General features: G+C 40.6%; 3 protein-coding genes across 5 annotated transcripts in view; all 3 read left to right on the forward strand.

Moving 5' to 3' along the window:
* LOC136865954 (nose resistant to fluoxetine protein 6) overlaps positions 1-15653 on the forward strand; it is a 127422-nt gene extending 111769 nt beyond the window's left edge. Inside the window, exons 12-13 of the mRNA XM_067142518.2 lie at positions 6138-6240; positions 15111-15653. Coding sequence (XP_066998619.2) covers positions 6138-6240; positions 15111-15238 — 231 coding nt within the window. The 3' untranslated portion in view covers positions 15239-15653. The remainder of the gene's footprint in view (positions 1-6137; positions 6241-15110) is intronic.
* Positions 15654-90888: 75235 nt separating this feature from the next.
* On the forward strand, positions 90889-369796 carry LOC136866636 (nose resistant to fluoxetine protein 6). Of its 2 annotated transcripts, none has more exons than XM_068226571.1 (13): positions 90889-91184; positions 111117-111292; positions 115912-116132; positions 125503-125573; positions 133372-133574; positions 285554-285711; positions 291593-291767; positions 305182-305375; positions 311852-311987; positions 326233-326422; positions 333649-333791; positions 348976-349078; positions 368426-369796. In XM_068226571.1, the coding sequence occupies exons 1-13, from the start codon at positions 90896-90898 to the stop codon at positions 368569-368571; spliced, it is 2205 nt and encodes a 734-aa protein (XP_068082672.1). In that variant the 5' UTR covers positions 90889-90895; the 3' UTR covers positions 368572-369796. The 2 variants fall into 2 exon arrangements, with proteins under 2 accessions (XP_068082672.1, XP_068082673.1); XM_068226572.1 differs by lacking the exons at positions 285554-285711; positions 291593-291767; positions 305182-305375; ... (3 more) ...; positions 348976-349078; positions 368426-369796 and adding exons at positions 138079-138236; positions 144768-144945; positions 157889-158082; ... (3 more) ...; positions 204417-204519; positions 209970-212213.
* A 39945-nt stretch (positions 369797-409741) lies between these two features.
* Positions 409742-482914, forward strand: LOC136866637 (nose resistant to fluoxetine protein 6). Of its 2 annotated transcripts, XM_067143754.2 has the most exons (13): positions 409742-410033; positions 419576-419748; positions 427250-427476; positions 438447-438517; positions 441763-441959; positions 454572-454732; positions 456579-456747; positions 465807-466000; positions 466198-466339; positions 469693-469882; positions 473234-473376; positions 474139-474241; positions 482401-482914. In XM_067143754.2, the coding sequence occupies exons 1-13, from the start codon at positions 409754-409756 to the stop codon at positions 482541-482543; spliced, it is 2193 nt and encodes a 730-aa protein (XP_066999855.2). In that variant the 5' UTR covers positions 409742-409753; the 3' UTR covers positions 482544-482914. The 2 variants fall into 2 exon arrangements, 1 of the variants encoding a protein (XP_066999855.2); XR_011017963.1 differs by lacking the exon at positions 473234-473376 and having other exon boundaries at positions 482401-482539.
* The last annotated feature ends 39577 nt before the right edge of the window (positions 482915-522491 follow it).

The following is a 522491-nucleotide window of genomic DNA, read 5'->3' on the forward strand; positions in this document are numbered from 1 at the left end:
TGTCTATTTGTTGTATGTATATTTATTGTTTGAAACTAGCCTGACATTGGGTTTCAAGAAGTGGCATTTTCTGTAGAAGGGATTTCTCCACCTTATCAATTTTATTTTCAATAGTAATGCATGTGTTGTCTCCCATCGTCTCTATAGCTCTTTTTTCATTTCTGAAGGACAATCAATCATCCCAAAAGCTTCTAAAAGTCTCCTGCATTTTACAGACATCCAAATAAGATTTGCTTCCTTTGATTCCAATGCACTGGGTTCTGTAGTAGATAGCCCAGTGCACTCTTTATCGAACCATCCTTTGCTATTTCCTTCGCAGCCAATGGCATTGCTGTCATTTTTCTGGACGGTATTTTCACATTTTAGACATCAGTGTGATGTTTGTTCTCTCTGCTCCAGTTTTGGTTCATGCTACTTGATTGTGCCCATCATCGATGGTTGTATATTTTCGATGATGTATTTTATTCCTCCGTGCGAAATGACTGCTAACGGACACAATAAATCACTAAGAGGTCATGATAAATTTGCCTACTTATTAACTAGTATTATTATCCGTAAATTGCTTAGATTTCTTAGATAACACTGTCAATTGCGAATATCATAAAAATTGACACTGTATGTAAACTTTCCACGATTATTATAGGCTATATTCACAGTATACTTTAACTTTTCCTTTGGTCTGTTCACATTTACATGCACAGATAAAAGAAAGTAAAGAATATTGTTACCCTGCGTAGGTTTACAAACATTCCCACATGAGAAGGAGAAAAGGAAAATCGTACGGCCCCGGGCCTGTTTCAAGATAACATTGCTCTCAGTAAATAACCACACTTATTATGCATGCAAATACCCTTAGCGGGTTTTCCTTTAGCGTGTTAACACGTAAAATATAGAACAATATAGTTTAAATCTCAAGACGGGCTCAGGCTGTGAGAGAAGTACATTAATACTAGGCATTGAGCCCCAAAGGTTTAATATAACACCTCAGCCAGGATATTAAAAACAAATTCAACCTTTCAAAACTGCCCTCCGTTTAAAAGCGCTCAGTGCATACAATAGCAGAGAAAAAAAACTAGCTTCAATTCATTATCTTTAACCAATGACGATGGAGGTAGCAGCTAATCTCCAAGGTGCCTGCACGTATACGATTACATTAAAAGGCACTGAAATACAATCATGTCGTATGACTTTGTTCTACCCCGCGCTAATACTCCAATTTTATTTAGTTAGTTATTGCTTACCTCCACACCGTGGACAAGGAAGGGTTCAAGACCCCAGCGCAACTAGCCGCTGTCAATCAAGGCACCGAGAATATCTCCGGCCGCTGGCTATCAGGCAAGTCCCTGACCCCTGTCCATAAATCGACAAGCGAGCGAGCGGCAGACGTGAGGGAGGGGAGGAAGGCCCGCCCAATTGGCTGGAAAAGCGTGGCAGAAGTAGGAAGGGAGAATATCAACCTTTAGAAATACGTGCCAAGACACACATAAATAATAAGCCATAAAGGCCGATCATAATAATAATAATAATAATAATAATAATAATAATAATAATAATAATAATAATAATAACTAGGAAAATCAAACGTCAGTCTTAAGGGCGCAACCAGGCAGCCAACAAAGCCCAATGGGGGCGGGGGAATCGCCTAAAACATACGGCACACATATATATATTCAAACTGGTTACGATTGTTACCGAGTGACAGAGAACTGGATATCTCTAATGATTAACGGCTAACACTAAACAGTGAGTAACCTTAAAGAGACTACTAACCAATATAGTGAGTGCGTATTACAAGTTTGATGTTGATATCTTGAATACGTTTCCAGTTACAGTAATTTGAGTGCAGCAGTGGGTAAATTCTTTCTTGGAGGCTTGAACTAATAGTATAGAACAGAATAAGTGGATTATTCCTTATTCCACGATGTTATGTAGAACGTTTAATGCTCACATAAATGTGGAGTACTGCCACTCCGTTCAAGCTATCAAATATATCAATAAAAGATCGGACCAAGCTACTTTCAGCGTAAGAAATCCAAATGGCGAAGTGGAAACCTATTTAAATGCCCGGTACATAAATACATACGCAGCTGTCTGGCGAATATTAGAATTTCCGATCTACGACTGGTATCTTTCAGTCGTGCATTTCGTCGTTCACTTAGAGAACGGCAAAATGATGTATTTACAGCAGGAACAGCTCAACAAGTTGCCAAAAACCCACGTAACACGACATTGCTGGCATTTATTGAGCTCTGTAATGAAGATAAATTCGCAAAGGCTCTTCTATACCGCGGAGTCCGGAAATATTACACATGGGACAATAATAAGTTTATAAGGAAGAGGCGTGGTGAGGACGTAGTTGGTTTTCCGAGCATTATGAAAGATGCCACCTTAGGAAGAATTGACGGCATACAAATCTATCAATCAGAGTGTTTCTACCTCAGAATGTTGCTACATCACGCACGTAGCTCGACCTCATTCGAGTACATAGAAACTTTAAACGAAGTTGTCAAAGCAGCTTGCCATAACAGAGGTTTGCTAGAAACCGATGATCATTTGGAAAATACCCAGAGTGAAGCTTCATTTTCGCAATGCTCACCAAAACTGACAGAGGTGTTTGCAGTCATAAGTTAATTTTATTTTGTCAGCCATCGGAACCATTGAAATTATGAGATAATTTCAAAAATGATTTATGTAAAGGTATTAGGCACAGAATCAGACGTAAAAATCAAGATTTTACTCTACATTTATAAGGAAGTTTAAGTGATTTTGGATTGCCTTCCTCTATTCGTACACAGAATAATACTATACACACAATGGTACGTCAGTAAAATATCAATGATTTGACAGCGTTTGTCAATGAAAATATGCCAAAATTTTCCCAGATCAAAGATAGTTGTTTGAATAATAACAAAGGGCAATATTTTTGGACGCGCCAGGAGGCCCCGGGGAAGGCGCTTCTCTCAAATTTACTACTTGATAGGATAAGGCAATGAGGGAAGATAGCGATAGCATTTCCTTGGTCAGGAATTGCTGAAACTCTCTTACGTGATGGAAAAACAGCTCATTCTGCTTTTAACTTTCTACTATCCGTATGTCGAGGACAACGATACTCATGTTCTATCAGAAAAATAGGCCTCTGGGTAAATTACTACCAGATGCGCAATTGATTATATGATATGAATGCACTATCAGCCATAGAGCACATGTACACGCTGTGGACAGAACCTTAGGGGGTCTCAGAAACTCCGATGCCGTCATATGTAGCATTATTTCTGTATTTGCTGGAGATTTCCGACAGCCCCTCCCCGTTGTTAACACAGGGGCGCGTGCAGATAATATTAAAGCATGCTCGATTTAAACTTTCAACTTACCGACGAGTATGACAGCTCATGTTCGTAGAAACACGCATAGCAACTTCCCACAACAACTGCTAAGCATTAGACGAGGAATTTCTCCCTCTCCAGCTGTAATTATAACGTCCTTCTGTATGAGTCTCTAGGTCGAACAGTCCAGAATTTACCCTAGCATCGAAAAGTTACACAAAACTGACTTTCATTGGATGTGACAATGTCAACGAAATAATCAAGTTGATTATACCAAATATACCCGGCCAGGTCGGAAAGTATACACCGATCGTCACAGTAACTAATATCGAAGAGGCAGTCCATAACTCGCAGGAATTTTTAAATGCACTTAAACACTCTGGACTGCCACCTCATGAATTAACATTAAAAATGGGAGCGACAATCATGCTTTTGAGAAATGTTAAACCCTCCTAGTATGTGCAATGGGACGAGGCTCCTTATAAAGGAATTGAAAGACAATTTAATTGGAGCGACCATTTTCACCGGCTCTGCAGCCGGCCAGTTATCTCATATTCCTAGGACACCCATGATCACTACCAATTTACCAATTCCGTTTAAACGACTTCAATTTCCGGTGAACACACCTTTTGCTTTAACAATCAACAAGTCCCAGGGACAAATCGTCGATTTAGTACGAAAAGAATGCTTTACTCATGGTCAACTGTTTGTTTCCTTATCGCGTGTCGGAGCTGCCGAAAATCAATTAATTTTGCTACCACAACATAAAACGACATCAAATATTGTTTGCAGGGAAGCTTTAATCGATAATATGTAAAACTACTGAACCTATTTTAATAATTATTTCACTAATAGAAAGGTACGATACATTATCCAAAAGTAACATAATATATGTACAAACGTTGAATAAATTATTTCCCATACATAGTGATTTATTCCTGTTTGGTTTATCTAAGTGCCAATCACACAGAAAATTCATAAGCACTTGATCTAAAACTTTGCATGTATGTATCTAGATTGCCTTTCAATAATATATACGTAATCTTATTTTGATATTTCTAATAGTTACGAAATGTTGGATCAAACAGTACATTCAATAATATTTATATTTGTGGTACTATCTAGCGGCAGTATACTTACACTATAATTTCATACGTGACAAACTTCTTCTACGCACTTAAATAAGTAAACCAGTGATATAAATATCTAATGAAGTCAGTCACACCGGTAGTATAACTAAAACCAGTTTCAGATAACCAGTACGAAGGACGGGTAATTCTGCAATTAATAAAATATGTTATCTTCCTCAAACGACCGAGGTTGCCAAACCGACAAAGAATGTCATACAATATAAATTTAGTATCTAACCCAATTACAGTACAGAGTAAAGAACAGTAATCATACTGATGATGTAGAGAAAACAGTAAACCTCCCCCACGCAACTACAGCCCTTGAAGGGCCTTTGCCTAGCAAGCGACCGCTGCTCAGCCCGAAGGCCTGCATATTACGAGGTATCGTGTGGTCAGCACAACGAATCCTCTCGGCCGATATTCTTGGCTTTCGAGACCGGGGCCGCTATCTAAACGTAAGATAGCTCCTCAATTCTAATCACGTAGGCTGAGTGGCCCTCAAACCAGCCCGCAGGTCCAGGTAAAAAACCCTGATCTGGCGGAGAATCGAACCCGGGGCCTCCAGGTAAGAGGCAGGCACGCTACCTCTACACTATGGGGCTGGCAGAGAAAACAATACTTAGTCAAAAAGAAGCACCAGATACATTACTTAAATTGATTGAATTATGTGGGGGAAGCTTAGAGGCGATGGACATTTTTCAAAAAAATAATAGAACACCTCAGGGTGTTTAACTAAGGGACACATTAAAAAAAAAGAATTGTATAAACAAGTTAATTTGGTTGGGATTTGAGTCAAGAAGAAAATGAGCAATAAAACAAGCGTTTTAGGCAGTTTCTCCAGAGTTGCATTTAGGACTAAAGTGATTTCCAAAATTAGTTTTTACCTTGATGAGCTCTCCAAGTCCTTAAGATGGTTTTCCGTGGTTTCCCATTTTCACACCAGGCTGTACCTTAATTACGGCCGCTTCCTTCCCATTCCTGGGCCTTTCCTGTCCCATCTTCGCCATAAGACCTATCTGTGTCGGTGCGACGTGAAACAAATATTTAAAAAAACATCATCACATTAAACTTACGCAGCGGTCAGTGACTTTGATGACCCTTTAAACAATAATAAATGCCATAATTTTTTAGAAATTCACAAAATGTATATGGTATTGTGCGAAGTTCGAACAATTTATATGATATTGAGTCTTTTACCGATGTATCATAAAGGGTTGGGGAAAGGCTCTAGGTCTACTGCGGATGAATTCCGTTCGATTCGTCAATTATAACGCCTGGAAGGTATGTATAGGTACATAGCAGGGCGGACGGACAAGTTGCTGGGATAACTCCATGCTATTTCAGTGAAAGGACACCTGTGCTATTCCTGCTATATGCGGGTTGTGGTCCATCCAGGCTGAATATTTCTGCTGTACGGATTACAGTGCGAACTAACATTTGTCCCCACCGAATATTTACCACTTTCCCGATTTACAAACGAATATCTCGCAGAATTGTATTTTTCTCTGATATCTTACTTACTTTACGTGATTGTTTCAGGCAGCTAATGTAAGAAGAATTTTCTCGACAACTGTTGAACTCTCCTCAACCTCTACTTTGATGTCACAATATTACAGTTTTTCATAGCATCTTAAGCCTCACGTAATTGATAGAATTTCACTGAGATTTGTTCATTCCATTTCAGATGCGTGAGTTCTTCGGCGACTTGGTTATCTCCCTTCTGCTCGCTATTGTTCTGACGCTGACGTTTGAGTCACCATTCATCGTCTTGGAGAAGGAACTTCTCAGTAAGTAATCATATTGAGTAAGTATACTGACCGATGAATAGCTCTTCAGTTGGTCAGAAATTTACTACTGAAATACATTCCGAAAACTCGGCTATAACACATTCATAACTTCATCACCGAGATCTTGGCCTACTGCACTTCAAAGTAAGGAACATATTGGAATAAGTTTATGAAGCATTGTTCGTCTTTTTTATTCAGTTGATTTATATCTGTTAGGTTCTTCAGTCTGCCAAAACTAACCTTCAGTTAAATTTACAAACTCCCTGAAAGAGGAAACATAGGGTAACAGAAAGAAGTTAACTTAAATAGAATGACACGTTTCTTTCTTGAAATAACATCATCAGATTCTGTCAGATCACAGTAGATGTAGAATACGGACCCTGGGCCAGGGTCCACCTTCATGCATTCGATTAGCACCTTCCCAAAATTTCGCTAAAAACTATTGTTTGACTAAAAATTTCCTTTTCTAACTAAGAACGGAAGAAAATTGACTGAATTTTATAGGGTTTCATTGTCATGTATGCGAGTGCACAAAATGTAAAGGAAAACTAAAAAGTGCCTTAAAAATTTAAAAAAATATTGAAAATAAAAAATGAAAAATACGTTCAAAAATTCCTAAATATATAAATATTTATTGTTCTTAGACATTCTAATGAGTATAACTAAAGAATTAAAACACATGGAGTTTGAATATTTCATCCATTTTCTTAATTAAAACTCTTCAGCAACAATTCCATGTTTAATGTCATAAGTAAAATTCATTTTCTTATTCTTGAGGCGCCTTCTCCTAGCGGAGGTTGGCGGTCCACATATCCAGCTCTGGACGTGATGTTGTAGCATGGAAAGCATCTTCTGAAGTGCAGTTGTGCCATCTTCGGATGTCCTTCAGCCGTGAATTCCTCCTCATGCAACCGACCTTTTCTCTTGTATTTAACCTTCCATGATGAATTGTAATAGCTAGTACTTCTCGCCTCTCATAGTGTGCCCTAGATATTGGGTTTTTATTTTTTAACAGTAAGTAATAGTTCTTTTTGTTTCTTCATGCGATGAAGGGCTTCGTCATTTGAAATTTTCTGCACCCAAAGTATTCGGAGTAGGCGGTGATATAGATACATTTCAAAAGCATCAATTCTTTTTACTTGATTTTGATCAAGGCTCGAGCTTTCACATCCAAAGAGAAACATGGAGAATACATAGCACCGAATCTTTCGCATTCTTAATTGCACACTTAGATCCGATTTTGTAAATAGTTGTTTCATGCTAAAAAATTGCCACCTGGCCTGTTCTATTCTAGATTTTATCTCTCTCTTGGAATAACATTCCTCACCTAGCACAGTACCCAAGTATTTGAAGGAGGATACTTGTTCAAACTTACTGCCTTTTATTGACAGGGTTGCTGGAATTTTTCTTTTAGAGAAGACTACAACTTTGGTCTCGGAAACGTTAACAAATAGGCCAAACTCTTCACTGCGAGGGACTAATTTGTCTATCATGCGTTGGAGCACAGGTAATTCATTCGCTATGGCAACAGTATCATCTGCGCACCTGATATTGTTAACTGCCTGTCAATTTATAACTATCCCGGTGTTTTCCTCCAACAACACCTCCCTAAATATTGCCTCAGAATAAATGTTGAATAAGAGAGGTGACAGCACACAACCCTGACGAACACCATTTCTGATTGTAGTCGCTTCTGATGTTCTTTGGTCGATTTTGACACCTGCGGTTTGATTCCAGTACAGTGCGCTTATAATGCGTAAATCGCATTGGTCAATACCAGTCGATCTTAATATCTCTACCATCTTTTCATGTTTCACACAGTCGAAGGCTTTTTTGTAGTCAATGAAAGAATTATACACATCGACATTCATGCGACTGCACCTCTGTACTAGTACATTTAAGGAGAAGAGTGCTTTACGTGTGCCGACCCCATTTCGGAAGCCAATCTGAGTCTGATCCATATGAGATTCATATTTCTTGTAAATCCGGGTGTGTATGATTCGCAGAAATATTTTGAGGACATGGGACATCAAACTAATCATACGGTAATCATCACACTGGGAAGAGATCTCCTTCTTCGGCATTGGTATGAAAGTTGATCTCAGCCAGTCGGAAGGTATCCTGCCTGATGTATAGATGATGTTGAACAACGATGTTAGGAGACTGAGGCCGGTTGAGTCCTGTTCAGCTATAACTTTAACAACTTCGGCGTCAATTCTGTCTGGACCAGTGGCTTTACCATTCTTCTGAAGTTTAATGGCATTCAATACTTCACTCTTTGTTATTACAGGACTGGCTTCATTGATTCTTTCGTCATTTGGTGGAGGATCAACTCTGTCATCTTTGAAAAGATATTCGACGTATTCCTTCCATCTTTTAAGTTTTTCTTCAACTCCTAAAATAATAATAATTACATAAACAAGAGTATTATTAGGAATACTAGCATTAAATGTCACAAAAGTTTCATACTAGTTTTATGAGACGTTGCCGTATTATTCGTCGACTTAAATTAATAACATATATAGGATATAAAACAATGAACTGTCTTGGGGTTACACAAACATTCGATTTTAATCCAGTTATGCCTATAAAGTCTCTAAAAGCATCAGGCTGTTTTATTATTATTAACGAAAATGCGCACAATATGCAAAATACAAACACTATATTACATTACTCTAGTCCCAGTTTTTTATAGCTATTTGTTTTTGACTGCAGATATTTGCATGATATCTTTCACAGTGTTCAGTGCACCATTCACACACACAATTTTCATTTGGATGATGAAATCTCTTATTTTGGCAGAACTGTGATCAAAGTCATGTGTTGCATATCGCGTTATTACATGCCGAAGCTCATAATTTGCTTGTTTCCAATCATCCGTCATTATGGCGTCTGTTGAATAAAAGTAGTTCCAGATATAGATGCGTTTTTCTATTAGAATTTGCAATATTTTTTCGTAGGCCTTAGTGTTTGGCAGGTTTATTTGCATTCTGATGTCTTCTATTAAAAAGTTTCTTTTAGTAGGACAGGTCAGTCTTGGTGCTGTCTTCCAGATACCCAGGATTCGTTTCATACGTATAACGAGCTTTAACTTTCTCTAACGTTATCAAGTCGTTAATTGTAAGTTTATTCCATATTATATGGATCCCATTAGTAGCTATTGGCGCTATGGCTGTTTTAATTAGTATCATTGCTGTTTTTGTTGATAGTTTTTGTGGTTGTTGAATGTTGTAAATTGCTTTTATTGCTGATGCTGTTCTTTCCTTGATATGATTGTTAAAAGGTGGAATTGTTGTTTGACGGGTAACTCCGAGATATTTGGCTGTGAAAGTCTACGTATTAAGATTATTTGAATTTTGTTACTACTTATACAGGTTTATCTTGAAGGGTGAATGTACCTTTTGGAAATAGCTTACATCCTCTTCTGAAAGTGATTTGTTTAGTTTTGTCATGATTTGTTTTTAAATCATTTTCTAGGGCCCTTGAAGTGAGTCTGTTTAGTATAATCTGGAGCTTTTCCCTGTCTTCTGAATCTATTACCATATCTTCTGCGTAGAGTAGAAGTATTGTTGAACTGTCCTTAATGACATATGTAATATCTGCTGTCATGATATTCAACAGTAATGGGCTAATCGGATCTCCTCGTAGAACACCATTCGTTTGAATCAAACTCTTGGATGGGGATATCCAAACTATCATCAGATACTTGGATGAAAATGTATTTTAAGATGTCTGAAAGTATTTTCGTTATTTGGTGTGCTTTGCCAATCAACAGACTGAGTTTTCGGATGAGTGTTTCCCTATTTATGAAATCGAAGGTTTTTCTGTAATCTATGAAGGCTACAAAATATTTTCTCCCTGGGGGTCTTATTGTATCTTGAAAATGTTCTAGTAAGCAGTTCACAACATGGGGAATGTTTATTCCCTTTCCGAAACCAAATTGGTTTTCTGGTATTAGGATATCTACTTCATCAGTATGCCTGCCTTTTAAAATTTCCATGAGTATTTCGAAGGAAGTGTTTACGCGGGCTATCAATCTGTATGAGTCAGGATTACAAGTTTCCCCTTCCCCTTTGAAAATAACTTTCATTATTGACGTTGTCAATTTTCAGGTATTTTTTCGGTATTCAAGCATGTATTGAATAATTCTATCCAATAGTCTTCCATCAGATTGTAATATTCTTTGAGATGTTCTGAATATGTGTCTTTCTAGTCCTGAAGCATTGTTACATTTTGCTTTTGTTATTGCATGATATATTTACTGTCTCGTTATCGGGCTGATATGTTCTGTTATTTCCGTAGCCTAATATTCATATGCTGTGTCCTTATTTCTGATGTTTAGAGTGGTGCCAAAATGATTCTCCCATGTGTCCTTGGAAATTCCTTTTATTGTAGGTGTTCTTTGTTTTCTGAGTGCTTTGAAAGGATCATTCTGAGCAAATTCTGCTTGTTTTCTGGCATCTAAATTCATGAGGTCTGCTTTTTTCTGTTTAATTAAAATTTCTACAACTGACTTTACCGGGCGTATAATGATAAATTATGTTTCCGCATTGTGGTTTTGGATTGCTGTAGTGCTAATAGGGTTTTCTTCCGTTCATAACAGCATTCCTTGTCAAACCATGGTTCCCATTTCTTATCCTTTATTTGTGTTTGACACGATTGCAAAGTCGTTGTGCATAGTTCTACTGCTTCTGTTATTTGATGTTGCTGTATTATACGTGTTACTTCTTCTATTTTCTCAACTCTTCTTTCAATTTTTCCAAATTTAATTTCCTAGATATTCTGGTCGCCACAAGTTTGATTGAAGATAATGGTTGACTAAAGTCGAAAGTAGTTTAAACTAGTATATGTTTCCTTATTGGTGTTATTGCTGATGTACCCAGTGCTTCCTGTTTAATTACTTGTATGCCTTCTCCTCTGAATGATACATGGTCCATTGCGCTAGTGCCATTCGGCGCTATACATGTTAATATGTCAGGTTTGTTAACGAGGCAATATCCTCTTTTTTCTAGTGTATCTAGGATTAGATCTATTTTATAGCTCGGTTTTTAATTCGTGCATTGAGATCGCCTGCAAAAATTACTCGTTTATCAATCACCGTTCGTGTTAAAGCTTCTGTTATTCGTTCAACGACATCTTCTGCAGTCACCTGAGGTTGAGCATATGGGTGTACTTATTGTTTGAAGATAACTTGCTTTAAGTGTACGTGTGTTTTCGTCTCTTATTACTTCCTTTATTAATTCCAGGGAAGGTTTTAAGGAGATGGAAACACCTCTTCCTGGACTACCTAAGGTTTGGCGAACAAAAGAGTGGTTTCCATAGTATTCTTTTATAGTGTATTCTTCTGTAAGGAAGGTCTCTGTTAATATGATAGGGTCATATACTGTTAATATTTTTGTTGGGATAAATGATATCGCGTTTCGTAAAGATTCGATGTTCCAGTTAATATTTTTGTTGGGATAAATGATATCGCGTTTCGTAAAGCTTCGATGTTCGATAGTAAAACATTTCCGTGCTTATTATAATTCTGCACCACTCCTGTATTGAATCTTTCGAAAACAAAATCTTCTTACACTTACTCCTTTTGGCTAGAAATCTGATTGTTCTGTGTCAGTGAGAAAACTGAACTGAAGTCCTACTTTGAAGGCCGTTTTGTCTCCCTGGGTAAGTAGTTCTACGCAATCTATACTATTTCCGATTCCTCTTTTCTCAAGGTAACGTCTTATATTTTCTGTAGTTGCGTTTTTCCTTAGGTTACCTAAATAAAGCCATGCCTTCTTTTACGCAGATTTAATTTCATTGTTTTCTAGTACTTCAGTCCCAATGGTGTTTTTTTCACTTGATTAAAATATTTTTTATTCCTCGTGTGTGTGCTGTTATATCTTGTGAATTTCTCGGGTCGATATTGTGATAAATCTCCCTGTTGCTTGCTTGAAATGACTTCTCATTAACATTCCGTGAGTTTATGTCAGTTATTGTATAAACATCTTGAAGAGAACAGAACAGGAAAGGGGACCATAGGCACTTGTGAGAGCGGCTGGATGCGTCCTGAAAAGTGAAGTTTTTATATTAGAGAAAATAATCATGTAAATTATGTGCAAATATTGCAGGTGAAAAAAATAACTATCAAACGTTAGATCCACATGCCACCGCCGATGATCTATAGAAGTAGAATATTACACTCGCACATGACCAACTGCTACACGTTGACGTATAGAGTTCAAGCAGGGAAAGTTATAAAAGCCTCAAGGGCTGTGGGATTTAAAGTCTCAAACAAGCTCATAGACAAACAGGTCTTTGCTCACCATCTGTCTAGGTGGCAAATATGGAAAATAATAGCGTGTAAGCACACAAACGCTCGCGAACTGCCCTACACTCCACACGGAGTCGAAAATGGACTTACTTGCGGATGGAGAAGCCAGTGGTAATATAGAGCAGGGGTAGCAGGTACTAGGAAGCTTTGAATGCACATACCTAGGTGACGTAGGGAGCAACAGTATGGAGAGTTGAAGCATTCATTTGAAGAAAGGCTGGCGAAGGGGGCGTTGCTAGGATGCGACGAGTCGATGAATAGGTAATTGAGCAGAATCGTATAGATATTTTGCGGGAATATTACAACCAACAGGAAAAGCACTCTTCGTTTTAATGACTGTGTGACTATGTTCATGGAGTGACAGTACGTCATAGGAATAATATATGGGAAGATCTTATTCGGGGCAAATACAATAACGAAGTTATAAATAAAGGTTAAACATCTCTTCATATGTTTATGAGGATATTTGGGCGATCTATCAAGGATGTAAAGGAGAGGGCTTATAACTCTCCGCTAAGTCTCACTTGGCTTATGGTTTAGGTGTATGGGATACTCACCATGATTCATTGATTCTAGAAATCGAAAGGAACCAAGGAAAGGGAACTATTTGTTATGGGTGATTTCCGAAAACAGATTCGCGATAGGAAAATACACTGACTGACAAAGCAAATGCAACACCAAGAAGGCGTGGTTCGAAAGGGATGAAAGTTGGGGGAAAAACAGAGACGGCACGGAAGAATAATTGATGTTTATTTCAAAACGATATGCAGGTTACACAATGCGCACGGCATCGCCTCAGTAGGATGTAGGACCACCGCGAGCGGCGATGCACGCAGAAACACGTCGAGGTACAGAGTCAATAAGAGTGCGGATGGTGTCCTGAGGGATGGTTCTCCATTCTCTGTCAACCATTTGCCACAGTTGGTCGTCCGTACGAGGCTGGGGCAGAGTTTGCAAACGGCGTCCAATGAGATCCCACACGTGTTCGATTGGTGAGAGATCCGGAGAGTACGCTGGCCACGGAAGCATCTGTACACTTCGTAGAGCCTGTTGGGAGATGCGAGCAGTGTGTGGGCGGGAATTATCCTGCTGAAACAGAGCATTGGACAGCCCCTGAAGGTACGGGAGTGCCACCGGCCGCAGCACATGCTGCACGTAGCGGTGGGCATTTAACGTGCCTTGAATACGCACTAGAGGTGACGTGGAATCATACGCAATAGCGCCCCAAACCATGATGCCGCGTTGTCTAGCGGTAGGGCGCTCCACAGTTACTGCCGGATTTGACCTTTCTCCACGCCGACGCCACACTCGTCTGCGGTGACTATCACTGACAGAACAGAAGCGTGACTCATCGGAGAACACGACGTTCCGCCATTCCCTCATCCAAGTCGCTCTAGCCCGGCACCATGCCAGACGTGCACGTCTATGCTGTGGAGTCAATGGTATTCTTCTGAGCGGACGCCGGGAGTGCAGGCCTCCTTCAACCAATCGACGGGAAATTGTTCTGGTCTATATTGGAACAGCCAGGGTGTCTTGCACATGCTGAAGAATGGCGGTTGACGTGGCGTGCGGGGCTGCCACCGCTTGGCGGCGGATGCGCCGATCCTCGCGTGCTGACGTCACTCGGGCTGCGCCTGGACCCCTCGCACGTGCCACATGCCCCTGCGCCAACCATCTTCGCCACAGGCGCTGCACCGTGGACACATCCCTATGGGTATCGGCTGCGATTTGACGAAGCGACCAACCTGCCCTTCTCAGCCCGATCACCATACCCCTCGTAAAGTCGTCTGTCTGCTGGAAATGCCTCCGTTGACGGCAGCCTGGCATTCTTAGCTATACACGTGTCCTGTGGCACACGACAACACGTTCTACAATGACTGTCGGCTGAGAAATCACGGTACGAAGTGGGCCATTCGCCAACGCCGTGTCCCATTTATCGTTCGCTACGTGCGCAGCACAGCGGCGCATTTCACATCATGAGCATACCTCAGTGACGTCAGTCTACCCTGCAATTGGCATAAAGTTCTGACCACTCCTTCATGGTGTTGCGTTTGCTCTGTCAGTCAGTGTATTACAAACTGATATGTTCCGAGCTGTTAGTGGAGAGATTACGTCAAATGATATTAGTGGACGCACTGTATAAGCTTGTTTATTAGAAGTAGGCAAATCATAATATGAAGCTAAAGTTGGAACTCCACGGAGAGGAAGTGAGGAAAATATTCGTTTATAGGAAGATCAATATATAAATAAGCTTAATTTAGGTAAAAGGATGTTCGACAAATATCCTACATTTAGGAGAAGCCTAGGTAAACAACTGATACGGAATCTGCCACCACCTGGGTGACAGCCTTAAATCGGTGGTGACATTGGCATTGACCAAGACATTGACTGCACAACTTCGTGCATTCCTGGTAATTTCCAATTTTCCTCCTAAAATAGTCATTAAAACGATCAATAAAGCACACTTAAAATAACCGATATGCGCACCAGGATATTTTAAATAAATGTTCGAATTTGATCTTCATTTAATTGTCTAAGTTGATTCCCCTATTTTCAGGTGGGAGAAAGAAGAAGAGGATTGAGAGTACTGACGCCGCCGCAGTTGTGAGAACCTCCCAGACAAATGATGAACAAGTGCGAGGAGAAGTATCAGAAGAGCAGCCCAAAGAAGTGCTGAAAGTTTGAAAAAATACTCAGAAAGTAGAAAAGAACCGCAGGGCATTATCCACTTCTAGCACTCATTTATACGTGAATAGTGTTAAATAATTATGTTAGTTAACGACTTAGAGGCGTTCATAGTACTTTTAAACGTAGCAATATTTTGTATCAACGTCATCGTAATTAAAGGCTGTTTGAAACAGATGTAAATCCTCAGGTGTTTCACTCCGCTCCTCAGAGAAAAACGACCATTTGTTAAATACACGAACATTAATCGGTCACCACTATGTGGCGTGGATTGGTCTTGCGTATGGTGTACTTTGTCCGAAGAGAACACGAATAAACATTCGTGATGCATGCTGTGAAGGGAACTGGTTTGCTTATGTCGGATTTATTGAAATAAAGCTTGGTAGATTTAATATTGAAAACATCGTGAACTTAATGGTTATACAGTTGAACCTCTGCTAACTGGGACAGGGAAGAAGAAGGAAGGTGGTTTCGGATCATGTTAAATTCGGATAAAAATTCAATTACTTTTTCTAATTAAGACATTTTTGACGTTTCAGAAAAAAATAAATGAAATGAAGACAACATACAATACAATGCTAACAAAGCATTTAACAAACCCATACTACTGTTCATGTTTAGGAAAGACCATGTTCGTAATTCATATACTTACACTGTATATATTGAACTACTTTTGTAAGCTCTTCTACTATCTTTTGTTCTTTACTTTAACAGCGTTTTCAAGCCACTGTTTCATTAGCAGAACGTCAGAAGGTTTTCATTCATTAGATCATAAACCGACTTGGTAAGAGAAAACGGGAGGTGCAGTCAAGGCTGGAGTCAACCCATTCCGATACTCAACCCCTTTGTTATAAGATAGCAAACAATGGAAGTAGTGAATGAGTCAAAAGGAACTGTATTCACAATAGAGAAAGGAAGGAAGCAGTCTACGTTGTAGATCAGAATCCAAGCGTTCCTTTACTTATTCTCTTTGCTATAAATTAACATAGCAAACTATGGAACTAACGAAATAGGTAAAACAAACTGCAGTTGCAAAAGAGAAAGGAAGGAGGCAGTCAAGTTCAGAGTACACGCATTCGGCTAGCCATCTTCTTTGTCGTAACATAACATAACATAACATAACATAACATAACATAACATAACATAACATAACATAACATAACATAACATAACATAACATAACATAACATAACATAACATAACATAACATAACATAACATAACATAACATAACATAACATAACATAACATAACATAACATAACATAACATAACATAACATAACATAACATAACATAACATAACATAACATAACATAACATAACATAACATAACATAACATAACATAACATAACATAACATAACATAACATAACATAACATAACATAACATAACATAACATAACATAACATAACATAACATAACATAACATAACATAACATAACATAACATAACATAACATAACATAACATAACATAACATAACATAACATAACATAACATAACATAACATAACATAACATAACATAACATAACATAACATAACATAACATAACACAACACAATACAGCACAACACAGCACAGCACAACACAACACAACACAACACAACAGAACACAACACAACACAGCACAACACAACACAATACAACACAACAGAACACAACACAACATAACATAACAAACCTTAACACATGTTCCTTCAATTCGTTTTTACAGAACATATTTATTTTCGGTCGTTTAGGTTAAACGATATATTGGTTAAAATTATTCCAGATAACAGAGGTTCAACTTCAATCATTCTGCCATAAAATACTATTTGCGTCCTTAAAAATTGACATTTTTAATGAAGTTATCAATGGAAATTTGCGTATCGATGACGTTGATTTAATTCATACTGGAAGGATGACCATTAATACATCAGAACCTGGCTGCACACCAATCGTCGTTACACAGACTGTCCAACACAATATTAATGATTGTGAAGAGGATTCCGGCAAGTATCTCATTTGTCCTAATAAAGGGATATATACATATTATAACCAAGATTTGTAACCACATTATATTTTAACCCTAACCTTTTCTCCTAGCATCTGTCTCGTCGCACGGTATCCAATGTGTTGTCATATTTTCTCCATTTATATCGGCCCTGTGCAACCTCTGGACTGCATTCTACTACCCGCATGTCTTCTTCTATTTACGTCTTCTGGGCTGATTTCCACAACCCACAAACTCTTCGCCATTTTGTAATTCCTGTACGTCCTCCGGGCTGAGGTCTGCAACCCGCATGTCTCCTCCATTTTATTCCTTTCTGTACTTCCTCTGGGCTGAGGTCTGCAACCTGCATGTCTTCTTCGTTTCATTCGGGCCTGTACGTCTTCTGGTGTGAGGTCTGCAATCCTCCTATCTGCCATGATTGAGTGCATCCACCGTTTCATTTACCTTCCATGTGGAAATCCTCGAGGGTCGAACTGAAGGGCCATTTTTGCCACGGAACTGTTGTCTTGATGCATGACGTACCGGGCGAGTTGGTCATGCGGTTAGGAGCACACAGCTGTGAGCTTGCATTCGGGAGATAGTTGGTTCGAATCCCACCGTCGGGAGACCTGAATATGGTTTTCCGTGGTTTCCCATTTTTCACACGAGGCAAATGCTGTGGCTGTACCTTAATAAAGGCCACGGCAGTTTCTTTCTAACTCCTAGCCCTTTTCTATCCCATCGTCGCCGTAAGACCTATTTGTGTCGGTGCGACGTAAAGCTACTAGCAAAAGACGCATGACATGACCATACCATTGCCTCTCCCAATTTCTTCATCCTGTGGGTGGTGGCTGTAGAATAATATCCACGGTATCCCCTGCCTGTCGCAAGGGGCAACTATAACGGGTTCAAATTTGGGAGCGCCTGAGTCTGACCTTTTTCTACTTACTCCTTCCAGGATCCTCACTTTCCCTATCAGATATCCCATTGTCAAATTGCGTTCATTTTCGACCTCGACGGTAATAGGTTCCTGAGGCCTAGGAGGTCTTCCATTTCTTTTGTGGATACCTTCAATTTTCGAAGAGAATTTCATACTTTCCCTTCTGATTAATGTTAATAGAAGAAGGCAAGTCGTTGGCGTACCTCACCATTCGTTCTCAACACCGAACTACTCCTCCTCACGTATAAAACCTTTTGTCAGATCCACCGTCACCTATGCTCACCCTATCTGTGCAGCCGTAACCCATTTCCGCCCCATCAGTTAAGACACTCTTCCGTCCATGCAACATCCCCTGGTCCGCATTGCTCTCCGACTAAAATCCCTCTATCGTACCAAAGACATCACATATTGCCCTTCTTCACACTGGACACCCACGTCTCCCTTCTATTCAAAAAATTCTTAGATTAAACTACGACCCCCAATATCCCCACTCATATCACTACCCTTTAAGACGCCTTGACGTACCTTATCCTTGCTCCACTATTACCACATCGCCTTCCAATCCACCGACCAGCCGTCCCCGTAGAGACTAGGCCCACTGTGTTTTTAAATAAGTCTGCCTCATGATATGGGAAAAGAATTCACATCCTTCTATTCAATTGTTAATGGTGTAAAAATAAATAACATGGCATCTATGTGCACACAGCTGTAATTACTAATTACTCCGCGAACCAATTTGCAGAATTTTAACTACAATTATTTTGATTAATGAGATAGGTAAAATAGCTTAGTTCATTTTTATCGAAATATTTCCACTTATTGTTTTCTATCCATGAAACTATATACACGTTTCTTAGTATATATGAATACAATAGATATATTCGTTTCAGTTGTAAGTTCTTTTATCCAGATATTCAGAAGCAAGCTCATTATTGTATGCATTGTATTTATTGTACACAAGAATAATTAACCTGCATTCAAAAGAAACTGACGCAATAAAGCCATTAGAAAAATATCGAAACACCCATTTATTATGCACATATTTTACCCTCTCCTCAATCATTTACCTCTACTTCAACCTGTCCGCATCTCTTCGCCAGAGTGAGGGCGTAACCCTCTAGGTAGCCGATATCGCTCCTTCAGGGTGCGGAATGCAAAACTTTGATCATCATCATCATTCGTAGCATATTAGAATGTCGGTCCAAAGGAGAATTTTCTTCTCCATGGTGTGGATGATGTCATAGGGAGGCATTCTGCTTCGGAGGGAGCATGGGCTTGTCACAGAGAACTTGCCTCCACTTGAGCCATGCTGCATTTACTCCTGATGGAACTGTTGATTGCGTCACTGTCGAATGTTAACAGCGACCAGAGGTATTTAAAATGCGTGATTTTCCTCAAGTCGTGGTTGTTAATGCTGTTGCAGCCAACGGTCTGGCAGCGCAGTCCAGATACTCGGTGTTTTGGGTGTTGAGCCTCAGTCCGTTTCCAGCCAGTTTGTCCTTCCGATTCTGCGTCTAGTGTTGGGGCGTGAGGTGGGTCAGCCACATGTACATCATGTCACTACCAGGGAGGTAGCGTCAGTACTTGCTAGTAAAATAGGTTTGCACTGCTCGAAATTACCAAAATTCAAAATATCATTTTCCAGACGAAAAACAACTATCGATGTCTTTCTACGGTGCATACGGTCGTTGCACCTAGGCAAACCTGTATGTAATAATACTTCATCTTAGAACACTGTCGTCGCCATAAGACCTATCTATGCCGGTGCAACGTAAAGCCAACAGCAAAAAAGAAAGAAAACAACTCTGGTCAGAGAGGTTCCGTCAGTATTGCATGAACTATTCCAAAGGATATTCGTTCTGACTGATACATATGCTGCGAGTAAATATTTCTCCCTTCAACTTGATCAGGCAGCGATCTTTCAAGGAGCAACGGCCGTATGTAATATCAGATGGTAATCACCCCCACACCCGCACTGTAATACATCAGGTCTAACCAAACTGGTCCCTGGTGAGTGACCATAATTAGGAAAGTGGTTTTGCTTATTTCGTAATCAGAGGATATTTCGGAAATATTTTGCTCTTCTACAGGGATTACACGATTCATCTTGATAAGGGTTAACGAATAGTAGTTAAATGGTAGACATATCTACGTAGAAGTTCGTTAAATTCGAGGACTGGTCGCCTAGTGTCGCTGTGGTACACTACAGCCCACAGTTTGCACAACACAATGTTGCTCTCCCAGTCCGAGAAAGATTATAGGTGGAAGCATTGTCTCTGTTGTGAAGGGTAGTTGAATGTGAGCGCCGTAATTTGAGAATGTAGTAGTTTGAGTAACACACACATTGCAAGTGCTCCAATATCTGCTAGCGAAACGCTTGTGATTATGAAGCCAAAATCGTCTGTATCACCCCCACTGGAAAATGTCACTAAATGGAAGGCCAAACTTTGAAATCCTTGAACTGTTAGCGCCAGTCGATGAACATATTTACTGCAGTACAGAGGTGAAAGATGTGTTTCTTACACTGAAGGCACCAGTCGACGAACATACTGACTATAATAGAGAGATGTACACTGCGTTGCCTACACTGTAGGTGCCAGTCGACGAACTTATTGACTGTAGTACACTAGTGTCCAAATGTTTAGCACATGTTACGAGTAAGCAGGGCAACACGAAATACACCACAAATCGCACTACATATCCACCTAACAATCTTATGTGTTCGCTCTGTACAGGAAAAGAGTGTTCCCTGCTTTGTCTAGCGGCGTAACCGCAAGGTAAACACAGCCAGCGTCTGCTCTCCATATTTCTTCAGTTATGTTTGCCCTTTTATAGTGTTTGAAGTGTAGCCTTGTGTTTAGCGTAACAACATAATGGCTCAACGACGACATTTGGACCCCGTTTTTCAGGGTAGAATACCGGCCGCCTGGAAGCAGGCCAGACACAGACCGATGTCGCCATATACATGAATGTGCCGCAAAGTTTCATTTCCAGACTCTAGAGATTATTTAAAGAGACAGGAGATGTTAGTAGTAGGCCAGTACCAGGACTACAAAAGGCAACCACTTCACAGCGGGACCGATATCTGGCCTTAAACGCCCAACGAAATCGGAATACACCTGCAAGACAATTGTCGGCAGAGCTTGCAGCTGTCTCAGGGGTTGCCGTTTCCCGGCAAACTGTGTACCGAGGGCTCAGAACAGCAGCGCTGTTTGCCCGACGTCCAGCGGTGTGCGTCCCGCTCACTCCAGCACAGACACTGGCCTGATTACTCTGGAGACGGCCACATCGAAACTGGACCATGGATGAATGGAGGCATGTGCTGTACACAGATGAATCCCATTTCAGTTTGCAGAACGATTCCCGTCGCACATTAATCTGGTGAGAACCGGGTAGCCGATACAACCACAGGAACATCGTGGAACGGGACCAGTGTGGTGGTGGTGGCGTCATGGTGTGGGGCGGCATCATGTTGAATGGCCGTACGGACCTGCACATTTTCATGGGTGGTCCGAGGAACACTGTTAAAGCTCGGAGATTCAGAGATGAGGTACTGAGACCACATGTTCGACTCTTCAGAGGTGTGGTTGGTCCAGACATCTGCTTAAGGGATGATAATAACCGACTGCACCGCGCTGCTCTGGTGGATGAATTTCTGGCTGGGGAAGACATTCATCGCATGGACTGGCCAGCGAGATCTGCGTATCTGAATCCTATAGAACATGCCTGGGATGCATTAATGAGGCGAATTGCATCCAGTCAGCCTCCACCAAGAACCCTCCAAGACCTTCGCATTGTCCTTTCGGAGGAATGGGATCAACTGCCACAGGAGGATCCGTGCTCCATGATCCGTAAAGTATATCTACCTGCACGCATGTGTGGGCGATTATGTCTAATGTTGTTATATCAAACCGAGACAGTAGACAAAGAGCAACAGTGTGGACGTGATGACCAACGGAGCAAGAACGTTCGCTGTACGTATAGAGGAATCTGAAAAAACTGCCCACTTTAATCGACTGATAGGATTTGTTCATCAGGCGCATAGTTTTGGATTAGTGTCGTTTGGAAGCTACAATAAAATCTATAACGTGCGTGATGGCATAAACATGTTCTAATGCGATGAGTATGTGCTAACTATACCGCCAGCCACTTATTCAGCAGACGATATCCATGACTACATTGAAAGTAAGTTAATCGAATTGTTTAACGATGAGAGCTTTATTTTAAACTTTCTATATTACTGTGAGCAACTTCATACATAAATGCGTTATTGAGTCTTCATTCAACATGGACTTTAAACAAAACCTGATTCGATTGGACCATTGCTCGGATTTTCACCAAGAGATCTCATACCGAACGTACTTCATGAGCCCCATCTACACAACACTCATTATCTAAACATCATTTGTAATATAATTATAGACTTGTATCGTAATCAACAACCATCGTACGTCTTGCACGACTTTATCATGTCTGAAGCAAACAGTACTGCAGGCCTATAGACCTTTATAGTTGAAATCTACAAACTCATAAATTTAAAATCTAAAATTGAGTGTTCCATACACTGGCGTATTTAACTCCACAGTCGCTCGGATCCGAGACCTTAAAGTACGTACTATATAGTCGCTATCTTGTCTAGTAAGGTTAAGCTTCTGCACTTGGACATTAAAGTTGACGTCAGTAAGTATAACGCTATTGTACATTTAAGCATGTGAAAGGAATCTAACCCATGGCCCGCAAGGTTACACCTGCACACGTTAGCTTATAACGTCACGCACCCTTATTCAGCAGTCCGCATTTCAAATCGCCTGCGCTGTGACATCATAGCTATATCAGGAGAAGGCCTGCACGTTACATCATGACGTTTTGTGAAGGTAAGCATACATTCTTAGCCAACAGCCTGCAATTTAAATCGCCCATGCTGTGACGAAACAGCTCCGTTATTTCTCCAACGGGAGACGGCAAAGAGCCTGTGTGAGGTTGATTATCGTTCGTGGTCAAGGTTAGGTTAACACACGTATTCACCGCACCTACACTTCACCTATGCCTTTACTGGCCGGACCTAGTGTTTACAATACACTTTGTCCTTTGGTATAGGCTAGAGCAATTTTGTTACTTTCAGTGACCTGCCACAGTCTCATCCTTGGCTTTGGCAATATGTAAGTGACTGAGGTATGAGTGATGCCATTCCTTATGCAACCAGTCCGTGCTATGAATGGTATGAAAATATCACTCATAGGATCGGTTGGTGCGTGCATTTCAGTGGTCTTGGCAGACTGATATGTAATAGCAAATTCTGGCTCGGTCCATATTATACGGATTATGTATTTATGTTGGGTAACTATAGGACGTATGTTGTGAAAGAAAAAAGGAATAGACAGGTAATAGACATACATTATATTTGGTAGAGTAAGTACATATAATTGCACTTAATGCTTTATGTGCATAATGATGAGGAAGGTGAATGGGGGGGACGCCATGATTGCCCCTACGCTTGAGGAAACATCCTGCTAGGTTCAGTAGTGGCTGTGATGTGTAGGGGCGAGTAGGAATCGGTAGTAGGGTTTCCGTCACTGTCTCTCTTTAGATATCATCATAGGGTGGGGGGGAGGGATATGAAACAGATGATATGGAGTCTGGCGAAGTGCGGGGAGGGAGGGGTTGGACCACGGAGGAGGTGGTTTAGGAAGGGATTACCTTGGTTTGGGCTCGTTGGATTGCGTTTTGGAAATGGGTAGGGACGTAGGTATCGAGTTTTGTGAAGGGTAAGAATTCTTAGAGGTCGGAAGTGTTGTAGGTGAACGGGAGATGGAGTGCATGCCGGACAGTACGATGTTCGATGGAAAGACGCGGGTGGAAGAGGTTCGATTGGAAATTGGTGACGCCTGCCCAGGCGGTGAGAACATAAATAATAAATGTCGTACAAGGTTATTGTAGGTGAGAATGAGGACGGAGGAATTCAGACCCACTGGGTGCCGGGAAAGCGACGCACCAGGCGAGCACGGGTGGGCAGTTATGGTTTTGAGTTGAAGGAAATATGGACGAAAGGTGTTGGTGAAAATGTCTGCCACGGTACTTAAGGGTGGGCTGAGTTCGGATGGGGGTGTTGCGGATGTGGAGTTGAAGTTGGTTAGGTTCAAGGGTACTGCTGGACATGCCGCGACGGCGATGTTAGAGAATTGCTTGTGTTTAGATGGGATTAATTTTGAGGTGCTATCTGTCACACCAGGATATGGAGGAATTTAGGTACGGCTGGACTTCGCGGTTAATTGACTGAACAGTGTAGCGTGGAGAAAAAATGGCATTGTCATCGCATATTGGAACAGTTGGAGTGGTTGGGTGGTGGGCAAATGTCAGCGACGAACCGTATGTAGACGAATGTGTAGAGCGGAGAACCCTGGAGAACATCCAGGGTGAGGAGAAACTATGAGGAGAGCTGGTGTCTGAAAGAGATCTGGGTGGTTCTATTGGAGAGGTAGTATGAAATGAGCCGGACGTAGGGAATTGGAATTGCAAAAAATCGAAGCTTGAACAGGAGTGCAGAGTGCCAAATGGAGTTAAAAGGAAGGTAAAAGACAAAATTAACGAGGAGTGTTTGACGCGCGCTGTTGATGATGATAGAAGTGGTCTGGACGAGGCGTAGGTATGGTCGGTTCTGAATCGTCCAGGGAGGAATACTGAAACCGTACAGTGTCCTGTACAGCTCATTGGAATTATAGGTGCCTTTCTACTTCATTAAAATCACTCCTAAAGGTCGCGTCATTGGTATTAGTATGGGCGATGGGGATCGAGCGGCGTCCGGCCAGAATGGAACCCGCGAAAGAGCGCTTGGAAAACAAAGGGAAAACTGAGCAGGAGCCAAGCCCGCGCAACAAAAACCATCTCAACTTGCAGAGAGAGCTAGAAGACGACGCGATGCTGGGGTAGTCAGATACGCCCCGAGGTGTGGCTTAGCTTCCCAGAGTTCCAAACTAACATAAGGAACTTCCGGTTTTAATGCACGTGTTACGGGTGCCAACGTCGGATTTTGGCGCGTAAAAATGGGATGATATTTTGATCCAGACATAGGAAAATTATGTGAGACACACCAATGAATAGAGCTTCATTTTCTGCGTTTCCCAGACTAAAAATGTGTAATAATTTATTCAGAGGAAGAAATGAGGTCACCAGCAGTCCAGATTTAACATATTGCTAACACATGTGACGCGAGAGCGTCTTCCACGCCAAGAGTCGCGCTCAAAGATGACTCCACCCCCCAAGAGACGCTAATGAATTAATCAAAGGCGGGAAGCAAATTGTATAAAAACTGCCGATCGTAGGTCCAGCACGCCTTGCTCAAACGAAAGAGGAGATAGAGGGCCACAAGATGCACTATTTAAATGTCTTCAATTCTTGGTATGAAAGGAGCTCTTGTCCTTAATGAACCTTGAACGTTTACGCCCCCAGGCTTCCGGCGAGGAAAATAATATAGGCCGGGCTGGCCATCGCAGAAGACAGTTCTTTGCGGGTCGTTGAGAAGGGACAGTGTGTCCCGCGGTGCTCCAGTTTTACAGTCCGAGCCCATTGACCGCTTACTAAGAGTGTTATTGTGTCCGTCGCGGCCGTGAAGTACATAGCCTCTGTGAAGTGTAAACGGGAGGCCAAACGAGCCTAGGTGAATTGTCCTGTGCCGCGTGTCAAGCTAGTTAATCCGCGAGCATAATTCACAAACGAGTAGCGGAAGTCGGCTGGGACAGTGCCGGCTTAAATGAGTCAATGATGTTAATAAATTGGTATCACCCAACGTGTTACTCTGAATCAGGGTGCTCGAGTTTCGTGAGCCACCCGATCCCTGCCGTGAACACGCCCGCCGTGATTTGAAAGACCTGCTTATTCGTGGTGTAAACTCTGGAAATAGAGGCCGTGTGACGAGTGGTGAAGTGTTACCCATTTTGGATTGCTGTAAGATTTCAGCTGTGAACGAGTTCCCCAGGATGTCGGACTTGTATGGACCAGGGATGAAGGACTGCACGCCCGCCTCCAGCTCCGGGGTCATGCAGCACTAAACTCCACCATGGGTCTCCAGTGGAAGGAAAAACAACGGCCACCAAACAGATGAGTGATGTCCAAATCTAATTTCTTAAGCATGATAATGTAACCGGGGATAGGATTAGCTTTCTTTTGTAAATATCAAAATGTTGTAAGATAATGCATGTCCTAATATGGAAATTTTATTGATCTTTATAATTTTGAAGTAAATTCAAGGGAGCTGAATTCCCGGACGACCCATTTTTTTCTTAATGATTAGCTTATCGTGAGGGTTACATTTTAGTAATATGTAGAATATCCTAGCAAATATGGGAAAAAGGTTAGGAGAATATTTGAGTTCCCCTTAGGGGTGGCTGGAACAATAATGCTGGCGAGCAGGGAAAACCATGTCAAAATGTTGTTAGTTACTGTCCCATGTGGCTATCGTATATGCTGGGGAAACTCATGGGTCAGTCAGACAATGCTTGCCTAGCTTACACATATAATCAGTGCATGTACAGCAAGAGAGAAGAAATCCCGGCCGGGAGAGGTATATGCTGTGTTATGTAGGTAGTTGTGAGGGACCATGTGCGAGTTTCCCTTGATTTTTGATTGATTGGCCAGAATTGTCTGGAGTGTATGTTTTTATCTATAGCCGGGGTGAGACACAGAGGTAGGAGTCTCTAATCTTTGGTCAAAAGATTTAAATATATATCTATTTCCTGTGCGAGGAGCGAGGAGTATGGAAAAGGTTGACTGAGGAGTCATGAGAGCCCTATGCCCAAGGAAAGAAGATACGCGATATGAGACGTAATGAGAGGGCCGAATGCCCAAGGAATTTACGATGAGATGAGTTAGAAGTGATCGTGCCCACAGTCGGCACTCAGCGGTAATAATGAGAAGGGAGAGAATAAAAGTGTATTTCTTGGGAACTCAGCGGTAAGATGATATAAACAAATGAAATGGGCCAGGGATATGTGCCCCGGCTGGCCATGGTAATTGAGAGGGGTCAAGAATCTGCCATGGCTAATGAATGAGTGATGGATGTAGTAGCGAATGACCTTCCCTTCTTTTTTTCTTTGTGAGTGTTTGCTCCTCGCCCTTCACGACAGAACTGGTCCCGCTGTGCTATTATAGTTAAGGTTTGAGGCTATGGGCTTCCCCCGTAAATTACTGTTGTTTAAATGGTTCAAACAAAACACTGCCGTCAATGATAATATCACGGTGATGTAGAAGGTAATTAATAAATGAGTAGGGATCTCCCCCAAATATCCGGTAATATGAGACTGTAGCTAGTCTAGGGACTTTCAGGAATCCACAGTACCTCTCGGTCGGGAGTCGGCCAGTTCGGCCGTGGATCAGGATGGCCCCCTTGAGCGAGCTGCCCCAAGCTTGCGCCTTGGGCCGGAGACAGTGATAACCATGCTGTTTCTTTCTAGGAATGGCTCTCCTGTATGCATGAAGTGTATATATATATATATATATATCTGTGTATGTTGAGTAATTAATGTGCATATATTTTTGAGTTCAAACAGAAACTTTGTACAACGTTGTGTTGTATTGGTGATAGATGAGGAAGTCCGGGGTTTAGCTGAATGGTATGTGTATTTGTCTGTGTATTATGAAAATGTTCCTTTTAATATGGTAATTATGTAGCGTAGGCCCCGGTTATTTTCGTGCTGAGAACAGGAAGTAATATGTGAGTAGGGACATCAGATCATCTCACGGTGTGATCGACAAAATAATATAAAAATGTCATGAACGGTATGAACTAATGAGGAAAGATGAACGATAGAAATCCCAAAACCTCAATTACACCGTTATGCAGACGACGCCCATGGGCGATTCATATTTTAAAGCGATCATTATTTTCTTTTCCTCCCATATGCGGTGAGTTCATTTTATAGAGTCGTATCAATTTCATTAATATTTCATATTTGAATAAATTAGTATTCGTAACCCCTGTTTTATGATTCTTCTCATTTGTTGTGTACCCGCTCAAAGCCTGAGTCCCAACCAGCATTTATCTCAGGGAATGTTACGGTCCGAATTCATCGCAACAAATACTCAATAAAAAAATATTTTGAGATATAAGATTTCAAACTAAATGTAAGGGCGCCATCCAATCAGTACTACAGGGTTGAACGGGACACTCTAATCTTTAACTTTAAGGCTCATCATAAAACACACATATTATTTATATTCAGATCAAAGGAAATTATGAAAGCTCCGTCCTAGGGATGGGGACGGATATTTAAACGGTCACCAAAGGTTTACTATTCCAAAAGAACAAGAACCTGGAACTGTTTCCTTGCAAATGCTAAAGGAGCATTTTATTTAATTAAACAAAATAATTTTTACACACAACAAAATCTGTTGACCCTTGATTTGCCGGTAATTTGGCAAATTATTCCTGAAAAATGAATACATAATATTTATCACTTTTGACCACAGTTCCATTTGGGTGGTAGGACACTTGATATCTGAAGGTATCAGATTTACCCTCGTTAACACCATGACCATATTTGATCATGGACCAATTACCTGTTGGCTAAGAAGGCGCGATCACATGGACCATGTTATCGCCTCCACTTTGATTGAGATGAGACCAACCCGGGAAACTACAAACTCTCCCCGGGTTCCTACCCAAGATATGCTAATCGTTAGTTGAAGGAATACGACAAAGGGACTCTAACCTAATGGTCCAGAGGTAGGGATTTGCCTTCATTTTACACATATTAACTTAACTTATTATTTACAACCAATTGACATGATTACGTTAATTCGCCAGCTGACTTCCCTAGTATCATCCATCATCATCATCAGAAATAATAAGAAAAATAAATAAAATAAAAAGATATTTTATTAATAATAATAATAATAATAATAATAATAATAATTATTATTATTATTATTATTATTATTATTATTATTATTATTATTATTATTTGTGGAGATCATGATTATCGTAACCCGTAATCATCCTCGGAACAATAATTAAATTTTTGCGATGTTTATTTTCATCTGAAATAAATAAAAGTAGCTTCTTTGATTATTCTTCTTCTCCTTCTTGAAATACACTGACTGACAGTGACAATGCAACACCAAGGAGGAGTGGTTCGAAAGGGATGAAAGTTGGGGAAAAACAGAGTCGGCACGGAAGAATAATTGATGTTTATTTCAAACCGATATGCAGGTTACACAATGCGCACGGCATCGACTCAGTAGGATGTAGGACCACCGCGAGCGGCGATGCACGCAGAAACACGTCGAGGTACAGAGTCAATAAGAGTGCGGATGGTGTCCTGGGGGATTGTTCTCCATTCTCTGTCAACCATTTGCCACAGTTGGTCGTCCGTACGAGGCTGGGGCAGAGTTTGCAAACGGCTTCCAAAGAGATCCCACACGTGTTCGATTGGTGAGAGATCCGGAGAGTACGCTGGCCACGGAAGCATCTGTACACCTCGTAGAGCCTGTTGGGAGATGCGAGCAGTGTGTGGGCGGGCATTATCCTGCTGAAACAGAGCATTGTTCAGCCCCTGAAGGTACGCGAGTGCCACCGGCCGCAGCACATGCTGCACGTAGCGGTGGGCATTTAACGTGCCTTGAATACGCACTAGAGGTGACGTGGAATCATACGCAATAGCGCCCCAAACCATGATGCCGCGTTGTCTAGCGGTAGGGCGCTCCACAGTTACTGCCGGATTTGACCTTTCACCACGCCGACGCCACACTCGTCTGCAGTGACAATCACTGACAGAACAGAAGCGTGACTCATCGGAGAACACAACGTTCCGCCATTCCCTCATCCAAGTCGCTCTAGCCCGGCACCATGCCAGGCGTGCACGTCTATGCTGTGGAGTCAATGGTAGTCTTCTGAGCGGACGCCGGGAGTGCAGGCCTCCTTCAACCAATCGACGGGAAATTGTTCTGGTCGATATTGGAAGAGCCAGGGTGTCTTGCACATGCTGAAGAATGGCGGTTGACGTGGCGTGCGGGGCTGCCACCGCTTGGCGGCGGATGCGCCGATCCTCACGTGCTGACGTCACTCGGGCTGCGCCTGGACCCCTCGCAGGTGCCACATGTCCCTGCGCCAACCATCTTCGCCACAGGCGCTGCACCTTGGACACATCCCTATGGGTATCGGCTGCGATTTGACGAAGCGACCAACCTGCCCTTCTCAGCCCGATCACCATACCCCTCGTAAAGTCGTCTGTCTGCTGGAAATGCCTCCGTTGACGGCGGCCTGGCATTCTTAGCTATACACGTGTCCTGTGGCACACGACAACACGTTCTACAATGAATGTCGGCTGAGAAATCACGGTACGAAGTGGGCCATTCGCCAACGCCGTGTCCCATTTATCGTTCGCTACGTGCGCAGCACAGCGGCGCATTTCACATCATGAGCATACCTCAGTGACGTCAGTCTACCCTGCAATTGGCATAAAGTTCTGACCACTCCTTCTTGGTGTTGCATTTGCTCTGCCAGTCAGAGTATTCTCATTATTATTATTATTAGTTAAATATCTCAAATTTTTCATTTCCACTCTCAACATCATTATTATGTCCCAAATATAAAAAAGTATATTCTTCTTCAAAAGAAATAGTTTTTTAATATAATTATTATTATTAATTAAAAAAATAATTTCGCCTGTTACCCGTTAGTCCACTCTTAATATGTTTAATGCATAACCCCTTTTACAATTCCGATTTATTTTGGCACTTATCAATCCAGATATGATTTACTTGGATTATTATTATTATTAATAGTATAATTATTCTTTCGAGAATCTTCATTTTTATTCCCCATCTTTATAATTTAGTCACATACGTTCTCTCCCAAACAGAAATGACCAAGATCCGAATTCACATCGGTCGGGACATAATAGTGTTCGAACCCGCAACCTTATTTTAGTACTGTCGTTAATTCATGGAGACCATATGCTCCTAAGACAATTCTCAAATCCCATAACACCTCGCAGTTGGGCAATTACCTCCAATCTGTGCAAGTATTAAATTATTCCTTCCTTTTCCATTTTGAATCCATTTGTCCATTGGAACTCTTCAAGACATTTTCACTAATTAACCCTCGGTGTGTGGACTCTATTCTGCCACTCATGACACCGGTATATAAATACAACCTCTATGTGGGCCTTAAGATCCATCTATTTCTTCATCAACATCAGTACAATTCATTTTCATTTCGGGCCGGATTTCTGTCCCATAAAACTCCTAATCTCAACCTTTGGCTCAAATCACTCTGGGCATCAAACAGAGCGTGACCATATTATAACAATGCCTATCTCGTTTCTACGACACTTTATTTATGATTATTATGGAGTCCAAAACGTTAAATCAAAAATTAGTGTTAAAACCGGATTCACTGCCCAAATTATAATTATTCACGGCACATGTGATCTCCACATTTAAATTACTTTAATTTGCAATCATTCTATCCAACTAGGCCCGTGCCTTTATTCTGAAAGATTATTATCAAACACGCCTTTACACATTACCAAATTTTAATGTACTACTTCGACACTTGTACAGATTATTATTATTTTGTCCACTGGCGAACTTCGCGATATTTACAAACAAATCAATGGACTTCATTCCGTCCCACAACTATTTAAATCACTTGGCAATCCTACCTCTGGATTATCTTAACAACATGCCTTAATATCTATAAAAGTTCCGATAACGGAAAAACACTTTGGAAGCACTTCTAAATGAATATTAACATTATCTTTACGTGAAACGTGCTCCATATCATATCAAACAACTGAAGCACTTGAATGAACAACTCAACCCTACTATACTCTATTTAATAATCAAAATTATGATGAGTGCTCGATCTAATCATGTACATATTAATTTGTCCCTTTGTCTATCTATCTTTGAATTTATACGAGCCGGAAACGGCTCGTTTCACAATCAAGTTACCATGATAAAATAATATGATTTCCTCCCAATAACGAAAGCAATCTACAAATATGTTAAAAAGTTACTTATCTCTGCCATCTCTGCCATTGTAGTCTGCTAAAACCGGATGAGAAGCCATTGCCCCTCCGGGTTTTAGCAATGCATTCCACTGGTATTCATGCCAGCCTGAAGAATTAATCCTTGACCCTTTTCAACTTTACACATTTTGAATAAAAACAAATAAATTAACTGTAGCACGTTGGAATAATTTCCACCCTAAATTCTACTCACAAAATTTACACTCTCGGCCTTGTATCTAGCTCACATAATGTAGATATACATTCTTCATTCCTTTCCCGGACACTAGGAACATGGGATACCTCGGGATTCCCTTTACAACGGCCCGTGCGCGCACTTGAATTTCCCGTCTCACGTTCGTGTAGCTGACCATGTATCAGTTTAGAATCGACTGTTTACTAGGTGATATAAACACTCGTGAGCGTTCTCATGTAACGCACTTCCTAATCTGTTGGTAGAATCTCACACTCCGTAAGTTATGCTTTACTGAGTCCTGTCTATTTGAAACACTTCATACTAGTATACTGCTCAAGACTGTAATATGAGCTACATCACGTCATGAATCACTGTACTATGTAACAATATAATACTTCGAACCCTACTCCACGAGTAAGTACACACACGCACCCCTGTCGTAATCACGGCTCGAACAAAATATCAGAAGTTGTCAAGCACCCCTGGCGTGGTGACCGCTCGAACGCTTTGTCAATAGTAGTTAAGCACCACTGGCGTGGTGACTGCCCGAACACTTTGTCAGAAGTAGTTGTCAGTCCTTGTCCACGACCTCATATTTATACTTGTATCCCCTCTCTTCCGAGTTCTCCGGAGTTCATCTTGGGACGCGCAGTCCCGATATCTTCATACGACACTTTGCGGTTTGGCCCGTGGCTTTAATATATGATCCAATGATGTAATTATGTTCTCAAATGCTCTATACCAATTCTCAACTATTATCGTTCGCTGGTAATGGATATATTCGCGAATTTAGCTGCCGTATCCCGGCTCGGGATTTCGCGCTCTTTTGTGGCTTCCTTTGCCTTCAGCCAATCAACGAATAGCGTCCATGAATTCTCAGAATTACACCATGCAATCTCCCGCAATTATTAAATTTTATAAGTTTTATGGCATAGTAAGGCTCCTAAATTCCACTTTATTCTGAATTGATAATTCACTTCCTTCTATCAGTTTAATCCACGGAGTTAGCCTCGCTAGTGCTTCTTACAATACGAAGTTGTCGCCTTGCTTTGGTCAAGTGAATTTTTCCATTGGTCCACCTAAACCACCTGACCGGGAAGGCTCATATTTTTTTCTTCCAGTGCCAACCCCGCGTTCAACTCCCGCTAGTTACATGGAGATACCCGGCCATCATTTCTCAGAAATTTGCACAAGGCTCTCTGCGCTCTTCTCACTACCAATTCGGCCCGGGACTATGAAAACCTTCCGCAACTAGTCAACAACTCGTACCTTTCTCTTTCCCCCTTGTCACGATTTCTGAGAATTCTAATTCTGCTGATCATTGTTTTTGTTAATCTCAGTGGAGACAACAGTCTGTGGTATAGTGAAACCTGCCATCACGGCCTGGCCTGTTCTTACTGTATGTACAGTACGATCTTCTTGCTTCTGAAAATGAAATATATATTCCTCCATAACTAATTATAATTGCATGACGCTTATCACACCCCCACCAGGGCGCATTATTTCCCACGCTACGTTTTAAAATTTTGTGCATACATGAAATTTTTAATAACTTTGGAATCACTATAGCGTCATCAATTGTTTTCTGACATCCTTCTAAACTCAATCAGTTCCTTGGCTTCAACAATCTCGTTCCGTCGTTGATGATTCTCCTTTCGAAGTTCCTTGTTCTCTTGTTCTATCTGACGAATCATTGCCATGAACTCCAGGACGTCGCTGTCTGGGTTTCCACATTCTGAACATGTTCCGCTATTGATGTAGGCCGGATCATTTGGACATCTACTTACATGGATCCTTCTTCTCCTATGGCATCTTCTTCTTCATCTCCTTCCCCGTCTTCTTCTCCCTCATCTTCTTCGTCTTCTCCCCCTTCTTCTCAATCCGCCTCGTCTCCTACTCAAACTGTCTTGTTTTTCTTCTGGCCCCTAGTTGACGTTCGTTGATGAACCTAGGGTCATTTGGATTCAGCGAGCAACCACCTTCATTTTGAAGCATCGGTGATCTGTCCGTGCAGGATGCGTTCCTATCCCCTTTGCGAACGCCATTAGCATCTTTACTCCAATAATCTTCAAGATACCGCTTTGAATCCTGCTCCAGTTCCTCCATGTTCTGTATGGACGCCTCTATGTAGGGTTTCTCTTTATCACGATCCCACACACTACATGACCTGTCTTCCTTTCCGCCTTGATTCCATTATGACATCCTTCCATTTCCTGTTGATTTCATCAATATCTCTCCTACTCTTCTGCTGTCGATTTTCTGATTCATTACATGCATTCTGGCGATCTCTGTACTGGGCTTGGGCACGTCCTGGGTACGGGTAAGATCGACTGTCATTCCTCCTTCCCTCGTATCTTCGGTATCCCCTATATCTCTGGAAGTTTCCCGGGTACTGCGGTCTTCCTTTCTCCTGAAATGTCCCTCGGTTGTTCCATGGTCTATGTTGCCAATTTTGCTCATACGTTCTCCCCCTAGAAGTTGTTAGTTCACGACTGGTGTTCGTGCTCTTGTCTCTAGTGTACTCTGTTTTCGGGCTTGTCCCCATTTCAATATTATTGACTTGCGGCTCTGACGATCTTTGGTGCCTACCATTTCCGTGATGGGTCGTCTGGTCAAGTTGCCTTAACAGACTTTCCGCCTGTACTGCAGTGCGTACATTAGAAGCAATCAGCATTCGCTGAATTTCGAACGGCAACTGCTTCGCAATAGCACTTATGAGCTCGGTCTCACAGACCGGATTGTCCAACTCGCGCATTTTATGAAATTGTGCGGTAAAGTACTCGGAGTACTTTGTTGGCGCAGAAGTAGAGTATCGTCTCGAGTATAACTCTAACCCGAGATTCTGCTGCGACTCCATACTCCAATACTTCTGTAAAAAGGCTTGGCGGAACCCCATGAAGTCATCAAAGGTGTAAAGAAACGCCCTAAACCAAATCGCTGGCGCTCCGTCCAGAAAAATGTCCACTGTCCGCAGTTGTATTTCGGTAGGTATCATGTGCTCTTGGATGTAATTTGTGATCTCCCTGATGAACCATTTTGGCGTGATTTGCCCTCGAGAATGGAACTCGGGAGGTTTGTCATCTGACATCCTAATAAAATGAACTATAGGAGACGTCGCATGGTTCGCAGAAGCCGACGATGATCCGTCTCCCATGTGGAGTTTCGAACCTGTCGTATCAGCTGCCGTTTTCCTCCTTCATCCTGTTCAACCCTCTGTTCTCTGGGGTCTCGAACTCCCTATACTCTAGGTTAAAGTCTCGAGTACCGGACCTGTCCTCGTGCGTTTTTAACAGTTCAGCTTCCTTCCTCAGTTCATCTATTTTATCCGCGTTGACATCCGCAATGAACTTAGTCTTAAACTGTCTCTCCACGCACTCTTCCAGTTTACTGCCTAGTTTTCGTTCCAACTCTTCGGTTTCCTGCTCCCGTATTTCAAGTGCTTCGGTCGCTTTGATCAGCTTATCATTTATATCTTCACAAGCCTCCAACCTGTGATCTAGACTTTCGATCCGGACTCCTGCATCCTCTAATTTGGTTGAAACCAAACGATTATTTTTGAGGGATTCTACTTCTGACTCCAGAACCGAAACCTTCGCTTCAATACGTTGGTGGTCAGTACGTAGCGTTTCCACGTTTTTCACTATCTCGTCAGTTTTCCGTGCGGCTTGAATGATATGGCCTTGGATCTGAGACCTAATCTCCTCCCGTCCTAGCCGACATTCCTCTCGCATTTTGTCATTCTGTGCCTTTGACTCATCACGATCAGCTGACATCTGGGTCGTGATTTCGTTGTGTCCTGCCACGAGCCTTTCCCTGATTTCGTTACGATCCTCCAATGCTTCGGACCTAACTCGCTCTACCCTCTCGGTCACTCGGATAAGACTTGAATCGAAATGTTCTTTCATATCCTCCTTCATCTTATGACACGCTTCGCGTACCTGGCCTACCCCTCGGGTAAATTCACGTTCGTAATTTCGACACGCGGCCCGCACTTCACTTATTTGCTCCACTAACTCCATCTTACTATTATCACAAGTGATCCGCATTTCTTCAAATTTCTACTCCATACACTTATTACTTTGTTCTATAGACCTATTAGTTTGTTCGATAGACTGTTTTAAAGAATCATTACATTGTTCAATGGACCTATTGGTTTGTTCGATAGACTGTTTTAAAGAATCATTATTTTGCTCCATAGACTGTTTTAAAGAATTGTTGGACTGTTCCACACACCTATTAGTTTGTTCATTAGACCTTAAGTTCAAGAGCCATAGCCCTCATCATATCCGCAAACGTAAGCGATTCTTCCTCTCCTACATGTCCATCCTGGGATATCTCCCCCTCTACATCAGACATTATGAATTTATATAATAACAAATTAGGGCCAAACGGCTCCTCGCCCTACAGCACTACGTTTAAATGTTGGTCAAGGTCCTATCATCTAACGGTTCAATACTCGAATTAAATTTCTATTTTCTTACCACAATTTATATTCAATCACTCGTATCATACGAGTGGCATAAGGACAACAATTCTTGCTTGGTTTCATCCAGAATAAATACGTGTCAGACACATATAGAAATTAATTTTAAAACTGTTATGTCAAACACCACCTAGAAATTTAGACATAACACAGCCGTCTTGTAGCTTTAAATCTGAAATTAATAAATTCTCGTCGACACAGTTCCAGTTCTCATTCCTGTATCAACTTGGAGTTTGGTACTCAGTATTAATTTTACCATATTTTCCTTGTTCCTACAATATACTCATACTGCCCTTTGGTGACCAAAGTGTGGAGCCTCCACGTTCGCAGATATAAAATCGCATCAGAAAATTTACCAAAAAAATATTTTACTAACTGATGAGCCCAACAACCTACTTCTATCATCCTATAAAATGAGTCCCGTTCGGAAATTACTACTAGCCTATGGTATGTTAATGAATTTCTGAACCCAATGACCGAATAAATAAATTAAAAACCAAGTGAAATGTAAACAACAAATTTAATAAAAAACGTATTATAATAATGGGGTCATCTCGTACACTAAATGATGCCATCACTATTTACATTTACCTTCCTAGATCTGAATAAATGCTTCCCAAATACGCATAACCGTGATGCGGTCTATAATTAATTCAAATACCCCGATTGGGTTTAATCATGATGTAATCCGTCCTAAATGTTTTAAGTCCCACGATTGGGTCTAACTATTATCCAATCCGTCCCTTAGTTGTGTGACATGATGTCGCTAATGCAACAAAGTTTCGGTTTTTTTGCAAAAATTAAATTAAAGTCACACGTTTCTCAAGCATGATGCAATCAGCCCCACGTTGGGCGCCATGATGTACCCGCTCAAAGCCTGAGTCCCACCCAGCATTTATCTCAGGGAGTGTTACGGTCCGAATTCATCGCAACTAATACTCAATAAAAAATTACTTTGAGATATAAGATCTCAAACTAAATGTAAGGGCGCCATCCAATCAGTACTACGGGGTTGAACGGGACACTCAAATCTTTAACTTTAAGGCACATCATAAAACACACAAATTATATATATTCAGATCAAAGGAAATTATAAAGGCTCCGTCCTAGGGATGGGGACGTATATTTAAACGGTCACCAAAGGTTTACTATTCTACAAGAACAAGAACCTGGAACTGTTTCCTTGCAAATGCTAAAGGAGCATTTTATTTAAGTAAACAAAATAATTTTTACACAAAACAAAATCTGTTGACCCTTGATTTGCCGGTAATTTGGCAAATTATTCCTGAAAAATGATTACATAATATTTATCACTTTTGACCACCCTTCCATTTGGGCGGTAGAACCGGTGATATCTGAAGGTATCAGATTTACCTTCGTTAACACTATGACCATACTTGATCATGGACCAATTACCTGTTGGCTAAGGAGGCGCGATCACATGGACCATGTTATCAACTCCACTTTGATTGAGATGACACCAACCCGGGAAACTACAAACTCTCCCCGGGTTCCTAATCAAGATATGCTAATCGTTAGTTGAAGGAATACGACAAAGGAACTCAAACCTAATGGTCCAGATGTAGGGATTTGCCTTCATATTACACATATTAACTTAACTTATTATTTACAACCAATTGACATTATTACGTTAATTCGCCAGCTGACTTCCCTAGTATCATCCATCATCATCATCAGAAATAATAAGAAAAATAAAAAAATAAAAAATATTTTATTAAATATTATTATTATTATTATTATTATTATTATTATTATTATTATTATTATTATTATTATTATTATTATTATTTGTGGAGATCATGATTATCGTAACCCGTGATCATCCTCGAAATAATATTTCAACTTTTCGCGATGTTTATTTTCATCTGAAATAAATGAAAGTAGCTTCTTTGATTATTCTTCTTCTCCTCATTCAAATATTCTCATTATTATTATAAGTTATAAATCTCAATTTTTTCATTTCAACTCCCAACATCATTATTATGTCCAAAATATAAAAAAAGTAATTTCTTCTTCTTCAAAAAATAGTTTTTTAAATATATATTTATTTTTATTATTATAAATTTTAAAAAAATAATTTTGCCTGTTACATGGTAGTCCACTCTTAATATGTTTAACGCATAACCCCTTTTACAATTCCGATTTGTTTTGGCACTAATCAATCCAGATATGATTTACCTGGAATATTATTATTATTAATAGTATTATTATTCTTTCGAGAATCTTTATTTTTATTCCCCATCTTTATAATTTAGTCACATACGTTCTCTCCCAAACAGCAATCACCAAGATCCGAATTCACATCGGTCGGGACATAATAGTGTTCGAACCCGCAACCTTATTTTCGTACTGTCGTTAATTCATGGAGACCATATGCTCCTAAGACAATTCTCAAATCCCATAACACCTCGCAGTTGGGCAAATACCTCCAATCTGTGCAAGTATTAAATTATTCCTTCCTTTTCCATTTTGAAGTCCATTTGTCCATTGGAACTCTTCAAGACATTTTCACTAATTAACCCTCGGTGTGTGGACTCTATTCTGCCACTCAAGACACCGGTATATAAATACAACCTCTATGTGGGCCTTAAGTTCCATCTATTTCTTCATCAACATCAGTACAATTCACTTTCATTTCGGGCCGGATTTCTGTCCCATAAAACTCCAAATCTCAACCTTTGGCTCAAATCACTCTGGGCTTCAAACATAGCGTGACCATATTATCAAAATGCCTATCTCGTTTCTACGACAATTTATTTATGATTATTATGGAGTCCAAAACGTTAAATCAAAAATTAGTGTTAAAACCGGATTCACAGCCCAAATTATAATTATTCACGGCACATGTGATCTCCACATTTAAATTACTTTAATTTGCAATCATTCTATCCAACTAGGCCCGTGCCTTTATTCTGAAAGATTATTATTAAACACGCCTTTACACATTACCAAATTTTAATGTACTACTTCGACACTTGTACAGATTATTATTATTTTGTCCACTGGCGAACTTCGCGATATTTACAAACAAATCAATGGACTTCATTCCGTCCCACAACTATTTAAATCACTTGGCAATCCTACCTCTGGATTATCTTAACAACATGCCTTAATATCTATAAAAGTTCCGATAACGGAAAAACACTTTGGAAGCACTTCTAAATGAATATTAACATTATCTTTACGTGAAACGTGCTCCATATCATATCAAACAACTGAAGCACTTGAATGAACAACTCAACCCTACTATACTCTATTTAATAATCAAAATTATGATGAGTGCTCGATCTAATCATGTACATATTAATTTGTCCCTTTGTCTATCTATCTTTGAATTTATACGAGCCGGAAACGGCTCGTTTCACAATCAAGTTACCATGATAAAATTATATGATTTCCTCCCAATAACGATAGCAATCTACAAATATGTTAAAAAGTTACTTATCTCTGCCATCTCTGCCATTGTAGTCTGCTAAAACCGGATGAGAAGCCATTGCCCCTCCGGGTTTTAGCAATGCATTCCACTGGTATTCATGCCAGCCTGAAGAATTAATCCTTGACCCTTTTCAACTTTACACATTTCGAATAAAAACAAATAAATTAACTGTAGCACTTTGGAATAATTTCCACCCTAAATTCTACTCACAAAATTTACACTCTCGGCCTTGTATCTAGCTCACATAATGTAGATATACATTCTTCATTCCTTTCCCGGACACTAGGAACATGGGATACCTCGGGATTCCCTTTACAACGGCCCGTGCACGCACTTGAATTTCCCGTCTCACGTTCGTGTAGCTGACCAGGTATCAGTTTAGAATCGACTGTTTACTAGGTGACATAAACACTCGTGAGCGTTCTCATGTAACGCACTTCCTAATCTGTTGGTAGAATCTCACACTCCGTAAGTTATGCTATACTGAGTCCTGTCTATTTGAAACACTTCATACTAGTATACTGCTCAAGACTGTAATATGAGCTACATCACGTCATGAATCACTGTACTATGTAACAATATAATACTTCGAACCCTACTCCACGAGTAAGTACACACTCGCACCCCTGTCGTAATCACGGCTCGAACAAAATATCAGAAGTTGTCACGCACCCCTGGCGTGGCGACCGCTCGAACGCTTTGTCAAAAGTAGTTACGCACCACAGGCGTGGTGACCGCCCGAACACTTTGTCAGAAGTAGTTGTCAGTCCTTGCCCACGACCTCATATTTATACTTGTATCCCCTCTCTTCCGCGTTCACCGGAGTTCATCTTGGGACGCGCAGTCCCGATATCTTCATACGACACTCTGCGGTTTGGCCCGTGGCTTTAATATATGATCCAATGATGTAATTATGTTCTCAAATGCTCTATACCAATTCTCAACTATTATCGTTCGCTGGTAATGGATATATTCGCGAATTTAGCTGCTGTATCCCGGCTCGGGATTTCGCGCTCTTTTGTGGCTTCCTTTACCTTCAGCCAATCAACGAATAGCGCCCATGAATTCTCAGAATTACACCATGCAATCTCCCGCAATTATTAACTTTTTATAAGTTTTATGGTATAGTAAGGCTCCTAAATTCCACTTTATTCTGAATTGATAATTCACTTCCTTCTATCAGTTTAATTCACGGAGTTAGCCTCGCTAGTGCTTCTTACAATACGAAGTTGTCGCCTTGCTTTGGTCAAGTGAATTTTTCCATTGGTCCACCTAAACCACCTGACCGGGAAGGCTCATATTTTTTTTCTTCCAGTGCCAACCCCGCGTTCAACTCCCGCTAGTTACATGGAGATACCCGGCCATCATTTCTCAGAAATTTGCACAAGGCTCTCTGCGCTCTTGTCACTACCTATTCGGCCCGGGGCAATGAAAACCTTCCGCAACTAGTCAACAACTCTTGCATTTCTCTTTCCCCCTCGTCACGATTTCTGAGAATTCTAATTCTGCTGTTCATTGTTTTTGTTAATCTCAATGGAGACAACAGTCTGTGGTATGGTGAAACCTGCCATCTCGGCCTGGCCTGTTCTTACTGTATGTACAGTACGATCTTCTTGCTTCTGAAAATGAAATATATATTCCTCCATAACTAATTATAATTGCATGACACTTATCACACCCCCACCAGGGCGCAGTAGCCGTTCTAAGCAGTATCCAGTAGGCATTTGAACCCAGAGATCCTACTTTCATATTATCTACATAAGGCTCCATCTTCAGTATTTGTTTCTTTTTTTTCTTTCTTTGGAACGTACCACTCCCCAAGTGCTCATGCTGCCGGGCCAGCACAGAAAGTAGGAAGTGGAGCGGTTCGAAGCTCGTTTAAGCAAATCGACCCGCTCTTCAATCCAATCTCATGTGTAGGTGTTTACCCCGTTACGTGGAGGCATTCTTATGCGTGGGTCATCCATTCGAGGCCCGGAAGGGTGTATACTTGGCGCCCTCCGTGGCAGGCCTTGTTTATAGTTTACGCTGGAGCATTTTTAGTAAGAGAGAGGCCGCCCACAGGGAGGATAGTGTGCTATGATGGAGTCAAATTGCCAGGTTCGTGCCACAATCTGATTACACTTGGTATCGAACGGTTTGGCAGTTATTTGAAATGGAGTACCCGCCACGTAACCGAACGGATGGAGTAGTTAAACACATGTCCGAAGTGCTAAGATTCATAAGTATAGATTGGATACTGCAATGGTTGTTCAGATTGTGTGATACTCAGCAGGACTCTCATGTTCATCGTACGGGTGTGCGTAAGTCACAACTCGTGATGATAACTCACACAAGATCAGCCATGAAAGGGAGCGACGTGAATAATAAATAGGATAGGAAAATGACAAGAACAGAAAAATCATGTGTCCAGTTTAAGTGGTAATCCGCATGAGTGTCACTCATAAATTAAAATTGGTACCCGGGACAGAATATGAAGTTGTCATTTCTTTGGTAGACAATGTTATGGTTCTCTCAGTGTGAGGTTAAAACGGCCTGCAAAATTCTTCAAATTTCGCTATTTACGGGTATCAGCCAAAGATTGTGCGCTGAGGTAACGAAATTTGGCCGATATAAATATATTTTCGAGAGGGCTTTAGACGCCGCGGATGAGAGCAAGGTACCTCAACCCATACTCTAATTTTTGCGCAGTGACGGATGCGATATTGCCAGTTTGAGACGGGTAATTGTCTGCTAACGTTATCTTATCAGTCTCAAGGTGATAACATCCATTTGTCACTGGGTAAGCCATGTTTCCGGCATACGTAAAATCGAGCCCGCGGTAGGCCGCGCGCGAGACTGGAAAATTTATTCCCGGTTAAAAGGGCTAACGTAGAATCAGTATTATTATTGTTATTATTATTGTCGTGTGATATGATGAAATTTCCTATACAATGAACTGTGACCTTAATATGGTAGGGGACGTGACATTAGCCGTTTGCAGGCTCAGTTTGGATTGATTTGTTGGAATTTCGAGTAAAGATATGTCGCGCTGAAATTTATATTTTTTTAAAAAATTGAATGTATCTATGCTTTCTGTCGATCACCGGTGGTCAATTTTCTGCCCACGGGAGATCCGCTTTCTCCAAAATTTAATTTAATATGGACGTGCAGGTCATGAGAGAAATGATGTGCCAATTGTTTGCAGAACACAAGGAAGGTTCAAAGGAACAGTTAGAGAGAATGACGGAACGTGCAAATCAGCAGGCAGCGGATGTTAAAGCGCAGTTGGCGGAACAGGGGAAAACTTTAAAGGAACATTTCGAAGAACAATTAGGCAAGCAGGCAGCAGGCTTTAAGGCGCAGTTTGACAGGCAGTCAGAGCTTCGCCAGGCTCAGGTGGCTACGAATAAGGCTTCGTTAGACGAGCTCGCAGAGGATATGAGATTAGGTCGTGAACGTAGTGACGAGAACGCCGCGAGACTGGAGGCAAAGATGACCGAGGCGTTAGAAGTGGGAGGTTAGAGGACGTCATCCAGCAATTAAAGCAAGTGGAGATTAGGGTGACAAATAGGATCGACGTGACGGACACAAGGGAAACCGCGTGCGAGGAAGAGATGGAGAAGGTGAGCACCCGCGTAGAGGATGTTGCAAGAGATGTGCAGGATACCAAGGCGGAAGTCCAAGAACTAAGGACGCAGACGACGGAGTCCCTCAACAAAGTGGCGAATGAACTCAGTGACAGCTTAGCCCAAGTGCAGGATACTGCGACAACCAAATTCAAGGAGGTCCAGACGCATATGTACGATGAGGTCGAGAAGCTACGGAAGGAGATGACCGAAGAAATGGGAGTCGGACGGATCTGTAAAGTTTCTACAGAACATATAGTGAAAGGAGATAGGAACAACGGAGTAGAGAAGATGGCCACTAAAAGGGATACCGAAATAGACGCATCCGAAACCCAGGGTGACGTCGAGATAGATGAAACTGACATACGGCGACCACCAGGCTCGGAGATGAGTGACATGGCTGGCGGAGTGTACTCAAGAGTGGAAGAGATAATAGATGACGTCGTGATAAGCCATCTGGAGTCGAGAGAAGAAGTAGAAACTGAATTGGTAGGAGCAGGAACAGCTAGAACGGCTAATGACATAGAATCGACAGTTGGAGGTACTGTGGAGTCGAACTCAGGACTAGAAGTTATGGAGTAACGCGTACATCAGGCAGAGATCGAACCAAAACCAGAAGACTTAGGGGAAAGAGATGCGAACCCGGATGTCGAAAAGAAGTTCGAGATGGAAAGGTCAAAGAATGGAGCCAGGGAGTGTGACTCGCTAATGGACATATCAGTAGCCATGGAACAGACTGACACAAACTGCTGGGAGCAGGTAGTGAACTCCAAAGAAGAAAGGAAAGCATTGGGTCATCTGGGAGCAGAGCTGAAAGAAGGGGGCGAGCTATCTTTAAGTACCCAGGCCATTGTGAGTGGACGAGAGGCGACAGGCGTATCCCTAGCTTATAATGAAAAAAGATCGCCAATGGAAATGTGATGGGAGACGTAAGCACGAACGCTAATTCTCGTACGGAGATAAGTGAACGGGTGCTGAAGAACAAACAGTTTCAACCGGCTGGAGAATCGAACTGGGTATCTCAGCCCAGAGGACGGAAGAAGAAGAAGTCAGGTCGACGTAAAGGACGATACCGCTACAAGTACGGATGGTTCGCTAGACGGAGAAAGCTGCAGTTAAGAGAGGAGCGACGCTACGGAAGAATCATGATATCGCGACCAGTGAAGCGCACCTTACGTAATAATAGAGCTCGGAAGAAGGAGGACCGGTGCACCTACGGGAACGTCAGCGCAGGAAGGAAGAAGGAAGGAAAGAATTGTGAACCTAATCCTAAGGAATGCAGAGGCAGGGGTATCCAATTGGACACTCACGTCTCAGATTACGGTCCCGGAGGACGAAGAGAGGACCTACAGGATTGATGGCGAATTGCGGTCGCACGAGGAACTGTATATTATGTAAATAAATTTCACCATAATTGTAGGCAAATTATTTTTCGCCACATATTTTAAAGGGGTCACGAATATATATTAATTATGCATCAGATGAGACCAAGCTGGTATCAGCGGGAGCCCAGAAAGAGTAAAACTGAACTTGTGTGAAGACAAGGGTGCAAGATGTCCAGGCATAGGCCGAGAAGTGTATGACGGCGAGGAGTTATTACCATAGTTTGAAGAACTTTACATCGGACCGTATAGGATAATCCAGAACCTAGAGAATAATGCCTACAAAGTACAGTCAATGGATGGGAGAACAGAGGCCACTTACAATGCTGCGAATCTCAAACTTTACCACGCCCCAGGACAACACCCTGAAGAAGGTCCGGAGGAAGAAGAACCATCAGAAGCCGAGGATAACGAGGACAACCCGGATCCAATGGAAGAAATGGAAGCCGATGAAGAAGATGATGCCGTGAATCACATTGTTTTGGAAGAAGGGAGCGAGTCCGAGGCATCAGTCTGTGAAGATTGTCCAGAATGCTCTGAGAGGACCGGTCTTAGGAACGCTTTAATTATCTGTGCTACCAGATACACCTGGAGAACACAGAGTTGACCGAGAAGGTCTACAAGTTACGCGAACATCACCAGTGATTACTTTCCGAGACAGTTGAAAAAAAGAAAAATACCTAGTTCGTGATTTTTCTTTGATGAAGCAAGGGGAGAATGAAACCGTACAGTGTCCTGTACAGCTCATTGGAATTATAGGTGCCTTTCTACTTCATTAAAATCACTCCTGAAGGTCGCGTCATTGGTATTAGTATGGGCGATGGGGATCGAGCGGCGTCCGGCCAGAATGGAACCCGAGAAAGAGCGCTTGGAAAACAAAGGGAAGACTGAGCAGGAGCCAAGCCCCCGCGACAAAAAACCTCTCAACATGCACAGAGAGCTAGAAGAGGACGCGATGCTGGAGTAGTCAGATACGCCCCGAGGTGTGGCTTAGCTTCCCAGAGTTCCAAACTAACATAAGGAACTTCCGGTTTTTTATGCACGTGTTACGGGTGCCAACGTCGGATTTTGTCGTGTAAAAATGTGATGATATTTTGATCCAGACATAGGAAAATTATGTGAGACACACCAATGAATAGAGCTTAATTTTCTGCGTTTCCCAGACTAAAAATATGTAATAATTTATTCAGGGAAATAAATGAGGTCACCAGCTGTCCAGATTTAATATATTACTAACACATGTGACGCGAGAGCGTAATCCACGCCAAGAGGCGCGCTCAAAGATGACTCCATCCCCCAAGGGACGCTAATGAATTAATCAAAGGCGGGAAGCAAATTGCATAAAACCTGCCGATCGTAGGTACAGCACGCCTTGCTCAAATGAAAGAGGAGATAGAGGGCCACAAGATGCACTATTTAAATGTCTTCAATTCTTGGTATGAAAGGAGCTCTTGTCCTTAATGAACCTTGAACGTTTACGCCCTAAGGCTTCCGGCGGGGAAAATAATATAGGCCGGGCTGGCCATCGCAGAAGACAGTTCTTTGCGTGTCGTTGAGAAGGGACAGTGTGTCCCGTGGTGCTCCAGTTTTACAGTCCGAACCCATTGACCGCTTACTAAGAGTGTTATTGTGTCCGTCGCGGCCGTGAAGTACATAGCGTTTGTGAAGTGTAAACGGGAGGAAAAACGAGCCTAGGTGAATTGTCTCTGTGCCGCGTGTCAAATTAGTTAATCCGAGAGCATAATTCACAAACGAGTAGCGGAAGTCGGCTGGGACAGTGCCGGCTTAAATGTGTCAGGGATGTTAATAAATTGGTATCACCCAAAGTGTTACTCTGAATCAGAGTGCTCGAGTCTCGTGAGCCACCCGATCCCTGCCGTGAACGCGCCCGCCGTGATTTGAAAGACCTGCTTATTCTTGGTGTAAACTCTGGAAATAGAGGCCGTGTGACGAGTGGTGAAGTGTTACCCATTTTGGATTACTGTAAGATTTCAGCTGTGAACGAGTTCCCCAGGATGTCGGACTTGTATGGACCAGGGATGAAGGACGACACGCCTGCCTCCAGCCCCGGGGTCATGCAGCACTAAACTCCACCACGGGTCTCCCGTGGAAGGAAAAACAACGGCCACCAAACAGATGAGTGATGTCCAAATCTAATTTCTTAAGCATGATAATGTAACCGGGGATAGGATTAGCTTTCTTTTGTAAATATCAAAATGTTGTAAGATAATGCATGTCCTAATATGGAAATTTTATTGATCTTTATAATTTTGAAGTAAATTCAAGGGAGCTGAATTCCCGGACAACCCATTTTTTTCGTAATGATTAGCTTATCGTGAGGGTTATATTTTTAGTAATATGTAGAATGTCCTAGCAAATATGGGAAAAAGGTTAGGAGAATATTTGAGTTCCCCTTAGGGGTGGCTGGAACAATAATGCTGGCGAGCAGGGAAAACCATGTCAAAATGTTGTTAGTTACTGTCCCATGTGGCTATCGTATATGCTGGGGAAACTCATGGGTCAGTCAGACAATGCATGCCTAGCTTACACATATAATCAGTGCATGTACAGCAAGAGAGAAGAAATCCCGGCCGGGAGAGGTATATGCTGTGTTATGTAGGTAGTTGTGAGGGACCATGTGCGAGCCTCCCTTGAGTTTTGATTAATTGGCCAGAATTGTCTGGAGTGAATGTTTTTATCTATAGCCGGGGTGAGACACAGAGGTAGGAGTCTCTAATCTTTGGTCAAAAGATTTAAATATATATCTATTTCCTGTGCGAGGAGCGAGGAGTATGGAAAAGGTTGACTGAGGAGTCATGAGAGCCCTATGCCCAAGGAAAGAAGATACGCGATATGAGACGTAATGAGAGGGCCGAATGCCCAAGGAATTTACGATGAGATGAGTTAGAAGTGATCGTGCCCACAGTCGGCGCTCAGCGGTAATAATGAGAAGGGAGAGAATAAATGTGTATTTCTTGGGAACTCAGCGGTAAGATGATATAAACAAATGAAATGGGCCAGGGATATGTGCCCCGGCTGGCCATGGTAATTGAGAGGGGTCAAGAATCTGCCGTGGCTAATGAATGAGTGATGGATGTAGTAGCGAATGACCTTCCCTTCTTTTTTTCTTTGTGAGTGTTTGCTCCTCGCCCCTCACGACAGAGCTGGTCCCGCTGTGCTATTATAGTTAAGGTTTGAGGCTATGGGCTTCCCCCGTAAATTACTGTTGTTTAAATGGTTCAAATAAAACACTGCCGTCAATGATAATATCACGGTTATGTAGAAGGTAATTAATAAATGAGTAGGGATCTCCCCCAAATATCCGGTAATATGAGACTGTAGCTAGTCTAGGGACTTTCAGGAATCCACAGTACCTCTCGGTCGGGAGTCGGCCAGTTCGGCCGTGGATCAGGATGGCTCCCTTGAGCGAGCTGCCCCAAGCTTGCGCCTTGGGCCGGAGACAGTGATAACCATGCTGTTTCTTTCTAGGAATGGCTCTCCTGTATGCATGAAGTGTGTATATATATATCTGTGTATGTTTAGTAATTAATGTGCATATATTTTTGAGTTCAAACAGAACCTTTGTACAACGTTGTGTGGTCTTGGTTATAGATGAGGAAGTCCGGGGTTTAGCTAAATGGTATGTGTGTTTGTCTGTGTATTATGAAAATGTTTCTTTTAATATGGTAATTATATAGCGTAGGCCCCGGTTATTTTCGTGCTAAGAACAGGAAGTAATATGTGAGTAGGGACATCAGATCATCTCATTGTGTGATCGACAGAATAAAATATGAGAATGTCATGAACGGTATGAACTAATGAGGAAAGATGAACGATAGAAATCGCAAAACCTCAATTACACCGTTATGTAGACGACGCCCATGGGCGATTCATATTTTAAAGTGATCACTATTTTCTTTTCCTCCCATATGCGGAGAGTTCATTGTATAGAGTTGTATCAATTTCTTTAATATGTCATATTTGAATAAACTAGTATTCGTAACCCGTATTTTATGATTCTTGTCATTTGTAGCAGTGCTAAGCAGTATCCAGTAGGCACTTGAACCCAGAGATCCTACTTTCATATTATCTACATAAGGCTCCATCTTCAGTATTTGTTTCTTTTTTTTCTTTCTTTCGAACGTACCACTCCCCAAGTGCTCATGCTACCGGGCCAGCACAGAAAGTAGGAAGGGGAGCGGTTCGAAGCTCGTTAAGCAATTCGACCCGCTCTTCAATCTAATCTCATCCGTAGGTGTTTACCCCGTTACGTGGAGGCATTCTTATGCGTGGGTCATCCATTCGAGGCCCGGAAGGGTGTAATACGAACTGGAAGGCTGGCGTAAATGGTTACTTTCTAGGTAGGGGTGGAGACGACGGACTATCATTCAGTGCGGAAGGCGGTTTTCCTGGTTTTTAAAAAAGAAGCGTGATTATGTGTTTCCATGTGGTAGGATAAACGCCGGTTCTGGGAATGAAGGTGTGGAATATAACCAAGGTTGTTGACAGGAATAATGACGCTTGACGTATATGAACGTAACGGTTTCTTTCAGGGCGAGGGATGCTGTTCTGCGATTTAGAGAGGACAAAAAGAATTTCGGGCGGTGTGATGGGCGTGTCTGAGGGATGTTTGGGAAGGGTATGGTAAGTGGGAGGAGTGGCTGGCGGGTAGAATGCTACGGTAAAATGGAGTTATGAGTCGGTGAAGTCGAAATCGGAATAAGCATGGGTGTTGAAATGTTTATAAAAGTTTTCGGCAAAGATCTCCAGTTTTCTGTGGCGTTAGCTTGAGCTATGCCTTGATGGAGAAGCGGGTATCAGGTTGTGGACTTGTACCCTATGAGACTATTAATGTATGCCAGTATTTTGGGGATGGGTGTGAATTGAGTTTCTGGTGGATCAGGCTTGTGCCCAGGAACGGCGAGAACTGTCGTAAGGGTATTTGCGCATTTTAATAAGGAGACAGGACAGTGAGAGCTTCTGTATGCGAACAAAGCATGGTTAGAGTGTGGGCTGGGAGGGAGATCTGAGGGTGGTGGGAATACTGGATTCAGATGCAGAGGAATTAGCAGAAAGGGTGATTGGGTTGAGGGGGTCGACATATTGCTGGTAAAAGTGTACGAGGGAGTTCTGTAGACCTTGGGATAGATGATAACGGTACAAGGGCCAGTCTTCTTTTCAAAAGTTGAGGATTGGTATTGGTGGAGGAGGGGAAGGACGGGGATTGTTGAAAGGAATCTGGAGGACAGAAAGGTAATAGCTGCCGATGCTGAGTAGGAGATGCACCTTCAGGGCATGAATGAGGGAGTTATGGGCTATAATGGCATCCGGGGTTGTGTTGGAGGCGGGGCGAGTGTGACCTCTGAAGGGGACGATGGAACAGTCTTTATCACTCAGAGGGGATTGTAGGTCATTCATTTTATGGCGAGATCGGTAGGAGTTTTGAGGTTTGCGAGGAGCAGAAAGCGGGGAAAGGTGTCGGAAAGATATGCGAGGTAGTCTAGGGGTAAGGGAATGCGTCACCGGCGGTACATGGTTGCGAGGTGACGGATCGGGTTTGGAAGTAAACAGTTACAGCAACCGATTTGGGGAAGGATACGGGATGAGTTGGGGTGTGATTGGAGATAGAAAGGGATGACCATGTGGCGATAGGTGGGCCACCGTCGCCTACGACATTGGGGTGGTCATTGCGGTGAAATGTAATGTCAGGAAGGCGTGGGCGTAGAATAGTTTAATTGAGGAGGAGGACGTATGAAGGGTGTTGGGTGGGGAAAGCTTGGAGATGGAGACGCTTAGAGTGGAAGGATGGATGTTGAGGTAGATGATGGAGGTGGTGAAAGAGGCCGGTTTCTAGAAGGGACTAGGGATATTATCAAATTAATGTTTCGAGGGAGATGAAGTTGAAGTGAGTGTTGAGGCCGGAGCGGGAAGTCAGGAAGTGCAAATTCAGAGTCCGATTGACAGCCACTTGAAGTTGAGCTGTAACTAAAAGGCGATAGTAGGAGTGGATATTCAGGAGAGAGTGATGAAGTGAATTATATCCTCGAGGGTCGGAAGTTGGTAGGGGGAGCGGGTAGGTTGTGTGTGGGCGTATGGATGGTAAGAATGGGGGCAATCGCTTCGGGACGGCTCTCAGAAGAACTGGGCATGACTTGCATTGAGGGGAGTAGGTAGAGTGTGATTCCCCGCAGGTGTTACATTCGGGGGTGCTGAACATTAGGGCAACGGGTGGTGAGGTGAGTTTAAGAACAGTCTCCGCACATCGGATTTTATGCGGTGCAGTGTGCTCTGGTGTGCTGGTTCTAAACCAGGCATCTGTTACATCGGATTGGTTGAAGGGCTGGAGCTCGGCAAGATTCCACTCTATGGTGCTGGCGGAAAATCGATAAACCATCGTTGAGGACCCAACCGGCATCCTCGGTGGTGGGGAGAAGGATCATCACATTGAATGTGGGTCCTGTGGCGTTTCTCATGCGGGGGCCGTCTTAACCGGAACGCCGTCTTAGTCAGTTCAGTAATTATAGCCTCCTCGGGTAACTCCTGGTCAACACCCCGAATGACACAGCTAAAACGACTGGGATGAGGGGAGGTGGAGGGGTTTTTATGGCGGGGAGGAGAGAGGTTTGAGTGGAGAGACAGAGCATAACTGTGCAGCACATATGGTGTGAGAGACAGGATGCGCCTTCGTCCCCGTTATGTCCCTCATCAAGCATATTGCTGGCCAGCTTGCGTTATTACATGTTATAAATATCATTTTGATCCGTATTGATGATATTTGTTTGAAATAATAAAAATAAATTAATTTATTAATTTGAGCACCCAATCAATACAATAAATCTTCTCTGTGTTGAATTAAACTGACATGTTTATTAAAATGGTATATGTTTCGCCTTACATATAGGCATCATCAGCCATTCGTTTAACCTTGAAATAAAATCAGGCACCTGACTTACATATAAATAAAATAAAACTATTTTTAGGAAGCCTTCAAGACACTTGAAAGAAAATTAACGTACGGTACAGGACTAGTACAATGGTGATTTTAAGTATGTTGCTATGAGTGAGAAATTTACAGTTGGTGAAAGTGTTTGCAATATTGACATTGGAAGACTACTATTGTAAGTAAAGTGAATAAATCAACAGTTTGTTATTGTCAAGTGGTAAAATTGCTATAAAATGATGTTGACCGACTGGCGGTTAGAATTAGATAATGATGAGAATGGCGATCAAAATCGTATTTTTTAAAACATAATGTTGAATAAAATTATGTTGAATGATGGTCAAGTGTCCTGCAATTATTTGTTTACGTAGGATAAAAGTCAAAAGTCAATATCATATGGTGAAGTTGTGGTTCACGTTGATGAGGAAGTACGAGGTTGTAGTTGAAGGTTAATATACGATGTTTATATCGGACTCTATGGACCAACTCATTTGATACGATGTTACAACCTTGTTAAAAATATGGGTTGATTGACTTTCTGGTCGAAAAGGCAACATGAGAATTGAATGTAGCTAACGTTTTGAATGTTGGATCAAAAGTATAATCTGTAAAAGGAAACCAGAAGCGTGGTGTTAATTGTATGAAAAAATCGTAATAAATATTTTAGGTGGATATCGTGTACACTTATCAATTGACGACGGTGAGGGTAACTTGTTATGTTATGAGCCAAACGTTATAGACGACTGTCGAGCTCTTACTACAAGTGTTATAGATGTATATTTGTGTTGGAGGGGGATCTGTATGCGAAGGCGGGACTATGAGCTTGTTTGAAGTACTTGGAGGGGAGCTACTATAGTTTGTGGAGAAAGAAGAATGTGCATTGCTGCACGTATTGTAGCGGTGAGATGCCGTTGGAGGGAGCGATATTAGAGTGGGTGTGACTAAGGGTCTATTGGTTTTATTTGAATGGGTGGTACTAGCGGTGTGGGTAACGGAGGGGAGTGTATTTCTTATAGGGGAGGTGGGAGTACTTATTAATTTAAGGTTGAACATTTTAAAGAATATATTAGTGAGGGAAATTGATTGTTGTAATAGTAATAAAATCTGTTCTTACAGGGGCTTTTTTATCAATGATGTCGTTTAAGTTCTTATCTTTGTTAAAGTGCTGGTCGAGGAATATGAATAAATTTTCCTATTCTGTCATGAGTGTACTTTTTTCGATTCTTTTGAGGATATGAAAGTCTTGTTCTATTTTACTGAATTTATGCCCTGTGTCCCTCACGTGGTTGGCCATTGCAGAGAATTTATTGTGTCTTTGTGCATTGTAATGTTTGGCGTATCTGGTTGAGAACCTGCGTCCAGTTTGACCGACATAAGGAAAATTACATGTAGAGCATTTTAATATGTATATACCCGATCCATAGTAACAATTATCTGTGACGTTAATAGAGTTGCGATTTGCATTTTTGTTGAATATTCTATTTTCACATCGTCCTTCATTAAGGAATTGGTTATCGGATGAGTACTATGGTCAGTGGACGTGAATTTAGCTCATTTTGGTTTGACTGGTTTTAATGGAGTATAATTTGTAGCTAGTAGTAATTTGGTTTCGTTGATGATTTTATTAATTATATCTGTATTAAATCCGGTGAATTTAGCTATTTCTTTAATGAATTGCAATTCTTTTCTTAAATTACCAGAAGACATAGGGTTTTTTAATGCAATATATATTAGACTGTGATAAGCGGCTTTTTTATGCGAGTTGAGATGTAATTAAAAATCTTTGATGGTTGTTGGAGAAGAGGTGGGTTTTCTGTATATTTTGAAGTCGAACATGTTTGATACTTGTGCGATTTTGATGTCTAGGAAATTTAAAGAACTACTGATCTCATCTTCTTTAGTGAATTTAATATTATTATCCAAAATGTTAAGGAATGATAATATGTTATCCCTGTTGTTGATTTGTTCATATATGATTGCTAAGGTATCATCGACGTAGCGATGCCAGAGAAAGAGTCCGTTGATGTTATTAATTATCTTACTGTGTTCGAGGTTATCTAAGTATATATCACCTATTATTCCAGATAACGGGTCTCCCATCGCCAAACCTTCCTGTTTCTACAATTTCTTATTGAAGGTGAAGTAATTGTTGTTTAAAATGCAACTAAGTAATTTAACCATTCATCACTTAGATTTTACACAGATTGCTCTTTATGATGGTAATAGTATTATTGAAGGGATATTTGTATACATGTTGGTTATGTCCAAAGAACATAAAACGTGGTTTGGTTTCAGACTGAATTTATTAAGGGATTTGCAAAGTTGGATTGAGTTTTTTATGGGGGTTCAGTTGTGGAATTTGAAATGTTTTTTTGGAATTTGTGTAGGAATTGAGAAGTTTTGTAGGTAGTACTATTCATACTATTAATTATAGGTCGAATGGGGACCTCCTTTTATGAATTTTGGGTAATGATCTTACAGCTCGATCGTTTAAAATGAAGGAAGAATTTTCAAGAAGTTTCTTTAAGTTGCGCTGTATTTTCTTTGTTGGATCCTCATTAATTATAGTACCGGTTTTGTTTGAAAAAATGGTTTCTGTTTTATCTATGTAATCCTTCTTGCTCATAACTACTATGGTGTTGCCCTTATCTGCTTTTGTTATGACTACGTTACTATTATGGATTTTGGATTTCGGGTTGAGAATTCGTTTCGAGACGTTGTAGTTGTTGCTAGATGTTATCTCATTAACCATTGTTGGATGTTTCTTTTTTACTTCATAAGGTACTGTCCCCTTCAAAAGTGGTAATAATTTAGTAAAGGAGAATGATTTATTTCATCAGCGAGTTGGAACATTATTTAATCGCCAGGAGGGCGAGATTTTGTATTTCTGTGCTAGTGCGAGCCAGCCACTTGCGAACCAGTTTTCCCGACCTACCAAGAGAACGAGGAAGCAGGGTGAAATTCCTGTTAGGTGGCCTTCAAACACATGTGTGTGTACCACGTGACCCGGCGAGCAGCGTGATCTCAATCGATCAATAAATGCAAAGTCAAGTGACGTGAAACAGGAGCAGCCAATAAAAATGATAACCTTCACAGGAATGCAACAGATCCACCAATTAGATGTAATTAAGAGGCACACCTACGTCTTAAGACAGGGAAGTAATGGTAATTCCAGAGGAAATTTTATAGAGGGTTCTTACTTCTGAACACTGGATTTGAGCGTTACTCTAATTGCAGCTACGGTAGACACTGGACGTCGTTTGCTTCATTAGGAGACTTTACACAAGAGAAGGCATCGAGGACTGAATAAACTGCAATTCAGATACTTACAAAAATTAGCTACGATTTGTTTAGGATTGTCATAAGATAAGTGTCCATCTCCAAATTATAAAACATCGCGTGTGTATCCTGGACTATTGCTAAGACTTTTGTTAGTTTCAGCTTTCTACAAGAAATCAGAAGAAGGAAGGTCGTTGGTTCGAGCTCACTTCAAGATGGCTATCCAGTTCCGTGAAGAATACTACAGTTTCCTGTGTACCTTCAGCTCCTCCATTAGTCACTAATCATGTAAGGCGTCGGACATGGGCAAGACTTTGTTCGATGGAAGGTGATGTGACCACGCACTAGGTCATCAGCCAGAATCCAGTTCACACCAGCCACATGAGTATTCTTTAAGAATTCATTTTCTTTCTATTTCTGTAAAATGTTTGTAAAACGTAGCCTTACCTTATTCATTTAAATTTCTATTAGTTTTGCAGTAGTTTGACTTTTCATTCTTCTTTCTTTGGTGGGAGGTAGTTTGTGCTCTGGAATGAATGTGTATTTGTTCTATTAGTTAGAGATGAGTGTATGTCATCGAGAGAGACCTCAACTGTCCCAAGAATTTAGAAGGCAGGAGAGATAAAAATAAATGAACCCCGCGGTAAATTTTGAATGATTTTGAACTAATTTGAAAATTAATGGAGACAAATTAGGACAGTGTTCTAGTGTTTTTCTAAGTGTAAAATTTCATTCTACGATTGTACGACACGCTTGTGGGTTTGAGTTCGTTTAGAGTCATCCGAATAACTTCGTACGATAGCTTTGCGAGTGAGATTATGCACGGTCAAAAATATAATAATAATAATAATAATGAATAAAAATAATTAAACCTAATTACGGGCTAAAATTATTTAATAAGGTCATGGGTTTAATGTTAGTTTATTCTTCGAAAGAATTATCGTGTGCTCACTTTATGTAAAGTAAGCCTGGAACATGGCAATCCTCCGGACGGAGTAATGACGAATTATAGGTATATTTTCTGCGCTATTAATTTGAGTATGACTTGCAGATGGACATTATATTTTGAGTAATAATTTATGCGTCCATTAGTCATTTTTGGAAGAGATGTGTCACTGGACATGATTTCTTCGAGCTTCAGTGCAGATTAATTGAGAGCCACGACGTTATATGTGAATAAAAATAAATGCCGCAACTCATGTACCGTAAGCGCGTATTCTAATATTTTGACCTGTGTTGTAGTTATTTTACTTGCTATATTTGGATGATTTCTGTTTAAAATATTCCTTGAACATCGTTGTATAATTCATTTCTACAAATAAGTGATAACCTCAATTCTATCACATTCTAAATCGATACCCGGGGATATACGTGATATTGTCATCTAGAGAATGATTTCCCTAATTTGCAATAAATCCTAAATTTAATAATAATGGGTTAGTGTTCGTGTAAATAATACTATAATATTGTCGTGTACCTATGTGTGAATGTGTGATGTGTGATTTGATCATATTCTGTGTTTTATGAATATTTCTTGAATGATTTTGTGATGATATTCTCCACTGTGCGCGTCAGATTTTTGACCGATTTATATTATTTCGCGTGTCCGTGATTGGATGAATTATGAATCTTTAGAAGATTTTATTGTAATTTAAGGTAGATTAGGGCCTAACTCACTAAGTTAAAGTGAATAAGAGAAGGCAACGTCCGTGGACTGATGTCACGAAACTAAATTATTAGTTATTGTACAGTCACTTTCAGCATAAAAACGAGTAAAATTTAGGTTGATATGAGTTCAAGTAAAAATTTATTATAAGAAGTTTAGTCAATTAATAATTATAAAAATGAAGTAATTGTTGAAGGAAAAGTCTAAGGAAGACTTATTAACCATAATTTCTTGAATTAAATAATTTTCAATAATTTAAATAAGAAAGAGAAAATGATCATTTTCTTATGAAATAAAAGCGAAATCCGGGTGGAATATTTTAATTTAAGCAATTTGATTATCAATAGAGGAGAGTGATATCAGATATTAATTTAATTTTTGATCCATTTTACAGTAAATTAATGATTCCTATTTTTATTATTACAGACACGAACAGTCGTTGAACTTTAATTTGATCAAGATCCCTCATAAATGATAGCACGAGGAGAAGATATTTCCAAGAATCAAAACCCAGATTTTGTGAATTTAATTGTTTTATTAGAAAGAGTGTCAGTTTTTAATAAATGTATAAACCTATTTTAGTCTCCTTTCATTTATCGCTAGTCCTTCATCTATCCCTGCCTTTAAAAAATTCTGCACAGCCGATAGCGAACGGTCCACCTCTGAGACCCTAGCTCTCCGGCGAGCTGAGCCCGGCATGATGGGGGCAGTACGTCATTTTGTTTGTCAATCGGAATTTGTTTATCGATATTGGTTTCGGTTTAAGCGATTTGTAGCGTTTATGTCCTCTGCGTTTTTGTTATTATTTCAATTATGTTTAATGCCCTTATCTAATAGATTCCCCTCTTGATTAGAGAAGGTTGTGTTAGATAGGTTAATTGTAGTGGAAATGTTAGTAAATGGGAAGGGGACACTTTGTTGCTTGTACTTCGGTCTGATGTTTTGCGTTTGTTTTCTCGTAAACAAATAAGTTTATGGTTTAGCGTTTTCTGTTTCCTATCTAATATGTACAATTGTTTAAGGTCAGTGTACCTTAAAAATGAACTCCATTCAAGTGGAGATAATTTTTGAGAGATGGTCAAATGTGTCCTATATAATTGTAAATTTTCGATTTATTTTGGAAACAACTCCTGAATTTACAGGCTGACGATGAGAACAAGGTAAAACATATAATATTTTCTATATATATCTATGTATAATAGCTTAGTTTCATTTGTAACCATATGCTGTTTACTTTTCTTTTAGTGATATTAGATTTTGAATGGGGAAGGCCTTTTCTTTGTAAAGAGAATCTTAGGTACCAACTCTAATTGCAAGCAATCTTTAAGAAACTTAATATCTCTAGAAATCTTGCCTTTTTTAATTCTCAGGTTCAAATACTTGTCAGGTTTTATCATTGCCTGGTTGAAATTAATATTACATGTGATAAATATCATTTTTATCCGTATTGATGATATTTGATTGAAATATTGGCAATTAGTTAATTTATTAATTTGACCACCTGATCGATACAATAAATCTTGTCTTTGTTGAATTACATTGACAAGTTAGTTAAAATGGTACATGTTTCGCCTTACATATAGGCATCATAAGCCATTTTTTAACCTTGAAATATGCTATTGACTCTTGATTTTTATCTTAAACAAAAATGATTACAGGTCACTTGACGATATTTCAACATTATTTTATTCAACATTATGTTAAAAAAAATACGGTTTTGATCATCATTTTCGTCCCTGTCTAATTATAACTGCTAGTCGGTCAACGCCATTTTATAGCCGTTTTACCACTTGTCTGTAACAAACTGTTCCTTTATTCTCTTTACTTACAATAGTAGTCTTCCAATGGTAATATTTCAAATACTTTCACCAATTGTAAACTTCCCACTCATAGCAATATCTTTAAAACCAACATTGTACTAGTCTTTTACCATACGTTAATTTTCTTTCAAGTCACTTCAAGGCTTTTTATAAATTAGTTTTATTTTATTTATAAGTAGACCAGGTCCCTGATTTTATTTTAACTTCAAACCAATTGATGATGACGGCTATTTATAAGGCGAAACATGTACCATTTTAATTAACATGTCAATGTAATTCAAAAAAGACAAGATTTATTGTATTGATTAGGTGGTCAAATTAATAGACTAACTTATTGTTATTATTTCAAGCTTGTGTTAAGCTTACTAAGGGGTACCTATATAGGTTTGAGTGGACAGACAGAGCATAATTGTGCGGCAAATACGGAGTGAGTGAGACGGCGCACGGCGTCGTCCTCGTTGACGTTGATGATTATTCCATTGGCGGTCGGACGAATGTCTGCCATTATATGACGCTGCATATTGAACATGTTAAGTGTTTCTAGGCAGGTGTAATTCAGGAGCGGGATTCAGGAGAACGTAACTATGTGTTCCAGTAGGAGGCTTCTGGAGGTACCGTTGGTGATGGGGGTGCGTGCTCTGGGCATTGAGGTAAAATCATTGAAGGGGTTGATGATAGGGGGTGGAGAGTTAGCCTCCATTTCAATGTCGTCCATGTCGGTGATTGATGATGAGTTGCTGACTTCGTTGGAGCTGTCATCTGCTGGGTTGGAGTGAGTTTGATCATTCCACTGCAATGTGGTGCTGGAGGAGGCATGACGTGGCGAGGTTGTGATGCAGGTAGAAAATTGGTGGAGGGTAAAGAGATGCCCTTGACTAGAACTGCGGTGGTGATCTTGAAACCGAAACTGTGGAGGTCCTAGTGGCTGCGATAGCGGTCATGGCGTTGTTCATCATGAGCGCTTGCTCGAACACAGTCTGTGTCTGAATGCTATGGGATAAACACTAACACTGAGTCAGTCCTTAAAGACTCTTTGGATGACACCTACTGTGTCACGGAGTCACCGAACCCGAACTTTAGTTGTTCACTGATAACTATGGATCGAAACCCCACACCGAACTGACGTGACCACCAGTTACTGTTGTTCTTCTTCCTCCTATCCTTCCCTTGTGTGAAGGCAAGTCCTGAAGTAGAAACCTCCCTGTAATGTTAGGTCCACGTATCAGGTAACGTTTTCAAGGAAGAATGCCTTTGGTCACTGATTTCGGGGTCGGTTTACCGCTGGACCGAACGAATTAAATTCCTTTGCCTGTCTGTGGTATTGTACCATGTCACTGAGTAAAACATGAAGGAGAAACTTGCCTTCAAGGTTAGATGAAGTCATATGACGCAGCAAAGTCTTTGTAAAATCATGTATTGTGACCGATCACGGTACTGTAGATAGCATATTATTATTATGATTATGCACTGAAGCCCTGGACTGGTGCAGTATGCACCCGGTGGGTATGAAATGAATCTACTGTATCTGTTATTTCAGCGTGCCAAATGATCTGAAATTGTAAAATATGAAGGGGATACTCAAAACGACCATACAGAGGTGGTGAATATGTTCAATCAGGTGAAACGGAAGCGAACGAACATAAAGTACTGTCACCAGTGGTGAGTTCGTAGTCGGTGGAATCATCTTGACTTGTCATGAAACCGTCATTGAAAGAAACCAAGGAACTGACATTTTTGAAGAATTCAAATAAATTTTGTTGTTGTTGCTGTAAGTTTATGTAATTTTTTGTGTTTTATTTGTGACATTTTGTGGATTTAAAGAATTTTCAGGACTCTCACAAGAGACAATTATATTTAGAGTTAAATAAAGACCTTGATTTTGGGGTGTTGAAGACCTCCAATAGTGTATATGTCGTAACCCATTTTCTTCTATCACCCTGTAGTTGCCAGGTGGAGGCTTCGATCACGAAATTGCTGAGTTTCGCAATCGAAACCTCTAGAATATATTTTCGATATTACCATATATGCTGCTGTAATCCGATTGGCAAAAATAACGAAAAATTGTATTGGTGATTGGCTGTTTGAGTATTTCTCAACTTCCGGCCTTTGGGCTCCTTAGCAGGAGCAAGGCTCTGTTCAGCGTCTTTGGTTTTCGTACGTCTTAGCGATCGGACGCACCTTGTAAGGTGGTCCGCTCAGCGACTCCAGTCATCCCGCGGTAAGCATGTTTTGTTTTCTGAAATGTTACATTAATATGTAAATTCGTTGTTCGGAGTTTACCTTAGACCCTGGTTTTCACCGTTTTGGTCTTGTAATGCCTTAGTTCGTCAGCTAGGCATATCCTTTGTTTTGGAGGCAATTCCTTTTATTAACCTTTTGTGTAAATGTAAATTTTATTTTTTCCTTTCCTTTCGAGTTGCCTCCAGTAATTCCGCGTCACTTTAGCGTACACCTGTTGAACTTTGCGTCCCTTGCTGATGTGTATTAGGAGAGGACTGCACCTCTAAAGGCCTCTGCGCTAAATTTAATTTACGTTGTTTTCTTTCCTTGTAAACTTTTTGATTTGCCTTGTAAGATGGTTGTAATTATGCCATATTCCCTGTTAAATTTTCCTTGTAAATTTCATCGTAGAAGTTACGCTCACCTATTTAAATGTAATTGTAATTTTTTATAGATATTTACTTTCCTGAAGAACCTCCGATAGGAAACTCGTGGTTCCATTTAACATTTTTCTTAATTGATAATGTTATCCTTTTAATTGGTGTTTTTATACCTTCTTAAAATTCTATATGTTGAGTAAACCAGACAAAAGGGTTAATGCTCTCACGTTTCTTTCCCTACAACGTCAAGTAAGATCTCGTCCTCTGTAGGGTTTCCCGACCGTCTTCCCATACATCCTTTCTCTAGTTGTCATGTTCGTAACCCTGCGTAGCCATGTGTTGTTGAAATTTAAAATGTTTTTCCTGGTGTATCATCGGGTGACGTTATTCATTCAGGTTTGTTATTTTTGGATTATTACATCATTACTTGTTTTATATGTACCTTGTATTATGAGCACTCTTCTGTAAAAGGTTGGAGGGTTGCAAGTACGATTTGAAGATTCTGATCACGAGCTGTCAGTATGGCTCAGATGGATAAGGAGGTTAAGTACTGTCTACCGCACCGTTCGCAGGTGGTTCGAATTTGCCTAGAAATAATCTATCCTTCTTCTTTCAGCCAGAGTTTCGACTTTGGAAACACACGCCTGTTCGTGCCACATTCAGCCAATAGGACCCTGTTACATTGGGATATGAATGTAAAATGTTCCAAAATTTCTTATTCATTTCGTCATCACTTTAATGTCCAGAGTTGGCTTTTGCCTCTGACTCAGCAAAGGGCTGTGTTGTAGAACATGAGGCATTTGGCCGGGGATACAAATAGGCAGGGGGACCAGTACTCCTTCCAGGCGGCCTCACCTGCGATGCTTGTTGAGGGAGGGAACAGTGGAATGGATATACAAGGAAGGGGAAGGAAGCGGCCGTGGCCTTTGCACTTGCCTGGGGAAGAAGTGGGAAACAACGGTAACCACCTCGAGGATGTTAGAGGTGGAAATTGAAACTCCTCTACTCAGTTGACTTCCCGAGGCTGAGAGGACCCATTTACAGCCCTCGTACCACATTTCAAATTTCGTTGCGGATCCATGAATCGAACCCGGGCCTCCGGGGGTGGCGGCTAATTACACTAACCACTACACCACAGAGGCGAACTTCGACGAAAATTAAGAACAATAATTAATGGAAAACAACTTTTTTGAGAATTGTAATGTAGACACATTGGGGGGGACACACTGGTTATAAAATATGTTTACATTATCAAAGGAAACAGGTAACTCTGAACATACCGCCAACAATATCACGCGAATTGTCACACAACTACCTAATTAATTACGAATTGAATTCAAATAAGGTAACATTCTAGAAATCGAACTGAAAGGTGCGATAGTATACACTGACTGACAGAGCAAATGCAACACCAAGGAGGAGTGGTTCGAAAGGGATGAAAGTTGGGGAAAAAACAGATTCGGCACGGAAGAATAATTGATGTTTATTTCAAACCGATATGCAGGTTACACAATGCGCACGGCATCGACTCAGTAGGATGTAGGACCAACGCGAGCGGCGATGCACGCAGAAACACGTCGAGGTACAGAGTCAATAAGAGTGCGGATGGTGTCCTGAGGGATGGTTCTCCATTCTCTGTCAACCATTTGCCACAGTTGGTCGTCCGTACGAGGCTGGGGCAGAGTTTGCAAACGGCGTCCAATGAAATCCCACACGTGTTCGATTGGTGAGAGATCCGGAGAGTACGCTGGCCACGGAAGCATCTGTACACCTCGTAGAGCCTGTTGGGAGATGCGAGCAGTGTGTGGGCGGGCATTATCCTGCTGAAACAGAGCATTGGGCAGCCCCTGAAGGTACAGGAGTGCCACCGGCCGCAGCACATGCTGCACGTAGCGGTGGGCATTTAACGTGCCTTGAATACGCACTAGAGGTGACGTGGAATCATACGCAATAGCGCCCCAAACCATGATGCCGCGGTAGGGCGCTCCACAGTTACTGCCGGATTTGACCTTTCTCCACGCCGACGCCACACTCGTCTGCGGTGACTATCACTGACAGAACAGAAGCGTGACTCATCGGAGAACACGACGTTCCGCCATTCCCTCATCCAAGTCGCTCTAGCCCGGCACCATGCCAGGCGTGCACGTCTATGCTGTGGAGTCAATGGTAGTCTTCTGAGCGGACGCCGGGAGTGCAGGCCTCCTTCAACCAATCGGCGGGAAATTGTTCTGTTCGATATTGGAACAGCCAGGGTGTCTTGCACATGCTGAAGAATGCCGGTTGACGTGGCGTGCGGGGCTGCCACCGCTTGGCGGCGGATGCGCCGATCCTCGCGTGCTGACGTCACTCGGGCTGCGCCTGGACCCCTCGCACGTGCCACATGTCCCTGCGCCAACCATCTTCGCCACAGGCGCTGCACCGTGGACACATCCCTATGGGTATCGGCTGCGATTTGACGAAGCGACCAACCTGCCCTTCTCAGCCCAATCACCATACCCCTCGTAAAGTCGTCTGTCTGCTGGAAATGCCTCCGTTGACGGCGGCCTGGCATTCTTAGCTATACACGTGTCCTGTGGCACACGACAACACGTTCTACAATGACTGTCGGCTGAGAAATCACGGTACAAAGTGGGCCATTCGCCAACGCCGTGTCCCATTTATCGTTCGCTACGTGCGCAGCACAGCGGCGCATTTCACATCATGAGCATACCTCAGTGACGTCAGTCTACCCTGCAATTGGCATAAAGTTCTGACCACTCCTTCTTGGTGTTGCATTTGCTCTGTCAGTCAGTGTATTATCAACCGCAAGAAAAGAACAGTCAGATCGTTGAAGATGGAACATTTTAACGGCTGAAAGCAAGATAAGAACACGACAAATGGCAATACATTTTATGAGCCACACTGCATCAAAGAAAAATCTTAATGTACTCTGAAGTTTATATGTACATAACGAAGTTACATACATTAGAGCGGCATGTTTACTTTAACACTAATTGTTATAACAATTTGGAGAGAAACGCGATCATAATTGGAAGGGGGAACCACTGAGGCATAAATTCATAATTACTTTGCTTTTGCAATCTGTTTTATATCGCACCGAAACAGATAAGTCTTATGGTGACGTTGGGGGGGGGGGAAGGGCTAGGAGTGAGAATGTAGCGGCCTTGGCCTTAATTAAATTACAGTTTGCTTGGTGTGAAAATTGTAAACCATGGAATCTCATCTTTAGGGGTCGAGAGTGGGGTTTGATCCCACTATCTCCCGAATGCAAGCTGATAACTACGTGACCGAAACCACACAGCTACTTGTTCGTTCGTACTCTCTTATCACAGCCAAAAAGAGAAAGAACAACTCAGCCGAGATGTCAGACCATTGAAGGACTTGTGTACATAAGAAGAACCAAGTCATCCACTTTAATATTAGGTGTGGTGTTCTGACATTGTAGCCGTGTTACTCCAGCTTGCAGCGATGCCGTAACTTACATTGCTCGGCTTCGAAATTTTTCCAAAAAGAGAGAGAGATATTTTGTGCACACTCAAGAAAAGGCTAAGAGAATTCCAAAGACCTCGAAGGGTCATTAGACAAAGGAGTGAGCGGCCTAGAATTAACATTTCGCTCAATTTGAATTAAAGTATTGAATTTCTCGCCACAAAATGGTACTGAGGAAACAATTTTCTGCAATTTCCTATAGGTATCCCTTGGTTAGCTTAACGCAAGCTTACCAGCAATATGCTTGATGAGGGGCATAAAGAGGTATAAAATGCCACTTAAAATTCTTAGAACCGGGCGAGTTCGCCGTAGGTTAGGATCGCGCAGCTGTGAGCTCGCATCCGGGAGATAGTGGGTTCGAACCCCACTGTCGGTGGCCCTGAAGATGGTTTCCCGTGGTTTCCCATTTTCACAAAAGGCAAATGCTGGGGCTGTACCTTAATTAAAGCTGTTACGGAGTTAGCCGTGGATGGCAGAGGTGAAAGAAGGTGCGGGCTGGAATGGGTCTAACTACAAGTTTTAAAGATGAATTAAAAATGTAAATAAAGGTTATAGTTTCAACAGATAAAAACATTTAACAATTTTCACTAGGTGAAATAACAAAGAAAATCAGGTACAATGCAACTTTACAAAGAAAGCACAAGTTAAGACGTCTTTACAAATTCTGGGCTACGAGCCCAAATTCGTCAATCCTTGAGCTCTCAGCTCACAACCACAAAATACCAAAGGGCAGAACGCCCCTAATTACATGGAGCACTAGCTCCCAGCAATCAAAATCTTACGCCTTCCCGAGGCACCTTTCAAAATACCAGAAAGAGCTGACCCGCTCCCAATCTTTGAAGCCTATTAAGAAGCCATAAAGGGACTTTACTAAGAACTGCCCTCAAGGCACACTTACAAATAAACAGGGGTAATTGTACCCATTCTACTGGGCCTAAAAATAATAGGATAATTTAAATGGCCCTAAATGCAAAAGGAATTGAGGCGTGAGTTAGCACTCCTAAATACACATTTTAAAACCTAAGAGGCACTAGGCCGATTACACAGGGGCTGATCCCAATCTATGGAGGTGACTAGTATACAAGATAAATTTAACACATTAAGAAGGAAAAGAAAAACGGTTACGAGAACATAGTCACCTCAAATTCAAAAATGAAGGGGAGCTCGAGAGGGTAAAGCACTCTCTATCCCCGATTTACAGTAGAAGAAATGTGTAGTTTTTACATAGACTGAAAAGGGATTGACATTTTGAAGAGATGGGTTACATATTAAAGGTTTCGAACCTTCCCCACGAGTTAAACTGCTGAGCTAGCAAGAAAAGTGGTTAAATTGCCATTACCTTGTTGAAGATCTGTTGCCCGAAGAAATAGGCGCTTCCCGCCTCCTGCTACATATCCACACACAAAGCTAGATGTTATTGAAGTGGCCAGGAGACCAGAAAATCAGCAGTTTTTAAACTCTCGTGGAAGATTCGAGACCTTTCCTGAATGAAACAGCCACACCCACAACCTTTTATTGGTCGGTTAAAATTTACACGTCAAAAATGAAGGAGAAACCTGTGATAGGTGGGAAATTAAATACAGAAATTATTGATTGGCTAGCTTCAAAATAGGCGGAAAGGAAGGCTTAATATTGCCAACCCACAAATGAAAGAACGAAATTTAGTAAAGAACAAACTTATGAAAAATAAAATTCTTCCAAAAGTTCCTTCACTTCGCACCAGGGTGCATGATCATAGTTTTCTTTAAGCAGTGACATTCATAAGAGAATGTCCACAATTGCTGACCAATGAGAATCAAAAACAAATCGAAATACACACAGTGACATCTTCTTATAAACAGTTGAGTTGATTCCGTTTTTAAAGTTCAGAGTTTCTCCTGTAGAGGAGTTTCAATTGGCGCAAGATTTGAACTTGTGTCGTAGAGGTGTACGGCCCGATACAAAGGCCATGGCCGCTTCCTTCCCATTCCTAGGTATTTCCTGTTCCATCGTCGCCATAATACCTATTCGTGTCGATGCGACGTAAAACAAATAGCAAAAAACCTCTTAGATACGAAAAATGTAAAGGAACTTGCCTAGCTATAGCCGAAAGTTAGAGCCTTTTTCTTATTCTTCGTTAGCATTACCAAATTTGTTAGTATTATCACAAAACACCGCACAGAAGAGAACCTAACAAAGGCTGCAAGAAGGTAGGAAATTCAGGCGTTAGAAGCTAACTCAAAGTGAATCGAGCCGGTGGCGATACACACGAAAAGCCTTGCTTTGCCCAGAGTTTGCTTTTTAGAACGCGAAAATTTGACCAGGTATGGAAAAGTCCAGCTTAATCAATGCCTGTATGAGCAAAGGTCCGTTGAGTTTCCGAAGGCCTAAAATGATTTTGGTCACTTTTTTTACGAATACCAAACCAAACCACATGGTTCAACAGCCCCGAGGTGCCTTAGGCTACCAAGCGATCGCTGTTCAGCCGAAAACTCTGCAGATTATGAGGTGGCGGGTGGTCAGCTTAACGAACCCTCTCGACCGTTATTGTTTGTTTGCAAGACCGGGGCCGCTATCTCACCGTCAGATAACACTTGAATTGTGTTCACGTAGGCATAGCGTACCTGGAACCAGCCCTGATGTCCAGGTAAAAATCCTTAACCTGTCCAGGAATCGAACCCAGGGCCTCCGGACAAGAGGTAGGTACCCCACCACTACACCGAGGGCCCTGCTTTACAAGGGTTCAATGGATACCTTTACGAACCAAAGATAAGTTAATGTATTCCGTTAATAATTCAGTATCGTTCACGTATCAGACAGAGCAAAGTACGGACACCTGCGTGAAGGTTCTGATAACACAAATGACGAATAATCAATGTAAGTAGCATAATACAGGGATTCTGCGGCCACCGCCACCTCCGGCTCCCAGTGGCCACCTCCACCTCAGCCAGAGGCCTCTTCCAGTACTGCCAACTTAACCTAACTAGCGCGACAGTACTGCCAACTTAACCTAACTAGCGCGAAATTTGAATTTGTAAACAAAGCCACGTGCTTTTTGACAGCTGTCATCGAAAACAACGCATCGCTAACCTCAGTACTACCATCTTGACGGGCCTAAACCTCACTAGTGCCAACTTAACCTAATTAGCATGAGGTAAACAAAGCCACGTGCTTTTTGACAACCACGTGCTTTTTGACAGATTTGTAAACAAAGCCACGTGCTTTTTGACAGACAACAACGCATTGCTAACCTCAGTACTGCCATCTTGACGGACCTAAACCTTAGTGATACCAACTTAACCTAACTAGCGCGAGGTAAACAAAGCCACGTGCTTTTTGACAGCCACGTGCTTTTTTGACAGCTGTCATCCGCCATCTTTAAACCACAAAGCACTGTGCTGCCCTCTATATCGCAGTAGCTGCAAAATTCGTCACCTGTCATCGGCAGTGCTGCCATCTTGACGGGTCTAAACCTTAGTGCTACCAACTTAACCTCACTAGCGTGAGATAAACAAAGCCACGTGCAGCTGTCATCCACCATCTTTGAGCATCGTGCTGCCCTCTTTAGCTACTTACCTTTGAAATGTGGTACGTTATCCGCCATCTTGCATCCGAAACCTCAGTGCTGCGCTCTATGTAGTGGCGGCAAATTCCATGTGCTCTTGTTTGGAAACAAAGCCACGTGCAGCTGTCATCTACCATCTTTGAGCATCGTGCTGCCCTCTTTAGCTACTTACCTTTGAAATGTGGTACGTTATCCGCCATCTTGCATCCGAAACCTCAGTGCTGCGCTCTATGTAGTGGCGGCAAATTCCATGTGCTCTTGTTTGGAAACAAAGCCACGTGCAGCTGTCATCCACCATCTTTAATCACCGTGCTGCCCTCTTTAGCTACTTACCTTTGACAGTTGTCATCCGCCATCTTGCATCGCCAACCTCAGTGCCGCACTCTATGTAGTGGCGGCAAATTCCACGTGCTCTTGTTTGGAAACAAATTCACGTGCTTTTTTGACAGCTGTCATCCGCCATCTTTGAGCACCGTGCTGCTATCATGCGGGCAATTTCGTTAGCTATCATCCGCCATCTTTAATCCAGAGAGAACAGTGCTGCACTCTATGTGGTGGCGGTAAATTCCATGTGCTTTACAAACCTATGTGCTTTTCTGACAGCTGTCATCCACCATCTTTAATCACCGTGCTGCCATCTACGTGGTGGCGGTAAATTCCACATGCTTTACAAACCTATATGCTTTTCTGACAGCTGTCATCCGCCATCTTTAATCCAGAGAGAACAGTGCTGCCCTCTATGTGGTGGCGGCAAATTCCACGTGCTCTTGTTTGGAAACAAAGCCATGTGCAGCTGTCATCCGCCATCTTTGAGCACCGTGCTGCGAGCAATTTCGTCAGTTGTCATCCGCCATCTTTAATCTACAGAACACCGTGCTGCCCTCTTTATGGCTACTACTTTAAGCACGTAGTAGCGGGCAATTTGAAAAGTTCTGTTAGCTATCATCCGCCATCTTTAATCACCGTGCTGCCATCTTTAGCTAGATACCTTTGAAATGTGGCGGCGGATAATTTGAAAAATGCTTTTTGACAGCAGCTATCTTTGAGCACCGTGCTACCCTCTATGTGGTGGCGGCAAATTCTACATGCTTTACAAACCCACGCGCTTTTTTTTTTTTTGACAGCCATCTTTAAGCAACAGAGTACAGTGCTGCCCTCTTTGTTGTGGCGGCAAATTCCACGTGCTCTTGTTTGGAAACAAAGCCACATGCTCTTTTTGACGGCTGTCACCCGCCATCTTTAACCAACAGAGCACTATGCTGCGGGCAATTTCGTTAGCTGTCATCCGACATCTTTAATCAACAGAGCACCGTGCTGCCCTCATGCGGGGTAATTTCGTTAGCTGCCATCCGCCATCTTTAAACACCGTGCTGCCCTCTTTATGACTACTACCTTAAGCACGTAGTAGCGGGCAATTTCGTTAGCTGTCATCCGCTATCTTTGAGCACCGTGCTGCTCTCTGTAGTAGCGGGTAATTTGAAAAGTTCTGTTAGCTGTCATCCGCCATCTTTGAGCACCGTGCTGCCATCTATGTGGTGGCGGCAAATTCCACATGCTTTACAAACTCACGCGCAGCTGTCATCCACCATCTTACATCGCAAACCTCAGTGCTACACTCTATGTGGTAGCGGATAATTTTAAAAAGAAAAATTCTACAGCAGCCATCTCTCGACGCTAATTGCACAAGATGGTAGCTATACATGACTCCTTAAAGGTGCTCATGCAAGATGATCGCTATACATAGACGCCCTTGGGATGCTTGCGCAAGATGGCGGTTATACAAGGCTCCTTATGAGGGATGCTTGCGCGAGATGGTGGTTGCTCTTATGAGGCGGCTCAAGGATCCATGGCTAGAGACGCCCTAAGGATGCTTGCGCAAGATGGCGGATGCAAGATGGCGGCTATACATAGCTCCTTATGAGACAGCCAGTACAACATGTGATCAGAACATTGATTGATGTGTTCAGAACACAAAATAAGTAGAATCGAACACTGTACTCGATACAACATGTGATTAAAACATTGTGTGGTGTGTTCAGAACACTAATCGAACGCTGTATTAGGGGATACCTTTATTTAGATTGAAACATAACAAGACTAGAATTGAACACTGCACTCGATGTCGGAAGATCAGATTGAAAACATAACAAGACTAGAATTGAACACTGTACATTGATTGATGTGTTCAGAACACAAAATAAGTAGAATCGAACACTGTACTCGATGTCGTTAACTTCAACATGTGATTAAAACATTGTCTGGTGTGTTCAGAACACTACATAAGTAGAATCGAACGCTGTACTCGATGTCGTTACATGTGACCCGATACAACATGTTAGGGGATACCTTTATCCTAAGAACCGAACACTGTACAACATGTTAGGGGATACCTTTGTTTAGATTGAAACTAACAAGACTAGAATCGAACACTGCACTCGATGTCGTTACATGTGATCCGATACAACATGTTAGGGGATACCTTTGTTTAGATTGAAACATAGCAAGCCTAGAATCGAACATTGTTTGATGTGTTCAGTACAACTTCAATGATTAACATACACACTGTGCACATATCGCATAGCTAAAAACACACTGTGCACATATCGCATACCTAACACTTCAAATGATTTGCTTAGTACGAAAATAAAAATAAAAAATCTATACCGCGTAGCTAACTCGTTCATCACACTGCTAAGACGCTTAGTAATTGTGAATACACTCATACGAAAATCAAGAAAGCACACTGCGTAGCCAACTCGCTCGGCACGAAAAAAATCTATACCGCGTAGCTAACTCGTTCATCACACTGCTAAGACGCTTAGTAATTGTGAATACACTCATACGAAAATTAAGAAAGCACACTGCGTAGCCAACTCGCTCGGCTCACTCGCTTAGTAATTGCAACACACACGGATAAGAATGTTCCGAGAAACTTACATGTTTTTTAAGGGGGGTGAAAGATCATAAATTATATGTACACACATGTTGTCTCCTCCAAGTTGTAAGATGAAATAGACGCAGTACTGCGAGTTTCCACTCTAGCTGGCGAACGGAAGTAGCATGATATCTCAGCAAAAAATAAAAATACGCGTGAGCTTGCAAGTCAGACACAATGATGGATACCGCGATTCAAATCCTAGTAACTTATGCCGTCGGGAAGGGCATCCGGTGAGCATCTAGCTGTAAATCCCCGATTCTCGACAGATTCTTAATCCGAGTTCTTTGACGTCAGGAAGGGCAGCCGGTTAACAACAATTATCAAACACGCATAGCGAAGGTAGGAGTGTGCAGCGATATGCATGTTTAGACTTGCAGATTACGAAAGAAACATAACAAGACTTGAGTCTTAAAACAAAATTCTTGCGATTTAAAATCTTAGTCGGGAAGGGCATCCGGCAGTAAAACAATAGTTCGTGATTTAAAATCTAAGAAGAGCATCTAGCTGAAAAACCCCCCGATTCTCGACAGATTCTTAATCCGAGTTCTTTGACGTCAGGAAGGGCAGCCGGTTAACAACAATTATCGAACACGCATCGCGAAGGCAGGAGTGTGCAGCGATATGCATGTTTAGACTTGCAGATTACGAAAGAAACATAACAAGACTTGAGTCTTAAAACAAAATTCTTGCGATTTAAAATCTTAGTCGGGAAGGGCATCCGGCAGTAAAACAATAGTTCGTGATTTAAAATCTAAGAAGAGCATCTAGCTGAAAAACCCCCCGATTCTCGACAGATTCTTAATCCGAGTTCTTTGACGTCAGGAAGGGCAGCCAGTTAACAACAATTATCGAACACGCATCGCGAAGGCAGGAGTGTGCAGCGATATGCATGTTTAGACTTGCAGATTACGAAAGAAACATAACAAGACTTGAGTCTTAAAACAAAATTCTTGCGATTTAAAATCTTAGTCGGGAAGGGCATCCGGCAGTAAAACAATAGTTCGTGATTTAAAATCTAAGAAGAGCATCTAGGTGAAAAACCCCCCGATTCTCGACAGATTCTTAATCCGAGTTCTTTGACGTCAGGAAGGGCAGCCAGTTAACAACAATTATCGAACACGCATCGCGAAGGCAGGAGTGTGCAGCGATATGCATGTTTAGACTTGCAGATTACGAAAGAAACATAACAAGACTTGAGTCTTAAAACAAAATTCTTGCGATTTAAAATCTTAGTCGGGAAGGGCATCCGGCAGTAAAACAATAGTTCGTGATTTAAAATCTAAGAAGAGCATCTAGCTGAAAAACCCCCCGATTCTCGACAGATACTTAATCCGATTTCTTTGACGTCAGGAAGGGCAGCCGGTTAACAACAATTATCGAACACGCATCGCGAAGGCAGGAGTGTGCAGCGATATGCATGTTTAGACTTGCAGATTACGAAAGAAACATAACAAGACTTGAGTCTTAAAACAAAATTCTTGTGATTTAAAATCTTAGTCGGGAAGGGCATCCGGCAGTAAAACAATAGTTCGTGATTTAAAATCTAAGAAGAGCATCTAGCTGAAAAACCCCCCGATTCTCGACAGATTCTTAATCCGAGTTCTTTGACGTCAGGAAGGGCAGCCGGTTAACAACAATTATCGAACACGCATCGCGAAGGCAGGAGTGTGCAGCGATATGCATGTTTAGACTTGCAGATTACGAAAGAAACATAACAAGACTTGAGTCTTAAAACACAATTCTTGCGATTTAAAATCTTAGTCGGGAAGGGCATCCGGCGGTAAAACAATAGTTCGTGATTTAAAATCTAAGAAGAGCATCTAGCTGAAAAACCCCCCGATTCTCGACAGATTCTTAATCCGAGTTCTTTGACGTCAGGAAGGGCAGCCGGTTAACAACAATTATCGAACACGCATCGCGAAGGCAGGAGTGTGCAGCGATATGCATGTTTAGACTTGCAGATTACGAAAGAAACATAACAAGACTTGAGTCTTAGAACAAAATTCTTGCGATTTAAAATCTTAGTCGGGAAGGGCATCCGGCAGTAAAACAATAGTTCGTGATTTAAAATCTAAGAAGAGCATCTAGCTGAAAAACCCCCCGATTCTCGACAGATTCTTAATCCGAGTTCTTTGACGTCAGGAAGGGCAGCCAGTTAACAACAATTATCGAACACGCATCGCGAAGGCAGGAGTGTGCAGCGATATGCATGTTTAGACTTGCAGATTACGAAAGAAACATAACAAGACTTGAGTCTTAAAACAAAATTCTTGCGATTTAAAATCTTAGTCGGGAAGGGCATCCGGCAGTAAAACAATAGTTCGTGATTTAAAATCTAAGAAGAGCATCTAGCTGAAAAACCCCCCGATTCTCGACAGATTCTTAATCCGAGTTCTTTGACGTCAGGAATGGCAGCCAGTTAACAACAATTATCGAACACGCATCGCGAAGGCAGGAGTGTGCAGCGATATGCATGTTTAGACTTGCAGATTACGAAAGAAACATAACAAGACTTGAGTCTTAAAACAAAATTCTTGCGATTTAAAATCTTAGTCGGGAAGGGCATCCGGCAGTAAAACAATAGTTCGTGATTTAAAATCTAAGAAGAGCATCTAGCTGAAAAACCCCCCGAATCTCTACAGATTTTTAATCCGAGTTCTTTGACGTCAGGAAGGGCAGCCAGTTAACAACAATTATCGAACACGCATCGCGAAGGCAGGAGTGTGCAGCGATATGCATGTTTAGACTTGCAGATTACGAAAGAAACATAACAAGACTTGAGTCTTAAAACAAAATTCTTGCAATTTAAAATCTTAGTCGGGAAGGGCATCCGGCAGTAAAACAATAGTTCGTGATTTAAAATCTAAGAAGAGCATCTAGCTGAAAAACCCCCCGATTCTCGACAGATTCTTAATCCGAGTTCTTTGACGTCAGGAAGGGCAGCCAGTTAACAACAATTATCGAACACGCATCGCGAAGGCAGGAGTGTGCAGCGATATGCATGTTTAGACTTACAGATTACGAAAGAAACATAACAAGACTTGAGTCTTAAAACAAAATTCTTGCGATTTAAAATCTTAGTCGGGAAGGGCATCCGGCAGTAAAACAATAGTTCGTGATTTAAAATCTAAGAAGAGCATCTAGCTGAAAAACCCCCCGATTCTCGACAGATTCTTAATCCGAGTTCTTTGACGTCAGGAAGGGCAGCCGGTTAACAACAATTATCGAACACGCATCGCGAAGGCAGGAGTGTGCAGCGATATGCATGTTTAGACTTGCAGATTACGAAAGAAACATAACAAGACTTGAGTCTTAAAACAAAATTCTTGCGATTTAAAATCTTAGTCGGGAAGGGCATCCGGCAGTAAAACAATAGTTCGTGATTTAAAATCTAAGAAGAGCATCTAGCTGAAAAACCCCCCGATTCTCGACAGATTCTTAATCCGAGTTCTTTGACGTCAGGAAGGGCAGCCGGTTAACAACAATAGCGTATGATGTAAGAGCTTAGATACTACCAGTTTTGCGTCAGGAAGGACAACTTGTCTTAAAACAAAACAGATTCTTAATCCGAGTTGTCAGGAAGGGCAACCGGTTAAAAAACTATAGTGTATGAGGTTAGATACTGCTAGTTTTACGTTAGGAAGGACAACTCAACAAATTCATGCGATTTAAACACATTTTATTCCCAAGAGAATCGAACCCGAGACTACCGGGTGAGAGGCACGCATACTGTAGGCTATGGGTTTGTTCTACAGTCGTTGAAGTATCGGCACAGTCATTCTGAGCGAGCAGCGGAATGCGTGTGTTAGCTGAAATTGTACACGTATCTTTCGGCTCAACCTTAAGCGAGGACACTGATAAGCGACTTGTAACTCGCGAACGTCTTCTTAGCTGAGTGTAAGCTCTTAAAACACAGTACCAATTAAGGTTGTAAAATATTCTGAAATTGTCCTCCTCTGTGGTGTGATTAGCTGCTACCCCCGGAGGTCCGAGTTCGATTCCCGGCTCTGCCACGGAATGTGTAGCATTTAGCCTATGTAAGTTCCTAACGTAAAATATCATGATTGTACGGAGAGGTTAAAACACACACAGTGCCTACTCCTATCGAAAGAACCTGCACGGTACCGGCATGTAGGCTTCTCCTGGTGAAGGAGCCTGCACATAATTTAACGCCTCCTATCAACAGCCCTTACTTAATGCTGGCTTTTTTTTGCACACCCCGCCTCACACCATAGTTTTATACGACCGGCTGCCCTTCCTGACTAGGATTTTAAATCGCAGTATACGCGATAAATTTCTTGTAGCGGGTTTTATAACTAGATATCCCGGTACCGATACATAGCCTACTCCACTGAAGAAGCCTGCACAAGGCTTATTGCCTCCATCCGACAAATGAATCAGCATCAACACACTTGTACTCAAAAAATAATTTTCGAAGGAGTCTGCACAAGGTTTAACGTCCCCATCAACAGCCCTTACTTATTGCTAGCTTTTTTGCACACCCCGCCTCACACCATAGTTTTACGACCGGCTGCCCTTCCTGACTAGGATTTTAAATCGATATCCCGACATAGCCTACTCCTACCGAAGAAGGCAGCTTAACGCCTCCATCCAACAAATGAATCACACTAAAACACTCTTCAATCATTCTCGCTACTTCGGATGATAGCGGGTTCGAACTGGAAGCTGTAAATGCTAGGCGTGGGACCTGTGCGATCATCATTACATGATCTAGCCGGATGCCCTTCCCGACGGCATAAGTTACTAGGATTTGAATCGCGGTATCCATCATTGTGTCTGACTTGCAAGCTCACGCGTATTTTTATTTTTTGCTGAGATATCATGCTACTTCCGTTCGCCAGCTAGAGTGGAAACTCGCAGTACTGCGTCTATTTCATCTTACAACTTGGAGGAGACAACATGTGTGTACATATAATTTATGATCTTTCACCCCCCTTAAAAAACATGTAAGTATCTCGGAACATTCTTATCCGTGTGTGTTGCAATTACTAAGCGAGTGAGCCGAGCGAGTTGGCTACGCAGTGTGCTTTCTTAATTTTCGTATGAGTGTATTCACAATTACTAAGCGTCTTAGCAGTGTGATGAACGAGTTAGCTACGCGGTATAGATATTTTTCGTGCCGAGCGAGTTGGCTACGCAGTGTGCTTTCTTGATTTTCGTATGAGTGTATTCACAATTACTAAGCGTCTTAGCAGTGTGATGAACGAGTTAGCTACGCGGTATAGATTTTTTATTTTTATTTTCGTACTAAGCAAATCATTTGAAGTGTTAGGTATGCGATATGTGCACAGTGTGTTTTTAGCTATGCGATATGTGCACAGTGTGTATGTTAATCATTGAAGTTGTACTGAACACATCAAACAATGTTCGATTCTAGGCTTGCTATGTTTCAATCTAAACAAAGGTATCCCCTAACATGTTGTATCGGATCACATGTAACGACATCGAGTGCAGTGTTCGATTCTAGTCTTGTTAGTTTCAATCTAAACAAAGGTATCCCCTAACATGTTGTACAGTGTTCGGTTCTTAGGATAAAGGTATCCCCTAACATGTTGTATCGGGTCACATGTAACGACATCGAGTACAGCGTTCGATTCTACTTATGTAGTGTTCTGAACACACCAGACAATGTTTTAATCACATGTTGAAGTTAACGACATCGAGTACAGTGTTCGATTCTACTTATTTTGTGTTCTGAACACATCAATCAATGTACAGTGTTCAATTCTAGTCTTGTTATGTTTTCAATCTGATCTTCCGACATCGAGTGCAGTGTTCAATTCTAGTCTTGTTATGTTTCAATCTAAATAAAGGTATCCCCTAATACAGCGTTCGATTAGTGTTCTGAACACACCACACAATGTTTTAATCACATGTTGTATCGAGTACAGTGTTCGATTCTACTTATTTTGTGTTCTGAACACATCAATCAATGTTCTGATCACATGTTGTACTGGCTGTCTCATAAGGAGCTATGTATAGCCGCCATCTTGCATCCGCCATCTTGCGCAAGCATCCTTAGGGCGTCTCTAGCCATGGATCCTTGAGCCGCCTCATAAGAGCAACCACCATCTCGCGCAAGCATCCCTCATAAGGAGCCTTGTATAACCGCCATCTTGCGCAAGCATCCCAAGGGCCACTGCCTTCGTGATGTCCAGGCCGTATTGTAACTAGCGCGGGAAAGCTATCAGCTGATCGTTAGGGGGGAAGTTTAGCACATGAGTTAGTAGAGTTTAACACAGTTTTTCGCAGTTTTATTGAAACTTTTAACGATGGCTGCATGTTCACTCAGATATATGTGAGAATGAGTCGTCATCGACTGCATTATTAAGTGGAAAGTCGTTAATTAGTGAAGAAAACTTAGTATGAGCGTGTATTTATGTGAAGCTATAGGTTAAGAAGATCGTTCTTCGGTGTTTTAATTTTGTAGTTTATTTGTGTAAAGTTATATTTATAGTGTAAAATTAATTGAGTTTCTGCATTCTGTGTTTTATTATTAACCACGAATTGTATATACTTGAATTAAGATGATCAGTGAGGGAAATCACCATGCCTTAGGGTTGCTGTGTGCCTGGCTGCAAAGCCAATTATAAACAAGGAGAGTACACTCCGGTATTTGTGTTTCCTTTTGATGAAGAACTAGTTTAGTTATGGAAGAAGGCTATTCCCAGGGAGAATTTAATAGTTAATCAAAACACAGTTGTGTGTATCAAGCACATTCCTGAAAATCACATCCTGAGAGAAATAAGAGTGTCACGTCCAGATGGCGAGGTAATTTTTTTTATTATGTCATAAACATGGGCCCCATTAGGTAGGTCCTGTATTTTTATGTAATCAGACCTATGGCTTATCTGAATTCGGTGTATTTGAAAATGCAAGTCTTATTTATGAGTATCACCGAGCTCGATAGCTGCAGTCGCTAAGTGCGGCCAGTATCCAGTATTCGGGAGACAGTGGGTTCGAACCCCACTGTCGGCAGCCCTGAAGATGGTTTTCCGTGGTTCCCCATTTTCACGCCAGGCGAATGCTGGGGCTGTACCTTAATTAAGGCCACGGCCACTTCCTTCCCATTCCTAGACCTTTCCTGTCCTATCGTCGCCGTAAGACCTATCTGTGTCGGCGCGACGAGAAGCAAATAGCAACAAAAAAAAAAAAGAGTATCAAACAGCAGTGTGATTTATGTAAATGTTATTTTCAGACAGATTCAGATCTTATATATGAATTATCTCCAGAAGTAAGATATCTGAATTTCCTAAATCGAGGGGGCTTAAAGTATCCATCAGACATGTCAATAGAACTTAGAATTGAGGTGTACAAAGTATTTTGTGTGTTAGTGTCAGATACATATAAGATGGTATTTCTAAATTCAGACAATCCTAAGTGTGTCACAATATCCTTGGCTTTGGAGTCAATGCAGTTGGCAGATTCCCTAGTCATTTGTGACTGCGGGAAGAAATTGGAAGACCTGGCCGGACAGTGTATATATATTTGGGTGAATATGTTTTTAAATATTTTTTCCAAAATTCACACCGACTTGTGTATTCAACAAAGTGCTTCAAAGAGAGCAGACCTACTCCTTACTGGTGTAACTTCCTGTAAGAGGTCCAGGAAAGCTGCAGTGTTCATGGAGTGGAAACAGTGAGGTACAGAAATAATTTATATTTGTAATAAATAGTATGGTAATTGGCTGCATGTTTTCTGTCAGTGTGTATGATGTGAATGTTCCAGTTGACCAGAAAATGGATAAAATCGCAAGAATATGTCTCAAAATGTTAGGCTGTACTCACGCAAACGAACGTATATACGCGAGAAATAGAACGTTACGGAGAAGAACATGCATTGTATATCAGAATTAACAAATATTTGACGATAGGTTTTGGTTTTATAAGGTGTTAACAGTTCTTTAAGTAATTTAAACGAGTGTGTTATTCAAGCGGAGCGTATGCGTATCGCCTTCAAGTTCCCCCCAAAGCGTGACGTCATCAGAGGTACAGTACGGCCTGGGACATTACGAAGGCAGTGCAAGGGCGTCTATGTATAGCGATCATCTTGCATGAGCACCTTTAAGGAGTCATGTATAGCTACCATCTTGTGCAATTAGCGTCGAGAGATGGCTGCTGTAGAATTTTTCTTTTTAAAATTATCCGCTACCACATAGAGTGTAGCACTGAGGTTTGCGATGTAAGATGGTGGATGACAGCTGCGCGTGAGTTTGTAAAGCATGTGGAATTTGCCGCCACCACATAGATGGCAGCACGGTGCTCAAAGATGGCGGATGACAGCTAACAGAACTTTTCAAATTACCCGCTACTACAGAGAGCAGCACGGTGCTCAAAGATAGCGGATGACAGCTAACGAAATTGCCCGCTACTACGTGCTTAAGGTAGTAGTCATAAAGAGGGCAGCACGTATTTAAAGATGGCGGATGGCAGCTAACGAAATTACCCCGCATGAGGGCAGCACGGTGCTCTGTTGATTAAAGATGTCGGATGACAGCTAACGAAATTGCCCGCAGCATAGTGCTCTGTTGGTTAAAGATGGCGGGTGACAGCCGTCAAAAAGAGCATGTGGCTTTGTTTCCAAACAAGAGCACGTGGAATTTGCCGCCACAACAAAGAGGGCAGCACTGTACTCTGTTGCTTAAAGATGGCTGTCAAAAAAAAAAAAAAAAGCGCGTGGGTTTGTAAAGCATGTAGAATTTGCCGCCACCACATAGAGGGTAGCACGGTGCTCAAAGATAGCTGCTGTCAAAAAGCATTTTTCAAATTATCCGCCGCCACATTTCAAAGGTATCTAGCTAAAGATGGCAGCACGGTGATTAAAGATGGCGGATGATAGCTAACAGAACTTTTCAAATTGCCCGCTACTACGTGCTTAAAGTAGTAGCCATAAAGAGGGCAGCACGGTGTTCTGTAGATTAAAGATGGCGGATGACAACTGACGAAATTGCTCGCAGCACGGTGCTCAAAGATGGCGGATGACAGCTGCACATGGCTTTGTTTCCAAACAAGAGCACGTGGAATTTGCCGCCACCACATAGAGGGCAGCACTGTTCTCTCTGGATTAAAGATGGCGGATGACAGCTGTCAGAAAAGCATATAGGTTTGTAAAGCATGTGGAATTTACCGCCACCACGTAGATGGCAGCACGGTGATTAAAGATGGTGGATGACAGCTGTCAGAAAAGCACATAGGTTTGTAAAGCACATGGAATTTACCGCCACCACATAGAGTGCAGCACTGTTCTCTCTGGATTAAAGATGGCGGATGATAGCTAACGAAATTGCCCGCATGATAGCAGCACGGTGCTCAAAGATGGCGGATGACAGCTGTCAAAAAAGCACGTGAATTTGTTTCCAAACAAGAGCACGTGGAATTTGCCGCCACTACATAGAGTGCGGCACTGAGGTTGGCGATGCAAGATGGCGGATGACAACTGTCAAAGGTAAGTAGCTAAAGAGGGCAGCACGGTGATTAAAGATGGTGGATGACAGCTGCACGTGGCTTTGTTTCCAAACAAGAGCACATGGAATTTGCCGCCACTACATAGAGCGCAGCACTGAGGTTTCGGATGCAAGATGGCGGATAACGTACCACATTTCAAAGGTAAGTAGCTAAAGAGGGCAGCACGATGCTCAAAGATGGTGGATGACAGCTGCACGTGGCTTTGTTTATCTCACGCTAGTGAGGTTAAGTTGGTAGCACTAAGGTTTAGACCCGTCAAGATGGCAGCACTGCCGATGACAGGTGACGAATTTTGCAGCTACTGCGATATAGAGGGCAGCACAGTGCTTTGTGGTTTAAAGATGGCGGATGACAGCTGTCAAAAAAGCACGTGGCTGTCAAAAAGCACGTGGCTTTGTTTACCTCGCGCTAGTTAGGTTAAGTTGGTATCACTAAGGTTTAGGTCCGTCAAGATGGCAGTACTGAGGTTAGCGATGCGTTGTTGTCTGTCAAAAAGCACGTGGCTTTGTTTACACATCTGTCAAAAAGCACGTGGTTGTCAAAAAGCACGTGGCTTTGTTTACCTCATGCTAATTAGGTTACGTTGGCACTAGTGAGGTTTAGGCCCGTCAAGATGGTAGTACTGAGGTTAGCGATGCGTTGTTGTCGATGACAGCTGTCAAAAAGCACGTGGCTTTGTTTACAAATTCAAATTTCGCGCTAGTTAGGTTAAGTTGGCAGTACTGTCGCGCTAGTTAGGTTAAGTTGGCAGTACTGGAAGAGGCCTCTGGCTGAGGTGGAGGTGGCCACTGGGAGCCGGAGGTGGCGTTGGCCGCAGAATCCCTGTATTATACTACTAATGTAGTCACAAGCTGTTTACATAGATGGACGATAAGATATTTCTTTTCTTTTAATCTCTCCTATTCTGAGGTGACGATCATGGTCCAGAAAAGGAGACAATCCGTGTAATTTACTGATTTCCTTACAAAGTTCATCAGAGTCCGCCTCTGTGGTGTAGTGGTTAGTGTGATTACCTGCCACACCCGGAGGACCAGGTTGGATTCCCAGCTCCGTCACTAAATCTGAAAAGTGGTACGAAGACTGGAACGTGGTACACTCAGCATCGGGAGGTCAATTGAGTAAAGGGGGTTCGATTCCCACTTCAGACACCCTCGAAGTGATTTTCCCTGGTTTCCCAATTGTTTTCCAGGAAAATGCCAGTGTGGTACGTAAACTTTAGGCAACGGGCGCTTCCCTCCGAATCTTCCCAACTCACACAAGGCTGTTGTTCAGGATTTGCGGGTGAAGAGGCATGGGGGAGGTACAGGTCCTCCTTCCCAGTTGTATCCCCGACCAAATGCTTCAAACTCCTGGACACTGATCTTGAGGAGGTGGGGGTGGGATATCTCGCTGAGTCTGGGGCAAAAACCAACCCAGTACGGTAACCGGATTAAGTAAACATGTCAGTACCGGTCGTGAAGCGTTACCTGATCATCTAATGATAAGAGAAGGGTTCCTCAGGGTGGTACTGTTGGACATCTAAGTTATATATATGTATGAACGATATGAGTAGAGAACTTAAATCAGAGACAAGGCGTGTTGGGGATGATATTATTCTGTGTAGAGTGCTAGACTAAATAAGGGATTGTGAGGAACTCCAAAAGGACCTTGACGAAGATGTGAGATAAACGGGCGACAATTCTAAGCCAGATGAACGGGGTGAAAAGTCAGCTTGTAAGTTTCACCAAGAAGAAAAGTCTCGTCAGTTTTAATTACTGTGTTGAATGAGTGATTATGTCTGATTGGACTGCTGTAATTACTTCGTGTTAATGTATTATTATTATTATTATTATTATTATTATTTATTGTCTTGTTTTATATGGCGGGACTCAGGCTATGAAACCTCTTTCTCTGTCCAACCATACATACACCTACATGAAGAGTTAAATATACACAAAATTATCTACAGTTTAATATCTTAAGGTATCAATTAAATGTTTTAATTAACCTAATAACTCACCTATGATCTAATCCTAATATGTTATAAGAAATTATTATTATTCATTAACCTGGTTTGACAGAGTTTCTTAAAGCGGAGGTGGTTTGACACGCTTCTAATTTCAGCAGGTAGGGAATTCCAAATTCGGCTGGCGGCGACTATAAATGATCTACTGTAGCCAGTTGAGCGGTGAACAGGAATGCTTAGTACTGAGGTGGATGATGATCTGGTAGGAATACTAGAAGGTGATGCTAGGTAATGGAATTGTGTGGCAAGGTATTCAGGTGTTTTAAGGTTCAGTATACGATGTAACAGGGAAAGAGTGTGTAGATTTCTTCGCTTTCTTAAGCGTAGCCATGAAAGCCTACCAAATGCGGGAGAAATATGGCTAAACCTTGGTATATCTGAAATAAATCGAACGCCTGCGTTATGTGCCTTTTGGAGCTTGATGGAAAGTGAGGCGTTCAGGTTACTGTATACTACGTCACAGTAGTCGAATATTGGCATTACCATACGTTGGATAAGCAGTTTTCTTACATTTTGGGGGAGCAAATCTCTAAATTTTTTAAGGGAATGTAAGGAATAAAACACTCGCTGCATATACCTGTTACATGATCGTTCCAACTAAGGTTTTTATCCATTATCATCCCTAAGTTTTTAACTGTGTCTTTGAATTGTAACTGAGTGCCTCTTAATGTTACCGAGTGGATATGGACGTTAGTCAGTCGTGCGTGGGTTTTTTGGGTAGCTAAAAGAAAACACTGCGATTTTTGGGCAAGATCTTCATTGGGAAAGATCTCCATTTGGGTAGTCACATTAACGATGTTGTAAATAGTACCTGCATATTATTCAAATGGTCATGAGGAGTTGTGTTCGGGATCTAATGGAGAGGGCGTGGATGTTTTTGGAAAAACCCCAGTAAGAGTATGGTGCCAGCGCATGGGAGGATTTAATTATTCATTTTTAATTTGTAATGAACATGGAATTTTAATACCATTTACGACTTCGTACTTGTGCGAAGCCAAGTTTTACCGGTTGGTGTATTATACATTGCGAGTCTTATGCTCCTTTTTATGAAGTTGTAGGCCACACTTCATACACACGCATTTTGTTGACATCTACAAACATCAGGCCATACTGCGTCCTTATTCACACGAACAACCACAGCAAAGTTGCGGACACGGTAATTATCTGATTTCTATTTTCTAGAAATGCAGGCACCCACTTGATCACTATTTTCTTGTCTAGTCCAGCAACCAATATTTTCGTGTCTAGTCTTTTATGATCTAGCCTACCAAAAGCCTTCCACAGGTCAATAGCAACACAGATCATCTGACCTCCTAAATCTTGTACATCTGCTATGTCCAGCTGGAATTCTACAATGGGATAATGTTTAACAAACCCGTAGTGTTTTACGAATATTTTAAGAAAAAATGTTCGTTCTTTTCCATCTTGTTTACTTCTCTTCATTCTTCCTCCTTACCTATCAATTAATACCCCAACCTCCCCACCCGCCGCTCCCCTGAAATTTTGAATGAACGGTTCTTTTGCCTCGTCACGGGACTTAAATTATGTAATTGTGTGATAAACTCGCATTACTGAAATAAATGGAACCTATAAGATAAATGAATTTGATCTGTGATAGCGTGGAGATAACTTACCATTGTACTGAATGTAAGGATCAATTACGATTGAGAGTGTTCAGTCAAGATAAAGTTACACGTGTAACTCTTTGTTCAATGAGAAGATGGAATCACGATTTACAAACAATTCCACGAAGTTCCTTTGCATTCATCGAACTAAAATCTCCTGATCCATAATCAATGACGTTCGCTACTAAAGGCTTTACAGTCTAAAATAGCTCGCTCTACGGATCAGTAATCAATTGTCGGCTTCTGGGTATCAAGCTGAAACCTGGCGAAGGTAAATGCATTTTTGAAGCGCGGAAAAATTCCATTCGGCACTAACTGTCATATTTTTTTGCTGTGTTAAATGTGTCTGGAGACATATTTTGGTGTTTATCTGACAAATTTAATTAAAATTAAGCGAAACAGAGCTCCATCTCGTAGAGGAACATGGAATTTTGAAGGACGCGGAGGCAACAGAGGTGGTGTCAATTACAAATGGGCTCGAAATGGTAGCGAAGGTATTATTATTATTATTATTATTATTATTATTATTATTATTATTGATTGATTGATTGATTGTTTGATTGATTGATTGATTGATTGTTTGATTGATTGATTGGTTGATTGATTGATTGATTGATTGATTGATTGATTGATTGATTGATTGATTGATTGATTGATTGATTGATTGATTGATTGATTGATTGATTGATTGATTGATTGATTGATTGATTGATTGATTGATTGATTGATTGATTGATTGATTGATTGATTGATTGATTGATTGATTGATTGATTGATTGATTGATTGATTGATTGATTGATAATCCACAGCCTGTTTCCAGTCATTTGACCGGGTCAGGAATGGAATGAATGAATTCCCCATCTAACGGCGAGGATAGGAAATATGCCAGCTACCGAAGCCTGTCGCACTCCTCTGGGGCATTGATTAATGACCGAGTGATGAAATGAAATGATATTGGAGTGTGCCGCTGGAATGAGATATGACAGGGAAAACCGGAGTACCTGGAGAAAAAGTTGTCCACGTCCGCTTTGTCCAGCACAAATCTCACACGGAGTGCCCGAAATTTGAACCGCGGAACCCAGTAGTGAGAGGCCGGCGCGCTGCCGCCTGAGCAACGTAGGCAATACTACTATTATTATTATTATTCCAGAGATTTCCGTGGTCCAGAGAAGAAAGGTTGAGCGAGGGGTGAACGGCAGGACAAAGCATAAAGCAAAGTTTAAATGTTAATTAATTTAATTTTTGTTTATTTATTTAGTTACTTAGTTATTTATCTATTTATTGCCAGTATAATAGGTCACGAGTCCGAATTACGACGTTCATGATAATTGTATCTTATAAGGTAAAAATACAAATGAAAACAATGTATAACTGGAGTAATCTTAAAAATTACTTCCAGCGTCACAAGAATTCACATTATAAAACCCATGCAAGTTAATATAACTAATGTTACATTACAGTAGTAATTAATACTAATTAAGATTTAGTATGATAAAGCAATTATATGTAACACGATGTTCATTTGGAGTCTAATAAATTTAATATGGTTTACAGCATTTAAACTATTTTTCCATTTTTATTTTAATTTTAACCTATTCGATTATATTCAGGAGTACAGTGTTACATGACGAAGTGAATCTAGCTTCGGTCATATTACAAATATCAGTGTAGGGATTAATATTATTATACAATCAAATTGCTCTGTTGATTGGAGAGTTCTTACGAATTTCAGTCTTAGTCTTTGGTAGAAGGGCGATATATCTAGGACGACTTAGTTTCTGTCGTGCATAGAATGTGATTGACTGCAACATACATGAGTCATCAATTCTATAGTTAATTATTTTATACAACAAAGTCAAATCTTTGCAATTTCGTCTGTAGAGCAAGCTATTTACACCACGTTCCTTCAGAATACTTGAATTATTTATGAAGTTTGGGTAATTTCCTGTGATTTTCTAAGTCCTAACAAAATCAATGAAAAATTTTATTTTCTTATGACTTGACGTTTCCATAAGCGTATAACAAGAGAGAAGTGTCAAACAGAGCAGAAAATATCAGATAATTTACAATGAGGGAACTCGCTAGATCAAGAAATTAACAATGTTGGGGAGGAGAATTCTCATTTTTGATCAGTCAAAGACTTCTGACCCGTAGGTCTCATGAATGTACACCTTGTAAGGGTAGAGTAGCCTGTACATATCTGGAGAAATACAATTCAGAGAATGAAGCCGTATCTTCCAGAACAAAATTAAATAGCATTTGACTCGAACGCTAGAATTCACTTTTACATTTACATTTTCAGATATTATTGCGTCTAGACATGCAATGTTATTGTGAATCGAGAAGGCGGTGAACTTGTAAGTTAATTTTTAACGAATATTACAGTGTTGTTCTATGTGATTGTTGTAAAACTGGCTTCACCTCTAAATATATAGTTGAGAATTTGGGGAAGGAGTGAAACGGGTAGTTTCATTGCTGTTTCAGCAGACGTCCTTACTTGGGCCAGGACATTAAATTGATGTTAAATGTCTAACACCATAGACACTTGAATCTGAAATTAATTACGTAATACATTCACTACCATTTTATAATGGGGGAGCTACACTCGAAAGAGGTTCGAAGGATCCAGAAGTATATCAGAAGCCAAAGCCCTCACTACAAGACCATGAAATATAAAACAAGGATATAAAGGCACACAAAAAATATCGAAAATAAAATATTAGAAATGGAGGCTGATACGCTAAAACACTCCGAAGTTAGAAAAAGAACGTAGGAGGCACCGGCTGAGCCATACTATAAGTGCCTAAAGGAAATACATTTAAAAGACCGAAAAGAGGGAGATGAACTTAGAAAATTCGAACCATTGAACAGTATCACTTTTAGTCCACACAGGATCTTCAAATGGCCCTGACACTTTCAGAGGAGGAAGATATAGATTTCAGACGATCGAAATCATTTGCACTCTCTCCCACAAGGACAACTGATGTTGCCTAAATGCAAGGAGCGAACTTTGGTCATTCATGGATGAACGCCGGATGGTCTGCTTTTCCACACAGCAGACGCACCCAGGGATGGATCTCATAACCCACTGATGTAGCAATGAGAAACAGCGTCCATGATTGCTGCGAACTCTATCGAGGGTAAGAGAGGTTTTTCTTGGGAGATTACAGCCAACCGGTGGATGCTGAACACTAAATAATACGTGCAACTTAACTGGAGCTGCGTTGTTGCTTTCAAGGTGTTGTTCAGGAAATCCACTATAGGACTTATTGCTGAGATCCCTGGCATTTTGAGCGGAGGGAGATGTAGATTTCAGACGATCGAAACCATTTGTACTCTCTCTCACAAGGACACTTGACGTTGCCACAATGCAAGGAGAGAACCTTGATACGATAAAGGAATTGACCGTGGAGGGAACAAAGGTGATGCTTTTCGAGAAATGGATCCAGAAATACAGGATGCCATACACCAGTATCAGTGTAGAAAAAACCCCTGGTTTAATATACGCCATTGTAAAGCAAGGATTTAACTGAAGGGACATTGGTATTGAAATATCTAATTCCAGTGAATATTATACCATCTCAATATTTTCTTGGATCAATGTATGTGGTAGTATGGACATCTGTACAAATTTTAACAATGTAGCTTTACTAGTTTCATACAAGTAAATAATTTTCCAATATTCATATGAAAATTATTCAAATATTATTACAAATGTCAGACAACCAAGACCAATCCAGACAGGACAACTTTTATATAATTAGCTAGTACCTTATTCTTATATAAATGAAAAGGTGCATCGTTCTTGAAATGTTGTTAATTACTACGAAGATATACATTTTCCGCCCATTGACATTTATTTTTTATAAAATTCTTGAAATTGTAAGGTTTGAAAATGTTTTACAGGCAAACCAGAACTGCAATCCAAAAAAAATACGTATACTTATGGACACAGTACTACGGAATATGTACGTGAATTTAAAAGATAAAATCATCAGATCTGTACCACGTAGTACATTTTATACGTGTGAAAATAAGAAACATAGAAAGGTGCATTTATCTAAAATCGTGCTTATTTTTAATATCATCACTTTTTCTTCTTTTATTTTTATTTTTACATTTCGATGTGTGAAAATAGGCGGGATTAATTTTGTAATCACTAAGTAATACACACACAGAAAGCAATACAAATTGCAAGGACTTTCACAACCACAGTCCAGCCCAGTCCCGTCTTCCGAATGCAGAGGCGTAGAGCCACGGTAGAGCTGTGGCCACCCCTCCTCTCCTCGGTTGGCCGGTCGGAGTGTAGAGCTGCTGGACCACTTGAGGGCCGAGACCCACTGTGCATCTACCGACCGAAAAATATAGATAACTCTCTCTTAAATACTTGTTTTTAAAGAGAAGTAACCATGTGGCATGGTAATGTGTAGTCATCACAAATATTGCAGAAATAGAATTATTTCTTCTACTGATATTTTACTGGCAATTGGAATGACTCATGAAATTTCAAAAACATATATATAAAAGCAGCATTCCCTCATGTCGACTGCCTACGATATTTCATTATTTATTTATGTATGTATTTATTTATTTATTTATTTGTTTATTTAGTTAGTTAGTTATTTAGTTATTTACAGGTATTTATTTATTTATTTATTTATTTATTTGTTTATTTATTTATTTATTTATTTATTTATTTATTTATTTATTTATTTATTTATTTATTTATTTATTTTCCACCATTTGAAGTATTTGTGTACTTCATGTAGTAATAGTGCCCATATCCTACGCTGGATAGTAGCACATTGCAGGCGCAGCAGTACAGAGTGTATTTCAAATCCATGTTTCAAATTTATCTGACGAAAAATGTTTAAATGCGTTTACAGGTTAATGTTTTGTGAGGAACTAACAGAAAGGGGCTTTTAAATGACTGTGCGGCAAGCATTTAATTATCTCGCTGCGCCTTAAAAACTGGTGGAAGTTGGAAAATCATACCGCGAAATCATCCGCAATAAACAGGGCTATAGTATACCGTAAGTCTAAATCGAAATATTTGATGAAATATGCCTAAAACTCAGATCCAGTTTTCTTTATAAAATCTTTTCGTTCTGTCGAACACGCAAGTTCAATATAAACATTACACTATAACATACCTGTTAAAACCCACTATTAAACAAAGGATAAAATCCACACCATTAAGTAAAACATGATGACATGTTTCGTTCCTAAAAGAACATCATCAAGTCACACTCAATATTTATAAATATTCAGGTTTATTTCTCTCCAAACACTAGGAGTTTGCAATTTGGAACTTATCCTAATGAAGTACAATCCAAAATATAATGTCCATGTTGAATAATGTGTTCTTTACAGGTATGTTGCCAGGTATCATAACTTTGTAAGTCCTCACATCACTACCCTTGACAAAAAGCAGCTCTCCTTCGAACGTTATTTACTAGGATTAATAAAGTTGCAGACGCTGAAAACCGCTCGAGTCCATTAAGAGAACTGACAGCATCCATGAAGAAAAACGCCTATACGTCATGGGACATAGCACGAGCCTAACAGGGATGGTACCAACCAGGACTACAGTAAAAAACAATATATACCTTTCTCACATGACAGGTATAACTGACAGAATAGGGTGCATTCTTAGGAAGTACAATGTAATTCCAGTTTTCGCCACAGACTGAAAGCTTATATCGAGCAAAGAAACAAACTATGAATAAGTTACACATCACCTTTTATTGTCCACCACCAGTAAACTTTGAAAATTACGCAGATTCCGGTAGAGCCTACAAGGATATCCTAAACAATGGAAAGATGCAGCAATAAGAAATTTTCAACATAAGAAAGAATCAGCAGAACAAACACCCGTGAAAAATTTCTGAAATGTCTATAGATACCTAGAAAAGGGTGCTGTCATGTAAAACAGGTCAGATATAATAAAAATATGGTGATTGTTACTCGGAAGGACACTGATTCATGAAAGTAAATATGATGTCAGCACGTTACATTACGTATTTCGTTGATAAAAAGACATTAACTTCCAAAGAAACAATGTTCTTTACCGAGATAATTAAGCACTTAAGACCACTGACTGAAGCACTACACCTGTGTTCTGATAACGATGATCTTTATCTCCGAGTGAGTAAGTGCTTACATATAAACCTCGAATGCTAGATTTGGCCAACTGTTGAGAGATATCCTAACAGCGAACATGGGCTGCTACCGTCTGCTGCCGATTTGCTACGTGTTGCTGATATGTGGTCTATCATCAGGGCAAATGGGCTTGGAAAGGACGCCATTTGCATTACAAGCTACTAGGAACAGGCTCGATCTTCAGAAACTTCTTGCTCATCAACTGACAGCAGAGGATCTACTAAGGCTTGGGATGAATGGAACAGTGATCAACAGTAGAAAATACGAAGGTGTGAAAGAACCTTGTAAAAGCCACGTGACTTTATACGAAAATTCCTACAAATATGGTCAGATGTGGGCCATGTATAGTAAGTATAATACTTCCTTTACAGTGTCACTGATACTTCCATATGATGTAACTGGAACCCTCAATTTCCCCTCAGGGACTGTGTTGGACCTGAAGGCTAATTGATATTTCTGTCAGCGCATAAAAGTCCTATTTAAACTCCACTCATTTTTAATTTTCTTATACAATTTACTTTACGTCGCACCGGCACAGATATCCCTTATGGCGACGTTGGAATAGGAAAGTCCTAGGAGTGTAAAGGAAGCGTCCGTGGCCTTAAATAACCTAGAGTCCCAGCATTGGCCTGGTATGAAAATGGGAAACCACAAAAAACCTTCTTCAGAGCTGCCGACAATGGTGGTCGAACCCCCAGATTCAAGATCACAGGAGAGCACCCCTAAGCACACGGCAGACTCGTCCGGTTCCAGTTAAAAATTCTGCGGGATTCGAAACCGAGACGTTAAATTTGAGATCGGTGACACTTCATCACAGAATTTATATACAGAATGCCCCGGTTACAATATTCATATCAAATAACTCGTAACAAATCTAAGATCAATTTTCACTACCAGTAATGACGCCAAAGGGCAATTTGTAGTATCGTTTTAGGGCGTCAGCATGTGGAGAGATAATGGTACTCTTTTTTTTAATAGGTGTACTATGTTTTATACCCGTAACATTAGAAACATGGATACTATTAGCAACCGTCATCGGAGGTTTCGGGTTCGATTGTCGGTACTGAGGAATTTAATTTGTGGTCATAATAGTAGATGCAGCTCCCCTCAAATGGAGGGGCTGTGTCTCAAAAGAGTTTATCTACCTTGGGACAAGGAGAGAGGCTTACTGTTTAGAGGTTGTGATTAATCTCAAAATCGTACAAGTACTTTTCGGAGAAAATATCTTGAAACGAGATTTGTTCTTCGATTGTGAGAATACTACGTCAGGAAATAATTTCAGTGTCAACCTTTCCAACGTCTCCGATCGACTAAAATATGGAATTTAATTTACAATGCGATTGGCTTCACGTGATTTAGTACAATTTAATGTTGTTGGTGTAGAACCACACGTACATGGCATTCGTAGACCTTGAAGAGGCATTCCATAATATAGATTGGACTGATATATTTGATATTGTGAAGGTTATCGAGATAAGATACAAGAAATGAAGGTCATCTACAATCTGTACAAAAGTCAGTCTGAAGTTATAAGATTCAGGGCTATAAATGGTAGCAGCCAATCTAGAAAGGAGTGAGACAAGGCTGAACTTTGACCCCTCACTTTTTTATTGTTTATATAGAACCGGCGTTGAAGGAAATTAGAGAGGAATTTGAAAAGGGAATCACAAAGCAAGAATAGTAAATCAAAACTCTGTGATTTGTGGATGATATTATTTTATCTGAGTCTACAGAAGATCTGTAGAAAATTCTTTACAGTCTTGGAGGAGGAGTACAAGATTAATTAAATAAATCCAAAACAAAAGTAATAGAGTGAAGTCAAACGAACTCAGCTGATGCAGGAAATATTTGATTAGGAAATAAAGCTGGTTCTCTTCACAAGCTGCTTTAAGTCGCACCCACACAGATAGGTCTTATGACGACGATGGGATAGAAATGGGCTAGGAGAAGGAAGGAAGCGGCCGTGACCTTAGTTAAGGTACAGCCCCAGCGTTTGGCTGGCGTGAAAATGGGAAACCACTGAAAATCATCGTCAGGTCTGCCTACAGTGGGATTCGAACCCACTGTCTCCCGGATGCAAGCTCACAGCCGCGCACCTCTGATCGTAGGCCAACTTGCTCAGTGGGGTTCGAACCCACTATCTCCCGAATGCAAGTCCACAGCTGCGCGCTCCTAAAAGTACGGCCAACTCGTTAATAACCAGCTCAGAAGTTAAGACAAAATGAGCTTTTGAAATAGACAGACAGATAGATAGATAGGTAGATAATGCCTTTATTGGTGGCGAAGTTAGGGCTCAAGGCCCTCTCTTACACTTAACCACTTTATACAATTACAAACACAAATGAATCAAATAATATTAATAGCCATACTAATACTACTACTAATGATAATAATAATAGAATCCTTAATTTTAAAATACGCAAAATAAAGTACACTTAAACGAAGTAACTCTAGTAATCCATTCTAACATTTCTTCATTCACTCAACAATTATCCAGCAAGTCAGCGGGATCGACTCATCAAATTCTCGCGGCGAGATTTTGTCTCTAATATTCGCAGGTAGCGAATTCCATGACCTGGACACATAGATGATGAAAGAGCGGTTGTAAACAACAGTGCGGTTTATGGGTATTGCCAAGGAGGAGCCAGATCTTGGATCTTGTTTTGTGGTCATGATAGGACGAGAGATAAGGAAAAGATGAAGACAGATAGTGGGGATTATTATTGGAAAGTATTTTATGCAGAAGCGATAACACGTGAACTGCACGGCGCAGATGCACTCGAACCCACGACAGCTCCTTATAGTAAGGTGATATATGAGCATCATATCGCAGATACAAGATATATCTTTGCAGCTGTTCAGGCTCCGGTCCAGTTTCTTGTTACTGTCGCAGGTTATTTCAGTCAACACACTATCACAGTAGTCAAATATAAGTGTTATCAGAGAGTGAATTAGTTGTACTTTAAGTCGAACGGAGAATACACTACATAACCGTTTCAATGGACATAAGCATTTATGTACTTTATTACATGTGCTTATCACGTGTTGAGTCCAATTTAGGGTCTCAGTCATAATAATTCCTAAGCTAGTCGGTGAAGTAGGTTACGGTATGATTTTATTGATTAAATTATTGAGGAGATATCCCGTTGCATGAAAGAATATAGATTTTCACTGGTGCTAATAATAACTTGAGTTTTACTTGGGTGCATGAATGAACTGTTTTTATTTGCATAATCACTAAGATGTTGAAGGTCGAAATTTATTTCAGTTATTGCAGTATCAATATCACTCGGTACATCATCCGCGTACACTTTCAATTTGCAGAATTTAAGTGCTTTTGATATATCATTAATTTCGATGATAAAGAACAGTGGTCCGACGAACGACCCCTGAGGACACCGAGCGTCTTACTTTGCCATTCTGAACTCACATTTCCACCTGTCACACGTTGCCGGCGATTTTAAATGTAAGAAGAAGAAAGCGAAGTGGCACACTATTTAAATTTAACTATTGAAGTTTCCGCAGTAGTAACTGACGGTTGATAGTGTCTAAGGCATTACTGAGATCTAATAATGGCAGTAAAGTCACGTCACGTTAGTCAATTGGACGTCTTATATCATCTGTCACTCGTAGTAGAGCTGTCGCAGTGCTATGTCTTTTCTTGAAGCCGGATTGAAAGGGTTGGATGAGGGAATGCTTGCTGAGGTATTCAGTAACTTGTGTATGAAGTAGACCTTCAAGCACGTTGGATAAGGTTGGTAGGATGGAAACTGAACGATAATCTGAAGGGAAATCTACCTTGGAGCTTTTTGGGATGGGTATAATTAGTGCACCTTTGCAAACATCTGGAACACTCCGTTTTTCAGGCAGTAGTCAAATATATGGGTTGGTATTGGCAGAACATCTCCTAAGATATCTTTAATTAGCGATATAAGAATATCATCATTACCTGTGGCATTAAATTTAATAGAGTATATCACACCTTTAACTTCTTTTGAGCTGACATTTCTAAAAGAGAATTGCTCATTCACAGACTGCTGTTGAAGCAAAGGTAGTGAAATTTTAGGGAAGGAGGCGGAGGATATTCTTTGCCGTGCGAAATGATCATTTAAATCCTCTAGCGATATGCTTGGTACGTATTGTTCTACGGCTTTGCCTATAACTAAGGTATGCAATTTACTCCATTTTGTCGCGGGCTGTTATTGTTCATCAGTTCCTGAATGTATTTATATTAAAATTTGTATTTAACTGCTTAGTTCTGTTTCTCAGAATCTTGTACCCCACAAAATCATCTGTGCTATGCGTCTGTCTGTATTGTCTGTACAATTTGCCACGACTGGCCATAACAGATCTTATCTCGGCCGTTAGCCACGCGAAAGAATGTTGGGTGATTCTTACCTTTTTCTTTGGTGCGTGCTTGTCAAATATTTCCAGTAACAGTGAATTGAATTTCTTTGCATTGCAGTTAATGTTCTGAGAATTAGGTATACTATCCCAAGGCAAGTTGTGTGCATCGCGGCGTAGTTTATTCCAGTCCTTATGCCGTAAGTCTCGTATTTTCATGTATCGTGGTTTGTACTTTGGTATTCGTGTATAATAACACATGTGCAATAGGTCATGTGAAGAGATACCAGGAGCAGGGATCTGTCCGTGCTTAATTACTTTTTGAGGTTGAGTTGTCACAAGAAGCTCAATTAAGGTATGACTTGTGCGGTCAGAATAATGAACGTGATTAGTAGCGTTGAGGGGTAAAATCGTAATGTTTGTAGCGAGAAATAAATTCAGTAGATTGTTCGCGTCATTAGTCTGCTTTAAAAGGCCAGTGTTAAAGTCACCCATGATTATAATGTCATCGTATGCCCAGATAAGATTTGCTAATGACGTTACAGAAGAATGCTGAGGGAGAGATGTGAATCTCGTATCACGAATGGAAAGATACTGAATCGAATTTTTGAGAGGAGAGTGATTTGGCTAAATTCGGTCATAGGAAGGTTTGGAATGATAAGACACATCTTAAGACACAGGACTAGTTCATTTGGTTTTTGATGGAGTGTAGTCTGTAAGAATCGTAGCTGTGGACCATGTCATGAATGTGACAAATAGATTAGAATATATGTGTGATGTTGTACCAGGTACGTAGAAAAGAATAGTTTAACACAGAGTAGGTGGCATGGAATGATTCATCAATCTGAATCAATAATAACAACACCAATATAGAAAATATTTTGCAATATTAAGAAAGCAATACTATAATAGAAAATCAACTTTTATCACTGCTGTACACCCTTCCTGCAATTTGTATACGGTCGTTGCCTCAGTTACCCTCTCTCGTGGCTTTGAATGTGATGACGACGCGACGGCATCAAGGGATTGGCTCACCGGTTCCTGAAAAATCCATCGTCGCATGACACTTATGTATTTTATTTATTAATTTTATTGTTTCAAAGACACCACTAGCTAATTCTCGCATTGGAACAGTACATTAAAGAGTTGGCACAGTTATAATATTAAAGAAAAAGTTTTTGTATAATACAGAGATGATAATAATGTATAATAATTTAAATCTAAAATACAACGTTGTTTCAAGGACACAATTGTTGTTTAAAGTTTATATAAGCAGAGCCATACAGCTCTAAATGAAACCTGATAAAATGCTCATCTAGATTGACTAAATGAAAGAACATTAAATGCTGTCCATCCATTTCTTTCATATTTATTTTTTGAATTTATTGAAAATCTTGCAAGTTTCATCGAGTCTGGATTGGTATTAAATAACATTATAGCTCTATACAATGCACCATTAGTTCCATACTTCACTGTAGTCATTCTAGGGACATATAAGCTTCCAGATTGCCGCGTTGTATGATCATGAATACTTGAATTACTGATGAATTTGAGTTTAATTCTTCCCCGATCCAAGCTATATTTAATTTAGAAGGCAAGTGTTACCAATGATATAGATAACCTAACCGGAGAAATGCCTGTTGATGAGTGCATTAATTGTCTGGGCATTAAGAATGGAAAATTATAAAGGGCTCTAAAAGCTTTATTTTGTAGAATTTGAAGTTCTGCTATTTGAACGTGAGTGCAACAACTCCATACAACATTTGTTCATTGTAGATGGCCATGAATTAAAATATAGTAAACACACTTTAGTTAGAATAGAGAATAATTCCACGTAGTCTCTTCAATACAGTCGGTAGTATTTTACTCATAATAAATTGCACAGGATGGCCCCAGTCAAGTGTGGAGGTTATAAAAACACCATTATCTTGTTTTACGTAATCATCATTAAGAGTAAGCGTATCAATCAATCACTACTGATCTGCATTTTGGGGCAGTCGCCCAGGTGGCAGATTCCCTATCTGTTGTTTCCTAGCTTTTTCTTAAATGATAGCAAATAAATTGGAAAATTATTGAACAATTTCCCTTGGTAAGTTATTCCAATCCCTAACTCCCCTTCCTATAAATGAATATTACTTGGTCCTATATCTCCAGCTGGTCGGAAAAGTACAAAAACAGTCCTTTTGGAGTTGAGATGATGGAGATATCGACGCGATTATTTCACCATTGTGCTTGTCTCCCACAAAAACACTCTTCAGAGAGTATAATTTGGATAGGCTATTGAATGGTTTTCTTTTGAATCGCTCAAGGCCTCCACTCACCGTTACGTACCGAGAGCAAGTAACTGAACTCCCAAAACACAAGTTTTCTGAAAGGGAAAGTTCTATCATCGCGCTTAATTTACCATTGCGACATTCAGCTGAGGCCTCGAGTTAACTAGAGATGTCCGAATATCGAATGGATCACTTACAATTTGTTCACAACGACATGTAATCAAACATCAACTCTCCATTCATACAGCCCTGCGAGTGAGATATAGTCATATCAGAAGCTGACGTTAGTTAGTGAGTGACTTTACGATTACGTGTGAAATCAGTGACATTTAGGCCTACTTTTCAACGTTCAGACGATAAAGTCTAGAGATAAACTAGTTATCCCTCTAGCCTTGATACTCAGGTACTCCTTGGTCACTTTGAAGATGATATCGAGCAAATACACACATTTTAAAGAAAAAGTCAGCTGACTTCATCCACTGGCATGGGCAACAAATGACCACATGTTTTAAAAAGGAAGCGCTCATGTCTACATTGAGGAAGGCTTCGCTTCCTCCATTGAGTTGCGAGTTGCCCGTGCGGGTATTAGCGCTAAGCTGAGAGCTTGCGTTCAGAAGATAGTGGGTTCGAATGCTAATGTTGGCAGACTTGAAGATATTCTTCCGTTTCCTCATTTTCAAACCAGCCAAATGCTGCGCCTGTATCTTAATTAAGACCACGGCCGTTGCTTTTCCACTCTAAGATCTATCACATCGTCACCATAAAACCTACCTGTGAAGGTACGCCGTAAAGCAAAAAGCAAAAAAGGAAATAATAATAGGGGAAATCTAGTTAATTTGGTCCTGCGTGAAATTTGAACCGATTGTGGTTTTGGTATTTGCAATTTTGGTTACCCCCTGTCTTAGGTAAGGTCAGCAAGACAGCCAAGAACAGGTTTTTCCTGGAAGTTGTTTTGCTAATGTAGAAGGGGGAAGAGTAAAACAATTTTAATAATCAAATTCCTTGTAAACTTATATGGTGACAAGTAAGTGTACAGTCAAGTAGCTGTTTCAGGCAAGAGGGTGTTCAGCTTTGATGCTACGAAATAGTTGCATAAAGTGGGCTCATGAGAAGTTCAGCATGACTTGTTTTATCATTATCCTATATACCAATATGAATGACCACCATTCATAATGCCGCATTTTATTGTTTAGTATGTCATAATAAATATATTAAGTAATTTATTAGCGCTTATATTCCACCAGTCCAAATTACACGGTCACCTGATCCAAGTTACATACTATCGGTCCAAGTTAGACGACGTTAAATTTTAGAATAAATATTACTTTTTAAACAATCCTGAACATAATATAAAAAAATTTCACCAGATACATTGTACTAATTATAATGTATTACGGTCAATAGAGTTATGGACGTTTAAATTTAAGTGGTCCAAATTACACGTACTTTTCCTAATGATAATTCCTCCTATCCTCGACTACTGTGACGCAATCCTTGTTGGCGCAACTAAGGAACAAACGATGAAAATGTAGCGAGCATTCATCTGTTTCCTCAGATTCATTTCTGACTTCAGCTGAGATGTGCATATAACGCCTTACTATCAAAAACATCACTGGCTAAAACCTGAAAAATATGTAAATATTATGTACCTGTTCCCTCTTTATTACTTTCTAATTTTACTTGTTGCTTTCCTTCTTTCCTTTCTTAATTAGTTTACCCTCCACGCATGACGAATATAAGAACAAGTGTGAGGACTCCTCAAGTTCAAGCACGCCCCGCCAGGCAGCGCTAGAGTGGGCAATCTCCACAGCACTGAACAGCTTGTTTTTGGAATGATGTCAGAGGAAACGTATTACTCTGTAACTGATAAGTATATACACTGTCTTTTGAAAACAATCAGAGATTACAATTAATATAGCACGGACGTGTACAATGGAAAAATCAAACATGGAAATAAGAGCTACGGCCTTCATCACCTGATGCGGAAAGCACAGGTTACTGGAGTGTACATATACAGATTTATTTTAAGACAATACTCTACTTACGAACTCAATTTGTCGGTTAATGATGTTTCAAAAGTTTCCGTGAAGATTTGACGCATATCCAAGACTACAAATCTCTCCACATTTCCTTCCTTATGATGAAAAATCTTCACTTCAGATAATGGTAAACAATTTTGGGGATTACATCCATAACATGTTGAATTCTTGAAGGATCAACTAATTTTTTTTCCATTGAATCGATAAAATCACAAAATATATCGTCCCACATCGGTCAAAATTCTGTGTATTTCTAACCTGCTTCTCAAGCAAATTAATTCTCGATTTTGCTGAATTGAGACTGGATCTAGCTCGAATTTAATTTCGGTTAGTATTTGTAGGCACTTTTGAGCGATAATATTGTCTTTTCGGCACCAGAAAGTACATTACAAATACCCAATTAATTCCCCATTAGGTGCTTCGCTCCCGTATTCAATCATCATTCACCACTTCCTATTTCATTTTGGGGGTTGCACAATCTCACATGAAAGCTATATCAGCAAATTAGGCAACATATGACGCAGTGCTATTGTACGTAATTTCCATCTCACACGAGAGATATCCACTTTTTCACCATTCAATATAAAATTATATTTCTTTCACTATCAAATCATCAGAGAAATAAACATGACAAATTCTGCTATTACGCCTTAACTCAGTATCCTTCCATGCAGTAGCTCTGGCCCATTTTAAAAATTGATTTCTATCCTCCGGTGGTGAAAAAATTTGCATATCATCTACTACAGACCTACAGCCAGGTACAAGGCAGTACAGCATGATGAACTATTCAATTAATCGAGTCACCTGATACATGCTTGAAGTACACAACGCACAACAAACTGAATTTAAGAACTGAAAGCAAAACAAAATTAACTTATTCGCTGAAGTAACTCGCTCAGTAAAGTCTCCCGCATTTTTGTATACCCGAATTGGCGGAACTACCGGAGCACCTGCTGGATATAAACGCTTGCAGTGCTTGCAGTGGCGGAACCACGAACTACCGCGCTATAATTATTGAATCCTAACACTTGGTCTTATATTCGTCGTGCTCCAGGTTTGGTTTTCCGTCGGACTCAGGGAGGGATCACGCCTCAACCACCTCAAGGGCAGTGGCCTGGAGCGTGAGATTTTGATTCAGGGGATACAACAGGGTGGGGGGGTGGATGACCAGTACCTCACCCAGGTGCTCTCACCTGCTATGCTCAACAAGTGTCTTGTGGAGGGGTAGGGATATTGGAAACGATAGACAAGGAAGGGGAAAGGAAGCGGCCGTGACATTAAGTTAGGTACCATACCGGCATCTTGCCTGAAGAAGAAGTGGGAAAGCACGGAACACCAATTCGAGGATGGCTGAGAAAGGAATAGAACCCCCCACCCCTATACTCAGTTGACCTTCGAAGGCCTTTAAGGGCCCTTGTACCACATTGAAGCACTGTGTATATTTTAAAATATAATTCTATTTACAGAAAAGCAGTTGGGACTTTCATTTAAAAGTGCTGAATTTTGCTGGTATTACACCTGGATTCAGGAGGTCAAATGGACTGTATCGCAATTGAAATATATAAGACATTTGACTGGGTACATCATGGGAGACTACTGGAGAAAATGAATACTATTGGACTAGACATAAGAGTAACTAAATGGCTGACTATATTTCTACATAATAGAAAACAGAGAAATAAATTAGGTGAAGAGTTATCTGATACTGTAATCATTAAGGTGGGAATTCCTCAAGGCAGCATTAATGGCCCTTCATGTTTTCTTATACATGCAAATTATATAAGTACTGGAATGACAGATAGGGCTTTTCGTGGATGATATTATACTGTTACAAGATTGAGCAACTGCAAAAAACATCGACAATGTTGTGAGATGGACAACAGGCAGTGGTATGATGATAAACGGGGTTAAAAGTCAGGTTGTGAGATTCACTAATAGGGATAGACCTCTCAGTTCATGTGCTGAAAGTTACTTACGGGGGTCACTGTAAGTACCTTGGTGTTAATATAAGCAAAGATTATCATTGGGGTGAATACATAAGTGGGATGTAAATAAACGGTATAGATCTCTGCACACGTGTATGGGGGTACTTAAAGGTTGTAGTACGCATGTAAAGGAAAGGACATTCATGTCTCTGGTAAGACTGCAACAAGAGTATGGTTCCAATGTACGGGATCCTCACCAGGATTACTTGATTCGAGAAACGGAGAAATTCAAAGGAAAGCAACTCGACGTGTTCTGGGTGCTTTCGGACAAAATGATTACGGAGTTTGAACTGAGAAAACTTGGGAGAAAGGAGACGAGTTGCTCGACTAAGTGGTATGTTCCGAGTGTCAGTGGAGAGGTGGCCTGGAATGTCATAGGTAGGCGAATACGTTTGAGTGGTGCTTTTATAAGTCGTTAAGATCACAATATGAAGACTAAGTCAAGAGGACCAATTCGGGCATATATTCGTTTATAGGAAGTGGAGTTAGGAATTAGAATAATTCACTACAGGAGATGTTCAATAAATTCCCAAATTCTTTGCAATTATTGAAGAAAAGGCTAGGTAAGCAATAGACAGGGAATCAGCCACCTGGGTGACTGCCCTAAATGCAGATCAGTGGTGATTGATTGATTGATTGATTGATTGATTGATTGATTGATTGATTGATTGATTGATTGATTGATTGATTGATTGATTGATTGATTGATTGATTGATTGATTGATTGATTGATTGATTGATTGATTGATTGATTGATTGATTGATTGATTGATTGATTGAAGTTCGTCCTCAGAAAAAGCTACTGATTACCTGGAAAACTTGAGTGATAACATTTGCCTTAACATTGAAGACCTTATCTCACTCGACTTTATTCCCACCTCTCGATAAGCATGCGATAACGAACACGTTGATAGGGATTGAATTAAAATTCTCAAGCAGTAGCATTTACAGATCACGGACCTGAAAAATCAGAAAATGGAAACATTTTCTCATCCTTGAACATGTATTGAGGTGTATGTAGAACTTATAAACATTACCGAATTATCAGCTCTGACTTCGTTTCACAACCATTAGAGCTGAACAACTCATTTACAATGATAAGATTATTAAAATTGAAGGATACTATCGATCACACTTTGATTTGGCTAATACAGTAAATCACTAAATGGCATTTCATGTTTTTAGTGAAATTTTGGCTATTGTTGAGTGCATGGTGAAAAGTATTTATTCACTTGTTAACTTGTTTTATCCTTACCGTTGTTCTTACACGTTCTTCGTTAATGACGCATTGACATAGGCAAAATCAAGTAGTATTCCATTTATCAGCTTAACACACAAATTTATACTAAATATGAATCAGACAGTGCTAATATTAAACGCACGGCACTTAACGCCCTTGAAAGGGCTCCAGCCTGCCCAGCGACCGCTGCTCAGCCCGAAGGCCTGCGGGTTATGAGGGGCCGTGTGGTCCGCACCACGCACGTAACCTCTCGGCCGTTATTCTGGGCTTTCAAGACCGGGGTCGACATCTCACCGTTAGATAGCTCCTCAATTCTAATCACGTAGGCTGAGTGGACCTCGAACCAGCCCTCAGGTCGAGAGAAAAATCCCTGATCTGGCCGGGAATCGAACCTGGGGCCTCCGGCAAGAGGCAGGCACGCTACCCCTACACCACGGGTCCGGCTGTGCTAATATTAAGGCGCGAAGTATTTAATTATTCGAAGTCACGAATATCCCCAAGCGTCATCATTATTACATGAAATGGTTCAAAATGTTCAGCCTCTCAGATTATTTCCACATCTTCTTCTGGAACAATGGTTTTCCACACATAGAACCTATTTTTGTTAACAAAGAACTGGTATAAAGGTCATGTCCAGATGCTGGTAATAACGACTTACCACTGGAATAGGTTCCGGAGGCAATCTGGGAACTGCAGTATCACGATGCGGAATTATAATTGCTATAAAAAAAGGTTGACATGCAGTTAATGACAAATGTTATACCAAATTCCACCAGAGGCACGGGATCGTGGACTTAACAAAGGTTCCATCTTGCGAAAGTCGTAGAAACCAATCTACTGTACCATTTCAATTGCTACCTTTTCCAGGTCATTGACATGGACGTTAACTAGGTTACGCACGAGAAAACTAAATTTCGATTTTTTAATATTTATTTTAGATTCTACCTTTCCAACGTCAACGCTTCAATTGATATGCAATGCTCATTATTCATCTAACTTCACTGTTTATGCTAATCTATGCTTATGTTCCATTAACACGTTCGCGGCCGATTACGACAAATGGGCGTCATGACTCCATTTTCACGTAGTGCCGATGACGACGCACGAGCGTCACACTCCGCACCTAATATTAAAGCTCGTATTTCTACTAGTAACCATGTAAACAAGTGGAGCTCTTACCTGTACATTGCTAAGCTGCTGTTAAACACATGCTCCAACTAGGCAGCAGGTTTGTTTCTGTAGTCGTTACAATTCGGCATAATTTTCTGCGAAGTCAACAGAGAATAGTGAGGTTGCAGAACCTGATTAGCGGAAGAAGCACCACCCCGTAGACTCTCAAAATCTATCCCACCATCAACAAAAACTCCTATGATCGCGGGAGACCCTGGTTAAACGCATGTGCCACCTATCTCTGGAGAGATAGGTGGTGTGAAATGTACCGATGTTGGTGCGCTTAACTTTCCTCCTCACTTAGTCTGTAATAACTGTATTAAGTTATGATTTTTAAAATTTAGAAAAGGGAAGTAACTATTTGTTGTGCGGGGCTTGATTTTTGTGTAGAAAATTAAATTTATATTTCAGTATGTGTGTATGTGACCAGGGCAACGGCCTCGCTGTTATGTTGGCTGACACAGTAATTGTTAGTGTGTATCGGTATGTGGCAGTCCTGGGTGGTCATCCATCCAGGTTTTGACCACGTCCAATGTTGCTTTGATATTGCAACGGGTCTCTACCGATGATGTTCTCAGTGACTGTACATATTAATTTAATGTATGCGAATGTTATTATTCAGAAAGCAGTGTTTGTTCGTGCGCCTGCCTCGATTACCTGTTTTCTGGTGTTTCGGTTTTGAATGGAGTTAACTTGGCTTTGAAATGTTGGTGGGTATCGGAAGTGATAGGGGGTTGGAGTAACTTGGTATGTTCGTATCGTGATGAATGAGTTTCTTGGCTAAATGGTCTCAGCTACTCGACCCACCCTGGTGTTCCTGCGGAGGGGAGGGGGGTTGGTGTCTGCTTACGACGAATCGCACAAGCCGTGCAGACAGTATTAGAAGGGAGTGGCAGCGCAGGACTGTATGTTGCATGTAGAGAGTGTCCAGGAGAGCCAGGCTCATGTCTTGAGCAATATTTCGTGAAATTCCGCAAAATAACGAATTAATTGACTCCAAACAATGCCATATCTACCGGTGTTTGTTGCAGCATATTATTAGAGGCTACTGCGTTAACTAGGTCCGTTGTACAGCAATTTTTCACATAGCAACAAAACACAGCAGCATTTTTGCCAGACATGTTCTAAAACGTGTTTATTCGTCGTAGGAAATTTATTGAATATGTACGACCGAACAAAACATTCTTTCTCCGATTCTACTCCATTACCTGCCATGACGCATACGCTACGTCATACGGCACTGCGGACGAAAACCACATCAAATGTGCGTCATGGCTCCCACGCACAGAAATATTATTGAAATAATTCAAATTATATTCTGAAATGCGTAAGGACACAGAAATAAACTCCGTAAAGCAAGAGAAGTATTTCGGTACCGCGGTAACGGTCACCCATATCCGAGCGGCCGCGAGCTTGTTGAGATAATATTATCACCCTCTGTTCCCAACGCCCAATTTACGGCAGATGTGAAATTATTCAACCTACCAGGAAACTGATTAATATTTCTACTCTGTATTCTTAATTTTATACATTTATGAGACGTGTTCAACTGTGATTGGAATATGCTCATCTTATTGTGAGTCCAAACGTGTCGGTAGACCGTGTCAAATGTGCACAATGTGCGTCGTGCTAGTTTTCATTACCCTTACCTGTCTCTGTCATGATTGTCTTCCACCGTGTGCTCAACCTCTATCTTTTATTTTCCTACGGTTGACATGAAGTTTTAAAACTGTTCTTATTTCTGTGATCATTTTAATTGCAGAATAATTTCAAATCTAGCGGGGTAAACATTATACTTCAATTTATCTATTTTGAGTCTAGGACGAAAATCACTTCTAAGAAAACTAAGGGCGTATTCTGCCCGAAGGCAGGTCCGAACCTCCGCAGAGGTGTTCCTGAGCCGGAGTTTACGTGCGGTAGGGTGGCCAGTTCCTTTCCGCTCCTCCATTCCCCTACCCCCCACCAACAGCGCGTGGCAACCCATCCAACTCCTGACCACGCCCGATGTTGCTTAACTTCGGAGATCTCGCGGGATCCGGTGTTTCAACACGGCTACAGCCGTTCGCCGTGCTTATGTATTGTACACAATTTTATGTTCTTAAAACTTAAGCAATTTCACGGATTTTCGGCAGATATTTTTCTGCGCTTATTCATCGCATGGTTTACGAGGAAATTTTGCATATGTATAGTTCGTCCTGTTGCTGGTAGATGGTATAATCCATGAACAGCAATGCGCGTCATGATGAGTCTCAATTCATAATTGGCTTTTATCCATTTTCTGTTGATATATGCATCTGTAGCGTAAAACTCAGGAAATGTTTTTCCTTTTTCTTCTTCTTCTTAATCTGGTTATCCTCCAGGGTCGGCTTTTTTCCTTCAGACTCGGCGAGGGATCCCACATCTATCGCCTCAAGGGCAGTGTCCTGGAACTTCAAACTCTGGGTCGAGGGAGACAACTGAGGAGGATGACCAGTACCTCGCCCAGGCGGCCTCACCTGTTATGCTGAACAGGGGCCTTGCGGGGGGATGGGAAGATTGGAAGGGATAGACAAGGAAGAGCGAAGGAAGCGGCCGTGGTCTTGAATTAGGTACCATCCCGGCATTTGCCTGGAGGAGAAGTGGGAAACCACGGAAAACCACTTCCAGGATGACTGGGGTGGGAATCGAACCCGCCTCTACTCAGTTGACCTCCCGAGGCTGAGTAGACCCCGTTCCAGCCCTCGTACCACTTTTCAAATTTCGTGGCAGAGCTGGGAATCGAGCCCGGGCCTCCGGGGGTAGCAGCTAATCACAGCAACCACTGCACCACAGAGGCGGACCCTTCTCCCTTTTTCCTTGCATTTCTCGGAGTAGACTGATATGTTTCAGTAGATGGCAGGAATAGGTCCTATCTCGAATCTTCAATGTTGAAGGATTCTCCGGCGACTACATATGTCAGGCGTGAGAGTGTATACTTTGAATTACATAAGGAATCTTGCTTTTAATTTCCCGTTTTCCTTGATATTCCTTATTTTGAGTTGGCCGCAGATTAATGTCAAACCAGTGGCGTGATGTTTAACTTAAAAATTAGTTCTAGAAAAATTCACTCCAATTACAAAAGAAGTCCCTCGGTCTAATTGGGAGCAAATTCATCTGCAGAAATAGCACTGAGTTATTTCTTCCTGAGTTCTGAATGACATGGACATTAATCCCCCTTATTTTCTCTGTTTTGTCCGCCTCTGTGGTGTAGTGGTTAGCGTGATTAGCTGCCACCCCCGGAGGCCCGGGTTCGATTCCCGGCTCTGCCACGAAATTTGAAAAGTGGTACGAGGGCTGGAACGGGGTCCACTCAGCCTCGGGAGGTCAACTGAGTAGAGGTGGGTTCGATTCCCACCTCAGCCATCCTGGAAGTGGTTTTCCGTGGTTTCCCACTTCTCCTCCAGGCGAATGCCGGGATGGTTCCTAACTTAAGGCCACGGCCGCTTCCTTCCCTCTTCCTTGCCTATCCCTTCCAATCTTCCCATCCCTCCACAAGGCCCCTGTTCAGCATAGCAGGTGAGGCCGCCTGGGCGAGGTACTGGTCATACTCCCCAGTTGTATCCCCCGACCAAGAGTCTGAAGCTCCAGGACACTGCCCTTGAGGCGGTAGAGGTGGGATCCCTCGCTGAGTCCGAGGGAAAAACCGAACCTGGAGGGTAAACAGATGATGATGATGATGATGATGATGGACATTAATCCCCTTTATTTTCTCTGTTTTACTCGTGCAGTATGGCACACAACGATGGCACCCATAAAAAATAAACATTGTTACTTCTCTTGGAGACTTGCGTAGGACCACAGACGCATAGAATAATTAAAATGGGTATAGTCCGGCTCCACGGCTAAATGGTTAGCGTGCTGGCCTTCGGTCACAGTGGTTCCCGGTTCGATTCCCGGAAGGGTGGGGATTTTTAACCATAATTTGTTAATTCCCCTGACACGGGGACTGGGTGCATGTGTCGTCTTCATCATAATTCCATGCTCTTCACGACACACAGGTCAAATCAAAAGACCTGCATCTGGCGAGCCGAAGTCTTCGGACACATCCCGGCACTAAAAGCCATACGACTTTTCATTTTTCATTAAAATATCAATAACTATTGGTACTAATTTTTTTTTACATTCGGTCCCTTAAGGGGGCGGCGGGCCTCCTAGATGGTAAAGCTGTCTCTCAGGCCAGGTGAAGGAGATGTTTGGATAAGGTGAGGGGTTTATTAGGAACTATCACGGCGTCCGCCTTTGCGCAGGAGAATGGAAAACCAATCTCAACTCAGGACAGAGGAAGGTAGGGACTAGTACCTCCCCGTCTCCCGAGAGGAGAGCAGTAGAGCCACGATCGAGCCGTGACCATCGGTACCACCAAAGTATCCACTGACGTCATCAGTAAAATTAAACACAGTTAATATAACTGGGCCCATGCAATATACATACTTCACCTTCTTCAAACATGATACTTGTTCACTCGTAGATAACGAATAACAAACTCATTCACAAGCAGTTCAATTACTGTTTCTTGCAATGTTTTCTTTCCACTGAATTTCTTGTAGTAGTAGTTGTTATTGTTTTCGTTGTTGTGTAATTATTTTTAACTTTACTTTATTATGACTTGTAACATTAAGCTAGTAGTAAACTCAACCTATAGTATCGTATTCAATAGTATTGAGCACGGAAATACTTAAGTATAATATGATGTTGGATTTAAAATTGTTAAGTAGTAGTTTTTCTTATTATATTTTCCTTCCGTGTAATTGCTTGTTGTTGTTGTTGTTGTTGTTGTTAGGTAATTATGTTTTAACTTTGGTTTATTATCATACTACTGTAAGTGACCATTGCCCCCGGGGTATTTCCCTATTGCGATGTATTTGTTGATAATAATGATAATAATGGACACTTGCTCGAAATCCTTCAAAAGTATGTTTAATTTTTCCTGAACTTGTTAGCTTATTATGCAGGGAAGCAGGTCCCAAGAGCGTTTTGTCGAATTCAGTACCTAAGTGCACTAAATTCCTAACATATGCGCTTAGGTGACAGGCCCCCGTTTTTATGTATGGCTGTTTTTCACTTTAGCTTAACTCAATTTTGTCTATCCGTTGACGGTATCACACCTAGGAGTTTTGAAGAATATTGTGGAGCGTCATTTCCGGTTAATCAAGCATGACGATTTCCTCGGAGAGTTTGTTTCGATTTCAGAGATACAGTGCGAAGTTTCGTTCTGAAATTCAATAATTTTCTAGACTTCATTTTCTATGACAAATGCACCTTCTCTATGGAACTACTAAAGTTATAAATAAGAAAGTTGGTACACAGGTAGTCTAGACACTTTCACACATTTGTCTGCAATGAAATTGCAAATTATGTCATTTTATGGAATTTAGAATTTATTTATTTTATTTGTTTCGACCATTAGAATATCGAATGAGTTGCTCAGCATGGCGTTCTTTCCAGTACCCCTTAATTCTTTCCCTCCTATCTCTCTCCGCTTCTGTGCTTTGGATCTTGATCTTAGTATCGCTAAATTTATGACTTTCGACAATTCTTTTGTAAGATCTATCCTGCACAGTCTAAGTGGATATTTTTCTCTTATGCCAATAGTCTTTCAGTCCTCCCTAACTTCCTTCAACCAGTTATTTCCTGTTAAGCATGTCGTATTCCATATCTTGTTTGTTAAATTATTGTCATCCATCCCCATCCAAAGTCCCAAGAAACTCAACATTTTTTCCGTAATACACTTGAAATTGGTTCTACTCTCTCGTATATCTCCTACCTTGACCTACGCATCCATATTTCATCCTGTTTTTGTAGCCCATATATCTCTCAAAGCCTTGGAAACCTACCTCGAGGGGAAAGAACTCTAGGGCTCACTACTTCATTTGTAATCACGCTACCAGCAGTGCGGTAGCCGAACATAATACTTCGACTTTGTGAAGTAATCATGGAGCACATGTATATTTGTGTTTTCGAACTCAATAATCCATTCATTTAAAAAATTGAAATAGGCATGTTTTAAAACATCTGCAGGCATTAAATCCACAAATTCTAAGAAATTACTACAAAATTAAAAGTTCCAGGAAGTCAGCTGTGCTGAGAATGCGGTACATCAATATGACCAAAATTTAAATTTGGAAACATCCTTCTTTCATAGAAGTTTTATCTATATTAACTGCTTAGCTTTTACACATAAGCAAAATGTATTTTAAATTAATGTGCAAAGTTTCATGAGTATAACTGAAATAATTTCCATTTAGAGATAATTCAAGAAATCAATAAACTTTTTGCTCTTTTCCCATTAAGAACCAAATCACGTGCAATAACAAGGGAAATACTTGTCTCTGTAACTCAGGAGTCTGTTAATAGTAACAGCCACAAGCGCTCTAGGGAGAGGAACGTACCTGCGAGATGTTCTCCGCTTAGCGCAGAAGTGGAGGCAAATAACAAGGCGTTAAATATATAGAAAATGGCGATTTATTATTTCATTCTTTCTTTCTTTTTCTTTCTTTTTTCTTTCTTTCTTTATTTATTTATTTATTTATTTATTTATCGTATGCAGCTAGAGCCAGGAGTGTCCGAGGACATGTTTTGCTCGCCCGGTGCAGGTGTTTCCATTGCAAGCCCATGGGGGCCTGCACGTCTCGATGTGGGGTCATGATAATGATGATGATTATGATGAGGTAGGTTGATTGTGAAACCCGATGTCTGCACGTAGCCTACTCCTGTCAAATGACACCAAGGGGAGCAGAACTCTTCCAGGCATCAGCGCCTTGTGCCCAGCGGGTCGTTTGGGACCCACGCTATGTTATTCGTGGTATACTGTAAGAACCAATAGACATATTTAAATAGTAAAGGTATCTAAACACTCGTCAGATATCACCGTATAATATCAACACACTGAACACTATATGTTAAAACTTTTAGTCCCTCACCTACAAATGACGGTGAGCGTGTGATGCAGGTTCCACCATGACATAACTAGTTACCGGGCAGCGACTGCGATGTGGAAGGCGAACCGCTCCGACTCAGACACGCACTGTGGACCATTTTACTACAGACACAGAATGTGTTATCAACGCGAAACAACAAAAATGCGCTCAGCAGAATTGTTTCCTTCAGGTGGGTCTAAAACGACCCTCTGGACATAAATGGGTTTATGTAAACTAATTATTGTGTTCATCTATACTTAATTGATCCGAAAATGAAAATTCTTATATTTCAGTGTACGATTCTTACACGAAAATACCGGAGAGTGTGCTGATGGGGAGCTCCAGCCACTATGGGAATTTCGAGGAGTGTATCGATGTACGAGACGTAGAGGCGCAGAATGGGAGCACATTCCATGGCAAATACTGTATAGCAATTGTCAACCTCAGGCCCAAGATAACAAGTAAAGCGGTAAGTATCCATAACTATAGGTGTAGCGATATACGTAGTAGATTCATTAAGTTCGTGGACTGGTCGTTTAATGTCGCTGTGGTGCACAACGGCACCACAGGATGTTTCAGTGACAGTTGTTCGCCAGTACTGCAAGAGCCATACAGTGTAAGCAGCACTACGTTCTCTGTTGTGAAGAGTAGTTGAATGTCAGTGGCGGAACTTGTGAATATTGTAGTTTAAGCAACGGGTAAATTTCAAGTTCTTCCAAAAGTTACACTAATCCTCTAGCAAAACATTTGATATTATGATGCTGGAATCACCCGTATCACCACAAGGGGAAATAGCCACGAAAACGTAGATCAAATTAATGTGATCCGTGAAATGTTAGCGCCACTCCACGAACATACTGACTGTAATATTATATACTGTCCGCCTCTGTGGTGTAGTGGTTAGCGTGATTCGCTGCCACCCCCGGAGGCCCGGGTTCGATTCCCGGCTCTGCCACGAAATTTGAAAAGTGGTACGAGGGCTGGAACGGGGTCCACTCAGCCTCGGGAGGTCAACTGAGTAGAGGTGGGTTCGATTCGCACCTCAGCCATCCTGGAAGTGGTTTTCCGTGGTTTCCCACTTCTCCTCCAGGCGAATGCCGGGATGGTACCTAACTTAAGGCCACGGCCGCCTCCGTCCCTCTTCCTTGCCTATCCCTTCCAATCTTCCCATCCCTCCACAAGGCCCCTGTTCAGCATAGCAGGTGAGGCCGCCTGGGCGAGGTACTGGTCATTCTCCCCAGTTGTATCCCCCGACCAAGAGTCTGAAGCTCCAGGACACTGCCCTTGAGGCGGTAGAGGTGGGATCCCTCGCTAAGTCCAAGGGAAAAACCGAACCTGGAGGGTAAACAGATGATGATGATGATGATGATATTATATACTATAGGTGTACACTATGTTCTCTACACTGTAGGCGCCAGTGCAGGATCTTCTTGACTCAGGTACGCTGGGTTGCCTACACTGTAGGTGGCAGTCTACGAACTTCTTGACTGTAGTTGTATAAAGGCAGATGTACAGTGTGATTCAGCAGCCAATTCCGATATCGTTTGCTGCAGCCCAACAACGTGCACATGGTTAAAGAGGTGACTATTCCGCTGCAGGCGTACTGTATGGTACTAATGTCCAGTGAGCACATTTTGTACACGAGTCTGAACCCTAGCGAAATGTTAGATCATCCATTCGAAAAACATGACGCCTTCAAATCATGTGGCAACCACATCTTACCACGTAACTGTATTAATGTGTCGTGCTGCGTGACTGGGTGAAATCAATGCATAAAACTAGATAACAGTGCAGTAATTCATGTCTGAAATACAGAAGCGAATGGCTTATATACGCAGCTCTCGTCGTACTACCAGCATGTCTCTAGCATTCAGCGTAGAGGATGTGGGTAAGTGTTCGTCTAGCAATTGACGGAATGTGCAAGCAGCGGTTCGTATCTTGCATCGTTCAAATATTTTTGCATCGGTATGATGTTTCAATACGTAAACACAGGTACACGTTTGCCACATTCAAACAGTAGAATGACGCTGTTGTTTATCTTGTGCCGTGCGCATACTCTGCTGGTTAGGGCCTGAATGTACTGTAGTATCCACTGTCATTCGGCATGTTTTCCACAGAAGAATATGGTGACGTGTTGTTCATTTATGGGAAAGCAAGGCATAACGCGTGCAAGGCACTATGTCTGTACCAGGAGCTGTATCCAGACAGGCAACACCCGGCTTCTACGATATTCGGCCGTGTTGAGAGACGCCTAAGGAAGATGCGTGATTTCCAACCAGCCACCAGTCCGCGGTGGGCCCGTTATATCGGGTGAAACAGAAAAGACCGTTCTGGAGGCAGCTAGTAATAATCCACACATCAGTAAAAGGGCGATTGCACGACAGGTGAACACCAGTCAGCCGTCCGCCTGGCGAGTACTGCATGAACGCACAATTTCACCCATACCATCTTGAGCTACACCAAGAGATCCATGAGCGAGATTTCGAAGCCTGAATGGACTTTCATCGGTGGCTGTTAGGCAGACTGGACACTGTTGCAGCGTTTGTATCGCATATCTTGTTCTCGGAGGAATCGCGCTTCCGCAGTAATGGGAACCTCAATCGCCACAACATGCAATATTGTAGACCGGACAATCCTCATTGGGTGCGACAGGCGGCCCATCTAGTGCAATGCCGAGTGAGTGTTTGGTGTGGAATCATGGGGGATCGCCTGATTGGATCTTATTCTTTTGAGCACCATTGGACGGACCAAAGCTTCCTGTACTGCTACCGGAGGATGATTTCTTGCACAATCGTTTGACGCTGTGGTTGTAACAGGATTGAGCTCCACCACATTTGACTTTACCCGTTCCTAATCATCTGAACGAGGAACTGGCAGAGAAATGGATAGGACGGGGAGGCCCTGTTTATTGGCAGTTAACACAGTTAGACTTCCCCTTGTGGGGACATTTGGAGAACGCCGTTTACACTCAAGTGCCAGAAAACCCGCACCATCTCCGGTAACTCATCAAGCTTGCTGAGCAATTATACCTGGAATACTTCAGCGTGCAAGGCGATCTGTTGGACACCGTGCCCGAATGTGTATAAAACGAAACGGTCATCACTTCGAGCATTTGCTGCGATAAAACATTGTCAAGGAAGTTATGTTCCTATTATTTCAGGTCTGTATGTGTCCGGCCTGCTAACTAACGGGCCCTTCTTATAGCAACAAACACATTCATTCACACACAATTTGCATGAAAGCGTGTATTGAACTTACATTAAAAGTAGTACAGGTTAAAAGAATATTTCAAAAACTCGTAATCTTCACCATGGACTTGAACCTCGCACCTGATATGCAAGCCCGCATCGCCAATCCTTTACCAACTACATTACGGCTCCGTACGACTCACCGGGCAGCTTACAGCAAGTATTGCGTCAATTGTGGTCACAATATCGATTTAGTGTTTCGGCAGCATGTCAGATTCATACGATTTAAAAGGCATACGTATCTCTTCCAGTGTTTAATACGAGTACAACATTACGGCGTCCTATCATGCTGAGGTGGTAAATACCAAGATATTCGGTTGTGTTGTCTGCGCATACCGGCAGGGCAGATGTTTCCAGGAAGTGTTGAATATTGTTTGTTGCATAAACTACCTTAGAAGGGGCGGCTGAATCATGCTGTACATGAAAACAGACTTCAATTAACGAATAATTTCAAAAACCCTAGAAACTCATAACTCAGTTCGATTGTACCTGATATTCCTAAGATCCCTATAAAGCACGAATATTTCCAGAAATCCACAGGTATCTGAGGTGGAAGGACACAAATTTGGAATTCAGAATAAAATGGAGAAGTCTCCCTGTAGGATGGTATGTCAGTACTGAGATCGGTTCTCTGTGGTCTCTGATGGGATCTGCAGTTCCAAATTTGCTGATTATACCGAGGTGATTCACTTTGCCTTGGAAACCTTTCCCCTAATTGACACTATGAGGCTTCTGTTGGTGAGCTTGTAGGGTTTCAGGCGGGTTATGTGCCCATAGAAAGTCAGTCGCCTTTCCCTCATACACGTGAATATATTTTCTTTATGGCCGTAAAAATCGTTGTTGTGCCTGATCCTGCGGGTGCCATTCTCCTATCTTACGGGTCCTAGTAGGCTCCTCAAAATATTTCTTTCTTTAAGTTCTAGTTTCATAAGTGGACCCTTTCGATACCTCAAGAGGCACTCATGCGCATAAAGTACAAAGGTTCTTACTACTGGGTTGAAGTGCTTCATCCTTAGGTTGTTGGAGAGGTACTTGCAGGTATAGATGCTTTTACAGGAACTAACTTGTTGCACCTGGTGTCTATGGCCAAAGTCTCGCTCTCGCTTGCTGGGATCCATTATCCTAAGTAATTGTCTGCAGGAACTTTACTTACGGTGTTCTTTCCTAGTAGGATTGTAGAAGGAGCTTGCTTTATATCAGTGTTAACACTGTCTTATGTAGGTTGACCCTGATGGCAGTTTTTCTGCAATACTATAGAGGTTCTGTAGTTCATGAGAAGCCTCCTGGAGGCTGTTGGCTAGTTATAAAACAGTGGCTTAGAGATAGAAATGTTCCACCAGAAACAAAGATGATACCCTATCTAAACTAAACCAGGGTCTTGTCATTGTTGCCTTGGACTCCCTCCGATACTCTATCAATCTAGGTCGGAGTCTATTGTTCGCTCAGGTACCATGTCATCCTCCATTAGCCTAACACCCCACCACCAAAGTTCTTATATCCTAATTCCAAAAATCCCTCGAATTGTTAACGCCTGATCGCACAAGCAATCATGTACCCTACTTTCATATTTTATGTTGCTATTGACCTATGTAAAACATATCTTGAGTTCAACCGACTTCAACGCCACACAGCAACAACACCTAAAACTGTGTTCTCATCAAATGCACGCTACACATCGACAACAGCACCACCTGACCACTGCCGTATCTTATTTGCGCATTCCAGATCTCCTGCGAGTGTCTGAAGTTTGTCGCTGCTACTTTATTTGTAGCCCTCGTAAATAACTGCTGGAACTCTCCTTCGGAACTAATAACATTATTCTGGTGTTTTCTATTCTTAGACGGTGTCCGCTGCTGGGTTGGGACCTCTCAAGCTGGGTGCGTGTGTCCCCTCCTCGTGCGATGGTGAGGACACAGCGCTGATTGTTCAGGAGGACTTCATGGAGAGACTGCAAACAGTATCACCGATGTTCGGCTTTGTGGAAGCAACGGCAAGTGTACCAGATGTCCAGTGTCAAACCAAACAGGATTTTGAGCTCGATACCGCCGACTGGCTTGTCACGTGAGTTATAAAGCACATTAGTACGAGGGTTCTGTACTTAAGGTGACATAATATGGGGAAGATATAATATCTTCCTTATGTGTTAAAGGACGATATTTTTACAGAAAATTGAACAAGTATTTAGAGTTTTAAGGTGCCAGGGTGTATGGGGGGTCAGTGAAATGATCAGAGAATAAATTAAAACAGTAAATTTGAAATATGTATCATTCCTTTTTCTTCTTTAAATTATAAAATTTGGTGGTTAGAAAATCTGAAACAACGACAAAGAATAACAGTTATATATGAGCTTGTAAGCTCCCACAACCATAATGACTTAATGACCAAAATCAGATACATGAGAGGAAGTTTGCAAGGGATGAGCAAGGTACACTATTTCATAGAGCATATTTGCTCCATTCACTTAGATCGTATAAGTAGTTTGAGCTTCAATATTGGCCAGCCTCTTGGAGGCACCAACTTCTTACACAGATTTACACTAGATGAACATTAATTTCTGCTCGAGAGTATATTACAAACTCCTCCGTAAGTAATGATAATTTAAACGGGGGAATGAATGCCCATTCTAAATGGCCTTAATGTACAAAATAAAGGGTTGAAGCAGATTGACAAAGAACAAAACGCTAGGAAGCGAAACACTCGCACTCCTTTTGAAAGACACTTAAATTCCTTCATGGGCTTAGGCCCGAAGAAACAGAGGCTAATTACATACTACAGAGGGATGACTACATGCGAAATATTAAGTACCAAAATAGTTTTGAAATATTTAGAGTTATGGAAAATCATAAGGGGCTGCCTGGCCGAGGCGGTAAAGGAGTGCTCGGTTCGCCCGGAAGGACGTGGGTTCGAATCTCCGTCAGGAAGTCGTAAAATTTAAGAAACGAGATTTCCACTTCCGTAGGTGCATATGGCCCTGAGGTTCACTCAGCCTACACCGAAAATGAGTACCAGGTTAATTCCTGGGGGCAAAGGCGGCCGAGCGTAGAGCTAACCATTCTACCCCATCACGTGCCGCGGTTAAGAATGGTGGAAGCCTTTACCTTCCACTCCTCCAAGGGCCATCATGGCCTGTACGGAGATGTAGATAGAAAATCATCGTCACCCCCTTACCAAGTTGAATGGGGATTAATAGAGGGTGAACACTCTTTATTCCATAAGTTACATATTTCCCAGCAGGGATTTGAAAAATGTCTTCAGACTTGCCTGAAAATTTACATTTAAAAGAAGAAGTTGTAGGCATATTAATATGCTTCGTTGGTGGGTTCATGTGAGGCGAATTGAGGAGGATCTTTTTTTGCTATTTGCTTTACATCGCACCGACACAGATATGTCTTATGGCGACGATGGGATGAGAAAGGCCTAGGAATGGGAAGGAAGTGGCCGTGGCCTTAATTAAGGTACAGCCCCAGCATTTGCCTGGTGTGAAAAGGAATTTTTACCAAGGGGAGTAATGGACTCTATTATGGAGGGTGAGAGAAGTAGAGACATATAAATGTGACGATGGTCAGACTCAGTTTCTAACAATATAAAAACAAGAGTTATAAAACTAAACGAGTTGACACAGCTAGTTAAAATAAAACATTGTGGCGGCAGTCAGTAAATTCACAGAGGCTTGCAGACTGAACGCTGAAAGGCTTAATAGCCTACAAATAAAATGCATGCATGATATTCTACTTTACTAGCTGATGTTCCCTTGCTTCGCTACGAAATTCTATACTGTGTACAGATTCCAGATGAAATAAGTAGTGTACACGTTGTGAGTAATATTGTATTAAATTGAATAACTAGTTGCGTTACCCAAGAAACACGACCAGGGTGTCGCCATACGTCGTTTCTTATGTGAAGACCGGTTTGGGGATTTTCATTGTAATGGTAGGTCCTCCTTGTGTACTACCGGTCACAGTCGTTGCTTGATCGGATTCTGTATTTACCTAGCTCCTTGTAGTCCTTGCGCCTGTGTAAACCGCTGTGTGATTACTAGTGTTGGGGGAAATACTGGCCCGCAGCACGTGTATCATAAGAGCGAGAACTGAGCCGTTGACATGGGGTGGGTAGTAAGTAAAAAAATCGAAACCTCGTTTGTTCGCACAGAAAGTAGTAAAAGCTCATACCAGTGACGTGGGAAAGGTAGCAAGCCAACTGGTAGAGCAGATATGCCTCTACGCAGGCGCAAGATGGAACCTGTGTTAATTCCACGAGTTTTGGCATGGACAAGGTAGTAAGTTAGCGTGCCTCTGGTGGAATTAGGTATAACATATTTCATGTGTGGACAGCCAGCTGCGTGTAAACTTTTTTAAATAGCTCTTACAGTCCTACACAGTTATATTTCAGTTGCCAGAATGTCTCCAAAACCTAATCCATTCGAAATGGCAAGTCGTTACTGCCACTATCATCATAGGACGTTCATACTAGTTCATTGTTTTGTCCAACTCATAGGCTGAATGTTCAGTGTTGAAGGATTCGGTTCAGCCCGTCTCGGGTTCGAATTCAGGCCGGGTCGGTAATTTTAATCGCCTCTGATTGGTTCTTCTGGCCTGGAGACTGGGTGTTTGTGTTTGTCCCAACACTTTCCCCTTCATATTAAGGCAACACACTACACTATCCAAGCAACATAGGCACATGCAATAGTGATTACATCCCTCCATATAGAGTTGGCATCAGGAAGGGCATCCAGCAGTAATACAGGGCCAACTCCATATTTGCGACATAGTTTGCACCCGCGACCCCACGTGTGTGTGAAAATAGACAGAATAAGAAGAACAGGAAGACTAGTTCATTGTTTTATAAGTAGATATTACGTTTGTCCAACGACGGTTCCAGAAGAAGCTGCAGAAATTATCAGAGAGGCCAAACATTTCCAACCATTTCATGTAATCGTGATGACGCCTGGAGATTTTCGTGACTACGCCATGGAAAGGAAGAGTATTTAAATACCCAGCACTTTAAAATTAGCACTGGGAGCTAGATAAGGAAGCTGAAGTTCCATCAATCAAGGTAAGGCAATCATTCAAAGAGTTAGAACCATGGAAGGAGCAGAAATATCCTCAAGAGAGGGCGGTCAACAACATATAGCCCTTAAAACCACTTGTAAGGAGGCCAAACATCAGATGGCCATGCTGGATTTCTTCGATGAAAAATATCGTAAATGTTTTACCGTGAAATTTGTGCTTGTATTGTACACGTCAACGTAGAAAATGATCGGACTGATTTTTCACACTGTGGTTTATCGCATGATTTGTGTCTGAAACGTAATTAGCATAACATTGTGTGTTAAACTGATAAATGGATTACTCATTGATGTTACATTATACACTGACTGACAGTGACAATGCAACACCCAGGAGGAGTGGTTCGAAAGGGATGAAAGTTGGGGAAAAAACAGAGACGGCACGGACGAATAATTGATGTTTATTTCAAACCGATATGCAGGTTACACAATGCGCACGGCATCGACTCAGTAGGATGTAGGACCACCGCCAGCGGCGATGCACGCAGAAACACGTCGAGGTACAGAGTCAATAAGAGTGCGGATGGTGTCCTGAGGGATGGTTCTCCATTCTCTGTCAACCATTTGCCACAGTTGGTCGTCCGTACGAGGCTGGGGCAGAGTTTGCAAACGGCGTCCAATGAGATCCCACACGTGTTCGATTGGTGAGAGATCCGGAGAGTACGCTGGCCACGGAAGCATCTGTACACCTCGTAGAGCCTGTTGGGAGATGCGAGCAGTGTGTGGGCGGGCATTATCCTGCTGAAACAGAGCATTGGGCAGCCCCTGAAGGTACGGGAGTGCCACCGGCCGCAGCACATGCTGCACGTAGCGGTGGGCATTTAACGTGCCTTGAATACGCACTAGAGGTGACGTGGAATCATACGCAATAGCACCCCAAACCATGATGCCGCGTTGTCTAGCGGTAGGGCGCTCCACAGTTACTGCCGGATTTGACCTTTCTCCACGCCGACGCCACACTCGTCTGCGGTGACTATCACTGACAGAACAGAAGCGTGACTCATCGGAGAACACGACGTTCCGCCATTCCCTCATCCAAGTCGCTCTAGCCCGGCACCATGCCAGGCATGCACGTCTATGCTGTGGAGTCAATGGTAGTCTTGTGAGCGGACGCCGGGAGTGCAGGCCTCCTCCAACCAATCGACGGGAAATTGTTCTGGTCGATATTGGAACAGCAAGGGTGTCTTGCACATGCTGAAGAATGGCGGTTGACGTGGCGTGCGGGGCTGCCACCGCTTGGCGGCGGATGCGCCGATCCTCGCGTGCTGACGTCACTCGGGCTGCGCCTGGACCCCTCGCACGTGCCACATGTCCCTGCGCCAACCATCTTCGCCACAGGCGCTGCACCGTGGACACATCCCTATGGGTATCGGCTGCGATTTGACGAAGCGACCAACCTGCCCTTCTCAGCCCGATCACCATACCCCTCTTAAAGTCGTCTGTCTGCTGGAAATGCCTCCGTTGACGGCGGCATGGCATTCTTAGCTATACACGTGTCCTGTGGCACACGACAACACTTTCTACAATGACTGTCGGCTGAGAAATCACGGTACGTAGTGGGCCATTCGCCAACGCCGTGTCCCATTTATCGTTCGCTACGTGCGCAGCACAGCGGCGCATTTCACATCATGAGTATACCTCAGTGACGTCAGTCTACCCTGCAATTGGCATAAAGTTCTGACCACTCCTTTTTGGTGTTGCATTTGCTCTGTCAGTCAGTGTATTTGGTAAAAATCATCTGCTTCACAGTGCTCGCAATAATTTTTTTCCTCTTCCTGTACACTGAGTGGCCAAACGTCATAGGAAGACACTTAATGTGACGTTTATAACAAATTGGTCCTCCGCGCGCCTTCTAAACGGCGCAAACACAGCGTGGAATCGACTGTACAAGGTGTTGGAATCGTTCTTATTTGATCTGGACCCGCTCATCTTGCACTGCTACCCATAAATTGTCTTGTGTAGTTGGAGCTTGGTTCATGGAGCGTACGCCAGCATCGCCAGAATCTCATAAATTTTCAAATGGAATAAGATGGGGGACCTTGTAATGATTGCTACTGCTATCATACAGTCGTAGGTGGTGTTCTATCACACAATAGTGATAAGTGATCAGCAGTTCTTACAGTGGAGTATAATATGATATTACCAATACCGTAGGGAGCTCTGAGTACCAAAGTATAGTAGTGAGATAATATAATATGGATAATAATAATAATAAATGATTTAAACCAAGGAAACGCGCAGTAAGAAGGAGCCAGGCCATTAGGAAGACCAAAATATAACAATATGAATAGAATATATTTAACAATAAAACATAACAAATAAATCGAAGATAAATTTTAAACAAATGATGAAAGATAAATATACCAGAGTAGAGAAAAATCCGAAAAGTGTGCCACATTTACAAATTGAATATCCAAAAATGCATAAAAGGAAAGCCTATTAAATAAATTTTAAGCGTAATATATATATATAGAAACCGAGTAAGAAAGTGGGAGTAAAGCCCTGAAAGAGAAGAAGCACGAAAGGGAGGAGGAAGGGAAGTGGGATAAGGTTTAGGACGGGGAAAGGATTTTCTTCACCGGGTATTGCAGAATTTACCAATTGCATTAGGTCTAGGAAGACATCTGAAATGATTATAAGTATTTCATTATCGTCCGTAGCGCAGTTCGCGTAGACATGCAGTCCATGTTATGATCTTTTAAAAATGCAGCATACCAACTCGACGGAAGAAAATTTCAGCAGGCAATAGCCCGAATGAAAATTTAAAGTCCAAGTGAAGATAAATTACAATAAGTCTTGCTCACCAAATAGCTTGAAGGTAGAGTCCAGATGGAATTGACATGATTACAAGAGGTACAGTATTCTTGGTACTCCACCACTCCGCCACGAAACCCGACTCAAATGTGGAGCAGCGGAGTTGGCAATATATATTGGTGTAGAATATTCCAGAAAAGGAGAGAAGGCGACAAGCTAGAGTGTTCGAGAAACATGACATCACGTGTTCACACAACGCACAAGCAACGGCGAAGTGCAGCGAGGATGACGTAATCGCGCTGGTAGAGCACGGGTGAAGGAATGCTTGATGCGGCGAGGACGAGGTCGAGGCGAACAGCAGTAAGTAACGTAGGGAAATGTGCTGTAGATACGGCGATCGTAATAACCTGGCGGGACAATCCATAGTCGATACTTCACTGAAGTGTTCATTCAACCACCTGCGTGCACCAGAGAGCGCTGACTTGGCGCTTTGTCCTTTTGAAACATGGCATCTCCACCACGTTGCAGGTGATCTGGAAGTATGTCCACATAAAGTGCACCTGTCATCACTGCCTGCAGCCAGATAATGAGGCCTAATTGTTATCATGAGAACTCCGCCCAGCCCAGAACTGAGCCACCTCCCAACTGGACACAACGTTGTCATTGTTCCATGACCCATTCTCGATGTTCGCGGGCCCATGCACGTAGTTGAGCTCTGTGTAGATGTGTCACCAAAGGGACACGAATTGGTCGTCGGATGGTAAAGCCTAAGCGTGCAGTTGTAACATTTCAGTCTGCTACATAAATTGGCGGAAAACATATCCAAAGACCATGAAATAAGCAATGTAGAATACGGAAAATTGGCAACATATTTAATTGATTAATGTACAAGACTACATGTTAATATCGACGCGAGGAAAGCCATCGTAAATGTCCCATGCAGGTCCGTTAATAACCGGTGTAATCCCCTGAATGTTGAATGCAGGCATGAAAATGTGCATGCATTATATCATACATGTGACGGATGTCATCTTGTGAGATGGAGTTCCATGCCCGTTACACTTGGTCAGGCAATGCAGGGACGGTCAATGTCCGTTGTAGATGACGCTGTGGTTGTCGATCAGTATTGTCACATACGTTCTCGTTTGGGAACAGATCGGGGTATCAAGCAGACCATGGTAACATGTCGACACTCTATAGCGCAGGATGAGTTACAACAGCGGCATGACGGCGTGCAATATCCTGTTGGAAAACACCCCTGGGAATGCTGTTTATGAATGGCAGCACAACAGGTCGAATCACCAGATGGACGTACACATTTGCAGTCAGAGTGCGTGGGATAAGAACGAGAGTGCTCCTGCTCTCATAGAAAATCGCTCCCCAGACCAGAACTCCCGGTGTATGTCCAGTGGCTCGACACCGCAGGCAGGTGGAATGCAGGCGCCCAATTGACCTCCTTCTAACTAACACACAACTATCAAGGCATAAATGGTTTTCATCAGAAAACACAATGGACCTCCACTCTATCCTCCAATGAGCTCTCGTTTGACACCACTGAAGTCGCAGACGGTAGTGGTTCGGTGTAAGTGGAATGAACGCCTCAGGGCGCCTGGCTCTTAGTATTCCTTTCAAGTAACCGATTCCGAACAGTTAGTTGCTTCACTGTGGTGTAAACGGCCGCTCAAATTGCTGCTGCAGACACAGCCACACGCCTAATACGGCGGTCCTTCCACTTGGTGGTGTCACGGGGGCGTCCGGAGCGCGGTCTTCTTGCGAGCCTACCTTCTCGTGACCATGGCTGCCAGCACGCATGCACTGTGGAGACATTCCTGCCAAGTCGTTCTGCAATAGCGTGGAAGAAATATCCACCTTCACGTAGCCCTGTAATACGGCATAGTTCAAATGCAATTGGCTGTTGATACTGGCCTCTTCGTGGTCGTTAAGCCATTCTTAGCCTACTCACAATCACTGCAACCAATCTCACAGGTAAGTAACGCTTCCGTTCAGAACAGCCGTATTTAAAGCAAACCTGATGTGTAACGGCATGGGGCCGCTACAAGCGCCATGCTAATACTATTTCCGGGATAGAACCAGCGCCACCTTTCAGATATATAAACGCGCCTACCAAAGTTAGTTAATCTAGTGGAACCCCTTATTGATGTTTGGATATATTTTGCGCCAGTGTATGTCTGGAAAAAATAATCCCCTTGTGACTGACACTTTCGTACTTGATGTCGAGAGGTTGTTCTACTGCCTTAGTAAATGTGTACTGATTTGAGTCTTTGCATAGCTTGGAGCTGATTTGTTGTAAGTAATTTCTAATTTCTATGTTTAATGCGGAAGCTGATTTTGCAAGGATGTCTGCCATTCCATCTCCAAGAGAACCGGTGTGTCCTCGGATCCAGAAAGGCAGTCTTGTGGACACTGCTGTACTCTCTATCTTATAGCAGAAGTTATGGGATTGACATTGTGCTCGTCGTTGATTGGGTTCAACGAAGCCTGAGAGTAACTTAGTAGTGAGCGCTACTATTGTTGTGTCCAGAGCTCTCCACAGCGGACTTGATGGCATCCGTAACTGGTGCCAATATTGATGAGTGCGTGATATGATCGTGAATAAAAGACGAGAGACTGTTAATGACGTGGCAAACCATATGCACATTAGCCAAGGTTCTGCTGTTCTTCCTAGGTGCAAACAGAGAGTGGCGCGGCCATAATTAACGTCGCAAGAGCGCAAGCAGTACTGATCTAATAACGCTGAAATCTACCAACAGTGCCATCTAGCGGCTGGTGAGCACGCAATGCAATAAAGCCAACTTAAATACAATTACACAAAAATGCAGGTACTTATTGACATGCCCTCGTTGCGTCACATATATTGTACAATTAATTTAGACCTTGGCATTTTAAAAACACACGCCAAGATATCAAGATAATACAACACACCTTGAATCCATGTCCGACGGAAATCTTGGTGACACTTGTGTCCATACGTCATACAATGTTGTGCCCGGTTTCGAATTGCTGAGTTATTGTGTGAAGTCCATTCTTGGCTTGTTCAATTAAGAAATAACTTTTGTACACTTGTGAGTGATTGAGGGGTTCATCAATACTTATTGCAGAAATAGACGGTGGACCAGTAGGGGTTCTGACGATACTATACCTATAATAAAGTGAAACAAGAGAAATATAAATAATCTGAAGTGCTATGTGTGGGACAAAAGGCAAGGATTTAACCAAAATTTAACCCCTTCCCTCTTCCTACCTTCTACACAGTTTCAAGAGAGTAGATGCCGGTGACCAAGTACAGTACACTGAAAGTTAGGTTATAGCTGAGGTTGGCATTGGGAGCTCTCGTTACAGGAGAACTGTGAGCTCGAGGGGGAAAGTGAGGGTAATGGAGGCCTGATGGGGATGTTATAGCTCCTATTCTTGTTGGATTAACTTCCTGTACGAACTGAATTCTTAGTATTAGTTTATAACGATACTGGCCCGATTTACTTACCAGTTGTAAATACTGTCAATACGGATCATAATGAAATTTTTATCGACGTTGATTAGAGAAGTCAAAAGAAGGAATGAGCCCTAACAGATGATCTCGTTTATGCTTTACAGGAGTTTACTCATTGTCATCGGCGTGTTAGTGATTCTCAGCACGGCTTACGATTTCTATACTCTGCATTCAGGTAAGTATGATATGTATTTTCTAAATTATAACACTTTGGTCATCAGGATCATTTAGATGTCATATCACTTAATTCATTTTTAAATTCTAACATTTATTATTCACTAGTCAGCTCGTTAACTCACGCTAACCCTGCCCATGTATATGGAAACAATATCTTGACTTTTCTTCTAAATATCTTCTCTAGGTTAATAATACTTTGGAATGGTTTGAATCTATTTGAATTTACCTCCTCTTAATCTAGGTAACTGATTCCTATCTGTCTGGACTACACGTAACTTAGCCAGCACTGAATCCATCTCACTCCTCTCTTGCCGCATAGTTCGTATCATACATCACTGTAGTGTATAATGGGTTTGTGACTTACTGCCTTGAATTTTGTAAAACACATTAAAAGTAATAACTCTCCACTGTTTGGCAGTGAATTGTAACAATAATTAGAAGTCTACTTGCGATAACGTTTTTCATTGGCAACTTCATTACGGTTTTATGCACAATCTGAAATGTTCGGATTACCTCCGCTGCCAATGTGCCGGGTAGGTTATTGTAGTTATTACGGAAGATAAAAAGGGATCGTGGAAGCAACATATTCACGTGCTGAACAACGAGAAGTATACCGTGGATGGTACAAAGGGGGAATATATAAACAGCAAAGTACAAGCAGTCAGGAAAATATAAGGACACTAGGGGTTGAACAAGAATTGGCAAACTCGGATCAACAAAATAAATGTATTGAAACAAGACAAACAAATTTAGGAGTAGTACAGCACCAAAATATCCAAATATAAGCATGTTTTCACAACAAAACATGGAGGAAATATTATAAAAATCTGTTATAGTGACAATTTGGATTTCATCCGATAACATTCATTAAACAGAATAGATATTTCCTAACCAACTGAACAACGTGAATTAAGAAACGTTAGTTAAGATAGGAAAAAACAACAGAATAGCATAATAAATTACAAGTCAGCATTTTAAATTACAAATAACAAAACTAACCTGACTAGAAAATAGTGCGCTATTTAAACTAACAAGTTGTAAACAACACTGGATGTAACATAGATGCATTTAGCTCAACCGGATAAACGTAAACCAGTTCAAGATATGACTGTTACGCAGTAGAAGATTGTAAACAAATTTTGAAGTTCCAGCAGTTTTCCGTAGTACTGACACACAGAAAATTCATTTCACATATAAATTCGAACTGCGTTCCGAACAAAGGAATTACACATCCAGATTCTTCCTTAGAGATACATAATGGAGTACAAGCATTCTAGAGCATAGTCATGTTAACTTTACAATACCTCATGGTCGAAGAATGAGTTCTGAACTGGCGTGAAAATTTACATCAGAATAACACAAATATGTTGTCCTCTCTCCAACAGCCGAATAACTCCTCGAAGTGGCAGGCAAATAGAGCTGCTTCTATAGGCCAGTTGTAGAGGTGATATACATGGGAAATCATGATGCACTGAACTAGAAACGCCGAGAGCGACCATGATAGTGTAGAGAGTAGTTTGCGAGGTAATCGCCTGACAGTAGTCTCATAGGTGTGGCAGTATGCAGATGTCAAATAGCCGAGAAGAAAGGTGCGGACAGTGGCGACTGTCGAGGAGGTGAGTTCACAGTGTTATAAATCAGACCACGATATCTCGAAACACCACGGGAGCTGAATTTTATATCGACTAATAGACATTTCGAGGTATGCGGAATTCACCCCTTTTGTGACGGCACATAATCGAATCTCATGTAACTAAGTCTTGATACTGTCATAAGCGATTTACACCATATAAAAATTGAAGTATTTCTTCATTTTAATTACTACACTTATTATAACAAGTTGTTGAGGACGGAATTCATAATGCAGAGGAACATCAAAAGTACCTCCGGTAACAATTTGGTGAAAACCTGTTATTTTCTTCTGCTTTTCACTCTCGACTGACTCCGTATATAGGATCAAAGATTAGTCAGTGCATTTAACGCCTGGTCTAGTGACGATAAAAACAGCTACAACTGCCTATGTTCGCCCAACTAGGGGTGGACAGGTAATGTGCTATTTAAATATACATAAGTCTGACTGAAAGATAATATACTGCAGTAAAATACGACACAAACCTTAACCTTTTAAGATCTGGACCCGAAAATCACTAACAAATGTTCTGGACTGGGCAATTTTGAGGAATTAAGAAATATATCTACCTACCTGAAGGAGATATTTGCATGATAGTTTTCCTTGTGCCTGTTTGGGCATATAGTTTCGAAAAATGTAGTCTGTTTCACGTCAGCTATCACTTGAGATTTTAACATTGTTTATATATTATACCAAGTTTGGCGAATGAAAAAAATATGATGCGTTACTAAGTAAGTAGAATTTCATGAAATTCTGTTATATTTATCCTATTTTGATAATATAAAATACGCATTTCAATTACAATATAAATGATATAAAAATAATTGTTCAATAATAATAGTTATAACAATAACGATAATGGGTGGAGCTCTTATGAAATGTTGTTTATATGTTTTTATATATCGATAGTGGCTCAGAAGGTGATGTTGGCGGAGATACTCAAAGTGATGATGATATTGAAGATATGTAATTACAATTTTGTGCACAAATGGAAATGTTACTGACGTCCAAATATGAATTCGAAACAACATCATGTATTTCACTTTGATTACGATTCGTTTTACAGCCTACCACAGTTCCCGCGCGATCCATATTTGCGTGAATACGTGAGAATGTCTACATATTAGTAAAGTTTAATTTTTTCTAGATATGAGGTATTACGATTACATAAAATATCGAAAATATCACTTTCGTGAAACATTTGCTAGCCGCGAGAAGCCATGATTTAGCACATTCAACGACATCTACTAATGTACACACGTCAATATTAACGTAAATTCTCCGGCTTAGAGAGTTAATGATGCCATCTGTTGGAATACTGTTGAAACTAACACATGAAGAAACACAATGTAACCGTCAGAATGCGTGCATATCTCGTAGTCGATTTTAGTGAACTGTCAAACATTAGAACAGGCTACGTTCGCAGAGCGGTGTTGACGCAAATTTCGCCGATGTCAGCCATGCTAGCATTTTGGCACTAGAAATACAAGTAATGGAGTTTGGAGATATAGAGATTCGACTGTATTTCAAATTAAGGAACTTGAGGATGAGAAAATTAGCCGTCCTGGTAAAGAACGTTGTCCAGGATACTCCTCGAGGGGCTATTTCTCACGTACTTCTAACGCCTGCTTACGATACGATCAACTATCAACTTCTGAGGGCTTGAAACAGGGCTTCCCAAACTTTTTGTCTCTGAGGCTGCCTGCGCATATCGCAAGCATGTCCAAGGACCCGTTAGCAACAGAACGTAATACAGCACTCAGTGAACGAAAAATATTTTCTGATGATACCGTGTTTGATTATATTCGTATAATTTAGGTCTAATATTTATTTTATTTGAGTGTTTGATCTAACTTCATTTACATAAAGACATTTTATGCATGCACAGAAATTATAAAACAGTGTGACACTGGGCCAATGATTACAACAGTTTGATCTAGGAATTTGCTGGAAAATATTCACTTGTGGTTGTTGGATCAATGGGATGGATGATGTTGTTTCCAAAGACCAAGCGTATCATTCGAGCCGAAGATCAGTCTCTACATCAGCTCTGTTTCATTAGTTAGTTTGAATTTGTGTGAGAACAGAAGAGGTACGCTCACACGGGTGTGTAAGGCATTAAACGCAGTGCTTCCCGTCTAGAAAAAGTCGGGTACAGCGGACATAGTGTACACAAAAATGGACCAGACATTTGTAGTTGTGATTCATTCATGCAACTTCCAGGAGCTAAACAGTCCACTCAACCTGATTACCCACCCGTATCGTATTTCACTTCCTCTCTGCAAAGATACTTCGGCTAGTTGATCTTCTTCAATGGATGGCAGTTAATTTTCATTTTCAAAGAAGGGATTTTTGATCCACAAGATTTTCTCAACGAGCGGGTGGAAAATATGGTTTGAGTGTGGAAACTATCAATTCGGTCTCACAATTACTTCACTTACACTGCCTTGTAAGCATTTCTTGTACTAACTGTCGGGCAAGTTAAGAGATACAATACTGTGCGTAAGTTATAAAACATTGAAGAAATAAATACTAAATTTAATGTAGTGTGTGTACAATAAAATCTCGCTCTTTGAGTGCTTACAACTTACAATATTATTGCGGAATGGCTGGCTTTAAATACATGGGACTGATGATGATAAAACCTCTCCATTTGAAGACGGCACTTAATTCAAATGCGGAGGTTTCCCTTGGCATTATGTATCCTTGTATCCTCTTTATATTAGTTCTCCTACCCGCAATAATTTGTAATTTATTTATCATACCATGTTTCTTGCCATGTTCTTATCTCTGTATAAACACAAGTGTCTCAAAGGTACTTCACTTTAACACCATGTAACTCAACTTATAACTGACATCTGTACGAATCACCAACTCAAGAAAAGCGTCGAATATATAAAATAAATTCCACTCTTCCGCCTGATACCTCTGACATCGAAGAAACTGAAAACTGAAACATTATTATTCAAAAGCTAACTAATACTACTTGGAGATCTACTGCAAATATTGCGCTCTTCAGCCTTAGTACTGGTTTATTCTACTGCCGACTATTTTGCCCTGGTGTGGCTTAATACCCTTATACGAAGTATATTGATCCGCAACTGAATACCAGCACGCGTCCTGTATCTAGCAACATAAGATTAACTACAGTCCACTGGCTCTCACCATTTCCTGGAGTAGTTCCACCTGACTTATGAAGATCCAGTGCATTTGTTCGAGAATACAACAAGAACTGCAAGAATACTCTGATAACTGTTCTTAAGACACATCAGCTCTTAGTCTCCAAATATTGAAATCATGACACCCACCCTTTGTGATGCTGCTCTGAAGACGTCCACAAAATTCAATGCTTTGGAGGAGTGGAAAAGCAGCTGGAATAATTCTACTGATTTGCCCCTGCATAACATCTTCAGAGGGAGAAAAAATGCTAACGGGTCCGAACTGCCGCGTGCAATTTGGTTCAGACTAAACAGGATCAGGACAGATTATGAAAGGTGCAGGTATTCTCTCCACAAGAGGAAATTTGTACCATCTCCAGAATGTGATTTTGGAGCCCCTCGCCAGACCGTTCTCCACATTGTAAGCGAGTGTCACCTACGGGCTTATCCAGCTAGATTGGAAGACTTCCTTTCACCAACAGCGGTAGCACTATAATGGGTTCAAAAGTTGGACATTCAGATATGATAATAGATAACACTAAAGCCTGATGTACATCAACGTTCTTTCGTTGTTGTGTATATATTGTATGCACTATATTATATATACATATACACTGACTTAGCAAATGTCATGGGATAGTCACCTAATAGCGTGTGGGGCCTCCTCTGGCCCTGTGAACTGCAGTGAGACGCCTTGGAACTGAGTTGACAAGTTCGTGGTAGTCCTCTGGACGCAGATGCCACCAAATCGTTTGCAGAACGCAGCCGCCAATGCTGGTCTGTTCGTGGATGCAGGATCAATTGCACGGAGCCTGCGTTCCAGGACTTCCCAGATATGATCGATAGGGTTCATATCGGGGCTCCTGGGTGGCAATGGCAGCCGTTGGACCTCCGCTGCATGTTCCTGGAACCATTCCCGGGCGACGTGGGAACGATGTGGCAGCGCGTTATCATCTTGAAACACCGCAGAACCGTCTGGGCTCTGGAAGGCAAAAAATGGGTGGAGATGGTCTCCGAGCAGCTCAACATACCGCGTACCATTCAAAGTCTCTTCCAGAACAACTAGGGGGCCCATTCTATACCAGGAAAATGCACCCCAGACCATAACAGAGTCACCAGCGCCCTAGATCACACCTTCGAGGCAGGCGGGATCCATCGCTTCATGTGGTCTGCGCCATACACGGTGCCTCCCATCGGCATGGTGCAATTGAAATCGTGATTCGTCCGACCATATCACGTTACGCCATTGTTCCAGTGTGCACCCCTGGTGACTGGCGACAAATGCACGTCGTTGTGCCCGATGACGTTGGGTTAACAGTGGCGTTAACCCGTGTGCGGCGCCGGGTCCCATACCCCATAGAACCCATGTTCCTACGGATTGTCCACTGGGAGACGTGTCTAGCACGGCCTGTGATGAACTGAGCCGTGATTTGTGCACGGTTGCCCGTCTGTCACTATTGAAAATCCGTCTCAGATGTCGCCGGTCACGGTAGTCGATGGTACCTGGACGGCCGGTCGTTCGTCTGTTGTGGACGGTGACACCCGCATTCAACCATTCACGATACACCCTGGACACGGTTGATCGTGTGAATTAGAATTCCCGCACCACTTCCGAAATCGCACTTCCCATCCGTCGGGCTCCAACCACCATACCCGTTCGAACGGTGTCAGCTCACGACGACGTCCCATGTCACATGCACAGCCACTGCTCACAAGGTCTCCTATACAACTGCCGCTGGCACATGGGGCGTGTTGTGTGCGCAGACAACACACCTGCGCATCAGTGCTCCGCTATCCCATGACATTTGCTCAGTCAGTGTATACTTTCCGTACCATACGCTAGTGATATTACAGTAATAATCCATTCTTCCTCATACCCACCGTAACATTTTCTCGCGTTATTTCGTCTGTGATTTCGGTTGTCCTGGTCTTCAGATTAGCCAAGGTTGTTCAGTCCACTCTTTTTCTGGCATACCTCTGAACCATATCACAATTAATATTGATGTAATGTGCTTCGAATTACGCGCGATTCAGCTGGAATAGGGAAATCCTTTATTCAGAATCTGATTTTTAGTTTGGAAGTCCTGTGTAGGAAACTATTCTGAGTAGGCTAATAATAATTAATTTCGTATGGCCTCCGGAGTGGCCTGGTCCAGGTTATCGGAACTGACGCCTATGAGAGACGAGCGCGTCTCTGAGGATGAGGTATTAGCAGGTGGCTGTGCGATTTGGGTCACGTAGCTGTCAGCTTGCATTCGACACTGTCGGCACCCTGAAGTTGAATTTCAGTAGCTCCCCATTTTCACACCTAGAAATACTGCATTCAGTAAACAAAAAGATAGTTTTTAATGTTACCGTGTTTGATTTTATTCGTATAATTAACTATGTCCGTGGCTTTTCCATTCCCACGCCTTGCCCTTTCCTGTCACTTCTTCGACAGAAGAACTACCTATGTCAGTGCGACGTAATTTGTAAAAAGGGAAGGAAGAAACACACCAAATGTCGGAGCTAGATAAATTAACCGATTAAGGTTTAAATCCTCTATCCCAACGGCCCCATTGTACCAAAGAGTGCGCTAACCATTTAGCCATTGAGACTGGGTAGATGAAGGATGAAAATCAAGTTTTATCCCTCCTTGTCAACCAGACTGTACATCTAACATTTCTCGGATTCGCTTTTTTAATTCATTTTGTAGAATGAACAGAAATTATAACTGGAAAGTATTCTTCATTCATTGTATAATACATGCGTTATTCCTGTTACCTGTAAGTTTTCAGAGATGTCCGGGCACTAATTATTTTTTGTAAATTGTATTTATAAAGGAAACAGATAAATTCAATTTTGTAGTTGGTTCGCTTTGATATCAGATCCTTCAATTACTAGTTGAGATACTACTTTACGAAAATTGTAATGTAGCTTTCGTGTTATAACTGAGATGGCTAACATTAGTTATATAGGGCATTAATCTGTTCTGAGTGAAGATAAATTGATTATGATGTATGTTCCAGAATCTCGCATCAACCTTCTACTCGCCTTCTCAGTGTACACGAATGGTTCGAAGCTCTTCGCGATGTCGACGTCTAGATCTGGAAGTACCATTCACTGCCTGCACGGGATAAGGTTCTTCAGCATGGCGTGGGTGATACTCGGCCATCGCTATGGGGCTGCTATCAACGCGCCCAGCATAAACCTTCTCAGTTACATGGAAATCGTGAGTAACCCTTTGTTCTACATTCTTTACTAGACTAACAGCTATATTGTTATACAAGTTCGGGATTGGAACCAAATAACGACGTGCTCTGAAGCCCATCACAGTTTGAAGAAATCTGTTCCTCTCGAATTCTGAGATTAACACTTATTTTATACTAAATAGCTTCCTTCCCGTACCCAAAACAATACGGAAAATTACACTTTGTTTAATTAGAAATCGTCTCTGATTGGTTGAACTCTACTTCATAGTAACGATAGTCAGAGACATCATGAATCATGAAACACAAAACTTAACCTTGTTGAATTCTTTCTACGTCTGATTGCAGGTCCGTGGTTCCGCACTCATGTACACAAAAATGTCGTCTTTTCATTCCTAACTCAATTAGCCACCATCATAATACTGCCTAATGCATAGCACTTCCACTACGAGACCATACTGATGTACATGTTTCTAAAAACCAGACATTTTCTTAGATATTTACATTTATTATTTGTTGTAATTATGCTACCAACTTTAATGAAACTTATATCATCTCAAAGGTCTGACTTCTGCAATAACATATAAATAAAACATATTTCCAATGTATCTCATACATTTCGGGGGAATTTACAACCGCGTAAATGTCACAAAAAATTACCAACAAAGGATCACTGTTCATAAAATTGTATAATTTCACTTATTATCACTAAACCAGTGGTGCAACATCCCCGAAGGTCCTGGACTACCAAGCAGTCGATGCTCATCCCAAAGGCCTGCAGATTACGAGGTGTCATGTGGTCAGAATCACGAATCCTTTCTGTGTTATTCTTGGCTTCCTAGACCGGGGCCGCTATCTCACGGTCAGATAGACCTTCAATTATAATGACGTAGGCTGAGTGCTCTTCGAACCAGCCTTCAGATCCAGGTAAAAGTCCATGACCTGGCCGGGAATCCAACCCGCGGCTTCGGGGTAAGACGCAGGCAGGCTAGCCCTACACCGCAGGGCTGGGACACTTATTATCACTATGGTTAGAAGAATTTATGGCATGTTTTACACCAGTATTGTTAGTGTTAGTTAAGTTACTACACGGAAATACTTTGTTTCTGCTCACACCAGTGCAATGTTTCCTTTACGAACACAGTAAAAGTGGCATATCCTAGCAGCATACTTCTTGGTTGTAGAAGAAAGTACTCAAATATCTAACTATGCATAAAAATGGTCCAGTTTACATTATATTTTATTCTCTCCGAAATTTCCTGCGGGTTAATCACATAGGACTGAGAGGTCTCTACAGTCAATCAACTTTGAGTGATCCCAAAATCAAATCTCTAAATGACTGACAGTTCTACAGAGACTTTGACATTTTCCGTGGGTACCTTGATAAGTGACGCGTAATTCTAAGCTCCAGAAAAACATATACACGTTTCTTCCATCTAAATTATACACAAGCAAACATTAACGTGAGGGTATAACTCAATAACTCTCCTCTACAACACGAAACAATCCCCAAGCACCATCGAGTAACTGTTGATCAGACAGTATCACTCAAGAAACACATAATGAATAGCGCTGCTGAATTCAGGACTAAGAACAATATTATTCACAAACATTGTGGATCTTCATGAGGAATCTTGGCATCATATTTTCGCTCGTCAGCATTGGGATTGTTATATTCTTCAGGTGAGTATTTTCTTCTGTTTGGGTGAATAGTCCCTATGTTGAGAAGATTTACACAGTTATGAACTAGACAATGTGCACTGTCCGCAGTCTATCACTGGTGAAATTTATAAAGTTTTGAATCAACACTGGCGAATGTACAAGTCTTTGAGTGAACATGGACGAAAAACACAAGTCCATCCACATGAATAAATTTATAGTCTATCACTGGCAAAATTTATAAAGTTTTGAATCAACACTGGCGAATGTACAAGTCTTTGAGTGAACATGGACGAAAAACACAAGTCCATCCACATGAATAAATTTACAGTCTATCACTGGCAAGGTATCCAAGTCTTTGAATAAACACAGGTGAAATCCTAAATTTATGTTTTAAAGACGTTGAATGAAGTTAGAGATCATCACCGGCAAAGTTTATAAGTCTTTGAACCAGTACCGGCAAAATCACAAATTTATGTTTATGGGAACTTTTAGCACATTCAGAGATCATCACTAGCAAAGTTTATAAATCACTGTTTATTAGAGGAATGAGTCGCTTAACACTCGCAAATATTGCAGGTTCAATTTATGAAGAATTCGTTCTTTAACACACGTAAATAATACAAGTCCAATTATGTGTTTAACACACGTAATTAATACAAGTCCAATTATGAATTTAACACACGTAAATAATATTTAGAAATTTCATGATCCGTATTGAAGTGGGATTACAATATTTAAAAATTAAGAGGGTTCCTCCTATTCAATACAAAGATATTTATTAATGTGAAAGAATCACATATCGTTCAAATGAGGTACAAGTCCATTTCATGAATAATTGGAAAAATGCCAGTCTCGAACACCCGTAAATATTGTAAGTTCAATTATGAAGACTTAGAAAATGTTCTTTAACACTAGAAATATTGCAAGTCCACTTGAGAATACTTGGAAGAATTCGTTCTCCCACACTCGAAAAAAAATACAAGTTCACTTTATGAATACTTAGAAAATTACAGAGTTCCTCGTCGGGACTGTCACTACACGACGATAGTAGCAGCGAGAGTGTCCACGCTGACTACTCAGCTGTAACTGAGTGAACAGGCTACAGTGGGCCCTCCTTTCATTCGATCCGGGACGTCTACGTCACAATACGGCTTGACTGAATATCACCTGAATCCCTCGATGGATTTACTTGAAACTCGAGCATTGCGACGTTCAGGTGATCCCAAACAAGATGACAAATCGCTCAAGCCGCTAACATAATTATTACGGGAGTTAAAAAATTTTCCCCGTCGAACATTCCGGAAGATGTGACGTGGAATCTAGAATATACGAGTCCAGGCTGGGAACACGTGGTGTGACAGGCGGGCGATCTAGCTAGCCCCTGTGGCTACGTCACAGCTCACAGCTGTCCTTCACTCGCTTGCTTGCCCCGCTGACAGTAAACAAACCAGGCGTGCTCAGAACATTACGCGTGATAATTAAATGTCATTTATACTTAAAAAAAATACTCATGTACAGATCGTAACCGGTACAATACATGTAAGTGTACATTGTGCTACGTGTACTGTAAGCGCCGGTCCAAGACGTTATACGCTGTGGTACATAAATTTACGTCGTATTGCCTGCACTGTAGGCGCCAGTCTACGAACATATTAACTGTAGTACGTACATGTATGTATACATTGTGCTACGTGCACTGTAAGTACCGGTCCAAGAAGTTATTGACTGTGGTACATAAGTGTACGTCGTATTGCCTGCACTGTAGGCGCTAGTCCACGAACATATTGACTGTAGTACGTACATGTAAGTGTACATTGTGCTACGTGCACTGTAAGTACCGGTCCAAGAAGTTATTGACTGTGGTACATAAGTGTACGTCGTATTGCCTGCACTGTAGGCGCCAGTCCACGAACATATTGACTGTAGTACGTACATGTAAGTATACATTGTGCTGCGTGCACTGTATGTGCCGGTCCAAAGAAGTTATTGACTATGGTACACAAGTGTACGTCGTATTGCCTGCACTGTAGGCGCTAGTCCACGAACATATTGACTGTAGTACGTACATGTAAGTGTACATTGTGCTACGTGCACTGTAAGTACCGGTCCAAGAAGTTATTGACTGTGGTACATAAGTGTACGTCGTATTGCCTGCACTGTAGGTGCCAGTCCACGAAATTACTGACTATAGTTGTAGAAGGGTGCTTCCTTACGTACCATCGTTAGATGACGCCGCCTAATAAACGAGGATGAACAATGGGAAACGTTTTGAAACTACAGTGTTCACCGAGGTGGTTATTATGGCCCGGCTGTTGCGTTGAGTATTTACTCGAACCCCGCTTACATCCAAGCAATAGAAAAAATAAATACTGTTCATATGGTCTGAGTAAGGGCCCGATCATTTCAATTACTGGGTCTGCCTGGCTGAGGCGGTAAAGGCGTACTCGTTTCACAAGGAAGGACATGGGTTCGATTCTGCTTCAGGAAGTCAAACGTTTGAGAAACTATATTTCCACTTCCAGAGGTGTACATGGCCCTGAGGGTCATTCACCCTACATAAGAAATGATTACCGGATTAATTCCTGGGGTCAAGGGTGGGCCTGGCGTAGAACCAACCCTTGCATGCCATCAAGGTCTGAGTGGGAGCTTTTGCCACCCCCTCCGCTCGCCCAATGAACTTTATGGCCTGTATGAAGATGACTGATTTTTTCTTGTAATAGAGGTGGCTATCAGGTGGGTTATTAGTTATCACCATATCTGCTACAAACACACAATACATTCCCTAAGATTCATTATGACTTCCTGAATTACTTTCTAACTGAAGACTTGTACTTGTTGTGATATATGTATATTCTTAAATTACAGGTATCTGACTGGAAATATCTAGGGGTAACTAACGCAACTCTGTCAGTGGATACATTCCTTGTCTTGAGTGGCTTGCTGGTTGGCTACATGTTTTTCCAGAAAGTACCGAAGACAAATTCATTCAATCTACCTATGTATTACATACACAGATTTATCAGGTGAGATGTTCTTTAGAACTTTCAGTCAATAATCGTTACGATTTTTAACGAGATCCTTCGACATAGATGTTAAAATTACCAAATGTATTTGCTTATATGCCTTAAGAACACAATACAGATCTCTGCAAAATTTACCAATTTTTATTGTTTTAGCCTTATTTTATGTTAGTTTTTAACAGTATGTTTAGATTATACTTTGCACGGAAAAGTGTAGTTTACTTCGTATGTGATGCACAATGTTCCTTGTGAAAATGTGTTTGAGAAACTGTGACGGACCTCAAAGGTCGGGCATCAAAGCTGAATAGTTAACGCTTGTGTATCTCCTCTGTATTCACATCACTGCATTTATTATAACTTTCTATAGAAGAAGAATTACAGTGCGGGTATTTATGTATACTGCAATGTCATGATTGTTAAAATACAAGAAAACTCCTACAAAGGCTTATCTTCTTGTGGCTCGCGACCATTTCAGTAGTGCCTGAGTAACATTTCTCCCGGCATAGTTCTGAAAAATTCCAACTGAGACAATTTTTAAGGCTTCACGGTTACACTAAAAACGACATAACTGAAAAAGGATAGGAGAAGGCCGGGTAATTCGGATCTGCGTGTAATTTGGACCGATAAAATGTTTGGTATTTGCAAGTTTGGTCACCCCCTGTATGATGAAAAGTCTGGAAGACAGCTGAGGGTAGTTTAATTCCTGGTAGTTGTTACTGGAATTAATGTTGAAGAGGGAAGAGAACAACAATTTTAATACTTAAATAACTTATAAGCGTATACAGTGACATGTAAGTGTACTATGAACTAGTTATTTCAGCAAAGGGGTTGTTGGGCTTTCGCAAGTACAGACGAACTAACTAGGGAAGTTTTTAACATAGTATCATTCATAAATTTTAAATGTCCGACTCGTTGGCTGAACGGTCAGTGTACTGGCCTTCGGTTCAGAGGATCCCTGGTTCGATACCCGGCCGGGTCGGGGATTTTAACCTTAATTGGTTAATTCCAATGGCACGGGGGCTGGGTGTATGTGTTGTCTTCATCATCATTTCATCCTCATCACGACGCGCAGGTCGCCTAAGGGAGTCAAATATAAAGACCTGCATCTGGCGAGCCGAACCCGTCCTGGGATATCCCGGCGCTAAAAGCCATACGACATTTCATTTTTTCATAAATTTTAAATTATTTTAATATTATTTAATTTTGTATTAAATCTTTCAGCCTGCCCGATAGTGTGAAATATGGTCCTTTTAAACAATAAGAAATAAGGTGTTATTGATTTACTGACTCCACCTTTAAAATACAATACTCTTGTTTTACTTTATTCTAAGAAAAGGGACATGTTTCGTCTCACAATAGACGAGGCTGATTCCTATAGAGGAAGAATTACAGTGGTGTTATTACGTCCACTGCAATGCCACCCTTGTTAAAATAAAAAAGAAATCCCGCAATCGCTTACCTTCTTGTGGCACACGACCATTTCAGGTAGTACCTGAATTGCTTTTCCCCCGTCATCGTGCTGAAAAATTCCAACAAAAACAATTTTAAGGCTTCATAAGTTACACTAATAATGTTACACAAAAATACACTAAGAACGGTCTCACATTAGACGAGACTAAACATTTCCCTTTTCTTAAACTCAAGTAAATAAATTGTATTTTATAGTAAAGGTGGAGGCACTCAATCAATAAGACCTTACTTCTTGTTGAGACTGGCAACGGATTTATTATGAAATTTATTTCTTGCCTTTGAAACAATTACAATAATTATATTTTTTGTAGTTTTTTTGATAATTGCTTTACGTCGCACCGACACAGATAGGTCTTATGGCGACGATGGGATAGGAAAGGGCTAGGAGTGGGAAGGAAGCGGCCGTGGGAAACCACGGAAAACCATCTTCAGGGCTGCCGAAGGTGGGGTTCGAACCCACTATCTCCTGGATGCAAGCTCACAGCTGCGCGCTCCTAACCGCACGGCCAACTCGCCCAGTCTTCGTAGTTTTACTGGTGATTCTAAAATAAGATATTTTATAATATGAGACCTGCGCCGCGGTGTAGGAGTAGCGTGCCTGCCTCTTAACCTGAGGCACCGGGTTCAATTCTCGGCCAAGCCAGAGGTTTTTACCTGGATCTCAGGGTTGGTTCGAGGTCCATTCAGCCTGCTTGATTACAAATGAGGAGATATCGGACGGTGAGATGGCAGCTCCGGTCTAGAAAGCCAAGAAAACGACGGACAAGGGATTTATCATGCTGATCACATGACACGTCGTAATCTGCAGCCCTTCGGGCTGAGAGGCGGTCGCTTGGTAGGCCATGGCCGAACGACTGACACCGACTCAACATTACCCAAAAAAGGAATATGTCCACTACAGATGCAAGAAAAACTTCAAAAATCCTTCGCATTGTATGTGACAATTATTATGATGACTACTGAATTCAGTGCAGTAATTACAAAATGTGGGCTCTCATGAAAACTGATACAAAAATCAGGATGACATTTTTTTCATTGTCCTACATGCCGAAAGTAATGGCCAAAATTCATAGTGCCGTATTTTATCACTTATAATTTCATAATTAATTAAGTAATTTATAAGTGTTTATATTTACCAGTCAAAAGTACACGACAACAAATTTTAGAATAAATATTACGTTTAAACAAATCCTTACAATAAAATTAACATTTATTTTTACCAAATCATTTCGGAGAGAAATTTTCCTCCCACCGGAGCCCCGAGTAGGTAGTTCTGTAGCAAACATGAAACCTGCAATATCTGCACTGTCTAGAAACCCAACATAACACTTTCACGAAGAAATGTTTTTTCTGTAGTTTCGTGTACTTGGGACAATATGTATCATATTTGATATATTGGGTCTCTACGAACACAAACCACACAAATTAAAATTAATTTTGTTTAGTGTATAATTTACTGTAATACCACAAATACATAAGTCTTCCTGTTACAAAACAAGTTTCAATATTCATGATTGTAGCACCATCATCTTCATCTTCATCACCAGCAGGAAGTTTTGTTTTAATATCTACTTTATTACTATTTATTATTGAATATTCAAAGCAGTCAGGGACCATATTTTTCATAGTATACTAGGGTTATAGTTAAAATACATATTCAATTTAAAATTGAAAATGAATTAATGTATCTAATCGTCCGAAAATGAAGTGGATGAAGTTAATAAAATATTTGTAACAGCACGGCTTCTTAAACAAATGATGCAGGGGTTTTCATAATTCAATATTGCAATAATTTAAAAGAGAGTTCAAGTCATGCCTTCTTCTTTCAAATGCAGCACATTCAAACAGTAGGTGGTCCACTGTTTGCGAGGATCCACAGACACACATGTATCCATCAGGGTGATAGATTCCAAATCGATGAAAGTAATAACCAAATTTGCTATGACCTGTCAAACATTGAGTTACTTCAAAGCTTGGAACCAACGCGTTACTTTGCAGGCGGTTGAAAACCTCAATATTTCTCTGGTGACTTGGCCTCTAGTGGAAGAAGTCCAAATGTTGCTCCATTGATGTATTACGTGTTTCTTTATGATGTTTTAGCGTTACAAGATGACATATTGTCATAAGTAATTTACAAATTAGATGTAACAGCTGATTTTGCCAGAAGATCAGATTTCTCGTTTCCAGATATTTCACAATGACCGTGAAACCAGTCAAACCAAATGTGCGGACATTGTTGAGCTGTGGTCCTAATAGCTACAGCTAATGGATTAATATTGTATTTGGTATTTATCGTATTCAACGCAGCTTGCGAGTCACTTAATAATCTGCTTTATTGTTGTCATTATCAAACTCCAAATCGGAATTAATACAGAATCAATCTCTTATTGCCTGTAGAACCAAATATACTTCTCAACACACGATATTCTGTTTACTGACTAGCAAGAAGTATTGCTCTCATGAAAGGGGAGACGGGGCTCCTAGATGGTGACGTCGTCCCTCAGGCCAGGAGATTTGTATCGGCCGAAGCCTCTAATAGGAACCGTCATGGAATTCGACTTAGTGCAGGAGAATGGAAAGCCATTCTCAGGACAACCAACGAAAAACCAGCCTCTCTCCGTCTCCCGAATACAGTGGCGTAGACCCGCGTTATAGCCGTGGCCACCCCTTCTCTGCTCGGTTGGCCAGTCGGTGTGCAGAGCTGTTGGACCGGCCGTGACCACTTATTGGCTGAGACCCACTCTGCATCCACCAACCAAAAATAAGTTGTAGGGTCCCAATGTATCATGCATGATAGAGATAAAACGCATGCAAGTTTTGCAACCTTAAAATGAATTACCTGACGGAGATGTGATATTTATGTTATCTACAGGGATCACGTTACATGATTATCAAAGTTAGATCTAAAAATAGTATTATTACTAACATATACCCCCCTTTCTTGTGATTCATCTTGATTTAGCTCCAGCCCTGCCGCTGGTATGATGAAGCAGTTCACACACAAATAGCGGAAGGAAACGGGCAGATGAACAATAGGTCACGTAGCAACGTGAGTCCTACCTTTCGTGAAAAAAGTACATAAAGAACGACCTATCATATTCGATACAAAGGGATTCTAGAGGAAAGTCTTAATTTAAAAATTGCATTGAAGTGTTCGGAAAGGAATATTTCACTACCGAAGGAAAAATCCTCTTCTGCAAGGCGTGCGAAGTTAAAGTATTATAAAGTGTCTGAACGTCCATAAGCCTAGCGACAATTCTAGGCAAATAAATGCTGATTTAAATGGGGAATAAGAAAAATTTTCTTTTCTTATTCTTTAGTATAATTGTGATTAAATATTTAGTGTCCAGACCGACTGTCGGTGCTTTATTCATCCCGACAAGTAACTTAATTTTCATTGATTTGCAGGATGTGGTCTCTTTAAGCTATGTGTAGGACAGCAATATTTATTAAAAATATCTTCGGTAATGACCAAAGTTTAATGATTGATAACGAATTTACGGTAGGCCTCGAGCAGTGCCCTAAATCTCACGCGTGCAAACTGGGGCGCAGAGTTTCTGTGCGCAGTGCATCGGTCCCACTCGGTTCGGCTCGGACGAACGCTTCGTCTCTGGTTTACTCGGCTAAGCTCGGCTCAACTCGCTTCAATTCCGCTCAGATGTGGAGCGCTACGGAGCAAGTGAGGAAGAGGGAAAGAGGCGGAGCGAGCGATACAGGCGTGGGGAAAGAGAGAGACAGCGCTATTGCTCCAAGTCGAGCAGTGGGGTTCTGCACTCTGGTCAACCAAGCGAAGTCGTCTTTTGTATCATGCACAGTGCATGCACTCTGAGAGGCCCTGGCCTAGAGACTATTAGAATTAAATTGAAAGAACTAGTGAGAAAATTGAGTAAAGCAGACCAAAACGATTGTATAGTGAATTGTACCTTTAATAAAAGATAACTAGTGACAAAAACCACAGATTTGAAGGTCATATCGTTTGTCACACGAGGGCTGCAAGTAAAGTAGTCGCAATATCGATAGAACGCAATACTTAAAAAAATGACCTAAGAAGTACAACTGAATTACACTCCTTCAATCCAGTCACCCGCAAAATCTATTTCATTTTGACAAGCGTTGGGAAGCCTTTGGGTACCATTAGCAAGGTGTTTTCTGTGGATAACAGCGACGGAGTAGAGATGCCACGCCACGAAATCGGTGGCCTCGGAGTGGTTCTTTGAACTTCGAAAACAGATCGAAGTCACAAGGTTTCATGTCTGGCGATACGGAGGGTGTTCCAAGACCTCCCAAGGCCATCATTGCAATAAGAGCTTGTCATTGTTTGTGACATAACGTGCATTGTCATGCTACAAATAGGGCGATCATCTCGCAATAAACGTGGACGTAGAGCCAGATGACGATGTCGCTCCAGATATCCGCAACAGTAGTCACTGTACACGGATTGTCCCTTAGGCACAAAATGCGTAGTAATAAAGCCCTGTTAATCGTATGCCACTATCATCGTAAGCTTCACCCGATTGGGATCCTGTCGAAATTTCAGCGGATGTGGCGAAGCTGGGTGACGCCTGTGTAGTACAAATACGCAGTCTCATACCGATCCGCACGAAACTCCTTGAAACTTCTTGCAACCGCCCTGTACAGTATTTTTTTCTCGCTACAGGATTCGCGTAATCCTCTATAACATTCGGATGCATTTTTACCCCGGGAAACCTTGATTTTACTCCACGAATGCTGATCACCTTTTGGAAACATGCTTTAAAGCGGTGAAATTGACACTCTTCACTTCAACGCCACACAGAAACAATACTGCCAATCGGATGCCTTTAAACGCACACTACACATCGACAACAGTGCCACCTGAACTGGCCCATATCCTATTTGCTCATAACCGATCTCCTGCGATTGTCTGGACTACGTTACCATTACTTTATTTGCAGCCCTCGTATTTTCCATATTTTGGGTTATATTTATCCACTGTTAAGAGCACACTTGCCTGCACATTTGGGCAAGTTTTAGATCCTGCACATCATAAACCTAGTTTTAACACTCCTTGTTTTGTAATTCTAGGCTAACTCCCGCTCTTGCAATCGTACTCCTACTGCAAATTTCTTTGCTGCGGTACGCTGGTTCTGGCCCTCTTTGGAGCGTCTTTCAAAACTTGCTTAAGACTAATTGCGAAGACAACAACTGGTGGATTAATCTTCTCTATGTCCAGAACTACGTTGAGCAGGCTGTAGATAAACCGGTAAGTGAAGTATCATTGTATCTGTTTTGGTGTCCTGTCAATCGCTCCCAGCGTAAAATGTGTGACAATCGTTACCAGTTCGTTCCAGCTTTTCACCTTGGATATCTCTTCCAGAAAGAGCCGTTCTCTTGAAAGAGTATTCCTGAGGGTTTTTCCCACCGCCTCTGCTTACTATTTAAATCCAGCAGTGTTCTATGGTGGGGTTGGTGGTGATAGCGATTATTGTTTTAATTTGTTCACTGTATATTTTAGAAACTAGCGTGCCCTCCTAGCGTGCTCTCTTCTTCGCCTGATTGAGAGATTTTTGATACTTCTAAGCGAGCTTCATCTGGAGTAGCACATTGGAGCTGGCTTGAACACAGCACTTCACCACGTTGGCTCTTGATCGATCCTTGTCCACGAGCCGATCTCTTCTTTGTACAGCACCAAATTACTGTTTCATCTTCTTTTGTCCTTTTAACGTTGTACGAGTAACCTTGGTAGTGGGCGCACGGCTTCCCGTCACTGTTCGTTGAGACTTTCGTATCAAACACAACTGGAATGCTCTAAATAAAGGTGACCAGAACACTATGACACTCGGAGCCAAAATGAGAGGAAGTAAGGCTGGCAGGCAAAGTGCAATTTTTGGAGTGAAAGGGATAGACCTATTGAAATTCCCGGGAGGGAGCTGGACAGTGAGTGAGTCACCCTCAGTTGTAAACAGCTAATGGACTGGGAGCGATGGTCAATGGGGGCGAATGACATGTAATCTCTTTTACCTTAAACCAAGAATGAATCAGAGGTTACTTCTCTGATGCGGTGAATTCGTGCTGTACTCACTGGTAAGGGCGTGGGTTCGATTCCATTTCAGTTGGTGGTGGCGCCTATTGTGTTAAGGGGAAGTATGGAATACAATACTCCCATTTCCTGGTTCCGAATCGCCTGGAACTGAGGAGATAGCAATGATTTATTGCAGTTGATAATATTTTGATGTATTCATGATTTTCTTATTACATATGCTATTACATACTAATACCTTAAAAATTTCACTTACACATAATTACTATTTGCAGTTAATCTCTAATTTATAGTTCTTTTGATATTTAAATTTTCCTAGCTATGAACACTGTTCTATAATCTAGGACAGCATGTATCTTACACATATTATTTATTTGTGAGGGTATTTGATTTGTTACGAATGCTTACAGATGTCTCCTCAGCTTACAATAGACATCGTGAATTAACTGATTGACTCGGAATGAATGAATAGATGGATGACTGGATGAGCTTCTCATGTGTGAATGAATAAACACTCCTCTCTCATAGTCTATAATTAAATGTAAAGCAAAGTCTTCTCCGTACAGGCCATGAAGGCCCTTTTAGGTCTTCCACTATTCGCAACCTCGGCACTCGGTTAGCTTTACACCCGGCCGCCTTTGACCCCAGTAATTAACCTTGTACTCCTTTTTGGTGTATGATGACTGAAGCTCAGGGCCATGTGCACCTCCTGAAGTGAAAACCTCGTTTCTGAAATTTAACGACTTCCTGACGAGGATTCGAACTCACGTCCTTCCGGGCAAACAGTGCACGCCTTTACCGCCACGGCCAGGCAGCTCCTATAATTAAGTGAGTGCCTGGATGAATTGAATGCTTTCACCCTATATCTATGAAGCCCCACCAGATAAGGTGAGACCGCTCTAGGATTGATGGATGAATGACGAACGAGTGAGGGTATAAATGATTCAGCTGAATTTAAAAGTCTCCCAGTCGCGGATAACCATTAAATGGGGAAAGAGTATTAAGGGGAAGTACAACTTTTACGTAACTCAAAGTGAGAGATTTGGAAACTCAAGCAGCATGTTTATCTCCATGGCAACCGCAGTGTGTCCGCCCAGGTTTCCATGGAAACTGGGCAACCATCCTCTAAAAACGTTAATAAGCTCTGAGGAATGAATGTATCGGCAGAAGAAATGGAAGGCCACAAAACCCCGCTTGGCCTCGCAAACCCAGCACCGTCGGGGTCGGAAGAGAACAAGAGTGAATGTAGTGAGGTCGGATAGGAAAGATGACGGTCAACACCCTGGCATAAGTATGTGGAAGTAATGCCTGACTCAACTGGATACCCATGGTTGTCGACACACGCTCCTAAGGTGTAAGCTCCTGGGTCGCCTTTTAGTCACCCTTTACGACAGGCAGAGTGCATCCTACCACCCACAGAAACAGGAGAATCCCTGTCAGGAAGTCAAACAATTAAGTAACGAGACCTCGATACTTGCGGAGGTATACGGGCCTGAGGTTCACTCAGCCTGCGCCCAAAATGAGTACAAACTTATTCCTCGCAGCAAAGACTGCAGGTAACTGAGCTAACCTCTCACTGTCAGTGCGCAGGTTACGGATAATTGAAGTCTTGACCTGCCACTCCTCCAAAAAGCTGCATGTTCCATACGGTGATGACTTGAAGAGTGAAAGGCCAGTGGCTTAATGTGTACCCGTAATGTGAAAAGAACAATTTGACAGTTTGAATTACATGTTGTTGCCAATTTCCTGTATATCTTTCTCCTTTCCTTCGCTTTCGGGGCACTTGTTCGTTCTTTCAGACCGCTGCGTTCTGTTATACGTAGCTCAGAAGTGAGAGGTTTGACAACTCCAACGAACACGAGCCGGCCAGTTGGCTTACCTCCATTCACTCACGCACGTTTCCATGACAACCAGACATGGTACTCCCATCTCCCCACCCAGGCAGACAGTAAACGGCCCTCCCTCTAAGAACTGTAAGAACGCATCTTTCAATATTACGACTGTAGTAGAAAACCCGTGCGGCGACCTCTTTGAAGAGTTGGCTATGGAAAGGTAGAAAAGAACAGGCCACCTTCTGCAAGTGATTTCCTTCCTCGGATTCCTAGTCTCTCGCATAGCAAAGGCTGGTGCCGTGGTCGACAATGGGCTGCTTTGGATAGAGATGCTATCTCTCTTAAAAACACATTTACCAATAAATATTTGCTTGCTGGGACGTAGATCATATTTCAAAGTGATTTGAAAGAATCTGAGGATATTCTTTTAGCACGAAGAATTTCATTCTTCATTTAATAGTCTGTATTATTTTACAGGTATGTTGTAATGTTATACAGTAGCAACTAGCAAAAATCAGTTAATGAAATTCGATTCCTATATTTATAGTCCGAATTGGTCTGTAAATAATTTTGGTTTATTCGTGTTGGAATACAACGTATGAAAGAGAAACGATGAAATATCGAATGAAGTTTACGTCTTATAATTATTGAAAAATTCTGAGAACTTATAAAAGTGTCCCACTTTTGGTTGTAAGGCCAACCTGTTTACTACACCACAGGAGGTATTATGGCTACTTAATTATTTTCTATGCACCTATTCAATGCAATGTTTATTTTCGTAAAATGCAAAAGATTAAAGTATCTTAAAGTATCTTAAAGTTTCTTCTGCATTTTTCATGACAGTCCCCTCCCAGTTTGGACGGTGACTGTAATCTAAAATATTAGCAATAATTCTCAATCTGCAACATGTATCGAACCCTCTGATCCGTTGAATGAATCCGGCACTACGTGAAGAGTGCAACTTTGGTAACGGTAGCTCATTCCAAATGTATTTCAAGCAATTTTTAATTTGTTGGTTTTCATAATATACAGTAATGCGAAATTTAAAAACAGAATATTTAAGGAAAAACGTTCTTATGACACTTTCGTCTTTCGGCTGTTATGCCAATATGGATTCTATTGGATAGTTATCTATGAGAAGAAAACAGCCATATACCTTCTGTAGTTTAGTGAACACCCAAAAGTGGGGTATTTTATGTATCTTGGGTATTCATCTCCAAGGCTAGTTTGATCCTCTTCAGCTCCACCAAAAGCTACCATAGCCTAGGCGTCGCTGAAGAGGCATACTAAGGAAATGAGGAGGAACGTAGTTTCCCGTTGTTTTCCTCACCGAGCTAGAAAGTCCCTTTGCATATCAGTCTGCCAAGCCCACTGAAATGCATTCACCAACTGACCGTAAGAGTGATTTTTTTCACACCGTTCATAACAGCGACTGGCTGCCTAAGGTATGGTATTACTAGCATCATTCACGTCTGGATAACTTCCATATTGTCAGAGCCAAGGATAAGACTGGGACGGGTCAATGAAAGTAACACATTTCCCTACACTTTACCAGCAGACATAGTGTAATGTAAACACTACATCACGCCAGCAAGTACATGGGTAATTTTATAGGTTCTAGAACCGATGTGAACCTATGAGAAACTGTATTTTTATAGGTTCTCAAAGTATTTGAAAAAATGAAAACTCTTTAACTCCATACAGTATTTCAAGGGTTGATTTTTATAACGTGTATATAATCGCGAGTAAGCCACAAACTATTTGCAGACTAATTCGTAAAATAAATGTAGGACCTGGAATTTATTGACTGATTTTTGCTGGTTTTCTAAAACTTTTCCGAGGTACTGTATATGTAATAACTAGTGTTTTCCATAGGCCGGAAAGCCTTGAAGTTATAATATCTAAGTCAACATCGGCCTCCGTCCTAACTAAAACAACAAACTGAGAAAATTGTCATTTTAGAGACTAAGAAGTGTCAGCTCGGAAGAAACCTAAGAAGACTGTAGCAGGTGTATGCGTAAGTTTTTGCCCGTTTTTGTGATAAGGAAAACACGTAATTCTCAAGAGAAATTCCTTCTTGTTTATTAAAAATATTGGTCAACGGCATTTTAGGTAAGTTATGAAAACCATGCCAGAAAACTGCTTGTCTTTTCCGGCAAACCATTCGTCGAGCCATTTTCCAACTTCCTCGAAATCGCCGAAGTGCTGCTCTGCAAGCGCGTGCTCCATTGATGCGAAGAGGTGATAGACAGATGGCGCGTGTCGGGGAGTACGGCGGGTGCGAAAGGATGTCTCATCCAAGCGATTTGAAAGTGTCTCTCACTGGTTTTTCTGTGTGAGACGGCCCAGTGTCGTCTAACGAAATCACTTTGCCGTGTCTTCTGGCCTATTCCGGTCGTTTTTCGATCAATATTTGATTTAAATTAAGCCTTTGTTGGCAATAGCGCTGTGCATTAACGGTTTCAACCATAAGTTTGGTTGGCAGCAACTCTGCTATATCTTGCTGGAATCCTACAAGTTGAGCTTCATTGGAATAACGTTTCCTAAACCAGAACTGCCTTCGATCGAACCAGTTATTAATTTCGCAAACATGTCTAATATAATCTGAAAGAATGCTTTCCCAAAGCTTACATGCAATGCTTTTAAAACTGACTGGCCTGTAATTTTCAGCTTTATGTCAATCATCCTTTCTTTATACTAAGAAGCTGCGAGGAGAGGGCATGTAAGTCTCTGGTAAGACTCTACCTATAGTATGGTTTCAGTGCATGGGGCCCTGACCAGGATTACTTGATTTAAGAACTGAAAACAATCCAAAGAAAAGCAGATCAAATTGTTCTGGGTGATTTCCGACAAAAGACTTTGGAAAGCTGCTCGACTAAGTCGTATGTTCCGTGCTGTCAGTGGACAGAAATCGTGGAATGACATTAGCAGAGAAATAAATCTGAGTGGTGTTTTTAAAATTAGGAAAGACTACAATGTGAAGATAAAGTTGTAATTCAAGAGGAAAAAATTGGCGTAAATATTCCTTGATAGGACGAGGAGTTAGGAATTGGAATAATTTACCACGGGAGGTGATCAATAAATTTCCAAATTCCTTGCAATCTTTTAAGGAAGGCTAGGAAAACAACAGATAGGGAACCTGCCACTTGGGTAACTGGCCCAAATGGAGATCAGTAGTGATTTATTATGGACGAAAATAATCATCCATGCAAGTACTGATGTTTAAAAATTTAAAAACGTTTATAAATCGCACCCTCAGAACAAGACTGTCGTAACTCCCAAAAGTTGAATTTTGAGTTACGAACACATTATAAACTGATATTTTGTCCTCTATCGAACAGTAAAACTGTTGCAACTGTAAGTCATACTATACCATTCAAAACACGCAAACAACAGTTTTTAGGTTTTGTGATTTTGTAGAGGTACATACTGACAAACTGTCGTTGTATGTGGGTCACATTATTATTGTCTGTATAGTGTTGACAGTGTTATGCTTTCTATCGAAAGACAGTATTGTACCAAGGCACTGGCTAGTTTCGATTGTGTAGCGAGTAAAATTCCACTAAGTGATATAGATGCAATGATGTCCTGTCGAGATTGCAAACGTGTATTCCCAAGTAGAGGATCGTTGCTATGTCATATTTTTCTGGCGAATGTTGTATTAGTGTAATTGTAAGAGCAGAAGAAGTGAATGCTTCAAACTCGCATCTGATGCATGTTGACACCGATAAATTGCCATCTCAGAGGACATACATAGACCTACTGCCGTGTCCATGCTGATTTATAAAAAGCACTTGGAGGTAACGATATGAAAGTATGCGATTCTGATCTGCAGTCTGTCCTTCAGGCACCGTGTGGTGACCTATCAGTGTTTTATTATAAACAACGGCTAAATGTGTACAATTTCAGAATTTTTTATAATGCAACCAAAAAAGTTTATTTCTACCTTTGGAATTAAGCATCTGGTAAGAAAGGAGCAATAGAAATTGCATCCTGTCTCTATGAATATCTGAAGTCCATTGAGTCTAAAGACTTTATATTTTACAGTTATAATTGCCCTGCACAGAACCAGAATAAGTTCCTGGCAACAATGCATCTATATGCAGTGGGTACCATTCCAAACCTACAATCCATAACCCACAAAATATTTAATTGTAGGAGATACACAGAATGCTGGTGGTTCTATGCATTCCTGCAAAGAGAAGCAAAAGAAAACAGTTTTGAAACAGTGGTCCAGTGTATGTGCCTGCGCAATGGACTAGAAGCATATAATGTGCCATAAAAAAAGGGACAGAAAATCAGGTCAGAGAGATGAATTACAATGAATTCCATGACTTCAAGAAATTAACTGACAAAATGGGTAGCAACTACACAGTGAATAATAAAGGAGAATCAGCCAAATGGAATGGAATTAGAGTGTTGAAAGTTGAGAAGGGCCAAAAGTATACTCTATGCTACAAGAAAGACTTCGAGTGTGAAGAGTTCAATTACATTAATATTAGGGGCCGTCAAAGGGGAAGAAGGTCAACTCGAACACATCCAATTACTCCTGGCTACACACGACAACCGTGAATTTCGGCTGAAAAGAAGAAAGACCTAATGTCATTGTGTGATGGAAATATAATACCGAGAGTTTATCATGCTCTTTACCAATCATTGCCAGTTTCACAAACTAAATTTTATAATACGGTACTATTTATTATTCTTATTTTAAGCATTTATAGCCCATTTAACACTAGGAGATATGAATTGTAATATTATTCACTTTAATAACATTTTATTTAAATCCACATGATGTCTCAACTCACTTCGGTGCATTTCCTATTGTGTTGTATGACTGATGTAACTTTTTCATTTCAACAATATACCAACACATAAACTGTCGTAACTATAGTTTGTTCTTTATTTTATGCCTATTTGTATACATTGAAGGTAAAAATTACATTTCCAGGTACCAGATTGATATACAAGTGTGAATTAAAAAATTCTAGTGTCTATTTTAAAACCCTGAATTTTGAAGTGCATTCGAAATCTTTTTTACTCAAAATAGTGATGTGGTAGTTGCGGCAATCTTGTTCTGAGGGTGCGAATTGTATAATATGCGCCTTGAGAGTGAGTTATTATTATTTTAACCTGAATTTTTTAGATAGTGTTTCTATATATTGCGCCGTTCCCGGCTCACTGAAAGGACGCATAATATCCAGGCTAGCTTAATTATAATCTTCCAACTAAACATTTCAATAATTTGGGTGTTGAGTTCCGATTCGGAGAAAGATATACCATGCGGAGCCAAATAATACTTAAATCATCTATAGAAACGACTCTCATATGTTGCCTATTCTAATTCTTATACTATCAAGATGTTATCGCTCTCATTTACTTAAATCTAGGTCTCTATACTACAAACACATTGAAAGAACTGTTTAATATTTCTATATTTGTTTATTATAACAATATCTCAAACCAGAATTCGAATCTTGGACTATCCTCCATAAAAAAAAAACCTAGTAAAGAAAATGGCATGGTTGACTGTTTATTCGGCTTATTTCGAGGGAACATGGACTTAATTTCATGAGTTTACCTATTTCTCCATTCAATGTTTAATTATTCATTTCCTTTTTCCTTCTAATTGCGCTATGTCATACCTTTATTCCACATTTCCACCTTTCGGGATGGAAAGAAGAATCGAAGAAAAAGGCGGTATCGTGCAAAGATACATGTAAACAATGTTTACGGAAAATCTACTGATATTTGGCACATTCAGTGCCCACTACGCACTCTAAAGTAAAGGTTGCTTAACCTCGTCATCATCTGTAATATATCTATTGGTATTCATTACGTTAAGTGCACAGGTCATGCCTGCCCACAAATCAGGGATAGAATACAATGTATGGCAAGGTATTAAATTCTGAATAGGCCATCATTAAGCTGAATACTCTTATGCTCCATCTCATAATCATTAAATTAAACCCATAAGTCCAAAAGAAAATGTGAAATTTCCCTCTTAAGCCCTTAAAGCAATAATTAAATTGGAATAAGCATTCAATTAACGGATTAAAACAAAAATCGAATATGTTCGAATGCTTAAATTGATGAAAGCTTTCCTAACATAGGTAACCTAAAATTCATATAAATAATTGAAAACTTACTTGGATAACTAAAGAAAAACTCATCTGCATAGTTACTTACTTATCTGAGTAACAAGAAATAACATACATTATTGGTCTAGCTAACAAGAAATAAAATTATTAGTTTGGGTTTGGTTTGGTTTGGGTGCACCCTAGCAAAGAAAGAAAAGAAATATTTACAACTTGAGTTCCAATAAGCAAAGTGTAGATTGAGGGTATCTTTCTTCTTCATGGTATCCAGGACGCATTTCTAAAACTTATAGCAATATCTCAAGAATTGGAATCTTTCCTACTACATATGAGATCTGAATTAACTATTAGCTCTCTCTCGGAGCTCATATTCACTTACTGCCATAGAATAATCATATCCGTCAACATATTATTAAACACCTAGGGATGATAATCTGGGAGGATAGTTCCCTAATGTTTCCTTACATAATCAAATTACAATATTGAATATTTATGCTTCTTCGTCTTAGACTATTTCATTCTGCATGAATTCCGATAAGTTTCCCTTTCAAATCAATGTAGTTCTCATAAAAGTTCAATCAGAACCAGTAAGACACATATACCATTTAAAGATCCAAATACTCTCGTCATCTTAAGCTAAACATAGGTGCGATATCCTACTTGTTAATGACTACTCTACTATTCTTGACTGAAGTATACTATCAAGAGTGGTTCATAGTGTGAAAACTTGATCGTTAAAAATCATTTCTACATTTCCAGTTGGTCATCAGTGATGGGATGTCGCCTAAGAAATTACTACGTTCCTCTCGTCTGAGAATAAATTAGTATTAAGAAAATTTTATGACAGTACATGTGTTCAGTTCATCCTCCTAACTGAAATGTTGTTGACACTACCAAGTGAGCGTTCTGACCAACAGATGTCACTCAGATCTTATTTGTATTTCTACATGCTTGCTCGTGAGATAAACATAACATGAAATTGCTACACGTTCATTTCCTAACTAGCACAACTCTGCATGAAAACCGTTAAGTACATAGCCACATCACCGTGTTCATCCTCGCGAAGAATTAATAACTATCATTATTCTCAATCGTCAATCACGTATCAACTTCTCTAAAAAAAATTACTATTATACTTCCAAACCATAATCTGTCTCCTCACTAACACGGGTTCACTCCTTGCCATAGTGGCCCTTATTTTCTTTTTTTTTATTAATTAATTACGGTTCACGGATACATTTCCAAATACTATGACCTTCCTCCAGTCATAACCACCATTTATCATAAACATATTTGTTTACCTAGCAACCATAACCTACTGTTGGTTCCTAATTTGACATTCATTGACAGTGACCAATGTGCACACGTATCTATAGCTCTTTTATGTATCATACAACTACTGTCACTTTTACTAACTCAGAACTTCACACTACATGGATCATATTTCGAACGTAGGCTTTTATCACTGAATGACTGCCTATCTAAGGACTTGTTAGGCACATCTGAAGATTACCTATCCACCTTCATTCTAATTTATTACACCACTCTTGTTGTTTAATCACTTCGCACCGAACAAATTAATAAACCATACTACATTTACGGTTAAATACAAACATTATTACACTGATTTAAAAGTAAAAACTTATCTGAATTCAGCAGCTCCAGTCGCCGTCATATGTCCAGCTGACAGGACATATTGAAACGTCGCTACTTATTTCCCTTGGTGGACGGGAAATATTCACATGTTCCTCCTCTGGGCTCAGTCATCTCGGTCGGCCACGTCATCCTGCGGCACCCATTTGGGCAGTCTGGCTTACCATCTTCTTAGAGTTCCATGTTCATCTGTGATCTAGACGGAATATAATGACATATAAGATTGAATAGCATTTCCTTTGAGAATAACTGTGAGAAGCTGTCTAATATGAAGATTGTTTTCTTTGAAAAGGTTGATTTACTAGTCGAATATTTCCTTAACTTGATGTAAAATTTAGAATTTGAAATGATTAATTCTTTTTTTCTTCACTATATTCCCAGTTACTGTAGGATTCCCTTTGTAACTCTTCACTTCGGTAATATCGTGAAGTACGTCAGCAAGGACTGAGTGACGTAAGCTTGTTGCCGTTATTTCCTCTCTTCACGTCTCTCGGAGATCTTGAATGGAATTATTAATCTCTAGTTCAATTCACAATGTATCTTTAAAATTCCTCCTTTATCCCGCGGAGCTGATTTCTTGCTGTGCCGTCTTTAAGTTTAGTACAGTTACTTCTGTCTTCAATTCGTGTATTTCTGGCTAGCAATCCAATCTCGTTTCGTTTTTCTTTTTAATTGTCAGTAACAATATTCCCGTTCGATCCTTTTCACTGCCTTCTGGATCTCACTTCTTCTTCTCTCCCACTTGATGTGAGCACTTTTGTCTTAACATGCGGTATGCTTCAGATCTTTCGGCGTTAATTATTCCCAGATACATGGATTCCATCTTTGTTCTACTTACAGTTGTAACTTCTCATTACAGTGAAATGGCACAATATACAGGCATTAAAAGTAGTTTTTCACTTTATTATCAGTTGAAAGTTACCTCCATATTTTTGTTCCTGAAATAGCACCAAACTAGACATTTTGCTTGTCGTATGAATCATGAAGAATGGAAAATGTCTATCTCCAATAGTTTATGCCTAACTCCAGAACCGACAGTTATTTTACTTATATGAGTATTTTGACAAGTCTGCAAATAATATAGCCGAAAAATAATTCAAACTCTGCCGCAAGGACCATTTTTCATGCAAAAACGAAACATTTAACAACTTCGCTACAAATTGAAATTTTTTGTGGTGCTCTGTCATATTAATATATGGCTGAGTCTTAAATTTATTTGTGATAAGTACCTAAGTGCCTTTGCTTGCGGGACCTAGTTTTTACAGCGCAGTACGTCTTCTGGTATAGGCTAGAGCAATTTCGTTACTTTCATTGACCTGCCTCAGTCTTATCCTTCGAATTGACAATGACTGAGGTATGAGCGATGCTACAGTAGTAATGCCATTCCTAATGTAGCCAGTCCCTGCTATGAATGGTGAGAAAATTTGCTCGTAGGGTCGCTTGATGCATGCATTTCAGTGGGCTTGGGAGATTGATATGTAATAGTAAGTTGTGGTTGCCTAGGCCATATATGACTGTTGAGGATCCAATCAGCCTTAGGGCTGAGGACTGAACATAGGTACAAGTGATAAGTTGTAGAAGTCCCAAATTTCAGTCAGGCCTCCCATTAAAATCCGGAAAAGGAGAAGAAAGAACGAACTGTAATGAGCTTCCTTACTATCTCTGCTGCAGTGATGAACGTTACAATGCAATTCTAAGTTCTAACGGGTGTATGCATAAGCTTTCGCATGTAAATTTCAAGGGAATTTTCTTTGTTTATTCAAAATACTGGCCATTGGCTTCTACACACTTCGTCCATCTTTCAAGTAAGTTATGAATACGCTTCCACGGCAAACCATTTGTCGAGCCATTTTCAAACTTCCTCAAATTGCTGAAGTGCCGCTCTGCGAGAGCGTGCACCATTGATGCCAAGAGGTGATAATCAGATGGTGCCAGGTCGGGGTAGTACGGCGGGTGCTGAAGTATGTCCCATCCAAGCGATTTAAATATGCCTATCACTAATTTTGCTCTGTGAGACGGCGCATTGCCGTGTAACAGAATAACTTTGCCATGTCTTCTGGCCCATTCCGGTCGTCTTTCGATCAGTGCGTGATTTTAATTAATCATGTGTTGAGTTTGAGTTGGGTCATAATCCAGCAACGCCTGCAAATTGTCGTCTCACACTTTTTTGGTCTACAAGAGCGCGCACTGTATTCCACATTAAAATCACCACGTTTAAATTCTAGAAACCATGTCTCGTACGTTCCAATAGATGGAGCGTGTTCACCGTATGTTTCTGCCAGCAAACGATGACTTTACACACCCTTTTCCTTTTGATTAAATAAGAAAATCAAAGCGTACCACAGATGTTATTTTTCATACACAAACGCGATATCATTACTGAACGATTCAACACAGACGCTGGTGTTTGGCGGACTCAACGTGTGTGTGTTGGTAGGTTATTGTCAGACGAACAAAGCGACGTATGTGTCAGATTCATGCGCTGCGTACTGTTCTTAGTGAAACAGGAAAAGTCTTATGCATACACCTCGTAAATACTATAACTCTATAAAAATAATGCCATAAAATACGTTTATGTTGCAGTGTGTAAACCAGGCCTGGTATTTGGCGATGGATATGCAGCTCTTCTGGGTGTCTCCTTTGGTTTTGGTTCCCCTGTGGAAGTGGCCCAAAATTGGACTGGGTTTGTCAGGAGCTTTGACCATAGCAGGGATCATTTCTAACTTTGTCGTATCTTATGTCAACGAGTTATCGGCCACGACACTTAAGCCACATGCATAAGTATATTTGTTTTCACTTTACATCACACTTGAAGACACTTCTGCGACAGTCCTCACTTGGCTTTTTCTTTGTTTCATCATTTGTTTCTTGAGGAGAACAGAACCTAAACATGTGCTATTAAAACAGGTTTTTTATACATAAGATCAGATGTCTCTTTGACATTAACATATCCCGCGTTCCCCAACACTAGTACCACAGGTCACCACTTGTATCGCTAATATCTACGCGCGGAGTGGCTCTCGTTTGTTTACTTCTCGCGGAGGTGGTGGTGGTGTTGATTATTGTTTTAAGAGGAAGTAGAACTGGGCAGGCATTTTCTATATAACACTAATCAGAGAGAAAAATGGAACGGATCCGACGTTTTGAAAAATGAAGGTATCGGCGAAAAGGAAGACAAGGGCCTCGAAGGGCGTGAAAATTGACACTCTAGGGCTCCAGTGCTCTAACCAGTCGGGATTGGAAAAGAGCAAGAGTTGACCAAGCAAACAGAAAGCAAAGTCACCTCCGTACAGGCCATGAAGGCCCTTGGAGGAGTGGAAGGTAAAAGCTTCTACCATTGTTAACCTCGGCACGTGATGGGATGGAGTGGTTAGCTCTACGCCCGGCCACCTTCTACCCCCAAGAATTAACCTGGTACTCATTTTTGGTGTAGGCTGAGTGAACCTCAGGGCCATATGCACCTCCGGAAGTGGAAATCTCGTTTCTTAAATTTTACGACTTTCTTCCGGGCGAACCGAGCACGCCTTTACCGCCTCGGCCAGGCAGCCCCTAGAGTTGACCAAGGCAGGTCGGATAGGATAGACGAAAGTGAGGAGCCTGGCAGAAGTAATTGGAAGTAAGTTCAGCTAAGGGCCATGTGGTCACCAAACCACGCTCGCAAGTTAAGAGCCCCCTGGGGCTCCTTTTAGTCACCTCTTACGACAGGCAGGGCATACCGTGGGTATGCTGCCCCAATTGCCCAACCTGTTTTGCTTGCCTTGCGAACAGTACGCGCCGCGGACATACATAAAGGCCACTCGAAGGCGCCATGGTCGCATGGCAGAGATTGGCTTAAAGGGAGCAGCACATTCTATGGGGGCTAGTGGTGGAAAAGTTAATTATTACAACTTAATTATTTAGCAGCACATTCTATGGGGGCTAGTGGTGGAAAGGTGAATTAAAACTTTTTTCTTGCCGTTTCTTATCGGGGAGTGTGGCCGCAATGGGGCAGCTGTTTTCATGACAAAGACTGGTTTAGCTCGACAGCAACGTACTACTTAACGTGTGATTATATTCTGCCGAGGTTCGTAAGGGAACCTAATTTTCACCATTGCCGGGAATGACGTCACATACCACATTACGTCTGCCGATCACAATGCAAGTAGCAACTTCAGCAATGGAGAATGCCGCACACTGCTCTTTATAAGGTTACCAGCATGGTACCCGTGCTTCGCTACGGTATTATAATGAAATTTATAATTGAATGCTTATTGTTTTAGATATATAATCCGCCGAAATTCGCGATCTGACACGTTTTCAGCGAGAATCCACCAAAATTCCCGATCTGACTAGTTTTCTATTAGATTACGGCACGTTTCCTCCCATTTTTCAATCTTCCTTTCCAGCAATCGATTTCGTACTTCCCGAGCTAGGCTCAGGTATTCTTCCCGGTCAGTTGGGTCCGTAAATCTTTGCCATACCGTATATTCCTATAATCATTTTTAATCTGGATAAAATCCTTCAGGAGATCCGGCGTGGTGTCTTATTGGGAGCCTTGCCGGCACTGAACCCACGGCCGGCTGCATTCTTAGTCATTACCCGTCCAGGAGCCGTTTCCAGCGCGGTCCGCACATTTGACGACGGTCCAGAACATTATTATTATTATTATTATTATTATTATTATTATTATTATTATTATTATTATTATTATTATTATTATCAATGTTATTAATGTTATTCTTATTCTTATTCTTATTATTATTATGTGTTGCTGGGATGAATGATGACAGGGAAAACCGGAGTATCCGGAGAAAAACCTGTTCCGCCTCCGTTTTGTCCAGCACGAATGTCACATGGAGTGACCGGGATTTGAACCACGGAACCCAGCTGTGAGAGGCCGGCGCGCTGCTGCCTAAGCAACGGAGGATCCTTATAAGTACATTAAGAACAGTAAAATCAATTGGTCTCACCTCCTTTTACACCCCACCGCCGTTAGTTTTTACTGCCAACCCTCCCCCCCCCCAAAAAAAAAAATTAAAAGGAGGCGTGTTTCTTTATGTTTAAGGGAGATTCCAAACACCAATGTTCACGTCTATTACCTTCAGTTTTGAGATATAAGTATCCCCATAAATATAATTTTCATTTTTCACTTCATTTCAAACTAATCCCCCCCCCCAAGTGAATTTTCCCGCAAAAAAATACTTGTTTCTTTAATAGTGAAGGATCTTCTAAATAACAATTATCACGACTCTAACTTCTTCACTTTTTGATTTATGTGTCCTCATGAAAGGAATTCAACTCCTTTACACTCCCGCCCCCCAAGATGGTTTCCCCCCAAAAACGCGTTTTTCTTTGTTTTGAAAGGAGATCCAAATACGAATTTTCACGTCTGTAACAACTTTAGTTTTTATTAGATGTATATATTCTCATACAATTAAAGTCAATTAATTTTTCAATTCTTTCACCCCCCTCCCCCCGCTTCATTGGATTTTCCGAGAATACGTGTTTCTTTACTTTTAAAGCAGATTGCAAATATCAAATTTCACGTCTGTAACATCTTCATTTTAAGATATCAGTAGCCTAAATAAAAGAATTCAACACCATTTTCAGTCACTTCCCCCCCCCTCCACCCAAGTGGTATTTCTGAAAATGTAAAATACACGTTTCTTTATGTTTAATAGAGATAAAAATACCATTTTTCACTTCTGTTACATGTTAAGTTTTTTAGATATACTGTAAAAATTCTCATTTTGAAATGTCACCCCTCTTGGGTTCCCCTTAAGTGGAGTTTCCAAAAACAAATCACCTATGTTTCTTTACATTTACAGGAGATTCCAAACACCCACTTTTTACGTCTGTAACATTTTACGTTTCCGAGGTAATCTTTCAAAGAATTCACCCCAATTTGTCACTTCTGTTTAACCGCCATTAATAGGATTTTCCAAAAACTAAAAAATACGTGTGTCTTTATTTTTAAAGGAGATCCCATATACAAATTTTCAGTTCTGTAATATCTTCCGTTTCTGAGATATATGTATCCTCATTAAAGGCATTCAACCCATTTTTCACCCTTTTACACCCCTCCTATTGGGATTTACAGGAAACCAAAAATACGTGTCCTTTTATTTTTAGAGGAGATTCTAACTACCAATTTTTACATCTGTAAATTTTAAAGTTTTAAGATGTAGACACATTCATTTTAAAAAATTCACCCCCCTTTTCACAACTCAATATTTGGATTTTCCAAAAACGAAACAATACGTGTTTCTTTACATTTAATGTAGATCCCAAATACCAATTTTCAGGTCTGTAATATCTTCAGGTTCTGAAATATAAGTAGCCTCATTAAAGGCATTCAACCCATTATTCACCCTTTTACACCCTTCCTATTGGGATTTTCCGAAAACAAAAGAATACATGTTTCTTTATTTTTAAAGGAGATTCAAATACCAATTTTTACATCTATAAACTGCAACAGTTTTGAGATATAGATACACTCATTTTAAAAAATCACCCCCTTTTCAGCCCCCATTAATTGGATTTTCCAAAAACCAAAAAATACGTGTTTCTTTATTTTTAAAGGAGATCCCAAACACCAATTTTCAGGTCTGTAATATCTTCAGTTTCTGAAATATAAGTAGCCTCATCAAAGGCATTCAACCCCTTTTTCACCCCTTTTCACCCCTTTTCACCCCTCCTATTGCGATTTTCCGAAAACAAAAAATACGTGTTTCTTTATGTTTAATGAAGATTCCAAATACCAATTTTTACATCTGCAAACTTTAAAAGTTTGGAGATATAGATTCACTCTTTTTAAAAATTCACCCCGTTTTCACCCTCCCATTAATTGGATTTTCCAAAAACAAAAAATACGTGTTTCTTTGTTTTTAAAAGAGATCGAAAGTACCAATTTTCAGGTCTGTAATATCTTCAGTTTCTGAGGTATAAGTACTGCTATCCTGATTAAGGGCATTCAACCCATTTTCCCCATTTTCACCCCTTTTCACCCCTCCTATTGGGAATTTCTGAAAATAAAAAAAATACATGTTTCCTTATTTTTAAAGAAGATTCTAAATACCAATTTTTACATCCTTAAACTTTTAAACTTTCGAGATATAGACACACTCATTTTATAATTGCACCCCTCTTTTCAGCCCCTTAGCGAAGGATTATCCAAAAATCCTCTCTTAGCGAGCACCTACATCTTAATATGAATATATTCCCAAAATTTCATTTCTTTACGTCCAGTAGTTTTGGCTCTGCGATGATGAATCAGTCAGTCAGTCAGTCAGTCAGTCAGTCAGTCAGTCAGTCAGTCAGTCAGTCAGTCAGGACAAGTTATTTTATATATATAGATAATAGTAAATGTACTTCTGGGGGCGAGCTGGTGGGTTCCTCCTAGACATCACAATGAACACGTCTCTCCTCTAAAAGAAATTTCCCGTAAGATTTGAATAATTTGGTACTTTAGAGCCAAATCAACGTAAGTCACATTTTAATCATTTTACAGGACAGAGGAAGTACGTCAGTTGTAGAGAATTTTAGCTGCTTCGTGACTTAGGCAATAACTGTTCATCATTGTTCTTGATACGTTTTTCTTCAATTTTGTTCACTGAGCACATTCATCAATATAATTTACATTTAAAATTATTAATTATTATGTTATTGCCATGACAATAAAATGACCGAGGACTTACATTTAAATTGCTGATAAAATGAATAAAATATGACTTACGTTGGGATACCTTTCAGGAACAGAATTTCTTATACGTGTCAGAAGGTCTTCGTTTCGAATCCGATCTACCCAGCTGATTCGGAGCATACGGTGACAGCATCATATCTCGAATGCCTCCCATTTTTTTGAGCGAGCTTTTATCGGTATCTACGACTCTGCTCCGTAAAGAAGGATTCAAAACAATACATACTCTGTGGTCCAGGTTGAGATCATCTGGAGCTTATTATTATTATTATTGTTATTATTTATTTTCCACTAATTGTAGTTATAATTTAGGGATGGTGAATGGAGAAAGGGCATAGCCCCACATACACAAAAGTGCCTCCATCACCACTTAAAATTATAATATAATTAATTTTTAATTTCGTGTGGCTATTACTAGCCGAGTGCAGCACTTGTAAGGCAGACCCTCCGATGAGGGTGGGCGGCATCTGCCATGTGTAGGTAACTGCGTGTTGTTGTGGTGGAGGATAGTGTTGTGTGTGGTGTGTGAGTTGCAGGGATGTTGGGGCCAGCACAAACACCCAGCCCCCGGGCCATTGGAATTAACCCATGAAGGTTAAATTCCCCGACCCAGCCGGGAATCGAACCCGGGACCCTCTGAACCGAAGGCCAGTACGCTGACCATTCAGCAACGAGTCGGACATTATAATATACAAATATACAATTACATTCTACATGGTGTTCTTATATACAGTTACCGTATTTACATAGGCATATTTACATAATACTCACAAGACCTGTTCAACATTCAAGTCATTCGACACACCCACACCCACACACACACACACACAGTCTCTCTCCCTCTCTCTCTCTCTCTCTCTCCCCTCTCTCCCTAGAAACCCCACATATATTTTAGCTAGGCCGGCTCACTCATACCCATTTACCGTCTCAATCACTCGGGACCCCATAACTTTCATCCATCCTCCCACTCATACTGAACATTCTCACAGTAGATAAATTATGTTTTGTACAGAGGGTTTCGTTATATATACATCCTTTTTACGTCTTTACAAATTTTTTCTGCAGGTAGTTCTTTTATCTGCGGTGGGAGTTTATTCCACAACCGAGCAGAACGACTAAAGAAGCCACTTTGACATGATGCTGTCCTTACAAATGGAGGGAAAAGGGACACACCTCGACCTCTTTGAGCGGAACGATAGTTGAGCTGTAAGCGGTTGAAAGGGTTTATATGAATGTTACCTGCGAGGGATTTTCTCAGGAAAGTAATATATATTTGTTTACAGAGGGATGTTATGGAGGGCAGTGACCTGGCTGTATTTAAATGACCGTGTTGAGTAATTAGTCGTTCTGCTCGGCGTTGAACTCTCTCTAGTTTCGTCATGTTCTCCACTGTAGTACGGTGCCAGGAAGGGAGCCCGTACAACAGTATTGGCCGTACTAATGACAGATAGGCTGTCTGAACGGCTTTCTTCCTGGCTCCCAGTAGAGATCTGCGGATGAATCCCAGGACTCTGTATGCATTACACCTTATTTCCTCAACATGTTTATTCCATTTTAAATTGCTGCAGATGTGAATGCCAAGCAATTTTATTGAGGTACAAGGCATCAGGTTTTTACCACACAGTGAAATTTCGTGTTGTAACTGTGATCTTGCTCTAGTAAAGCGGATATATTTACATTTCTGTACATTTATACACATTCCATTTATGTTGCACCACAGAACCACGTTATCGAGATCTGACTGTAACTTATTTACGTCGTTCTCACTGCGAGTGGCTCTGTAAATGATGGTGTCATCAGCGTACTGTGCCATAGAAGACGATACACAACCTGGCAGATCGTGTACAGCAGCGGCCCTATCACACTACCTTGAATCACACCCGAGGTGACTGACCTGGCCCCACTGAACACAACGCTCTGCGTCCGACCTACCAGGAATGATCGAAACCATGCCTGCAGGTTGCCTTGAATGCCATACTCGTTAATTTTTAACAACAGTCATTGATGAGGTACCTGCTTGAAGAATGTTGCTTCTTGCCTCCTTAACTCGGCACTAAACTTTAAGGGATCAATCAGTATCACTGTCCCCCAGCAGCTGGCAGTAGATTTTAAATGAGAGTACATCAGCCAACTTTAGAAACGATACTAAAAATATCAGAAAACTGTTTGCACTGTGCAGGTCATGGGATAACTTCAACATAGCTAATATTAGGAACGTCACTCCTATTAACCCACGAGTGGTCGCTAGCCGAATTTTAACACGGGTGGTCGCGCGTGAGGCTTTCTCTCACTTTAAACTTTATATAAAATACATACAGCTTCCACGATTTTGCGGGGCGTAAGAGTGAAATGAATTACTAAATTGAGACGCAAAGTCCGCTTTATATATTTTAGATTTTTAAAAATGAAAATTTTATCCGAATATTACAGAAACAAATTACAACTTAATGGAAATTAGTCTTTAGTTCAGTCACATGTCAGTACGTAATATTCACAAGAGTGCCGGCCTGAAGGGCTCAGACGGTTATGGTGCTGGCCCTCTGAGCTCGATTTGGCACGTTCGATCCTAGCTCAGCCCGGTGGTAACTAAAGATTCTCAAGTAGGCCAGCCATAGATTTACTGACATATAAAAGAACTCCTGTAGGACAAATTTTTGGCACCTCAGTATTGATATTGTGAGGTAAAATCATAAATAATAATAATGTTATTTTCTTTTAAGTCCCACTAACTACTTTTACGGTTTTCGGAGATGCCGAGGTGCCGGAATTTAGTCCCGCAGGAGTTCTTTTACCGACACGAGGCTGACGTTTCTGAGCACCTTCAAATACCACCGGGCTGAGCCAGGATCGAACCTGCCAAGTTGGGGTCAGAAGGCCAGGGCCCCAACCGTCTGAGCCACTCAGCCCGGCGGACGTAAAAGCAATAACATTGTTATTGATATAGAACTTCCTGACAGACTCAATACGAATGCAAGAATAAAGTACCATAGGCCTTCTCTCTAACATTTGAGTTAGCTGGAGTTTGTAACAGCCTTCCTGGGACCGATGACCTTAGATGTTAGGCCCCTTCAAACAACAATCGTCGTCATCATCATCATCATCATCATATTCAAGAGCATTCTTCCTCAACTCATAATTTTTGAAGACTCATTTATCAGCAACTCAAAATGGAGATCGTTTCGCTAACGCCTACAACAGGTTGAAATTTCCCTCCCGACTTCAACGTAACACCAACGCCAATGGTATCGCGATGAAGGAACCTCTCGTACAGGACGCAACTCATACGACTCTTTGTTTCGACTGGATCAGTTTCTTACATTAGTACAATAGATTTTAATACCCTCCTCTGTTCAATGCCTGAATTAACTCATAAGTCAACATACATCCTCTTACTCTTCTTTCTTAATCTGCTTACCCTCAACGGTTGGCTTTTCCCTCGACTCAGCGAGCATCCCACCTCTACCGCCTCTAGGGCAGTGTCTTGGAGCTTCAGACTCTAGGTCGGGAGATACAAATGGGGAGGATGACCAGTACCTCGCCCAGGCGGCCTCACCTGATATGCTGAACAGGGGCCTTGGTGGGAGCTGGGAAGATTGAAAGGGATAGACAAGGAATAGGAAAGGAAGCGGCCATGGACTAAAGTTAGGTACCATCCGGCATTTGCCTGGAGGAGAAGTGGGAAACCACGGAAAACCACTTCCAGGATGGCTGAAGTAGGAATCGAACCCATCTCTGCTCAGTTGACCTTCCGAGGCTGAGTGTACCCCGTTCCATCCCTCATACCAATTTTCAAATTTCGTGGCAGAGCCGGGAATCGAACCCGGGTCTCCGGGGGTGGCAGCTTATCACACTGACCACTACACCACAGAGTCGCCTTACTCAGGGCAGTTATCACCTCTGCTAGAAGAGGGAAGAGCAACCTCCCTTGAGTCACTGAGAATTAAACTAACAATACAAAATAATGTGAGAGAACATCTCATATAGCGACCACTCGCGGGTTAAGAATTTTTTGGTGGATTGCGGAAGATGCTTGCGTGAATGTCAGGTGACCTTGGTGTGAATGCGTGAGTACTAATTGGAATATATCGGTCAAATAACAGGTCTTCATTTCCTTTCATGCGTTGTAAGACCATTGATAGTTATATTCCATGAGCTTACGTTTCCCTAATTCCCTTTCTTCCAGGAAAGATGGCGCTGATTACGGTAAGTTGCTGTACAACCCAAGTCATGCCAGATTCATACCCTATTTACTTGGTATCCTGTTGGGCTATCTGCTGGTCGAACTCAATTCAAGGAAGATAACCATCAAATTTCGTAAGGTAAGTTTCTTACATTAGTACAATAGATTACAATACCCTCCTCTGTTCAATGCCTGAATTAACTCATAAGTCAACATACATCCTCTAACTCGGATTTCAAAAGTACAGCTCTCTCCCTGTTACGATCTTAATCTGACTGTGCAGTTCTGTGGTACCATGAGGTGCTACCATTTGACAGCGCCTCGTGAAGACGACAGTATTCGATGTACCGCTGTACCGAATATTTTCTTCTAGTCTTTGCCGGTGCGATTCGAGCCAGTTAACTATTGTGTGTAAATAATTCATTTCTGCCTACAGTTAGTTTACTCGCAGACTGTTGTTGTTAGGTTCGTTTCCTGTATGGCATGAGCACTGTTGTCTTCAGAGCACAATTTGAAATGTTTTCATGTATCTATTGTATGTGCTTCTCTGTATACTGTTGGCTCAATCGATCGATACACACCGCATACCAAGCCATAAAACAGTTCACAGTTCTAGCCCTTTAGGGAAGCAACTCAATGTTGAAAATAACTTAGTGATAAGAGCTACGAATTTTAGGTAAATATGTTGTAATAATGTATGATAATATATCATTTATTCCTAAAAATTGCAATCCTTTTCTTAGTCATCGTTATCCGGTCGATTAGGTTAGCAGTTTTCCTTTTTCTACCACTAAGTGCTAAGTGAGTCAAATAATAGTTTCGCTTAAGCCCTTATAACTACATTCAAAGTGGAGATTTTTCAAAAAATCACAAATCTCCTGATTGAATTGAACCAAGTAACACATTACGGAAGTAATTGTGTAAATAATTTAATTTGGCTAGGATTTGAATAAAAAAGAAACGAGTAAAAAGCAAGTGATTTTAGTCAGATTTCCGGAACTGCTTTTGACAGGAAAGTGAAACACTATCTACATTGGGAAGACGTAGCTTCGAGTCCAGGCATGTCACACTTCACACAAATATATACAGCCATCTCTATCTTTATTCATGCACATTTACTTTACGAACAGAGTGCATTGCTATTCCCGCAATTCACACATCACTACAGGCATCTTAGTATACCCTAACACCATGCATCATAAATATAAATGAATGTTCCAATATGAAGAACATACTATATCGTTTGAAACCCATCAAGCAAATTTACCTCTTACCCTCTTGATCTAAAGCACTCTCAAACCTAAGTCCATGCACATGCTTAGCTCTCAATTAAAATTCAAAAATAAAATGCTTGACATTGGTATCGTATTCCTAACTCTCCATTCCCATCTAAACTCAATAAGAACCTGAAGACCACTCCAAAGCTATTCCCTAATTTGAGACAAATGCACTTCACTCTTGCAATCCTACCCTAAATATACTTCATATTTACAATAATTTACCCCCGCATTTACACATAACATTTCATACCAGTGTACTTAACGTCATGGAGGGATAGAACCTCGGAGAGGTTCCTGGTAGGTGCTTTAGGCCATCGTGGTGATGACGTGGATCGCTGGTTGAAATCTTCTAGCATCCATCCCAGGAATTTTCATACTCCTGGGATCGTATCCACTGGAGGCACACTAACGTACACGATGTTCAATTTAATCCTGTCTTCCTTTGACACAGTTTATGAGAACTCAATTCTAATGGATTCTACCAGTATTTTCACTGCTACAGTTTGTGAAATCCCAATAGCAGTGGATTATCTAGAAATATTCCACCTCAAATCAAGGTAGCACTTTGGCATTACCGTAATTCGGCCATTTTTAGTGGGCGGAGTTATCAGAATATGTCTTCCTTCGTTGTCATTCCTTGGCTCTCTCTCTATGTGGGTTTTTCAAGCCAAGCCACACTTGAATCGGCGCCACTCAGTCGGAACTGTTGCGCATTATGTAGCAACCTAACTTCTATCTGGATAAAGAAGCTAGAAAATTTCTCCTTTCCCCCGATTAGTTTCCAATTAAATATATAGATTACCAATACGGTTACAGTAGTGAGGTTTAAATAAATACTAAAATGTATGCAACTCACCGACGTAACTGTAGAGCGATTAGATTACACTTACGTCTTGTTCAAATTGATTTGTGTTATAACCTATTCTGTCTAAAAGTCATTTCTCTAATTATAATCATAATATGTATTGAATACGTTGCCTTCTGTTGCAGGTGGTAGCTCTGCTGCTGTGGTTGGTAACAGGCGGTCTCCTGTTACTCACACTTTGTATCGTACACGTTTTCCTGCAACCTGACTATGAATTCGACAATGTATCAGCAGCTTTTTATAACGCTCTGGGGAGACCAGGATGGGGTCTTGGAGTAGCAATGGTTATATTCTTGTGCCACACTGGACATGGAGGTGAGTATTCACTGATAAATCGGTGGATGACGATTAATAATCTGTCTTCAGTGACCAACAACTTAGTTAGAAATATTCATTGCTCATAATAGTTATAAATTTCCTTGTAACGATCACTTATACTATACCTTTGCTGAAGAACGCGGTGCAAGAAATAAACACGAATTACTGGTGACATTAAACCTGAATGAAATGATTATATTTCCAAATAGTAAGGGAGGTTCACGTACAATGACTAGAAGGAACAAGAGTAACTATTAGAGAGGTGATAACATCTCCCTTATCGCGCGGAAAAACAGATACATACTTTTTTAATTTTTTAATATTTGCAGTAACCTACTAAGGTCAATGCTATCTATCTTTGGACATTAACAAGATAAGTCATTTCGTCATGATACCAAATAAACAGGCAAGAATACAAAACAGCCACCAGTATGAATCAGATGACCGGGCGAGTTGGCCGTGCGCGTAGAGGCGCGCGGCTGTGAGCTTGCATCCGGGAGATAGTAGGTTCGAATCCCACTATCGGCAGCCCTGAAGATGGTTTTCCGTGGTTTCCCATTTTGACACCAGGCAAATGCTACGGCTGTACTACACCCTTCCGGGCTTCGAATGGATGACCCACGCATAAGAATGCCTCCACGTAACGGGGTAAACACCCACGGATGAAATTGGATTGAAGAGAGGGTCGAATTGCTTCACGAGCTTCGAACCGCTTCCCTTCCTACTTTCTGTGCCGGCCCGGCAGCCTGAGCACTTGGGGGAGTGGTACGTTCGAAAGAAAGAAAAAAAACAAATACTTAAGATGGAGCCTTATGTCTATAATATGAAAGTAGGATCTCTGGGTTCAAATGCCTAGTGGATACTGCTTAGCACTGCTACAAATGACAAGAATCATAAAATAGGGGTTACGAATACGAATTTATTCAAATACGACATATTAAAGAAGTTGACACAGCTCTATACAAAGAACTCTCCACATATGGGAGGAAAATAAAATAATGATCACTTTAAAATATGAATCGCCCATGGGCGTCGTATGCATAACGGTATGATTGAGGTTTTTGCGATTTGCTATCGTTCATCTTTCCTCATTAGTTCAGACCGTTCATGAAATTTTTATATTATTCTGTCGATCACACCGTGAGATGATCTGATGTCCCTATTCACAAATTACTTGTTGTTCTTAGCACGAACATAACCGGGGCCTACGCTACATCATTATCATATTAAAAGAAACATTTACATGATACACAAACAAACACACATGCCATTTAGCTAAACCCCGGACTCCTCATCTATCACCAAGACCACACAACGTGCACATAGGTTCTGTTTGAACTCAAAAATATATGCACATAATTACGAAACATACACTGATATATGGATATATACACTTCATGCACAAAGGAGAGCCATTCCTAGAAAGAAACAGCATGGTTATCAATGTCTCCGGCCCAAAGCGCACGCCTGGAGCAGCTCGCTCAAGGGCGCCATCATAATCCGGAGTCGAACTGGCCGACTCCCGACCGAGAGGTACTGTGGGTTTCTGTAGATCCCTAGAATAGCTATAGTCTCATATCACCGGATATCTGGGGGAGATCCCTACTCATTTATTAAATACCTTTAAAAATCACCGTGATATTATCATTATACAAGTATTCTTAGCTAAGCCATTTAAAGCAAACAGAAGAGCACGAGGTTGACCCAGAGCTCCAAGTCTTAATACGGCGGTACAAAGGGATCCCTCTGTCACGAGGGCGAGAGCCAGGCATTCACAAAAAAAGGAAGGGCGGCCATTCACTTCGCACGGCCATTTCTCATTCATTGGCCACGCCAGATTCTTCTCTCCCTCACACGTCCACCCTCTCATCTCGGGGACACATATCCATGGCCCACTTCATTGGTTTATTCATATTATCGTGGAATTCCCCTGAAATACTCTTTTATTCTCTCCCTTCTCATTATTATCACTGAGCGCCGACTGTGGGCACGATCACTTCTAACTCATCTCATCATAAATTACTCGGGCATTCGGCCCTCTCACTACGTCTCATATCGCGTATCTTCTTCCCTTGGGCACAGGGCTCTCACGGCTCCTCGTTCCTACCACAGGAAATATACTTATATTTAAATCGTCTGACCAAAGATCAGGGACTCCTGCCCCTGGGTCTCACCCCGGCTATAGATTAAAGAAAAAAGAAAAAAACACTCCAAACCATTCTGGCCAATTAATCAAAAATCACGGGAGACTTGCACATGGTCCCTCACACCTACCTAAATGACACAACATATACCTCTCCCGGTCGGGATTTCTTCTTTCTTGCTGTACATGCACAGATTATATGTGTAAGCTAGGCATGCATTGTCTGACTGACCCATGAGTTTCCCCGGCATATACGACAGCCACGTGGGACAGTAACTACCAACATTTTGACATGATTTTCCCTGCTCGCCAGCACTATTGTTCCAACCACCCCTAAGGGAAACTCAAGTATTCTCCTAACCTTGTTCCCATATTTGCTAGGACATTCTACATATTACTAGAAATATAATCCTCACGATAAGCTAATCATTAAGAAAAAAAATGAGTCGTCCGGGAATTTAAATCTCCCCTGAATTTACTGCAACTATCTAAAGATCAATAAAATTTCCATATAGGACATGCATTATCTTACAACATTTTGATATTTACAAAGAAAGCTAATCCTATCCCCCGGTTATGTGACATGCTTAGAAATTAGATTTGGACATCACTCATCTGTTTGGTGGCCGTTGTTTCTCCTTCCACGGGAGACCCATGGTGGAGCTTTAGTTCCGCATGGCTCCGCGGTTGGCGGCGGGCGTGCAGTCCTTCATCCCTGGTCCATACAAGTCCGACATCCTGGGGAACTCGTTCACAGCTGAAATCTTACAGTAATCCAAAATGGGTAACACTTTACACTCGTTACACGGCCTCTATTTCCAGAGTTTACACCACGAATAAGACGGTCTTTCAAATCGCGGCGGGCGCGTTCACAGCAGGGATCGGGTGGCTCACGAGACTCGAGCCCCCTGATTCAAAGTAACACTTTGGGTGATACCAAATTATGAATTTCACTGACTCATTAAAGCCGGCACTGTCTCAGCCGTATTGTGCTACTTGTTTGTAAATTATGCTCGCGGATTAACTAGTTTGACACGCAGCACAGAGACAATTCACCTAGGCTCGTTTGGCCTCCCGTTCACTTCACAAAGGCGATGGACACAATAGCACTTTCAGTAAGCGGTCAAGGGTTTCGGACTGTAAACTGGAGCACCGCGGGACACAGTGTCCGTCTCAACGAACCGCAAAGAACAACTGTCTCTGTGATGGCCAGCCCGGCCTATATTATCTTGCCCGCCGGAAGCCTGGGGACGTAAACGTTCACGGTTCATTAAGAACAAGAGCTCCTTTCATACCAAGAATTGAAGACATTTAAATAGTGCATCTTGCAGCCCTCTGTCTCCTCTTTCATTTGAGCAAGGCGTGCTGGACCTACGATCGGCAGTTTTTATGTAATTTGCTTCCCGCCTTTGATTAATTCATAGCGTCCTTTGGGCGGTGGAGTCATCTTTTGAGCGCGACTCTTAGCTTGGGTGACGCTCTTGTATGCACATGTGTTAGCGATATGTTACATCTGGACAGCTGTTGACCTCATTTCTTCCCCTGAATAAGTTATTACATATTTTTAGTCTGGGAACCGCAGAAAATTCCGCTCTATTCAATGGTGTGTCTCACATAATTTTCCTATGTCTGGATCAAAAATATCATCCCATTTTTACGCGCCAAAATCGGACGTTGGCACCCCTGACACGTGCATAAAAAACCGGAAGTTCCTTATGTTAGTTTGGAACTCTGGGAAGCTAAGCCACACCTCGGGGCGTATCTGACTACTCCAGCATCGCGTCCCCTTCTATCTCTCTCTGCAAGTTGAGAGGGTATTTCCGTGGGGGCTTGGCTCTTGCTCTGTCTCCCCTTTGTTTTGCAGGCGCTCTCTCGCGGGTTCCGTTCTGGCCGGACGCCGCTCGATCCCCTTCGCCCATACTGCTACCAATGACGCGACCTTTAGGAGTAAATTTTAATGGATTAGAAAGGCACATATCATTCCCATGAGCTGTACAGGGCACTGTACGGTTTCAGTACCTTAATTAAGGCCACGGCCGCTTCCTTTCAACTCCTAGGCCTTTCCTATCCCATCGTCGCCATAAGACCTATCTGTGTCGGTGCGACGTAAAGCCCCTAGCAAAAAAATGAATCAGATGAAATCAATCACCTTGCTATAATTCTGAACTTTTTTACTAAAAGTGGTTTCAACCTGATAAGTCACTTTGTCGTGTGTGCATTATGTTTTCTGTTGATGTGGTCGTGGATATTATTATCTTGTAAATAAATTATTGGCAGTGAATTCACACAGCTACTTCTGTTAAAGAGGACTGTTAAACCTTACCAGCTAACAACACACAGATGTAACTTAGGTTTAGACTGGTCCATATAAGAAAATAAAGCCCGGTCAATTATAGGACAAAGCAGATACTTCTAATACTGTGAATTAATCAAAATCCAACCTAAACGACTTTTTAAAGAGCTTTCTCATATACCATATAATCGCTCGGCCACATGCGGTAGATCGGTGATTTTGTACTTTTAGAAAACAAAAAAATTTATCCCCTGTGAACTTTAACATTTTGACTTATCTTGTGATTCCCTGGGATAAGCGGTTTATTCTTTCTGATTTACTACCCTTTGGAGCTGTCCTACTTCTCCACTTGATAAATGATTGTTACTACAGGAAAATGCAATAAGTGGTACTACTGTATTTACCACAGCTATCCTCGTAACACATATAATTGTACACCGATGAGCAATTGAATTAGACATAGTTGAGTTTTGTTGAAATGGTGCAGTGGAAGGCCAGGCGAATACACTGACTGACAGAGCAAATGCAACACCAAGAAGGAGTGGTTCGAAAGGGATGAAAGTTGGGGAAAAAACAGAGACGGCACGGACGAATAATTGATGTTTATTTCAAACCGATATGCAGGTTACACAATGCGCACGGCATCGACTCAGTAGGATGTAGGACCACCGCGAGTGGCGATGCACGCAGAAACACGTCGAGGTACAGAGTCAATAAGAGTGCGGATGGTGTCCTGAGGGATGGTTCTCCATTCTCTGTCAACCATTTGCCACAGTTGGTCGTCCGTACGAGGCTGGGGCAGAGTTTGCAAACGGCGTCCAATGAGATCCCACACGTGTTCGATTGGGGATAGATCCGGAGAGTACGCTGGCCACGGAAGCATCTGTACACCTCGTAGAGCCTGTTGGGAGATGCGAGCAGTGTGTGGGCGGGCATTATCCTGCTGAAACAGAGCATTGGGCAGCCCCTGAAGGTACGGGAGTGCCACCGGCCGCAGCACATGCTGCACGTAGCGGTGGGCATTTAACGTGCCTTGAATACGCACTAGAGGTGACGTGGAATCATACGCAATAGCGCCCCAAACCATGATGCCGCGTTGTCTAGCGGTAGGGCCCTCCACAGTTACTGCCGGATTTGACATTTCTCCACACCGACGCCACACTCGTCTGCGGTGACTATCACTGACAGAACAGAAGCGTGACTCATCGGGGAACACGACGTTCCGCCATTCCCTCATCCAAGTCGCTCTAGCCAGGCACCATGCCAGGCATGCACGTCTATGCTGTGGAGTCAATGGTAGTCTTCTGAGCGGACGCCGGGAGTGCAGGCCTCCTTCAACCAATCGACGGGAAATTGTTCTGTTCGATATTGGAACAGCCAGGGTGTCTTGCACATGCTGAAGAATGGCGGTTGACGTGGCGTGCGGGGCTGCCACCGCTTGGCGGCGGATGCGCCGATCCTCGCGTGCTGACGTCACTCGGGCTGCACCTGGACCCCTCGCACGTGCCACATGTCCCTGCGCCAACCATCTTTGCCACAGGCGCTGCACCGTGGACACATCCCTATGGGTATCGCCTGCGATTTGACGAAGCGACCAACCTGCCCTTCTCAGCGCGATCACCATACCCCTCGCAAAGTCGTCTGTCTGCTGGAAATGCCTCCGTTGACGGCGGCCTGGCATTCTTAGCTATACACGTGTCCTGTGGCACACGACAACACGTTCTGCAATGACTGTCGGCTGAGAAATCACGGTACGAAGTGGGTCATTCGCCAACGCCGTGTCCCATTTATCGTTCGCTACGTGCGCAGCACAGCGGCGCATTTCACATCATGAGCATACCTCAGTGACGTCAGTCTACCCTGCAATTGGCATAAAGTTCTGACCACTCCTTCTTGGTGTTGCATTTGCTCTGTCAGTCAGTGTATAATACTGTGCGGATCTTTCGTGTTGGAAGAAGCAGAACTGCTGCTACATTTGTCAAAATGTATCATCCGCGAACGATGAAGGAAGATGTTCACTTCCGGTAATCTGAAGAAAACATGTATCTACAACAACACGTTCTCAACGCCGACAAACTGTAACCGATTAGTTCGATGAACTCACCATGCACATGAGGATTGTTGCCTGACCTTCACGGTCACAGAACCATAATCGTACTCAGTACATATTGGATAATGTCGAGTGGGATACACGGTCACTTGGCTCAACTACGATCAATCTCAGTGCGGTATGGGAGGCTGAGCAGGATCCTCAATACTACTGGCGTCTTGTAATGTCCAATGACACTCGCATCGCTGACGTAGAGTGAAAAGAGGTGCTGCACGCAATACTGAGTACTGAGGACTTGATGTAAGACTAACTACTGTTACAATTAAACAAAACTGTATCCAGTATTCGGGAGATAGTAGGTTCGAACCCCATTGTCGGCGGCCCTGAAAATGGTTTTCCGTGGTTTCCCATTTTCACACCAGGCATATGCTGGGGCTGTACCTTAATTAATGCCACGGCCGCTTACTTCCCACTCCTAGCCCTTTCCTGTCCCATCGTCGCCGTAAGACCTATCTGTGTCGGTGTGACGCAAAACAACTAGCAAAAAATAACTAAACAAAAATGTTTATGCAAATTATAACACGTCCACAAGAAATTCTTCATTATTAAATGTCAATAACCACGTCAGTTATAATGTCACTCTCAGATGAAGATGCGTGCTCGGTTCACCCGGAAGGACGTGGGTTCGAATCCCCGTCAGGAAGTCGTCAAATTTATGAAACGAGATGTCCACTTCCGGAGGTGCATATGGCCCTGAGGTTCACTCAGTCTACACCAAAAAATGAGTACCAGGTTAATTCCTGGGGGAAAAGGCGGCCGGGCGTAGAGCTAACCGCTCCACTCCATCAAGTGCCGAGGTTACTAATAGTGGAAGCCTTTACCTTCCACCCCTCCAATGGCCTTCATGGCCTGTACGGAGATGACTTTGCTTTGATTTTTGCTCAGTTGAAGATATCTGATTGAAAAGAAACGAAAATTTCGTTGGAATGTATTTTGATGATATGACACATTTCTCACCTTATTTCGATCCAGTTTTAACGCACTGTGATAGGAAAGGCAGATTACGTGTGTTCTTTTTCAAAACAAAGGAATCTATTGCCTTACAAATCGCATGAGTAAAGAGTTGAATTCAAAGACAGGTCTTCTTGCAGATGATGTAATGCAAAATGTAGTAATTAAGTTACAGGATTGTGAGTGACTACATGAAGACCTCGACAATGTCGTGAAATGGACAACAGACAATGGTAAGATGATAAATGCGGATGAATATTAAAAGAAAAATTCGTGTCCACATCCCGAGGTGGTACATCTCTTCTCAGCCACACCCCAATGGAGGTGAGCTGCATGTACCATTTCAACCACATACCAGCCCACCCGCCATTCTTAAATTTCGGGCAGTACCGGGAATCGAACCCAGGCCCCCAAGTACGGCAGCTAATAACAAAAAACCGTTACGCTACAGAGGTGGACAGGGATCAAAGGAAACTGGTACGTTTTACCAGGAGGAAATTCCTTATCAGATTTAACTCATATTTTGAGGGAAGGGAAGTACCTCATGGGGAGAGTAGTAAGTACTTAGGTGTTAATGTAAGTGATACGGGGATCTGCCGGGGAACGCAGAGGTGAGGAAGTGCGCGGGATGAATGTCTGGATAGGGGCTCACTTAGAGCAAACATTTTCTATAAATAAAGTTGGAAATTTCATTTCTTGCCTGTCTTGAAACACAAATGGAGCATTTTAGAAATGTAAACAAGAATCAATTGAAAATTTACTTGAGAATATAGACATCTAAAAAGAGCTCGTATGCTCCAACTATTCAATTGCACTTAGAAGTTGTAAATCAGGTACAAGTTTAATTGGGGGAATCTTCAACTCATTATGTAGCAATTGAGGCTTTCACGGCAGGCGTTACTAATCACGTCAGCGTTTTCCTGGCTTGTAGACCTTGGTCCAGGAGCGAGTGAATGTCCCGACGTTTCACCGAAGACTCCATTGGGCATTGGAAGGGATTCGGACTGATTTCGATAGCAGCGATGCTATCAGTGGAATGAGTAGTAGAGTAGAGTAGACCACACATCTCGTGGGATAAGAGGGTCGGAACCCAATCCCGTGAGCAATTTTAGCCCTTCGGCCTTAGGGGCCTTGAGTGCAACTTTCGATAGGTTTCTAACTAGACTGCATAGGTGTTATGAGGTGGTACTTTTTGAACGGAATCGCACTGGTCAGGATGTGACCTGCACCCCGGAGGGTGGGTTTAACTTAGGAGAGACTTTGGTCGCTTGTGGATAAGACCATCAGTATCGTAGTTACCCAGGTTGGATATGAGTGGGTTTGGGTTGGAGTTCAGGTTGTAGTAGAATCTTTGTGCCGAGATCAGGATTCTGTAGTAAACTTCATCCACATGAAGGTCATTGTGTATATCGCGATTCCGTTCGTACCATTGCGCACCGCTGATCATGCGAAGTGCACGATTTTGAAAGCGCTGAACTTTGTTTAGGTGCGTTTTGGCTGCGATCCCCCAGACAGGACTGGCATACTCAAGGATTGGCCGTATGGAGGTTTTGTACAGCAGGAGCCTGTTTTCTAAGTTGAGCCCATTGTCGGCTTTCATTAGAGGTATAATTTCGTACAGGCGTTTATATGCCTGGGCCAAAATTCTTTCAATATGGTGTCTGAAAGTTAATCTTCTGTCGAGGGAAACACCCAGGTACTTAGTGACATTTGACCACCGGATCACCTCGCCGAAAAAGACCAGTGGTAGTGGGTCAGAATGAGTTCTTTTGGAGAAAAGAGTAGCACTGCTCTTAGTGACATTAATTTTAATTCTCCACTGTCGAAACCAGGGTTCGATAGTGGAGAGGGCTTCTTGGAGGTAATTTTGTACTCTGGGTGGTTGCCAGGATACAGAAGAGATGGCGGTGTCGTCCGCATACATGTAGACATTCGCGTGCGGTGGACGAGGTATGTCTGACATAAATAGGTTGAAGAGAACCGGTGAGAGGACCCCTCCCTGAGGGACCCCGGCGTTGATGGGGCGGGGATCCGACAGGGAGTTGCCGACTTGCACTTGGAATTTTCTTTGTGAGAGATAGCTATGAAGAAGGTGAATCAGGTATTTGGGAATCTGAAGAAGATTAAGTTTATAGATTAGTCCTTCGTGCCATACCTTGTCAAACGCACGCGAGATGTCAAGAAAACAGACTCCTGTGTGCCTCCTATGATTATAGTTTTTTGTAATTTCCTCGGTGATTCGCATAAGTTGGTGGACTGTGGAGTGACCACTTCTGAAACCAAATTGTTCGTCATTGAGGAGGTGTTTGGCTTCAATGATAGCTTGCAGACGAGAAAGTAGGATAGATTCAAAAAGTTTGGAGAGAATAGAGAGAAGAGAGATGGGTCTGTAGTTTTGGGGGAAAGTGGGGTCAGAGAGAGCCTTGGGGATCATGATGACCTTTGCCAGTTTCCATGGTTTGGGAAAGTGTGCAAATCTGAAGATGGCATTGAAGAGTTTGGTTATAAAAGTTAAGGCTTTCCTGGGTAAGTTTTTTAGGAACGTGGCTGAGATGTTGTCTAAACCAGGAGTTTTACGGTTTTTAAGTTTGCGAATAGCAGCCTGGAGCTCAGAAGGTGAGACAAATTTGAAGTCGGGGGGGAGATTGAAATCGTCGAGGTTGTCAATAGCCTCCTCGACCAGGTCAATGAAATCGTCATCGGACGGGTCTACATTGGGGGTACAAGTTTCTTCAAGAGTGTCTGCAAGAGCGTTAGCTTTTTCGTAATCTGAATGAGCCAATCCTTGTTGACCATGTAGGGTAGGGATGCCAGTCCTTTTCCTAGTGAATCGTCTCGCCATCCTGTGCAGTGAGTTATCTGCAGCACTGAGCTCAGCTAATCTGGATTTCCAAGAACTTATTTTGTGGTTTCTGATGAGGGTGGTCAGATTTCTTTTCTGGCGATTCCAGACTGATTTTAGATATGGGTCTCTGGATAGGTGCCACTGCTTGCGGGTGCGGTTTTTGATTTTAATTTGTTGTAGAATCTCAGTTGGTAGAGGTTCAGGTTTGGTCCTGGCCACCGAGGGTCCCACGGCGGAAGTTTCAGCGGCAGAGATAATAGCGGTAGTGATCTCCTTTGTAAGGGCATCGATGTCTTCCGGACCTTTTATGCTGGGGTTACCGTTGACATGCGTTTGTAGATAGTCTCGAAAGGATTGCCAGTTGATCTTGCGTAGATGTATGGGGATGGGGATTGGGGAGTGAATGGGACTGGAAGCAATATTGATAAGAACTGGTAAGTGGTCTGAATTTAGGGCATCAATGGTAGTCAATTTGATATAATGACGGATGTTAGAAGAGATGGCAATGTCGAGAGTATCGGGCATATGATTGGGGTTATGGGGGTAGTGGGTATGCCTATCAGGACCGTGAGTAAGCAGAAGTTTTCTGTCGCAGTATCGGGCCAGTTGGTTGCCTCTAGTTGTGGAGGTGCGACTGTTCCACCGTGGTTTCTTGGCATTAAAGTCCCCAGCAAGCAGGTGTTGGTGGCCAGGGCGGATGAGCTTATCCAGATCAGCTGAGTCAAATACTGCATTAGGTGAGATGTAACACGCAGAGAGACTGAGGGGTCCTTTGTGTGTGGCTACTTCGACGGTTGTGGCTTCAAGTGAGAAAAGGTCAGGTGGAGTAGGGATACGTTGATGGGAAAGGGTGTTTTTGATAAAGATGGCAGTGCCGCCATGTTCTCGGTTGGGACGATCGTTTCTGTAGGACTTGAAGTTGGGAAGGTGGAAGGAGTGGCGGGGTTTGAGCCAGGTTTCACAAATAAGGGCGATGTCGACCTTCAGTTCCTTGATTAGCTCACACAATTCGACGTGTTGACGTTGAACGCCTTCGGCGTTCCAAAAGAGGACCCTCAGTTCCCTGGGGGATGCCCGGTTGGTGGAAAGTTTAGGCATCTTGGAACCACTCAAGTAAGGCTTCAAAGAGGGCTTGTTTTTTGGCAGCAGGTGTAGGGGCAGCAGCAATGCGAGAAAGAGTGTTCTTGATAAGTGAGATTAAACTTTTGATGGTTGGATCTGTGAGAAGTTTGAAAAGTTCTAGTATGTCAGAAGCGCTAGAGGTGGAGGTAAGGTTTAACGGTGCTTCCCTTTCTGGTAAGGGGGCCGTAGTTCCTGGTAGAAGAGGGAAGTCGGAAAGGGAAAGGTTTATCGGATTGGGAGTGGTGGTCTGATTTGACTCGGAGGGCTGGGGGTTCATTGCATTGGCGTAAGTTATGTTAGCTTTAAGTCTTGACGGAGGGGGACCGGAGGGGCCTTTGCGGGCAGAGGGGAGCCTGGAGTTGTGCAATTGCAGGAGTCGGAGGTAGTGACTACATCCTCGGTAGTTTGCGGTGTGTTGTTCACCGCAGTTGGCGCAGCGAGGCTTCTGGGAGCGGTCGCCTCTTTTGGGGCAGTCGTTGGTGGTGTGGTAGTCTCCGCAGATTACGCATCTTGAGAGGCAGTGACAACCTCCTGAGAGATGGCCGTAGCGCTGGCATTTGAAACACTGGACTGGACCAGAAGGGCTGTTATATTTCTCAATTTTGACATCGGTGCGCAGGAGGTGCTTGATGTCGAAGATCTTAAGATCGTCGTCGTGGTCATCGAAGTAGGTGACCAGAAAGAGCGGGAGTTTCCTTTTGGTCTTCATGGACGTCATCTGGGCTACTGATGCTATGCGAAAACCAATGGACGATAATTCTTCGGCGATCTCTTCCAGGGATTGAGAGTGATGGAGGCCACGGATTACCACCTTCCTGTAGGCTTTGTCAACTAGGAGTCTAGTATGATATTGCCCGTTGCATTTTCGGATGAGGGCTTTCAACGTTTCAAAGTCTTCTAAAGAGCGGGTTTGAACCCGGATGCCGTCGTGAAGTACTTTGATTGCGTATTCAATCTGATTTGCCTTCAGAAGGTCGGTGAATTGATTAATGTCCTTAACGTCCCTGACATAGACAGGGGGAATCTTGATTCTTGGAGTCCGGGAAGTCTGGGAGGAGTTTTGCGCAGGAGGGGATGAGTTAGAATCAGTTCTAGATTGCTGGAAAGAATTATTGTCAATGAGGGGAGGTGGGGGGGAAGAACGGGAGGGAGTGGAGGGCTTGACGGCGGGGGTTTTTGGGGGCGAAGTGGGGGGAGCAGAAGGTTTACTGAAGATATCAAATTTGTTGGACACAACCAGTGGTCTTGGTTTCACATCATGGCATTTCATACGTCTTCTTTGGGAACGTCCAGTGGGCGACGTAAATGAGTCATCAGAAGAACCATCCGTGGAGGCAGCATCATCGGAGTCTGGAGTGAGGTTGTCCAGGCTAACAGACTGGGTGGCCGGGGACCTGGCTCTTGACAACGGAGGTGGAAGCGAAGAAGATCTTATCCTCAAACAGGTGGCTGGAGGCGGCTCCGACTCAGGACCAGAATCGGGTGGATCAGCTGTAGTGGTGACCACCGAGGATGTAGGGGTGACAGAAGGGGGGGAGGGGGGGGAGGTGACCGAGTCTTGCGTAGAAAAGGCGGGGTAATACTTGGAGGTACCTCAACTCTTAAACAATTGGTTGTCCTCTCGGGCATAATGCTCACTGCAGCAGGATTGGCGTTGGACAGCACACTTGGGCTGTTTCTATTAGGGTTTTTCATTTTGAAGATTCTTTGATTACAGGGGCCTGAAGGGCCTGAGGTGGAAGCAGACTGCAAAGAACCAGAAGGGTTCTTGCCGACTTTAGTCATGATAAGTAAGTTAGAGTGAGAAATGAGAGTTAGCCCCTGCCAAGGCAGGGGCCTTAGTCACTAGGGCTGAGGGGGCAGCCAAAATAACAGCTATGCAGTCGGGCAGGGTGGAAAAGAGCGAGCAGCAGGGGGGGGGTCGGGTGACCGTGGGTAGCAGGCGTGAAGTCACGTCCCAGTAGAGGTGAGTAGCCGTGAAGAATGGCCCGCAGGGGAGAGGCAGGTAGGCAACCAGCCCAACTACCAGTTGGAATACCTCCTCGCTTCTTATGAGTTCCGGGTAGGTGAAGTCAATTGAAGGCAGCAGTATCTGGCCGGGAGCGGCTTGGCAGTCCAGGCAAAGGCTGGGGACGACCGAGGAGACCACGAAGAATGCGCTGACACCAGTTAGCAGAGGCGGAGGCTGGGCAGAACGACGGAGAAGGCTCGGAGAACTGCTCAGTCCGGAGGCTACCAGGAGAATGAATGGCTGGAAAATGATGAATGGAAAATGATCAATGAAGTGCTGTTTGTAATTCCACCTCATTATATAGTGCGGGGTACGGTTCACTGCTAGCCTATTGGTCCGCCATGGTGGGGGTGAGGGGGCGGTCGCTGATTGGCTGTTCTTCGGCCAATTATTGAAGCGTTAGGGAGCCCGGTGTACATCGACCTGGCTTGGCGGAGACAGGCAACTGATCACCTTTTGGTTTTTTCTGGTCTGAAGCAGAACTTTTAGATCCTTTTGATCTGTTACATACTGGAGCTAGCGAGAAATGCATATCCAATGGCAATTTGAGCGTCGAATACGCTGTTCATCCACGATCTAATAATGTAGCCGCAATACCTGATAAAGCATGAGCCAAAGCAATTCCATTTTGAGATCGAACGTGAGCCAATATTGAACTGATGGCAAACGTTTTTCCAGTGCCGCCAAGCGCATCGAGGAAAAACAGACCACATCTGCCGTTTGACGTAGACTAATTTTCGTTCCTCAAATTAAAGTTGTTCGTTTGCTTCAACAACTATACGTAAATCATTAGCATTGTACTGCTGTTCTCTCACTAAATCGCGATCACAAAGTTGAAATGCGGAACGTTGTGGCGCAATCATGCCAAGTTGAATGAATTCTTTGTTGTTGTTGTTGGTTAAGCGTGAGAATTCGATTTCGATCGGAGCTTGATTGAAAATATTTTCCGAATACTCAATGAGATTGTCATTGCTAACGGTACGAACATGATACAAATTCATTCGCTCAATTCCTCTCCGAAATTTTCCCGCAAATATTTAGGATAGAACATATGGTTAAAATGGTGGTGAATAATGTTCGAATTTGTCACGGACGACAGCTGGCACATGCATCCGTCAATATTGTTCCCCAGTGTTTGTCACTTTCGAGCAAAGGAAGCTTTTGGCAAGCTCTACGTACGTCTGGCATTCTACGCCATCGAGCGTTCTCAAATTTGCAAATGAAGTAGGACTTTTGATTTTAACCAACAACATTCCCAAATTGTAATACTCGGTATTAATGGGTGTACTGTGTAAATACGGCCCATTGCGTCCGACTAATACAGATTTTGATAGCCTTCAACACGAATGCATTCCTTCAGTCGTTAGAATTTATTAGATGTTGCATTTAATGTATAGTACTTTGGAATATCTGCGTACAATAATGTTTTGGCAAATACATCTTCACAAAGCGTAAAAGTACATGAAGTGTTGTGTTCCCCGGTTCAGCAACAAAGTTTCATGCAATATGTGCCATGAAATAGACTCTTTGTCCATTTTCAAGATGAATAATGAGATGAACGACATTGGAGTGGCGACTGTGAATTGACAAAAGAGGAATACGTCAAATACCTTCGTTGCTGCTGATATATTGACTTGTTTGAAATTGAGTAACTTCATCGTTGCCCGCATCAGGTCTATCAGTACTGAATAATGGCATATCACTGCCTTTGTTGATAATTTTACATATATACTTGATGGATTTTACGGAATGACAATATTCAACGTTGGTATGAGCTTTGAATGTTTTCGATAAGAATTAATAATATGGCACAATCCATCTGTTGTTGACTTACACTTCAATATTTGCCTTTAGGATTGTTGTTGTATGACCTCCATCTTCTGGTTTTCTGCCTCTGCATTGCAGACATCCGTTATTACCAGTGCGTGTTCCATGAACAAAGTTTCTGGGAAACTTGTTCGTTCATTTGTTATCTACCATGCAAGAAGATTGTAGATTCATTGCTCCACATGGTCCATGCACCATGATTTTGGTCACAACATCGAACAGCAGTCGATTTTCTTCAGGATTAGGAATTTATGCAGAAATGACATCATCAATTTGAGCTGCATGTATTTCCGTTTTGAGTCAAATGAGAATATGAGCATGTGGAAGTCCTCTCTTCTGCCATTCAATCGCATACATACAGCATCGAGTTTCAACAAAGATATGAAACTTTACAATTAAGTCAATAAATTTATTGAGTTTCTGCTTGAATATTCCTGCATTCAAATCGTGTCAATCGGATGGTAACTGACCGGGCAATATAAGCTCTTTTATCTCGTCCCATTCTGGATTGAATGTACTGTATATGAGATAAAAGGGTCGGGGCGGCCAAATGCACTCACTTATATCACGGCATATTGTGCGTATTCATGCTTATGCCGTGGGATGCCATTGGACGTTGCTAGAAGTATGACCATTTTGCCAATTTCGGAAATATTTCCATCGTTTGCAATTGCATCTCGTAAATGAATGTACTCTTCTGAACGCAAAGATTTCTGATTTAAGTGAATTAATAACAAACTTTCGGATTCAATTCTGGCATACATGTCTGCCGCGTATTGATGGAATAGTTGACGGTATTGCAGAATTTGCTTTGTTCTATTCTGGGGTATCATTATTTGGTGTCCCCGATACTTTTTCATTGAGTCGTTCACCTGTAAGAATAAATAGACCGAAAGATATGAAAATTGTCAATTACATTTACCAATATGCAAAGTTAAAGAGACATTTCTATTTCCATTTGGTAAAATTAAGTACAGATATCTGTATTTACCTTTGATTGGATTAGATTTCATAATATTGAAGTGATATCCATTTTACCCTTCCCATAAAATTATGGGATACTTCAGGGCATCGTATGATCGATTTGTTTCAGCAACACGTATAATTGTGTTATTCAGTCGTGAAGAATTATATCACGCGTTTCACGTTCTTTGCCGTCTATGAAAATTGCTATTTCATTGATGGTAGATGCGTTGTAGCGTCAGGTATGCTGCATCAGATGTGATTTGTCGGATCGTATTTGAACTGCATAATTATCCGCCGGTAAGTTATCAATTGCAAATTTGAATAATTTTATTAATGCATTGTGTTGGTGGAAGACAGTTTGCAAATCGAAGTGGAGTTTGATGCCTGGAATTGCATCCAAGCGTTGATAAACTTGTGCATCATCGTCACTCATAAAATATATTTGTATAAATTCATGTTCAGCGTCCGAAACGGATAGAAATGAACCAACACTGTGATTTGTTTAGAACGTAGGCATGTACATACATATACATATATTATCATGATAGACTGTTATGCCTTTCAGCGTTCAGTCTGCAAGCATCTGAGAATTTACTAAACGTCGCCAAAATCCTCGATTTGCAACTAGTGTTGTGGCCTCATTTAGTTCTATACCGAGTCTAACCATCGTCGTCTTCGTCTCCCTCTACTTCTCTTACCCTCCATAGCAGAGTCCATTATACTCCTAGGTAACCTATCCTCCACCATTCGCCTCACACGACCCCACCAGCGAAGCCGGTTTATGCGAACAGCTTCATCCATCGAGTTCATTCCTAAATTGACCTTTATCTCCTTATACCGAGTACCTTCCTGCCATTGTTCCCACCTGTTCGTACCAGCAATCATTCTTGCTACTTTCATGTCTGTTACTTTTAAATTATGAAGAAGATATCCTGAGTCCACCCAGCTTCCGCTCCCGTAAAGCAAAGTTGGTCTGAAAACAGACCGATGTAAAGATAGTTTCGTCTGGGAGCTGACTTCCTTCTTACAGAATACTGCTGATCGCAACTGCGAGCTCACTGCATTAGCTTTACTACACCTTGATTCAATCTCACTTACTATATTACCATGCTGGGAGAACACACAACCTAAATACTTGAAATTATGACCTGCTCTAGCGTTGTATCAACAATATGACATTCAGTTATGTTGAATTTCTTACCCACTGACATCAATTTAGTCTTCGAGAGGCTAATTTTCATACCATACTCATAGCACCTATTTTCATGTTTCAAGATATTAGACTGCAGGCTTTCGGCATAATCTGCCATTAAGACCAAGTCCTCAGCATAGGCCAAACTGCTTACTACATTTCCACCTAACTGAACCCCTCCCTGCCATTTCATACCTTTCAGCTGATGACCCATGTAAACTACGAACAGCAAAGGTGAAAGATTACAGCCTTGTCTAACACCTGTAAGTACTCTGAACCAAGAACTCATTCTACCATCAATTCTCACTGAAGCCTAATTGTCAACATAAATGCCTTTGATTGATTTTAATAATCTACATTTAATTCCATAGTCCTCCAGTATAGTGAACATCTTTTCCCTCAGTACCCTGTCATATGCTCTCTCCAGATCTACGAAACATAAAAACAACTGCCTATTCTCCTCGTAGCATTTTTCAATTACCTGGCGAATACTGAACATCTGATACTGACAGCCGCTCTGTGGTCTGAAACCACACTGGTTTTCAACCAACTTCCTCTCAACTATTGATCGCACCCTCCCTTCCAAGATGCCAGTGAATACTTTGCCTGGTATGCTAATCAATGAGATACCTCGATAGTTGTTGCAATCCTTCCTGTTCCCTTGCTTATAGATAGGTGCAATTACTGCTTTTGTCCAATCTGAAGGTACCTTACCAACACTCCACGCTAATTTTACTAGTCTATGAAGCCATTTCATCCCTGCCTTCCCACTATACTTCACCATTTCAGGTCTAATTTTATCTATTCCTGCTGCCTTATGACAATGGAGTTCATTTACTATCCTTTCCACTTCCTCAAGCATAATTTCACCAACATCATTTTCCTCCTCCCCATGAGCTTGGCTGTTTGCTACAACACCAGGATGATTTCCTTTTACATTGAGAAGATTTTCAAAATATTCCCTCCACCTCTCCAGTGATTCCCTGGGGTCTATTATGAGTTCACCTGAATTACTCAAAACACTGTTCATTTCCTTTTTCCCACCCTTCCTAAGATTCTTTATTACTGTCCAGAAAGGTTTCCCTGCAGCTTGACCTAGCCTTTCCAGGTTATTAGCAAAATATTCTCATGAATTCCTTTTTGGATTCAACAACTATTTGTTTCGCTCTGTTTCTTTCATCTACGTACAAATCCCTGTCTGCCTCGGCCCGTGTTTGGAGCCATTTCTGATAAGCCTTCTTTTTACGTTTTACAGGCTGCTCTCACTTCATCATTCCACCAAGATGTTCGCCTTTTCCCATCTTTACACACAGTTGTTCCTAGGCATTCCCTTGCTGTTTCTACTACAGCATCCCTGTATGCCACCCATTCACTTTCTATATCCTGAACCTGCTTACTGTCTACTGTTCGAAACTTCTCACTAATCATATCCATGTACTTCTGTCTAATTTCCTCGTCCTGGAGATTTTCTACCCTTATTCGTTTGCAGACAGATTTTACTTTCTCTACCCTAGGCTAGAGATACTTAGTTCACTACAGATCAGATAGTGGTCTGTATCATCGAAAAATCCACGAAAAACTCGTACATTCCTAACAGATTTCCTGAATTCTAAGTCGGTTGAGATATAGTCTATTATGGATCTGGTACCCCTAGCCTCCCATGTGTAGCGGTGAATAGCCTTATGCTTGAAGAATGTATTCGTAACAGCTAAACCCATACTGGCGCTGAAGTCCAGCAAACGCTTCCCATTTCCATTTGCTTCCATATCTTCCCCACATTTACCAATCACCCTTTCATATCCTTCAGTTCCAGTCCCAACTCTCGCATTGAAATCACCCATTAGCACTATTCTATCCTTGCTGTTGACCCTGACCACGATGTCACTCAATGTTTCATAAAACTTGTCAACTTCATCTGCACCCTCACATGGTGAATACACGGACACAATTCTAGTCCTAATTCCTCCAACTGACAAATTTACCCACATCATTCGCTCATTTACGTGCCTAACAGAAAGTATATTGCGTGTAATGGTATTCCTGATAAATAGCCCTCAACCAGACTCTTCCCTTCCCGTCAAGTACAGTTTATAAGCTCCTATCTCTTCCTCGTTATCTCCCCTTACCCAAATATCACTTACTCCTAGCACATCCAGATGCATTCTCTTTGCTGACTCAGCCAGTTCTACTTTCTTTCTCCCATAAGCCCGATTAATATTGATAGCTCCCCATCGAATTCCATTTCGTTCGCCAAGTTGTTTCCAAGGAGTCCCTCGCCTGTCAAATGGGAGAGGGACTCCGTTACTCCCATAGGTCCGAGGCTTGCTTAAAATGTTCTGAGCTCGGTAAATTCATGAAGCAGGATGCTACCCTACTTGCACATAGTCCAAATGAGGATCTCTCCTCTAACGGGTTATGGACCACCGGTGAATTGTATAGTCCTAGCCGCCTGAGCGCAAGGAGGGCCATGACTCAGAATATGTCCGAGATGCCCACTCCCATTCCATAGCAACTGGTATCCCGACTCTCAGGACCACTTACTAGGCTACTCAGCCGTAGGCATGTATTGATCTTTAAAAAATTTTATCTGCTCCGAAAGATGTCAATTGAAATGCGAATATTCTGCAAAAAGAGTTTGGAATCAGGTGAGTCACCTGAAAGCAATGGTGGATGAAACGTCGGTAATTTAACTTGGCCATATGAGCCGCGCATTGCAGGTTTTTCATTGTTGAACTTAAGTAAACTGCAATGCCCTCTGGCCTTATCGATTTTTTTTAGATATTTACACTGGGATGCAAACTGTAAACGCAGTTAGTATTGTTACCGTGTTTTGGTGGATCAGCAGAGGTGAAAGAAGGTGCGGGCTGGAATGGGTCTAACTACAAGTTAGAAAGATGAATTAAAATTTATCTAAAGGTTACATTTTCAATAGACAACAAGATTTAACAAAATTTCACTCGGTGAAGTTACAATGGATAAAATCAGGTACAATTATAACTTTACAAACGAAAGCACAGTTTAAGGGGTCCTTAAAAATCCTGGGCTTCGAGCCCCAATTCCACCATCCTTGAGCTCGCAGCTCACAACCACAAAATACCAAAGGGCAGAAAACCCCTAATTCCATGGAGCACTTGCTCTCACCTAGTAATGTCAAGCCTCCTAGAGGCACCTTTCAAAATACCAGAAAGAGCTGACCCGCTCTTAATCTTTCAAGCCTATTAAAGGCAATACCAGACTTTACATTGACTTGCCATCGAGGCACAACATACAAGAATTAAACAGGGGTATCTCGTACCCACCCTACAGGGCCCTGAAGGAAAAATAAAAGGTTAATTAAATGGCCCAAAATACCAATATGAATGGAGGTGTTGCTTGCGCTCCTACATGAACACTTACATAAAACGTAAGGGGCACTAGGCTGCAGACACCGGGGCTATTCCCGAGCTAGAGAGGTGACTCGTATAAAAAAATATTAAGACATTAAGAGTAGAAAATCGGTTGTGAAAACGTAGTCACCTCAACTCAAGATGAAGGGGAGTTCGAGAGGGAAAAGCACTCTCTATCCCCGATTTACATTTAAAGATATATGAAGTTTTACAAAGTAGAAAAATGATTTACATGTTTTAAGTTAAAGGTTACATATTAAAGGTTTCGTTCCTGCCCCGCGGGTTAAACTGCTGAGCTAGCAAGGAGAAAAGAAAGATGTTAAACGGCCTTTACCTTGTTGAAGAGCTGCTGCCCGAAGGAAGAGGCGCTACCCGCCCCCTGCTATGCTTCTATACACTAAGCAAGATGTTGTTGAAGTGGCCGGGAGACAAGAAAATCAGCAGTTTTTATACCCTCGTGGAAGATTCGAGACCTTTCATGAATGATTAAGATACACCCACAGACGTTTATTGGTCGTTTAAAAGTTACAGATCAAAAATTGAGGAAGAAGGACCCGATTGGTCCAAAATTAATTAAAGAAATTCAGGATTGGCTAAGTTCAAAACTGGCGGAAAGAAAAATTAATATTGCCAACCCACAGATGAAAGAACGAAATTTAGTAAAGACCAAAACTTCTGAATACAAAATTTCTTCAAAAAAGTTCCTTCACTTCGCACCAGGGTGCGTGATCATAGTTTTTTTTGGCAGTGACATCTATAAGAGAATATCCAGATTTCTTGATCAATGAAAAACAAAACAAATCGAAATACACACAGTGACATCTTCTGAGAAACAGTTGAGTTGATTCGGTTTTTAAAGTTCAGAGTTTCTCCAGTAGAGGAGTACTTTAAGGCGGAAAATTCAAATGTGCGGCGTATAGGTGTACCAACCGGTACAAGTATTATACTGAAATGCATCAAGATGCAAATCAACATGTACTGATCGTCGAGGTCGGGTAGATCGTAAACGTTCTATTTCAATTCTTGCCGCAGGTTGCTCCTCTGATTGTGATGCACGTGATCGGATAGCACATAAACATTGTGTTTCGATTCTTTCCACATGTTGATGTTCACATTCTGATTCACATGAATTTGCAATTCGTAAACGATCTGCCTCATTGCTCATTTGTCTTTCCTAGTTTGTTTGAGAAGCTCGAATTCTCTTATTTCTACATGCTGCGCCGGTGGATCTACTAAGTGACGAACGTCTGAGAGGCAAATTTTTTTGACAAAGCAATGTTATGAGATTGTATAACCTAAAACATCGTTCGTTTATTCACCTAAGATATAGAAAAATTACTGTTTGCACTGAAGAATTTCCATTAAATATAACTTACATTGATCGACATCGATATTAATCATTCTATTTTGTATGTGTGAGTTATAGTCCCATTAATATGTGGGAGGACGAAATAACCATGTACAAAAACCAACTCAGACGTTAATATGTACGTATTTTCATATCTCGTTGCTATGGGAAAGCCATAGTGTTGCTATGACGAAAGAAAATTTATTTCGATGTGAAACTGAGGCCTCGAGATTGACATACTGAAACTTTGCTGCTTGTCTTTTGCCGATTGTCTATTGTCGCCATTTTTCATTGTTCTCGTATGCCTGAAGTGTTCCGCCATAATGGTTTCTCCAAGATTGATGTGTTATAAAGGAAAAATTTAAGTACTTTACGATTCTCGGCCAATACGTAGACTTTGGGAATCCATGGCCTGAATTTTATTATCGGGGAGTTTAGGCAGGCATTTTTGAAACGTATGTCAAGCGCTGTGCTTACGTCGGGAAGGTGCAAAATGGCCTAGCGAAAGTCACATTATGTGGGAAGAATTTATGTACTTTGTTATTCTACTGCAATATCTAGACTTTAGAGAATCCACGGCCTTCTCTATATTAGTATCAGCGAGTTTAGGCAGGCATTCTGCAAAACTTCTATCAAGCGCTGTGTTTACATTGGGAAAGCGCAAAATGGCCTCGCGAATTTCAAGTAGTCTGAGCATTTTTGATGTTAGTGCGATTATAAATGATAACCTAAAACATCGTTCGTTGATTCACTTTAGAAATAGAAAAAATTAGATTTTGCACTGAAAAATTGCCATTAAATATAACTTACATTGATCGGTATCCATAATAATAATTTTATTTTGTATTTGTGAAATAAAGTCCCATTAATATGTGGGAGGACAAGATAATGATGTACAAAAACACAACTCAGACGTTACTATGTACTTATTTTCGCTGAACTTGATTCGAGAAGAGAGTCGCGTGGTGCTAAATATATAAATTTGCCCCACTTCATCTCAGTGACCCCGAAAACAATGGATCGATCCTAATTTTGAACTTTTTCGACATTCTAGATTCCTTGATTTAAAGTTCCATGGTTACGCCGGGTCATTTCTTCAGAATATTCCTGTATCCTGGGAAGTGAGGTACCAATATCTCAAAACGGTTGGTTTTAGGACATTAAAATGTGGTTTTTGGGTCCCCCTAGGGACATACCGAGGTTTGATCCTCTCATAGCAAATGAGCTTGTACGACAGGTTCGATATTTAGCCCATATTAGTCTATCGTGATGTGCCAAACGGCCTATATCTGGGGAATGGTGAGGACGTAACACATGTAAAACCACTTCCATGACCAACTCAGGAGTAACGAGACAAGGTACGAAATTTTCAATCAAATCGGTGCAGTAGTTTTTGAGCCTTTAGAATACGATCAAACAAACAATCATTCATTTTTCTATATGATTTATTTATTTATTTATTTATTTATTTATTTATTTATTTATTTATTTATTTATTTATTTATTTATTTATCAGGATCACAAACAGTATAACGTCGAATTACATACATCCGAGATAGCCTATGTACAATATTTATTAATCTAAAATGAGAGATATAGGGACATTTACAGAGGACACCAGTATACACAATAAAAGCTCTACAATCCTATATAATACGTAAACAACGACATAAATATATGAAGAGTGTAAACAGGAAATAATAAGTAAAATCAAGTTATATGAGAAATATCATGGCAGAAGGAAGAAAGGAAGGTATTAAACATAGCTGGAATTAGAACAGAGATTGACCTTTGTGCGAGAGAAACCCGGGGGTAAGAAATATGGAAGAGGGTCTTCATTCTGGTACTACAGGTTGGGACGTGGAGTGAGAATAAGTAACTAATTATGGATGTCTAAATATACCTTTATCTGTTATGTATAGCAACTTTAGGTCGGCTGCTTCCCTCCGAGCAGGTGAATGGTGAATTATAGCCTCTGTAAGACCCAGACTGCTCCAACCACCAGCAGATATAGTAAAACAATCTTCAGCTGTATTTTTCTCATTACTATCCTGCACGAAATCAATGGAGCAGTCTGGTTCTTTCTCCGCGCGAGCCTCTTCATTTACTCTCAGGCGAGTATGATTGTCTTCCTACTGCCGTGTATTCAGATGGCTGATCAAACTGACCGCAATTTACACCTTTTAACACTGATACTGAGGAGCAATTTTACACTGTACAAGATTTCCTGTATTGTTCATGTTGCGTTTGGCTGCAATTTGAGAAGAGGTCTGTATAACTCCTTTCTCTTCCAGGTGTCATCGATTCGTTCCTCTCCTGGGCATGGTTCCAGCCTCTTAGCAGACTCACTTACTCCATGTATCTCACCCACCTTAGCGTAATAATGGTACATTCGAGCAGCGTGCAGACTGTGATGTACCTGAGTGACGACAATATAGTAAGTAAATGTTGACTATCCATTTTTCCACCACACAATTCTAAGGCTGCCTGTAATGTACTTAGGGCTGTAGTCAAGCCTATACAAGGCTATACGCCATATGCCTTCTGGTTAACTTCTTTCAGTAGATTATACCTTCAGACATTTTGCGTATACTTTCTGCTTTGCTTTTCTGAGTTTTTGCTTTCCTACTTAAACATTAACCCATAATAATTATGAACATTGCAACATGTGTATCAGATTTCTCTCAGCACCTGTTGAATAATATGCGAACTGATGTTTGCTTTCGGGCGTGTTCCATAAAAATGATTACCTTTGGCATGTCTACATTTACGACCCGTGAAAGCATCAATATTAACATTGGTATATTGATCATTTTGTAGCTGTGGGTCTATCTATCATCTTTCCATCACAATGTGAATTATTTCATGAGTTTGCATTATTGTCCTCTAGAGTCTTACGCATTTAGTAATTGTTTGGAACAGAAAACGAATAATACGCTGTTCAGCAACAAGAAATATGGATTGTTGGTTGAAATTAGTAGAGATTAATAAACCTGAAAACGGAGAGTAGAGCAGTAAGCCATCAGAAGAAGCTAATTTTACGTTGGAGGTATTTTGGAGTGTTTTTCATTATACAGCTGGAAGGTGCTATAGAAGATTATGGTATAAACAAAATACCTGTAATTACGCTTCCTAGATTTTTAATGTATTTTTAAATGCCTGTATTATATTACTGCTCCATCTTAAAGAGTCTTATGTTTCTGTGTACAGAACTACGTTTGTCAGTTACTTCAATTTAAATGAAAATTCCTCTATTCAATACATTGTAATATATTACATCTTTAAAGATGATAAATCTGCATAAACCTTACCTGATTCGACCCATTTTGCGAATATAGAGAAGGCAAGAGATTACATCTCAGGACAGTAATTTAGTAATTAAAATTAGGTGTCAATACTATGTCACCAGGACACCACTGCAAGATTTGAATAAGTCGCGTGTGAAATCATTTATTTAGAATTAGTGTCTTATTGTAACTTATATTGTAAGACTTAGTTTCCACTGAAGTTGATGCCAAAATGGGTAGAAGCATATATGGTTAATACAGATATATAACCTTTACAGATGTTATATATTGCAATATACTGAATAGGAGGACTTTTTGCTAAGGGCTTTACGTCGCAGCGAGACAGATAGACCTTATGGCGACGATGGGATAGGAAAGGCCTAGGAGTTGGAAGGAAGCGGCCGTGGCCTTGATTAAGGTACAGCCCTAGCATTAGCCTGGTGTGAAAATGGGAAACCACGGAAAACCATCTTCAGGGCTGCCGATAGTGGGATTCGAACCTACTATCTCCCGGATGCAAGCTCACAGCCGCGCGCCTCTACGCGCACGGCCAACTCGCCCGGTGGAGGACTTTTTTACATTTAAGTTGATGTCATTAAAAAACCGTCAATAAGGAATGACAGGAATAAAATTTATACTGTGAAATACCACGTTTGTATCATTTTACGCTAAATCAGTTGTTTATGAAGTGCCGACTACTAATTTTAGGGACAGTGGCAATCTGAAAATCCGGATTAGTCAAAGCCTAACTATAGAAAATGCCATGTAAATTTTTGATACTGCAGCCCTGAGTGTACCGCACGAAAAACTGTACGAACTAGTGCAACGTGTTTTCGGGCTGTTAAATAAATGCACAACTGGTAGCATATAATCTAATATTTATTGAGTAATATTAATTACTTATACGACTACACAGAGATACATTTACACCAATTCACACTCCCTCTTTATTCACGTTTCAGTCACATTAATTTTCTCCTCTATTCTGTAAAAACTACAACAAAAGCACTACACACTCCTCCACAACTGATACTTACAGACTAAATCATCTCTATGGATATTCTCGCTGTCGTTATCGCAACTACTCAGTTCTCAGCCCGCGCACAACAGTCTCACAATCCCATATGGCGCATACTATCCGTACACTCTCAACAGCCTCCATGCACTGTCATCGCCAATCCCACGTCAAATTCTTTCTCACTGCACCAAACATAACGTTCACACACAACAGCCGGTCACGAGAGACTCCAATACTCAAAGGCAGAAAGAAAAAATGATCACTCGGTTCTACGGACGTAACACTCACAGAGACTGACACGTCAAGCCAGTTTGCGCCTCAATTCATACTGCCAAATCCACAGCAGCAACCTTCCAGAACTCACTCTCAGATTGAACTCACTGCACTCCCGTATCAATTGCTAACGGAACTGAGTGCTAACTGAACCGCTGAAGCCCGTCCGTGCTGCCTTAAATATGGTGTCTAGCCCTTCCAGGTATTTGGAGAAAAGAGACACCTCCAGATTCTTCTCGAAAGCGAATGTTTTGTATTTACACCCTCTTTCTCAGTCTTTTGTAACATCGCCTGAAAGCCTCCATTGAGGTAACGGGCGACGAGGTTAGTGGTGCAGAGGGGCTGGGTCGCACGCCCGGGTCGCCTCTGATTCGTGGGCAATATGGTGAGTGACAGGGCTCTAATTTGTTGACGTCACTCCCATCCAGGTAGAGACTATGTTGCTCCTGCCAAGACCTTACGATGAAATAGAGCTGTTGCATTGAACGAACAACCCTGTACAGGTCGACCTGTTTGGACGATTCATTTACTCTTTACGAGTCGATATCTCTAAACGTATTCATGTAATTAAAATAAAAAAGGATTTATCATCATCGTTATACTTACACAACCAGAGGGTATATTATTTTCCCAGCGCCTCAGGAGTATGAAATAACAGAGTACAAAACATTTAAACATTTTTCGCTCTCAAAATTCAAAGTATATGATTTTAGCAAATTAGCATATGCTAAATTCGAATCCACAGGTCGTTTTTCTCTATCACTTAACAGTTATTTGAAAGGACATGATGAGTTTCCTCTCAACCTACTCCATAGGCTATATAGTGCACCATTTTTCATATACGGTTTTCTATTATTGAACACTGATTTCGCTTTGTATCGCTTTCCGTTTCTAATAAGCCCTGATGGAACCTTTCCCATGATTATCACTGAACTCATCAAGGTGTCGGTGGAATAAAGTTGAGGTGCGATTGGAAGTTGAATCCCAGGGTCTTGTAAGCGCTCAATAAATTGTCTACAACATCTCTGTAATTATCTGCTGTATAGTTTCCCTGAAAATTGACAAAAACCTATTTAAAAGCAGATTATAATTTTGTTTCAACAGGAATGAGAATCACCCTCCCCCCATCGAATACAGGATCATGTAAGAGATTGCATATTTGTGGCCTTTAAGGGATATCTTCCTTTAGTTTGTACTCACTCGAATTTTTAAATTTTCCCCTTAAATGCTGAAATGCCTTTCCTGATATACCTATCTTATTAACAAAGTTCTTTATCAACCCCAGTTTATATGCAAAGGGAGAAAAATTATTTTGGGGTCATCAACAAATGGCAAGTTTTTAACACAGTTTTGTCCTGATACTACACTTTCTCCTGATGACCACTCTCTAATTTCATAATGATTACGCTTATCTTGACTGTATCACTGACAGAGAAATAGTTTGTGAATCTTGGCTGCGTTTCTGTTAAAATACCTATCGTTGTAGGTCTTCACAAGTCTACCACCCGTGTTCTGTATAGTTCAAAGCCTTAAGAATTGTTTCCATACTATCGTATATTTCTTTCATATTATCGGGATAGGCAACTTAGAGGGGGGTTGGGGGTTAATATTCCTTTAGAGTAATAAAACCAAGAGGTATAATAAAAAGTTGCCCAGACATGGTGACAATAGCGCCTTTCACTCCGAAAGAGGGTAACTGCCCCGCTATAAGTTTCGATAAAATATCCCAACAATTTTAGGTGATAGTAAGAAACTAATATTATTTTCGTGATCAGCGTGTGTGAACACATGGTAACTGATATATCTCGTGTCTGAGATCAATGTTCACTGTTGTACTGTGGCAAAAGTTTTACTGCACGTACTGCCTGAAGCGTGGTACGCCTGGTGGTATAAGCCGAGGGGAAACCGCAGCTTCTACCTAACTCACAAACATGGCACTCTACCTTAAGGTCCTCCCTCGGACAAACCACTCGCTAAATAAATAAAATTCATATTTTCCGAACTTCGGGCATTAATTCCAAATTTCCGTAAGGTTATTTATACTTATATCCCAAATACCCCGAATATAAATTGTTTCGTGGCATTAATGGCTGTATTTTGTCGTTGCTCCTAGGAATACGGCTATGTGACAATATTCAGGGGAGAAATACTGACCAACACTTAGAACAAAGGTTTGTTGATATAGTTCATGCAGTACTGAACCTTAGATGACAGAACCTTTCTGGTAAGAGTTCGAGGATGAAAAATTTTCGCATACCTATTTTTCTAGGCGCAACGATTTGAAGATTTGCACAAAGATAAAATAAAAGAACAAAATGGAACAAGAATAGCATAATCGAAATTCAAAATGACCATATAAACGTGAGGTAAAAACTGTATAGAATGTTTACGATTGTTTACGCCGTCACCGTGAATATAATGACAACACTAATATGAATGTATACATTCAATTATTTTCATATTGTATAGAAATAAGTGCGATGTCCGACACCATTATTATTATTATTATTATTAAACAATGTATTTGAATTTTACAGTGGTCGTGCCCATTGTTTCACTGGTGTATTAGCTTCCTCGGGAGATCAGTGATGGTGTCCGACCCATGGTCACGGGTTCGATTTCATACAACAAAAGAGGACAGTAAACCTGAGCGATTACAATTCATTTTATCAGCTCTACCAATATAAAGAAAACTATACTGGTCCTGTAACAGTAGCCCTGCAGTGTCTTCCCACAAGGATATAGAAGTAAACGGGAGTGAAATACAAGAACTCGGTTATCGATACAATTAAGCAAGAAGTATGAGGTCAGGAAGTATGCACAATGAGGAACGTATGGTTGTCCGTTAGCAGCGGTAATCTGACGGAGCGAAGCGTAGCATATCTATCGCCCCGGTCCCCGTACCTATCGGACATACGGCAGCAAGCTGCGTGAGGTGAGTCGAGGGGAGAGCGACGCAGAGCCTGGGCTGCAAGATCAGTCTCCGATACCTTGCTCTCAGAAATACATGCGACGTTTTTTCTCACAGCTTTCAAGTTTTGTAACTGGAAAAGTGTGTCAGATGCTAACATTATAGTGTGCATGAGATTTCCATCGTTCCCATTTGAGGTTTGAACTTCACCGATATCCTTGGTAGCCCTCAGTAAACACCACTGCCACGATTAGAGTATGATTTCAGTGTTGGGACCCACACCAAGACTACTTGATACGAGAACTAGGAAAGATTCAAAGGAAAGCAGCAAGACTTGTTCTGGGCCATTTCCGACAAAAGAGTTATGTTACGAAAATGTTGCAAAGTTTAAACAGAGAAGACTTCGGAGTAAGGTGACGAGCTGCTCGACTTAGTGATATATTCAGAGCAGTCAGTGGAGAGATGGTGTGGAATGACATTAGTAGACGAATAAGCTTGATTATAGCTTTTGAAAACAGGAAAGGAGAAGATCAAGTTGGAACTCAAAAGGACAAATTGGGGCATATTGCACCTGCCCAAGCCTGCAGTACATAAACAATCTACCGTGGTCCACAAATATGACGTTAGAATGGAGCACCATCGGTGAGCCTCGAACTCAGCCTGGTTGTCGAAGCCTCACCCTCCCCTACTAGAATAATTCGCTAGCTGAGTCGGTATCGCATTTTCGGGTCTGTAGACCGTCCGATGGGGCGGTAAGTTCTTTAGTAATAGTCTCTATAGTAGAGGGAAAAGTTAATTATGAGAGGAATACTAATGAGAAGAGAGACAGTATCTTGAATAACAAATTTTACTTATACTAGTGAAACACATATTATTTACATGGATATGCCATACAAACACCTTACATACAGTAATTTGGATGATCTTGACGTTTAAATGTTCGGTAGTCGTTTTCGACACTTCATTATACGTTCAAATATTCAAACTTAAGAAGGCGTTCCCTCTTGGATTATTTACACTATCTCAGATTTAGAGAGGCGCTTCCTCTCGAATTATTTCACTCTACACTTACATTAATCACACACACATTTAATCAGTATGGACATACTCCGCTGTAAATCTGTTTACCTGCCGAGAATTAATATATTCAAATTGTATCAAATTATGATATAAGTCTGCTAGAATCGGATGAACTGAAATAGGCAACTTACACTCCCAATCCTTCGAAAGTCGCGTTACAACACTTCCTTAAGTTAAACGTTGCCAAATAGGCAGTATAATAAACACGCTCATTTCATTAGGATTTTTATCAATACACATAACAGGACAGTATTTACACAACGTTGCTACCTATGGACAAGCACTTAGCGACTTCAATACCAGACATCATAAACAAAGTATCATAGCACTACCTGCAATAAATGGACAAGAATATATACATTTCACACACTCACTCGAATCACAGATGGTACAAGCCACCCGCTGTTGGTAACAGTGAACACAAACTTTCAGTGTCTCCTGGACGAACCCAGGATCTTCTGAGACGGGGTATATCTAACCTGGAATTTCCTGCACGCTGTAAATAATTAAGAAAAGAAATTGGATGGACCCTTCTTTTAATGCATATTGGAATCTGTGCGACGTTGGCAATATTTAAATAGATGCACGTAATCATTGTATCCAAAGGAAAGAAACTCGCCACTTTAGTTGTTTCCTTTCACTGAAGGAGACACTTTTACTCCCTTTAAAGGGAGCCATAAATCTCAGCTGTTCCCTGCCCGTGACACACTTCCAAGGGGCCGACCGCCAGCACTTCCCAGACAGTTATTTCACGGCAAATAATCTATTCACTTCTTTCAATATTGGCCACAATGGCACCACAATAAATCCCGGCTTTATATTCAGCCGTAATCGGCACATTCATATCGCGATATCCATATCGAGTATCTTAATTACAGATTCCAAGGGAACTTCACATTTTCATTTCACACACTATATGATGGCTACAGCCTCTTCAACTATCTCGTTTCTCCTCTCGGTACATTGACTACGATGCAGATTTAATGATGATCTCCTGCCACAAGGGTTCAAATTACCTTACGCACTCGCGAACTAAATAATTAACGATGTAATATACCCACTGTCTCGATGCCTTGTTCCAGGTGCCTTAGTTACTAATTAGGAGGGATCTCTACCAGGTGAAGCGCACCAAAAAAAGTGAATTACTGAAAAATCTTGATGACTCGTATATTCTATGGAAAGATGATAACTGGAGTCATTTTTACAGAATATTTAATCCCTCTCTACTTGACAGCGCTTCACACTTAATTAATCAAAGGTCCTTATATTTACGTCATGCATTACTAACCCTTATATAAAAAAATGGGAATAAAATATGGTTATTCCCAAACCATGACGACTGTATTTAATAAAAACCAAAAGGAAATGAGATTATTATTATCCCTCTGAAATAGGATATTGGCGATCTGCATTATATCTGCATGCAACTTTGCTTTTAAATTTACAATAGAAAAACGACTTTCAAAGCTGCTTAATATTTTGGAAGTGTACTTAGCCTTTCTGGATACCGCGAACACAGCTTTACAGGGAGGCAACCATGGTTTACTCGGCTTCCATCACGTCATCAGCTATGCGAAGACCTGTGATGACTTCCTGGCTGGTCACGAACATGACAGCGACATTCCAGACGTTCTCTGCTACCAGGCGAAATTTCGGCAAACAGCTAGATGACTCGTTCACTCCGGTACACAGGCAAAACTCTGGCATTTAGCTGGATGTCGACGTTCTCATAGACATGTAAATTAGGGGAAGTTGTCTCATGTGAATGCGTTAGTTTACTACACATCACAATTTGAATATGTGGTTGGATCTGCTCAATAGCACGAGCATTCCAACCCAATGCCGGTAATGTCTCTGCCGCCCGACACTGTTCCCTTCTCATATACCTATTCTTTTATAAACAGCATACAGCTATTCTAGGCCCTGAATAAAGAATGTCACTGGTTAGGCCACTACTGGGTTAAAATTTCTCGTCTCACACAACCGCACTTCATGCATATTCTATTTCACCTAGTCATGCGTAAGTCAGGCTCTCAACTGCATTGTGGATTTATAGACGTGTCACTGCCCTTAATTATGCCGACACTGAGCCGTTCACTCACTTTCTTTATATCTCTCATTTATATCGAGCACACACACACTCCACGCACTGAGATACCTTTCTATTGAGGTTAATTGAGCCGTATTAGTTTAGGCATATATGAGACTCGACGCACGACCTCTTCGACACACGGACAGCGGTCATTACGATTTCGTACTGTTCCTACTATATTAATTATCGGCACGCTGTGCTCGCAAAAGCTTACTTAGATTGTGGTTATTTCCGCAGATATTCACAGGCTTCAATAAATTACTGCGTTACACTGTTCACAAAAAATGATTTCTTCATAAAGGACTCACACACAAATCACAACGAAATACTACCGAACTGGCATTGCACTGAAAATGAACTGGGTAGTGTCTGCCTCTCAGCTCTTGAATATATAGGCGAGCTACGCGAGAGACTCGGATGCTGAGAGTGGGGGAAAAATGCAATTCGTTCTCAGAGTTCGGTCCGGTAATATGCAACGTATAGTGACGAACAGGGTATCAAAATGTAGCTCCTGTATTCCCATTTTCGCTGAGTGAATGTTTTTGAAATAGCTTCGTAGATTCTCAAGCAATCTCAAACGCGTCCTTTTGTCTCTGTCGGTGAATGAAGACGAGCGCTGGGGATTCCTTGTGTTCGCTGGCACGGTTGGGTCTCAACATCTGTTAGTCATTAAGACGCGCCCTTGTTTACAGCGTAGTTACCGCTCTGTCAGTTAAGTAGAGCACTTCTCGGTCTCGTAATTATGCGTAAAATTCCCTAATTAAAATGAATGTTTGCACTTAATTATCCATTGAGTATCTTGCGATTTATAAAAATTAACAGAAAAAAACAGCTGAATTCGATAAGTTGGCAGTGGTGAATGAGCGATGAAAACAGGGTATAATGTTGGTTTTCACGTTGGATATACTCTCTCGGCTCAGCTAGTGACCTAGATTCTCTGTCACGTGATAACGCGTCTCTTTTCATCTCGCTCGCGGTTGGAGTGAGAAAACTTCACGTACAAGCGCTCTTGCACTGCCTTGCTGCTAATTACCAGCAACTAGAGCTAGGTCGCGCGACTCTGGATACAGCAAATCGAGTCCTGGTGCGGGTGAAAAAATTCTAACTTGGGCAGTTTTTATCCCAGAATGACGCGGAAAACAACATATTTCATCTCCTGGGTACCATGACATACCATAGGGGACGTTGTGAACGGTCACAATATATGCATTTGAGGGGTAAGGGATTGGAATAAGTTTTCAAGGTACATTTTCTATAAACTCTCGAGTTCTTTCAAAATATTTATGAAAAGGCTATTTAAATAACTGATGGGAAATATGCCACCTGCGCGACAGCCCTAAAAGTTGATCATTGTTGACTGATTTGAATGTTGCATTGTTCATTTACATTCACACTTCCTTTAACTGTACATTTAGTAGCCAGGTATATTTCATAATGGTCATTCCATTATTACGGATACTTCTGATACTGGACTTGAGCACTAGTGCACATTCCTGTACTGGACATTTCGATCCGGACTAAAGGACCGACAATCGTATCGTTGTCGTCCACCGAGTCTAACAAAATTGGCTACGAAATTAGCCATTCTATTCTTAACTCATTAGCGTAGACACATACACAAAATTTACAAGCTAATGTAGTATTTTCTTGAAACATTCTATACGTTTGCAGCATTCTATAAAGCTGCTGTAGATAATGCAGTCTTATTAACAAATTCCTGACTTGAGTCAAAGTTTAAGATAATTTTTTGATTTTGCATTCGTCACTTCATTTACGTGAGTAATCATCCAATCCCATGCAACATGACATTTCAGGTTGGCTGGCTTAGCACATCTTGACGTTACAATTTTCAATGTTTCATCCTAAAATATCTGACCATTGAACCTAATACCAGTACTGTCTGAAATTTACCAAGATTATTTTGTTTCATTTCAGATGCGCCAATACTTTGGCGATTTGATTATCTCCATTCTGCTCGGTATTGTCCTGTCGCTGACATTTGAGTCGCCATTCATGGTACTGGAACAGGAGCTTCTGAGTAAGTAACTCTTCATTTCATGAGAAGTACACTTCAGTAACACATTCGGGAACTGGACTATAAGATGATGGTAATAACAACACCGAGCGAGTCGTACAGGTGTGAGCTTGCATTCGGGATATGGTAGTTCCGAATCCTACCGTCGACAGCTCAGAAGACTGTTATTCATCGCTTCTCATTTTCATATCATGCAAATGCTCGGGTTTGTACCTAAATTAAGGCCGGGGCCGATTCCATCCCCTTCTCAGCCGTTTCCCATCTTTGCACCGCCGGAGACATTTGATATCTTAGTAGAATTTTAAATGACTAGCAAAATAATAATAATAATAATAATAATAATAATAATAATAATAATTAATAATAATAATAATAATAATAATAATAATAATAATAATATTATAAATGACATTAATATCAACTGCCTTTCATTCGCAGATGACTTCGCAGTCCGGTCTAGAAACACTAACAAAGCTTCAGAGCAGATAAATGTACTAAAGCAAGAAGCAGATAAAGCACAATTCCAAATTTCCTTTGAAAAGTAAAACAATTCTCTGACTCATATCGAAGCAGCCCCTCATCACTTGAAGACAGAGCATGGTAAGACAGAAAGATTTGACAGCTTCAAGTACCTTCGAGAAATCCTACAGCAGAAAACTAGCGAGAGAGAATCCCACTACACCAGGCAAGATAAGATGGACACTGCTTTTCGCAGGACACGTGCTCTGTACAAGAGGAAGTCCATCTGAAGGCAAGCTAAACTAAGACACTGCAACACAGTAATAGAATCAGTGTGTCTGTATGGTAGTGAATGCCCCCGAATGACAGTAATGTCGTGACTAAGACAAACCGAGAAATTTGAGAGGGAGATCCTCTGCAAGGTATAGGTCCAAAAATAGTGGATGGCCAGTATACGTTACGAGGAAGAGGAGTGATATGCCAAGAAATCAAAAGATTGATTGAGTCAGTGAAGGAAAGAAGACACAATTTTTATGGAATGGACGAGGAGAGGGTGACAAAACACATTCTTAAAACACTTAACAGTAGATCTAAAGTTTCAGGGTTCAGAGAGATAAGAATATATCTTGAGCAGTCTGGACTAAATTGGGAAAATATACTAAGCAGAGAAATGTGTATATCGGTGATTGACAACTTCACCGCCTTCCATGACGAACATAAAATGAATAGGTGATAGACAGAGGGAAGACAGGCTGCCAAAGAAAGAACGCAATGATTTTGGGCTGCAAAGAAGGCTTCCAGTTATGCGTGATTGTTGCTTAACGTGATCTCAAATGGCCGTAAACGAATATAGAAAGCAAAATAAGATGAAGAATCCAAGGATTTATTTTTCATCACTTATTTTCTAGTATTTTCCTCTCGGGGACATAGAAACCATCTTTTGAATAATTTTATGCTTCCTTGACAGACGTCAGGTAGATGTGTACTGAACACCATCACTACACCTAAGGAAAATAAGACCTCGTAAGTCTTAATTTCTTTCTGAATTTGAGATATTTGTACCAATGACTGAAAACCTTGTATGTCGGCCTACCGATTGACGAATTTTACCGCCCCCAGCAAACTGTTTGTAAAACAGGCATATCTGAAGAAACAGTATTTAGTATGAAATACTAGTCGGCCGATAATAAAGATTAAATATTTCAGACGTATTTTTCAAGAAAAAGTCGAATTATTTCCATCATTCATGAATTTGGAGTTACACTATTTTCTCTATTGAAATACAAACGTAAGCTTTGCAAACGTGAAAGTATGACAGGTCACATGTCCAGTATCGGGCGCATGAAGTACAGAAAGTTACCGACGACTGTTGCAGAACGAAAACGAGGGAGAGTTGGAAATATGGCACGTTTAATTTTATGGGACATAATTATCAATAAACCTATTGGGAGAACTTAAAACCTCAAGGAAATATATCTTCATGCTTCTCATATAAAATGAGTGAAATCGGACATACGTCGTTTTCATTCCTAAGCGTCATTTAGCGGTTCTTCCTCAATGTTTTGAATCGTGCGTAAAGGTAGCCCTTGAGTGTATAAATAAAGATCTAGCCATGAAAGTCAGGTGTCCCAATGTGAAGAGAGAACTCTCCATCTCTGTATGAACGTTTACAAGTCCAAACCACATTCCCTTCACCTCAAACTTCGACACTATGCAACCGTAGTAAGACCTTCGTCTTTTAATGCCTAAAAATGCTTGAATATGGTCAAAAAAGTACAACCCAGGAATTTGTAACTGAAAGAACTAATAATAATAATAATAATTTCGTGTGGCTATTTCTCTTTTTTTTTTTTTTTTTGCTAGTTGTTTTACGTCGCACCGACACAGATAGGTCTTACGGCGACGATGGGAGAGGAAAGGGCTAGAAGTGGAAAGGAAGCAGCCGTGGCCTTAATTAAGGTACATCCCCAGCGTTTGCCTGGTGTGAAAATGGGAAACCACGGAAAATCATTTTCAGGGCTGCCGACAGTGCGGTTCGAACCTACTATCTCCCGAATACTGGATACTGGCCGCACTTAAGCGACTGCAGCTATCGAGCTCGGTGTGGCTATTTCTAGCCGAGTGCAGCCCTTGTAAGGCAGCCCCTCCGATGAGGGTGGGCGGCATCTGCCATTTGTAGGTAACTGCGTGTTACTGTGGTGGAGGATAGTGTTGTGTGGTATGTGAGTTGCAGGGATGTTGGGGACAGCACAAATTCCCAGCCCCCGGGCCATTGGAATTAACCAATGAAGGTTAAAATCCCCGACCCAGCCGGGAATCGAACCCGGGACCCTCTTAACCGTAGGCCAGTACGCTGAAAATTCAGCCAACGAGTCGGACAAAGAACGAATGATCCTCAGAAGAATTATGGCCCCCATTAAGGAGGGAGGTGAATAAATAATCAGACATCACAACGAGTTTACCAACATTTAGAGAGCACAACATCAGCCATGAGAAAGAGAGACGTATATTCTACGGTCGCATAGTTAGAATGAACAGCAGGAGGCTGACCTCAATAATCTTCAACACTCTCCTTAGTGGGAAGGGGACAAACAAAAATGGTCGAAACTAGGTAGGAAAGCCCTAGAATTTTTATGAATTGATCCCAAGAATATGTTCAGCAGGGATACATATCTAATGCTGATCAGAACATCCAGACAGCTAAAACATTGCGTCCTGGAGTCGGAGTGAAGCGGACTCAAGAAAGGAATGCAACCTACAGTACAAAGGTAAAGGAATACTGGGCTAAGAAGAAAGATCACCAGCGTTAGGAACTACGCGGTCCAAGGGGGCTCAAGAAACAAGAAGTAGTACATAAATAAATTAATAAATAAGTAAGTAAATATATATAGGACTAAATTAATAAATAAATAGGATATTATGTAAATTAGTATATAAGTAATCTTCTTCTTCTCTCACTTCTACAGCTTTTCCCGCATATGATGGGTCGTGCATGCGAACTGTGGATTTGGCCCTGTTTTACGATCGGATGCCATTCCTGACGCCAACACTATATAGGCGGATTTATTCATTATTGCGTATACCGAGCGTGTTGGCCGTGTGGTTAGGATATCACAGCTGTGAGCTTGAATTATAGGGATAGTGCTTTCAATCCCCACTGTTGGCAGGCCTGAAGATTGTTATCCGTGGTTTCCAGTTTTCACATCAGACAAGTTCCGGGGCTGTGCCTTCAATAAGGCCACAGCCGCTTCCTTCCCGCTTCTAGCATTTTTCTATGCCATCGTCACCGTAAGACCTACGTGTATCGGTGCGACGCAAAGCAACTTGTTAAAAAAAATAATTTTGATGGCCTTCGGTGACATCCAGGGGCCGGAATTGTTTCACACAGGAACTGTTTACGTTCCTGTAAATCTACCGACACGAGGATGACACATTTGAGTACCTTCAAATACCACTGGACTGTGCCAGGATCGAATCTGCCAAAGTTGGGTTCAAAATGCCAACTCCTCAACCGTCTGAGCCACTCGGAACAACAACATTTGTAGACACATATACAGCAGAAGTAAGGTAACCTCTTTACAGGCAATGTAGGCCTTTGTAGGAGCGGAATGTAGTGGCTCCATTATTCGTAACGTCATTACTTAGTGAGATAGAGTGGTTCCCTTAATTCCCAGGCACATTTTTCAGAAGGAATTCACCTCGTACCCTGTTTTATTCAGCTGAGGGCTGTATGCTTCTCTCGAACAAATATTTATTTGTGTTTAATCGCACTCACGTCCTTCTGAGTGAACCTAAAACACCATTACAACCTCGAAAATGATGCCCCTACATAAATAAATACATAAGAGGTAATGGCTGGTACCTCAATTTAAACGCCAGAATTGTTTAAAGCACACAGGTGGTGCAGTAGGAAATATCAAATTATGAAGATTAAGTTGGAATTGAAGAGGACAAATTATTTGGGCAGGAATTCGTTTACGGGATGGGGAGTTAGGTATTGGAATAATTCACCAAGGTATAGTGCACAATAGGATATGCGATATGAACGTATGAATAAGACTAGATCACATTAAAACTGAAATTAATCACAAAATTTCTGTTAAGTTCATTAATTCTCGCACCTGGGTGATAATATAATGAAAGTCCTTCACTGGGGTAATCACATCGGGTTTGTGTATAAAGGGTACAAGCTCTCTGCACATGGTTATGACAGTATTTAGAGATTTTAGTAAGAGGGCAAATAAGTCTCTGGTGAGACCCAACTAAAGAGCCGACAAAAAATCAGCGTTACGAAAATGTTGCAAAGTCTGTGTTGGGCAACGTGGAAGAAAGGAGACGAGCTTCTCGAATAAATGGTATGTTCCAAGCTGCCAGTGGAGAGGCGGCATGCAATGACATTAGTATAGGAATAAGCTTGAGTGGTGCTTCTGAAAGTAGGAAATATCACAATACTGATTATTAAGTTGGAATTCAAGAGGACCAGTTGGGGCAAGTATTATTTTACAGAAAGGGGAGTTAGCGATTGGAATAATTCACCAAGGGAGATGTTCAATAAATTATAAAATTATTTGTAGTGAGTTTAGAAAAGACTAGGTGAAGAATAGATATGGAGGTTGCCACCAAGGCTACTGTCCTAAATGCAAACCAGTGGTGATTGATTGATTGATTGATTGATCGATTGATTGATTGATTGATTGGTTGATTGATTGATTGATTGATTGATTGATTGATTGATTGATTGATTGATTGATTGATTGATTGATTGATTGATTGATTGATTGATTGATTGATTGATTGATTGATTGATTGATTGATTGATTGATTGATTGATTATTTTATTCATTCATTCATTCAATCGAAGTCTTATTTCAACTCCAACGATATATCTGAGCAGGGTTAAAATTCCACATTTGAAAGACATATTTCTAAACCAGTGCTTTTTTATTTTGAGACTGAACTACTTTTGATAGTTTAAAAATGCACTTGTTTTGCAGGTGGGAGAAGGAAGAAGATCACTGCGAGCACTGAACCCCTTGCAGTGGTGAGAACCTCCGAGTCCAAGGATGAGCAAGCACATGTAGATGTGCCAGAAGAGACGCTGCCCAAGGAAAAGCCGGATGTTTGACACCTTTTCCTTAAAGAAACGAAAAAAGACTAGCCAGACATTTCAATGCAATTTCTGTTAGTGTGGATATCAACATGTGATATTATTCCACAGACATACATCGCTACTCTAAGCAGAACTCTTTCATACATCATCATTAATGACACAATTCTGTAATTGATGATTCCTGGAGAAAGTTGCGTAGGGTGAAGCTTGCAACCAATGGTCACTCTGCAAGTCGGAGAACAAAATATTCGAATACTAACCATGCATCATTCCTGAGCTCTGTATGTGAGACTGAACGCCTTTCGTTGCAAGCGAATACGAAAATAAATAATGGTACAAAATAAAAATAACTCAAGGAAATTTAGCTTGCTTAACACTAGAACTCCTAACAGGAGTCTCTGATACTCATCTCTTTATGTTTTTTACTGTTTACTCTTTTCGTTTTTGTGCGGTAATCTCTCCTTCCATTTATGCCAATAAATAGCATATGTTTATAGTGTGATGGTTTTGCTCATTATTTCATTAGTCATTTTTCATTGTTACGCACTTAATTTGAACGATGCAACTGTGACACCCAAGATGAGTCCGGTAGACTCGCAAGGGTAGTTTCTTCCCGGTAGATTATTTAGTCAGTATTCTGTTGTTAGTTCTATAGTAAAAATGTGTTTTTTAAATTATGTTAACAGTCAACAAGTAAACACTGAGTTTCATGTATAACAGTTCATTAAAGAAAAGCAAGAAAAATGTGACAGAATGTGAAATCTGTATGATTTTAGTGAAATCTAAGAATGATTCAAGTAAGGCATGTAAGGCGTGTAAATACGGACTAGTTCAACTTGTATTTCCTTCTGGCATTGTGTTGGCTCTCCTACAGAATTCCTAACAACCTTAGTTTCGTCGCCATGCGCCTTTTAACTGACTCAGTTTGACTCGTACTATTCAATAAACTCTATTCAACTTTTGTTTTGCTCAATTTAAGAACTCCATAGTCAATAATTAATCCACGCTTCACGCATTGACATATATTTTAAGATCCACTATATCTATATCTTTTTACTTTAACAACCTCATGTTTGTTTTAACTTTATAGACTACCATCGTTCAAAGTATTCCTCTACATACTTGCTGTTAATCTGTACATATTGTTATAATTTCATGTCTAATGTTATCATTTTACTTTTTATTATGGCATTGTCACTCTTTTAACAATTTTTATCATTCAGCTCAGGGCCCTGACCTAATCTTTGTAAATTAAGGCTGATGATGTTCGCTATGTCGAACGAAACATGTTCCTTTATTTAAGACACCTCATGATTATTTTATAATTCAATGAGTAATATAATGTATTGAGTAGGTGGTTGTTATTAAAAGGATTTTATAATTTTAATATATTGTCCTCAATACGGTTCTATTATGAGATGAATTACATGTAAAGGCATTTTCAGTTTAGATTAAGACTCTATACCAGAAGATAATGAAAATGACAGCAAGAATGTTCATATCAGAACAGTCAGAAAAACGATGTGAGTGAAGTAAAAGACAATATTGCCTATGTTGCGCTTCACGCAACAGATCTCATTCAAGAGAACAAAAAGCCTAAACCCATTCTTTACTACTAGAAATTGGCTTTTTTATTTGTTTATCAATTTCATGCACGTATGTGTGAAACTGTAGTACTTGGAATATTTGAAAAAGAAAAGAGAAATGTAGAGTTTGTTGCCGAGGTCATGGAGAATTTGATCTCATATTAGTAGATGTCCAAAGTAAACACAAGGTAAATCGACAGTTCATTACGTTGAGTGTTACAAATGACACTCAGAGTTCATCTCCTGCGACACCAACATTCGTAAACAGGAAACTATAGCACCAATGTAAAAACAGGTAACAATGAATGCAGATGTGACAATAATATATGAGGTTATTATTCAAAATCCACCACAATATGTGAAAATTTCTTACTGTAGTGTATGAAGGATTGTGTAGAAGGTGGGTAGAAAATATCTATACATTTTTCTTAGGCCTGAAATTTTCAATTATACCGTTGATAGATCAAATTTCATCATTCTGGTAATGTATTTTAATACTGACAGTGCTAAAATAAGATGAATTTGAATAAATGCTGTTTGTGTTTGTGAAGCCATGCTTCAGTATATTTTACTGTACTTTACCCGCCTTGAAACAATACGAGTCAGAGAGATTTATTTAAGGAGTTAACGAATACTAAGATGCTTAATAGTTCTAGCGTTCATTCGTAATTTTAAGTAGGCTAAGTAGATATAACTGTGGCTATGTGAGGAAAGCAACGGGAATGTACCTTAACTCTTATTCCCTAATACTCGTCTTCAGTGACTCCTGGGCTGTCTGTAAGATTTTGGCTCAACATCAAATAATTTTTAATCAGAGGAAGTCGTAATGTAATTAGAATGCAGTGTTGTCAAATGTAGGGACATATCACTAGGCATAGGGGAGTCAAGGAAATGATTTCGTAAACTGCCTGGTGAGGGCGTACGGAGGTTTAAAAATTATTAGACTCAAAGGAGAAGGTAAATGTCTAAACTGTCTAACCATTAACCTTTACCCTCACTTGTCCTAGTCTGTACCATGGAACTCCCTGTCTTTCAGTCAAATTCTACTGCGACTGACTAAAATTTGTGAAATACTGCATAATTCATTACAAAAAATATTACGTCGAGATTATTTACTTTTCTGTTCGGTCTGTGGACAATTGTACATCATCAGTTTCCGAGAGGTTTGGTAGTACAATTAATAGGAAAAAGCACAGAGAATCATTTCAGTACCCAAGTAAAGCAAAATATCACAAAACCACTTCGTATGATTCCATTCGATATACTAACACTCAAAAGAGCAATTAATAACCCTAAGCATTGGACTTTAATATTGATAAAGGAGTCTAAGTTGGATATAAATCATCACTGATATAATTTGAATAAACTATAACTTTGTTCTATAATTTCGTCGAAACAGACAACTCGTAAAAGAGTCCCACTACAGCACAAGATTTATGTTCATTTGTATGGGCAGGCAGTAACAAGTAATACGACAACGGAAATAATCCAAGAATAGTGTTGAGACTAATAATATTCACACCTCAGTGAGTTTGTTGGCATTGTAAAGTATAGAGCAGGAATATTGAGCCCGTGGAGCCACACATAGCACAGGTAACACAGGTGTCCTTTTACTGGAATAGAAAGGAGCTGAGCCGGCAACTTGTCTTTCCACACCGTTAAGCAGTAACGCATACCTTCCAGGTGTTCTAAATGGCGGTAAGAACCGACTTTTGTGAGATACTTCACCTAAATACTGAAAGAAAAACTACTTTTCGCGACAGAAGACAAACTCTCTATTGTATCTGTTGGGATAATCCCGGTGTAGGCAAATACCTTACTCGTGTCGAATAACACAAACGAATCTGCTGATGGTGTTACATCGCGATCCGACGAATGAATCGCCTTCAACACCGTCATATGCACCACTCCATATGAACACTGCGGAGAGATTTGGAAATGAACCCAGCTTTTCATACGCAATTTAATCCTTCTGATCAAATTCCAACATTCTGATGGTGGAAATTTTTTCACCAACGGAACTTGAAACGGCTAACCACGGTTGAAGCCTTAGTGACCACGGGAACAGGTGGGCTTCAGAAAAGGATTAGACTGTTGTAAATGACAACTTTATGTTCCAACTTAATATTCAAGTGGTTTTAATCCAATGATAAAATACACACAGTGTTTGGAACTAAATGTATGGGATTGAAATATTCATCTCCAACTTATTTTCTGCCATATCACTATGTGTGAAATTTAATGAAAATATAAATGATAATTTCTGAATACTGGTTAAGTTTTACAGCCTATCAAATTGTTATAAATTAGACTCATTATAAACGTAGGCTGCCAAGCAATGCACGGTAATTGTTAGAACCTCACAGGGGGTGGGACAGACGTAGCGTTACATTCCATTTCCAACATATTCCACTACGTTTTGTTACGGAAGATCCTGTGTACTCCATTGTACGCATACAAAAACACTGTTTGTTGCTACACACTTCAAAGACTCTGTTTTTCTGCCGTCTTTACCTACACCCTAATAGGATCTTTGATACTATTGTGTCACATATGTGGACGTGTGCAAGTAGTACGGCCGGATGTCTTGCTTGAAGCCAACCCTGCGTGAAGAGATGTATTAAGTACTGGGTGTTTTTATGGTTGTTGGGGATGTAACATGTTGTGTTTGAATGAAGATGGATGTATTGAAATCAACAGAAACATGTAGTCCAGTTCAGTAGAATTCATCCAACCCGGTCGGAAATCGAACCAGCGACCCTCTGACAGTAGGCCTTATTGCTGACCATTCTGCCATGGAGTCTGACCACAGGTGAATGTTAATATTCCAGTTAATAACACATAGGTAATAGTTGTAGGGCGCCATCCACCAAAATCAAGTAGACTACAAATTCTGCTGCAATAGCAAACATTTTCCCGTCGTTCTTCCTACTATTGTTATTATTTATTTATTTATTTATTTATTTATTTATTTATTTATTTATTTATTTATTGTCCACAATTTTTAATATAAAATTTAGGGGTACCCCTACGTACCTCAAGGTGCCACCATTCAAACTTTAACTACAATATTAAACTATATAAATATGAAGCTTCGGGATATGCCTATAAAAATCACTGTAGGTATTATTCACATGATACATTATCACAGAATCTGCTGTATATGATAAAATAGCTCTCACACACTTGAAGACACGAGATATTAATTAATCCACCTTCCCACGCATACAGAAATATTCACACAAATGAGAGAATAACGTTATGAGGTTCTTACTCGTTTAATGGAGGCACATCAGGTCAAGAGAGGAATAAATAAATAAAAATGTATAGTAAACTATAAACATTTATTCGTAAATCCTATCCATAGTTGAAGTTGATGATGGGATTGATTTTGTATTTTCTTTTCATTTTAACTCCAGCTACAAAAACTCATTCATGCAAGAAATAACGGCGCCTATCTTACATAAAATGTGACCATTGAGGTACAGGTTGAAGAAGCAAAATATAATGTACAATTTATGAAAAAATATTTTTAACAAATATATGACATATAAAGAACTCATCTATTGTTATATAAAATAATGTTTAATATATGAAGAGAATCCTTCAAGATTAACTTGAAAATGGTCTTATATTCCTGGTCCTACAAATTCAGTCTACTTCGAAACTTCCTAGTCCAGGGAAACTGTGCTCCAAGAGTATCGGAAAGGAGACCCCTTATCTCCCATTTATAAACAATTCTTTTTAAGTTTAAGCAACTATTAAAACCCGCGTTCTATCCTTTGTGTATATCGAAAGGCATTTTACTCATCTTAGTAGGTCAAATGAGTAGAAGTGGGTTCGATTCCCACATCATCCACACTTGAAGTGGTTTTCCGTGGTTTCCCCACTTCTCTTCCTCATAAATGCTGAGATGGTACCTAAGTTAAGGCCACGGCCGCTTCCTTCCCTCTTCCTTGTTAATCCCTTCCAATCTCCCCCCCCCCCGACCACAAGGCCCCTGTTCAGCATAGCCTGGGCGAGGCACTGGTCCTCCTCCCCAATTTTATCCCCCTACATAAAGTCTCACTCTCCGGAAAACCGCCCTTAACCGCCCTTGACGCAGTTAAGTTGGGATCCCTCGCTGAGTCCGAGGGACAACCAATCCTGAAAGGTAAACAAATTAAGAAAAAAAGGAAATAGTTCACACATCCCGTGGAAAAACCAGAAAAATAATTTTTTCGTTTTTTTTATTTTTTGCAGTAACCTACTTATGGTCAGTCCTCACTAGCCTTAGACACCAACAGGAAATGATATTGAAGAAATAGCCAAATTTTACTTTCAGATTACTCTAGAGTGCAAAACAGTCCCCAGTAAGAACCAGATATGTTGAGTTATCTTGTTAACATTCTAAATATTGTTAGTGAAACTGGCTGAAAACAGCTGAGTCAATTTTGTTTCTGGTGTAATACTTTTAATATTGATATTGTGGACGTGGGAATTATTATCTTGCAATGTATTTATTGGTACTGAATTTACACAACTACTTCATCAATGGTTATTAAGGTGAACGATTAAGTCTTACTAGCTAACAGCACAGAAATGTGACTTGGACGCTTTAGTTTTTACTGGACTTCCTAAGAAAATAATGCTTTGTCTATATAGAGCAAGTCAATTTTATTCTCGATCTAAAGCAGAGAGTTCATTAATATTTTGTATTAAACAAAATCCAACTGAAACTGTTATTTAATAAGCTGTTCCTTGTAACGCAGAATGGTTCACAGCATTAAATCGGGGATTTGGTACTGTATAAAAAAGGAAGAGTTCTTCTCCTGAAAACTTAGATTTTTTTACTTATCTTATTAGCCTATCACTGGGGAGTGATTTTGTAAAGGTAGTGCGTACGAAATCTTTCGCTGATTTTGTCTGCCATATCTCGATGGCTTAAGGTCTAGTATACTTATTTCCTATGCTTAATAGGCCTAGGATCAGAACTAACTTTCTATATCTGAACACTTGGCTGACAGTGGTAAGTGAGCCACTTTATGACTTACTGTTTCAATCGGTTGAGAATACGGACTACTGTATTAGTTTGTTCTTCACAGAGACACATTGGTGGCGCGGTTTTATGGGTTCGGTGAAGACAAGGAATTTCCCAAGGCCGGGTATTAATTGTGTTAGATTTAATGAGGTGAGCATGCGGTATTCTGTCGGACTGCAAAGAACAGTTTCGAGGATGGAGCTTTTGGAGAGCATGTGTACGAGCTATTACAGGCATGCCTGTTAACGTCTCGTAATTTTTGCCTACGTGGAGGCAATGCAAGCTTATCGTATGGAATAATCTTCCGTCTTGTCAAATCTACTTTAGGTAGAAAATCAGCAATTTTATTTCTGTAATCAATTGCGTTATATCTATCACTCAAGTGTATAATACATGGGAAGTAACTGACCCTCTTCTCATCCTCGGTCACTATAACCTGCTGGGCGTCCATTTCAAATCTAATGGATAGGTCGAGAATCAATATTTTATCGCATAAGTAGCATGTTATAATCTTCATTAAAACTCGATTATTATTAAAGAAAAACTAACCTCTCTTTAAAAATATAATGCCTAGAACTTCCCTCGACTTTATAATATTTATCCTTTTAGAAATAACCTAATCCATATTACAGCTGTTGGTGGAGCTGTAGAGGATACAACATACATAATCCATATTCAGACCTCTAGTTACAAAGCTTTATGACTAGTTCGTGCCCATGTAACTCTATTAGTACGTTCAGTAGAGGATAATACAGATGTAACCGTGGTGGTGCTACAAACTTTCAGGGATAATGGAGGAGAGCAAATACATCAATTCGTGATAAGAAATCATAGTCCGAAAATGTTCGAATCAAAATTTATTATAATACAAGTTGGTGGTGATCACAGATGTACTACCATGTTCCTGGAACACATCCGACTTGCCCTCCGTCAACGGATGTGCTTCCAATATGATGGATTCCCATCACACTTGGGACTGGGGATACATGAACATCTGGATAAGACATTCCCTGCAAAGTGGATAGGAAGAGGAGGTCCCCTTTCGTGGCCCGTTCGTTCACCTGATCTCACTCCAGTTGATCTCTTCTTGTGGGGCCATGTGAAAAGCCTTGTGTATGTGAGATAATTTTGTTTGCAAATATTTTATATTAAATTTATCCCAAACTAATCTTGCATGTTTAAATTCTTCATTACTTATGTATGATTTGTTAGGTCTCCAATAAAAACCTGGAACTTGAGAAAATTGTCTTTCTTTCAATTTGTCCTCGCAATTCATATATTCATATGGCTACACACATTTTCTGACCATTAAATCTAATAATTCATCTTCAAAATATGTTTATGTTTCTCTAAATTGTTCGTTTTTAAGATTTTTAAAAACTTTCGCCCAATGTTTCCATACTTGAGTCCATAAATTTAAATGCGTCTAAAAATATTAATGTTGATCTTTCATCGACTTTTCGTTCTTCCTCAATCTGCTTACCCTCCAGGGTTGGCTTTTCCCCCTACCTCTACCGCCTCAAGGGAAGTGTCCTGGTGCATGAGATATTGGGTCGGGGATACAACTGGGGAGGATGACCAGTACCTCGCCCAGGCGGCCTCACCTGCTATGCTGAACAAGGGCCTGTGTGGGGGATGGAAAGTTTGGAAGGGATAGACAAGGAAGAGGGGGGAAGCGGCCGTGGCCTTAAGTTAGGTACCATCCCGGCATTTGCCTGGAGGAGAAGTGGGAAACCACGGAAAACCACTTCCAGGATGGCTGAGGTGGGAATCGCACCCACCTCTACTCAGTTGACACCCCGAGGCTGAGTGGACCACGTTCCACCCCTCGTACCACTTTTCAAATTTCGTGGCAGAGCCGGGAATCGAACCCAGGCCTTTGGGGGTGGCAGCTAATCACATTAACCACTACACCACAGAAGTGGACTCATCAAATTTTACTAAATAAACTATTTTTAATTCGTTGTTTGGTAAAACATCTATATGATTTACATCTATTCTTAATTCTTTTATAAGCATATGAACAACAAAATTTGCTAAATTGTGAATACGAATTGGAAGAAAAGGAGGATTTTTATCACCCAGTTTTTCAATACTCGTGGTCATAAATTTAAATGGGTGTAAAATGTTAATGTTAATTCCTCATAAACTTTTTACTAAATAAAATACTTTTTAAAAAGCTATTTATTCGGGGCGTCATCCTAGAAAGATCTCTTGCCATTTACTTGCACCATATGTGAGGAATCTACTTGTATTTTGTAAATGGCGGAAATGTGAAGTGTTTAAAGTGATGAAAGGAACATCAGGGACGACACAAACACCCAGTCCCCAGGCCAGGGTATTAAGCTCTTTACAATTAAAAACCCTGACCCGGCCCGGAATCGAACCCTGGACCACCGGTGACAGGCGAACGCGTTGTCCCCTAAACTGCGGGCCGTACATAACTAAAATTTTCGTGTGCCGCGCCTCGAAATATTCTGGTCAAATGATTGTGGACGTTTACATTTCTTTCTCCTGTTGTAAATTGTTATTAGATATAAAATATGTTTTATTTTTTAAACTATTTTAACCTCTTCAGTCATAATAAGTGGAATATATTTTGTACAAATTCCTAATTTCTTTAGATTCTTGTTTTAACATTTCAACAAATTTTTGTGGCGCATCTTCGCCAATATAAACAACTGGTGGCTTATAATTCTTATCAGCTTACTTTGTATAATAACTAAAGGAAACTGGTTTACGATTTTCATATTTATTAGTATACGATTTATACGGGATTGGTGGATCAGTGTTAATATTTTGTAATAAACATTCAAAATCTGCACAAATTACTAGTGGCAATTTTAATGGATTATTAACATTTTTGAATTTTATTTTTTCACCATTTTTAGCAATATCTATCTTAACTTTTTTTGTAATTATCACATAGGCAGAGTTTACCTCGAACCACTTCTCATGTCCAGGTAAAATTTCCTAACCTGTCCAGTAATCGAACCCAGGGCATACGTTTAAGTGCTAGCCAATCTACACCTACACCGAGGGTCCTGCTTTAGAACTGATTCAATGGATACGTTTACGAACCACAGAATTAAGTTAATGTATTCTGTTAATAAGTCAATGTATGTATGTATGTATGTATGTATGTATGTATGTATGTATGTTCATTCCGTCAGCGCTAACGCTGGTGGGATCCTCAACAGCTCTGCCATCAGCTGTCATAGATGGCCTAGGCATCACTGAACAGGCGTACTGGGGAAATGAGGAGTGAGGTAGTTGCCCGTGGCTTTCCTCACCGAGCCAGAGTTGCTATTACATATCAGTCTGCCAAGCCCACTGAAATGCATACACCAACCGACCCTATGAGCAACATTTTCACACCATTCATAGCAGGGACTGGTTGCAAATAAGTCAGTATCGTTCGCGTATCACACAGAGCAAAGTACGAACACCTGCGTGAAGGTTCTCGTAACACAAATGACGAATTAAATATGTAGCCAAAGGCTGTTTACGTGGAAGGATGATTTTCTTCACCGAGATTAGAAGAAAAAAATCTACCTTCTACATTGAATTACGATCATGGCTCACAAAAAGTGACAATCAGTGTAATTTACGGATTTTATTTAAGGAAGGCCCTTCTTTAGAGATTTAAGTTCATCGGCGTCCGCCTCTGGTTTCGTTACTGAATCTGAAAAGACTAGAACGTGGTCCACTCAACCCCGGGAGGTCAAATGAGTAAAGGGGGTTCTATTCCCACGGGTGGCCCAGATTGGCTGCGCAGTAGATGTTAGTTTTCTCTCGTCCTGCGCGTGACGTCATCAAAGGAGCACCGTGACTGTGTAGCATACAACCGCACGTGTATCTTATTTCGTTGTTTATCGCTGTCTGCCTTATAAAGAAAGGATTTCCAAGTAATATCTATACTTAGTTTCTTTCCGTATATTGCTATTGGTTTATATAGTGGCCTACTGTATTTTCGTGCAGTTATTTTCTTTTCGTCAGTTGCGTGAAGATTGTAATAGTAGCTGGAATCAAATTTCTGTGTTCATAGTATAATTGTAGTGTATATGTCTGCGTGGGAAATTTCTGTGTTGGTAAATCGAGTCAATTGCTCCCATTTCAGAAAGGTTTTATGACGACCATCCGTTCATTATTTGGCCTTTTTAGTGACCTCCAATATCTCAACATAAAGTACATTTTGACTGCTCGATTAAACCAAGACTGTCTGGAAAATTTATTTTCTCAGATAAGAGGACTCGGGAATTTCTATGAACATCCGCTACCAACCGAGGTGAAATTTAGATTGAGACTGTTACTTCTGGGCTCGAACTCATAAAATATTCCGTTATCCAATAAAGCTGCAGTGATTTCAGAAATTGATAATGTGATACTGACATCTAAACTTGTAGATTTACTGCCGGATATGTCTGAAGCATTACGTATGATTGAAGGTGAGACAGAAATTCGGGACATTGCGATAGAAAATCGTGCCGTTAATGATTCACCGCAATCTACAGCGACACCTGATTGTTCAGCAGAGGGATTTCGGTACCTCGCCGGCTACATCGCCTACCGTGGAAGAAAATATGATAGGTCAATGGGAAATCCCACTGGGGAAATGCTTTCCATATTTTCTGGTACAGCCTCTGTGGGATGGATAGAAGTGTTATCTCGGGAAGGTCTACTCGTTCCACCGGAAGAATGGCTAAACCAAGTAAAGAAATTTGAGTTAATTTTCACGGACGTGCTGAACTGTCACGCATACCTAATATTATACGCAAAGTGTGTCAAATAATTAGCAGTAAATTCCCCGCTGTACCACCAGAAATAGTAAAAATGTATGTTAGGACGAGAACATTTATACGCATACGACAAATGAACATTCGGGCAAGGACTGAAAAATCCATAGCAGCTCATCGGCGAAAGGCACGGCAGTGGATTTTATCTTCAAAAGCAACCACTTCATGACATCTGATCTCACAGGTAGGACTGTGTTCTAATTAAGTGTTTTTCCTGTTCTTTCTTATTTAATTTTAAAAAGTAGGAATATCTATGCAAGGTTTCGAATATGAACTTACTTCTGCTGCTGTTATAATATTTGTTAAGCTTTAAACTCGATATCTGCGGAAGTGAGTCATACATCGTGTGTTAACATGCGGTAGTTCCATTACGGAAGTTCTGCTGTCAACATTTAATATTACAAACATTTCGTATCTCTAAATATTTATGTTGACAGATTTGATAGCATGTAGCCTTCCTCAAACTAAGTAGAGGAACTTGGATTTGTTAATAAATTTCGAGCGTTGGTCAGTGTGCCGTCACGTTACATTTACGTCTTATTCGTAACAGAAATAATGAAACGTACTATGCTGTACTTTCTTTCAATCTTATAACAGCGGTAAACTTTCTGTCTGGTGTGCAATTAGTTCTTAGAAACTGTAATGTTTGCTGGTATTATGAGATTCCTACTGAACTGCGCGCTATGGGCTTGGCTGCTTTGCTCCTTCTGTGACGTAATTTCGTTAACCAATAGCAGCTCGTCTCGCGTTGGGCCCAACCTTTAGTAGTGTTTAAGAACCTTGTTCTATTCCCACCTCAGCTATCCTCGAAGTGGTTTTCCGTGGTTTCCCATTTCTTCTCCAGGCAAATGCTGGAATGGTACTTAACTTTAGACAACGGGCATTTCCTTTCCTCTTCCTTACCTAGCACTTCGAATCTTCTCAAGGCCGGTGTTCAGCATTGCAGTTGATGACACCTCGGCGAGGCGCTGGTCCTCCTCAGTTGTATCCCAGACCAAATGTTTCACGATCCTGGACATTGGCCTTGAGGAGGGAGGGGTGAGATATCTCGCTGAGACTGGGGCAAAAACCAAACCTGGACGGTAATCGGTTTAAAGAATGTAATTATCGTACGCAATGATTAAGAGAACCGTTCCGCGGCGTATATATTGTTGGACATCTATGTTGTAATATATATTTATGTACGAAGAATATAAGTATAGAACTGAAATCAGAGATAACGCGTTTTGTGTATGACGTTATCCGTGTAGAGTGCTAGGCTAAATATGTTAAGGGATTGTGGGAAAATCGAAATGGACCTTGACGAAGATGTGAGATAAACGAGAGACAATGGTAAGCAGATAAACGGGCTGAAAAGTCAGCTTGTAAGTTTTGCCAAGAAGAAAAGTCCGTCAGCTTTAATTACTGTGTTGACTGAGTAGATACATCTGATTTGGACTACTGTGTTCTTCATATGGGTAACCACATTAAGGTTGTTTTAAATAATGTTCGAAGATTTTTCAAATGGTCATGATGAGTTGTGATAAGAATGTAAAGAAGAGGGCGTGCAAGTTTTTGGTAAGACCTCAGTTAGAGTATGGTTCCAGCGTTTAGTTATTAAATTTTAATTAGTGGTAATCATAGAAATGTAATGCCATTTAGGACTTCGTACTTGTGCGAAGCCAGGTTGTAGCAATTTAGTGTATTCTGCACCGAGAGTCTTATGCCCTTTTGCATGTAGTTGTAGGCTACACTTCGCAAACACGCATTTTGTTGACACCTACAAACATCAGGCCATGCCTGTGTGCAGGTGCACATACTGCGGCCTTATTCCAGCTAATCACCCTAACAACAACACCACAGAGGCCGACACGGTATTTATCTGCCTTCTCTTTTCTTAAAATGTATTCACCCATTTGACCACTAATTTCTTGTCTAGTCCAACAGCCCACATTTTCGTGTGTAGTCTCTTATGATCTAGTCTACCAAAATCTTTTCATGGGTCAATAGCAATACAGATCATCTGACCTCCTAAATCTTGATTATCTGCTATGTCTGGTGTTTTAAGAACATTGTAAGAGAAAACGCTTCGCTCTTTTCCATCTTGTTTCCTGTTCTTCTTTCTTCCTCCTTCCATATCAATTCCTAGCCCCCCCCCCACAAACCTCCACCTGCCGCTCCGCTGAAATTTTGAAGGAACGCTTCTTTTGCCTCGTCGCGTTACTTAAATAATGTAATTGTGAGATAAACACGCATTTCTGAAATAAATGGAACCTATAAGATAAATGAATTGGACCACTTATAGCGTCGAGATAAAATACCATTGCATGGAATGTAAGGATCAATTACGATTCAGAGTGTTTATTGATGTTAGCCAAGATAATGTTATGTGCGTAACGGTTGTTCACTGATATTAAATCACGATTTACAAACAATTCCACGAAGTTCCTTTGCATTCATTGAACTAAAATCTCCTCATCCATAATCAATGACGTTCGCTACAAAAGCTTTCCAGTCTAAAATAGGATCAGTGATAAAATGTCGGCTCCAGGGTACCAAGTTCAAACATGACAAGGAAAAATGCAGGTCATTAGTCCCAATTACGATGTTCACGACAATTGTTACTTAGACGTTAAAAAGACATATGAAAACAATGTACAATTAGAGTAATCTTAAAAATTATTTCCAGTGTCACAAAAATTGAATTAACAAAAACGTGAAGGATAATACAGAACTAAGGTTACATTGCAGTACTAATTAACACTAATTAAGATATAGTACAATAAAACAATTAATATAACAGGGCTTCTATTTTGAGTCTGTTAATTTAATATATTCACAAAATGTACACTAGTTTTTCTTTTTTAAATGTATTCGTAACCTATTAAATTATATTCAGGAGTACAGTGTTACATGACCACGTGAATATAGCTTCGGTCATACTCAAAATATCAGTCATGGTCTCCTTAAGACATGTCTGTGTCGGTGCGACGTAAAGCAATATATATATATATATATATATATATCAGTCTAGGGTTAAGTATTATTATAAAGTCTCATTGCTCTCTTAATTGGTGAGTTGTTATGAATTTCAGTGCCTTTGATAGAAAGGAAATATATCTAGGACGACATAGTTCCTGACGTGCAAAGAAAGTGTCTGACTGCAACATATTAAGTCATCAATTCTATAGTTAATTATTTTATACATAAAATCAAGTCTTTGCAATTTCATCTCTAGCGCAAGCTAGTCACACCATGTTCCCTCGGAATATTGTAATTTCCTGTAATTTTATAAGTCCTAACAAAATCAAAGGAAAAATTTATTTTCTCTTGGCTTGAATTTTATATAGCAACAATAAGCGTGTAACGAGAGAGAAGTGTCACAAGGGAGTTTAGAATATCAGAAATTTACACTAGGGAAGTTCGTAAGGTCAGAAAATTTACAATAAGGGAACACGCGAGATCAGAAAATTAACAATGTTGAGGAGGAGAACTATCATGTCTAATCAGTCAAAGACTCCTGACCCGTATGTCTCATAGATTTACACCTTTTAAGGGTAGACTATCCTGTACATATCTGGAAAAATGCAATTTAGTGAATTAAGCGGTAGGTTCTAGAACAAAATTTCATAGCATTGGTCTCGAAACCTAGAGCTCAATTTTACATTTAGATTTATAGACGTCCTTATTTGAGCCAGAAAATTAAGTTTTGTTAAATGCCATACCATTTACACTTGAATCTGCAAAAACAATACTGTCTCCAAGATTAATAAAGTAATACTTTCGCTACTCTTATCTTATTGGGAAGTCACACTCGAAAAAAGGTTTGAAGATCCAGAAGTAATCAGAAGCCAAAGCCCACACAACAATGCCATGAAATATAAAACAAGGATATAAAGACACACTAGAAAGGCCGAAAACATAATATGAGGAATGGAGGCTGATACGCTACAACACTCCGAATTTAAGTTTTAAAAGTACGTAACATGCCGTAGGGCCCGACGACGCAGCGGCTAAGCCATTTAAAAGGGACTAAGGGAAATAAGTTTAAAAAGGCCGAAAAGAGGGAAATGAACTTAGAAAATGAGAAATTTTTGTCACTTAAGAATGCGAAAAGGATAGGGGAAACAAGGGTATACACCCATGCGTCCTTACGTTTTACAAAATTCCCATTAAGGGAGAAATTTTCAAGACCGTAGGCTGCCTAGAGAAACCTAAATGAAATTAAAGTCAAAACTGAATTCCCTACATTAAATTAAAAAAGGAAGTAACCATGACTTTCTAAGGGGGCACGCCGGAATCGTCCCTGTCTTCACACACGGAAAGTTCACAAAATTAAAATTCTGCCATACCATAATTATTTCGCCTTCTCACGCTAGACCCCGCCCTAGCAATTCCCGAGGTAGATCTCCTCAGTACTCAGTCACAAAGAACACTCAAATTTTACACTGAAGCAAGACGACTTAACTAAAACCTTACATTTTTATAGAGTTCTAACAATAGTTCCAGAGCAGTTAAGTAATATCATTTTTGATCGGAGGAAAAGATTTGGATATGAAACCGTTTGATATGCATATTGATTTAACGTCAGTGATGATAGCTCCAAAATATGAAACAAACGGTAGAAAGATAATTATGTTAACGAATCTTCAAACAGAAATACTTTCAAGAATTATGTACAATCTCTCACCACAAGGGAGCACTAGAAAATTGATGGTAGAGACATGTGGACTCAAAACTTAAACTTATACTATTTAAGATAGTTCAGAGAGTTCAGAATATATTACACCACCGTCGGAGATACGGGGGCAGTTTACACATAATGAGAGGCATCTACTCATGGTACATTTATTACTCTTATTATTATTATTATTATTATTATTATTATTATTATTATTATTATTATTATTATTATTATTATTATTATTATTATTATTACGGGACGTGATTATCTCGGTGGCTTAACTTCTGGATCCCGAGCCAGAAGGCTGAGATTTGTATCCCTGTCGATTCAGTATTAAAAACTTTATCTCAACAATAACAAAGGGTTAGGAATGGCATCCCATCCTAAATCCATGGCCAAAACTTAAATGAACCTGGACGGCCTCAGCTACCCCAGAAATAACTGGGATAAACAGAAGAATATATTTAATTATTATTAACATTATTCTAGAAGAGGGAATAAATCTGAAGTCCTGCGAGGTACAATCCATGAAAGGAGTGCTTGGGCAACTGCTAGTTGCCAATTTGTGGAGTAACTAGAGCATCCTGTGGTCAGCTGTCGCGGCTATAACTTAAACTTCTTAACCAGATCCACTACCTCTCACACCAAGCAGCTACTCCTTGTACCTCTTGAACCTGATGAAACATGCTATCAACCACATCAAGCGAAGCGTTACTTGCTTTTTTAATTTAATGTGGGGAATTCAGTTTTGACTTTAATTTCATTTAGGTTTCTCTAGGCAGTCTACGGTCTTTACAATTTCTCCCTTAATGGGAATTTTGTAAAACGTAAGGACGCATGGGTGTATACCGGTAAAGGATTTCACTATCCATAAACTCGGCAATTATTGGGTAGAGTGGTTAGCTTTGCTCCCACAAATCTTCTACGAGAACCACCACCGGCATCATCATTATCATTATTGGCCTCTGAGCTGCCTAAGAGGAATGAATCGTGAAGAATCCGCGAGGTTATGATGTGAACAGAGCTATTTTCTAATGAAACTATAGAATCATCAGCAAACCTCACCTAGCTTAAATTCAACTAGAAGTGAATGGGGAATCAGATCGTTGTTCTTTACATATTAGTAATACAGTCGGAGGCAAAAGTCTACATACACTTCAATATTTGATGTACGTGTAATCAAAACAGAACATATTACTTAACTGCACTTACAGAATAAAATGACAGACTTGAAGAAACTTTACGGCAATAAAAATTACGTGTATCCTGCATTTCTGAACTGAACCAAATGTTCAGGAATAAAGGTGAACGAACAATCATAATTTGTTCACGCTCACACTCTACCACTTTCCGTACGTTTTGTTTGCACCTTTTGCAGCTTCCAAACGTAGGGACATCGATTACACTGTTTTTTTGTTACTTCTGGTGAAATGTTCCGTTCTGTTATTATGACAAGTTTGGATCCGTCCTTCTTCTTGATTTAATATTTCCTAATCCACCTATGGGTTTCTTCCCAAAAGTGTTCAATAGGATTAACATCGGGGTCGGTAGGTGAATGAAATTGTTTGAGAAACTTTTAGAGCAGCGTTGTTTCACTATTGCAACGGTATTCCCGTTTCCTTACGGTAATGCCGCGCTGAACGTCTCAGACATTTGAGACGCTGGCCTTCTGACACCAACTTGGCAGGTTCGAACCTGGCTCAGTTCGGTATTATTTGAAGATGTTGAAATACGTCAGCCTCGTGTCGGTAGCTGTACTGGCACGTAAAAGAACTCCTGCGGGTTTACATTCCGGCACATCGTTTTCAAAACCCGTAAAAGTAGTTAGTGTGACGTAAAGCGATTAATGTCACAAGTGCGAATCAAAACAAGCATCCAGAGTTGTCCATACATTTATGGAATAAGCGGGCGTATGTAGATGTTTGATTACGACTGTACAACTCTAGGAGAAATAGATACACCAGCTCATCACAAGAAAATATCAAGATTCTGAGTCATTCATTTCCGTGCCCGGTAAGCATTTCCAGAAAACTGCAGTTGCGATGGCCTTGTTGCTTCCTCTGAAAACATATTGTGATTTGCATGAGTTGTCCAGAAGGGGACAGGCAAGTAGGTGGCTGCAGTCTTGCTCAGCAGTACATTCGCACGAAGTGTCCGCGTTTGCTGGAAGGATCCCCCATTTCTTCAGGCGTTTCTTGCATCGAGGGACGCCCACCCTTAAGCGGTTGAAGGACATGCATACAGGGTAAGGCAGGTCGGCGCCTGGAACTAGTTCCTCCTTTAGTGACATGTCTATTGGCAGTGAACTCCTCCATCTCTTAAGACGAGCTGTCTCTTGTGCACCTTCCAGCGGCAGTGTCCTATTATGAGTGAGAGAGGTGGAGATGTTGTGTGTGTTTCTATAGAATATCAACCACATCTTGTAGAGTGGAGACGTATGTGGATCCTGTCTGTTAGGTAATCACCGAGGGAGTTGGCCGTACGGGTTCGAACCTCATTGGTGGCAGCCCTGAAGGTAGTCTTCAATGGTTTACCATTTTCACAATAGAAAAATGCTGGGGGTGTAACTTAATTGAGGCCACGGCCGCTTCCTTCGCACTCCTAGCTCCTTCATATCCCATCATCGCCGTAAGACCTTTCTGTGTAGGTGTGACGTGAAGCTGATTGCGAAATTTTAAGTACTTACCCAATAGGCTCGTTGGATACTCAAGCAACACATATACAGCACATTAGAGAGAAGCACTGTAGATCTTGTTTTCACCACTATGTAACACATTCGTCTAACACATACCGAGCTCGATAGCTGCAGTCGCTTAAGTGCGGCCAGTATCCAGTATTCGGGAGATAGTAGGTTCGAACCCCACTGTCGGCAGCCCTGAAAATGGTTTTCCGTGGTTTCCCATTTTCAAACCAGGCAAATGCTGGGGCTGTACCTTAATTAAGGCCACGGTCGCTTTCTTCCCACTCCTAGGCCTTTCCTGTCCCATCGTCGCCATAAGACCTATCTGTGTCGGTGCGACGTAAAGCAGGTAGCAAAAAAAGCGTCTAACACATCAACAGATCATTCCTATTAACACAAGAACTAGGTGTAGTACCCGGCGTTGCCCGGATAGTTTCTGAATGTTTACCTTTAAGATTTGTATTACCAGTTAGTTATATGTGAAGTGAATTTTATAGAATTCCTTTTTGATTTTCAGACTGATATGTTACGATCTATTATGTAGTTTTAGAATTATTTAGATGTGTTTGATTTCAAGTTTTGGATTATTCAATTTTCGAGTAAAACTATGTCCTTATGGAAGCTCGAATCGACTGGAAAGTATTTGATGCTGTCAAAAAATAATAAGTAATAACTATATGTATTTAGCCGTCGCACTATAGATACGATCTATAGGATTTCAACTGTCAATGAGACTGTCTCCATCTCGCCCCCCAGCCGTAAGGGATAAGATATCTGGATTGTCATTGTTCATCTCAGTGACTCCAAAACTGTAAATTTGACACTATTTTAGATTGTTTCTATATCTCACTCCGCCTCACACCCACCCCAAAGGGGGATGAACACATTTAAAAACTTCGGAGTGTCACTATTCATTTCAGCGACCACGAAAATTATGGATTCGATATTGTTCTAGATAATTTGTACAGCTTACCCCCTCACCCCCTGCCCGTAAGGGTGCTAGGGCTGTCTTACCCCCACGCAGTTTGTCTCCTGATACTAAGTCATATGTGTACCAAATTTTGGTTGAAAACGCTCCACTGGTTTAGGAACAGATGCAATAAATACATACATACAATTGTATATTTTATAATTAGTAGTATTTTAGTTCATTGATAAGTAAGTCGTATTGTATTTCTTCTGATTAGGTTGTTTGTAGTTGTTAAGTCGCTTGTCTGCCTGTTGTTTTTTGTTAGAAAGTGTTTGGCTGGTGACGTAGAGGTGGAAGAGAGGGAGATAGGCCTGACCTATCTCAAGCTAAGTGCTGACTCAGTACGTCTGCACGTGTAGAGTAGAGTAGAGTAAAGTAGTGAGTAGTATTGGGTTAGAGGAAGTATGATAATGCCGGGCTGAGCGGCTCAGACGGTTGGCTACTGTCTTCTATTTCTGCCTTCAGCTTCGCCACCTCTTCTTCCATCTCCCTTATTTTTTCCTCAAGTAATATAATTCCTCTCTCGTTGATTTCCACTTTGTTCATTGTTTCGTCTGTTTTCCCTGTATCCAACGCCTCATATTTTCAAATTCCTTCACTTGTTCCTTCATCATATTTTTAATCTGTTCAAACGGACGTACTTCTTCCACAACTCCTTTAACCACACTTCTTATGACCTCCACGTCTTCCTAGTTCATGTTGCCACTGGAAGTCGGGCCGGAGTTTATTTCCACACCACCTATAGCTAGCAGTACCATAATCACCAGTATCATCTCGCCCATCATTCTTGTTTCCACTTTACCTCCTTCATTCCTGGCTATTTCCTTCTTCCATCTTCCCTGCCATCTTCCAATAACTACCCGATATTGATCCACACCAATCATCTTCCTCTTCCCTCCCGTCTTACTTTTCCACTCACCGGTCACACTCCACACCGGCTCTAACGGCACCTCAACTCAGCATATGTGCCGCCGATCGCTGACTAGGTTAGACTGCAGCATTAATATCAATTGCATGAAATACATTGTTTTATTTTTAAATATATTGTTACTTTAAATGCTTCAGATACCGGTTTCGTATATTGTACGAATGATATTAAAACAATATAAAAGGTAATATTATATAAAAAAACGAACTACTTTTTCCTTTTAGAGCATCCACCTAAACTGTATTAAGTGTCCTTCCATGGAGCTATTACGGACGTATGTGTTCACCTTTCGACTCTTATACAACCACGCACAATTGCCCATGGGAAAAGTACCGTGGTTGTTATTAAGGTAGAGCTCCAGTATCTGCATGGGTGTGAAGATGGTCAACCACGGAAAACAATCTTGAGAGTTTCCGACTGTGGTTCTAACCCACTATCTCCCGAATGCAAGCTCACAGTTGTGCACCCCTTACCAAACAGCCACTTTTCTTGGTTTACTAATCCTTATTTATCTACCTTATGTATTATAAGTTCCCTCTAAGTAAAATAGTTGAAGGAAAATATGGTTCACTTGAAATCGTCGTATTCTCTAACATAATCGTGGAAGAAATTAATGTAGGGCACATAATAAGTAACTAAATAAATGCCTTATTAAAGTTAATGAAAACAAGTCTGTAAAAATATTCATCGAATACGCCCTAGTTAAAATTTCAGATCTCTGCGTGCCGTAGATTTCCCTGGGCATCGCACACATACTCAGGACAAACACTTTCGTATAACATGGCCTGAATGGGGCTCTTCGAGTCTGGGACCGAAAATGGCTTCCTATACCATGGGCTTAAAATGTCTACTTGACTAGTATTACGGTACCTACCTTATGTACGTTTCCTGTCGAAAGTGAACCTATACATTTAATCCTGGTGACAGCACGATGGATTGGCGTATCAAAACACACATTTTAATGCAGTTCTTCATTCATAATTCACCAACGAAAGCGAAAATTAATAATACGGCCTCGAGGTGCATTTGGACCTCTTTCCAAATACGTATTAGAAATTGCAGATCTCTGCGGGCCGTATATTTGGATAGGTATCGTACGGGCGAACACATATTCACAGACAAACATTTCGTTTTTTATTATTATTATAGAACATATAGATTTAACTTATGACTAGTGCACAATGTTGAAAGTTATATGCCGGTGCAAATTTGAAACAAATAATAAAGAAGTAATTGAAAATAAAATAAATAAGACCAAGCTCATGGAGAGGGTAAAAATTAAATCTAAACTAGAAGACCCGTGTTACTGCGCAGCATTCGTTATAAATAGGTCAGAAAAGTCGTATAGATATGTCTGTTGTATTCATATTGTTCTTCCTGCATTTTTCAATAGTTTTATGAACATTTAATACCAAAAGTATACCGTAGTTTGCAACACTTCTTTCCACACAATATTCTCTGTGCTTTGACCATTCGGAATATCTGGATCTTAACATTTTCAAGTGATCTTTCTCAAGATAATGTAGCATACAAGTGGCCGTGACTGAATGCTTGTTCGGGTAAGTAGACCACCCACTTTTTGAAGAGTTTGTCGCTAAGCATTATTAATGGTCATACAGAAAGCTAGTCAATGGAAGTGTTAGTCGCTTAGCAACCTGATAAGTACACAATATATTGCGGGTTAGAGTAAGCCATCGCCTGCAATTACTGGATTGATCATTTAATTACTTTATTTAATGTTTACTCAAAGTTGACTGAAGGTAGAGACCTACCAATGTCTCATGATTCACCGGCAGGTAATTTCGGAGTGAATAAAACAGAAATGAAGGGAATAGGTCCAGTAGAACGTACGAACGGATTTTCCAAAGCTGTTTTTGGTAAACCCATTTCATATATAGATTGTCCAACCACTGAATAGCCTCACATGTTGCCCATACAGAATCTTTAAATGGCCCCAAGTATGATCACCTTGGTCATTCAGGGGTGAATGCCAGATGGTCTGCTTTTCCACCATCGCAATCGCACTCAGGGGAGGATCTCATACCCCACTGATGTAGCAATGAGAGCGTCCATGATTGCTGAGAACTCTACTGAGGGAAGGACAGGTTTCTCTTGGGAGATTAGGGCGAGCTGGTGGATGCTGAACACTAAATAAGGCGTGCCACTCAAATGGAGCGGCGTTGTTGAGCACAGGTTGCCATTCACGAAATACATTACAGGACTTATTGTTCCGATACCTGGCATTTTGAGCGGAGGGAGGTGTAGATTTCAGACGATCGAAATAATTTGCACTCTCTCCCACCAGGACACTTGATGTTGCCAAAATGCAAGGAGCGAACATTAATACGATAAAGGAATTGACCAGGGAGAGTGAAAAGTTGAAGCTGTTCCAGAAATGAATCCAGAAATACAGGATGGCATACATCGACATCAATGCAAAGGAAAACCCCAGTTTAATTTAAACCGTTATTATCTTATCTTAAGGGACACGAGTACTGAAATTTCTAATTCCAGGAAATATTATGATACCATTTAAATATTTTTTTTGGCTCAACGTATGTGGTAGTATGGACATCTGTACCTAATTTCATCAGTGTAGCCATACTAGTTGCGTACATTTTAGTTATTTTTCAATATTTATTTTATACGCAAATTATTCAAATATTCTAAATGTCAAGCAAGCCAAATCATTCCAGATAGCAAAATTTGTATATAATTATCTAGTACCTTATTCTTATATAAATAAAACGGTACATCGATTTTGAGATAGCGTTATTTGCTATGAAGATATTCGTTTTCCGCCATTGATTTTTGTTTTTTAACCTACTTGAAATTTTAAGGTATGAAATTGTTTAATTTTACAGGTAAACCAGAACTGCAATCCTAAAAGTAATATGCATATTTATGAACACAGTACTGAGGAACATGTACGTAAATTTACAAGATAAAAGCATCATATCTGTAGCACGTAGTACATTTTATACGTGTGAAAATGCGAAACTTAGATAGTGGAATTTTTTAATATCATGCATATTTTTAATATTTCCACTTTTCTTCTTTAATTTAGTTTTTGAATTTCAGCTTGTGCCTTTGGAAAGAGACTGACTGTATTTGGTAATCAAATCACTAAGTAATACACTCACAGAAAGCAATACATTGCAACAAAGTTCCAAACCACAATAAATTACGAAGAAAAGAGGTGAACTCTCTCTTGACTACCGGTACTTGTCTTTAAAGAGAAGTTACCATTCGGCATAGTAAACTGTAGTCATCACATATATTAGAGAAATAGAATTCGCAACTAGATTAACTCGTGAAATAAAAAGTATGAATATAAATGAAACATTATCTCATGTTGATTGTCTGCGATATTTATTTACTTATTTACTTATTTATTTATGTATTTCTTTATTTCTTTATTTCTTTATTTCTTTATTTCTTTATTTCTTTATTTCTTTATTTATTTATTTATTTATTTATTTATTTATTTATGCTGAAGTGTGTAAAATGGCAGGGAGGGATTCAGTTAGGTGGAAATGTAGTAAGCTGTCTGGCCTATGTTGACGACTTATCTTAATGGCAGATTGTGCCGAAAGCCTGCCTGGAACTTGAAAATAGGTGCAATGAGTATGGTATGAAAATTAGCCTCTCGAAGGCTAAATTGATGTCAGTAGGTAAGAAATTCAACAGAAATGAATGTCAGATTCGTGATACAAAGCTAGAACAGGACGATAATTTCAAGTATTTAGGTTGTGTGTTCTCCCAGAATGGTAATATGGTAAGCGAGATTGAATCAAGGTGTAGTAAAGCGAATGTAGTGAGCTCGCAGTTGCGATAAACAGTATTCTGTAAGAAGGAAGTCATCTCCCAGATGAAACTATCTTTACATCCGTCTGTTTTCAGACCAACTTTGCTTTATGGGAGCGAAAACTAGGTGGACGCAGGATATCTTATTCATAAGTTAGAAGTAACAGACCTGAAAGTAGCAAGAATGATTGCTGGTACAAACAGGTGGGAACAATCGCAGGAGGTTACTTGGAATGAGGAGATAAAGGCTAATTTAGGAATGAACTCGATGTATGAAGCTGTACGCATAAACCGGCTTCGGTGGTGGGGTCATGTGAGGCGAATGGTGGAAGATAGGTTACCTAGGAGAATAATGGACTCTGTTATGGAGGGTAAGAGAAGTAGAGGTAGACCAAGACGACGATGGTTAGACTCAGTTTCTAACGACTTAAAGATAAGAGGTATAGAACTAAATGAGGCCACAACACTAGTTGCAAATTGAGGATTGTGGCGACGTTTAGTAAAATCACAGAGGCTTTCAGACTGAACACTGAAAGGCATAAGAGTCTATAATGATAATGACTGTATGTATGTTATTTATTTATTTATTTATTTATTTATTTATTTATTTATTTATTTATTTATTTATTTATTTATTTATTTATTTATTTACTTTCATTTGAAGTCTTTCTATATTTCACGTAGTTCTAGTAGTAGTGCCTATATCCAACGCTAGATAGTAGCAGAATGTGGGTCCAGTAGTACAGAGGATATTTCAAATCCATGTTTCATTATTTTCCGATGTACAGGATAATCTTTTGGGTGGAACGAAAGGGAAGGGGCTTTTAAATGGCTGTGCGACAGGCATTCCAATTCCTTGCTGCGCCTTTAAAACTGGTGGAACTTAGAAAATCATACCGCTAATTCATCCACAATGATCAGGGTACAGTAAATATCTAAATCAATGTATTTGAAAAAATATGCCTAGGATTCAGCCCCAGTGTTTCTAAAAGCTCTTCAGTCTATCGAACTGGCACTATAACGTACCTGTAAAAAATCCACACTATTAAGTAAAACATCATGACATGTTTCTTTCTTGAAATAACATCATCAAGTCACACTCAATATACAGAACTAATCAAGCGCGGGGAGAAGGGAAACGTGCGGTGGCGAACCAATTGGAGCGTGGAGGGGAGGAGGTGCAGAGAAGTGTCTCCAAGTACGCAGTGTGCCAGCTTAGCATTGGCCAGCAGGTATTCATCGCTGATCGCGCGGAATTTGAAATATCGCAATCTTTAGGCCCCATAGTTAACGCCCTAATGAATATTGACACCCAAAATTGATGCCGACATCATTTCTACGTGTACCACCATGTGTTCTCCAAGTTTCATCGCGATCGGCGACTTACCCATTGCCGATATTCCCTTGTAAGTGAAGACCACTCCAGCAAACAATATCCTTGTTGAATAATGTGCTTTTCCAGTTATGTAATGTTGAATCTGTTTGTTCTACTGACTAAATGCTTAGTCGACACTGGAAAATATGGCTTCCTTCTAGAAAAAACAGGAAGAAGCAAAGAAACACCTTGTATGTTCCATCATTCGTGAATATAGAAAATTACGCAGATAACGGTAGAGTCTGCAAGCATACTCTAAACAGTGAGACGATACAGCACTAAGAAATAATCAACATAAGGAAGATAAAATCACCAGAACAAACACCCATGAAAAAATCCTCAAATTTTTGTAGATACATAGGGAAGGGTTATCTCTGAAGAAAAGCAGGTCGGATCTAATAAAAATATGGTGATTGTTACGCAGAAGGACCATGATTCATGTTTACTTACATGATGTCTGCAAGTTGCGTCTTTCGTTGATAAAATGACATTCACTTCCAAATAAACAAGGTTATTTTCTGAGATAACCAAGCACTTGTTACCATTGATTGAAGGGTTATACCTGCGCCTGAGTTCTGATAACGATGATCTTTATCTCCATGTGAGAATATACTTACATATAAACCTCGAATTCTTGACTTGGGTAACAGTTGAGAGATATCGTAACAGCAAACATGAGCTGCTATCGACTGTTGCCGGTTTACTACGTGTTGCTGATATGTGGTCTATCATTAGGGCAAATGGGCTTGGAAAGGACGCCATTTGCATTACAAGCTGCTAGGAACAGGCTCGATCTTCAGAAACTTCTTGCTCATCAACTAACAACAGAGGATCTACTAAGGCTTGGGACGAATGGAACAGTGATCAGCAGCAGGAAATACGAACGTGTAAAAGAACCTTGTAAAAGCCACGTGACTTTATACGAAAACTCCTACAAATCTGGTCAGACGTGGGCCATGTATAGTAAGTATAATACTTCCTTAAGAGTGTCACTGATACTTTCATATGATGTAACTGGAACCCTCAAGTTCCACTCAGGGCTTGTGTTGGATCGTAGGGCTGAATGCTATTTCTGTCAGCGCTTGCACCGACACAGATAGTCCTTATGGCGACAATGAGATAGGACGGCCTAGGAGTGGAAAGGAAGCGGCCTTGGCCTTAATTAAGGTACAAACCGGACGAATTGACCGTGCGATTAGAGGCGCGCGGCTGTGAGCTTGCATCCGGAAGATAGTGGGTTCGAATCCCACTGTCGGCAGACCTGAAGATGGTATTCCGTGGTTTCCCATTTTCACACCAGGAAAATGCTGGGGCTGTACCTTAATTAAGGCCACGGCCGATTCCTTCCAACTCCTACGCCTTTCCTAACCCATCGTCGCCATAAGACCTATCTGTGTCGGTGCGACGTAAAGCCAATAGCAAAAAATAAGGTACAGCCCCAGCATTTGCCTGGTGTGAAAATCGGAAGCCACGAAAGCCACGAAAAACCATCTTCAGGGCTCCCGACAGTGGGGTCTAACCCATCATCTCCCGGATTGAAGATCAAAGTAGCGCGCCCCTAACCGCACGGCCAACTCGTCCGGTTCCACTCAAATTCCGCGGGATTCGAAATCGAGACGTTAAGTTTGAGAGCGATGGGACTGGATCGCTGAATTTATATAGAGAATAAGTCGGTTACAACGTTCACATCAAATAAATCGTAAACCGTTAAAATGTGTAAGATCAATTTTCGCTCCCAGTAGTGATGCCAAAGGGCAATTTGCAGTGTCGTTTTAGGGCGTCAGTATGTGGAGAGAAAATGATACTCTTTTTCAAATAGGAGTACAATGTTTTCCATCCCTATCATTAGACACATGGATACTATTATCTGCCGTCGTCGGAGGGTCCGGGTTTGATTCCCGGTACTTCCAGGAATTTAATTTCATATGTGGTCAAAATATTACATGCACCTTCCTTCCACTGGAGGGAGTGTGTCATAAGAGTTTAACTACCTCGAGACAAGGAGAGAGGTTTACTGTTTAGTGGTTAGATTAGTTTCAAAATCGGACAAGTACTTCTCGGAGAAAATGGATATCTTGAAACGAGCTTTGTTCACCGGTTGTGGGCATACTACGTTAGGAAGTAATTGCTGGGCCAACGATTCCAACGTCTGCGATCGACTAAAGAATGGAATTCGATTTAAAATGCGGTTTGATTAATGTGATTTTGTACCCTTTAGTGTTGTTAGGTTAGAAGCCCACGTACATGGCATTCGTGGATCTTGTAGAGGCATTTCGTAATATTGATTGGACTGAGCTATTTGATATTCTGAAGGTGATCGAGATAAGATACCGAGAAATGAAGATCATCCACAATATGTACAAAAGTCTCACACGAGAGATATCTATTTCCTCACAATTCACTATATATATTTTTTTACTATCAAATCATAATTGATGTCAGTAGGTAAGAAATTCAACAGAATTGAATGTTAGATTGGTGATACAAAACTATAACATGTCGATAATTTCAAGTATTTAGTCCGAAGTGATAAAAAAGCTATAAAAAGCAGCAGAAAATCTACAAAGGAGTGAGGCAAGGCTGCACCTTGACGGCTCACTTTTTCATTGTTTATATAGAACAGGCGTTGAAATAAATTAAAGAGGAAATTGGAAAGTGAATCGCAATGCAAGAAGAGGAAATCAAAACTCTGTGGTTAGCCGATGATGTTATTCTATCTGATCTGCAGATATTGCTTAACAGACTTGGAGAAGGCGTACAAGAGTATTAAATCCAATACAAAAGTAATAGAGTGAATTCAAACGAATTCAGTAGATGCAGGAAGTATAAGATTAGGAAATAAAGGTGTTTTTTTCAAAATATTATTTTAAATCATGCATTTGCTCTACTGATAGGTATACACGCTGTATTTTGAAAAGCAATGAATGATGTCAATTAATATAGCACGGAAGTGTACAAAGGAAAAATCAAACCTTGGAAATTAGAGCTACGGTTTTCATCACATGTTGCGGAAAGCACAGTTTACTGGAGTGTACATAGAAGTAGCACACAAGTCCCAACATAATAAAACAAACAACCATGATTTATTTCAAGATAATACTCTACTTACCAACTCAACTTGTCGGTACTGGAGCTTCGAAAGCTTCCATGGAGATTTGGCGGATGTTGAAGATTTTAAATCTCGCCGCATTTCCTTCGTAATGAGGAGAAATCGGCACTTTAGATAATGATAAACAAGTCTGGGGATTATATTCTTAACATGTTGAAGACAACACAGTAGCCAGCTCCTGAAGGATCAATTTACATTTTTTCTACGGAATTGATACAGTCACAAAATATTTCCCCCCACATCGATTAAACACCTGTGTATTTCTAATCTGCTTCTCCAGCAAATTCATTCTCGATTTTGATGATTTGAGACTGAATCTAGCTCGAATTAAATTTCGATTAGCATTTTTAGGCGACTTAGCACTGACAATATTGTCTGTTCGGCATCAGAAAGTACACTTGAATGACCCAAATTTCGATCAACAAGAGACTGACCTGCAATCTCCCGTTTTCAATCGTCTTTTCCCTTTTCCGGATCGTGTCTAGGTTCCATTTCCTTTCGGGAGTTGCACGGATCTTACTCTTACTTGATATCTATTACGGAAAATTAGGGAAAAGATAAGGCACTGCTCCTGGACGTAATTGTCATCTCACACGAGAGATATCTATTTCCTCACAATTCACTATATATTTTTTTACTATCAAATCATAATTGACGTCAGTAGGTAAGAAATTCAACAGAATTGAATGTCAGATTGGTGATACAAAACTAGAACAGGTCGATAATTTGAAGTATTTAGGTTATGTGTTTTCCCAGGATGGTAATATAGTAAATGAGATTGAATCAAGGTGTCGTAAAGCTAATGCAATGAGCTCACAGCTGCGATCAACAGCATTCTGTAAGAAGGAAGTCAGCTCCCAGACGAAACTATTTTTACATCGGTCTGTTCTCAGACCAACTTTGCTTTACGGGAGCGAAAGCTGGGTGGACTCAGGATATCTTATTCATAAGTTAGAAGTAACAGACCTGAAAGTAGCAAGAATGATTGCTGGTACAAACAGGTGGGAACAATGGCAGGAGGGTACTCGGAATTAGGAGATAAAGGCTAATTTAGGAATGAACTCGATGGATGAAGCTGTACGCATAAACCGGCTTCGGTGGTGGGGTCATGTGAGGCGAATGGAGGAGGATAGGTTACCTAGGAGAATAATGGACTCTGCTATGGAGGGTAAGAGAAGTAGAGGTAGACCAAGACGACGATGGTTAGACTCGGTTTCTAACGATTTAAAGATAAGAGGTATAGTACTAAATGAGGCCAAAACACTAGTTGCAAATCGAGGATTGTGGCGACGTTTAGTAAATACACAGAGGCTTGCAGACTGAACGCTGAAAGGCATAACAGTCTATAATGATAATGTATGTAATGTATGTATGTCAAATCATCAGAGAAATAAACATCACATATTCTGCTTTTACGCGGTAACTCAGTATCCTTCAGTGGAATACGGTAGAACTGGCCCATTTCAAAACATTATTTCTACCCTTCGGTGGTGAAACAATAGCATATCATCAACTACTATACCATAGCATGATTCACAGCCAAGCACAAGACAATACGGCATGCTGGACTATTAAATTAATCAAGCCACAAAACATACATGTTTGAAGTACACAGCACATAATGACCTGAATTTTAGAACCGAAAGCAAAGAAAAATCAACTTATTCGCTGAAATATCTCTCACAGTTACTTCTCCTGCACATTTCTATATTCGGATTGCTGGAACTACTGGAGGACGTGTGGGATATAATCGCTTGCAGTGCTTGCAGTGGCGGGACCACAAACTACCATGCTATAAGGGCTGAATCCTCACATTTGGTCTTATATTCGTCATGCTCCAGGGTATGTTTTCCTCTAACTCAATGAAGCATCCCACCTCTACTACCTCAAGGGCAGTATCATGGAGCGAGAGACTTTCAGTCGGGGGATAAAACAGGGGAGGAGGACCAGTACATAATCCAAGCGGTCTCACCTGCTTGCTCAATAGGGGTTTTGTTGGGGGGGGGGGTGGATGGGAATATTGGAAAGGATAGACAAGGAAGAGGGAAGGAAGCGGCCGTGGCCTTAAGTTAGGTACCATCCAACATGTTGCATAGAGAAGAAATGGGAAACCACAGAAAAAAACTTCGAGGATTTCTGAGAAGAGAATAGAAACCCCTCTACTCAGTTGACCTTCGGAGGCTGAGTGGGGCCCGTTCAAGACCTCGTACCACATTGGTGCACTGTATATATTCTAAAATATAATTCTGTGTAGAGAAAACCAGTTAGGGATTTCATTTAAACGTGCTGAAATTTCCTTGGAGTACACATGGATTCAGGGGGCCAAATGGACTGTATCGTAATTGACATATATAAGGCATTTGACTGGGTACATCGTGGGGGACTACCGGCAAAAGTGAAAGCAATTGGACTATACATAAGAGTAACTGAATGGGTGACTATATTTTTACATAACAGAAATCAGAGAAATAGAGTAGGTGAAGCTTTATCTGATCCTGTAATCATTAAGATGGGAATTCTTCAAGGCAGTATTAATGGACCTTCATGTTTTCTTGTACATGCGGATGATATGAGTGAAGAACTGGAATCAGAGATAAGGCTTTTTTGGATGATGTTTTACTGTAGAGCAGGGCCTCTCAAACGCCCAAAATCTCACGCGTGCAGAGCGAGGCGCAAGAGCTCCGTGCACTGTGCATCGGTGTCGCTCGGTGCCGCTCGGTATGGCTCGGATCAACGCTTCGTCTCTGGGCTACTCGGCTATGCTCGGCTCTACTCGGCTATACTCGGCTCAACTCAGCCAGGATTTGGAGCGCTACGGCGCAAGTGGGGGAGAGGGAGACAGGCGGAGCGAGCGAGAGAGGCGTGAGGAAAGAGAGAGTTAGCGCTATTGCTCCAAATCGAGGAGTGGGGGGTCTGCACTCTGGTCAACCAAGCCAAGTCGTCTGTTGCACCGTGCACAGTGCATTCACCACGCGCATGCACCCTGAGAGGCCCTGCTGTAGAGAGTAATAAATCAGTTACAAGATTGAGCAACTGCAAAAAGGAACTCAACAATATTGTGAGATGGACAGCAGGCAACGGTATGATGATAACATGGTTAAAATTCAGGTTGTGAGATTCATTGATAGGAACATTACTTACGGGTTAATAAAAGGGAAAATTATCATTGGGGTAAACACATAAGAGGGATGTAAATAAAGGGTATAGTTTTCTGCACACGTGAATGGGTGTATTTAAAGGTTTTATTAACGATGTAAAGGAGAGGGCATATAAGTTTCTGGTAAGACTCCAACTAGAGTATGGTTCCAGTGTGTGGGATCCTCACCAGGTTTACTTCATTCGAGAACTGGAAAAATTCCAAAGGAAAGCAATTCGATGTGTTCTGGGTGATTTCCGTCAAAATAGTATCGTTACGAACACGTTGCAATGTTTGAACTGGGACGACTTGGGAGAAAGGAGACGCGTTGCATGACTATGTGGTATGTCCCGAGCTGTCATTGGAGAGATGGCGTGGAATAACATTGGTGGACGAATAAGTTTGAATGGTGCTTTTATAAGTAGGAAAGAGGACAAATTTTGGCAAATATTCGTTTACAGGAAGTGGAGTTAGGGATTGGAATAATTCACCAAATGAAATGTTCAATAAATTTCCAAATTCTTTGCAATTATTTAAGAAAATGCTAGGTGAACAATAGACAGGTAATCTGCCAACTGGGTGACTGCCCTTAATGCTGATCAGTGGTGATTGATTGATTGATTGATTGATTGATTGATTGACTGACTGATTGATTGATTGATTGGTTGATTGGTTGATTGATTGATTGATTGATTGATTGATTGATTGATTGATTGATTGATTGATTGATTGATTGATTGATTGATTGATTGATTGATTGATTGATTGATTGATTGATTGATTGATTGATTGATTGATTGAAGATAACAGTTTGTCCCCAGAAGAAGCTACTGATCATCTGGACAACTTGAGTGAGCCAACATTGATAACATTTGCCTTAATACTTAAGACCTTATCTCTCTCGATTTTTCCCTCCTCGTGATGAGAGCTAAAACATTGACAGTGATTGAAATGAAATTGACAAGCAGTAGAATAGTGGAGTGAATGATCCTGTTAGGACTGTACCGTCGAATTGACAGATCAAGGATCTATAAATTCTGAAAACATATTCCAACGCTCCCTCGTCGTTGAACATGTTTTGAGGGTGTATAAAACTCGTAGGCATGACAGACTTATCAGCTCTGATTTCATTTCACAGGCATTAGAACTAAACAGGGATATGAAAGAGGACAGTGGGAACTTTTCCAAGATATTCTGTAACGCCGTAGCCCAACCCTCACCATGTAAAGAAAGTGCGAATACTGGGGCAGAATACCTCGAAATTATTCCTGTACATAAAAGAAGAGACAATAGGTCACATTTTGAAACAAGCCATGTTATACAGTAAACAGAAAAGTAATTATGCATTCTCTGTTAGCAAACGTGTACTGTTGAAGTTCACGGGAATCCGCGTTTTCATTTCTTACCACCGTTACCCCGAAAACGTAACTAATGGGATAGAGATTCAGACTTCAATTTTGAAATTGAATCACTACATATTTCAAAATGTAAGAAAACACATCCAATTCAATTACAACCATAAGATAGTTAAAATTTATGGATACTACAATGCTCGATCAACCTTTGATTTGGCTAATAAATCACTAAATCGCATTTCATATTATTATTAAGATTTTGGCTATTGATGAGCGCATGGTGAATTATTTATTCACTTGCTAACTTCTTTTATACTTACCCGTGGTCTTACACGTTCTTTATTATTGAGGCGTTGGCATAGGAAAGGTATTAGGTCATAAAATGTAAATTTTACAGAGAAATAGTTTTTCCAACCTTCAGACGCGGATGTTACTGAAAATAAGTCATGTAAAATGAAGGGAGAATATCTCGGAATTATTCCTCCATATAAAAGAAGAAACAATAGGTCACATTTTGAAACAAGCCATGTTATACAGTAAACAGGAAAATAATTATGCCTTCTCTGTGAGCAAACGTGTGCTGTTGAAGTTCACAAATTTATGCTAATTATGAATCAGGCACAAATTGTGAGATAAATTCACTGTGTAATCAATTTTTCATCTGAAGTGTATGTTTCAAGCAGAAATTTCACGATAAAACAAATTATATTTTTCATCCAAGAAATCCAGCATATTCAATAAAATAATTTGGTTTGTTTATGGTTAGTCTCGTTTCAAGTGATTGTAAATTCTGTATCTTGCTGTTCGCGTGATAGAGCCGTCCTCTTTTGATTCTTTCAATGATTGCCTTGTCCTGAGTGAAGGAAGATCGGTCCTTGAAATCTTTATCCACCTCACAGTGCTAATATTACGGTGTTGAGAATCTAATTATGTCTCTTGCTTTCCACGGCGAAGTCACGAAAATCCCCAGGTGTCATCTTGATTACATGATATGGTTCAAATTGTTTAGCCTCTCTGATTATATCCACATCTTCTTCTGGAGCAATTGTTGGCCACACGTAGTAGCTATTTCTGTAAACAAAGAACTAGTATGAACGTCATGTCAAGATGCTGACAATAACGACTTGCCATTTTGAATGGTATAAGTTTAGGAGGCATTCTGGGAATTGAAGTATCACTATGAGGAATTATAATAGCTATAAACAATGTTTACACCCAGTTGACTTTCAACAAATGGCTAAGGTTATACCGAATTCCACCAGAGGTACGGACTCGTGGTTGTATCACAGATTCCGTATTGCGCCAATCGTAGAAAGTAATCTACGGTACCATTTGACTTGCTACCTTTTCCATGCCATTGGCATGAATTTTATCTAGGTTCTCCACGAGGAAACTAAATTTCGATGTTTTTAATATTTATTTTACTTACTACCTTTCCAATGTCAACGCCTCAATTGATATGCAATGCTCATTATTCATCTGACTTCGCTGTTTATGCTAATCTATGCGCATGTTCCATTAACACGTTCGCGGCCGATGACTCTACAAGACACACGTGAGTCACACGCCCCGCCAAATATTAAATCTCGCATTCCCGCTAGTACCCATATAAACAAGCGGAGCTCGTACCTACGCATTGTTAAGATGTTATTAAACATATGCTCCAACTAAGCATCAGGATAGTTGTTAGATTTTGTCTCTGTAGTCGTTACAATTTGGCATTATTTTCTGCGATGTCAACAGAGAATTGTGAGATTACAGGGCCTTCCCAGCGGAAGAACACCGTCTCGTAGGCTCCAAAGATCTATCACACCGCCTACACGAACACATTTTCGATTTTGCCAGTAAATGTGTGGCTAAGAATAGAGAGGTGATGTGAAATGTACCGAAACCGGTGCCCTTCATCGCGCTCGTCACTCGGTCTGTAATAAGTCTATTAAGTTATGATTATAAATATTTATAAAATGGAAGTAATTAATTGTTGTGTGGGGGTTGATTTTTGTGTAGAATATTAAATTTATATTTCAGTATGTGTGTATGTGACTAGGGCAACGGCCTCGCATCGGTGTGTGGTAGTCCTGGGATGTCACCCATCCTGGTACTGAACACAACTAATGTTGCTTCGGTATTGCAACGGGACTCTACCGATGATGTTCGCAGTGAGTGTACATATTAATTTAATGTGAGTATGCAGGTGTCATTACTTAGAAAGCACCGTTATATACAAACAGCGCGTGTTTGTCCGACTGCCTCGATTACCTCTTTTCTGGTGTTTTAGGTTTGGTTGGATTTAACTTGGCTTTGAAGGCGAAATTTTGTTGTGTTTTGGAAGTGAGAGGGGGGAGGGTAACTTGGTATCTTCGTATCGTGATGAGTAAGTTTCTTGTCTACAGGGTCTCGGCTACTCGGTCCACCGAGGTGGCCCTGTGTTGGGAAGGAGGAGAGGTGGTTGTCTGGATAGGGCGAATAACGGATGCCGTGCAGACAGAAGGGAGCGGCAGCGCAGGACTGCATGGTGTACTGTAGAGTGTGTCCAGGACAGCCAGGCTTTTGTCTTGAGCAATATTTCGTGAAGTTCCGCGGAAGACCGAATTAATTGACTCCAAACAATGCCATACCTACCAGTGTTAGTTTCAGCGCATTATTAGAGGCTGCTGCGTTGACTAGGTCCGTTGTACAGCGATTTTTCACTCAGCAACAATACACAGCAGCAATTTGACAGCAATATTCAAATATGTGTTTATCTGTCGTAGTAAAGTTATTTAATATCTACGACCGAAGAAAGCACTCTTTCTCCGATACCACCTGTCATGACGAATACGCTGCGTCAAACGAGGACCCAGGCGAAAAACCCATCGGAAGTGCATCATGGCTCCCATGCACAGAAATATTATTGAAAAAGTTCTAATGATATTCTGAAATGCATAAAGGCTAAGAAATAAACTCCGTTAAGCAATAAAGTATTACCGTACCGCGTTAACGGTTACCCACATTCGAGTGGCCGCGAACGTATTAAGACAATATTATCACACTCTGTACCCAATGTCCAATTTACAGCAGGCATGAAATTATTCAGCGTATCAGAAAATTGCTTCATATTTCTACCTTTTGCCCTTAATGTTGAGGATTTATGAGATATGTTAAACTAAGTGTGATTTTAATGTATTCATCTTATTGTGAGTCCAAACGAGTCGGTAGACTATGTCAAATTGGTACAATGTGCGTCGTGCTAGTTTTCATCACTTTTTCCTGTTTCTTCCATGATAGTCTTCAAACGCCTAACTTCCATTTTTTCTACGGTTTACATTAAGTTTTACAACTCTGCTTCTTTCTGTGGTTATTTTAGGTGTTCAAAGTGCAGACAGTTCCAAACCTAGTTGGGAAAACATCATACTTCAATTTGTATATTTTCAGTTTAGGACGAAAATCAGATCTAAGACAATTAATTAATTAAAATTAATTTTTTACAAAGTGCTTAAGTATAGTACAAAATTTTAAATTCTGATATTTTCAGCACTTTCGCGGATTTTTTCAGTGACTTTTATCTGTGCTTACCATGTCGCATGGGTTACCAGAAATACTGTATTTGCATATGCACAGTTCTTCCGGCTGTTGGTAGATGGTGAAGAACATGAAGAGAAAAGCACATCATGATGTGTCTCAATTCATAATTGGCTTTCATCCATTCTCTGTTGATCATTACATCTGTAGCCTAAAACTCAGAAAATATTTTCTTCCTTTTTACCTTGCATTTCTTGGAGTAGACTTGTATGCTTCTGATGATGGCAGGAATAGTTCGTATCTCAAATCCTCAATGTTGAAGGATTCTCTGGCGAGTACATATACCAGGCGAGAGGTTGTACACTTTGAATTACGTAAGGTCGTTTTAGGAATCTTGGATTAAATTTCCTGATATCCTTGACGTTCTTTTTATCAGTTCGTCCCAGATTAATGTCGAACCAGTGGGGTGATTTTTAACTTAAAAATTACATCTACGAAAAATCATCCCATTTACAAAAGAAATTCTGGATCTAAATTGGGTGCAAAATGCATCTCCAGAAATAGCACTGAGTTATTTCTGCATGAGCTCGCAATTCGTAAAAGGAAATCCCCTTTACTTTCCCTCTTTTACTCGTGCAGTATGGCACAAAACAGTGACACCTACGAAAAATACGACTTCTCTTGGGTACATGCATAGGCCTACAGACGCATAGAATCATTAAAATATAAATGACTACTGCTACTAAACAAGTTTTCATTCGGTCCCTGAAGGGGAAGGTGGGCCTCCTAGATGGTAACGCCATCTTTTAGGCCAGTGTGATTTGACTCGGTGAAAGAAATGTTTGGAGAATGAGGGGGGTTTATTAAGAACTATCACAGCATCCGCCTTAGTGCAGGAGAATGGGAAACCATCCTACCTCAGACACAGGGCGCTGGGGCTAGCACCTCTCCGTCTCCCGAAAGCAGTGCAGTAGAGCCACGATAGAGCCGTGACCACCGGTACCACCAAAGCATCCGCTGACATCACCAGTAAAATTAAACACAGTTAATACAATGCCAATACAATTGAACCCATGCAATATACATACTTTATGTTCACCAAGAAAGATACTTAATCACTCGTAGATAATGAATAACAAACTCATTAACAAACAGTTCATTTACTATTTCATGTAATATTTTCTTTCCATGAAATTGCTTGTTGTACTCTTCTTGTTGTTTTCGTCCCTGTTATTGCGTAATAATTAGGGTGAGGATTTCGTCATAAATGCCTTTTTTTATCCTCAACCCAGAATCGTATGCTTATAAGTCTAGAATCTGTTTCAGTCGACTTATGAAGAAAATACATGGATTTTATAGTGCCAATAAATGCCTATTTCGCAGTGGCGTATGCTGGTATCAAGACGTGGGCTACCACTAGACTTAGGCTACCCCTTTTCGATAGTTGGTTTAGGGAACATCAAGCCTTAAGCATTTTGAGCTGCAGCCAACAGCCAACGGAGCTGCCCGCTGTGTTGTCAAGGCTGGTTCACAAGCTACTGCCCTGGCCTCTGCCACCGCCAATACTCAACACCTGATCAATCGAGTTGGTAGCCTAAGGTTTAGCAAATTGAAGTCCAGCTTTGAGGCTAAGTGGATAGAATGCTTACCTTTGGTCCGACGGCCCCGGTTCAATTTTCAGAATCAACCCCCTCATAGTGTTAATTCCCCTGACTTGGGAACTGGGTGTTTATGACGTCTTCGCCATTCATTTTATCCTTATTAGGTCACCACCAAGCCTATGTAGATACCATGCACCATTATTATTATTATTATTATTATTATTATTATTATTATTATTATTATTAACTAACATCATCGTAATCGTTAAATAACAATGTTGAATTTTACAGCGGTCGTACCCATCGTTCAATGGTTAATTATCTTCCTCGGAAGATCAGTGGTGGTGTCCGACCTATGATCACGGGTTCGATTCCAACCAACAAAAGAGAACACTAAACCTGAAAGATTTTAGCAGATCTACCAATAAAAAGAAAACTATATTACTCCTATAACAGCAGTCCTGCATTGTCTTCCTACAAGAATGTAGAAGTAAACGGGAGTGAAATACCAGCACTCCGTTATCTATATATTTAAGACAGAAGGATGAGGTGAGGAAGTATATACGATGAGTAACGCATGGTGATAGTTAGCAGTGGCGATCTGACGGACCGAAGCCTAGCACAGCTATCCTCCGCCGGTCCCCGCACCTGTAGGCAGACAGCAGCAAGCCGCGTGGGGCGAGTCGACGGGAAGGGACGTGAGTCTGGGCTGCAATATCAGTCTCCGAAGCCTTGTTCTCAGAAATACGTGCGACGTGTTTTCTCATTGCTTTCAAGTTTTGCAAATGGAACAATGTGTCAGATGCTTACAATATAATGTGCTTTAGATTTCCGTCGCTCGCATTTGAGGTTTGGGCTTCACTGATAGCCTTGGTAGCCCTCAGTATACGCCACTGCTATTTCGTGCATTAGTGCCTATTTTGAAGATATTTGCATGTTAAGTGCCTAAAACGACAAATATTAAGTCGTATTTTTCCAACCATCTCTACTTTGTTAGTTTTCTTGACCAGACAGCCGCTGAAAGCCGGTATTGTTTGCAGGTAGCTGCCAAAGACAGGCACTTAAATGAGGTTAGACAGAACAACAGCGCTCTCTCTGTCTTCTGATTCTGCTTGGAGCGAGGTGGCCTTGAATCTGCACCCTCCTGTGGGGGAGGGAACGCGCACGGTGGGAACAGCTGTTTACACATCCGTTTACTCGTTTTGTGCTAAACTACAAGTAATTTTTAAATTCCTGGACTCATAAAAATATTTGTTAAAGCCGGATTATTAGTGGACCACGTGCATTGGTATTAATATAGTTGAAGGTGTCAGGGAGGAAATTGCGTGCGGTGCTTTCCATTCTCTAAACGAAGTGCAATAATTTTTCGAGCAAATGCCGAAGGACAAATCATGCAGATATATTCTGTATCGGCAGTGGATCAATGGCGACTCAAATTTCACTACCGATGGAAAAGTGATATTTTGCCAAGCCTGTTCAAAAGAAGTAAGTACAGTGTTTATTAAATGCGTAATACTTTTATTTCCTATACGGAAGGGCTACTAATGTTTTTCACACTATTTCTCAAAGTTAATTTTCTGTTTTGTTTTCTGTCCCTTCAGATAAAATGTGTAAAGAAATACTGTCTGGACCAGCACAAGAACATTGCTACACATATATTGAAGACAAGAAAACAAGCAACAGGCCTGCAGCCATTTCTCCACCAAATGGAGGACAATTCTCAGAAAACCTTCAATACAGAGCTCTGCCGTGCACTGGCTCGCAGCGAATATCCCATGGAGGAAGCTGGGCAACCAGTGGTTCAGGGCTTTCTTGCAAAAACATACAAAGAGAATTATTCCCGACCAATCGACTCTCAGATAAAACTATCTGGAGCCATCTTATCAATGTGGAAGTTTAAATATTATTTTAACTCTGGGTGTTCAGTATTGCTTTTAAGTAAAATATATGTGTACAGTATTAAGATTATGACAACTAAGTTTAATAAATACTGGGTTTTGGACAGCTGGGGTCGAATGATCGCCAGTGTAGTCATTGGTAAACTGACGTCCAGCAAGCCTGGAATACCTCACTTAGTCCTTGCAAAGGAAATTGAGGCCACTAATCATGCCTCGATAGCTCGCATTGTTAGAGATGCTTTGCGTAAGTAATTCTTTCACGCCCAAATCATTTTAATAAAAAATATAATGCAGTTCTAATTTAAAAACGCGTAACGTATATAAACTGCCATGTATGTTTTATTCAATTTCTCTATTTAGTCTTTCAGGATTTTTGTGGCTGGGAGAGAATAATGACGAGAAACTCATAATTCTCCTCACAGACAGTGCTTCATATATGCTGAAAGCCGGAAAGGCATTACAAGTGTTTTTTTTCCAAAGATGATGCATGTTACATGCCTGGCTCATGCACTTCATAGACATGCCGAGGAAGTGAGAGCCACGTTCCCAGACGTAAATGCAGTTATCTCGAGTGGGAAGAAAGTGTTCCCGAAGGCTCCTCCTGGACATCAGCCTTTAAGAATGCACTCCCTGACATCCCCCTTCCACCTCAGCCTGTTCTTACCCGTTTAGGGCACGTGGTTGTGTGCGGCCCTATACTATGCCGAGAATGTCAATAAGATTGGATTAATGGTCTTAAAATTACTTTTATGCTTCAGGTTATCAAACCATTTTTCAGCAGTTTTCGTAGGAATAATCTTCTTCTTTTAAATTTAATGGTTAAACCTAGGTGTATTAATGCAGTTATTTTAGGAAGTGTAACACAAATAACACTGCATAAATTAGGTAAGTGAAATTTCATGAAATTCTGCAGGTAGTGTAGTTTTGATGAAGATGGAGTAAGCATTATAGAATCTAAGGCTGCACTGGCCAACCCGAATATTTTCAGTGCCTCATACATTTCTTCAAATTTGGAACAGCTACCTTCCAAAATAAAGCCGCTGGAAGACAGAGAAATTCATCTTCTGAATGCCGTAGGGATTGTTCGTGAGGTGGAGGCGACAATGGTTAACCTTAATGGACCGATAGGAGCTAAGATCAGTACCAAATTTCGTAGCATAATGCAGAGGAATCCCGGCTGGAAGGATGCTTTGGCCATCGCTGCTGTTTTCGCAGCACCACCACTACCAGGTTTCACCCCAGCAGAGCTAGCTGCTTTTACATACTGTCCCCTGACCTCATGTGAAGTGAAAAAGGTCATTTTCACAACTTAAAAATATATTAACTGACATCAGGCAAACATTTAATGTGCAAAATTTGGAACAATATCTGTTTATCCACTGTAACATGTGCTAAGATTCGTTTGAAGTGTCCTGTTCACAAAATTATTGCCTGTAAGAGATAAGAGTCCTCAATTGTATTAATAATAATTATAATAAATAATAATAATCATTATTACTTTTACTTTTTCATGATTTTGATGGTCACTTGTTCCTTGGCGGGTTGGTTTTTAGTGCTATTTTTGCCATATTAGTGCATATATTGCGATTTTTATGTGCATATTTGCCTGCCTATTTTGGGTATTTTTAGTGACTATAAATCCTTACCTTAGTAATAATATTTAACTTTATTATTACTTGTAATGTTCAGCTAGTACTAAACTCAACCTACTGTATTGTATTGTAGACCATAGTGTTTATCACGCGAAATACATAAGTATAAGATGATGCTGGATTAAGAATTGTAAAGTGGTAGTATTTCTTGTAATATTTTCTTTCCATGTAATTGCTTGTTGTACCCTTGTTGTTGTTGTTGTAGTTGTAGTTGTTCTTAGGTAATTATGTTTTAACTTTACATACTACTGTAAAATGGCCATCGCCAACGGAATATTTCCCAATTGCAATATATTTTTTAATAAAATTGATAATAAAAATGTATTGGACACTTCCACGAAATCCTTCAAAATTATGAGTTTTATTATTACTGAAATTGCTAACTTATTACGCAGGGAAGCTAGTACCAAGAGCATTTAGTCGAATTCAGTATCTAAGTGCACTAAATTCCTAACGTATGTGTGAAGGCGACACTTCCCTTTTTTCATGCAATGGTGTTTTCCATCTTGCTAGGTGCTACATGCTTTACGTCGCACCGGCACAGATAGGTCTTATGGCAACGATGGGATAGGAAAAGTCTAGGAATGGGTGGGAAACGGCCGTGGCCTTAATTAAGGTACAACCTCAGCATTTTCCTGGTGGGAAAATGGGAAAACACGGAAAACTATATTCAGGGCTGCCGAAAGTGGGATTCGAACCCACTATCTCGCGGATGCTAGCTCATAGCTGCGCGCCCCTACCCGCATGGCCAACTAGCCCCGTTTTTCACCTTTGCTGAATTATCTCGTGTCAGGCAGTCGACGGTATCATACTTAGGATTATGGAAGAAGGCTGTGAAGCGTCATTTTGGGTTGGTCAAGCATGACGATAACTACGGAAAGTTTGTTTTAACTTCAGAGATACAGTGCGAGGTTTCGCTGTGAAATTCTTTCATTTTCTAGAATTCCTTCTCCATGACAAATATACCTTTTCAATGGAACTGCTAAAGGTATAAATCTGAAACTTGATCTACAGGCAGACTGCATATTTTCACACATTTTCCTGCAAGGAAATAAAAAAATTGTCATTTTATGCACTTTAAAATTTTATTTATTATTTATTTATTTACTTATTTATTTATTTATTTACATGTTTCAACCATTAGAATCTCGAGTCACTTGTTCTGCACGTCTTCGTTCTTTCCCTCCTATCTCTCTCCGCTTCTGTGGTTTGGATCTTTATCTTAGTATCGCTCCGATTTTTTTGTAAGCAGATCTATCCTGCACAATCTAAGTGGATATTTAACTCTTATGCCAATAGAATTTCAATTCTCCCTAACTTCATTCATCGAGTTATTTCCCGTTGAGCATGTCGCATTCCATGTCTTGTTTGTTAACCTGTTGTCATCCATCCTCATCAAATGTAGCACGAAACTCAACCCTCGTTTCCGTAATACACCTGATATTGGTTCTACTTTCTCGTATATCTCCTGCGTTGATCTACACACCCGTATTTCACCCTATTTTTGGTACCTCATATATCACCCAAAGGCTTGGGAACCTGCCCCGAGAGAAAAGGCCTCTAGGACTCACTACCTCAATTGTAATCATGCAAGCGGCAGTGCGGTAGCACAACACAACACTTCGGCTTGTGACGTACAATGGAGCACATGTTAGAATTTAATATATGTATATTTGTGAACTTTACAAAGTGAAAAATCATTTACTTTAAAGAAAAAAGGAATGGATAAAATCCCCTGCAGGCATTAAAACATCAAGTTCTTAGGAATCACAAAAAAAAATAGATGTTCCAACAACCCAGCGTTGCTGACATCAATCTGACCAAAATTCAAATTTGAAAACATCCGTTTCTTTCAGAAATGAATTATCTAAATTAACTGATTAATGTTCACATATAAGCAAAATGTATTTTAAATCTTTGTGCAAAGTTTCATGATTCTAAATCAAATAATTTCCATGTTGCAGAGAATTCAGGAAATTAATGAATTTTTGTAAACTTCTCCCCTTTAACACCAAAATACGTGTAATAACAAGGTAAACACTTGCCTCTGTAACTGAGGAGACTGTTAACAGCAACAACCACAATCGCTGTAGTGAGAATAACGTCCCTGCGAGTTGTTCGTCGCTTAGCGCAGAAGTTGAGGCAAATGGCAAGGCGTTAAAAACGTAGAAGACGGCGATTAATTAATGAATAAATAAATAAATAAATAAATAAATAAATTTTTCTATTTATCGTATGCTTTTATTGCCAGGAGTGTCGGAAGACATGGTTTGCTCGCCTTGTGCAGGTGTTTCCATTCCAAGCAGATGGAAGACGTGCGCATCTGGATAAGGGATGATGATGATGATGATGATGATGGTTATGAGGTAGGGAGATTGTGAAACCCGATGTCGGCCCGTAACCTACTCCATTCAAATGACACCGAGGGGGCAGAACTCTTCCGGGTATCATGTGCCCAGCGGGTCGTTTGCGACCCACGCTGTGTTATTCCTGGTGTACTGTAAGAACCAGTAGACTTATTGTGTATTGAAGGCATCTAAACTCGCGTCAGATATCACTGAACAATATTAACACACTGAACAATATATTTTAACACTTTGAATCACTCTACTTACAAATAACAGCGAGAGCGCGATGCAGGTTCCACCATGACTTAACTACTTGCCGGACAGTGACTGAGTTGTAGAGGGGGAACCGCTACGATGAGACACGGCAGGGTGGACAACTTTACTACAGACACTGAATGCGCTACCAAAGCGAAGGAACAAAAGCGCGCTCAACAGAATTGTTTCTTTCTGGTGGGTATAAAACGACCCGCTGGGCAAAAATGGGTTTAAATAAACTAATTATTGTTTTCAGGTGTACTTAATTGATTGGGAAATGACAATTCTTATATTTCAGTGTACGATGCTTCTACAAAAATACCAGAGAGTGTACTAATGGGAAGCTTCAGTCACTATGGGAATTTCGAGGAGTGTATCGATGTACGAGACGTGGTGGCGCCGGATGGGAGCACCTTCCACGGCAAACACTGTTTAGCAGTTGTCGTCATCACGCCCAAGATAACAAGTAAAATGGTGAGTATCCACAACTATAGGTGTAGCGATGTGCATAGTAGAGTTCCTTAAGTTCGTAGATTGGCTGTCTAGTGTCGCTGTGGTGCACTACACTACCATAGGATGTTTCCGTGACAGTTCTTCGCTAGCCCAGCAAGACGCAGTTGCGTGCATACAGTGTAAGCAGAACGATGGTCTCTGTTGTGAAGGGTAGTTGAATGTCAGTGGCGGAATTTGAATATGTCGGTAGTTTAAGGTAAGACCGAATGCCAAAATTTGAAAAAAAAATGACTATTTTCGTTTATTGACTTGTGTTACAATTTGGAATTTAACGAACATTTTGGTGTATCATTTATATGCAAATTCGTCCTAGAAGTATTTTAAATTATTTTTCAATTTTCATCTACACTGCATGGATTTTCATTTCATCTTGCACCGATTGGTATAGTCTAGAGGTGTGACAAACGGTTATTTTTGTGTAACTGCTACATCTGTCACTGCTACAATAAAGTAACTGTGAAAAGTAATAGTGAAAAATAACGTCGACCGTTACTCACCTTTTACCGGTCACACATTGGTGTTCTGTGCGGTCACAGCCTGGTCACGGCTTCAAGCTTGTCCCCGTTTAACGTCCAACGTTACTCACCTTTTACTGGTCGCAGCCTGGTCACGGCTTCAAGCTTGTCCCCCTACAGCTGTGTTGCAAATTGCCATTCATTCACTCACACATGCGCTCACGCATCACTACACACACTGTTGAACAGCAAAACACGCATTCCTATTTGCAATAAAGTTATCAAGAGGCAGACAGCGGATGAAATGAGAAGACAACATAGCATCTTTTTTCTGAAATTTAGAGGAGTGAGTTTGACAATGCCCCAGTTAAGGATGGAAGACAAGAAAACATGATCTGTCTGCCAAACCTGGTACAAACCAGTACAAGAGGATCGTGTAAGTAAAATGAAGAACCGGTAATGTGTTCTTTTGTTATAATGAATTGTGTGAAACGAATTAATAAAAACTTCAGTGGGTGAAGAGACGTTATCACGTTCGTTTCATTCATGACAATCTGAAATTTTTATTATACTTGTTAAGAATATTCAAACTGTTGCGCTAGTTGTGTTCGACGGTGTAGGGGGCAACGCGCCCGCCTGTCACCCGGTGGTACCGGGATCGATTCCCGGTGGGGTCGGATTTTTTAATTATAATGATTAATATCCCTGGACTGGGGACTGGGTGTTTGTGTCGTCCTTAATGTTCATTTTCTTACATTCAACATATTACACTACCGCCATTACAAGTGCACGCAGTAGGGTGCCAGTAGGGGCAAAAGATCTTAATAGGTCGACGCCCCGAATAAAAAGCATTTAAAAATTGTTAATTGTAATTGGGGAACCTGTAATTGTCACAACAATGTTTAAATAAACAATGGATACTCTATATCTATCTAATTAATTACTGTATGAAAGAAAATACAAAGTACGTACAATAATCTAATATTAAGAAAAACTGAGCGTCATATTTTTTATGCATGTTCATAAGACAAAAAGCACTCTAATGGACTACAGCTAATTTCATGATTTTAAATGAAACTTATATACACTGTAGGCAACACTCGAACTTCACAGGCTTGAATTTGCGTTCAAAAAGACCAACTGCTCGACTTTTTGAGGACTAAGTCGGGTGCGTCTGTCATTAATTATCAGTCCCGTTTTAGAAAAAATTCGTTCACAAGGAACCGACGTGGCAACAACATTGAACCTTTCTTTGACGATTTTGGAGAGGGTCGGATAGACGTGCTGGTATTTCTTCCACCAGATTAAGGGGTTTCCCGACCTCGGCAATAGGCGTTCATCTAAATAATGCTGTACTTCTACTATTGCCCCCGATAACGATGTGCCCCGAGGTTGGACAGTAGCAACCATCGCATCGAACTCCTCCCAAACCGAAATCGTATTGGAGGCGGAACTTTCACTCACAGTAGTATTGATATTTTGTTGAACATTCACTGACACTTGTTGACTGTTCAGTTCTTTCGTAGCGAGCTCAATGGCATGCTTTTTTATGGAGTCAGCAGCACTGGAACCCGAAAATGGAATGAGCTTGAAGCGCGGATCCAAAAAAGTGCACAGCGCCAAAGTTTTGCTCCATTCCAAATTCGGAAACCGTGTTCTAATTCCATTGTCTAAGGAATCAATCACGTTCCGCACTGTGGGGTGAAAGTGTTCTTTCACAAGTTTGTTGCATACTGCAGACAGTCCCCGAATAAGCACTATAACCTGACTTGCGGTGATGTAGTTTTCGGCACTCAATTTCGAAGAGATTTCTTCAAACGGTTTCAAAACTTTTGGCAATTCACCGCAGATTCGCCATTCCTCTGTTGAAATTGGAGGGAGCGAAACATTACTCAAAGCCACCGTGCTTTTTATGGCGTCTTCTAGCAGTGACAGCCGTTCGAACATGAACAACGTAGAGTTACACCTAGTCGGTATATCCTGAAGCACTTTTTTAGGATTTGGAACTCCTGAATCTTTTTGAAATTTTAACAGTTTCTGGGTTGCTTGATTAGACCTCTTGAAGAATGTCACCAGTGCTTTGAATTTATTGTGCATTTCGTTAATGCCCTTAAGCGCATCTTGCACAATTAAATTCAATGTATGGGCGACACATCCTAAATGTTTCCACTTGAGTTCTGTTGTGACAGCATTTTTGACGTTTGGTGCATTATCTGTGACAACAACTAACACTTTATCAGTCAAATTGAATTCATCTGTAATTTTTTTATCTCGTGTGCAAGGTTGGCACTGGTGTGAGATACGTCAATTAGCGAGCACCCCAAGAGTACGGATTTCAAGTCGAAATCGTCTGTTATGTAGTGTGCTGTAACTGCCATGTAACCCTCAAGAGCATTAGAACTCCAGCAATCTGTTGTTAGAGAAACACTTGACACAGTATTCAGTATTTCATGAACTCTATTGACGCACTGTTCATATGCTGGTGGTAGCATTGCATTGCATATCACCTTCCTGTTTGGTAGCTCATACGATGGATTCAGCGCTTTCACGAACTGCACAAAACCTTTATCTTCAACTATAGAAACAGGCTGGAAGTCCAATGTGAACAATCCCAGTAGATGCCTGTCTATAGATTTCTTCATAGAGCTGCTAACTGTCTTTGGGATATATGTTGATATACTGGTTTGTTTTCTTACCGGTATGTCAGATGTTCTAGAAGATGACGCAACAGATTCAGGAGACGTCGCAGATGATGTTGACGCCACAGGAGCAGATTCAGTAATAATAGTATATGGTAAAAATGGATCTGCAATATTTTGATGTCGAACTGGTTCCAGGCCGTCAGGGTCATTTTCTTGCACAGTGGGCCTACTTGGTCTGTCGTGTTGCAAATTGACAGTTGGGTGTATGCGTTCAATGTGTTTTCTTAAATTGGTAGTTGTGGACTTGTACGAACATTTTTTACCACATATATCACACTTTGCAAAGTTGCTATCAATTGAAGTGAAATAATTCCACAAAGAACTGGTCTTCACGCGTTTACTCATTTCCAACAAGTGTCTGCTGCCTACACGTAACAATAACACTGCGCAGGAAGAGAGAGCAGTACTTATTTACATTAATGTAGCCAACACTGTCATTCTTTTTATCGTAACAGAAATTATATCTAATATTAACTTTGAAAGGAATTGAGGACAATGGAAAAGTTCTATCAAAGTGAAATAGTATTACAAAATGCATTTTATCTACGTTCATTCTATAATATCAGTATGGAAAGTTAGCATAATGATTTATTTATGATACAAGAAAAATTAAACGGGTGAAACTTATAATAATATTATAATGTAGGTAGCGTTGCACGATGTCTGAGTCAGCGATAACCCCCGAACAGTTGAATGTGTCATAACAGTTTACACTTTAGTTACCACTACCAGATGGCAGCAGGAACTGAAAGCAATCTCCTACGAAAGCGCTCTCACTTGGAAGACATGCGTACTATCTGAAGGTCACATTCTGTGTTTGTAAGCTGCTACTAGTGACAGGTCCCCACTTCCCAGTTACTGTTTTCACTAGTACGTTTTTCTGTTGTCGTTACTCGATAACCTGTTATTTCTCGTCCTCGTTACATTTGTAACAGTGACAGACATGTAACTGGGACAAAGTACTGCTACGTTATTTTTCAGCCATCTCTAGTATAGTCATTGATATATCAGGAACTTCTTGACCTAGAAGGCTGTGGTTTGGCTCATTTTAAAGCTCCGGAAGTTTTCTATACTGTTGCGCTCTAATATGTCTGCCTACTGTTGTTTACAAACAAATAATTGGCGATAAAATTATATGTTTATCGAATCCTTGTTGTGGTTTCAAATTTCTTTCAGTTTTTTAAATAATATCATCTGGATTAGGATTTGTGGGATATAATAAATTAAAGTTAGGGATCTCAGATGCTGTAATAACTTTAAATCCTGGGAATTCAGGCAACTTATGGTTCTTGAAGAACTGGGAGTAGAAAAGCATACAGCATCTGGATTGAAAGTTCTTGAATGGTTAAGGGTGCAAAAAGCAGAATTTGCGGCAAATATGGCAACAAAAGAAGCAAGAAAGAAGGAAAAAGGAGCAGGTTAGCCAGTGACTAGTCAGATTATGGTGCTGGATGCTTCTAATTTGTCTAGGAAAATATATGGAGTAAGTTTGAAGATACTTTTTTCACTCTTCAATTTTGGAGTTGATTTTCTTGAAACTAAAAAAATCTCAACAAATGTTCCTTTTTCTTCAAAACTATACAATGCATAACCATGAAATTTTGACAGGTACTTAGGCCCGGTTTCACAGTTTGAGTTTAAGCCGAAGCTTTTGTAAGCCACGCACGCCGCTTAAGCAAGGCTTACTCTTTGGCTTAAACACTACGAGTTTCACAGTAGGGGGACCATGTGCAGCTTTACTAAGCTGAACATCTCCGAAGTTGGTAATGCTTGCGCATGCGCAATGATTCAGTTCTCATCTTTGTTTACATCCGTACTAGAGTATTCTAAGTTCCTTGACATCCATAGCCTATGATTGATTGACTTGTAGGTTATACATCGTTTATCAGCCAAGATAATTTAGAAGAATGAACGGAAAATGTGATTCCAATAATAGTAACAAAAATAAAGTTTAAAAAAGGTCACTCGCCCGTCCTGCTGACACGTACTACCACTACAGTCTAAAATGGCCATAACTTCTGAACCATTCATGCAAATAATGTCCTGACAAGGTTATTGTAATCCTTATAAAATAGTGGAGGAGGTCAAAAATTTATTTCGATGAGGAATTCGAGGATAATATCGAAATATTTATTTAATGTTAAGGAGTTATATTTTTTACCGCTGAGTATAGCATAAAATCGCTTCTAGAGGGCAAACTGTTGGAAATAGGTATATACCATCGCGGACTTTCTTGTAGAGGTTTCTATGCTCTACAGTTCGTACACTTACACTTGGGGTCTATCGTTGATGGTTCACGCAGCGTAAGCCAAGAAAGCAAGTGACCGACCAACATTTTTGTCTCTTTTACTGTATATCGGAACACGGAAACTGTATTATTTCACGAGCCTCGAAATATATTCAGAAATATAAGTTATTTAATCTTAATGTTATTGGTTTTACGTCCCACTAACTATGAATTTGAGCACCTTCACCACAGGACTGAGACAGGATCGAACCTGCCAAGTTGGGCTATAAGAAGGCCAGCGCTCTACCATCCGAACTGAATCCTTAGCTTAAACCTCAGTTTCATACAGCTTAAGCCAGTCACAGATAAGCTCGGCTTACCACTTGCACTCCCCACTGTGAAACTCGTCCAGAGTTTAAGCTACCGCTTAAGCCCGATCCAAGGCTTAAGCGTATACTGTGAAACCGGGCCTTAATGTGTATACAATACAGCTGGGGATCTACAATCAGGTCATTGCGACTAACAACTTAGGAGTTATGCCTCATTGTTCATGATATTTGTTATTATAATATATCATTTCAAAAAAAAATCATTACTCCCACATTTATTGAACCACAGTTCCGATTGTAGATCCCAGCACCTAGTAAGATTTGAGGAATATACTGTAAAATTTCATGCATTTATCTTTACCAGTTTCTGAGAAAAAGGAACATGAATTATACAATATTAACATTGGCGAGATAGGGCATTCGGTCTTACCTTAAGCAACAGGTAAATTTCAAGTTCTGCCAAAAGTCGCGCGAAACCTTTGATTCTATGATGCCGAAATCGCCCGTATCACCACGACGGAAAAAGTCGCGAAAAAGTCAGATCAATTGCCTGTGATCCTTGAACTGCGCCAGTCCATGAACATAATTTTTTGACTGTAATATTTAGGTGTACACTGTGTTGTCTACGCTGTAGGCGGCAGTCCACGAACTTACTGACTGTAGTAGTATAAAGTTAGATATATATGAAAATAGACTTCAATTATTAATGAAGCACTTCAGGAACCCTAGAACTCCCAACTTAGTTCCAGTGTGCGTGATATTCCCAAGATCCCTAGAAAGCACGAATATTTCGAGAACGTCCCAAGTAGCTGAGATGGTAGAATACAAATTTGAGATTCAGAATCAAATTAGTGTAAAAGTAAGCGTTAATGTCTCATTGAGAATCTTCCTTCTTCAAGCGGTTATTCATTGATTTCGTGGGATGAAACTCTTCCTGGATGTAGAAATTAATTTTAACATCGAAACAATCAAACAATAATAATCTATACTTCATCTTTATTTTCATCCATATCTACAGTATTTACTACCATTATTGATCTGTTAATAAAGAAAAATAATAGTGCCTAACCTAGACAAACTCCTATACAGCCAAACACACACAAAAATAAATTCTCATAAAATACTCGCCACCAGCTGACAAATGGCCCACGGAGAACTCCCTTCCGGAGAACCGATAGTCATGTTAGTACAGCAATTAGATGAAAAAATGACACAAGGCGAAATTTAAACGGAAAAATTGAAATCGCAAAATTTAAATGAAATAGGGCAGTACGGCACTCTGGCGTAAGGCCACCCATATGCAGGACAATGCCCTCCTTCTCCTCTCCTCACATAATCTACTACCACTTGCTGCATAGTCATCATGTTACGTCACTGTTGAGTTTGTGTCCTACATTGTCTTCATGTTTCTACCTTATGCATTGTTCTTCTTTCGTGTTACCTCTCATTACTCATTATACCATCAATATCTAACTTCTTGCCTTATTAACAAACCAGTAGTTTATCCACTATGCGTCACTAGGTCCCTTTACATCTCTCTTTCAATCACACTCTGCATATACTAACCATAATTACATATCAATTTTTACCATCATCCAACTTATTACCAACTAAATAAATTTATCATACTTGGCAGCCCAGCTTTACCAACCGAAAACCTACCAGCCCTAATCTCACATTGATTTCGACTCTTCAACTCATTTACTATATACTATCAATTCACTCACATTCAATAATCCATCCATCTTTGACCCTACTCACTCTTATCAACAATCACTCAAAATACCAACTCATATAATTCAAGTCTATTGTCAATCATCACATCCATCAAAATCACACTTAATCACTACGTAACCTATCAAAACGATACTGAACCACTAGATGCACTATACTTTTCCAATACCAATAACAATCACACTCAACATTCACTCAATTTACCATACCCATCTTTGAAGCATCATTTCATATCAACACCCACAAGATACCACCAAATACACCTCTTATTCCAGTTCTTTCTAACCATAATTATTCCTCATATACACGTATTACTTGCTCCCACCACTCCAATTACATCCACCCACCACTTTGTTCATAAACAGTTCTATTCCCTCCCTGTCAGACCTTTCCTTTTCATTCTGCCTAACCATTTCTTCACTGTGTTCACCTCTTTGCCTTTCCTCTTCCCTGGCTGTGTCGATAGCTGCTTCTCTAAACATTTGTATTTCCACACTGCTGTCCACTGCTCTTTCCTTATCACTACGCACAACCACTCTTTCACTATGTTCGTCTCCTTGCCTTTCCTCACCCGGTTTCCTGTTTCCCTTTGCTCTTTCCTAGTCACCATATCCATCTTCTTCGATCGTGCTTTCTAGAACTTGCCTTTCTTCCGCGCTCTTCCCCACCACTTCTTCTTGCTTCCAATTTTCTTCTAATTCCCGTAATTTTGTAACTGTCCAAAATCTGGTCCATTGGCCATTGGTTCCCACTAATTATTGACCCCAATTGCGAGCCCTTAATCCTTGAAGTCGGGCCCTTACTAAATGTTTCTTAAGGGTTTCTAAATTCTTCATCCCTTCTCTTCCCATGTCTCTCTTAATCTGTAGATTATCACTATTTCCGCCATCAGGGAAGATAACAACTTCTCTTTTATCGGCCTGTTACCCTCAGCTTTGATCCGTTCCACATCGTCTGTGTCCACTTTACTGAAGTTAATTTTCATTCGGTTTTGGATGATTTCCACAACTTTGTAAATTGTCATCACTTTGTCCTCTCCTTTTTCATCCGGCACTCCGTATATAAATAAGCGCTTCTTCCTGCGTTCCTGGGTACTGTCTTCTATTTCTGCCTTCAGGTTCATCACCTCTTCTTCCATATTGCTTATTTTCTCTTTGAGTGACAAAATTTCTCTCTTGTTGTTTCCCACTTTGGTCGTTATTTCTTCTGATTTTCCCTGAATCCATTGCCTCGTATTTTTAAACTCTTCCACTTGTTCCTGAATTATATTTTTATTTGTTCAAATGGGCATACTTCTTCCACAACCTTACTACCCTTCTTATGACTTCCACATCTTTCCATCCCATGTTGCTACTGGGAGACGGGCCGGGATTTACTTCTACGTCCCCTATAACTAGCAGTATCATAATCACGGCTACCGCCATTATCATCTCACCCTTCATACTTATTTCCCCTTTGTCTCCAACTCTTTTGGCTGTGTCCTTCTTCCTTCTCCCCTGCCATCTTCCAATAACTACCCGATACTGCTCTACACCGATCATCTTCCTCTTCACTCTTGTCTTCCCTCTTGCACTTACCTCTCACACTCCACTGCCGCTCTACCGGCACTCTTGACTCAGCACATCTGCACACTATGCGAGCTTGGGCTAGACTGAAACAATAATAATCGATCTGCATTAAGGGCAGTAACCCAGGTGGCAGATTCCCTACCAAATGTTGACGTAGTCTGTTCTGGAATGATTTCAAATAAATCGAAAATTTACGAATGTATTCCTGGGTAAATTATTCCAATTCCGAATTCCTCATCCACAAACGATTATTTGTACTAATTTGTCTTTTTAACTGCAACTGGATATTATGATCTTCCTAACTTTCAGGAACTCCAGTCAAGGTTATTAAACTACTAATTTCATTCCACGCCATCACTCCACTCACAGCTCAGAACATACCACTTAGTCGAGCAGCTCTTCTCCTTTCTTCCAAGCCCACCGAGCTCGATAGCTGTAGTCGCTTAAGTGCGGCCAGTATCCAGTATTCGGGAGATAGTAGGTTCGAACCCCACTGTCGGCAGCCCTGAAAATGGTTTTCCGTGGTTTCCCATTTTCACACCAGGCAAATGCTGGGGCTGTACCTTAATTAAGGCCACGGCCGCTTCCTTCCCACTCCTAGCCCTTTCCTGTCCCATCGTCGCCATAAGACCTATCTGTGTCGGTGCGACGTAAAGCAACTAGCAAAAAAATAGCTCTTCCAAGTCTCCCCAGCCCAAAGTGTACACCATCTCCGTAACACTACCATTTTCTGGGAAATTATCCACAAGAAGTCATGCTGCTGCCCCAGTTCTCGAGTGAAGTAACCCTTGGGAGTTTCTGGTAGCATAAATTCCTACCGTACTCTAATTGGAAGTCTTACCAGTGACTTATATGCCCTCTCCTCTACGTTCTTACTACAAGCCGTAAATATCCTCATAACCATATGAAGAGATATGTAACCTTTGAATATTGAATTTTCACGACCACATTGTAATCGAAAGCGACTTTCAACCTATTAGGTCGTGTTACGTACATTTATCACGTGATGAAGAGATGTAAGTCCGCCTCTGTGGTGTAGTGGTTAGCGTGATTAACTGCCACCCCCGGAGGTCCGGGTTCGATTCCCGGCTCTGCCACGAAAATTTGAACGAGGGCTGGAACGGGGTCCACTCAGCCTCGGGAGGTCAACTGAGTAGAGGTGGGTTCGATTCCCACCTCAGCCATCCTCGAAGTGGTTTTCCGTGGTTTCCCACTTCTCCTCCAGGCGAATGCTGGGATGGTACCTAACTTAAGGCCACGGCCGCTACCTTCCCTCTTCCTTGTCTATCCCTTCCAATCTTCCCATCCCTCCACAAGGCCCCTGTTCAGCATAGCAGGTGAGGCCGCCTGGGCGAGGTACTGGTCATTCTCCCCAGTTGTATCCCCCGACCAAGAGTCTGAAGCTCCAGGACACTGCCCTTGAGGCGATAGAGGTAGGATCCCTCGCTGAGTCGGAGGGAAAAGCCGAACCTGGAGGGTAAACAGATGATGATGATGATGATGAAGAGATGTTAAGTACAAAACAAAAATGGCCAACCAGACACCAGTGGGATCCGAACCCACAACCTCCCGATTTCGCGTCGGTTGCTCTTCCAATTGAGCTATTGTGGCCTAGGCCATCTTTGTTCTGTTGGAAAGGATCTAGGCTACAGGTCGTGAAAATTCAATATTCATTGACTTGGCCCTCAACGGGCAACTTGAACGCACTCTACAGTGTGATGGTAGTAGTACCAGACCTGTAGCTTAGATCCTTTCCAACAGAACAAAGATGGCCTAGGCCACCATAGCTCAATTGGAAGAGCAACCGACGAGAAATCGGGAGGTTGTGGGTTCGGATCCCACTGGTGTCTGGTTGGCCATTTTTGTTCTGTACTTAACATCTCTTCATCACGTACTAAATGTACGTAACACGACCTAATAGGTTGAAAGTCGCTTTCGATTATGTAACCTTTGTTTATAATCACGATTACTGTGATTTCCCGAATGAAGGTATTTACGTACATTAACGTCCAGGTGCTTTACCCCATCAACAAAATAGTAAAGAGGACTATTATATGTATTGTTAGAATTGAAAGTACGTTTAGTCATCAGCCCTAAAGCTGGTTGGATCCTGAACAGCTCTGCCATCAGCCGTCATAGATGTCCTAGGCATCACTGAAGAGGCGTACTAGGGAAATGTGGAGGGAGGTAGTTTCCCGTTACTTTCCTCACTGAGCCAGAAGTTGCTGTTACATATAATTCTAACAATCCCATTGAAATGCATGCACCAACCGAACCTATGAGCAACATTTTCACACCAATCATAGCAGGGACTAGTTGCATAAGGAATGACATTACTAGCATCGCTCATACCTCAGTCACTTTCATTTTGTCAAAGCCAAGGATGGGACAGAGACAGATCAATGAAAGTAACAAAATTGCTCTAGCCTATCCAGTAGACATGTAAACACTGTAAAGACTAGATTCCGCCATCAAAGGCACATTATTATTATTATTATTATTATTATTATTATTATTATTATTATTATTATTATTATTATTATTATTATTATTATTATTATTATTATTATTATTATTAGCTGTTTTTCGTTTCGTTTTGGACTACTAGGCACCACATGGCTCGTCTTAATTCATAGCTATGGTCTTCTGTTTTTCATTTGCCCAGTACGCTTTCATTTCATTTTCTGGCTGCGTGCCTGCTTCCTTCCATCCGTCCACTTATGTCTGGTGGTATCAGTACTAGTTATTGTTGCGAGCGACAGCGGGAAGACTCCCTGTAGGATGGCCTGTCGGTACTGAGAACTGTTCTCTATGATCTCTAATGGGATCTAGAGTTTCCCCAGCTCTGATTTTACTGAGGTGATCCACTTGGCATTGGAAGCCTTTCCCCTATTTGTCACTGTGAGGATTCTGTTGGTGGGCCTGCAGGGTTACAGGCGGGTCATGTGTCCATAGAAAGCCTGTCGCCTTTTCTTCATACACGTGACTATATTTTCCTGATGTCCGTAGAAATCGTTGTTGTGCCTTATCCTGTAGGTGCCGTCCTACTCTTTTGCGGGTCCTACTACCCTCCTCATGTTCTTCCTTTCCTTAAGTTCTAGTTTCATAAATGGACCCCTTCGATACCTCAAGAAGCACTCATTGGAATAAAGTACAAAGGGTCTTGTAGTGCTTCAGCTTTAGGTTCTTGGAGAGTTACTTGGAGGTGTAGATGCTTTCACAGCAATAATAGGCCCTTTCTAACTTGGTACACCTGGTGTCTACGGCCAAAGTTTCGTTCTCGCTTTCTGGGATCCATGGTCCTAAGTTTATCCTGCGGGAACATTATTTAAAATGTTATTTCCAGTGACATTGTAGAAGTAGGTAGCTTTATACCACTGTTAAACTCCGTCTTATGTAGGTTGACCTTCAAGCCAGTTTTTGCTGCAATACTGTAGAGGTGCTGTAGTTCATGAGTAGCATCCTTCATGCTGTTGGCCATTTGTATAACAGTGGTTGAGAGAAAGAAATGGTCTAGTACTCCATCCTCATCAGAAACAATGATGGTATCCTACCTAAATAACAGGGTCTAGTCATGGTTGTCCGTCTCATTCTCTATCAATGTAAGTCGGAGCCCATTGATCGCTCGGGTACCCTGTAATCCTCAATCAGCCTCACACTACCCCACCACTGTAGTTTTTATATCCTCATTCGAAATAAACCCTGGCATTGTTAACGCCTGATCGCACAAGCGATCGTTCTCGCTACTATCATATTTGTTACTATTGACCTTTGAAAAGAATAGCTTGAGTCGAAAAAAAGACCAAATTTGGATAATTTAGTACGGGAGATGACTTTCTTGTTAAATAACTTCGTTGATAGCAAGTAATAACTGACTGCATTGGACAAGCAATTCAAAGTAATAAGGCTACGGATTAGCATCGGAATTTCTCATCAGGTTGGGCCCCGTTTGTTCATCACCTCTTACACATTTTTTGCAGGTATTAAGGGATCAGAAAGATATATATTCAGTAATATGATAAAACCTCAGAGAAAATTGTTCTAAATACTGTTATTCGCATGGCTGTGTAGAACGCTGACTTTATGAGCCTAAGAGTGTTGGTTCGAGTCCAGCCGAGCCCTGTGGTATTTGGAGGTACACAAATGCACCAATCACGTACCCGTAGAATTATTATAACGTAAAATGAGGCATAAGTCTGGCAACTAATCGTCTCTAAAATCTGTCAAAGTATTGGTAGTCTACGAGAGGTAAGTATTATTACTATTTCATTCCTTGTAATCCTAGAAGTAGTTTCATTAAGTAAGTCACAGAATAACGCCTGAATGAGTCCTGACATGTGGCACCAGTTGGTGCCATACGCAGCTGTATCTACCATTATTCTTCGAATAGTAAAACTTAATACTGCATGCCATTCTAATGTTTTTAGAATTTCCAGGTTATATTTTTACCTTTAAAAGCAAATTCTATTAAGCTTCGCCTATATTGAGGTTGCACAGTGGGCAGAGCATTCCGAACACGAATTGTACTACATCTTATAACCAGGAGGTAAATGAGATTTCCATGTACCAGTTAAAACAGGGCAATAATACTTTTCTTAGTCATAAAACTTTTTTGTGATTTTTGGGTTAAAATGTGATGTATGGGTGGATTGGGAATACTTTTGTAATGGATTGATAGTTAGTTTTGGAAAAGAAATCATTAGAATGGTGGGTAATTATTTAGCCAACATCCATTCAAGAGCACTGTACGTTGTCTGTAAAAGGTGGCTAATTTATTTATCTACAATGGATAAATAATTAATTTTTTTCTGGTAGTCTACCATTCTGGAAGTATACTTATTATGAGTACTGAAAATGTTCCAACTGCAGTTTGGTGGTCCCGAGATAAATTCAATTCCTACTCTTAGGTATTTCGAGACAAATCAACAGAATTACAGTACAATGGCGCAGCTTGGGACATTGGATGGAGAACCTCTGCAAATATAGTTTATTCACACTGTGACGTAACTGCCTTCTTCCCGTACTCAAACAAGTACGGAAAATGGCATATTACCGTGCTGAAATTACGAGGACTGCAAATAAAATAGTGGCAATATGCATAGAACGCAATATTTAATGAACTAACAGGTACAACTGCATTTAATATATTCAATGTGGACACCCGCAAAGTCTAATACCTTTTGCGAAATGTCGGGAAGCCGCTCGCAAGGCGTTCTCTGTTGATGACAGCAACGGTACTCCCTACAGCGAGGAGTACAGACGCCACGTCACGAAATCGGTGGACTCAGAGGGGTTCGTTCTACTTCGTAAACAGGTCGAAGTCACAAGGACTCATGTCTGGTTAGTCGGATGGTATTCTAAGAACTCCCAGTGCCGCCGTTAAGACATTTCGTTGGTATGTGCCATACAGTTTGATGACGCAGATCAATCTTTACGGATGATTCCCGGACATTCCATCGATAGTCTACAGAAACGAGGCCACTCACGATGTCAATATGATCCTGTGTAGTGAAAGTCCGCAGTTACAATCTGACCCACACGAGGTGCCTTAACCCATCACGCAAACGTCTAATACTGTAATGCATTCTCGTCACAGGATTCACATAATCCTCGATAACATTCTGATGTATTTTTGCTACCGGAAAATTCGATTTTAATCCACGAACGCTGATCACCTTTTGAACATGCTTCAGAGCGGTGAAATAGACATTCTTCATTTCAAAGCCACACAGCACAGCAACTACCAACTGGATACCGCTCAAATGCAAACTACACATCGACAACTGCGCCACCTGACCGCACCTATATCCTACTTGCGCAATCCCGATATCCTGCGATTGTCTGGACTACTACTCTATTTACAGCCCTTGTACTTTGCGCGCTGTGATATAAGAAATGGTCTCTGATTGGTTGAACTCCGCTTTACAGTAACTTAAACACGGGTAATAGAGGGACACCAAACTTAACTTGCTGAATTGTTTCTCTGCCTGATTACAGCGCTGTGTCTCCGTACGTGTCTACAAAAAGGGATTCTGTGCATTTCCAGCTCAAATAATCTCCCCCTAACGCAGTACTGAATAATACACAGGTTAATACATTTCCAAAACATAAATACCCTACATATCACCGCTCGCATTACCTTTATTAATCCACGACGGTGGGTGTTCCAAGACCTCCCAATGCCACCGTTTCAGTAAGAAATTTGCATTGTTTGCGACAGGAAAACCTGCGTTGCCATGCAACAAGATAGGGTGTTCGACTCGCCATAAACGTGGGCATTAACGCCGCATAGCCAGGTGCAGGTATCGCTCCAGAAATCGGTTACAGCAGTCACTCTTGACGGTTTGTCCATCACGCACAGCATGCATAATAATAACACCCTCGTAATCGTATGCAACAATCAGTATAAGCTGGGTTCCTGTAGAAATGTCTGTGGATGTGGTGAACCTTAGTGACGCCATTCATTCGAATGATGCTCTAATTGATGGTCGTAGGCTCGTGCCAACGTCTAGTCAATTGCGACAATACGCTGAAGAAATGCATCTCCTTCGTTAGAGTATCTGTCCAGGTGGATACCAGCCATGGCGTACCGGTGTCATTTCTGTACGGCGGTGAGTTGGTTGAGGATTGGTCGGCCGCAGCCTCATTCAAACCAGCATGAAACGCTTTGACCCATCATGTGACTTCCCTGTACGGTAATACATTCTCGCCTCAGCGTTCGCGTAATCCTCTATAACATTTTGATGCAGTTCTGCCATTGGTAACCTCGATTTTACTTCAAGAACCTTGATCACGTTTTGAAAACATACTTTACAGTTGTGAAATTGACACCTTTCACTTCGACGCCACACAGCAACAACACTTACAACTGGACGCTCATCAAATGCACACTACACATAGACAACAGCGCCACTTGACCGCCGCCGTATACTATTTGCGCATTCCAGATCTCGTGCGAGTGTCAGGACTTCGTTGTTTCTACTCAATTTACAGCCCTGATAAAAAATTAATGGAAATATCCTTTGGAACTCATATTTGTTTCTCTTGTTTTCTGCCTATAGACGGTGTCCGCTGCTGGGATGGGACCTCTCACGCTGGGTGCATGTGTCCCCTCCTCCTGCGATGGAGAGGACATAGGGCACATCGTGCAGGAGGACTTCTTGGAGAGACTAAAAACAGTGTCACCGCTGTTCAGGCTTGTGGATGTAACCGCGGTTGTACCGGATAGCCAGTGTCAAACCAAACAGAAATTAGAACTCGATACCACCGACTGGCTTGCCACGTAAGTTATAAAGCACATTAGTACCAGGGTTTTCTACTTAAGGCGACATAATATGGGGAAAATACATCTTCTTTATGTGTTTAAGGACGGTAAATTTACAGAAACTTGAACAACTATTTATAGCTTCCCTAGAATCACAGTGCGTAGAATACAGTACATTTTCATGTAACAATGATAAGCGACGAACATGTGAATGTTAAAATTTATTATAATATTTTGCTTTACGGGAGTGAATGATTGCTGGAAAAGATAGTGTAAACAATAGCAGGAGGGTACTCGGAATGAGGAGATGAATTTTAAGTTAGGAAAATCTATGGATGACGTTGTACGCATAAATATGTTTCGGAGGTGTGGTAATGTGAGGCGAATGGAGGAGGATAAGTTACCTAGGAGAATAATGAACTCTATTACGGAGGGTAAGAGAAGTAGAGAGAGACCAAGATGACGATGGTTAGACTCAGTTTCTAACGATTTAAAAGAAAGCGGTGTAGAACTAAACGAGATCTCAAAACTAGTTAAAATAGAGAATTGTGGCGGCTGTTAGTATATTCACAGAGACTTGCAGACTGAACGCTGGAAGGCATAACAGACTGTAAAGAAAATGTATGCATGTTATTCGATTTCTCTAGCTTGATTATAGGGATACCAGCTGATGTTCCCTTGCTTTCGTTTCGAAATTCTATATTGTGTCGCCGTACGTCGTTTTTTATTTCAAGACCGGGTTGGAGATTTTCATTGTAATGGCAGGCCTCCTTTTCTACTACCCGTCACAATCGTTGCTTGATCGGATCCTGTATTTACCTACTTACGTGTCGTACTTGCGCCTGCGTAAACCGCTGTGTGATGATAGTGAGGGAGAAATACTGACCCGCAATACGTATATCATAAGAGCGCGAATTGAGGCGTTGTCATGGGAAAAGGGAGTAAGTAAGGAAAAACAATCGAAATTTTGTGTTTCACTAAGAAGGTGGTAAACGCTCATGCCAATGACGTGGAAAAGGTAGCAAGTCTACTGGTAGAGTGGATATGCTCCTGCGCGGGGCACTGAGAGCTTTATAAGGTTTTCAAGAGCTGCACTTCCGTCAATGAAGATAAGGCAATCATTCAAAGTGTTAGAACCACTGAAGGAGCACAATATATTCAAAAGAGGGTGGTCAACAACATATAGTCTTTAAAACCACCTATAAGGAGGCCAACCATCAGCGAACCGAAAAAAAAAGGATTTTGGGCCATTCTGGATTTCTTCGATGAAAAATATCATGCGTATTACGTCAACTCAGAAACTAATTAGACTGAATTTTCACAATGTGTTTTACCGCATAATTCGTGCGTAGAACGTAATTGACAAATGGATTACTCATGATTTTACATTATATTTGTTAAAATATCACCTGCCTCACAATGCTTGCAATACTCTCTTGTTCTCCTGTACACTTAAGACAAACGTCAGAGGAAGACACTGAATGTGATGTTAACAACAACTTGCTCCTCCGCGATCTCTCAATCTCTCTCCAACCACCTGGGTGCCACTAGAGAACGGTGACGTGGCGCATTGTCCTTTCGAAACATGTCATCTCTACGAGGGTGCAGTTGGTCTGAATTATGTCCACATACCGTGTACTTTTCAGCGGTCCCTGCAGCCAGACCACGGGGCCTAATTACGACCATGGGAACTCAGCCCAGACCAGAACTGAGCATTCTCCCATCTGGACACAACCTTGTTGACACGCAACTTCATGGAGCATACGCCACACTCCCACGTGTCCATCGGCTCGATACAACTGGAACCGGGAGTCATCAGACCATGCCGCACGCCGTCATTGTTCCATGGTCCATTGCCGATGTTGGTGGGGCCTATGCACGTCGTTGAACACCGTGTCGAGGTGTCAGCAGAAGGACACGAGTAGGTCTTCAGCTGGAAAAGCCTATGCGGTGTTGTTGCCACATTACAGAACTAGTAGAAATGGGTTTCTGCCTGCCATCATTCAGCTGGGCGGTGATGTGACTCACACAAGCCCGTCGAACGCCCAGTATGGTTCTATGGAGGCGACGTGGTGTCCATTCGTTAGACACCTGCGATCTTCCAGTGCGGTGGTTTACACGAGTGGTAACATTCTCTCTGCGATATTGAAGATCTACCCTTAAAACTGTTAACTTCGGAAATAGGAATTCGCGTGTAGTGTCCGCATTGCTATGACCCCTGCGCCCACGTTCAAAATCGGTTAAGTCGCGACGTGCTGCCACCTTCACGACACTGATGTCTGTGAGAGATTGCTCAGCTGCGCCTCAGCTAGCCGCAACGCTCATGGGACATAGACGGCACATTTTCTAACGGGACACCCCTACACGCGACTTTTGGTCACTCAGTATAAAATTCACTTTTTGTGACTTACTACCTTTCCCTTGTCATTGCCTCAGATGTTTGCACTTACAAGGGAACATCGGCAACCGGTAAGTCGCCGATCGCGAAGAAACTTGGAGAACACATGGAGGTACAGGTAAAAACGATGTCGGCATCAATTTTGGGTGCCAACATTCATTAGGGAGTTAACTACGGGGCCTAAAATTTGCGACATTTCAAATTCCGCGCGATCAGCGATGAATACCTGCTGCCAATGCTAAGCTGGCACACTACGTACTTGGAGACACGCCTCTGCACCTCCTCCCCTACCCGCTCCAATTGGTTCGCCACCGGACGCTTCCCTTCTCCCCACGCTTGCCGGCTGCAGTGGCGAACCAATTGGAGCGGATAGGGGAGGAGGTGCAGAGGCGTGTCTCCAAGTACGCAGTGTGCCATCTTAGCATTGGCCAGCAGGTGTTCATCGCTGATCGCGCGGAATTTGAAATGTCGCAACTTTTAGGCCCCGTAGTTAACGCCCTGATGAATGTTGGCACCCAAAATTGATGCCGACGTCATTTTTACGTGTACCTCAATGTGTTTTCTAAGTTTCATCGCGATCGGCGACTTCACCATTGCCGATGTTTCCTTGTTAGTCACACAATACTGAACTTGAACTTTAGATGACAGAATCTTTCCGGCCGAAGTACTGAGCCGAAATACCTCACACAGCGCTTATTGCAGGCGCAACGGTGATATATACTTGAGTGTCATGACCGAATGAGCATACCGTTGATATGGGGTTTGAAACTCGTACATAATATGGAAAAATAAGGAACAACTTATCCATTACCTATGGTGATTTGGTTGCCTAGAACAGTCAACAATGCAGTCATTCCTCCATCGTAAGTGCTTCTACTGGATAAATATCTCATCTAGTTATTGTTTCAGCAATCAAATATCGAGTATATTTTCTGAAGTAAACTACATGAATCATACAGGGAGAAGCAATGCTGTCTTTTCCACACGGGTCATGAATAACAATTTTAACGAATATATTAAAAATAGAATGCTGATCACGGTTTTAGAGTTCAACTTATTTTAAAGGAGTATATTTCATCGTACAAGAGAATATGTGCATGCGGCAACCGTCTCTTGCGCTACAAAATGGTAGATATGGAAGCCTTTGAGTCATTTATTTTGGTGTTGTTAACAGTTTATTTCATTATAAGATTAAATAATCGTACCGTAAGGTCATGTCCATCAAAACGTTCCTGACTAGGAAACAGTTCGTTCCTTAACTCAGCCTACTCCGAGTAGCATATAAAAGTAGTGAAAACACCGAACTGCCAAAATTCTAAAAAATTGGTCATTGCGTCTTCTCTTGCACGTATCATGATGACGGAAGTATTAGGTACTGGCCGAAAGTTTAGCGATCAATATTTCAATTTCAGCTTACCGCATCTCGGAGGCAAATATAACTCAATTCCTCGTGTTTTCGGATGTAATATAGCCTTTCTGTGATCATTTGCTCCATTATATCGACGCAAAACTGTTTAAAATATATTTATGAAACTGAAGTTATCGGCTATTGCATTAGTGTTCATTGTAAAATAGCATGCACGTTTTTGTTTGGTTATGCTGTGAATCTGTTGGTGGAATATTCAGGAAGTACCCATCTTCTATCTTTACGGAAAATCAGCGGATATTGCAAGAGAACATACAGTCTTGGGCACATGAATGTGAACGAGCAGGTACATTTACTTTTGTAATTAATAGAGAGGTAACAAGTGTTTCCAGCCAATTGTTAACAGCAGTATGGATACTCGTTATTAAGAGAGGCAATTGTAGTGAATAGTTTGTGACTGAAAGTTCGTACTTGGTATGTGTTTGAAGCTGTTTGGAATTGCATTCAGTGAGTATACAGTCTCAATGGATATCACACCAAACAAGAGAAGTCAAATTATAACCCTCCACGAATTTAATGGTGTGACTCAGAAACAAATATCTGCTGAATGTAATGTAAGTTTGGTGGCAGTTAGTAATATTATCAGGAGGAGAAATGAGGTGGGTCCATTTCACCTCAAAGGAAAGTGGGGTGGGTTCGAAAACGGGAAACCTCGAGGAAAGATGATGCCTATCTCATCAGAACAAGCAAAATTAATCCTGAAAAATTCGTTTCTATTTAAGAAAAGATTTGAAGCGTGCAGGAGTAAACATTGATGCTTCAACAGTTCGTAGACGGCTTCGGAAGCTGGAAGGAAATTTCAAAGACCTATCTGAAAGAAGCTTTTAACGTGTCCCATGAAGAAAAAGAGATTATAATGGGCAAGAAAATATCAGAAATGGACAGAAGACGAGTGGCCAAAGGGTCCTATTTCAGTGAAGAAGGTAATTTTGAAATTCAACGTTATGACATCTCTCGTGAAAAGGGGAAGAAATAATGAGAAAGTTTCGCCGAAGCATATCAAACAGACTGTAAAGTTTTCACAAAAGAATTGGTTCCGTTTTTGTAATCTGAGCGTGTACCAGGAGCGGAAATACATAGAGAGTTTCCAGAACAATACGGGAACAATATTTTGCCACAGCAATATGTTTACCAGTGGATTTAACAATTCTAAAGTGGTCGCAGGAGCTTGAAGGATGAGGAAGATCCGGGCGTCCGACTTCAGCCTTAATTGATGCCAATATTGAACAAGTGCGTGATATGATCCTGAATAACTGACGAGTGATTGCTGATGACGTGAAAAGCCATACGCACATTAGCCAAGGTTCTGCTCTTCTTCCTTTGGTGCAAACAAAGTGACTCGGCCATCTTTACGTCGCAACAGTGCAAGCTGTAGAGATCTGATAACACCGAAACCTACCACGGACGTAGGCAACTGTGTCATCTAGCTGCTGGTGAGTACACAACGCCATAGAGCCAACCTATAGACGATTAGAACAAAAATGCAGATACTTACTGACTTGCCCTTGGTGCGTAACACATACTGTACAATGAATTTAGACCTTGGCGTAATCAAAACATTAAACATGCCAAGATATCAAGATAAGATAATACACGTTAAATCAATCTCCGACGGAAAGCTTGGTGACACTTGTGTTCATACGTCATACAATGTTGTGCCCTGGTTTTGAATTGGCGAGAAACTGTCTGGAGTCCATTCTTGAATTGTTTGATCTTAAGAAATAACGTTTGTACACTTGTGAGTGATTGAGTGGAAGTAGAAACTGATAGTCGCCCAGTAGGTGTTCTGTCGATACGATGTCTGTAATAAAGATAAGAAAGGGAAATATAAAGAATCTGAACTGCCGTATGTGGGGCAAAAAGCAATGATGTATCCAGAACTTAACCCCCACTCTCCTTCCAACTTCTAAACATTTCCAAGGGAGTCTGATGCCGGTGGCAAAGTACAGTACACTGAATGTTAGGTTATGGCAGAGGATGGCGGTGGGCGGTCTCATTGCGGGAGAGCTGGGGAACTCGAGGCGGGGCAGCGAGGTTAATGGAGGACTGGTGGGGGATGTTGCAGCTTTTATTCTTGTTGGAGTCACGTTATGTACAAACCTAAATGACTATAAATGTTAGTCATTAGTGATAGTGATACTGGTCTATTTTATCTACCAATTATTGCAACTACTGTCAATACGCATCACAATGAAATTTTTGTCGTACGTTGATTATAAAAGACGAAGGAAGGAATGAGCTTTAACAGAGGATTTCATTTATGTTCTACAGGAGTTTACTCATTGTCGTCGGCGTGTTGGTGATTCTCAGCACGGCTTACGATCTCTATACTCTACATTCAGGTAAGTGTCGTATGAATTTTCTAAATTATAACATTGTGGTCATCAGAATTATTTAGACGTTATATTATTTACTTCATTTTCAAATTCTAGCATTGATTATTCCAATGTCAGCTCGTGAACCCAAGCTAAACCCTGCCCATGCATGCCGAAATAATATCTAGACTTTTCTTCTAAATATCTTCTATCGGTTATCAATCTTTGGGAATGACTTGAATGTATTTTGAACTAACCTCCTGTTAATCTTGGTAACATGTTGCTATCTGTCTGGACTGCTCAGTCCAGAACGATTGTTAGGGATATTCAGGTCCAGACCGAAATGGGTTAAGGTTTGTGCCTTATTGTTTCTGAAGGTACTACAGTATATTACTTTCCAGTCCAACTTCGCTATGTTTAAATAGCAGCCGTTGTTCGTCGAACGTAAGAAGTTGGAGCTGTATGAACCCTGTTCTCTATCGTCACTAGACAAGGCGTTAAGTGCACTATTCTTTGATCCTATACACAGAGTCCGTCGAGAGTGAAAAGCAGAATAAAATAACGGATTGTGCCGTAGTTGTTACGGAGGTACGTTTCATGTTCCTCTGCATTATGAATTCTGTCTTCAACGACTTGTTACAATATGTCATAATTAAAATGACCAAATAGTTTCTTTTTATACGGTTAAAAACACTTATGACATTATCAAGCCGTAGTTACATAAAATTCGATTACATGCAATAGCAAAAGGCGGAAATACTCTATATCTCGAAATTTCGATAAGTCGATGTAAAATTCATCCCCCAAAGTGATTCGAGATATCGAGGTTCGGTTTGTAACATTGTCAACATTCGCAATTTTACGCACCTTTCTTTCCGGCGTTTGACATCCGCACACTGTCACAGCTACGGGACTACTTTCAGCCGGTTACTTAGATTCTACACTGTACACTTTTCATGGAAATTCTCGTCGTTTCCAGTGCAGTGTATCAGGATTTCCCCTGTAGCTCCCCTCTTCAACTGGCCTATATAAGCAGCTCTCGTTACGTGCTGTTCTTGGGCTGTTGGAGAGACTTATTCTTCGACCATGAGGTATTGTCAAGTTAATATAACTACGTTATAGAGCGATTGTACTCTGTTATCTCTATATATAAAAGGCTAACTACCACTGACTTTAATCAACGCCTAGCCTGAACTACTTTACAGAAAGAAATGAAATTTTGGGGATACATTTATATTACGGTGTAGGTGCTCACTAAGGGGGAATTTTTTGATATTCCTTCGTTAAGAGGGTGGAAGTAGGGGTGAATTGTTTAAATGAGTACAACTATACCTCAAAAACTGAACAGTTTACAGATGTAAAAGTTTCCTATTGTAGTGAATACGTGTGAATGTCTATATATTAGTAAAATTTAATTTCTTTTAGGTATGAGGGATTACGATTAAATAAATTATCAAAAATATCACTTTCATGTGGCACTTGTTTGCCGCGAGAAGCCATGTTTTAGAGCACATTTACTAATGCATTATGCTGTCATCTGTTGAAATACTATTGTAACTAATACATGAAAGAACACGATGTAGCCGTCAGAATGAATGCATGCATACCTCGATCTCGACTTTTAGTGAATTGTCAAAACTTACTAAGAGCTACGCTCGCAGCGCGTTATAAAAAATTTGGCCAATGTCAGCTATGATCGCAGTTAGGTGATGGAAATTTCAGTGATGAAGATTGGAGATGTCGAGATTCGACTGTATTTCAAATTATAAAACTTGAAGTTTGGAACGTTAGCCGCCCTGGTAGTGAACGTTGCCCAGGATGTTCCACGAGGGCCTATTTCACACGTACCCCTATAGCCTGCTGACGATACAATCAACTATCGAATTCTCAGGGCTTAAAACAGGGCTTCCCTAACTTTTGTTCTCTGAGGCTCCAAGCGCATATCGCAAGGATGTCCAAGGACCCCTTAGCCATACGGCATTCAGTAAACAAAAAACACAGTTCTTAAATGATACCGCGTTTGATTTTATTCGTATGATTTAGGACTAATATTCATTTTATTTAAAAGCTTGTTTTAACTTCATTTAAATAAAGGTATATTATACATGCACAGAAATAGTAAAACAGTGTGACACTTGGCCAATGATTACAACAGTCGTGATCTGGAATTTTGCTTGGAAAAAATTCACTTGTAGTTGTTGGATCAATGAGACGGAATGTACTGTTTTCTAAAGGCCAACCGTAGTCATTCGAACCGAAGATCAGCCTCTGTTTCTTTACTTCGTTTTCATTTGTGTATGAACACAATAGGTACACTCACACGGGTATGTTGTCATGAAAGAGTTTCTAGAAATTGTCGATTGCAGCGGATGTAGTGGACACAAATATCGATCAGAGACATGGAGTTGTGATATATTCATGTAACTTCTTGGAGATAAACAGTCCACCCAATGTGATTCTCCACCCATACCATATTTCAATTTAATTTTCACCTTCTCTCTGCCAAGATACTTCGGTTAGTTGGTCTTCTTCAAGGGATATCGGTTAATATTCAGTTTCAAAGAAGGGATTTTTGATGCACGAGATTTTCTCAACGAGACGTAGAAAATATGGCCTGAGTGTGGATACTATAAATTTCATGTGTCTCATTATTACACCACTTACTCTGCCTTATAGTATTTCTTGTACGGTCTATCACCCAAGTTAAGAGTAGGTAATAATACTCTATGTAAGATATAAAACACTGAAGACATAGTTACTAAATTTACTGTGGGTGTACAATTAAATTTCGCTCATTAAGTGCTTACAACTTACAATATTATTGTACCACCCCCCCAGTGGTCCACGGACCTCAGTTTGGGAATGACCGGATTAAAATACCTGGGACTGATGATGATAAAACATGTCCATTTGAAGATGACCCTGTGGAGTTTGTACTTGGCCTTCTGTATACTTATCTCCACTTCATACTGGTCCTCCTTCCCACAATCATCTGTCATTGCTTTATCATACCACATTGTTTGTCGTGTACTTATCTCTGTATATATACAAGTCTCTCAAAGGTGCTTCACTTGAAGATCATGTAACTCAACTTGTATCTCACATCTGTACGAATCACCAACTTAAAAAGCTTCGGTAAGATTATTATTTGTCGAAAATATATAATAAATTCCTCTCTTATACCTGATACCTTTGACATAGAAGAAACTGTAAACCTGAAACTTTATTGTTCAAAAGCTAACCGACACTACTTGGGGATCTACTGCAAATATCCTGCGCTCTTTAGCCTTAGCACTGGTTTTCTCTACTGCACACTATTATGCTTCGGTGCTTCTTAATAGCTCGTATACGAAGTATATTGATCCACAAGTGAATACCAGCATGCGTCTTGTATCTGGCACCATCAGATCAACAACAGTCCAGTGGCTCCCACTGTTTTCCGGTATAATGCCGCCTAACTTACAAATATGCAGTGCTCTTGTTCGAGAGCACAATAACATCTGCAAGAATCCTCTGCTACCTGTTCTAGGCGACATACCAGCTCTTAGCCTACAAATACTGAAATCAAGATATCCACCCCTCTGTGATGCTGCTCTGCAGAAGTCCAAATACTTCAGTGCTTTGGAGGAGTGGAAAAGCCACTGGAATAACTCTACTGACTTGCCCCTGCATAATATTTTCAGATAGGGGAAAAATTGCTAACGGGTCCCAACTGCCGCGTGCAATTTGGTCCAGAATGAACAGGATCACGACAGTTTATGAAAGGTGCAGGTATTCTCTATAGAAGAGGAACATTGTACCACCTCCAGAATGTGATTATGGAGCCTCTAGCCAGACCATTCCCTACATTGTAAGCGAGTGTCTCTACGGGCATATTCAGCTAGATTGGAGGACTTCCCATCACCAACAGCGGAAGAACTATACTGGATTCAAAATTTGGACATTCAGATATGATAACGCATAACACTAAAGCTTGATGTGAATCGATGTTTCTTATTATTGTGCATATTTTTTATATTATGCATACGTACATAATTTCCTTACCATACGCTATTAATATCAATAATCAACTCTTCCTCATACTCGCCGTAACTTTTACTCATCCTTATTGTGTCTGTGGTTTCGGATGTCCTGGCATTCAGACCATTGAGTTCAGCCAAAGGTCATAATTACTGGAGATGTCATTTAGTTGGAATTACGCTCCTTTCAGCTGGTATACAGAAATAAGGTATTCAGTATCCGATATTTTTTTGAAATCGAGTGAAGGAACCTGTTTTGAGTAGGTTAATGATAATTAATTTCGTATGGCCTCCGGAAAGGCCCGGTCCAGGGTATCCGAACTAATGCCTACGTGAGACCAGCGCGGCTATGAGGATGAGGTATTAGCTGTGTGAATTCTAATGAAGACAGAACACCCACACCGAGCAGTGGCTGTGCGATTTGGGTCAACTAGATTTCGGAAGATAATGAGATCGAATACCACTGTCGGCAGCCCTGAAGCTTATTTTCAGTGGCTTTCCACTTTCACACTGATAAAAAGCCGGCACGTATCTTAATTAAGGCAGTGGCTATTTCCCTCCCACTTCTCGCCTTTTCCTCTCCCATCTTCGCCAGAAGAACGATATGTATCAGTGCGACGTAAATTGTATAAAGTAAAGGAACAAACACACCCAATAACGGAGCCAGAGAAATTAACCAGTTAAGGTTCGAATCCCCACCGCCCCATCGTATTGAAGAGTACGCTAACTATTTAGCCATTGAGACTGAGTAGATGAAGGATATACAATCAATTTCTATCTCTCCATGTGAACTGAATGATCTGATACCAGATTATATACATGTAACATTTTAAATTTATTTTGAAGGATGAACAAAAGTTATAACGGGAAAGTCTTGTGCAATCATATTATAACATGTGCATTTTTCCTGTTACCTGTAAGTTTTCAGAGATATATGGGTAAGATTTCTTTTGAAAAACTGTATTTCTGAAGGAAACAGACAATTTCCTTGTAGCTGGTTTATTATGGTATCGGATCCTCCAATAATCTTATTAGTTGAGATACTTTACGGAAAATTGTAAATTAACTTTCGAATACATTACACGCCATTATGGTACATTATTCACAGGGCTAACAATGGTGAGATGGGACACTAATCTGTTCTGAGAGATTATAAATGGATTACGATTAATGTTCCAGAATCTCGCATCAACCTTCTGCTCGCCTTCTCGGTGTACACGAACGGTTCGAAGCTCTTTGCGATATCGACTTCTAGATCTGGAAGTACCATCACTTGTTTGCATGGCATAAGGTTCTTCAGCATGGCGTGGGTCATAGTCGGCCATCGCTATGGAACTGCTCTCTACACGCCCAGCATAAACGCTCGCAGTTATATGGAAGTCGTGAGTAACTGTTTGTTCTACATTCTTTAGTGTACAACATTCTTTAGTAGACATACAGCAATGCATATTGCAAAGCCAAATGCACAGCAACAATAATAAACCATTGCCTGCAGTTGTGACAAGGCAGTAGTACATAGTAGAGTCTTTAAATTCATGGATTTGACGTCTAGTGTCGCTGTGGTGCACAACAGTGGAGAGTTTGCACCACAAGATTTTGTCGTGACAGTTCTTCGCCAGTCCCAACAAGAGGCAGTTGCCTGCATACAGTATAAACAGAACTACGGTTTCTGTTGTGAAGGGTAGTTGAATTTGGGCGGCGTAATTTCACAATGTCGTAGTTTGAACAACGGGCCATTTTCAAATTCTGCCAAGAATATGGCAAATCTGCTAGCGAAAACGTTTGAGAACATCAAGTTGAAATCGCCCGGATAACCAAGACGGGAAAAAGACGCGTAAAGGCAGGTCAAAATGCTATGTGATCCTTGAACTGTTAGCACCAGTCTACGTACATATAGACTATAGTGTATAGATGTAAGTGTACACTGTACTGCCTAAACTGTAGGCGCCAGTGCAAGAAGTTATTTACTGTGGTACATACGTGCACGTCGCATTGTAGGCGCCAGTCCTCGAATATATTGACTGTAGTACATATAGTTGGGGACAAATCATGACGACCTCGCCTCACACCACTACTTTCCAGCGGCAGCTCGGTGTCTATTAGCGACTTATAGGATTTACTGCCTCTACTTCAGCCAGATTTTCCAAATCAGGAACTGCACTCGACACGAAGAAAGGGTAAATACTACAGAGAGTGGGGAAGAAAGTGGTTTGGTAGCCTCTCCAAAACAAACCAGGATCACTTAGAACTCGTTAACTCAGCAGGGTGCAGGGTGTGATTGACTACTGGCTTCCAGCTCGATTATAGGAACTGAGACAGTCAGGTTTTGTCCCCAGCTATACCTTTAAGTGTACGCTGTGCTGCCTGCACTGTTAGCGCCTGTCCAAGAAGTTACTGACTGTGGTACACAAGTGTGCGTTTCATTGCCTACACTGCAGGCGCCAGTGCACGAATATACTGACTGTAATGCATGCATGTAAGTGTACACTGTGCTGCCTGCTCTATTACCCCTAGCCCAAGAAGTTATTCACTGTGGTACACAAGTGTACGTCGCATTGCCTACACTGTAGGCGGCAGTACACGAAATTGAATATAGTATTAGATTGGTGCTTCCTTAGGTACCATCGTTAGGTGACGCCGACTAGTAAACAGAGGATGAACATGAGCAACGTTTTGAATCTACAGTGTTCACCGTGATGGTTATGGTGGTCCGGCTGTTGGTTTGAGTTTAAACTCAAAACCGCTTACATCGAAGCAACAGATTAAAGTAATACTGTTCATATGACCTGATTAAGAGGCCGACCACTTCAGTTGCTAGGGTTTGCCTGGCTGAGGGGGTAAATGCGTGTCCGTTTTACAACAAAGAATGACGTGGGTTCGATTCCGCTACAGGAAGCCTAAAAATTCGAGAAACGAGATTTCAACACCCGGAGGTGCACATGACCCTGAGGGTCACTCAGCCTACATGAAAAATTAATACCGGGTTAATTCCTAGGTTCAAAGGTGGGCCTGGCGTAGAGTTAACCACTCTATGCCATTAATTGCTGAGGTTAAGGTGTGTGGAAGTTTTGACTCCCCCCAGCCCCTCCAAAGGACTTCATGGCCTGTATGATGATGCCTTTACTTCTTTCCTTTTTGTAATGGTCGTGGATATCAGGTGGGTTATCTCCATATCTGCTTTAAACACACAGTATGATATGAATATAAAGTTGGATTATTCAACAGGACAAACTGGGAAAAATATTCATTTATAGGAAGGGGAGTTCTAGGAGCCTCCGTGGCTCAGACGGCAGCACGTCGGCCTCTCACCGCTGGATACCATGGTTCAAATCCCGGTCGCTCCATGTGAGATTTGTGCTGGACAAAGCGGAGGCGGGACAGGTTTTTCTCCGGGTACTCCGGTTTTCCCTGTCATCTTCAATTCCAGCAACACTCTTCATTCTCAATTCATAGCATCTATCAGTCATTAATAAATCACTTTGGGAGTGGCGAACCCATAGTACTAATAGCCAATACCTGCTTCATTCATTCCATCCCTGACGCGGTCAATGACTGGAAAACAGGTTGTAGGTTTTTCATTTTCAGGAAGGGGAGTTAGGGATTGAAATAGCTTACCAAGGGAAATGTTCAATAAATCTCCAATTTCTTTGAAATCATTTAAGAAAAGGCTAGGAAAACAACAGACAGGGAATCTGCCACCTGGGCGACTGCTATAAATGCAGACCAGTATTGATTGATTATTATATATTATTAGGTATCCTATGATTGATTATGATTTCCTGAATTACTTTCTGCCTGAAGACTTGTGCTTGTTGATATATATATTCTTAAATTACAGATGTCTGACTGGAAATATCTATGGATAACTAACGCAAATCTCTCAGTGGATACATTTCTAGTCCTGAGTGGCTTGCTGGTTGGCTACATGTTTTTCCAGAAAGTACCGAAGACCAATACATTCAACGTACCTATGTATTACATACACAGATATATAAGGTGAGATTTTATTTATAACTTTCAATCATTAATCGTTACGAATTTTAACGAGATTTGGGATGTCCTTCAACATAGTTGTTAAAATTACCAAATTTATTTCCATATATGTCTGAAGAAGATAATACAGAATTCTGCATATTATACAAATGTCCATTGTTTTAGCCATGTTTTACTTTAGTTTTTAAGGTTATATTTTGGTTGTATTCTGCAGGGAAAAAATTGTTTCCTTCGTGTGCGATCCCCAATGTTCAATATGAAAATGTGATTGAGACACTGTGACGAACCTGAATGTTCAGGCTTCAGATCTGTATAGTTGACGCTTATTGTATCTCCTCTGTATTCACATCACTACATTTAGAATAACTTCCTGCAAAGGAAGAAATACAGTGCGGGTATTTACGTCCACTGTAATGTCATCCTTGTTAAAAGACAAGCAAATACCACAATGGCTTATTTTCTTGTGGCTCGCTACCATTCCAGGTAGTGCCTGAATTACTTTTCTCCCGTGATCGTTCTAAAAAATTCCAACAGAGGCGATTTTGAAGGCTTAATACTTACACTAACAGTGATATAAATGGAAACGGATAGAAGTCCGTGTAATTTGGACCTGTGTGTAATTTGGACCGGTAACATCTTTGATATTTTCAAGTTTGGTCATCCCCTGTCTGAGGCTAGGTCAGAAAGAGTAGCTGAGGGTAGCTTTCTTCCTGGAAGTTGCTTTGCTAATGGACTTAAGGTTAAACGGGAAGAGGAAAACAAATTTAATGCTCAAAATCCTTGTCAGCTTATACAGTGACAAGTAACTGCACTGCGAAATAGTTATTTCAAACCCAGAGGTTTGTTTAGAATTTACAAATACTGATGAACTACTTAGGGAAGATTTTAACATAGATCCATTGATAAATTTGAAATAATTTTAATATTATTTAGTTTTTGATTACATCTTCGCATGTCCTGTAATTTGGACTGCTCGGGAATGTGTAATTATGACCATTGAAACAATTGTAATAATTATGTTTCTTCGTAGGTTTACTGATGATTCTAAAATAATATGTTTTATAATGTGAGGTCGGAGTCGCGGTGTAGGAGTAGCGTGTCTGACTCTTACTCGGAGGACCTGGGTTCAATTCCAGGCCAGGCCATGGATATTACCTGGATTTGAGGGCTGGTTTTAGGTCCACTCAGCCTGCGTGATTACAATAATTGAAGAGTTACCGGACGTTGAGATGGCGGCTCCGATCCAGAAAGCCAAGAAAATTGCAGCCAAGAGGATTGATCATGCTGATAATATGACATCTCGAAATCTGCAGGCCTTCGGGCTGAGTAGCGGTCGTTTGGGAGACCATGGCCGTACGACCAACACCGACTTAACACTGCCCAAAAAGGAATAAATTGTTCGCTAAAGACGCAAGAAAAAAATCAAAAACAGTTAACATTACATGTGACAATTATTATGATGACAATTAAATTCGGTGCAATTATTAGAAAATGTGGGCTCATGAATAATGCGCCAAAATTCAGGATGACATACTTTACCATTGTGCTACATGCCAAAAGTGGGAAACACAATTCATAGTGTCTTATGTGTTATTGTTTAGTATTTCATAATAAATTCCTTAAATAACGTATAAGTGTTTAAATTTACGAGTCCAAATAACAAGATCTCCTGGTCCAAGTATCATACTATCGGTCCCAAATCATACGATAACAAATTTTATAAGAAACAATACTTCTAAACAATCCCTGAAAATAATATTAACATTTATTTTAAAGGAATCATTTGATACACTGTACTAATTTGAAAAATTTTCATTACGGTCAATAGAGTTATGGACGTTTAAAGTTTGGTTTCCCAAATTACACGGAATTCTTTTACCTGAAGGAAGTGTCAAAATAAAAATTGTGTTAAAGCGTTCGGAAAGGAATGTTTCACCCTCTAGTGACCAGAGTCCATAGTTTTGGAGCCAAACATGAAAGCTGTCATATGTGCACTGTCTAGGAACCCAACAAGTCATTTTCATGAAGAAATACTTCCTGTAGTTTCGTGTACTCAGTAGAGTATGCATCACATTTGACACATTAGGTCTCTACCAAGACGAACCGCATTTCGTTTAAAATATCATTTACTGTAAGGCCACAAATACATAAGTTTTCATGTTACTAAACAAGTTAAAATTTTCAACAAAGTATTTAAGACCCATTTTACTCACTTTTGAATAGAATTTTCAAATATTCATGAATATAGCACCATCGTCTTCATCATCAGCAGGAAGTTTTGGTGTTTGAATATCTGATTTATTTTGGTCATTATGAAACTCCAAATCGGAATTGCAAAGGTTCCACTAACCAAGAATTCAGATATTCCATGCAGTTCGAACACTAACATTAATGTTAAACGTAACATCAATTAACCGAATACAGAAATACAGACGCCACAATAGGTTAAAAACTACTTCAGTAGTTATACAAGATATTTAGGATAAAGAAATACAGAACCAATCTCCTGTTGCCTGTGTAAGGAAATATACTTCTCAACATACGATAATGTGTTTATTGAGTACAACGAAGTACTTTCTTGTGTTTATAGATTACCGAGCTCGATAGCTGCAGTCGCTTAAGTGCGGCCAGTATCCACTATTAGGGAGATAGTAGGTTCGAACCCCACTATCGGCAGCCCTGAAAATGGTTTTCCGTGGTTTCCCATTTTCACACCAGGCAAATGCTGGGGCCGTACCTTAATTAAGGCCACAGCCGCTTCCTTCACCCTCCTAGCCATTTTCTGCCCCATCGTCGCCATAAGACCTATCTGTGTCGGTGCGACGTAAAGCAACTAGCAAAAAAAAAAAGATTGTTTATAGATTATTCCCCTGAAGGAGGAGGTGAGCCTCCTAGACGGTGAAGCTGTCTCTCAGGCCAGGTGATTTGTATCAGAGAAGGAGATGTGCGGAGAAGGTGAGAGGATTGATGGCCGTGGCCTACACTAGGAAGTCTCGCGGTCTTCACGTTAGTACAGGAGAATGCAAAACCACGGAAAACTATTCTTAGGACAGCCAACGGTAAAGACCAGCCTCTCACCGACTCCCAAATACAGGAGTGTGGCCTCCTTCCTCTGCTCGGTTGGCCCGTCGGAGTGTAGAGCTGTCGGACCACGTACCAGCCGTAGCCAATTGTGGGCCGAGACCAACTCTGCATCCGCGGAACAAACGAAGTTGTAGGGTCCCAATATATCATCCACGATACAGATAAAACGAATGCAAGTATTGCAACCTTAAAATTCAATTATCTGAAAGAGAGTTTATGTTTTGTTTTGTACAAGCATCACGTTATACATGATTATCACACTTGATCTAAAAAACAAGAGATTATTACTAATATTTACCTCCATTCTTGTGATTCATCGTGATTTAGCTCCAAGATGTATTGCTATTAAAAAGAGATCACACCTAGCACTGCCGCTGATATGACGAAACAGTTGACACACAAACAGCGATAGAAAAACGCAAGATGATACAATAGATCACGTAGGAACCTGAGGCCTCTCTTCCGTGAAAGAAAAATAAATACAGAATGACTGTGTCTTATTCATTACAAGGGTGGCTGGAGGAATGTGTTAATTTAAAATTGCATTAAAGTGTTCGGAGAGGATTGTTTAACTGGTGGTGGTGATTATTGTTTTAAGAGGAAGTACAACTAGGCAACCATCCTCTATATAACACTAATCAGAGAGAAGAGTGGAAGGGATCCGACACTTTGAAAAATGAAGATATCGGCCAAAGGAAGAAAAGGGCCATGAAGGGCGTGAAAATGAAAGACTCCCTAGCCCTCGCAAACCTAATAGCGTCGGGGTCGGAAAAGAACAAGAGTTGACGAAGAGAGGTCGTATAGGATAGATGAAAGTGAGGAGCCTGGCACAAGTAAGTGGAAGCAATGCCAGGACTCAGCTAAGGGCCCCGTGGTCGCCAACCCAGCTCCAAAGTTCAGAGCCACTGGGGCCCCTCTTAGTCGCCTCTTACGACAGGCATAGGATACCGTGGGTGTTATTCTACCGCCCCCACCCACAGGGGGTGATTGCTTAACTACCGAAGAAAAAATCCTCTGCAAATCGTGCGAAGCGAAAGTGATTGTTATAAAGTGTTTCAACGCCCATCAGCATAGCGACACTGCTAGACAAATAAATGTTGTGATAAATGGGGAAGAAGAAATATTTTCTTTCCCTGCTCTTTAGTTTACTTCGAATAAATATTTTGTGTCCAGGCCGACTGTCGGTACATTATTCATTCCGACAAGTAATACAGTTTTCATTGGTTTCCAGGATGTAGTCTGTGGCACCTATGGGTAGGACTGCATTATTAATTAAAATATCTTCGGCACTGAACACAGTTTAATGATTGATAACGAAATTACGATTGAGACTAATGGAATTAAAATAAAAGAACTAGTGAGCAAATTAACTGAAGCAGACCAAAACGTTCGTATAATGAATTTTACCTTTAATAAAATAACTAGTGGCAAAAATCAGCGATTAAAAGTACATGCTTGCTCATACAAGGGCTGTAATAAAGGATATTGATAGAACGTAATGTTTAAAAAAAGAACTAACAGGTACAATCGCATTACACTTCTTCAATGTAGTCACCCACAAAGTCTATTACATATTCTCAAATGTCGCGAAGCCGTTGAGTACCATTGGCAAGGTGTACTCTGCTGATGACAGTGACGGACCGCTCTACTGCGTGGAGTACTGATGACACGTCATGAAATCGGTGGGCTCGTAGGGGTTCCTTGAACTTCGAAAACAGGTCGAAGTCACAAGGATTCATGTCCAGTGAGTACGGAGGCCGTTCCAGGAACTCTCAATGCCGCCTTGAAATAAGAGCCTGACATTGTTTGCGACATGACAACGCACGTCAGAGCGATTGTGTCGCAATGAACGTAAACGTTTGCGCCGCATAGCCGGATGCCGATGTCGCTCCAGAAATCCGCAACAGTAGTCACTGTAGACGGATTGTCCCTCAGGCAAAACACCCAATCAACAAACGAGTAAGCTTCACCCACCTGGGTTCCTGTCGAAGTTTCTGTGGACGTGGCGAAACTGGGTGACGCTTTTCATTCGCTTGACGCGTCAATTCAGGCTCGTAGGTTTGAGCCCACGTCTCATGAATACGCTGCAGAAATGCGTGTCCTTCGTTGGGGTGTCTGTCCAGGTGGATGCCAACCAGTGCATACCGGTGCCATTTCTGAACGTCGGTGAGTTGATGTGGAACACAATGGGAAGCAAATTTACTCATGTTAAGACATATGGTCAGTATGGGCCACACCGTTTGATGACTTAGACCAACTTCGCAGATAATTCCCGGGCAGTCCATCGATGGTCTGATCTTGAGGAATGGCCGTCAACCTGTGTGCTGCAAATCCGCTGTCTCATTCCGACCCGCTCGAAACTCCTTCAAACCCCTATACGGTAATGCGTTCTCGTCGCATGCTCCACGTAATCCTCGATAACTTTCTGGTGCATTTTTCCACGGGTAACCTGGACTTTACACCAGGAATGCTGATCACCTTTGGAAAACATGATTTAGAGCGGTTAAATTGACACTCTTCACTTCAACGCCACACAGGAACAACACTCCTAATTGGATGCCTTCAAATGCACACTACACACCGACAACCCACACTGACCACTCCCATATCCTATTTGCTCATGCCCGACCTCCTGCGATTGCCTGGACTAAGTTACCATTACTTTATTTATGTCCCTCGTATTTTCCATATTTGAGTAATATTTATTTATTATTAAGAGCACATTTGTCTGCATATTTGGGTAAATTTTAGATCCTGCACATCATAATCCTAATTTTAACACATTGTTGTGTAATCCTAGGCTAACTCCCGCTCTTGCAATCGTAATCCTATTGCAAGTTTCTTTGGCGCGGTACGCTGGTTCTGGCCCTATTTGGAGCAGCGCTCGAGACTTGATGAAGTCTAATTGTGAAGACACTTGGTGGCTTAATCTTCTCTATGTCCAGAACTACGTTGAACAGGCTGTAGATAAACCGGTAAGTGAAATATCATTGTATCTGTTTTACCTTAAGCCGAGAATGATCAGGGATTACTTAGCCGATGCGCTGAATACGTGCTGCACTCACTGCTAAGGACGTGGGTTCGATTACAGTTCAGTTGGTGGTGGTGACTATTGTGTTAAGGGGAAGTATTGAATACTCCTATCCCCTAGTTCAGGATCACCTGGAATTGATGCGAGAGTACTTATTTATTGCAGTTCAATTATTTTGATATATTCATGATTTTCTTATTACATTTAAACTTATCTACTACCTCAAAATTAAACGTACACATATTTACTATTTACACCCAATATCTAAATTAGAGTTTTCTTAATATTTAACTTTTCCTACACATTAACAGTGTTTTATAGTCAAAAACAGCATGTATCTTACCCTTGTTATAAATTTGCGCGAGTATTTTATTTGTTACTAGCAAATGTACCCGTGCTTCGCTACGGTACTCTACATTGTATACGGATATCGAAGTAAATTAGTGCACATTAAGTGAATAAGATTTTTAAATTGGGTTTGTCTTGGCTTTATCCGAGAATCAGTATTGTGAAAACCACAGACGTCGTTTCCAATGAAAGTGTGATTTGCGGAATTGCGATGATAACGGCAAGTCGACTTGTTTACTGCAATTCACAACGAAGAAAGTAATTTTCATTTAACGGCAGACCCCATTGCCTAGTGCGCGGCTAAAATCGATTTGGGGAGGTTTCATTACAATGGCAGACCCCAATTCCTACTTTCAGATAGATTACAGTTGAGGAACTTTTATTTTATTTGCAAGGACCTTCCTTACTGCCAGTCAAAAGTGAGTTGCGTTCTTATCTTTATAATGGCAGACGCATTTTCTAATGCCAGTCAGCTTCCTGCCAGTCACACCGAGTGGGTGAGATTCCATTATAATTAGCAGGCCACTATGCCTATCGTCAGTCACATTTTAGACGGGTCAATTTATTTAAAATGGAAGACACGCTCCCTAGAGTTCTGCTAGTCGAATCGAGAAGGGATTTATGCATTAAAATAGTGCACAAGAGATGGAGGACGACCCCATTCTCATTGCCTGTCAAAGTCGATGTGGGGAGGACTGAAAACAATAGCAGAAGCCCTCCTTCTGAGAGTCACTATCGATTTGCAATGTATTTAATACCAATGGCAGACAAACACTTTCTCGATTGCTACAAATCGACGTCAATAATAGAATATAGTCGTCATACGGAAGTATAAGGATGTTAACCATCATTTACAGAATAACTGCTGCTAAACGGTACATCAAATCGAAAAACAGATTGTACGATAAGACGAACTTTCTGGCCATATCTTGGGGTCATCAGCTTACCCGTACCAAGTTTCACATTTCCAAGATTTCTGGAAGTGCCTCATTAATTCACGACTTTTTTCATTTTTAAATATTTATATATACATCGCTCCAGCCCGACTTGCTTTTATATATATATAGATGACGGATAAGCATGAGCACGTTGAAAAGTGCAGACTTCCACTTCGAGATTCATACCTCCTAAACGGTTTATGATATTAAGAAACGGTTTGCGCCATCAGACGCCTCATTTATGGCCCTACATGTTTGTTTCTAAACCATATCCTCGTATCTCCCATATTAAGGGGGTAAATTGAGTTCAAAATTTGAATAGGGTGAAATTTGGGTGCATTTTTAACATTTTACATTACTTTTTGCCTACTTATGTATAAGCTAGAATCATGAAATTTGGTACACATATGTCCCTTAATCGTGCCAATGTGCGCACCGAACGTGATGATCCTATCATTCTTATAAGTGTGTCAAACAATGAAATATACGTGTAAAAAACACCAAATTTACGAACAATCCAGAAATACGGCCAAATTTAACGTATAAGGGAGAGAGATTCGACAAAATGACACCGGACCAAAGTTGTAGATCACTCCGAATTGAAGCGACGTTGTGCCATCCGTTTTGTGATACGATTTACCGTTTAGCCACAAAATAGCTCAAAAGGAATGTCTGCACAGTCATTAAAATTGCCTCCATATTTCGATATCTTTGGGGGTAAAAGTGAAAAATTTGAACATCTTGGAATTTTCCCGTCGGTTAGGGACCAAAAGCTATAATTTCACCAAATTTCAATTGTCTACCTCGTCTGGCAGGTTGTGCCGCCATCTTGATTTGGGGGGATGGGGGATAAAAATGAGGAAATTCCCGAAAATTTTTAAGCCCACGAAACCTATAGGTTATCGTTTTGGATATACTATACGACTGTGTTCTTATGCTGAGCCCAAAATTTGAGCCCCCCCTGGCGTGCCCCCTTCAGGGAATTTTGAGAATTTCCGATTTTTCTAGGGATCCTGGGGTCATCAGTTTCTCCCGTACCAAGTATCAAATTTCTGAGATTTCTGGAAGTGCCTCATTAATTCACGTCTTTTTTCATTTTTAAATATTTATATATACATCGCTCTAGCCCGACTTGCTTTTATATATATAGATTGTTACGAGTCCTTACAGATTTCTCCTTGGCTTACAATAAACATTGCGATTTAACTGTGTGACTGTACGAATGAATGGATAGATGGATGACCGGATGCCTGGATGAGCTTCTCATGATGTATAAATGAATAAACACTTCTCTCCCCAAGTCTATAACTAAATGAGTGATTGGATAATTGGATGAATTGAATGCTCTCAACGTACATCTATGGAGCCCCAGCAGACCAAGGCGGAAAAACTCCAGTGTGGATGGATGAATGATGAATGAGTTCACAAGTGAATAGAAGATTGAGCTGAATTTAAAGGTCTGTCTCTCATTCACGGATGAGGAACCAAATTGGGAGAGGATCTTAAGGGGACGTACAACTTGTACGTAGCTCAGAAGTGAGAGGTTTGGCAACTCCAAGCAACGCGAGCCGGTCTGTTGGCTTATCTCCATTGGCTCACCCACGTTTCCATAGCAACCGTACTCCGGACTCCCTTCTCCCCACCCAGGCAGGCAGTAACTGGTCATCTCTCTAAGAACTGTCAGAACATTACGACCAGTGCGGCGACCTCTTGGGTGGGTTGTCTATGAAAAGGCTGAAAAGAACTGGCCTCCTTCTGCAAGTGATCTCCTTCCTCGGTTTCCTATTCCCTAGCCTAGCAAAGGCTGGTGACGTGGTCGACAATGGCATGCTTCGGATAAGGAAGTTACCTCTCTTAAAGGCATATTTACCAATAAATATTTGCTCACTGGGATGTTGATCGTATTTCAAAGTGATTTGATAGAATCTGAGGATATTCTTTTAGCACGAAATATTTCATTCTTCGTTTAGTAGTGCGTCCTTTTTGCAGGTACATTGTAATGTTATACAGTAGAAACCAGCTAAAATCAGTTAATGAACACCTAGTTAGAGTACGAATTGGTCTGCAAATAATTTTTGGCCAATTCGTGTTGGAATACAGCGTATGAGACTGAACCGTTGAAAATCGAATGAAGTTTATGTGTTATAATTTTTTTAACATTTTGAGAACTTGTAAAAGTGGTAAATGTTTCCTTGCAAAGGCCACACTGCTTACTAAACCACAGGAGGCATTGTGGCTACTTATTATTTTCTAAATACCTGTTCAATACAGTGTATATTTCCGTGAAATCAAAAGCTTAAAATATCATAGGGTCATTTTTATGCATTTTTCACGACATTCGCTTCCTAGTTCGGGCGGTAACTGTAGTCTGAAATATTAGGCGTCAGTTAGCGAGAATTCTCAATCTGTAATATATAATCGATACCTGTCATCCAATGAGCGAATCCGGCACAACGTGAAGAGTGCAATTTTCGTGACGGTACCTCATTCCGAAGATGTTTCAAGCATTTCTAAATACGGTGTTGGTTCCCATTATATAAATGCGAAATTTCAAAATTCAGAACATTCCCAGAAAAGACCGCTCCTGTGACACTTTCATCTCTCAGCCTTTATGCCAATATGAAGTATATTGTTACCGGTAGCTATTTAGGAGAAGAAAGTTGCCATATATCTTCTGTAGTTTAATGGCCACTCAAAATTGGGGTAGTTGTATAGGTTCTAAAAATATTTGAAAAATTAAAACTTTAACTTCATTAAGTACTCCGAAGGTTGAATTTTATGATGTGTATATCAACACGAGTAAGCCACAAAATACTTTTTAGACCAATTCGTAAAATAAATGTATGATCAGAATTTATTGACAGATTTTTACTGATGATTTTAAAGTCTTCTTATGTACTGTATAAGTAATGACTGATGTTTTGGACGGACCGGAAAGCCATGAAGTTACATTCATTATTTGAAAATAATATATATTCGCTCCTTAAACTTATTTCCATTTATTTATTTGCTACGTGTTAGAGTGTTGAAGAAACTTTTTTTTTGCTAATTGCTTTACGTCGCACCGACACAGATAGGTCTTATGGCGACGATGGGACAGGGAAGGGCTAGGAGTGGGAAGGAAGCGGCCGTGGCCTTAAATAAGGTACAGCCCCAGCATTTGCCTGGTGTGAAAATGGGAAACCACGAAAAACCATTTTCAGGGCTGCCGACAGTGGGGTTCAAACATACCATCTCCCGAATTCTGGATACTGGCCGCACTTTAGCGACTGCAGCTATCGAGCTCGGTTTGAAGAAACTTAAAATATAAATAGGATATTATATACAAACAAAACAAAGTACATCTTATGTCACAAACATATTTCACACAAATTCTGCCCAGAAATGGGCAACACCGATTCCCTCTTCAGTGGCTTGGGTCAAGTCTCGAAGTGTACAACGAACAGGGCAGGACTGACAGTCATAAATACACTGACTGACAGTGACAATGCATCACCAAGGAGGAGTGGTTCGAAAGGGATGAAAGTTGGGGAAAAAACAGAGACGGCACGGAAGAATAATTGATGTTTATTTCAAACCGATATGCAGGTTACACAATGCGCACGGCATCGACTCAGTAGGATGTAGGACCACCGCGAGCGGCGATGCACGCAGAAACACGTCGAGGTACAGAGTCAATAAGAGTGCGGATGGTGTCCTGAGGGATGGTTCTCCATTTCCTGTCAACCATTTGCCACAGTTGGTAGTCCGTACGAGGTTGGGGCAGAGTTTGCAAACGGCGTCCAATGAGATCCCACACGTGTTCGATTGGTGAGAGATCCGGAGAGTACGCTGGCCACGGAAGCATCTGTACACCTCGTAGAGCCTGTTGGGAGATGCGAGCAGTGTGTGGGCGGGCATTATCCTGCTGAAACAGAGCATTGGGCAGCCCCTGAAGGTACGGGAGTGCCACCAGCCGCAGCACATGCTGCACGTAGCGGTGGGCATTTAACGTGCCTTGAATACGCACTAGAGGTGACGTGGAATCATACGCAATAGCGCCCCAAACCATGATGCCGCGTTGTCTGGCGGTAGGGCGCTCCACAGGTACTGTCGGATTTGACCTTTCTCCACGCCGACGCCACACTCGTCTGCGGTGACTATCACTGACAGAACAGAAGCGTGACTCATCGGAGAACACGACGTTCCGCCATTCCCTCATCCAAGTCGCTCTAGCCCGGCACCATGCCAGGCGTGCACGTCTATGTTGTGGAGTCAATGGTAGTCTTCTGAGCGGACGCCGGGAGTGCAGGCCTCCTTCAACCAATCGACGGGAAATTGTTCTGGTCGATATTGGAACAGCCAGGGTGTCTTGCACATGCTGATGAATGGCGGTTGACGTGGCGTGCGGGGCTGCCACCGCTTGGCGGCGGATGCGCCGATCCTCGCGTGCTGACGTCACTCGGGCTGCGCCTGGACCCCTCGCACGTGCCACATGTCCCTGCGCCAAACATCTTCGCCACAGGCGCCGCACCGTGGACACATCCCTATGGGTATCGGCTGCGATTTGACGAAGCGACCAACCTGCCCTTCTCAGCCCGATCACCATACCCCTCGTAAAGTCGTCTGTCTGCTGGAAATGCCTCCGTTGACGGCGGCCTGGCATTCTTAGCTATACACGTGTCCTGTGGCACACGACAACACGTTCTACAATGACTGTCGGCTGAAAAATCACGGTACGAAGTGGGCCATTCGCCAACGCCGTGTCCCATTTATCGTTCGCTACGTGCGCAGCACAGCGGCGCATTTCACATCATGAGCATACCTCAGTGACGTCAGTCTACCCTGCAATTGGCATAAAGTTCTGACCACTCCTTCTTGGTGTTGCATTTGCTCTGTCAGTCAGTGTATGTTGGGTAGTTTATTGCTTCCCTCAATCGCAGAACTCTGACTGATCTTTCTAATAACCCCATTTTTAGGTTATCCTTGGATTTACCTACTCCACTCCTCAACCGATTCAGTGCCTTCCAGGTTGTCCGTTCCAAATGATGACCAGGGGTGGAGATTTTGAAGGCATCATCCAGTCAGAAAGACACTCCATTCTTGCTCGCCACATATCAAAACGTGCTCTTCTTGTTGGTTTATCCAGAGCCTTGGAGACATTGAGTAAACTTTTCCTGGACTTCAGTCCTCTGAGTGGAGGTCGATGGCCAAATAACGGGTGGGTGGTTTGAGATCCACCTTCAACCTTTTTTGCCTTTCAAGCAGTTCTCGCCGAATGCCTGGAGGAGCAATACCAGCCAAGCTTCAATTTTTTCAATGGGAGGTGGATTCAAACATCCAGTAACTATTCTGCATGTTTCATTCAGGGCTGTATTCACCCGATTCGTATGGGCTGAGCTAAACCAGACAGGAAATGTATACTCATCCGCAGGGGAACTGAGAGCAAAAGATGAGGTCCTTAACACAGCTGGGTGGGCTCCCCATGTGCTTGAACCAAGTTTCCGGATAATGTTATTTCAGGGTGAGACTTTCTGTCCAGAGTTAACACAGTGTTTCTTGTATGTTAAGGTCCGAACTAAGGTAACACCCAGGTACTTTTGTGTAAAGAGAATGCTCCAGTTGTTTACCATCCCAAGTCACGCCCAGCTGCCTAGTAGCTTCTCGATTTCGAAGATGAAATGCACACACCTCTGTCTTAGGGGGTTCTGAAGCAGCCGGTTTTTCTGATAATACACTGAAAGTTCTTTAACTGCATTTGAGAGCTCCACTTCAGTTGTTTGAAAGTCGTCGCACTGGGCCGCTAAAGCCAGGTCATCGGCACAAATGAAGCTTCTTGTATAGGAAGGTCTTGGCTGGCCATTCGTGTAGATGTTAAAGAGGACTGGCGAGAGGACACTGCCCTGGGGAAGTCCATTCCGTTGGTCCCTCCACCTACTGTACGTTCCTTGAAACCCAACATAGAACCGGTGGTTATGCAGGATAGTTTCAACAATCTTCGTGAAACCATAGTATCTGGTGAAGTAATAGAGCTTGGTGAGCAAAGTTCTATGATGCACTATGTCATACGCTGCCGTAAGGTCCACGAATACCACTCCTCTGATTTTACGTCTTTCAAACCCATCCTCTACGTGCTGAGTTAAATTGAGCAACTGTGATGTGCAATTCCTTCCGGATCGAAAGCCCACCTGTTGATCTACTTTAGATGTGAGGTGTTCAAGTAGGATCCTCTGAAATATCTTACACAGGTGACAAAGTAATGATATTTGCCTGTAGCTCTTAGGATCTAATGGATCCTTACCTGGCTTCAAAAGAGATATCACTCGAAACTTCCTCCACACCATGGACAGGCAATTCTTTACGAAATCAACAACCCACATCCTTGCTCCGGAACCAAAATGTTTTATTTGTTCCACTCTCATAATTATCATCCAGACCTGTAGCTATGCCCTTTTAGGATTTCTTTATGGTTTTCTCAAGTTCCTCTAGGGTGACATTATTAGTGAGGTGGCTAGATTCCTTGTCTATCTGGCGTTATATTTTAACTCTATTCATATAAACCCCTATTTTTCCATTGAGCAAAAGTTGATGAGCAATGGCATCTGGGCACAAATTGTCTTGTACATGTGCTTTTGTGAAGTCATTATTAAGCGTCTTTAACAGTCGCCAGGCTTTCTGACTACTTTTGGATATGTCCAGCTCTTCAAGTATAGATATCCAACGAAGTCGTTTATCTTCCGCTAACATTGTTGTCACCTCTAGACATTTCTGCATAGTCTCTTCACCAAAGGGATTCATCTCGAATTCATCAATGTATTAAGCCAGCAGAGCTGAAGAGTGTTGATTGAGACCAGGAACGTAATTCATTCGAAAACCTCTGGGAATTGACTGTCTGGAGCTCTTATTCACCGCGTCTACAAACAGGTTGTAGTCAGTCATAGAGGTGCCAGCATCAGATATAGCATCTTCCAGATATGCACTGAACTTGTTCCAGTCCATTTTCTCAAAATTATATCGAATGCGGAATGGTACGTTTATGGAACGTACCGCATCAAAATACCAGATATATAATGGGTCTGTGCTGTGTGTGTGATAAAGAGATGCCGATGATCTTCACGCAATGCTGAGCAATTCGTTCGCTAACAAAGATTAGTTCAGGTTTATAACCTCGTTGCCAACGTCCGCTGTTAAAATAAGGAGATAGTTTACCACCGTATAACAGTAGCAACTGGAGGGTCACAGCCCTTTCGTGCACAGCCTCTCCATCTTCATTCTCATGTTCATATCCCCAAACGTTGGTTTGGCTGTTAAAATCACCATTTACAATGTGAACTTCTTGATTGTCGAAATTCGTTCGTTCTGGGAATGGAATGCCGAATTTGATGGTTTATATATAGAAGAAACAGTGCAACGATTTAACTGAACTGCAAGGAGTTCTAAATCAGCACAGTCAGATATGCCAGTGGACAGGACCTCTATACCAGTTTTGATAAATATTGCACTTCCATGCCGTTGACTTGGTCTCTCTACAACTAAGCGAATGCCAGAAATTCTGGGCCTGCTCGATGGGTTTCTTGTTCACAAAGGACATCACAGCCATGTTCCTTACGTAAATTTTGCAACAGTTCTTCTTTTACAAGTGACATTCCTTAGACGTTTTTGGACATAACCGATAACTCTGGTCCTGAAAAGTACCTTTTAAGAATCATATTTCAACACTTCTGGAATGGAAGAATTGGCCGGATGGTATGTGCACTCTCCAACGTTTCCAGGGAGCACCGTCAGTCACAGTCTGTTTAATCAATCTTAACTACACAATTTAATCTGTGGCTGCACACGTGGAGGTTTCTTCCGCGTTCCCAAACTTATTTCCATAGTAAAAATTTATACAGTACTTCACAACACTAAGCTTTCTTCCACGGATCAAACAAATAAACGTTTCTCCTCTTCATTCAAATCGTGCATTTCTGAAAGGATCCCTTACCTGTGTTTTAGTTCAAGAAGAGTGGAAGAGTTAGATGTAATGGCAAATAGCTTTACGTTCCAAAAGCACTGTGGACCAGTTCGTGCGTTCTGACATTGTTTTGATCTTCATCTTCTTGCTCGTGTCCTTCTTCTTCCGACTTCTTCTCATTCATGGCCTTTCTCGCTTCTAGAAGGGCTGTAGCTGATATCAAAATGTGGTGTGTCGTAAATTCTTACTTGAAACAAGTTGGATATTGCCAAAGCGTTTTCTAGCACTGAATTAGTTCCACCATCCATATTATTACTCTTTCCATACTCGTGCCTACGGCCGTAGCCGTGTTGAAACACCGGATCCCGTGAGATCTCCGAAGTTAAGCAACATTGGGCGTGGTCAATATTTGGATGGGTTGCCACGCGCTGTTGGTGGAGGGTAACATCGTTTCTGAAATTTGTCAACTTCCTGACGAGTAATCGAACTTACATCCTTTCGGGTGGACTGAGCATATATTTACAGACTCGGATAGGCAACCCCTGGGACTTAACACACATAGCTAATACTTTTGTTGTTATCACAAAGGGAAGAATGGACACTTCGCTTGTAATTTAAATGTGCAGTAATACTTGTTTGAAACTTATATGTGTTCTTACTGCCTGTGAATGCACGCCATCTGTAAAAGGTAGTATGCATTTGAAATCCGGAAAGATAGAACGAACGCAACCTGTTATCTTCATACCTGTGCTGCAGTGATAAATAATTGAAATACTAAGTCCTAAGTAGTATAACTCTATAAAGTTATGACTGAAATGTTGGAATTTTTTTGCCCAAGAGAAAATGAATTTTTGCTCGTCTCTGTGGTGTTGTGGTAGGTGTTATCAGCTGGCAACACCTCATGCCCAGCTTCGATTCCCGCCTCTGCCACGAACTTTTAAAAATTGTACGAGGGCTTCAACGGGTTCCATTCAGCTTCGGGAGGTCAACTGAGTAGAGGAGAGTTCGATTCCCACCTCAGCCATCCTCGAAATGGTTTCCTGTGATTTCCCCACTTTTCATGCGTGCAAATGCCGGGATGGTATCTAACATAAGGCACGACTGCTTGCCTTCCCTCTTCCCTCTCTATAAATTCCAATCTTCCCATCTCCCCACAAGACCACTGTTCAACATAGCAGATGACACAGCCTGGTGAGGTTCTGGTCCAACTCCCTAGTTGTACTCCGATTTAAAGTATCATGCTCCAGGACACTGCCCTTGAGGCGGTAGAGGTGATACTCCTCGCTGAGTCCGAGGCAAAAACCAACCCTGCAGGGTAAACTGCTTAAGTTTAAGAAACAACGAAAGAAAAAAAATACAATTTTCAATTTTAACCTTTCTCTTTCAAATCCCGTGATCATATTTTACCTAACGACATTTTAAAAGCACTAAATCCCTGATTTCAAGGGTAGCGGTTCGGGTTATATAGAGCAGGCCCACACCTCTTTCTCTAATGCAATCAGACAAAATTAGCTTCGAAGTTCTTTCGGACTACCGTTCCAATAATTCCCCTGGAATATATTTACCTTGTAGTTTGCCTACGCTGTGCATAAAAAGAGATAGAAGTGTAAGGAAGTAACTTACAGTCCAGGTGCAGTCTGTTTCTTAAGATATTCAACTGCATTTTGCCAGCTTAAAATATTATCAGTTCACTGACATGTATAATATGCCAGAGTTCGTATTAGATTCATCTGAAATTTCCATATAGTGTTTCAATATGTGCAGGAATGAAAAGTATTTCTGCTTTTATTATCAGTTGAAGGATACCTTCACATTTTTGTTCCTGAAATAGCACGAAACCAGTGTTTGGCTTGTTGCATGAATAATGAAATATAAGACACGTACAGTATATATCCAATAGCTTTTACCTGACCGCAAAACCCATAGGTACTATTAACCGAGCCAGTGATCGTGCAGTTAGGGTCTCACAGCTGTGAGCTTGCATTCGGGAGATAGTGGATTTGAACCCCACTGTCGGCAACCTTGAAGATGGTTTTCCATGCATTCCCATTTTCACACGATGCAAGTGCTCGGGTTGTACTCAATTTTACGGTTTTCGGAGACGCCGAGGTGTCGGAATTTAGTCCCGCAGGAGTTTCTTAACTTGCCAGTAAATCTACAGACATCAGGGTGGAGTGTTTGAGCACCTTCAAATACCACCAGACTGAGCCAGGATCGAAACTGTCAAGTTGGGATCAGAAGGCCAGCGCCTCAACCGTCTGAGCCACTCAGCCCGGCATAATAATAATAATAATAATAATAATAATAATAGCAATAATAATAATAATAATAATAATAATGAGATTTATTTGTAAGTATATGCGTATTTTGGACAATTCTTCCAATATATAGCTCCAAAGTAATCAAAACTGTCACAATAATAATTTTCCATGCAAAATACACGGACTGAAAGAGCAAATGCAACACCAAGAAGGAGTGGTTCGAAAGGGATGAAAGTTGGGGAAAAAACAGAGACGGCACGGACGAATAATTGATGTTTATTTCAAACCGATATGCAGGTTACACAATGCGCACGGCATCGACTCAGTAGGATGTAGGACCACCGCGAGCGGCGATGCACGCAGAAACACGTCGAGGTACAGAGTCAATAAGAGTGCGGATGATGTCCTGAGGGATGGTTCTCCATTCTCTGTCAACCATTTGCCACAGTTGGTCGTCCGTACGAGGCTGGGGCAGAGTTTGCAAACGGCGTCCAATGAGATCCCACACGTGTTCGATTGGTGAGAGATCCGGAGAGTACGCTGGCCACGGAAGCATCTGTACACCTCGTAGAGCCTGTTGGGAGATGCGAGCAGTGTGTGGGCGGGCATTATCCTGCTGAAACAGAGCATTGGGCAGCCCCTGAAGGTACGGGAGTGCCACCGGCCGCAGCACATGCTGCACGTAGCGGTGGGCATTTAACGTGCCTTGAATACGCACTAGAGGTGACGTGGAATCATACGCAATAGCGCCCCAAACCATGATGCCGCGTTGTCTAGCGGTAGGGCGCTCCACAGTTACTGCCGGATTTGACCTTTCTCCACGCCGACGCCACACTCGTCTGCGGTGACTATCACTGACAGAACAGAAGCGTGACTCATCGGAGAACACGACGTTCCGCCATTCCCTCATCCAAGTCGCTCTAGCCCGGCACCATGCCAGGCGTGCACGTCTTTGCTGTGGAGTCAATGGTAGTCTTCTGAGCGGAGGCCGGGAGTGCAGCCCTCCTTCAACCAATCGACGGGAAATTGTTCTGGTCGATATTGGAACAGCCAGGGTGTCTTGCACATGCTGAAGAATGGCGGTTGACGTGGCGTGCGGGGCTGCCACCGCTTGGCGGCGGATGCGCCGATCCTCGCGTGCTGACGTCACTCGGGCTGCGCCTGGACCCCTCGCACGTGCCACATGTCCCTGCGCCAACCATCTTCGCCACAGGCGCTGCACCGTGGACACATCCCTATGGGTATCGGCTGCGATTTGACGAAGCGACCAACCTGCCCTTCTCAGCCCGATCACCATACCCCTCGTAAAGTCGTCTGTCTGCTGGAAATGCCTCCGTTGACGGCGGCCTGGCATTCTTAGCTATACACGTGTCCTGTGGCACACGACAACACGTTCTACAATGACTGTCGGCTGAGAAATCACGGTACGAAGTGGGCCATTCGCCAACGCCGTGTCCCATTTATCGTTCGCTACGTGCGCAGCACAGCGGCGCATTTCACATCATGAGCATACCTCAGTGACGTCAGTCTACCCTGCAATTGGCATAAAGTTCTGACCACTCCTTCTTGGTGTTGCATTTGCTCTGTCAGTCAGTGTATAAAAAGTATTGTTATTAACTGTGCAAAACATTGACTACTCAACTTCATATTTGTGTGGTTCTCTGTCTTATTAATATATACCTGTGTTTTAAGGTTGGTTTTGATAACTGGTAATGTGTAGAAGTTCCAAATTTCAGCGATGACTCCCTTTAAAATCCGGAAGATGGGAGAAAGGAGTGAAGGCAACATATCTTTAATGAGTTTTCTTCCTACATCTGTTGCAGTGATGAACGTTACAAATAGTATAACTCTATACACAAAAATGCCATTTTGTTGCAGTGTTTAAACCAGGCCTGGTATCTGGCGGTGGATATGCAGCTTTTCTGGGTGTCTCCTCTGGTTTTGGTTGCCCTGTGGAAGTGGCCCAAAGTAGGACTGTGTTTGTCAGGAGCTTTGACAATAGCAGGGATCATTTCTAACTTTGTCGTATCTTATGTCAACGAGTTCTCGGCCACGACACTTAACCCACATGCGTAAGTACATTTATTTTCACTTCACACGACACTGGAGAAATAAGCCTTTCCTGCTATCAACTCATTTGTTCGTGTTTGTTGAGGAGAACAGACCTAACCATGTGCTCCTAACAGTCATCAGATGTATTTTTCGACATTAATATATCCTGCATACCCGAAACCTTAGTGCCTCGGGTCACCGCTTGTTTCGCTGACATCAAAGCGCGGAATGACAGTCGTTTATTTACTTCTCGCGGAGAAAGTGGTCGGGCGGCCGATAAAGCTGCCAGCCTCTCTAGTTAGTAACTAAGATAACCACTAATTCCCTTTTGGTGAAAACATTAATTACACCTACTTTTTGCCGCGGCCTCGTGACAAACATTGCCTTAGGGTGATAGCAAACGCTTTCTATGGGGGCTAGTGGCGGAAAGGTGAATTACAACTTGTTTCCCGTCATGCGAACAGTATACGCCGCGGTCATAGATAGAAGCTTACCGAAGGGGCCGCTGTTCGCATTCCAGGGACTAGATTAAGTGGATAACAGTGCACTATTTACTTGTGATTTTATTCTGCCAATGGTGAAAATATGAATTACACCTTCCTTTTTGCCGCGTCCTTATGTCATACATTGCCTTAGGGCGACAGCAAACGCATTCTATATTGGTTAGTGGCGGAAAGGTGAATTATTACAACATTTTTTCTTTAGCAGTACATTCTATGTGGGCTAGGGGTGGAAAGGTGGATTATTACAACATTTTACTTTTTGCAACGCTTTCTATGTGGGCTAGTGGTGAAAAGGTGAATTTTGACAACTTTTTAAACAACGAATTCTATGTGGACTAGGTGTGTAAATGTAAATTATAACCTTTGTCGTAGCGTGCGGACAGTATGCGCCGCGCCAATAGAAAAAAGCCTCTCGAAGGGGACAGTGTTCTCATGACAGAAATTGGCACACTATTTACTTGTAATTTTATTCTTCTGGGCTGGTAACGGAATCTAATTCTCATCATTGCCGATAATGACGTCAGAACCCATTTTATATTGACCAATAGCAATGCAAGTAGATATTCTAGCAATGGAGAATGCCGTGTGCTACTCTTCATTAGGGTATAAAGTAAATGTATTTCTGAGGGCTGGATGTGGGTTCCTGGCATGACAATGAACACATGTGTCCCCTGGAAGGAATTCCACGTAAGATTTGCATAACTTCCCATAAGTGACAGAACGTCTTCGGTTCGAATCCGATCTACTAATCTGATCCGGATCATACGGCGACAGAACCACATCAGGAATGTCTGTTCTTCAAGTATTCCCAAAGAAGCTTCCGTCAGTGTCTATGATTCTTCTCCGTAAAGAAGGACTGAAAAGGATACTCTCTGCTCCAGGTTGAGATCGCGGCCTTTGAGGACTGTCTGGTGCTTGAAGAATGTGGTTCCTGACTCCTCATTTCGACACTTAACTTTAAGAGATAAATCAATACCACTGATCTGCATTTAGGGCTGTCCCCTAGCAGCTAGCAGTGGATTGTAAATAAGAGTATATCAGCCTGCTTGATGAAGGACACCAGAACTGTCAGCAAACTCTTCACAATATAGAGGTCATGGGATTACCTCAATATAGCTAATATTATTAATGTAAATCCTCAAAAAGAAATTTAAAATTGATTGCGAAAGCTTCTTGCTTGATTCATCAGGATAACTTGCCAGATGACCTAGCTGTGATTGCGTGAGTGAAATACCAGGTGTATACTTAAGTCTTTTGCGGTTTCACTGAGAGATGGCGTCAGCGAAGAGTACGCAGCATATGAATTTGTTACATACGTCTTTTTGTTCGTCTGACATTAACCCACCAATACACAAATGTGAGTCCCCCAAACACTAGCGTCTGTGTTGTATTGTTCAGTGATCATGTCGACGTTTGTGCCTGAAAAAGACCATTTGCGGCACGCGTTGCTTTTCTGATTTAATCAAAAGAAAAATGCTGTGAAAAGTCATCGTCTGCTGGTAGGAACATATGGTGAACACGCTCTATCGATTAGAAAATGTGAGACAAATCGTTTCGGAAAGAAGACCATGCTTTGTGTCTGGTGGGACCAGAGCGGTACTGTGTATTACGAACTCTTGAAGCCCGGCGAAACTATCAATGCACAACGCTATCGACAATAAATGATTAATTTAAATCACGCATTGATCAAAAGACGACTGGATGGGCTAGAAGACATGGCAAAGTGATTTTGTAACACGACAAAGCGCCGTCTCACACAACAAAACCAGTGAAAGACACCTTGAAATCGCTTGGACGGGACTTCCTTCCGCACCCTGGGTACTCCCCCGACCTGGCGCCAGCTGACTATTACCTCTTCGCATCAATGGGGCACGCGCTCGCAGAGCAGCACGTCAGAAATTTCGAGGAAGTCCGAAAATGGCTCGACGAATGCTTTGCCGCAAAAGACAAGCAGTTTTCCTGGCATGGTATTCATAACTTACTTGAAAGATGTGCGAAATGTGAAGAAGCTGATGGCCAAAATTTTGAATTTAAAAAACTGAATTTCCCTAGAATATAACGTGTTTCCTTTATCACAAAAGCCGGTGAAATCTTATGCATATAACTGGTATTAATTTACTTAGATTTTAATTATAATTAATCGCCAGTGATCTCCAGTTGAGGCCGTTTCCCAGGTGGAAGATTCCATATCATTTGTTCACCTAGGGACTTGGAAATTTACAGGGAAATGCTTGCAATCCCTGATTCATATTTCTATAAATAAACATGTGCCCAATTTGTCCTCTTGAATTCCAAAGTTATCTTCTCCCACATTTCCAATCAAACAATCTTTATTTTTTACTTTATTCTATTTGATTGTTTCAAAGATCCCATGAGATTATTGGTACAGTACATTAAAAGGCTGGCACACTTATAACATTAAAGAAAAAATGAAATTGATAATACAGAGCTGATAAAAATGTAAATTAATTTTTTTAAATATACATTTTTAAGGAAAAAATTGTGTGTTTAGAAAGTTATATAAACAGAACCATATAGCTCTAAATGAAACCTGATAAAAAGTTTAACTAAACAAATTAAATCCAAGGGTATTAATTTTTTTCCATAAATGGTTCTTCATATTTCTTTTGAATTTATTGAAATTTTGACAAGCTTTTATTCAGTCTGGAATTGAATTAAATGTTATCATAACCCGCAAAAATACAGCATTATTTCCATATTTCATTGTGTTCATTCCAGGGACATGTAAGTTTCTTGATTGCCATTCGTATTTTGCCTTCAGTTGTGGAGTTACAAGGCTGAATGTAACACCACAATTTCATTACACAGTGCTTCAAATCTATGTAGTCTTAGTTTACAAACTTTGTTATGTCAAAAAAGAGACGATACAAACCTTCGAAATATGAATATACCGGCAAATGAAACAAAAGGGCCGAAAACAGTTGTTAACCAAGGAGGGTCAAGCAAGAGAGGTGAACGTGTGAAACGTGGTACAACCGAGGTGAATAGTGCTAGACTCAGCTAGGAGATAATTGGTCGCCAAACCACGCTCCCAAGGAGAGGGTCCGTCTGGATTCCGCTGTAATCAACAGAGAAGATGAAAGGGATCCAATACTTCGAGAAAGGGAAGGGACGTGAGGAGCAGTTTTCCTGTGTCGGGAGTGTTCTGTTCGTCAGTTGCTGGAGTTTCTATTCGACACCTGTGGAAGACATGCTCATCTGCGTGTGAGCTGATGACGATGTAGCGGATCCTGGTGTCGACACATTGTCTACTCCTGTCGAATGAAACCACACGGTCAACTCAAGGCTTAACGTCTCCCTCTGACGGACAAATCACCGTCAACAGCGTCATATGTCCTCCTTTCAAATGAAGATAGTGGAAAGGTTTGGAACTGATCCAGACTTTTGGCATGCAATTAGTGATCACACTGCCAGCCAATATTCTGAAGGCAAACATTATTCCACCAACGGGACTCGAACAAGATGACTACAGTGTCACACCATATGGCCACCATGAGTGTGCGAAGAATCTCTGGACGATCGAATCCGTTAGCCTCGCTAACTAATACCGTTAGGGTCGGAAGAGGACAAGGTGGTTAGTTAGGAAGAATGAAAGACAAGAGCCTAGAAGTAAGTGCCGTATTCAAGTGTTAGCTCAGAATTTCAGAAGTCACAAATTTTGTCTAATTTTTGTGGGCTGGAATAAGTAAGGCCCGTGGTCCTTAATCCACGCTACAAACTGACACCTCTTAGGCTGGTTTCACACCAAGGAAGTCTTTACAAGTCAATCCAGTCACGTCTGGGTACGTCTAGGTCCGTCACGGCCAAGCCCGTCTAGTTAAGTCCTGTGGTTTCAAACCAAGCACGTCCAGTCCAGTCACATCCCCAGAAGAAAGGACAAGGTCTGGATAGATTTCAGTTTTCCTTCTGCCTTGGAAATGGAAATTGAGCTTGTTAAATTTATAGTTTTGCGCCGGATAATTAATCGGAAAGAAAGCAAGATCGCGATTGTGGGTTCATCCGATGAATTTCAGAAGGGATATCTATGGTCTCTCATTTGTTTCCCGACTTGGTGAACGATCCGTTCAAATTTTATATTTTTTTCCGAATGGGGTATGAAAGTTTGTGAAGCTTAATGACCTGGTTCTAAAGAAGGTGAAAAAAACACTTATTACAGGAAGGCTATACAACCAGAGCTTCCGCTAGCAATATTTTTAAGGTAAGTTAACACAAATATTACCTTTAATGCAAATAAGTATTTATTACACCACACAAAATAATTACAATACAAATTATATTATTTTAACATAAATATTATAACCACAGTGATATGAACATAATTACAAAGAACAGACATTTTAGAAAATTGCGTAAAAAATCCACTTTTCCAGATTCATGCACAAAACGCAAGAAGGAAATGCGCTAAATAACTACACTGATCATAATGTGACTCGTGTTGTTAAAACAATGAGACTGGACTGGACTGGACGCATCAGAATCAAGCCCGGTTTGGTTCCCCTTCCACTTGACTGGACTGGTTTAACCTTGACTTGCCTGAGACTTGGTCTGTGTGAATGAAATATAGCTGTGGTAGCCGAAAACAAAGGGAGATTTCCGTGTTGGATTTTCCTGTTGACGGACTAGACGTGCCTGGGCGTGTTTGGTGTGAAACCAGCCTTAGGGAATCATGTCTGTTTTCCCGTGCGACAGGCAGAACGTGCCTTCTACGTCCCTCATACACATGGACTTAGTAATTAGAGTGTACCGGTCAAATAACAGATATTAAGGGGAGGTGGTACACCCTATCTTGGCAATGTTAAATTGTCCATATTCAAAAGTATTTTCATACGAAACTATGAAGCTTAGAATGGTGAAACTTGGTATGGCTCAAAAGGAATGTTCATTGTATATACTGACAATTTTATAACTTCATCTAACCTCACACATAGCAGAAACATATTTTTTTAACTTTACTGCTAAAAATCATTGCTTTATGTGAAGTGTTATACTCAATAACTTTGGAACTATTTGAGTTAGAGGCATAAAATAATGTCAGTATGTTCATCAAACACAGTAAAATAGCTGGTAAAAATTTCATTTATCTGGATTAAATATATACTGAGAAAAATACCTGAATATCTTTAAAAATTATACCTTCGGAAAAATTGAATTAAAGTTACACACTGCCTAATGCATCCCTGGTCCATATTCTGGATCATCTGGATCATCACAGTCATTTTCCCTTGCTCTCTTCCTGTTCCTGCTCATTACCCTGTTTCTCTGGATCACCATATCGGCCTGTAAGTCAGCCTTTCTCACTCGCTCTGTATCAATTTCACTACAAATTTGTCGCATTTTTTCTGCCAGGATTAATTCCTAAATTTTCCAGCACTATCATCTGTCCGTGGATACTACTGTAAATCTGCCAAGCATACAACAAGTGAATGCCCAAAAGGAAAAGACGAAATTCAGCAGAAGAATAGACACAATCTAATTGCCCTCATCGACAATTCTTGAACAATCTAGTTGAGCTAGGCATCCTAAAAAAATACTTCTTTACTTTTTGTTTACTTTCCACAACAGGACGTGTTCAAAACAACAGCCATGACACAAAACAAAAGACAAGCGCCACCCGCCAAGCCGCAACACTTGTACCAACCCTAGAATGAGAGTACATGCCGTGAAATTCAATTTTTTTTTTAAATGCGGCAAAACTATAAACTATATCTGTTATACAAAAAGTGGGCGTGTCCACAGCTGTCAGAGTGACATTTAAATGGCATTTGAGACCTTACGGGATGGCTTGTTCAAAATAAACAAGCAGTACATTATAAAATAAGGTCTAAACTATCAAAAAATATGAAAAACGAAAAAAGTGTTTTTTAGACATGAAAAGGTGTACCACCTCCCCTTAACTTCATTCATACAGTATAAGGCTGTTGACAGTTATTGTATTCCATGACGTTATGTTTCACTAATTCGTTTTGTTCCAGGAAAGATGGCGCTGATTACGGTAAGTTGCTGTACAACCCAAGTCATGCAAGATTCGTACCGTATTTACTTGGTCTGCTTTTGGGCTATCTGCTGGTCGAACTCAATTCAAGGAAGATAACCATCAAATTTCGTAAGGTAAGTTTCACGCATGCAGAGAAATGGTGTCCCGATGTAAACAAAGCACCTCCTCACTTAACACACTGTTGCAGGTAGACAGCCCGCTACAAGACTCTTGTGACTGAATGGATGTATGGCAATACACACACTGTGCCTTCAACACTACCTCTTCACCTTTCATTAGTGGAGTGGGAAGGTGTTGATTGCTTATGCCGGAGCACCATTTATGTACCTGCGTGTACAATAAATTATACTCCCAGCCTGAGTAAACTCATAAGTCAACATACATCCTCTAACTCCAGCTAACTCGGATTTCAAAAGTACAGTTCTCTCCCAGTCACGATCTTAATCTGACTGTACAGTGATGTTGTTGAATACAACGTGGTGCCATCTGACAGTGTCAGGTGAAGACGCCAGTATTCGATGTATTGCAGTACCGAATATTTACTACCCTTTGTATGAGTCCTCGCCGGCGGGATTCGATCGAGCTAACCATCGTGTTTAAATGATTCATTTTTGTCTACCTGTTGTTTCCTCTCGGCCTGTTGCAATTAGACTAATTTCCTGTGTGCATGAGCAATGTTGTCTTCAGTGCATAATTTTAAATTTGCTTATTTGTGCTTTTTATGTGTTTCTCTGCACATTTTTGGGCAGTATGGTCGATAGAGATCAAATGCTAAACCTTAAAGAAAATCCAGAAGTTTGAGTCAGAGTGCGTGGTACAGTCTGCACACCTTTATCGTTGTGCCACTATACCCGTAATATTAAACGATGTGTTTTGGTAGACAGGGCTTCAGGAAGGATCATGTCACGTGCCATTGCATGGGGTTGCCACATTCTCCTTCCCTTCGCTTCCGGCTCACTTGTTCCTTCGTTCAGACCGCTGTGATCTGTTGTACGTAACTCATAAGTGAGAGGTTTGACAATTCCAAGCAACGCGAGCCAGCCAGCAAGCTTATCTCCATGGCAACCGCAGTGGATCCACCCACGTTTTCATGGCAAGCATACCACCTACTCCCTTCTCCCCACACAGCAGTAAACAGACTTCCCTCTAAGAACTATCAGAACGTACCTTTCAATACTACGACTATACCATTAACCTCCATTACTTGCTCGATCCAGTGTTTTTATTCCGTATTACGGAGCTTGGAAATATTTGAGGAAATTATACAAAATGTGACATTTTATTGCATTGTATTTATAATGCATACTTGCCGGAATAAATCGCAGAACGTACTTTGATTTCAGAGCAGGAAGTTGATATGATATTGTCTGAAGATTTGTGAAGAGGCAGAGAAGAGAGGTTTTGTAATCCCTCTCCAGAAAGCTGTGGAAAGGATTGCTAAAGCTATCCGTGGAAGTGAAAGAAAAAACCCGTAAGTAATATTGCTAGACAGTGTGTAAAATCTCTGAAAATGACACTGTGATTTCGTACCCCAAGCAAAAGTCATCACCGTCGGAAGAAGACAGATCTTGACGAAATAAACAAGTGAGTTGTGCGGCGAAAATTTTTGGAATTTCACGATGATCATAAATAAATCTCCACTTGAGGCCGGTGACCTAGAAATTAGGCGCCTTTAAACAACAACCATCATCATAATCATCATCATCACCCTCATCATCATAATCAAATCTCCACTTTTCTAAACTTCTTATGCTATCAGAATATCTATACCATCTACAGGAGGTAGACACACATTCTGGAGACAGGAACATTATGGAGTTTAAATTTGAAATTTTTAAAACTGTGAGAAACACATAAAAATTTGTTTCAAAAATATTGATAAAGAGAGTAACCAGAAAGGTAGTAAGAGCACAGCTAGGGAATCGGAAGTTAGCGCGGCCGATACGGCAGGAGACGCAACCGATACGGCTAACGAAATTAAAAGTTCAATTTCAGATGCCGCTCAGTAATTAATTAAAGTAAAATGTTTGCTCAAGCCATTTCTCCGACTCCTTGTCTGAATGGTCAGCGTTGAGTCTTCCACTTCATAAGTTACCGGTTTAGGATTCCCGGTCGGGTCGTGGATTTTAATCGCGTGTGAATAATTCTTCTGTCCCGGAGATGAGTTGTTTATGTTTGTCTCAACACTCCCCTCTTCAATGAAACACATTACATCCCTCCATATAGGGTTGGCGTCAGAAATGGTGACTGGGAGTTTAACAGGGCCAAATATACATGTGCGACGCCGTTCGCAACAGCGACCCCACACGGTGTCTAAAGAGCGGTAGAAAAAGGGGGAGACTTTACTAAAAATACTTTTGGCAAATCCGTCCTTCCGTTCTACTGGTCCGATTTGCTTCAATTTTGTTTTATTCTCTCCAGAAATATCCGCCGGTGAATATAAGACGTTGATAGGTCTCTAATTTCAGTCGACTTTCAGTAATAATAAAATGAATTCACCAAATGATCATTCCAATTATCGCAGACTATTGCTTACGCTAGCCCGCTATACACTCTGCACCTAGCAGGTTGCTAAGCGGTTATCACTTTCATTAATATTCTGATATACCTATGTGATTTTCATCCTTAGTAATATCATAGCATGCAGTCATATTTGATTATTACCTGTGAATCCAAAGGGTACACACTTCCACTGATCAAGTAAGGATATTCTTTTGTGCTATGTACTCTTTGATTCTCTGATCTTCTCCAGCTTCTTCATATACTGAACAGATGGCAGAACCTTCCAAAAAAAAACTTACTTGCCGATAATAGCAATCATCTATGCACGCACAGACGGGAAGGTGTCAAGTCAACGAGCCTTCTGCATGACAATTAATAAAGCGCAGGGACAAATTCTTGATAAAGTGGGTGTCTACTTACCCGAACCAGCTTTCTGTCACGGTCAATATATGTTGCACTATCTCGGACAAGATCGTTCGAAAGTGTTAAGATCCAGATATACTCGAATGGCCGAAGCGCAGTAAATACTCTATGGAAAGAAGTGTTACAAACTACATAACGAATAACTGGTATTAACTGTTTATATAAGTATTGTAAAGGGCAGGGAATATAATACGACTACGGCAAGCGTAGAAAGAACACATATCTTACCTATTTATAACGAATGCTTCGGAGCTGCAAGGGGTTCACTAGTTTTTATTTGTTGCATTTCCTTTAAAAAAAGGTGCTTCCTATTATACTGATTTGTATATTGGTGATTATCTGCCTGGTGTATTTAACGTTGCTATACGAAGTGTACTTCTCCCGCCGCTAGTCTCCTGGCGTGCTACTACTTTTCAGTAAATAGACAGCAGTGCGCTCACACGTCAACTACAAAGAGTCGTGCAACATGTAGTACGATAAGTGGATGATGCTATGCATCACTTGACAGCTCTTTCCACCTGGTATCTGTACTTCAGAATTTGGTTCTTAACATGGCTTCGTGAGAAACTATTTTTGACCAAACACCAACCCCTCAATAATTGAAATGTTAAGCATGAATGACTAAGCTCTATATTGCACCCGTCCACCTCCCGAGTCCCAGACTAGCATTTATCTCAGGGGTGTCGGTTCATTATTTTAAGTCCACGAATATATAAATATAGAGGCATAAGAGAACACGGGAATGAACGGAGCAATTTAAAATTAAAATGGGGAAAGTTCGATTGTAAAATAGATTTTAAGGATTCCATGATAGGACTAGGAAGTGACAGTTAACTTTAAAAAGGGTATCATCTAACTACAATAAAAAGATTGAGAATGGTTTCCTATGAAATAATAGCTAGAAAAACAGTTTATTACGCCATCCGACGTACGAAACTTTGATACATTTGGCAATGAAATTTAAATTTTCACACACGTTACATAAACAAATCACTTGCTATACCGCAAGTGGTATCAATATGTTGCTGGGTTGCTCCTGAAAGAAATTACAAATGGGGTATAACTTATGGATCGATTACATTTGAATCGAACCGTTGTTCAAGGACATAGCTTCCTTCTATCGGGAGCCCGAGCATAACCCATGTTATGGTCGGCTTTTCGATTTAACCAAGATGACGTACCCCGGCTATATACATTTTTCCGAGACCGGTACTCGGACTGGGTAATGTTTCTCGTGAATTACGAAAATGGATTACACGGACAGTTCCTATCTTACGATGTCCAGCTGATGCCATACCACTGAATTAACATTTATATTTTATTTACACATGATCTGAAATATTACAAAGTAGCCTCAGTAAACTACTGCTACAGATGAGATAAGGAGAAGCGGTGGGACATACCGTGCCGAAGACCTCCCCTCGCATCGCAAGCGAAGTAAACAAACACACTAAGTATTACTGTAACTTGTCCCGTGCGGAAACCGTACGATAACGAGGTAACAAATTACTATAATATTTATTATTCTTATTATTCAAACTACTCGAATAGAGGGATGTTGTCACCACTTATTTAATCCACTATCGTCAGAATGTTTATTTATCCACAAAATTATCATCCTTGAAATTATTATTATTATTATTATTATTATTATTATTATTATTATTATTATTATTATTATTATTATTATTACTCAACGGTTCCTGGCACTGTCACGTTTGATTAATATCGTCATTATTATGCGGGACGCAAACACAAATGTTTATTACTGTTATTGTTATTATTATTATATCCCTCTTGTGGTTATTATTATTATTATTATTATTATTATTAATGAATAGGTGACTCAAGCTATTACCATTATTATTAATGTCATTCAAGATTTTATTATTATTACTGAATCGGTCACTTCCCCTGAATTGCATTAAGATATCGGTCGCGATTACAATTTTACTGATCAAGCAACGATATCATTACCATTATCATTATGATAATTATTATTAATCTTACCGGGATGATTTACCATCGTCCTAACATTGTTACTATTATTATCGGTTGCATATTATCATTTAGCTTCCCGTTTAACATCTTTATCAACGCTCATTTAATTAAGGCGGTCCAATCCTTTATCTGCAATATTTATTATTATCATCACGCCATCATGATTGTCATCACACGTCATTACAATGATTACAATATACGATCATTTATGTGGAATCGGAACTCTCATTATCCTTAGATCCGTAGTATCTAGACGACTAGCGGTGCAGTCTATTTATTTCGTACGTGCTGTCACGGGTTCGAATTCTACCCGCTACGTAACTCAGTATTTCTCTCTGACACTGCCCGTATATTTTACACTCATTTATATATGCTAAGTGTTTCTCATACGGAATTTATATCCCTTTCTATCTCAATATTCCTTGATTCTTTTATTTCTCACAGAATTATCAACTGACTTATTTATTCCACTTCTGACATCGTACGACCTTTTATTATCTGACTGCAGATTCTTTAACATTTTTCTATCTCATTTTGATCTACGCCTTAGTTCGTTCTCCACAAATAATCGTAAACTTTTGAAATTATATTTACCAAAATTTGACAATCATGGTTTCGTAACATTAGTCCTACGTGTTCTGGCTACTGAATTGCAAATTTAAGACACGACATTTATTCGTAAAAAAATATTGGACCGTAATTTAAACCACACGTTCATTAACATGTACGGATTATTAGCACCGATATTACTTTTCAATATTATTAATTGATCAAGTTAAATTATCACACACTTTAATTCCGAATTAAAAACGACATCCCGTCATTAAGTGATTCCCGATAAACTCAACACCTTATCACATAAATTTTATTATTACGCACTGCTCACTAAAATTCCAATATTTCTTGAATTATTATTATGATTAATATCGGTTCTCACAAATTTCACAACTTCACTTTGAAAATATGAACACACTGATCAACAACAAAACACAGCTGGCATGACAAGGCTGGACTTTCCTTCAATGTCATTACATAACTCGTCAAAATGACTAACAGAAAAGCACACATCGGGTCTATCTGACTATGATAACGAAATCAAATGTAAAAATATTCTTGACTACAAAGAAAATATGAATGCATGCATGACTTAACGTACTACCCTATATCTACAAAATTTACATCTACAACAAACTGAATACATAAAAAGACCCGATTATTTACGTTATTATTACTTAATCCTCTCCGTGCTACAAATTTAGGATGGGATCGTTAAGCGACCCATCTTGTTACAGAAGGTAACCAAGTCTAATCAAATTATTCCCATTTTCCCAATCACGCTAACATTTCCCAAATATCATTTACATTTTGGTACTCATCTTAGTTATTGGTAATCCATTGCAGCTTGGCATACGAGGGATCATCACGGCCCCATTCTTCCGTTTTACTCGCCCATTCTTGATGGCGTAGTTCCACAAGTGATTTCCTGGCAAATTACCATTTTTACACTAATACCGTAACTATCACACTACTTCACCATTGACAATGTTAACACTGAAAAGTTGACTTTTACAAAACAAATTAATACCCTAGACCCAAGATTTATTATATTACACTGTTTTATGCTTCGTCCATTTACCGCACAAAGGACATGGACACGTACGACGAGGTGTCGAATTATTCGCCCGGCACGATTTATGTTGTCCGACGCGATACGCCCGACGCAGGTTTCCCTCTTGAAGTGTTCATGATAGCGGTTCGATCCTCCTAAGTACAGGCTATTATTTCCCAGGTACTGCTCGTCACACAGTATTCCATTCTTGCACTTAGTGCTGTGCAGTTGAATTTTATATTAGTCACTCTTGCAATGCAATTAATTAACTTTACTACGATATTTGTAACTGGCACACACTGTCCTAAGTTAACTACTTTCAGTTCACGGTTTTCAAGCGCGGTCACATTTTATAAGTACCGGCGGATGCTCGCACCAATACATGCTGAATTACTGTAAGCACGACAAGTTTAAATTCAGCTGCGGACGGTCGTTCTGCTTCGAAGTACAATTTCAAATCAAGCGAGACTAGCACAACTGCTAAGACTGCTAAGACTGCTAATACTGGTAAGACTGGGTAATGAGTGTACTATGCACTCGTATATATTGACGAAGCTTTCCCTAGCGCATTAACTGACGTCATATCCATGATGGTGGGGGTGGATTTTTAATATCGGCACTTGCACTCCGAATTGGACGTTATAATTTATATCAAAATAATCCACTCCGCTAGCATATTTGCTGGATTAAATATGAACTCCTGACGATCATAGATTTAGGAGATATGGGTGGATTTAGCTCGTCACATTTCGAGTCTTTGGAAGCGTCCCTTACAATGTGGTTTTCGTCCAGCCAATGAAATTCAAGCTGTCTGGTTTCCAAGAAATCCAGCCTTCAATTTTGTTTAATTTGCCCATAATTATCGATTATTTTTCCATGCGTGACATCTAATAAGTTCATTACATTGATCCGTGTACTCACAATAATTTATTACTGATTACTTTCGAAGTTACATAGGTGTCTCATCCACCTTCTCTCAAGATGGTATCCCTGAGTCTTCCATCAACTTTTTGTGATTGGCCTGCAAGTGGTCACGTGATTTAAGTTTCCACCTGCACGAACCTAGGCTAGCGAATGTCGTTGAAACCCCTGTACTTTTCCATTCAACCTTTCCTGGAATTCATGATGTCGCGGAAGTTTCCGTTCGTCCAAAATATCCCAGCGCACTGCACGTGTTGCAAGCTTTCATTGTCTCAAACTACCCCCTTCTCTTTCTGACCAAGACTTATTTGTGGACTTGTATTTTTCCTGGTCGCCAAACTAATGGGCTCCCCTGCTGTGAAGCAGCTAAATTCTGCTGTGCCAGGCTAAGCCTCACGGCTCCAGTCCGTCGCGTACCCAACCTATTATTTCAACACAGCTTGTACGGAATAAACTTTCTGTATTTCAATAAATGTGCCATATATTATTTTATCAACCAAATCATGACTGACTATGGACCTATGTCACTCGGGTTCAATATCTGAGTCTGAATTACACATAAAATTGCAGGCATTTGTGAAATAGGTCTGTAGACGAATATGATGAATATACCCATATAACCCCCTCACCTTTTCCACATCACAAATCTCCCTGACCTGAAGGAGGGCGTTATCCTCTAAAAGGCTCGCCGCCCTCTTTCAAAGTAGGCCTCCGGAATTAAACCTTTTGCAGTTGTAGTGAAAAGGCGTGCCAGGTCGACTAATGAGCTCAAAGGTACACAAAGGAAAAACAACTAGAAAGGCTCGTTTGCGGTGATTTTTCAATAAGAATAGTATTAATAATAATAATAATAATAATAATAATAATAATAATAATAATAATAATAATAATAATAATGTCTCCAATATCACGCGCAGGTATTTTGAGTTGACGCCATAAATATGACTGGGCGTCAATTTTGACGGACAATTTCAGTGCACTAAATGTGGGTTTTGAGAGAATATTACCTTGTAATTTAAATGAGCAAAACAATTTGTTACAATGTGACGTATTCTATATTGCACTGGATTTTTAAATGTAAAATCAAATCACTAAATAAAAATTTTGTTGGTTAGGAAATGATGAAACACAAAAATACCGAACCTAATAAAGCACCAAATGAACAAGCACCATGATCTCAGTTCGTGGCAATATATTTCAAATATTAGTAATTTTGATACGCAGTCGAAACGGAGCGGACATCCAATCAACAGTGGTTGTAATAATAATCACACACACCGGCTTTTTTGTTTTGTTGCAAAAAATGTCAAATCGGTAAGGTTTTGTCGAGAACACTTACATGGTTAATTAACAGAATTAAAAATTGAAAAATCATAAGTGTATTAAGTACTATATTTACAGTGAAGTATTTATGGATTGGAAGTGCGAGGAATTAGATTTACAGTAAAAAGCGTTACATTGTTGTCAGCAACCCCCAAATACGAAAGAAATGAAACTCTACACTGGACTTTATAGCCGATATATTTCTGCGAAATTTTTATTAATATATGTCGTTTTATAAGATATGTCGTTATAAGCGACGTTGTACTAAGCTATTTTTAAATAGAGATTTATATAGGATTTAAACGGGGCCATTCGATTTTGTCGTTATGTCCTGTACGTCGTTAAAAGCGATAAACAATTTCGACTGTTTTAACAAGACAAATCACGTTCCTGACTTCATTTTGGTATATACTACTTAGCACTTCACAGGAGAGATGAATTACTAGATACAATTTTGCGTTTATGTGAATATCTCTAAAACTATTTTGTCTTATATTTCCCTTCTGCAACTATGAACAGGATACTGATATCAATGCCTTGAAATAAAAGACAGCAAAAAGGATTACAAAACTGAATATATCAGATATGTTACAACAAGTCACTACAACTCTGTAATCGCAGGATAAGTTCGGTACCACCAGAAATGGATAAGAAAGTTCAGGGAACGCCAGAAGTCCAAGAGTGCGAGTACTGGTCACAAGTCCGGTGATTATATTTCGAAATGTAGGGATCCACAGGAAGCATTCCAGGACGAGTCACGAACGCTGAGAGGCAGTGAGGTACAAGGAACGCCAAACGGTCGATCAATTCGAGAATCTAACTGTTGTTTCACATATTCACGTCAACATCGCACGGCAAAGCCTGACAATCGCTATTAGAACATTAGGGAATATTACTCCTGCTCATTTCAGTTCTACTATAATAAGGGAAAGGATTTTAGGTACGAACATGTTAGAAAGCAGACCTATTTAAGGCCCTCCGGTAGGGAGTATATCATCGCCGCCGGGACAAAACCTCCTATGTGAAATATTTTAGCTTAGAACTTTGGTTGGTGAGGTTCTGTCATCTAAGGTGCAATATTGTGTGAATATTGTCAAGGCATTCTCGCTCTTCATTAAGTATGTGGTGCGGGTCAGTATAGCTCCAAAAATATTATCACATAGGAGGTTTTGTCCCGGCAACGACGATTTTTACCACGCATTTTTAAATACTTCATTGCACGTTTTCTCAACAACTAATTAAATACATGTCTGAAACAATAAGGTGAATCTATGATGGTTTTATAATAGTTTAACACGGGGATTTCCGAAAGTACCATTTGGTATGGAAGAATTAATTTTGTAAAACTCCAATTTTCTTTTGCTACTTTGGAGGTGCTGGAAGTCAATAATTTACACACTATGAGGTATAATACAATATCCCTTGGTTAAAATACTCACAGAAACATTATTTCAAAGCTGTAAAACTTTCAGGAAGTTCTTGCAGGTAGTTTCCGAAGAAAGGTACACTAAATCTTTCAAAACGTAAATACGGGAATCTGGTATCAAAGTTTCGATGCATTCCAGAACCGTAACTTGAGTCACCTGGAACTTCCTGAAAGTTTTTTCCAGCCTTCTCTTCTCTCGTACCTTATTTTTCGCTACCCCAATTAACACTTTCGTTGTTAAGATTGTACGTGTCTCGTATGTTGTAATTCCCAACTCTAAAACTACGTTTCTTCAAGGCCTCACATCTTGACAAGTTGCCGTTTTGGAAAGTCATTACAGCCACGTCAAGACCAAAATGAAGAGCATTAATTGACCGAATAACACCGTTGATGCACTCATTCTGACTTTTGGTACGACTATGTAACCACTTTTTCAGTAGGCTAACTGTACATCAGATAGGTCCCTGAAAATAGGCTGAAGTTCCTCTATGACAGCATATGGTAAACCATGCTTGTGTACAAATGTTTGGCCTGCTGCATGTGCTTTGTTTTATTTATGTTCCGAGGTATCTGTGGAACAGCAGAGGTGAAAGAAGGTGCAGGGGTGAATGGGTATAACTACAAATGCCAAGAAAAGAAAAAAATGAAAACTTAAACTGAAGGTTACATTTCCTTTTTTTTAAATTCAACTTTAGCAAATTTTATAACAATGAGGAGTTAGGTAAAATGACAAGGCTTTAACCAAAACAAGAAAATCCAAAATTTAGAGACAATTTAACAATATGGGCTTCAAGCCCCAAGTTTTACAATTTCTGAGCTCTCAGCTCACAAACACATATTTACCAAAGGGCAGAAATCCCCTAATAACATGGAGCACTTGCTCCCACCTAGCAATGACAAGCCTCCTAGAGGCACATATCCAGTACATAAAGAGCTGACCCGCTCTCAGTTTTTCAAGCCTACTAAAGGCAATACCAGACTTTACACTAAATTGCCATCAAGGCACAACTTACACAAAATGAAACGGGGGTATCTTTTACCCAACCTACTGGGCCTTAGTAGAAAAAGAGTAGGTTAAGTAAATGACCCAAAATACAAAAATGAATGGAGGCGTGAATTTGCACTCCTACATGAAACTTCTTAAAACCTGAGAGGCACAAGGCCGATGAAACAGGGGCTATTCCCAAACTATGGAGGTGACTCGTATAATGAATAAATTTAACACATTAAGGAAGAGTAGAAATTCAGTTACCCAAACGTAGTCACCTCATGTCAAAATGAAGGGGAGCTCGAGAGGGTAAAGCACACTCTATTCCCGGTTTACAGTTACAGAATTATGCAGTTTTTACATAAGCCGGCACAAGTTTACATTTGTAGAAAGGTAGGTTACATTGTAAAAGTTTCGTAGCTTTTCCGCGGGTTAAACTGCTGAGCTAGCAAGAAATAAAGATGTTAAGCGGCCATTACCTTACTGAAGAACTGCTGCCAGATGGAAGAGGCGCTTCCCGCCTCCTGCTACACGCCCATACACTAAGTTAGGTGTTGACGAAGTGGCCGAGAGACAAGAAAATCAGCAGGTTTTATACCCTCGGGAAAGGTTCGAGACCTTTCATGAATAATTAAGACACACCCACAGGCGTTTATTGGGTAGCATACAGTTACACATCAAAATCGAAGCTGTAAGACACGATTGGTCAAAAATTAATTACAGAAATTCTGGATTGGCTAAGTTCAAAACTGGCGGAAGGAAAGATTAATATTGCCAACCCACAAATGAAAGAACGAAATTTAGTAAGGACAAAAACTTATGAGTACAAAATTTCTTCAAATAAAGTTCCTTCACTTCGCACCAGGGTGCATGATCATAGTTTCTTAATAGAGACATCTATGAGAGAATGTCCACTCTTCTTGATAAATAGTAAACACAGTGACATCTTCAGAGGAAAAATTTAAGTTGGTCTAGTTCCAAGTTCAGTGTTTCTCCAGTAGAGGAGTTCTAATTGGCGCAAGATTTAAACGTGCGGCGTAGAGGTGTACCACCCGGTACAATTTACACCATGTATCAGTTCCTTTGGGGCCGAGTCCGTGGTTCGGTGCAGTATCAGATGAAACAACGCTGCAAAGACTGTCACTCCCACACTGCTTTCTTTTAAATCGTTTATTTAAAGCACTTCTATATTTTAAAAAGTGTATCTATTCTACAGCAAATTGAGCCTCCGTGGCTCAGGCGGCTACGCGTCGACATCTCACCGCTGGGTTCCGTGGTTCAAATCCCGGTCACTCCAAGTGAGATTTGTGCTGGACAAAGCAGAGGCGGGACAGGTTTTTCTCTGGGTACTCCGGTTTTCCCTGTCATCATTCATTCCAGCAACACTCTCCAATAAAATTTCATTTCATCTGTCATTCATTAATCATTGCCCCGGAGGAGTTCGACAGGCTTCAGCAGCTGGCACAATTCCTATTCTCGTCGCTAGATGAGGCTTCATTCATTTCCATTCCTGACCCGGTTGAATGACTGGAAACAGGTTGTGGATTTTCATTTTATTAAACAGCAAATTAAAGAGGACATTCCAAAAATCAGCACCTTAACCCGGCATTACCCGCTAGGACTTAAGTGCGCCGTTACTCGCCAGTGAGCGCAGCGCTCACCTTCATGTTTAATGGCCATAATAAACCCAAATTAAGATGAAGGTAAATTTAATGCGTCAATTTGAGATGGCTATTTATTTAGGAACACGAGTGTTAAAGCGCTACGGCTGTGGGTCCAAGCTCTGTATTCGGAAGACGCGTGGGTTCCATTTCCACCGTCGGCAGTCCTGAGAATGGTATTCAATGGCTTTCTGTTTATACTTCCAGATAAAAGCTAGAACAGTTCCTATTCATAGGCCACAGCTGATTCCTTTCGCCTCCTTAGCGAGTTTCAATTCATCTTCATTAGCTCCTCAACTGTGATTGGCATCAGGAAGGGCATCCGGCCGTGAAACACGACATATACATTCATTTCACTTCATCCCCGACTCTGTACAAAGAAACGCTTAAATTTAAACAAGTTCTAGAGTGGAGTATGCTGAGTATGAACTAACTAATGCGAACGTATAATCCAGCAGAGTAGGAAACAAACATTTTACAAGGTCAGTCATCATTTCTGTTGCTTTCAGCATATATTCTGGAACACTGTTTGCAACTTTGTTTCTAGGTTCAAACATTTCTAGTGGGAGAATGGAGGCCCGATTTGGTAATACAACCTTCAATCAACGGAAGGTCGTCTTCTTCCTTAGAACTTGCAGACACGCTCATTCAGAGTTATGATGACTTTCGTAAACCTCATCTCATTCATTGCCATCACTTTCGGTCCTTAAGACCACTTCTTCCATCGTTTCAGGCAAGCACTTTCGTGTCTGATTAATGGATGCCATCATAACTAGAGTCAAATACTTAGTAAATGTCCTTCCGTGTGATCGGCGAGCGTGGTCATGTAGGAAGTGTGGGAGGAATGATTAGCGCGCTCGATTCGCTAGCTCTTAACTCTCTTGTTGTGTGGACGAAGACTGGTCAACGAAGAGTGGGAGAGGAGCCAGCTCCTTTCAATAGCCTCTCCCCACATACTTGGCCGATACCCACGGAGGACGTTTACAAAGTGTGGGACAGTCACAATATAAACATTTCACGTTAAACACAAAGATTGATTTATTAAATGCTTAAAAATTAGTAGCACTGTTTCTCGTTACTGAACGCACCGCTCGCCAAACCTGCCCTGTCGTGCCCAATAATGGATTGAGAGTTTCGGTTTCCAAAGATGATGGAAATAACTGAAACCACCTCTTGCTGACAATCTACTGGAAAGGTATATGGAATTTCAAAAGTAGAGATGCTGTAACATTACAAACACAAGCAGTATACTACGGAGGTGAGCCCCGCTCTCACTATGCGATTAACCGCGTGTTTAACTAAGGCGCATGTGTTTTCTACCCTCAGGACGGTTCTGTAGGGAGGTTTGCATAAATGCTAACGATTTTTACCGACGTAACTGGATAGCGGCTACACTATACTTTCGCCTTCTTCAAAGAGCTTTGCATTCTAACCTATTACGTCTAAAAGTCCTTGCACCAATTATAATCATAAGATGTATTGAATATATTTCCTTCTGTTGCAGGTGGTAGCTCTGCTGCTGTGGTTGGTAACTGGCGGTCTCCTGTTACTCACCCTTTGTATCGTCCACATTTTCCTGCAACCGGACTATGAATTCGACAATGTATCAGCAGCTTTTTATAACGCTCTGGGGAGACCAGGGTGGGGTCTTGGAGTAATAATGGTTATATTTTTGTGCCACACTGGACATGGAGGTGAGTCTCCACTGATAAATCGATGGATGAAGATAATTAATCTGTCTTCAGTGACCAATGAATTGATTAGAACCATTTTTGCTGATAATTGTTATCTCATAACGGGAACCGAATTAAATGATTACCTATCTAAATAGTAAGGTCCATTCACGTACAATCCCTAGAAGGAAGAAGAGTAAATATTAGAGAGGAGATTATATCTCTCTTATCCCGCGGAAAAAACGGACAAATATACATTAGATTTTTGAAGATATTTGCAGTAAACTACAAAGGTCAATGCTCCCCATCTTTTGACACTAACAAGTTAAGTCATTTCATCATGATACTGAAGAAATACCCAATACGAAATACTTAAAGAATACAAAACACTCTACCGGTAAAAAATCAGATAGGTTGAGTTTACTTGCTAATAATCTGAATATTGTTAATAAATGTGGCTTCAGCCAGATAAGGCTGTTTGTCCTGTGTGTTGTACATTTTATGCTGTTATTTTGGACGTGGACAGTATTATCTTGTAAGTTAATTGTTGGCAGTGAATTTTCGCAGCTGTTTCTGTTAAAGATAACTGTTAAAACTTAGTAGCAAACAATACACATATGTGACCTACGTTTAGAGAGGTCCACGAAAGAAAATAAGGCCCGTTCAATTACAAAACAAGTGCCTTTCATTCGCGATTCAAAGCAGATACTACTTGAATGTATTGAATTAAGCAAAATCCGACCAAAACCATTATTTAAAAACCATGTTTCATATGCCAAATAACCGTTTGGAAACATGTGGTGGATCGGTGATTTCGTATTGTTAAAAAACAAAAAAATGTTTCCCCCGAGAACTTTAACTTTTTTACTTATATTGTTATTCCATGGGATGGGTGATTCCTTCTCTCACACCCTTTGGAACTGTCCTGATTCTTCACCTGATAAAGGATGATTACTACAGGAAAATACAATAAGTGGCACTACTGTATTTACCACAGCTATCGTCGTAACATATCATCGTTGCCGGGACAAAACCTCCTATGTGATAATATTTTTCGAGATATACTGACCCGCAGCACATACATTATGAAGAGCGAGAATGCTAAATTCTAAGCTAAAATATTTCACATAGGAGGTTTTGCCCCGGCAGCAACGATATGTTATTGTACACTGATGAGCAATTTAATTAGACAGAGCTGAGTTATATTGAAATGGTGCAGTAGTAGGCCAGACGAATATAATACTTCGCGGATCGTTCATGTTGGATGAAGCAGAACCGCTGCTACATTTGTCAAAACGTATCATCCGCGAACGAAACAGGAGTCTACTGTCAGACTTTAACTTCCTGCACACTGAAGAAACACATACCTGCAACAATACAACGTACAGTCTCATCGCAAAAAAAAACTGTGACCGATTTGTTCGATGAACTCACCATGGACATGAGGATTGTAGTCTGACCTTCAAAGTTGCCGAACCTTAATCCTATTCAGCACAAGTCGGATGCTGTCGAGTGGGGTACACGGTCACATGACTCCACTCCGATCACTTTCAGTGTGTTACGGAAGGCTTAGCAGCGGTCACGTAACAGTAAGGCTCCCCGATACCACTGGCATCTTGCAATCTCCAATGACACGGGTATAGCTGACGTCATCAGAGGTAAAATAGGTGCTACACGCAATAAGCCATGCATCTGAAATTCAGTTGCCCATCGCAGTGTCGATGACTTGATGTAAGACTAAATACTTTTTAAATGAAGCAAAAATATGTATGCAAAGTGTAGCACGTCCACAAGAAATTCTTCATTATAAAAGGTCAACAACCGCACCAATTCTAATGCCACTCTCAGTTGAAGACATCTGTTTGGTTGGAACGTATTTTGATGATATGTCACATTTATCACCTTGATTCGATCGTGTTTTAAAGCACTGTGATAGAAAACGCTGATTACGTCTGTGCTTTTCAAACCAAAGGAATCTCTTACCATGTAAATCGCATGAGTAAAGACCTGAATTCACAAATAATGCTTCTTGGAGATGATGTCGCAGCACAAAAAGTATTAAATAAGTTATAGAATAGTGAGTTACAGCAAAAGGATCTCGACAATGTTGTGACGATAAGCGAGATGAAAAGTAAACAGGTACGTTTTACCAGGAGGAAAAGTCTTATCAATTTTAATTCATGTGTTGAGGGAATAAAAGTACCTCTCGGGAATCGCTGTAATGTAGTTAGGTGTTAATGTAAGTTATACGGGGATTTGTCGTGGAACGCAGATATAAGGAAGAGCGTGGGGAGAATGGCTGAACAGGGGATCATTTAGGGTAAGAAATTACTTTTTTAAAAATAGTCATTTTCTTTCTTTTAACTCTTAAAACCCAAATTGGGTATTTTAAAGATTTAAACAAGAATCAGTTGAAAAAATACTTGAGATTATACACATTTAACAAATATATCGTAAGTTCCAACTATACTATTGGACTTAGAATTTGTTAATCAGGTACAAGTTTAATGCGATTGAAACTCCTATTCATTACCTACGCATGAAAGTGTATAATTGCTCCTAACTGGTTCAACATTTTGAAAGTACATAATTGATCCTAACAGGTACACATAATGGAGCCTGAGCTCCAGATATATAGAGGCCAGCCTCAATAAAGAGAAATGTCACTTGTTACATTCTCGATTACACCATTAACCAATTCGGTGACCCCGCTTCATAGTGTTCATACACAGGTTGCCCCATGGTGTGGTAATCAATTAAAAAAATTTAAAACCAGGATAGTACTGTTCCTCCAGGTAATCTAAACGTAGAGATGGTTAACCGCAAACCCGTCAAGAGTGTACAGGGGCATATTAGCCATTCTACTAGGCCTTAAGAAGTAAAAGAAAAAGTTACAACTAAGCAGGCCATTTCCAAAAGGCAACGAGGCGAAACAACAGCACTCCGTAAAATAATGTTCTGGAAAGACAAGAATATAACTAGGCTAAAGGCACAAGGACGCAGAGGCTAAACATATGCTACGAAGGGTGACTAAAAGGGGAACGTTTAAAGTTTTCCGAAATTCAGAGGTTGAAAATTTTAGTCACCCAGCTCAAAAGTAGAAGAAACATTTGTCGAGGGTCATCACTCGTTCTCCCTTACATGAAATATTATCGAAGTAGGGAATATAGCCTAAATATAATACGAAGACTGCGCAGAATGTGGAACAAATTCAGCAAAATATGAAAAGATTACATACATCATTTTAAGGAAAACTTCAGAAGTCTTCCCCTCGAAATGCATGCCGGCACGATCACATATTTACGTAAATTCTGCCATTGCCTGACATCGCTGGATCGTCTTCAATCCGGCCGCCGCCTGCCCCCTCTAACTTCCGTCAAGTCGCACTCTTAATCACCGGAGAAAATCGGATGAGACGGCCCTAAAGCGCTGTCCTCAGGGGAAAGTTCTAGACTATATTAGAATTCAGAACGCTGAGAGGTTACATTTCTATACACTCTCCCATGATCCCATTGGTTAGAGAACTTACTTACAGGCATGTGGTGGGCAGATTACATTAGAGGAGGAACCAGGTGAAGTGTTGACAACGTCGACACATAAAATGAACAGAAAAGGGGTTGACCAACTATAACAAATTAACTTTCTCTGGTGGTGGACTGGGACTTAGCTCACCAGATATTGCTAGAAAATATATGCTTTTTCCATAGAACTATCGAAGAAGAAAGTTTTAGAAGGTCTTGAAATTGTTCTTAATCACTATCATAGATGGCCATTGTTGAGAAGGCGCATAGTTTGATTTGCCGTGGAAGGTGTACGCCTGGTACAGTAAGAAAAGTAATTCATTGAGGTAATCACGTTAACGAGGTTGTAAATGAAGGTTGAGAGGGGTTTCAACTATTATTATTATTAATATTAAGAAATACATTGCAATTAGGAAATATTCCGATAGCAATGATCACTTACAATAGTGTGATAATAAAGCTACAAATACTTCTACAACAACAAAATTACAACAAGCAATTCCATGGAAAGAAAATATCACAAGTTTAAATTTATAAATCCAGCAGAAAATCGCAAATTCAGTGTCCGCCATTAACAACCTTACTTTTCACTTTACACGAGCACTTACGATCTCCTTAAACGTTCTGATGCCGGGAGGGAACGTGTCAAAGACTGCTGCAGTTAATTTACTCCAATCCCTTATGATATTGTTTATGAAGGAAAACTTTCCCACATCAGTATGCTGGCTTCTGGCCCTAATTTTATGCTTGTGATCACTTCTCGATAAGTGCTTTTTTTTTTTTTTTTTGCTATTTTGCTTTACTTCGATCGACACAGACAGGTCTTATGGCGACGATTGGATAGGAAAGGTCTAGGAGTGGGAAGGAAGCAGCCATGGCCTTAATTAAGGCACAGCGCCATCATTTGCCTGGTGTGAAAATGGGAAACCACGGAAAACCACCTTCAGGGCTGCCGACAGTGGGGTTCGAACTCACTATCTCCCGGATACGAGCTCACAGCTGCGCGCTCCTAAACGCCAGGCCAACTCTCCTGGTAAACTCGATAAGTGCGAGGTTGGTTCTTTTTTCCTCAATTGTCTTTACATCGCACCGACACATATAGGCCTTATGGCGACGATGGGATAGGAAAGGCCTAGGAGTGGGAAGGAAGCAGCCGTGACTATAATGAAGGAAAAACCGCTACATTCCCCTGGTGTGAAAATGAGAATCTACGGCAAAACCATCTTCTGGGCTGTCGGCAGTGGGGTGCGAACCCACTATCACTTGGACGCAAGCTCACAGCTGAGCGCCCCTAACCGCACCGCCACTTGGTGCGGTCGATGCAGGTTACAACTTATTCCTTATATTACTCCCGTCAACCCTTCTCTTGTAGCACGTATAAAGACCACATAGGCGAGCTTTAGATCTTCTAGGTTCGAGATTTTCTCAATGGTATTCTTCCTTGAGTCTACCAAACCTACCTGTACGGTTAGTTAGAGTAGTAGTAAGGATGTAAAAGAGATGGCGTATAAGTCTCTGGTAAGAGTACAATCGGACTAAGGTCACAACGTATGGAACCCGTACCAATATTACTTCATACGATCACTATAAAAGATTCAAAGAAATGCACCACCGTTTGTTCTGGGTGATTTCTGACAAAAGAGTAGTGTTAGAAAAAGTTGCACAAAATGGGCCGGGCTAACGTGGGAGTAAGGAGAAGGGGTGCTGTGCTAAGCGCTGTGTTCAGAGCGGTCAGTGAAGAGAATCCGTACAATGATATTAGTAGACGAATAAGTTGCCTGTTGCCATTTCTTGATGGATACAGTACTTCTGTATCCATCCCTTGGCACAGGCCAGAGTAAAGTGTAGCTTTCACCGAAGTCCCAGTCTCATCCATGGCTGTGACAATATGGAAGCTGCTGGGGTATGGGTGGTGCTGAGTATTGACATTCAGAGCACGACTAGTGCATCTGAGTGTTATGAAAGGTGTTGCTCATAGGGTCAGTCGTGCTGCAATAGCACTTTCTGACCCAGTGAGGAAAGCAATGGCAAACTACCTCACTCCTCGTCTTGCCTAGTACGCCTCATTTTGGTGCTGCCATTGGTTTTTGCGGTTTCCTTATAACCGCATAACCTTTGGTGTCGCTATTTGAGGATCCAACCAGCCTCTGGGTTGATGACCTGACAGACAGACGAATAAGATTCAGCGGTATTTTTAAGGGTGAGAACGATCGCAATATGCAGATAACGTTGGATTTCGAGAGGACAAACTGGGGCAAATATTCGTTTAAAGAAATTCGAATTAGGAAATGGAATAATTTACCAAGGGAGATGTTCGATTAATTTCCAAGTTCCTTGGAATAATTTAAGAAAACGCTAGGTGAAGAATTATTTATTTACTAGCTGTATTACTCTGTGCGTTGCTGCCGCAGAAAGAATAATTTTAGAAATATCGCTTGAAATTTGAAATATTTATCTTTTTAATTAGGAATGATATAAGGAATGATATTTATTTTTTCTCAGGAATGAATTCATTTATTGAAATTGAATGATATATAAAGGAGAAGAATAAATCGTATTTATTCTATTTTCTTGACTTTATTATTCAAGTGTTTTATGATAGATTCGATATTGCGCCTATATTAGCCAATTGCGATGTACCTAAGGGCCTAAATATAGGGAATGGTAAAGACGTTACACGTCAAACCACTTCCATAACCACCTAAGGAGTAATAGGAACAAAGTATAAATTTTTCAGCGAAATCGGTACAGTAGTTTTTGAGCCTAAAGGATATGATAAAACAAACAAATATCCATGCATATATATAAGATTTATTTATTTATTATTTTTATATATTTATTTATTTATCAAGATCAGAAACGGCATAACGTCGAATTACTAACATCCTGTATTAGATTTATTTAATTATTTTTTTATTTATTTATTGCTATTTATTTATTTATAATGATCAGAAAGCAAAACGTCGAATTACAAACATTCGAGATATTTACCAATCTAAAATGAAAGATAAACAAATATTTACAAAGGACGCAAATATACACAGTAAAAACTGCACAATCCTATATTACACATTTAAGTACGAACGGCGTAAGCAAGAGAAGAGAAGAAACGGGAAAAACAAGGACAATTAAGTTATATGAGAAATATTATGACAGAAGGAAAGATACGATAGGAAAATATCTAGGTTCTTATGGATAGATAAGGTATTAAACATAGCTGGATTACGTACGAAGATGGACCTTTGGGTGAGAGATTGCCGGGAGTAAAGAATATGGAAGAGGTTCTTCATTCCGGTACTGAAGGATGGGACGTGGAGTGGGAATAAATAAATAATTCTGGAGACCCAAAATAAACAATTAGCTGCTTTGTATAGCAGCTTTAGGTGGCTACTAACTTCCCAGCAGATGAATAGTGAATGATAGCCTCTGTAAGACCCAGACTGTTCCAACTACCCGCAGATATAACAAAACAATCTTGGACTGTATTTTTCCCATTACTATTCTGCACGAATCAGTGGAACAGTCTGGTTCTTGCTCCACGCCGGTCTCTTTGTTTACTCTCAGGCGAGTATGATTGTCTTCCTACTGCCTTGTCATCAGGTGGCTGATCAACCTGACCGCGATTTACACCTTTTACCGCTGATATTTAGAAGCCATTGCATATTGTACAAGATTCTCGGGTTATTCATTTTGTGTTTGGCTGAATTTAACTCTCATCTCTTCCAGGTGTCATCGATTCATTTCTCTCCTGGCCATGGTTCCAGCCTCTGAGCAGACTCACTTACTCCATGTATCTCGTCCACATTACCGTAGTGATGGTTCAGATGGGCAGCGTGCAAACTCTGAACTACCTGAGTGACGACAATATAGTAAGTAAAAGTTGACTATTCATTTTATTTTCACCAGACTGCCCGTAGTGTACGTAGTGCTGTAGTCAAGCCTACACGTGAGGATTCGCCGTATGCCCCCTGCTTAACTTCATTCAGTAGAGTATACCTCCTGATTTTGTGCCTTAACTTTCTGCTTTGCTTTATTGATCTAATTTAATTTCGCTATTCTTCCACTGAGTTTTAGCGTTCCTACTTAAACATTACCTTATAATAGTTATGAACTTTGTAACATGTGTACCAGATTTCTCTCACCATCTTTTGAATAATATGCAAACTGATGTTTGTTTCGGACGTGTTTTATCAAAATATCTAACATTGGCATGTCTACAATTACGGACCGTGAAAGCATTGGTACATTGATCAGTTTTTGTTGCTGTGGGTCTATCTTTCCGTCAGAATGTGAGTTATTTCATAAGTTAGCTTCACTGCCCCCTAGAGCCTTACTCATTCAGCAACAGTTTGTTTGGGACTGAAAACGAACAATACGCTGTTCAGCAACAAGAAATATGGATTGCTGGTTGAAAACGAGTAGTGAGTAAAAACAAAAACTAAAAACAGAGAGGAGAGGGCTAAGCCGTCAGAAGAAGCGAAGTTTATCAATTTGGAAAATGTTTTTACTTTGGACCTATTTTGGAGTGTTTTTATTATACAGCTGGAAGGCGATGTAGAGGATTATTACATAAACAAAATGCCTGTAATTATGGTTCCAAGATGTTTTCTGTATTTTGTTTAAATATGTGTATCATATTACTGTTCCATCTTAAAGCATCTTCCACTTCTGTGTACCGTACCAAGTTTGTCAGTTACATCAATTGAAATAAGAAAATCTCCTATTCAGTATATTGTAGTATAAAACATCTTTAAAGATGATATATCTACATTAACCATACATGTTTCGAACCATTTTACAGTTATTTTCAGTGGAAATATATATATACTAACTGTAGTACTCGGACTTGCCCGATTGGTTTTTGAATGTTTACTTTTTAAGATTAGTATTAGTAGTTAGTTATGTGCGAAGTGAATTTTTATAGAATTCCTTTCTGGGATATTGATTTTAACATCAATTATGAAGCTTTAGAGTTATTTATATGTGTTTCATTCCAAGTTTTCGATTATTTAATCATCAAGTAAAAATGTATCCTTGTGCAAGCTCAAATTGACTGGGAAGTATGTGATCCTTTCAAAAAATTAATAAGGGGTAACTACACGTATGTATTAGTCGCGCTGTAGGTATGATCTACACGATTTAAACTCTCTTTGAGACTGTCACCATTCAGCCTTGTGACTCCAAAAGCAGTGGATTGTGAATTCGACACTAATCTCGGTCATTTTAGACTATTTACTATCAAACCCCATTCTTCCTCCCGTCTCAATGGAGACTGAACGTGGACTTAAACGGTATTCAGAGCGTCATAATTCATCTCAGCGACACATAAACATTGGATTAGACTTTAATATCGGTTATTATCTATTATTTTAAAATGCCATCTCCTCTCATTCCCCACCTCCAGCGGGGGTTGGTATGTTTTATCTCCATAGTATTATTCTTCCAGATGGTCATATGTGTACCAAGATTCGTTGAGAGCTACACATACACCCATATGTAAGACTTAACCATCCAAAGTATCACAGTTCAACTCAGCGACCTCGTAAATGATGGTATTCGACATTAATATCAGTCATTTTCGTTTATTTTCATATTTCACCCCATCCGCTACTAGTGCTAGGGGTGTTTTACACAACAGTATTTTTTTAGATAGTAAGAAATATGTGTACCAATTTTGTATGAGGGATACGTTGGAAGAAACACTTATACATCCGTAATTTCGGTCGTTATGGGCAATTTACTTTCCATCCCTTCTCATCTCCATGCTGATGGGGGCTGAAGACGGACTTCAGCGACATCCCGAGTATTACTATTCTTCTTAGCAAGGCATCGTCAAGCGAGAGCAAAATGCCGTCGGAGCCAGTTTGCTCCCCGCTTTCGAGGTAAGAGAGCAGCTTAGCGAGCAAGTAGGGGAAGAACTAGGGGAAGTGGATGACGTAATACGTACTGAAGGCCAGTGGCTCGCAGAATGAATATTTGTAAATCTAGACACAGAAGTAGGCTCACGATGAAAACTTAAAATGTACTTTGCGACTTGCCAGTACGCAAACGATAGTACAAAACATTGATACAACACTATTTAAACGAGCCAAAAGTCCTGTGAAGGAGCAGTACACCAGTGATATGTTTCAATTCTTAAGTTTAATTGGTTGACATAGGCCATAAAAATATTGAAATGTGTGTTAATGAGAATGAAAATAATGTGTATAAATCACACAAATTGTATTTTCTTTCGGTAAATGTACGTGTCCCAAAAGTTTCAGTTAATCGTGAAAATGTTTTTATTCAGGACATATTGCACACAGCTGTATATTCCTTTCTCTATGAATAATTTTCTTGTCCTGTTGTATAATCTGTGTCCCGTTCGTCTCACATGATCCATGCAACAAATTATTGTTATTATTATTATTATTATTATTATTGGAGTTATACAACATCCGGAGTGTCGTCCGCAGCGCAAAGGGGGCTGAAAAAGGACTTTAATAAATCCGCAGTGCCACTATTCATCTCTTCGACCCCGAAAACTATGGATTCGACACTACTTTCGATTATTTTTTTATCTCACTCGGCCCCGCCCCAAACGGGGCTAAAATTGGACTTTAAAAATCCAGAGTGTTGCTGTTCATCTCAGCGACCCCAAAAGCAATGGAATAAACACTATCTTCGATTATTTTACAATTCCCCCTCGACCCCCACCCCTAAGGGATACAAAATCGGGAGTGTCACTATTCATCACGGCGACCCCGAGAGCTATGGATTCGACGCTACTTTCGATTATTTTATATTTCACTTCCCCTTCCCCACACCAAAGGGGGCTGAACTTCGACTTTCAAATATCCGGAGTGTCACTATTCATCGCAGCGACCCAGAATATGGATTCGTTGCTATTATCGATTATTTTTATAAAACACCACTCGCCCCCCCACTCGCATTTAAGGGTGCTTGTGGTGTCTTTGCCCCACGAAGTTTGTCTTATGATACTAAGTCACAAGTGTACCAAATTTGGTTGAAATCACTCCAGTGGTTTAGGAGATAATACTTAAATATCCACATACAATGACATTGATGTATATAGATCTATAGATAGATTACATTGACTCGCCTTTGCTCGTTGGGAACCTCCAGTTGCTCTTCGTTAGGAGTGGCTGATAACTCGTGTCATTCCACTCTTGATATTCTATATGTTCCACAGTTTCTTAAATATTTTACACATCTAATAGAGAGCTACATTCTTCAAAATGGGCAGGCCTATTAAAGTTGGTCCTGTATTGAAAGTACGTCTCGATCACGGCATGTTGGATTGCTATTTTCAAATAAGAGCCACGGTCATTCATGGAGCTCCTAGAAAGGGATGGTACTTTATAAACCATTGTGACGTGTTCCCATCCTCCTATATACAGCATTTCTTAACGGACTATCAGGATATAGCGTAAGCTGCTGTGGCCTAGCAACAATCTGTCCATCAAGTCGATTCAATCTTGGTGAGGCTTTGCAATTTAATAAAATTACATAAAATCACTCATAATAATACAACTACCTATCAGATTTCGTTCAAACCACTTCATAATCCCTCTCAGATGTAATAAGAACAAACTGTGAAAATTTCAGCGAAATCAGTCCAGTAGATTTTGAGTCTACTAATTACAAATATATTAACAACTTGTCCTGACTGATTCGTCATCACCGAGCCAAAAATGCTGGACATAATGGAATGAAATTTTGGGGATACATTCACATTTTAATGCAGGTGCTCACTAAGGGAGGTTTCTTGGTTACTCCGTCACTAAGAGGGTAGAAAGGGGGTTGAATTTGTAAAATGGGTGTATCTATATCTCGAAAACTGAAGAGTTTAAAGACATGAAAATTTGTATTTGCATTCTCCTTTAAAAGCAAAGAAGAATGTATTCTTGTTCTCGAAAATCCCCTTAAGGAGAGTGAAAAAGGTAAAAAATTTGTTGAATACCTTGTATTTAACAAAAACACTGAAGGTGTCACGTACTTTTTCGTTTTTAGAAAATCCAGTTAAGGGGAGGTGAACGGGTGTGAGAAAAGGGGGTGAATTATAAAAATGAGTATATCTAAAGTATATATAAAAACGTAACATGTTTCAGACATGACAACTGGTATTTAGAATCTTCTGTAAAGGTAAAGGAACAGGCATAATTCGTTTCCGGAAAGTACAATTAAGCGGAAGGGAAAAAGGGGTTGAAATTTGAAAATCAGCATATCTACAGTATATCTCAAAAATTTAACATGTTACGGACGTGAAAATTGGTTTTTGCAATCTCCTTTAAAAATAAAGGAACGCTTATTATTTAGTTTTCGGAAAACCTCTTAATACGGAGGGGTTAAGAAGGACTGAAAAAGGGGTTGAATTCTATTCATGAGGACACTTATATCTCAAAATCTGAGAACGTTACATAGTGAAAATTGGTATTTGAAATCTCCTTTATAAATAAAGGTACACCAATTTTCGTTTTCTGAAAGGTCACTTTAGCGGGGTAGTGGGGGGTGGGGAGAGTTGAATTATTTTTATGAGGATACTTATATTTCAAAACTGAAGATGGGTATTTGAGATATCCTTTATAAACAAAAAAACACGTACTTTTTGTTTCCTGAAAATTCGCTTAAGGGGAAGGGTGAAAGAAAGTGGAAAAATTATTTATGAATTATAATTATGAGGATACTTACATATCAAAAACTGAAGTTTACAAGCGTTAAAATCGGTATTTTACATCTCCTTTGAAAATAAACAAATATTCTTTTGTTTTCGGATTATCCACTTAAGAAGGTGGGCAGAACGACGTGAAAAATGAGTTGAATTCTTTTCATTAGGATACTTATATCTCAAAAACTGAAGATGTTACAGATGTGAAAATAGATATTTGGGGTCTCATCTAAAAATAAAGAAATGCGTATTTCTGCGTTTTCGGAAAATCCTCTTCAGGGGGTTGAAATAATTGAAAAATTAGGTGAATTATTTGTATGAGGATACTTATATCTCTAAAACTAAAGACGTTCCAGGCGTGAAAATTGGTATTTGGAATCCCTTTTAAAAACAAATATAAATCTATTATTTTGTTTACGAAATATCCACTAAAGGGGGTGCAAGAATTGAAAAATTAATTGATTATTTGATGACGATATTTACTGTATATCATGATCAAATACGTGAAAACTTGCATATGTAATCTCCTTTACACATAAGGAAAAACGAATTTTGGGGGAAGGTCAACTTGGGGGTGGGGGTGAATAAAGGAGTTTAATTATTTTTATGAGGATACATATATCTCAAAAACTGAAGATGTTACAGTCATGCTAATTGTTATTTGGAATCTCATTTATACAGTAAATAAACACGCATTTGGGTGGGGAGAATCAACTTAACGGGAGTAGGGGGCTGACAAAGGAGTTGAATTCTATGTATGAGGATAAATATATCTCACGAGATGAAGATGTTACAGACATAAACATTTGTATTTGGAATCTATTTTCAAGTAAAGAAACACGTATTATTTTGTTTCTCTAGAAACCCTCTTAGGGGGATGAACGAATTGAAAAATTTGTTGAAATTTTTGTATGAGGATACTTATATCTAAAAAATGAAAGATATTATAGACGTGAAAATTGGTATTTGGAATCTCTTCTAAAAATAATGGAACAGGTAATTTTTGTATTGGGAAAATCGACTTAGGTGGACGGTGAAAATATTTTAAAAAGGTGTTGAAATCTGTTTATGAGTATTCTTATATCTCAGAAGTTAAATATGTTACAGACGTGAGAGTTGATATTTTGTACCTCCTTTAAAAATAAAGAAACACGTATCCTTTTTTCTGAAAGTTCACTTTAGAGGGGAGAGGTGTGTGAAGAAGTGAAGAGGAGGTAGAATTCTTTTCATGAGGATTCTTACATCTCAAAATCTGAAGATGTTACAGACGTAAAAACTGGCATTTGGAATCTCCTTTAAAATGAAGGAAATGAATTTTTTTTGTTTTCAGAAAATCCACCTAAGTTGGTGAAACTAATTAAAAAGCTGGTAAATTTTTAAAATGAGTACCGGTATATGCACAGCATATGTAAAAATCCTACATCTTACTGACGTGTAACTTGATATCTGGAGATTCTTTTAAAAATATAGGAACATGTTTTATTGTTGTTTTCGGAGAAGGCACTTAAAGGGGGTGTAAAGACGTGAAAAAGGAGTTGAAGTTTTTCGGAGGTACTTATCGATGGCCTAGAATGAAAACCTCGTATCTCACAAAGTTCTTCATATCCAATATTTCCCTCAAGACTGGTTACGCCTCCCAGCCACACATGAATAAGCAGTCCATCAGAACAATGTTCGTTGAGTTCTTTATTCCTATGCTGACGTGTGAAGGAAAATGAACCTTACCGTACCGTGCTATAGGAAAGTATGTCTGCGTGACATATTTACTAGAGTATAATTTTCATAAGTTTCATTTTCCTTTACTCATCTGCATAGGAAAATAAACCCAACGAACATTGTTCTGATGGAATGCATATCCAAATGTGGCTGGAAGGCGTGATCAGTCTTAAGGGAAATATTGGATAGGAAGAACTTTTTGAGATACGAGGTACTCATTCTAGGCCATCGTTATATCTCAAAACAGCAGATTTTAAAGACGTGAAAATTGGTATTTTGAATATCCTTTATTTATTTTTTATTTTTTACTATCGGAAAAGTGCATTTAGGTGGGGGTGGGAGAAGGATTGAAAATTGGTTTGAATTCCTATAATGGGGATACTTATATCTCAACAACTGAAGATGTTATAGACGTTGAAATAGGTATTTGGAATCTCTTTTAAAATGAAGAAACATAGATAATTTATTTTCAGAAAATCCATCTATGAGGAACTGAAAAAGGGAGTGAATTTTAAAAATAAGCATATCTAGAGTATATCTAAAAAATTAACATTTACAAATGTGAAAACTGGTATTTTTAATCTGTTTAAAAATATGTAAACGTATATTTTTTCCTTTTCTGAAATACCACTTGAGGTGGGTGGTTTAAAAGGACTGAAAAGGGGGTTGAATAATTGTTATTAGGAATCTGATATCCCAAAAACCGAAGATGTTACAGGCGTGAACATCTGGTATTTGTAGTCTCCTTTAAAAGTAAAGAAATACGTATTTTTTGTTTTCGAAAATTCCACTTAAGGTGTGGGTGAGAGAAGAAAGAGTTTGAATTTTTTGTTCGTTCTACTTATATCTCAAAAACGAATATGTTACAGACGTTTAAATAGATATTTGGTATCTTCTTTATAAATAAAAAAATTAAATTTATATTTTTCTACCTGAGAGAAAACTGTTTCTCACATGTAAACTTCTGTGTCGCATGGTCACCTTTTCCCCAAAAGGCAATACCACAAACGTGGTTTACAAAGAGTTTCTAGGGTAAATGAAACTAAATTTTATGGTGAGTTTTTATACTTTAGGGTTTTTCAGATAATGTCCTAGAACAGTACCGAGGAAGATTGCTTTTCTGAAATTACGAAGTCCACGCGAGCGAAGCTACGGGTCACTGCTAGCATTTATATATATAAGACAAGGGATTCCATCTCAAGACAGTAATTTTAATTAGGCGACAATAATATTTCACCAGGACACCACTGCAATACTTTAATAAGCCGCATATTACATAGTTCATTTAGAAATAGTGTTTAATTTGAATTATGTTTTAAGACTTAGTTTCCACTGAAGTTGAATATAAAATGGGTCGAAACATATATGGTTAACTAGCTGATGTTCTTGTGCTTCGATACGGAATTTTACATTGTATACAGAATTCTAGGTTAGGTAGTGTACGCGTTGTGAGCAAGATTGTATTAAATTGCATTGCTCTTAACGTTACCCTAGAAAAGAGAGGGGGAAGTCACCAAACGTATTTTCTCATATGAAGACTGAGTAAGGGAATTTTCATTGTAATGGTAGGCCCGCTTGCCTACCATCAGTCACAATCAGGTTGTGGAGTTTTCATTATAATGACACACATTCACTCTCCACCTGCATTTTTACATCCTCAGAAAGACTGCCTTAGTGGTTTTCCCCACTGATATGAACATACGCCATTACAATGACGTCGGTATTAATGGCGCGATTAAATGAAATGATTTCAATGAAATACTCGATCAAATTAAAAACCACATATTTTCTCTTTTAACGAACAGGACTACGCTGCCGATCTAACAGTCCAAAGTTCCAGAGCTGGAATGATCAAAGCCGCAGACAGCCGTGATCCGTGAACACTCTTCGTCTTTTTTCAGTGGGGAGGGGGTCGAATATTGGGCACTCCCAGGGCAAAACCTATGCCCTTTTAACTAATCTGTTTCCTAGGAATACCCGATGAGTCGGAGAATCTTAATTCAATACACTAGCGGCGGAAAAATCTATCTGACTTGGAGAGATATTGTTCCTCCAAGCCAGAGGAGGAACCCCTCTTCACTGCTAATTTGGAATAAAATGAATGTAGTATTTAATGAAAGTGAAGAGGAAGAAGCTTTTCTTTATTCTCTTTTTCTTTCTTTCTTTCTTTCTTTCTTTCTTTCTTTCTTTCTTTCTTTCTTTCTTTATTTATTTATTTTTCTCTAGATCTACAGTATTTCTACCTTATTGATCCATTAATGGAGAAAAAATAATAGTGCCCAACCTAGACAGGCATTATCTAAGATACACATAGAACATATTCTCACAAAATAACTAAAATATCATTAAATGAATTACTGCCAATTGGCCCACGGGCATCTCCCTCTTGGAGAACCGATAGCCAAGTTAGTGCAATAATTTAAATGAACATAAGGCAAAGAGGCAAAGATAACTAGGGCAAATGACAAAATAAAGTGAACTAAGGCAGAACGGCTCATCGACCTCTTGTTACAAGGGCACTCATACGGGGAACAAAGTCCGCCTTCACCTCGTCTGACTGACACAGTAAGACCTTACATTCCACACCTACCTCTCCTCGCTGAATCTACTATCACTTGCTGCCCAGCCATCCTCGCATTACTGCTGAGTTGTGACCTTCATTACCTTCCTGTTTCCACTTGGTGCTTATAATCACATTTGACCACTACGTAAGATTACACTTAATCACTATACTATCTCCCTTCTGTATACAATACTCCTTACAAATGTAATTTGCATCTATTACCCGATCACATCAATCAAGACTACACTGAACCATTTGGTGCACTACACTTTTGCAATAACAAGAATGATCAACATCCACTTCCACTCCAATTACCATTAATTGGCATCGTTTCATATCTACAGCCACCACTTTACATACCGATCCACCATTATTTTCTAAAAGCATATACCCTTAAATTAGCCTTAGCTTGCTAATACACACTTGCCATTTATACATATCGTCGTTGGCGGGACAAAACCTCCTATGTGATAATATTTTTGGAGATATACTGACCCGCAGCACATACATTATTAAGAGCGAGAATGCCTTGACTGTATTCACACAATATTCCACCTTAGATGACAGAATCTTACCAGCGGAATTTCTAAGCTAAAATAGTTCACATAGGAGGTTTTGTCCCGGCAGCGACGATATGCAACTGTACACACTTATATTATGTACTCTGTACTTTTCCAATAACCATAATAATCACACTCCACTTCCACTCAAAGTACAATATCTATTTTTTCAGCATCATTTCGTATTGACAACCAACCACCTATGTATACCAATCCGCCATTAACTAGCTAAAAATACACTGACTGACAGTGACAATGCAACACCAAGGAGGAGTGGTTCGAAAGGGATGAAAGTTGGGGAAAAAACAGAGACGGCGCGGATGAATAATTGATGTTTATTTCAAACCGATATGCAGGTTACACAATGCGCACGGCATCGACTCAGTAGGATGTAGGACCACCGCGAGCGGCGATGCACGCAGAAACACGTCGAGGTACAGAGTCAATAAGAGTGCGGATGGTGTCCTGAGGGATGGTTCTCCATTCTCTGTCAACCATTTGCCACAGTTGGTCGTCCGTTCGAGGCTGGGGCAGAGTTTGCAAACGGCGTCCAATGAGATCCCACACGTGTTCGATTGGTGAGAGATCCGGAGAGTACGCTGGCCACGGAAGCATCTGTACACCTCGTAGAGCCTGTTGGGAGATGCGAGCAGTGTGTGGGCGGGCATTATCCTGCTGAAACAGAGCATTGGGCAGCCCCTGAAGGTACGGGAGTGCCACCGGCCGCAGACATGCTGCACGTAGCGGTGGGCATTTAACGTGCCTTGAGTACGCACTAGAGGTGACGTGGAATCATACGCAATAGCGCCCCAAACCATGATGCCGCGTTGTCTAGCGGTAGGGCGCTCCACAGTTACTGCCGGATTTGAGCTTTCTCCACGCCGACGCCACACTCGTCTGCGGTGACTATCACTGACAGAACAGAAGCGTGACTCATCAGAGAACACGACGTTCCGCCATTCCCTCATCGAAGTCGCTCTAGCCCGGCACCATGCCAGGCGTGCACGTCTATGCTGTGGAGTCAATGGTAGTCTTCTGAGCGGACGCCGGGAGTGCAGGCCTCCTTCAACCAATCGACGGGAAATTGTTCTGGTCGATATTGGAACAGCCAGGGTGTCTCGCACATGCTGAAGAATGGCGGTTGACGTGGCGTGCGGGGCTGCCACCGCTTGGCGGCGGATGCGCCGATCCTCGCATGCTGATGTCACTCGGGCTGCGCCTGGACCCCTCGCACGTGCCACATATCCCTGCGCCAACCATCTTCGCCACAGGCGCTGCATCGTGGACACATCCCTATGGGTATCGGCTGCAATTTGACGAAGCGACCAACCTGCCCTTCTCAGCCCGATCACCATACCCCTCGTAAAGTCGTCTGTCTGCTGGAAATGCCTCCGTTGACGGCGGCCTGGCATTCATAGCTATACACGTGTCCTGTGGCACACGACAACACGTTCTACAATGACTGTCGGCTGAGAAATCACGGTACGAAGTGGGCCATTCGCCAACGCCGTGTCCCATTTATCGTTCGCTACGTGCACAGCACAGCGGCGCATTTCACATCATGAGCATACCTCAGTGACGTCAGTCTACCCTGCAATTGGCATAAAGTTCTGACCACTCCTTCTTGGTGTTGCATTTGCTCTGTCAGTCAGTGTATATTCTCTTAAAATACCATTGATTGCTAATAAACAACTTGCCCTTCAAACATATAAAACCATACACAATACCGACACACTCATGTCTGCCATTTAAACATCATTCCTCTCTCATTCTCCATCCATCGTGGCTCTCATAAATAATCCCTTGGACAAACCACCAAATCAACCCCTTACAAATAACACTACATCCATCAATATCTTGCCTCCTCTTGTCAATTTTTAACGATAATATCACAGCCTCTATAACGTCCTCCTTCTTAACAACCGAACCATCTTTCCTTATTAACAATCACTCCATTATCTTAAACTTTCAACTTTTTCGTTAGCTCTCGTTGCTCACTATAAACATACTTATCACCAAATACCTCCACCTTCAGCACTTTACCAACCGTCCTCCGCTCTCCTTCCAACTATTTCCTTTTCACCTTTCCTTAAATATCATCATTCTTTGCGCTCTACCGACACCAACTATTAATCATCCTCCACATTCAATTATACCATCTCCTCTTACTCCTTCAATAATTACCATACCATCTCTATAATTTAATCACTCTTATCTCAATTACACCACCAAATCTATCTCTTTCAAATGACAATACATTTCCACCATAAATGTACTTCCTCTTATACAACTAACATAAACACTCTACCACTTACCCTAATCACTCTCACATATCACCAAATCAACCCCTTATGAATAATAGTCCAATTTAACGATCTTTTCTTATAATACCATCATGATTTCACCACTATTCCCTTACTTACTTACTAACGTCTTAGGGTTTTTACTTCTTGTGACTCTACCCTCTTCATTTTTCTTCATCCCCCACATGTCCCGTAAACTCCTGCTTCTCCCGTGGCTCAAAAACAGCTCTATTCTCTGCCTGGTTTCGGCTGCTCTTACCTCTTCACTCTGCATATCCATTCGTTCACTGTATTCGCCTCTCTGACTTTCTTCTTCACTGTCTATGTCCGTACTGGTATTCCTAAGCCTTCCTATTTTTACCCTGTTATCTACTGCACTTTCTTGTTCACTATGTACCACTGTATCACACTTTCACCATGCACATCTCCCTGCCTAACCTCACTTAAATTCCTACTCTCCTTGGTTGTTTCCTTATCACCGTGTCCATCTTCTCCAAGGCTGCTGACCGTAACTTGCTTTTCTTCTACTCTCTTCCCCATTTCTTCTTCTTACATCGTATATTGGCTGGCCCCGTGGTATAGGGGTAGCGTGCCTGCCTCTTACCCGGAGGCCCCGGGTTCGATTCCCGACCAGGTCAGGGATTTTTACCTGGACCTGAGGGCTGGTTCGAGGTCCACTCAGCCTACGTGATTAGAATTGAGGAGCTATCTGACGGTGAGATAGCGGCCCCAGTCTAGAAAGCCAAGAATAACGGCCGAGAGGATTCGTCGTGCTGACTACACGACACCTCGTAACCTGCAGTCCTTCGGGCTGAGCAGCGGTCGCTTGGTAGGCCAAGGCCCTTCAAGGGCTGTAGCGACATGGGGTTTGGTTTGGTTTTACATCGTATTTTCTTCTAAATCCCGTAGTTTCTTCACTGGCCAAAACCTAGTCCACTGGTCATTGGATACCACTAGATGTTGCCCCTTAATATAAGCTCTTAGCCCTTGAAGTCTGACTCGGACTAAATGTTTTTTAGGGTATTTATATTCCTCATCCCTTCTCTTCCCATGTCTCTTTTGATCCAGATTTTCGTGCTCCGTAAATTATCCGCGCATCTTATCACTATTTCTGCCATCAGGGTGGAAAACAACTTCACTTTTATCGGCCTGTTGCCCAGTGCTTTGCTTATCCTTTCTACATCGCCTATATCGACTTCACTGACGTTGATTTTCATCCTTTTTTGGATGAGTTCCACAACCTTCAAGATCGTCAACACTTTATCCTCTCCTTTTTCGTCCAGCACTCCAGATATAAATAAGCATTTCTTCCTTCGTTCTTGGCAGCTGCTTTATATTTCAGCGTTCAGCCCGGTCATTATTCATTTATATTCATACTAAATTTCTATGAATACTTCAATTAACCGAATATTTAGTAACCACAGGCAAATCTCATAAAGGCCATTTCATTATTACTGATATATTTGATACTGGTTTTGAGCTTTAGTGTACAGTCCTGTAGTGGACATTTCCCTATGGACTACTAAACCGACAATCGTATCGTTGTCGTCCACCGATTCTATCAAAGTTCGCTACGAAATAACATCATATTTTCAAACCAATCCCGTGGAAATATACATAGAATTTACAAAATAATTTAGTATTTTCTTAAAACATTATATACGTTTGAAACAGTCTCTAAAGCTAAACGCAGTCTTATTAACAAATTTCTTATTTACATCAATGTTTCGGATTGTTGTTTTTGATTTTGTATTCATCACTTCATTTACATGACATTTCAAGTTAGCTGGCTTATCACATCTTAACGTTACAATTTTCAATATTTCATCATGAAATATTTGTTAATTAAACCTAATAGAATAAAACTTTCTCAAAGCGAAACTTCAATAAAGCGGAAACTTGTCTATTACGGAATATTTTCCTGGTCTGGGCAAAGCATATCGTCGCTGCCGGGACAAAACCTCCTATGTGAAATATTTTAGCTTAGAAATTCGGCTGGTAAGATTCTGTCATCTAAGGTGCAATATTGTGTGAATACAGTCAAGGTATTCTCGCTCTTAATAATGTATGTGCTGCGGGTCAGTATATCTCCAAAAATATTATCACATAGGAGGTTTTGTCCCGGCAACGACGATATTTTACTTTTTTATAATGCGGAATCTCTTCAAACGAAGAGCTTGAAAAGGTATCGGCATTATCCGACCTGTGTCAAGGAAGAGACGTTCCCTGCGAGTCAAGGAACTTTATTCGAAGTGATAAATAGCTTACGATACATCACAATTTTGGATCAGCTGCAGCATTTCTAGCAGTGAGAAAGGCCGAGAAAGAGGAGCAGGCGGAAGGAGACGAGCAAGAAGATCAAATCCAGATTTGAATCGGTCCTCCAGTGCATTTGTCTCTCTCTTCCACGCTTCATGAAGTTATTGCGTCAGCTAAGGACTGCATTCAGAAAGACATGATTAGCAAGAAGAGGAAACAAATTTCTTTGTTTGATCTGTAGAAAAAGCTTAGTGTTTGAAGTACTGTATAGATTAAGGAGTGTTGTGGTGGAAATAAGTTTAAGTAGAGTATGACCAGTGTTGTGTAATTGAGTGTTGTGACAGTGCCAACATGATATGCATACTGTATGTAATAATAAAGCGCAGGAATAATAATTAACGCCGGCCCCGTGGTGTAGGGGTAGGGTGTATGCCTCTTACCCGATTCCCGGCCAGGTCAGGGAGTTTTACCTGGACCTGAGGGATGGTTCGAGGTCCACTCAGCCTACTCAGCTATCTGACGGTGAGATGGCGGCCCCGGTCTAGAAAGCCAAGAATAACGGCCGAGAGGATTATTCGTGCTGACCACACGACACCTCGTAATCTGCAGGCCCTCGGGATAAGCAGCGGACGCTTGGTAGGCCAAGGCCGTTCAAGGTCTGCGGTGGCATGGGGTTTGGTGTGGTTTAATAATAGTTAACAAATCCGTGTACTAAAGTAATATGTACATTAATATGGATGACCAAATGTCATGCGTAGGCAAATATAATTAAGCTCTAAGTATATTTAGCTTTCTGTATACTGTATCATGTTTTGTGTAGCAGTGGTCATGATTGGTGTTTTCAGGGAAAAATGCGCTGTTGTGTGTAATGCGGAAACTTGTCTAATTCGGAAAAATATTGTGGTCCCTTGAGATTCCGCTTTGAGAAATTTTACTGTACCAGAACTGTACGAACTTGACCAAGATAATTTTGTTTCATTTCAGATGCGCACATACTTTGGCGATTTGATTATCTCCATTCTGGTTGCTATTGTTCTTTCGCTGACATTTGAGACGCCATTCATGGTCCTGGAGAAGGAGCTTCTGAGTAAGTAACTCTTCATTTCCTGACAAGTATACTTCCGCAACACATTCATAATGGTAATAACATCGCCGAGCGAGTTGGGCGTGCGTTTATAGTCGCACAGGTGTGAAATTGCATTCGGGATATGTTAGTTTCCAATCCTACCGTCGGTAGCCCTGAAGATGGTTTTTCATGGTTTCCCATTTTCACATCTTGCATATCGTCGTTGCCGGGACAAAACCTCCTATGTGAAATATTTTAGCTTAGAACTTTGGCCGGTAAGGTTCTGTTATCTAAGGTGCAATATTGTGTGACAGTTGTCAAGGCATTCTCGCTCTTCATAATGTATGTGCTGCGGGTCAATATATCTCCAAAATATTGACACATAGGAGGTTTCGTCCCGGCAACGGCGATATGTTGTACCTAAATTATGGCCACGGTCGTTTCCTTCCCATTTTCACCCGTTTCCTATTTCTATGCCACCGACCGAAAACCTTTGATGTGTTAGTGGAATGTTAAAAGACTATAATAATAATAATAATAATAATAATAATAATAATAATAATAATAATAATAATAATAATAATAATAATAATAAAGAGAAATTTGCAGTTCTAAGGCCACTTGTTGAGGATGGACAGTAAAAGACTGACGAAGAGAACCTTTGAATTCTTCCGGAAAAGGGAGACAACTGAAATGGTTTAGAGAAGTGAGGTTGGATTTCACGCAGATGAGCGATTCGGAAGAATATATCATGGACAGAAATCAATTTAGCTAATTCGCCAAAAAATCCGCGGTTTTCAGAAGGCTGGAGAAACGCCAGTGAGAAAAGGGAAGTTCTATACAGGAAAGCAGAAAAAGGAAGTACGATAGAGGATGAACAGATAAAAAAGGCAGGGAAGGCTAAAAATACAGTACAAATTTTCAAACATTGTCCATAGACCACCAAAATGATGATGATAATAATAATGATAATAATAATAATAATAATAATAATAATAATAATAATAATAATAATAATAATAATAATAATAATAATAAATGTGAGACAGTATTAATACTCTGTCTCCTTGTTTGAAATTTTCGAGTTGGAGTCTATCTCCGTGGAAATTATTTCACTTTATCTCCCTGCGAGATATGGACTTAATCGTCATAGTAACTTAAATTAATGAACTGCTTCCTTCTCCTACGACTGTGGGTGAGTTACTATTTATTTGAAACTTGATTATACGCAACTACTCGAAGTTACTTCGGGTCTGTAAACTCTGTTGGTTAATATGCCCTACCGGGAGTCGTTTAATTTCCGTGGACTGTAACCTACTGCGCAACCTCTGGCGTATCCCGATCCTGGAGTAACGAAAGCCAACTTCCGCTTACCGTTTGAAGAGGAAGAGAGAGGTGGTCTGCCGAGAACATGGAAGCCGAACAGACGTGCATGTATAGCTCCGCTATGATGTTCAACTTCAAGATGGTGCCTGGTTGATCCAGTGCATTTTCGGGGTCACATTCCCCGATTTATGAGTTCCTGTACTCTGGACGAACTTTTGGAGCATCGCAGATGTTGTATTTTCTACTAGTTTTATTTGTTTGAACTTCGGCCTAATGTAAGTACGGGGTCCTTCCTCTACGTCACCGCCAAGACTGTAAGTTATAACTTTACCTCTAACTTTATCTACGATTTCGTCGAAGTGATTGTGCTAGTTGGGTTGTGATACATGGAATGCCTCTACTGGAATTACAAATCGAAATTTACCTGAACTTGAAATTAATAATTGTAATAATAACTTTTTCGGCGGTGTGCTGTGATTAGAAATCAGTTCCCATGCTTTGTATCGTTTTCCAAACTAGGAACTGTTCAAAATTGGAAACCTTAAAAATGTGTTACTAATATTGTAAAATTTATTCTGGTCACCTTTCCGTTATTTTATTTTCAAAAAAGGTGATGTCTTAAACCTTTGTTAGAGGGCCTACACTTGGGTAACGAAAGATGCTAAGCGAGGAAGTTGTATAAGGTATTTCTGTGCGAATTTTCTGCTTATTTCTGCCTTTCTTTTTAGACTTTTCTTTTCCCTTTGAGAAATTGCTGTTTTCTTTTAAAGCGGTCTGTTTTGCCATTGTTGCGTTTCTCATTGGGATTGGTTCACTCTCTTTGAAGTGAATGTTAATTGTTGTTGTTGCTATGGAGCCGGATTTGAGGGTTGTTGACAAAAGGTTTTATGCTCCTGTGGGATGCTGTAATGTTGAAAGCTAATATTTGTCCTTAATTTTTGGCTCGCTTATCTTTGGTTATTGATTTATCTCTTGGCATCCCCGTTTACCCGCGTGATATGATTTTCCTGATTTATTCTCAATTTAATTTCGGGTTTTTCCTTGTTTTCCTCTATTTGAGTGTGGGTACAATGAACTTTGTACCACCTCCTCGCTTAGTACCTCAAAGAATTTCTGTATTCGCTTAGTACCTCAAGAATTTCTGTATTCGCTTAGTGTATTTTCTAAGAGAAGAAAAGTTAACTTAACAAATTTATTTCATGCAAATTAACTAAGTTAATGGTGCGAAAATAATTTATCTAAACCAAAAGACTTTAAAACGTATCATGATTTATTGGTAATTTATAAATAAGAAGGTAGGTTAGGCTAGTACTGAAATTTTATATTGGGTCCCAATAAGTTAGGCCGGTTCGAACCGTAGGTTAGTTGTGTTTTGGTATTATTTCTCTTTGAATATTTTTCTTATTCCTGTTGATGTTCTGAGTCCAGAGTTATCTTAATATTACTTCCTTCTCTGATTAAATATATTTATTTACTTCAAAAGAACCTGGACGTGTTATTATTGTAGTATTTGAAACCATACAGTGATAGTTATTTTCATTCTTTCCATGGCCTCTGGTCGTTTGTCTTATTCGTGGTAAGTACCTTTTGTGATGGTTTACCTTTGGATAATTTTGCTTCCACTTGTTTGTTCTTTTTAAACCTATATTTCTTGTCTTGTTGCTACCTGTGCGGACACTGTGGGGATGGGTGTTTGTGCGGGTCAGTCAGTGGTAGCTTCAGAGCGTGGTTGTCATTTGTTTTCCCTTCGCTCTGGGCGGTATGCGAGCTGTTCCTTCAGAATTGCTCGCCTGTTAGTAGACCCTTGTGTTATTGTGTTTCGTGGGGTCGTAGCTGACCCTCTTGGCATCCCCTTAACGTTGTCACTGTATGGTTTTAAAAGGTGTGTCTGGGTAATGAAAGGCATGTTAAGATATCTATTAAAAAATGTAAAGGAAATGCATTCATCTTGTTTAACTGTACAAAAATTTGTTTCATGTTAATATCTTCGGGGTGTTTTGTCCGGTTCCCTGTCGAGCTGTGTGCTACCTTCTTGGATTGTGTACGTGATGTCGGTATTGCTCTACCAGCTGCTGTTCGTGTGTTTCCCGCCTGCCTGCCTTACTGCTTTCAGGTGCCTTGTATCTTTCCCTTCCTTGTTTCTTCGTAAATTGGTGAGTTTGAACCTTATCAACTACTCTAAATTCTGAATTTATTATCTTTTATCTTAAAAAATTGTGAAATGACCGACACTTGAGCACGAATCGATTGGCTTTGGGCTACGAGTGTACCACAGTTTGCCGTGTACTCTGTGATTTTCTTGGTGGTTATTTGTTCAGTATTTTCATGGTCTACCTGCGAAAAAGATTTAATCTGTGGTTATGGAATTAATTGTGTTTAATCGAGTTATTGCTTTTGCTCGGATATGTTGCGTGTGACGTTATTTGTTTTACTGGATTATGATCGTTGATCTGTACTCTGGGAACTTATTACATTATCTGTCCTGACCTTTTATTTGCTTCCCAGGTTTGTTGTTATTCTTATTATTTTACCTGACATGATGCTTCGACTGTGCTAAAATCATTCTGCGAGAAACTATCGTTGTTGATTTTACCTACTGCGTTGCTAACAGCGTGCGAACCTTGCATGTACTTAATCTATTGGCATGTCTACCTTGTGCCTGGTCAGTATGGGTGTGATTTACTGCTGAACTGTTTGGCATTCCCTCGTATCCTCCCATCGTTAGTGCCTATGAACCCGTTTTAAACTTTTCTGGTTTATGTGATTGGCATGTATGTGTTACTGATATTTGCGCTGTGCGATTGAAATTATGCCTTGCTGCCCTCTTTGGCCTAAATGGGATTGTGTGCATGCCTGTACCTGTTTCTTTCGAGTACTTAATTCTTGATGATTGTTAAACTTTGAAATTAATCCTGCCTGTGATGTTTCTTTACATTGGGCCGGTTGTTTCCTCGAAATTCTTTACCTTTACCTTGTCTGGTAAATGTTTTCTAACCTTGTTTGGTTACCATTAGTCCGGAGCGGAACTTAACTTTAAAGCGTAGAGCCTTATATCTACTTGGAAGTCATCATTTATGTTTTATACAACCAGTCGGTGGTGATGTGTTTCCATGTTTGCTGTGCGATTGCTGATCTGTCCTAGCCGCGAGACTTGGCTGTGCTTTTGCATGAGTGGTTTCCATTTTTACCTGGTCTTGCTGTTGGTGTCCGTTTGGTAGGTGGTGGACGGAGGCATGTTACCTTATGTCATCTGTTATTGGGTAGTTATGGGCTATAGTTGAACTCTGTTAATCGGTGATTGGGTTGGTGACTTGTTGGCCACGTGCCTGGACATTTTAGTGTCTTTGCTTGTTTACCCTTTTCCAAACTATTGATTGCATGTGGTTCTCTGTTTCATTGTGTTTTGTACCCTATTATCGGTTGTATTTGTTACCTGGTTGGAAGTATTTGTACCGTGCAGGCTTGCCTCAAGTGTTCCTGCTGGTGAATTGTCTATGGTGGAATTATTAAACTAGCCCGTTCTGTCTGAAATTTGTGACCTTGTTGTCATCCTGATGTAAAATTTTGATCATATATGGAGGTTCTTGTATTTGGTAGTTCTCGGCATATCTGACATTGGTACCATGTTGAAGTCATTATGTGTCTAGGTATACTTCTTCTGCGAAATTCATTTAACCTATCTTTATTTGCCTAGTTCCATTTCGAGTTGTGAGTTCTGTGAAACCCTTTACCTTATCTACTTATTGTTTTGGAGTTGAGTGATGCAGTAGGGTCATAACACCTGAGGACTGAGTTCCTTTTAACCTGTAATGGTTTGGTCGTGATCCTGTGTTTGAAGGAAAGTGTACGGTACCGTAAGTTTGATTTTGGGATTTGCATATTGATTACTGAGCATGTTGTTGAGGATGGAGTATTCCTTTTATCCCTTTAAGGGCTAACACGTGGCTTAGTCATTATGGTTTTACTATTATTATTGTAGTGTGTGTAATTGTGGTTATGGCATGTCAGGTATGGGCGATGTGTTGCCTTGATGTTGTACCTTGTGCCTCTGTAGATTTGGGAATAACCCCTCGCATGAATTTATTTCTCGTTTGGAACTATCTTGCCTTGTTGTAACTTGCTGGTTTCGTGTTTCATGGTTTCTTCATTTCCTGTCTCCATGCATTTCTGGTTGATCTGATGTCATCGTATCTGTTTTTGGTTCTTCTGTAATGCTCATTTTAAATTTTATCTGCCACTCTATGGTGTTCTTCTCTCAGTGGTTCTTTGGTGTCTGTTGACATTGGTGTTGATCATCTTACCGTGCTTTGAGTTTGCTACTCTGGTATGGGACGGATTAGGATTCTCTTAGTCGGTACTGGAATCTTCCTGCTAATAGATTATGGGGTCTATTAGTTGAGAACTGCCTTCTTCATGCTTCTGTGAGCATTTTCCATGGACTTGCCTCGTATGCCGCCACTTATGTTTTATTTGCCTGCTCCCCTGGGAGATAGGGGGAGGCACCTGTTGGCTGTAGAGCGACAGTGTGATCGGAAAGTCACATATTTATAGACCAGGTAATGCTGAGACCCTATTGGGTAACCGGTAGTGTACGCTGTGTTGGTCAGTGCTCGTTATTTTCCATTTTGGGGTCTTCTGATCTGAGGTTTTAAATTTCCTTTTAATTTGATTGGGTGTCCCTTTGTGGAATGAATTGTGATTATGTTTCCATGCAGTAGGATAGTTACCTGATTCCGGATTTTGTTCCCTCCTGAGTTTCTCCTGTCCCTATTTCTGTCCCGTTGCTTCCATGGAGCTAATTATGGTCCTGTGTTGTACTTAATTTTGATCTGTAAGTTTTGGTAGCTTGGTGTTTGTTGGTTGGTCTGTTGTTGATGACAAACTGAAACGCGTACCCTCCATCTAAATGATCTTTAGAGGTCTCCAACCGATCCTGCCTACTCTTCCCTTGCTATGAAATTGTTTACCTTTTTAGCCTTGGATTTTTCCATATTTTATGTTCTATTTTCGCTTACCTGAAACGTTGCTAATTGACTGTGTATTGGTTCCTTCTCCTTGTTCTTGTTCATCTTGGTTATGCATGGTGTATATGGAATGTTGAACCTCATTTGTTGGATATTCATTTGCATCTTTTCTGGTGTATTTGTGAAATCTGGAATTTTGCGAGCTCGCTGTGTTGAAGATCAGCCTCCGTTCTGTTCTTCTTGTTGGAATTAGTTCTGGTTACCTTGGTTCTGGTGGTGTTATGCATTATTTGGGGTATTTTTGTGGTATACTCGGGCCCTAGTTCAATCGAGCGCAAGTTAAAAATTTAAATTAAAGCTAATACTTGGATCTTGGGTATCATGTAGTACTGCATACACCAATTTATGATCCTTTCTTGTTCCCTGTTCCTTGCTCCCTTGCGTTCCTTCCTTTTCGGGTGGTAATCTTCGTTTATCTTGATATTGAAACAAGAAGATTGCATTTCTTAGTAGGTAAATGGGAACTCGATATATAAAACTGATATTAAGATTGAGAATATCTCTATTACCATCTCAAAAGGTTTAAAATTGATGTTTGGGAATTTTCCATTCGTTAACTGAAACATGTTCTGGTACAGAGGTGATATAATTATGGTAAAAGAAAATCACCAAGATCTTGCAAATTAATTTTCTTTTGAAGAAGATAATTCCGGGTATTCATCGTAATACATATCTACTGTATGTGAACTATGAATCAACATGTTGGTTATATGGCTGGTGTAGTACAACAGTCTTATTATTCTTGTGATATCTGAACTAAACAAGCATTGGGTTTAAAGGTACTAACTACATTTGGAAGGCATATACATTGGTATGTTGGTGTTCCTGAGGCATAATGCAATCATGTTAGGGGAGTGCATGGAAGTGAACTTATCTCGGTGTGTCGTTTACTCATATGGACTCCTTCACCAAAATTTAGTATACTTCTGGACCACCGCAGCATGTGTAACATAAAGTACGAGTGTACGTGTGGTTTCTGGGCGGGAGGCTGAGACAGTATTAATACTCTGTCTCCTTGTTTGAAATTTTCGAGTTGGAGTCTATCTCCGTGGAAATTATTTCACTTTATCTCCCTGCGAGATATGGACTTAATCGTCATAGTAACTTAAATTAATGAACTGCTTCCTTCTCCTACGACTGTGGGTGAGTTACTATTTATTTGAAACTTGATTATACGCAACTACTCGAAGTTACTTCGGGTCTGTAAACTCTGTTGGTTAATATGCCCTACCGGGAGTCGTTTAATTTCCGTGGACTGTAACCTACTGCGCAACCTCTGGCGCATCCCGATCCTGGAGTAACGAAAGCCAACTTCCGCTTACCGTTTGAAGAGGAAGAGAGAGGTGGTCTGCCGAGAACATGGAAGCCGAACAGACGTGCATGTATAGCTCCGCTATGATGTTCAACTTCAAGATGGTGCCTGGTTGATCCAGTGCATTTTCGGGGTCACATTCCCCGATTTATGAGTTCCTGTACTCTGGACGAACTTTTGGAGCATCGCAGATGTTGTATTTTCTACTAGTTTTATTTGTTTGAACTTCGGCCTAATGTAAGTACGGGGTCCTTCCTCTACGTCACCGCCAAGACTGTAAGTTATAACTTTACCTCTAACTTTATCTACGATTTCGTCGAAGTGATTGTGCTAGTTGGGTTGTGATACATGGAATGCCTCTACTGGAATTACAAATCGAAATTTACCTGAACTTGAAATTAATAATTGTAATAATAACTTTTTCGGCGGTGTGCTGTGATTAGAAATCAGTTCCCATGCTTTGTATCGTTTTCCAAACTAGGAACTGTTCAAAATTGGAAACCTTAAAAATGTGTTACTAATATTGTAAAATTTATTCTGGTCACCTTTCCGTTATTTTATTTTCAAAAAAGGTGATGTCTTAAACCCTTGTTAGAGGGCCTACACTTGGGTAACGAAAGATGCTAAGCGAGGAAGTTGTATAAGGTATTTCTGTGCGAATTTTCTGCTTATTTCTGCCTTTCTTTTTAGACTTTTCTTTTCCCTTTGAGAAATTGCTGTTTTCTTTTAAAGCGGTCTGTTTTGCCATTGTTGCGTTTCTCATTGGGATTGGTTCACTCTCTTTGAAGTGAATGTTAATTGTTGTTGTTGCTATGGAGCCGGATTTGAGGGTTGTTGACAAAAGGTTTTATGCTCCTGTGGGATGCTGTAATGTTGAAAGCTAATATTTGTCCTTAATTTTTGGCTCGCTTATCTTTGGTTATTGATTTATCTCTTGGCATCCCCGTTTACCCGCGTGATATGATTTTCCTGATTTATTCTCAATTTAATTTCGGGTTTTTCCTTGTTTTCCTCTATTTGAGTGTGGGTACAATGAACTTTGTACCACCTCCTCGCTTAGTACCTCAAAGAATTTCTGTATTCGCTTAGTACCTCAAGAATTTCTGTATTCGCTTAGTGTATTTTCTAAGAGAAGAAAAGTTAACTTAACAAATTTATTTCATGCAAATTAACTAAGTTAATGGTGCGAAAATAATTTATCTAAACCAAAAGACTTTAAAACGTATCATGATTTATTGGTAATTTATAAATAAGAAGGTAGGTTAGGCTAGTACTGAAATTTTATATTGGGTCCCAATAAGTTAGGCCGGTTCGAACCGTAGGTTAGTTGTGTTTTGGTATTATTTCTCTTTGAATATTTTTCTTATTCCTGTTGATGTTCTGAGTCCAGAGTTATCTTAATATTACTTCCTTCTCTGATTAAATATATTTATTTACTTCAAAAGAACCTGGACGTGTTATTATTGTAGTATTTGAAACCATACAGTGATAGTTATTTTCATTCTTTCCATGGCCTCTGGTCGTTTGTCTTATTCGTGGTAAGTACCTTTTGTGATGGTTTACTTTTGGATAATTTTGCTTCCACCTTGTTTGGTTTTTTTTAAAACCTATTTTTGTCTTGTTGCTACCTGTGCGGACACTGTGGGGATGGGTGTTTGTGCGGGTCAAAATGGCATCAAGATCAACTGCCTTGCATTCGGCGATGACTTCGCTGTCCTGTCTGGAAACACTAACGCAGCTTCAGAGCAGATACGTATACTAAAGCAGGAAGCAGATAAAGCAGAACTCCGTATTTCCTTTGAAAAATAAACAAATATATGACTAAAATCGAAACAGCCCCTCATCACTTGAAGACAGGTCACGGTAAGGTAGAAAGAGTTGACAGCTTCAAGTACCTCGGTGAAATCGCACAGCCGAAAACTAACGAGAGAGGAGCCAACTACATCAGGCAAAAGGAGATGGAAACTGTTTATCGCAGGACACACGCTCTGTACAAAAGGAAAGCCTTCTGAAGGCAACCTAAACTAAGACACTACAACACATTAATTAAAAGAGTGTGTCTGTAAGCTATTGAATGCTTCTGTATGACTGGAATTTCGGGACTAAGAGAAACCGAGAAATTTGAGAGGAAGATCCTCCGCAAGATAACGGCTCCAAAAATCGTGCATTGCCAGTTTAGGGTACGAGGAAGGGGAGAAATATGTTAAGAAGGCAAAAGATTGATTAAGTCAATGAAGAAAGGAAGACTCAAATTTTATGGACATCTGTTTAGTATCGACGAGAACAGGCTGACAAAACAGATACATAAAACACTTGACAGTAGCCCTAAAGTATCTAACAAAGGGTTCAGGGAGACAAGAAAGTACCTCGAGCAGTCTGGATTAAATGGGGAAGACATGTTAAACAGAGAAAAGTATAAATCAGTGATCTACAGCTTCAGAGGCTTCCATGATGAACAGAAAATGAATAGGGGATGGACAGAGGAAAGAAGACAGGCTTCCAGAGAAAGAACGCGAAGATTTTTGGCTGCAAAGAAGGCTTCCTTTTATGTGTGCAATTGTTGCTTAACCTCGTCTCAAATGACCGTAAACGAATATAATAATAATAATAATAATAATAATAATAATAATAATAATAATAATAATAATAATAATAATAATAATAATGATAATAATAATAATAATAATAATAATAATAATAATAATAATAATAATCCAAGGATTTGTGTTTCATCATTATTTCCTAGTAGTCGACTCGAGTACATAAACAGCATCTTTCGAATAATTTTATGCTTCCTTGACAGCCCCCAAATAGATGCGTATCGAGCACCTAGAAGAAAAATCTCGTAAGTCGAATCCTTTCCTGAATTTGGGATATTTCTTCCAGTGATTGAAAACCTCGTATGTCGAGCTACGCGTTTACGAATTTTATCGTCGTCCAGTAACCCGTTAGTAAAACAGGCATATCTGAGGAAGCAGTATGTAGAGTGAAATACTCTTTGCCGTTAGTAATAATTAAATACTTCAGAGCTATTTTCCAAGAGAAATTCAATTTTTTTCTATCTTTCATTAATTGTGAGTTACGCTCTATTCTCTGAAAATGTATTGGAATACAAATGTAAGCCTTGTAAAGGTGCAAGTATGACAGTTCACATGTCCCGTATCAGGCCTATTAAATGCAGGAAGTTACCGACGACTATTGCAGAACGAAAACGAGAGTTTCGAAGATGTTATGGAACACAATTATCAAGAAATCTACTGTGAGAGCTTGAAATCTAAAGGAAGAATGTTTTAATGCTTCTCATGTAAAATTAGTTAAACCGAGCATATGATGTTTTCATTCTCAGATCCCATTTAGAGATTCTTCCTCAGCGTCGTGAATTGTGCGTAAAGGTAGCCCTATAGTGAATAAATAAAGATATAGCCATGAGAGTCAGGTGTGCCAAAGTAGAGATAGAGCTATCCATGTCTATAAGAACGTTTACAAGTCTAACCTCCATTTTCTTCGCCTCAAAGTTCGACACTGAAACCGTAGTAAGTCCTTCGTTACTTTATGCCTCATAATGCTTGAAAGAGCGAATGATCCTGAGAAAAATCATGGGCCCCATTTAAAAGAGAATGCAGAAACAGGCATCGCAACGAGCTTTACCAACATTTAGAGAGCATAACATTAGCCATGTAAAAGTGAGACTTAGTCTATATTCTACAGTCACATAGTCAGAATGAACAACAAGAGACTGACCTCAAGAATCATCGACACACTTTATAGAGGGAAAGGGAGAAATGCAAAATGGATGACACTGGTTGGAAAGTGCCTAGAACATTTATAAATTGATCTGAAGGATATATTGAACAGGGATAATGATGATCAGAAGAGTGGACACTCTCCACTCACTGGCAGCTAAAATATTTCCTCTTGGAGTGGGAGAGAAGTGGACTCAGGAAAAGAAAGCAACCGTCAGTTAGGATAAACGTAGTCCAAGGGGCCTCACCAAAACAATAAAAAATAAATAAATAAATTGATAAATAAATAAATAAATAAATAAATAAATAAATAAATAAATAAAGAAATAAATAAATAAATACGTAAGTGTATATGTTATTCTTCTTCTACCGCTTTTCCCACGTATGATGGGTCGTGGGTGCAAAATGTGTCTCTCATGTGGATTTGGCCCTGTTTTACGATCGGATGCCCTCCCTGACGCCAAAACAATATTCATTCATATCCTAAAGGTAAGGCCTCGTCGCTGCAACCACACTTGTCTCTCATGATGAGCGTTTCAGGTCAGCATATTTTTTTCAAATTCAGCCTGTCCATCGTGGAATCCAGATACTTTTTCCTCGGCCTTTATCTTCCCTTAATACCCGGAACGTTTCCTTTCAGCATATTCCTGAGAAATTTGTTAAGCCGAAGTGTGTGGCCAAGGAATTTGGTTTTCCTCCTTTCTACAGTGTTGATCAATTCCTTGTTTCATCTATTTCCTTAAGGACCCTATGTTTGACATTTTCTCTGTCCAACTAAATTTCAACATCCTCCTCCATTTCCACATTTCCATTGCTTCCAGGCGTTTTATATCCTTATTTGCTAAGAGCCGTGTTTCGCAACCATACTACAAAATACTCCACACGAACATTTTGGCAAATTATTTCCTAATTTCGGTGTTAATGTTCCTGCTTGTCAGAAGCTGTTTCTTGTTACAGAAGGCTTGTTTAGCTAGATCAATCCTTCTCCTGATTTCTGTGGCTCACCTGCTGTCCTGCGTGATAATGCTTCCCGACTAGCAAAATTGACTTACATTTTGTACTGTTTGATCACCTGTCTTCATAGTTATTGGTATCTCCTCAGTTGATTTCCTGACAACTAATACTTTTGTTTTCGAGGTGTTCAGTTTCAATTTTGATTCTTGTAGTGTTGATGTTAAAACTCGTAGCATTTTGCTTGTTTCCCTCTCTGAATCTGCAATAAATGCAGTATAATCCGAAAACCTCATACAGTGGATTTCTTGCCAGTCAATTTTTATTCCTTTGGTTTTTGCTTAAGTTTTTATATGGGCTCCTCAATGAACCTCTTGAACAAAAATGGAGAAAGCGCACAACCTTGCCTCGCTCCCCTATTAATGGGTGCTGTCTTAACATTACCATTGATTTCTATTGTTGTGCTTTGATTTTTGTACAGGAGTAAAATGAGTCTTCCGTCCCTCCAGTCCAGTCCTATAATCTACATGTTCCTAAAGAGTTTTTTGTTCGAGTTTACTTTGTCGAAGGCTTTCTCTATCCACAAATGCAATGTATGTTTTCCTGTTAACACTCAGTCTTCTTTCTATATTAATTGTTAATGCTTCTTTCTTCCCCTCCCCTGTTGTAAAACCAAACTGATCCTGCGATGTATACTGTTCAATTTTCTTTCCAATCCTATTCTTAATTATATTAATTAGTATTTTCGATGCGTGTGATAGCAGTGTTAGTGTTCTGTAGTAGGAACACTTAGTAGCATTTCCTTTCTTTGGTAAGGCAACTGTCCTACATTCAGTAAAGTCTCCAGGAATTTCGCCATTGTAATAGAAACTTGCAATGATATTATGCAGTTGTTGTTTCATTCTTTCTCCTATTCCCTAGAGAATTTATGCTGGTATATCGTCCGGTCCGGTTACCTTCTTGCCCTTTAATTGTTTTGGTGCTAGGTCAAATTCTTCCTTTTAGATAATTGGGCCTATATTGTCTTCTTCCACAATCTGTTCAGGTTCGAAATAGTCACGAATTTCCATTGCTTCTTCATCCCAGTACAGGTCTTCAAAATATATACCTTCCTGCGCTCTGCCATATCCAATAAGTAGTTGCCCATTCTTATCATTTATAACTAAACTTCTTGTTTTGGATTGATATTGGAGTGATTTGATCATGCCATATGCTCTACCTGTTCTTCCACATATTATATAATTCTCCATAGTCTGCGTAATTTCCTTCATCCATACTTCTTTTGCCTCCCTACATTTTGTCACAATGAAATTATTTGCTTTCTGTACCAATCTTCGTTTAATGACGTGTTTATCTCCTTATACTGGTTTCGTTTCTGAATGAGGTCTAATATCTCTTCAGTAAGCCATGGTTTCCTTCGCTCTAGTCGCCTATTCCCTACAGTTCTATGTGCTATCTCAGAGATTCCTTTTTTTCATCATTTCCCAGTCCATCTCACAATTATTAGATTCCATGGGTGCATTTTTATACTCTGCACATTTCTGTATAATTTGTTCGTTTTTCAATCTGTTTAAATCTCATTGGACCTTCCTCCTTCTGATTATCTTTTCAAATCTGAAATTGCACTTTGCCATCACAAGTGTGTGATTACTGTCCACTTCAGCGCCAGGGTATCTGTGGATTGATTTTATTTTATTTTATTTTCATACCTAGCTTAAAGTAATATGAAATCAATTTGGTATCTTTGCGTGTCTCCGGGACATATCCAGGTATGTCGTGTTCTCAAAGGCACTTCAAACATGGTGTTAGTTATTAACGTATCATACTGTTCACAAAATTCTAGTAGCCTTTCACCCCGATGGTTTCTCTTTCCCAGTCCAAATTTCCCTATTCCTAATCTGTCCAGATCAACCACTACATTGAAATCTCCCATAATCATCAGATTTTCCTTGTAATCAATTAGTTTTAGTAGCTCATCAGGACACTCATACAGCTCTTCAATCTCATCTTCGTTACTATCCGATATTGGAGAGTACACATGTATAATGGTCACATCCCTAGGTTTTGCTTTGATCTTCACCATCAGTATTGTGTCATTTACATGATAGCTGTTCTCAATACTCTTTGCCCAGTTCTTCCCAAGAATTAGTCCCACACCGTACTGACCAGATATTGTTCCTCCGCTACAGATGATCCTGAACGCATCACTAATGAAATCACCATTTCCTTGCCATTGTGTTTCACAAAGTCCTAAAGTATCAATATTATTAACTTCCTTCACCCTTTCTAGATCTTCTAACTTCCTGGGTGTCATTAGTGTTCTGTCATTCTAAGTTGCGATCCTCATTTTTCTTCCCAGTCCATTGTAAGAATTTCACTGACTGACGACCTGGGAAGCCTTGCAAGTCCGTCTTCCCCTGCCAGATCTTGAGTTCCGATGCTTATGATCAGTATGGTAACCATTGCTCAAGTAGAGACGATTGCATCGTTGCATTTCAAGGGATAATAATGCAGTGGTTTCCCGTCGCCTTCTGCCTACCAATGTCGTTGACCGAAATAGTTTGTTTCATCCGCCTTTACGGGCAATTTCTCCCCCTATGGGCAACAGGGTGCCCGGAAACTTCACCCTGTCATCGACCCTCCGAAGAAAGTGATGGCACTTGGCCGAGGGATCTCCTTAAACCGGGGGACATTATATGGACGGATGTAATCATTATTGCGTGTACTGAGCGTGGTTAGGATAGCGCAGCTGTGAGCTTGCATTCGGGAGGTAGTGGTTTCTAACCCCACTGTCGGCAGGCAGGAAGATTGTTATCCATGGTTTCCCAATTTCACACCAGATTTGTTCTAGAGCTCTACCTTCATTAACCCAGATAACCCTGAATTATTTTTGGTTGTAATGAAGAACTTCTCCATGAAAATCTATCACTGAGGTTGTAAATGAAGCTAAAGAAAAAGGTTTACCAAAATTCTTTGCTTAGTATGCCGGAAATTGAGCATCCTTCCAGAAGGACGTCAGGGAAACACACCATTTACCATATAATCCACTACTGTTGAAATAAATTTTATGCAATTCCAGAACGTTCATTTCTTTATTAATTTTTCATTAATGAAGTAATTAATTTCTCATCACATATCATATTCTAAGCATTACACCTTTGTGTGGAATGGTACAAAGCATGAAACGTGCAAAGCATAGTTACATTTGATACACATTGTAGCGCACTTCTTTGAGCAATGTTTGTAATGAAGCTGCTTTTTTTCTTAGTGTGAGTGTCATCTGAAAGATCTGCCCCGTGATGCTCCACTCCGTCATAACGTGCATCCACTTTACATTTCTTAGATGGCCTCCCTTTACATTTACCAGAAATCACTCTTTTAGTGGATTTCAAAATGGATCTAGCCACACTTTTTCTAATATTCAAATGATCTGGTTTTCCACCGTCTTTCCGATGGAGATTCCAGGCATTTTGTTCTGCTAAATCTATCATGTGTGCTATCAGGGGTAAATACCATTTCTTTCCACTGATTGACACCCTGTAGAGTGAAATATTCCCATCCGCCCGATCGATCCCACCCATTTCTTTGTTATAAAATGAAAACAAATGCGGCTGTGTCACTGAGATAGTTCATCTTTGCACACGTGAAAAGCGGAGAACCTTATTCAGAGGGTTCACTGTGTCAAAGTTAGGTGCTGCTGTAACTCTTGATCGCAACTGTGAACCTAGCAGGTGGTCACTTGTAGGGAAATATTCTGCTCCTGGGTCTTCATCTGAGACATCTCCAACAGGAGGGAAAGTTATTGTGTTAAGTGATTCAGTGTCGGGAACTTCATTCTCTTCGAGAATCCCTAATAGTTCGTTCAGAGCAAGGGCTTTCCTGAAACAAAAGTAACTGTATTTCCCTGACGTCCTTCAGGAAGAATGTGCAACTTTAGGTCATAATTATGTAGGCGAGCACTGATGAAGGCCACTAAAAGCTCATCTCATACTTAAAACGACATATCTAGTATAGTATCAAACCATGTTTTGAATGATCTGAAAATATCTACGTAAATAATACTCTCACACCTAGGATGACATTAGTCAGTTCTTCCATTGCAAAAACACTGCTTCACTTTGAACGTTATTTCACTTCAGAAACACGCTGCATTGTAGTGAAGCCAATTGTTAACTGATGAGAGGATACTGATCGTCTTGTAAACAAAGTAATTCACGCCACAAACTAATTGTGTGCACCGCTAGATGGTGTTGAAATCATACTACCCATTCATCCTTCTGGAAGGACGTCAGGGTTATCTGGGTTAAGGCCACGGCTGCGTACTTCCTGCTTCTAGCCCTTACCTATGCCATCGTCACCTTAAGACCTATCTGTGTCGGTGAGAGGCCAAGGAACTTGTTCAAAAACTACTTTTGATGGTCTTCGGTGACGCCGAGTTGCCGGAATTTTGTCACACAGGAGTTATTTTACGTTCTAGTAAATCTACCGGCACGAGTATGGCGTATTCGAGCCTCTTCAAATACCACCGGTCTATGCCAGGATCGAACCTGCCAAAGTTGGGCTCAAAATGCGAACGCCTCAACTGTTTAAGCCACTCAGCACGACAAAGTTTATATACACATAAACAGAAAAAGTAAAGTAATCTCTTCACAGGCCATGAAGGCCCTTGGAGGAGCGGAATATAGGGGCTTGCATTATTCGTAATATCAATACTTGCCAATACATGCCTTTGCTGGCGAGATGTAGTGTTTACAGTGCACTATGTGTTCTAGTATGGGCTATATCAAATTTGTTACTTTCATTGACCTGTCACAGTCTCATCCTTGGCTTTGACAATATGAAAGTGACTGAGGTATGAGTGATGCTAGTAATACCATTCCTTACGCAGCCAGTCCCTGTTATGAATGGTGTGAAAATATTGCTCATAGGGTCAGTCGGTGCATACATTTCAGTGGGCTTGGCAGACTGATATGTAAGAGCAACTGCTAGCTCAGTGAGGAAAGCAACGGGAAACTACCTCACTCCTCGTTTCCCTAGTACGCCTCTTCAGTGACGCCTAGGCTATTTATGACAGCTGTTGGCGAAGCTGCAGAGGATCAAACCAGCCTTCGGGCTGATTACCCAACATACATACACATCAATACTTAGTGTGATGGACTGGTTAATTTAATGCCCAGCCACGTTTTCCAGAAGAAAGTAACCTATACCCAGTTTTGTTTATCTGAGGGCTATATGCTTCTCTTGAACGAATATCACTTTGTATTGAATAGAAATCACGTCCCTCTTGGTGAGTAGAGGACACCATTACATCGTCGGGAGGGGGCGTCCCTACATAATTAAATAATCAGGGATAGTGGTTGGCATTTCAATTTCAACGCCAGAATATTTCAAAACACACAGATGGCACAGTGCCAGCGTGGTATAGTGCACAATGCACGCATAAATAAGAATATATTACATTAAAACTAAAATGAATCATGAAATTTCTGTTGAGTTCATTAATTCTCGTACCTAGGTGTTAATAGAAGGGAACATCATCACTGGGGTAATCACATACACGGGTTTGTATATTTATTTATTTATTTATTTATTTATTTATTTATTTATTTATTTATTTATTTATTTATTTATTTATTTATTGAATTTACAAATAAAAAGAAGGTAACCCTAATGTGCAAAAGCATATTGGGACTATAGTTTAACAATTACATTCAATTTACAACAGATTGAACATTTTGATGAAAGCGTATTTAAGTTGTAGTGGATGAAAGTTAAAAAATTATTATAACAACATTGTTTTTTAAATATATGAAATAGAGGTTTGTTCAACTCAGTGTCACAACAGTTCAGGTGACATAATAGGGTGTACATTGGTCTTTCGAAAGCAGGACAATCAAAAACTAAATGGTGCACTGTTTGGGAGAATCCACAAAAATATGAGTAATCATCTGAGTCTTTGATGTTAAATAGCTCGAAATGTGATTTAAATTTGCCATGGCCAGTAACAGTTACGGTGACGGAGATATAACGCAATTTGGAGAGCACGTTTTGCGTATGATATATCATACGGTGAGCATTAGTGGGTTAACGGGTTTTTATAAAGGGTACGGATCTCTGCTCATGCTTATGTCGGTAATTAGGGGTTTTTAGTAAGGATACAAACTAAAGAGCATTTACGTCTCTGGTAAGACCCTAACTACAGTATGCTTCAGTGTATGGGATTATCACCAGGATTACTTGATACGAGGACTGGAAAAAAACCAATGAAAAGCAGCAAGATTTGTTCTTGGTTACTTCCGACAAAAGAGTCTCGTTCAGAAAATGTTGCAAAATTTTGGTTGGCAGGACTCGGGATAAATGGGACAAGCTGCTCGACGAAGAGGTATGTTCCGAGTTGTCGGAGGAGAGACGGCGTGGAATGACATGAGTAGACGAAAAAGCTTGAGTGGTGTTTTTCAAAGTAGGGAAAGTCACAAATTGAAGATTAATTTGGAATTCAAGAGGACAAATTGGAGCGAGTATTCGTTTATATTAAGAGGAGTTAGGTATTGGAATTATTTACCAAAGAAGATGTTCAATAAATTTCCAATTCTTTTGTAATTATTTATGAAAAGACTAGGTGAAGAACAGATAAGGAATCCGCCACCTGAGCTGCTGTCTTAAATGCAGACCAGTGGTGATTGATTGATTGATTGATTGATTGATTGATTGATTGATTGATTGATTGATTGATTGATTGATTGATTGATTGATTGATTGATTGATTGATTGATTGATTGATTGATTGATTGATTGATTGATTGATTCATTCATTCATTCATTCATTCATTCATTCATTCATTCATTCATCCGTACATTCATACATTCATCCAAAGTCTTATTTCAACTCCTAATTATTTCTGAAACGGTAAAAATGTCACATTTTTTAAGAATACATTTCTAGACCAGAGTTTTTTTTTTTGCTTTTAGACTGAAGTACTTTCGATACTATAAAAATTCACTTGTTTTTCAGGTGGGAGAAAGAAGAAGATAACTGCGAGCACTGAACCCCTTGCAGTGGTGAGCACCTCCGAGTCCAAGGACGATCAAGCACCAGAAGATGTGTCAGAAGAGAATCTGCCGAAAGAAAGGCCGGATGTTTCATTCCTTAAGGAATAGATAAGAGACTAGCCAGATATTACTTCAATGCAATCCTTCTGTTCGTGTGAATATCACTATGTGATATTATACCACAGATATCCATCGCACCATTAAGCAGAACTCTTTTGTATATCACTATAAATGACACTTTTTGTAACTGAAGATAGAGAGAGACGTGCACAGCGAAGCTTGCAACCGATTCGCATTGTGCAAGTCACAGGAGAAAATATCCAATAGTGACCGCTCATCATTTCTGAGTTCTGTATATGAGACGGAAGCGATTACGAAGGTAAATACTTATATTGATACAAAGTAAAAATAATTTAATGATTTTTGAATAATTTGTAATTTTCAGTAGGTTAAGTATACATAAGTGTGGCTCTGTGAGGAAAGCAACGGGAATGAACCGTAACACTCATTCCTAATACTCGTCTTCAGTGGCATCTTGGCTGTGTGTAAAATTTGGACATGAAATAGTTTGTAATTAGAGGAAATCGTACTGTAATAAGAATGCAGTATTGTTAAATGTAAGGACATGTCATAGGGATGTCTAGGTAATGATTTCGGAAACTGTCTGGTGAGGACGTACAGAGGTGTGAAAATTATTACACTCAAATGAGAAGATAAAACGCTAAAGTTCCTAAGTTTTAAATTTTCCCTTCACTTGTCCTAATCTGTACCTTGGAACTCCCTCTCCTTCAAATGCTAAATGTGACTGACTAATATTTGTGAAATACTGCATTATTCATAATTTTAAAATATTACATTGAGATTATATATTTCGGTCCGTCTTGTGGACAATTGTACATCATCATTTTCCGAGAGTTTTGATAGAAAATAACAGAAAGCACAGAGAATCATATCAGCGCCCAAGTAAAGCAAAATATCACACAACCACTTCATATGATTCCATTCTATGTAATTACGCTCAAAGAGCAATTAAGAATCCTAAGCATAGGACTTTAATATTCATAAAAGTGTCTAAATTGGCTATAAATCAGCACTGATATCATTTAAAGAAAATATAACTTTGTTCTATAATTTACTTGAAGTAGGCAATTAACGCTTGAAAGAGTTCTACTACAGCACAGGAGTTACGTTCATTTTTATGGGAAGGCAGTAATAAGTAATACGACAACGGAAATAATCAAAAAATAGTGTTGATTAATAATAATATTCACACCTTTTAAGTCCGTTCGCATTGTAAAGCATAGAGCAGGAATATTTAGCCTGTGCAGCCACAACCTGCTCTACAGCAGTGGTAACACAGGCGTCCTTGCAGTGGAAGGGCTAAGAGCTGAGCCGGCAACTTGTCAATCCACGCCGTTACGTAGCTATGCGTACCTCCCAGGCATTCTAAATAGCGGTAAGAACTTACATTTCTCCCCACCAGATACTTCACCGACTACACTAATGAAAAGACTACTTCTTGCGACAGAAGACAAACTCTCTACTGTATTTGTTGGGATAATCCCGCTGTAGGCAAATAGCCTACTCCTGTCGAACAACACAAACAAGTCTGCTGATGGCGTTACGTTGCCATCCGACGAACAAATCACCTTCACCAGCGTCATATACACACACTCCATATGAACACTGCAGAGAGATTTTAAAAAACTCAGGTTTTCATATGACTTTCACATGTCTAGGAATTGCGCTTAAGAAAACTTCGCTAAACGCCTCAATAACAATGATATTATGACATCATAAATCATAATTGGTAATATATAAGATCATGGTGCAAGAATAATGAACCATTTCGAGGTACGATTTTTATTAATTGTAGTTGTTTAATTCATCACAGTGTGTTATATGTGTGTCTGGGAGTGTTAATTAGTCCGAAGGGGGGCGCCCCTTCGATATCATAAATTTATAAAGAGAAAGAGAAAATCACATAGAGACTGAAAAACATTTAAATCACACATCATAAGTCAGATATATATCTTCTATGTTAATTTCCATGGCAAATCCTTCGTATAGACTGTAACATGTATTTTCTCAGTTAATTAAAGTTTGTGTTTTTTAAGTATGGAACACCATTCTTGTCATTTAGTAGTGAAGTCGTATTCCGCTTATAATTAAATTCCCCTACTTTATAGATAATTAGTTTAGTGTCCATTTATACGGACGGACCACTGACCCGTATTCTCCCGAGTTTAGCAGTGCATACTATTGAAGTAGGAGTGATGGGATTTCGATGCCGGGGATATTCCCGAAGGTCTCATCTAAAATAATCCATTCAGTCAGGGTATTTGAGAATTAAAGAAATCATTATGAACTGGAGCCCTGGATAGGTGCAGTATATCGTCGTTGCCGGGACAAAATCTCCTATGTGATTATATTTTTGGAGATATACTGACCTGCAGCACATACATTATTAAGAGCGAGAATTCCTTGACTGTATTCACACAATATTGCACCTTAGATGACAGAATCTTACCAGCCGGATTTCTAAGCTAAAATATTTCACATAGGAGGTTTTGTCCCGGCAGCGACGATATACCTATTTCCGTCTTCCATTAAATCCATAGGATCTAGGACAGCTAACGCGACCTCATTAAACACCTTATCAGGTTTGTCCGTGATTACCATTGGCGCCTTAACTTCAGGCGCGGTAATTTTGTTTCTTTGATAAGAAGGACACGAACGAACATATTTTTCTATGTCCTTATGCATTCCATACCATTGGATGTAGTCCTTGACTCCAGTATACGTTCTGGCAATGTCTTGGTGTCCTCCGAACAGTGAAACATGTACTTCTTCGATTATATTTAACTTTTCTGCTCTGTTAGTTCAGACTTCTCCTGACTACGAATAGCTGGAGTTTCTTCTTTATCCTCAACCTCTTCCACCTCTACCGAAGCGTCCTCGGATTCAGAATAGAATCCGTCTGTCTGATTACGTTCCCCATTCGACTTTGTATATAGGACTAAACGTCTCATCGTTTGCTCGTTTCTCGTCACCTGCTGTCTCTGCCTCTCTGTAATTCACTCTGACCACCAAGCCATCGAAATCTTCCTGCCTATGCCAAGGACATTTCGCTTCAAAGCGCAAAACAATGCCATATTTGCATGCAAGAAAGCTGAGTTTTCTTTAATGAGGGACCTTTTATCCCTGTGCCCCTGGGATATGATTAAAGAGTCCCGCTCTGTGGATGAAGCTATGAGCACTTTTTATGACTTACTATATGCGGTAATAAAACACAGCGTACCACTTCGAAAGATCAACATCAGAAAATATCCTTCTTAGTACGACTCAGAACTAATCCAGAAACTGAAGGAAAAAGAAAGGGCGAGAAGGAAATACAAAAGATGAGGCCATGAGTACGACTATGTGCGGTTTTCTACATTACGAGGCGAATGTAAAAACTGGAGCGTGCTAAGTACAGGGACTACGTTAGGTCGGTAGAAGATGACGTCATCATACCCCATAAACGCTTTCGCAAATTAATTAATAATGAAAGAAAACCTTCCCGTCTGTCTTCCACTATGCTAATAAACGGAAATTAAATACACGGAAAAGATAAAACTTTAAACACATTTGCGGAAACCTTCGCGAAGTACCATTCTCCTTCAGAGCCCTGCAGTGCAAATTTTTCTCTCCCATTTTCAATAGATCCAGTGTTTATTCAAACTTCTGTGATAGAAGTGACACGGATTCTGTCATCGGTGGATATCAACAAATCATTTGGGCCTGCGGGTTCCTTCGCTACGACCAAACTGGCTCTCCTTTCTCGGGCGCGCTCGTTTTTATCAACTTAGGTGTTGAAGTCTGAACGGCCTGACACCGTGGTTATCCGGTTCGAGTCCTGTTGGTCGAAAAAAGTATCACCATCAGAATGTTGCCCGGCAGGGTAGGGGAGGTTGTGGTATCCAATTTCTTATCACTACATTGCATTCCAAAAGAGTGGATTAAAGTCCAAACCTCTCCACTGTGATCATAAGGAGTGAGGGCATATCAAGTTGTTGATGGTGATTCGTCCGTCGGATGGGGACGTTAAGTCATGAGCAGACCCCTTGGTGCTATTCAACAGGAGTAGACTACGTGCGGGCACCGAGTTTCAACCTCCACATTCCTACTGTCAAATATAACGTCATTCATTTCATCGCATTAACTCCTCTGATAGGGTTGACGTCAGGAAGGCATCCGGTCATAAATTCCCCATTCCTATGACAGATTCATCTCACCTCATACCAGACCCCGTAGAGAAACGTAAAACAGTCATCGTTATGGCTAAGGAGGGGGAATATATCTCCACAGGAAGAAGGAATGTTCTGTAAGATACAAGACAGAAACATCTTCTTTAGTCATGGGAGTATATTCCAGAGGTGCCCACACTGCAACCAGGGCAATAAGGCACTAGATCACCTGGTAACACAATGTGGACGAATGCTTAATTTGGACTACAAGAAACGCCACAATGATGTTGTCAGATGCTTGCATTGCATGTTCACCAAAAAGTATGGGCTGAATAATTCTAAGAAAATAAAGAACTATAAAGTTGAAAATGGCATATCCAATCAGCGAGTTAGAATAAAGTCAGACGTCATCATACAGACTGAGTTTCGCATTGAACACAATAAACCGGATGTGATGATACATGACCTTGTAAAGAATGAAATCCTAGTAATTTAAGTTGGATCACAAACAAAACTATCCTAAAACAGACTGAAACCACTAAAGGAAGAAAGTACGAGATGCTAGCCAACGAACTCTCACTTATGTACAATGGGGCCAAGGTGATGATGGTCCCTGTGGTAATAACATGGGACGGGCTAGTTACCAACTTGTTCAAGAAGCACATGGACAAATTGGAAGTGAGCAAACAGCTACAGGCCTACCTACAGACCATTGTACTAAAAAGAACATGTGAGAGTGTGCTAATCGACTTCAGACGAGGCAACTTGGATAACGAGTTGTGGACGGAGGACTTGCAAACAATGATGGACCAGATGGAGGCGGTCCTGGTACCGTAAATGGTGTGCAAGAAGTGTGTATACAAATGCGTTGAATCATTGGATGTAACATGGGCTTAAAAACTAATTGAATAAATTTATTATTTATTTATTTATTTATTTATTTATTTATTTATTTATTTATTTATTTATTTATTTACAGTAAGATATATATATATATATCCGATGTGTTGCTAACAGTGGCGGCTCGTGCTGAATTATGTTGGTGGTTCTGCTCCGTGACGCCCAGTCATTGCAGTAAGTGTAATAGACACGTCTAAATTCGTATTGCAAAGGAGAAGTGTCAAATGAGCTCGTGTGCATCCGTCCTCCAACTCCGCGGAAACGCTTTGCTCCATGTCCTATTAGTGTGAAGTTCCCGGAAATGTACATAAAAGTACAGAAAGACGTACATCTCAAATTGTATGATCAAGCTTGATAGCTGCATTCTCTTAAATGCGGGCAGTATCCAGTATTCGGAAGATAGTGGGCTCGAACGCCACGGTCGGCAGTCGTGAAGATGGTTTTCCTCGATTTACCATTTTCACACCAGTCAAATGCTGGGGCTGTGCCCTAATTAAGGCCGCGGCCGCTTTCTTCCCATTCCTAGACCGTTCCTGTCCCATCATCGCCATGAGACCCATCTGTTTCGGTGCGACGTAAAGCACTTTGCAAAAACAAAATGAGACCCCGATTTCGAGGGATATCGACGATATAAATAACTGACTTATACCAAGAAAACAAGAATTAAAAAATATAAAAAATAAAGCCATCCTTCCACTTATCAAAAAATTTTGATCTAGTATCGACACACTCATATTTACGAAGATTCCAAGACCTGCATACATCTTTGCGAGTAGGCTTTATAATGGAGGGTGAACATCGCCTGAGGGTACCAACTTTCCTGTTTTCCTTTTCATGACTACCTAACTCGGAATAATTCAGTACCATTATGGAGAAACATTTTCATTTTTCACTTGTAGGCCTAAGAACTCGCTCATTTGCTTCGTACGAGAGAGGATGTTTTCGGTCGTTGGATATAATTATGCTTAAGCCCTGGACATTTACACAAAAGACAGAGAAATATAAATACCCCCAATCTTAAAGTACGTTGTTTGATGACTTAACATGAATATTAAATTGATTTTGTGTTACTTAATCACAACCATCCTCTTCAATCACGCATTTCCCCTGTATTCATGCTCTTTGGGCTTTCTTTCTACTGAACAGAAGCATCTTAATATACTGTAGTATCTGAGAATGTTGACATTTAAGGGGAGGTGTTGGCCCCTATACTAACAATGTTAAATTGCCATACTTTGTGACCCGTTTTCTCTGGAACCGTTAGCCCCACGAATATAAAATTTGGTATGCACACTGAGTTTGTTTCAAGTAGTTCTTACTGAATATAAAATTTCAAGGGATATTTTTCTCTAGCACTCAATTTTTAGCACATTTTTCATCAAACATTTATCCATAACATCCTTACAACTGCAACTTGGGAGTTAGGAGTAACTCAATAGATTGATCATTAGTATCATTATGTATTAACAAAAACTCATTTTTCTATGATGAGAAGTTTCTGAAAAATTGGGTCATTTATACAAGAAAAGTTAGTTTTCAGAAAAGTGAATTTAAAGTTTCGACATATATCAGTGAATTTCTGCAGCATACTCTGAGTTGTCATCATCATCATCCTCATTCTCAATCTTTCTAAATTGCCTCTTGTGCTTCCTAGCTTCCTTAATAAAGTCTTTTATATCCTTATCAGCTCCTTTAACTCTAAAACTATCAATTTCTTTAAGCGCTCTCACAATGTTTTTAGCGGGTTCAACGTTTAAATGTTTCAAAACACATATCTTTCCAAAATTACCATCATTAAAGGTCAACACAGCAACAGATACACCAATTCACAACGTTTCCAAGCCAACAAACACATTCTTGAGGATTCGAGTCCACATAACATTGCTGAATGACTCGTTGGGGTTTTGCGTCTTGCCGTGCAAACATTTCTTCAGCAAACTTGGATCAGCAAGAGCTGATTGCATTATTCAGCAAATCCAATGATACAATAATATATCTCTTAACTCGAAAGCATGGATTATACAAGATAACTGAGGCGGGTAAGAAAAAGGGGGTGTGGCACCTAATGCAGAATGCTTATTAAACGTTTATTTAAACTACTAGGAGGGTCGTTAAACGCAAGATTTTGCTTTGGACACTTAACTGAGGTAATAAGGGACACACAACACACAAAATTTGATTTTTGATTTTTTTTCACCCAATTGGGCTAACACCTCCCCTTAAGAATTTTAAAACATATCAATATCCATACAGTTTTGAATGTTCTCTATTTACACTGATGAGTACAGTAGACGGACCTTTTTGCGAAACAGCTGAGATTTCAAGGTGATCGCTCCCTGCAGTGATTCTCTCACAGACGATCGTGCTGGATTATTTACTAACTCTATTGTCTCAGTGACACACACGCATATAGGCCAGCCGTTCTGCAAGACGTGCAGTTCATACTGAACTACATTCATAGAACCATTCAGCTTTCAGCCTCTGATTTCAGGAGGACTGGCGATGATATATTTCTAATAAACAAGCACAATGAACAAAGTTTTACAGCACAAGCACATGGGCACTTGGAATTCAAACAACACAAATACTGTCGCATAATGGAAACTATCGCTTAAAATCGATATAACTTCGAAAAAGGTTAATCGATTAGGTAAAGTCGGATACAGTACAATCCAGCAATATTATCTCCATAATACTTTGATACGACTAATTCTTTGTCAGAAGGGCCCACTGATTGAGGTTAGACTTGAAATACTTCACTTCGAGGCAAACTGCCTTTAATTATTAATATCGCTTTTTTCATGTCTACTTGCGTGCCATCTACAGAATCTGTCTACAACTATCTACACGTTGGGAATGACCTCCAGCGCTATCTAAAATCGCCGACGGGAACTACCTGAAGCTAGCTACAGATTGGAACCATAAGCCCCTTTAAACCTTCACCGGGGTGGTCCTGATATCACAAAGCGCTTCTCACCGCAGACTGAAGTGGAGGTAATTGACCGCCAAACCAGATCACTATGACCGTGGACCGAAACAACAGAAGAACGAGGGGAAACTAGCCCCAGAAAATAGGGCATAACTTTCTTGGCCATATATAATTTTTATTCATTTTTTCTTATTATTAATAACATTTCAGTTTTCATTTATGCTAATCAACATACCATGAGATGAAGAAACAAAATGAGGGCAATTTCATACCGGTACAGTACTACTAATTGTCCACCTATAGGAAGAAATATGTAGTTAAGTGTGCTCTCCTGATGTTCTATCGTTCACAGATCTAAACAGGGTAGCGTGATCACCAGTATATGTATGGGGATCGATATCTGGCTCGATATTAACACTCAGTATGAAAGTCGGGGTCGCTAATCGCTGTATATTATATATTTAATTCTGGTGGTTCTGCAGCTCTGCAGATCGTATTATGGAGACCCGCCTGATTGTTAGGTAACGAAAGGAATATTTTGAAATTGCCACTGGAGGGAAAAGGACTAAGAGGCACCCGAATGCTGCAGTTCATGGTCAGTAGAATCATTGAAGTTGTAAAGGCTAAATCCCATGTGAGAATTAAATGACTAGTAGAAGATAGGGAAGTATGGAGAACAATATTTGCTGCTAACCAATCCTTCAGTCTAAGGAAGCAAGGAGGAGCTTAAATGACGTCAAATCAGAATGTCTCCAAATGATAACACTTATCGTTTCCTTCGTTCTCTTATTTCGATTCGACCAACTTAGGACCATATCATTTCAACAGGTTTATTCCTGTTCTATTACTTATATCAAGTGTTATTTTCTCCCCCTCAGTTAACAGATCGTCGCTGCCGGGACAAAACCTCCTATGTGAAATATTTTAGCTTAGATCTTTGGCCGGTAAGGTTCTGTCATCTAAGGTGCAATATTGTGTGAATGTTGCCAAGGCAATCTCGCTGTTCATAATGTATGTGGTGCGGGTCAGCATATCTCCAAAAATATTATCACATAGGAGGTTTTGTCCCGGCAACGACGAGATTCTCTGTTCTTAATTTCGGTTTATCTTGGAAACTACTGAAGATTTTCTTTAAGAAGATTCCTTTTCTCAACATTTTCATGTGCGATTCCTAGTTCTTGTAGGTTCCTTGTTTAATTAGGCTACTGTCTTCTTTGTCAATAGAAGAAGTTGTTCAATAACTCAGAATATATTATTAGTAATTATATTAACCATTATTAATAAAAATATTATTGATTTTATGTCCCACTAACTATATTTGGACAGTTATAGGAGACGCTAAGATGCCAGAATTGTTTGCCGTATTAGTTCCTTTACGTGTCAGTAAATCTACTGACACGATGCTGACGAATTTGTCCACATTCAAATATCACAGGACAGAGCCAGGATCGAACCTGCCAAGTTCTGGTCACAAGGTCAGCGCGTCGAACGTCTGAGCCACTCAGCCCGCCTTCTTTTTCTCTTCTTCCTCATTATGATTATTATTATTATTATTATTATTATTATTATTATTATTATTATTATTATTATTATTATTATTATTAATCATTATCTAGCTATGATTTTTATTCCATTTTTCCGCCGAAGCATGTCAGTCCTCATCTTGGGTTTTTCAGCCATATGGTGTTTTTTACCAACTTTCTAAATGTAGGCCTATCCCATATAATTCAATAATAGAAAGCTAAAAGGAGGAAGACCTGAATATTACTATCGGATTACAAGTAACGCCGTTAGTCCACTCACTTGGTCCGTGAAGAATGAGTTTCCGCGACCGGACTCCGATTTTTTATTTAAATAAAGTTAACCACCGCTTATAACATACCACATAGGATATCATCATCCACCCAATGGACCCTTAATCGAACCAACCTCCGGTTGTATTTGAACCTTATCTCTCTGTAGTCCGGCTCCATAGCTAAATGGTTAGCGTGCTGGCCTTTGGTCAAAGGGGTCCCGGGTTCGATTCTCGGCAGGGTCGGGAATTTTAACTATCATTGGTTAATTTCACTGGCACTGGGGCTGGGTGTATGTGTCGTCTTCATCATCATTTCATCCTCATCACGACGTGCAGGTCACCTACGCGTGTCAAATCGAAAGACCTGCACCTGGCGAGCTGAACATGTCCTCGGACACACCCGGCACTAAAAGCCATACGCCATTTCATTTCATCTCTCTGTAAAATACATGTAGTACTGCAACACCCCTTAGCAATTACAGAAAATGACGTTAGGCTAGTTAACGCCACGGTGTAGTGTGCACACAAAGATACAAAAAACAAACAGACAATACAGATCATCAGGTGACAACATACCAAACAATACGAGGAAGCTAGAAAGCGTGCTGAAAACCCAACCCATATAAAAAAGAATCAATGATCCCGAGGAAATACTGAGGCACTCACCAAAAAACACCATATTAAAATTAAACTATAATTAGGTAGATAATATTGATATTAAAGTTAAATTTAAAAACTTTAAGACTATGATAAATAATGGGAACTTGAAACAAACTCTGATAAATAAGGGGAACTTGCAACGAACAGAATAATTAACAGTATAATTACTTTTTAGTAAATAAATAATTTAAATGCAAATAATCATATTTCTATTGTAAATGGTACCATTTCATCAAATTAAGAAAATGGTGGTGCACAATACAATTAAATAATAACAAATTATTAGAATATACCATAAAGAATTAATTTTCATTTTAATTATTTTTTTAAATATTAAAATTTAATTAAAAATGAAAATGTGTTGAATAGCTTAAAAGGGGAGTTTCTGGCAGAACTCAGCCAGAGGACCATTCCCAGCAATACCCACATAACATAGGTCCCACAACTCATTACGTAAATTTAAAACAATGCACATATACAGACCAAAATGTACGACACAAGCCCGCACAGAATCGAAAATATAAACACCAATAATTTCCAATTGAAACCACAAAGCCGTAATAGACTTGGTAATCAATAAAACACCCGATATTAATAAGTAAGAGGACGGGGCCGTACAATTAACACAACCAAGTCACACACACGAAGTCGCCTCAAGGTGAAAACAATACATTATACATTCAAGACGCCACTCAATACTTGACGCAATCCCACACAAGACAATAACGAACACTCAGTTACGTAACTGCCTAGCCACGATAAGATAAGCAACAACAATCAGAAGGAAGGATAAGAACCCGAACCCCAGATCGCTCACACTAGGGATGTCTAAAACCCTCTATAAAAACCCATTATATCACATGTTACATTATCAGAATATTACCCTTTTAAAATGCCGGGATAAACCCATTTAATGAGATCAATTATATAATAAAACAGACGCAGTATTGATGTAAGTATACAATACTAACCCTAAATATATGAACCAAAGAAAATGAAAATTTACGAAATTAGACGATAATAATAATAATAATAATAATAATAAAATTAAAAAAACTGATGATTAGTGCTAGCGTAGTACTTAGGTCGAAACGCGGGCATGAGAAGGTCGAAAAACACGAAAAGTTGCACAAAATAAATCAGATGAGAATGACAACAGAAGAGGATATGACGTTACGTGCACAAAACACACCAACACCAGCGATATAAATCTTAAAATAGTAACCACACACGCATCCAGGAAATAACACAGAAATACACTAATACACAGTAAAGCAAATATGTCCAAAGGAAAAGACCTATTTAGCCAGGCAAAATAAAATTTCAAACGTTACTGAAGGAATAATGGCATGACCGTTCACACGACACTCACTTGAAGCTTGAACGCCATACAACATAAATACCAATATACAATTCAGATCACAATAAATACAGCAAGTAAAATTTGAACGACCCATACACGTAAAATAATATTAACAGAAGTAAATCATAAAAGGCGTACATACATCGATGCCATATATGCCGAGGTAACTCTCCGTGTTTCACCTAATACTACCGCACTCACAAGTAAGAATTAAAACAAATTAAAATTTTACATCAATATTATAACCTAAACATTTAACAAAGAATGAATAATAAATCCCCTGATGGGGTTTGATGTCCCATTTAGCCAACGCCAGTCGGCCCTATCATCATGTTAGAATTTGGAAATACCGACATGGCTATCCAACACGTCCACCCCTGACCAGACCTCACAGCAGAATCCTTCCTTTATTAGTAGCCCGCGCGGAGCGCTGAAGTTAGGCGATGGTTGCGCGCTCTGTACACCAGAGTCTCTGCACAGTGCGAGTTACGCAAGTCGCTGATAGATGGCATAGGGATTCGTTCTGCTGTCTCCACAATACGAACATACGACACAGAGAAATAGCTTCAGAATAATTCGGTGACGAACTATCCCAATAGCCACATATAAAATGAGTAGTAGACAGGTAGACCAATGTTCCGCCCTTGCACTGAAGATTATCTGTGTCATACAGATGCGTAGATTAATAATGCAGTTTGTGTAATAGCGTCGGATCCCAATTTAATAGGGTTATCGTAACAGTAATAATGTCGCAGCACGATACACACGTATTAGTCCCATATAGGCCAAGTACACAAGGCATACGTCGCTGCCGGAACAAAACCTCCTATGTGAAACATTTTAGCTTAGAACTTTGGCCGGGAAGGTTCTGTTATATAAAGTACAATATTGTGTGAATATTGTCAAGGCATTCTCGCTCTTCATAAAGTATGTACTGCGGGTCAGTATATCTCCAAAAATATTATCACATAGGAGGTTTTGTCCCGGCAACGACGATACATCACCGTAGATGAGCCGTGCCCACAAGACACGCAATTAAAATCTATGTCTCGATAATGTTCATAGTCCAAATTCTATGTTTTACATTATTAACGCCTCAGTGTCACAGCCGGACACCCAGAAATGAAGTTACTTAAAAAATTAATTATTTTAAATTACGTAAAATACTGTCCCACTGAACTGCAATATTTTTTTTTTAAAAAGAACCAGCTATGAGTTTACATTTCAGTTAAGACACAAATAACTTTCAGATTATGTTGGTTCATAATATCTTTCTTTCTTTCTTTCTTTCTTTCTTTCTTTCTTTCTTTTCTTTCTTTCTTAATCCATTTACCCTCCAGGGTTGGTTTTTCCCTCGGACTCAGCGAGGGATCCCACCTCTACCGCCTCAAGGGCAGTGTCCTGAGCTTGATACTTTGCGTCGGGATACAACTGGGGAGGAGGACCAGTATGTATAGCCCAGGCGGCCTCACCTGCTATGCTGAACAGGGACTTTGCGAGGGGATGGGAAGACTGGAAGGGATAGGCAAGGAAGAGGGAAGGGAGCGGCCGTTGCCTTAAGTTAGGTACCACCCCGGCATTTGTCTGGAGGAGAAGTGGGAAACCACGGAAAACCACTTCCAGGACGGCTGAGGAGGGAATCAATCCCCCCTCTACTCAGTTGACCTCCCGAGGCTGAGTGAACCCCGTTCCAGCCCTCGTACCACTTTTCAAATTTCGTGGCAGAGCCGGGAATCGAACCCGGGACTCCGAGGGTGGCAGCTAATCACACTAACCACTACACTAAAGAGGCGGACGGTTCATAATATACTGATTCAAGATCAATAAACCAATAAGCACGGATATCCGAAAATTAACCTCATTGCCTCAATGAATATTTATCAAATAGATTCAACCCGATCGTTCATGAACGGTACCAAGAAAGAAAAATAAATGAAAAGAGTAACGTCAAAGGACGGTGTCGTAATAAACATCACCATGTTACCAATAGCAAGTGACGTGAACGTGTGTTATGCAAATGGTCTTCATCAAACTGTGGAAACACACAGTTCATTACAATAACCACTGTGGCACGAAACGAAGGTGAATATGATGACTTCCATCGTGTTTAAAAGAATTAAAAATGAAAATCCACAGCCTGTTTCCAGTCATTCAACCGGGTCAGGAATGACATGAATGAAGCTCTCATATAGCGGCGAGGATAGGAATTGTGCCGGCTGCCGAAGCCAGTCGCACTCCTTTGGGGCAATGATTAATGATTGACAGATGAAATGACATTGGAGAGTGTTGCTGGAATGAAAGATGACAGGCAAAACTGGAGTACCCGGAGAAAAACCTGTCCGGGCTCCGTTTGTCCAGCCCAAAGCTCACATGGAGCGATCGGGATTTGAACCACGGAACCCAGCGGGGAGAGGCCGGTGAGCTGCCGCCTGAACCACGGAGGCTCTGTATAGAAACACATTATCAGGTTAATACTCAACAAGAAAATACAGAAAGTTGATTGAGGTGATTATATATACGAGTATGTCCATCTGATAACAAGCAGATAATTCCAATCTCACAATTTTTTTAACTTTATCTCAACATGTTTGCCTGAGTCATCATTATCCACTGTACTGTAAGGTTGAACGTAAGAGATTCTGTACCAAAGTCCATATTGATGATAAGCAAACGTTTACGCAACGGAATTCTGCGACGGACGTGCGGTTATTTTAAGATCAGGTCTTATATAGCTGATTTGGAACTTGGCTACAAATTCATACTGAATGGCGTCCCTAGTTGCTCTTCATAAATATCCAAATACAGAGCAAGACTTTTTGACGTGATATCACGTTATAATTCCGTTTACTGGTAGGAGAATATTGGGTAATTACATTAACATGGTTGTAAATAAAACATACAGATTTATTCATAATGTTATGATGATATTTAGGGGTTGTAGAAAGGGTTCAGTGGGGAGGACATATTAGTGTCAAGACTCTATTAAGAGTGTGGTTCCAGTGTATTACGATTACTTGATTCGAGAACTACCGAGCTCGATAGCTGCAGTCGCTTAATTGCGGCCAGTATCCAGTATTCGGGAGATAATGGGTTCGAACCCCACTGTCGGCAGCCCTGAAGATGGTTTTTCGTGCTTTCCAATTTTCACGCCAGGCAAATGCTGGGGCTGTACCTTAATTAAGGCCACGGCCGCTTCCTTCCCATTCCTATACCTTTCCCCTCCCATCGTCACCATAAGACCTATCTGTGTCGGTGCGACGTAAAGCAATGAGCTAGATTCGAGATGTTAAGCCGCGTATACACTTGAGCATTCACCCCGAATGAGCATGCATTTGCCCCGTTTTGCTCAGATGAGTACAGGGCTAACCGAATGGATCCGCATGCCTCAGCCCGATCCGAATGTTGTCGGTACCCCAAAGTGAGCGCGTGCTCTGTTCGTGCTCAGTGTGGACGGTTGTTGACGAGTGGGGTAGCCCGAACAGTATAAGCCGACAGCTTCCGCTAGGTATCGTTATGCATTTGCGATCTCGCTCGTGCAAGTGAAGTGAAGGAAGAGTGTGCAAACGAAAGCAAGACGACGTATTCTGCGTTATTTTCGACAAAAGTGTACTGCTGAAAAACTACTACAAAATTTGGGCGACGAAGACTCGGGAGTTTTCCTTTCAATTTGCTTTACGTCACACTGAGACAGGTAGGTCTTACAGTGACGATGTGACAGGAAAGGCCTACGAGTGAGAAGGAAGTGGCCGTGGCCTTAATTAAGGTACAGCCCCAGCATTTGCCTGGTGTAAAAATGGGAAACCATGGAAAACCATCTAGAGGGCTGCCAACAGTGGGGCTCGAACTCACTATCTCCTGGATGCAAGCGTACAGCTACGCGTCCCTCACCGAACGGCTAACTCGCCCGGTCAGTGAAGAAATGGTGTGGAAAGACTTTAGTTGGCGAATCAGTTTCAGTGAGACTTTTAAAAGTAGGAAACTTCATTATATGAAGAAAAAGATGGAATTCAAGAGATCACATTTGGGAAAATACCTGTTCATACAGGAAGGTACGAACTAAGTGGCCGCGCGGTTTGGGTCATATAGCTTGCAGTCGAAAGACAGTGTGCTCGAACACCACTGCTGGCAGCCCCGAAGATGGTTTACCCTGGTTTCACATTTTCACACCGGGCAAATGATGGGGATGTACCTTAGTGAAAGCTAAGGTCACTTCTTCACCATTCTAGTGGGAGCAATGCGTTGACTCAGCTAAGGGTCCCGCGGTCACCAACTCACGCTCTCAAGTTGAAAGCCCCTGGAGCCCTTTTAGTCCCATTTACGACGGGAAGGAGATACCGTGGGTGTTATTATTCCACCCCCACCCACATTATATTAGGGTATGGAATACAATACAACGTTTTCGATCGATCTTCAGACCTTCCATTTTTCTCTCTGATAAGTATTATATGGATGATGGTTGCCTAGTTGTACTTCCTATTAAAACAGTAATTACCACCACCACAACTTACACTGTGGTTTTTTGAATTTGCTTTGTGTCTGACCGAGACTGATACATCTTATGGCGACTATGGGAGAGGAAAGGGCTAGGAGTGGGAACGAAGGGGCTTTGGCCTTAAGTTAATAAAGGTAAACGTACAAAGACTTTTAGGTTTGTACAATATCAGTTCTCCTGAGGTGGCACTGCCAGCTACGCTTGACTTTCAAGCTTCTAGGGAGAAATACAATATACTGTTCGTGTAAATGACACAAGCGGGACAAGTGGAAGGATTCAATTGTTTAGGAGTGTTCACCCTTCAATGGCATTCTTTTTCTTTTTTTTTTTTTTGCTATGGGCTTTACGTCGCACCGACACAGATAGGTCTTATGGCGACGATGGGATAGGAAAGGCCTAGGAATTGGAAGGAAGCGGCCGTGGCCTTAATTAAGGTACAGCCCCAGCATTTGCCTGGTGTGAAAATGGGAAACCACGGAAAACCATTTTCAGGGCTGCCGATAGTGGGATTCGAACCTACTATCTCCCGGATGCAAGCTCACAGCCGCGCGCCTCTACGCGCAGGCCAACTCGCCCGGTAATGGCATTCTTGAGGAGCCAGATAAGTCAAATTTCTCCCGTCTAACAATGAGCCTGGATGTGAATCTTATCGAGAATTCATTTTGCATATTTCATCACGTAAGTCGATAACGTATCTCATTTGTCTTCCTTATCCTCTGTGCCTAAGGTCACGAATGTATGACGTGGTCTTGAGATCGAACTTCGACCAGAAAATCTACTTTACTGTTACAGCATATCGCATCAGTGCCTTGCTCCTTGGCTAAATGGTTAACGTGCTGGTCACAGGGGTCTCGGGTTCAATTACCGCAAGGGTCAGCAGGGGGCTGGGTGTATGTGTCATCTTCATCATCCATCCTCATCACGACGCGCAGATTGGCTACGGACTTCAAATCAAAAGACCTGCATCTGGCGAGCCGAACTTGTCCTCGGACACTCCCGGCACTAAAAGCCATACGCCATTTCGTTTTTCGTCGCGTTAATATTAAAAAGAGCACAATTCGACTACTTAGCGACCTCCTTTACAGTCAATATCTATTTTTAACGCTTTGCTTTACGCCGCACCGACACAGATACGTAATATGGCGACGATGGGACAGAAAAGGGCTAGGAGTGGGAAAGAAGTAACCGCAGCGTTAATTAATGTACAATCCCAGCATTTGCCCGGTATGATACTGGGAAACCAAGGTAAGCCATCTTCAGGGCTGCCGACAGTGAGAGATCGAACCCATAATCTCCCGAATGCAAACTGATAGCTCCGTGACTCAATGTGTACAGCCAATTACTCGGTTATACTGACATTCTATGCGCCCATCATTTTGTAAGAAACCTTCTCTGTGAAGGAACAAACGTAACCCAATCACCGCGTTTTAACACCTATTGATTAGTAAGATTATTTATTTATTTATTTATTTATTTATTTATTTATTTATTTATTTATTTATTTATTTATTTATTTATTTATTTATTTATTTATTTATTTATTTATTTATTTGTTTATTTATTCATTCTCAAGTTACCTTTGTGGCGAAGTTAGGGTAGACTACCCTCTCTCATACTTAACCGCTTTCAAGAATTTAAATACAAAATGAAAGCAAGTCCTAGTAATTTTACGAGAACTAATCACTTGGACAGACACGCAATACTCTTGATTCAAGATAAATACAATTACAATTATCTTATTTTCTGAAATGCTTCTTCTTATGCAAAGGCTAACTCGCATCAAAGCATACTTTTACATTAACATTTCAGAAAGAAATAGATACATACATACACACAAACACACATCATCATTATAGACCGTTATGCCTTTCAGCGTTCAGTCTGCAAGCCTCTGTGAATTTACTAAACGTCTCCACGAACCTCTATTTGCACCTAGTTCTGTGGAGTCGTTTAGTTCTATCTTCAAATCGTTAGAAACTGAATCTGACCATCAACGTCTTGGTCTCCCACTATTCCTTTTACCCTCCACAACAGAGTCCATTATTCTTCCTGGTAACCGATCCTCCTCTATTCGCTTCACATGACCCCAGAGTAATAAATAAGTTACAAGATTGTGAGCAACTGCAAAATGACCTCCGTCTCAATCCGGGTGAACGATCATTTCATCGAATATGTTAAAATAATTCGGTTGGAATCAAAACGTGAAAAACTGAAGTGTCTGACTAATGAGACGACAGATGCTGTGTCGCTAACTGCGAAATCTTTAGTGGAATGTGTGTCTTATCCGTTACAAAATCGATTATTTTATGTTCTCACTAGATGATTTTCTGGAGACGTAATGGAAGCTCTATTTAGTTCAGTGCGATTGGGTGGTGGATTTAATGACATGACGAACGCACGCACTGCATTATGTGCTATAAAACGTATCCTGAAGACTGGTCATGAACAAAGGGCCAGCGAAATAGTGATAGCTATCTTTTTTCGTCCACTTCTGGTAAACAACAGTAAGAAAAGGACTGAAAAGGTGCTCCGTTACTCGGGTCGAGAAAAATCTGAAATTTGCAAGTACCACGAAGCAGTGGGATGATCGTAATATACCTACTGTTACTGGTAAGATTATATATATTTTACGTTTCTATATCTTAAGCCAAGCTCAAATGTGAAATGTAAGTTTATTTATGTGCATTATCTTCTCAATTAGTATAATGTTAAAGATTATTTTTAATTTTATATTGGTGTTACAGACCAACACTCATTTAACCAACATGTGCTCTGAGTGCGGAACGTGCTGCCATCTGCAATGTCACTGTATACGCAATTCTCGCGGCACAGAGCAGGCAGTATATAAAGACTGAGACGGCAGTGGTATGGAAATATTTCAACAAGGTCACGGCCTACTTGATGCGTCGCTCTAGCTAGCTCCTTGGAGCGCAGCGAGGGATCCAGTCGGTCGTGACAAGGTTAAGTCAGTTCACCGCCGCCTCGATCCTCTTATACTGCCTGCTCTATGCCACACGTTTAACACAGGAAGTCGCGAATACCAATATTTCTTCAAGTCGCCGTAAGAGTGCAGTAGTAGACGCACAATCTTCGCAGTCAGTATGGGTGTAGCATTGTGTTATTGATGCATGGTCCGGCTCCATGGCTAAATGGTTTGGTCACAAGGGTCCTGGGTTCGATTCCCGGCAGGGTCGGGATTTTTAACCTTAATTGGTTAATTTCTCTGGCACGGGGACTGGGTGTGTGTGTCCTCTTCATAATCATTTCATCCTCATCACGACGCGCAAGTCGCCTACTGGTGACAAATCAAAAGACCTGTAAGTGGCGAGCCGAACATGTCCTCGGACACTCCCGGCACTAATAGCCATACGCCATTTCCATTTCATTGATACATGTATGTGTGTGAAAAGCTGAGATACAATGAGTAAACTTGACTGTTCACTTCCGTTTGTAAAAGTGATATTTTGTATCGAACTGTAAAATGAATTAATCATGTTATGCTTACAGATATTTTAAAAGTTCTTTTAAAGTGTACTTGTTTTCTCCTTTATTGCAAGTTATAATTTTTTGTAGAAATGAAACTTGTTTCTCCTCCAGAAATATTCAAACGTTGTGTACCATTTTTCAAAACTTCAGAAGTTGATTCGCAGCCAGAAGAGATACGATTACATGAAATACCGCCTAGAAAGGAATTAAGATAAAAGTGGGTGTCGGATATATTTAGGCAAGGTCCTAATAAAGGAAGCAGTTGTATATCCTCAGATTAGTCTCGCATCTATGGCCTTTACACCTTTACGTCTTATTTCAGAAGAAGATTAAGGCCTTGGAGGATAGTAGATTCCTTTTGATAAGAACCTTAAATGTCCAAACAATAATGTCCCGGTAATAATCTAGGAACGTAATGTCAAATCCTAATTTGCGGGTACTTGGTTCGTGTTGTTGAAGAGAGGATGGATTATAACGTTTGTGTCAGAAACATCTCCCTGCCTAGAGCTTCGACACCAATAAATGGAACTGATTATGCATCAGGACAGAGGACTTCGATAACGAAAACCTTGTATTGTTGCTCTGATGAAGCATCTGCAGGAGTTTGCAGCAGCTGCTCTGCCTACAGTCGGAAGTCCTTTAAACATACGAGCGTAATAGGAGGACTTGCTACTTCTTACCTTTCAGAATGCGTTCTTTTACAGTATGAGGTCAAAGAACATAGGCAATATGTTAGTGATCTTATCCTAACTGATTTCGTAAGACCTCTGTTAACTGATACTGCGTCGGAAAGAACACAAAATGTTAGCCGCCCGGTGTGTCACTCCAAGTCTTCGCCCATGCAAATCTTTAAATCGTGACATGAAGAAGCCAACCGCGACTTCATACAGGTAATCTTACCGATTATTTAATATTACTGATGCAATTTATTAGCTTCAGTGAACATATGACTAAACTGCAAAGTGTTTTTTAGCCTGTCGACATAATAATGCGCTAAGAATTTTATGCGTCTATGCCTGCCATCTAGCGCAGAATTTTTGTGGCAACCTATCCGTAAAAAGCCTCGCATAGAGCAGGCAGTATAGGAGGATCGAGGCAGCGGTGAGTCAAATGTTCTCTTTCTTAATGTCTCTGACTACCCATGTTGACTGCGAAGCGGAGTTGAACCGATCAGAGAAAATTTCTGCTAAAACTGTGCAGAAACTAACTACAGTACGGTGAAGTGTATTTTTTCTATTTATTTTGAATACGGAGAGGAGGCAATTACGTCATAACTTAGTATTAAATTAATAATAATCATCTTTCTTTTTCAAAATCTGTTTACCCTCCAGGTTAGGCTTTCCATTCTGACTCCGCGAGAGATCCCAACTCTACCGCCTCGAGGACAGTGCCCTATACTTGGGAATTTCAGGGGGATCACAGGCAGGGATGAAAACAGGACCTCCGAGCAAATTTAAAAAGGCAGGATATTTAGAAAACTATCACCACATAATTAAAGAGTCTGTAACGCATCGACAGAGAATGTTACGCATAACGTTCAGTCAGACATCGTGATGCTTCAGTTCCAAAACTAGTTATATGAACTAAACAAGCATTGCACTCGCACCAAATGCAAAAGGTTACGAAAATATATGATGGCTTGAAAGAGGCAAGACGAACACGCCTCGACATTTTTTCGGCTGGGTGGCCCTCACCTGTATTCGCGACTCCGTCGGCCCAATAAACAACAAATAGGCAGACGCCTCGTTGGCAGTCGCCTCCCCTACAACATGTTCTTCTGCATTATCTCAGGCGTGGACACCGCTCTTACTGAAAAAGACATTCTCAACGACTTCTCTATCACCGACGCCCCGGTCCCCGATGCCATCAGGCTCCTAGAACATTCCACCTACTCATCATCCACGTACGTCCTGGCATCTGTACACAGCAAAGAAGACGAGGTAAACATCGTAAAAAACGGCGAGACCATCCAGAACAGACGCCACAAAGTGGAGCCCACTCCGGAGTACATAGTGCAGCAGGACTTCGATGACCCTAGCACCACTCCCTACGTCAATTAACACCAACCCCCACCACCTCCCCAACCCATCCTTCCCACAACCACCACTACGACCACTACTACCACCATCACCACTTCGGCCTTTACTCCTTATACGACCACCGTTAGTACCACGCCCAGCCCCTTCTCCTCTAATATCATCCTACATCACTTCCCTCAATTCCACACCACCCAGTCCCCAGCAACCCACTACCAACCTTACAGATGCAACCAACGCAACACAATCAGCCCCACAAGGAAACGCAGCCACCACCGCAACTCCGACACCTCAGCAACTACCACCACCGAGCTGTGTTCTTCAAGGCGTAGATCCAGCATCACAGACTCACTCCGAGAACTTCAAACAGAAGGAATACCAGCCCGCCGCGCATATAGCATCCACAACGTCAACGGGCCAACATTCATGGTGCGGCTACAACACCCCTCAGAAGAAGTAGTATGTCAGCTGATATCCACCGGCGTCCGAATTCGCAACCAGCACCATCGAGTGGAACACTCTCGCTCCCCACCCCATTCCATGCGCCCCCTTACTACTAACTCGCAATACCGCCCCCGGCCACCCACCCCACCCCCGCAAACCGTCTACCTACCTGCTCCCCAAACACCCCTCTTCCCACCCCATCACCCGATACTAGACCTATTCCGTCTTCTAGCAACCTCCATCGCTCACATCACAGCTTCCCTCCATTTCATCTTATCCCAACCCTACATTAGCAGTCCCTACTACACCTTTCCACCGAACCTGTAAATTGTAACAACGCCATAGATTTTTGTATTATATCTCTGCTCAATAAAGACTCATCTCTTTTGCAATAAAAAACAACACTTAACCAAGAGGCCCCTATTTTCCCCACTCCATCATTACACATCCCATTTCCCCTCTCCTTCGTCTATCAAATCTCCTGAACCCCGCCCAAGCTCACGGCCAGAGGGAGGGCGTAACCCTTCAGGTGGCCCTTCAGGGTGGGGAATGAAAACGTTCTCGCACGAGGCAAGACCACACATCCTCCGCCGTCCGACTGTTTGCAACACCGAAAGCAGCCACGGAGGTTCATTGCTTCTTAAAAATTGTGAAATAGCCATGTGGACGAACGCAAACCAGGGAGGTCTCACCTCGGTACGTGCCCATCGGTAACACTGCACAATAGGAGAATCGTCAGCAGCTTAGCCTCGATCCGTGTCTACCAATTCTTTCTTATTTACATCGCTCCGGAGTCTGAAGTAAATCACAATCATGCACTCCTACAAGTAGTGATGTGCTTGAGTCCGGCTCGAGCTGCTCGAACAGATGACGTCAGAGTTCGAGCTTTGCTCGAGCTTTTGTACGCGCCGCAACCTAGGGCCTTGCTGTTACTAACACCCAGCAAACTTAAGAAGGATATGTAAGAGTATTATGCTAGACTGTACCGGTTCGTCCCGTTTACTGTTACTTCCTTGTCTTTTGTACATAATAAAATTTTGACCCATACCTATATATTGGAGACAATCAAAATTTGTGTTTGTGCGATGATTCGTTACAAATAGCTCCATCCGAAAAACCATCTGTCTACTAAAATGTGTTGTTTGGGCCGTATAAATACAGAAAAAGGAAACCATTACACGTGTCGTAATAGTCACATATTTGAATGGTTATAAGATTAAAAAGTCTTATATTTTATCTTCAGTTGTTGACACGTTTCTCGCTCGGCTGCATAGCTTAATGGTTAGCGTGTTCGCCTTTGCTCACAGGGGTCTCAGGTTCCATACCCGACAGTGTCGGGATTTTTAACACCATAAAATGTTTCTTGTTTTATTTGTTCCAGATGGGCTCGAACACTACAGGACCGATTGACCTGATATTATGCTAAAGGATACAGTTTGAAATCTCGAGTCACTTTTGATTTTAATATATATATTTCACGCTATCAGACACTAACATTGCAGCATAATATTATTTACACATGTATTTGTACACACGATTGATGAGATGTAAATCCTTTCTTACTCAAATTCTTCTATACGAGCAAAAAGGGCAATTCTCTCCCAAGGAGTGGATTCAAACCCCTCAACATTGAGGACAGAAGGAGAACATCGCCTGCCGCGCTACACAGCAGTCTTAGCCGCCCAAAGCATGACATTGTAAGAATAATATTACCGTATTCATAATTTTGCAAGGCCTAGAAAGCCAAGAATAACAGACGAGAAGATCTGTCGTGCTGACCACATGACACCTCGAAATCTGCAGACCTTCGGGCTGAGCAGCGGTCGCTTGGTAGGCATAGCCCTTCGGGGCTGTTGCGCCATGGGATTTGTTTTGGTTTTTTATTCATAATGTTGCACCAAACGTACAGTTGTTACAAGGCACACAAGTACTGCCTTGGGAGTAAATACTCCTGTTAATACACGGAGAATATTACGGATACATGTTTGTCTTTTTCATTGCATATTATCATAATCTAAGCCTTCTAATTTTATGGGCAATCTGTATTCCCCATAAGATATACGTCAATGACTGAATGTAGTAACATGTGAAAGCACGCACCTTCGTTATCAGTAGTGGTGGGCAAACGATACCCGTGTTCGAGCAGGATCGAGCCGAGCCGATACGCGCCGAGGTTCGAGCCTGTTCGAAGCAAGCCCGAGCAGTCACGTGACCGAAGGCGAAGTCTGACTCGGGCTACAGCTAGTGATGGACAAACGATACCCATGTTCGAGCAGGATCGAGCCGTCCCGTTATGCGCCCAGGTTCGAGCCTGTTCGAAGCAAGCTCGAGCAGTCACGTGACCGAAGGCGGAGTCTGACTCGGGCTGCGGCTAGTGATGGGAAAAGGATCCCCGTGTTCGAGCGGGATTGAGCCGACCCGATACGCGTCGAGGTTCGAGCCTGTTCGAAGCAAGCTCGATCCCCCTCGAACAGGCTCGAAGCTCGGCACGTATCGGGTCGGCTCTCGAACATGGGTATCGTTAGCCCATCACTAGCTCAAATACGTCAGCCTCATGTCGGTAGATTTAATGGCACGCAAAAGAACTCCTGCGGGACTAACTTCCGGCACCTTGGGGTCTCCAAAAACCGTAAAAGTTGTTAGTGGAACGTAAAGCCAATAAAATTATTATTCTTTCTTGGCCCTAATGTTTTTCCAGTTCGATGTCTCCAGCGCTTTAAAGCGAGGATGTAAGGGGTTTTTATTTCCTGTTTGGGGCCACGACATAGAAGTAAAGAACTCCATTGTTCGTTATTGGCTTTCCGACCCTCTAACTACTTTTTCGGTTTTCGGCATCGTTTTCTTTATTTGCCCATCTTCTTCTTCTTCGTCTTATACTGTTTACCCTCCAGGGTCGGATTTTCCCTCGTACTCAGCGAGGGATCCCAACTCCACCGCCTCAAGAGCAGTGTCCTCGAGCTTCAGACTCTGGGTCGGGGATACAACTGGAGAGGATGACCAGTACCTCGACCAGCCGGCCTCTCCTGCTATGCTGAACAGGGGCCCTGCGGAAGGATGGGAAGATTCGAAGGGATAGACAAGGAAGAGGGAAGGAAGCGGGCGTGGCCTTATGTTAGGTACCATCCCGACATTTGCCTAGAGAACATGTCGGAAACCACGCAAAACCACTTCGAGGATGACTAAGGTGGGAATCGAACCCACCTCTACTCAGTTGACGTCCAGTGGCTCAGTGGACCCCGTTCCAGCCCTCATACCACTTTTGAAATTTCATGGCAGAGCCGGGAATCGAACCCGGGCCTCCATGGGTGGCAGCTAATCACACTAACCACTACACCACAGAGGCGGACTAATTGCCAATCAATGAATAAATTAATGGTTTCATAATGTAATGCTTACGCACGTAAAATCGGTGTAAACTGTATACCTCAACAGTAGAGTAACCTTGTAGACCCTGTCCAGGCGGTCATTCCTTTCACCAGTCTAATGCGAGCGGCCGTCCACTGTGCTATTCATAAAAAACAAAACGGAGCCTATTAAGTGTATTTTACCTGCATATGTCGACGTCGTTTTATGTGGAGGTGTCTCCCCCTCATTTGGAATGGTGTCATTCGACTAAGGACGAACATTATGAATTTTTAAGTGTCTTATCATCGTCGATGTACTTTTACTATCGTTTTTAAAATATTTTATCACATCGTGTGCATTTTACTCGTTTGTCTTGTAGCTCTTCACAGTAGTCCCAAATCCAGGACCTTTTTTCACCGGCCATTGTCTGCTTTGTCTGAAGTAATAACAAATTCGTCTATTATAATAATGTATTACTAATTATCAATGTCCGGCTCCATGGCTAAATAGTTAGCTTGCTGGCCTTTGGTCACAGGGGTCCCGGGTTCGATTCCCGGTAGGGTCGGGAATTTTAACCATCATTGGTTAATTTCGCTGGCACGGGGGCTTCACGTCTTCATCATCATTTCATCCTTATCACGACACGCAGGTCGCCTACGGGAGTCAAATCAAAAGACCTGCATCTGGCGAGCCGAACATGTCCTCGGACATTCCCGGCACTAAAAGCCATACGCCATTTCATTTATTAATTATTAATGAGGAAATAATAACTCGTAACATACGAAAAACATGTTAACTATCGGTACTTGAAAGTAATGATTAACGACATTAAGCCTGAAAAACACGACAAAGTTTTACAGAAACGCATTTCTGAAGAGCGGACAAAGTGTAAAATGCATAGGTACATATTAACGAAATAAATAGCTTCCAATAAAATTGCTTTTACCAATCTGTTGTTCGTACTGCCAGAAGGACTTAAACAAATGCGTTTTCCGTTCACTGAGAACGTTGGGTTCACCACCCCACACACATAAATATACTGATTGTACCTAGTAGTAATCTGATACGCCGAATGGTCCGTCCGCGCTCCGCTCCACCACCACGTCCATCTCCAGCTTCAGACAATTCGCCGTAGACACCGCCGCCCTAGCCTTCCACACGGCTCTCATGTCCAGCTACGCAGCTCCGAATTACGACGCACGCTTTCTACCAGCAAATCCAGCTACGCATACGGACAACCTGCGAACTCAGTACCAGCGGATGACGCATCAACCGGCCTCCGAAGGAGGGCGTGCTCCGCATTGCCTGGCAGTGGACTCGGCACTTGCGCCGCGGACGCTTACAGCAGCCGCAACATCTCTTCCAACGGACACCACCATACAGCATATATCCCCACCTCCTCTCGACTCGAATATTCCTCCACTTCTGGCACTAGACGACCCATCAACTATCTCCGATTTCTCCAGCAAACCCCTTCCAGCACACATGCATTTCTCCTCCTTAACACTCCTCCAGATTTTCGGACACCTCAAGCCACCTTCTGCACGCTTCTTCGCTACAGAGGACAGCGCTGATATCAGGAAGACTTCAAAAGGAATCATCATTCAAATCAGCGGGGAAATAGCAGCAAACCAACTCGCTACCACAATCGGATCAACTCTGTTCGGATCAGCTATCCCTCTTCAAACCCTCTCAGCACCACCCACTCCACTACCACCTCCACCACCACGTTATAATCTCCTGAGTTGCGTCATCCGTGGTGTGGATTCTTCACTTTCAGAAGAGACGATTCCCGCCGAGCTCAGTGCGGAGGGAGTGCCTGCTCGCAAGGCCTTTCGCATCCGGAATGCGGAGGGTCCAACATTCCTGGTGCGGATTCTTCTGCCAACACCAGCCGACGTGGACAGACTTCTTGCCAGTGGTATATCGATACATCGTCACCATCACAAAGTCGAACCTTCTCGTGCTCCGCCTCCACAGTCAATCAGATAACAATCACACAACGGCCCAGTGCAAAGCAAATCATCCAATCTGTGGTCATTGCACTCAGCATCATGTCACTACCAAGTTCCCCAACACCCTATACCCCGCCCGCTGTAACACTTGCGGGGGAAGCCATCTAGTCTATTCTCGCCGCTGTCGAGGACGTCCGATACCTGTCTCAAATCACCCAGAATTCATAGCCCCGATTCGCACTATTGACCCACAAACCACGCCCACCCGTTCACTTTTTCTCCACCTTACAATTGAAGATCTTGTCAGATTTGTTACAATCTCCATGCCAAATATCCATCCATACAATAGATACCTGGTTCTCAGACACCTTCAGGCTGCAGGTAATCAGATCCTCGATCTCCATTTTCTCACTACCCATTCAGGCTTAAATACTCATTTTAACTTCACACCCTTAGAAACTCTCGTATAAATTCCCCCAACCTCCTCTCAGCATCCAGAAATGGACAATAGCATCATATTTTAATGACGCATTGTAATGCACAAGAATCAGAATCACTTCAGAACGGCATGCTATTAGAACCACCTAATTTTTGCATTACAAACGTCCTTCTTCTTAGATGTATTTATAACACAATATATTTGTATGTCATTTGGCGTAGAATGGAAAAAAGGAAGAGAAAAACTAAAGAAATAAAAAACCAAAAAACACCCTTCTTATGTTATCGTATGATACTCTTTAAAATTATCTAAGAATGAAAGTATTCGAAACCGACTTTCAACCTATTAGGTCGTGTTACGTACATTTAGTACGTGTTGAAGAGATGTTAAGTACAGAACAAAAATGGCCAACGAGACACCAGTGGGATCCGAACCCACAACCACCCGATTTAGCGTCGGTTGCTCTACCAATTGAGCTATGGCGACCTAGGCTATCTTTGTTCTGTTGGAAAGGATCTGAGCTACAGGTCTGGTACTACTACCATCACGCCTCTTCCCTCCTTCCTATCACTATCACGACTACCTCTCACTCTGCACCTCTCTTGACTTCATCCTTCCACACTCCTGTTTCCATGGCCCCCCAGCGAACGTCTATGCCGCACTTCGCCGAGGGACCTTTTTCTGCTCCGTCTGCGCATGTGCTACGTTCTTCTTCGAAGCCTGCCACCATCGCCCTCAGACAGCCCTTCCATACACAGCAGTGCAATTTGGCGGTGTGCATCCTCGCCCCGCACCTGCAGCTTTTGCCCAAGAACTCCGTCAAGCAGGCCTGCCTGTCCGCCGAGCATCACGCATTTATAACGCTGATGATCCGACCTTCCTGGTGCGCTTTCAACTCCAGACTCCAGGCGACATCCAGCGCCTTCTAGTCAGCTGATTACACCTCTTTGGACTTCATCACAGGGTCGAACCCTCACATCCACCGCTACTCAACCTGCCTCGTCTTCCCACACATCGTATTCGCCCCCGGCCTGACTCTCCTCCACAATCACCTCGCCCCCGTCTTCATTCTCCTCCAGTTCCACGCCAGCCTCCCTGCTTTACCCCACTCCCCGTCCCCCTGACCTCCACAGTCTTCTCCTCACTTCGTTTAACTAACTTCTCTTCCTTTTACCACATCCTCGTCCTACACCTCCTAAATCGCTCTTTTGTGTAAACCCCCATTCACTTCATCTATGTGTTACATCTCTGTTCACTTCATCTATGTATTACATCTCTGTAAATTCTCTGTATACTCAACAAAGGTCATTATCTGCAATCCTAAGCCAAGCGGCCAATTCTCCGCTTCTCCCTTTTCAAACCAAGCTTTACCCCTCTCCTTCCTTTAACGCTTCTCCTTATCCCCGTCACCTCTCCTGGCCAGAGAGAGGGCGTAACCTTCTCTGTGCCCCGCCCCACCCCTTCAGGGTGGGGAATAAAAATATCTTCAACAACAACAACAACAACAACGAGGCGAGAACATGACAGACATCTCCGCCTATCAAGTGGACCGTCTACTCCTCTCCACTATCGCAATTAATTTTTGATTTGGACGGGTGAAGCTGCAACTATAACTTCGTACCCAGCCGATATAATAAAGCACATCGACCAGACACCAAGTTGGAAGTCGGCCTACCCAACATGTTCACCTGTGTTGTCCTGGACGTCAACCAATCCATTTCCGATGAAACCATCTTCTTCGACCTCCGCAAGACTGGAGTATATTCTGCAACCAGGCTCTACGAAGGCTCCGTACCAGCAACAGATGTCCCTCTTTTTCTCAAGATTTTAACCGACCGTGACAATGTTCTTGCGCATATCCGCTGACACCTCCATCGCGTGGAAACCACTTCCAGCCATCTTCTTGAACAACTACCGGACTACTCAACTGATCTACCTGCAAAAGCTGATTTAACTGCTTCCTATACGCCACCTCCTTACATCCCCCCCGCCACAACCTTTGTCCTTTCCGTGCACCACTTCTAACACCACCACCACTACCACAACCTCCCCTGCTCACACGTACCTCATAACTTCCATCATTACTACGGTTACCACCCATCGTACCCGTATAATGACAATTACTCTCCGCACGCCTTCCACCCCTACCCAATCCAGCCAGCAACAAGCAACGGAAACTGTCACCGACCCAACGCCACCACCATCGCTGGATTGCACCTGCGCCATCCGCGGAGTGAACCCGATCTTATCCACAGATGACATCGTTCAAGACCTCCGCCTGACGTGAACACCAGTCCGCAGAGCAACCCGGATTTTTAACGCTTCATGACCTACATACCTCGTTCGACTTCATCTACCGACTCCGGCAACCGCCCAACGTCTCATTGACAATGTAATTCATCTCCAAAGCCGCCATCATCCGATTGAACCATCTAGTCCTCCTCCCCAAACTTCTAACCAACCTCACACACCCCGTCGCCGTCCCCGGCCTGCTCCTCCTTTCCATCCACAGAGCCGTTTTTACTCTCCTCCACTGATTTCCTCTCCCCCAATACAACCCCATCTAAACCCCTCCATACCTTACTCACTTCTCTGCGTAACTTCTCTTGAATCTTTCACATCCTCGCTCTTTACCTTACCCCTAGCACAAACACCTCCTTCGTCCCCCAGCTTTGCATCATCCCTCTACATACTTGTAAATCCGTGCACCATCTCTTGTAACATTTTGTAACCTTCAATGTTAATAAAACTCTGCATACATTACACCTATTCTTCGCCTTCTGCTCACATCCCTTATAAACTTTTCCTCCGTCTATCACATCTTTTCCCTGCACCCCCTCGTACTCTCCTCTGAATTATTCATCCCTGAAAGCACCCCCGATACCTAATACTATCCCCACACACCTTCTCATTCCTCAATTCGAATTACCCTCTTCCTTACACCATTACTGCTTTTCCAACCTGCCGAAACTCCTGGCCAGAATGAAGGCGTAACATTCAGAGTGGCCCGCCCCTCCCCTTCAGTGAGGGGAATGAAAACATTGGAAGAAACGAGGCGAGAACCGGAAAAATACGACACAGAGCGCGACACTGATTCATGGAACACACCTCGCCAATTCGACATACTCTGCGCCGTCGCAACTTCCAGTTTTTTCTCGGCCGGGTGGCCTTCATCTCTACCTGCTACCTAGCCGACCTCAATCAGTATATAGGTTGACGCCTCGTGGGCTGTTGACCTCCCCATGACCATGTCCTATTGTATCATCCCCGGAGTGGATCCAGCCATCTCTGAAGAAGACTTCACCGATGACATTCTCGCCGCTGACTTCCCGGTACACAACGCCTACAGAATGAAGGATAGCCACACCTCTACACCCTCTACGCAGATTCTAGTGCATCTCAGCGGAAGACGACGCCCTCCGCCGCCTCTTCGCTTCCGGCGCGATAATAATAATAATTTCGTGTGGCTATTTCTAGCCGAGTGCAGCCCTTGTAAGGCAGACCCTCCGATGAGGGTGGGCGGCATCTGCCATGTGTAGGTAACTGCGTGTTATTGTGGTGGAGGATAGTGTTATGTGTGGTGTGTGAGTTGTAGGGATGTTGGGGACTGCACAAACACCCATCCCCCGGGCCATTGGAATTAACCAATGAAGGTTAAAATCCCCGAGTCGGCCAGGAATCGAACCCGGGACCCTCTGAACCGAAGGCCAGTACGCTGACCATTCAGCCAACGAGTCAGACTCCGGCGCGATGATCCATTGTACGAACTACGCAGTGGTGCCAACCCCTCCGTATATTCAAGCCCAGCTCTCTGAAACTCCAGACCTTGTCCCAGTTGCTCACGAGCTCACATCCCGGAAGACGCTTCTGCCATCAACGCCCTCCCTCCCAGAAACAACCACCACCATTACAACCACCACGACGTCCGCTGGTATCCTTTCTTCTCTTCCTGTCAAAACGGTTACCACTTGTCACCCATCGCCTGTTATGTCGTCATCTCTCCCAATTTCTTCCCCCACTGCCCTTCAGCAACTCCCTGCTAGCACGCCGGACTCAACTATCGCCGCTTCGCCAGCCAACACCGCAGCAGCCGCAACCCAGACATCATCGACCCAGTCATCTTCACCGTCCCCTCCAGCTGTTTATAGCTGTGTGCTACGTAGAATCCCACCTGAAATCTCCGTTAGGGACGTACTACAAGAACTTCGTGCAGCGGGCGTTCCCGTCCGACGTGCTATTTGGATTCGGAACGCCCATGGTCCTACATTTATGGTGCGACTCCAACTGCCTACAACTGATGCCGTTCACTAGCTCATCATCACGGGTGTCAGTGTCCACGGCCAACATTATAGAGTGGAACCGTCTCATTCCCCACCCTCACCCGGTTGCCAACCATCTGGTCATACGCCTCGTCGCCCCCGGCCAGCACTTCCTCCTGTTTACCCATCTCCACCAATTTGTCCACCCCTTCCTCCAACTGGTTTCATCCCCCCCACCCCTCCCAACGTTTGAACTCCTTGGTCTTCTCTTCGCTTCTCTAAATCATATACAGCTACCCTCCATCTCCTTACCTTGCACCTTTACCCCGACAGTTCCTTCTGAACTTCATATTTCCCACTTGCACTCCACCTTTTCCCTCACACCCTTCCGTAAACAATCTATTGTCGCACATGTACTTCTGAATTAAATAAAGCAATTGTTCAATCCTTAGGCATAGGCATAATTCCTCTCCCATCTCCTACGTCTTCACATCCTTTACCCACGTCCTTCTTCCATCACATCTCCCCAACCCGCACGCATATCTTAGCCAGTGAGAGGGCGTTACCCTCTAGGTGGCCCGCCCCACCCGTGGGGAATGAAAACATGTATAGATAGATAGATAGGCGAGAAGCGCCTCATCCTGAAAGGATATAGGAAATTAAGTTCTAGGAAATAACAAAATGTCTTTGTTCCCCAAGTGTCTCCAAATAAAGAGTCCTGGGTGCAGGATGATAATAAGGCGTGGCCGGCACACGGCAAGGCGAAATGTTGAACACTTCTCACACCCCACAATCAACACTGGACTGCGGAAGGGACGGAAAGTCTCAGTATATATACAGCATGTGGAAGGTTCTGGAGACATACGAAAATATTCAAAGAAGACGGCAGAAGATGACGCAAGTTATTCGTGACGTGACGATGACCCGGTGGGCGAAGAGGAAGGCATCCGTCGTTCAGTAGTATGACAGGCAGCGGTGCGAGGTGCTGGTAATATGGCGGCGATGCAGAAGTCGATGACAAAGGTAAATGGAGTAGCGTGTATACTTTTGGGAGAAAGTTACAGTCTCTCACCTTCCCACTTGACGCCCACATGTTCTTAATTTTAGCAAAACAAGAAAGACGAGAGCAATAACGACATTTATGCAAACAAACCAAAAATACAATGTGCTATGCGACATCTTTTTACTTAACTGTATAATGTTCTTGTTTACGACATGGTGATTTACGAGGGTAAGTCAATAAGTATCTGCAATTTTGCTCCAATTGTCTTTAGGTTGGTTCTATAGCGTTGTGTGTTCACCATCCGCTAGATGGAACAGTTGTCTACGACTGGGCAGGTTTCAGCGTTATCAGATCAGTACAGCTTGTGCTGTTGCGACGTACAGTCGCGGTACAATCTCTGTATGCACCAAGGAAGAACAGCGTTCTGAAATACGTTTTTTATTATCTCAGTGCGTACGAGGAGCGGAAATTCACAGAACAGTCACTCGTCTGTTATTCAGGATCATCCACGCACGTGTTCAATATTGGCATCAGATGGACGGCTGCTAATTGACGCCCGGATCTTTCCTCATCCTTCAAGCTCATGCGACTCCTTTTCAATGCACTGGTACACACTTCGCTGTGGCAAAACATTGTCCCCTTATTGTGCTGAAAGCCTTCTATGACTATCCTCTCCTCGTACACCCTCTGAGCAGAAAAAAAAAAAGCGGATTACGGAACGCGAGTTGCGTGGCCATATTTACATCGCAACAGCGCAAGCTGTACTGATCTGATAACACTGAAATCTACCACAGACATAAAAACAATGCCATCTAGCGGCTGGTGAACATAAAACGCCATAGAGCTAACCTAAAGACAATTAGAGGAAAGTTGCACATACTTATTTTCTTGCCTACGTACTTCTTTCCTCCCTCCGTTCCTCAGGTTGCGGAGCGTCGGCCTCTCACCGCTGGGTTCCGTGGTTCAAAACCGGTCTCTCCATGTGACTATTTTGTTGGACAAAGCGGAGGCTGGGCAGGTTTTTCTCCGGGTACTCCGGTTTTCCCTGTTATATTTATTTCCAGAAAAACTCTCCACTAGCAATTCTTTTCATCTGAGTGTCATTAATCATCGCCCCAGAGGACTGCAACAGGCTTCGGCAGCCGGTACGGTTACTATGCTCGCCGCTTGATAGGGCTTCACTTTTTCGACTCCTGTTACGATTGAAACTGGAAACGGGCTGAGATTTTCATCTTAATATTACTTTTCTTTCTTTCTTTCTTTCTTTCTTTCTTTCTTTCTTTCTTTCTTTCATTCATCCCTATTAATATTTTAGTCTGTTTACCGTCCAAGGTTGCTTTTTTCCCCGGACTCAGCGAGGGGTCCCTCCTGTAACACCACAAGGGCAGTATCCAGGAACGTTAGATATTTGGTCGGGGATACAACTGGGTTGGAGGACGAGTGCCTCGCCAATATAGCCTCGCCTGCTATATTGAACAGTGGCCTTGTGAGGGGAGGGGAAGATTGGATGGGATAGGGAAGGAAGAGGGAAGAGGTCGGTCGTGGCCTTAAGTAAGGTACCATCCCGGCATTTGCTTGGAGAAGGATTGGGAAATCTCGGAATACCACTTCGACGATGGCTGAGGTGGGAATCAAACCCCCTCTACTCAGTTGGCCCCCGAGGCTGAATGGAGCCCGTGCCAGTCCTCGCGCCACTTTTCAAATTTCGTGGCAGATTCGGGAATCGATCCCAGGCCTCCAGAGGTGGGAATATTACTTCTTTCTGGATAATTATTTTGTTTCAGTCTCGAATGAAATATTGCCTCTAATTGCGTGAATTTTGTTATTCGATAGTGTTAAACATGATAAAATCAGTAATGGTAATTTCCATACAGACGTAGCCCAGAGATATTTATTATCTCGTGCGTAACTCCACACTGATATTTCTGAGAATGTAATCTGCAATGATAAGTGCAAGAGTCTGCATTATCTGAGTCTAATCTTCGTGGCACCTAGTTGTCTAGGAAGAAGGAAGATTAGCATAGTGCTCGTGTAATAATAATAATAATAATAATAATAATAATAATAATAATAATAATAATAATAATAATAATAATAATAATAATAATAATAATAATAATAATAATAATAATAATAATAATAATAATAATAATAACACAAGAGATTTCTATAGAAGGTTTAAAAACAAAATCAAAAAATTCTCCTCTGGTAATCTATGTTTTTTTAAAAGTGAACAAGGGAAACTCATTATTGGTGACAAGAAGAATTGCGAGTATCTGGTCAACTATTTCCAGAATCTTCTGAACTGTGAACCTCCTGAAGATGGATTGCTGTTTGGAGAGCCTCAGTTCAAGTTGAAGGATTCATTACCACCAAATAAGGAAGAAATTAGGGACATCATTAAGCAACTAAGAGACAATAAAGCTCCTGGGAAAGATTCAGTTACTGCAGAGTTATTCAAATTTGCAGGTGAAAATATAGTGGAAAAACTAGAGGAATTATTCGCTTTTATTTGGGAAAAAGATGCACTCATTCATCCTTTACACAAAAAAGGGGACCTAACTAACGTTAACAACTACAGAGGTATCTCTCTTCTTCCTATAGCATACAAAATTCTATCCAAAGCATTGCAGCGGAGGCTTGAAACACATCTAGATAAACAAATTGGTGAATAACAGGCAGGGTTCAGAAAAGGACGTTCATATGCTGAGCAGATTTATATTCTAAAATCACTTATAAAAATGAGATCAATAAGAAATCGGAAGAGGACAATCATAACCTTCGTTAATTTCAAAAAGGCATATGATTCCATAGATCGTGGAGTGCTCATGAACGTTCTGCAGGAGTTTGGACTGGATGAGAAATCTCTGGCCATAATTCGGCAATCTCTTACAAACACCTTTCCTCAAGTCAAATTTATGGGTGAACTCTCAAATCCATTTGAGATAAAAACGGGTTTGAGGCAAGGAGACAGCCTTTATCCACTACTCTTTAATTGCATTTTAGAAAAAGTTATTAGGGAATGGAGGCTGAGAATGACTGAAAATGGAATGAAGAATGGGGTAAAGATAGGTTGTGGAAAAAATGCGATGATGTTGGATTGCCTTGCCTTCGCAGACGATGTCGTTCTTATTACAGACAACCGTCAAACAGCCAAGAAACAAGTCGAAGAACTACAAAATGTTGCAATCAAAACAGGGTTAAGAATCTCCTTGTTACGTTGTATGGGGATATCCAGCGTGTGCAAAAATTTTAATACCTGGGAGAAATACTCACCCCCAATGGAGATGAAAAGGAGGGATGAAAGGAGAGGGTGAGAAGGATCGAGTTGGCATTCAGACTATGTCCTGACACCTGTAAGTCCAAGTCTCTCTCAATTCAGGCCAAGTTAAAACATTACTGCACAGTGGTTAGAACAGAGTGCCTTTATGGATCAGAAACCTTGACAAGGATGGCTGACACACTCCTTGAAAAAAGAGAAAGAAGATTCTTGCGATAAATATAAGGCCCTAGAAAGTCGACGAGTGACCCAAACACATTCCGGTTAAGATCGAATTTGGAGCTCTACAAGACAGTAGAAAGAATCACGACTGTGATGAGGAAAAGGAGACTGACGTTTTATGGACATATCAAAAGAATGAACCCTGAGAGATTGGCCAGCAGAATACTTCTTCTGCAGGAAAGGTGAAAAAAAAAAACAACCGGCATGGCTTACACAGGTGCACAATGACTTGACAGAAATAGATATCAAGGAGGAGGATATAAAAGAAAGGACATCATTTAGAAAGAAGGTTGCGGGATTGAGGGATGCGTCTGAAGAGCAACATGAGAAGCCACGGAACATCTCGGTGGAAGAACGAGCAAGAAGAAGTCAAAGACTCAAGAATCATTGGCAAGAGTGTAAAGAGAAGGGTATCAGTCTGCGTGACAGGAGGAAGATTGTATAAACGTGGCCCACAGGTGGCCGTATCGATAAATAATGATAATAATAATAATAATAATAATAATAATAATAATAATAATGTTTGTTTTGCTTTACGCCTCACTAACTACTTTTACGGTTTTCGGAGAGGCGTAGGTGCCGGAATTTATTCCGCAGGAGTACTTTTACCTGCTAGTAAATCTAACGGCACGAGGCTGACGTATTTCACCTTCAAACACCACCGGACTGAGCCACGATCGAACCTGTCAAGTTGGGGTCAGAAGGCAAGCGCCTTACCGTCTGAGCCACTCAGCCCAGTAGTGCTCGTTTAGAAAGTGAAGTAGGAACCAAGCTCCGAACTGCAGTATGTGGCCAATGGCATATATGCTACCAGCCAACTGTTAAATTAAGCTTAAATCTAGAACACCGAGCACGATAGCTGCAGTCGCTTAAGTGTGGCCAGTATCCAGTATTCGGGAGATAGTAGGTTCGAACCCCACTGTCGGCAGCCCTGAAAATGGTTTTTCGTGGTTTCCCATTTTCACACCAGGCAAATGCTGGGGCTGTACCTTAATTAAGGCCACGGCCGCTTCCGTCCCACTCCTAGCCCTTCCCTGTCCCATCGTCGCCATAAGAACTATCTGTGTCGGTGCGACGCAAAGCAACTAACAAAAAAAACCTAAATCAAGAACTTCATTTAAGGTCAGATGAAGAAAGCAAATTTTGAAACGAAAATGGTAAAAAGTAATTGAGAATACAGGTGTCTCTAAATTACGCTGACATAAAAGTAAGGATGCTCTTCATATTATATAAAGTCGGATTGGTGGAGTCAATATTTAGTTTCGAGGAAATGAGCTTGCTTTGTTATTTCCGGGTGCACGATTCAAATTGAAGAACTCGTAATATTTGCTGCGCCAGAGCGCAAACCGCTCCCCGCTGCTGTGCTTTAGAGAAGGGAGGAAATGTGGAGTGTATAACAGACGGGGACAGAGATACTGCTCCGCGCATCATATTGTACTAGTCTCCCACAGTTTGTTTATTAAGCAGGCTTAATTTACACACACGTAATTATGACACATTCTCAGTCAAGAAAAGAACCTTATTTTTCTCTTCTGCTCTGTTGTTCTAAATATCCTTCTTTATTATTTAACATCGCCGACGATGCAACGCTGCCGCCACACGATCGTGCGTTCCATTGATCATAGCATTGTAAGTGGAATTAAATGCTGAACGAAATAACCAATACGCCCAATGGTTTGATTACAATAGATGTTCAATATGTCCTCCTCCTACTACGTTGTACAGTCCACAACAGTGTAATAGTGACCTCTGACTCTGTTCAGGATGTGTGGTGTGTCGTGAGCGACCTGCATAGCTGCCTGTATTGTTGGTACAAGTTCATCTTCTCTTTCTAAGGGCTTCGTATAGTAGTCAATTTGTGCAGAACATACTGTGCACTGCCTACTGAGCCTGGGGAGCGTATATGCGAAACAAACGAGAAACTTGTTAAATCGCATCGAGCATTACCCCTGTCTCCCACATCCCACTTCCCACTAACCACTTCCCCTCCCTTCCCTCCTCCAATGCACAACAACAGGTAGCGGCTGGCTCTCTGGCATAGCAAAGTACGCTGTAAGTATCAAAATAACCACATTTTCTCGTAAAGAAATATTTTCTCCACCAATCGGGGGCCTGTTCCACGAACGATCTATGCAACTTTTCACTTTGCACTTTTCATTTCAGATTTTGTTCCATCATCACTTTTTAGATTTGACTTACAAAACGAAAAGTTAGTAATCGTTTCAATTTTAAAGTGTGTTATGATTCTCCATCGGTACAGAAATGCAAAGTGCAAAGGAATGAAGTGAAAAGTTTTTCGAAATCTTGCAAAGAGTAGATTTCATTTTCAGCGTTTAATTAACAAGTATCTACACTAGTTTCTTGACGTACAGTTTGATTTAGTGATATAAACATGTTACGACGATAGCATTTAATATCATTAAGTGAGGACGGTGATGAAGAAACCCACAAGAGAATGTACAAAGGCATGATTAATTTTCATAACCTCACTTGGACGGAATGTGGCGAGTGTTTTCGTGTTACTGCAACGCAAGCTGACTACGTTTTTTAAATGATCGGTCATTTATTGAAACCTGAAGCAAAAAACAGACAATCCCTTTCGGAAATGGAACAAATTCTTATATGCTTACAATGGTTTGGAAATGGTGTCCAGCAATGTAGCAGCAACGAATGGGACATAAAAATCAACTATTTGCAGACCTGTTTCTAAAGTTGTAGATGCTACATTAAACGTAATATTTACTAAGATAATACGTTGACCTGATAATCCACATAATAATGCGAAAGAATTTCTAATGAGCGTGGCTTTCCTTCTGTGTGCTGAAGTATTTTTGTTTATTTTTATGCTCCTACTCAGCACGGAGCGGTTTGTGTTGATAGACATGGAGATCATGCCCTCAGTATTATATTTAAAGGTGCCAAAATTGTGATTTTTCGTGTGTATGATGACGTATGATAGGTTGTGTGATTATTATTATTATTATTATTATTATTATTATTATTATTATTATTATTATTATTATTATTATTATTATTATTATTATAGTGAAATGTACATAATATTTAGATTCCTACTCATGTACGTAGATCACTTTTATGGCCATACTTATATTTCCATTTACTTTATTACTTATTGTGTTCTCTTTATGCATTGCTTATTTTTTCCAGTTTGTACCTTACTTTTTCACTATAACTTTGTCTCTTTCTCAATATCTATACGCTCCGAATTTTATTCTATTTTATTTGTTAAACTCTGCTTTCTTTCTTCATTATATGTTGTCAAAATCTGTAATTTTTAGCTTATCTTTGATTTTATGACAGAAGAGTACATTATTTTCTTTTATATATGTATTACCTGTAGATTAATTATGTGGTTAAGTGTAAGAGAGGGCCACGAGCCCTAACTTTGCCACTGCTAAAGTCAATAAATAAATAAATAAATAAATAAATAAATAAATAAATAAATAAATAAATAAATAAATAAATTAAATAAATAAATAAATAAATAAATAAATAAATAAATAAATAAATAAAATGGATGTCTCGTTTCTCCTTGACAACTTCTTGGACAGCCAGCTTCTTGTAATTATCCTTCTTTCCCATTATGAAAAATAAAAAACTTTAAAACTACCGGTACGAAAATTATATGATCTTCACCGTAAAAAATAAAATAAAATCATGGAGAATTATAAAGTTTGTTCATGGATTAAACTTGGTCGATTCACTCTTACGCAGAGACTATTCACTTTGCAGAGAAACTGAAAAGTATTACTTAGATTATCATGGAACAGGAGGACTTTGCACTTTGCAATAATTGAAAACTGCAAAGTAAAAGTTGAAAAGTTGCAAAGTTCGTTCATGGAATAGGCCCCTGATTGCCCCATCATTCTTAACATAGCAACAGGAACATCCCCGATCTTTCTGTAGGTTTAGTTCTGATACACCTGTACGTGTGTGCTTAATTTTGCTAACGCGTCGAAGGTTTTCAACGAAAGGACGGGAAAAGTTTAGGAGTGGGGTGGTAGCAGCCGTGTCCTGAATTAAGGTACAGCGCAAGTATTTCCCTGGTGAGAAAATGGGAAACCATCTTCAAGTATTCGAACCCACCATCACCCGAATGAAAACCCATCGATAAGCGATCCTAACCACTCGGCAACTCGCTCGGTTGCGAGTTATATAAAATAATTGAGATGCCGTTGCAAAGTGCACACTAATGTGACATCTGGCTATCTCAAGTAGAAGTGAATGAAAACTATGTCAATGTAGTGGTCACCTTTCGAGGAATGCTTGCTGAATGATGCAATCTTGCAATCAATGTGCTACCACCTGCTCGTTGAAATGAGGTATCTGATAAGATAAAATGTACACAATGGACACTTACCCCAGCATCATGACTATATATACTGACCTCGCATCTCCAGAATGTCTGTAGTATCTTACTGTAAACTGTGAAATGAATATCTTCAAGTTATCTTCTATTTGCTGTCTCTTACTACTTATGGAGTTCTCGTCAGTTTACGGGGACATCCAAAAGGCCGTATCTACTGTTCACGCTGTGAGAAACTCTGCTGAAGTTTATAAACAGCTTCGTAAAGCAATCGGTGCTCAGAGAATATCCATCACAGATATATGTTATGGAACTAACTACGATAGCTTGCCTCTAAGCGAGCCATGCAAGCAGCACGTCAATCTGTACCACAAATCATACATGAGAGAATCGTGGGCGATGTCCAGTAAGTATATTAACTACAGTACATTTAAACCTGTTGGCATGTTCGGCAGTCCTAACTGCTCTGTTGTGTTTTGAGAAAATAGCTACACTTTTATGATTATAATTGACATGACGTTGGTATGCGTCGCTTAACTTCGTTGTGAAGGCGATGTCTGGGAATAGGCTGTTTTCTTTCTAGCCTCCCTTAGTTCTCATTCCGTTTTACTTGAAAACTGAAGTCTGTGTTATTTTTCTTTGGAGACAGATAACTATTACTTGCGTCAGTGAATCAATTATGTAAATTTCACCCGTTATTAAAACACACATTCGCTTCAATACCTTTCGACATCTTCAATCAATCAATCAATCAATCAATCAATCAATCAATCAATCAATCAATCAATCAATCAATCAATCAATCAATCAATCAATCAATCAATCAATCAATCAATCAATCAATCAATCAATCAATCAATCAATCAATCAATCAATCAATCAATCAATCAATCAATCAATCAATCAATCAATCACCATGTTTTCCTAGACATTCCTTAAATAATTGTAAATAATTTGAAAATTGAATGAATATTTCCCTTTGAAAATTATTCCAATCCATAACTCCTCTTCCTATAAACGAATATTTACCACAAATTCGTCCTCTTGAATTGCAACTTTATCCTCATATTGTGAATTTTCCTACTTTTAAAATCACCACACAAACTTATTCGTCTACTAATGTCATTCTCTCCAGTGACAGATCGGAAATTATCACTTGGTCGAGCATTTCGTCTTCTTGCTCCCAAGTCTTTCCAGCGCAAATTTTGCAGCATTTTCGAACCGCTACCCTTTTGTCGAATATCACCCAGAATAAATCTAGTTGATCTTATTTGGATTATTTTTTCTAGTTCCCTAATCAAGTAATCGTGATGAGAGTCCCACACACTCGAACCATACTCTACCTGGGGTCTTGTCAGATAATTATGTACCCTTTCGCTTACATCTTTTTCTATTTTTGCTAGTTGCTTACGTCGCACCGACACAGGGAGATCTTAAGGCGACGATGGAACAAAGAATGCGTAGGAATGGGAAGGAAGCGGCCGTGTCCTTAATTAAGGTACAGACCCAGTATTTGCATGGGGTGAAAATCGGAAACCACGGAAAACCATCTTCAGGGCTGCCGACAGTGGGGTTCGAACCCACTATCTTCCGGATGCGAGCTCACAGCTGCGCACTTCTAACCGCACGGCCAACTCGCCCAGTCGTTTACATCCTTACCACATCTCCTAAATACCCTCATAACCATGTACAGAGATCTGTACCCTTTACTGACCTCTTCCTTCCGTTACAAGTATTTCAAAAATGCTTTCATCTCCTACTTCATTAATATGCATTTTTTTTGTTGCTAGTAGCTTTACGTCGCACCAACACAGATATGTTTTATGGTGAATACTCCTTTTAAATGTCGATATTAATTAATGTTTGTGGGTTACTGTAGTCACGTCCTAGTTCGTGAACCATGGGCAACGGCTGAGTAGCCTAGTAAGTGGTCCTGAGAGTCGGGATACCAGTTGCTATGGAATGGGAGTGGGCATCTCGGACATATTATGAGTCGTGGCCTTCCTTGTGCTCAGGCGGCTAGGACAATACAATCCACCGTGGCCCATAACCCGTTACAGGAGAGATCCTCACTTGGACTATGTGCAAGTAGGGTAGCATCCTGCTTCATGAATTTACCGAGCTCAGAACACTTTAAGCAAGCCTCGGACCTATGGGAGTAATGGAGTCCCACTCCCATTTGACAGGCGAGGGACTCCTTGGAGACAACTTGGCGAACGAAATGGAATTCAATGGGGAGCTATCAATATTAATGGGACTTATGGAAGAAAGAAGGTAGAACTGGCTGAGTCAGCAAAGAGGATGCATCTGGATGTGCTGGGAGTAAGTGATATTCGGGTAAGGGGAGATAATGAGGAAGAGATAGGAGATTATAAAGTGTACTTGACGGGTGTTAGAAAGGGAAGGGCAGAGTCTGGGGTAGGGCTCTTTATCAGGAATATCATTGCACGCAACATAGTTTCTGTTAGGAACGTAAATGAGCGAATGGTGTGGGTAGATTTGTCAGTGGGAGGAAGTAGGACAAGAATTGTGTCCGTGTAATCACCATGTGAGGGTGCAGATGAGGATGAAGTTGACAAGTTTTATGAAGCATTGAGTGACATCGTGGTCAGGGTCAACAGCAAGGATAGAATAGTGCTAATGGGCGATTTCAATGCGAGAGTTGGGAATAGAACTGAAGGATACGAAAGGGTGATTGGTAAATGTGGGGAAGATATGGAAGCTAATGGGAATGTGAAGCGTTTTCTGGACTTCTGTGCTAGTATGGGTTTAGCTGTTACGAATTCATTCTTCAAGCATAAGGCTATTCACCGCTACACATGGGAGGCTAGGGGTACCAGATCAATAATAGACTATATCTTAACAGACTTTGAATTCAGGAAATCTGTTAGGAATGTACGAGTTTTTCTCGGATTTTTCGATGGTACAGACCACTATCTGATCTGTAGTGAACTAAGTATCTCTAGGCCTAGGGTAGAGAAAGTGAAATCTGACTGCAAATGAATAAGGGTAGAAAGTCTCCAGGACGAGGAAATTAGACAGAAGTACATGGATAGGATTAGTGAGAAGTTTCGAACAGTAGACAGTAAGCAGGTTCAGGATATAGAAAGTCAATGGGTGGAATACAGGGATGCTGTATTAGAAACAGCAAGGGAATGCCTGGGAACAACTTTGTGTAAAGATGGGAAAAGGCGAACATCTTGGTGGAATGATTAAGTGAGAGCAGCCTGTAAACGTAAAAAGAAGGCTTATGACAAATGGCTCCAAACAAGGGCCAAGGCAGACAGGGATTGGTACGTAGATGAAAGAAACAGATCGAAACAAATAGTTGTTGAATCCAAAAAGAAGTCGTGGGAAGATTTTGGTAATAACATGGAAAGGCTAGGTCAAGCAGTAGGGAAACCTTTCTGGACAGTAATAAAAAAACTTAGGAAGGGAGGGAAAAAGGAAATGAACAGTGTTTTGAGTAATTCAGGTGAACTCATAATAGATCCCAGGGAATCGCTGGAGAGGTGGAGGGAATATTTTGAAAATCTTCTCAATGTAAAAGGAAATCATCCTGGTGGTGTTGTGAACAGCCAAGCTCAAGGGGAGGAGGAAAATGATGTTGGTGAAATTGTGCTTGAGGAAGTGGAAAGGATGGTAAATAAACTCCATTGTCATAAGGCAGCAGGAATAGATGAAATTAGACCTGAAATGGTGAAGTACAGTGGGAAGGCAGGGTTGAAATGGCTTCATAGAGTAGTAAAATTAGCGTGGAATGTTAGTAAGGTACCTTCAGATTGGACAAAAGCAGTAATTGCACCTATCTATAAGCAAGGGAACAGGAAGGATTGCAACAACTATCGAGGTATCTCATGGATTAGTATACCAGGCAAAGTATTCACTGGCATGGATGGTGCGATCAGTCGTTGAGAGCAAGTTGGATGAAAACCAGTGTGGTTTCAGACCACAAAGAGCCTGTGAGGATCAGATTTTCAGTATGCGCCAGGTAATTGAAAAATGCTACGAGAGGAATAGGCAGTGGTGTTTATGTTTCGTAGATCTAGAGAAAGCATAGGACAGGGTACCGAGGGAAAAGATGTTCGCCATACTGGGGGACTATGGAATTAAAGGTAGATTATTAAAATCAATCAAAGGCATTTATGTTGACAATTGGGCTTCAGTGAAAATTGATGGTAGAATGAGTTCTTGGTTCAGGGTACTTACAGGAGTTAGACAAGGCTGTAATATTTCACCTTTGCTGTTCGTAGTTTACATGGATCATCTTCTGAAAGGTATAAAATGGCAGGGAGCGATTCAGTTAGGTGGAAATGTAGTAAGTAGTTTGGCCTATGCTGACGACTTGGTATTAATGGCAGACTGTGCCGAAAGCCTGCAGTCTTATATCTTGGAACTTGATAATAGGTGCAATGAGTATGGTATGAAAATTAGCCTCTCGAAGACTAAATTGATGTCAGTAGGTAAGAAATCCAACAGAATCGAATGTCAGATTGGTGATACAAAGCTAGAACAGGTCGATAATTTCAAGCATTTAGGTTGTGTGTTCTCCCAGGATGGTAATATAGTAAGTGAGATTGAATCAAGGTGTAGTAAAGCTAATGCATTGAGCTCGCAGTTGCGATCAGCAGTATTCTGTAAGAAGGAAGTCAGCTCCCAGACGAAACTCTCTTTACATCGGTCTGTTTTCAGACCAACTTTGCTTTACGGGAGCGAAAGCTGGGTGGACTCAGGATATCTTATTCATAAGTTAGAAGTAACGGACATGAAAGTAGCGAGAATGATTGCTGGTACAAACAGGTGGGAACAATGGCAGGATGGTATTCGGAATGAGGAGATAAATTCTAATTTAGGAATGAACGTGATGGATGAAGCTGTACGCAAAAACCGGTTTCGGTGGTGGGGTCATGTGAGGCGAATGGAGGAGGATAGGTTACCTAGGAGAATAATGGACTCTGTTATGGAGGGTAAGAGAAGTAGAGGGAGACCAAGACGACGATGGTTAGATTCGGTTTCTAACGATTTAAAGATAAGAGTTATAGAATTAAATGAGGCCACAACGCTAGTTGAAAATCGAGGATTGTGGCGACGTTTAGTAAATTCTCAGCGGCTTGCAGACTGAACGCTGAAAGGCATAAGAGTCTATAATGATAATGTATGTATGATAATGTATTAATTACGGTAATAATAACAAGAATCATCATCACGAGTTTGTACTCCAAAAAACTTATCACATGCCAAATAATATTTACAGATTTTCTTGTTAGTCGCGGCGTCCTTTTTCTTGTTTTGTTTAAAATTGTACCCAATTGGTTATTTTTGCTAGTTGCTCTACGTCGCACCGACACAGATACGTCTTATGGCGACGATGGGACAGGAAAGGGCTAGTAGTGGGAAGGAAGCGGCCGTGGCCTTAATTAACGTACAGCCCCAGCATTTGCCTGGTGTGAAAATGGGAAACCACGGAAAAATATGTTCTGGGCTGCCGACAATGGGGTTCGAACCTACTATCTCCCGAATACTGGATACTGGCCGCACTTAAGAGACTGCAGCTCTCGAGCTCGGTCCCAATTGATTAGATTCTGCATTTTATGTTTCGCGGGTGAACGTTCTTCCGAAAGCCAACCCTGTTTTGAGTTATGTTTTCACTATTTCTTCTTTGTAGTGTGTCCACAATTAAACTGACGGCGTTTAGTGCGGCTCAGCACGGGTTGTAATGACCGTAGGATTCTGAAATTTCGTAGTTATGCTCACCACGCAATGCGCTCGCGAATGATGGTAAAAGTAATATATAAGTATTAGTTCCAAGTCTTACCTCGCGGTTAAGGGGGCGCAGTTGTGAGATTGCATCCGGGAGATAGTGGGTTCGAACTCCACTGCCGGCAGCCCTGAAGATGGTTTTTCATGGTTTCCCATTTTCACACCAGGCAAATGCTGGGGCTGTACCTTAATTATGGCCACGGGCTCTTCCTTCCGACTCCTAGCCCTTCCCTGTCCAATCGTCGCCATATGACCTATCTGTGTCGGTGCGACGTAAAGCAAGTAGCAAGAAGAGAAATTCTTGCCTCGTGTTGATAACACTGAGTTACAAAATAAATTCTTTTCAAGGCTTTTAGTTTTGATGGATGATTGTAATGTAGTTTTGCCTCCTGTTTATGAATCTGAAATAAGACTTTATGAATCACGTACGGATTTTACAGAATTTCAAATTAAGTGTTTACTTAATCTATAATATCACTTACAGCGAAGTTTGGGAATTAAACACCAGTAAAGTAACTATAACTAAAAATAAAAAGAATCCAGAAAACAATTTATTATTTACCTTGCTTGTGAACATATAAAATTTAATTCTACAAATAGCAGGTCCAGGATACAATTTTCATGACTTAAACTCTCTTCCTTTTGCTGCGGAAGTGTGATCTTAGTGATCGTCTGACGTGTTGCAACTGCGGATTGTCCCTCTTCATACATCAGCAATAGTCAGCTAACATCACAGCATTCCACCTGCCCTGATAACGTGTTTCTATCTCTTTCATATCCTGGTGGAATCGCTCCCCATATTCTTCACTAAAATCTTCTAAGTTTTCAGGGAAAATGCCGAGGTGACTATGAAGGAAATGTAGCTTGATACTCATATTAAAACCTAAATTTTTCATAGCCATCAACATATCTTCTACGATTTTCTTGTAATCCGGGTGCTTCCTGTTCCTCAAAAAACCGTTTATCACATTCATGAAACCTATCCAAGTTAATCTTTCCTCAAAGGTTATCAACGCCTGAAATTGTTCATCTGTCGTAAGGCTCCGTATTTGTGGTCCCACAATGATTCCTTCTTTTAGTTTCGCATCAGACAGGAAGGAGAATTTCTGACAGACGTACTTAAAAGAGTCACCATCTTTATTCAATCCCATTACGAATTGTTTCATGACCCCTAGTTTAATATGGAGAAGTGGCAGAATGATTTTTTCTCGTTTCACCAAACATGGTCTTATTATATTCTTGTCTCCTGGATCCATTGTTGTTCTAGATGGCCATTCCTTTCTAACCCAGTGTGCATCACGTCTACGGCTGTCCCACAGGCAGAGGAAACTTGGATACTTTGTGTAACCTGACTGTTGTCCAAGAGGCATTCCTATAACTTTTAGATCACCACATACAATCCATTCGTGCTCCGAATACTCAATTGCCGTTAATAACATTGCAAGGGTTTCATAGTTTTCCTTCAAGGCGTAAAAATACGCTACAGGTATCGAACCATACTTATTGGTGATGTGTAAGAGTACAGCTTTGATAATGTTTACGGTTCCATCGATAAATAAACTCCATTCATTCTTGTTGTATGTAATTCCGTATTTTGATAGTACTCCCTCAATGTTCTTACGGTAAAAAAGAGGAGCCTATTCAGTGAAGTACTCACGAAATTCTTCTTCTCTTGTTCGGTACCAGGAAAATATTGTACCTAGAGCTAGCAGTCTTTTATCCTTTAAACGAGAACCCAGCATTCGTGACAACTCCTTTGAGAGACCTAGATCTCTTACCAAGTCGTTTAGTTCACATTGAGTAAACAACTCTGGTTGTAACTCTTCCGTGGTTATCAAGATTTCATCGCTGTCACTAGAACCAGGCGATGATGATGATGACGATGATGATTGCAGGGTTGCTGGTGGGTTACGCACAGGAATGTCAGGTCCACGTGGTAAAGGTCTGATTGCTGATTTCAGGTTTGGATATGCAATGCTTTTAATACTTTTCTTGTTATGGCCTTCAGCTTTTACCATACAAAAATAACAATCATTGGTGTGATTTGTTTGCTCTCTCCACACCATCGGAATTCCAAAAGGTAAGGACTTCTGCTTCCCCTGGGTCCATTTTCTCAATCCCGCTACACACGTATGACACACGCTGTGGGGCGCAAACCTATTATCTTGGTCGCCTAACTTGACACCGAAATATGCCAGGTAAGCTTTTTTTTTTACGAATGAGGTTATGTTCTCTATTATCGATTTCAAAGTCAATGAGCCTCAAATGAAACAAAAGGAGTTGGGATTGTTTACACAGTGTCGTCTTGAGGAACTCCCCATTTGTAGACTGATTTGCACTTGTAATATGTATTGGATAGCTATTTAGAGCACGTTTTCAAACGAAACTAAACCAATTTCAGTGTTCCTCTGTAAACATAGACATCAGCCTAACGATTTTACCGCAATTGATCGTTTTCGATTACTCTAATGTACATGTTTTATCGATCAGTGCACACGCGAATTAAAAAAGGAAAATTACGTATTTACATAAAAACTGTGAGTGTTACAGGAAAGCTTATACCATATTTGTAAACAGCTCTAAAAAGTGATCTAAATACACCCGTTTTCATGTAAAGCCCGAAAATAATGTTACCCAGTGAATATAGCGCTGTAAACAGTGGCATTGTTGGAGAAAAAGCAGAAAAAATCAAACACAGGATAATGGTGGTTGAGGCATATTTATTAGGATTTATGGTTGTAAACACTGCTCAATATGTTAGATATTTTCGCGCAGCATATGGAGTAAAATCAGAGCGACATTTCGTTGTGTGCTAGCCTCGAAATCAAGCAGAAACCGGACATGTCCCTGATAGACATGATCCTTCAAATATCCCCACAAACAGAAGTCCCATGCATTTAGGTCGGGGAATTTGAAGGCCACGCACATAGAAAATGCCTAGAGATGATGCGGTCGTTACTGAAGTTTTCTCGCAACAAAAATGTGTCAGTATGTGCCACCAACGAACTGACTTCAGAGTGTCGGAATATTGCATGTTCTGACTGCTTACAGCTCTATGCTTTCTCCTGGTGGCAAGACTTCGATTTTTTTCCTGCATAATTGGGGAGCGCATTGCTTAGATAATAGTTCAGACACTTAGAACAATTTCAGCCTGTGCTTTGCCGTTCAGAACGAGTTGAGTTTAATTGTAGACACCCGGTATATGAAGAGATTTGTCTTTAGACAGACACAAACACCCAAACGACGAATCAGAGGAATTAAATGAATACAGTGTTAAAATCCGAGACCAGACGCAGAATCGGACTGGAGCGACTGAGCATTCAGCCAAGGAGCCCGCCGCTTGCTGCTTCCACAGTTGGCTGGTTCGAGTCCCATCCGCTGGGCTGCTTTTCTCTCTGTTTGTCCGTTACTTTATCAAAGCATTTTCATAAAACTTGGCGTTAGGATTAGTATAAGGGCGACAGTGATTTTATATATAAGTTCTTCAAAAAATAATATTTCTGGAACTTGTTCAGTTATTCCCACACTAGGAATGATTGAAAATAACGTAGCAGAAATGTAATAATGTTTACGTAAATGCGATGGCTACTATTTGTAACCGATATGGAAATAACGTGGTACTGTTACTTTCTGTAACGAAAAAGAAATTACTACCATTATAACTGTTTTTTCACTTCGTGACTTCTGACAATGAAATTGTGAATAGCTCTTTCCTCACCTCATCATCCATTTCCAACTAACTATCTGGGAAAAAGTTTAACCCCTTCAAAATCACAAGCAAACATATTTTACGGAAACGTCAAATTAAAACTCACACATCCAGGATTTCAGCTGGATCCAATTAAGTAAATGTTTAAGTTTCCAGTAGAATTAAGTGAAACTAAGTAAAGGGCTTCAAAAAAAATTCCCTGGTAAAAGTTATAATATACATTTACTTGATTACTCCATCCAAAGAAATGGAAAACCACTTATCCAGATTCGTGTTAAAATATGTCTGGTGTCTTCAAATTTAGTTGTCTTTGGTCATTAAGATTTGAAGCTAATATTCATACTTCAATGGGGCCAGATGGGAAAGTGAAAATATTTTACTTCGGAGTGTTCAGAAAAGGTAATTTGTTATGTTGAACGTTGCACTTTGAACTTCGTAACTACGAAGCACATATTTGGGTGATTTTTACTTTGTTTCAGTGTGTGACTCGTCCACTAGAATTCCAGAAGGACTGCTTACAGGGAACTTCCAGAATCTTGGGAATTTTGACGAATGCATCGACATACGTGATATTAACGCTACAGATGGATATTTCCATGGTCAACACTGTCTTGCAACTATTAAATTAATGTCTAAACCTAAGACTAAACAAGTGAGTATTACAGACTTTTCACTAAGTCGATATTAAGTTACTTTATGTGCAGTATGAAGTATAGCGTCCGCCTCTGTGGTGTAGTGGTTAGCGTGATTAGCTGCCACCCCGGCTCTGCCCCGAAAATTTGAAAAGTGGTACGAGGGCTGGAACGGGGTCCACTCAGCCTCGGGAGGTCAACTGAGTAGAGGTGGGTTCGATTCCCACCTCAGGCATCCTGGAAGTGGTTTTCCATGGTTTCCCACTTCTCCTCCAGGCGAATGCCGGGATGATACCTAACTTAAGGTCACGGCCGCTCGCTTCCCTCTTCCTTGTCTATCCCTTCCAATCTTCCCATCCCCCGCAAGGCACCTGTTCAGTATAGTAGGTGAGGCCGCCTGAGCGAGGTACTGGTCATGCTCCCCAGTTGTATCCCCCAACCCAGGATCTGAAGTTCTAGGACACTGCCCTTGAGGCGGTAGAGGTGGGATTTCTCGCTGAGTCCGAGGGAAAACCAATCCTGGAGGGTAAACAGATAAAGAAGAAGCAGAAGAAGAACACGTGTTCGAAAAATTAATATTTTTATTCCTAGTATTTTGTACAGCTTATTCTACCCAATTTTTATTCAATATGGTGTTGACCGCGCAACGAATTACTGCACTAACTAGGATGATACTGGTCATAGAACCAGGAAGAAAGCAAAAAGCAAGGCAAAGTCACCTTCATACAGGCCATGGAGGCCCTTGGAGGAGTGGAAGATAAAGGCTTCCACCATTGTTAACCTCGGCACTGGATAGGGTAGAGTGGTTAGCTCAATCAATCAATCAATCAATACTGATCTGCATTTAGGGCAGTCGCCCAGGTGGCAGATTCCCTATCTGTTGCTTTCCTAGCCTTTTCCGAAATGATTTCAAAGAAATTGGAAATTTATTGAACATCTCCCTTGGTAAGTTATTCCAATCCCTAACTCCCCTTCCTATAAATGAATATTTGCCCCAGTTTGTCCTCTTGAATTCCAACTTTATCTTCATATTGTGATCTTTCCTACTTTTATAGACGCCATTCAAACCTATTCGTCTACTAATGTCATTCCACGCCATCTCTCCGCTGACAGCTCGGAACATACCACTTAGTCGAGCAGTTCTTCTTATTTCTCTCAATTCTTCCCAACCCAAACATTGCAACATTTTTGTAACGCTACTCTTTTGTCGGAAATCACCCAGAAAAAATCGAGCTGCTTTTCTTTGGATTTTTTCCAGTTCTTGAATCAGGTAATCCTGGTGAGGGTCCCATACACTGGAACCATACTCTAGTTGGGGTCTTACCAGAGACTTATATGCACTCTCCTTTACATCCTTACTACAACCCCTAAACACCCTCATAACCATGTGCAGAGATCGGTACCCTTTATTTACAATCCCATTTATGTGATTACCCCAGTGAAGATCTTTCCTTATATTAACACCTAGATACTTACAATGATCCCCAAAAGGAACTTTCACCCCATCCACGCAGTAATTAAAACTGAGAGGACTTTTCCTATTTGTGAAACTCACAACCTGACTTTTAGCCCCGTTTATCAACATACCATTGCCTGCTGTCCATCTCACAATATTTTCGAGGTCACGTTGCAGTTGGTCACAATCTTGTAACTTATTTATCACTCTATAGAGAATAACATCATCCGCAAAAAGCCTTACCTCCGATTCCACTCCTTTACTCATATCATTTATATATATAAGAAAACATAAAGGTCCGATAACACTGCCCTGAGGAACTCCCCTCTCAACTATTACAGGGTCAGACAAAGCTTCACCTACTCTAACTCTCTGAGATCTATTTTCTAGAAATATAGCAACACAGTCAGTCACTCTTTTGTCTAGTCCAATTGCACTCATTTTTGCCAGTAGTCTCCCATGATCCACCCTATCAAATGCTTTAGACATGTCAATCGCGATACAGTCCATTTGACCTCCAGAATCCAAGATATCTGCTATATCTTGCTGGAATCCTACAAGTTGAGCTTCAGTGGAATAACCTTTCCTAAAACCGAATTGCCTTCTATCGAACCAGTTATTGATTTCACAAACATGTCTAATATAATCAGAAAGAATGCCTTCCCAAAGCTTACATACAATGCATGTCAAACTTACTGGCCTGTAATTTTCAGCTTTATGTCTATCACCCTTTCCTTTATACACAGGGGCTACTATAGCAACTCTCCATTCATCTGGTATAGCTCCTTCGGCCAAACAATAATCAAATAAGTACTTCAGATATGGTACTATATCCCAACCCATTGTCTTTAGTATATCCCCAGAAATCTGATCAATTCCAGCCGCTTTTCTAGTTTTCAACTTTTGTATCTTATTGTAAATGTCATTGTTATCATACGTAAATTTTATTACTTCTTTGGCCTTAGTCTCTTCCTCTATCTCGACATTATCCTTGTAACCAACAATCTTTACATACTGTTGACTGAATACTTCTGCCTTTTGAAGATCCTCACATACACACTCCCCTTGTTCATTAATTATTCCTGGAATGTCCTTCTTGGAACCTGTTTCTGCCTTAAAATACCTATACATACCCTTCCATTTTTCACTAAAATTTGTATGACTGCCAATTATGCTTGCCATCATGTTATCCTTAGCTGCCTTCTTTGCTAGATTCAATTTTCTAGTAAGTTCCTTCAATTTCTCCTTACTTCCACAGCCATTTCTAACTCTATTTCTTTCCGGCTATTCTATTTCTACGTCCGGCTGCCTTTGCCCCCAGGAATTAACCTGGTACTCATTTTTTGTGTAGGCTGAGTGAACCTCTGGAAGTTGAAATCTCGTTTCTTAAAGTTTACGACTTCCTGACTGGGATTCGAACCCACGTCCTTCCGTGCAAGCCGAGCACGCCTTTACCGTCTCGGCCTAACAGCCCGTTATAGAAGCGGGGGAAACTATAATTAATGCGGCATCTTGCGCAAGTGATAAATGTTGTGAATTTTTTTACGAAATTTTCAGAACCCATTTCCGCTAAAGAGAATAATTTATTAGAAATTTTTCGAGAAAGACCATTATTGAAGAGCCCTTAATTTGTGATAGTTGTGAAATATTTAAGAAGTCGTCCATCGGGGCGATTCGATCCACAAAACCCGCGCTAACGAAGCGGAACGCTTGCCGCTGTGCCTCGAGCTCGTTGACCTATTGGCAAATATAGCTTGCACATAAGCTCGCTGGATTATTTTATTAATTAATTTCTCGGAAACGGCTGAGAATTGCGCCTAACTAATTGCACCTGTTTTACTCTGGGCCATGACCTACACGTGTACCAAAAGTGGATCGAATCGGTCACCCATGCATCATAGCCTCCCTTTGTCAGTATGATCACCCACTGGCTGAGTGAACAAGTGAGTGGACTGACAAATCAAGCCTGTTCTCGAGTTTACGATGATACAAACAGCTCACTGTCCAAATACCATTCACTCTGATGAAGCATTGCCACGCTGTGATTATTATGTGCACATGATTACAATATTAATGGGCCAATAATAGTTTGAATAATAAACTTTAATAACAAAATAATACCGGAAATAATCAACAGCCTGCCTGTTCCCATGCTAAATTAGCAAAGGAGTAAATAATGTAAAACTTCTTCTTCTCCTTCTTAATCTGTTTACCCTCCTGCGTCGGTTTTTCCCTCGGACTCAGCGAGGAATCCCACCTCTACCGCCTCAAGGGAAATGTCCAGAAGCTTCAGACTCTGCATCGGGGATACAACTGGGGAGGATGACCAGTACCTCGCCCAGGCAGGCTCGCCTGCTATGCTGAACAGGGGCCTTCCGGGAGGGATTGGGAGATTGGGAGGGATAGACAAGGAAGAGGGAAGGAAGTGGCCGTGGCCTTAAGTATGGTACCATTCCGGCATTTGCTTGGAGGAGAAGTGGAAAACCACGGAAAAATACTTCCAGGAAGGCTGAGATGGGATTCGAACCCACCTCTACTCAGTTGACTTCCCGAGGCTGAGTGGACACCCTTCCAGCCCACTTACCAATTTTCAAACTTCGTGGCAGAGCCGGGAATCAGACCCGGGCCTCCGGGGCTGGCAGCTAATCACACTAACCACTACACCACAGAGACGGACAGAAAAATGTAAATAATTTAGTTAATTACAGAGAACAGGATAGATGATTAAAGTCAATCAAAGGTATTTATGTTGACAATTGGGCTGCAGTGAGATCTGATTGTAGAATTTCATTGTTCGAGGTACTTACAGGGGCAATCATTCACCTCTGTTCTCCATATTTTACACGGATTGTCTGCTGAAACGTATAAAATGGCAGGGAGGGATTCAGTTAGGTGGAAATTTAGTAAGCAGTCCGGCCTATGCTGATGACTCGGTCTTAATGGCACATTGTGCAGAAAGCCTGCAGTCTTGTATCTTGGAACTTGAAAATTATTGCTATGAGTTTGGCAGGAAAATTAGCCTTGTCAAGACAAAAATGATGTCAGTAGGTAACAAGTCCAAGAAAATAGAATGTCAGGTTAGGGCAGGGATGGCGAACCTATGCCACCTTGTGAAACGCGAACACGATTTCCGTGGCACACCGCATGCACATATTAATGTTTTTATGTACGTCTTGTACTATAGACTATACATACATATCTGGCGCATTGTATAGTCATAGTGTTTCAGGTTTAAGAAATAAGTACCGAAAATCTAAATTCTAGTTCCATTCGTACGTGCATTATGGCAACGCTGCAACACGGATAGGTCCGGAAATGTCTGCTGCGTCCGGCGAACCATTCTCTCTCCCACTTCAGTCAATTAGGGAAGTTAGAGTTGTGTGGGGTGTGCCAGCAGCGCATAATAATTTTTCTTAGTGTGTAACTGTTTATTGTTTTGAATTTTGTAAGACAAATAGTTGCCCAGAAATTATCCCATTTGGAGAAATTTTTGCACATTATTTCAAACCTTCATATTGCACAAATGACTGATATTACGGTCAATTTTTTTGAGTGGTTAGATATTGACAATTTAGAAATAGAGTTGACTGAATTTCAAGATAGCAGTAGGCCTACATGGCTGATGAACGAATTCCTACAACTTGGTGAAGCATTGGTGAAAATGGAGTGTGCTGTTAATGGTGAATACTATTTCCAGAAGCAGGAGAACTTAACACTTGAACAGTGGAACAGCCTACCACAAATGTTTTCGGCCATGAGGGAACTTGCTATAGTGCTAGTTTTGTTTGGGTCAGCGTACGCCTGTGAGCAGCTATTTTCTACAATAAATGTTGTAAAATCAACAGTTAGAAACCGTCTTGGTTCAAGGTTAAGTGCTTCTCGTGTGTTATTGAAGACATCAAGTTACGAACCTAACATAAATGACATGGCTACTAAGATTCAGAAACAAGTTTCACACTAAAGTTGAGTACGATACTTCATTCAAAGTCCTTTGGCAATATTAGTATTTTTGATTTCTATATCTAATAATATTTAATGACGAAGTATGTTACAATGGGCGTTTATTATATATTTTACAAATAATGTTAGGTATTCTAAAAACTTTCATATTTAAAAATGTATTTTTGCGGTACTGGCAAATACGACCACAGAACATGAAATCACATGTATTATTTTACAATATATATACAAAATATACGATCATCAAAAAGAAAATTATCCGAGGCTTGAACCTGTTCCTGGATGGAGCAAGTATATAGGCAGTTTCATAGTGTCCGTACCTGGGTACCATCATTATCGAAGCATGGGGCAATTCGCAAGAGATAATGTGTCGCTTTGGAAAAGCGAAGAGTGCTTTAAACTCAATGAACTCAACCTTCAAGAATCACGATCTTACCATGCATACTAAAATGCGGTGCCTTAGATGCTATGTGTTTTCAGTTCTCTTTTATGGTGTGTAAACATTGACATTTAAAAAAAATCACCACTGCTATACGGGAAGCATTTGAACTCTGGTATACAGAAGAATTTTGAGAATATCATGGACTCAGAAAGTTACAAACGTTCAGGTTCTACGCCGAGCTAACAAGAGACCAGAGGTGATCAACACCATCATGTGTCGTAAACTGCAACATTTTGGACACATCATGAGGAATCAGAAAAGATATGAGCTGCTTCAACTTATCCTGCAAGGAATAATAGAAGGTAAAAGATCTCCTTGGCGAAGAAGAATTTCCTGGCTCGATAATCTTAAAACCCGGTTCAACAAAACATCTACAGAACTGTTCCGAATTGCAAAGGATAAAGCCAGAATAGCCATGTTGATCGCCTACGTCCGAGGCGGACAGACACTCCAAGAAGAAGAAAAAGTTACATATGTAATCATAACACATTACGAAACATAATATGGAATTAGGGTTGCAAGTCGGCGTAGGGATGGGGAGTTGGGGTTTGTAGCCATTCCAAAGGAAAATAACATGTGACTCAGTAGACAGTTGAGAATAATAAACCAGACTTGAAATGGCACACTAGCTAGAAAAGTTTCGCCATCCCTGGGTTAGGGATACAAACCTGGAACAGGTAGATAATTTCAAATATTTAGGATGTGATATCTCCCAGGATGGTAGTATACTAACCGAGATTGAATCAAGGTGCAGTGAAGGTAGTGCAGTGAGCTGACAATGGCGATCAACAGTATTCTATAAGAAGAAATTCAGCTCCCGCACAAAACTATCTTTACATCGGTCTGTTTTCATACCAACTTTGCTTTACGGTAGTGAAAGCTGGGTTGACTCAGGATATCTTATTCATCAGTTAGAAGTAACAGACATGAAAGTAGCGAGAATGATTGCTGGTACAAGCAGGTGGGGGCAATGGCAGGAGGTTATTCGGTATGAGGAGATAAAGCTCAAGTTGGGAATGAACTCGATGGATGAAACTGCACGCACGAAGCGGCTTCGGTGGTGGGGCCATGCGAGGCGAATGGAGGAGGATACGTTACCGAGGAGAATAGTGGACTCTGTTATGAACGGTAAGAGAAGCGGAGGGAGACAAAGACGATGGTGTTTAGACTTATTTTCTAATGATTTAACGATAAGAGTTACACAAATAAACGAGGCCACGGAACTAGTTGCAAATAGGGGATTACAGCGGAGTTTAGTAAAATCATAGGGGCTTCTTTCTATCGCTTCTTCCACACCATGATTGGGTCGTGGATTCCGACTCTATCACACTCGTTGACTTGGTCCTGTATTTTAGGATTCATTCGTTATTACGTGTTTCTCTCGTAGTTTGTATGAGTGATGGGATGTGGAAAAAGGAAGCGGTGGGTAATGCGAGGAGCACAAACATAGAGTATTCAACTAGCAAAAATCCCCACTCCATCTGGGAATCAAACCCGGAACCCACTAGCTTAAGGGCACCATGATGAAAATTGATCCAAATAAATGTAAAGGTAACGTTAAATAGTCTGAGGTCTGTGTAGTCGACAGTGCATATGTTTCCCACGTCGAATGTAATCTCCTAGGAAGGCGCTCAACATAGAATTCTGTAAATTTTGTTCCCAGGGCATAGGAAGTTCCGGTTTCATGTTGGCGATCATGCCATTGAAGGTAGCCAAGTGTGTGCCATCTTCGTGCAGCATCAATGACACCGCAATGATGGTGGAGAGAGATTATCAGCAATTTGCTCTGTATTTGAGTACTATGAACATGGAACTGAAGTTTGAGGTGCTGGAGTCTGAGTGCCACACTGCAGACCAACCAGACTTCGAGCCTGAAGACTGGGTTGCTATGTAAGTACAAATATGGTATCATAGTGTAAGTATGTATAAGAAAACCAAACCAAACCCCATGGCACTACAGCCCTTGAAGGGCCTTGGCCTACCAAGCGACCGCTGCTCAGCCCGAAGGCCTGCAGATTACGAGGTGTCGTGTGGTCAGCACGACTAATCCTCTCGGCCGTTATTCTGGTCTTTTTAGACCGGAGCCGCAATCTCACCGTCAGATAGCTCCTCAATTCTAATCAAGTAGGCTGAGTGGACCTCGAACCAGCCTTGGTAAAAATCCCTGACCTGGCCGGGAATCGAACCCGAGGCCTCCGGGTGAGAGGCAGGCACGCTACCCCTACACCACGGGGTCGGCGTATGTATGTATACTATGGAATATTTCTCACTCTCTATTAGAAGTTCCAATTGTTAATGGGAGGTCGTAAAGGATTTTCGGTAGGAAATACCCATTTTTAGATTTCTTATGATTTTGTTATCTGGAAGTCCACTTTATGATGTGCATTTGTGGGTTTGGTGTCAGAAATTGTAACCCAAATGCCATTTAATATCCATTTAAATGCGATGTTATATAAAAGAGTCACTCCTCTATTCTAGAACTGTTCCTTCAGACTTGAGAATTGTTTTCTGGACTAGCTCCTTTTTATTTGACAGATTTGTGTGTTCTAGGGGAGTTTTGCGTGTTCGGCAGCCTGATAAACAGCCGATATGCATCATTCTTTATTTGTTTATCCGTTGTATGTGTTGTTTGTTTCAATTCTTATAGTTTTGTAATAATAATGTTATCGGCTTTACGCCCCAAAACATACTTTTACGGTTTTCGGAGACACCGCGGTATCGGAATTTAGTCCCGCAGGAGTTCGTTTACGTGCCAGTAAATCCACCGACGCGGGGCTGACGTATTCGAGAACCTTCAAATACCACCAGACTGAGCCAGGATCGCTTGAGAACGGTTGGCTGTTGAGAGAGCTCTTGCATTATTGTAGTGTTAAAGTAGTGAAAACCTATTGAAATAGCTTAATTTTGTGTATATCTGATTCATTTAGTGCTGTTTATATAGTGGTGTTTAGTGCTTGTTGGCAGAAATTGGGAGTAGTAATAATTATTTAAATTTTGTAACAAGTAATTCAGTTGGTCTTCAGTAAATTACGTTTTCTAGGTTAAGTAGGCTAGCTAGGTGCACCTTGTTTCGAATTTAGGTTTAGGTAATACTTTAGGTAACAATATTAACTTTAAAAATACTTGTAAATATCTGTAGGTTTGTTGGCTGTACTTACAAAGGCAGATTATCATAAGGAATAGTACCGTAACTTCTGCAGCAACTTCTCCGGTATTTCGTATAGATATACGTTCAAACTATCGCGAAAGTAATAATTTACTACATTAAAAAACACGATACGCCTGTAAACTTCCATTTAAAAAGAAGTTAAAGAGATTACACGGTAATAGTTAACAGTCGTATTGTTATTGATTATTGTCGCTCCTCATATTCAAATATTGCATTGTTGGCTACAGTCGTGAACAAAGGGTGTAGTGTAGTCAAGTAAATATAAATAAAAATCAGCTGACCTTGTATTCCATTCATTTGTACTTCTGAGTAGGTAGTTAGTATCCGTAATTTATATTTCGCTCCCTCGATCTTTCAGTATTTATGAGCGGTTAGCTAATAATAATAAAGTTCATATATCCCAGTAATTGCAGTTCAAGTCCCTGGAGTAGTAGTAGTAGTAGTTTTGATAGAAATATTTGAGAAATTATTGTAGACAACCTCGTATTCTTCAGTAGGCCTAATTAAGGACACTTTTTTTTTCTCCGTCCCGTGGAGTAGGGAAATAATAGTAATCCATCAGCTGTAATAATCACATAACCACATTTCAGTAGAATTGTAGTGAAGATAAGGTATAATATATTAGATAGTATCTTGCCAGTTATATTCGTGTTTTTCTTCGTGTACGGCAATCCTTTTGATACTTAAGCATTTAACCAAACGCAGTGTAGTGTAGTGTAGATACATTGTAGTATAGATACAGTACATTTAGATAGTGCCGTATCTTGCCTGCTATATTCGTGTGTTATCTTTCGTGTATATCTATTAGACCGTAATACTAAATAATAATTTGTCTAAGCATTTAGCTTCGTTGGTAATCTTTGAGTACAGTAGTTCTTGCAAATTTCATTTCTGTTGGGCTTAGTAGTGACATACGGTACGGTACCGGTATCGTAATTAGGATACGTCTGAAAGTAGTTTAAAAATTACTGTAGTGTACTGTACAGTAGTATACGAGTAATATCCTATTAGAATTTAGTGTGCTTATTTTATTATTGTAAAATATTTGTGTAGTACTGGTGTAGTAGAAGTATCCGTAGAAACTCTTACTAAAATATTGTTGAAATTAGGATAGGCTTAATTGCAGTTTGGAATTGTGTAGTTCTTGTGTATTACTTTCGATATTCAGTAATTAACAGCAGCTTTTATCCTGTAAGGGGTTGTAGGATAAAAACAAAATAGAGCACGACTAAGTAGTATTGTAGTGTAGTCGTATATTAATTACCTTATTGTTGTGTACTATCCCAGACAATATATCCCTCCGTTCATTTATTTTTTTGCAAATAAGTTATTTTATTTTATAATTTAAAATTTTCCCCCCGTAAAGAATGGCTAAGGAGCGCGAGTGTACTTATTGTGGGTGTGGTGAGGCATTGAGGGGTATGAGGGAGGAGTTGGAAAGTTTGAGGGAGATAATTAGGATTCTCACAGAAGACAGGAAGGAAGATAGGACTCCCTCAAACAATGTACAGGTTACAGTAGGTGTACAAGAGGGAGGGGAAGGAAAGGGAGGAGTTGTAGAAGACAGGTGGTCTAATGTTCTAAGGGGAAGGAGATTGCAGGCCAAGGGCTCTATTCAGGATCAGAATTCAGGACAGGTGTCCGTGCGAAATCGGTACGAGTCACTCCAGGTAGAACAACAGAGGGAAGATGAGGGACAGGGAACTGTTGCTGAGATGCGTGGAAGTAGGAGGAAGGGAAAAGGTAGGAAAGGGAAATGTAGAGTAGAGGATAGGAAAAGACAGGTGGAACAGGGTCATGGGAAGGAGAAAAGGGAGGAGGAAGTAGCTTCTGCAGCTATCAGGAAAGATAGGGCTGACCAGGAGGGGAGGGGATCAAATGAGATGGGTAGGGTTGAGGCTCTGGTCATGGTGGATTCCATCGTTAGACACGTGGGGAAAGTGTGTGGAGGAAAGGGAACCAGGGTAGAATGTTATCCAGGAATTAGGTTGAGGCAGATGTTGAGGAAAGTAGAAGAGAGGGAGGAGGGGAAGGAGAAGGTGGTAGTGTTTCACGTTGGTACCAACAACGTAAGGCAAGCTGATATAAGTACCAACATAGTTGGAGATGTGTGGGATCTGGTAAATGCAGCACGGGTGAAGTTTAAGAAAGCGGAGATTGTTATTAGTGGAATACTGTGTAGGAGGGATACTGACTGGAGGGTGATTGGGGATTTAAATGAGACTATGGAGTGGGTATGTTGGAAACTGGGAGTGAAATTTCTAGATCTTAATGGGTGGGTAGGAGATAGGTATCTGCGCTCGGATGGCCTTCATTTAAACCGCAGTGGTACGTATAAGTTAGGAAATTTGTTTGGAAGGGTAATAGGGAGGTACATTCAGGGAAACGGGATGGCCTAGGGAGCGGTGATAAGGGAACAGGGAACTGGAAATCAAGTAGGGATGACATAAAATTGTTAGTGTTGAACTGTAGAAGTATTGTAAAGAAAGGAATATAATTAAGTAATTTAATAGATATATATTTACCAGATATTGTAATAGGAGTTGAATCATGGCTGAGAAATGATATAATGGATGCAGAAATTTTCTCACGGCACTGGAGTGTGTATCGTAGAGATAGGATAGGAAAGGTGGGAGGGGGAGTTTTCATTCTGGTGAAACAAGAATTTGTAAGCTACGAAAAAGTTAAAGATGAGACACATGAAATTCTAGGTGTAAGGCTAATTTCTAAAGATAATAGGCAACTTGATGTATTTGGAGTGTACAGATCGGGAAAGGGTAGCACTGATGCGGATTCGGAATTATTTGATAGGATAGTCAGCTATGTGGGAAACGACATGGAAAGAAATGTGATTGTAGCGGGAGATCTGAATTTGCCAGATGTCAATTGGGAAGGAAATGCGAACGACAGGAAGCATGACCAACAAATGGCAAATAAGTTAATATGGGAAGGACAGCTGATTCAGAAAGTGATGGAACCAACCAGAGGGAAAAATATTTTGGATGTGGTGCTGATAAAACCAGATGAGCTCTATAGGGAAACTGAAGTAATAGATGGTATTAGTGATCATGAAGCTGTTTTTGTGGTAGTTAAAAATAAATGTGATAGAAAGGAAGGTCTTAAAAGTAGGACTGTTAGGCAGTACCATGTGGCTGATAAAGCAGGTATGAGGCAGTTTCTAAAAAGTAACTATGATCGGTGGAAAACGGTAAATAAAAATGTAAACAGACTCTGGGATGGGTTTAAAGAAATTGTTGAGGAATGCGAAAACAGGTTTGTACCTTTAAGGGTGGTAAGAAATGGTAAAGAACCACCTTATTATAATAGAGAAAAAAAGAGACTAAGAAGGAGGTGCAAACTGGAAAGAAATAGAGTTAGAAATGGCTGTGGAAGTAACAAGAAATTGAAGGAACTTACTAGAAAATCGAATCTAGCAAAGAAGGCAGCTAAGGATAACATGATGGCAAGCATAATTGGCAGTCATACAAATTTTAGTGAAAAATGGAAGGGTATGTATAGGTATTTTAAGGCAGAAACAGGTTCCAAGAAGGACATTCCAGGAATAATTAATGAACAAGGGGAGTGTGTATGTGAGGATCTCCAAAAGGCAGAAGTATTCAGTCAGCAGTATGTAAAGATTGTTGGTTACAAGGATAATGTCGAGATAGAGGAAGAGACTAAGGCCAAAGAAGTAATAAAATTTACTTATGATAACAATGACATTTACAATAAGATACAAAGTTGAAAACTAGAAAAGCGGCTGGAATTGATCAGATTTCTGGGGATATACTAAAGACAGTGGGTTGGGATATAGTACCATATCTGAAGTACTTATTTGATTATTGTTTGGCCGAAGGAACTATACCAGATGAATGGAGAGTTGCTATAGTAGCCCCTGTGTATAAAGGAAAGGGTGATAGACATAAAGCTGAAAATTACAGGTCAGTAAGTTTGACATGCATTGTATGTAAGCTTCGGGAAGGCATTCTTTCTGATTATATTAGACATGTTTGTGAAATTAATAACTGGTTCGATAGAACAAGGGGAGTGTGTATGTGAGGATCTCCAAAAGGCAGAAGTATTCAGTCAGCAATATGTAAAGATTGTTGGTTACAAGGATAATGTCGAGATAGAGGAAGAGACTAAGGCCAAAGAAGTAATAAAATTTACATATGATAACAATGACATTTACAATAAGATACAAAGTTGAAAACTAGAAAAGCGGCTGGAATTGATCAGATTTCTGGGGATATACTAAAGACAGTGGGTTGGGATATAGTACCATATCTGAAGTACTTATTTGATTATTGTTTGGCCGAAGGAGCTATACCAGATGAATGGAGAGTTGCTATAGTAGCCCCTGTGTATAAAGGAAAGGGTGATAGACATAAAGCTGAAAATTACAGGTCAGTAAGTTTGACATGCATTGTATGTAAGCTTCGGGAAGGCATTCTTTCTGATTATATTAGACATGTTTGTGAAATTAATAACTGGTTCGATAGAAGGCAATTCGGTTTTAGGAAAGGTTATTCCACTGAAGCTCAACTTGTAGGATTCCAGCAAGACATAGCAGATATCTTGGATTCTGGAGGTCAAATGGACTGTATCGCGATTGACATGTCTAAAGCATTTGATAGGGTGGATCATGGGAGTCTACTGGCAAAAATGAGTGCAATTGGACTAGACAAAAGAGTGACTGAATGGGTTGCTATATTTCTAGAAAATAGATCTCAGAGAGTTAGAGTAGGTGAAGCTTTGTCTGACCCTGTAATAGTTGAGAGGGGAGTTCCTCAGGGCAGTGTTATCGGACCTTTATGTTTTCTTATATATATAAATGATATGAGTAAAGGAGTGGAATCGGAGGTAAGGCTTTTTGCGGATGATGTTATTCTCTATAGAGTGATAAATAAGTTACAAGATTGTGAGCAACTGCAACGTGACCTCGAAAATATTGTGAGATGGACAGCAGGCAATGGTATGTTGATAAATGGGGCTAAAAGTCAGGTTGTGAGTTTCACAAATAGGAAAAGTCCTCTCAGTTTTAATTACTGCGTTGATGGGGTGAAAGTTCCTTTTGGGGATCATTGTAAGTATCTAGGTGTTAATATAAGGAAAGATCTTCACTGGGGTAATCACATAAATGGGATTGTAAATAAAGGGTACCGATCTCTGCACATGGTTATGAGGGTGTTTAGGGGTTGTAGTAAGGATGCAAAGGAGAGTGCATATAAGTCTCTGGTAAGACCCCAACTAGAGTATGGTTCCAGTGTATGGGACCCTCACCGGGATTACCTGATTCAAGAACTGGAAAAAATCCAAAGAAAAGCAGCTCGATTTGTTCTGGGTGATTTCCGACAAAAGAGTAGCGTTACAAAAATGTTGCAATGTTTGGGTTGGGAAGAACTGAGAGAAAGAAGAAGAGCTGCTCGACTAAGTGGTAAGTTCCGAGCTGTCAGCGGAGAGATGGCGTGGAATGACATTAGTAGACGAATAGGTTTGAATGGCGTCTATGAAAGTAGGAAAGATCACAATATGAAGATAAAGTTGCAATTCAAGAGGACAAACTGGGGCAAATATTCATTTATAGGAAGGGGAGTTAGGGATTGGAATAACTTACCAAGGAAGATGTTCAATAAATTTCCAATTTCTTTGAAATTATTTCGGAAAAGGCTAGGAAAGCAACAGATAGGGAATCTGCCACCTGGGCGACTGCCCTAAATGCAGATCAGTACTGATTGATTGATTGATTGATTGATTGATTGATTGATTGATTGATTGATTGATTGATTGATTGATTGATTGATTGATTGATTGATTGATTGATTGATTGATTGATTGATTGATTGATTGATTGATTGATTGATTGATTGATTGATTGATTGATTGATTGATTGATTGATTGATTGATTGATTGATTGATTGATTGAATCTCCCAAGCTGGACTCAGAAGGCCAGAGCCTTAACCGTCTGAGCGTCTCAGCCCGGCTCATGGTTCTATGACTTGTAGCTAACGCATTATCATGTCCAAACCTACAAGAATTTTCAAGATATGTAAAGTTCCGGAAAGGGTTTCTTTGTGTGATATCAGGCATTGATCCCAGGTGCTAATGATGCGGTATCAACAATCAGTGAGGGAGATTATGTGCAATTGCTACAGCAGCTAAATATTCAACCGGGAAGGAATGCACTGCAGATTTTCTAAGATATGGACATGATACGGGTTTCTAAAGCTGATTTGCATGCAGAAAAGCTCGCAAAACAGAGTTAAAATCCAGAATATTGGAGTGGTATGCATGAAAAGTACCATCGAGTTAAATTCGAAGCGCTGACATGATAACATATAATTGCATTTTTTCAGGCACATTTTACTTAAAAGTATTAACTTTTTACAGTTATTCCATACTTAGGTGTGGGATTACTGGGTTCTATTCTTTTGTTCCTGATATAATCATGGAAGTTTTAATGGAAAATATGGGGAAAATTTATTGTACTATTAAACGTTGTAATATTACAGTTTATTTTCAGTATTTAATATTGAAAATAATATTTTCACTCGGCTTTAAAAAATGTCAGAACATTGAGAAAGCATGTATCGACAATTGCATACATATTCAGCCTCATAAGATTAATATTTAATGAGAAAAGTACAGTCTAATCGTCAGTACAGGACTTACAGCCTCCCATCAAAATAGGTAATGATAAGAATTTCCACATTTTGGTCCTATCTGAAAGCTAAATATTTGTAAAATACGTCAGAGGTCAATTCTTGGTATGAAAAGAAGAAACATATCCCCATTAACACACGTCCTATAATGTGTTGTTGCTGAGTTACATGTGACGGACTTAGAGGATGTACATTTGCCGCATCACAGGAGATGTTCAAAGTGTCGGCCAAGAACAGCGGCGTTGATGGTACGCTGTTCGAGGTCGATGATGCCGTTATCCGAAATAATGTACACTACACTTTTCATGCGTTCACGCTAATGAAAATCTAGTGGATTAAGGTCAGGAGACTAAGCGGGCCATTAGGCTGGACCTCGACGCCCAATCCACGTTCATGGGAAAGTATTGTCCAAAGATTGGAGTGCTCTGCTTGAACCACTTGGAGCAGAAAACAGGAATAGGCACATGTTAAAGCAGTACAATCAGCGTGTCCCTCAAGAACGTCAACTGTACGGGTCAATTCAGCAGGTACAGCCCGATCAGTTGATCACGGATTACACCACAGCACACATTAGTCCAAAGGGGATTTTCAATTACCCACGTGTGTGTTACGTAAGTTTAAGATGCCATGTCGTCCAAATGTGGCCTTGTCAATGAACAACATGGAAGGCGGACGACAAAAACTTTAGTATTGTAGCAGGTGTGTGCCTGTACCTCAGTACGTACACACTGTAGGAACTGTAGGACATATGTCCGAAGGGATAATTTTCCCCGACGGGGCGAGTTGGCCGTGTGGATGGAGCCACGCAGCTGTGAACTTGCATCCGGGAGATAGAGGATTCGAACCCCGCTGTTGGCAGGCCCGAAGACGGTTTTCCGTCGTTTCCCATTTTCATACCAACGAAATCTGGGGCTGTACCATAAGTAAGACCACGGCCACTTCCTTCCCACCCCTAGGCCTTTCCTATCCAATCGTCGCCATGAGACCTATCTGTGTCGGTGCGACGTAAAGCAAATAGTAAAAATTTTCCCCCAGAAACACCCCACGAAGTTTGACAAAAATGTTTACATACACTCTGCATAATATTTATTATTAAGTAACCACAAGCAATTGCATTTCCTTTGCTAATATTACTGCTCTTGGTGCTATAAATAACGGTAATTAAACATAATAATAATAATAATAATAATAATAATAATAATAATAATAATAATAATACCGACTGAATTGGGTACGTACTTTAGGTCACGTAAATTTTAGCTTGTTTTTTGGGCGATGGTGGGTTCTAACCTCACAGTCGGGAGCCCTGAAGATGACCTCGTGGTTTCTAATTTTCACACTCGCAAATGCTGTGACTGTATATTAATTAAGGCCTTGGTCACCGGCTTCAAATCTGCCTCCTATTGCCACCCCACAGAAAACAAATAGCAGAACAAATAGTTGTTATAATAACAGAGGTGCTGGATTTCCCTCTGACCGAGCTCGATAGCTGCAGTCGCTTAAGTGCGGCCAGTACCCAGTATTCGGGAGATAGTGGGTTCGAACCCCACTGTCGGCAGCCCTGAAGATGGTTTTTCGTGGTTTCCCGTTTTCACACCAGTCAAATGCCGGGGCTGTACCTTAATTAAGGCCATGGCCACTTCCTTCTCACTCCCAGCTCTTTCCAGTCACATAGTCGCCATAAGAACTATCTGTGTCGGTGCGACGTAAAGCAAATAGCAAAAAAAAATAAAAAAAATCCCTCTGTGTGTATTGTACCTAAAAGAAAGCAAAATCATCTCCGTACAGGCCATGAAGGCCCTTGGAGGGGTGGAGGGTAAAGGCTTCCACTATCCAAAACCTCGGCACTTGGTTCTGTAGAGTCGTTAGCTCTACACCCGACCGCGTTTGCCCCCGGGAATTAATCTGGTACTCATTTTTGGTGTAGGCTGCGTAAACCTTAGGGTCATAAGCACCACCGGAAGTTGAAATATTATTTTCTAAAATTTTTATACTTCATGACGGGGAATCGTACTCACGCTATTTCCAGTTAAACGAGCGCCTTCACCGCATCGGCCGGGCGGCCACTGTGTGTTGTATGTTCTGCATGTAAATGTGCGTTCCTTTTTTGATAGATTCATAGAGATATAGGTAGACATTGATTGATTGATTGATTGATTGATTGATTGATTGATTGATTGATTGATTGATTGATTGATTGATTGATTGATTGATCGATTGATTGATTGATTCGTCGAGTTGCATTATAAGGAGATCATAAATGGTGAAAGTTTAAGTGTGATTTTCCCAGAACTTAATTTCGAAGAAATTATATTCCTTTTCCAGATTGAGGTGGATGTACCGGTGTTTTAAATAGTTGCCAGGGTTATGTGGCAAAGCTAACTCTTCGATGATGATGCTATCAGCTGGGAGATATGAAATAGGAGAATAAGTAAAGCTGTCCTCACTGCCATGAGCAACAGAAGCTAAGAGGACAGCGTCTACTAACAATATGAGGTTCAAATTTTTAGCAATTTTCCTGTGATACACACGTAAAATTTTTGTACGAGAATAGGTCCTATTCTCAACAGATGAGTAGTTTCCATAATATTGACGTATTTATTGTCATTTTTAAGAGAAATAATGATGTCAATGAAAAACTTGTAATACCACCACAGTGACAGTAAAGATAAATACAGCCGAGCTCGATAGCTGCAGTCGCTTAAGTGCGGTCAGTATCCAGTAATCGGGAGATAGTGGGTTCGAGCCCCACTGTCGGCAGCCCTGAAGATGGTTTTCCGTGGTTTCCCATTTTCACACCAGGCAAATGCCGGGGCTGTACCTTAATTAAGGCCGCGGCCGCTTCCTTCCACTTCCTAGGCCTTTCCTATCCCATCGTCGCCATAAGACGTATCTGTGTCGGTGCGACGTAAAGCAAATAGCAAAAAAAAAAAAAGGATAAATACAGCATAAGATGTAAACCTATTGCACAAGCTTTTCCTGTGTTTTACCATTAATGTTCAAAACCTTTCTGCCATATATTTTCAGTGTTGTCCTCGTCTTCTTCGCGGTCGTGGTTGTTCTCAGCACTGGCTACGACGTTCTAACCAGAAAGGCAGGTAGGTGCAGTCCATGGTATTTGAATAATGAAGTTCAGTAATGAAAATGTTCATTTCGCTTTTCACCCCAAGGAAGTTCGAGGGGCGTGCCAAAGAAAGTTTACAATGTACTGGCTATTCCTCAATATTATGTGATAGTTTGTTTATAACGCACTGTGCCCTTTCTTCATTATTTAATCCTTATATTCTCACATAGCCTATGTGAGAAGGGAAACATCTACTTCTTTACACGTTAGTAACCACAGTAAGCAACTATGACACTGTTTTGCAGCCCATTATCGTTTATTCGCTCTCTGGCGAACGAACCTGTCCAGTTTACACTGTCCAACAGATGTTCTGCTCTTCTTCTTCTTCTTCTTCTTCTTCTTCTTCTTCTTCTTCTTCTTCTTCTTCTTCTTCTTCACGAAAGCCGTTAAAGTCACTGATCTGCTATCAGTACTTTTCTGTTAACAATGTCTTCACTATTTAGTCCAATTTTCTTTTCAGATTCTTCGTGACTTTCCTGAACCACTATCACACATATTAGTACATTTTTCTTATTCAACCGCTTGTTATCCATTCTATATAAGTGACGACAGAACATGAACTGTCACTTGTTATGGGTTCTTCCTCGTTACCTCCAGGAGATTTTACAACACTACTTAACACCAGCAAACCTGTGGAAATAAATACAAAATGCATGCCCGTGTGATTGATCATCCTCCTTTTATCTTTAGTGAATAAATTTAGAAATAAAACTACACTTAAGATCGTTCTCAGAATCACTGGTTGGAAAGAAAATACAAAACTGATTTTATTTGTATACAATATATTTGGTACTGAAGAAGCTACTGAAATAGTTCGTGTTAAGCACAGTTGTAATATTCTGAAAGATGAGTAAATTACATGATACTTAGATAAAAGTGCAGATGTAAAAATTGACAAATATATTTGAAAACATTGAAAAAAATATTAAACATGTGGTTAAATAAACACAAGCAAATCATTAACACAAACGCACAGTTACAGTGGGCAGTGCACAGTGCTAGCCTGCCGGTTGGAGCCAGCTGACGTTATCAATCCTGCGCGCGACCCTACCGTCTAGTCTGGTAACCGTGGTATTTACTACTGTGGGATTAAGCTCGGGATTTTCTGTTTTTAATAATTGTTTACAACGAGCATACTAGACTAAAGTTTACAACCCTAAGGTTGGTTGGCAGCATCTCTCCAAAGAATCCGGTTTCGTGCCATTCTCTTCATTTCAAACAAGATAGACATTCCAGCTCCTCCACCAGCTGACCACTATATTCTAGTCTAGGACTTCCCCTGAAATTTCTTTCTTCCACAGAACCCTCCAAAATGCCCGATTATGTTCAATCCATGTATTTCTTCCTTTCTTCATATTCATTGACAAGCTCGGAGTTTCGCCAACATTTTCCATTACTTCCTCATTAATAACCCTGTCTGTCCAAGGAATGTTCAGTATTCGTCTATAGCATCATTGTTCAGAGGCTTCTACCTCCTTCCTCTCTGCCACCCCTAGTCCCATTTCCGTCCAGAAATACGCTCCATACATGTCTTGATTAATCTTTTACACAGTTTAAAGCTGATATTTTCAGATGTGAGGAAATTTCTCTTTTTATTGAAAACTATATTATCTTACTAATTCTGCTGATCATATCTCTCTTACTTCGGTTATCATCTGTTATTTATTTTCCTAAGTAAGAAACCTTTCCATCGTTACTGAACTGGTTCCCACTCAGAGCTATCCTTACTCTTTTTATTGCTTACTTATCCCCATTTCTTTTGTTTTGTCTCAATTTAGTTTAATATTATATCCATATGTAAAATTACTGTGCATTACTCCCAGCATTGTCGTAAATGTGTCTTAACTCTCCGCTATTAAAGCTATGTAGTCAGCAAAAGGAATTGTATCTTCTCTCCTTGTATTTTAACACCACTTCTTTGTCTTAGAATCTTCCTTGTTTCATCTATAGATTTCTATATGTATCCGTTGAATAGTACTGGTGAGAGGGCTCATCCTTATCTTACACCTTGTCTTATTTTTGCTTCTTGTTGTTTCTCACCACAGTTTATCATCGCCACTTCTTCCTTGTAGAGACTCCACACAACTCACCTGTCTTTATATTTTACTCCTGTTTTTTCTACGAGATAGTTATGACGTTTCTCAAGCAGTGCTTAAAATGCACAACAGGATTTACTCAACACACAGTGAATAAATAGGATTATTTTTCACAGAGTGAAGTTATTCTTTAGAATGATTTATAGTAACTCTGACTATGGCAGAGTGTACGCATGCGTTATATGGCTGATGATAACGGTCGAATTTAACCTAGTAAGTCATCTGAAGAAGCGTATTTTACTTATCCGAGTACTACCCGCTGTATAATTCCATGTATCACAATTTCTCTTCCGTCCGTTTTCGCTTGAAGAAATGATGTTATCTGAACATGTTGTGAAAGAGTTTCTGTTCATAGTCTCCAGATAAAGGGTGACTCGAAAATTCGTTAACATTCGAAGAAACAATACTTAACGCAATATTTTAGGTAACAATTGACACACATTATTGGCGTGACGAGGAATTTTATTGTCACCAAAATAAAGTACACAAAATGACCATCAGATGGCGTTTCATACGATACACAAGCAATACCTAGCATAAAAATCGTGGTTTAGCACATACGATGTACTTTATAACACACGCTCAACATGTCGGCCGTCATTCACTATCACCTGTAGTCGAGAGACGATATTGTGAAGAGCACAGCACTGCATAGCTGTAGGTATGGTGAGAAATTGCCTAATGAGGTCGGATGATCGCGGTACACTTGAGACGATAAACCGCGATTGGAGGCGCATCTGACGCCCTCTCTCACGATAGTTCCTTTTATATCGTACACGGGTCCCATGCGACATCATTGACCTGTTGGTGTCGGGCGTCATGTGTTGGCCTGTTTGTGCAGTCATTGTGGGTGTCAATAAAACCCCATGTCATGAAAAAGATGTGTGGCCATTTGTACTTGATGTGCTGCTGTTCAGCGCCATCTGTTGGTCATGCCATTTAGTGTACTTTATTTCTGTAATAATAAAACCCCATGTCATGTCAGTCATGTATGCCAATTATTACCTCACCACCTCCAATATTTTGTGAAGTATTGTCTCGTAGAATGTGAACGAACTTTTGGGTAATCCTGTACTATTATTCGTTTCTGTAAGCGTTGTCTGATAGAGTGATGTTGTTCCAGAGTCTCGAAGTAACCTGCTGATGGCCTTCTCCGTGTACACTAACGGTAAGAAACTTCTGGCCATATCCAAGTCAGAGGACACTCTCCACTGCCTACACGGGATTAGATTCCTCAGCATGGCCTGGGTCGTAGTCAGTCACCGCTACATGGACGCAGTTTATGCACCCTCTCAGAATTTAGTGACATACCTGCCAAATGTAAGCATTTCTAAAGTCACTTATATTTATCTTGTATTTAGAGTATGTAAACTTATGTAAGAACAATCAGAAGTTCAGGAAGGTACAACTGAGAGAAGCCATTCCCAGTAAGAAAGATATATTTTGAATCAGGATATTATTTTAAATATTTATGAAATTATATAAAATTAAAATCTGTTTGTAGAATTATTTGAATGCAGATTATGTCTATCGGTTCATTCTGCTTCCATCGGGAAAAATCCGTGTGAATCAAAATATAGTTGAATCATTTCAAAAATATAAAAATTGGCAAAAATACAGTAAGTGAGCTGAAGAGAGGAAGGATCAACTAGCCATCCCACGGTGGGATGACGCAATAGTTAGCTGCGCGCAGTAAACTTAGTATAGCATAGGATCGTAATGTCAGGAGGTGGAATTTGTCTCGTCTACCCGAGATCTGTCGATATATATATATATATGTATAATGATACTCAAGAGAAAACATAATTATGTGTGTTAAAAATTGTAAATGATTCGAGAACAATGGAGGGAGTAAGGAGGCAAGCTGCTCGTCTAAGCGCTGTATGAGCTGTCACTGTAGAGATAGCGTAGAACAATAGTAGACATATAAAGTTCAGTTACCATCATCAGTATCTAAAGACAATGCCTCTTCTATCAACCATCCTTCTCTGTCTTCAGCTCCACGTTTCATTTCACAATAGGAACCATAATAAAGATTCTGCTCCAAATTTCTTTCCCATGATATTCCCTTCCATTAGGTATTATGTCGCAAGATATGGCTAGTGAATTTAGCATTTCTTTCCGGTATTGTTAGCATCATATCTCCCTTCCCTTTAATTTCTTGCAGGACGCGTTTGTTTCTTCTCTTTTCAATCCATTAAGTTACTATCAATCATCTCCAAATCCCCATCTCAAACGCTTCCAGTCGTTTCCAGTCCTGATTTCTGATTGTTCAAGATTCACAACCGTACAATACCACACTCCATACAACATTTATTTATTTATTTATTTATTTAGGCATACTTATTTATTTATTTATTTATTTATTTATTTATTTATTTATTTATTTATTTATTTATTTATTTATTTATTTATTTATTTATTTATTTATTTATTTATTTATTTATTTATTTATTTATTTATTTATTTATTTATTTATTTATTTATTTATTTATTTATTTATTTATTTCGACTTTTACCAACTGATAATTGCCCCTGAGGACAAAACACACATAAAGACAATGTGAATATTAAAAATAATTGTGAGTTGATAAGCAAATTTTACATACTGTATGTTTTTGTATTAGAAAGTATGCAAGATATCGTTCTTCAGGGTTTGGACGGAATACTTCAAGGCAGTCACTGAAATATCTTTTATTAATGCCTGATTGAGGTTACATGATTTGCAGTGAAGTGGACGAAGAGGAGGGGAATGGATCCTCTAGCGCCAACCATTAATCTTATGACTTCGATATCATCCAAATGCTATTGCTGTTGTTAAAATCGGACAGTTGGTTCATATGTTGTTTTTTTCGTGTAATTCACTGGGTTGTGTTTCGGATGTCTCAAGTCTGATCGTCGGATCTTTTATAAAGCCCTTTCGGTGGTTTGAAGCCTATCATGTCACTTCGACGGGTAAAGCCTGTGTAAGATAGATCGTGAACCTCATCAAAATCCTGGGTCCCTTAACGCTTGAGCAATGACAGATCATATTTTATGGTGCCTAGTATTTCGTAGAGCTTCTCCATGAGAGCAGTAACCGAGGACGTGATCAGGAGTTGCTACCCCGTTGTGGCAGGGCCGACAACGGTTACTGCCCATGTTTCGGCCTGGAATAGCTCGTACATCCGCTAAATCTAAAATCTAAATTTGCGCTGATCGGTAAACATTTCTTATTACTAAACGCCTGTTTGGCAAGCGCTATTCACCTTCTGATCTCTTTGCTGCAATTGTTCAGTGGAGTATTTAAAAGTAGGGAAGATCTCTTATTTTGGCAGAGCTTGTGATGGAAACCAGGGGTTGCATATCGCGTTATTAGGTGTAGAAGCTCGTAATTTTCTTTATTCCAATCATTCGTCATTATGGCGACTGTTGAATAAAAGTCGTTTAAGATATTGCTGCGTTTTTCTAGTAGAATTTAGAATGTGTTCTCCTAGGCCTTAGTGTTCGGCAGGTGTATCTGCATTCTAATGTATTCTGTGAAGATAATTTCTTTCAGTAAGACATAGGTCAGTCTTGATGGTGCTGTCTTCCAGATACACAGGATTCGTTTCATATAACGAGCTTTAACATTCTCTTGCATTATCAAGTCGTAAATTTTAAGTTGCTACTGGTGCTATAGCTGTTTAAAAAACGGTATCATTGCTGTTTTTTGTTGAAAGTTTTGTGGTTGTTGAACGTTGTAAATTGCTTTTATTGCTGATGTTATTTCTTTGGTATGATTGTTAAAATATGCCAATGTTAATTGAAGAGTAACTCCGAGATATTTGATTTTGGTACTACTTCTAGAGGTTTATTTTGAAGGTTTAATGTGTATATTGAAGAGATCTCACCACCTCTTCTGAAAGTCATTTGTTTAGTTTTGTCATGATTTATTTGTAAGGCAATTTCTAGGGCCCATGAAGTGAGTCTGTTTAGTACCATCTGGAGCTCTTCTCTGTTTTCTGAACCTAATACCCTATCATCTGCTTAGTGTAGAAATATTGCTGAACTGTCCTTAATGATATTTGTAAAACCTGCTGTCTTGTTATTGAACAGTAATGGATTAATCGGATCTCCTTGCAGAACACCATTAGTTTGAATTAAACATTTGGATAAGGTGATATCATCAGATATTTGGATGAAATTCTATTTTAAGATGTCTGAAAGTATTTTCGTTATTTGGTTTGCTTGGCCAATCAACAGACTGAGTTGTCGGATGAGTGTTTACCTATTTATGAAATAGAAGGATATTCTGTAATCTATGAAGACTTCAAAAAATATACTCCCTGGGTGCCTTATTGTATCTTGAATATGTTCTAGTAAGCAGTTAAGAGCATGGAGACTGCTTCTTACCTTTCTGAAACCAAATTTGTTTTCTGATATTAGGACATCCAATTCATCGGTAAGCCCGCCGTTTAATATTTCCATGAATGATTTGAAGGAAGTCTTTCTGAGGGCTATCCCTTTGTATGAGACTGGGATACAAGTTTCCATTTCCCTTTGAATATAACTTTTATTGCAGATGTTCTCCATTGTTCAGGTATTTTTTCTGGACTCAAATATGTGCTGAATAATTCTATCCAATAGTCTCCCATCAGATTGTAAGATTCTTTGAGATGTTCTGTAAATATGCCGTCTGGTCCTGAAGCATTGCTACTGTGTTTTTTCTTTTGTTATTGCATGATGTATTTCCTAAATCGTTATTGGGGTTATATTTTCTGTTATTTCCGAAGCATAATATTCATATGCTGTGTACTTATGTTCGATGTTTAGAATGGGAACATAATAATCTTCCCATTTGTCCATGGACATTCCTTTTATTGTAGGTGGTCTTGGTTTTCTGAGCACTACGAATGGATCTTCCTGAGCGAGTTCTGTTTGTCTTCTGGCATCGAGATCTATGGGGTCTGCGGTTTCTGTTAATTAAATTTTTTGCAGCTTTCTTTGTTGGGCGTATAATGATAAATCATGTTCTTGCATTGTAGTTTTTGCTTGATGTAGTGCTGATAGGGTCTTCTTCCGTTCATCATACCATTGTTTGTCAAACCATGGTTGCGATTTCCTACCCTTTATTTGTTTTTGCCATGACTGCAAAGTCGTTGTGCATAGTTCTAATGCTTCTATTACTTTATGTTGCTGTATTAGATGTGCTGCTTCTTCTATTTTACCCAAATTTTCTTTCAATTTTTCCAAATTTAATTTCCTAGATATTCTGGTGGCCACAAGGTTGATTGAAGATAAAGGTTGACTAAAATAAAAAGTTGTTATAAGTTGTATGTATTTTCTTATTGGTGTTATTGCTCATGTACAAAGTGCTTCTGTTTAATCAGTTTTTCGTCTTCTCCTCTGAGTAATACAAAGTCTATTGCGCTAGTGCCATTCGGCGCTATGTATGTTAACATGTCAGGTTTGTTAATGAGGCTATATCCTCTTCCTTCTAGTATATCAGGGATTAGATCTGTTTAATAGGTCTGTTTATCAATTCATGCATTGAAATCGCTTGCAAAAACTACTCGTTTATCAATCACCGTTCCTGTTATTCGTTATTCTGTTATTCGTTCAATGACATCTTCTACAGTCATCTGAGGTTGAGCATATATGCCTATTAATTGAGATAATATGTTTTTAGTATAATTGTGTTTTCACCTCTAAATAATTCCTTTATTCATCCTAGAGAATGTTTGAGGAAGATGGAAACACCTCCTACTGATCTACCTAAGAAATGTTTCCGTTAATATGATAGCGTCGTGTATAGTTAATGTCTGTTGCGATAAACGGTATCGCTTTTCATAAACCTTCAGTGTTCCATAGTAAAAATTTCCATGCTTCTTATAATTCTGCTGTATCGAATCTTTTGTAAAGGAACTCCTCTTACCCTTACTCCTTTTGGCCAGATATCTGTGTTCTTGAGAAAACTGAACAGAAATCCTTCTTCACAATCTATACAATCTTTGATTCATTTTTTCTCAAGGAAACGTCCTATATTTTATTAGTTGTGTTTTCTTTAGGTTAGCTTCTTTTCCGCATATTTAAGTTCATTGTTTTATAATACATCTGTCCCAATGATTGTTTTTACTTGATTAAAATTTCTTTTTACTTCCTCGTGAGTGTGCTGGTATATCTTGTAAATCTCTGTGATCGATATTGTGATCGAACTCTCCCTGTTGCTTGCGTGAAATGGCTTCTTGTCCTTATATCAGGTATTGACAATGTACTTTGGTTTAGACATTGCTTAAAATTATCTTCTATTAGTAAGTTTAGCTTATTTTTATACAAAGTCCATTATAAATTTTACGCCCATTTTTAAGCATGTTATGCCGCCTTTTCCTTTAATTGTGTTTATGTACTGCATAGGTGATGTCATCTGTATCGAGTTAGTTGAATTACTTGAATATTGCGTCCAGAACAGGTGAGCATCAGAAGTCGATAGACGTTGTTTGTCGTTAGTTTGTTGCTCCATGATGTTGACAGATGGCTTTACATTTCCTGTAGATGAGCTGTCTTCTCCTTGCATTCAACAATTTGACTTCACCTAACCTTGTTTTGTGTATTCTCAATTTCATCATTCCTAACGTATAGAACGGTTTTCATATCAATGAAACAGGTTTCAATGACACTTACCGCTTGTGGAGTATCTTCTTTCTTCTCTTTTTTTTTAGATAACCTCCTATTTTTGCGTTATTCCCTAAATGTTCAGGGCACCTTTTAATCGTGTATTAATCTCTTCCGGCATATTGACGGTATAAATCATTTAAGAAAATACTGAGCAAACAATTAATAGGGAATCTGCCACCTGGGTGACAACCCTAAACGCAGCCGCATCTAAGGATGTGTGAAGAATACCCGAAATGTCTCGGTACCGCTATCTAGATTTAAAGAAATTTCAAGTTAAAATGAACGTAAATAATTAGATAAAAGCAATCGAGCAAGGCAGAAGTATCCGAGATTGAGCGTATATTCAACGTAAGAAGGCAGACGCGTCCGATCAAACAATATTTCTCTAAACTGCCGAAAAATAAAATCTAACTAAACGAAAACTCTGCGCAGTGATATTCAACAACCACGTGACGTGTTCTACACCTGGAAGACCTACGACAGAGCCTGGGCATATGTTTTCTTCCCTTCGAATAGGTGTTCGCCAAATTTCGTCTTGTCGAGTTCTTATAATGCTAATCACGCACTATCCTTTTTAACGAGAGCTACACGCTTCTATCCCGGTTCACATCACCTACCGAGTTCTAAGAAAAGCAATATTACCACAGATCCTCATTAGCTCGTACACTACAAGCATCAGTTGATGTGAACAACGCTGTAAGGTGCTGAATGTTCTTGAAATATTGCAGTGTTCACTTCACGTGGAGTAGACATGCTCCTACACCCCTGGAATTGAAGAATGAGACAAATCAAACAGTGAGGGGAAATAGGCTCCGTTGTTCCGCTAATATGGTCACTTGATGTTACTAAAGGCCTTCTGGTCCTTAGCAAGGATATTCAGCTATGATATAAGCCACACTAATTGTATGTAAAGAAACACTTACCAATTGGACACCGATGGGCACCGAACACACCACCTACCGATTTCCCAAAGATGTTCTACCTATTTCGTTTTGATATTTTGCGTTCATTAGGGACATATCTCAATGTAAACTTAAGGGGAGTATGAATGGCATATACCGCTAAAGATAAATTCGCTAATTTCATGGCGTATTTTCTCAGGAAATGATTTATGCAACTTAATGAAACTTTTACAGGTTTCTTATACATGTTTACGTACTTAATCCTCTAGTTTGATTGCAGTAGGCCACATTTTCTAGGAGCTATAATATATTATTTTGCTGTTGTCTTTTTTTACAACTTTTGTTACATTTTTTTAAAAAAATTACTGCAAATGTACTCGCTATCTCTACCATTCTAGAAGTATAGTATCACAAGGGTGTTATTAATGAATTGTAGAGAAATCAACTTTCTATCCTTTCTGAAGAAAATAAGTTCATCAGAAATTGCAATTAAGAATTAATTTAAATTAAAACTCGCATTTTAATAGAAACAGCTAAAACGCACTAGCGCTGCAGTATTCAGCATTTTCTACACGGTATGAGTGCATCCTCTTCTTCAAAGAGTTTTGGCAGCAAGAACGGCACAAAAATAGAACATTACGTGGTGAGAAATGAACAGAAGTACATATCGTACGTGTGTAATTTTAAATTTTTGCGCTGTTATACTAATTTATTATTGGTCTTGTGGGTTAATTACTGCATTTGATCTAGACAAGAGCAAAAGGATGGTTCAAGAAAGTGAAAAAGAGAGGAGATCTGATACACCAGGATAAGAGTTTGCGAGTGAGGTTAGGAACGAAAGTTGAACCACCACTTCAGCTCCACACCCAGAATATCGCATGCGCAACTTAAACAGGAATCACAACTGTTATTCAAGTCCTATCAACTTACGTAGCAATGTTTCCAAAGAATTTAAGTGAAAATATGGCCCTCCAGGCCTTGTGACTCATGAGATGTTAGTTTTTAACTGACCAATCGTTTATGAAATCTTAAAAATGCCCAAATGCAACTAATTAAATTAAATAAAATTAATTTTAATGTACTTTAAGTCAACCAAATTTAATAAATCAAACTCCGCATTAATCTGCATATTCCAAACAATGTTTCTGCATAAAAAGTAAAAATTAAAACTTTTCAACGAAATGGCCATTCATACTTCTTTTAAACAGTGTATTCATTCTCAAAGCTCAAGAGACTGCTACATCAAGCACTTCACACGTGTAATGAAAACAGACGAAACGGAACGTTTAATGATAAAATATATTAAATAAAAGAATATGAATAGTTCTGGAAACGAATTAGAATGTATTATTTCATTCTGGATCATCGTATGCAAGCTTCACAGTGATAGCTACCGCCTGTCAGCCCACATATTAATCCAGAGTAATAGAGCTACCGCTAAAGGACTGTAAATACAAAGGTAAATCCCCTATTGTCAGAATTAATTCACTCTTTAACAATACTAATAACCTACTGTAACTGGGCTAGGCACATCTGCATTTATATTTTAGTGTATTTCTTTGTTTTCTTTCCGATACTATGTCAACATCTAGTGTGAGAGTGTTTGAATGTATTCAGTGAACCGAAACGTTAATGTTTAATTAGAGGAGGAATATATTCACGTGCAAGGATTACGTCAGAAAAGAAAAAAAGGAAAGAACGAAAAATCCCAGCAGAGTGGCGGGTGTGTGAGAGGACAGTGGGAAAATGAGCCTGAAGCAACAGACAAAATCCCCAACACGCACTCTTACTCCCAGGGCCTGTTTAGGCATCTCTGTTGTGGAGGACGCAAGTAAAGACGTCGTGAGTTTTAGGAATGACTAGCAAGATACCCGAGCTTCGCTAATGTATTATACTGAAATTTATAATTGAATGCTTAACATTAAATATATAATCCACCGAAATTCGTGATCAGACTCGTTTCCTGAGAGAATCCGCCAAAATTTTCGATCTAACTCGTTTTCTGAGAGATTACGGCAAAGTTCCTCCAGTTTTCCGTTTTTTCCAGCAATCGATTTCGCACTTCCTGGGCTAGATTCAGGTATCCCGCCCGGTCAGCTGGGTCCCAACATCTTTGTCATCTTTTCCTATAAGCACTTGTAATATGGATCACATCCTTGATGAGATCCGGCGTGGTGTTTTCTTGGGTGCCTTGGCGATAATGAACCTGCGACCGGATTGCCTTCGTAGTCAGTACCCGGCCAGGACCCGTTCTCAGCGTAGTCAGCACATTTTGACGATGGTACAGAAAAATATTGTTGTTATTATTAGGCTGGGTGATATTTATTATTATTATTATTATTATTATTATTATTATTATTATTATTATTATTATTATTATTATTATTATTATTGTATCGGGCGGTACACCATTATGCCGCAAATTTAAATCTTGCGCCAATAAATCCTCTACAGGAGGAACCCTGAACTTTAAAATCTGGATCCATTCATTAGTTTTCACAGAAGATGTCACTACCGTAAATTTTGTGATCACAAAGTTGTCAGTACTGTGTGAATTTCATCTTGTTTTGTTTTCCATTGCTCAAGAAGTGTGGAGATTCTCTTATAGATGTCTCTACTAAAAAAAACTATGACCATGCACCCTGGTGCGAAGTGGAAGAACTTTATTTGAAGAAATTTTGTATTCATAAGTTTGTTCTTTACTAAATTTCGTTCTTTCATTTGTGGGTTTCCAATAGTAATCTTTTCTTTCCCCAAGATTTGAAGGTAACCAATCAGTAATTTCTGTAATTAATTTTTGACCAATCGTGTCTTTCTTCTTCAATTTTGATGTGTAACTTTTAGTCAGCCAAGAAAAGTCTGTGGGTGTGGCTGTTTTATTCATGGAAGGTCTCGAACTTTCCCCGAGGGTATAAAAACTGCTGATTTTCTTGTCTCTCGGCCACATCATCGACATCTAGCCTAGTGTATGGAAGTGTAGCAGGAGGCGGGAAGCGCCTCATTCATCCGGCAGCAGCTCTTCAATAAGGTAATGGCCGCTTAACGTCTTTACTTCTTGCTAGCTCAGCAGTCTAACCCGCGCGGAAGGTCCGAAACATTTACCATGTAACCTATCTCTTAAACATGTAGTATTATGTAAAATCTTCATATATCTGTAACTGTAAATCGGGGATAGAGAGTGCTTTACCCTCTCGAGCTCCCCTTCATTTTGGATTTGAGGTGACTGCGTTTTCGTAACCGTTTTTCTACTCTTCCTTAATGTGTTAAATTTATTCTGTATACGAGTCACCTCTACAGCTTGGGAATAGCCCCTGTTTCATCGGCCTAGTGCCTTTTAGGTTTTAAAATGTATATTTAGGAGTGCAAGTTCTCGCCTCCATTCATTTTGTATTTTGGGCCATTAACTTAACCTATTCTTTTTCTGCTAAGGCCCAGTAGATTGGGTACAAGATACCCCTGTTTCCTTGTAAGTGTGCCTTGAAGGCTGTTAATAGTAAAGTCCGTTGTGGCCTTTGGTAGGCTCAGAATATTGAGAGAGGGTCAGCTCTTTTATTTATGGTAAAAGTGCCTCAGGGAGGCTTGACATTGCTAGGTGGGAGCAAGTGCTCCATGTAATTTGGGGATTTCTGCCCTTTGGTAATAGGTGTTTGTGAGCTGAGAGCTCAGAAATTGTAAACATTAGGACTTGTGGCCCATATTGTATAATTGTCTCTAAATCTTGGCTTTCCTGGTCTTGTACCTGATTTGACTTGCCGTTATTTATTAAAGTCTGAAGTTTCATGTGAAAATTGTTAAGTTTTGCTATTTTCGAAAATATAACCTTTAATGCAATTTTAATCCATATCTCAGCTTTGTAGTTAGACCCATTCCAGCCCGCACCTTCTTTCACCTCTGCTTTCCACGGGTATCCCCGTAACTATTATTATTATTATTATTATTATTATTATTATTATTATTATTATTATTATTATTATTATTATTAATGTTCTGGACCCCGATGCAAGATGCAAGACAGCTACTTGGCGGTAAATTACATCTGCATTGTCATTGCTGACAATGTGACCAGCACCATTGTTGCGCGTAGGCAAGTACGCGGGATTTGTGGCGATACGAATGATATACTTCCGTTCATTATTGACCTTGTTATACAGGTGAAGAATTGCACGGTCAATTTCATTCCTGTTGTTTATTTAAAATGTGTTTACATTTTTACTTTTATGCCAGGAGGATCTAATGTAATCTAACTTTAAGTTCTCCAAAGGGAAAGATTTAAAATAATCGGTTTATGATCAGAATCAAGTACATTATGAACAGTAAAATCAATTGGCGTCAACTCCTTTTCCACCCCACCGTCGTTAAGTTGAATTATCCCCCCCCCCACAAAGGAAAAGGAAGGCGTGTTTATTTATGCTTAAAAAGAGATTATAATACCAATGTTCACGTCTGTTACTTTCAGTTTTGAGATATACGTATCCCCATTAAAAAATTCACATTTTTTTTACTTCCTTTAACAATCTCTGCCCGTTAAGTGAATTTACCAGAAAAATACTTGTTTCCTTATTAGCAAAGGATCTAAATACCAATTTGCACGACTGTAACATCTTCAGTTTTTAAGATATGTGTCCTCATAAAAGGAAATCAACTCCTTTTCAACACCCGCCACCAAGATGATTTTCCCCCAAAAATGCGTTTTTCTTTTTTTTAAAGGAGATCCAAATACTAACTTTCACGTCTGTAACAACTTAAGCTTTTATTAGATGTGAGTATCCTCATACAACTAATTCAATTAATTTTTTGTTCTTTCACCCATTCTTCATTGGATTTTCCAAAATCAATGGAATACGTGTTCTTTACTTTTAAAGCAGATACCAAATACCAATTTTCACGTCTGCAACATCTTTCGTTTTTGAGATAATAGTATGTGCATAAAAATAATTCAAATAATTTTTTCAACCCCCCCCCCAGTGGATTTTCGAAAACAAAGTATACGTATTTCTTTATTTTAAAAGGAGATTCCAAATACTAAAGTTGACGTCTGTAATAACTTCAGTTTTAAGATAACAGTATCCTAATAAAAACTATCCTACCCCTTTTTCAGTGTTTTTCCGAAAACAAAAAGAAATGTTTCTTTATTTTTAATAGAGATTAAAAATACCATGTTTCACTTTTGTAACATGTTAAGTTTTTGAAATATGCTGAAGACATGCTCATTTTAAAATTTCACCCCCTTTTTAGTTCCCGTTAAGTGGATGGTTCGGTCAACTTCCGCTTCCAACTCCAGCGTTGTGCTACGTCTTGGGAGCCATCTGGTGGCGAATGAATGTACTATTTCCACTTCTATTATAACGTCTAAATTTTAAACAGTAATTGTTTAACAAGCTTTTCCCGTGGACAGTCGACATTTCTTCTGAGGCCGCAGAGCATAGTTCTCCGCGAAACGTAAAGAATTCCACCTTATTTTCTCGACACGGCATAAGCCCAAAGGCCTATACAGAATCACTTCTATAAGTACGGGTCGTGAAAGCATCAATGGCAACAATGGGTAAGATTGTTTTGATGCCAGAGGCGAATGGAAAGCATCAATGGCAAGAAAGGGTAAGATTGTTTTGATGCCAGAGGCGAATGGAAAGATGTGTAATCTGTAAAACAGAGAAAATATAAGGTTATTATGTTTGAATACCTAATGAGAGACAACGCATTAATTTGTAACATCATGGAGAGAGATATTCTTAGAAATACTTGGGGAAGGACATTACGACTTTCACACAACAGGACCTCTCACAATGCGAATGAACTGCAGCTCCTGCGAGTAGCTGAAGGTACTGGCAATGTACAGGAAAAGTCGATTGCGGTGACAAGTGAAGGATTGTGATAAATAATGGTGAAAATATTTGATGCAATGGATCTCTTCTACATTATGTATATATTGGTACTTGTGAATGCTCCATTATGAGTGCTACGAAATAAGCTATGTACATCACTGAACTTATAGCTCGCAACTCGGAATTGTATGAGAAATGTATTTGTAAAATTATTTGGTAAATAATATTCTTCAAATCTAAGGATCACGGCCATTTATTTCGGAATCCGCTATCTAAGCCATGTCCATGCCTTTGGTAGGTTCCCAGCCCTTTTCATCTTCCCGGCTTGTTGTTCACTAGTTGGCCCTACAATTGTTTACATACATGTTTTGTTGGAGACCCGCGTTATGCCAGCTACTGTTCCGAGTGTGTAGTGATTTCTTATATTGTGTAGTTTGCTCTTACCTTCCCCTTTTAACTCTGTTTGTGCCTTGTTTGGTGTTACCACTGTAGTAGAGGTAACAATGAGTAAGTGTAGCTTTTGTTTTTTTCTGTAGATGAGATATATGGTGGATCAAATCTTTATGTTTCAGTTTATTTCAAGCTGGAAATACTTGTTTGTCACGAATGGTCATCTCTCCGTGGATACATTCTTCTTCTTGAGTGGACTGCTGGCTGCTTACGTCTTCTTCCGACAGGTGCCCAAGACAAACTCCTTCAATCTTCCTCTGTATTATCTGCACAGATACATCAGGTGGGTGAGAAATTCTGAACTTAGAACGCCTAGTTTATTGTTGTGAATATTGTGACGAACCTTCGCTAAAATATGTTTAGGATATGATAATTTAGGATCTCAATAAAATTTAAGGAACAGCTACTACTAAAATTAACAACCTTAGGATAATATTAATGCAGACAAATGATACATAGCAAATTCCGAACATAATATCTTTAATCGAAACCGACGTTCAACCTATTAGGTCGTGTTACGTACATTTAGTACGTGTTGAAGAGATGTGATTTGACTGGTTCCTCCTTTCGACTTAATACTTCTAATAACAGTGTCTGGCCTTGGGCTGATGATCTAGCCTTAATTACTAAGACTAGTGAAGAAATAAGCCGTGCCGTAGAGCAGCAACATGAAATGGCATCAAAGACAGGCTTCCAAACATTGTATGAAAATCTCATTGATGGAAAGAATGGCCTTATGACCTACATGTCAGGCCCCTTTAAACAAAAAGCTCCATAATCATCATTCCATGGAATATGTACTTAAGGATATCAGGAGATCCTCACTACAAACGAAATATGGGATAATTTCATATGTGTGATCCTTCCAATATCTCTGAGAAATCATACTAGACTGGAGAGTAAAGCCAATTTAGAAAAAGCCATCAAATTCCAGAAGGTGTATAGAGTAACATGGAATCGCTACAGTGAAAGAGTTATATCGCGTAAAGCGGAACTTCGTCATTTCAGGACAGTTACTTTCCATACACATCAAAAAGTACATATCTAGGAATCCACTCTAAAATTGATGAAATTCGAAAGCAAGAACAAAAAGTTCTTAGAAAAGTACACGGTCCCACTCATGTAAATAGCAGATGGATTAAAAGAAAATCTAGAGACCAGAACACAGCGACAGATAAGTTTACGCAGGCTGTACATAGGAGACCTTGAAATTCTACATTCACATCTGTAGAATGAACAATTATAGACTTACTAAAAATTATTAACTATAATTTATTTGAATAAGATCATGGTAAAATGTTTCGAAGAAATTAAGTCGGATTTACGAGAAATAAATGCATCAGACGATGCCATAAAAATCGTGAAGTTTTTGGAATTCTGGTTGAAAATTACAGATAATTGGAGAAAGCTAACAAGACCACTGTAAAACAAAAGAACGGGGAAAACATCCCATCGAAGTCAGGACGAGATTTTTGGAGAAGAAAAATAATGGGAAGTGGTGAGACCAAGCTAACAAGTTCAATCGCGCTAAATTGGGCATAAGGAAGAAAAACGGAAGTGGCCATAGGACGTTTCTTAGTATTTTCATCGATCATATAAGACATAATTGCTGTGCAAGAATAAGCCTGAAATATTAATTAGATATTTGGCTTGAATATAGCCTTGATTCTGTGTATTAGGAGAATTTTAAGAAGGAATGTTTTTAATTATATTGTTAGATAAACATGTGAAATTCATGAATATCTGTGTTATCATTGTCGGTGGGGTAAAATTATTTAAATATAGTATTTATCGTCAGGACCACTAATAACATAGATATTTGAGAATTACATTTTATGCCTTCCACTAAACTACCATTTAACTCAGTGTGAATAAAATTATTTACAGCCTAGATTCTAGTGATTTATTCCCCGACTATACATACCGAATTTCATTAAATTCTTTTCAGCCACTTTCCCGCGATACGCGTATATGCATACAGAGATGACGGAATATTTAAAAGTGCATTTCCTTATTAATGTGGACACGAACAATAAAGTAGTACCATTATTTAAATTCTTAGCAATGTACGGACAAAATTCTTATAGCAGTATATAGGCCTATATACATTTAATAACTTTGGATTTCAGACTGACTCCTGTGCTCGCTGTAATGATAATGCTACTTGTCTCCTTGTGGAGGTACACTGGTTCCGGTCCAATCTGGGATACCGTGTACAACGCTGACAAAACTGCCTGTGTGGAGAAATGGTGGGCTAACTTGCTCTACGTTCAAAACTATGTGAAACTTCCTACACAGGTGAGCAACCCTTAGCAAAAATACTGGTTAACTCATTACCACCCCAAGTGTTAGTACTAACTGTACCGAGAGGTACACCTCGACCCCGCACATTTAAAAGAAGCGCCTCAAGGAATTCTATCTATCATACAAAACTTCAAACCACTAATGCATGAAGTTGGGACATTGACCAGAATATGTCACCGCTGAACAATTCAGAAATGTGTTATTTTAAAGAAGCCTAAACTGTCTGGATTCATTTCGTTTGTTTTGGTTTACGTCAAGAAGTTTGAACTTTTCTCCATAGATATCATTACAAAAAACTGAGGTAATGCACTCTGGGGTAAGGTGGAAGAATTTGTGATTTAAAGAAGTTGTGTGTTTCTAGGTTTTCATAACTAAATCAATGTTCATTTATTTTGTTATTTCAAGGTTTGCAACACTTCCATCTCATCCCGCCAGCTTTTTAATCTGGCCAATTAGAAATATTTTATTTATTTTTCAGCCTATCTCAGGCTTCTTGTAGATTTTTATTTGTCCAATAAATATGAGAATGTGTGTCCAGATTTAGTCCAGAACCCTCTCGAACCATCCCCTTGGGTATACACGCTGCGACTTTTTCAAGCTACCTTGTCTTCTTGATCATGGAATTACTGAGTGTGTGTGTTAAGACAGGAGGCGGGAGCCTCATTCTTCGGCAGGCAGTACACCGGCCCAGGTAATGGCTACCAGTTTTATAACTCTGTAGCTACCTCCGCAGACTTACACGAGGGGAAGGTTCTAATTTCTAACTATGTAACCACCTGTTTTCTATAATGCAAACTTTCTTTCCGCTAATGTAAAATTTCATAAGGACTTAAATTGTAAATCGGGGATAGAGAGTGCGTCACCCTCTCGAGTTCCCCTTCAATTTATCTTGAGGTGACTACGATTTTGTAACCGTTCTTCTCTTGGAAATTACCAAGTAACTTGTTCTTCTAGTCACCTCAGTAGTGTGGGATTAACCTCTGCATCATCGGGCCACAAGCCCAATTAGGGTTTCAAAACCGAGATTTCAAGGAGCGCAAGGGTACTCCTCCATACATTTTGTGTTTGGGCCAGTAATTTAACCTATTCTTCTTTCCACGAAGGCCCAGTAGCTTGGGTAATAGATACCCCTGTGTGCAAAAATTGTAAATTTTAAGTTGGGCCTAGAGAGGCCAGATATTGAAAGATTTTTTGTGTAATGTTGCCTTGAGTAGGCTGTAAGAAATTGGGAGCGCAGTCTCCTTGGTTAAGTTTGGAGAGCATGTGAGCTCTTTTCTGGTATTTATGTAATATTGTGTGTGTTATTTGTAAGGCCGCAATTGTAACGGTTGGAGCAAAGTGATCTGGTAAACGCTACATTGGCGACATTGTAAATTTGTAAATTAGGGGCTTGAAGCCCAAAGGTGATAAAATCCCTATTCTGGGGGTTTAAATTCTTAAATCAAAATTGTCATTGTACCTGATACACTGTAGTTAAGTTTGATTTTATGAAAAGTATTATAACCTTTATTTAGAGTTTTAAATTAATTTTGATGTCGTAGTTAGACCCATTCAAGCCCACACCTTCTTTCACCTCTCTCTGTTCCACGGATAACTCCGTAACACTAACTATTTCATTTACATACTACTCCAATGGCCGTAGCCGTGTTGAAACATCGTATCCCGTAATATCTCCGAAGTTAAGCAACATTGAGCGTGGTCAAGAAGTGGATGGGCTGCCACGCGCTGTTGGTCGGGGGTAAGGGAATGGTGGAGCGGAAAGGAACTGGCCACCCTAATGTACGTAAACTCCAGCTAAGGCACACCTCTGTGGAGGTTCAGACCTGCATTCGGGCAGAATACACCCTTACCTTACTTATATAACTATAACTAGTGGTACCCTTGAGTTGAGTTACCCGTTCAAATTCAACCCAAAAATACAATTGTGCTAGTTATTTGCTAAAAAAACGTGCTAACGAACTACTTTTCGTCGCTCTTACAGCATCATCTCATATCTCCCAGTGTTGTTTCTATACAGTGTTTTTCTCAAAAAACAGTCAATCTGCTTGTCAAATTCGTACATTGGTCAACCCCTACCGTTCTCATCGGCTACTCTTCCCTCAAAATCAACTGAAAAAGTCCTGCGTCTCTTAAGGTGTGTCTTAACATTCTATCACTTCCCCTGGTCAAATCGATCTTCTCTCACCAATTCGATTCAGTATCTTTCCATTCGTGATTCGATCTATCCATCTTACCTTCAGCATTCTTCTGTAAAACCACATTTCAAAAGTTTCTATTCTCTTTCTTTCCCAGATAGTTTACCATCATTTGAGCAGATGCAGCAGATGTAGGGACCTGGTAAATGCAGCACCGGTGGAGTTTAAGGAAGCCGAGATTTTTATCAGTGGAATACTGGGTAGGAGGGATACTGACTGGAAGGTGATTGGGGATTTAAATGAGACTATGGAGTGGATATATGGGAAACTGGGAGTGAGATTTCTAGATCCTACTGGGTGTATAGGAGGTAGGGTTCTACGCTCACATGGCCTTCACTTAAACCGCAGTGGTACATATCAGATAGGAAATTTGTTTAGAAGGGTTGTAGGGAGGTACATTCAGGGAAACTGGGGGGCCTAGGGAGCGGTGATAAGGGAACAGAGAACCGGAAATCAATTGGGGTCGACATAAAAATGATAGTGCACAACTGTATAAGTATTGTAAACAAAGAAATAGAATTAAGTAATTTAATACATACATGCTCACCAGATATTGTAATAGGAGTTGAATCATAGCTGAGAAATGATATAATGGATGCAGAAATTTTCTCACGGAACTGGAGGGTGTATCGTAGAGATATGATATGAATGATAGGAGGGGGAGTATTCATTCTGGTGAAAGGAGAATCTGTAAGCTATTAAGGAGTTAATGATGAAAAACATAAAATTCTAGATTTAATGCCCATCTCTAAAAAAAATACGCAACTTGATGTCTTTGGGGTGTACAGACCGGGAAAGGGTAACGCAGACGCTGTTTCAGAATTATTTGATAATATAATCAGCTATGTGGGAAACGATAAAGATTGTTGCGGGTGATCTCAATTTCCAAATGCCAATTGGGAAGGTAATGCAAATGACAGGAAGCATGACCAACAAATGGCAAATAAGTTAACCCAGTATGTCCCAGAATTATAATTTTTAATTAATGAGTAACTCTGTCATAATTGGTCTCAGTGGTCCTAAATGGATATATAAATAACAATAAAATGATTTTCAGATATAAGATATTCTCGCAGGAGGTTGTTGCCATATGGCAACACTGGGTCATACTGGTAAATATTGAGTAAAAAAAAAGAAAGACAAGAAGAAATGTTTTATACAATGTTGTGTTCACTTTTGTAGTAACTTGAAGGGTAAATCAATTAATGTAAGGCATTATCAGTTAATTTGTTAAAGCTTTTGGGCCTTCCAATAATGAATAGATCACTGTTTAGTTTATTCTATCGATGTAATTTTAACATGCTATTGAGGTCACAATTCGGTTCTTTTTCTAAAGGGATAGTTTACTATTTCTGGGTCCATACTGTAGTTTCAACTACTCCTTTCATTCCTTGATGTGGTAATTCTCGAAGCATTTGATGCAAAGCCCTGCATATCTTTTCTTGCAAGCAGTGCGACCGATTTTGGAGCAGTTGTCAGCGGCACATCTCCTCTTCTAGTCAATGGAAATCGGCCAAATGGTTTAGTCCATCGTTTCGTAGGTGTTCTCGAGGTGTTTCGTCATATTTCCGTTTACGAGCAGGTCCTGGGCCAAAGTGGTTGCAATAGTAAACTGCAATTTGACGCCTAAATTCTAGTTGTGGCATACTCGGATGAGCTACTCTATGCAACTGCCACGCGTTGTGCACACATACGTCGATCAACCAAGTGAAGATACTGTTCCACCACTTCTTGCCTCGGTTTCCAATGCGATACACAGACACATTCTGGTCCATGCGATCAGCACCACCCATGTGCTTATTATATTTGCCAATTACATTTGGCCTGTTAACACCTACTTTCTTTCTTTGTTCCTTGGAAGAGCGTTGCACTCTAGAAGTGGGATTCATTCCGAATGTGGTAGATGCAGCACTCACAACTGAATTATCGACCCATTTAGTCACACGTATGTCAGTTACTTCCATTTTCACTGAAGTGCAATATCCTCGAGCTTCTTCTTTAGGGTCTGTTGGTTCTCAAGTGGACAGTTTTTGGGAATTCTGTTGTCGCGAATAGTACCTGTGCCCGAATAACCTCGAGATTTCAAATAGGCTAGCAACGGAAAGCTGGTAAATAAATTGTCAAAATAGAATGAGAATGGTAGCTGCTGTACATCAGAGTGAAAATCATCAATTATACTCAACAGTGGAGCTGAAGACTTCCCAAATCTCTCCTCATAAACTAGATAAACTTGATAAGCGTAATGGTGTACCTTTTAAATTGTTTGCAATCGTGAAGACCGAAGTGTGCTATCATGCTCTCATCGTAGGAAAGGTGCTGTTCAGGGTGAAAATATTTGAGCATATTGGACTTCAAATGGACTGTGATGTGTCAAAGTTTCCACATTTTGTCATTGTCATTTCCTGATTTACGGCTGTCTTCAAAATGAAGAAACTGCAGTATCTCTTGAAAGCGATTTCTGCGCATTGATTTTGAAACCATTTCATTCTTCAAATCTTCTTCAGTACTCCAAAAAGTTCTGACACGGGAGTGTTAATTGTAACCTGTCAGAAGTTTAATGCCGATAAGCACTTTGGGTTCTTCAGTAGTGATATTTGGATTCGGTTTTCCAAGAAATATGGCGTACTTTCCTGACTCGTGGCAAATGTGTTGCAGGAGAACGTCATCTAAAAATGTCTCAAATTGCTCATGTGGTTTCAAGCCATCACAGTCTTCAAAATTAGCAGATGGAAATATTGGTGTCATAGCAGAGGAATCATCTTTCACCCACACAAAACTATTATTTTTATTCGAAGGCGGAAGTGAAACGGTGTATATTATAGGCTGGACTTTCTGCAGGCAACTGCTTGTAAATGATGTGGAAGCTTCAGTGCCCGCAATTTGCAAAGTATGTACTTGTACGTGACGGTCTGAATTTTCTAATATGTTCATTACAATTTCTTCATCTAGGCCTATACAATTCTCCTCTGTCTGAACTTGCTGTGAGTTTCGATTTGTTCCTTGGAAGGAATTGATTCTACGACCACTTTTGAGGATTAATTCACAGTTTGGTTTCAGTTGACCGGGACACACATTATCTGGTATACCTGCTTCTTCATCCTCAGCATCATCTTCACCACTCAAAGCACCACTTTCAAGGTCAGGAGGCTCGATAAACAACACTTGAGGTTCATCATCGCACAGTATTTCTTCCAAGTAGTCATGAGTTTCTTTTAGAGCTATCGGTCTGAAAATATAGAAAACGGCATGAAAAGTGCTATACTTTACAAGCAGTCAGGTATTGTGCGCAAACAGTGGTATACAAACTGCTATAGAAATGCTAAGAACAGATAAAAAATTGAAATATCCATTATGCCATATGGTAACAGCATCATAAATCCTTATATATCTTCACTTTATAGGAGAAAGCATATTTTTCATTTACACTAACGTAATGCTAAATCTTTCTAAAGAAAATAGCATTAACCGGAAAGGAAGAATTTCTTGCAGGAATGTAAATGTACTTGTTCATGAAACTGTGGTACTCTTGATTTGACATTTCTTTTTCTCGCTCTCACTTTGCGATGTTATTGCACACAAACCATTTGAGTAACTGACAAAACCATTCAGAATTAACAATACAGGTCCCTATAATGTACAATTCTGACAATGATTTCCAGAAAAGTGATTTGTTGAATAGCCAACAAATAAAACAGACACATACAACCCAGCGTTGCCAAACCTTGGGACACATCGGGTTAATATGGGAAGGGTATCTTATTCAGAAAGTGATGGAACCAACTAGAGGGAAGAATATTCTGGATGTTATGCTGGTAAAACCAGATGAGCTCTATAGATAAACTGAAGTAATAGATGATATTAGTGACCACGAATCTGTTTCTTGTGGTAGTTTAAGAAAATGTGAAAGAAAGGAAGATATTAAAATTAGGACTGAGAGGCATGAGAGAGATTTTTAAAATTAATTATGAGTGGAAAACGGTACATAAAGATGTAAACACACTCTGGAATGGGTTTAAAGCAATAGTTGAGGAATGTGAAAATAGGTTTGTATTTTTAAAAGTGGTAAAAAAATAGAGTTAGAAATGGCTATGGAAGTAAGGAGAAATTAAGGGGAACTTACTGAGGAATAGAATCTAGCAAAAGAAGACAGCTAAGGATAACATAATGGCAAGCATAATTGGCAGTCATAAAAATTTCAGTGAAAAATGGAAGAGTGTATATAGGTACTTTAAGGCAGAAACAGGTTCAAAGAAGGATATTCCAGGAATTATTAATGATTAAGGGTAGTGTGTCTGCGAGGATGTTCAAAAAGCAGGAGTATTCAGTCACCAGTATGTAAAGATTGTTGGTTACAAGGATAATGCCCAGACAGAGGAGGTGACAAATACTAACGAAGTACTAAAATTTACCTATGACAACAATGACATTTACAGTAAGATACGAAAGTAGAAAACTAGAAAAGCAGCTTTCGGAGATATACTAAAGAGAATCGGTGGGGATATAGTACCATATCTGAAGTACTTATTTGTTTATTTTTTGTATGATGGAGCTGTACCAAATGAATAGAGAGTTGCTATAGTAGCCCCTGTGTATAAAGGAAAGGGTGATAGACATAAAGCTGTAAATTACAGGCCAGTCAGTTTGACAGGCATTACATGTAAGCCTCGGGAAAGCATTCTTTCTGATTATATTAAACATGTGTGCGAAAAGATTAACTCGTTTGATAGAAAGCAATTTGGTTTAAGGGAAGGTTATTCCAGTGAAGCTCAACTTGCAGGATTCCAGCAAGCTATAGCAGATATCCTGGATTCAGCATGTCAACTAGACTGTATCGCGATTGACCTATCTAAGGCATTTGATAGGGTAGATCATGGGAGACTACTGGCAAAAATGGGTGCAGTTGGACTTGACTAGAGAGTGACTGAATGGGTGGCTAGGTTTCTAGAAAACAGAGCTCAGAGAATTAGTGTAGTTGAGGCTTTATCTTTCCCTGTAAAAATTAAGGAGCAATTCCTCAAGGCAGTATTATTGGACCTTTATGTTTTCTTATATATATCAATGATATGTGTAAAGATGTGGAATCATAGATAAGGCTTTTTACAGATGATGTTATTCTGTACAGATTAATAAATAAGTTACAAGATTGTGAGCTAACTGCAAAATGACCTCGATAATGTTGTGAGATGGACAGTAGGCATTGGTATGCTGATAAATGGGGTTACAAGTCAGGTTGAGAGTTTTACAAGTAGCAAAAGTCCTCTCAGTCTTAATTACTGCGTTGATGGGGTGAATGTTCCTTATGGGGGTCATTGTAAGTACCAGGGTCTTAATATAAGGGAAGATCTTCATTGGGGTAATAACATAAATACGAATGTAAATAAAGGGTACAGATATCTGCACACGGTTATGAGGGTGTTTAGGGGTTGTAGTAAGAATGTAAAGGCGAGATCATATGAGTACCTTGTAAGACCCCAACTAGAGTATGGTTCCAGTGCATATGGCCCTGACCAGGATAACTTGATTCAAGAACTAGGAAGAATCCAAAGAATTACAGCTAGATATGTTCTGAGTGATTTCCGAAAAAAGAGTAACTTTATATAAATGTTGCAAAGTTTGGGCTGGGAAGACTTGGGAGATAGGAGACGAGCTGCTCGAATAAATGATATGTCCCGAGCTGTCAGAAGAGAGATGGCGTGGGATAACATCAGTAGACTAATACGTTTGAGTGGTGTCTTTAAAAGTGGGAATGATCACAATATGAAGATAAAGTTGTAGTTCAAGAGGACAAATTGGGGCAAGTATTCGTTTATAGGAGAGGGAGTTAGTGATTGGAATAATTTACCAAAGGAGATGTTAAATAAATTTCCAACTTCTTTGCAATCATTAGGAAAAGGCTATGAAAACAACAGATAGGGAATCTGCCACCTGGGCGACTGCCCTAATTGCAGATCAGTAGTGGTTGATTGATTGTACTAGTTACGTAGAAATAACAAGATTAGATCAGGATAGGGTGGCACGGAGAGCGGCATCAAATCACTCTAAACTGATGACTCAAACAATAACATGAACAAGGACAGCTAATAGGAAGATTCAACTACGTTTCAAATACGAAGAAACTGAGGGAAACTCACCATCACAGGAGATGTTGGAAATGGTCTCCATTTTTCTGTAAACGCAGCTACCAGAGAGAAAATGTGTCGTTTTGAAAACCACCCGATTTATATCAAAATCCCTGTGTTATATTTGTGTTCAACTGCTTCGACCTTCTGTTCAGAGGGTTCTGCGTTGAATTATCGGCGGAAATGTGTATTTTAATCACATTTGGTTAATTCCGTTGACACGTTCACTCCGTTTTTACCAAAACACTCCTCGTCATATTCACATGACACGCCGCAAACAACTACAGACCACCACAGAAACACGTAGTATTCAATGGATCCCTCCATAGAGAATTGATGTCAGGAAGGGCATCCAGCTGTAAAACATGGTGAAATCCACATGTGTGGCACAGTTCTCACCTCGAATGCACAAGAGTGGTGTATAAGCGGTTGGACAGACAATTATTGTTTGTCTTAATAGTGATTAAGAAAAACAGACAGTAAATGGAATTTCCTAAATATGAATAGGCTTATTTTTCCTAACACAACATGATTTACGGTAAATATTACCACGACATGTGGCTGTTTGTAACGCTACCTCCATGATACTCTTGACCAGGAAGAATGTCTGAAGAAAGGTTTTCTACGTCAGTAAATTCAGCTGTGTAAATGATTCTGTGTTTGGCATTCATATTCAGTTTTCGTTGTGGTCAAGCTCAAAATCTGAATTACATGCTTTTTTCTCTTCTTTTCTTTCTAGTGTTTGGGCCAAAGCTGGTTCCTGGCGGTGGACATGCAGCTGCATTGGTTGTCCCCTCTAGTATTGATCCCACTCTGGAAGTTTCCTAAATACGGATGGATTTTAATGGCAGGACTCATGGTGGGAGGTTTAGTGACAAATTTCGTCGTCTCCTATGAACATGATTACTCCGGCAGTTATTTCATGGCTATGCAGTAAGTATAACAGTTTTCACATTAGTGCAGGAGATTATAAAACCACTGAAAACCTTTCTCAGGACAGCCGACGATGTGGATCAAACCCTCTCCCTTTTTAAACCATAATCACCGCCAGCACCTTGAGACATCGTTATTAACTATTTCCCATTTACTTCCTCTTTCGAATGCTTAATTACCACATTATCTTGTTGTAGATCAGCCACGCTTGAGATGAGTTTTATGAAGTTGATGTACTGGCCAGTCTGGACGAGGTACATGGCCTACTTGGTGGGCGTTGCCTTGGGATACGTGCTTGTAGATATTAGGAATAAACGACGCAAAATTCAGTTCACAAAGGTAAGTGAAAGTAATACAACATTAATATTCTCTCGTTTTGAGAACTTCACGCACGTCCCTTCTGGTAGGAAAAATCCATATTTTCATGTAACTTCTTAGTTCAGAACTGAAATGCTATCTCATAAGAGCCTGAGAAAAAAATGGCATTTTTTAATTAGAAAAGGTGTGAAATTATTCACGCATCGTTCCAATTGACTAAAAGACCGCTGTGTAGAAAATGATATACTTAAAAGTTGTTGAAGGAAAACCAGAATAGAAAATGAATAGGAATGAGATTTGCTAATGATACCGTTATGAATAAAACACTACTGTGCGTGCCTTATAGATCTAATTTCATTCTAAATGACCTAAATTAGCAAACACATATAATTCGGTTCAACCATGAATGACCAGACTCCACTTATTGCTGTAAATTTACATATCAATCACAGCTGTGCAGTTCTAACCTGGACGGGGAATAATCCTTAAAACAGGCTCCATCTTTCACTTTCACTCGTACGCTCGGTCCCTTCGCACACAGTGTTTGAACAGGGCTGCTCACTGCCACAACACACGAAGAATTACCCTAGGTTCGACTCCATAGAAAGTATATAATGCATGGCACTGCACTCTCATACAGTATTTCCGAGCAGTACACAGACTCTGCTGAGCAAACGGTGATCCCCTGACTCCGGCGGGGCACAGACGACAAACAGCAATAATGTGGACAAGTTCCAATCACTCACTCCACGTCTGAACACATGCAGTACTCCACTCTGTACTCCAAGGCAGTACACACCGCTCAGATACTTTGACACCGGTAGAACACTGATGGGAGCCTTTAATGACGCCCCATTCCGACTAACTAACTCCAACACTGACTGAATATTCGCGACTAGCCTCCTTTTCTGATCCTGATAATGGATACTATAATATTCGGGGCTCGACTAGAAACTAAATATTCCCGTTTCGTGTTCCAGAAGGTACACGGGGAAACCTGAAAGAGATCTCGGTCTGGAAGCTCCAAATTGACTCACTGCTTTCTTCCAGGAAACACCGAACACACTGGTGACACTTGACAATATTGTAATTTCATCTGAATCTAAACTCGATCTGGTCACTAGTGAAAACCTCTTTAAACAGGTACTGCTAACTGTGGTGGGAATGGTGCCTTTATATTCCAGCAGCTGGCTTCAAAACTCTAAAGGATTTGATTATATTGAGTTCCAAATAATTTCGAAAAATACTTATGATTACCCTCTTCGCGCATAACATGATAGTCGGGGGAAAATTTTTGAGTCCTCGCCACTGTTCCTATAGTGGCTGGAGACCTTGCATATGCGTAACTAGACCTGTGTTCTCCCTGTAAATATTAATTCTGAATCTTCATCATCATCATTTCCCCTTTTCACTGCCTCTCCATTCCTCATCCAACAGTCCGTTCCAGTCCATGTTCTGTTGTCTTCTGAAAGTGCATCGATCATAATCTTGGTTTTCCTCGACCTCTCTTCCCTGTCATCTGTATTTCCAGTGCTTCTCTTGGCAGCGTTTCTTCTTTCATCCACTTGACATGTCCAAACCACCTCAGTCAACCCTGTTCCAGGTTTCTGTTTCGTTTTCGCACACTTAGTTCTTTTCCTATGTCTTCATTTGCGCCAGTCTCCCTCCTATTCTTCTGTATCATACTTCTCAGAAATTTAATTTCAGTTGCCTGTACTCCACTCTCAGCTCTCTGAGTAATTGCAATATCCCGTTTACATTAGTTTTCAGCCTTCATTGCCACATCATTACTCCATAGTGATTTCTACCTGGTGGTGAAAGTTGTACCCTTCTACTACTCCCCATATCCAGTCTTCCATTTTCTGTCATTTCACTTCCAAGTATCTGAAGTGTTCTACTATCTCCAGTTCCTTGTCTCCAATTTTCAAAGCTCCCTCTCCTTTCTTTAATTCCTCTAAAAATCACCCTGTCTGGCTCTTTTCAAGGTTGATCCTTAACCCCCATTTCCCAATTCTTTTATTCATTACATTCATCAGTAATCGCATTTCATTCTCATATTCTCCCCATACCACATCATCATCCGAAAATATCATTTCATTCATTCTTTCCCCTCTATAATATTCCCTTGCTGCCTCTAGATGTCATCCATCACCATTATGAACAGTAAAGGTGACAACACACTCCGTTGTTTGAACCCATTGTCAATTCCAAACCATTCTATTCTACCTACTGTTGTCTTCACATCCTTCACATTCTTTGTAATTTGTATAGCCTGCGTATGTTTTATTTATAATTTCTCGGTTTTTCAACGTTTGTATGAAAAGGTTTACTATGTAATATACTTCACACTCATCAACGTTACCCTTTATTGAAGAATGTGGCGTTTGAGTCGTCAGTCCTTAGACTAGTTCGATGCAGCTCTCCATGCCAACCAGTCCTGTGCTAATGTTTTCATTCCTTTGTAACTACTGCAACCTCCAATTGCTCTAATCGAATTGTCGTATTCAAACATGCTACTCCTACCGTTCTTACCACCTACACTTCCTTCAAAGGCCAACTGAAGAAGTTCTGGGTGTCTCAAAATGTGTCCTATCATTCTCCCTCTCGTCAAATTTAGCCAAATCGATCTCCTCTCACCAATTTGATTCAGTATCTCTTCATTCGTATCTATCCATCTTACCTTCAGCATTCTTCTGTAACACCACATTTCAAAAGCCTCTCTTATCTTTCTTTATGAGCTAGTGATTGTCCGTGTTTCTTTTCCTTACGATGCCACGCTCCAGAGGAATATCTTTAAAAACGTCTTTGTAATTCCTAAATCAATGTTCTAAATGTGCAATATTATTTCCTTAAGATAGCTTTTCCTGACTTGTGCTAGTCTGCATTTTATGTCCTCCTAATTTCCGCCATCATTAGTCATTCCACTACGCAAGTAACACTACTCATCTACTTCCTTTAAGACCATTTCATAATCTAATATTACACGAATCACCTGACTTAGAATGCATTCCATTACTTTTGTTTTGGACTTATTTATATTAAACTTGTACTCCTTCCCCGAAATAGTATCCATACCATTCAGGAATTTCTCAAGATATTCTGCAGTCTCAGATAATATAACATCATCGCCAAATCTCAGAATTTTTATTTCCTCTCCTACATTCCTCTTTGATTTTCTTTATTGTCTGTTCTATATGCACAACATATCGTAGGGGAGGGTGGCACACTTCAGAACTGCCTCTCTCATTACCGAAATGCTGATTCTTTCTCAAAGCTCGTGATTCTTATCACTGCAGGGTAAAGCGGTTAATATTTAAGAAAGTCCAATGCATTGTATATCAGCCAGATTACTTATCCATTAATTAATGTTTCAGGTGGTGACACTGCTCCTCTGGCTGATTGCAGCTGGTATCATGTTGTTTACTCTCTGCATAGTGCACGTCTTTCAACAGCCTGATTATGAATTCGAACCCATCACTTCTGCACTGTATAACGCTTTCGACAGACCGCTCTGGGCACTGGGTGTTGGTATGGTCGTCTTTCTCTGCGCCACAGGACATGGAGGTGAGGTGCTTTCCTTATTGGAATTTCCACATAATCGTCACTGACAGTGAAATGAGTTCGTAGTTCAACCACTACACCCAATCTTCTGGTCGCTAGAGGCTAGATCTATGGCAGGTGTTCATCGAGCTTCCAGGCCATGAAAGTTCTGTTCCGAGCAATAAATATCGGTGCGGGGGTTGGTAATTCATTTGTTGAGAAGATAGATCAGGAAACGAGTCTTTACCACATTATAGTTCCTATTATTCCATTTTAATGTTATGCTATTGGAACTGATGCACATTAATAGGGTCTCAACGAATTCGAAGAAAAATGTTCGTTCTCTATGTTGGTAGTATTTTCGTGTAAGTTGTGTATTCAGCCCGAAGGCTGGTTTGATCCTCTGCAGCTCCGCCAAAAGCTGTAATAAATAGCCTAGGCGTCACTGAAGAGGCGTACTAGGGAAATGATGAGTGAGGTAGTTTCCCGTTGCTTTCCTCACTGAGTCAGCCGTTGCTATTATACACTGACTGACAGAGCAAATGCAACACCAAGAAGGAGTGGTCAGAACTTTATGCCAATTGCAGGGTAGACTGACGTCACTGAGGTATGCTCATGATGTGAAATGCGCCGCTGTGCTGCGCACGTAGCGAACGATAAATGGGACACGGCGTTGGCGAATAGCTCACTTCGTACCGTGATTTCTCAGCCGACAGTCATTGTAGAACGTGTTGTCGTGTGTCACAGGACACGTGTATAGCTAAGAATGCCAGGCCGCCGTCAACGGAGGCATTTCTAGCAGACAGACGACTTTACGAGTGGTATGGTGATCGGGCTGAGAAGGGCAGGTTGGTCGCTTCGTCAAATCGCAGCCGATACCCATAGGGATGTGTCCACGGTGCAGCGCCTGTGGCGAAGATGGTTGGCGCAGGGACAAGTGGCACGTGCGAGGGGTCCAGGCGCAGCCCGAGTGACGTCAGCACGCGAGGATCGGCACATCCGCCGCCAAGCGGTGGCAGCCCCGCACGCCACGTCAACCGCCATTCTTCAGCATGTGCAAGACACCCTGGCTGTTCCAATATCGACCAGAACAATTTCCCGTCGATTGGTTGAAGGAGGCCTGCACTCCCGGCGTCCGCTCAGAAGACTACCATTGATCCACAGCATAGACGTGCACGCCTGGCATGGTGCCGGGCTAGAGCGACTTGGCTGAGGGAATGGCGGAACGTCGTGTTCTCCGATGAGTCACGCTTCTGTTCTGTCAGTGATAGTCACCGCAGACGAGTGTGGCGTCGGCGTGGAGAAAGGTCAAATCCGGCAGTAACTGTGGAGCGCCCTACCGCTAGACAACGCGGCATCATGGTTTGGGGCGCTATTGCGTATGATTCCACGTCACCTCTAGTGCGTATTCAAGGCACGTTAAATACCCTCCGCTACGTGCAGCATATGCTGCGGCCGGTGGCACTCCCGTACCTTCAGGGGCTCCCCAATGCTCTGTTTCGGCAGGATAATGCCCGCCCACACACTGCTCGCATCTCCCAACAGGCTCTACGAGGTGTACAGATGCTTCCGTGGCCAGCGTACTCTCCGGATCTCTCACCAATCGAACACGTGTGGCATCTCATTGGACGCCGTTTGCAAACTCTGCCCCAGACTCGTACGGACGACCAACTGTGGCAAATGGTTGACAGAGAATGGAGAACCATCCCTCAGGACACCATCCGCACTCTTATTGACTCTGTACCTCGACGTGTTTCTGCGTGCATCGCCGCTCGCGGTGGTCCTACATCCTACTGAGTCGATGCCGTGCGCATTGTGTAACCTGCATATCGGTTTGAAATAAACATCAATTATTCATCCGTGCCGTCTCTGTTTTTTCCCCAACTTTCATCCCTTTCGAACCACTCCTCCTTGGTGTTGCATTGTCACTGTCAGTCAGTGTATATCATTCTGCCAAGCGCACTGAAATGCACGCACCAACCGACCCTATGAGCGATAGTTTCACACCATTCATAACAGGGACTGGCTGCATAAGCAATGGTATTACTGGCATCAAGATGCATAAAATTGCATATCTCGATATTCTTCAGGGATACAAAGTGAAAAATTTAATGACCTTGGAAATTTCCCGTCGGTTACAGGCTAAAACGTATAATTTGGCTTAATTTCAATTTTCTGGCTCGTCTGGCACACTGTTCCGCAATCTTGATTTTGGGAGGGTGGGGGGCTAAAATTTAGGACTTCCAGGAAAATATAGCTAAAAATATGCAGATGGTCATTATTACCCCTTAAACGGATAGCTGTACGAACCTTTCACCAAAATAGTCAATGCACAAACACACAGTCGTTACGATTTTATTGATAGAGATAGATAAGGAGTCCGGCCCCGCTGTGTAGGGGGCAACACGTCCGACTGTCACCAGGCGGCCCCGAGTTCGATTTACGGCTGGGTCAGGGTTTTTTAACTGCAAAATATTAATATACCTGGGCTGGAGACTGGGTGTTCCTTTCCTCACGTTCAACACTTTACACGTCCGCCATTTACAAATACACTCAGGCTCACAACATATGGTGCAAAGTGGAGCAAAAGATCTTCTTAGGTCAACTCCCTGAATAAATAGCATTTTTTAAATAGATACGGAATGTGCCATACATAAAAAAACTTTTGGGCTATGTTTATGATATCTCCCTTATTAATCCTCGTATCGAAATGATGCTTATGTGAAAAAAGGTTTAGAAATTGATATCTATTAAGGCAGGCAGATTTCTATTAACTTTGCTTGTGTATATTTTGTGTGAGTTCAAAATCAGGGTTTCGGGTTCATATAAACCCCCAGTCAATTCAGGTATTCATAAACAATATTGGCCCTAAAACTTACCCAAGGACAGGTGGAGTCTAAATATGAAGTTTGGTGGAAATGTATCCAGTAGTTTTCAAATGACAGACAAACAGACAAACAGCAAACAAACAGTAAAACAGACACAAAAGCTAAAAAATTTGCATATGGCCGTTAGGATTTATTTGCGTAGATTATTATTATTATTATTATTATTATTATTATTATTATTATTATTATTATTATTATTATTATTATTATTATTATTATTATTATTATTATTATTATTATTATTATTATTATTACTATTATTATTTGTTGTTGTTGTTGTTGTAGTAGTCAACTCTATAACAGCGTCAGTATATGATATACCAAAAATACCTCCTTAAATGTAAAAGTTCGATGAAAATAAACTTCATTGGTAAGGGGCCATAAATTGGGCAATTTGAATATTGGCACGATCCGCCATTCGAAATCCCCTTAATAATAAATCAATATCCGAACACCCTCCTAAGGACACATTTCTATTTTCTGGCAGGTATCATCAACTCGATATTGTCATGGGACTGGTTCCAGGTTCTGAGCAGGCTCTCATATTCTGTGTATTTGGTACACCAGTCCTTGCAGCTGACTCAATACGGCTCTATGCGTGTGCCAGTTCACCTGGATGATTTATACGCGGTAAGTTCATGTTTTAGACAAAAAATACCATTATTCAATTTTAGTAGCTTTATTCATCAGAAATACATTTTTAGTGGTTTAATGTTCATATTATCTTCAAGTTACAACTTAAAAAAATAATAATCTTCTCAGCATAACCTTTTTGACAGAATGAAAGTTGCACATTATGTAATTGGATAATAGCGTTCTTCTCTTTAGAATACGCCCAGGTCTTTTGTTGAACGGTTTAGGTACTGGCCTTCTGTTCAGAGTGTACCGGGTTCGATTCCTGGCCGGGACGGTGTTTTAGTTGCGGGTGTTTAATTCATTTAGGTCAGAGGGTTGGTGTTTGTGTCCATTTTCGTACACAACGTCATTTACCTAAGAATTATCACACTACAAGGCACAGCAGAAACACGCTGTACTGAGAAGCTGGTGTCAGGAGGGGATTTAATCCACATATACAGCCGATTAGAAATAAATGGGATAACGATGAAAGCGGAAAAGAAGAAGAAGATGGAGATATATTTTATTATATATAGGAAATATCTTCATTACACGTCAAAATTCTTCTTTCGTCATACAAGCTATTTCCAGCTTTACGAGTTTACCTGTGATTTGTTAGCTGAAAATTTTCCCTTCTTCTCATTGTGACAAAATAGATACATCAATATTAAAATATTATCAATTACATTATAACGTTACGTTATATATGATTTGTACAAAATATTTCGTCTTTTACGGTAACTTCACAGATGTCTTACAAGTACTTTCTTTTTCCAGTTCCCTCACTTCTTCGGTGACATGGTTCTCGCACTGATATTCGCCATTCCTCTTTGTCTAGTCTTCGAATCACCATTCATCATCCTCGAAAAGGAGTTGTTAGGTAAGTCTATATTTGTAATTTTCACAATTACATTAGTTATGGCTACCTCAATCCATGTATTAAAATAAGTGTCAGTCTACATGCTTCCGTAGTTACCAATATCTACTATCTAAGAATGGATGTTTATGTGTGTGTGTATTTGTGAGTGTGTGTGTGTGTGTCTTCGTGGATGTTCCGCATCTCTTCCTAAACCACTGGAGCAATTTCAGCCAAACTTGGCCTTATGAAGATGATAGCATAGGAAAGGGCTAGGACTAGGAAGGAAGTGCCCGTGGCTTTAATTAAGGTAGAGCCCCAGCATTTTCCTGGTGTGAAAATGGGAAACCAAGGAAAACCATCTTCAGGGCTGTCGACAGTGGGGTTCAAACCTACTATCTCCCGGGTGCAAGCTCACAGCTGCGCGCTCCTAACCGCGCGGCCACCTAGCCCTGTCTGGAAAAAAACACTGTGAGGGTAAGGCATCCCTAGCACTCTTAGGGGAGGGGGTGTTATGTAGACATTTTCGAAAATGACCGATATCAGTGCCCAATCCATAGTTTTCGGGGTCGCTGAGATGTACAGTCATACCCCAGATGCCAGATGATGTGGTGATAGGAGTAGAATCATGGTTGAGAGAAGGGGTGGGTAATAGAGAAGTATTTCCAGAAGGGTACACAGTCTATCGTAGAGACCGAGGAGATAAAAAGGGAGGGGGGTGTTTATTCTGGTGAAGGAAACTTATTGTTCACATGAATGGTTTACCGATGAAAGGGATGAAATATTAGGGATAAAATTAGTTTGGCATAATATGAAGGAGGTGGGAATTATAGGAACATACAGGCCTGGAAGAAAGGAAAGAGACATGGAAATATTTGAGAAAATAATAGATTATACTCATAAAAACAATAATAATGATATGGTAATAATTGGGGGAGATCTAAACTTGCCTGAAGTTGAATGGAATGGAGCTGCAAGTGAAGCCCATGAACAGAAACTGGCAAATAATTTCGGAGGGAGGATTTACACAAGTGGTACAAGAACCGACTCGTCTCAATAACTTACTAGATGTATTCTTGGTTAAACCATGGGAAACTGTTGATAAAACTGAGGTAATTGAAGGAATAGGTGACCATAAGGCTGTAATAATGGATGTAGGACTGGTACCAAAAAGGCTTAATAAGAGGGTCACACAAGACAAGAAATTATACAGAAAAACTAAAGTTGATGAATTTGGGACTTACCTTAAATCACAATTCAGTTGTTGGATAAGTGAAGGGAGTAATGTGGATACACTTTGGGCTAAATTTAAAGGAATCATTTGGGAAGGAGAGAAGAGATTTGTACCTGCTAAGAAGGGTAAAATGACCTCAGACCCTGTTTATTATACAAGGGAAATAAGAAAATTAAAAAGAAAATGTAGAATAGTAAACAGGAAAATCAAAGATGGTAGGAAGAATAGAGAAACTAGAAAACAGCTAATGAGGGAACTGAATAGAGTGAAAAAGGAAGCAAAAGAGAATTATATGAATGGCATTCTTCAAGAGGGTAATGACCACAAAGGGAAATGGAAAAAGCTGTATTCATATATCAGGAATCAAAAAGGAAAAGGAATCCAAATTCCTACAATGGTGGGAGAAGGGGGTGAACACTATTTAACAGATACTGAGAAAGCAAACCTCTTCAGTAGGGAATTCAGAGATTCAGTAGAAGATTGTCAGGACTTGGAAACCATAACAGAAGATAGAGAGGGAGATACACATAGGGAAACAAGAAGCTTCTCATTCACAAATGAAGATATTTTCAGAGAAATCCAACTTCTTCAGCAAGGAAAAGCAGCAGGAAGTGATCAAATTCCTGGGGAGGTATTAAAGACAATGGGGTGGTACATAGTGCCTTATTTAAAATTTCTCTTTGACTATGTCATAAATAATAGTGTAATACCAAAGGAATGGAGGGAATCTATAATAATACCAATTTATAAAGGAAAGGGTGATAAAAGGAAACCAGAGAACTACAGACCAATCAGCCTGACCAGTATAGTTTGTAAAATACTGGAGAGTTTAATATCAAAGTACATCAGAGGGATAAGTGATGATAAAAATTGGTTCATGAGGAGGCAGTATGGATTTAGAAGGAAATTTTCTTGCGAGGCACAACTGGTGGGATTTCAGCAGGACATTTCAGATCAGTTGGATTCAGGAGGCCAGTTAGATTGCATAGCCATAGATCTTTCCAAAGCCTTTGATAGAGTGGAACATGGAATATTATTAAAGAAATTGGAGGGAATAGGATTGGACGTAAGGGTTATACGTTGGATAAGAACATTTCTAAATTCAAGGGTTCAGAAAGTCAAAGTAGGAAATAATATATCACAGGAAGAGAAAGTTTGGAAGGGAATTGCACAGGGTAGTATAATCGGTCCGTTACTTTTCTTAATATACGCAAATGATTTAGGGAACAATATAACATCGAAAATAAGATTGTATGCAGATGACATAATTGTTTATAGGGAAATAAATAACATTGAGGATTGCTCAGAATTACAAAGGGACCTTGAGAGTATCCAAGAATGGGTTGAAGAAAATAATATGAAGATTAATGGAGCAAATCAACTGTTACAACATTTACAAACAGGAGCTTTAAAACTGAATTTGAATATACTTTGGATGAGGTAGTTATCCCTAAAGATGGCAAGTGCAAATACTTAGGTGTAAGATTCGAAAGTAGTTTGCACTGGAAGGGTCATGTTGATGACATTGTTGGGAAAGCATACAGATCGTTACATGTCATAATGAGGCTACTTAAAGGATGCAACAAAGAATTAAAAGAAAAAGTTACTAAGTATGGTTCGTCCATTATTGGAATATGCAAACAGTGTTTGGGATCCTCACCAAGAATACCTAATAAAAGAACTAGATGGTGTGCAGAGGAAAGCAGCAAGGTTTGTAACAGGGGATTTCAGGAGAAAGAGTAGTGTATCAGAAATGATAAAGGAACTTGGTTGGGAAACTTTAAGTAAGAGAAGGGAGAAAACTAGACTTATAGGATTATATAGAGCCTATACAGGAGAAGAAGCATGGAGAGATATCCGTGAGAGGCTTCAGTTGGAAAATAATTATATTGGTAGAACTGACCACAAGTACAAAATTAGAAGGGATTTTAGCAGAAGCGATTGGGGTAAATTTTCATTCATTGGGAAGGGCGTGAAGGAGTGGAACAGTTTACCAGGGGTAGTGTTTGATCCTTTTCCAAAATCTGTACAGATATTCAAGAAGAGAATAAACAACAACAGAGAAAATAAATGAAATGTTAGAGGGCATTCGACCAGTGCAGGATATTGTAAATAAAAAATATGTGTGATTAAATTAATTCCATCCCCTGGTCTATGGAGTTTGGACAACCCAAGTAGGGGACTGCTTGTAGGGGTGAAGTACAGTGGGGACTTCGAGGACCCTGGGACCGCTACGGTAGCTGTGAAGGCCCTTCAGGAACTCTGAAAAGTGGTGGCAAAAGGGGCTCTGGTTAAGACGCAGCAGGTCGTTATGCTACTTAGGTTCCAAAATGGGTAAAATATAAATATGTAAATAAATTCAATGTTAATTTTAATCTTATACCAGTTGTATATTATTATTAGAAGTAATTTCACATACTGTGTATGAGTTGACTATGTTTGTAAGATATTATAAGTAGAATTTTGTAAACAATATAAATTTATTAAGGATGATGTGTGTGTTTAATAGAACAAATTATTAGCGTAAATTGTATAATATTGTATTCTAGGAAAATTTTCTTCGTCTCTTGTTAATTTAAAATTTAGTGCTTGACAATAATGTATTTTAGTGTACCATTTGCCACCGAGGTAGACACCTCATTTGCAAATAAAGAGATTTTGATTTTGAAGTCCAAGTTCAGCACCATCTGCATAGTAGTGTGGGATGAAGCGATAATGACATGTCCAAAATGACCAAGAATGCTTGTATGTGTGCATGATCCAACATAGCTCTCGACTAATCTTGGTACCAATATGAAAAATACTTTGGGAGGAAAATCCCCCCTGAAACCCCTGTGGGAGTGTTTAAGTGTAAAATAACCGAAAATGGCCGATATTAGTATGAAATACATAGTTTTCGGGGTCACTGAGGTGAACTGCTGCACTTAAGATGCCGTTCAAGTTAAGCCTCCATAACCATGGAGTTTGAGAAGAGGAGAAAGTAAAGTCCAAATTTCCTCTAGTCTGAGTTTTCTGGCAGTGGAAAATGGTACTTGTAACAATTTCACATAGGGAAACCCGGCCCGGAAAATAACAGCTGTTGGGCACAAACCGAATTTGTTGTGGTGTACTTATGAACGTGGTATTTAGAAAAGAATATCTTTGTGCGGAGACGTAATACCTTTATTAACTACTGTACATGAACCACAGCTGTTGAAAATTGCGCCCCACAGCTTTAACAACGCCGCGCTAGCATACCCGATAGAACATCCCTGGCGGCGTTCTAACAATGTCACTAGAAGTGAGGATTGTTGCCAGGACCTCTGTCATTGTCTTGCAGACAAGAATCCTCCCTTAACACCACCAAAAGAAGACAAGTGAGGTCAGATCAGGCAGACGAGGTGGCCACGCAACAGGATCTCCTCTTCCTATTCACTTACCTGGGAACGTCTGATTACGGTGTTATCGAGTAGCATGTGAAAAGTGAGCTGCGACCGCATCATGCCGAATCACATGCATTGGAAAACTTACAACCTATCAGAAACTGCTTGGCGTATAATATTCGGCTGACGCGTTTCCAGACCGCTGTTCCCTATCTCAGATTGATACATGTACTCTTCTGGAAAACAAGTAAAAATCTGTGCCTTAATCACCGAAATAACCTGTATTTAAAGATATTGTTCGAAATTAGTGTGCTCCGGAATAATCATAGTAAAAGGAAGAAGAATATTTTTTTACAAATTGTTTTACGTCGCACCGACTCAGATAGGTTTTATGGCGACGATGGGATAGTAAAGGGATAGGAGTGGTGAGGAAGCGACCGTGGCCTCATTTAAGGTACAGCCTCAGCATTTGCCTGGTATGAAAATGGGAAGCCACGAAAAACCTTCTTCAGGGCTGCCGACAGTGGGGTTCGAACCCACTCTCTCCCGAATACTGGGTGAAGTGACTGCAGCTATCGAGCTCGGTAGAAGAAAAAGAAGGAAGTGGATAACTCTTACAGGGTTACAGGAGTAGCATTACAGGAAAGAGCAAAAATGGAAGAAGGAGTATATCAGCTACGGCGCAATATACTACTACAGGAAATAAGTTCCTGGACTGGCGTCTACAGTTTAGGCAATACGGCTTACACACATGTACAGCTGTCTATAACTTCTTGCACTAGCCCTTACAGTGTAGGCAACACATTGAACACCTGTGTACCTACTACAGTCAATATGTTCGTGGACTGGCGCTGACAGTTCGTCTTTCGACCTCCTTTTCCGCACCTTTTTCCTGTCGTGGTGATCCGGTCGATTTCTACTTGGCCATCTGAAACGTTTCCCTAGCAGGTTTGTCTAATTTTTGGGGGAAAATTTCGAAATTTGTCCGTTGCTCAAACCATGACATTCTCAAGTTCCGCCGCTGAAATTAAACTACCTGTAACAACAGAGACCGTAGTTCTGCTTGTACTGGGTGCAGGTAACTTCCTCTTGCTGGAACTAGCGAAGAACTGTTACGAAAACATCGTGCGGTGCAAACTCTCCTTTGTAGGCCACCACAGTGACACTAGACGGCCAGTCCACGGATTTAATGTCTCTACTATGTATATAACAATCAATCTCAATCCTTAAAAAACTCAGAGATTACAACACTGCGATGAAGCCAGTAAGTTTGTATGCGATTTAACCCACGTCATTGAACAGGAAGGGTTTGCTAGAAAACATTGAGGGAAAAAAATTCTTGAGGAAGGTGCAGGGACGTAGGAAAGTGGGACAAGAGGTTTGACCGCACCCAAACGCGTAATTATAAAAAAGACAGAGAATATCACAATCAAATTTTAAAAATGTAGACCACCAGAGAGAATAGTAAAATAATTCTGGAATGTATTTAGAGCAGGAAGTCAGGAGCTGGAGGAAAAGAATATACCACATGATGGATTATGTGACAGATATTATTATAGGATGACCATCAATAAAATTACGGGTTTACGAGATCAAACGATCAACCAAGACCACACGATGGGAAACTGAGTGGTAACAGCTGGTCACGTGAACGTAAAGAAGTCCATTCAGAAAGGGTGAAGAAATACTGAGCTGGTCGAAAGTAGATTTCCAGAAATAAATTATATTTAACACAGTCCATGGTAGAGCCTAATACGACAACAAAAAGTAATAATAATCATAATAAAAACAAGAAAATTATCGTGTGGTATCAGTTACCGTTTGCATACATTTTAATTTGACGCCATAGAGGGGCTTTCTCCACGTCAAATTCGACGTTGGACTTCATTATCCATATCGCAGAATAATTCGCTTCTCTATTGCACGATCTATGACTGAATTTAAATTCATTTCAATTAATTTTGTCGTGTGAGCACCAAATCTGTCACCAGAAATCTCTTCAATGGTTTCATCGCACGGCTTTGAATGTCGAATGGACTTTCTTTCAACTTGCTACTAATTAAATATTATATATTTCAGGTATTTCCTCGCTTTGTTAATATTACACTACTGTAATTCTGAAGAAATTCGATGTTATATGTTAGCTAAGTCAAAACTGAAATGCTCCATGGAAGGTATTTAATCAGATGTGTGGTCAGACATTGAGGGACCAAATTGAGAAACAATCGGCTGATCACTGAGCCTTCGTGAACTCCTACATTCACATTGAAGCTATCAGATACTCCAGTTGCTCTTGTTATTTTTTTGAAGTAACACAGGTCGTTTAGATGGCACTTACCAGCCACTCAGGAACCTATTTGTGCACTCCAATCCAACTTTCCGGAGATGTGGTCATGGGATTTTTTCAGATCAACGAGCACTGCGAGGAACTCTGATTTACGTTTCCACATCTTTTCATTTACGTTCGATATGGCCTAAATGGCTTCCCTAGAATATTTTCTTCTTGAAAATCCACATTGGTCACTGGGATCTCCACAATATCTTGAATTCAGTTTGTCAGTACATGCTCCCACACCTTTAACGTGTAGGATATCAATTTTATTCAATGATAAGTTTCATATTCTCCAAACATCTCATTTGTTCTCAAAAAACTGGAACGAAGTAGCACACACAGTAAAGATTGAGGAAGAAGGGACTAGCCAGTAGTCTACTGAACATCCCCTGCAACCCAACGTCTGCAGTTTTCCCATAGCTGTGTAGGAATGTCATCGGGTTTGGTTGCACGGCCGCTTTACATTGTTGAAACTGTCCGCCTGTGTTGCATAACTGTTAGCACTATTAGCTGCTGTCCTCGGAGGCCTGAGTACTATCCCCGGTAGTGCCAAAATAATAAGGGCAGGAGGGCTGGTATCTGGTTAACATGGTCCGTGCATCTGACCTCCATTGGGGTGAGCCTGAAAAGTGTTGCGCTTCCTCGTGACGAGGACACGAGTATACTATTGTTGACACTGCTTTCTCTACCTTCTTAAAAGTCACTACCGCCATTGGCACTTCTGTTTGTTTACCCTTAGGAAACAAATAAAGAACGGGACTCCCTTCGAACCCGCAGTCTTGGAACTGGAGGCCAATAATCTTCTCCTGAACCACAGAGGAAGGTCTGAATTCTAAATAATAAAAACATCACCGCGCTATTCCTTTCTCTGCCTTGTCTGTGTTGACCACTCTTTGGTGAAGGCCTCCTTCACCTAGTCTGACGACCTGGTGTTCAATTCCCCCGTCCTATCCTAGGCGGTGAGTGTGAGTTCTCAGTTGCTGAAGTCACCACATACAGAATTTGCTTCCTTTTCTTTACGCATCTGTTCGTTATTATGTCACTTGAAGAAATTATCAAGATATTTGTCTACAAATTTCTCTTGGAGGGACTAGTATGTAAGCTATATGAAAAAATAGGCAGGGAATTCCCTATTTGCCCACCAGGATTGTCCAAATTTGCCACCTATCAGAACTGAAACAGATGTTTACCCTATATGGCACGTTTTAGGCTAATCATTTTGTGATATTAAAAGAAGGTGATTACTTCATTTCAGGAGGAAAGAAAAAATCCCCGAAGCCTCCGCCTGTAGCCAGTACTTCAAATGCCTCTCAGCTGTATGCTAGCGCACCAGTGGAGAGTTCTTCTCCTCCAGACACTCAAGAGGAATCAAAGAAGGCTCCAGAAGGGGTAGTGTGATTAATGAATACACCTCAGTCTTTCGAAGTGACAAATCAGTATTTGTCGGAAAATATTGAATCTACGTGTAAATGCGTTGGTATTTACAGGAAATTTGAACTTTCTTACATATTCACATCAGATCAGACACTCCAAAAGTGTAATTCTTCAACTAGCTTCGCTCCAAAAGTCATCGGTTATAATATCCGAAGGATCACACGACTTCCGAAATGGGACTTATCATCGTGATTTCAGTCAGAGGTGCAACATGACCTCACAGCGAGGAGACTTTAATACAGTGCCTCTGTATATGGATTTTCTCCCATGGTAACGATATTATCATTTAAATACAAAGCTGTTGTAACTTTGTGACAGACAAATCACTCTCCAAAATTCCTGTGACCGTATATTATTTTCTGCTGATGATCTGGCATACTGACGTCCTACTTTGAGGTTACCTATGCATGTGCTAAAATTCTTCATCTATGCATTGGAACCTCCACATCAGTTATAACTTCATTAGACTTTGTTATGACAATCGTGACGTACTTACATTTCATTTTCATACTGCATTTGGATAACGTGTTTGAGAAACGGGAAGGATGTTCAGATTTTGTTACGTTGTATTGGGTGGTTTCTTTTGGATAATCGCTGTGAATGACAGACAGTAACAGAGAAATTTTCACTTTCATATAACGTAATTCCGGCTTCATGGCTAAATGGTTAGCCTGCTGGCCTTTGGTCACAGAGGCGCCGGGCTTGATTTTCGGTAGGGTCGGGATTTTTACCATAATTAGTTAATTCCGTTGGCACAGGGGCTGCGTGTATGTTTCGTATTCATCATTATTTCATGCTCATCACGACGCGTGGGTCGCTTATGGGAGTCAGATTAAAAGACCTTCACCTGGCGATCCTAACTTGTCCTCGGACACTCCCGGCACTAAAGGCCATACGCCATTTCATTTTATATAACGTAATTGGTAATACCATAGTGAAGAAAGAACGATTTTTTTTAATGGAAGTGAAGGGTTCCATATAATGGAAAGGCTGGGCTAAGTGAAACGGATATGTTTAAGATAAAATCCCTTCAGGAGAACTTAAGATCGCGGAACGATAGCAGTCGCGAAACTAAAGGTGGCGGAGAGGGGTGTTTTAGCGGGTTTAGAACATCCCATTGGATTTTTTACAAAATCAAATGCATTATAAGTACAATAAAGAAGGGAAAGTAGACTCAGTGAGTTGGCTTTCTTTTTAACATTCACTGAGACATAATTGTGTAACACCAACAGATGTCTTGAACGTATTTTGTAGGAAGCCTCGAAAGTTGGATTTTAGGTTGTAAACGGAACATACCATTCGCTGTAAAACTATTCACTTTGATAATATTGTTCAAGTCCTGTTTTTTGATGTAAGATTTTGTAGTGCACTGCAATCTGAATTTCAACATAATATACTTGCATAAGTGTCTGTATAATGACACTCATGCATCCTGCATGACACAACCCCAGCTATCAGTCGATCCTGGCTGCGCTACTGAAGGATAGTATTTGCTGAATGGAAATGAGGAAATACCACCAGCAAAGATCTCATTCTAGCGTCAATTCTCTCTGCAGCCCAATTGAAAACATAAATGTCTTCGATTGATTTTAATAATGTACCCTTAATCTCATAGTCTCCCAGTACAGTGACCATCTCTTCCTCACTACTCTGTCATAAGTCTTCTCTAGATCAATAAAACGAACGTGATAGATATAATTCATAAGGAAATGGAAGTTGGAATTGTATGGTCATCTGCTCATAATGGATGAAAAGCGTTTGACGAAACACGTTTTAAATATGGATGAATGGGCGCAAATATTCGGTTAAGTAATACTGGTAGGAGATAAAGGACTTCAGAAGACTTAGTATAAATTGGGAAGTCATTTCGGATCGAACACAATACACACTGAAAATTAACAAGACGAAGGACTTATATAGAAAACAACCAGAAATGTGAATGTACTGAGAAAGGAAGACCGACTGTCAGAGAAAAATGCTGAGATTGTAGTAAAGGCTTCCATAAATCTATTACCTGTTACTTTATGTAGTACCTAATGATATAAAATTAAAAAACATTATAATTCATCATAAAAAGTAAAAAATGAAATTCAACACTCCTTGAAGTCGATCACAGACTCAAAATATAACACCCATGAATAATTACATACATAACACTAAAAGGAATCCTCAAAATACCTGTAGGCCCTAAACCGTTTTCTTATTTTATGAAAACATCACAAGTGATAGCACTCACTGCTCAAAATGTCGGGCTCCATGCCTAAATGGTTATCGTGCTGGCCTTTGGTTCAAAGGGACCCAGGTTCGATTCCCAGCCGGGTCGGGGATTTTAACCTTAATTGGTTATTTCCACTGGACCGGCAACTGGGTGTTTGTGTCGTCCTTAAACAGAAAAATACAAGAGAAACAAAGAGAGAATTAGGAAAATAAGAAAACATATCGGTAAAAATGTCTAAAAAATATATATATATGAAAAAATGTGATTTTATTGCAGATTAAGTTATGATGAAATTTGTTCGTTCAATGTTATATTTAATCCAATGAAAATATATGTGCCATATTGTGTACAATGCTGTATTGAATCCTTATTTATATTTTGTACTAGTGAATATTAAATTATTACTCTAATTTATTTACTTCGTTCTCTTTCTTTCAACCTGAAATGAGCTCCTACTTCATTCGTTCTTGCTGTCAATGGTGAGTAGCAACTGGATTAATCGCCCTTTCCTGTGCTTGATGTTAGAGGTACAACCAATTGCCATTTATGAGAGTTCAGATGTGTTAAGAAGTTGCCAGTAGCTTGATTGGAATGTAATAAATTCCACTCGTTGCAATTATCTGGCACTCTAGCCACATCTATAACTGTAAACATTAGAGTTTATTCAATGTTAAGACGTGACAACCATATTATTATTATTATTATTATTATTATTATTATTACCGTAGTTGGTGGATCAGCAGAGGTGAAAGAAGGTGCCGGGGTGAATGGGTCTAACTACCAAATCAAAGTTAATTTAAAACTGTAACAAAGGTTATATTTTTTCTTTCTCTTCAAAAAAATTGACAATCAACCAATAACAATATAACGGGTACCAGTAGCAATTAACAGGTCTAGTAAAGACAAGATTGGAGGTATAAACGGAACTTGGGCTTCAAGCCCTCACTTTACACTTCCTGAGCTACACGCTCAACTATATAACCTTACTTAAGGGTAGTAATCCCCTAATACCTGGAGCACTTGCTCCTGACTTCAAATATCAAGCCTCCCAGAGGCACAGTTACCACACTAGAAAAGAGCTGGCTCTCAGTTTTCAAGCCTATTCAAAGCAATATCAGAAACTTACAATTACTGGCCATCAAGGCACAACTTACAAAAATGAAACAGGGGTATCTCGTACCCAACCTACAGGGCCTTCGTGTAAAAGAAATAACAGTTAAATAAATGGCCCGAATACAAAATGAAAGGAGGCGAACACTTGCACTCCTCTATGTAGCTTCTTAGTACCTAAAAGGCACCAGGCCGATGAAACAGGGGCTATTCCCAAACTATGGAGGTGACTCGTATAAGAATTATTTAAGATATTAAGGAAGAGAAGAAAATTAGTTACCAAAACGTAGTCACCTCAAACCAAGATGAAGGGGAGCTCGAGAGGGTAAATCACTCTCTATCCCCGAATTACAGTTACAGATTTAATTAAGTTTTTACATAAGCCGGCAGAAAATTACATGTTTAGAAAGATAGGTTACGTGGTAAAAGTTTCGGACCTTTCCGGCGGGTTAAACTGCTGAGCTAGCAAGAAATAAAGATGTTAAATGGCCATTACCTTGCTGAAGACCTGCTGCCTGATGAAAGAAACACCACCCGCCTCCTGCTTCACATCCACACACTTAGATAGATGTTGATCAAATGGCCAAGAGACGTGAAAATCTGCAGTTTATAAACCCTCGGGGAAGGTTCGAGACCTTTCATGAATAACTTAGCCACACCCTCTCAATTTCATTGGATAGCTTACAGTTACACACCAAATCGAAGAAGAAACCTGTGATTGGTAGGAAATTAATTACAGAAATTCTTGATTGGCTAAATTCAAAACTGGAGGAAGGAAAAGTTAAATATTGCCAACCCACCAACGAATGAACGAAATTTAGTAAAGAACAAACTTAGGCATAAAAAATGTCTTCAAAAAGTTCCTTAACTTCGCACCAGGGTGCATGATCATAGTTTTTTGGCAGAGACATCTAGAGAGAATGTCCACACTTCTTGAAGAACGGAAAACGAAACAAGTTGAAATGCACACAGTTAGGAAACTTCACCATAAAAAAACTTACGGTAGTGACATCTTCTGAGGAAAGGTTTAAGTAAGTCAAATTCCAAGTTCGGTGTTTCTCCTGTAGAGGAGGTTTTATTGGCGCAAGATTTTGAAAGTGCGGCGTAGGGGTGTACCGCCCGGTACAATTATTATTATTATTATTATTATTATTATTATTATTATTATTATTATTATTATTATTATTATTATTATTATTATTATTATTATTATTATTATTATTTCATCAGTTTGCTGCCCCAGGATTGGTTCCCGTCCCACCCTGGGCTCAGCGAGCGATCCCACCCCTACCGTCCCAAGGGCAGTTCCTTGGAGAGTGAGACATTTGGTCGGCAGATACAATTGGGATGGAGGAACAATACTTCGCCCAGGCGGCCTCAGCTGCTGTGCTGAACAGGTGTCTTGTAGGGGATGGAAGATTGGAAGGGGTAGGCAAGGAAGAGGAAAGGAAGCGGCCGTGGCTTTAGGTTAGGTACCATCATCCAAGCATTTGACTGGAGAAGAAGCGGGAATCGCGAAAAACCACTTGGAGGATGACTGAGGTGGATATCGTGCCCCTCTACTCAGTTGATCTCCCGAAGCTGAGTGAACCCCGTTCCAGTCCTCGAAACACTTTTTAAATTTCGTGACAAAGCCGGGAATCGAACCCGGGCCTCCGGGGGTGTCGATAATCAATGCACAACAGGTGGACGATACGCACATATTATCGATACAGGTATAATTATGTCTATGTACACTTCAAAATGTATATTTCAGACCAGTTGTTGACGAAATTATTACTGATCATGATTACATTTCTGTCAACTGCTCATACTGTTGTTAAGATTTTGAGGCATGTAGAAGGGTATTCTCCCAATTTCAGCGGCTGATCGTAATGTATTCGTTTTTTGGCCTTCACCCTGAAAACGTTCACCTTTTTTTGGTATATTATACCCTTCTTCTTGATGGAGAAATGTTATCAGGTCAATATTAAAAAATAACAGACCGAAAGGTGATTATAGATATTAGTGATGGGCAATGCTCCAGCTGGAGATTCTTGAGAAACCGATTCCCCTGTGCTACGATCTGTGCGAAGTCCCAGTAACTACGAGCGTAAGATTAATAGTACATCATCAGTGGTTATTGCTTGAAACACAAGTGCCGACAATTTCTGTCAATATCCAGGAAAAGTACCGAATGCTCATACCCCTTAATACCAATAACGAAAGAGTAAAGAGAATGTTAGTATCTTAAACGGTTCACGAGTTATTGGAGGCGGACAACTTAGATGAATAACCCTGTAGATCACTGTAGATGGAGTCGGCAGGGTAGTTTCATGTGATACAGACTGGGCCGGAGGCGTTCTCTCTAAGGATTACCCCTCAGTGATATGTGTTCTTAAGGGCCGGATCATCCGAGAAGTATTTCTGCCGACGTATTTTATTTCTTTTAAACAAACAACACAGGGGACTATGCTATGTGGCATCGCTTCAAAATGATCCCACGTTCAAGACTTTCATTGAGTTTCGGGAATCGTCTAAAATTCATCGTGAAAAATTAGACACAGTTTCGCATTAGACCGCCATAGACCGAAGTATCTAATTATGAAGCGAACACTCTATAACATTGTAAAGAATTTTTCCTTGATCACAATAATTTCGGTAAACACAAGCACTGGTTTAATGAAATGTTCGAAAACAATGGTGCTGAGTCAGCTTTCTCCCACGCATTTTTGAGTAGTAAAGCTATGAAGATCCTTATCTGGGTTCAATGACTTCTCGGTGAGGTTAAGACGCGGAATAACGTCATAACCTTGCCTACGAGAGCAAGCCCAAATTCACAGACTCCATTGGAGGGGCCCTAATTGTTCAGCGAATGATCTGGGGTGCTTTTGAACCCTAGGTGTGGTTATGTCGTCATACCCATTTATACTAGGGTAATGCAAACTTCACTGGCCAACCTAGAGTGCATTTGATCTCTGGGCGGGGTTATAACCTCATACCCTTACTTACGAGGGCAATGCTAACCTCACGGGCCACTTTGGAGGAGCCAAACTGGAGAGGCGCCTTTGGAGGAGCCGAGTCGAGAAGGTCACACACAACTTTGGAGGAGCCAAATCGATCGGGCGCGCTAGGAGGAGCTATAAATCGGTTAGGAGACCTGCAGATGAGGTTTCGAAGTCATTATTACGTGTTAACATAACCTAGTGCACAAACTGTAACCTAACCTCACTCATGCTTTTTATCGGCTCCCCTTGGAGGAGTCCAACTAGTTAGGTTCTGGTAGTTGGAGTTATGACGCAATGATAAACGTGTTGACCTAACCTAGCTACGAGGAACGCTAACCTAACCACAGACAGGCTATTTGCGGGCTTCCTTTCGAAGAGCCGAACTGGTGAAGTGACTTGTAGGTGTAGTTAACACGTGTGTTTAAAATGCATGGTTACCTTTACATAACCGAACGCGCAGGCCTCCTCCTTACAGTGTTGTGACGTCACAGTGACGGTGATAACCTTGGCCACGAACGGCAAACTAATCTCACATAGGCTCTTTGCCGTGTTCCCTTGTAGGAGTGACGGAGCTGTGACGTAAAACGCGCGGGCAATTTAAAATGAATTGTTACCTTTACATAACCGAACGTGCGGGCCTTCACCTGACATAGCTGTGACATCACAGCGTGGGTGATTTCAAATGCGGATAAATGGCTAAGGGTACAACCTAACGTGTGTCCATTCCTTGTCGCGTTTCTCTACAGTGTCGGGTTTGTGGTGAGATGAATCTGTTCAGATGGATTTTTATAACCGGATGCCTTTCCTGACGTCAAGCTCATCAGGGGAAGATGATAAGATGAAGTGAATGACATGATATATGACAGTAGGAAGGGAGAAAGTAAAATCCGGTAGTAGCACATAGACTTCTCCTGCGAAGAGGTATGTTCAAAGCTTTACGTGTCTGTCCGAGGGACAAATCACCATCAACAGCGTTATATGCCTTAACTCCTTATTAGCACTGCAGAGAGGATCGGAATTTAGTCGAGGTTTTTTTGGCACACCATCTACTAATGAGAAATTGCATACCACCTCCTCCCTTACCCTACCAGGGTGAGTGACTCAGACGGTTGAGTCTCTGGCGTTTCGTCGCAAACTTTGCAGGTTCAATCTTGAGTTAACTGAGTGGGACGGAGGGGAGACATATCAGCGCACTCTCGCGGCATCTTCGTGAGTTACTGTAAACAAATATCACGCTAGTGACATATGAATGCGCTCTTTCGACGACCTTCGCGAGTTACTCTAAACAAATGACTATCAGATACCGCTAGGTACATATCGGTGCACTCTGGCGCGACTTCGTAAGTTACTGTAATCAAAAGATTATCAGAGTCTGCTGGAGGCCTAACAGTGCACGATCGCCACGACTTCGTGCGTTACAGTAAACAAACTACTATTAGATCCCGCTAGAGACATAACAGGGGTGAATAGCTAGTGCGCATGTGCGCATGTACATCAGCTTCAGGTACACTCTGATAGCGAGTTTGCCAGTTACTGTAAAACGGATGACTCAATCACTCTGTTTGCCGTGAGAGAAAGTAGGATTGAGGGGGGCGCTATTTATCTAAAGAAATGGTAGGCAGATCTCCATCATTCGGATAGGTTTCACATGCATGCATGAGTGGCGGATGATATATACGCTAATTTTAATCTTTCGTATGTACGTTTTTAGAAGCAAGGGTGTACTGTGCGGTCGAAATTGAAAAGAACAAGAGATGACAAAGAAGGTTGTAAAGGAGCGTGGTAAGACATGAACAACGGTTGCGATTAAAAGAGAACTAGACATTTTCTGCCTACATTTTCATAAAATTAAAATGGCGACGTCTAGGAAAACATTTGCTAGGTGTGAGGAGACAACAGTAATGCAATAAGTAGAACATTTTAAATTTAATTAAATATTTATTGTGTAATTATTTACAAAATTAAACAAACTACTACCGGTTATACTACAGTCGTTGTTATGCTGCCGACAAGTTTGCTGTACTCCTTAACATATTACTGTGATTAGGTAGCATGCTTCCTAAATTGTAATACCCTCTTAAACATCCATATTAAAACAAAACATTTATTGTTTATAAAATTAAGATCTCAAATTATACTATAAAATTCATTTTTTGCTTCGCAAAGAAGTTGATGCTCTTCTTACCTTGATGTCATTCACGTGTTTAGTTCCTTTCAGGATCATTATTAGGTACTGTAAAGAGGGAAATATTCATGCATGCACTGTCTACAGTTTACAAATTTCGGATTAGGTCGATGCGACTTTCACCTCGATGCTTGTAATGTCGTCGACAATGTTTGCATGAATCTACATCGATTGAAATCTTTCTGTGGAGAAGTAGAATGTCCCAAGAAGCATCTACGAAAGAATCAGCATGCGCCGATAAAACTCCTGGTGGTAAACACTAAATCATGGCATATGGTGTATGGTTCTATATTTGTAGAATATATTAATAGCCTCACTTACTTGAGTGAGGTAAATAAGATGACGCGTATTAGTTTCGCTGGTAGGTGAACAACATGCACTCTCACAGGTTTGTTTGTTAACTAGATAATTGTCTATAACCGGGTGGGCTTTTTCTTCTTTCCGTTCCATAGTGTACGGCGTAAAAGCGCACACTAATGATCACGATGAAGCGCTGTCCTTATTAATAGTCTTGTTGCAATATTCGTGGTTGGATGGTAAGTGACATCAATCATATGAATAATAAGACGATAGGTTGTTGTGTTAAAAGGAATATTTTGTAAACAAATATCGAGAGGAGGTTCTTTTATTGATTCTTCATGATAAAAGCAGTCTATAACTACAATAGGTGCTTTATTTTTAAATTCTTCAGACTAAAAGAGCGGACGATCTTCTTTGTGATAATACGATGATTGGAATTTGCAAAAGATGTCATAAAGCAACTCAAATTCATTTTTCTCAAAATTAATGTCCATATTTCATAGGGATATGTAATTCTGTTGAGGTATAGTCTAATATTTCTTAATTTACACTGACCAAACTTCGAGCTATCATTTTCATGTTTGAATTTAGGATGGATTTGAAATCCACAAATAATATACAGAGGCTTTCAGTAAAACGTGACGTTTTAACAGCCCAGCGGTAACACAGGATTCTCATGAAGCTTCCAACTTCGAAAATTTATAGGTATGGTGTATCAGTTTCGACAATCTTCATCAATCGAAGTTTTTCTCCATCAGATAATGTTACATATGGAATCCTCCATAATATTTTATACGATGAAGAGTTGTTTTCGAATCTATTGGTGATTCTGCTGTTTCAAGATAATTGTAATCACTTCGATAAGGGATCTGAATTAGCTGTTGTTTTACGTTGATTATAATACGTCTAAAGTCATCAGCAAAGTCGGAAATATGTTTTAATGACAGCATACCAGAAAAAGTACCGTACTGATTAATAATCCACTTGCTGCTACCTTTCGGACACCATCCTGCCATCCGTAAAGGATTACTTTCTTCGTCGTTATAAGAAGGGTAGTGTTTCATTGCATAAGACTTGTAATACCAACATTCTTCCACCTATCAATTTTCACATTATTTACTTCATAACGCACTTTAGAAAAGAGAAAAGCTAGACCATGTTTGTTTATTTGAGATGTGCTTGGTCCACTTCCATCTGCCTTACATAGGCGTCCTTCAATATAGAGGTAGCTTTCGTCTGGTAGGATTGTTTACATCTTGCCGATTAATGATAAAGCGAATTTCATCATTGTTACTGAGTCCAAACGTAAAAGGTTGATAAGAATAAAGCTCACTTCGTACTACACCCTCATGAGTTTCTACTGTGTTCATAACGTCTAGCATTTCTTCAATTTTGTTGTAGAAGCGTATAAGCTAAATCTTGCAAAAAATCTTCTTATGGTCATCTGTTAACTCGTTGAGTCTTAGCAAACTGTAGTATGTCTCCTGAATGTACTCTGTGTTTTTTATAGATGTTTCTATGCTGGTTTATGACGACGTTTATAAGCTACGTACGTGTGTCAATCTAAATTAATTAGCTGATTATGTTTATTTACAAGCCTAAGATTGATGTTACTGATGTGTTTTACAGACACAGGATGATTTAGAACTACTGACGGTTTCTCCCGAATAGTATAATAACCTATTTCCGCCGTAATAATAATGTCGTGCAGGACGTGTGAATGTTGCTGATTAATATATAAGTCTGTAATAATATTACAAGTGATGTTTATATGATCATCGAAGAGCGTTATAGGATGATCAGACTCATCACGCACGTTCGGTATGAGCTCCGTTGGTGAAAATCCAAGCAATGGTCCAGTCAAATTAATTTTTCATTTGAAGTCAATCTTGAATGATGACTCAATAACACATTTATGTGCGATGTTCTCAGACTAATTGAGAATTGTGAATGTTTAGGACGTCCCAGAGATTAATAATTACACATTTACTTTCTAACGACCTATATACACGTATGTGGATGAAAAATGATTTAATAATATAAATTTGAAATAATTTGGAGATAATATATCCATGAGAAATAAATATTTAAGAAACAAAATTAAGAATAATAATAATAATAAAGTTTAAAACTAAGGAGAAAAAGTTAAACTAAATGGTGATATACGCAGCGCATGAGGTCAACACGAGGAAGTTACAGAATCAAAACAAACCCAATTATTTAATAAACCATAACGGGGGACCAAAATGAAAACCCGCAAGAATGAGGGCAAGGAATACAATATCGCCAGATACAAGAAAATTAATAGAAATAACACAAGCACCAAACGATATAATACAAGAAATCCCAATAATCATCCCTAAATAATAATAAAAGGAAAATAAAATCTTGATAAGCAAAATGAATTTCAATGTTACCGGTCCATCAATGTACAAGTAATTTAAGATATCAAAAATGTGGCGCATATACACCGTAAGAGAAAATATTCAAACACATGCCCCACATAATAAACTTAATTTACGTATACCAAGATATGTTATATTACCTAACAGAGTGGTGAAGAATGCGATAATATTTTACCCGTGCTGACCCATGCGTTGGTAATCACCGACAACCACTTAATAACTGAACAAATTTACATTCCGCATTTTAAAGTACTAATAATAATAATAATAATAATAATAATAATAATAATAATAATAATAATAATAATAATAATAATAATAATAATAATAATAACATTCCTGTAATGGTCTCTATCCCACAATGGGATATATTTTGAGACTTTATCCGACCCTTGTTGGATTGGGCTTCATCTTAGTAGCCTGCCTGATGTTATAACGTTCCTCAAATCTAGGTTAGGTTAACACCTGGTCTTTGCGTCATAACCTCAACTACCATTCGCCTAACCAATTGGACTCTTCCGAGGGTAGCGGATATAGAGAATGTGTGAGGTTAAGTTAGATTTCCTGCGCAAGGTTAGGTTAACACCTCGTAGTGATGTCTTAATCTCATCTGCATGTCATCTAACCGATTTGTCTCCTCCAAGGGCTCCCGAACGATTCGGCTCCTCCAAAGGGGTCCGTGGTCTTTTCGTCTCGGCTCCTCCAAGGGGCTCTCCAGTTCGTCTCCTTCAAAGTGGCCCGCTATTAGGAATCCGTCGTACTTAAGGGTATGAATTCATAAACTCACATAGGGTTCTAAAGCACTCCAGGTTGACAAGTGAGGTTAGCATTGCCCTAGTATGATTGGGTATGGCTTAATTACCTCACGTCCTCACGTAGGGTTCAAAAGCACTCCAGATCATTCCCTGACAAATTAGGCCCCTCCAATGAAGTCTATGTTATTAGGCTTGCTTTTGTACGCAAGGCTCTGACGTTATTGCGCATCTCTACCTGACCAAGAGGTCTTTAACCCAGGTAAGAACATACTTTGCTTTGCCACTCAAAAATGCATGGGAAAATGCTCACTAATCACCCATTATTTTACAACGTACCTTGCCATTCTACAAGTGGATACTTTTAATGAGGCGTCAGTTTCTGTACATTGCCTATTCATTCGTGTACTTACCACTGCATACAGTGCCATCATGCGTATCCTTAATAATTATGATGTACTCCGTCAATAATAGACTTCGGTAGAAATAAAAGAAATGAACGCCCTAGTCGCTTGTTGACACGTATTTCAGGAATAAAGAAGGTCCGTCGTTGGCTATTCGAAAACTCTGAGCAAACAACATTCAGTTCCGGCTACCTGTTGGCTTTCGACACGCTGCTCGCCGGGGACAACACTCTCGAGGTATCAGAAAATTTTTCACGAGAAAGTCAGTCTCTGTATATCTCGAGAAATCTAGAGGCACCTTCTCAGACTGCCCAACACCAACATACGTGGGCAAATCAATAAGTATCTGCAAATTTTGTTCTAATTGCCTTTCGGTTGGCTCTATGGCGTTGTGTGCTCACCAGCCGCTAGAGGGCACAGTTGTCTACTTCTGGGGTAGGTTTCAAGCGTTATCAGATCAGTACAGCTTGCACTGTAGCAACGTAAATTTGGCCGTGCCACTCTGTGTTTGCACTAAGGAAGAATAGCATTCCGTTATCTGTCTTTTGTGGTCGAAGGTGTACCAGGAGCGGAAATTCATAGAAGACTTTCAGCACAATACGGGGACAATGTTTTGCCACAGGAGATGCTTCCATTCCATGTTCTGATGTTTGCTCTCTGGTTAGAAGTGGTGAACACATGTTTCAACTCCAGTGATGATCCATTTCAGAAACGTTTCGTCTTCGATAGAGTGACGGTCCAGCAGGTGCTGACAGATTCTCACACGATTGCGCTTCTGCTCTTGATTCAGTTGTTTTGGAACCTATCTCGAACAGACTTTGTGAAAGTTAAGCATGCTATGCATGATTTCATTTGCAGAACCATGGCTAATGTGCATATCGTTTGCCGCGTCATTAACAGTCTTTCATCTGCTATTCAAGATTATATCACGCACTTGCTTAATATTGGCATCAGTTACAGATGCAGATGGACGCCCGCACATCTCCTCATCCTTCACGCTCGTGTGGCACCTGTTTAACAGTTCAATCCAATGGTAAACATTTCACTTTGGCAAAAAATTGCGTCCGTATTGTGCTCATATGTCTTCTGTCAATTTTCGATCCTGGTACACCCATAGACCACAAAAATGGATAACGGAAATCTGCTTTGCCCTGGTGCAAACACAGGGTGGCACGCCATCTTTACGTCGCAACAGTGCAAGCTGTACTGATCTGATAACGCTGAAACCTACCACAGACCTAGACAACGGTGCCATCTAGCGACCGGTGAGCACACAACGCCATAGAGGTAACCTAATGACAATTAGACCGAAATTGCAGATACATATTTCTTACCCAAGCATTTATAATCGGAGATTTGGCATCAAATGTAATGTGGTGAGGTATTAAGAGTACTCATTTTCATTTGTGTTCTGGCTCCCCTCTGTGCCCTCCTTCCCTTCGAAACACAGATATCGAAACTCTGGTATGAGACTAATATCAGGTTAATATTAAGAGAATTCACTTAGATGTACGCACAAGTGTTTTGAAACGCGACCGTGATTGTCTCCAAAGAACTCTCTATAGAGTTACCTATCGACTTCCACCGATATTTCCCTTATTTCTCACTGTATTTTAAAATAAAGTATAGAAAAAGTAGTATTGAAAATAAATTTTGCCATGAAAAATTTTACTCTAAAATCATCCTTATGAGAGATACACCATGTTACACGTCTCAGGGATCCCCTTGTACAGTATGCTGTCTTAATTTTGGTCTATCTCAGGGCAGAAGCGCGCGGTACTTTCGGATGTGGACAACATCAAACTAATAAAATACACCAAAGTATGAGGACAGGAAATACGTACATATAAATCCAGTTAATAAGAACTCAGGTAATCGGGTAAAATGGATTTATTAAACTAAAGACATGAATTGAAATCATACTAAATCAATGTATGTGGAACAAAATGAATAACCGACCATTTGTTAATCAAAGAAAAGTGACACGCACTTATACATAAATTAACATTTTTAACAAAACGTTTATGAGTAAAAACGGGTGACGAACCAGAGATATTAGAAATACATAGTTTGCATTGTATTTTTCTGAATTACATTTATATTTCGTTATGTTGCCTGCCTCTTTAAGTTCCTAGTTCTTTGCCCGATGGCTCGATATCTAACCGTTCATGATATGCGACAGTAATATCCGATACATTAGTAATTGGCCTAGTTTGCATATATACATTCCGATCACTTGGAAACAAATCTATAAAACACTTGTTGAGGATGCGTCTAAATTTCTATCCAAATAACCACAGATTCTAATAATGTGGGTCCGTACCCATGAGCACCGAAAATGTCAGAAATTTTCTTCACCAAAATTAGCCACCGGGCTAAGTCTCCCCGTTAATCAACAAATACAATATCAAAACGCAGCAATAAATACACTGGACAAATCAATAGACGTCACAAACATAAATAAATCACGCCTGTAAACAAACACAGAGAAATATATATCGTCGTTGCCGGGGCAAAACCTCCTATGTGATAATATTTTTCAGATATACTGACCCGCAGCACATACAATAAGAAGAGCGAGAATGCCTTGAAAACTCTCACACAATATTGCACCTTAGATGACAGAACCTTACCGGCCAAAGTTCTAAGATAAAATATTTCACATAGGAGGTTTTGTCCCGGCAACGACGATATACTGAAGTTGACAGTCGTGTCAGGTCTCGAACCCAACATATTCAGGCAGCGGGCATATAATTTCTCATTCATAGACGCAGCATTATTTTACAAGACAGGTAAGATCAGCTCGTTTGCAACGAACATCAAAATAACTGGCTTTTGTGGTCAGGCGTTTCACGCAAGTAACGGGATCATTCGTAAATAACTTTCACTTTCTCTCTGCCTACAGCTGACTCAAGAGGGCTTTCTGCAAGGGTGAGAACAATAAAACGTCGTGTCCTACCCGACATTCTGAATGCTTCAGAATTGCCCGCAATTCTCTCCAGCAAAATATAGCTCAAAGCCTTACATATTCTCGTATAAAAAAGGAGGCTGGCTTACCAACTCATATAAAGTATATCGTAGCTCTTAATATAACAAAATGGCTTTCATTGCCTACTAGCTGTCGTCATCTCAGCCCGATGAATATCTCTCGGCAATTCTCTAGCCTAGTACCTAAATACTCCTCTGTTCGATGACCGGTACATTCATGAATTTTCCTGCCACCACATTTTAAGACCCTATTCTATTTCGACGTTGAAAGATGACCCCTTGCAAATTTACAATGAGAGGTCATAACCTTGAGGTAAGTTACAAAGGCTGAGGATGCTCGTAAACCGAGCGAAACATGACCCTTTTAATGTAGTGTTGTGGTAAAATGAATTCCTAGAGACATCAATTGTATTGAATAGGTGGAATAGAAAAATAAAAAATACAAATTTGTATGCAAATTATATCAAATTTCAGTACGGGTCTAAACATGAGAATAGTTGCTTGTAATGTAATCAATTCACACCTATGTAGAAGATTACTATAACAGCCACTACCTCGCAAGCTATGGAGAACGCGGACGTACAAATGGAGGTATCTCTGGTCTAATCAAACCGTTGATATCACCGCATTATTATATCCAAGGAACGCTGAACCTGTTCGTAATGAAGGCACGAGGATTGAACATTATTTCTTCCTATTTTCAACACCATAATATTGCACAGGATACCATTGAGAGCCTAGCAGACACAGTTAGGCTCATCAGTTACAAGGGTGCCACCATACTGGCAGGTGATTTTAACTGTCGCACGGACAATGAAGACATGGAAGCAGAACAGTCCTAGGTTTCCTATAAGCGGAGGGTTTATCCTAGTGAACAATTCACACACACCGACCTACGCATGTCACAATGTCACTAGTAAAATAGATGTGTTATTTGTAAAAACCTACATCAGAAGCACCTATTTTAAGACACTAGCAAGCTAAGACGTGGCCCCCTTAAGGAAGCATATACCTGTATAAGCACCGGTTTCAATAGATGAGCCTGTACTAAACATGAGAGATCAGGAGAGAGTAACAATGAAGAGAACCCTGAATACCAGCGTCCTAGCCGGAATATCATCATCGTCAGATCACATCCTAGATGAAATAAAACAGGGAGAGATAGATTCCACAGCATTGAGACTGGGCAATTATATAAATAACGCCCAAACGCGCGGTTCAGGAAGCAAACGGAAGTCACAACTTTGGTTCGACGTGAACTGTTGTGACAATAAGAAACAGGTACTGGACCTCCTACAGACTGCAGGAACCACTAAAACCAAAATAGACTTACTGATCTACAGCACGCAGAGACGCGCCTACAAAAACCTACTCACGGAGAAGAGAGCGACCTGGGTAGAAGAGGCCCTGACTGGCCTTGTACTCTGCTTTGTTCCCTTCTCGGGCACCAGGAGGGCCGCCTGGCCCGCATACTAACTTTGTTTGTTGATACATAGTAAATATCCTCTTGTGATCAACAAGTCTCCGCTCTTGGTCAACAACTTTTGTAAGCGAGCGCGTTTCACAAACTGCTCTCTAATGCATGTAGCTTCTTGAAAGTTACTTTTGCCTTCTAAAATATTATATCTAACTATAATTATTATTCCATCACTACAAGGTGTCTCACGTCGATGACTATCATTCCAATACTAATTTATTTCCTTGAACACCTTGAGTTCGAGTCTCGGCTGTGAACCCCGGCTGCTGTCCACCTGGCAGTCCGCCGGTTCGAGGCCCTGGGGAGGTCGGTACACGACATCCTGTACAAAGGTAAAGGTAGCCCCGCCCACTTCTACAGAGGAATCGCCTTGCAGAACGCACTGTTCAAGGTACTCACCAGAATCGTATCTGGAAGAATAGAAAAGGAAACAATCGGAAAAATACCGGATGAACAACTTGGCTTTAGGAAAGGCAGATCGACACTTCATTCAATTAGTAACTTAGTGGATGACATAAAGGAAAGACTTAGGCATCAAAGAGGGAAACTCCACGTCACATTAATCGACTATAAGAAGCCCCTCGACCTACGTGATAGCCAGATAGTCATCAACAGGCTTAAACGTATGATCAGAGAAAACAACTATCTGACGATCATCATGGACAACATTTTACAACTAAATGAGCTCATCATCAAAGACAACTTCCAAACTTCGACCCCGATATCACAAACCAATGGAATTCTGCAGGGTGACCCAGCGAGCTCACTACTGTTCAATCTTGCAATATCAGACTTTATCGAGTGCTTAGGAAATCTAAAGGAACAGGTCTCTTTCTACGCTACCCAGACGACATGGCTCAAGGCTCATCCAACCTGGAGGACGTACGGGAATGTATGTATCGCCTAACATTATCGTCACAGAAGAATAAGCTAGAGATCAATGATCGAAATACAGTCCATATAATATTTAGAGAGGGAGGGAAAATAACAGTCAAAGACAAGCGTTCTTCACTCTAAACTATGAAAATCAAAATAGCAAATAATGTTGACTATTCCGGAATGACACTACAGACCACTGGAACGACCTACACTAATTACAATAGAAATAGAGCAACGGCAGTCATAATGGCCATCGATGACGTCCAGCTCCTGCGCAGACTCTCTGTACCCACTGCCATAAAGATCTTCAACACCTAGATAATGCCCATAGTGACCTACGGACTATAATTAATATGGACACATCCCACCAAATCAAATCTCAAGGATATCGACCAGATCAAAGCAACATACCTTAAGAGACAATTATGTGTATCGAAATTCACTCCCTCCAGACTAACATACGAGCTCGTCGGAGAACCTTTCTTCATAGAACAATTAAGACAGATAATGCCCCAACTGTCCTTAAAGGCATATCAGGAACTCTTACAAGGGACACCTTTTACCTCGAATGCTCGCAAACGCACGAAACCATGCTTATAATAACAAGCAAACAAAACATTGGTGTGCGCAATTTCCATGCAAAACCTTGCATTCTACCTCAAGTAACATTTTAATACAGAGAAACAAAGTAACAAGATATCAATGCCATAGGAAGGAAATTATATGTAATTCAATGGCGTCAGTGTATCATTACATTTTCAATCAGCAGCGCCAATACCTCTCTGCTTAAAGTACTTATAATAGCGCAAAGCACACATATACAGCAGTACCACACACCTGAAAGTGCTTATATTAGTTCTCAAAGTGCAGATGCGGGATTTCGATGAAGTGGTTAAAACAAAGTGGGAGAGAACAATGTGCACATCTCACTCAAGCCACATTTTCACATTCCAAATCACTTTCGCATCCACGCAGTCCAATATCAAAAGCCACACAAATTACATTTTCAAATGATGATGTTGGTATGTCAATGTCATAAACCGGCTTTCGCCAAGCATATTGCAACAGAGGCTTATACGTAGGTGCAGCAAATTGATTGTAAATCACAGAGTGGAGTTTTACGATGATATAACGATCATGTACCTTCACTTGTCGTTTGGCACCTTGTAGCCTTACAAAATCATTAATCCTTCTGATATAGAGTTTATATTGCCAAAAGAAGTAAAAATCAAGGGGTTGGCAATATTTTGTTTTTTCGGTGGCAATATCTTCAAAGTAACATCTTTGTTTCGAAAACTTGCATGATCTTTATGATCTGCCCAGGAATCACACAACAATAGGATCCTTTCATTTGTTACATTTTCGCCAAGGACTGAAGTTAGAAATTGCTTCATGTGTTCTTTAGTCATTTTTCCACACTCGCTTGCCTCCACGTGAATGTTTCGTGGACAGGTTGCTTCAAGTTTTCTTAGTATATTTGGGCCTAAAGTGCCTTGTGTCCCTTGAAAACAGTTGTACAAATTGTTTGCTAATCTGCTTGCCATTGATCAAGACACATCAACTGTGTAGCTGTGGGTAGAGATATATACAGATTGCAACATACTGCTTGTAGTTTCTCTCCTCTGCAGGACGGTGTTGATGCTGAAGTCATTTCATACTGGAATTGACTCTGGTCACTGTTCCAAACATTACCTTTCTCCACCCCCTCCTATGTTATAAACATGTTCACTTCTTCCACAAACTGCTGTGCCTTCTGGCGTATAATATTATCGTCTTCTATGTCCTTACATGTGATAAATGTAGTAAAAGAAATGAAATGGCGTATGGCTTTTAGTGCCGGGATTGTCCGAGGACAAGTTCGGCTCGCCAGATGCAAGTATTTTGATTTGACTCCCGTAGGCGACCTGCGCGTCATGATGAGGATGAAATAATGATGAAGACTACACACACACACACCCAGCCCCGAGCCGGCGAAATTAACCAATTAAGGTTAAAATTCCCGAACCTGCCGGGAATCGAACCCAGGACCCCTGTGGCCAAAGACCAGCACGCTAACCATTTAGCCATGCAGCCGGACACAACTGTAGTAATATGCCTCGATGAAATGCCATATTCAGCCTTGAGATATTCGATAAAGGAAATGGAAGCTTTGAAATTGACCAAGCCAACCATTTTAGCCCCTTCTAGTGCCCACATCTGCAGATGCCAATAGTGAACTGTAGATCCAAACCTCCTTGCACCATTTAATTGCGACATTGCATACTACTTTATAGTTTATAATTGCGACAGTCTGTTTCCTTTGAAACGAGCACCTGCTCTCCGTTTCCTAGACACATAATTTAGAATTAATGTGCAATTTGATTTACTTTTGATGCACTTATAGCGCTTCCTTTGTTTGCTATAGGAATTGAAGCCACGATTGTAATAGTCCTCATAAATGTTCTCTAGTACGCTGTCAACAATAACTTTTAATACACTGAACCTCGTCTTTTTTGGGTGGAGAGAGTTCCTGTTGCTCTGGAGATGAAAGTCGTGTACTGCTTGAAGAGCCACCTTCAGGCTCAGGTTCCTCCTGTCCTTCAAAATCCGTATATCTATCCAGCGTAACGTCGTGTATTTCTGTGTCATCGCCATTATATTTCTGAATTATTGTGTTATATAATACATCCGCGAACTCCACACCCTCGTCCCCGATGTCATTTTCATATTCAGCCCGTCGCATCTTGGTCCCTAATATATGGACCACATGCGTAGGATTAATTTTCTTCATGATATCACTGCACTGTACACAGTTTACACAGTAATTAGCTTGGAAACACTCCTAGAGACAAATACGTACCGCAGCTATACCACTCACGCAACTGGAGCACTGGTTAGTGCAGCTACACTATGCCACCGTCTAGTAGCGCTAGCAGACAAGTGCGGTGTTTTGCATGGAAATGAAGCACACCACTGTTTCGTTTATGATTGCTTGTTGTTCTAAGCACAGTTTCGTGCGGTTGAGAGCGTTCGAGGTGAAACCCTTGTTAGAAGAATTGCAGAACAAGAAAAAGAGACACGGCTGGAATTCTACCCCACCGAAGCAATTCCGAATACAAACTGGAAAGGTGTGGACTACGATCTTCACCACGCGCAGACACCATTCGCAGTGCTCGGGTTCCTTTTGGGTGATTTCCGACAAAAGAGTAGCGTTACAGCCATGTTGAAAAGTTTGGGCTGGGAACACTTGGGAGAAAGGAGACGAGCTGCTCGACTAAGTAGTATGTTCGGAGCTCTGAGTGGAGAGCTGGCGTGAAATGACATTAGTAGATGTATAAACTTGAGCGGTGTTCTTAAAATTAGGAAGGATCACAATATGAAGATAAAGTCGGAATCCAAGATGAAAAATTGGAGCAAATATTCGTTTATAAAAAGGAAAGTTAGGTATTGGGATAACTTACCGAGGGAGATGTTCAACATATTTCCAAATTCTTTGAAATCTTTTAAGAAAAGGCTAGGAAAACAACAGGTAGGGAATCTGCCACCTGGGAGACTGCCTTCAATGCAGATCAGTAGTGATTGATAAGTTCGAACCCACTCTCTCTCAAATGCAAACACATCTGCGCGCCCCTAACCACAAGGCCAACTTGCTCTGTCTTCTGGAATAGATAAAAAATAGACTAAAATTTCCAAAGCACAGAAATCATCCAGTACCAGTCTGAGATGTTATATTGTGTTCTCTTTTTCTGTTGTTTTATTAATGTACTTGTTGTGATGCTGAAAGTCACCGGCCCAATAATAATAATAATAATAATAATAATAATAATAATAATAATAATAATAATAATAATAATAATATGGTGGTTCATGGTGTGGGTTACTATAGTCACGACCTAGTTCGTGTACTATGGGCAACGGCTGAGTGGCCTAGTAAGTGGTCCTGAGAGTCGGGATACCAGTTGCTATGGAATGGGAGTGGGCATTTCGGACATATTCTGAGTCATGGCCCTCTTTGTGCTCAGGCGGCTAGGATTATACAAGTCACCGGTGATCCATAACCTGTTAGAGGAGAGATCCTCACTTGGACTATGTGCAAGTAGGGTAGCATCCTGCATCATGAATTTACCGAGCTCAGAACATTTTAAGCAAGCCTCGGACCTATGGGAGTAACGGAGTCCCACTCCCATTTGACAGGTGAGAGCTCCTTGGAAACAACTTGGCGAACGAAATGGAATTCGACGGGAGCTATCAATATTAATGGGGCTTCTGGAAGAAAGAAGGTAGAACTGGCTGAGACAGCAAAGAGGATACATCTGGACGTGCTAGGAGTAAGAGATATTCGGATAAGGGAAGATAACGAGGAAGAGATAGGAGATTATAAAGTGTACTTGACGGGTGTTAGAAAGGGAAGGGCAGAGTCTGGGGTAGGGCTCTTTATCAGGAATACCATTGCACGCAACATAGTTTCTGTTAGGCACGTAAATAAGCGAATGATATGGGTGGATTTGTCAGTTGGAGGAATTAGGAGAAGAATTGCCTCCGTGTATTCACCATGTGAGGGTGCAGATGAGGATGAAGTTGACAAGATTTATGAAGCATTGAGTGACATCGTGGTCATGGTCAACAGCAAGGATAGAATAGTGCTAATGGGCGATTTCAATGCGAGAGTTGGGAATAGAACTGAAGGATACGAAAGGGTGACTGGTAAATGTGGGGATGATATGGAAGCTAATAAGAATGGGAAGCGTTTGCTGAACTTCTGTGCTAGTATGGGCTTAGCAGTTACGAACACATTCTTCAAGCATAAGGCTATTCACCGCTACACATGGGAGGCTAGGGGTACCAGATCCGTAATAGACTATACCTTAACCACTTGGAATTCAGGAAATCTGTCAGGAATGTACGAGTTTTCGGGGGATTTTTCGATGGCACAGCCCACTGTCTGATCTGTAGTGAACTAATTATCTCTAGGCTTAGGGTAGAGAAGGTGAAATCGGTATGCAAACGAATAATGGTAGAAAATCTCCAGGAAGAGGAAATTAGACAGAAGTACATGGATATGATTAGTGAGAAGTTTCGAACAGTAGACAGTAAGCAGGTACAGGATATACAAAGTGAATAGGTGGCATACAGGGATGCTGTAGTAGAAACAGCAAGGGAATGCCTAGGAACAACTGTGTGTAAAGATGGAAAAAGGCGAACATCTTGGTGGAATGATGAAGTGAGAGCAGCTTGTAAACGTAAAAAGAAGGCTTATCAGAAATGGCTCCAAACAAGGGCCGAGGCAGACAGAGATTTGTACGTAGATGAAAGAAACAAATAGTTGTTGAATCCAAATGGGAAGATTTTGGTAATAACCTGGAAAGGCTAGGTCAAGCAGCAGGGAAACCTTTCTGGACAGTAATAAAGAATCTTAGGAAGGGAGGGAAAAAGGAAATGAACAGAGTTTTGAGTATTTCAGGTGAACTCATAATAGATCCCAGGGAATCACTGGAGAGGTGGAGGGAATATTTTGAACATCTTCTCAACGTAAAAGGAGATCTTCCTGGTGGTGTAGCGAACAGCCAAGCTCATGGGAAGGAGGAAAATGATGATGGTAAAATTACGATTGAGGAAGTGGAAAGGATAGTAAATAAACTCCATTGTCATAAGGCAGCAGAAATAGATGAAATTGGACCTGAAATGGTGAAATATAGTGGGAAGGCAGGGGTGAAATGGCTTCATAGAGTAGTAAACTTAACATGTAGTGTTGGTAAGGTACCTTCAGATTGGACAAAAGCCCTAATTGCACATATCTATAAGCAAGGGTACAGGAAGGATTGCAACAACTATCGAGGTATCTCATTGATTAGTATACCAGGCAAAGTATTCAGTGGCATCTTGGAAGGGAGGGTGCGATCAGTCGTTGAGAGGAAGTTCGATGAAAACCAGTGTGGTTTCAGACCACAGAGAGGCTGTCAGGATCAGATTTTCAGTATGCGCTAGATAATTGAAAAATGCTACGAGAGGAGTAGGCAGTTGTGTTTATGTTTCGTAGATCTAGAGAAAGCATATAACAGGGTACCGAGGGAAAAGATGTTCGCTATACTGAGGGACTACAGAATTAAAGGAAGGTTATTAAAATCAAACAAAGGCATTTATGTTGACAATTGGGCTTCAGTGAGAATTGATGGTAGAATGAGTTTTTGGTTCAGGGTACTTACAGGGCTTAGACAAGGCTGTAATCTTCCACTTTTGCTGTTCGTAGTTTACATGGATCATCTGCTGAAAGGTATAAAATGGCAGGGAGGGATTCAGTTAGGTGGAAATGTAGTAAGTAGTCTGGCCTATGCTGACGACTTGGTCCAAATGGCAGATTGTGCCGAAAGCCTGCAGTCTAATATCTTGGAACTTGAAAATAGGTGCAATGAGTATGATACGAAAATTAGCCTCTCTAAGACTAAATTGATGTCAGTAGGTAAGATATTCAACAGAATTGAATGTCAGATTGGTGATACAAAGCTAGAACAGGTCGATAATTTCAAGTATTTAGGCTGTGTGTTCTTCCGGATGGTAATATAGTAAGTGAGATTGAATCAAGGTGCCGTAAAGCTAATGCAGTGAGCTCGCAGTTGCGATCAACAGTATTCTGTAAGAAGGAAGTCATCTCCCAGACAAAACTATCTTTACATCGGTCTGTTTTCAGACCAATTTTGCTTTACGGGAGCGAAAGCTGGGTGGGCTCAGGATATCTTATTCATAAGTTAGAAGTAACAGACATGAAAGTAGCGAGAATGATTGCTGGTACAAACAGGTGGGAACAATGTCAGGAGGATACTCGGAATGAGGAGATAAAGGCTAATTTAAGAATGAACTCGATGGATGAAGCCGTATGCATAAGCCGGCTTCGGTGGTGGGGTCATGTGAGGCGAATGGAGGAGGCTAGGTTACCTAGGAGTATAATGGACTCTGTTATGGTGGGTAAGAGAAGTAGAGGTAGACCAAGACGACGATGGTTAGACTCAGTTTCTAACGATTTAAAGATAAGAGGTATAGAAATAAATGAGGCCACAGCACTAGTTGCAAATCGAGGATTGTGGCAACGTTTAGTAAATTCACAGAGGCTTGCAGACTGAACGCTGACAGGCATAACAGTCTATAATGATAATGTATGTATGTATAATATGGTAACTCTATCTGCCCTTTAATTTTCAATGACGTCTATGTGTCTGATAACTCATTCTATTACTACATCGGTTTGAAAATCGAAAACATTAGACGACCTTTTCCACTTTATTTCATCCATGTTGCTATTAAGTAATAAGGAATTGAATATTTTCCGACTAGCAAAGGAAACATGTAATCACCGTAGTGTTCACAATTCTCCCCTCGCAAGCAAAAGTTCACGGTAGTGTTTAATTCCACTGCCAACTAAACGTGCTTAAGGAACCGTTTAAGAACCGTACTCTACGATTCCTAGTAACCAGCTTTTATATTTGAAACACATTTAGATGGACACTAGTTAGCCATGAATGCACTTGGCCAAACTCACTTCGCTAATTATGCTCCCAGGAATTGCGAGGTATTGAGAATTGCTCCTGAATTAGACCAGAGTAGGTTCCTAATCACATCGTATCATATCTTCTAAACTTGGCATCTTCAGCTATTGGCTTATCATGATTTACTTGCGTCTTGCGATTGTACGCACACCTCTTCAGCTGATATCTCACATACAAACACCATTATCTATTTCACAAGTTTTATCAAGGAGCTCCTATCCTTTCCTAAGACCTCAAGATACCAAATTCATTAATGCAAGGTCGGTTGAAGTAGCGTTTCATGGTAACACACGAAAACAAGTTGTTTCAATGTTGAATACATTTCTTAACAGACAACGTATGGGGACCCATACTACAAGAAACGTAAAATTAAGCAACTTCCTAAATTGTGCCGAAAGTTGAAGGGATAGTACGTTCGTTCGTAATCTGTTTACCTCCAGGGTCGATTTTTCCCTCGGACTCAGCGAGGGATCCCACCTCTACCTCCTCAAGGGCAGTGTCCTGGAGATTCAGACGGTGGGTTGGGGATACAACTGGGAAGAATGACCAGTACCTCGCCCAGGCGGTCTCACCTGCTATGCTGAACAGGGGCCTTGTGGAGGGATGGGAAGATTGGATGGGACAGACAAGGAAGAGAGAAGGAAGCGACCGTGGCCTTAAGTTAGGTAGCATCCCGGCATTTGCCTGGAGGTGAAGTGGAAAACCACGGAAAACCACTTCCAGGGTGGCTGAGGTTGGAATCGAACCCACCTCTACTCAGTTGACCTCCCGAGGCTGAGTGGACCCCATTTCAGCCCTCGTACCACTTTTCAAATTTCGTGGCAGAGCCGGGAATCGAACCCAGACCTGCGGAGGTGGCAGCTAATCACCTTAACCAATACACCACAGAGGCGGACTGAAGGGATAGAAGGCCCGGAAATGTTTCAAATTTTGAGTCTTGGATAGCTCTATCAAAATAATTTCTTTGGTTGAATACCCTCAAGTTTTTTTTTTTTTTTGAACATTTCCACACCGAATGTAGTTATTAGAGCTTTTTTTTGCTTGTTGCTTTACGTCGAACCTACACAGTACAGCCACAGCATTTCCCTGGTGTAAAAATGGGAAACCACGGAAAACCATTTTCAGGGCTGCCGACAGTGGGGTTCGAACCTACTATCTCCCTAATACTGGATACTGGCCGCACATAAGCGACAGCAACTATCGAGCTCGGTTTATTAGAGCTTAACTGAAACTCTGCTGCTTAAGTGAAACAATGCATTGACACTTATTAGCGCTCGTAGTGGTAGAAAAAGGCAAACTGATAATCTAATTGACCGGATAACGGTGATTAAGGAAGGAATAAAAAATATATAATCTCATATTTTATTATATTTTATTTACCTACAATCCGCAGCTCATATCCCTAGGATGTTTTCAACACTGAGTTGCTAGCCTGAAGGTCCAGAACTGTAGTTATCGTTCTTCCTGTGTATATCTAGTGAGAGGTCCACTCAGCCTACGTGATTAGAACTGAGGAGCTATCTGACGGTGAGAAAGTGACCCCGGTCTAGAAAGCCAAGAATTACGGCCGAGAGGATTCGTCGTACTGACCACAACACACCTTGCAATCTGCAGGCCTTCGACCTGAGCAGCGGTCACTTGGTAGGCGAAGGCCCTTCAGCTTCTGAAGTGCAGTTACGGAATAACAAGGTAAGTCTAAACATTTAAGTTATCAGGGGAAGATTTTTTCGTTTTCTAACAATACGAAATCACCGATGACTCAGCTTGTTACTTAATGGTTTGATTTTGTTTAATTAACAAAATGAAGTAGTCTGCCTCTGTGGTGTAGTGGTTAGTATGATTAGCTGCCACCCCCTGAGGCCCGGGTTCGATTCCCGGCTCTGCCACGAAATTCGAAAAAGTGGTACGTGGGGTCAACTCAGCCTCGGGAGGTCAACTGAGTAGAGGTGGTTTCGATTCCCTCCTCAGCCATCCTGGAAGTGGTTTTCCACTTCTCCTCCAGACAAATGCCGAGATGGTACCTAACTAAAGGCCAGGGTCGCTTCCTTCCCTCTTCCTTGTCTACCCCTTCCAATCTTCCCATCTCCCCGCTAGGCCCTTGATCAGCATAGCAGGTGAGGCCACCTGGGCGAGGTACAGGTCATCTTCCCCAGTGTATTCCCCGACCCAGAGTCTGATGCTCCAGGAAACTGCACTTGGGGCGGTAGAGGTGGGATCGCTCGCAGAATTCGAGGGGAAAACCGACCCCGGTGGGTAACCAGATAAAGAAGAAGAAGAAGCAAATGAAATCTCTGATTTGGATGTTGAATGAAACAGACTTGTGTTGTATTGACCAGGAATTATTCCTTGTGTGGATCAGTAAAAACCAAAGCGTGTATGTCACGTTTGTGTAGTGTTAGCTAGTAAGATATTATAGTTCTCTTTAACAGAAGCAGCTGTTTAAATTCACTGCCAATAGTTCATTTACAAGATAAAAATGTCAACGTCCACAATAACTACACACAAGGCAAACTGACTTACCTGATTGAAGCCACTTTTATTAACAATATTCAGAAATTAACAAGTTAACTGAACTTATATGATCCTTACCGCGGACTATTTTGTCATCATCATCATCATCTGTTTACCCTCCAGGTTCGGCTTCTCCCTCGGACTCAGCGAGGGATCCTACCTCTACCGCCGCAAGGGCAGTGTCCTGGAGTTTGAGACACTTGGTCGGGGATACAACTGGGGAGAATGACCAGTACTTCGCCCAGGCGGCCTCACCTGCTATGCTAAACAGGGGCCTTGTGGAGGGATGGGATGACTGGAAGGGATAGGCAAGGAAGAGGGAAGGAAGCGGCCGTGGCCTTAAGTTAGGTACCATCCCGGCATTCGCCTGGAGGAGAAGTGGGAAACCACGGAAAACCACTTCCAGGATGTCTGAGGTGGGAATCGAACCCATCTCTACTCAGTTGACCTCCCGAGGCTGAGTGCACCCCGTTCCAGCCCTCATACCACTTTTCAAATTTCGTGGCAGAGCCGGGAATCGAACCCGGGCCTCCGGGGGTGGCAGCTAATCACGCTAACCACTACACCACAGAGGCGGACGGACTATTTTGTATTCTTCAATAACCTGGAAGTACAATTCTTGTAATTTCTTCAATATTGTGACGAAATTACTTCTTGTAATTGGCCTTAGTAGGTTACTGCAAAAGAAAAGCGAACAAATTGACTTATCCGGTTTTTCCTGCGATGTGTGGTTTAATAAACTAAACCTGTAAACATGACAGGACTCCGGAGATTTCCACCAATATTCCAGCAGCACTGCTCCTATCAGTTGTTATTATAAAAAACCTGACTGATTCGACGCAACCCAGATAATATTGATTTGACGCCAGTTATCAAGCTTCGCGTGGGAGCTCAACTGATACAGTTCCATTCATTCTTGGATGAATGACTCACCTACGTGATTTTCTATCTTGGATATATATGAAGTAGGATTAAAGAATACGTGATATTATCTTCGTTGATATACAGGATGAACTGAAATTCACGCAGTCGAGCTTCGCAGCGCGACTCCTCACATGCCAGCAATAAAAAATATATCTCACAAAGTTCGTCCTGCGAGTGTATCCGACAGAAAAAGGACGTTGAAGAGTGGCAATCTGGCAACACTGTAACCGCATGTAGGGTAACTACCTCTGTCAGCATATTTGAGACGTGCTATATAGTTGGTGCAGTGGATAGAGTTTTTGGGTTAGCATGCAGAAGGTCGAGGAGTCGATCCTGGGTTGAGGCGTAATAATTTTATTGCATTTATTATCGCATCTAGTAGATGAAGTGGAGCGAATATATTCTCGCCCACGACGCGGAATGGGCGTCTTTCAAAGCTGACCAATGAAAACGATTGTTCGCCCATTTCTACGATCGTAGTATGTAAGTGCAAATGGTTTCGAGACGACCCGCTGCAATCGCTGTTGGCGATTAAGATGCCAGATACCATACCACTAGACTACATTTATGAAATAAAAAAAACATACGGCTCAACCTGAATCGACCCCTCAACCTCCTGGACGCTAACCCAAAACTCTATCCACCGCACCAACTGTACAGAAGGGCTACAGTATGTTGACGTATGTAATGTGCACTATAATGACTTAGTTCCCGTCAGGTTAATGCCGACATTGAACTGAGTGCATCATAGTGAACAATACATCCACCAAAAATGACTAAACATGGCACACAGCTTACCTTGCAAATGATATCCCCTCCAGCAGCTCCAGCAAAACAGCATCAAACGGTGGGTGACGGGTACAAAAATGAATTTAAATGAAGTGGATAATAAAAAAAAATTATAAGAATGCAAGGTGTGAACAAACACTGACGAAAAGAAACTCAAAATTTAGCTGCATTCAATATTAACAATCTGGTTTATTACAATATACTCGGATTTTATAATTAACAAATGTCCAAGGCATATATGATGGATATGACAATCATTATTCGTGTATAGGCATCTTGTACACGTCGTTTTGTTATGATATAGACTATATTTGATGTAGTGGAGATATCATCGTCCTAATCCTTTCCAGGGCTGCAACAACCATCATAACATTTACATAAGTAAATGTATCTTACTATATATAAAAATGTATGTATGTATATATGTATGTATGTTAATGACACTTCTCCTCCTAAACCACTGGAGCAATTTCAATCAAATTTTGAACACTCACTATTTGCTATCCGGAGACGAGCACTGTGGGGGTAAGCCACCTCAAGCCCCCTTCGGGGTGGGGGCTAGAGGGGTCAGGTAAAAAAATAATCGAAAATTGTGTCGAATGCGTAGATCCTGGGGTCGCTGAAGTGAATAGTGAAACTCCGGATTTTTAAAAAGTCAAATTTCTGCTCCCATTTGGGTGGGGGCGTGGGGGGACTGATGATGGATGTATGTGTGTAAATGACACATCTCCTCCTAAACCACGGGGGCAATTTCAATCAAATTTTTAACACATATTATTTGCTATCTGAAGACGAGCACTGTGGGGGTAAGCCACCACTGGCCCCCTTAGGGGTGGGGGTTAGGGGGTCAGGTAAAAACATAATCGAAAATAGTGTCGAATCCATAGTTTTTGGGTCGCTGAGGTAATACAGAGGCACTCCCGATTTTTAAAAGTCCAATTTCTGCTCCCATCTGGGTAGGGGGCGAGGGGGGAACTGATGATGGATGTATACGTGTAAATGACACATCTCCTTATAAACCACTGGAGCATTTTCAATCAAATTTTGAAACTTATTCTTTGCTATCTGGAGACGAGCACAGTGGAGGTAAGTCACCTCTAGACCCCTTGGGGTTGGGGGGTTAGGGGGTCAGGTAAAAAAATAATCGAAAATAGTGTCGAATCCATAGTTTTGGGGTCGCTGAGGTGAATTGTGACACTCCCGATTGTTTAAAAGTCAAATTTCTGCTCCCATTTGGGTGGGGGGCGAGGGGGGACTGATATATAAAATTAAACGAAAATAGTGTCGAATACATAGTTTTTTGGGGTCGTCGAGGTGAATTGTACGCTCCGGATTTTTTGTATCGGGAGACAAACCACGTGGGAGTACGACAGCCCAGGAAACCTTAGGGGCGGGGGTGCAAGGGGGTCAGATATACAATTTAACGAAAATAGTGCCGAATCCATATTTTTCGGGGTCGCTGAGATGAATAGTGACACTCCGGGGTTTTTAAAGTCCAAGTTTAGCCCCCTTTGGGGTGGTGAAGGGGGGAGTGATACATACAAATTAACGAAAATGTATGTATGTATGTATGAATGTATGAATGTATGTATGTATGTATGTATGTATGTATGTATGTATGTATGTATGTATGTATGTATGTATGTATGTATGTATGTATGTATGTATGTATGTATGTATGTATGTTTGTATGTATGTATGTATGTACGTGTGTGTGTAAATGACACATCTCCTCCTAAACCACTGGAGCAATTTCAATCAAATTTTGAACGCTTATTATTTGCTATCCGGAGACGACCAATGTGTGGGTAAGCCACTTCTAGCCCCCTTAGGAGTTGGGGGGTTAGGAGGGTCAGGTAAAAATGTGATCGAAAATAGTGTCAAATCCGTAGTTTTTGGGGTCGCTGAGGTGAATAGTGAAACTCCCGGTTTTTTAAAGTGAAATTTCTGCTCCCATTTGGGTGGGGGGTGAGCGGGGACTGACGATGAATGTATGTGTGTAAATGACACATCTCCTCCTAAACCACTGGAGCAATATCAATTAAATTTTGAGCACATATTATTTGTTATCTGAAGACGAGCACTGTGGGGGTAAGCCACCACTAGCCCCCTAAGGGGTGGGGGTTAGGGGGTTCAGGTAAAAAAATTGAAAATGTGTCGAATCCATAGTTTCTGGGGTCGCTGAGGTGAATATTGACACTCCCGATTTCTTAAAGTCAAATTTCTGCTCCCATTTGGGTGGGGGGCGAGGGGGGACTGATGAAGGTTGCATGTGTGTAAATGACACATCTCCTCCTAAGCCACTGGGGCAATTTTAATCAAGTTTTGAACACATATTATTTGCTATCTGAAGACGAGCACTGTGGGGGTAAGCCACCACTAGCCCCCTTAGGGGTGGGCGGTTAGGGGTTTCAGGTAAAACATAATCGAAAATAGTGTCGAATCCATAGTTTTTGTGTCACTGAGGTAATATAGTGGAACTCCCGATTTTTTTAAAGTCAAATTTCTGCTCCCATTTGGGTGGGGGGCGAGGGGGGACTGATGATGGATGTATGTGTGTAAATGACACATATCCTCCTAAACCACAGGAGCAATTTCAATCAAATTTTGAAATTTATTCTTTGCTATCTGGAGACGAGCACTGTGGGGGTAAGCCACCTCTAGCCCCCTTAGGAGTGGGGGTTAAGGGGTCAGGTAAAAATAATCGAAAATAGTGCTGAATCCATAGTTTTTGGGGTCTATGAGGTGAATAGTGACACTCCGGATTTTTTAAAAGTCAAATTTCTGCTCCCATTTGGGTAGCAGGAGAGGGGGGACTGATATATAAAAGTAAACGAAAATAGTGTCGAATACATAGTTTTCGGGGTCGTCGAGGTGATTTGTACACTCCTGATTTTTAGTATCAGGAGACAAACCACGTGGGGAGAAGACAGCCCAGGAAACCGTGGGGTAGGGGGGGCAAGGGGTTCAGATATACAAATTAATGAAAATTAGCGTCGAATCCGTACTTTTTGGGGTCGCTGAGATGAACAGTGACACTCCGGCTTTTTTAAAGTCCAAGTTAAGCCCCTTTTGGGGGGTGAGGGGGAGTGATATATAAATATAAACGAAAACAGTGTCGAATACATAGTTTTCGGGGTCGCCGAGGTGAATAGTACACTTCGTATTTTTAGTATCAGGAGATAAACCACGTGAGACCCCGGATATTTTACAAGTCCACGTTCATCCCCCTTTCTGGTGGGGGGTGAGGGGGATTCAGATTTAAAAATGATCGAAAATAGTGTCGAAGGCATAGTTTTCGAGGTCACTGAGATGAATAGTAACACGCCCGATTTTCTTTAAACTCAAAGTTTGACCCCCTTTAGGGGGGAGGGGGAGTGAGATATAATAATAATCGAATATACGGCCTAATCCATAGTCTTCCGGGTCGCTGAGATGAATAGTAACATTCCGGATTTTTAAAGTCCAGCTTCAGCCCCCTTTGGCATAGACATTGAGAAAGGGTGAAAAATAAATTGTCAAAAATGCCCCCCTTTGGCATAGAGGGTGAGAAAGTGTGAAAAAATAAATTGTCAAAAATGCCCAAGGTAATTGACGTGTGTACGTTTCAGTATGACTTTCAGGTATGGGAGCAAGACGCCCCTAGAACCACTTCAGAAGCGGGTGAAATATATAATCCATATTAATAAATAGCAGTCAGATTAGCGCGATCTATATATACTGTACTATACATATATAAAGGCATAATAAATGAAAACAGACGTGAATTAATGAGAACATTCTAGGCATCCTAGAAACTTAAAACTTGGTACCAGACAACCTGATGACTTCAGGATCCCTAAAAAATCTAAAATTCTAAAATTCTCTGAGAGGGACACCTTGGGAGTTTCAAATCTGCATAAGAACACAGTCGGTGATATTTATCCAGAACGATAACCTATAGGTTTCATGGGCTTAAATGTTTCCTGAAAGTCGTAATTTTTAACCCCCTCCCCATATCAGGATGGTAGCACTATCTCCCAGGCGAGTTATAAAATAGAAATTGGCAAAATTATAGCTTTACGCCTGTAACCGATGGAAAATTTACGAGATGTTTAAAAAAAAAATTTACCCCCCATAAATATCGAGATATGGAGGCAATTTTAATGACGGTGCAGACCTTCCTTTCGAAATATTTGGTGGCTAAACGGTAAGTCGTATCACAAAACGGATGGCACAATCTCCGTTCAATTTGGAGTGATCTGCAATTTTGGTCCTATGACACTTTGTCGTATCTCTATCTCTTATGAAAAATTTGGCTCTGTTTCTGGATTTACCTACATTTTTCACTTTGTACACGTATAATTGATGGTTTGAGTCACTTATAGGAAAGATGGGATCTTCAAATTCTAGACAAATTTTGGCCCACCCAGCCAAATTCTATGTTTGAAGCTGTCGCATCAGTATCTGAAAAGTAATTCACTGTGTGAAAACCTTACACAAATTTCACCCTATTCAACGTTACTAATATAATCTTGCCTTTAAATAGATGAGATACGATGAAATATCATAGGGCCAGCCATTTAGATAGCTAAATGAGGCCAGAGTCGCGTCTTTTTATACAATCCATTTTTCAATATGAATGCACCGTTTAGCAGCAGTTATTCTGTAAATGAAGGTGAACATGCATTGTCCCCTTCAAAAGTGGTAATATTTTATTAGAAAGAAAATGATTTATTTCATCAGTGTGTTGGGACATTATTTTAATCGGCAAGAGGGTGAGATTCCGTATTTCGTGCCAGTACGAGCTAGTCACTTCGCGAACCGGTTTTCCCGACCTACAGAGAGCACGAGGGAGCAGGCTGGAATTCCTGTTATGTGGCCTTCAGACACATGTGTGCGTACCACGTGACACGGCGAGCAGGCAGATCTCAATCGATCAATAAATGGAAAGTCAAGTGACGTAAAACTGGAGCAGCCAATAAAAGTGACAACCTTCACTGGAATTCAACAAATCCACCAATTAGATGTAATTAAGAGACACACCTATGTCTTACGACAGGAAATTAATGGTAATTCCAGAGGAAAATTTGGTAGAGGGTTTTATACTTCTGAACGCTAAATTTGAGCATTACTCTGACTGCAGCAACCGAAGAGACTGGACGTCGTTTGCTTCATCGGAAGACTTTACATTGGAGAAGGCATCGAGGACTATATAAACAGCAATTCAGACACTCGAAAAATTTCACTACGATTAATTTAGGGCTGTTCTAAGATAAGTGTCTTCAGCCAGATTATAAAGCATCGAGAGTGAATCCTGGGCTATTTCTAAGACTTTTTGTTAGTTTCAGCTTTCTACAAGAACTTGGAAGAAGAAAGGTCCTGAGTTCGAGTTTACGGCAAGATGGTTATCCAGCTCCACGAAGAATACTGCAAGTTCCTGTACATCGTCAACGCCTCCATGAGTCACTAAACATGTAAGGCATCGGACATGGGCGAGACTTCGTTCGATGGAAGGTGATGTGACCACGTGCTAGGTCATCAGCCACAATCCAGTTCACACCAGTCACATGAGTATTCTTTAAGAATTCAATTGCTTTCTATCTTTGTAAATATCTGTAAACGTAGCCTTACTTATTCCTTTGGATTTCTATTAGTTTTGCAGTAGTTTGATTTTTCATTCTTCTTTCTTTGGTGAGAGGTAGTTAGAACCCTTGGAATGAGTGTGTGTTTGCTCTATTAGTTAGAAATGAATGTGAGTCATCGAGAGAGACCTTAACTGTCCTAAGAATTTAGAAGACAGGTGAGATAAAAATCAAATGAACCCCGCGTTAATTTTGATTAGTTTTGAAATAATTTGAAAGTTATTTAAAACAAATTAGGACAGTGTTCTAGTGTTTTTCTTCGTGTAGAATTTCATTCTACGATTGTACGACATGTTTATGGGTTCGAATTTATTTAGAGTCATCCGAATAACTTCACACGACAACTTTACGAATGAGATTATGCACGGTCAGGAATATAATAATAATAATAATAATGAGTAAAAATAATTAAAGCTAATTACGGGCTAAAATGATTTAATAAGGTCATGAGTTTAATGTTAGTTATTTTTGGAAAGTATTATCGTGTGCTCACTTTATGTAAAGTAAGCCTGGAACATGGCAAATTCTCCGGACGGAGTATCGACGAATTATAGATATATTTCTGCGCTATGAATTTGAGTATGACTTGCAGATGGGCATTATATTTTGAGTAATAATTTATGCACCCATTAGAGTCAATTTTGGGAAGAGATGTGTCACTGGACATGATTTCTTCGAGCTTCAGTGCAGAATAATTGAGAGCCACGACATTATGATGAATAAAAATAAATGCCGCAACTCATGTACCGTTAGCGCGTATTCTATTATTTTGACCTGTGTTACAATTATTCTTTTCGCTAAATTAGGATGATTTCTGTTTAAAATACTCCTTGAACATCGTTGTATAGTTAATTTCTTTGTATAAGTGATAACCTTAATTCTATCACACTCTGAATTGATACCTGGGATGTGTGTGATAGTGTCATCTGGAGAATGATTTCCCTAATTCGCAGTAAAATCCTAAAATTAATAATAATGGGTTAGTGTTCGTGTAAATAATGTTATAATAACGCCGTGTACCCCTGTGTGAATGTGTGATGTGAGATTTGATCCTATTCTGTGTTTTTTGGAATATTTCATGAACGATTTTGTGAAGGTAATTTTCATTATGTGCGTCAAAGTTTTGACCGACTTGTATTATTTCGCGTGTCCGTAATTGGATCAATTTTGAATCTTTAGAAGATTTTATCGTAATTTAAGGTTGATTAGGGCCTAATTTACTAACTCAAAGTGAATAAGAGAAGGCAACGTCCGTGGACTGATGTCACGAGATTTAATTGTTAGATGTTGTACAGTCACTTTCTGCATAAAATTGAGCAAAAGTTAAGGTGATATAAGTTCAAGTAAAAGTTATTAGAAGAAGTTTATTCAATCAATAATTATATAAACGAAGTAATTGTTGAAAGGAAAGTCTAGGGAAGACTTGCTAATCATAAATTAATGAATTAAATAATTTTCAATATTTTAAATAAGGAGGAGAAAATAGTCATTTCTTGGAAAATAATTGAAACCCAGGAGGGAAGATTTTAATTTTAATAATTGGATTATCATCATAAGAGAAGGATATTAGATATTATTTGGTTTTCCAATCAATTTTTCAGTAAGTTAATGGTTTCTATATTTATTATTGCAGAAAAGAACAATCATTGAAAATTTATTTGAGCGAGATCCCTCACGAATGAAAGCACGAGGAGAAGATGTTTTTCAAGAATCCAACCCAGATTTTGTTAATTTAATTGTTTTCTTTAAAAGAGTGTTAGTTTAATAAATGTGTAAACCTAATTTAGTCTCCTTTCATTTGTCGCTAGTCCTTCATCTATCCCTGCCTTTAAAATTTTCTGCGCAGCCGATAGCGAACGGTCCACCACTGAGACCCTCGCTCTCCGGCGAGCTGAGCCCGGCATAAAGGGGGCAGCATATACTTCCGTATGTCGATCTACATTTATTAATTTAAGTCAGTTTGTAGCGATCTAGAAAGGGGTGTGTCTTACATTGTAATTAATACTTTACAAATCAATAGTGACTCTCAGCTGGAGGGCGTCTGCTGTTGTCATCAGTACTCCTCACATCGACTTTAACTAGCAATAGGAATGGGGTAGTTCTCCAACGTCTGTGTACCATTGTAATGCATAATTCCCTTCTTGATTTGACTAGCAGACGGCAAGGGAGCGTGCATTTTTTAAAACTCTTTTTCCTGATTCTCTTTATCAATAGGTATAGGTTCCCCCGATTATAAACAATTTTACCCATCAAAATGTGACTGACGTTACACATAGTCAATTGCGGCAGACATGTGGACCTGTCGTTATCATCACAACTCTGCAACTCGCACTTCACATTGGAAACAACGTCTGCGGACCTCCCTATGCTTTTTCTCGGATAACGCCAAGAGACATGCAATGAAACATTTTTTATTCACTTCATGTATAGCAATTTACTTCGATATCCGTATACATTGTAGAATACCGAAGCGAAGCACGGGTATATTTGCTAGTATTTAAATACTAATCTGCACACTAGGCAGGTCACGTCTATCACTAACTTCCTTCTATCTACACAAATCTATGACTCAGTGCTCTCAGAAACATCTTACAAATACCAAAGAAACATGCTATTTACATACTATAGTGGGGGAATCGATCCTCAGACCTTCCAAGTACAACACACGCAGAATATCAGATAAAATAAGAGGAACTCTAATAGATTATGTCATGCCGATATATCAAGCAAGTTGCGGCTCTCTGAGAGCGACATTGAAAATCCGATAAAAATTACCTCTATTGGGACCGTAATATAAAGAGTAGCTGTTCTACTGTATACTCGACAGACAACGCTCAGCTTTTAACTTACAGACATCCGTGTTATGACGTCATAACTACACTTTTAGGCTCTCAAATCTCGGGTTTGTAACAAGTAAGCGACCATTTCCCTTGGCTATACATAACCCACAGCTGACGAAGTGTAAACACAGACATGTAAAGGGAGTATTCTGTCTGCTTCCTCGAGCCTTAAATCTGGCACACCTATCGCTATCACCATGATATACTGACTACAGGCCATAATATTCATTACATTACCAATTCAAAGTCTTTCGCAGACGTGCTACATACAACAGGCTTATACATCAATTAGACTTGGTGCTATCTGCAGCACATTCTTATTCTGGCCCTCATACTGGTGCTCACATCGCACAAATGCTTACTTCACTGTCATTTCTAATACTTGATAGGGCCTCATATTACTTCTTTGAGCACAATAATCTTATTACACAATTCTTATAAGCCTCTTAAGGTGACTCGCTCAACTTGATAGGGCAACCCGAGTAGGTTTAAGAGATTATTGAAGATCTTAGGCATATTACATAAAACAACAAATATTACGATCAACATGACACATGCAGCCGGGAAATATATATCTGCCTGTCTAAGTTACTGTGTTGAGGCCATAGTGGTCCGATACATGAAATACACGAAGTTAAATTCGCAACCATGACAATAATATAGGCAAGAATAACCACACTAAACAAAGAAAACTAATAACATGCAACTATACAAGCCTAACTGAGTTCGAGCCTTGGGCATAGATACGCTATACACGACTATTTACCCTAACTTCTCTACATGTTGGCTGAAGACCCACTCTCGATACTGCCACTGAATCGGTTATGGCGATTCATGCTTAGACAATGGAAAGTTATGACCTGTATCTGTGAACATATCTGAACAGCTCACCTTTGGATATCTCTGATTACTGCATCATGATGGCTTTAGCTGCTGGTGGCACAAATGGTTTGACGTCTGGAGACATCCTGGCTGGCGGTAGTGTTCCTTGTGGAACGTTCCGGTGGCTGGATGATCGCCACTTCGACGTCGTGCTGAGTAGACGTCACCGATGGTCCTGGGTCGACTCTCGATGCCGTGGAGACAGCTTGTCAGCTTCAGTTCCAGTTACTGCTCCACCGTAACAGATGAGCAGTGTCTTACCCAATCGCGGTGTAGGGGAAAATTTTCCCAAGACTTAGTTGAACTTTGAGTACGCGGCTTGTAGATAAAGACTGTCTTCCCTTCGCTGAGTGGCGGCGTGACAACCTTCATGTAGTAGCGATACGCCCGATGAATGAGTCTGGCACGCTTGGCAGCCGTATATATAATCAGGCTCGCGTCCCCGCTACCGAGCTCTGCGTGGGTGGGCTCCTCTTCGCGCGCCCGCGTATGGAAATTTTCCCGCAATATGTCTGTCAAGTACCTCGATTATCATTTTCGATTACAACTATAGCCGTGCCGTATATCAAAATTTTCAGGAAATACCCTGGATGCAGTTCTCGTATAAAATCCCGTGCATTCCTCATGTAGCATAAAATATTAATTAATTTCCTCTTCTCTCCAAGATAAAAATTCTCGCGAGATTCCACGAAGTGGTGTGCGTCCAACGCTACCGGTGAAGAGGCTTCGCTTGGGTAATAATTTTTTTATGAGTCTCTTGAAGCTTCATCTTGCTTCTGATGCCACGTTCCCATGAAAAAACGCGCACTCTCAGATACTCTTAAACAATAAAATGCTACACAAAGCGCTTTCAGGGTGGTCTCATGCAATTTCTATAATTTATGCTAAAATCATTATTCTTCGGCCATGAACAGAATGATTCAGTAGTTATCCTACATGTGGTTACAGTGTTGCCAGATTGCCACTCTTCAACGTCCCTTCTTCTGCCGAATACACTCGCAGGACGAACTTTTGTGAGATACATTTTTTATTGCTGGTATGTGAGGAGTCGCGCTGCGACGCCCGAGTGGGCGAATTTCAGTTCACCAACTATAGAGCTCAACTCCAATTCATGCATTTT

Source organism: Anabrus simplex, chromosome 3, assembly GCF_040414725.1.
Source record: "Anabrus simplex isolate iqAnaSimp1 chromosome 3, ASM4041472v1, whole genome shotgun sequence".
Classification (NCBI taxonomy): domain Eukaryota; kingdom Metazoa; phylum Arthropoda; class Insecta; order Orthoptera; family Tettigoniidae; genus Anabrus; species Anabrus simplex.

Coding starts and splice junctions, on each gene's coding strand:
- LOC136866636 (XM_068226571.1), top strand. CDS start 90,896: ATGGGCTGCTACCGTCTGCTGCCGATTTGCTACGTGTTGCTGATATGT. Junction 285,712..291,592: donor TACATACACAGATATATAAG/GTGAGATTTTAT, acceptor GTGTAATCCTAG/GCTAACTCCCGCTCTTGCAA. Junction 349,079..368,425: donor CCTGGAGAAGGAGCTTCTGA/GTAAGTAACTCT, acceptor CTTGTTTTTCAG/GTGGGAGAAAGAAGAAGATA.
- LOC136866637 (XM_067143754.2), top strand. CDS start 409,754: ATGAATATCTTCAAGTTATCTTCTATTTGCTGTCTCTTACTACTTATG. Junction 466,340..469,692: donor GCAAAATTCAGTTCACAAAG/GTAAGTGAAAGT, acceptor TTAATGTTTCAG/GTGGTGACACTGCTCCTCTG. Junction 473,377..474,138: donor ACCTGGATGATTTATACGCG/GTAAGTTCATGT, acceptor TTCTTTTTCCAG/TTCCCTCACTTCTTCGGTGA.